The 576,716-nt window shown below is 38.7% G+C and overlaps 1 protein-coding gene and 2 pseudogenes across 9 annotated transcripts; all 3 read left to right on the top strand.

Annotated features, from left to right (window-relative positions):
* The first annotated feature begins 18,375 nt into the window (after positions 1-18,375).
* Positions 18,376-26,398, top strand: LOC149144914 (putative disease resistance protein At4g33300; annotated as a pseudogene). Its single transcript, XR_016265153.1, has 5 exons — positions 18,376-19,053; positions 23,513-23,691; positions 24,090-24,446; positions 25,057-25,095; positions 26,114-26,398. The product of XR_016265153.1 is annotated as a putative disease resistance protein At4g33300 (transcript).
* Positions 26,399-61,127: 34,729 nt separating this feature from the next.
* Positions 61,128-62,418, top strand: LOC149144913 (uncharacterized; annotated as a pseudogene).
* Positions 62,419-101,610: 39,192 nt separating this feature from the next.
* LOC149144912 (uncharacterized) lies at positions 101,611-484,756 on the top strand. 8 transcript variants are annotated; one of them, XR_016264644.1, is made up of 11 exons: positions 101,612-102,235; positions 157,828-157,887; positions 227,809-227,947; positions 228,102-228,140; positions 371,926-372,119; positions 434,771-434,814; positions 434,909-434,945; positions 435,110-435,183; positions 435,378-435,452; positions 483,892-484,030; positions 484,291-484,756. XR_016264644.1 is itself a non-coding variant. In XM_089448997.1 (9 exons), exons 1-9 carry the CDS (start codon positions 102,063-102,065, stop codon positions 484,364-484,366), a joined length of 795 nt encoding a protein of 264 aa, XP_089305123.1. In that variant the 5' UTR covers positions 101,611-102,062; the 3' UTR covers positions 484,367-484,756. The 8 variants fall into 8 exon arrangements, 3 of the variants coding, with proteins under 3 accessions (XP_089305123.1, XP_089305124.1, XP_089305122.1); XR_016264643.1 differs by having other exon boundaries at positions 435,110-435,196; XR_016264646.1 differs by lacking the exon at positions 483,892-484,030 and having other exon boundaries at positions 484,291-484,441.
* The last annotated feature ends 91,960 nt before the right edge of the window (positions 484,757-576,716 follow it).

The raw sequence follows: 576,716 nt of genomic DNA, 5'->3' as shown, positions 1-576,716 counted from the left end.
ATGGCAACAAGAATATTCCAATTTAATTTGTCCTTGAATAAAATTGTGAATTAAAATCGAATTTAGTCTTAACAGCTACTTGGAAATAATTAATTAATTAATTTTAAATTAATTAGTTGGAGAAATTCAAGTTAGAAGTCTTTCTGAAGTCATGCAAGAGTTATCCCTTAAATTAAGGAGATAAGATTGAGTTATATTTGAGTTGTAATTATTTAACTTAGTTTACTAAGTTAAGTCCAGTTAAATTAGTTCCAAACTGTTTGAGGAACTAATAGTGAGTTAATAATCAGTTGATGCATTAATGCACTCAACTAGTTCCACTCCAGTTAACTAAAGATTCCCTCATCAGAAACTCATGCATGTCTATTTTGAGAAAGAACCAGTTGAGATAAATGTTCAAGGACAGTGTACTATCAAGTGCATGTGTTTTCTCATGGAGAAAACTCATGCATGCAGTCAAGGATTCATCCTTGAGGATTCCGCAGTTTTGAACGCTGGTTTTCCACTTGGTAAAAGGCAAATCATCCACAAGGAACAGCGCAAGGAAATAGGAGCTTGGAGGGCAAAGAGGTAGGCTAGAGAGAAGCCAAGATTGCCTGTGAGCATCTGTGAGGATTGTACTAAGAGCTGGCTAGCTGTGAGAGCTAAGGCTTTGTATAATTCCTATGTATTTCCACCATGTATGATAATACAATAGTGTGATTTTTTATCTGAGGATTTCCCCAAAGTATTTTCATGTGTATTGTGCCATTGATTCTTCTTCTTCTGGTTATATTGTTCAACTCGATCTATAAGCTTCTACAAATTGATAGTAGAAGTAGGTTATAGTATTATGCTTTGATTTATATTGCATTATCGAGTTAACCTACACAGATTTTCTACAGAAAACTCATGACTCAACTCGAAATGACACTGCTCACATGTACTAGCTGACTGTGGTGTCTGTGTCGAGCTTCTATGCTATTGAGTGATGGGTGTTCCCTCGATGTATCCGGTCTTCACCTCCGCATGGCAAAGTGTGTGGGGTATTCAATGGTATTGGTCTTTGCTTGATGGTGCACGTGTATGTGTCCCTTTTGCTTACTGCTCGATGTGCTTTGAAGTTCGTTCAACTACGAGAAAGTCTTATAGCATTTGCTCCTTCTTCATCCCATTTGTCTTCATGCCATGTTTCATCAATGTACCTGTTCTTGCAATCACTCATGACGAGATGACATCAAATCTAAAAATCTCCTAGTCTAGCATGATGCATTGTTTTCCATTTTGGGTGTAGGTGACCGGGAGGGAGGGCAAGGCATTGAAACTGCGCAGAGCACAACTCAGGCTGGGATGAGAGGCTCTGGAGCACTGTCGATAAAAACTACGCAGATGTCATTGGGAGGTAGATTTCCGTAATCTGGGACATCAGTGACAGCTACAAGTTAGAACCCAACTGGGAAGAACTGCGCAGTTCTTGGGAGGAAGACAAGGTAGGGTGTAGGGAGGAACTGGTGGGAAATTATGTAGAGTTTAGGTCATCCGAGGTCCAGCTGGGAATCTGTGTAGTTTCTCTGAGGTAGATAGAGTGGGCAATGGGAGGAACTGGCATACATTTTTTCGCAGTTTTCCAGAGCAAGGTTGGATCAGGCTATAGGGAGTTGCTGGTCACAACTACGCAGTTTTGAGGGACAGTGTCGAATATGAAGCAGGGGCCTTCGCGACACAACTACATAGTTTCTAGGATAAGTGTTGAGCGGGGTAGCAGGGAGAGTGCCAGTCAAAATTGCGTAATTTTCAAGGACAAAGCAGAGAAAGCCAGTAGGGGGACCTGTCAATTAGATCTGTACAATGTCTTGGAAGTGTGCAATGCCAGGCAGCAGAGGTCTAATTCACATGATTGTGTAGTTTTTGCAGGCAGTGTAGGGTAGGCAACTGGGCATGTTTGTGTAGTTTTGGATAGCAATGCAACCCGGGGTCACAATGTAGTTCAGGTTTCTGGTAGATGTGAGGGCGGCTTGATGAGTGATCTTGCAGTAAGTGCAAATTAGATTAGACTTGGGGATAAACTCTATACAGTTCTGGGAGACAGTCAGCTTGCTCACTTCCAAGGTTGCATAGTGCAGGATGCCTCGAAGGATGACCTCAAGTTCTAAGCAGTTCTGGGTAGCAGAGCAGGGTCACTGAGAGCTGAGACTACACAATGCAGCTAAGTCAGGGTTCGGTTGAAGGAGGGTTTTCTAGTCAAAAGATTTTTAGGAAAAATGGCTAAGTGTGAGAGCAAGTGAACTTATGTATACATGACATTGTGATCACACACTTAGCATGACTCGACGACAAGACACCTCAAACCAATAAGACAAACATGTGCTTAGTGAGACTATCTTAAAGGTTAAGAGCGACAAGTGCGACACTTGAGATAGATCTTCAAACAACCGTGATGACACTTGTGTGACAGTGCTTGCAACTTTGTGTGTGAGTATGACTGATGTTCACAGAGCAAAAACAACTCATGCACACAAAGACAGACCTTGATAATTTCCAAAAAAAGATCGCATGCATGATATAGCAATCAACATGCCAAAAGAAGACCGATGGTTGATCAAGAAAAATGGTGTAAAGACTCAACAAGAGCTCATGGAATGAGCCCGAGTGTTTGCAACCATCAGGGGAAAAACCAAGGAAGGCTCCAAAATTTGGATGCAAGCCAAAATTTTGGAGGGTGTTGCAGCCACTACAACACTTGGTGACACATTGGTTGAATACCAACTTCTCTGTTTCAGTTCATTTCCAACACAAGGCCTTGGCCTTTCAGGGAGTATTGATTCATTGTGTAGGTTACTTTGTCTTCCTCACTTACTCGATGTATAGACATGGTTCACCTTGTACAACTCAGTCAAACATAGCAAAAGTTTCAGCCAGATTACAGTGTTTCAAAATCGGGAAGGGTAGTTTTGCTCGCGAGCTTAAGATTTTCAGAGTATAAGTTTTCATCGCTGGTGTTGCTCTGCTACCAGCAGGCCTGGAAAGTACCACAAAAGAGTCACACAGGAACACAAATATTTCTCCACTGCCAACAATCCTGGTCAATACCCCGGTGGAGTTTCTTGCTTCACCTCTCTGTGCAAGAAGCATTTCTCTTCTTTCGCCTTTGTATTTTTTTTTTGAAAGAGGACTGTGCATATGCACTTATTTATTTTTGGGGTGGAAGAGGGATCCCGACTTATTGGGAGCAGGAGAGGTTGTTCCTTTAGAGAATCATGTAAGACCTCTGATTTTGGTTTTCTCGTTTAGATTTTCCCCTTCTCCATATCTATTCGTTCGATAAGCTTGAACACACATAGTAGAAGACCGAGTACGGGCATGGGGTTTCCCAGTTTGGACACAGGTTCATGGTTTGACCAAAGCTTCCCTTATAGACGGATCATATTTTCCGTCAAGACTTCATCGGCCAAAAGTTACAACTAAACATAGAGAAGATGGACACAGGATTGGCAAAGCACTGCAGTGTCACAAGACTCCTGTACTTCAGCCACATACTTATTCAAAAGCCATAACATAGTGCAGGACAACACTTATTTACAAACGAAATGGAAAGACATCAAAACAAAGCAAAGCAAAATGAAGCAAAAAAAATAAAGTGAACACATAACAATAATAAACATGCTATGTACATAGGGCGGGGTGCGGCCCCAGATCATTGAAAATAACATTTTAAATCTTGGCCATTGACAGGAAGGTTGTCAATCCTCCCGTCAAGTGATTGTAAATGATACGTGTGTTGGCCAAGTTTTTTGTGAACTGTGAAAGGACCAATCCACAGGACTGAAACTTTGTATGTTTTCCTTTGTCTTCATGGGGTTTATCCCACTTCAAGACTAAGTCACCCACAACGAAGTTGGTGTTCCCTGCAGACTTTCTGTCGAACCATCTCTTGATACGGTTCTGGTGGAGTGAAAATTTTTCTTTTGCTTTCATCCATTCTTCATGTAACTTGTGTAGTGTGTCCATCCTACGTTGAACTAATAGACACAGCTTGCCTTGGGATTCTTGGGATAACTGGAGAGTAGGCAAGTAGATATTTGGTGGGAGGATGGCTTCTTTTCTGTATACAAGGAAGTATGGAGATGTGTTCAGAGAGGGTTTGGGTGTAACTCGGTCAGCCCAAAGAGCATTCACCAGAGTAGAATTCCAGTTTCATTGTTCAGAGTAAATGGTCTTTTTTATGATGTGAATGAGATTTTTGTTTGTAGATTTGGCAAGACCATTTCCTTGTGGGTAGTAGTTAACTAAATCCTTAAGCACAATACCATATTGCAATGCAAAGTCATAAACCTTTAAAGAAAAAAAGTAAGTTTCATTGTTAAAAACAAGTGATACAGGAACGCCAAACCTCGAAATGGTGTTCTACTGAAGGAAGTTGATGACTTTCTGGTCATTCACTTGTTTGAGCAAAACTGCTTCTGTACACCGAGTGAAGTAATCTGTAGCAGTTAGGATGTTGTGGTGCTGCTTTGATGAATATGGGAAGATTTCCCCAATGATATCTAAGCCCCACCATTGGAATGGTTCGTCCACTACAACAAGTTGCAGTGGGGATGCTGATGAGCATCGGTATTGCAGCAAGAATGCTGCAACTCCTAAGGCTACCGGCTTTAATTATCAACCCGAGGTTCGTACAAACTTAAGAGGTATCGGCACTATATGTGTAGCATACAATGTGTCCTTCATTTGCTGTCATGATGTAATGGAGTGCATATATTGAAGTCAAATCTGAAATTAATTGTAGAAAATGAAATGCTCGGAATGGAAACCTTAACCTATTGCAAGAAAGAAAGTACAAGGAAAGAAACCTATTCTAATTGCATAAATATCATGAACTAAATGTAAAATAAACTAGCTTAACCCTATTTATCACATGTGATGATTTAAACCAACTGAGCATGGAATCTGATCTAGGGAGTATTAACTGTTGCATGCATGTGCTAAAAAAAAAAAACAAACAAACAAACTCTTTTTTTAATCTTTTTTTTTTTTTATAAATGCAAATGCTAATGTTTCCTTGTTCTTTGGCAGGGGAGACAGGTATGGAGGAAGAGGGTTACAATGGTCTTGATGGAAAGGAGGTCAAGTAGGGGCCTAATCCTAGCTTCAGTGATGATTTTTCTCAATTCGAACTCAAAACAGACTGCTACAGGATTTCCTACAGGATGTACTAGTTCTCCTACAAGATCCCCTGTTTTACTACAGGAACATGCCGAAAGATTAGGAAGTGGTCTAAAAGGTGGAATGAAGCTTGGGAAATGTGGATAATGGAAGAATAAGGCATGGAGGTGGTGGACACTACCCAGAACTCAAGCAAGGGCTTCAAGATGGTTGGATTTTCTCAATGGAAATGGCAATTTTTTCTTATAAAACAAGAATTCAGATTGAGATTTTAGTGGATTTTGGCAAGATGGGTGGATGAGGCTTGGATGAGGCGAACGAGATGAGGTCTCCCTGCAATGTAGAAGCTCCTGCAACAACACACATTATTGTCTGCATCTATACACAAATTCATCTATACATGGGAAAGATTTATTAAATGGAAGAAAACAGAGTTATTGCCATCTAATGGCTAAGTTCATGAATGGAAGTGCTTTGAAACCAATACAAAATTTAATAAATCGAAAATGACAATTACAACTTATCCTAAGAAATTTAAAGACAAATAACCCATGCTAAAAAATAACGGAAAATTACTAGTCTAAAATCCAGAAATTTGAGAACTAGTGAGCTAATAAATCTATAAAATGCCTAACCTAATCAAGTGAAAATGCAATGGGGTAATTTTTGTTATTAACTAGAATGTTTTTGTGATCTAATGCAAGTGGAACCAACTCGATTGAATCTTGTTAGCATGCTCTAAAATAATATCATAAATTCATTGTTCTTTGCCATAAAGGAGTTCCAGAAATCTAGATTTGGGAATAAGAAAACTAATCCAAGTAGCTCAATGATAAATATGACCTTCCAAATCTTTTCCAAGGATAAAATGATTCTTATGATTATGCAAAAGAACTTATGTTAACCATTTAACCCAATACTACAACAAGAAATCATTAATACTAAATGCATAAATAGTAAAAAACAAGAATAAGAGATGCATATGAATAAGAAGTGAAAAGATGTTCTAGATTTGATCTGCAAATATAATAAAATATAGAAATATGCCCAAAAATAACAAGATAGAAATAGATAGAAATGCTTCTTTATTAATCAAACCCTTAAGGTAAGGCAACACCATACATTCATTCCTTAAGGAAGGACAACACTCAACAAACCATGTGCTTGTTCATACAATAATTCTTGACATCTCTTAATGGGGAGTCTCTAGCCTCTATATAGGCCTCATACATACAATACCATGGATCATTACCATGGTTCCCTCAATACAATCTATCTAATACAATGGGCTTATTACATTATTGTTAACTATTTGTGGTCCCTTACATGATACAGGTTAACCACTTTATTTATTACTATGACCCATCTCATTATTACATTATTCCCTTGGTTACCTCCCTCTGTACCCCATACTATGCCCCCTGGGTATTTCTATCTATTTCTATCTTTTTATTTCTGGGCATATTTCTATATTTTATTATATTTGCAGATCAAATATATAACAAGTGGTATCAGAGCACTTTCTTGGGCAAAGCGAAGATTTTTTTTATCTTTTGCGGGAATTTTTTTGGGCGGAAAGTTTGCAGATCAGATCTGTACTTTCTTGTGCACAATTTGTAGAATCTAATTGTATATCTAGGTTTTTTTGTGAAAAAATACGCAATTTGAAAGAAAAAAACTGGCTGAATTAGAGTTCGGATGAGGGAGATATCGCTGATTTAAAAATCAGCTGTGTTGGAGACATTTTTCGGGGCGGCGAGTTTGCAGATCAAATCTATACATTCTAGTGCAAAATTTTCAAAATCTAATTACATACCTGGGTTCTTTGTGAAAAAATACCCAATTTCAAAAAAAAATTGGTCAAATCGAAGTTTGGATGAGGTAAATATCGCTGATTTAAAATCAACTCTAATTTCATAAATTTTTGTGATGGCGGGACAATTGCAGCGCGAATCTGAAATTCCATTGCCTAGATCAGGATTTCTATCACATGGGAAGCTGCAGAATGGTATTTCCATTTTCGAAAACATGTCATAATAAATATTCTGAGCAATATTGACCGAACTGTGGCTACTTTAAATTTTCACCAAATAAGTGATTTTTTTTCAAAACCCTCTTCATGGCTTCTAGCAAGCAATTTGTTACAAGGAAAGATAATGGTCCTACTATTGAAGAATTCATAAAATATCTTAAGAAAAACCATCCAAAAAATTGGAAAAGTTTCCTATGGCTTAATTTGAAAGAAGAGGCTGCCATATGGTGGAACTCACTTGGCATCCAGCAGTTCAAATTTTCAAATGAAGAATTTGAAAAACTCCTTGTGGACAAATGGTCTCATGCTAGAAAACAGGGGAATCAGACATGTAAGGGGTTATTTTCTACTGGTATCTCCTTATTACGGTTTCATGGATGTATTCAGAAGGAGACGATCATTGTGTCTATAAATCCTAGTTACAAGCAAAATTTTATAAATGTTAATTTGGCAAAAAAAATTGCAAGTTCCAGCAAAACACATTGAAAACACACAAGTTGATAAAGAGGATGTTCAAGTTTATAAAGATTTAAAGCTTTCTATGGATAAGTATGTGTTGCATTGTGATTTTTATACTTCAGATATGGATACCATGGATGTTGTTTTGGGATATCCTTGGATGGAATCTATGGGTACTGTCAATATTAATGTGCAGAAGAAATTCGTGAAGATCTAGTATAAAAGGAAGAAAAATACATTGCAGGATATTTCCATTAAGACCCAAGCAAAGACTATGGAGGTAGAAGCACAAAGCTCTAATGACACTGACACATCAGATGATGAGCCTTTGATGGTCGACAACCAAACACAAACATCAAACCAAGTACCAGAAAAACAGGTAGAGCTCAAGGAGGCTAAAGTAGAAAATGTTACAGGTACTGATACATCAGATGAGGAATCCATGGTTGAAGTAATATTAGAATATAAGCAACAACATCAGGCGCCAAAACATGTACTAGCTACCAATCAGGCTCCATTAGGTGGTGAATTAAAGAAAGATACACCATTGGTTAAAACTTCAACATATCACCACCCACATCACCCCACAAGAAACCAACCAACACGATGGCAACAAATTAGCCACAAGGACAACAACCCCCGCGTGACAGATAGAGAGGGGCGATGATCCACCCACAACACATCAACACAAAAGAGATGCCAGAGTCAACTTCCATCTCAAGCAAGCGAGGCGCCAGCTAAATCGAGGGTCCACATTTCTCTTGGATGGCTAGACGCATGTGCATGGTACCAGTGGCCTACTCTTTTGAGTAGATCTTATTATGTGTGTTCTTCTTATGTTTCGGGGTTGAAACATGTTTAAGGGGGGTGGAATGTAGTATACCCAGGGGGGTTACAAAGGGAGGTAACCAAGGGAATAATGTAATAATGGGATGGGCCATAGTAATAAATAAAGTGGTTAACCCGTATCATGTAAGGGACCACAAGTAGTTAGCAATAATGTAATAAGCCCATTGTATTATATAGATGGTATTGAGGGAACCATAGTAATGACCCATGGTATTGTATGTATGAAGCCTATATAGAGGCTAGAGACTCCCCATTGAGAGATGTCAAGAATTATTGTATGAACAAGCACATGGCTTGTGGAGTGTTCTCCTTCTTTAAGGAGTGAATGTATGGTTTTGCCCTACTTTAAGGGTTTGATCAATAAAGAAGCATTTTTATCTATTTCTATCTTGTTATTTCTGGGCATATTTCTATATTTTATTATATTTGCAGATCAGATCTATAACAGTACCACATTGAAGTCTTCGTGTCGCCTAAATGGATAGAGCTAAGTCACATTCTACTATTACATTTATCTTCCTTTCCTGTTGCAATGTTTCCAATCCTTGTTCTAGAGCCTAGGACTCCATTGCATTGTTTGTGGCTTTTCCCATGTTTATGAAGTATAAATTTTGTATTTTACCAGTCCAGTCTTTGATGATTCCTCCCACACCAGCCTTTCCTGGGTTGCCTTTAGCCGCCCCGTCTAAGCTTAATTTCCAGAAACCTTCGAAAGGTACTTGTGACATTATAGTGCCTGTCCTGATACAGTTTTATTTTTTACTGAGGATCTTGTCACCTAGGTAATTCAAGTCAAAAAACTTTAAGATTCTTTCTTCCTGAAGGGATGGTTGTTCTTCCATCATTTGAAATTGTTTGCTACTAATGGTTTCCTTAATATGACGTTGAATTTCTTCCATCAGTTTTGTTACAGGGAGATTTTTCTTTTTGAAGATTCTGCAGTTACACTCCTTCCTGAGTGACAAAAGGATGAACCCTGGGATCATGTTCCAGGTTGAGTTAACCACTTCATTCTTGGTATATTGTACACACCATTTTTTAATTGTGTCTTGAATATTTTCTTTGTTTCTTTTGGTTTGTCTGTATATAATAGCCAACCAGTCCCATAGGGCTTCCGAATATCTACAAGTGTTCAATAAGTGGTTAAGATTTTCTTCTTCCTGCTCACATAGGTAGCACCATGATGGACCTATCATTCCTCTCTTTGTGAGATTCTCCCAAGTTAGCACCTTTCTGTGCAAAATTAGCCATAGGAATGTTTTGATTTTCAGCCAGTGTGAAGCCTCCCAAAGTTTTCTCCAGGTCGGGTCATGGATCTCGAGATTTTCAGCCTGGAGATAAAACTTGGCTTCCTTGAGGTTGAAATCCCCTCCCTCTCGTTGTCCCCATCTGAGTTGGTCTTTCTCTCCATTTGCCATGATTTGTATTTTTCTTATCTCTTCTGTGATATCTTGCATTTCTAAGTTGCTTAGATTAGTTTGTCGGAGGATGTTTAAGTTCCATGCTCTCCATTTGTCATTTAGAAGCTCCGAAGACCAAAAATGGTGGACCTTTCTGAGTCCTAGTCTCACTGTGGCTTCCTGTAGATTTATCCATTCTGGTTTATTTAATTTTGGTAGTTTTTGCTAGGCATCATCCCAAAATAGGGCGTTATTTCCATATTTTACATCCCAAAAGCTATGCTTTTGTATAATATCCCTGTTGGACTATGCTAGGGACCAAATGGTTGACCCCGAGATTGAACCCATGAACCTGATCAAGTTTTTTGTTTGAAAATTTGGGGGATATTTCATTTTCCATAATTTTTCCCAAGGCATCTCCCCTCTCGTTAACCATTTTCAACACAACTTTGCTCCACTTTCTTTGTTGATTATCTCAGGGTCCTGAAGCCCCATACCTCCTACCTGCTTGGATTTACAGATCATGTTGCAAGCTACCAATGCCCATTTCCTTTTTTCCTCTGCTCCTCTCCATAGGAAATTTCTTTGTATCTCCTTTATTTTTTGGAGTACTCCTTTGGGCGTTGGAAGGACAGATAGCATGTATCCCGGGATGGCTTGAAGCACCACCTTTACTAGCACCAACCTACCTGACAGGTTCAATGCTCTCACTGTCCATCTCTTGACCCTGTCTTCTAGGTTGGATATGATTTTTTGACAATTCAAATTTTTCAGTTTTGTGTCTTTAAGGGTACCCCAAGATATTTGGAAGGGAGGGACTTTCTCTTGAAACCCAGGATAGTTGCTAGATTTATTTGGATAGCAATGTGAGTTTTGAAAAAGAAAATCATGGATTTAGACAAGTTTAACTCCATACCTGACGCCTTCATGAAGGTATTTAGAATGTTTTTGTAACTATAGTCCTCCTTAACTATAGGCACACCATGCAACATGGTGTCATATACAAATTGCGATGAGTGGTTGCTTGAGTGTTGTTGTGCAACTCCAGCCCTGTGATAGTCCCTTCTATGTTAGTAAATGTTATAGCTCTACCCAGCCCTTCCATCATTAGGATAAACAGGAAGGGAGACAATGGGTCTCCTTGTCAAATTCCCCTGGATGGGAAGAAAGGTTTTGAAGGGGCTCCATTAAGAAGAAGCGAAAAGTTGGGTGAGGAGACCATTTCCATGATCCAACTAATCCAGTGGTTATCAAAGCCAAATGCTTGTAACAATACTACCATATATTCCTAGCTTATCTTATCATAGGCCTTGGATAATTCCAACTGCATTATCATTCCAGCTTTTTTCTATGTCTTCAACAAATGAGCCACTTCATGTGCCAGTATTATATTGTCTAGGATCTGCCTTCCCTCCACATAGCCCGATTGTTCTTCTGAGATCAAATGTGGAAGAATTGTTTTTAACCTATTAGCAGCTACTTTGGATATGATTTTATAGATCGCGTTGCACAATGCTATAGGTCTAAATTTTTCAAGGGTACTTTCCAGTTCATCCTTAAGGAATAGGGGCTATAAATGTTGAATTTAGAGCTTTGAGAGCCATTGCTAATTCTTGAGAGTCAGCTTCCACCTCGTACATGCTTCTTTGACGTTTTCCCAACAGGATTTAAAAATTATATGGTGAATCCATTAGGCCCAGGGGCTTTCCCATTCGCCATTTCATTAACTTCCAAAGCCACTTCCTCCCTAAAGATTGGCTTATTTAGGTTTTTATTGTGTTCCTCAGTGAGTATCTTTGGTATGTGTCTCACTATCCTTTGAATATATTCCCCTCTCTGCACCTCAAGCTCTTCAAATATCTTTTGAAAGTGCTGAAACAAGACCTCCTTTATGTCCCGGTGGGCCTCAAAGATCTGCCCTCTATCGTCCTTTATTCTGAGGATTCTATTGGAGTTTTTGTGCTCTATTATTGATCGGTGAAAGAATTTGGTGTTTTTCTCTCCCTCTCTAAGCCATAGCACTCGAGATTTTTGCCTCCAAAGGATTTCCTCTTGTTTGCATCTCTCCTCCCATTTCATTAGTAGCTCCATTTCCTCTTCTTTGCTTCCCTTTGAGTAGTCGTCTGAGATCAACCATTGTTGTTGAACTTCCATTTTATTTTCCAATTCCTTTTTCTCCTGAAAATTTTTTCCAAACTCCATTTTATTCCATTGCTTTAGTTTCATCTTGATGTATTTTAATATAGCTCGTAGGGTAAACATCTTTGATCCTCTATCAGGGATTATTTCCTTCCACCAAATGTTGATATTCTCTCTGAAGTTAGGATGCTCCAACCAGAATGCTTCAAATCTGAAGGGTCTATTTTTGGGAGTTCTTGTTAGTTGCATGAGTAATATCACTAACCAATGGTTAGATCCCCCACAAGGAAGAATGTTTGTTGCAACATCTACCCCTTTCATCAATAAATCCTCTGAAATTAAGAATCTATCAAGCCTAGACGCCACTTGATGTTGCCCTTTTCACTTATTGCTCCATGTGAAGCATCCAATTGTTATTTCCATGTCTATGAGTCTAGTTTCCTCTGTGAATTCCTTGAATGCTTCTAAATAATTTTTTGTTCTTATTTGTCCCCCTTTTTTTCTGAAAGAGAGGTTATCATATTAAAATCTCCCCCCCCAACCACCCAAGGGAGGTGTCCTTTCCTGCTTTTTATTCTTCTTAGATTTTGCAGCAACTTAATATTTTCCTTGAGCCTTTGAGGCCCGTACATATTAGTGAAAATCATTGTGCCATGGTTTCCTATAAATTGCATTTCTATCGATAGATATGCTCTGTTGGCTTCAGAATCTAGAAGAATTAGGGATTGAAGGTTCCAACAAGTTTCCAAACCCCCAGCCGAGCCTTGCGCTTCCACTTCTACTGAGTCATACCGTCTTCCAAGTTTCTTACATAATTCATTTATTTTTCCTACTGAACATTTTGATTCCTGAATAAAAAGGATATCAGGTTGTTCCATTTGAATCTTTTTTTAACAACAATTGTTTTCTAAGGCTACTAGTGCCTCTTATATTCCAAGATAAAACTTTCATGATTCAAATATGGGTGGAGGAGGGTTAGCCTAGAGCTCTCATCTCACCTGAATTAATTAACATAGATCTCAGCTCCTTTAGCGTGACATTGTCGACTTTATTCCTCGTTTATTTTGGCTTTGCTTCAACGCCAACACTGTATGAGAATCCATTACTTTAACACTTAGCTGAGACCCCTTTGTAGAGCCTCCTGCTTTTTTTGGATGTGGTATTTTCTTCCCTCTTAATATTGTCTCTTCTCTCATCAAGTATAGATAATGGATTATGTTTATTTGATCCTCATTGATTTCTTTTATGCCTTGTTTCTTTGCCTATTACGCCAAATCCTGGAGGTCGATTCCTTCCCTCTCAATTAACTCCTGCAATTTTGAATCCTCTATTCCTACCTCACTGGGGGTCATCTTCGCGTCTCCCTCAAAATATTTTGATAGATCTGGGATATCCCCTTTCTGCTCATAGTCCTCAGTCTATAGCCCCATTTCCTCCTCTCCATTTTCTTCTTTGTTCTTTGTTTCTCCGTCTTCCCTCCCTTGCTCCTCCTTCGAGTTTTCTTCAGCCCTAAGTTCAAATTTATTTGTCTGAGTTCTCTTTCCCTGATTATTTTGTTGTTGTCTTCTATTAGGTCTTACCCTTGACTTAGGTCTAATAAAACTCTATGCATATTTTTTATCTATCTATTTTGTCTTTTATTCCACTTTTCTTAGTGGGCATTCCCTTATCAGGTGGCCATGCTCATGGCATCTATGGCATCTGAAATGGATTTGTTTGTAGTCCACTAGTTGCAGCCAAAATTCATCCCTGAACTCTAGCTTGAGTGCTTTTGGCAGGGCTCCAGAGACATCCATTTCTACACAGGTTTTGGCATATGTTGTGTACCAGCTTCCTTGTAGGGTTGCTTCTGAAATTTTAATGAATTTACACAAATAAAATCCTATCAACTTTAAGGTTGTAGGAAGCCAATAGTCCAGGGGAAGGGAATACAACCTGACCCAGACCGGGACGCATGTGAAGGTTTCCTTTTCTGGGGTAAATGTTTCCATCCACGATCGTATATACAGACTAGATGATTCAAACAAATATGGGCCATCGTCAAAGATTGGGTCAGAAAATACCACTATGAAGAATCCTTTTGACCCTAACTGCAGTTCTATTTCTACCCTTGGTTTCCAGTGATGTTTCATACAATCCCACAAGGATTTTTCTATGAGCCAAAGCCCCTTGAATTTACATATGGCCGCATATGAACTCATTCGTTCTTTGAAGGTTGGGTTTTAGGATTGATGATTAATTCCATTGGGATCATCGTTGTTTTTATCTTACATGGTCATGTAGATCCTGTTGACTTATGTTTTTGTTGTGGGTCAGTTGGCTTTCTTGTTGGGCCCCTGTCTTCATTCATTCTTTGTCCTTTCCCGCCTACCTCTGCTGAGCCCTGGGTTTTTTCTGACGTACCATTTGCATGGCCATGTGCTCCAAAACCCATTTGGATCGCTTTGCCTCTGTATGTGACCACATTCCTATAGGAGGGAGCCCCACCTCGTCCTCCTCTAGTAGCCATTCGATACAAACCCTAGATTATGCTCTATGAATCATCAGGAAATCACTCTGCCATTCCCGGTGTTCTCCCTCTAGTCAAACTATCTTCTTCTGAAAACTATCATTTCAGATAGAGATGCAAGAATTCTAGGTCACTTTTGGAGGACACTATAGAAGAAAATGGTATTTAAATTACTATATAGTTAAACCTATCATCTGCAGATAGATGGGAAGAATGAAGTAGTGAATAGGAGTCTTTGAAATTTGCTGAAAAGCTTGAGTGGTGAAAATCCTAACCAGTGTGATATGGTTTTGTCAAATGTAGAGTTTGCATACAATGATTCGGTGAACAAATCAACTGGTAAAATTCCATTTTAGATTGTTTATGGGTGGTCATCAAAAGGCGTTATGGACTTGATACAGTTGCCATATTTGGAGGGAAGAACGAGTGTTGATACAAGTGATTTTGCAAACATCATGTAGTTCATACACTAATAGGTGAAGAAAAGGTTGTAGTAAAGTAATGACATGAACAAGGAGAAGGAAAATTTTAAAGGAAGAGCAAAGGTTTTTGCAAAGGGAGAACTGGTAATGGTGCATCTATGGAGATAAATATTTCCCATGGGGTACCTACAATAAGCTGAAGTATAAGAAAATACGCCCATGTAAAATTCTTTGAAAATTTTCTGAAAACACCTATGAGCTAGAGTTGACAAGAGACTTGGATATCTGTCCAATATTCAATGTGGCTGATCTATATGAGTTATATGAAGGAGAAAGCAATGAAGAGATAGGTACGCCTGTTGAGTAGAAGGAATAGTTACTAGTTAAACGTGTTGAAGGTGTGGAAGAAATCCTCACCACAAGACATGGAAAGAAGACCCGTCAAAGGGAATATCTAGAGTATTTGGTTAAATGGAAAAATGTGAGATCTAAAGATGCATCATGGGTGACTAAACAAAAGCTAGCACACCTATGAGTAACTTCAATCTCTAAAGGAAATACCACATTAGCTAGTAGCTCATATTTTCTTACCAAGGGTGTCTGATGCAAGGCAATCCTTGGCCTCGGGCAATCCTCATCAACCAAAAACAATTTTTTCTTTGAGTTTGTAACAAGTTTTATTACTCCCATTTATTTTGAGTTATTGATACTCCTATTATGCTAGTTTTTGATACACTTAGTTGATAATTGTTGTTATTCCAGTAGCTATGTTTTATCGAATCGAGGACTTCTTTCGAGCTATTGGCACTCCCAGGATCGTGTGTAGATACCCTTGTTGCGTGAAGTTGTTGACACACCTAAAACTGGCAGTTGTTTAGCTACGTTGCTACAGGATAACCGCTACTAGATGTGCTATGAGAATGTAATGTAGGTTAAAAAAATTTGTTTGTCCACATCCTGTGAGGAATAATTGATTCAGCTTTGGAAGGCGAAGAGGTTGGTAATATGGGAAATGACTTGTTTAGTTGGAATACAAAGAGATCAACATAGCGAGAAATAAATTGTTGGATTTTGCTTATTCACTTCAGACTCTTGGGGTTTTGGATGTTGGCCCTTAGTTGGTATTGCTTTTGGTTGTTGCATGATTTGGAGAGAGTGTGACTGGCTATTGTATGAGTTGGGGAGGATGTTTTCGTTACCGCGTGGTATTGTTATGTAACAACGTATGAATTTCAAGCACTTTGAGGACTCCACTCTCATATTTGAATTCTTGTATGTAACAACACATTTTAAATGAATAAAAGAATTTGAAATCCATTTTGAGTTCTCGTGGACATCTAGAATTACTCTTTGTTTATGCTCTGTAATTTAGTCTTTGAATTAGTTTAATATAGTAGCTAAAATCAAAACTTGGGGTTGTGCACTCTGTAGTAGCGATTATGTTTTTGTAGTTTGCTATGAAAGCTACAAAAGACTGGGTTGCATCATGGAACATACATAAACCAATAGATGGATATCGATGGCTTGGTGTTAGACCTAAGCTAGACACAAAGTTAAACAAGTTCTTAACTCTTGGTTTAAGTACTTTACAAGTTGGTATGACTCCATCAAATGTGGAAAGCTTTTGTTGGGCCTAAAAATGTTGTATTTGTTTGGTCCTTGATTCTAGATGACCCTCCTCTTGGCAAGTACTTGAAATACTTGGCAGTTCCATAACCCAAGTGCCCCTCTTGTCATAAAAATGAGACCACTAAATTTTGTTGTTTTTGTTCATATAGTAAACCAACTTGGGCAAATGGGCTTGTTGTTAGTTCCTCATTGGGTCTATTACCTAGAAATATACTCTCTTTGGTGATATCATCCCATTAACTATTGAATTTCATGGAGCACAAGAACTTGTTAAAATGTACATTCTCTTCTTTATATGGATAGAAAAACTTAAAATGGATGTGTTTTTAAAAAGGGTTATTACATTTATTTCACTTATTGTGATGGAGCTCTCTCTTAAGCAAATCCATGCTTGTACACCTAGGTTTAAGCTAGGAAGGTAGAATTGGTACTAGCACATCTCCTATGGTTATTGAAATAATATTTGGGGTTAAACCCATGCATTATGGATCATGTCTCTTTGGAAGTTCATTATCTTATTTGCTTGGCTTAATCGTAATGGTATGTTCCAAGCCAAGAAACTACAACTTGGTTTGAGAATGCAATAAAATGTCGGAGTGAAACCCATCATTGTTTACTCACCACCTTCTTGAGAATTGAACAATAAATTCCCCAAGTTGGACTTATCTATTTTCAATGCATTCAACATAATGTAAAGATGATAAGTGCGACATTACTTAGCCTATTAACAATACAATACCATATACTGTGTGAGAACATGATTCTAATAATTATGATCTACCTCTTATTTTGAAGTCCTTTGCAGTTGCTTACTTTTCTTAATTTTATGGCTATCTTTATTGTAACTACCTAAATATATATGTATCTTTAGTGCCTTACTTTCTCATCTCTGGATTCATTTAATGTTTATATTCTCTGCACTTCTTTTTACACAACCTGAGATGTTTTTAACTACTAAGTTTTCTAACCACTAAATTTTTTGAGCTTGTGGTTTCACTATGGAAAAGACCACTCGAATTTTTGAGCTTGGGAAAGGCTTTTTCTAATATAAAATAAATGCATTTACATAATGTTTACAAACCACAATACACTAGCTCTTATTTTTCGTGTTCTCTGTGTAAAAAGACAATTTATAATATAAAATGCATGGAATAAATGTAGTTTCATTTATAACAGTGTAAACAAAGTTTTTTTTAATGGTTCAAAAGTGATTAATCGGTATCAATGATCACATGAAATCGATAAAGAGTAATATTTTTTAACTTATGTATTAGCAAGGGCTATATAGTAACTAGTACCTTCCACTTAGCTTCAATATAGCTTAATTAAATAAAAAAATAACAAATACAAAAATTTCATCACAAAAATAAAACAACTAATAAAATATTGTATCGCTGAATGTCATCACTAAAAATTAAGAAATATGATTAATTAATATTGTTTATATTAACACATATATCTGTGTGTGTGTTTTTATTAATATATATAATTGTTTATAATTAAATTTATTAAAATATGTTTTTAATATAATAATAAGTCATTTTAAATTGAAAAAATTATAATTCATGAAAAAAATAAATCAGAAAGTTAAATAAAAAGGAAATAAAATTAAAAACAAAAAATTAGTAAATAATAGAAATAGAAATTACTAAACAATATATAATGAAACCTTAACCAATCACCTTACAAATAAATAAATTTAAATAATAATAAAAAATAACAAAAAATTGAATTGCTAATATTAAATTATGAATAAGTGTCATAATTTTTTTTTGTCAAAAACAAACTAAATGAATTATACTATATTTATAACAAGTATAATAACAAAACACTGGTTAACTCTTTCTTTTAGATATTAGATATGAAACTCGATCCTGGCAGAATCCAAATCGATCGAAATGTAGCATCCCTTACAGTGATCGTCGCGAAACCCGTGATTTATAGGATTTAAAATCATTTGAATAGTTGCTTGCAAAATGATTAGTTGTTCTCATTGAATCATCACCACTACCCAAAAGCCATGAATGGTGGCTGTTGGATCCACAGGCATAGGCCTTTTATTGGATATGCTTTGAACTTAATATTTGATGGACAGTTAAAAGGTCAAACAATTGTTTTGTTAAATTTAATGATATTTTTGGAATGTAATTTCAGAACATTCTGGAATCTAATTTCAAGATATTTCTGTAATCTGCAATAATAAAGTATGAAAAAGATAAGCTTTATCGGTATACCTAGTTCTTGTCCATTAAATTTTGAGATATTTTTGTAATTGAATATGAGATATTTTTAAAATCGATGGAAAATCAGAATAAAGATACTCCGGAGTATGTGGTATGTTTTGGAAATCGATGGAAAATCAGAATAAAGATACTCCGGAGTATGTGGTATGTTTTGGTGCTTATTATTTCAGCGTTGTTGTTAAAGAGGAAGGGAGTAGTCTAATTAAATGGAGGAATTGCCGGAATCCAGGTAAAAAAATTTCATAAATTCTTGTAGAGACAGTGTTTGAATCGTGTTTTTATTGTGGAAATAGATTCAGCATTATCAAAAACTTCTAACACCTAAAATTTTAAAGTTTAACAGCTATAACTTGGATTTACAAAAATCCTTACCAAATTTTCTCTAAATATAACCAAAATTTCCATAACTTTTTGCACAACTCCTCCACCTAATTAATCCAGACTTAATTAAACAAGACGAAGTCATGTATCAGATTTATAAGAGAGTCTAAAATATCTGAAGTAATAATTACGCCGTAAGCGTTTTCTTTGTAGACTTGGGGTAAACAGAGACTGTTCACCCCAGCCAATAAGAGGCATCTGGTAGTGACATGTCTGAAGCACTGAAACCCTACCCAGCCACAGTTACCTAGGCTAACGACCTCTTTCTTCGCCTATGCGCGCTTTGGAGAATGCTGGCCCTTGGGGCAGAGTCTCGAATTGGAGGCTTCGGCATGCAAGCTCGCCCTCAGGAACCTGGAGGATTCGTCGTGCAAGCTCTCGCACAGAAACCTGTCGCCTGAGGTGTACAACACCGCATGGGATGCCATCGCAAGGGATGAGGATAGGGAGCTTGTAGGTGTGTGGACGCCCAACTCTAGTAAAACGAACGACTGTCTGAGTCGTCATTGTGCCTACTACCATCTCTCCACTGCCTCAGAAAACGTTGACATGGATGCAACCAAGGCCAGTTGTATGTGGAGGACCTGATCGATGTGGAGGTGGCTATTGAATCCTCAGAGCTTGGGACTTCTTTCTGAAGATTAACAGAAGATGGCCCAAGGGTGGATTTCCCCGCAGCAGTTTGTGAAGTATTGGATTATCATCTATTAGTAAAAGAGAGTGATTGTGCTTGCATTTGCATTCCAGTGCATTCAGGGAGTGTTGATCGCTGGACAAAGTTCCTAATCAAATTTCTCAAATCTAAAGAAAAGGAAACAAAAGGAATCACAGTCATGGCTTCAGATGCCCTAGAAAACTACTCCACTCAGAGTACCTAAGAATGGGCGTTCCTATTACGAACAGTAACTGGATCTATTGTCGTAACTGAAATATATGTCAGGACCTCCTTAGTAGTGCCAAGACTTGCAGACGTATTTGTGAACATTGTACTAACGGGTTGGTTGAGAGTGGATGGATTTTCTAGCTCTCTGGTTTCTAGAAGGGAAATTAGAGATTATCTTGTGGACAACACAGGGACCGGCTTTGCTGCCAATGCATTTCTAACCGAAGCAGCAGTCTTCGGTAGTGCCAATGGGACCAATGTTTGCCAATTGTTGGATTTAGAAGTGAAGCATTGACTTTGAAGCGCGTGTGGTGGTGTAAAAATAGTGTCAGGGATACACCGAGATCCCACCCTGAAACCAATTTTCCAAGCTGGAGGAGTTATACAAGGCCTACAGAAGAAGTTTGCCGGGAGAACAAGGCGTTGTCAGATTTTCGATTCAATGTGGTGTCATCTAATGCAGACTAGGGATCAAGCATTTCGATCTTCATTTGAGCTTCTGGAAAATCGAGCCCAAGCATTCATCTGGTAAATATACAATGAGATCCTGCTCTTGATAGACATCAAACTATTCGACCTATCTATGTAATTTAGTTTTTATGTAATTTTTATGATAATCCAACAAGGCAAACACTGATTCAGTGTCCCAACCAAGGATCCAAGAAAGCCCAAACCAGTAAACGAAGGATCTAAGGATCCTGGTGAAGAATTCTACATTACCCAGTCAATGGATTTACAAGGACTTGAACTTCTTAGCACATCCCTTTGAATTAAAATCCATAGGCATGAAGCTTGAGAAGAGGATTTTTGTAGCAGGAAAAAAATGCTAGGAAAACTCAAACCCTAATATTGTGCATTCATAGGCATACCGTGTGAGATCTGTTTGGATTTGGATCAAACTTGATAGCTGACTTAGTGGGTTAACAAACATGCCGCCATTCAAGCCCTTATCTCCACTATCATTGACTATCGCCTTGTGTTCATGGATTTCTCAGCATATAACTCCAAAGACAACGATTTCAATGACCAGAGATTACACGGAAAATTGTATTCAATGCCCAAAAACTCAAACCCTAATATTGTTCATTCGCAAGCCTATTGTCTGATATCTATTTGGATTTGGAGCAAACTCGCCAAATGACATAGTGGGTTAACCAGCATGTCATTCAAGCCCTTTTCGCCACTATCATTGACTCTCACCTTGTGTTCATGGATTCCAAATACATCAATTTCAATGACCAGAGATTACATGGAAAATTGTATTCAATGCCCACCAATTTTGTTCCTGCTCATTGAGCATAACTTTTATGTGCTATTCTTTGTTGTCTTGTGAAAAAACATATATGGAGATATTTAGTTTTATTTTCCTCTGCCACGGGTCATGACTGTTTTTCTGCTCCACGCCACCGTGACTGTCATTAAATTAGAGATTGGTGACAGGGAGAACTAGCTTTTTTGTTATTCAATTTTGTACACAAAACAAGAAAAGAGCTTCGTGGGTCGAAGTGAATAACACAAAAAATCGTTTTGACGGTGTTGATATTCGGAAAAATCAGAGAGTGGAAAATTAGAAGAGAGTAGTTTTATCAAAACGATGATCAATAACTTTAGCGCTTCAAGCTCCGGAGAACGCGTGGTGCAACCTAATTTAAATATGGTCCCATGCGTTACTTACGTCCATCAACATGATGTAAACAAATTTTTCCTTACTTTAGAACCTGGATCTCTCGAACAATTTCCTCGGTGGGCCTATTCCTCAAGAGTTGGCAAGGTGTAAATTGTTGCAGAGGTTTTTATTACAGAATAATTTCTTCACAGGGTCTTTTCCAGTTGGGTTTGGATCAAACCTTAATAATATAGGTGTGGTTAGATCTTTCTTCTAATCTTATGAATGGATCGATCCATGGGGATGTCGGTAACCTTTCTTCATTTTCGAGCACTCTCAGTCTTTCCTATAACAAGCTTTCGGGCCCAATTCTTCGAACTCTTGCAAATCAAGGACCTATGGCCTTTGTGAAAAGTCCAGGGCTTTGTGGATTCTCCTTAAAAAATCCTTGCAAAAATCCCATACTAACACCTCCTAATCTCAGTTTTCTTTTACAAGGCCCCTCCTCGAGGATACCTACTAATCAAGGGGCAACCCCTGCAGTAAGAAAAGGTCGTAAATATGGTGTAATTGTTGCAATATCGTTAGGAAATGTTGTGGGCATTGCCATAATTGGCCTACTCTTTGTCTATTTATATTGGAAGGCTAGGATCTGCCAAGGCAAATGGTGCATATGTGGAGGAAAATAGAAGTTGGCAGGAGGACGGATTCCTCAATGTTTATTTAACAAAGCAGAGACTTTTGAAACAACCTCAGAGAAGGGAGACCAGGGAGATCTCATTCCAGCTTTGACTTAGATGAATTACTTAGAGCTTTTGCTTATGCCTTGGGGAAGGAAGAGTGGATTGGGAATTGTGTACAAAGTAGTACTTGGAAATGGGATTTCAGTGGCAATGAGGAGAGCTTGGAGATTTGAGGTTGAATTTCAAGTCATTGGATGAATTCGACCTCCCAATATAGTGAAACTTCAAGTATATTATTTTGCAGTCGATGAGAAATTGTTAATATCTGATTTCATTCCAAATGGAAGCTTGGTAGTTGCATTGCATGGTAAATTGATTCAGTTTTAAGTTTCTTTGATTTTATGGTGGATTTTTTCTCTTCACCTTGGTTGCTCAAAATACACTATTTGTTGGGTATAATATTGATAGTTTTAAGGTTGTGGATTTTAATGAGAAGGCAAATCAAAAAATGTTTTTCAGCATTGCTTATTGGATCTATTTGATTCATTGTTTTCTATCAATCCTAGGGTGTTGCTTGAAAAATGTTTTTTGGCCTACTTTGTTCGTAGTTATGAGGTAGGAAGTTGATAAGTTCTTTGAAGACCTTGAAAAGGACCTCAAAATATTATTTTTTTAGGATTTTTTAAAAATTTAAAAACCGATAACAATGAAAAATGATTAGGGATAATGTTTGAAATCCTCCCCAGATTTTAACTTTCTTCAAATATACGAAAGGTGATTTGTTACATATTGATGTCTATAGTCATTTCCTATTACTCTCTGGATCAGTGTTGTACTTGTGTTACCCATTTTGAATTTCAATGATCTAATTCATTAAAGAACCCTGACAAAGGAAATGACCTGTAAATGAGTCTTTGAATATGAAGAAAACAAGACTTAAATTAACCCTTTAGTATCTTGCTTTCGTTTTCCTCATAATTTTTTTATGTATCTTTTGCACAAAAAAAAATCTCTACTGTTGGTATTCGAGTAAGGTTGTTTTTGTTGCAACAGCTGCTTGGTGGAGTCAAGAAAACTCTTGTGGTGTTAGATGATGTCTGGTCTAATGCAATTTTGGAAAAATTGTTATTTGAAGGTGAAGGTATCAAGACCCTTATGACAACCCGATATTGTTCTATCGTCCGCACAACAACTTCTACCAGACTTTATGAATTGCCATTGCTTGATGATGTCGATGCTCTGCCCCTTTTCCGCTTTTTGGCTTTTGGACAAAAATTAATTCCAAGTAATGTGAATGAGCAGCTAGTCAAGCAGGTATGACTCTTACAAAACTGAAATCTTATTTATATGCAATGTATTACTGTACTAAGTTTGGTTCAATTTAATGATTGTGATACAGTGTTCCTCAAATGTCCCTAATTACAATCCACTATTAAAGTGGCATATGATATCAGGATATCATTATGGTTTCAAATAATTCCACGTTAATAATTATGATATTGTTAACAATGGTATCAGTAATCCATTAAAATAGATTATAGCCATATACTCAATTGTATATTAATATTCATAAACAATCAAATAGAAACCTATGAATGAACTCTAAGCTTATCAGGCAACATATTCATGCTTTCAACAACTTTTGTTTTTGGTATTTGATTGGTTTCCACCTATAGAATTTTCACTTAGTGTTGTTGATATATGAATCATAGGTGAAAGCAGAATGTAAAGGCATGCCACTTGCTCTGAAGGTGATTGTAAGCTCTTTGCATGATCAGCCTCAACCGGCCTTGGAGGATGCCATGAACAAGGCCTTAAATGGGGAATAAATATCAAATTATCACAAAGAAGGACTTATTAGATGCTTGGAGACCAGTATCGATGCCATGGATGAGGAAGCACGAGAGTACTTCTTAGACTTGGGGTCATTTCCAAAGGATAGAAAAATCTCAATGCATGCATTTATCGAATACTTGGGTTTATGTGCGGAAGATGGAGTGGAAAGATGATTTTGTCATCTTGTTAGAGCTTGCAAGCAGAAATCTGTTGAATTTAACAAGCAATATCAGGTAAGTGCCTTCATTTCTAATTACTGTGCTGACTCCATTTCTAATTGTTGTGCCTTCATTTCTAATTGTTGTGTGCTCAAGCTCATCTGATCTTGTCTTCTTCAGTCTTATACATTGTGTTGTCTTGGTAATTAGATGTAGTATGATTCAGGCAATCAATTATGGAAGTGCCTCTGAGTTGTACTTTTCTCAACATGATGTAATTCGAGACTTGTTTATATATTTAACATCTCGAGGCAGCATAGTTCATAGGAAGAGGTTAATGCTTATGCCTAGAAAGGAGGATAGTTCTCCAGCAAAATGGAGCTGCTTAAGGATCACGTATTTGAGGCTCAATTTTTCCATTCACACAGTTGGGTGATTTTAACAACTTTTCCTGAAGCATACATACTTTTTTCTAAACATTGGAGTAAAAAAATGGTCACATGCGAACCTTATCCTACACCAAATAAGTTGTCACTCTATGATCTGCATGAAAATATATGTAATGATATGTAGGTGTTGATCATTGATTCAAAAGTTCATAGAAAATATATGAAATGATGTCATAGCGTGTGCAATAACCTATAATGTTCTACTCTAACTTTGCATCTGTGGTTCACCTATGTAGGTGCAATGGAAGACGATTAGTGGTGTGCGATGAATTTTGGTGAGGCAAAGGCTTTGCTTTTACTCTTTTTTGCAAGTAAATACTTTCTTCCATCATTTTTAAGTTCCATGAGGAAACTGAAAGTCTTCATAGTGTTCAATTATGAGTACAGGAAAGCCACTTTGAACGGTGTACCAGCCTTATCTTCACTTACTCAGCTTAAGACTATTCACTTGGAGAAGTTGAATGTGCCCCCACTTCAAGAGCACAATAAATTATTTCAGAACCTGGAGAAGCTCTCTTTGAGATTATGTGAAGGGCTTGGAAATATGTCTAGGTTCAACAACTCCTAGTCAAAGCCTACGACCTCCCATAATGCTAGATTTTAACTTGGACCACTGCTGTGATTTAGAGGAGTTACCCCCTGGTATCTGTGACACATCTTCAGCTGAGAAGTGGTCTATGTAGCAGCCACTTTTTACAAAAGTTTCCTAATGACTTGGGGAAGCTTGGCTATTTAAGAATGTTAAGCATATCTGCATGTCTAGGTCTGAAAGAACTTCCACCATCTATTGGAAAACTTGGGAAGTTAGAATATCTGAACATTTCACTATGTGAATGCCTAAAAGAACTTCCCAAGGAAATGGGACAACTAAATAAACTCGAGGGTCTTGACATGACAAAGTATTCCCTATTGAGGAAGCTGTGTAAATCAGTTGGAGGGATGAAACGCCTAAAGCATGTTATCTATGATGATAAAATTTGACATCAATGGATGTGTTTCAAGAGCTCTACCATTCAAGAGCTTAGATTTGAAGTGGTAGGCACACACTTCAGCCTAGATTGGCTAGATGCTTGATATCCTACCTAGACAGTAAGGAGTTAAATCATAAACTGGTGAGAAATCAACAAAAAAAAAAATTGTTCTTAAAACACACACATACATATTCTTTTATTTGCTTTAAAGTTCCTCAATTCTTTTATTTTTAAATAAATGTCATAAACTGCATAAACAAACATTTTTCATATTCTTAGAAAAAATTTGGAACTAACTATTTTTTGTGAACAAACTGTCCAGCTTATCACCTACATTCTTGGTGGAGATGCAGATATTTCTGATGGACAATATAAGATGACTGCGTCATTTCAACTAACTAACCTCTGCTCAATTTACCAACATTATTTTCCAAAATAATAACATCAATGCCAGATCCAAGAAGCATCCTTGCAAGTCCATGGATGCAAATGTAAATGGCAATTTCTCTTACAAGGAGGTTTTTTTTGTTTCTTGAAAACAAGGATCTTTGTAATGTTTTTATTTATTTTATGACAATAATGGACATGTTATTCATATCCTCTACAATCTCATAGCTCTAGCCATGTTTTGCAGTTTTATTACTTTATATATTATGTGAGTTGTATGCTTAATACTTCATATGGTGGTGGTTTTGCTTGAATGGGCAGTGGACTTATGCTAGAAGAATCAATTATTAATTCTCAGAAGGGTGGAAATTTTCTTATAAACCATGGTTATAGCTCTGGCCATGTTTTGCAGTTTTATTACCAAGTTATATGCTTAATACTTTATATGGGGTGGTTTGGCTCGAATGGGCAGTGGACTTCTGCTAGAAGAATCAAATATTAATTCTGATAAGGGTGGCAAGTTTCTTATAAACAATGGCCATGGCAAGTTAGGCACGCCTATATCTAACTCCCTTACCTCAACCTCTCGTAGCAGTGGAGACTTTAGTTTCAACAAGTGTCCTTACCAATCTTACTATGGTTTTGTGATGAGCTCTACTTTTCAAGGAGAAATAAAGTGCAGTAATCCTATGGTCCAGTTGGCAATGAGACATGTTACCTGCATTGAGGATGTTAAAGTGTTTGTAGCCTTGTCAGTAACAGTGGATCTAAGCATGGATGCATGCCATATTTTTTCCAGGAAGTTGAAGAAACAATTATGCCGCAGGAATGAAAAATTCTAGAGGAAGAACTATTTGTGATAGCCATAAACAAAATCAAATCCAAACATCAAACTTTCCAAGGGCCAAGTGAGAACATTGGTATCCTTATTGGGGAGGTCATATGGTAACTTCATAGAATTGGACACATTTTAGATGTATTGGAGGAATGTTTATTGAGTTTAGTATTTGGGGCTTTATGTGCCACAAAGAGAAGCAGATTGCTCATTTTCTTGGCTATGAGGTGCAAGGTATCTCAGATCATGAGTTTGCAACCTTCAAACTTCGTGTTTTGAAGATACAAAGGAAAGAGAAGCAGATTGCTCATTTGCTTGGCTATGAGGTGTAAGGTATCTCAAATCATGAGTCTACAACCTTGAAACTTCGTGTTTTGAAGATACAAAGAAAATTTCCCAAAGGGATGGAGAAGTTAGATCATTTAACAATATATGGTCATAGAAGTTGGTGGAAAGAAATAACTTGGCTGGAAAATAACATGAAAATGAACCTCCACACATTATTCAAGGAAATTTAGATGGATTGAAAATTAAAAATGTAATATTTTATTGAATTATAATAATTTGTAAATGGTAAGATTATTGTCCTTTCATTAGTCAATATATATTTTCATTATTAAAAGTGTAATCTCTTTCTCATTCATAATTGAATCGAGTTAAAGTTTTTTTTTAATAAATTTAATTTTGTGAAAATGTATCTCTATTTCTGATTTTATTTGAAGGCTATGTGTATTCGTATAGTATAATATATCAAGATGAATTCCCAACAATAAAAAAGCGCCCTATCCAATTTATTATATGCAAGTTTGTTATATCAAAATCAAACAAAATATTCAAATATTTAGAAAATTCAACCCAACAATCCATCACACAATCCATCACTCACTCACATACTTGCCGTTCAAAAATTGTAAGTAATAAACAAGACTCAAACACCATCGATTGCATATATGCCATTCAAAATTGTAAAGAAGTAATAAACATTATGTAAACATTACACATGCAGGAATAGCTTTGCATCTAATTGGGTTCACTTTCTTACCAACTGAAGATACCCTCTATGTATTTAATTTTACTTGCATTTTGTAGTTATTTAACAACAATTCTACCATATATTACATGATCAAATAAAGAAAGATACAATTGCATTTGACCTGTTATTCCTTTGAATTAAAGTTGAAGTTTGAAAAGCATCCTATTAAATTGCTTTTTAAATAAGTGTTATGAATTTTTGGCATAAATTTATTAACGGAAGCTTTATATTTTTTTATTGGAATTTGGTTTTATAATTTTGAGTGTTATTGGAATTTGGTTTTATAATTTTGAGTGGGATTGTAATTTTTTGGTATCTTATTTTATTAGAATTTGGTTATAAAATTTTGAGTGAGATTGTAATTTTATGGTTTTTTAAATTAATTTTTTTAAATCTTTTTGGTCACACAAATTATATAAAATACATAGCTCAAACTTATGATTTTAAAAAATCCTTATTAACTTTTAAACAAGATTTAAGATGAAAATTTCAACAATATATATCAAAAACAAGAAAACAAGATTGATGATGCCAAAAAAAAAAAAAAAATAGTTAGAATACGAATTCAATTGTCCACATCGTATTGAATAGACGGTGTGTTGTTAAGGTATTCCTAGATGTTAAGTCATCGATTCAATTCCTCACCCTATTGTGGTGTTCTTCTTGGACATGACCATGATGTAGCCTCATTGTTTTTTTTTTAACATAGTCGGGTATTTTGTTTTTATATTGCAAAAAATGAAAGGAGTGAGCTCCTTGTACATTCAGAAGAACACTGATTCAAATGTAGTGCACAAAATGGGAGCGCAGTCCCCGCATCTACACTTTCAACCTTGATTCTATAAAATTCAAAAACTAGAGTGGCATATTGCCTTACATATTGTCCTAGAAACAAACTATGCACTGCATTAATAGAAGAGACAAGATCACCAAAACTGATTCACTGATTCCTCCTGCTAGGGGCAGTGCTTCTTGTTGTATCTGGAGGATGTTTCCCCTTGTTAGATTTGATTGAGGGTCTTGATGTACTCGACTATTTCTTCCAAGTGTTTGCATTTGTCTTTTAGATCTTCTATTTCAACTCTCTGTAATCTATGTCTCTTTGCTTGTACACATTGGTTGTCTTCATCTCTGCCCTGAGGTCTTTTAAATCTTGGTTAAGCCTTCCAATCATAAATCTATTGGCCCTGCAAGTTGGGCAACTGTCGTTCTTTTCTTCTCTCTCTAGTGGATTGCAGGCCATTCTGTTGCTTTGATTTGTTGTAGAGGCTGTGTCTTTTTTGATCCCAGTGATGGCCCTCTTACTTTGATATGTTCTGCTTGCTCCTCTGTTGTTGATGGTGGAGTTTTGATTATTGGCCTCTTGAAAACAAATCTCCAAAGCTCTGAGAGAAACTATGTAGCTCTGACCCTGCTTTGTGTTCGAAAGCCAATCCGTGAAGTGGTCTTGATCTGTGATGCTACCCGGGAGATGATGGATTGGTGAAATGTAAAACGTAAATGGAGAGTTTGGCTCCTGAAAATCTGAGGCTTGAGGACTATGAGGAGGAGAGACTGCTCTCAGTATGAGAGTACTTCTTAGACAAAGAAAATGAGGCGTGAGGACGTTGGAGATATGAGACAGCCTGTGTATTAAACAGGCAAAGGCAGCGCTGATATGGGGAGAGACTGATACAGAATTCTGGGAGTTTGAATTATAGGTGTAAAGGGAACCAAAGGAGCAGACAACTGATGGAGAGCACTGTGGAGTAAATGTCAGCAAAGATATCCCCCGCTGGTGAAGTTTGGGCCTGGATATACAACTTGATGAGTCAAGAGGGAGAGTTTGACGGACTGCTGAATGCTTCAGGCTAAAGGCTTCAGGCTGACTGCGGGCGAGGGGATCACTTATGAGAAGGCCTAAGTGTGGATAGACTGATTTTTTTGGGTAGTGGAGATTACTGAGCTCTGCTACCAATTTATTGAACTCAGGGTGGAAGGATAACATGTTGTTGTAGGTAAAAGTCATGATGTGAATTGACCTTGTGCTTGCACAACTGCCCGTTGCAACAAACCTTGATCTTGTGTGACAATTTTGATCCTGCTGCTTGTAATTGATATGACCATTACCATCTTTGCTCAGTAGTAAAGGACACATGTGTTCCTGATCATACGTGCTTTGTAGATTTTTTGGGATTGAGTAGATTTTGTGCTCTGAGCCATGTAGATTGCAATTGAGATCAACTGTTATCAAATCTCCATTGTGTTCTGCAGACAATCTTACTCTTGGAGTGAATTTTTGATCATCCTTTTTTTCTTTTTACTATGCTTCTTTCCATTTTTCCCTTTCCCAGTCCTCATCATAATTATGGAATTCATGGTATGTTTTCAACATAGACTTCATTGTTTTCTTTTACAGTCCCAACTAGTCTTTCAAGTGCTTTGTTGGCATAGTTATCTGCTTCCTTGTTTTGATTTCTCAACACATGCTTGAGTGTTATGTTTCCCAAACTTTTTATGTTTGATCTGGTCCTCTAAAAAATTTTATTAATGGCGATACTATTAAAATCCTTTTCATTTTCCATTGCTGCTATGATGATTACCGAGTCTCCTATAATTATAGGATCCTTGATCGCAAGTTTTTTTAACAGCCTTGTGCCTAATAGAAGGTTGTATGCTTCCGCCCTGTTGTTTGTCATTTCTCCAAGACTCCATTCATATGTTATAATTTTTTTCCCATTTGGATCTATTATTACTCTGCCTGCCCCTGCTTTTCCTGGGTTATTTTTTGAAGCCCCATTGAAAAAAGAGTGAATCTTTTTTCATTTTTCATCCATTCTTCAAATTCTTTGTTATCCAATCTTGATTTCCAACTCTTGGCTGTGGAAGCTTTTTTCTTTTTTGTTGTAGCTTCTATTTTTTTCCTAATATTACTTTGTTATACCAATCTTTTTCTTCTTGTTGTAGGTTGTTCTAATCCATATTTGATATTCCATTGTTGATTATTATCTCTGATACTAGGCTCCATGTTTTTTAAAGAATCTTTCCTATACTTGGTTTTTGTTCTTTGAATATACATTTGTTTCTGTCTAACCAAATCTGCCAGCACAGAATTGAGAGGAGGCAATTCCAGATCCTGCTTATTTTGGCCTTGTTTCTCTTTGTATACGGGTAGCTTTTCTCCCAATTTTTATGAAGTGCTGACAGCTGATTTGAGAAATTTATATTTATTTCCAACGGACTTGTTATCTGGGTCCAACATTCTTTAGCCACCCTACAATTCATGAAAAGGTGTTGGGTTGTTTCTTCCTCCATTTGGCACATAACACACCTGGAAGGCCCTTGTATTCCTTTTTTTTTAATTTTCAGAGCTTAGAATTTTACCTTTGAGTAGAGTCCAAATGAAAATTTTGATTTTGGAAAGACATTCTGTTTTCCAGATTGCCTTCCATAGACTCCAGTCTTGTTGATTTTGCTGTTCTTGGAGGAGATTATACCCTGGTTTCATCGTGTATTCCCCTCCATTTGGGTCCCATACAAAGTCGTCCTGATCCTCTCTATCTATGGGATTTGTCCCTAATAGATGTGATTTTAGTTTCTCTCGCTAACTTTTTAATCTTTTTGGAATTTTTGGTATTTTCCAGCCAAGCTAATTATCCTGATCCCACTAAGAAATTGAGTATAAAGTATTTATCCTTTTCTCTTCCATCCAACAATGAAGTCCTCTTAGGTTCCGCTGAAGTTTTAGAGGATCTCTTCCCATTATTCGGTCCTCCTAGATTGCTACTCTATTGCCATTCCCTGGATTTTTAGAAATTTGATCTCTAATATGTGGAACTATCTTTTTTACAAGTTTCCAAACTTGTGTGCATGGCCTATTTAGAACATATTCAGTTATCAATTTTGTTCCATGATGATTTAAATATTTCATTGCTAGAACTTTTTCCCACTAGTGTTCTTTTCCCCTTATCATTCTCCAAATTATTTTTGTCCCTAAAGCAATGTTCATTTGGCATGGTAAGCGAATTGTTATACCTCCTTTTTCATAGGGAAGGGTGACTTGCTCCCATTGGACTAAGCTGAATTTTTTGTTTTCTTTTTTTTCCTCCTTACCATAGGAAGCTTCTTATTATTATTTCCATTTGCTTGTGGGTGCTTGCCGGGGCCAGAATAATCGCATATTGATAAATGGGAAGGGCCGAGAGGAGTGCCTTAATCATGATCACTCTTCCTGCCAAATTAAGCCACATCACTCCCCAATTCTGAATTTTATCCTTCATTTTTTCCACTTGCTTGCTCCATAATTCCGCTTTTACATTTTCCTTTGCTAGGGGCAGCCCAAGATAAGTAAAGTGGGTCCATCTTATTTGTATTGGAATTTCCAGTATTTGTGATATATGTTGCATAACTCTTGGAGAAGTGTTCCAGCTATATATTCTGCATTTGGTGTTATTTAACATTCCTCCAGAGGCTTGGAGAAAATCATCCAGCACTCTTTTAAATCTTCTAGCTATTATGCTTGATGCCCCTCTCATAAGAAGGGTGTCATCTGCAAAAAGTGAGTGATTTATATCTTTGACCCCTCTTGCTATCTGAGTACCTATTTTTTTTCCCTTTTCTGACTTTCCAACGCTGCACTTAGTGTTTCTGCCATGATGATATAGAGGAATAGAGATAGGGGACAACCTTGTCGTAGCCCTCTTATGCTCTGAAAAAATTTGTTAGGCCTTCCATTTACTAGAGGGGCTATCCATGGAGTTGATATGCACACCTGGATGGTTTCTATAATATCTATTGAAAAGCCAATTTTTTTTAAAACTGTTGCAAGATAATTATGATTAACTCTGTCAAAAGCATTTGCTATATCGAGATTTACTATCATTCCTTTCTCTTCCCTTTGAATACTGTTGTAAATAGCTTCCTGTACAATGATCACATTATCGGTGATTTGCCGCTTGGGTACAAATCCACCTTGGTTTTCAAATATGATTTCCGGAAGAAATATCTTGATTCTATTTGCTAAAATTTTGGTGATTATTTTATAAGAAGAATTGCAAATGGAAATGTGTCTATATTTCTTGAAGGTTACTGGATTGGACTCTTTGGGTATGAGTGCCAAATAGGAAGATTTTGTGTTTCCTTCAATTTTTTTTTTTGAACGACATTTTTGATCATTCTCATAAGATCTTTTTTGATAATACGCCCAATGATGTCTGTAAAAAGCCATTGTAAACCCATCTGGCCGCAGTGCTTTATCAGGGTGAGGGCTCCAGACCGCTTCTCTAACTTCATTCTCAGTGATCTCTTTATTTGTTTATGTGTTTTGATGATCACTTTTTTTTTTATGTGCTACAAAAATTCTTCATTAACTGTCTATTGGTCGCTTGTTGTAAGTAGATCTTTGAAGTAGTTGTGAGATGCTATTTTTATTTCTTCAGCTCCTTTTATATCATGCCCATCTACTTGAATTTGTTCAATATGATTTCTTGCCCTCCTTATTTTCATTGAATTATGAAAAAAGGTTGTGTTTTTATCTCCTGATTTCAGCCAAAGACATCTGGATTTCATTCGGCTTTCTTCTTCTTCTTTCCTATTTTGCTTATAAATTTCGAAAAAGGTTTCCTTTTCTTGTAGATAATCTTGTTTTCTTTCTTCTTTGTTTTCTTTTTCCTTATAAATGTTGTCCATTATTTTTGTAATTCTATTTTCCTAGCTTTGTCTCGACTATCATTTTCTCTTGCCCAAATTTTTAAATGCAGCCTTAAGTTCTTTAGCTTTATTTCCCAAACGTATTGAGGAGACCCAATGACCGTTTTTTTCCAGCTCTCTTTATTTGTTTTCCAAATCCTTCCTAGTTGTCCCAACTCGAATTATATCTGAAGGGGAGTGGACCTTGATTTTCCAAATTACCCATGCTTAAAACCACCAGCTTATGATCTGAAGTTGTTGTGTAGACGATCTTACTTTTCACAAGAGTGAATGCAGCTGCTATGTTTTCTTGTACTAAGATTCTATCCAACCTTTCCTTGATATCATTCTTGACTATTCTCTTATTACTCCAAGTGTACTTCCCATTGCTTGGTGGAATGTCAATTAATTTATGTTGTCCAATTATTTCTTTAAGAGCTTCTCTTGACGAATCTGAATGATAATTCCTGCCAAATTTTTCTTCAATGTTCCTTATTAGAGTTAAGTCTCCTCCAAGGATTAATTTCCCTTTTTGTCTTTCTGCTAGTTCTTCTTTAATCGAGTTCCAGCAGTGTTCTTTTTCTATGTAGTGATTTGAAGAATATACATTCATAATGCTATACAACTCCTTTGTGTTGAGATCTCTCAAATCTGTTCTAATCTAGTGATTGCGGATTTTTTGATTTATTAGTTCCCATTTCCTTTTGTTCCATATGGTGCATATTCCTCCTAATGCTCATGTAGCCCCTCGTACTGTTACTTTATGATTTCTTAATTTTTGAATCAGTTTTTGATTTTCTTGCTTTCTTGTTTTGGTCTCTTGGATCATATAAATGTCTGGTTTTTCATTAAATAAAATATCTCTAGCTGCATTGACTTTGAAAGTGGTGCCAAGGCTGCGACAATTTCAAGAGACCAATATCATTATTTACTTTTGTGTTGATGTGATCCTCCCTTTCCCCTTTGCTAATTTTTTTCATTTTTCTTGTATTTTTCCCAAGGAAGGATTCCATTGGTTGTTGAGTTCCTAGTGCCATTTCTTTAGCAGCTACCTCATCTCTGATTTCCTTATTGGATTTTCTTCCCACTATTTTTGTTGATCCCAAGTTTGGGGGTTTTCTTTAGCTTGATTTCTGGTTAGAATGTGGTCCACTAAGGGAGGGGTTGTGGAGGAAATAGGGATGGAGGAGTAGGGTATGCGAGCTAGGGAGATGGGGTTCGATGTTGGGGATCTGGGAGAGGGTGGATCAATATGGTCTTTCAAGGGCCCAAAGGGGTTGGAAGATGTGTGAATAGGGGGGATAACATTCAATGAGGGCTAAGGAGTGGTTTCATTTGTTTCTTGGCGCTGTGAGGCATTTGGTGTTGTCTACTTATTGATGGGTTTTTTCCTTTTTACTTGTTCCCATGTATTCTCTTGTTCTTCTATGTTTTCATGCTCTCTTTTTTTAAGACACCTATTAGCAAAATGACCATACTCATGACATACCTTGCATTTAAATAGTATCTGCTCATAGTCCAACTGTTGTATATGCATCCACTGATCGACCTTGATCTTTATTGCTTTTGGAAGACCTTTTCCAAGATCTACTTCCACACACATTCTGGCACATGCGTGCATGTTATCATTTGGTTCGCATCTGTCTATATGCTTGCCCACTACATTTACTATAGCCTTGACCGAATCATCTCCCTAGCAATGTCGTGGAAGGTGTGGAAGTCTGACCCAAACTGGGACTACGCTTGGGACATCCATTTCTGGATTGAAATATGGCGTCCACCTATTTAGATATAATCCTATGGAATCCATGAAGTATGGAACATTTTTGAAATCAAATCTCTGTCTTCCTTTGATTCGAAAAGGAAAGTGTAATACCCCCTTCCACAAAATCGTATTGCTATCTTCCTCTAGGTGGTTTCATTCCAATTTCTTTCAACCCATTTTTGAATTGATTTGGGTGATGGCCATAACCCCATGAAATATCCAACAAGTCCGCGTTCTGCCAGAGAAATAGCTGTTCTTCGAGGGCGAGCAGGTGGGAGAGAGATCTCTAGTATTTCCTCGAGCTTCTTAACAAATTTGTTGATTGATGGCCTGTTCCTTGGAGTTCTATTCGCTGCAATCAGGGATGTGAATGCTTCTTCATTTTCTTAGATTCCTTGGTGCTTGGATGAGGGAGGGTCACCCTCCTCAGAGGGGAGCATGGTCAAGGAAAAACTCAACAGCAGGAGGCTGCCAAGAGAGGCCTGCGAGGTCAAGGAGGCGGCTACGTTTGCACAGTGCAGGTTGTTGCGCGCACGCAATTTTTTTTATATAGCCTCATTGTTGTCGAACTAAAAAAAATTGAATGCAAATTCAATCGTTGCATTAGACGAATCATAATGGATGACTTAATGGAGACCTTTTGGCATGCGCTTTGGGTTAATGGAGACATGTTAGTATGTGCTTTGGGTTTAATGTCCCTAACGAGCAATCAACATTGGTTGCATGAGGTTTTTACCTCGTTTACACCAGGATCAAACAATGTTATCTTGGGTGAAGGTTGATGGTTTACATAGGACACAAGCCTATGCCTTCTGAATCTATGTTTGTGAAGGAGAAAAAATAGAAAGAAGGTATAGCAACTTAAACAAATTGTCAATTAGGTTGTGGATACTCTAATTAGAATATGAATAGATCTAAATGTGCAACGAATTCAAATAAATAAGGAGTTGAGATGTATCTATTGTGTAGATAATTAACAAAGAACATAAACAATATTTTACCAATGATCAAATAAATTTGATTGGGATTAATTAGCAACAAACTTGAAACATGTAGATATAAAATTATGATCACATAGCATTAATACATCATAAATATAGAGATTAACTACTATGTTTTCTCTCATATTCCCTCTACCCCACCATACATAATACATCATAAATATAGACATTATTATTATGTTTTCTCTCATATTCCATCTGTGCCACATCCATAAGGGCCGTAGTGAGAATATTTAAAAAAAACAACTCCAATATGAATTGGTTTGTTTAAGTTTTGATTTCTCACAATCATAAAATTTGTATTTTAAATTTATGAATTTTACAAATTATAAAAGAAATTTAAATTTAAGTTTATAATGTAATTTTTATTTATTGTCAAAGAAATTTTTTTTGTCCAATCCTAGGAAAATGTTTATGGGTAGAGTTCTCAAATCACCAACTCCAACTTCATGTTCTTGCTCTACTTTGTCTTTTAATTTTTATTTTTTATTTTAAATTATCTTACATTTTTATTGACAATATAACTTTTTGGACATCAACAATTGTTGATTGGACATTTTCAAAGGCATCACGTGGCCTCGTCATCAACTTTATAATCAAAAGCTTGGATTTCATAATCAACCTTTTAATTTCTTGACTATTCTTCATTGATGATATTAAGTCCATTCAATGTTTGTGTGGATATGGTTGTTGGATCATATAATAATATAAATTTTTGTTTTAAGACACACACACATAAAGATTTAATTCTTTTTCACACATGATAAATCAAATGAATTTACTCTTGTTTTATGTGTGTGTCAATTCCTTGTTGAACATATAGTGAGCATTTCATCATTGAAATGTTTTAACCATAACAAATTTTTTACTTGTAATTATTTTATAAATATATAAATTTATATAGAGAAAAAGTTGATATTAAAATATTTATATTTTACTTGAAGTGGAAATTGAAATATTTTATTTATGATAAACATTGAAATATTTTTGTTATTAATATTTCTTTCTCAATAGGCCAAATGTAAAAAAACACCTACCCATCAAGTAAAATTTTATTTTCATTTTTATAATAATAATAATAATAATAATAATTTAGTTTAAGACTTTTATTTTTGTTAGAGTAATTTTCACACTCACCTCATTGGGAATCAATTACGTGGACTAATTACGATAATGGGAACATGGGACTAACCGCCCACTCAAGGTAATGGTAAGGATTTGGAAGTTTACTACTTCTTGTGGGTTTTGGTGTAATAGAAAACCTCAACATGGTATCAAATCCTTAGCCCACATCCCATTCCCCAAGGAATGTTAGAGAAATTTTGACACTCACCTCCACACTCACCTTCTTGGAATAATTTGCACCATCACCTTGTTGGAATAATTTTCACACTCACCTCATTAGGTTTTGGTGTAATGGAAAACCTCAACAATTTTCAATTTTATACTAATAATAATCATCTAATTTTAAAGTCTTAAGGGACAAGAGACAATGGAATTTGCTGCCAAAGGTATACAAAGGTCCAATAAAGCACCACCATATATATATATATATATATATATATATATATATATATATATATATATAATCATCTAATTTTAAAGTCTTAAGGGACAAGAGACAATGAAATTTGCTACCAAAGGTGTACAAAGGTCCAATAAAGCACCACCAATATATATATATATATGGATATTGAAATACTTTATTTATAGGTCAAATGTTCCATGTCAACTCCCTTGTATTAGGCTGTAGAAATCCAAATTGCATTGACGATTTATACATGTTCAGGGATTTGCTATATGAATATTTCCTTTTCTATTTTAATTGGAACTTAAAGAAAGTATATTATTATTGACCATGAAGAGGAGGTTTACTAACTTCTAAATTTATAAGATCCACAGGATCAATAAAAAAAATATATTAAGTTAATATTATAACAACATTTTTATATGTAGTGTTTCTTAACCCTTAAACCTAAAACACTACCAAGCAATACATAGAATATAATTGTAATAACCATATATATAAGAGATAATAAGATGAAAAATGTAAAGAAAACGATAGTGTTAAGATAATGTAAATAAGAAAACAATGTCCATTTTCCTCTTAAGGTGGGATGACCTTTCTTTACACAGAGCTCCAAATACAACAACATCAAACAAATATTCCATAACCTCTTATTTCTTTAAATAAATTTCCAATAACAAAAATTATAACCACTTGTGAAATCATTACTAATTTTTACCAATGATCCAAATAGGATCATTGTATTTTTTTTCATCTATCTAGATGCTTTTAAAGTGGAAAAAGTGGAGGAATCAGCTCACAAAACCATTTTTACTAGCGTGACCCAGTTTGGCAAAATAGGGTTTGAAACCTTCTGGGAGAATTTTTTAGGCATCAAATAAAGTGCTTTGGGGGTAAGACTTTTATACTTTAATGAAACACTTTTTTTCCTATTCTACACATAGAGACCTTTCCAAAAATATAAGAATCACCTCAATCGGAGCCCATATGCAAAAGTTATGCCACTTCGAAGTTTACCTTCCTATTTTGCGACCCATATTTCGAGAGGATGCCATGTTAGCCCCCATTACTCATGGAAAGTGGGTTAGCCACATTATCATGACGAAGAAGACTGTAGAAGAATCCATATTGCAGCTCTAGTTAAGAGTTGTAGGAGTTGAACCTAATGACTAGTATGCTATCGAGTTATGTTATAATCAGGCCATTAGGAGGAAAAATGATTCCATTCTTTTTAAGTACTCGTTCTATAGACGAACATCAACACTGAGGGGGATAGTATGAGAGAAAACAGAGAATATTTATGCACTATAGTAGCCCACAAGCCACAAACCTTACTTATTTGTACTCGCAACCATTTTCTATTAAGAGAAAGGGAGTAGAGCAACCTCACCTTCCAGTTGGATTTTTCTCCCAAAAAAGTTTCCCAAGGTATATCTTGTCTCAAGTGTGGTTTGTGAGTTTTATTTTGTTGTTATCTATTTTATGTATAATAATACTTTTCATGCATATGCCAATAAAAAATAAATTATATATCCATAAATCTAAAGAGAAATAAACCCTCATCATGTATATTTTGGATTTTGAAGTTTAATTTATCAGATCTATAATCACGAACTGTCCAATGGAATATCCACAATAGTTTACGGATAAACCAATCACCTAGTGGACCATTTTCAATTAAATAATTATCCAGTTTTATTTAATGGGTCGTATTCTGTTAAAATTGGCAACTAGGGCCAAACTCCATGTGGGTCATCTTACTTATGGTAGCTGATACTTTTCTTGGATCCCTCTCATCGAGAGGTGTAGGATTGATCTAAAGATCATCTGATTCCGATAACTATTCATGGAGTTATGAATTTATTTGTGTTATAAGACAATTCATCAAGGTCGGCCAGCAACCAAATAAACCCCACATGTGCTCAACGTTTTAGTATAAATAAAGGTGGCCTTCAAGTCATTTCAGCACACACTTGGGATCTCTTCCTCTCTCTAATTGTCTTTGGGTTTTAGTAGGAGGAGAGATCCTAAGGGATAATGTTGCCCTAATCCAGAGGGCAGAAAGTCGGAACTGCCGGAAAAGCCGAAACTGCCGAAAAAGCCGGAAAAGCCAGAACTGATGAAACCGCCAAAAATCCAGAACTGCCGGAAAAGTAGAAAAGTCGGAAAAGTCGGAACTACCAAAAAAGCCAGAACTACCGGAAAAGCCGAAAAAGCCGGAAACACCGGAACTGCCGAAACTGTGGGAAAAGCTGGAATGTCGGAAAAACTGTAAAAACCGGAACTGTCGAAACTAACGAAAAAGCCGGAAACGCTGGAATGGTAGAAAATACGGAACTGCCGGAAAAGCCGGAAAAGCCGGAACTACTAGAACTACCGGGAACTGCCGAGACAGCTGGAACTGCCGAAACTGCTGGGAACAGCCGGCACTGCCCGAAATTGCCGGGAACTGCCGGAACAGTCGGAGCATCTGTCTCTGAGGAGAACAACATGCAAGGGACAACTAACTAACATTGGGATAGTTGTATGGTACTTAGCAGCAAATACACCAAGCATGCAATGTTACAGCTAGCATGCAAGGGACAACTAGCATGCAACAGCAAGCATGCTAAGGACAACAAGCATGCTAGGGACGACAAGCAAGCAAGGGACAACAAGCAAGCAAGGTGCATCCAACACATAAGTCAAGATGGCAACATGGTGCAGCAATGGCACATATTGCAGTACAATGATAGGTACAGTCATGATTAATGAATTTTGATGAGATGCAACATAGTGATGATGGGTGCAACATGGTGTAGCGTGGTGAGGTGAAACATGATGACGAAATGCAGCACAATGATAGGTGAAGGAATCACCTTAGAGAATCAGTTGAAGCAGCATGTCTTCAACTGATCTCATGTATTATCTTCTTAGAGATGATCTATGCTCTTATCTAGATAAGTCAAAATGTTGACTTCTGTTGTAAACGTACTATCTCTCTCTCTCTCTCTGCTGAACTATCTGCTGAACTATTGAAGAACATATCAGAAGAATTGATTAAGGGTTTCCCCACATTGGGGTCTTTCCCTGGCTAGTGCCGCATCTTGTGTCCTCTTGTCTTGGCTTGTCTTTTGCGATTTATATTTATGTTCTATCTGCAGTTTACTTTAATGCTGATGTGATTGCTAATCTAGAAAAGATATTGAGCTAAATGTGAAAATTGAAATAAATTGCTCTAGCATAGAACATACCTAAAATTAACATGGTATCAGAGTTGAGTTGAAGACAATTCCCAAGCAAGAGTGAAAGAGCAATCATCGAAGACAGTTGGGAAAGGACAAAATGATTAATGGATTCCTCATCCCTCTTCAAATTCACCGAGGGTGAAGTCAAAGTAGAGAATATTATCAGAATGGTGCAGTGGAATTTTCTGATGGCATACCTAAAGATCACTTCATTGTGAAGTTCAGATCTAAGGGTGGAAGGAAAGGCGGATGCCTTGGTTACAATAAGTTCGTCCATTATGCGAAGGAGTGTCCAAATGGCAAAGACACATCTCTTGATGAAGATAACAATCATTCCAGGGACATCTTCAATGATCAAAGGAACGACAGGCAATGCAGGTCATCAAGGAAATGGTCAACTCTTCAAAGAAAGCAAGGAACCCCAGGTATGAAGAATCAAATGTTGTTCTGATAAGATAAATAAGCGTTATCTTGCATTGGCCCTCTCCTTCAAATTCTTTGGGAATCTGGCTTATTGATTGTAGTGCTTCAAGGCACTTCATCAGATAGATGGGTGCACTCTCTAATTTGGTAGAGATGGAAACAATCGTGGGACTATACTTGGAGCCGATGCCACCTATCCCAGAAAGGGTGTATGGAATGTTATCCCTCAATTGAATGAGGGTAACTCAATTCATTTACAAAATCTCTTTTATATACCTGATTGCAAGAAGAACCTAGTGTCCATTTCAGCAATGGAAGTCAAAGGTTTCAGGGTGGCACTCATCAATGGAAAGGTAAGTGTTTGAAAATAGAATTTTCAAAGATGTGTTTGAGTTCAGGGTTGTATCAAGTTGCAGGAAGTCCACTAGGGACCATGTCCATTGACACATAGCACCGAAGGTCTGTGAGTCAGATGGTGACAAGGATACCTGAATTCAAAAAGAGCATGAAATTACATGTTTGAGATGTACCGAAGGAAAATCTTACAAAAGAGGACCATTCCCCTCATGTAGCAGGTCCACAGGTTTGGAACAACCCGAGTGGTTTGAGATTGATGATCAGGAATCTCATGTATGCAGGTGGAAGAAAGCCCTCTATGGCTTGAAGCAAAACTCCCTGGGCATAGTATGAGAGGATTGATAACTGTCAAATGAAGCTGAGATTCACTAGGAGTGAAGCCGATCCAAACCATTGTTTGAAGGTTGTGAATAATAGACCTCTCATACCAGCACCTTATGAGGACGACCTATTTCGGACAGGTGCAAACCCTCTCATTTGCAACAGTAAGAGGGAGTTGGATTCCGAATGTGGAATGATTTTCTAGTCAATTAAGTGTCCTAAATTGCTCTACATAAATTATCAATTTGGGTATCGTAAACTGATGAAGTGTAGTGCACTATATGTGCTTAGTTAACCTTTTTCTTACTTCGTTGTTTTATAGCCTATGTTTTTTCTTGGGGGGGTTTGTTTTTCATCCTTAAGGAAATTAATCTAAGAAGGAAAATTTATGCTTCTAAATGAAATCCCTAAATGTTAATGGACAACTAAATCTAATGACTCTTAATGTTAAAATCTAATTTCTAAAGAAGGGAGAAAATGAAATGAACATTAGATAAAAACAAATCAAAACTTTGAATAGTTAGATTAATCTAAGCTGGAAAAATTTCTATGAAATGAAAGCAAAAAAATGATAACAGCTAAATGAAGTGTTTTATCACTTTGCTATACAATTTTGGGAGAACTGCCTCTTTGTGATAGCATTTTGAGGGACTCCATACTTCATTGTTCTAAAACTGAAAATGAAATTTAAATGAAAGACTAAGACTGAAAGTGAAATTGCAACTAATCTACTATAACAGCTAAATGAATTGTTTTATCACTGCTATACAATTTTGGGAGAACTACCTCCTTGTGATAGCATTTTGAGGGATTCAATACTTCATTGTTTTAAAAATGAAAATGAAATTTAAATGAAAGACTAAGAGTGAAAGTGAAATTGCAACTAATCTACTATAACAGCTAAATGAAGTGTTTTATCACTGCCATACAATTTTGGGAGAACTACCTCCTTGTGATAGCATTTTGATGGATTCAATACTTCATTGTTCTAAAACTGAAAATGAAATTGCAACAACATTAAATACAAAACATGTAAAGGAAAAACTAATCTATTGTGTGCTCTAATGCTCCAAGCACCAATTGGAAAATACTTTCTTGGACTATTTTGCTAAGGATAGATTACATAGTTAGATAAATCTACAATCACCAGTTGAACACACTTGCATGAATAGAAAATCTAAACTATTAAACTTGAAAACAATAAAATGACATACTTGAATGAAATCAAATCAAAGCTACAAAACAAAATCTATTCTACCTTACATTCTAATAGGCTCCATGACATCTACTTCACATTTCCTTCCATGTTGAGAACATCAAAGCTTTATTCAAATTCTTCAAAATTACAAAGTACAAAAAAGTTTACAAAGCTCTCCAAAGCTACAAAAGCTACCAAAAAACTACCAAATGAAGGAGAGAGATTTCTTATTTATACAAAAAGATGAGAAGTCATATCATTAATGAGAGTCCATGAATCTCTCCCTATACCTCTAGAGTTCTAATCAAAATAGGAAATGACAAGACACATGTCTTCTTAGAGTTTCAATACAAATAGGAAATGTGACACATATCCTCATGATTCCATGATCCTCTCCACTCAAATTCGAATTTGGCCTTAGGATGCCACATAAAGGTTTTCTATAAGCTTCCTTTTGACCTACACATGTCAACAATCTCATCCCACTTGTTAGGTATAAGCATATGCACATTATTTTCTAATTTTTAACCACCAATACACTAAAAAATGCTAAGAATTAATAAATTTTGGAAAAACATAAATGTGACCCAATGATAATGAGAATGAGATGAATGTACTGACATAGTAGTGAAATGAAGGTTAAATGGAGGTGATATAATGGGCATGATAGTGAAATTGTAATGGAAATGAATGACAATTTCAAGACCCAACAATAATAAACTGCAAGCCTATGACTACCTCGAAGATCTTAACTTTTAGAAGTTATATGGTAGTGATATCGGACCAGATTTGGGAAATGCCTCTGAGTTTCATAAACTCATTCGTGTTGATGTTCTTGGTGAACTTTCGTACGGACATATGTTTTGCAGTTAGCATGGTGAGCTCATATTTGATTGAGCATCATTGGATTGGTGCCAAGAATCTTCTGAGATATCTTCAGGGCACAATCTCCCATGGATTGAGATACACTGCCAGAAATATGAAACTGCATGACTATTTGAATGCTGACCGGGCAGGCAGTGTGGAGGAACACTAGAGCACTTCTCAGTGCTAGTTCTCTTTGGATTCTTCTTCGATATCATGGATGAGCAGGAAGCAGAAGTTGGTTGTTATAAGCACCGCTGAGACTGGATACATAGCTACCAGTATGATCTCGTGTGAAGCTGCATGGTTGCAGAAGCTCTTAAGTGAGTTGTTTGTACACATGATGAACACCACTGTGGTTCTCTGTGACAACCAAAGGGGGGATTTGATTATTGAGGAATCTCATATTCGATGATTGCTCCAACAAATAGACATCACATACTACCTTATCTAGGATATGGTAAGTCGATGAGCGAGGAGGCTCCATCGCATTGAGACTAATGTACAGCTCGCAGACATTTTTTTAAAGCCCCAGGGAAAGGTCAAATCTGTGACTTTCCTAAACGACTTGGAGTCGTTGAGAGACCTTCTTATAAGGGCCTTGCATGCTGCATGCATTGAGCTTTGGGAGCTCTGGGGGGCTTGGGGTACTTACTGGAGCAACATACGACCACATAGCGACTCACCCTCCCCTGGTGGTGCGCTATGAACAGGATGATTAGTTCTCCTGTGGGCCAGGATGATTCGTTCTCAGTGGCGACTGTGGAACGGGATGATTAGTTCTCTTGTGGGCCAGGATGATTCGTTCTTCGTGGCGACTGTGGAACAGGATGATTCGTTCTCATGTGGGCCAAGATGATTCGTTCTCCGTGGCGACTGTGGAACAAGATGATTCGTTCTCCTGTGGGTCAGGATGATTCGTTCTCCATGGTGACTGTGGAACAGGATGATTCGTTCTCCTGTGGGCCAGGATGATTCGTTCTCCGTGGCGACTGTGGAACAGGATGATTCGTTCTCCTGTGGGCCAGGATGATTCGTTCTCCGTGGCGGCAGTGGAACAGGATGATTCATTCTCCTGTGGGCCAGGATGATTCGTTCTCATATCGAGGCATCCTACCCATGCAGTTTGAGACTCATGGGAAGTACCTCTCATCTGATCAATGAGCAGGGAAATGAGGATAGGGACCATAGTAGTACTAACGATGGACGCATCGCTATATCTATCGTACTCCCTATGCTAGGATGACCTCCATTGATCTGGGATCAATGAAACTGATCTGGGATCAGTATGAGTGGTTTGAGACACTCTCTTGTGATATTGATCTGGGATCAATAAAACTGACTTCGGGTCAGTAAGAGTGATGTGACACACTCTCTTCAGATGAAACTGACTTCGGGTCAGTAAAGAATGGTATGAGACATTCTCGATCAATTCTTCTTCTTCATGGTTTAGCAGAGCAGAGCAAAGCAGAGCTCAGCAGATCAGAGCATAGCAAAGTAGAGCTCAACAGAGCAGAGCAGTGCAGGGCACTGATGGTAGAGATAGTACAGTCAAACATATGGATCAATGGATGGAGTTCTCCCTAGTTGATAGGGAGTGTTAAAATTGGAAACTAGGGCCAAACTCCATGTGGGTCATCTTATTTATGGCAGCTAATATTTTTCTTGGATCCCTCTCATCGAGAGGTGTAGGATTGATCTAAAGATCATCCGATTCCGATAAGTATTCATGGAGTTATAAATTTATTTGTGTTATAAGACAATTCGTCAAGGTTGGCCAGCAACCAAATAAATCCCACATGTGCTCAACGTTTTAGTATAAATAGAGGTGGCCTTTAAGTCATTTCAACACACACTTGGGATCTCTTCCTCTCTCTACTTGTCTTTGGGTCTTAATAGGAGGAGAGATCCTAAGGGATAACGTTGCCCTAATCCAGAGGGCAGAAAGCCAGAACTGCCAGAAAAGCCAAAAAATCCGAAACTGCCGTAAAAGCCGGAACTACCAAAAAATCTAGAAAAGTCGGAACTGTCGGAATTGCCTAAAACGCCGGAAAATCCGAAAAAGCCGGAAAATTTAGAACTGCCGGAAAAGTCAGAAACGCCGAAACTGTCGGAACTGCTGGAAAATCCGGAAAAGCCAGAACTTCTGAAACTGCCGAAAAAGCCGAAAAAGCCGAAATGCCTGAAACGCCGGAACTGTCGAAACTGCCAGAAAAGCAAGAAAAGACGAAACTGCCAAAAAAGTCGAAAAAGTCGGAACTGCCGAAACTACCGGAACTACCAGGAACTGTCGGAACTGCCGGGAACAGCCAGAACTGCCCGAAACTGTCGGGAACTACTGGAACAGCTAGAGCATCTGTCTCCGAAGGAGAGCAGCATGCAAGGGACAACTAACTAACGTTGGGACAGTTGTATGATACTTAACAGCAAATACACCAAGCATGCAATGTTACAGCTAGCATGTAAGGGACAACTAGCATGCAACAGCAAGCATGCTAAGGACAACAAGCATGCTAGGGACAACAAGCAAGCAAGATGCAGCCAACACATAGGTCAGGATGGCAACATGGTGTAGGAATGGCACATAATACAGTACAGTGATAGGTAAAGTCATGATTAATGAAGCGTGATGAGATGCAGCATAGTGATGATGGGTGTAGCATGGTGCAGCGCGGTGAGGTGCAACATGATAACGAAATGCAGCACAACAATAGGTGAAGGAGTCACCTTGGAGAATCAATTGAAGTAGCATGTCTTCAACTGATCTCATGTATCATCTTCTTAGAGATGTTCTATGCTCTTATCTAGATAAGTCAAAATGTTGACTTCTATTGTAAATGTACTATCTCTCTCTCTGTGCTGAACTATTGAAGAACATATAAGAAGAATTAATTAAGGGTTCCCCCACATTGGGGTTTTTCCCTGGCTAGCGCCACATCTTGTGTCCTCTTGTCTTGGCTTGTCTTCTGCGATTTATATTTATGTTCTATTTGCAGTTTACTTTAATGCTGATGTGATTACTAATCTGGAAAAGATATTGAGCTAAATGTGAAAATTGAAATAAATTGCTCTAGCATAGAACATACCTAAAATTAACATATTCAAATAGGATTGTTGCATACAATAATTGACTAACTCCTACATAACTTAGAAGGGAGGTCAGGATAGGACCCTAACATGCCCTACCCCTTCAAAAGTGATGTTATCCTTAAGGCTAAAGATGAGTAAATTGTTATATAATTGTGGTTATTTCCCATGTGGCATATTCAAATTGCATGACTTCTAATGGATTAGTACCTCATGGATCATGTGTTGGCGTAATTGACTTTATTTGGTATCCAATACTACTCTCAATTAAAACCAAATGGAGTGTTATTAATCAAGTTCTCATACTCTAGTTTGCACCTTGCACTTGGATCCCATGATTTTCTTTAGATAAGATACTAGAAATACTTTATGAATCTTAGAGAGGGATGGAAGAGCCAATTTGTAGGTCACTTGTCTAATGTGCCAATTGATCTCATAAGGTCCATAGAATGTTGGTGCTCATTTTCCAAGTGTTCTATCTTTAAGTGTAAGTTTCGTCTTAAATTTAACCTACTACTACATTTTTTAGAAGATATATAGAAATTCAAATTTTGATTGTATTTCATTGTCCATATATTTTACTTGATTATTGCCTTCCACATTCCCCCACTCCTCTTATCGACGTTCCTTTGCACCTCTCGGTGCAATTGCTAGTTACTTTTTTTGTTGTTAGAAATAATCAAAGAAGAGAGAGTTTATATAGTCATGGTATAGCAATAATTAAGGAAGAGTTTATCTAGTTACGATAAGCCTGGTATAGCAATAATGAAGGAAGAGTTATATAGTTAAGATAACCATTACAAAATCTACTCTAATTCTAATTAGTACAAAGGCCACTCTCAATGAAATAGACATAGACATGAACTGGATGGAAAGGTTATTAAACCCTCCCAACTACTTAGAAATGCAGTCAATTGACTCTTAAACACTTTTGTTTAAAGCGACCAACATTAAAAATTACAGTGACGAAAGAGAGCCAGTAACTTATGGAGTGCTTAATGACTGTTCATAAGTTAATCACATTAGAGGTAAAACTTCATAAAACCATTTTTCAATTTTGAAAAATGGGGTTAAGCCCTCTGGAGTCATTTGTACACGACTCAAAACAAAACATAATCCATGAAAAACTCAAGGGTATTCCAATGTAATATGCTTAAATGACACAAAAAACTTACCTCATATTTGTTTCTCGATGATCTTAATTGCAGATCTCGTCTCATTAGAGAGTGGGTATAATAAATTTTGTAAAATTTGGTTAACGAATATTTATCCAAGAGATAAAAGACATAGAGATGCTAATGTGGAGTTGATTTAAGTTATTTATTTTTATTTAGAAAAAAATAATAATAATAAAAAATCATTATTATCTTTAGAAAAATGTGCTTTTTTATTCAATAGGGAACTAATACTTAGTCTTGTTTTTTTTTTTAATGTCATATTAGTCATTTAGAGAGGATTTTACTTGACTTACTATAATGGATTTAATGGTTAAGAGCATGTGTTTTATGTTAAGAGGTCATAGATTGAATCTAGAGATGAGTTGAGTATATACACCTCCCTAGAGTATAGTAGTGAAAGGCGGGTTCCTTGTCCTATAAACAAGGGGGTCTCATACACTAATTTTATGTCCTGCTTAGGGCGCGATCTTAAAAAAAACATATGAGTACCAATTATTTATCAGAATCCAAGTTTAATATTATTATTATCATATTTCAAACTTTGGATTTCTAGGATTCGTATGAAGTATCACTTATTTATCAAAATCCAAGCTTTCTTATTCATGAAGTCTCTTCATTCCTCTCAATTGGCTTCATTTTTCAACTACCACATGAAGTATCAATTATTTATCAAAATCCAAGTTTTCATATTCATGAAGTCTGTTCATTCCTCTTAGTTGGCTTCATTTTTCAATTACCACACTTGGTAGGGAGAGTTCTGCTTTTCTTGTCTTCTTCTCTAACCTCTTAGGAGACTTGATTAACCTTCTTTGAAATTTATTCATTATTTTTAATGTTTTAGTCATCTTCATCATTTGAGTATGGTTGCTCATAGGATTGTTAGCTTTTTTAGTTTGATTTATGTTCTTGGTTCACTTTTTAGTCACCTTGTGCATGGAGATAACAATATTGAGGTTGTTCATTTTGTTTGCAGATCAAACATTGAAAAGTTGTATTCTTATAATCTAAAACTTAGTTTATCTATAAAAAAAATTATGTAGTAACATCTTATCCTATAAACCATAGATAATATCAATCTTTACACATACTTAAACATATATGAAGAAACCCTAACTTAAATTGTTCAAGATCTATTTTTAAGTTATTTCCCAAGGTATTCCCAATTTCTTCAAAAAGTAATACACCCAAAATATAATGGGAAATTTTGGAGGTAAACCTACATCGATATTTTTTGATTTAATTATAGAGTCAAAGTTTGAGAACTGTTACCCACCAAAAGTGGGTGACCCCATAGGAGAATTTTTTTCTACCATTCTACACATCGAGCTGGCTAGCCAGGAGCCCTTGACAACCACCACTTAGCCAATGACAATGTGCCATTATATCACTGTCCTCTGCATCAGTCATATACCTTCTCACCCATTCAATGACAACACATGGATGACGGTAGGCTTCTGATCAAAATGTATTTTTTTCATTTTTTTAATTGGGTGCTTATGCTTGTTCGTATTTGGGCTTTTGATATGCATTATGGGGTGAATTAGAAGAAGGAGGAGTTTTGTCCATGATCATGATCCCTCACCTTAAATGGGGGGTTAATCTTTGATCCTATTCATGTGGGACCTCCCCTAATGACCCAATGGGTATAAGAGTTGCACTACTTGGGAAGTCTTAATTGAGATAGCATGTTCCATCTATCCCTATTCCATACTTACCACTTTCCATCTTACATTACAAACCCATATTCTGCCTCTGTTCTTCAAGTTCAAATGACCATTGACTCTTTGGGATTTAGCATCCATGCATCCACATACCTGGGTAGGGCCTACAACTTTCTCCTGTGAGGTTGATGCAATTAGAAGAAAAGGAAAGAGCACATATAATGGCCATAATAATAAATAAATAAATAAAATAAAAAAGATGGCTAGGACATACGCATTAGCATGTGGGTAAAAATCTAACATGAGCTCTACCTCACTCATTATGGTCGTTACCCAGTTCCTAAGCACATGTTTCTCCTACACATCATAAAAGGGACCCTTGTATGTCCCAACCCTATTGGGAAATGAGTTTCCTCATCATTAAGGGGTAATACGATTGTTATACATCATATAAAGCAAGTTTTAACCCTTTGAGCTACAAGTAGTAATACAAAGAAACATTCAAGAGGGGTGGAAAAACAAAGGCCAAGTCAATAACTCATGCATCCACAATCGCTACTTCCTGGCATTTATACACTCAAGATGTGGATATCCATCATGTTGGTCATTTGACCATGACACTTGTCCATGAAGTCTTCTCCCCTCCATACCATAATTGTGTCAAGAGATGCTCTACAACCCGGGTAGATGTGTAGGTGTAATGAAAGTATGTAAACAATTTAAAATGTGGAATCAATTAAAAAATAATAAGTTAAAAGGGGTAAGGGGCCTAGGTCAATTAATAATAAAAAGTTAAAGTAATAAAAATAATAGTATTCAATTTGTTATATTTTTGTTTTGTTATTAATTTGTGAATATGATTTGTTACAATACCATGGGCTAATACCATGGCTTATCAATACCACATGCCAAAAAACCATAACTTATTTCACAACCAAAATATATTATAAGAATATAACAAGATTATTAACCATGGATATTCACCACCACTTTACCATGGATATTATTAACTTATAAATGGACTTTGTTACAACACCATAGGCCAATACTGCTTATCAATACCACAACATCTCAAAAAACTTAACCTATTTCACATTCAAAACATTTTATAACAATATGACAAGATTTTTAGCCATGGAATTTCACCCCCACTTTACAATGGATGTTATTAACTTGTAAATAAGCTTTTTTACAATATCATGGACCAATACCACATGCCAAAAAAAAACATAACTTATTTCAAACTCAAAATATTTTATAACAATATGACAAGATTCTTAACATGGATATTCACCCCCACTTAACCATTGATATTATGAACTTGTGAATATAATTTGTTACAATACCACATGCCCAATAATCATAATTGTACAGAGAGAACAAATGTGTAGGTATTAGATTCAATGTAAAAAAGATTGTATGTCAACATTTTTTAAATATTTTATTTTAATTTAATTATATAAAAGTTTTAAAATCTAATCTAAAAGCAAAAAGGTATCGGGAAGATGTATCAATGTAAAATAATGATGTAGCCATATTTAAATTTAATTAATAAGCACATAAAAATTTAATACTTACAATACATTTATAATATGACAAGATTCATAAGTATTGATATTCATCATAGTTTACCATGGATATTATTAGCTAATAAATAGGCTCTATTACAATATCATGGGCCAATACGGTGGCTTGTCATGAATACAAAATGGCCAAAAGCCATAACTCATTTCAAAATCAAAATATTTTATAAATATTTTATTTTATTTTTTTAATAACATTTTTCAAATTAAATCTAAAAGGAAAAATATATGGATTTATCCAATAAGCCATTAAAAATTAACGCTTACAATATAACAAGATTCATAATCATGGATATTCAACCCATTTTGCCATGCACATTATTAACTTATAAATAGACTTTGTAAATAGGCATTTGGGCCAATACCATGGCTTATTATCAATATTAGATGCCAAAAAACCATAACTCATTTCAAAATGAAAATATTATGCAAGAGATGTAATGTTCTCTAAACATTTTGACTTGGTCAAAATAAAATAAAATAAAATAACCCTATATTAAAATAACAATTCTATGCTATTATTTTTTTAATCAATTTTTGTTGGGTATTCAAGGTAAATTTGAGATAAAATAAAAATAACCTTATATTAAAATAAAAAAATTACGTTATTATTTTTTATTATTCAAAGTCAATGTTCTGTGATCCATGTCTTGAATATTTACTTTTGGTAGAAATCACATGAGGAGTGTGGTTCATCTTTAGGAAGAGATGGAGAATCAAATCATGGCATCCGATTAAATAAGGTGCGATGCAGAGAAACTTAATTCTAAGTGATAGATTACAACGTTTATTTTTTACCAAGAATATTTATTAACAAGGAATCATTTTTAGAAATAATTATTATTGTTATTCCTATTATATTATTTATTTATCTATTTATTTAATTTATTAATATATTTTTATATTGTAAAAATAAACTAAAAAATGAAAGAAAAGGCCAACGAATTTTAGGATAATAAAGAGAGGACAAAATTAAAGGAATAAAGCAGGTCAAGATTTAACAAAAAAAATCTACAGCAAATGGAAAAATCAAATAAAAAAAATTAAAGTCAAAATTAACTAGCAATTGCACCAAGATGTTGCAAAGGAAACGCCGTAAGGCATAAATTTGAGAAGAATCGTGACATATAGAAGATCACTGAATATAAAAATTAGTAAACAAAATGTCATTCAAAGCTAGAAGATAAGAGAAATCACTTAGATTATGCCAAATTTACCGATTCTATAACCTTTCCAACATAGATTGTCTCTCCATCTTCAAAGATGCTCTTTCAAGTTTCAATAACAAATATTTCATCAAAAATATGTTTTTTTTTCGATATTGAACTTTCTCACTTGATCAAAAGCTTACATTCTTTTACCACTTGCTCTTAAGGTGATTAGAGTTTCCTTTGCTTATCCTTGTTTAACTTCTTTTGGGAATCATGATTTTTTTTTGACACTTCCATTCTCAATACTCTTAAAGATCGAAGCATTGAAATTGATCCCAATAACTCCTATAGATATTGGAAACTTGAAAGGTCTATTTCCTGCAAACTATTTACCATATCACCTAGCTCTTGAAGCAATTTTTTCAATTATGCAAACCTCAATCTCAATACTCGCAGATTTTTGGGTTGTCCAAGACCATTGGAAGAGATTTCAGAGTCATAGGGATTTATACACTTTCTGTCAAATTCGAACTCGATGTGTCTAAGACTCGAAGGCATCTGCAAATTATGCAATTAATTATATGTAATGATTGTATAAAAAGTAATAACACTGCACATGAGATAGAATTCTAGTTATTCCAAGTAAATTGAGATGGAAAGAAAACGTTGGGATTACTATTTGAAGTGAACTTGTCTGAATTACAATTGATAAATGTTCTGGGTTGTCACATTGAAAGGGAGATGAGAAATTTCTGCTTGAAAAAAATCAACTTTTCAAATATTTTCTTACATTGGCCATGCACCTCATGTAAGGCTCCAAGTCTAAGAAATCTCAGCGAACTGTAGTTGGAGACTGATCTTCACTCAACCATATCCCTTTGATCCTTCGAATGTCCTAAATGCTATTTTTTCATATAATTTAGTTATTTTATGCAGATTTTTTTAAACCACTATCATGAATAATATAAATGGATTTAGTTTTTAATGGCCTTAATGATTAAAAATATATGTTTCATTTTATAATTTTTTTTATTTTTTTTTATTTTTTTTTCTTCTTCTGAATAAGACTAAGCTATTATATTACAAAAAGCAAAAATTACATCAGCAGTATTACAACAGAGCCGAAGCCCTGTGATTCCTGTCGTAGGACTGACAGTAAGCTCAGGAATAATCATCTCCAGAATTACAAAAGACTGACACTTGAACCAAATCGACATTCATGAGACCGACATACATATTTGGCCGAGACTGAAACACATGGAGTCTGACACAGCTATAGATAGCCGACACTGTAACAGAGAAGGACAGAATTATATAATGACATAGAACAGACACATATAAGATAGCGGTGAGAGCAGACAGTGAAAAAATTCCTTGCTTAGAAACCTGTAGCGAAATGCTGGGCGAACTATTCATCTTCTGTGGTGTGCGGGTCGTCCTCCATTTTGCATCTGGGAGGCTGGTGGATGTCCGGTTCGGTGGGAACGTTGCGCAGCACAGGTTCACTTGGGCCTGCCCCAGGATCTGGGGAGAAGCTATCTTGAACAGGGCGCAGCATGTCAATGGTGGGAAGTTGCATATCAACTGTGGGAGCCAACCCAGGAAACCGCGTAGGGCTGGCATGAGGAGCCTCTTCTTGACCCCGAGGATTGCTGCAGTGCTCCACCGAAACCGTTACAAAGAAAGTGGAATTTGACAGTGTACATGGAATGCGGTATCTTACCATTGGATGCTCAGAGTGCCCACATTCCATCCGTTCTTGGTGTTCCGCTGCTCTTCCTCTGCCCACAGCCCTTCCCCGAGTTGGTCTGCGTTCAGAAGAAACCTCGATTGAAGAGGAGGGGGAGGGGGCTTGCCTCTGAGACGAGGCCCTGCCTCTATAACTCCCGCGCCTACTGATCCCTCGTTGGCGCTCTCGCTGCATCCTTGAATTGGGCGGGTAGCAGGTATACTCTTGCGTAGCCTCCCTCGGAACCAGACTCCCAATCCTTATACCAGACTGCGGGTAGCAGGTATACACCACCGCCGAGTTCCCAATCCTTATACCAGACTGCGGGTGAATGACAGGGATGTCATACTTCCCCGAATTGCTCGAATTGAAGGAATACCCCCTCGCTGCCTCAGAACCTCCACATCCGCTCTCAGAACCCGAACAGGAGCCCACACAGTGAGCCACCAACACCTCCCTCAGGACCAAAGCATGAGCAAATGCGAATTGCGGGAGAATGTCCGAGAAGCTGTGTCTTTGAAGCGCCATGTTCCAGTTACCAAGACGTGCAGTTAATGCCGAAGGGACTCGTCTGCCATGAACCATTACCTGCGTTCTTAAATGCTGCATGCTGCTACAACTAATGCGAATCCTTCTGGTATACGTGGCTCGTCCGGACGGACACCTGCCCTTATGACGAGCCACAAACCTGCTATGCCGTATAACCACCCACATCCGGGATGTTTCATTTTATTAATTATGTAGCTAAATCAATATAATAAAATCTATGCTAGATTTTTTTAAGACATTATCATGAATAATATAGATAGATCTAGTTTTCAATGGATTTGATGATTAAAAATATATGTTTCATTTTATAAATTATGTAGCTAAATCAACACAACAAAATCTATGTTTAAAACATTATAATAAAATTCAAAAGATAAAAGTCCCCCTACTAAAATCTTTTGAATCTTTTTATATGAAATTCCTACCAATATTAACTTATAAACTATAAACACTAGCATGACAATTTTTTAATAAGTAAAAAGTTAAAATAAATAACATGAATGATATTTTAACCCATTCATCGTAACCTCTACGGAAAACCATATGGAATCAGGGTTGGCACCTTGCTCACGGGATTTGTGGAAATGAAAAGATGGGCTGATTTCCAACTTACTTGTGGTTAGTTACTACTTATTTACTCTTACGACATTGCACTCAAAGCATCAAAACTCGACCTCACAATGCATTTAACACTTAAACAAATTACTATCAAAATGTTTAAAAGATATAAATTTCTACTATTAAAATGTTTAAAAGAATATAAATTTTTATTATTAAAATGTTTAAAAGATATAAATTTGTTATCTCTTTTAAAGAAAAATATAATGTGAATATGGTTGATAAATTTAAAAATTGAAAAATAACTAACTTAAACGCCAGCTGCAATTTCATGATCGCTTGAAAGTCAGCCTTTGCCAAGATGGGTCGGAGGTTGGCCTTTTCCTTATGATTCTTGTCCACATAAATGTTGACTTGCCGACTAAAAAGTCGGGCCCGAGATCAAGTACAGGTTAGTTCGAGTCCAAAAACACCCAAAAAAAAAAAAAAAACAAAAAAAACAAAAAAACTGACATGGAAAGGGATATTCTTAATTTGAATTTTTTTAACCATACTCTCACAACTGTGGCTCAAACATGTTCGTTTATGTATAAATTTGAGGAAAAATGTACATTAGAAAATCTCACTGGTGGAAACTCAAAATACATAGTAACATTAGTCTGGAAAATTCTCCAATATCGTTGAAGGGCGACGGGCTGACATCACCCAAAAATTTCAAGCAAAAGCTTAAAATTCACTGCAAAAAATTAGAAATTTCCGCAATACAAACTAACTAATAGGTACAACCAGATAATAAATGTCAATGGGCCAGCAATGACATAATAAATGACTTTACATATTATTTACATTTTTTTGCTTTTGACTATTTACATAATATATGGATAATGTTTATTATTTGTTATATATATTTTTAAATTATATGTTGATGTGTCTTCTCATCCACACATATATATATAATGTCTGGAAAACTAAATAAATAAACGAAAAGCTTAACCTCTCCTCGAAACTTTTCCTTGGGTTCGTAGTCTCATCTACAGTCGGTAAAGTCAGAAACAATGTGTAAAATATTGATTCAAAACCAAACACTTGAACGAGAGATCCCCCTCCCATTAAACTGCACTGGGGCAGGGGTCGCTCAAACCGTTGGATATATGTTTGAGACACTTATGGTTTGATCGTCCTCCTAACATGCGCACCAGTTAACTTTAAAATTTAAAATTTTCCTTTGCTCTCGCCACTTTGCTATAGTTTGCCGACGCGAAGATTTTTTTAGAATAGACAGGTTTAATGGTAACATTACACAGATTAACCAACGTGAGACAATTTGAGCCTCCAACAAATGTTTTGTGTCATTAGTGTGATCTTTATATCAGAGGGTCGTCTAAACAGTAATTAAATTATTTGAACTTGGTGTAAATTATCAGGTTGCAGTAGTAAAACATTGTTTGATTGGATCATTTAAATAAGTTAAGAGACTTCTAAAATCTCAAAATAGTAATTATCAATTCTTAAAATTGTAAAAATTACACAATAAAATCAAATTTTCGAATAATTAAATATTATTTATAAACGCCTCCAAAATGAAAGTATAATCAATTCAATTTTAACATGTCTGTGTATTAATACAGACCTAAACCTGTAGAATGGATTCCAAGGTTTCCTTGACTAGAGGTTCAGAAACTCCACTTCCTACAGAAATCTGAATGTCAGCATGACAGAGAACTTCAAATCCTTTTCTTACCTCCATTGACTTTTATTTTGAGACAATAGCTTCAGAGACTTTGTAGAATCCAAAGCTCTATGGTTTTTTCATATGCGAGCTTCTCATTAAATAAAATAAATAAAGATGTTAACTTATCATTAAATAAAATAAATAAAGATGTTAGTTTCTCATTAAACAAGAGCCACAACAGTGGCGGAAGTCCCTGCCGAGAAGGGGAATGACCATTTACTGTTGACTTGGCTGCTTGCTTAGATGTCCTATTCAACATGAGGACCATTTACTTTTGACTTTGCTGCATGTAGTCTCTGACATTTGCTTGATTTGCACTTGAACCGGATCTAAAAATTTAGTCAGAGGCAAAGAGCTCTTCTTTGGATTCAGAACTAAAAACTAGATTTAAGTTCTCTCTTTTAAGATTAAAATCCCAAAAGAGTAATCCATATGCGTGTACCAATATAAATCTCTTAGAAAATAAAAAGATATTGTTATTAAATAAATAAATAAATTTAACAATATATGATATAAACATGAATAGAATAGGCCGACTAACGCAAGCGTTGACAGAAATGGAGACGTGCTTGCAACGATTAAATCTAATTCCCTTACATCCCGCCATGATTTCGCCCTTAATTTATCGAGTTGAAGATTTCTTTGGGCTTTTTGGACTACTAAATAATTTTCTCGTCCGAATTGTTCGCATTTAAAGATCGATCACTTCAGCTCTCATAAATGTTTGGGCGTTGACTACATCGAGCGATGAGATTCGAACGCGTGATCGGCGTGGGAACACAGATCCACGGGAACCAACAAACATTACCGCTGTATGACTGTAAAAAGGCAGGAAAACGCCATCATTGCAATATCTTGCGGTTCTTGGACTACTGTGGAGCCCCTGAAGACGCCTCATGATTCCAGCCTGTGGAGATCATGGATATCGTCTTGGAGTTTTGCAGTTCTCATTGACGTTATGTCTCCATTTTTGATGAAGTTTAGGCTCTCTGTTAAGGAACCATATCCTAATCATGCGTAAGAGGCTTCGTGATCGAGTTCCGTTACTGAAAAATGGCGAAGGAAACAATCAAGGTTGGCTTTAGATTGACCGCAGTGGCGTGTATTTGTGTGTGGACGAGCATTTACACAGCATTTTCACAGAATGCAGGTAAGCTCAAAGCCACATGATCTCAGTTAAGTTAAAATTCCAGAATATTTTGAAGGTTTTCAAATTTCAACTTCAGAAGCCGATAGCTTCAAGATTCGACAATTCAAATCATATTTTGATTAAATTCTACTTCTCAAAGTAGTCGAAAGAAGAGTATAATAACATTTTTGGTTTTGCAGAGCCGTTGGCCATCCGGATCAGCTGCGGTTCATGGGAGAACACACATACCCCCCAGATGAATATGCTCTAGGTAAAAGACTATGGTTACACAGGCGGCTCGTCCGCAAACGTCACCACCACGAGCTACATCGCTCCTCAGCTCAAGAAACTCCGTTTCTTTAAGCTCTCGGATGGTCCCGAGAACTGCTACAATGTCACTCGTCTACCGAACGGCCATTATTCCGTTGGAATGTTCTTTGGCCTCAACGAGGACGTTTTGGCCGACCGCGAGCCGCTCTTTGACGTCTCCATTGAAGGAACACATGTTTATTCTTTAAAGCTGGGCTGGAGCATGAACGATGACCAGGTATATGTCGAAGCTTCAGTTTTTGTCTTGGACACTGCTGCCACTGTCTGCTTTCACAGCACCGGCCATGGTGATCCTTCGGTAATGAGCATCGAGACTCTTCAGCTTCATCCACAAGCTTATGATTTTGGGGCTGAGTGGGGGGATACTGCCATATTCAGGACTGCTAAGCGGGTGGACTGTGGAGCAGACCAGAACGTGTACGGCGAGTCCTACGACAAACCAACTTGCGCGGCATATCAACCGTCCTTTGCATCAAACAACTCGAATCCGATAATAAGACCCCAATTCTTTTCCGCACCAAAACTTTGGATAAACTTAGGTTAAAATGCCAATATACCAAAAATATAACGGTCAAACTACTCGGTCAACGATCGATCGATCGCTAATAGTCCCAGGCAGGGACTAATAAGATAAATAAAAGGATGCAACATTAATATTCGTCCATTCATGGTGCCTCCTTAGTATTGGGGATGCAAGGATATGGTAACTATGTATATGAACGGAACGTGACTATAAATATGAATGGAACCATGTATATGAATGTAACTATGTACATATGCCGTTGGGATGGGATGGTAACTATGGTAACTATGTATATGCAGGGATATAGTAACTCTGTACATGACTATAACTATGTATATGTCGTTGGGATGGTAGCTGCACTGCACGGAATTATGGGCAGTGAAGACAAAGTCTGTTAGCAGAAACCTATTAGACTCAATATTCTCCACATTAATGCTCGCTACCTGCTTTCTAATGGTTAGAGACAAGGCATGTGTTTCATAGATCATGTTTGCATGTTCCACTGCTGTCAACCCTAGTGAAAGCCAACTGTTCATCAAAACCTTCTAAAGACTTTTCAAAAATATTTGTTATATAGTTTATTTAATTATAAACTGAGATGTGCCTTCTCATCCCATTTAGATGTAAATTTATGGATAAAATTATCATACGAAAAAACATGGGTTGATACGTTGATTTTAATCAATATACTTTGTTTTCACATAATTGTTACGGTTATCAGGGAGAACACGAAAATGAAGGTAAAAGAAAAATATAATTTATATATCTTCATAAAGTAATACTACAGACAAGACAATTACATTTTCAGTGATTTTCTAGGAAACAATATCAAGGCAACTGTATTTTCACCATGATTCTCTACTCACAAAAGTTGTCATATGATATCAATCTGCCATACCATACATAAATTTAGAAATTAGAAAATGATTCATACATATAGAAATTAGAAAATGATAAATACAAATGCACAACAATTTAAACCGACAAATTCAGATAATTCAACACAATTTTACTCAGTAACGATATAAAATGGATGTCGCTACATGCTTTATCTGCAAATATGCAAGGTCTCTCCCTATGCACATTCGAGGGTCTCCATGGAAAACAGGATATTTGTAAACAGATTGGCTCACAAAAACACCCTCATTATTAAGCCATCTCTTTGGCTTGAATTCCATGCAGTCTCTGCCCCAGATGCCTTCCACTTCAGCCATAGTTGTATTATGAATTTATTGCATCTTTATCATTGCAACAATCACAGGACTATGGATTCATTGCAAGGTTCAACGAATAAATAAGGAACATGGTAAACCTTACATACATGATTAACCAGTTTCAGTCTGTAATGATATAAAATGGATTCCGCCACATGCTTCATTTGCAAATATGCAAAATCTCTCCCCATACACATTCGAGGGCCTCCATGGAATACAGGATATTTGTAAACAAAATGGTTCACAAAAACACCCTCATCATTAAGTCATCTCTTTGGCTTGAACTCCATGTATTCTCTGCCCTAGATGCGAGTCCCCTGCCATGGAGACCACACAGTAAAAGTCCTGGATCTCACAGGGAAACTCATTTCTTGTGAAAACTGAGGGCACTGTATTTGAGCTCCAACATTCTATTTGCCCTTATTCCTAGGGAGCTCGGGAATTGCACACAGCTCGAATATCTGGATCCCTCCCAGAACAATCTGCATGGCCCCATTCCCCTGGAGGTGGGTCGACTCACAAATCTCTCATACTTGTCCCTTTATTCTAACTTTCTCACCGGAACCATTCCTCCCTCTAGTTTTGGGCTTCCGTTGTTAGAGGATATTTACTTGAACCAAAACAACTTGACTGGAGAAATTCCATCAAATGTTGGAAATCTCACTGCGCTCTTCAGCTTATGGTTAGCAGAAAATAAATTATCAGAGACAATACCCGCTTCCATAACGAATTGTCGTCACCTCTCAAATTTGTATCTCCATCACAATCAACTGCATGGAAAACTGCCAGCAAGTTTAGGCAGGCTACAGAGTTTGGCATACCTCTACCTTACCAGTAATATGTTTGAAGGCCCTATACCCAAACAACTTGCAATGAACGACGAAAGTCTTATACAGGTTGATCTATCAGATAACCGTTTCAATGGAGAAATACCATGGGAGTTGGGCAACTGGAGCGATATTTCAATGATTTCATTTTACCAAAATCAACTCACAGGACGGATACCCTCATGAAACTAAAACCCAAGAGAGTACTGTTGACGTCTCTACTGGGGAAAACCCTTGTGATCGGTCAAACAAATACATACCTAAATATTTTCACCTGGGAGCAAATATTTCAGAATTGAAATGAGAGAATTCATGTCTTTACGCCGATGTATTTCAGTCATTTTGTGCTTCCTTTTGTCAGACGGGACGGAACCTCGAAACTGACCATCATTTGGACGATTAGAACTGTAGAATGTGGTCTTTAGAACAAGAATCAAAAAACTAGAATGACCGGCTATGGTTGCAGAGTTGAAGCCATAGACAAAATTACATAGGAGGGGTGATGGGTATCCATGATGCCAAGCTGTCTGCGGGCTTGCTGCCAATGTCAGGAAAACTTCTATTGCAAACTGGAACTTTTCATCTGGCTGCTACGCCTCTTGATCCGGTTGAAGCCTCAGAGAAGCCACTGCAGGTAGAGATCCCAACAGACAATCCTAGATTCTCCCAAGACAATCCAAAAAAATTTGAAACCGATTCAAATTAAATTGGTATTTGATGATGGTCGGGATGTGGAAATTCGGGGAAAGGCACCAAATAGAATTTCGACGCCAATCTCTGATTATCGCAGATGATGGTTTAGATGTGAAAAATCATAATGGTCATGGTCTAACACAAAAATCAATGGTACACTAAAGATACATGTGGCATGGGAAAGAGTTCTTTTCAAAGAGTAACACCACGTAATAAACAAATTAAAAATAAATACAAATATATATATATATATATATATATATTTGTATTTATTTTTTATTTGTTCATTATTTTATATATATATATATATATATATATAATCAAAATTGATAAATGCAGAAATGTTAGGATATTCCGACACATAACAAATGATTAAGTATAACTTGCTCTATTGTATAGTTAGGTAAAGTATGTTTCTTTACTATGTACTTTTTGTAATTTACAATCCCACAATCACAATGTTTTAGACATGAAGTGATCATACGATTCATTCTCTCTTTGGTATTACCGATAATTGATCTGTGGCTTAACACCCGATTGGTCCATAATCTCTATTTAAAGAGCATGGAGGGTCATTTATCGAAGACTGTTTATGAGATAAGCTTATGTAAATTTTCTTTCTTTTTATTAATAATATTGCTTGAAGTGGCCGCAATGGCTCGGGTTGTGGAATGTTTCCCTCTTTGAGGGTTTTAACCACATCAAAAAAATTGGTGTACTGATATGTGATTTGTTTGTCAGCAGTGTCCGTTCAACTTAAGGAATTTAGCCTGTAAATTCCTACATGGTATCAGAGTCATTTGAGGACCACATCCGTTGGTGATCCAAATCTAAAGCCGATACAATTGCATCCAACTATCATTTCCTAGATCCACTGTTTCTGACCTCTTTCGCGTTGAGAGGACTCCTCTATTGTGTTAGGAGCATCTGTTCTAGTGAGAAACCCCTTTTGTTTTACGCGAAAATGTTCTAGTAGCCCTAGCTATGTCATTTTTAAGAATTGGAGGTATATAGTCTGTATTTATAGTTATAGTTATTTATCTCTTTATTTATTTCGGTTTATAATCATTTATAAAAAAATTGTTACCGTATCTATACCTTTCATTTCTGCGTATGCGCTTTGCCCCGCGACTCTGTGTGATTTGGGCAAACCAGAAACAGAAATAACGCATTTTTCTCATGCATATGCTCTTTTCCGTTGCGTCTTAGTGTGATCTCGAAAAATCAAGAACATTGAAGAAAATATCTAGTTTCCGGGGGGACTAACCCCAAATCTACCTTTAAGCAAGGCTTGCATACTTTTGCTTGTTTGTTTGGTTTCAGTGGTTGTTTTTTTTTGTAAACAAAAGGGTTTTTTCAAACAAGCACACATCCCAAAGCTCTAACAACCAAAAAAAAAGTTTAACTGGCTCACTTGGTCTAAAGTTACTTTATGAGAATAAAGGTCTTGGGTTCAAGTCTTTCCTTTTGTTGAATTACTTTTTCAAAAAGTACATGTAACTTATGGTTTAAAGTTACTTTATATAAAAGTGTTCTCACCCATTATAAAAAGTGAGTCACTTTATCTTTTATTTAGGTTACAATTTACTTTTTCAAAAAGTACATGTAACTTATGGTTTAAAGTTACTCTATATAAAAGTGTTCTCACCCATTATAAAAAGTGAGTCACTTTATCTTTTATTTAGGTTACAATTTAGTGGATAGTTCATATCGCAAAAATTGATACCCCCGATGAAGCAATGAAAAAGTTCAGTACTGTTTTTGGAATTAAAAATGAAATTAGAGCCCATCAACTCGAAAATGAGTTTCTTACTTTGGACCCCAATAATTTTTCTTCCATTGAATATTTTTTGTCCAAATTCAAGACCCTTAGATTTCTCTTGGAAGGTGTTGAGGTTAAGAAGGAAGATGGTAGCCTTATCTATTCGATTCTTACTAAGTTAGGACCAACCTACTTTGTGTTTGTTTCCACCTTCCATTCCACCAGAGAAGCCTTTATTTCTCAAGGAAAAGACTACAAGTCCCCCTCTTTTGATGTCTTTTGTGATTATTTAATAAGAAAACAAGAAAAACTCTTATATCTTGGTCTTATTAATACTGGAAATTCTTCTAAGAAAGCCTTAGCATCCCAGCAGCAACCAAGTTCAAACAATCCTAAGAAGCAACATCCTAAAAAAATGGTCATAAACCAAATAAGGGTCCTAAGCAATTTCAGTCTCAAAATGAAAAATCAACCCAACAAAATGATAAGGAAAATAAAACAAAGGGAAGAAGACTGATTAACATTGCAACTTTTGTAATCGTTATGGCCACTTAGAATCCAAATGCTTTAAGAATATGGAAGCCTTGGAAGTAGCAATGAAGAAGCATAACATCCATTTGGAGCACTCTTCAACTTCAACTTCATATTTAGGAATAACACTTTCTTCATGTGGTGGTCAAGCATCTCAATCTAATTATGCACTAAATGTATCTTATTTTTCTCATTCTCATGAGTGGCTCATTGATTCTAGAGCTTTTTATCACATGGAAAAAAACAAAGCCATGTTTTCTTCTTTGAATGGTTGTAACACCAAAAATATATATGTTGGTGATGATAAATCTCTTAGTGTTGCAGGGTCTGAAACTATTCATCTAGACAATGGTAACTTTAATTATGTATTATGTGTTCCTACCTTACCCTGCAACCTTCTATCTATATATCAGATAACTCATTCAAGTGAAGGTAAGACTGTCGACTTTTCACCTCATGATATGTAATTAAGGACCTAAGAGATCCTAGACAGATTTTAGCTACTAGCATTGATGATGATTCTACAAGGTTTATAGGTTTGACAACTTTGGGTCATCAACTCTTCCCTTGGTATTTGTTGCTCATAATGATGAAGTGAGCAAACTTTGGCATGAGTGATTTTGTCACTTAAACTATCACTCCCTTTAAAATTTATGTATAGAAAATATGGTGACAGGTCTTCCTATGGTATCTTGCAGAGATGGTGTTTGTTCTGGATGTGTACTCGGAAAACATCATCGGGGTAGTTTTGAAAAATGTGCCTATTGGCACGCATTATCCCCTTTACATCTTGTGCATAATGATTTATGTGGTCCACTTCCAGTTGTTTCATTCTTTGGTTACGAGTATTTCTTAACTTTCATTGATGATTTCTCTAGATGCACTTCAGTATACTTCTTAAAACTCAAGGGTGAAGTCTTTAACATGTTCTTGGCCTTTAAGGCCTTTGTTGAGAAACAATATGGACATCAAATTCTTAAGCTAAGCTCTGAGAATGGCGGAGAATATGTTAACAACAAATTCATCAACTTTTGCATTGATCATGGAATTCAATTGCAACATATTGTTCCATATACACCACAGCAAAATAGTGTAGCTGAAAGGAAGAATCGCACCTTAAAGGAAATGGCTAATTGTATGCTTCAATCTAAAGGACTTAGTCCTAATTTTGGGGCATAAGCAATTAACTGTGCAAATTACATAGTAAATCACACTCCTACTAAGGTTTTAGATAATATCACTCTAGAAGAAGCATGGAGCTCAATTAAACCAGATGTAAGTCACTTTCGTGTTTTTGGAAGTGAAGCATAGGCCCATATTCTAGATGAGAAACATAAAGCCTTAGAACCTAAGAGTGAAAAATGTATTTTTGTTGGATATTCTGAAAATGTCAAAGGAAATATACTTCTTCAATCTAACTCCAAAAATATAATCATTAGAAGAGAAGTAAAGTTTGATGAAAATATATCGGCCTATGAGCCTAGTTCGGCGGATGTGTCACCTCTCTCTATCTCTTCTACTTCTAAAAATATTTCTTCTTCAGATGATGACAACAAGGATGACAATCCTCCCCCACCTTCTTGGGATCTTCCTTCATCTCCTTAGCTTCGAAAATGGGTCCACCTACTCGGGATGCAACAAGCGCTCTTGCAGGTGATCCTACAGATCAGCGTCGTACACGTTCTCAGTTCGATAGAGTCCCTTCTTTACTGGCTCAAGTTTCAGTGAATTATGATCCTGACACCTTTGCAGAAGCTTCAGGCCATCCAAATTGTGAAGTAGTTATGAATGGAGAATATCGTTCATTATTGGCAAATGATACATGGGACCTTGTTCGTCTTCCAAAGGGACGAAAACTTGTTAGATGCAAATGGGTTTACAGAACCAAGTTTTGACCAGATGGAAAAGTTGATAAACATAAAGCTCGTCTTGTTGCTAAGGGTTTTTCACAAGTTTAAGGCATTGACTATATTGAAACCTTCTCCCCTGTTGCCAAAATGTACTCTATTTGCCTTGTTCTTTCCCTTAATGCCTCTTTCAAATGGGAAGTCCATCATATGGATGTTAAATCTGTCTTCTTGCTTGGGGACTTGTATGAAGAAATATAGATGGAACAACCTCTTGGCTTTATACAAAAAGACTCTAGCCCTGTATGTCAGCTTAAGAAATCCCTTTATGATCTTAAGCAAGCCCCTCAGGCTTGGTATGCCAAAATGGATAGCTTTCTTTTAGATATTGGTTTTTCTAGGTGTCATTCTGACAATATTGTCCACACCAAGAAAGTGGCAAAGTCCCTAATCATTCTTGTTATTTATGTTGATGGTCTTATCCTTACTGGTAGTGATCCCAACCTTATAAACCATGTAAAGTCTAGCCTTAAAAATAAGTTTAAAATGACAGAATTAGGACACTTGCATTATTTTCTTGGTCTTCAAGTCTTGCAATCCAAAGAAGGTATTTCCTTTTCTCAGTCCAAGTATGTCTGTGATCTTCTATGCCACTTTCACATGGAAGACTGTAAGCTAGCCCCTTCTCCCTTTTATTCTAGAGTCAAACTTTCAGTCACTTTTACTTCCCCTGAAGTTGATGTTGCCTTATACCGTCAGCTTGTTGGAAAACTTTTGTATCTGAACCATACCCGTCCTAACCTTTCCTTTTTTGTTGGCCTTGTTCCTCAGTTTATGCACAAACCAAATGAAAGTCATTGGAAATCAACTAAAAGAATACTTCGTTATGTTCGAGGTATAGTTCAGTTTGGGATTCATTACAGTGCAGGAGTATCTCCTCTATTGCTTGGTTTCACTGATTCTGATTGGGCTAGTGACCTTGATGATCAGAAGTTTACTGTAGGTTATGTCTTCACTCTTGGTTATGGACCTATTACATGGGCTTGCAAGAAACAAAGTGTCGTTTCTCTTTCTTCAATAGAAGCAGAGTATCGTGGCGTCGTTGGAGCTACTATGGAAGCCCTGTGGCTTTGTCAGATCCTGTCAGAGTTTGGTTTTCAACAACAGCATCTGACTACACTTTGGTGTGATAATCAAAGTTCCATTCAAATATTCAATGATCCAATCCAATATCAGCGCAATGAACACATTGAACTACACATACACTTCATCAGAAAGCTCATTCATGACCATGTTCTTGAAGTGCAATATTGTTCAACTGATGATCAAGTTACAAACATCTTTACAAAGGATCTCACAGAGGCGAAGTTTACTAAACTTCGATTTATGGTTGGAGTCTAGGAAGTTGTTATTATGGGGGGTAGGCTCTAATGCCTCCTTCCTTCTCCTATTGTGTCATCTCTATACATCCTTCAATCCTATCCCAAGTTGTTCTTAAGGGGGGATGTTAGGATATTCCGAAACATAGGAAATAATTAAGTATAACTTGGTCTAGTGTATAGTTAGGTAAAGTGTGTTTCTTTAGTATGTACTTTTTGTAACTTACAATCCAACGGTCATGATATGTTCTAGATATAAGTGATCTGATGGTTCATTCTCTCCTTGGTATTACCGATACTTGATCCATGGCTTAACATCCGATTGGTCCATGATCTCTATTTAAAGAGCATGGAGGGTCATTTATTGGAGACCATTTATGAGAGAAACTTATGTAAAGTTTCTTTCTTTTTATTAATAATATTGCTTGAAGTGGCTGTGTTGGCTCAGGCCATGGACTGTTTCCCTCTTTGAGGGTTTTAACCACGTCAAGAATATTGGTGTACTGATCTGTGATATGTTTGTGAGCAGTGTCCTTTGGTGTTCAATATAAGGAAATTACCCAGTAAATTCCTACAAGAAGGGATTAAAAAATGGAGTTGTTTTCAGTGCGACTTTTTGGACTTTCCAGTGTCGGAATCTGGTGGAAAATTTTGAGGTGAAATCTTGATTTGTGTTATTTAAACTGGTTTTTTCACTGTATATATGGATTCAACACCCTGAAAAACCCCTAGGGCACTTGGATTGTGCAGGGGTTACCCATCAAACTTGTGATTTCAATAAATTCTTGCCGGATTTTAGAGAAATTAGACCGGAAAATCCACCAGAAAAGCTTCCAAAAAGTCTCACTAAAGACAACTCGCTAAAAAATTAATTAGTTAATTTTAATAATAATAATAATACTACTTTTTTTAGAATAATATAAAATTATGAATAAAGAATAGTAAGGAAATATAGATGACAATTTGAACACATAAATATATATATAAATATATAACCTATAAAATTTAAAAATAAATAAGTTAATAATGAGATGAAATATATATATATATATAATGGAAGTAATAAATAAGAATAAAATAGATAAATAAATTAATATAAATAGTAATAAGTAAATAAATAAAAATATAAAAATAAGGCAAAGGAGAGTAAGAGAAATAAAAACTTCTTAGGAAGAAAGGGCAGGGACCCAACAACTACTAATTTTCCACCCATCATCTCTATTCAGATTACTTGGCCTCTTCTCAATCTCTATCACTTCCCTAAACTTGTGGTGATGAAAATGATCAATCCTAGCAATGACTCAGGCTTCTTCAATGCAGATGTGGTGTTTTGTCTTCTCTGCATGCTTTGCCAATGCTGAGGAGCGGGTCCTCCCATGTTTGATGTCAGCTGCATGCTCATGGATCCTTTGATTTATTGAACGGTTAGTTTCACCAACGTAGGGTGTCCTGCAAGAGCATGGGATTACATAAACACCTTTCATATTCTTAGGGTCCACAGGGTCTTTTACCGATCTAAGGGAACTGTGAATTGTGTTCAGGGGCCTAAAGGTTGACTGAACCTTATGCTTCCTAAGGATCCTAGCAATCTTATCAATGGTTCCTTGGATAAATGGAAGATGCACCCCTGAAGCCCGATCTTTGGGATATTTTTTAACCTTAGGACCTTTGTCAACTTTAAGGAAAGCTTTGAGACACTGGTGCCTACTATATCCATTATTTTTTAAAACATTAAGGAGATGGGTTCTCTCAACATTAAAGTGGTTTTCATCAGAAACTCTTAACGCACGAGTAATTAAAGTGTTGAGAACATCCAACTTTTGAGTAGGGAAATGATGAGACTTAGCATGAAGATTGCTCTGTGTGATTTTTCTTCTAAAAGCCCTGGTGGGAGAAAGAACCATCCTCCTTTTTGGAAATAAGAACGTCAAGGAAAGAAAGGCTCTGATTGATTTCACATTCCATAGTGAACTTTAATTTTTGTTGGGTAGTTAAGGTAGACTTCGCTTGGTCAAGTTACCAGTGGTTTTTGAGCTCCAGGTTTATGAAAACCCATGGTATTCATGTGGAATATAATCTACTTAAAGGGGAGAATTAAACCAGTCTAGATCCATCTTAACTCCAAATCTACCAAGCATTGAGAGAGATCAAATCTATATCCATCTTAACTCCAAATCTACCAAGCATCGAGAGGGATCAAATCATTTGAAATGCAAATATTTTAAGATGAAAAAAGATTTGATCCCTCTCGTTTCTTGGTAGATCCGGAGTTAAGATGAATCTTTTATTTCACAATCAAAATATTTTATAAAAATATGACAAGATTCTTTATCATGGATATTCACCCCTACTTTACCATTAATATTATTAAATTGTAAATAGTCTTTGCCAATACCATGGCTTATCAATACCACATGCCTAAAAACCATAATTTATTTCACAATCAAAATATTTTATTTTAATTTTATTTAATAACATTTTTTTAATTTAATTTAAAAGGAAAAATATTATAATTACTTTTGAGATATATCTAAACCCTCTATCCTCACGCCTACTAAAAAACATAGTCTAACTTATATACGAAATGACAATTTCCACAACATTTTTCTGGTTAATTTTAATCAAAATACCGTAAAAAAATAAAAAATAAAAAAGAGTTTAAGTGTAGAATTTGAGTGCCATGGGGTTTTCAGGGTGTTGAATCCATTTATGCATTCAAAAATTCATTTTAAACAATAAAAAATAACATTCTTTCTTGAAATTATTTTACTAGATTCCAGTGAAAAAGTATATTTCATAATAGGGTAAAGATAGAGCATGATTTTTTTAAACTTTTCATTATTGTATTTTCTTTGACATGATTGATCCAAAATATAGATTTAATATTTTACAACCAATTGAGTTTTTTTAATTTAGATACTTTCTTAAACACAATACAATGGGATCAAATTTAAGAGAGAGAGGGAGGGAGATAGTGACAAACATGGATAGAGAGAGAGGGGGGGAGAGAGAGAGGGAGTGACAAGGGAGAGATGGAGAGAGAGTAGGGGAGGGAGGAGAGGAGGGAAGAGAGAGAAGAGGAGAGGAGAGAGATAGGGAGAGCAGGGGAGGAGAGAGAGGGATACACAAAGATGGAGGGGAGAGAGAGAATGAGAGATGGAGGGATATAGTGACAGAGTTGGAGGGAAGAGAGAGAGTGAGTGATGGGGGGAGACAGAGGGAGGTGGGAGAAAAAGGGAGAGAGAGGAAGGAAGGCAGAGAGGGCTCAAGAGAGAGAAGGAGAGAGAGATGGAGTTTGAGGGGGAGAGGGAGGGAGATAGGAAGAAAGGCATAGGGGAGAAATGTGGAGAGAGAGAGAGAGAGAGGGATCCATCTTAACCCCAAATCTATAAAAAGGACCCTTTTATGTACCAACCCTGCTGGGAAATGAGTTTCCTCATAATTAAGGGGTAATACAATTGTTCTACATCATATAAAACAAGCTTTAACCTTTTGAGCTACAGTAATACAAAGAAAAATCAAATAAAAGTAAAAGGAATTCAATAGGGGTGGAAAAATAAAGGCCAAGTCGATAACTCATGCATCCACAATTCTCCCATCATGTTGGTCCCTTTGACCATGGAATTCGTCCATGAAGTCTTCTCCCCCATCATGTTGGTCCCTTTGACCATGGAATTCGTCCATGAAGTCTTCTCCCCTCCATACCATCATTATTTTGCCAAGAGGTGCTCTACAACCCAATATAGGGTAGATGTTTAGGTCGGTTCAATTAAAAAATAATAAAAGTTAAAAGTGATATCGGGGATGAGTGTAAACATTTAAATGTTGGTTCGATTAAAAATAAAAGTTAAAAGTAATAAACAAAAAGTTAAAAGTAAGGTAAACCATCCTGAGGAGTGTAAACATTTAAATGTTGGTTCAATTAAAAATAAAAAGTGAAAGTTAAAAAAAATAATAAAGTTCAATTTGTTATATTTTGATTTTTTTTTTTTTTTTTTTTTTTTACAGGAACGGTTATGGTGCTTTGTATTAATCTTGGGAAAAATTCCAAAATCTGATTACATTTTGAGCTTCTTTGTCCTGCTGCATTTCTTCGCTAAGGATGTAGCTGAAGCTTACAAGTTTCTTCCTTGGATAGACCCCCACTGAGTTAATTTCGGAGATTTTCCCCCACTTGAAAATACAAACAAATTGGTTTAGTAACAGACAGTAGAACATGGCAGCAGTCTATTTATGGAATGGGATCCCATGATTCTTCATCCTCTTTCAGCTTGATCCCAGCAGAGAGAAGGATAGCTTTATTGGCTTCAATGTCCGCCTTTTTATTATGAATTCTCAACACGTGATAGTACTTCAAGTCCTGGAAGTTGTTTTCCATACCTTTGATCCTGGTAATCAGCCTTGCTAGATTGAGGTCCTATACTGGGGTGTTGGTAACCATTGCATTTATAATGACTTGAGAGTTGCCTATGACAATTGCTTCATTTATGTCCAGTTCTTTAAGGATCTTGAGTCCTTGGAAGAGGGCCAAGGCCTCAGCTTGAATGTTGGTGGTGTAATCTAGTCCCCAGGCGTAGGAGTGAATTTTTTCCCCGGTTTGATTTAGGACAACACCTCCTACACCAGCTTTGCCCGGATTTCCCTTTGCTGCTCCATCAAAGAAAAGGAAGTGCCTTGCTTGCGATTTAAGCCACTCTTGAAAGTCATTCTCGGGTTTTCTTATTTGCCATTCTTTGATAATGGGGGCTTTTTTGACTGCTGGCTGAAATTGGAGTTCTAGCATTGATCCCCATGCTATATCCTGTTGTCTGAGGTTGGTGTCGTCTTTTATATCAATCAAGCATTCCTTTATGTGGCTTTTTATCTTGGTTTCCAAGACTTTGTGACTCTGTTTTGTGTTTCTAAATATTCTTTTGTTGCGCTCTATCCATAACTGCCAACAAATGATTTTTGGGAGGACAGCCCATGTTGCCTTGATAATCAGATTTTTAGGAGGAGGACCTGGGAATCTGTTTGACCATTCAGAGAAGAGATCAGAAGTGGAGCAAGGGACAGTGAATTTTGGATCCAAATCATGAGTAAAATAGGACCAGATCTGCTTGGAGAAGCTGCATTCTAGCATTAGGTGGACTGTTGTCTCAGCGCTTTCATTACACAGAGGACACATGGAAGGGTCGTGGAAGCCTTTTTTCTGCAGGTTATCATAAGTTAATATTTTCCCGTGACAGTAGACCCAGGCAAAGAAATCGACCTTGGGCCATGAGGGCTGTTGCCAAATGCGTTGCCACGGAGCTGGATTCGGAGGAACGTGAGGTTTTTCGATCAATTTGGCATACCCCTGAGCGACTGCATATCCTTTGGCTTTTGGCCCCCAGCCCATCTCATCTCTCTTCCTCGAATGCGTGGGTGCCAATCCATGGAGGGCGTCTAACAGCGTGATCCACTCGGAGTTCAGGTTGTCCAGCACATTTAATCGCTTCCAGCTTGCCCAAATCAAGTTATTCCAGCATGAAATATCCCACAGATATTTCATTCCTTCTCTGTCCATCCAACAGCGCAGCGAATTAATGGAGGCTCTGACTTCTATTGGCTCTTTGTTCATGATTCTATCCTACCAGATATTGATTTTTTTTCCGTTGCCTAGTATCCAGTAAGAGTGGGCGGTGATTAGAGATGCGGCTCTGTCACACATTTTGAGGAATGTCGAATTAGGCAGGTGAATCGCATTTTCTAAGCATCTGGATCTTGGACCTCTGAAATATTTTTTCCAGAGCACCTTTTGGGCCCAGCCAGGATTGGGGGCGATGATCCTCCACATGATTTTTGCAGCCATTGCCACGTTTTGATGATGAAGATTCTTAAAATTTAGGCCACCTTCCCACAACGGCTTGGAGATGATGTCCCAGCTGACAAGAGGGATCTTTTTTTCATTTTGTTTCCCTCCCTTCCAGAAGAACCTCCTTATATATTCCTCCATTTTGTTTAGAATGGATGCCGAAGCGAGGAGTCCTGCGAATTGGAATAGGGGCAAGCTGTTGAGAACAGATTTTATTAAGACTGTTTTTCCTGCAGCATTCAGCCAGGAATATCCCCAGGCTTGAATCTTTGCCTTGAACTTTTCTAACTGCGGTAGCCAATCTTTGCTGGTTGGTCTCTTTTGAGATATTGGGAGGCCCAGGTATTTAAAGGAAGACCAGGAGGAGGAAGCTTCGAATCCCAAACATCTGGATATGGCAGATAGCAGCCTAGGCGTAGTATTCCAACTGAAAATATGGCATTTTCTCTTGTTAACAACACTACCTGAAGCTTCACTAAATTCATCCAGGACCTCTTTGAACTTTGTGGCAGAGGGAACAGAGGCGAGACCTAACAGCAATGTGTCATCTGCAAACAAAGCATGATTGATATTTTTGGTCCCTCTTGCAATGCGCAGACCATTAATTTCTTGATCCTGCAACTTTTTATCTAGCAGGAAGCTGAGGGCTGAGGCCTGGGTGAAAAAGAGCAGGGGGGATAGAGCGTACCCCTATCTGAGTCCTCTCGAGGCTTTAAAGAAGTCTGTGGCTCTTCCATTAACAAGAGGAGCTATCCATGGCTCCGAGATGCATGCCCGGATCCAATTGATGAAGTTTGTTCCAAAACCAAGCTTACACATAACATTCAAAAGGAAGCTATGATTGACTCGATCAAAATCATTTGCTAAATCAAGTTTGATCACCATACCTTGCTCTTTTCGGAGTAGACTTGAGTGTATTGCTTCCTGGACCAGTAGAAAGTTGTCCACGATCTGCCTTCCATGGATGAAGCCTCCTTGATTCTTTGGAATTATTTTGGGGAGGATAAACTTCAATCTGTTTGCAATTACTTTGGTGATCAATTTGTACCTTGTATTACATAGAGAGATCGGCCGAAATCTGTTGAAGTTATTGGCACCTTTTTCCTTGGGTATGAGTGCTAAAAATGCAGAATTGGTACTGCCTCCGATTTTCTGAATATTTTTGGATTTTTGTACCATTTTGAGAAGATCTTTTTCAATAATCAACCAGCACGCTTGGAGGAATCTAGCAGAGAAACCATCCGGCCCAGGGGCCTTATCCAGGTCCATGTCGAAGAGCGCCTTTTTCACCTCATCTTTAGTGACTTTGGCCTCCAGAGATTCATTACTTTGCTGAGAAATTACAGAGGGTATATTAATTAACAGCTCCGGATAGTGGCTTGGGTCCTTGTCTTCACTATATAGGCTCTGGAAATGAGTAAACGCAGCTCTCTTTATATGCTCAAAATCCTTATGGATATCTCCCTCTTCTTTAATCTCTGAGATAGTATTGAAACATTTCCTTGCCTGGGCTTGTTTATGAAAATAAGCAGTGTTCCTATCCCCTGCTTGAGCCAGAGGTTCCGAGATTTCATTCTCCAATACTCTTCTTCAGCTAAGAAGGCCTTGTGATATTGCTGTTGCAAATGGGCTTCTTGTTCTAATGAGTCCTTTGTAAGCATTGTGATTTCCGTACCATTTTGATGAGAAACAAGAGCTGCTTTAATGGTTTTCCTTATTGTGGCTGGGTTGGACAGCGTTTTGGCCCATCTTTTTAGGGCTCTTTTCACCCTTCTGAGTTTTTCCTCCCAAATATAGAATGGCAATCCTTTGACTGGTTGGTTCCAGCATTCCTTGACAGTTTGCATGAAATCAGCCTCCTTCACCCAAAGAGGGCTGAATCTAAATGGGATGGGGCCCAGATCATGATGAGCTAACAGGTCTAACTTTATGGGCTTATCATCAGAGATGTTGTTGGCAAGAATATGCATTCTAGGCTCTAATCCTAGTAGCAGTATATTTTGATTTTGTTATTAACTTGTCAATAGGCTTTGTTACAAAACCAATACCAGATGCCCAAAAATCATAACGTATTTCACAATCAAAATATTTTATAATAATATGACAAGATTCTTAAGTGTGGATATTCACCCCCATTTTATCATGGATATTATTAACTTGTAGGTAGGATTTGTTATAATACCATGGGCCAATACCATGGCTTATCAATACTACATGCCCAAAAAACATAACTTATTTCACAATCAAAATATTTTATAACAATATGACAAGATTCTTAACCATGGATATTCACCCCCACTTTACCATGGATATTATTAACTTGTAAATAGGATTTGTTACAATACCATGGGCCAATATCATGGCTTATCAATACCACATGCCCAAAAAAACATAACTTATTTCACAATCAAAATATTTAATAACAATATGACAAGATTCTTAACCATGGATATTCACCACCACTTTGCCATTGATATTATGAACTTGTGAATGTGATTTGTTACAATACCATGGGCCAATACCATGGCTTATCAACACCACATGCCCAAATTTAATAACTTATTTCACAATCAAAATATTTTATAACAATATGACAAGATTCTTAGCCATGGATATTCACCTCCACTTTGCCATAGATATTCACCCCCACTTTTCCATGGATATTAACTTGTAAATAGGCTTTGTTATAATACCATGGCCTATCAATTATGGGTGCATGAATACAATGGGATAAAATTTAAGAAAGAGGGGGGGGGGGGGGCGGCGAAGAGAGAGAGGGATGGGGCGAAAGAGAGAGAGAGATGGAGTTGGAGTGGGGGAGAGAGAGAGAGTGAAGGAGAGAGGAGAGGAAGGAAGAGAGAGGAGAGGAGAGGAGAGAGAGATAGGGAGAGAATGAGAAGAGAGAGAGAGGGAGACACAAAGATGGAGGGCGGAGAGAGAAGGAGAGAGGGAGGGAGATAGTGACAGAGTTGGAGGGGAGAGAGAGAAGGAGAGAGGGAGGGAGATAATGATAGAGTTGGAGGGAAGAGAGAAAGAGAGTGACGGGGGGAGAGACAAAGGGAGGTGGGAGAGAAAGGGAGAGAGAGGGGGGGGGGGAGATAGATGGAGTTGGAGGGGGAAAGAGAGGGATGAAAGAAGAAATACATAGAGGGATAAATGTGGAGAGAGAGAGGGAGTGACAAGGGGGGGGGAGAGAGAGAGAGATAGAGAAGGGGAAGAGAGAGTGTGAGTGACAAGGGGGAGAGAGAGAGAGAGAGAGAGAGAGAGAGATAGATAGTAGAGAGAGTGTGTATGTTTTGGGGGTGAGATAAAGAGAGAGAATAGGAAAGAGACACATAGATACAAATATAGATCCATCTTAAACCCGGGTCCATCAAGTGTCGAGAGGGATCAAATCTTGAGGTGAAAATCTTTCCTCATGTTTTGCACCTTGAAAGATTTGATCCCTCTCGGCACTTGGTAGATTCTAGGTTAAGATGGATTTAGGTTAGTTATATAATATTATATAATATATATATATATATATATATATATATATATATATATATATATATATATATTTGTATCTATGTGTCTCTTTCTTATTCCCTCTATCTATCTCACCCTCTAAACATACACACTCTCTCCATATCTATCTCTCTCTCTCTCCCTCCCTCTCTCTTCCCCTTTTCTCCCTTTCCCTCTCTACTTCTCTCTCTTTCCTCCCACTCTCCTTTCTCCCTCACTCTCTCTCCATATCTCCCTTATCACTCCCTCTCTCTCTCCACCTTTCTCCATGTATGTATTTCTTCTTCCCTCCCTCTCACCCCCCTCCAACTCCATCTCTCTCCTTCTCTCTCTTGGGTCCTCTCTCTCTTCCTTCCTCCATCTCCCTGTCTCTCCCACCTCCCTTTGTCTCCCCCCCCATCACACTCTCTCTCTCTTCCACTTCTCTCCCTATTTCTCTCCATCTCTCCTTTGTCACTCCCTTTCTCTCTCTCCACCTCTATCTCTCTATCTCTCTCTCCCCCCTCCAACTCTCTCTCTTTTTCTCTCTCTCTCTTCACCCTCATTTATCACTATCTTCGACCCCCCTTCTCTCTTAAATTTGATCCCATTGTATAATTTTTGTTTATGAAAGTATCTAAAAATAAATAAATTCATTCGACATATTGCCGACAAGATGTTGAAATTCGCCGATATTGGTTGAAAACATCTTGGCAGCAAGATCGGTGAATTTCAACATCTTGTCAGCAATATCAGCAAATGAATTTAATTATTGTTATTATTATTATTATTAATTTTTATTTTTATTTTTTTTCTTGAGATTTTTAAACATAGACAATATTTTCAAAAATATGGCTATATCTTGCCGATATTTACTCGGCCATATGTTTATATTTTTAAATATTACCGATATAAATTATCGTGATATTTTTAAATATCTGCGATATTATCAACACTTATTGTTAGTCACTTTGCTTGGTCTCATTGCTTGGATCTTTAGTTAAGATAGATTTATGCTAGTTCTCAATAATATTATATATATTATAGAAATTTCACATCTTTATACATAAGAGTATTCTCATTTTTAATTTTATTAAAACCTTGATTTAATTTCTATGAGAATATTTTTGGTAGTCGTGAGGATAAAGGGTTTAGATATATCTCAGAAGTAATTATAACCTTTTTCCTTTTAGCTGCAATTAAAAAATCTTATTAAATTAAATTAAATATTTTCTAAAATATATTTGATTGTGAAATAAGTTATGGTTTTGGGCATGTGGTATTGATAATCCATGGAATTGGCCCATGGTATTGTAACAAACTCTATTTACAAGTTAATAATATCCATGGTAAAGTGGGGGTGAATATCAATGGTTAAGAATCTTGTCATATTGTTATAAAATAGTTTTATTGTGAAAAAAATTATGTTTTTTGGGCATGCGTATTGATAAGGCAAGGTATTGGCACATGGTATTGTAATAAAGCATATTTACAAGTTAATAATATCAATGGTAAGGTGAAGTTGAATATGCCTATTTACAAGTTAATAACATCCATGGTAAAATGAGGGTAAATATCACTCGTTAAGAATCTTGTCATATTGTTATAAAATATTTTTATTGTGAAATAAGTTATGATTTTTGGGCATGTGGTATTCATAAGCCACGGTATTGGCCCATGGTATTGTAACAAAGCCTATTCACAAATTCATAATATCAATGGAAAAGTGGGGGTGAATATCCATGGTTAAGAATCTTGTCATATTGTTATAAAATATTTTAATTGTGAAATAAGTTATGTCTTTTGGGCATGCATTATTGATAAGCCATGGTATTGACACATGGTATTATAACAAAGCATATTTACAAGTTAATAATATCCATGGTAAAGTACCGATTAATATCTATGGTTAAGAATCTTGTCATATTGTTATAAATATATTTTGATTGTGAAATAAATTATGTTTTTGGGCACATTGTATTCACAAGCCATGGTATTGGCTCTTGGTATTGTAACAAAGCCTATTTACAAGTTAATAATATCTATAGTAAAGTGAGGGGGGTGAATATCCATGGTTAAGAATCTTGTTATATTGTTATAAAATACTTTGGTTGTGAAATAAGTTATGGTTTTTGGGCATGTGGTACCGATAAGCCACAATATTGGCCCATGGTATTGTAACAATGCCTATGCACAAGTTAATAACAAAATCAAAATATAACAAATTGAATTTTATTATTTTTATTACTTTAACATTTTATTATTAATCGAGCCAACAATTAAATGTTTACACCTATCCCTTTTTATTTACTCTTAACTTTTTATTTATTACTTTTAACTTTTTGTTTATTACTTTTAATTTTTAAATTTTAATGTTTTAATGGAGCCAACAATTATACTTGTTTACATACTTATCGATTGAAGGGTGGAGTAAGGAAATGTTATTTCTCCTTAGGGGCTTGAAACACCTAATAGGGTTGTCCTTTAGCCACTCCTAACTCTGGAGGAAACACCATTGCGAGTTCAAGGCCCCATTTTGGAAGGGAAATCTCATTTGAAGTATTAAATATCCCTTTGCATTTAAACTTGGTTCACTTAGATGCAAAAATAATTATTGTACTTGATGATTGGTTTCTTTCACTAGACTTTATGTTGTAATTGTCATATAGTTCCATAGCCCAGGCTTTGGGCACATTATCCACAGGTTCCCAAGCCATTTGAGAAGTATATTTACACCCACGTGTGAAGCATTGAGGGCCTTAAGTTTCTGAGCAATAGCAACACTTCACACCTAGCCCTGGACACCTTCTGCGCCCAATACGTTCTACTACTTTGCACTACAGTTGGCAATTCTTTAGGATGATGCACCTAGACCAAAATGCCCCTAGGTCGGCCTTAGCACTCTCTTAGAGATGGTAGCTAATCCAAAGCCCAGATGAGGATGACCTCACCTTCAGAGACTTGGGAGGGGTAGTAGCACCTGGAAAGCCCTCAACGTTGGATTGGAGATGGACATTTTGAGCAATTGGAGACCTAGGGGGGCCACCTTTTGTGCCCCATAATGGATATTTAGGTCCACAAAGGGATATTGACAAAGATCTGAGATACAAGCCTCATAGGATGCTTTTTAGAGGCTTCTACACCTTGTTTGAGACTCAAAAGCCTCAACACATGCCACATGGAGCTCATATCATGGATGACGTTAGCATTTTAGTCCCCATAGCTCATATGTGTGGGCTTTCTCTTAAGTTTATGTCTAAGTTAGTTGGGTTGGCTTGTAACCCAAGCTTGTATCAATGTGATTCTACTTGTTTCATAGGTGATTTTAGGCTAATTGAGAACTCATCCTCCTCATATAAATTGATGAAAGGACCATTTTGTTCATCATCATCATCATTTAGACAATTCAACCTCTCTTAATAGAATTTTAGCCTCTTTTCTCTTTAGCAAAGTGTGACCTATGGATTATACTTGGTTATTGGAGATCATTCTTGACTTTGGAGGACTTGTCTTGGATTGATAATGGAATGCTCATGCATTTTCATCTTGTAAGTGTACATATTTTTGTGTAATCTTTATGCTTATGTCTAATGTATGGAATAAATTGATGATCTAGGGTTTGTTCTATTGTGCTCTAATTTATTGAATATCAATTATATGGAAGCTAGGTCTCATTATTGCATACATTACTCATTATATGATATGTGAATGACATTCCCCTTGGTGATCTTGATTATAGCTCTCCCAAGTGACTTTAATCCCTCACAAAGGAAATAACTAGGGTTTGTGCTAAGACATCAAATATCCTTACTCCTTTGCAAGAATTGGCTAATCTATCACCTCCATAGACTCCACCAACCCAAGGACGAGGCACTGGCCAAGTCTTGTTGGTGATCAAGTCAACTTTCATCCATAAAGTTTACTCGTTTCTCTCTCTTTCCTAATTGAACCCTCTTAAGTCCAAGCAACCAATTAGTGCTTAGTGTGAATTGATAAGGAGAGGGATTTTGGACCTTGGAAATTATAAACATCGAGGGTTGAGTGGTTGCCACAAAATCGTTCCATTTTGTTGGGCATTCATTCCATTTTTGTTATTTTCCCTAAGGTAAACCCTAATTTGGTTTAGCTTCAACTTGGGGGCTTCTTGAGGGTTTCATGTGCCTTAACCTTGTTGGAATACGTTGTGGGAAATCATTTCTTTGCACCTAGACCTTTGGTCATTCCAACTCTCAACCTATCAACTAGACCCTAGGTCTTGTGTTGTCATATTTTGGCCTCTTCGAGGAAAGCAAATTGCCTTCTCTTGGATCCTTGTTCTTAAATTTTGTCTTTCTCGTGCAGGCCTCTTTGTCACCTCACACCTTTAAGATTAGACTACCTATTAGGTAACTTATATACATTTTGGGACTCCTCCCATTGGTGAAAATCCATAAAGAGCAGGAGGTTTTGACTGTGGTGATAATGGACCATCAGCTCATTATTGTGACTTAGTCTAGTGATAAGCCTTATAGGGTACCCCTCTCCAAGGCCTTGTAGATTTTGTGGAAACAAGGACCATGGAGTAATGGAAAATCCTTAGTCTTCTCTAAAACTAAGGACTCTCCTCAATAATTTGTGTATGATAAATAAGGTTTGAAAATTGAACAATAGAGAAAACCTTTGGTGTAGAAATACACCTCATAATGCTTTGTTTAGGTTGAAGAGATCTACTAATAGAAGTATCACATATAACACTAGAAACCATTGCCTCTATAAATTATCACAAGTGATTCATATAATGGGAGTATGTTTACTAACTCCTTAGCTCTACATTGCCAACATTGGCACCTCTTTTGATTTCCCCACTATTTATATACAAAGTAGAGAAGGATTAAGAGTAATTGAAGTATAGGGTTTATATTTTATCTTGTTCTTGAAGAAACATGGTTTGAGGATGAAGGAGCTCCATTGGCCACTATTCCTTTATGTAGGCACAAAACCAAAGCAAGAGTTGTGCTTCTGCATACCTTTTAGTTAGCCATCAAATAATGGTCATCAAGTTGTTTTCCAACAAATAGAAGACACTGGTGGTCCACATGGATCCCCTATAACAGTTCCAGTTCATGCTTTATAGCTACCATGTAATCCACTAAGTTCACCCACAAGATTATGGTTTTCTCTATGAGAGACTTGACCATATTTTGAAGGTTTGTGTTTATATCAAAACCCTCCTAGATTAACGCTACCCTAACATGATCATTATTATTAAAGATTTTGTTGAACACTTGGTGCATCCTTAATTGAAAGTGGAACTTGCATTTTACCAAAATTCTTGGCATCACCAAGAACCGCAACCTCTTCCCCTTTAGAATGTTTTCGGAGTTGTGGATAATAACACTATCCTACCTTGTGTTTTCTCATCTTTGTTGTTATGCTACACCATAAATTAGTCACATAAGGGATTGAATGTAGAAACTTAGGACCCATGAAAGTTGCAGCTTTGATTGAGAAGGGTGTGCAAGGAAAGCACCTAAGAACCATAAAGCATGGAACCCCCTAGGACTTGTTAACCAAAGTCATTCTTAAAACTTCATAGAACCTCAGAGTAAGCTCCTGCCCATCTAAATAACAATGTTTATACAAGCTATATGGGAGTAAAGGATTCCATCCACCATTCTCCATATAAAGTGTGATCAACATTGAAAAATGATAATAGCCTATGTAAAGTTTGGGAGTAAAGGCTTCCATACACCATTCTCCACATAAAGTGTGATCAACATTGGAAAATGATAATAGACTATGTAAAGTTTGGGAGTAAAGGCTTCCATCCACCATTATCCACATAAAGTGTGATCAACATTGGAAAATGATAAAAGACAATGTAAATTTTGGCCTTTGCTTCTCATTTTGAAATCAAATTTTGATTTCTTTCTAGGTTTTGAAAAATAGTATCCTTAAAAAATTTTGCAACAAAGAAGTCCCACTACAAAAACAAAACATTTCTACAATGTGTAGTCTAACTAATAGATAAAATGGATTTTTCCATCAAAATAGACTATACAATTTTAGGCAAGATTATGATTTCTTATTGTTTAAAATGCATAAATGGATTCACCACCATGAAAAACCCCTAAGACACTTAAATTATGCACATTAAACAACTTGAAGTTTTTAAAAATCTCTACTTTATTTTGAACAAAATTGATTTAAAAAAAAAACCTAGAAAAAGGTTCATGCTTTTCTACAACTATTTATAATTGTCAATCTTACAAATTTTTAAATTAAAAGAAACATTCTTGACATCCATATTTGGTAAAAATGTATACATGATGTAAACTCCTATCTTATACAATTACAACTATCTAGATCTATCCGAGAAGGATCAAATCTCTCGTGGTGCAAACCTCTAATTTGTGTGTTTGAGAGAGAGAGGTTTAGATATATATTAAAAGTAATTTTAATTTTTGGACCAAATGACCTTTTTCAGGACATATTTTTTGGTTAATTTGAATCAAAATCCAACAGATTTTTTTTAAAAACTTGAGTTTAAGTTGTTTAATTTGCAGAATTCCAGTGCCCTAAGGGTTTCCATGGTGCTAAATCCATTTATGCATTCAAAAATGCATTTTAAAAAACAAAAAGCACATTATTTCTTGAAATTGTTTTACCTGATTCCCATGAAAAAGTCTCGAGCGCCCTATGGGTTTTCCATGGTGCTGAATCCATTTATGCATTCAAAAAAGCACATTCTTTCTTGAAAATGTTTTACTAGATTCCGATGAAAAAGTCTATTTCATCTATAAGTTAGACTAAGCCATAATTATTAGGTGGATTGTAGGGATTTAATCTCCGTAGAATATTTTAAAATATTCTTATTAGTAGTCACATATCAAAGGTCATATATATATATATATGGTAGTAATAATAATGCACATTAAACAGCTTGAAGTTTTTAAAAATCTCTACTTGATTTTGAAAAAAATTGATTATAAAAAAACCTAGAAAAAGGTTCATGCTTTTCTACAACTATTTATAATTGTCAATCTTACAAATGTTTAAATGTTTTACCGGATTCCCATGAAAAAGTCTCGAGTGCCCTACGGGTTTTCCATGGTACTGAATCCATTTATGCATTCAAAAATGCATTTTAAAAAACAAAAAAGCACATTCTTTCTTGAAACTGTTTTACCAAATTCCGATGAAAAAGTCTATTTCGTCTATAAGTTAGACTAAGCCATAATTATTAGGTGGATGGTAGGGATTTAATCTCTGTAGAATATTTTAAAATATTCTTATTAGTAGTCACATATCAAAGGTCATATTTATCTAATATGTATATATATATGTATATATATATATATATATAATTAGTAGTAATAATAATGCACATTAAACAACTTGAAGTTTTTAAAAATCTCTACTCGATTTTGAACAAAATTGATTATAAAAAAAAAAAAAAAAACCTAGAAAAAGGTTCATGCTTTTCTACAACTATTTATAATTGTCAATCTTACAAATGTTTAAATTAAAAGAAACATTCTTGACATCCATATTTTGTAAAAATGTATACATGATGTAAACTCCTATCTTATACCATTATACTATTTACTACTACCTAGATCTATCCGAGAGGGATCAAATCTCTCGTGGTGCAAACCTCTAATGTGTGTGTGTGTGAGAGAGGTTTAGATATATATTAAAAGTAATTTTAATTTTTGGACCAAATGACCTTTTTTAGGACATATTTTTTGGTTAATTTGAATCAAAATCCAACATATATTTTTAAAAACTTGAGTTTAAGTTGTTTAATTTGCAGAATTCCAGTGCCCTAAGGGTTTTCCATGGTGCTAAATCCATTTATGCATTCAAAAATGCATTTAAAAAAATAAAAAACACATTCTTTCTTGAAATTGTTTTACCGTATTCCCATGGAAAAGTCTAGAGTGTCCTAGGGGTTTTCCATGGTGTTGAATCCATTTATACATTCAAAAATGCATTATAAAAAACAAAAAAGCACATTCTTTCTTGAAATTGTTTTACTAGATTCCGATGAAAAAGTCTATTTCGTCTATAAGTTAGACTAAGTCATAATTATTAGGTGGATGGTAGGGATTTAATCTCCGTAGAATATTTCAAAATATTTTTATTAGTAGTCACATATGAAAGGTCATATTTATCAAAAAAATAACTATATATATCTATATATATATATATATATATATAGTAATAATAATAACAAGACCCACGTGGTGGCAATGTCACTGCTCTTGATTTTTTTATACATTGCCACCACATGGCTATTATTGTGCAAGAATGAGAAGGGGTTATAAAATACACTAAATCCAATGAACAAAAATGTAATATAAGGAGTATTATCCAAAACATTAAACCTAATGAACAATTATAGTCTAAAAGCATTGAAATTTGCTATATGAAAGTTGTTTTAGATACATTCATCTAAAAATATTATTATTGAAATATTTTATAGCAAGAACAATGACATTGACACCATGTGGCTCCTCCCTATTTTGCAACGAGAACACACAATAAAAAAGAAAATTAATTAGTTTTATTTTATATTTTGTTTTTATTATTATTATGAGTTAAATAAATAATTTGCATTACATTAAATAAAAATAAAATAAAATAACGTTGTTTTGATTATATTTACTAGTCTCATAAAAGCAATACATAATTAATAAAAATAACTATAAAAATTAAATTGTAAAATTATCTATTATTAAAAAATGATAGTTAATCCATTCACCACATAAATTTCTAAAATATTATAATTTGGCATTGATTTGAAAAGATATTTAACATTATTACTATTATTTTATAATTGTGATAGTATTTATATATATTTTCATAAGTATAAATAAAGATATTAGCAATTTAGCAAATTATAATATAAATAATCATACGCATATATATAACAACTTAACAAATTAATCATACCAATATTTATATTTCTATAATATATATGTCAATATTACTTAAACATATATAACTATATGACTATCATATTGCACTACCGATCATTAAATTACAACTCAATATAAATTTCTTACTCAATTTATTTAAAAAAAAAACACTTCTTAAATAAAGTAATCTTCTCAACATAATAAAGTAATCTTCCTCAACATAATGAATTTTATGATTTTAAGTATATTTAACAATCCTTTCATGTATGGTTAGAGTTAAAAATAAAAAGTGTGCTATGTTCAACATTAAAATATTATTTGATTCTTTGAAAAAATTGATCTCTTAAGTAGCTAATATTAACTGGTCACTTTGGGACAAGTCATTTATAATTTACAAAGTACTCATCTAAGTCACAGGACACATCCCCCAGGGTCCCGTGTCCCGTATTTTACGTATTGGACACAAAAACGGCTCTAATACGTGTCGAATACGATTTTCAACGTGTCCTGAAAAATTGAATACGTATTCTCCGTTTTCCGACGTGTCCTGAATTTAGAAAACGCGTATTTGATTGGTAGAAAACGTTGCCCTAACGTATTTCGACAGGTTGAATACGTACCGCGCAAAAAACGTAATTTAAAGCCTACGCATTGAATTTTTCCCAGTTATTTTCGTCCTGCTGTCGTCCGGAGCTGTCGTCTGGAGCAGGGTGTTTGAATTTAGCATTATATTTGAAGCCTGGAGCAGATTGTGGTGCGGCTGGTGCCCGTCCCGATTGTTGTGCAGTGTGCAGCGTTCAAGACCGGCCCGTAAACCAGTAAGCCGAAACCCCTCCCACTCCCGCATTGGTGTTATAGCATTGTATTATTCACTACGTTTTTTTTAACACAATCGACTTTGCCATATGTGCCATACCTTGAGATTGCCGCATATATTAACGTTGCCTCCATACGCAATAGTCACCATACTTGGCCACAACATCCTCGCCTCCATACGCAACAATCGACATACTCTTCGCTGTGTATACCATTGTGTATTGTCTCCGTGGCTCAGTGCTCTCGGTTACCAACCCGCTCTCGGTTTGTCATTACAATATCTCCCTCCACGGTAATGCAACTCCGGTTGGCTCATAGTGCGATTACCCATATTGTAACAAGTATGTAACCTATTGACAAGGATTGGATCCATAAACTAAATATTGAATTCAAATTTAAAACTGAAAAATTCTTAGTAATATCCATGACAGACTCTAACGGATCTATGAGACCACAAATAAAACACATATATGACAGTGATAGATTATTGTGACCTTTGATTATGCAACTAGAGGCTAATCAATGCAAATGAGATGCAAAGATTTGAAATGCAACTAGAGAAAAGAAACAAAGACCTTTTAGTGACCAAACAAAGGGTATCCTTCACAATGCACAAGAGACAGATCAAGAGAAATGCCAATGTCCTTATAGCTTCCCAATACCAATAATAATCACTTCAAGAAATGCACCAAACCTCCAAGTAAACTATTGTCAACAAAGGTGAGCTCACTGCAGTATATATCAGTCCACTTAGTGATGAGATCAATCACAAAATCATTCACAAGATGCAAGGAATAGTGCCAAAGTTCAGTGACCAATTCTAGTGCTTAGATGTAAGGAAAAAATGTCAATGTAATGCCACTGTAGAAGAGATCAGACCACTGCAATTTATATCAGACTTCTACAATAACCCAAGTTAGTCACAGGCTTAGACAATGCATAATTATTGCGGTTTGTAACAAACAGTAAGAAACAACAAGACTGCATGTTATCAACAGCTCCATCTCTGGGGCAATTTGAGTTGTTTTGCTCAAGAGTCAATTTGTATGCAGTGTGCACATATTGAATCATATAACAGTTCTAACTTCTGAGTTAACTTTATAAGTTTATAAATTATAAATTATAAGTGTTTATAAATTATAAATTAAAGTGAACTATGAACTTTGAGAAGTAATTAAATTTTGATTCTATTTATTTTTTTAAAGTGAACTATGAACTTTGAGAAGTAAGTATATTTTAATTTGATTAGATAAGCTGCAACCTGCAATTTAATATGGATAAAAAACTATATTTCGGTATATATATATATATATATTATTAAATATATATAAAACGTGTCCCCCGTGTCCTGTTTCCAGGTCGCTGCGTTTCGTATTGAATACTCGTATTTACGTGTCCTCCGTGTCTTGTGTCCTCGTGTCATGTGACTTAGGTACTCATGAGTCATAATCGTTCACAAAGTACTCATGAGTCATAACCGTCCACATGTTTGGTGCTGTGATAGGGATCTCTAACTTAAACTCGAAATAAGTCAACATAATATGTAGTTAAAACCGTCTTAATCATTTTTTAAACAAAAAATTAACCACACACATGTATAGACACTTCATTTTATTAAAAATGAGAACAAGTGTTAAGATTTTTATTATTATACTTTTCCTTCACAAGAATATATTCAATTTTTTATTGACTTGTTATTAGTTTTTTTTTACTACAAAAAAATAAAATCTATCCAAAGTTTTACATTATGAAATTAAATTTATTATTTTTAAATATAATTTATTTCTATTTATTTCAAATATGATTAGTTGAAATGTCTCCCCTCTTATTATGTAATAATGGCAAAAATTGACTTTTGTGTAGTCTATCATTAATTACTATATACTATATCACTAATTACTATGTACAATAAATATAAATAATTTGAAAATTAACATTATATATTAATTAATTTTTTTTTCTAAAAAGAAAATCATGATATTATATTGAGGATATATAAACAAAATGTTCAGATAGTTCTGAAAGAGTTGGATGAACTCCTGAATACTACCGATAAGCAGCATCTCAAACCAAGATGAGCAGATTACCATCATGTAATATGAACATGTTCACAGAAGCAAATCCATTGCACCATTCAGCTGATTGGAAGATAAAGAGCAGAGATGGAAGAGAGAACAAATTTGGCAGATAAAGAAGAGTCCTCAAAAAATTTTAGGTTCCTCCACCTCCAAAGTGACCATAGGGTGATGGGAAGAATGGGCCGGAGAGTCTTTTAGCGCCCCCACCAGGCAAACGCTGCATCAACAGAGATGAAGTTAAGATGTTGAAAAGAAAAACACTGAGCAAGGTCATACCAGATTTGTTGAGAGACAGAGCATTTGAAGAAGAGGTGGTAGTTTTCTCCTCCATATTGCAGAGAGCAAATCTACTGGGGCGTGCCATGATCGCCTCCTCATCGCCTCCTCAAAGAGTCCCAAGATAAATTCTTAATATGTACTATAAACACAAATGGTTTGTAATTAAATTCAAAAATTCTATTTTCTTATTGGTGTAAAGTATTGAAAAGACAATTTTTATGGGTTTTATTTTTTAAACAAAAAAATATTTTGAAAAATATAAATTTGAAAAAAACATGTAAAAATGGCATTTGTACAATTTGTATAACTCTCATTATATCAACTTGTACTCTAATAACATGACATGTGTAGTATAATTATTATAGTGTACTCTCCATTATTTAAAACAAAATCTTTTTTATATAGTTGTTTTTTATTTAATATTATTTTATTTTAATATTAATAAAAAATAAAAAATTTGATAAGACCCCTACACAAATCTGCAATGCTTATCGTAAATACCATCAATCAATTCACACACAATTCAGTGTAACTCACATTATCAAACACAATTATATTAATTAATATTATTAATAATTATTTAAAAAGTTAGATAAAACTTTTTTAATAAAACCCTAAAATTAAATGAAAATAATACACAATTATGTATATATATATATATATGAGCGGCCATTATAAATAAAATAAAACTAGTGAAGAAAATAAATTAAAGTAAATAAATGAAAAAATGCTATACAATCTTCATTATAAAAAAAGGGTCCAATAAATCCCATGCTATAGGGCCATAAATGAACTGCGGATGTATATGCCTACCGTTCGATTTTGTTAAAGCCGAAATAGAACGGTGGCCATATACACCCACCGTTCATTTATGACCCTATAACATGGGAAATATGAAATATGGCTTGCCATTTAAAACAAGGAGCCACTGCCGTGGCGGTAGTCCCTGCCGGGTCTGCAAGGACAACACAAATGGATTGTATACTGTCCGATTTGAAATGAAACTGAAATAGTTCACCTAGAGCTGTCAAATCGATGGTGATGTGCGGAATTTAATATGCAATTGGGTTTTATTCGAAACCTATGGATTTTGTTTTAGTTAGACCTACTGATTAGCTGAAACAGATTTCAATATTTATTGACATATTTTGAATATTATGGTGAGAAAATTTTGATGTCTTATCCTTCAGTGCATATGTCTTAGTCACACATATGTGTATTTTTAATATTTTTCCCAAACCTATAAATATATATTTAAAATAAAATAAAAGCATATAATAAAAGCATATAAAATTATATAATAAAAGCTTTATATATCAAGCTTAGTGCATTGGGAGATCTCTTCCATGGTTTTATTGGAATGCTAGGGAAAAGTTTCCTACTTTTTAGGCACAATGAAAAATAATGGTTTTGTTTTTGTTTTTTTTTAATAAAAGTTTATATATATTTATGTGAACAAAATATTTTGTTTAATTTTCTTTTATCTTTATTAAGATTAAATAATATAATGATTAAATAATATAATGGTTAAAATGGATATATAATTTTATTTTATCTTTATTAACATTAAATAATATAATAGTTAAAATAGATGCATGCTACTACACATAAAAATAAATATTTTTTAAGACTTAATTCAGATTTAAAAACTAGCAAAGATGTTCACCACCTAAACTATAAGACATTTTTCATGTTCATCACCTAAACTATAAGACATTTTTCATTATTCATAATGCAGTGCAGTGTTTTGAAGAAAAGAGTAGTGTTTTTATTGATTTTGCAATTATGTAATTGATATAGATATTTTTAACTTGAGAATTCTTAAATCTTTTACAATATTTTTAAGTTAGAAATTCTTAAATCTTTTTACATTTTTATTTGTACAAGTTTTTGATATTAAATATTAATTCTTTACATCATCCATTTTTTAGGAAACAAGATATTACAATTTATTATGTTCAAACTTCAATAAAACCAATAACATCATAAAATATAAAAGATTTTACGCTAAAAAATTATATATACTTAATCTTTCAATGACTTTCAATATATTTGATTATATTATATGTAACACAAAAAAATGTATAATTATGCATTTCATTTTTACTAAATAAGTGGAATTATAAAGTTATATTTTATATATATATATATATATATATATATATATAATATTTGATTTAAATTACTTTAATTTTTAATGTAAAGAAAATTTCAAAATATTTATATAATTATATATATAATTTAAAAGAAAAAAAACTATAATAATTAACCAACTGTAATTAGAATCCAATACTCTCCAATTTCCCTAATAAAACAAAAATAAAAATAACAATAATAAAAATATTTAAAAATTCACGAAATCATAAAAATAATATTTTATATTGAAAAATATATATTTTTATAAGTAATCCCAATGCACTGTGTGATTACATTAACCAATAGGGAATCCCAAGGACATTGATCCTCTACTTATTAGCATATTTCTACCATTCATGAACAATGCGTTCACGGCATGAGGATGAATATATATAATCACGTCACTTGTTTTCAGTATTTACTAAGATACTTTGAATATTATGAGAGGGTTATTTTAATATAAAATCCATGTATATAAATGAATTTTATAAAAATGTTCCAAGTCAGCATTGATTTTTGAATTCTTGAACTTATTGGAATGGTCTATTAAATGGAGCCACTATCTTGGATTATAACCCCCCAACATATCACACCACGGATATCTTGTTATTTAACGGAAAAAGTATGGATTGACACATGGGCATCCATGCAAAGCACCATTGAAACAGGTGGACAGGGATGCAAACCACTATTGGCTCGAACATCATGAAAGAAAAACATAAATAACCAAATCATTTTTGTGCCATAGCTACTGCATCATCAGCCATAGCAACTGCCTAATCAACCAACTGCTCTGTTGATGCCCCTTTAGATATAGTAATCGAGCAGGTATAAATAGAAGTGCGAAAAAAGGAAATGGAAAAAAAAGGCATTTGTTACAGGTTGGACAAAAGGAAATGGCAGGTATAAATAGAAGTTTGAAAAAAAGGAAATGGAAAAAAAATGTACATAAAAGGTTAGAAAAAAGGAAATGTATAAAAAGGAAGAAACAAATGTGCAGAAGACACCTGAAGTACCTGGATCATATGAAGGAAGTTTTAGACCTGAAGGAGAGGCTAGGCGTAAACTGAAACAGGTTTTTCAAGAGTGTTATTTTTTGAGTTGCGATTGTAAATTGAAACTGGTTTTTCAAGAGTGTTAATTTTTGAGTTACAATTGTTGTTTTATGGGGCCAAATTAAATTTATTTTCATTTAAATCAGAGTGAATTCAACCTTGTGAATATGATTGATTGAGTTGAGTTTCGGCTAACACGTTTTATTAAGGATATTGAAGTTAAAATTCTTTTCATTTAAATCACAGTGCATGCAGCGTTGTGAATATGCTTGAGTCGAGTTTTGTATAATACTTTTTATTAAAGATTTTGAAGTTGTGGCTTTTGAGTTTACATGTATATCAATTGTTTTAAGCCTAATCCTGGAATTATAAGAAGAATCTTATAATTAAGCAAAGAATTAAATGAAAAATGTTTGTATTTCAACAAATTATTTAATAAAATTCTGAAGCCAAACATAAGTAAATTTGAATTGAATGAAAAATGTTTGTATTTCAACAAATTATTTAATAAAATTCTGAAGCCAAACATGAGTTAATTTTAGAGAAACATAGACATAATTTAATACTCCAATATTCTTGGAAATTTGAATCCTCCCATATTCTTGAAAATTCCAAAATTCAAAAGAAAACGTGAATAAATTTTAGACCAAACATAGACAGTAAAGCAAAGAATCCTCCCATATTCTTGAAAATTCCAAAATTCAAAAGAAAACGTGAATAAATTTTAGACCAAACATAGACAGTAAAGCAAAGAATCCTCCCATATTCTTGAAAATTCCAAAACTCAAAAGAAAACGTGAATGAATTTTAGACCAAACATAGACAGTAAAGCAAATATCAATCAATTTTAGACAGTAAAGCAAATATGAATAAATTTTAGACTAAACTTAGACAGAACTTTGAAAATTAAACACTAAAAATTCAAGAGAAAACATAAGTAAATTTTAAATCAAACATAAAAGTATTAATTTATAATGCATCAATATTCATGAAAATTCAAAAGAAAATATTGGAAGTTCAAGAACAGACAAACCAACTCTTATTCCGCCCTTTCTGGAGAGTGTTCTATTATGAGTTTGTTCTATTCAACCTTGGATACTGGTTCAACTTGGTAAATGGGTTATGGAATGCTTTGACCTCTGCTACTTTACTTCTCGGTGCTTCCCCTCGAGAAAATGAAACTATTGGTAGTGCTGCTAAAACTGTTACTCTATCTACATCCTCACTTCTCCTCGAGTAAATGCAATTGCTGGTAGTGCTGCTAAAACTGTTACTCTATCTGCATCTGCACTGGAAAGAGCGTACAAACCACACCGAAGAACAAGGTTATTTGATGTTCAAAACCAGCGAAAATTACAGAAATTGTCTTCTGGAAGCTACTATGACTACTTAATTGGGGTTATCTGCATCACAAAGAAAAAAGTGCACTTGAAGATCGAGTACTAGACCAAACTCTGTTCATCCCCATCCAAAAGCGAAGAGAGGAGCAAAGAATTGTTGTGGGAAGACCCAACCCCAAAAGCGAAGAGAGGAGCCACAAATTGTTGTTTTAGCAGTTGTGGGAAGCTTCATAGATGACAAATGGCTAACATGCCAACATCCAGTTGTGGCTAACATAGCCTCTTATTCAAATTTTATTATTATTAATATAACTTCGTTATTTCACCTTACATTCGTAACTCATACACTTGTAAATTTTATCTAATGCCCAATAATATTTATTTTCAATTAATATAATAATATAAAAATTATTTTATGCAATTGCATTTTTTACGGTGTCCTTAGTCATACAGCGAGATCAAATAATTGAGATACGAAAGATTTTAAAGTAAACAATTATGTAAACTGAAAATATCAAATAGATCAAATAATTAAGATAGGGAAAGATTTTAAAGTTCATAGTTCATTTGCATCAGGGCACGTGAAGGGTGCAATAAAACCTCCAATTCACAACTTTGGTTATAAATTTCTTACACCAATATTTGCAGAGATAAACTTTGGTTAAATTTTGATAGTGGATAAATTTTTTTGATCAAAAGAACGGTTAATGTATGGTCAACGATGGATCGATCGCTATTAGTCCCAGGCAGGGACTAAAAAATGCCCCGTGAATAGTACATATAGAATTCCGTAGGGTTGGCTTTCACAACTTAATTCGATTTCATTAACTTCGTTATAAAAATGTTTCGTGAGTTGTACTTTGTATCGTTGACTTTAACAACTTGATTTTGGCTTCATTAAAATCACTGAAATTTCATTTTGTTAAAGCACATAAAAACAATTATGTATGGGTGGAAGAGAACAGAGAAATCAAAACAATCACATGCATAAGAAGACCAAAACTACGATGAAATACACAAGGACGTACTAGCAGACAACAACGACATAGCACCTTGGGCTTTGGAGCCTCGGTGATGCCACCGAGCTGATGTCACCGCCAAGGAACCCAATATCCTTATGTGTAAACCCAATATCCTAATGTATACACATTAGAAATCCATAAAAAAAAAATTGATGTAGGGAGGAAAAAAATATATATAAATAAATAAATAAACATAAGAGGTAATCAACATATAATTATATACCAAGTTTATGGGCTAAATACTACGGTAAATAAAATAAAAAAAATAGAAATAAACCAGAGTTATGCTAAATACATAAAACCCCTTGAAGTTTCTAGACCAAATACCATGGGCCAAATTATTATTAATAGGATGTAGAAAAACATTATTAATCCTGATATTAATAATAAAAGATTAATAATAATAGTATTATTAAATGTAATATTCATATTAATATATTATAATATTATTAAACTTAATAACTTTGTATTAATACAATATTAAATTTGTTATATATAATATACCATGATATATATTAACTCTAGATATATATGGGAGGGGAAAACAAAGACTTATAGTGATAGAGGTGGAGAGATACGGGGAGTGATAAGAGAGAGATGGAGATAAATTGAAGGAGAGAGGAGAGGCAGAATGAAGAGAAAGAGGGGGAGATGAGTGAGAGAGGGAAAGAAGGGTAAGAGAGGGAGAAGGAGACATAAAGATGGAGGGAGGAGAGAGAGAAGGAGAGAGGGAGGGATAGAGAGATGGAGCTAGAGGGGAAGAGAGAGAAGGAAGAAGAAAGACATAGAGTGAGAAGTGGAGAGAGAGAGAGGGAGTGACAAGATAGAGATGGAGAGAGAATGTGTATGTTTAGGGGTGAGATAAATAGACAAAGAAGGAGAGATAGAGAGAAGGGGGGAGAGAAGGAGAGAGAGAGGGATATAGTAACATAGTTGGAGAGAGAAAGAGAGAGAGAGTGATGGGGGAAGCGAGAGGGAGGTAGGAGAAAAAGGGAGAGAGAGGAAGAACGAGAGACAAAACTTGAGAGAGAGGAGGAGAGTGATGGGGAAAGAGAGAGGATTGGAGGGAAAAGAGAGAGAGAGGGAGGTAGGAGAGAAAGGAAGTACGAGAGAGTGAACTTGAGAGAGAGGAGGAGAGAGGGAGGGAGCGAGGAGGAGAAAGGGAGGGATAGGGAAATTGAGTTGGAGGGGGAGAGAGGGAGGGAAGAAGAAATGCATAGAGAGTGAGAAGTGGAGAGAGAGAGGGAATGACAAGGGAGAGATGGAGAGAGAGTGTGTATGTTTGGGGGTAATATAAAGAAACAAAGAATGAGAGATGGAGAGAATGCAGGAGAGAGGAGAGAGGGAGGGATATAGTAACAGAGTTGGAGGGTGAAGAGAGAGAGAGATAGAGGGAGAGAATGTGAGGGAGTGAGGGAAAGAGAGATGGAGTTGGAGGGGGGAGATATGGACGTAAGAAGAAAGAAATAGAGAGAGAAAGGTGGAGAGAGAGAGAGGGAGAGAGGACAATAGGAGGGAAGAGAGATAGAAGTGGGGGAGAGGGAGAGAAGGGGAAGAGAGAGACAAAGATAGGGAGAGGAGGAGGGAGGGATAGATAGATATATTGGAGAAAGAGAGTGTATGTTTTGGGGGTGATATAGAGAGACAAAGGGAGATAAAGATATAGATGGAAAGTGAAGAGAGGGAAGAAGAGAGAGATGGAGAGAGGGAGGGAGGGACAGAGAGATTGATAGATATGGAGTGAGAGAGCATGTGTGTTTGGGGAGTTGAGATAGAGAGACAAAGAATGAGAGATGGAGGGAGATATAGATATAAATGGAGAGGGGAGAGAGGGAAGAAAATTTCTTGCACTAGATGCATTGATTTCAATGTAGATGGTGATTTCTAATCTTATTTGATTGCTTGCACTAGATGCATTTATTTTAGTGTAGATATTGATTTCTAATGATATTTGATTGCTTGCACTAGATGCATTGATTTCAATGTAGATGATTTCTAATCCTATTTGATTGCTTACAGTAAATACTTTAATTTCAGTGTAGATGGCGATTTCTAATCTTATTTGATTGTTTGCACTAAATGCATTGATTTCAATGTAGATCTTGATTTCTAATAATATTTTATTGCTTGCACTATATCCATTGATTTCAATGTATATGATTTCTAATTCTATTTGATTTCTTGCACTAAATGCATTGATTTCAGTGTAAATGGTGATTTCTAATCCTATTTGTTTGATTGCACTAGATGCATTGATTTCAGTGTATATGTTGGTTTATAATATTATCTGTGCACTTGCACTAGATGCATTGATTTCAGTGTAGATGTTGGCTTATAATCCTATTTTCTTACTTGCACTAGATCCATTGATTTGAGTGTAAATGTTGAGTTCTAATCCTATTTGTTTGTTTGCATTAGATGCATTGATTTCAATGTAGATGTTGATTTATGATTTGATGTAATTGGTTGGATGTATGATGGTACATCAATTTTAAAGTGATTGGATTAACATTGTGCATTGATTTCAGTGTAAGCACAAAAAATTATTGACAATGTACATTGATTTTTGTGTAATAGTAATTCAACCTATTAATTTGGAGAGAAAGAGAGACAAGATATGATGTTTACTACAATAGCTCGAGCTACAAATTTAAATGGTTTACCATTTAACTTGTCCTTTTCATATAATCGTAACAAGGGTGACAATAAGAATAATAGAAGAAAATAGTTTGAGATTAATCACAATGAAAACTATTTGTAATTGACTATATAATTATTATTCACATTTTCTATCATTCAACACTATTACATCGTCACTTTACATTCAAAAATTTATTCTCATTTTTCGTCATTAAAGTTATTAACAATATTTATCATCTCAACAAACTAAGGGAACTAAACAAATTTAAAATTAAAATGACCATATTAATTTGAGACATATTTAGCATATTTAAAATGATTATATTAATATTAGATGAATTCACATATTATTGATAAGATTAATCATATGTTCGTTAGATTTTATTTTACTGCACACGACTGAAACCAACCTAGATCCATCTTAACTCCGGATCTATCAAACGCTGAGAGGGATCAAATCTCTCGAGGTGCAAACATTTTCTCAAGTTTTGCACTCAAAAAATAGGTTTGCACATTGAGAGATTTGATTCCTCTTGGCTAGATCCGAAGTTAAGATGGATCTAGTTAATTTTTATAATCTTTTTAATCTTGGTCATGTACCATGACGTAGGTGTTTTGATTTTTATCATGATAGATGCCTATGGACGTTTACTTGCTATTTAATTTATATGACTGCACTAATATATAATATTTCCCCTTCTAAATTGAAGTTTCACATAAATTTGGGTGATGTTTATCATGATAGATGCATACGGACGTTTCCTTGCTATTTAATTTATATGACTGCACTAATATATAATATTGCCCCTTCTAAATTGAAGTTTCACATAAATTTGGGTGAAATTTTGACATAGGCGTTTTGATGTTTATCATGATAGATGGCTATGGACGTTTACTTGCTATTTAATTTATATGACTGCACTAATATATAATATTGCCCCTTCTAAATTGAAGTTTCACATAAAATTGGGTGAAACTTTTAACTATTCTTAACACTATGGTCATGTATCATGACGTAGGTGTTTTGATGTTTATTATTTAATTTATATGACTACACTAATATATAATATTGCCCCTTCTAAATTGAAGTTTCACATAAATTTGGGTGAAACTTTTAACTATTCTTAACACTATGGTCATGTATCATGACGTAGGTGTTTTGATGTTTATCATGATATATGCCTATGGACATTTATTTGCTATCTAATTTATATGAGTGCACTACTATATAATATTGCCCCTTCTAAATTGAAGTTTCATATAAATATGGGTGAAACTTTTACCTATTCTCAACATTATGATTATAAATTTAAGTAAAACTTTTAACTATTCCATAGAGTTTTTTTTTTTTTTTTGAATCAAGCTATTTCTATTATGGTACAAAAAGTCAAAAAGTTACATCAGTGTTACAACAAGGCCATGGCCTTGTAAATCCTGCCGAGAGATTGACAGTTTGCCCAAATTTATACATACCCAAAGTTGAACATATTCAAAAATTGGATGCTGAACATGGACATGCTGAGACAAACGAACATATCGACACTGAACACTACTTAAACATGGACTAACAGACATATGGATCCATATTGCCGACACATAGATTTTAAAATCCAGACTAAAGCCAAACACATACAGAAAACAAGATTCGAAGACACAGTAATGCTCCCACTTCCAGGCTGCCGAGAGCAAACTGGTTGATTGGATTAATCATCGTCCGTGGTGTAGGGCTCTTCCTCCACCCTGCACCCAAATTGCCGGGAGTCATCCGAGTCAGAGAGAGGGACCATCGAGCAAGTATGGACCCCCTGAGCAGGCTCGCTTGGACCCGCAAGGCCTGCTTGAGTAGCCGGGGTGGAACTTTCCATAGCAGGGCGTTGCAGACTAATTGTGGGCATTGTCCCTTGAGCTGGTGGTGGGTTTTCTTGATTTACTTCCGCCTGACCTCTGAGATTATCACAGTGCTTGACAGTAACAAATATAATGAAAGTGGAGTTGGCGAGTGTGCCGGGTTTCCGATACCTGACTGTGGGGTGCGCTTCATGTCCACATTCTGTTATGCTTCTGCTCCCAGGCCCTCTGCCACGTCCCTCTGTTATGCCATGGAGGCGATGCTGCTCATATGTAACTTCGATGGAGGAAGAAGGAGAAATGGGGCCAGTCCTCTGAGCGGTAGCCCGACCGCGAGAGCCTCCTCGTCGACTGCTCATTCTGAGACGCTCTCTCCTCATTGCTAAATTCAGAGGATGAACTAGCTTGCAGAAACCCGGAGAGGAGAAATTAACCAAGACGAGGGCCGCAGAATTTGGCTTACAATGCTTGTAAACCACTCTCAAGCTTGGGACAATACCTGAGTTGGGCACAGAGCAAGAATGTCCCTGTGCAATCCCCCACATCACCGAGGAGTGCTCCAGCGTTGTAGTGGAGTGCCCAACAACTTCAAATGAATGCGTAAATGTAACAGAGGCTCTCGGAATATGAAGCGCCATCGCACAGGTTACCAGGAGGCCAATTAAGGAGGACAAGACCAGTAATAATACCCGCATTGAAGTTCCTGCATGCGCCCATTTGAAACATTCTGTAGGGTACTGCGTGGCACGCAAGGGCTGACACATGCCCATGTGACGCACCACCTGTGAGCTGCCATGCCTTTTAAGCACCCGCATCCGGGAAACTATTCCATAGAGTTACTAGTATCCACTTGATTATATATATATGGAAAGCCTAGCATAACTTACTTGTCAAACCAACAGTGGGAGAAAAATCATTCGTTGTTATCCACAAATGTAGGTTGACTCATCATTTTTTTCGTGAATATCCATGGTTAAAAATATTGTTATATTATAAATATTAAAGTTTTTATGTGTTTATTAATTAAATTTTAATAATCATTATTTTAATTTATATGGTAAAATCAATCTTAACTTATAACAAATTGAATTTTATTATTTTTAACTTTTTAAGTACATTACAACATACCACTTTTAATCTTTTATTATTATTTAATTGCCGTGACACTTTAAATTTTATAAATTCATCGATATTTAAAAATGTTTATTTTCTTACATTATACCTACAGGGACTATTGCAAAATATTCATATACTTAAAATATAAATTATATACTATCATCACTGGGTTGTTAAACCAGTAGTGAGGACAATCATCTCTCACTGTTTGACAACAAGCAGTGAGGACAACCATCTCTTGCTGTTTGACAACTAGCAGTGAGGACAACCATCTCTCCCTCTTGAATGCATGATGACTCATCACCCTTATTCACATGGATGCAAAAATGGAATATCTATTCCACAAATAACAAGGAGCTAAAAGATTTTGTTATGGAGAAGTTTCAGAAAAAGGTATGGGGAAAAGAGTTGGGTAGAAAGAAGAAATATTACATTGACGAGTTCAACCCTACATGTGATCTACAACAAAAAGAGTTCATTGGAGCTAGCATTTCGTGGAGGACAAAGGTTCTTATAGCTCAATTAAGGACCAACTCACATCAACTTTGGTGTAAAACAAGACTGTGGAAAAGGCCTAAGGAAGCTTGGGAAGAACGAGTGTGTACATTTTGTACATGTGGAGCCGTGGAATCAGAAAAACATTTCATTTTGGAATGTGATGCATTCAAAGATATCAAAGAAAGTTATGAGAACATGTTAGCATCAGTTTCTTGACATTGTCTTTTTAGTGAGAGGATTGTTGGAAGGTTGGGCTAGCTCATCATCAATTTGAATAGGAAAAAGATTGAATTGCAAAAAGCTAAAAACAGTGAACTAATGGTCTCATAGACTATTTTTAGTCTTGTGGACCTTAAAATATCATTTCATTTCATTTTCAAAGAAAACTTGGAATAATCAGCTAGTAGTCCCGTATTAAGCCATTAACATGTTTGCTTATGTCCTAAGAAAACTAGCTCTTAACCAAACAAAAACAATTTTAAAACATATTCTAAGCGCAAAATATTCATACACTTAAAATAACTAAAAATATATTTTCATAATATATTTTATTTTTTTAATTTACGTTAAAAAGTTATACATTCTATTCAAGATAATGTAAGGGATTTTTTTCTTGTATTTTATAATAATAAAAGATTTTGAAAGCAATTAAAAAGAAATGTTTATTTAAAGCAATGCCAAATCTACAAGAGGGTTTATAAAAATCCATCGACATAAAGGATGCTGTGTAACGGATACCTGGGTCTTTAGCATTGTGCTTCTGGAATCTGGACTAATTATATCTGTCACGCTACTTTCACGCTTATTTTAATGGTTGAATGTGCAAGAACTGCATATCTTCCAAACAACCATTCATATACATCACAGCTCATATTCCAATTAGTATATACGTGGAGGTGTCATGTTGGATATCACTCGTCCTTTGCTTTGACAGTCCACAAAATTTTTCCTGCAACGTACCAACACCTCGAATAGCCTTACCGTATGGTGGTTCGAAAATTTGTACGAGGTTTAATTTGTACACGGTATTTGTGCTCACATGTTATCTGAGAAAAAAATTGGGACGACGAAGGATCGGATCTGATCAGCAAAACTCATACAACAATTGAACAGTACAAGAGTCCGAAGACAAAAGTGAAGTGAAGCTTAATGGCGCAGGCGGTATTGACAGGTTTGGACACATGGATGTCAAAGAAATGGAGAGAAAAGCAGCGGCGTTGGCGTCAGCAACGTGCTGATTGGCGTGCTGAAGATATACAGTTTCGGTTTGAGGAGATCCTCCTAAGAGAAGAGGAGCAGGACTTCTTTCAGGCTCAATTGAGGTAATCGCCCACATTCTCTTGAAAATGACGCATCCTTTCTGTATTTTGTAGAATCAATCATCTAAAAAATTAAATAATTTTGAATTTTCCAGGGAGTTCTTTTCTTTATTCTTGCATTTAATATTCCTTTTGGATTGTGGGTTATAGAAATTTTGCATTTTAGGGCATACCTAATATCTTTTAAATGGTCCTTATTTAAAACGCCTCGCAAGATTGTTCCAATTGGAGCTGAGGTGGGTGCAGAAGAGTTGGGATGTTATCCCTTGTACAGTATTATCAGGATCAATACAAGTATGGTGGTTATGGTACTTGCAAGCGCGGGGTTTATGTTGTTTTTGTTGGTATTAGCGTATAAGAGCCACTCATTTTGTTATTTGGCATACATTCTCCCAGTCTTTCTAGTAAAGTACTTTGTGGTTAGTTGAAGTCTTGCTACAAAATCAACCGTTGTAGTTTTTTACAGAGGGTTTGTTTTCTTAAAAATGATTGAAACGCACAAATATTTTGAATATACCCTATGATATTAGCCAGCAAATTTTCAGTTATGTTTAATTGACTTAATGTAAGGTAAATATCAATGTTCACTAGTGGCCAAAGATTGCCAATAGGACTAAAAAAGATGCATTGATCAGGGTGTACCTTGGGAGTGCCTAATGTACCTCCAACATACATTTGTACCGATGCAGTGCAGGGGATACATTAAAGTTCTCTGTTGAAGAAATACATTGAAACAAAATGATAACCAGAATGGGTAGAAAGAGTCGAGGACCAAAAGGAGGGAACTAAGGTAGAATCCCTGAACCAACAACAACTGACAAAGGCTTGCTACGTATAGTGACAACCATCACCCGAAGCCATGAAAAAGCTAAGTTACCAGAAAACGGATACGGGTCCGGGGTTTGAAATGGATACGGCAAATTTCAAAAATCTGGATACGGTACGGCAGGAAACGGCACATATATATATTTTAAAAATAAAAATTTCATATTACCATTCATGTTTCAAAATCTAGATTATCATCTATGATCTATCATGATTCATCATCATCAATTCTACATATGCCATAAACATTCAAGTCCAATGTTATTTGTTATACTTCTCTAACTAGGTGGCCTATGCTTGATTCTTTTTCAGCAGTCGAATGCCAGTTAACAAGTTAATTTATTTTGTAGTGCTCCGTGATTCTTAGTTTCTGTCTTCTGAAATAGCTAAATGACAGAGGATAGGCCAAATTCAGTTGCATGACACATCCCAGTGGTGAATATTTTGAAAAATATTTGTTTCTTGCTTTAGAAGAGCCAATGAAACCCTGTCCAAATATCATAGCAATGAGCAGATTTCATTTCTTTGTTCATGTTTTGAAAATTTGAAATGATGAAAATTTGAAATTTTGTTATCAGGCCTTGGCTAAGGAATCTCATCCAAGTGAGTATCATCAAATATCTTGGCTAAATGATAGAGGATAGGCCAAATTCAGTTGCATGACACATCCCAGTGGTGAATATTTTGAAAAATATTTGTTTCTTGCTTTAGAAGAGCCAACGAAACCCTGTCCAAATATCATAGCAATGAGCAGATTTCATTTCTTTGTTCATGTTTTGAAAATTTGAAATGATGAAAATTTGAAATTTTGTTATCAGGCCTTGGCTAAGGAATCTCATCCAAGTGAGCATCATCAAATATCTTGGCTAAAACCAAGATGGTCTTATCTTGCCTTCCTGATTCTTCAAAACAACACTGATATGGACTAATTTCAGTGGCAATATGACCTAAACCTTCTTGGAAATCACCTTCTTGGAAATCACTTGCAGAGGTTCATTTTACCTCATGCTTGGCTGTCCTATTCATAAAAGCTAATTTCTCAGCAATATCACAGTGATCTGCAAGAAATTTCAGATCTGATTTATGGTCCAAGTTAGAACTTAGAGGGCAACAGGCCTGCATTCTCACATCAGATTTACACACACAGGAAATGGACAGGAAAAACCTAGAAGAGAGAGAAGATAATTCAAAAACTTCTTTTACACGTGAGAGATGAGAGAGGTTGTATAACTTATTTTTTATTTATTCTTAATTATTACTGAAGTACTTAATTAATAACTTAATGCACTATCATTAACATAATCTAAGTACATAAAATATTAAATAACCATTCACTAAACGTTTAAAGTATATACTGACATGTGGTGTATAAGCTGCCTTGAAATTGACTCTGATGGAGTTTGTTTTATCATCTTGGTATTTTTTGGCTGAGTTGATAGGAATAGAAGCAAGTTTTTTTTACTGAAAGAAATAGAAGCATTTTTCCATACAAGATTCATCAGTTTATGTTTTTGTGTTGTGCAGTGGCCGTCTACTAAAAACATTGGTAGATGTAAAATACAGAAATCTCCATCTAACACTTGTAGAGATTATAATTTATCTACAATGCAATTTCCTTTTGTGTGGCTGTTCGTATTGCAATTGCTTTCACAATATATGCCAGGAGAGCTTTAAAAAATTCATGAGTACGGGGGTTGTCGTAATGCGTATATTATATAAGTTAGTCGTGCAGCCAATTTTCAATTTTAAGTTTGCTGTTCCCGGCGGGCAGACTTCAAAACCCTTTTTTTGCTGTAAAATGTTTCAAATTTTTCCAAATACGTTTCAAAATTTCAGAAAACGTTTTCAAATTTCTAAAATGGCACGTTTTTCCTACAAAAACGCCGTTTGAAAAAAACGTTCTGTATCCAAAAACAAAAAACGGCACCAAAACGTTTTTCTGGCGTTTCGTTCCAGGATTCGGATCTGAAACGGGAAAACGCTGTTTTGGGGGTTAGGGTAGCCATTTCCGGCAACTTAGTGAAAAAGTTGGTGATGGGATTCATGATGGACGGTTGATTGAAGCCTTTGAAGTCTGTACTGCGGCTATTGCCTAACTAATCTCACTGAGGTATTATGGTCAAATTTCCTTTTGCAGCTTGAACCATCCAAAGGATGAAAGTAAGAACTTAAAAATGATGAGCTTCGAGCTGGAAATATGGGAGCAAGAGGATCTATCACTAGGATTTTCTACCAAAAAGGTAGCATCATGTATAGAAGTAGAGCAAGACATGAGTGAACCTCATACTATGTAAAAGTCCTTGAGGATCCATGCGAATCTCTGAACAAAGAATGGTACCATCTGAGAATCACAACAGAGAGGGCATCCAACATGAAATGTATTTCAAACTCATTTTCCCAATTTTAAAGTCAAGTGTGATGTTCTCTTCTTGGAAATATACTTGAAGTTGTGCTAGGACCCTCAAGCTACAATGTATTTATTAAATATACTCTGGGTTGTGGATGAGACCATCCTGAAAAGATAACTAGCCATGGAGAATCGGAGATAATGGAGATGTTTTTGCCTTAGGAGCTCCCCTGGTGTGATTCTATTACCGTCAGATGAGCTTTGTAGATGTCCTTGTGAAAACCTAATTCACATCCCTCTTGGTGAGATTAGGAAATTCACAACACTCAAGAGGAGGAAACTAGTATACTTGAAGTTTTGCTAGAAGGACCCTCAAGCCACAATGCATTTATTAAATATACTTTGGGTTGTGGATGAGACTGTCCTGAAAACATAACTAGAAGCGGAGAATCAGAGATAATGGAGATGTTTTTCTGTTAGGAGCTCCCCTGGTTTGATTCTATCACCCCCGGATTAGCTATGTAGATGTCCTTGTGAATACCTAAATTCACGTCCCTCTTGGTGAGATTAGGAAATTCAGATCACTCAAGAGGAGGAAGCTTCTCTATAGCAAGATTTCTCTGCTGGAGAAGGAGAACCCACCATACATCAAAGCTTATACAACATGATCACAGTGTGGAAAATTGTTGAAAGGAAAAGATGATTTGCACCAAACTTAGCTAAGGAGACCATTTTTCTTGGCATGAATATACTTTGACAATATAGTGACAACAATTTTCTCAATACAGTTCCAACCTGTCTCCCTCATATATGGTCTTCAAACCTCACATCCATACAGAAGAGAATGGGTCAATGAAGTGTAGAAGAGGTAAGCCTTGGTCGAATGCCCTAGAATTAAAGCTGAAAACATGGTCTCTCCGAGGTTTTTAGTGTTGCATAACGCTTACTAGGTCTTGCTCCTGATACATGAATTAGGAAGGAAGATACACCAAAGAAAATCACCTCTAAATAGTTGAGTTGCTACCATTTCTACTAGTTTCACTCTGTTTGTGAGATAATAAAACAATTACATAAGTTAACAGCGAAATAGCAATGGTATCTGAATAGAAAACAAACATTATGTCAACTATTCTTCAGTAAACATTGTCATAAATCCCATAGATCGTGGGTGAGAATAGGCATACTTGCTTTACTCTTTTGGTATTTTATATGTTATCATTGTTGTCAATTTTGATATAAACTTGACTAGTAACCATTTTAGTACAAACTTGATCATTAATCATCTCTTATAGAGATATTTCCAAGGATCCCACCAAACCAAGTAAGCTCAAAACCTCAATCCCAAAAATTATAAGTGCATGCGAACGATATTAAAGTCCTTGCAGAATTCCACGAAGCAGTAGTGACCCTTATGTTTGTTGGTATAGCCTCCTCAATAACGATTGCAAGAGTAAACGTAAGATCACAAGTATGGTGGTTCCTTCTAAATATTTTTTGAATTTAATCTGGGGCTTCTTGGTCTTGGTCCACTTAGAAACGTAATTGCTTAATGTTGGAATGAAGAGCTTAGTCAATGTGTTTTTGTTCATGATGTCAATAATTTCTAAGCTCATTCGGATGTCCATATTTCAATGTGGGGAACATGACATGTGATGTTCAGGAGGTTAAAAATCTGAATTATAAATTATTAAAGAGATCTACACTATAAATTGCAACTAGGCTGTGTTTGAGAAATTCAAATTTTAAAGTTTCAACAGCTTGGGTTTTGCTGGACTAGAGCTTGAACATGACATGCAAGATCATATATTTGTAAAAATTGGCAATGGGTGTTAGGAATTTTAGACACTTACGAGTTGGTGAAGTATGTTTCTTTAGTGTGCTTTTGTAACTAACTAATCTGAGGGTCACAACTCTGTTCTAGACATAAAGTGATCTGACAATTCATCTTCTTCTTGGTATTAATGACACTTGATCTGTGGCTTAACTCTTGAATTGTCCATGATCTCTATTTAAAGAGCATGGAGGGTCATTTGGGGTGTGGAAATTTCAGGCATAAATCAATTTTATTTTTGCAAAACAGAAATTTCACGCATTTGCTAGAGATTTTTGAGATCTTAACCCTATCAATTTTCAGCCTTAGGGCTGTTATGAATAATTAAACAGCAGCAGCAGTGGACAATATTTAAATTCTTAACAACCCCAAATACTAGGCAATGGAAGAGAAAAATACGAAAGTATTCCAATAAGTTTAGATCTCTAAAGCAATCTTATCATGCATAAATCAGATCAAGAAACACTTATTTACAGCTGTAAATAGTAAATACAGCAGAAAAACAGTGCTTATCTTTTTCAATTATAATGTTAAATCACTTGACATAATTACCCTTTGCTGATGTCAAATCAGCAAGACAGATATTGCTGGAAATTACAAACCATGAAGAATATAGATGGCTGAGAATCAAATTTACAGTTTGCACAAGCATTGGACAGCTGAAAACATCATCAATATGCATAAGATGAAGTTCATGTACATACCATAGCCTTATCAAAAGCCTACAACAATCCACTAGCTCTCGAAAACCCTAGCTAGGAAAAACCAAGAAAACCATAACTCAACCAAGGAGATCTGATAGACATGAATGACTCAAGTAAGTCCTCCATGGCAAGACATCTCCTCTTCTTCTATGCTTCTCCAAGTACATCCTAGTGTTTCATCTCAAAACCCTAATATCTAAATTTCCAAGGGATGAAACCCTAACCCTAGACTTCAAGATGCTCCAAGAAGATCAAGAAACCCTAGCAATTGAGAGAGAGAGAGTGAGTGCAATAAACAATACAAGTAACAAGAGAGAGAGGATGACTTGTGTGCTCCTCTCTAATTAGAAGATGAACAAGAATGAATAATGAGTGAAGGACTCTCTCCTTCCTCTATGTATATGAAAGGTAAAGGATGCCAATGATACATATGTGGGCCAATGTCCTTAGAAGTAGCTTACATTAATCACATGTAGGCTTATACATGTGGAGTGCTATGCTCCAAGAGTACACATGTCAAGATACATGGTGATGTCATCCACAAGCAAAGCTCCAAATGCAAGGGTGCTCCATGAGGTGTATCTGATTCTCCTCCTACAAGCTTGCAAATATTCCATCAATCCTCCTAACTTGTGTATTCCATTGGGTCCACTCCCCTTGCATGAACACTACCATAAGCCAAGTGTCCTTGAGCCAACTTCAAGTCTCCATGTAGAAATCCAAGCTAACACATGTTGTTTGGGGCCTGATGCCTTCCTCTAGGATGCACAATGTTCTCCCTTCTAAGCAATGCGTTCTCCAATCAAGCAATCATCTCCATGTGGCCATTATGAAGGATGTTAATCAAGTTGTTAATAGGACTCCAATGCCCTAGGGAAGAATGTTAAGCGAGCACCCAACTGAGGTCAAGCAACCACCGACTAAGCTATCTCCAATGTGCAAGTCCAATGTGGATCATCTTCCATGTGTAAAATCCATCTCGGACCATCCAAAGGTTAAGCATATACCATGTACTCTAAATCTCATGAAGCACTTCCAAACATGGTGTAAACACTTTTAGAGTAACTTGAAAGCCAACTTGTTGATGATCAATTATGAGAGATTTTCATTTAATTTATTATTTTTTTGCATTAATATATTGCTTCAAGTGGTTGTGTTGGTTGGGGCTATGGATTGTTTCCCTCTTTGAGGGTATTAACCAAGTAAAAGATTGGTACACTAATCTTTGATTTGCATGTTTGAGCATTTGTCTTAAGTTGTTTGACCTATGTGGACATACCCTTTTTTTTAACAACAGATAGGTCTAGGGTTGATAAAGGCAAGTGCTTGATGAAGTGGCATAGGTGAATTGTGTGCGAGGTTTAGCGATATTGTAAGCAAACTTTTTTGCTAAGAATTTTCTCCAAAGGACTTCCAATTGTCTTTAAGTTGTAAGATCTTCCTTTGTATGTTATTGAGGTGTCGATATTTTTACCTCCTATGCAAGTTTCATTAGACATTTCGGGTTAGTTTGGTTTCAATGGGTCTTTTAATGAGACATTTCCGAGTTCCTAGTGGACCTAAGTTCAACAACCTATTATACTTGTTGAAATTAGTAGTGATAAGGTCTTCTTTGACTTGTGCCTTAGTCAAGAAGACCACAAGCGGTCCTTCTTTAGCATGCACAAGTTCCTATAAGTTAGGATGAATTCCTAAAAGTTAGGACGAGTTCCTAAAAATTAGGATGAGTTCATGAAGCATTTTAACTCATGCAAATAGATGGAGGCTCAGTTGTTTGTCTCCTAGTGTGAGTTAGAAGTCTTTATGGTTATTTGTGGCTAGGAGGAGTTACATGAGTTAGTTAGACTTAGTTAACTAGTCAATCACAAGATCGAGTTCCAAAAATAAACTTGTTAGTTTTAGATGGGTCAAATTGCTTATAAGGAGGTCAAAGGCACATTATTGTATTATTATTGAGCACACGTTTTGTGTGTGAGCTAGCAGAGCTAGGAAGAGCGTGAAGGAGAGGCCTATACATAGTGTTTTTGCAGAGGAAATTCTTGCTGGTGTGCACTAGGAATTAGGAGAAATTCCTAGGAAATAGGAGCCTCTTGTGTGCTAGGAAATAGGAGGAAATGCCCAGGGCCAGTGCAAGGATTTAGGAGCTAAGGACAGGGTTCTTGCAAGCAGGGTTTCGAGCTAAGTATTAACAGGGAGAACGAGCTTGTTCTCTAGAGAAACAATTTGCCTTGTAATAATTCTATTTGCTCAATCTTTGTTAGTAAAAATTTCTACAGCTAGTAGATGGTTTTCCCAGTTGGTTCCCTAGAAAATATTGTGTTGTTTTTCTATTGTGTTTATTTTTGTTCTATTCCGTTGCAAATTGGTAGAGAAATTTTGTCTTTTGGTGTTACAAATTAGTTTCAGATTTGTTCAATCAAGCAGTAGTAGAATTTCAAGGAAATTCTACATGGTATTAGAGCAAGAAACATAATAAATACCAGCACTAAGGAGATCAATTTTTTTTGGAGAACAAAGATTCGAATTGTGAAGAGCAGTTCCTTGCATAGGGAGAATGGTGTACCAAGGACTGAGAGTTGATCATTGTTTAGAGGGAGCATTGAACTTCATCTCTTGGAAAGGGAGGATCACGATAATGTTGGAAGATAATGGGGTGGGAGAGTTTATCAAGCAAGCGATAGCACCACCTCAAGATCCCCAACAATTGGCCCAACATAATAAGAATGATATCAAGGCAAGGAGGATTATTCTAGAAGGGGTCAAAGATCATATAGTTCCTCACATTCATGAGAAGAAGACAACATATGAGATGTATCAAGCCATCTTACAATTATATTAGAGTACCAGTGGTACCAGGAAGCTCTCTCTTAAGGAGTATCTAGATGAAACAAGGAGAGCCCATCGCCACATATCTTATGAGGTTCACTTAGGTTTGAGATGAGCTAGGTGGTGTGGGTGTCACTGTATCTAATCATGACCTTGTGAGTTTTGCCTTACTTGGACTTCACAAGTCTTGGTATGGCTTCTAGGATGTTGTCAATGGGAGAGAGAACTTTCCCAGTTGGGAAAGGTTATGGATTGACTGCATACAGGAAGAGATCTGGAGAGGGACCAGAGAAGGGAGATCAATAAAGACAGATGACAAGGAGAATTTTTCTCTTGCAGGAAAAGCCAAGGGCAAGAAAGGCAAAGGGAAGGGTGAGTCCAGTCAAAAGGGCGACAAGAAGAAGAAGGATTTGAGCAAGATCAAGTGCTTCCATTGCCATGAGTTTGGGCACTATGCTACTAAGTGTCCAAAATGAAAGAAGGGATCTGGTAAGGATCATGTTGCTACATCAATTGAGGTAGATGGGTTTGCTTCTCAGTTTGAGAAAGACTTCTCATTGATAGCTTGCATGGAAAGCTCAATAGGCAGCAACACGTGGTATATTGATTCTGGTGCATCCTTCCATATGACCAGGAATAGGGAGTATTTCAGCCAGCTGGAGGAGAAGGACTTGGAGGTTCATATTGAGCTAGGAGATAATGGCAAGTATGCGACTAAGGGAGTTGGTACTATCAACTTTAAGAGGGAGTATGGGAGCTCTCTCCATCTCAAAGATGTTCTCTATGTTCCAGGGCTGAAAAAGAACCATCTTTAGTAAAGGTAAGGCATACCTCAAGCACCTAGCTTCTGGATCAGTGAAGCAGCTAGGTGTGAGGATGAAGATCATGTACAAGTTGCAAGTAGAGACTTGTTCAACCTTGAGTAGCAACGCAAGTGGTGAGTAGAGTAGAGATATTGGAGAACTTTGGCACATGCGCATGGGACACTTGTATCATGGGTCGTGTTGAAGAATGTAACTAGGTTCGGTCTTCATAAATTGTATTTGAGTCACAATGAAATGTATTTATCAAAAGAATGAAAAATAAAATTTTATTATTATTAATATGACTTTTTAAAGCATGGGTTTCATGCTTGGGTCGTCATGTTTTAGGTCAAAGTCCCCATTTAGGGCTTCTAGGATTTATTTTGAGTCATTAGACTCATTGTCCATTTAAAGAGACCCTTCTTGGGCTTTTGAATCATGTAAAAAGAATTAATGTTGAGTCAAATAAGCTATATGTCACCTCCACACCATGTTGGCCTCAAACTGGGTAATTCGACCTCACCATAAGCCTGTATATTGAAGCAGTTTGAATTCATTTGGAGCATACTCTCACTCAAGTTTGATATCCCTGAAGAAGAGCTGGAAAAGTATGAAGTTGGAAAAGAAGGCTAAGAGGAGTGTGAAGTTGGGGAAGAAGGAAGAAAAGGTCAAGATCGAAATTTTGGGCTATCTATCTCTCTCTCGTGTGGATTCCTCTAGGAGATCGAAGTCTCTCTTGTCAAGTCGAAGTTGTTGTTGTTGCTGCTGCCAATTGCTAGGTTGAAATTGCTGCTACAAGTTGTTGCTGAAGGGTTATCATGTGCAAGAAGGAAGAAAGGGTTGACTTGGTGTGGAGGAATTTTGTGTCTAGGTCAAGAGTCTTGGATTATCTCATAAAGTTATTAAGGAAGAGTTGTTGACTGGGTTTTCCCCTAGATAGGGGTTTTTCCCTAGTTGTCCGCCTATATCTGGTGTTTGTGATCTTTGTGCTATTATTTTGGTAATTGCTTGATGAACTAAAAGATAAAAGAACATAAAGATAAGAAAGTCACAAGTAATTATCTATATAAAGAAAATCTTTCTGCCTTTTTGATTTTCTAACATGGTATTAGAGCTAACGTGAAGAAGGGAAAAAGGCAGCTCAAAGATCCTTTGAAAGGAGAATAAGGAGTTCTAAGAAGCTTTGAATAAGGGTCATCAAAAGGAACATATAAGAAGCCAAGTATATCATCTTCAATGACATTGTCTAACTCAATTGTTAAATTTGGCAACTAGGGCCAAACTCCACCTTGGACAGCTCATATGATGCAGTTGATATTTGTATTGGATTCCTCTTTTCGAGAGGTGTAGGATTGATCTAAAGATCATCTCATTCTGACATGTACAAATGAAATTATGAATTATTTCGTTTATGGACAAATTGTCAAGGTCGGCCAACAAACTAATGTAGGTTCAGAAGCCCAAAAGAAATGTCTTTTCATCCTCAACATTGCATATAAATAGAAGGTGCATCTACCTCATTTGGACACACATCAATCACTCATATTTCTCTCTCCTCTCCTCATTGGTTCGTACAACAAGCAGGAGCAACCTTCTTCTCTATGTGTTGACTTGGGTTGACTAAAATTGCAGGCCAAAATTTCAAATCTGTTTTTGGGCTATTACAGGGACGTTGACCAGCGTTGATCGAGGGTCAAACTTCATCTTTTGACTGCGTTTTTCAGGCAGGAAATTTGTTTTTCTTAGGCCACAGCTCCTGGCACAAAAATTGAGGTGTTTGCAGTTGTTTGACTAGCGTTGATTGTAGAGTCATTGACCGCAGAAGTTGACTATGCGTTGACCAAGTTTGACCAGATTTTTCGGGACTATTTTGGGCTGATTTGGTCTATCTTTGGAGGCCGAGTTGACTGGGTTTGACCGAGCTGATTTGGAGGAAGATTTCTGCTAAGTTGACCAGCGTTGACTTTCTGGTTAGGGCATCCTGTTGACCCCAGTTTCACTGGACAGATTTGAATGTAATTGGGCTAGTGAATTTGTATATTGTACTCTCTCTCTGTTGAACTTTTGAAGAATAATAAGAAGACTTGATCAAAAGGTTTCCCCACATTTGGGTTTTTACCTGGCATTCACCAAATATTGTGTCCTCTTGTCTTGGCTTGTCTTTTTCTTTTTATTTATGTTCTATCTGCATTTACTGTCATGTTAATGTGATTGCTAATCTAGAAATTGATATTGGGCTAATAAGAAAAATTGAAGTAAATTGCTCTTAAGCATAGAACATACCATTGTTATCTAAAATTAACATGGTATTAGAGGTGAGGTGAAGACAAAGCCCAAGCAAGAGTGAAAAGAGAAATCATTGAGATTGGTTGGACAAGGACAAGATTCAATGGCCTCCGCATCTTACTTCAAGCTTGATGACGCACTCAATGATAAGTCTGATTATCATGCATGGAAGATGTCTCTTGATTTGACTTTGGAAGAGCAGGATGTTATGGATTATGTGCAGGGAAAGATCACTGAACCTCCTTCAAATGCACCGACTGCCACTAAGACAAAGTACAAGAAAGGTGAAGTCAAAGCAAAGAAGATCATCAGAGATTCTATTAACAAGCATTTGGTTGTGTACATCTCCGATTTGAACACATCTAGGAGATGTATGATAGGTTGGTTGGCATGTTCAAGGTTAGCAATGCAAACCAAGTCCTCTTTCTCAAAAACAAGTTGAAGGACATAAAGAAGGGAAGAGGTGAAGATATCCAATCCTACTTCATGAGGATTACCGAGATAAAAAATGATCTTCTTTCAATTGGAGAAGTTATTGCTGATAGGGAGCTCACTCTCATTGCCCTTGGAGGTCTCCCTCGTGAATGGCATGTGTTCAACACTACTATCCTCAACAATGACAAGATTCCAGGTTTTGATGAATTGTTGACTAGATGCACTCAAGAAGAGACAAGGATGATGGAGAGAGACATGCCTTCAAATAGGAATGAACCTACTGCATTCTCCGCTCATGCTAAAAAGAAGAACAATGCAGGTTCAAAGAAGCAATGTCAAGGAAGACCGGGATTCAAAGATGGAAGGAAGGGAAGATGCTTCATTTGTAACAGGTTTGGCCACTATGCTAGGGAGTGTCTTAATAGAAGGGATACACCTCATGATGATGACAACCACAACCACAACAATTTCAGGGGCAACAACAATCAATGGAATGATAGATTCAACATCAAAGGAAAAAGGAATGCTTTCGCTACTCAACATGGAAATGGTCGACCTCCCAAAAGATCAAGAAACTCTAGGTACGATGAATCTAATGTTGTAGATAACAAGCAAAAATAATTTGATCTTATATCTTCCCTCTCTATTGCCTCTCCTCCTGATACCTTGGGAAATTGGTTGATTGATAGTGGTGCCTCAAAGCACTTCACTTGGTATAAGGAAGCTCTTTCAAATCTGATAGAAAAGGATACAAATTTGGAGATCATTCTTGGGAACAATGCCACCTATCCCGTGAAGGGAGTTGGGAATGTTACTCTTCAATTGAATCAAGGTAACACCATTCATCTACAAGAAGTACTATATGTACTTGATCTAAAGAAGAACTTAGTATCTATCTCACTGATGGAAGACAAAGGATTCAAGGTGGCATTCATTGATGGAAAGGTATGTGTTTGGAATAGAAATTTCAAAGACGCATTTACTCTTGGATTTAGGGTTGATAGCCTATATCAAGTTGGAGGAATCCCATTGGAAGCTATGTCTTGGGACATATCTCCTCAATTCGAATTATGGCACCAGAGGTTTGCTCATCTACGTTATAAGGCTCTATGCAATGTAAGGAAGATGGTGACAGGTATGCCCAAATTTAAAGTAGAACATGAAGCTATTTGTCAGGGATGTGCTGAAGGAAAACATACAAGGGGACCATTCCCCTCAAGTGATAGCAAGACTACCGACATTTTGCAATTGGTTCATTATGATCTATCTGTTATGATGCCCATGACATCTTTGGGAGGATATTTATATTATGCTATCTTTGTGGATAATTTCTCTCGCAAAACTTGGATATATTTTTTGAAGAAGGACAAAGTATTCTCATGATTTCGTTCTTTCAAAGCCTTGGTTGAAAATCAAACTGTTGGAAATACTGAGAGGGGGGTGAATCAGTATTTCTTTTTCTCACTATTGTTTTACTAGTTAAAACATATATGTTCAGAACACAAAATGAACAGCAGGAATAAATGCTTTTATTAATATAACTGTGCAATAAAATAAATACAATAAATAGAATGTCACAATTGGTTGCCAAGCTCCAACTTGGACTTTGGTGAGGCTCCAACCTCCTGAGCACCAACTCTATTTTGCCAAGACACCAATCTTGGACTTAGGAGCACCAACTCCCAAGGACTTCAATCCTTTTCAATTCTGAGGCTCCAACCTCTTTGGTATACACTGGTGTGCTGCTGCGCTCTTTTCAGCTTCCACTGCTTCTGCTGCCCCCTTTTCTTCTGCTGCTTCCACTATCTCATGCTCAAGTTATGCCATCCACCAACAACCACCACAGTTCTCTGTTTTTGCTGCTTTTATATGCTCCATGCCCCTGTCCATTCGTTTCCTCTTACATGCTGGCTCTTTGGCTTCCTCCTCACTTGATCGCTTGACACTTCGGCTTCCATTCCTTTGCTTCTTTTGTCTTACAGGCTTTATCGGAGGCGTTTAATCACCCATCGGAAGCCACCACCCGAGCGTTTTAATCAACCATCGGAAGCCACCAACCGAGCCTTTTAATCAACCATCACCGAGCGCTTTAATCAACCCGCCACACTTATAGAATCAGAGCCACCCTTTTATTGCCGCTTTTATGTCTATCGGAAGCCACCGCCCAACCGTGTCCACACATACAATCAACACAAGCGTTTCAATATATGTCTTAAGGCTTAAACCCACAACCACATATAATATATGGGAAACATTATAAAACCCCTTTATAAAGATTTCGGTCACATATACATTACTACACAGGAACCCATGTAAATCCGCTCAAATGATCATTCGCGGATTTCAAATCTTATCCGCCCGCCTTTATAGTTATCAGCGGGTCCGGATTTCGGCGATCACAATAAATCCCTTTACTCCGACCTCTGATGAGGAGCGGACTCGATGCTCTTTAGACTCCCTTTAATATTGTTTCGGGTCCGATGAACATCGGCGTTCGCTGTAAACAATAGAACAGCCTCCTCCGATGCGACGGACCCGACACCCTTTTATGATCCAGCCTATTCAAATTTCGGCTCCGTCAATTCGGCGAGTTCACCTCGGCGACTTTGTAATACAAAGGGTCTGTGGACCCGACACTCCTTTAAGCTCCCTTCTAAAGAGATTTCGGGTCCGGCCTATCGGCAGTTCCCTATCGGCAGATTTGCAATGTAATGGGTCTGCGGACCCGATGCTCCTTTAGGCTCTGTTTTATAATATTTCGGCTCCGGACAGTCGGAGCTTACACTTAACAGTCCCAAAGGCCTTTGCGGACCCGATATTACTTTATGCTCCCCTTTATAATGGTTCGGCTCCGGTCTGTCGGAGCATACACTTCGGTGATTGCGAAAGGCTCCACTCCTCCGATGCGATATTGATTTCGGACCCGAAATCCTTATCCGCTGTACTTCATAATACTTCGGCTCCGGGATTTCGGAGCATACACTTCGGCGGTTCCGAGGCCTCTCCTCCGATGCGATATTTGGTTTCCGGACCCGATATGGGTCTGGACCAAAATTAATATTCTTTCAACTCCGCCACTGTCCCACCTAAGGGGAAATATTTTGAATTCTCTGTGTAAACAGAGATATTCGATATAGCACTTGTAAAATGATTTAAGGAGTCTGTATAAAAAGGAAATGACTCCCAAGGCTTCAATCACATGACTCCGATGGCCCTATTTGTTTGTAATATATATATGGCTCCTCTTGGCTCCTCTTGCTCCATCTGCTCCTCTCGGTCCATTTTCTCCATTTGCTCCATATATATTGCTCCTCTCTTGCTCCATCTGCTCCTCTCGGTCCACTCTGTTTGCTCCTGTAGCTCCTCCGATGGCTCCTCTTGCTCTGACACTCCTTCGATATGGCTCCTCTTGCTCTGGCACTCCTCCGATATATGTGGCTCCTCTGGCTTGGTCCGCTCCTCTTGGCTCCTTTTGCTCCCCTTGGCTCCGATATGCTCTGTCTCCTCCTCTTGAATATTGCCATATTGACATCAATGACAATCTGTCTCCAACACAAACAGGGAAGAATATCAAAATATTGAGGACAGATAATGGAATCGAATATGAATCAAATGAGTTCAATGACTATTGTAGAGAAGCTAGCATTAAGACGGAGACTACTATCACATATACTCCTGAGTAAAATGGTGTTGTTGAAAGGAAGAACTGTTCTATTATAGAAGCCACTCGTGCCAAGCTTCATGATCAAAGCTTTATGAAGTTCTTATGGGCGGAAGCTGGCAACACTGCTGTGTACGTTCAAAATAGATGTCCTCATCAAGCGTTGGACTCCAAAGCTCCCAAAGAAGTTTTTACCAGTAAGAAACCTGATGTTTCTCACTTTAGAATTTTTGGTAGCCGCATATATTTTCACGTTCCGAAAGAAAAGAGAAGCAAATTGGATGCATCTGGGAGGAAAGGAACATTTGTGGACTACAGTGAAACTTCTAAGGCATATAGAATATGTGCCTAGTCAAAGAGAAGTGAAAATTGTTAAAATTTGGGTACCAGAGGACAAGTGGTTCCCCAAGGCTTTGATCTTTTTCCTAGGGAAAAGTGTCCAAATTTATTTTTTACTTTTCTCCTAAAGTGACTTTATAAGTGGGAAAGTCAATTTATTTTAAAAGTGGCTTTATAAGTGGTAAAGTTATATTCTAATTTAAAGGTGACTTTATTAAAGTCAATGAAGAATTAGAAAGTGAAAAAATGACTATGGAAATAAAAGGCTAAGTGGGTCTTTATGTAAGTGGGTGAGTTAAAGAATAGAAAGTGAGAATTAAATCACATTTATTCTCATCCCTAGATCTAAATGAATATCAACCATTAGATCTTAGGGTAACCCAAAAGGTCATTTAGAGAATAAAAGGAGAAGAGAAGAGGAAAAGATAAATTCATTCTTTCATGAGCATTTGAGAGAAAGAGAAGAGAGAGCAAGGAGAAAATTTTTGAGCAGTGAGGAAGTGAAGGAGAGCAGCAAGAATACATTTCAGAAAATTTGGACAACAACATTTATTGGTAGGCATCCCAAGGCAAAACCGTACAGTAGGAGAGACATAGAAATCGAGGAAGAGGGAGAGCAGCAAGGACACGAATTTTGAGGCAGCCGTACCGCTGAAATCCGTACGGTCCATACAGTCAGTACAACAAGTTATGGACACATTTTTCAAGGCAGGCCGTACAACATTTAATGCTGTTTTCTTGGTATAAGTTTTTTTGTTTTGGCTGTTTGCTGATTGGCACGATTTTCGAGGTGGAGTTCAAGCACGGAAATTGAGATAAGTTGTAATTTGTGGTTGTTGGAATTTTTACTGTGTATTTCAGTTTCTCTGTAAAAGCATTTTTAGAAATAAAGAAGAGCTCTCAAACTGGTTTTCCCCAAGAGTTGTAGGGGGTTTTTCTAGGGTCACATTGACAAAAAATCACTGTGTTATTTTCTGTGTGGCTGTCATAATTTCGCTGTGTTTTATTTCTGCAATTTCAACAGTTGTGAAATCTCTAAATTTGTGTTTTTAGAAAAATATTGTCATTTCCTAGAATTTTTATCATGTTTGGATTTAAAACTAAATGCATGGAGTGATAAGGAAAATTGATAACCGGAGTGGGGGTTGAAATTTCTTCATCGTATCAGAGCTTGGTTGGCTAAAAAGTGCAGTTTGGGACAACAAAGTGAAAATTACAGCAAGCTGATTTTTACACAGAAAACAGAAACCTTTACCACAGATTTGAAAATTTCAGTTTGGTAGGACAGTGAAACATGTCTTTGGGTTTGAGAGTTGAAGACAGGTTGGATGGGCAGAACAACTACAGTGCATGGAAGGAGAGAATCCAGAGCATATTTGAGGAAGCAGAAGTTTGGGGCATTATGGTAAATACCACACAGAACCCAGTAGTAGTACCTGTTGACCTTGTACAGTTGGCAGAGTTTAACAAAAAGAATGCTAAGGCAAAAAGATTGATTCTGGAAGGAATCAAAGACCATGTCATTCCTCATGTGAGAGGAAAGACTTATGCACATGAGATGTGGACAACCTTGACCAGTCTTTACCAGAGCTCAAATGAAAACAGAAAAATGGTCATAAAGGAGAAACTGAAGGCCATTAAAATGGCTAAGACTGACAGTGCTACAACATACCTCACAAAGATCACTTCAGTGAGAGATGAGTTGGCAACCGTAGGTGAGATCATTGCACCCACTGAGTTGGTGAGGATTGCTTTGAATGGTATTCCCAAGTCTTGGGAGAATTTTGTGGATTGCATTGTTGCACGGGAAAACCTCCCTGATTGGGAGAGGTTGTGGGATGATTGCATTTAGAATGAGATCAGAAAGAACCATCTTGGGGCAACCAAACAGGTGGAGGAGGATGACAATGTGGCATTGTTAGCAAGAGGCAAGAAGGGCAGAGCAAAGAAGCAAGCTTCCAACAGTGGAGGCAAAGGCAAAGGTAAAGGCAAGCAACAGAACAAGGAGAAGGACTATTCCAAAGTCAAATGTTGGAATTGTCAAAAGTTGGGACACTATGCTGTTGTGTGTTCAGAGAAGAAGAACAAGAAAGGGAAAGACAAACCCATGGCAACTTTTGCAGAGATAGAGAGCTTCTTAGAGAGCTTTGATCGGGAGTTTGGGTTCATAGCTTGTGAGGCCACTAGTGCAGGATCACCTGCCATACAGGTTCAGAGGGAGTGTCCATTCCCTGCTACTAGTAGAGCATCTTCTAGCATTTGGTATGTTGACAATGGTGCTTTTCACCACATGACAGGAGTCAAAGAGTACTTCTCAGAGCTTTCAGAGGGTGATACTGATATGGAGGTAGTACTTGGTGATGACAGCATTGTTAGAGTAGTCGGTGTGGGGACATTGACATTTGATAGGGGACCCAAACCTCCCTTGAAAGTGTCAGATGTTCTATATGTGCCTGGAATGAAGAAGAACTTGATATTTGTCTCAGCACTTGAGGATAGAGGGTATGATGTGTTGTTCGGGAGAGGGAAGGTTCTTATATATCCTAGGGGAACTCCAGCTTCTTCAACTAGAGAGATTGGTGTGCGCCATGCCAAGGTGTACAAGTTCTCATTCCAGCCTCTGATGGCATTGAGTAGCAACACCTGAGACATGACCAACAACAGATCTAGCAGTTCAGAGTTGTGTGAGATTTGGCACTGTAGGATGGGGCACATGTATCATGGGGCCTTGAGTACATTGCGGGAGATCACCACTGGTGTGCCAGATTTAAGTTCTGATCACCTTTATGTATGCAAAGGATGTGCTATGGGGAAGTTTGCCAGATCCCCTTTTCCCAGCAGCGACAACAGAGCGATTGGGATCCTTGACTTGATTCATATCGATGTGAGTGGTCGGATGTCTCATGTATCCTTGAGTGGCTATGAGTACTATGTTTTATTCATTGATGACCACTCCAGGAAGACCTGGATTTATTTCTTGAAGACCAAGAGTGAGGTCTTCAAGCGGTTTCAAGAGTTCAAAGCTCTTGTGGAGACCCAGACAGGTAGGAAGATCAAGGTCCTCAGGTCGAACAATGGAGGGGAGTATACCCTTGGTGAGTTTGTTGATTTTTGTGCTGAGGCGAGCATTAGGAGGGAGGTCATCGTTCCTTACAACCCCAGCAGAATGGGTTTGCAGGGAGGAAGAACAGATCTATTGCAGGGGCTGCCAAAGCCATGCTTCATAATCAGGGGGTTACCTTTATTTTTGTGGGCAGAGGCCTGCAACACTGCTGTGTACTTGCAGAACAAGAGTCCACATCGTGCCTTGGGGAATGTGACTCCGGAGGAGGCTTTTTCTGGGAAGAAGCCTGATTTTGAGCACTTTCGTATCTTTGGGTGCCTTACATATTCCTATGTCCCCAAGGAGAACACAGCCAAGCTAGAGCACACTGCAGACAAAGGCATCTTTGTGGGTTATAGCGAGACCTCGAAAGCTTATCGATTTATATTCCATCGCAGAGGAAAGTGGTTGTCAGGCGGGATGTGAAGTTTGAGGAGGAGAGAGCTTTCAGGAGGTCATGAGAGTTAGAGTATCTAGAGTCACCAGACCCTCAGGAGCAGCTGAGTCAGTCACAAGGATCTAGTGGTCAGGGATCAGGAGGTACATCGATTACAGTGTCAGGTCCATCAATGAGCAATGGCTCTCAGAGTCAGGTGGGTGGTTCTTCGGGCAGCATGCAGGGCAGTCCGCAGAGCAGTTCACAGGGTAGTCCACTAATGGACAGTTCGCACGGTACTTCAGCATCTACAGGCACAAATTCAGGTATAAGTTTAGTTGGCAAGCCTTCAGAAGTTCAGCCTTTTGATGATGATGAGGATTCTTTCACTCTGGGGGGAGAAGTATGCTCAGGGAAGAGGAAGCCTAAGTGGCTTCAAGATACCTTGCGCGAGGCCACATCAGTTGTTGGGCCAAAGAGACAGGTTAGAGAGAGTAAACCACCTGAGCGGTTCTGTAGTTACATGGCATTGGTAACAAGCATTGTTGACTCTGAGCCTTCTAGTTATGAGGAGGCAGCATGCCAACAGGTCTAGAGAGAGGCCATGATGGAAGAGTATTCTTCTATTATGAAGAACGATGTTTGGGAGGTAGTGCCGAGGCTTGAAGGTAAATCAATTGTTACTTCCATATGGCTCTACAAGATAAAGCATGCTGCAGATGGCAACATCGAGAAGTTCAAGGCTCGATTTGTGGCGAGAGGGTTCTCACAGGTAGAGGGCGTTAACTATGAGGAGAACTTCGCTCCCGTAGCTCGGTATACATCTATTTGCTCCATTATATCGATTACAACAGAGATGGGTTGGAAGATCCACCAGATGGATGTGAAGACCGCATTTCTCAATGGCTTCATTCAGGAGGAGGTTTATATTGAGCAGCCGCAGGGCTTTGAGGTGCATGGGAAGGAGTCCCATGTATGCAGATTGAAAAAGGCACTCTATGGCCTGAAGCAAGCTCCCAGAGCTTGGTACTCGAGGATTGATACATACTTGCAGCAGTTGGGTTTCACAAAGAGTGAGGCTGATCCGAACCTATACTTCATTGTGGTGGGTGAGGAGCCTTTCATTCTGGTGTTGTATGTTGATGACTTGATCATCACTGGTGTAGAGAGACTCATCGAGAGCTGCAAGAGAGATCTTGCTTCAGAGTTTGAGATGAAGGATATCGACTTGATGCATTATTTTGTGGGATTGGAGGGGTGGCAGGAGGAGGGGCATTTCTTCTTGGGACAAGGGAAGTACATTGTGGATATTCTTAGCAAATTTCACATGGAGGACTGCAAACCCATGTCTACACCTATGATCACTAACTGGAAGAAGCTTCACGCTTCTGATTCCGAGTTGGTGGATCCTACTCTATACAAACAGCTAATTGGTTGTTTGATGTATTTGGTCAACACTCGACTAGATATATGTTTTGTAGTTAACACTATGAGTCAGTTCATGTGTGAGCCCAGGAGAGTGCACTGGGTGGCTGCAAAACACATTCTTCGTTACTTGCAGGGGACTGTGGATTTTGGTCTGGATTATAGACAGGGTGATGGAGTGAGACTGGCAGGGTACACGGATTCAGATTGGGCAGGTTGTGCTTTAGATAGGAAGAGTACTTCCGGGTGCTGTTTTGGGTTGGGTTCGACAATTGTGTCGTGGATCAGCCGAAAACAACAGTCAGTTGCATTGAGCTCAGCTGAGGCAGAGTATATGGCTGCTAGTTTGGCTAGTTGTGAGGCCATATGGCTTCGCAAGATGTTGTTTGGTCTATTTGGTCAAGCATTGAGACCTTCAGTAATTTACTGTGATAATCAGAGTTGCATAAAACTCACGGAGAATCCAGTTTTTCATGACAGGTCAAATCATAGAGATCAAGTATCACTTCATTAGAGACTATGTTCAAAAGGGAGCTGTCAAACTTGAGTACATTTCCACAAATGAGCAGGTAGCAGACATTTTCACCAAAGCCTTACCACGGGGCAAGCATGTCTACTTCAGAGACAAGATGGGAGTGGTGAGGAACACTTTCCTCGGTAAGAGGGAGTGTTAAAATTTGGGTACCAGAGGACAAGTGGTTCCCTAAGGCTTTGATCTTTGCCCTGGGGAAAAGGGTCCAAATTTATTTTTTACTTTTCTCCTAAAGTGACTTTATAAGTGGTAAAGTCAATTTAATTTAAAAGGGACTTTTTAAGTGGTAAAGTTACATTCTAATTTAAAAGTGACTTTAGAAGTGGTAAAGTTACATTCTAATTTAAAGGTGACTTTATTAAAGTCAATGAAGAATTAGAAAGTGAAAAAGTGACTATGGAAATAAAAAGCTAAGTGGGTCTTTATTTAAGTGGGTGAGTTAAAAAATAGAAAGTGAGAATTAAATGCACATTTATTTTCATCCCTAGATCTAAATGAATCTCAGCCATTAGATCTTAGGGTAACCCAAAAGGTCATTTAGAGAATAAAAGGAGAAGAGAAGGAAAAGATCAATTCATTCTTTCATGAGCATTTGAGAGAAAGAGAAGAGAGAGCAAGGAGAAAATTTCTGAGCAGTGAGGAAGTGAAGGAGAGCAGCAAGAATACATTTCAGCAAATCTGGACAACAACATTTATTGGCACGCATCCTAAGGCAAAATTGTACAGCAGGAGAAAGACACAGAAATCAAGGAAGAGGGACAACACAGAAATCGAGGAAGAGGGACAGCAGCAAGGGCACGAATTTTGAGGCAGATTTGGGCACGAATTTTGAGGCAGCTGTACTGCTGAAATCCGTACGGTCTGTACAACAAGTTATGGGCACATTTTTTGAGGCAGGCCGTACATCATTTAATGTTGTTTTATTGCTGTAAATTTTTTTGTTTTGGCTGTTTGCTGATTGGCATGATTTTCGAGGTGGAGTTCAAGCACAGAAATCGAGATAAGTTGTAATTTGTGGTTGCTGGAATTTTTACTGTGTATTTCAGTTTTCCTGTAAAAGCATTTTCAGAAATAAAGAAGAGCTCTCAAACTTGCTTTCCCCAAGAGTTGTAGGGGGTTTTTCTAGGGTTTGACCAAAAATCACTGTGTTATTTTCTGTGTGTGACTGTCATAATTTTGCTGTGTTTTATTTCTGCATTTTCTGCAGTTGTGAAATCTCTAAATTTGTGTTTTCAGAAAAATATTGTCATTTCTAGATTTTAGAATTTTTATCATGCTTGGATTTAAAACTAAATGCATGGAGTGATAAGGAAAATTGATAACTGGAGTGGGGGTTGAAATTTCTTCACAGATAAGTCATGATGTCACCTTTGATGAAGATGCTACCCTTGGGAAGATTAGTAACCTTCCTACTCCAAGGAAGGACAAAGAAGTAGATACAAGAAAGCAGGGAGAACCGCACGATGAGTCGATTCCCGATGTTGAAGGACCAATGGATCCCATTGATCCACCTCCTCATGAGCCCTCCTAAAAAAGGAGACCCTCATGGCTTAGTGAAACTCTTGAAGATGCCGAGAGACATGTTGCACCAAGGGGGACATTTTGTGAAAGTAAGAAGCCGAATAGGTACCAAGGGTACTTAACTGCCATGAGCACCATTGTTCAAATTAAGCCTTGCACATTCGAAGAAGCTGTGAAGCACCAAGTTTGGAAGGATGCTATGAACGAAGAGTATGAGTTGATTATGAAGAATGATGTTTGGGATGTGGTCCCTAGACCCAAGGAAAAATCTGTTGTCACCTCGAAATGGCTCTACAAGATCAAGCATGGAGCTGATGGAAGTGCTGAAAAGTTCAAGGCTAGGTTTGTTGCTCGAGGCTTCTCTCAAAAGGAAGGTGTGGATTACGATAATATATTTGCACCAATTGCCCGATATACCATAATTTGTTCGATTATAGCTCTTGCTGCCTTGCAAGGAGGGAACCTACACCAGATGAATGTCCAAACTGCCTTCTTGCATGGTTCAATTAAGGAGGAAGTCTATGTAGAACAACTTGAGGGGTTCGAAGTTCAAGATCGTCAGACACATGTTTGCAGGTTGAAGAAAGTCTTCTATGGGTTGAAGCAAGCTCCCCGAGCTTGGTATGAGAGGATTGACAACTATCTGATGAAGCTGGGTTTTACAAGAAGTGAAACTAATCCGAACCTTTACTTTAAGGTTGAGAATGACAAACCTTTCATCTTGGTACTTTATATGGATGATCTCTTTTTGACAAGTGCAGACCCTCTTATTCATCAATGTAAGAGGGAGTTGGCTTCTGAGTTTGAAATGAATGACCTAGGACTGATGCATTATTTGATAGGGTTGGAGATCTAGCAAAAGCCAGGTGAGATTTTCCTTTCTCAAGGAAAATACATTGTGAAACTACTTAAGAGATTTGGGATGGTGGACTGCAAGTCCATGACTACTCCGATGGAACTTAACTTCAAGAAGTTATGCAGAAGTGCTGCTGGGTCCGATTTGGGAAATCCTTCTGAGTACCGTCAACTGGTGGGGGCCCTGATGTTCTTGGTGAACTCCCGTCCGGAAATATGTTTTGCAGTGAATACATTGAGTCAGTTTATGGTCGAGCCTCATCACATACATTGGATTGCTGCCAAGAATCTCTTGAGATATCTTCGGGGCACAATCACCTATGGACTGAGATACACTGCTGAGAATGTGAGGCTCCATGGTTATTCTGATGCTGATTGGGCTGGCAGTGTGGTGGATCGTAAAAGAACATCGGGATGTTGCTTCTCTTTAGGTTCTGTTTCGATATCATTGATGAGAAGGAAGCAGAAGTCGGTTGCTTTGAGCACCGCTGAGGCTGAATATATTGCTGCTAGTATGGCCTCCTATGAAGTTGTTTGGTTGAGGAGGCTCTTTAGTGCACTATTTGGACATGTGCTGGATACCATCGTGATCTTCTGCGACAACCAAAGTGGGATTCGTCTTTCTGAGAATCCCGTGTTTCATGACTGCTCCAAGCATATTGATATCAAGTACCACTTTATCCGGGATATGGTACAATGGGGAGCAATAAGGCTCCATCACATTGGGACTGATGATCAGGTCAGAGATATTATTATGAAGCTCCTGGGGAAGGTCAAATTCTTAATCTTCTGTGAACGACTTGGAGTCGTGGAGAGACCCTCTTATGAGGGTCCTGTTTGATTTGGATATTGAGCTCTAGGAGCTCCGGGGGGCTTGGGGTACTTCTTGGAGTGATGAGCGACCATAGGGTGAGTGGTTCACCTTCCCCTAGTGGTGTGCGATGTACAGGGTGAGTGGTTCACCTTCCCCTGTGATACCCCATGATGGTTGAGATATGCATAGGATGAGTAGTTCACCTTCTCCTATTTCATACGAGCAGGATGAGTGGTTCACCTTCTCTTGCCAATACATCCTACCCATGTAGTCCGGGATTCATGGGAAGTACCTCTCATCTGGCCAACAAGTAAGGAAATGAGAATAGGGACTACAGTACTACTGATGGATGCATCGTGTACTACCATACTTCCTATGTTAGGATGTTTGATATTGATCTGGGATCAATGGAGATTGACTTCGGGTCAGTGGAGAGTGGTATGATACACTCTCAATCATTGGAGACTGACTTCGGGTCAGTGGAGAATGGTATGACACATTCTCGATCATTTCTTCTTCATTATTCTTCATGGTTCAACTGAGTAGAGTAGAGTATAACAGGGATGTCAGAGATGGTACATATTGACAGATGATTTAGCAGGTGGAGTTCTTCCTAGTTGAGTGGGAGTGTTAAATTTAGCGACTAGGGCCAAATTCCACCTTGGACAGCGCATATAATGCAACTGACATTTTTATTGGATTCGTCTTTCCGAGAGGTGTAGGATTGATCTAAAGATCATCTCATTTTGACATGTACAAATGGAATTATGAATTTATTTCATTTGTGGACAAATTGTCAAGGTCGACCAACAAACTAATGTAGGCTTAGAAGCCCAAAAGACATGTCTTTTCATCCTCAACGTTGCATATAAATAGAAGGTGCATCTACCTCATTTGGACACACATACATCACTCATCTTTCTCTCTCCTCTCCTCCTTGGTTCGTACAAGAAGCAGGAGCAACCTCCTTCTCTATGTGTTGACCTGGGTTGACTAAATTGCAGGTTGAAATTTCAAATATGTTTTTGGGCTATTATAGGGACGTTGACCAGCGTTGATTGAGGGTCAAACTTCATCTTTTGACTGCGTTTTTCAGGTAGGAAATTTGTTTTTCTTAGGCCACAACTCCTAGCACAAAAATCGAGGTGTTTGTAGCTGTTTGACCAGCGTTGACTGCAAAGTTGTTGACCGCAGAAGTTGATTATACATTGACCAAGTTTGACCTGATTTTTCGGGACTATTTTGGGTTGATTTGGTCTATCTTTGGAGTTCGAGTTGACTGGGTTTGACCGAGCTGATTTGGAGGAAGATTTCTACTAAGTTGACGAGCATTGACTTTCTAGTTAGGGTATCCTGTTGACTGTAGTTTGACTGGACAGATTTGACTGTAATTGGGCAAGTGAATTTTGTATATTGTACTCTCTCTCTTTGTTGAACTTTTGAAGAATAATAAGAAGACTTGATCAAAGGAGACTTTTCCCAATTATGAGCCTGGGATAGTTGAAGATCCTACTTTCAGGGATCTTGTTTTTCCTTCTTTGTAATTAGGTCATACAATTGTGGATCTTGTAATTAATGTTCTTTGTTGGAGAGTGAGTGAGGAAAAACTATATATATTCCTTATGTGAGTCATAGTGTAGGGCTAAAAAAAAAAAGAGCCATAGAGCTTGATTGTAAGAGAGCTTTGAGAGCTTACTTTAAAGAAGGAATATAGAAGATCTGCATTCCAGTTGAAGCAGATTCAGAGATGTAGCCCCAGAGGTGGAGGGGTGAACTTCGTTATCAACCTTGGGTTGTCTCTCTCTTATTTACTTGCATGTGCTTCTTGATATTTTAAGTTCATTTACTTATGTTTATGTGTTTTATGCATTATAATGGATGAACTTATGTGCTCAATTAAACCTGTATAAGCCACAGTGAATTAACAGATCCTCACACCGTAAACGTTGGTTAGAGTAGTACTCGACTCCATATCGGATCAAGTATGTTGAAGCTCATAGCACCATGTTTAGGCGGAGCAAGCAATCACAAAGGTACACATGTTATATGGCATTGATGACAGAGTTGGTGGACATTGAGCCTTCTTCTTACAAGGAGGCAACTTCTTAGCAGGTTTGGCAGGATGCCATGGTGGAGGAATATTACTCCATGAAAAACGATGTTTGGAAGATTGTGCCATGACCATTAAGGGAAAATCAGTAGTAGGTTCACGCTGGGTGTACAAGGTGAAACATGGGACAGATGGGAGTGTGGAGAAGTACAAGGCTAGGGTTGTGGTCAAGGGCTTCTCATAGTACTAGAGTTCATTGGGTTGCTGCAAAGCATGTGTTGAGTTATCTCAGAGGCACAATGGATTATGTGAGGCTTGAGGGCTTCACAGATGTAGATTGGGTAGGGAGCTCCACAGACAGGAAGAGTACTTAAGGTGGCATCTTCAACATTGGGTCAGTAGTTGTTTCCTGGTGAAAATTCCTAGACTCGAAGGAACCCTTACTACAACAAATATGAATCTATTTCACCTACTTGATTTTTAACATACATTAACCAAGTTATTCTTCTGAATACTGAAGCAAATTACTTCTGCAGCCTACACTTAAATAAATATTTGATCTCAAGAAATAGAAAACAGAGCAAAGAACAAGATACATAGGACACACTTATTTTTGGACACAATAGTCCCCGGAAAATCCCAACGCGGGAAAACCGGTGCAACAGTTCTGAGGGTTTATTATTATGTAGGAGAAATATCTGAATACAAATCTAGGATGCTCATCTAGCAATACTTTACAGAGAAAATACTAGTGGAAAATCTGAGTGAGTTTTACCTCACTTCACTTGGTAGAATTCCCGCTGATCCGGCCCAAGACTGGCTAACCCCGACTATATCTGCGCTGGCTCGTCATCAGTCCTTTGTCACCTTCTCTGCCCTCTATGTGAGCTCTCCTGGCTGTTCCGGTAGTTCCCGACAATTGCGTTAGTTCCTGGCAGTTCTGACAGTTTTCGGCAGTTTTAACTGTTCTGGCAGTTTTGGTTTCTACGTTATCTCTCCCGGCTACTGCGCTGCCTCTGCGTCAGCAGTTCCCGACAGTTTCGACAGTTCGGACAATTCTGGCAGTTTTGGCAGTTCCCGACAGTGCTGGATTTTGCGTGACAGGCAACTTTTTTGCATCAGCTCTCCCAACTTTTGCACTGCCTCTTTGCAAGTTCTCTCCGACTCTCTATCAGTTTTCTCTGGAAAGTCCTCCTCCCGGATTCTCACTGCCCCTCTGCTGCTGAATGATCACTTAGTTTGAATTCTTAGCTTCCTAGCCCCAAAATCGAACTCTAGATCAATTCTTTGTGTGTGTGTTTTCTAATGACCCCAAGCCTCCATTTTATACTTTTCCTGTCGAGTCTTCAACGACCGAGATTAAGTCTCTAATCAACGGCTAAGATTAAAACATGACTTGATACGCCTTTTAGATCATTCTCACCCATATTTTGATTAATACCCATTAATATTTTAATTTCCCTAAGTTTAGACTTAGGAACTCCATTAAAAATATTAATTATTTTAATAAAATACAATCCGGGTGGAATTTCACCAAACAGTTTCTGGGTTCTTTAGAACTCACGTGCCTTAGCCTCTCCACCAATTTTCAAGGCTAGAGCACTTCCGATGCTACCAAAAACTAACACTCCCTCTTAGCGAGGAAAGTGCTCTAGCAACAATGTCCACTTGCATGCTGCTCTGTTTCTGAAGCACCTCCTTTCTGCACTGCTGCTGCCACCAACACTGTGTTGTTGCTGCTACTGTACTGCTGCCCATGACACTGCCATTGTTGCATCTGTACTACAACTTCCTCTCAAACGCTGCATCTGCTATGCTGTTAGCACTGCCACTACTAACACTGCATCCGTACTGCAACTTAGTTGCTGAGAGAAGCAACTGAAAAACATCCAAAATTAGCTGAACTTAACTGTGTTCAGCATAATACAATGAATGTTGGAATCTGACTGCTACTAGTCTTTGACCCTCTGAATCTTCTGCGCTGCTGCTGACTTCTGCACTGTGCCAACTGCACTACTGCCAACCTTGGTTTGCACTAATTAGTCTCTAGTTCCAAGCTACCACATCTGTCCTCCAAACAATCCACTGCATCATTTGACACTAAGTCCATCTTGCTAGTGCTGAATCTTGGGCTCCCGTAGCAAGGAATTGATCCAAAAGGTGGACTCCTCAAGGATCCTGCCCACATGTAGTCCTCCCGACTACAGCTCAATATTTCCCCATCTCCCTCCTGGAGATGCATGGACACTCGTGGCAAAGTCATCCTCGTCAATCTTTGTTGAAGCAGCCTTAGGATCATGTTTGTCATCCTTATCCATTTTCTTCAAAAGACACTGGGATGCATAGTGGCCCATCTCACCACAACTGAAACATTTCACCTTCGAAATGTCCTTTCACTTCGGCTTTTGCTATCCGTTCGATGCTAGAGCTGCGTTTTCCTCCTCCTCCTTCGTCTTTGTGCCACTCCCACTGCTACCATTGAGGTTGACCTTCACTAGGTCCCTCCTTAACTCCTCCTGTTGATGAGCTGCCCACATCTCCTCCCATGAAGGTAATCTTTCCTTGCCCAATATGCTTTTGACGAAAACTTGCCATTCATCCGAGACTCCATTCAGGGCTATCCTCACCATCGTGGTTGGCTGAGGAGTGGACCCCACTGCAATAAGCTGGTCTCTAGTGTCCTGAAGATGCTGAAGATAGAGGTTCGCCCCTTCTCTTTTTGCATCAAAGTCTGCTGCAACTTTTGCTCTAAATACATCTTCCACTGTTCGGAAGAGTCTTCATACAGAGACGACAAGGCTTCCCACATCTCCCGTGCTGTATCCTTGCCATGCAAGTGTGAGACCATATGATCTCGAACTCCATCGAGAATGAGCCTCTTTGCCTTCCCCTGCTCGGCCTTGTACTTCTTCTTTTGATCGATGTCAGCAGGAACAACTACAACACTTTTGACATAGGCCTCGAGATCATATTCCTCCAGAACAGCTAAGAGTCTGGTCTTCCGTATGACATAGTTGGAAGCACCTTCCAACCTGTCCTAATCTCTGAGCCCATGCGATGCCATCTCATCCAACTGTCGAACTGACTCCTCTAGTCGCTGCTTAGCACTTCTCAGTTGCTTAGCAAGTGAGAAATATGAACTTTCTGGCAGAAAGTTCTCTGAGGAGAAAATTCCCCTTCTACGTGTATTCGTTCGTTTCCAGCGGATTTCTGCCCCTTAAAGCACTACGCTGAGGCTCTGCGTCACTCCCTTTACATCTACAAACTCACAAGCTGGAAATCGTACCTTTCTGTCGTCTCACTCAGAGAGAGATTTCCTCAGATCTGCTTCCCGGCAAGGATTGCACAATCCCTTCAAGGGGATTTAAATTGCTGCCAAGTGCAGCGTTCGGCCTCACTGCTCAGTACTGGATCTGCTCTTCCTGTTTCAAAATCAATGCTCCAATACCATGTGAAAATTCCTAGACTCGAAGGAACCCCTACTGCAACAAATCTGAATCTACTTCACCTACTTGATTTTTAACATACATTAACCAAGTTATTCTTCTGAATACTGAAGCAAATTACTTCTGCAGCCTACACTTAATTAAATATTTGATCTCATGAAACAAAAAATAGAGCAAAGAACAAGATACATAGGACACACTTATTTTTGGACACAATAGTCCCCGGAAAAATCCAATTCGGGAAAATCGGCGCAACAGTTCTGAGGGTTTATTATTATGTAGTAGAAATATCTGAATACAAATCTAGGATGCTCATCTAGCAATCCTTTACAGAGAAAATACTAGCGGAAAATTTGAGTGAGTTTTACCTCACTTCACTTGGCAGAATTCCGGCACAAGATTGGTTAACCCTGACTATTTTTGTGCTGGCTCTGCATCAACTCTGGGTCACTTCTCTGCCCTTTGCGTCAGCTCTCTCAGCTGTTCTGGCAATTATCGATAGTTCCGATAGTTCCTGGCAATTTCGAAAGTTTCAGCTGTTTCGACAGTTCTGGTTTTTGCGTCATCGCTCCCGACTACTGCGCTGCCTCTGCGTCAGCTCTCCCTGTTGTTTTGGCAGTTCCAATAGTTTCGGCAGTTCTTGGTAGTTCCGATTGTTCCCGACAGTTCCAACTGTTCCCGTCAGTTTCGACTATTCTGACAGTTCTGGATTCTGCATTGCAAACAATTTTTCTGCGTCAGCTCTCTTGGCTACTGCACTGCCTCTCTGTAAGCTTTCTCCATCTCTCTGTTAGTATTCTTTGGAAAGTACTTCTCCCGGATTCTTACTGCCCCTCTGCTACTGAATGATCACTTAGTTCGAATTTCTCAGCTTCCTAGCCCCAGAAATTGAACTCTAGATCATTTCTGTGTGTGTGTGTGTTTTCAAATGAACCCCAAGCCTCCATTTTATACTTTTCCTATTGAGTCTTCAACGATTGAGATTAAGTCTCTAATCAACGACTAAGATTAAAACATGACTTGATCCGCCTTCTAGATCATTCTCACCCATATTTTGATTAATACCCATTAATATTTTAATTTCCTTAAGTTTAGACTTAGGAACTCTATTAAAAATATTAATTATTTTAATAAAATACAATCTGGGTGGAATTTTACCAAACGGTTTCTGGGTTATTTAGAAATCATGTGCCTTAGCCTCTCCACCAATTTTCAAGGCTAGAGCACTTCCGATGCTACCAAAAACTAACAGTGGACACTGAGCCTTCTTCTTACAAGGAGGCAACTTCTTAGTAGGTTTGGCAGGATGCCATGGTGGAGGAATATTACTCCATGAAAAACGATGTCTGGAAGATTGTGCGATGACTTGAGGGAAAATCAGTAGTAGGTTCACGCTGGGTGTACAAAGTGAAACATGGGACAAATGGGAGTGTGGAGAAGTACAAGGCCAGGTTTATGGTCAAGGGCTTCTCATAGTACTAAAGTTCATTGGGTTGCTGCAAAGCATATGTTGAGGTATCTTCGAGGCACAACGGATTATGGATAATGGTACACGCAGGTTGATGATGTGAGGCTTGAGGGCTTCACAGAGGTAGATTGGGCAGGGAGTTCCATAGACAGGAAGAGTACTCAAGGTGGCATCTTCAGCATTGGGTCAGCAGTTGTTTCTTGGTATAGTAGGAATCAAAGATTAGTTGCACTTAGTTCAACAGAGGCTGAGTGCAAGGCTGCTAGTTTGGCAACATGCGAGGCTTTTTGGATGAGGAAGTTACTTGTGGGACTTTTCAGACAGAGGATGGAATCCATCGTGATACACTGTGATAATCAGAGTTGCATCAAGCTATCTAAGAACCTAGTGTTTCATGATCGTTCAAAGCATATCGAGAGCAGGTATCATCATCTCAAAGATTGTGTGTAGAAAGGGATAGTGAAACTACCACACATGTTGATAGAGGAGCAAACAACAGATATATTGATCAAGGCATTGGCAAGAAGTAGTTTTGTTCATTTTAGAGATAAGTTGGGAGTTGTACAGAATCCCTTCCTTGCTAAGAGGGACTGTTGAAATTAGTAGCTTGAAAGGTCTTCTTTGACTTATGCCTTAGTCAAGAAGACCACAAACAATCCTTCTTTAGCATGTGCAAGTTCCTATAAGTTAGGATGAATTCCTAAAAGTTAGGACTAGTTCCTAAAAATTAGGATGAGTTCATGAAGTAGTTTAACTCATGCGAATAGTTGGAGGCTCAGTTGTTCTCTCCTTTTGTGAGCTAGAAGTCTCAATGGTTATTTGTGGCTAGGACGAGTTACATGAGTTAGTTAGATTCAGTTAACTTGCCAATCATAAGACCGAGTTCCAAAAATAAACTTTACAGTTTTAGATGGGTCGAATTGCTTATAAGGAGAACGAAAGCACATAATTGTATTATTATTGAGTACGAGTTTTGTGCAGTGTTCCATGGGGACCTGCCCCCTCCCCTAGGGGTCTAGTTTCCTCGCTCCCCCGCGCTCCGGGGACTTGGGGACGAGTAGGGGACGTTTCCCCATGCCCCCAAAAATGAGGAAACTCAGGGGGACGTGCCAGGGAGTCGTTTCCCTTTCTTGAGGGGACATTTCTGAAAAGGGGGACGTGAGGGGACGTGGGGGGGCGAGGGGTGACGTGGGGGGCGAGGGGGGGCGTGGGTTGACGTGGCACACGTTTATGCAAAAAAAAAGATTTTAATTAACTTAACCCTAAAACTAATCTTTAATTAACAGTTAAACTAAGCGTAGGGTTTTGGAATTTAGCTGTTTCATGTTATAAAAACGGCAGGGTGAACACATAACAACACACACAGCCTTCACGCGCTGTGTGTGTTGTTATTACTAGATCTAATCACTCCCATGCATGGAACCTCGATGGCATCTGTTGGAACATTGCAGATTGCAGAATGGACCCTTGATATGGCTATCACATTGGTAATGTGATTTGGTTATTTGCAGGAATTCTGGAGTGCACATATTAGACAGAATTGAAGACAGATCTTGAGGATTTCTATGACTATGAACCGTCAGCCCTCTGATTAGATAAATTCTGAGTTTGATCCAAACAAATTCATTTATTTGTGGTTGCTGCTCAATATTACCCTACACATTCTGTGAGGAGATCATCCCTGAAGTGGTTACTCATCAGTGCTTCTATGCTTCTCTCAAAGCTCAGCTCTTCAAGATTCACTATGGATGATCAACATCAGAGGCTCCCTCATGTGAAGAATTCAGTTTGTGACGATAAGAAATATTAGAAGGCAAAGAAGTTCAGCATCAAATTAACTTAACTTTTGTGTGGCAGTGCTTGCTTTCTAAAAGACACACTGATCACGTTGAAGTATTTTTGATTTCTCTAAGTAACCCGAACTGGTGTCTCACAAGTATCTGTATAATCAAGTTACAGTAATCCTTGAGGTCATTGTAATTTGAATTTAAACAAGAGTTTCAAAGTAAAGGAGCAGAAGCTGTAATACATATAGCCAAGTTGTCATATATGGAAGCTACAGGTTTAGATTGCAGATTTTTGGAGTTATGATAGAAGTATGAGTAATGTTATAGACACAAATGTGCATCAGTGGATAGAGGCACTAACATCTTGTTATGCCATCAGGAGTCTGCACAACAGTCACTCTTCAACAAGGATACAGTTGACAATAGAATTCACACGAGCATAACACAACACTGTTGTTTTTTGTATCCTTGTAATTGATACTATGTACAGATGGGCAAAACTCACCAATGATTATAGCAGTTTGGCCTATAACTGAACATAGTTGCCTTGATAACATATTGTTGAAGTTGCAGAGGACAGAAGTGTTAAGATTTTGAGATTAAGATCTTTTATTGATAACAGAGATGCAGGAAGAATAGATCTACAGTGATCTTCTACAACGACATTGTTGAGGTTTGCTGTGTATTATCAGAATGCTGAAGATGGTGGTATTGTTGTCTTTGTATTTTGTTATAATGTATGATCATTGATGTATGATTATAAATTAGAATTTTAAATTTATTATTTTATATGATATTAGAAATTTAGATAATGATATTCATATCAATGATCATGCTTTGCAGCTTTTCAATTCAAACCAAATTGTCATAGTGGACTCAATTAATAAATTATATTTTATATTTATAAGTTTTTAAGACCCTGACGCTCCCCCACGTTTCCTAAAAAATGGTGGGGAGCTTTTGCATAGGCCGCTCCCGCGCTCCCTCGCTCCTTAGCCCCCTCGTCCCGGAACCTTGGTGGAACATTGGTTTTGTGTGCTCGCAGAGCTAGGAAGAATGTGAAGGAGAGGCCTTTACGTAGTGTTTTGGCAAAGGAAATTCTTGCTGGTTTATGCTAGGAATTAGGAGAAATTCCTAGGAAATAGGAGCCTCCTATGCGCTAGGAATTAGAAGGAAATTTCCAAGGCCAACGCAAGGAATTAGGAGCTAAGAACAGGGTTCTTGCAAGTAGGTTTTTGAGCTAAGTACTAGTAGGGAGAATGAGCTTGTTTTCTAGAGAAACAATTTGTTTTGTATTAATTCTATTTGCTCAAACTTTGTCAAAAAAAATTTCTACAGCTAGTAGAGGGTTTTCCTAGTTGCGTTCCCTAGAAATATTGTGTTGTTTTGCAATCGTGTTATTGTGTTTATTTCTGTTCTATTGCGCTGCTAATTGGTAGAGAAATTCTGTGTTTTGGTGTTACAAATTAGCTTCAGATTTGTTCAATCAAGCAGTAACAGAGTTTCAATGAAATTCTACAATACTTGTACTTTTTTCTTGATAAAATGCGTCCTTTAACTAATAATAATAATAATAATAATAATGTGCATGGCACTCTATACCAAAAAAATTATCTAATTAAGCAACCACCACAGGAATAACCAAATTTGGTTGGGTTAAAACTAAAAATAACTATGACCAAAACATAGCCCCTGAGACAAAATACAAACCCTGCAAATGTCAGGAATGATACAAAAAACAATATACACTCTTGTCTAGTAGGCCAATAGTGCCAACCACAAGCAAACGGTCATCACGATCTTTGAGGGTCGGTTCCCATCCATTAGTAGTGGTCTTTGGGTTAGGGATAATCAAGTCCAACCATCATTAGGTTTGAGCTCTAGAGGCTTTTCAGTGTTTGAGATGGGGGGATTATGTCTAAGGAACTTGGCACTCTACATTGGTAGTGTTGTCGCGCAGATTGACACGACAACGCTCAGACCGGGGGCTGTCACTCTGATCCCCGATCCCTCCGTTTAAGCCTGTTTCCCGCGGCTAAGGGGGGTAGTCCCTGTGAGATGATGAGACCAACTGTCGACCAGTTGGTTGGGAGACACGAGATACGATATAAAAAACACTCGATGGATTTGATTAATTTAGCAAACCAGTGCCTTAAGAGATTGTGGTTAAAACGATTACTTATTAAATGATATAAAAATATGGACCATGAACAGTAATCATCTATCATCAGCTAAATCACAATGCTCTTAGAATGACCAAAACGATATCCAGCAATTGAGAATTTAGAAAAGATGAATGCTTTAAAACACCATGAGAACCATTAACCAGATATCAATTTCGCATCTCGGCTTGAAAAAACTCAGATCTCAGCATGAAAGATATAACATGAAAAACCACTGAAACTGGCAAAACTAATTTTCCACAAAAAAAAATTTAAATCTTTTTTCAAATTTTTTTTTATATTTTTTTTATTTTTTTTTTTTAAAATAAAATCTAAAAATGAAAACTAAAAATCTAACTAAAACAAATCAAAATCCTAACAAAACAAAATCGAATTTTAACCAAGCCTAAAAATAGAAATTTTCATTTTTTATTATTAAACAAAAACCAAAAGAAAAATCTACATTAAAATTTATAAATCTAAAACTTAAATAAAAAAGTAAAACTAAATCTAAACAATTAACTATACAAACATATACATAAACCTAAATCTAAAAAAAACTAATAAACAAAATCTAAAGTTAAAATATAAATGAAACTATACAATCTCCAAATCTAAACTTAAGAGCTAAAATTAAAATAAAAGAATCTACGCAAAACTAATCCAAAGCTACGTTACCACACAGGACTGATTATATATCCATATCAAAAAAAAGGCGATTTACCTGATACGTGACCCTAATAAAACGCAGAAATGAACGCGTGAGAGATCAAATTGCGGCGGAATGGAAGTCGAATTACCTATTTGCGTTGTTACCTGAGGCACGTGAATTTATTCTTCCTGCGGTGATGAACTAAAACCTTCGACCGATAGCTGGAAAGATTTCGATCTGTCGGCGGCATGAAAAGACTCGATTCCAGTTTCGGTTCCTCAATACGCTATTCTATTCATAAAAAGAGAATTTTGCTGAGTGTTTTAGTGTATGGCGGGACGGCCGCAGAAACTTCTGATTGTTTGCAGGTGTGGAAAGGCGTGGGGAAGGTAGCAAAGACTTCGGCTTGGACGGATTTGATCGCCAACGATTCTATCAAAACCCGAGAAAATTTCCCTAACGCCCACCAGAAAGACATGTGCAAGCGTGAACACGATGGCGGATGATTGGAATGACCAAATCGTAAGCCTGTAGAGCTCGATCACTGGCTGCGTCCTCTGATTTTTACCCGCTGTGCAGTTTCAATACTTTTAATCACGCAGGAACGATGGATCACTCAATGAAACTTGAAACAAATCGTGGCCCAAAAGATCATGCACTCTGATATGTAAATAGAGACAGATCTAATCTTTGCATAAAACTGCATCCCCGGAACTCATGCGATCTGAACAAAACCCAAAAGAAAATGACGGATCTGGTTGAAAACGTGTGAGATCCAGTGCATGACAGGTCATTGAGGTTGGTTCCGTGCTGAGTATTTTCCTGTGGCTTGGATTTGCTGGCTGAGCAGCTGCAACATAAATAAAAAGGAAAAAAAATGAAACCCTAATCTTAAATCTGGATAAAACAAAAGATTGAAACCCTAGATCAGAAAAAATTGAAACCCTAAGACAACTGATTAATGTACAGATTTAGCCCCTTAACAGCCAGATTTAGCAGTAAGCACAGGAATATTTTAAAGAAATAAAGATTCTCAGATTTTCACTGTGAAGAACTTCAGAAAATCTCTCATGCAAATTTAAAAAAAAATAAACCGAATGATAGACCCAGGATCAAATCCAACTGGGCTCAACACAAAATGCTTGCGGGAGTTGGCTGGTTCAGCCGAGAACTTCCCCGAACGCCCACAAAATTTCCTTCAATGATGTTTTCTGCACAGCTCAAAACAACTGTCAATAAAGAGGGCAAAATGCTGCTAGATCTCAGGAAGTAATGGAGATACCTGCCATTACTTCAGAGACCCTAACAGCACCCAAACCCCAGCAAGTGAACAAGATACCTGTGCTCACAATACTCTACAAAAAGCTATTATTAACGGCTGAAAATAACATATGCAGAAAATGAAACAATCTCACAGCATTTTAAGAGAGTAACACCAACAAGATATGCACCCCAAAGTCTTCTTTTATTAACCAGAAACAGATTTACAAGAGAGCTTCTTCAGTATCAGACTCACAGATCCAATGAATCTGAAATGACCACCTAAGACCCTATATAAAGGAAATGATCCCAACGGCTAGTTCGAATGATCCATGTAGAAATGATCTCGACCGTTGATGAGGATCAAGACATCTCTTGATCTCATCCGTCGATTTATTCACTTAAATATTATTTTATTTTATTTTTTAAATTTTTTAAATTTTTTATTATTTATTATTTTATTATTATTTTTAAATTTTTAAATTTTTAAATTTTTTATTATGTTTTATTTTATATATATATATTTTTTAAATTTCTTAATTTTTATTTATTTTATTATTTTATTTCATTTTTTAAATGGATCATCGAACTAAGCCTTTGGAAATACCACCTAGGACCTAGGACTTATGACTCACGAGGGGATTTAAAACATTTTCAACCCTCAAGACACATTTCATGATGACTTTTTACAATTTACATCTCAAGGGGACAAACCCACTTAATACAGACCCTCACAAAACACCCAGTTCTGCGACACAACTATAATCTAGCAGATCAACACACTAGGATTCTCCTAAAGTTCTAATGATAAAATCCATCCCGGCTTTGGGGTCAGGTTTGAAGGAAAACTCTGCCGATCCATGGATCGGTGAGACGAAAAACCTTCCGGGACATAGATTACCGCTAGAAAGTTAGGTCCACCTAGGCAATACACATACACGACTCATGTCTGCTAAGATTATTTACAATTCATACATGCAGACTGGGTTTACAATCAAAATGATCAAGCTGCTGATGACTGCAGAATGGCACGGAAACGCTGATCAGGTGCTGCCCCTTTTTGCAAAGAAAAGGGGGGTGTACTGCATGGGTAGTTGACCAGTAGTGGTCAACATCTGGCTCTACTTGGGGACACGTTGCTGCACTGTAGGAATGTGAGAATCCAGAATCTGCACCCATACAACACAAAAATAAAATATAAGTAGCGTCCATCCAAAAATCATCATATACATTAAGCACAAGAAAGATAAAAGCTCTTCATTTATTAACTATCTAAAGCAGAAATAAAAATGCGGAAAAAACAAGGAGTAGGGTTAGAAATACGATACAAAAGATGCCCCATGGCATCACATGTGTTCAATAAAGTGCATACTGAGCATTTGCCTGCTTTCAGGCAAATCTGTCGGCTGCTTGTCGGATGTGCCATGTCCAATTTTGCATATGGTAGGACTTTTTCCTATCCGAAAATCAAGCTGCTCACGGTCGTCTGATGTATCAAATCTTCTTCTTATTTTCTTTCTCTTATGTTTTTTCTTTCTGGCAGGTTGAATTACTGATGACCTGGAACTTTCTGTTTCAAAACTATCAGATGAAGTATGCGTGATATGTCTTTCTTTAGCCCGCATCTGATCTTTATCATTCTTAAGTCTATCCGGATCACCTTCAATTAACCATCTTTCAATCGAATCAATAACCTCCTCATAATAAGATGGAGCTTGTTGCAGCAAATGAGAAGACTCCTGATCTGTTGATGTTACCTGGTTTCTTTCATCTTCCAATTGCTGAAACCTTTGAACCTGTATTATAATGGCATCCATCTGTCTAGAGTGTTCAACCTTTATATCACCGATTTGTCTGGCATGATGTTCTTCCATGTCTTTTATCATTTTATTGTTCTTTTCCTTTATGTCCATCAAGTAATGCTGCATGAAATTTATTTCTTCTTTATGATTCGCTTGCATGTCAGCCAACTGATTATTATGATTGAACGTCATGATTGTCATTTCCTCTTCCATAGTTAGTAACTTGTTTTGCATAGAGTCAATTTCCCTATCATGATCAGCTTTCATGGTCACCATATTTTCCTCTAAGACTGACATCTTGCTATGCATGTTTCCAATTTCTGTTTCATATTTAGTTTTCATGGCCTCAATTTCTTTAGCATGCTGATTTTGCGTGACCTCAATCTCCCTATTACGTTTTTCCAGGTGGGTGCATAAAGTTTTCACATCATTGACATAATTAGTTTGATTGATTTCCATATTTCTTACCAACATCATTAGATCTCGTAAAATTTGTTTTTGCTCTTCCCTTTCATTGTCATTTGTCCCTGATTTTTCACTATCATGAACTTGATCTGCAATATTTCCGGTGGATGACACATTCTGACATGATGAATCGTCTTGGGATCTTTCAGCTGAACCTCTTATCAAATTACTTTCATTCTGTTGCACAATTTTAGAGGCAGAATGCAAGCTGTTTGGATAACCATATCTATTTTTAAAAGCATCGACAATGTCTTCTAAAGAAGTGAAAGATTCCTTTGGAAAATTGTTAAACCAATTCAAAGCATCATCTTCTAAAGAAAGGACAAATAGACGCATTTTGATATCTTCATGATTAAACTGAGGGGATCTACAGTATATGATCATGATGCGAGTAAACAAGACTAGATGCCTTCTAATAGCGATTGGATCACCACCCGAGAAAATAGGTAACTTAGGAATGGCATCTTCCGGAAAATCATGGAGACGTTCAGTAAAACGACATGGCTTAAATGAATAATCCATGATGAATGATAAGGGATTAGATGAATGATAGAACTAGATCTCTGCTCAAGAAAATCAAGAGATGAAAGAAGTGGAGTCGCCACTTGAACAATGAATCTGATTCTAAGATCCAAAAAGGAATCACAAGCAGATATGAGGAAGGCTTCTTGTTTGGGAAAAATGAGAAAATGGAGTCGCCACCCAAACAAGAAACAACCCCAAGAGATGCTGCTGATATGGGATGAAAAGATGCCAAAAATATTGAATCTGCCAGCTAACTGAGAGATGAGAGATGAGAAGATGAATGCCGATGAAACTCCAGGAACAGGAAAACTTTGTCCCCGACAACGGCGCCAAAAAATGTTGGCGTTGCCGGGCAGATGAAAAGATAGGAAATGAGAAGGATGATTGTCGTTGAAACGCCGAGAATAAAATGTCCCCGGCAACGGCGCCAAAAAATGTTGTCGCGCAGATTGACACGACAACGCTCAGACCGGGGGCTGTCACTCTGATCCCCGATCCCTCCGTTTAAGCCTGTCTCCCGCGGCTAAGGGGGGTAGTCCCTGTGAGATGATGAGACCAACTGTCGACCAGTTGGTTGGGAGACACGAGATACGATATAAAAAACACTCGATGGATTTGATTAATTTAGCAGACCAGTGCCTTAAGAGATTGTGGTTAAAACGATTACTTATTAAATGATATAAAAATATGGACCATGAACAGTAATCATCTATCATCAGCTAAATCACAATGCTCTTAGAATGACCAAAACGATATCCAGCAATTGAGAATTTAGAAAAGATGAATGCTTTAAAACACCATGAGAACCATTAACCAGATATCAATTTCGCATCTCGGCTTGAAAAAACTCAGATCTCAGCATGAAAGATATAACATGAAAAACCACTGAAACTGGCAAAACTAATTTTCCACAAATTTTTTTTTAAATCTTTTTTCAAAATTTTTTTTTTTTTTTTTTTTTAAAATAAAATCTAAAAATGAAAACTAAAAATCTAACTAAAACAAATCAAAATCCTAACAAAACAAAATCGAATTTTAACCAAGCCTAAAAATAGAAATTTTCATTTTTTATTATTAAACAAAAACCAAAAGAAAAATCTACATTAAAATCTATAAATCTAAAACTTAAATAAAAAAGTAAAACTAAATCTAAACAATTAACTATACAAACATATACATAAACCTAAATCTAAAAAAAACTAATAAACAAAATCTAAAGTTAAAATATAAATGAAACTATACAATCTCCAAATCTAAACTTAAGAGCTAAAATTAAAATAAAAGAATCTACGCAAAACTAATCCAAAGCTACGTTACCACACAGGACTGATTATATATCCATATAAAAAAAAAGGCGATTTACCTGATACGTGACCCTAATAAAACGCAAAAATGAACGCGTGAGAGATCAAATTGCGGCGGAATGGAAGTCGAATTACCTATTTGCGTTGTTACCTGAGGCGCGTGAATTTATTCTTCCTGCGGTGATGAACTAAAACCTTCGACCGATAGCTGGAAAGATTTCGATCTGTCGGCGGCATGAAAAGACTCGATTCCAGTTTCGGTTCCTCAATACGCTATTCTATTCATAAAAAGAGAATTTTGCTGAGTGTTTTAGTGTATGGCGGGACGGCCGCAGAAACTTCTGATCGTTTGCAGGTGTGGAAAGGCGTGGGGAAGGTAGCAAAGATTTCGGCTTGGACGGATTTGATCGCCAACGATTCTATCAAAACCCGAGAAAATTTCCCTAACGCCCACCAGAAAGACATGTGCAAGCGTGAACACGATGGCGGATGACTGGAATGACCAATCGTAAGCCTGTAGAGCTCGATCACTGGCTGCGTCCTCTGATTTTTACCCGCTGTGCAGTTTCAATACTTTTAATCACGCAGGAACGATGGATCACTCAATGAAACTTGAAACAAATCGTGGCCCAAAAGATCATGCACTCTGATATGTAAATAGAGACAGATCTAATCTTTGCATAAAACTGCATCCCCGGAACTCATGCGATCTGAACAAAACCCAAAAGAAAATGACGGATCTGGTTGAAAACGTGTGAGATCCAGTGCATGACAGGTCATTGAGGTTGGTTCCGTGCTGAGTATTTTCCTGTGGCTTGGATTTGCTGGCTGAGCAGCTGCAACATAAATAAAAAGGAAAAAAAATGAAACCCTAATCTTAAATCTGGATAAAACAAAAGATTGAAACCCTAGATCAGAAAAAATTGAAACCCTAAGACAACTGATTAATGTACAGATTTAGCCCCTTAACAGCCAGATTTAGCAGTAAGCACAAGAATATTTTAAAGAAATAAAGATTCTCAGATTTTCACTGTGAAGAACTTCAGAAAATCTCTCATGCAAATTTAAAAAAAAATAAACCGAATGATAGACCCAGGATCAAATCCAACTGGGCTCAACACAAAATGCTTGCGGGAGTTGGCTGGTTCAGCCGAGAACTTCCCCGAATGCCCACAAAATTTCCTTCAATGATGTTTTCTGCACAGCTCAAAACAACTGTCAATAAAGAGGGCAAAAATGCTGCTAGATCTCAGGAAGTAATGGAGATACCTGCCATTACTTCAGAGACCCTAACAGCACCCAAACCCTAGCAAGTGAACAAGATACCTGTGCTCACAATACTCTACAAAAAGCTATTATTAACGGCTGAAAATAACATATGCAGAAAATGAAACAATCTCACAGCATTTTAAGAGAGTAACACCAGCAAGATATGGACCCCAAAGTCTTCTTTTATTAACCAGAAACAGATTTACAAGAGAGCTTCTTCAGTATCAGACTCACAGATCCAATGAATCTGAAATGACCACCTAAGACCCTATATAAAGGAAATGATCCCAACGGCTAGTTCGATTGATCCATGTAGAAATGATCTCGACCGTTGATGAGGATCAAGACATCTCTTGATCTCATCCGTCGATTTATTCACTTAAATATTATTTTATTTTATTTTTAAAATTTTTAAATTTCTTAATTTTTTATTATTTTATTTCATTTTTTAAATGGATCATCGAACTAAGCCTTTGGAAATACCACCTAGGACCTAGGACTTATGACTCACGAGGGGATTTAAAACATTTTCAACCCTCAAGACACATTTCATGATGACCTTTTACAATTTACATCTCAAGGGGACAAACCCACTTAATACAGACCCTCACAAAACACCCAGTTCTGCGACACAACTATAATCTAGCAGATCAACACACTAGGATTCTCCTAAAGTTCTAATGATAAAATCCATCCCGGCTTTGGGGTCAGGTTTGAAGGAAAACTCTGCCGATCCATGGATCGGTGAGACGAAAAACCTTCCGGGACGTAGATTACCACTAGAAAGTTAGGTCCACCTAGGCAATACACATACACGACTCATGTCTGCTAAGATTATTTACAATTCATACATGCAGACTGGGTTTACAATCAAAATGATCAAGCTGCTGATGACTGCAGGATGGCACGGAAACGCTGATCAGGTACTACCCCTTTTTGCAAAGAAAAGGGGGGTGTACTGCATGGGTAGTTGACCAGTAGTGGTCAACAGGTAGTAAGGGCCAATGATGTTTTTTCTCTAGCCACTCTTTGTTGTCATGGCTTGCTTGGTGGCGAGGCTCAACTGTGTTGTTGTGCTTTGTAGTACCTTTGCGAAAATTTGTGGCAAGGTCTAGCTATGTTGTTTCTCTTGATTCTCTTTGGCAGCATGGCCAACATAGTGGCGAGGCCTTGCATCTTGGCATTGGGATGCTTTGTATCTAACAATGAATGGGTAGGTGAAGTAGCAAGTGGTTGCTTGCTCATAGTGGATGGGATGCCTCCCATAAATCAAGGAATTGGTGCAGGTGGGCCACATCCAACCCAAATTTTTGTGCATGTTGGAATTTCTAAGTTTAACCTGTTAGAAATTCTTCCTGTACTATCTGGTTTATTTCTTCCTACTTGTTTAATTACTTAACAAGTTATTTATGATGTAAATACTGAAAATAAACACAAGTGCAGTGTCAACATCTACAGATCATCAACTGAAAGAAAACAAGCACGCAAGTGACACCATTATTTTTGGACCAATGTCCCCGAAAAAACCCAATGCGAGAAAACCGGTGCAGCTATTCAGAGGGTTTTATTATTATGCAATTTTCAGAACACAACTAGGGTGCTAGAAATGGCTCACCCAACAGAGAATTCCCTTGGCAGTAGTACCTCTCCTCGGAGACAGATATTCCGGTTGAATAATCACCGGATGAACGATCCCACAACAACAATTGCAACTTCCATTGCTCTGCGTTACTTTGATAGGGACTGCATCACCCTATTCGACTCACCAGCACCCAGTCTACCCCACGAAAATCCTCCCAGCACTGCCTCTTGGCCCTGCGTCAGCTCTATTAGCCTCTGTGTCAGCTTCTGGAGCTTCTGCGTCAACTTTGCTAGCCTCTGCATCAGCGTTTGGAGCTTCTGCGTCAGCCCCTAGACCCTTTGCGTCTCACATGCTGGCCTCTCCTGGCTCTGCGCAGCTCCTAGCTGCCTCTGCGTAGCACCCAGTTGCCTCTATGTCAACCTCTCCCGACTCTGCGTTGTCTCTCTGGTACCAACTCTGCCTCTCTGCTATGTATTCATTGCCCCTCATTGCTGATCACTGATTCTATCTCTCTTGGCAAACCTTGCTCTAGAGAATAGAATCACTGATCACTCTAGTGTGTTCTCCAACTGACCCTCAAGCCTCCTCTTATACTTTTCTCGTTGGTCCATCAACGACTGAGATTAAATCTCTAATCAACGGCTAAGATTAGATTTGGCTTGATCCATGACTTTTGGAACATTTTAACCTAGTTTTATATTAATACCCATTAATATTTTATTTTTCCTAAGTTTAGACTTAGGAACTCTATTAAAAATATTAATTATTTTAATATCTCCCAAACCGGTTAGAATCTGCCCAAACCACTTCTGGGTCTTGGATATCTCATGTGCTTTAGCCTCTCCACCAATTTTCATGGCTAGAGCACATCCGATACTACCCCAAATCAACACTCCCTCTTAGCAATGACTGTGCTCTAGTAATACTCCACACTGAGCATCACCCTGATTATCCAGCATCGGTCCTTGTGTTGATGCTAGGCCTCCCCGCCCAACATCCTCTGCACCGCTACATCTTGTACTGCTGCCCATGGCCCTGCCACTGCCACTGCTGCATCTATACGACAACTCCCTTTGCATCCGTGCTGTTGCTGGTCCATCTTTCCAGCACTGCATCCCTTCTCATCATGCTGCATCGTGCTGCCCATAGCACTGCCATTGCTAATTGTTGCACTGCAACTTAGTTACGGAGGGGTAAGCAACTGATTCACCCAACTCTGACATCCTTGTCAGGCTAGAGACACTCTCGATGCTGAAGCTCCCTTTGCCGCTAACAAGTGCTCCCTCTACTGACTTTTGCGTTGCTGCAACAACTCCCTGCATCTCACACTGTTGCACACCTCTCTGTGCCATCCTGCACTGGTGCAACACTCCCGTGCCTTTCGCATTGTTGCAACCTGCTAGCCTCGCGCTGTCCCGGGACTCCTGCACTGTAGCACTCACTGCCGCTCCATCTGCATTTGTCTCTACCGACATCCGCTAGTCGTGTTACTCTTCTTCGGGGCTCCTGTAGCAAGGTATAATCCAAGAGGTTGGGTACCTCAAGGATCTTGCCCCTCATCGCCTATAGTCCGTCTGACTACAACTTGATGTCTCCCCACTTCTTCTCAAGTGGCATATGAGCACTCATGGCACAATCGTCATCCTCCTTGACTTCTTTCTCTGCCCTCGCTGGCACTGCCTTGGTTTCAGAGGCCTCTCCCTTACTCTTCTTCCTAGGACACTGGTTCGCAAAATGACCCAATTCCCCACAATGGAAGCACTTGACCTTGGAGAGGTCCTTTCTTTTTTTCTCCTGCTTTCCCGCAGATGCTAGAGCCGCATCCTTTTCTTCCTCCTTGATTCTGACCCCTTTGTCGCTATTCCCTGCCTTGGTCACCCGTTTGATCTCTTCTTGACGAAGAGCCGCCCACAGTTCCTCCCAATCTGGAAGGCTTGTCCTGCCCAGTATGCTCTGGACAAATACCTCCCAATCCTTTGAGACTGCGTTCAATGCGGTCCTTACCATCAATTCCTAATCCGGCGTGGCCCCTATGGAAGTTAGTTGGTCACGGATCTCCTTCAATCGTCCGAGAAAGACATCTATCTGCTCTCCCTTCTGCATTTGGTATGACCGCAATTGATTTTCAAGTAACATCTTCCTCTGCACAGAAGTATGCTGGTACAATTTCTTCAGGGCCTCCCACATCTCATTTGTCGTATCCTTTTTGGCAATATGCGGCACCACATGATCCTTGACCCCATCAAGGATGATGCACTTCACCCTGGCCATTGCCTCCTCGTACTTCTCATTTTTAGCTAGGTCAACTGGGATCACTATTGTTTTCAAGGCGAAGTCCTTGATGTGATATCTGTCTAGAATGGACAAGATCCTGGCCTTCCAGACCACGAAGTTGGATGCTCCGTCCAACCTATCCTGATCTCTCAGTCCATTCACGACCATTATGTTGCTCTTCTTTCGACTCCTCCAAGTCTCTCTACTTCCCTCCTGGAAGTCCTCTGTTCGACTCCTGCTAAGTCTCTCAACTTCCCGTCTGGAAGTTCTCGGTTTGAATCTCTCTAAGTCTTGATTTCCCTTCTGGAAATCCCCCCTCCTTGGTCTTGCCCTGTTAGGTGCTGTTCTGACCACAATATCCCACCAACTTTGCTTCGCAAATTACCCACAGCCTCCTATACCCTAGCAGCTGAAGGATTGAGCCACTTGGCACTGCACAATCCTGGCGCCGACAAATCAGCGCCCCTAGCCAACTGCGTCAGCCCTCCTGGCCTCTGCATGAGCTCGATTCTGCCTCCCTTAGCTTCGGCGTTGCCTTTCTTTGGTCCAGAATGATGACGTAGTCTCTTTGCGTCACTCCTTCCTCTGTTGCCTTCTGCACGGATCAACTCTGTCACTCATGACAGTTGAATCTGTTGCTACTGCTCTACTAGCTGATGCCTTCAGTTATCCTGTGATTTGCAACCACGCTCCGACACCATGTTGGAATTTCTAAGTTTAACCCGTTAGAAATTCTTCTTGTACTATCTGGTTTATTTCTTCCTATTTGTTTAATTACTTAACAAGTTATTTACCATGTAAATACTGAAAATAAACACAAGTACAGTATCAACATCTACAGATCATCAACTAAAAGAAAACAACACACAAGTGACACCGTTATTTTTGGACCAATGTCCCCAAAAAAACCCAATGCGGGAAAATCAGTGCAACTATTCAGAGGGTTTTATTATTATGCAATTTTTAGAATACAACTAGGTTGCTAGAAATGGCTCAACCAACAGAGAATGCCCTTGGCAGTAGTACCTCTCATCGGAGACAGATATTCCCGCTAAATAATCACTGGATGAACGATCCCACAACAACAATTGCAGCTTCCACTGCTCTGCGTCACTCTGATAGGGAATGTGTCACCCTATCCTGCTCACCAGCATCCAGTCTGCCCCACGAAAATCCTCCTAGCGTTGCCTCTTGGCCTTGCGTCAACTTCTGGAGCCTCTGCGTCAGCCCCTAGACCCTCTGCATCTCACACGCTGGCCTCTCCTGGATCTGCGCAGCTCCTAGCTGCCTCTGCATAGCACCTAGTTGCCTCTGCGTCAACCTCTCCCGGCTGTGCGCTGTTTCTCTGGTACCAACTCTGCGTCTCTGCTATGTATTCACTACCCCTCGCTGCTGAGCACTGATTCTATCTCTCTTGGCAAACCCCGTTCTAGAGAATAGAATGACTGATCACTCTGGTGTGTTCTCCAACTGACCCTCAAGCCTCCTCTTATACTTTTATCGTTGGTCCATCAATGGCCGAGATTAAATCTCTAATGAACGACTAAGATTAGATTTGGCTTGATCCATCACTTTTGGAACATTCTAACCCAGTTTTATATTAATACCCATTAATATTTTATTTTCCTAAGTTTAGACTTAGGAACTCCATTAAAAATATTAATTATTTTAATATTTCCCAAACTAGTTAGAATCGGCCCAAACCATTTCTGGGTCTTGGAGATCTCATGTGCTTTATCCTTTCCATCAATTTTCATGGAAAAAGCACATCCAATGCTACCCCAAATCAACAGTGCGTAGGCAACAATTTGCATGAATTAGTGAGTTTTCATTCCATGTAAAGATTCAAGGAGACTAAATGTGATTAAAAATAGCATCATTCATTTCTTCAATATAACAAAGGGCATTTCCACTCATCAACTTCCATGGTTCTTGCAACTCAACAACCTGGGGGATTTTATGTGAAAATTCTATCACTGCAGCAACTGATTTATTTTACCTACTTATTTCCCAATAAGTTATTTACGAAAACGGTTAAGTAAACTTTAAAATAAATTCTGCTGTAGATATCACACCATAATACAGAAACAAATACATGCACAAGAATCAGACACATCAACACATATATTTTTGACAATTGTCCCCGAAAAAACCCAATGGGGGAAAACCGGTGTAGTAGAGGATTTTAATTATTCAGCAATTCTTCAGTACAACTGAGTGCCAAACTAGCTTACCCAACAGAGAAAAATTCTCCAACACTTCTCCCAGTCTCAGCATCAGCCCTTGCCTTTTTGTCTCTCTGCGTCACCCACGCAGGCCCTCCAGTGATTGCGCAGTTTTGCTGCCTCTGCATCTGCCTGAGAGGCTCTGTGTCTGCCTCTCTAACCTTTGTGCTGGTCCTCTGGTGTTGTTCCTGACTCTTTGTTCTGTACCCACTGTCTCTTGCTGCTCTCCAGACCACTAGTTCGAATTTCTCAGCTAACCCTGCTCCATAAATCGAACTGACTGGTCTCCCTCAAGCCTCTTCTTATAGTTTTCTTGTTGGTCCTTCAACGACCGAGATTAAATCTCTAATCAACGGTTAAGATTAGATTTGGCTTGATCCATGACTTTTGGAACCTTCTAACCCAGTCTTATATTAATACCCATTAATATTTTATTTTTACTAAGTTTAGACTTAGGAACTCCACTAAAAATATTAATGATTTTAATATCTCCCAAATTGGTTAGAATCTGCTCAAACCATTTCTAAGTCTTGGAGATCTCATGTGCTTTAGCTTCTCCACCAATTTTCATGGCTAGAGCACATCCGATGCTACCCCAAATCAACACTCCCTCTTAGCGAGGATTGTGCTCTAGTAATACTCCATATTGAGCATTACTCTGATTATATAGCACCAGTACTTGTGCTGATGCTAGGCCTCCCTGCCCAACATCCTCTGCACTGCTGCATCCTGTATTGCTGCCCATGGCTCTGCCTCTGCCACTGCTGCATCCGTACGGCAGCTCCCTCTGCATCTGTGCTGTTGCTGGTCCTTTCTCCCAACACTGCATCTGCACTGCAACTCCCTCTGCATCCGTGCTACTACTGGTCCTTTCTCCCAACACTGCATCTGCACTGCAACTCCCTCTGCATCCGTGCTGTTGTTGGTCCTTCTTCCCAACACTGCAACCTCTTCTCATCATGCTGCATCGTGCTACTGCTGACTACTACTGCACTGCAACATCACCCCCATTTCTGCTACTAAAATGGATTCTTTATCATCCCCATCTTTTCCCTGAAATAATCAAACTTTGTTCTTCCAAGGGCCTTAGTGAGGATGTCTGTCACTTGTTCTGTTGTAGGAGTGTAGCTTAACTGTACAGCTCCTCGTTGGACACCGTATCTGACAAAGTGACATCGGATATCAATATGCTTTGACCGATCGTGAAACACTGGATTCTTAGAGAGCTTGATGCAACTCTGATTATCACACATGATCCTGGTCGCCTCCATCTTTCTTTTGAATAGGTTCACAAGCAATTTTCTAAGCCATATGGCCTCGCACGAAGCTATTCTAGCAGCCATATATTCTGCCTCAGCTGAGCTCAGAGCTACGGATTTCTATTTCCTACTGCACCAGGAGGTCATTCCTGATCCAATGTTGAAACAGTGTCCAGAGGTACTTTTCCGATCCACTGAATTTCCAGCCCAATCTGCATTAGTAAATCCACTCAATTTGATATCCTTACTCCTGGTGTACAAGAGTCCATAATCGACTATTCCCTGTATATATCCGAGAACATGTTTCGTTGTTGCCTAGTGTGCCCTCTTTGGCTCCACCATGAACTGAATGAGGGTGTTGACAACGTAACAAATTTCTGGCCTGGTATTGACCAGATACATCAGGGACCCTATGAGCTGCCTGTATAAGGTGGGATCAACATCCTTGTCTTCTGATGCATCAATTTTCTTCAATTGGTGTCATTGGAGTAGCCATGGGTCTACAATCCTCCATCCTGAATCTCTTCAGAATTTCTGTAGCATATCTCCCTTGTCCAAGGAAGATCTCCCCCCTTTACTGCCAAACTTCCAACCCCAGGAAATAATGCATTTGTCCCAAATCCTTCATGTCAAATTCTGTGGCTATATTCTTCTTGCAGTCCTCGATGAGCTTGGATGATCCTGTCAGGAAGAGATCATCACATATAATACTAGGATTAGAGGCTCATTCTCTACAACCAGATAGTAGAGATTTGGATCTGTGTCACTCTTGACAAATCTCATCTTTTGCAAATAGCCATCAATTCGACCATACCATGTTCTAGGTGCTTGTTTTAACCCATACAAGGCTTTTTTCAATCTACATACATGAGACTTCTTCTCATGTGTCTCAAAGCCTTCTGGCTGTTCAATGTATACCTCTTCTTCTATCACCCCGTTCAGAAATGTCGTTTTGACATCCATCTGATGAATCTCCCATCCCATCTGTGTTGCAAGAGATATCACGGTTCTAATAGATGTATACTTGGCTATTGGGGCGAAGGTCTCTTCGTAGTCAATTCCTTCTTTCTAAGCATACTCCTTAGCCACAAACTTGGCTTTGTATTTTTCCACACTGCCGTCTGCAGCGTATTTAATCTTGTAGATCCATCTCGAACCTACCATCGATCTGTCTTGAGGCCTTGGCACTACCTCCCAGACATCGTTCACCATTATGGAGTTGTACTCCTCTACCATCGCATCCAACCAAACCTGATGTTGAGCAACCTCCTGAAAATTGGCAGGATCCCCCATCCCAAGCTACTAATGCCTGATATCTATCTGGCTGTTTTCGCTCCCTCTTATTGTTCCTTGGTGCACCGATGAAATCCTTTGCATCTCGCAGAATCTGATGAAGTTCCTTGCTTGTTCTTCCTCTGCCAGCAGGTGCTTCTGTTAGCCCCTCCTCCTCCTGTGATTTGTCTTGATCCGAGGAAGAATTCTTTACTTCCATTGGTTGAAGAGGTTTGACCAACGACTCCTCTTTTGACTGCTCTTTGGAAGGCATTTCTTGAGATTTTTTGAAAGCCATGTCCTCTATGAACTTCACATCTCGTCGAACTACTACCTTCCTGCTCCCTGGAAGATAGATTCTGTATGCCTTAGCGTTCTCGCTATATCCCACTAGATATCCTTTCTCTGTAGTTTGATCCCGCTTCTTCCTCTTTTCCTCGAGATGCGACAATATGCTAAGCTCCCAAATATCTTGAAAAGACTCACTTCAGGCTTCTTCCTTGTGAAGACTTTCTCTGGAGTAATCTTGCCCAATGCTAGATGAGGAGTTCTATTATGAACATAGATTGCTGTGTTGCATGCTTCCGCCCACAGGAATTTTGGCATATCCCGAGCATACATCATGGCCCTAGCTGCTTCTATGATAGTCCTGTTCTTCTTTTCTGCTACTCCATTCTGCTCCATATTGTAAGGAGCTGTTCACTCTCTTTTGATGCCCTCCTTAGCGCAAAAATCGGTGAAGTCCTTATTGACATACTCTCCACCATTATCTGAGCGCAAAACTTTATTTTCTTCCTAGTTAGATTCTCCACTAGAGCCTTGAACTCTTTGAATCAACAGAAAACCTCGTCCTTGGTTTTCATAAAATAAATCCAAGTTTTCCTTGAGTGGTCATCAATGAAGGTGACGAAGTACTCGGCACCACTAAGAGCTTTAGTGGACATAGGTCCGCAGATATATGAGTGTATCAATCTTAGTACACTCTTGGCCCTGTTTTTACTTCTAGGAAATGCTGCTTTGGCATACTTTGCCAGAGCACATCCTCTGCATACATCGTCTCGTTTTGTACTAAGATTCAGAACTCCTAATATAGTGTTCCTGAGAATTCTCAAAGAGCCCCATGGTGCAAATGTCCCATTCTTCTGTGCCATAGTTCGTTTAAATCCTTGTCTCCATGACTGCTTATTAGTGCCATTGGTGATTCTAGTTGTAGTCTGTACAACCTGTTACTTCTGATCCCGATCTGCACTTTCTTTTTCCAGCTTGGGTGTTTGACGTATACTTTCTCCTTGATGAAGAAAACGTCATAGCCTTTGCCTTGAAGTTGCGACACGGAAAGTAAGTTCATCCCTAATCTTGGTACATGCAACACATTGGTAGCACGAAACCGCTCTCCTGTTTCTGTTTGAAAAACTATGGTACCCTTCCCTACTGGAGTACACTTTGCCTTATTCCCCATGGTGATCTAAAAATTCATCCTTTCCTCCTGATAATTTGAGAAACATTCCCGGATTCCTGTCATATGCCAAGAGGCTCCACTGTCTATATAGCATACCTTTGACGATGTAGAGTTGGTCACACAAGCCACTTCTTCTTCCAACCTGGAAGCCAACATAGAGAAATCGAAATTACTTTCTCTTATGCAATTTTCTAAAAATCTATGCGAGTCTCCTGACATAGATGCCTCTGCATCATGGTCTCGACCCATAATTGATTTTCCCTGTCTCTGATTACTTGCTCTAATACAATGTGAAAATTCTATCACTGCAGCAAATGATTTATTTTACCTACTTATTTCCCATTAAGTTATTTACGAAAACCCTTCAGTGAACATTAAAATAAATTCTACAGATATCACACCATAATATAGAAACAAATACATGCACAAGAGTTAGACACATCAACATAGATATTTTGGACAATTGTCCTTGGAAAAACCCAATGTGGGAAAATCGGTGCAGCAGAGGAGGATTTTTATTATTCAGCAATTCTTCAGTACAACTGGGTGCCAAACTGGCTTACCCAACAGAGAAAAATTCTCCAACACTTCTCCCAGTCTCAGTGTCAGGTTTGCTAGCCTCTGCATAGTTTTGGAACCCCCTGCGTTAGCACTGGGCCTCTTTGCATCACCCACGCAGGCCCTCCAGTGACTGTGCAATTCTGCTGCCTTTGCGTCTACCTGAGAGGCTCTGCGTCTGCCTCTCTAACCTATGCGTTGGTCCTTTGGTGCTATGCTTGACTCTCTGTTCCATACCCGCTGCCTCTTGCTGCTCTCCAGACCACTAGTTCGAATTTCTCAGCTAACCCCGCTCCAGAAATCGAACTGACTGGTCTCCCTCAGTGTGTTCTCCAACTGACCCTCAAGCCTTTTTTTATAGTTTTCCTGTTGGTCCTTCAACGGCTGAGATTAAATCTCTAATCAACAACTAAGATTAGATTTGGCTTGATCCATGACTTTTGGAAGCTTCTAATCTGCGCAAACCATTTCTGGGTCTTGGAGATCTCATGTGCTTTAGCCTCTCCACCAATTTTCATGGCTAGAGCACATCCGATGCTACCCCAAATCAACAGTTTACTACCCAACAATATTGCTTTCTAGGTATTGGAGGTCAGAATGAATTGCCCAAAAAAACTAGAGATCCACTTCGAGGCAGTTTTGGCAAAGGGAGAGATCTGAAACAATTGCTTCAGAGATTCAATTCTTCCACACATGGGACATTTGGGCAGAGGGATTCCCAGGTGAGTAAGGTTGTTACGAATAGCCAGACCCTTTAATATAAGGGAGTAGGCAAAGAATGTTTTCATAGGCTTAATTAATGGCTTCCATATTCTAGAATCTACACTACATGCACTAGTCTTAGTTTATTTCTAGTTTTGCCACCTACAGTTCACTGCTGTTCTAGATTTGGAAAATTTCAGTTCAGTTTTGATTTTGAGTAGCTTTTCTATTCATAATTTACTTTTCCAGTTGTAGGAAAAGAGCATCGGATAGGTTTTAGAGAGATAGGGTGCTGATCCCAACAAGAGGATGAAGGTGAGGTGTATGTGTAGTCTACTCCTGTCCAGGCACAGTTCTCTAGGAGGTCAGCATATGCATGTATCCATGCAGGCTGGGCATTGCAACCTAGGTGCTTAGGGTTAGGTTGTTTTAAGTGTATAAGCCTGTCCTCCTCTCTAAAGGTAAGCAGGGTCTCTATTGTTATTCATTCAGTTCAATAGAGAGCAGTGAGTGCTAGAGCTAGGGTTCAAAGCTTCCAAAATTTCCTATTTTCAGAGTAATAAAACAGTGATGTGATTTCAGTTTCATATTTGTTGTACTTGCTGTTATAATTTTCAGTTTGATATCTTTCAATTCCTAGTAAAAATCAGATTGCATTTTTGATAGTACTTTCAGTTTTTGTGGATCCTAAGTACGTAGATTAGGTCAGATAGCTAGGAATGTTATCACGTGTTGAGAATTTCAACACATGGTAGACATGAATTTGATCAGTAGTGCAGTCAAAGTTCTGAATATAAGTAGAACCTAACAAGAATGAAGGAGGAGTTCTTTACTTTGTGCATGGATTTCTTTGACTGGGAATTACTGGATGGTTGGTCAGTAAGAAAGGTCTTCTAGTCTGTTGCCTAGAGCTGGGATGGAAAGGTTTATTTCCTTGTAGAATTTAATGCATATTTTCCTTATATCAAGGTTGTCTTTTTCCATATTATTTTCCTTATAAGTGCTCTTTGCAGATCCATAACTCACATAGCTAATTCTCAAGATTATGTCACAGGCTTTCATTTGCTTTTCATTTCTCTCTCTCTCTCTCTCTCTCTCTCTCTCTCTCTTTTGAGATACGTTGGGTTCATCATATATTTAGGTAATAAAAAAGACTTGATGCTTGCTTAACATTCCACGAAAATGTCATGCTCGTCTTCCCATTAAGCCAATTTGTAGTCCGTGTGCATCATTTCAATAGGCCTTTATGCAAAACAGTGTAGAATCAATTTGCTTCATTCTGAGTGAGGTCATTGATGTAAATGTTCTATTAAAAGCTAGTTTGGCATTTTTTTCCTGAGTAAGAGTGTAGTTTATGGCTTTCTAACATGGAATGTGTTCTGTATTTCTAGGTGGCGAGAGGAGGACATGAAACAAAGGAAAGTTGGTAATTCAAGATACCTATGGAATAGGTGAGATGAGGGGTATGCATACCTGACATTATGTACTTTCTGGAATGAAGTATAACTCTGAAAATAAAAATCATTTTTCATTATTAAATGAATGTTGTTAATAAGATTTGAAAGTGCCCATAACAATTTTGGAATTGGTAAATTTGCAAATGTATTGAAAGATTCAATCCCAGCTCCAATTTTGCTCTCAACCCTAGTGGGAGCATTTGGACACCATCTTGGATCACTCCCCAAGGGCCCATTAGTCATGTTCATTCTCTAGGAAACATTATTTCAATTTGACAAGATATTGGGTTGGACATTGCTATTCCTGGAATTGAGGACAATAGCAACTAATTCCTCTTCTTACTTACCTAGCTTTAGGTTTTCTATTTTACTTTTGGGAGATGACTTTTGCTCTCCCTTTATTGACATTTTGGTATGTTGTACTTTCCAGTCCCATTGACCTATTTTGATATTTTGTGGACTGTTACCAATCCATATACATGGGTAATCCTAGGAGAAAATTTTCTTCTAAGATGCATATTTCTAGCCAACGACTCATATGATCCTCAGATGGTGGCTTCTTAGATGCCTCTCACACAGTCATTGCTCAGCTCATCCACTTGATTACCATGCTCTTTTGATCAAGGTAGGTTAGTGACCATGAGGTACATTAGCCATTGTTTCATATGAAGTGCTTACATTCAATATCCTAGGCATCTAAGTAAGGATGATGGGTTGAAATACGATAATGGAACATGATGCTTGGAAGTTATACTTGTTGCATTCTTTCACCTTGATGGTCATCCTTTCCTCCTAATCTAGTGTAACCACTTTGGGGTCTTTCTTTCACTGTTTAAGAGGGGCACGAAGAAGAGGCCTTTTATGGAGGTAGTGTGTCCACATCCTTCCATAATTAACAGTTGCCATTTGTTGTCTTCTCTTTTGTCTGGTTGTCGTCAATTGCTTGTACTGGTTCCTTGTTTTGCTCATCCCATGAGAAGAAGGGCTTGAAGATGCCCAAATATTGATTGACAAAAATTAAAAGATATGCCAATTGTCAAAATGAAAAAAATGGTAAGGGATGAATGATTAAAAGCCAAGTTAACTTGAGCTCTACCTCGTCATGCGAAGCCATCACCCTAGTCTGTTAAAATTGGCAACTAGGGCCAAACTCCATGTGGGTCACCTTATTTATGGCAACTGATATTTTTCTTGGATTCCTCTCATCGAGAGGTGTAGGATTGATCTAATGATCATCCGATTCCGACATGTATTCATGGAGATATGAATTTATTTGTATTTCTTGACAATTTGTCAAGGTCGGCCAGCAAGCAAAACAATGTTTCACACCCCCAGCTCATCCTCAACGTGGCATATAAAAGGAGGAGACCTTGTGGCATTATGGCACTCATCTCATCATCTCATTCCTCTCTCTCCTAGTCTGATTGGGTATGCGTAGGAGGAGGAAGACACTCACACGTGGGAAGAAGGAAGGACGCAGGTCTGATCTAGGGCAGCGTTGACTAGGGTTGACCGTGGAGCAGCAAGGTTGTATTTTGACTGCGTTGACTGTAGGAATTTACAGGGTAAGTTCCTCAGAAAGAATACCAAAAGGACACCGCTCACAACCAGATCATAGATCAATACACCAGTATTTTTGACGTGGTTAAAACCCTCAAAGAGGGAAACAGTCCACGGCCTGTCCCAACGTGGGTACTACAGGCAATTTATTAATCAAAGAATGAAAATTTACATAAGCTTCTCTCATGCACGGATTACCCGAACAATGACCCTCCATGCGCTTTAAATAGAACTCATGGACCAATCGGGTGTCAAGCCACGGATCAAGTGTCGGTAATACCGAGGAGAGAATGAACCGTCGGATCACTACATATCGTGACCGTCGGATTGTAAGTTACAAAATGTACAACGGTAAAGAAACACACTTTACCTAACTCTATACCTAACTCTACACTAGACCAAGTTGAACTTAACTATATCCTATGTGTCGGAATATCCTAACATCCCCCCTTAAGAACAACTTGGGATAGGATTGAAGGATTTACAAATATGACACAATAGGAGAAGGAAGGAGGCACTAGAGCCTATCCCCCCTTAGTGACAACTTCCTGAACTCCAAGCATATATCGAAGTTTAGTGAACTTCGCCTCTGTGAGAGCCTTTGTGAAGATGTCTGCAACCTGATCATCTGTTGGACAATATTGCACTTCAAGAACATGGTCACGAATGAGCTTTCTGATGAAGTGCATGTGTAGTTCAATGTGTTTGCTGCGCTGATGCTGGACTGGATCTTTGCATAGCTGAATGGCACTTTGATTATCACACCAAAGTGTGGTTGGATGCTGCTGCTCAAAGCCAAACTCTGATAGGATCTGACGAAGCCACAAGGCTTCCTTACTAGCTTCCACGGCACCACGATACTCTGCTTCTGCTGACGAAAGAGAAATGGCAGCCTGTTTCTTACAAGCCCATGTAATAGGTCCTGAACCAAGAGTGAAGACATAACCGGCAGTAGACTTCCGATCATCAGGGTCACCAGCCCAATCAGAATCAGTGAAACCAACTAACAGAGGAGCTGCTTTGGCACTGTAATGAATCCCAAACTGTACTGTACCTCGAACATAACGAAGTATTCTTTTAGCTGCTTTCCAATGACTTTCACGGGGGTTTTGCATAAAACGAGCAGCAAGGCCAACAGCAAAGGAAAGATCAGGACGAGTATGGGTTAAATACAAGAGTTTTCCTACAAGTTGACGGTATAAGGTAGCATCAACTTCAGGAGAAGTACAAGAGACTGAAAGTTTGACTCCAGACTGAAAGGGAGAAGGGGCTGGCTTACAGTCTTCCATGTGAAAATGACGAAGAATATCACAAGCATACTTGGACTGGGAAAGGAAAATACCCTCCTTGGATTGCAAGACTTGAAGACCGAGAAAATAGTGTAAGTGTCCTAAGTCTGTCATTTCAAATTTCTTTTTAAGGCTGGACTTCACATGGTTTATAAGGTTGGGATCACTACCAGTAAGAATAAGATCATCAACATAAAGAACAAGGATGATAAGAGAGTTGCCCACTTTCTTGGTGTAGACAGTATTGTCAGAATGACACCTAGAAAAGCCAGATTATAAAAGAAAGCTATCCATTTTGGCATACCAAGCCCGAGGAGCTTGCTTGAGGCCATAAAGGGATTTCTTAAGTCGACAAACAAGGCTGGAGTCTGTTTGTATGAAGCCAATGGGTTGTTCCATATAGATTTCTTCCTGCAAGTCCCCATGCAAGAAGGCAGATTTAACATCCATCTGATGGACTTCCCATTTTAAAGAGGCAGCAAGGGAAAGAACAAGGCGGATAGAGTTCATTTTGGCAACAGGGGAGAAGGTTTCAGTGTAGTCAATGCCTTCAACCTGTGAAAAGCCCTTAGCAACGAGACGAGCTTTATGTTTATCAACTTTCCCATCTGGTCCATACTTGGTTCTGTAAACCCATTTACATCTAACAAGTTTGCGTCCCTTTGGTAGAGGAACAAGATCCCATGTATCATTTGTCATCAATGAATGATATTCTTCATTCATAGCTGCTTCCCAATGTGGATGGCCTGAAGCTTCTGAAAAAGTGTCAGGATCATGATTTACTGGAGCTTGAGCCAGTAAAGAAGAGGCTCTTTCAAACTGAGAACGTGTACGTCGCTGATTTGTAGGATCACCGGCAAGATCACCTGCTGCATCCCGAGTAGCACGGACCCATCTTGGAAGTTGAGGATCCTGAGAAGGTGGGGGAGGATTATCATCCTCGCTTTCATCATCTGAAGAAGAAATGTTTTCAAAAGTAGAAGAGATAGGAAGAGGTGGCACATCCGCCGGACTAGGCTCGCAGGCTGATTTATTTTCATCAAATTTTACATCTCTTCTAATGATAACATTTTTGGACTTAAATGGAATAAGTCTATAACCTTTTACGTCTTCAGAATATCCAACAAAAGTACATTTCTCACTCTTAGGTTCTAAAGCTTTATGCTTTTCATCTGGAATATGGGCCCATGCTTCACTTCCAAACACACGAAAGTGACTTACATCTGGTTTAATGGAACTCCAAGCTTCTTCTGGAGTGATATTCTCTAGAACCTTAGTAGGAGTGCGATTGATTATATAATTTGCACAATTAATTGCTTCGGCCCAAAAACTAAGACTGAGTCCTTTAGATTGCAGCATACAATTAGCCATTTCCTTTAAGGTGCGATTTTTCCTTTCAGCTACACCATTTTGTTGTGGAGTGTATGGAACAATATGTTGCATTTGAATTCCATTTTCGGTGCAAAAGTTGATGAATGTGTTTTTAACATATTCTCCACCATTATCAGTTCTTAGCTTAAGAATTTGATGTCCAGATTGTTTTTCAACAAAGGCTTTGAAGGCCAAAAATGTGTTAAATACTTCGCTCTTGAGTTTTAAGAAGTATACCCAAGTGCGTCTGGAGAAATCATCAATGAAAGTTAAGAAGTACTTGCAGCCAGAGAATGAAGCAACAGGAAGAGGACCACATAAATCACTGTGCACAAGCTGTAAAGGGGCTGAGGCATGCCAAGAGGCACGTTTGTCAAAACTGTCCCGATGATGTTTTCCGAGTACACATCCGGAACAAACACCATCTCTGCAAGATACCATAGGAAGACCTGTCACCATATTTTCTTTACATAGATGCTGAAGGGAGCGATAGTTTAAGTGACCAAATCGCTCATGCCAAAGTTTGCTCACTTCATCATTATGAGCAACAAATACTGAGGGAAGATTTGATGACCCAAAGTTGTGAAACTTACACAACCTTGTGGAATCATCAGCAAGACCAGTAGCTAGAATCTGTTTAGGATCTTTTAGATCCTTGATTACAACATCATGAGGTGAAAATTCAACAATTTTACCTTCACCTGAATGAGTTATCTGATAGACAGATAGAAGGTTGCAGGATAAGGTTGGAACACATAATACATCATTAAACTGACCATTGTCTAGATGAACAGTTCCAGTCCCTACAACATTAAGAGATCTATCATCACCAACATATATATTTTTGGTGTTACAATCATTTAAAGAAGAAAACATGGCTTGGTTTTTGGCCATGTGATAAGAGGCTCCAGAATCAATGAGCCACTCATGAGAATGAGAAGAAGAAGAAGATACATTTAATGCATAACCAGACTGAGATGATTGACAACGACATGCAGAAAGTGCCATTCCAGAAGTTGAAGTTGAAGTAGGCTCCACATGGATGTTATGTTTCTTCATTGCGGCTTCCAAGGCTTCCATCTTCTTAAAGCATTTAGATTCTAAGTGGCCATCTCGATTACAAAAGTTACAATGTCTATCAGTGTTCTTCCATTTGTTTTTATTGGTCTTATCATTTTGCTGAAATGATCTTTCATTTTGAGGCTGAGTTGGTTTAGGACCATTCTTTTGAGGATATGACTTCTTAGGATTCTTTGAATTTGGTTGCTGCTGGGCGGCTAACGCTTTCGTGGAAGAGTTTCCAAGATTAAGAAGACCAAGGTGTAAGAGTTTTTCTTGTTCTCTATTTAAGGAATCATAAAAGGAGTCAAAGGAAGGGGCCTTGTAGTCTTTTCCTTGACAAATGAAAGCTTCCCTTGTAGAATGGAAAGTGGAAACAAATACAGAGTAGGCTGGTCCCAACTTAGTAAGGATGGAATAAATAAGGTTACCATCTTCTTTCTTAACTTTAACACCTTCCAAGAGATATCTAAGGGTCTTGAATTTGGACAAGAAATCTTCAATGCAAGAAAAATTATTAGGATCCAAAGTAAGTAACTCATTTTCAAGTTGATGGGCTCTAATTTCATTTTTAATCCCAAAAACTTTAGCGAGTTTTTCTAATGCTTCATGAGGAGTCTCAAGTTCTGCAATGTGGAATCTAAGATCAGGAGAAATAGACATCCCTATCAAACCACGTGCTTGATCTTGTCTATTTTCCCATTTTGCAGCCTTGTCTTCATCTTTTGGTTTCTTCTCTTGGTCTGTGGCTATTCTGAAGAGACCTTTACTTCTAAGTAAATCTTCCATGTAGGCTACCCATTGGAAGTAGTTAGTGCTGTCAAGAATGACTTGGCATGGACTTTCCATTTAAAAAAAAAAACTGAAGCTGAAGATGCTGAAAGTAAGTGTTCCAATGGATAGATCTCGAAAAAATAGGCGGTTTTAAAAAAAACGGCTCTGAAAAAGGCTTCCGGATGAAGAAGTTATGGCTTTTTGAAAAAAAATTGTTGACGTTGCCGGCAAAGTGCGCGAATGTGCGGGAATGAAAAAATCCGCCCCCACAAAATGGAGACTTGAACCCAAGACCTCTACTCTCTTAAAATAGTTTTGAACCAATTGATCTATACAAAAAATTTGTGAGAGAGAGAGAGAGAGAGAGAGAGGGGGGGGGCCTTGGTTTGCGTGCTTGCCTTCAGAAAGCTCTTTTTCCCTACAAAACACAAAACCCAACACGAATATGCAAAGAAAAACGAACCTTGCGGCTCGAAGTTAGCTTTAGCCAAAAAACTAGAAATTTTTAAAAAAAATCTCAAAGTTAGCTTTAGCCGAAAAACTAAATATTTTTCTCAATGTTTCTGATTTTCCGAGATCACACTAAGGTGCAGGGAAAAGAGTATACGCATGAGAAAAATCCTTCCTTTCTGTTTCTGATTTGCCCAGATCGCACATAGTCGCAGGGCAAAGAGCATACGCAGAAATGAAAGGTATAGATCCGGTTAAAAAAAAGGCTAAATAAACCGAAACCGAAAAAAGCAGAGAGAAAATAACAGTAAACTGCAAAAAACACTGTATACCTCCCGATCTGAAAAATGACGCAGCTAGGGCTACCGGAAACCTTTTCGCGTGAAACGAAAGGGGTTCCTCACTGGAACAGATGCTCCGAACGCAACAGAGCAGTCCTCTCGGCCCGAAAGCAGTCAGAAACAGCAGATCGAGGAAACGACAGCCGCATGCAGTTCTACCGGCTTCAGATTTGGATCACCAACGGACGCGGCCCTCAAATAGCTCTGATACCATGTAGGAATTTACAGGGTAAGTTCCTCAGAAAGAATACCAAAAGGACACCGCTCACAACCAGATCACAGATCAATACACCAGTATTTTTGACGTGGTTAAAACCCTCAAAGAGGGAAACAGTCCACGGCCTGTCCCAACGTGGGTACTACAGGCAATTTATTAATCAAAGAATGAAAATTTACATAAGCTTCTCTCATGCACGGATTACCCGAACAATGACCCTCCATGCGCTTTAAATAGAACTCATGGACCAATCGGGTGTCAAGCCACGGATCAAGTGTCGGTAATACCGAGGAGAGAATGAACCGTCGGATCACTACATATCGTGACCGTCGGATTGTAAGTTACAAAATGTACAACGGTAAAGAAACACACTTTACCTAACTCTATACCTAACTCTACACTAGACCAAGTTGAACTTAACTATATCCTATGTGTCGGAATATCCTAACATTGACCAGCGAAAAGGACTGTTTGACTGCGGTTTGGGTTGGGCAGCCTCTCCTAGGCTAGCCACATTTCTGGGCAGCAAAGCGTTGACCTGTTTGACCATATATTTGACCAGCATTGACTATTGAGGGTTGACCGCAGACTTTGACTTTCGTTGACTGCTGTTTGACCTTCATTTCAGGACTGTTTTGAGCTGCTTGTACTTGTTGTTGGAGGCCAAGTTGATCAAGGTTGACTTGAGGTCATTTCTGACCTGTTTGACCAGCTTTGACTTTGCTGGTTAGGTTTTAGTTGCTGCTGTCATAAAATTACAGAATTGTGTAATTCTACTATCCCTCTCTCTCTCTGCTGAATTATTGAAGAATATAAGAAGAATTGATCAAGGGTTTCCCCGCATTGGGGTTTGTTCCTGGCTGGTGCCACATCTCGTGTTTGTCTTGGCTTGTCTTCTACCGTTTACATTTATGTTCTATCTGCATTTTACTATCATGTTGATGTGAGTGCAATTCTAGAAATTGATATTGGGCTAATAAGAAAACTTGAAGTAAATTGCTCTTAAGCATAGAACATACCATAACTTAACATGGTATCAGAGCTGAGGTGAAGACAAAGCCCAAGCAAGAGTGAAAGAGCAATCACCGAAGACATTTGGAAATGACAAAAGGATTCATGGGTTCCTCATCCCACTTTTCGGCCGAAGACAAACTCCATGAGAAGTCTGACTATCACGGATGGAAGATGTCTCTTGATCTGACATTGGAAGAGCAAGAAGTGTTGGACTATGTGAGGGGTAGAATTACGGAGCCTCCGTCAAATGCATCGGTTGCTACAAAGAGCAAGTACACTAGAGGTGAAGTCAAAGCGAAGAAGATTATCTGAGACTCAATTGACAAGCATTTGGTGGCCTACATTTCTGAGCTAAACACCTCCAAGGAGATCTACGACAGACTGGTAAGATTGTTTAAAGTTAGTGATGCAAATCAAGTTTTGTTCCTCAAAAATAAGCTGAAGGATATTAAGAAGGGCAAGGACGAGGATATTCAATCCTACTTCTTAAGGATCATTGAGATCAAGAATGATCTTCTATCGATTGGAGAAGTCATTCCTGATAGGGAACTAACTATCACTACCCTTGGAGGGCTCCCATCCGAATGGTATATATTTAGAACCACTCTTCTCAACAATGATCGAATTCTGGGATTTGAAGAATTGATGTCGAGATGCATTCAAGAAGAGACAAGGATGGTGGAGCAAGAAATGCCTTCAAGCAAAGGCAACCCCACTGCTTTCTCCTCTCATGCCAAAAGGAGAAATAATTCTGGGTCTAAAGGTCATTTCAAAGGAAAGCCCGGATCGAAGGGTGGAAGGAAGGGAAGATGCTTCGTTTGCAATAAATTTGGCCACTATGCGAGGGAGTGTCCAAATAGAAAGGACACATCACATGATGATGATCAAAATCACTCCAGGGGAAACTCCAACCACAATCAAAGGAATGGCAGGTTCAATGGCAAAGGAAAGAGGAATGCGGGAAATCAAGGAAGTGGTCATCCCTTCAAGAAAGTAAGAAACTTTAGGTATGAGTAAAATGTTGCTAATAATAAGCAAGATGAGTATTATCTGATATCAACCTTCTCCACTACCTCTCCTCCGGACTCGTTGGGCAATTGGCTTACTGATAGTGGTGCTTCAAAGCACTTCACTGGTTACAAGGAAGCTCTGTCTAATCTGATAGAGAAAGAGACAAACTTGGAGATTATTCTTGGAGACAATTCCACCTATCCCGTAAAGGGTGTAGGGAATGTTACTCTTCATTTAAATCAGGGTAACACGATCAATTTGCAAGAAGTCTTATATATACCTGATCTCAAGAAGAACCTGGTGTCCATTTCGGCAATGGAAGACAAAGGCTACAAGGTGGCATTCATTGATGGCAAGGTACGTATTTGGGAAAAGAATTTCAAAGATGCTATCACTCTTGGGTTCCGGGTTGACTCTTTATATCAAGTTGGAGGAAGTCCGTTGGGAGTCATGTCTTGTGACACATCTCTTTAGTTTGAACTATGGCACCGGAGGTTTGCCCACCTTCATTATAAAGCTCTACCCGATGTGAGACAGATGGTGACAGGGATGCCCAAGTTTAAAGTAGAGCATGAAGGTGTATGTCCGGGATGTGCTGAAGGAAAGCTCAAAAGGGGACCATTCCCCTCAAGCCATAGCAAGACCTCTGACATTTTGCAGTTGGTTCACTCCGACATATCTGGTATGATGCCCGTGAACTCTTTGGGAGGATATCTATATTATCTCACTTTTACAGATGATTATTCTCGCAAGACTTGGATATACTTCTTGAAAAAGAAGGATGAAGTGTTCACCTGGTTCTGTCACTTCAAAGCCTTGATCGAGAATCAAACCGAGAAGAGAATCAAGATTTTAAGGACTGATAATGGGACCGAGTATGAATCCAATGAGTTCCATGACTTTTGCAAAGAAGCTGGCATTAAGAGGGAGACCACAACACCATACACTCCTGAGCAGAATGGTGTGGCTGAAAGGAAGAATCATACGATTATGGAAGTTGTTTGGTCCATGCTCCGTGATCGAAGGCTTCCGAAGTTTCTATGGGCCAAAGTTGCAAACACCGCTGTATATGTTCAAAACCGATGCGCTCATCAAGCATTGGATTCCAAGACTCTTGAAGAAATGTTCACTGGTAAAAAACTTGATGTCTCTCATCTTAGAATTTTTGAAAGTCCCGTATATTTTCATGTGCCGAAAGAGAAAAGAAGCAAATTGGGTGCATCTGGAAACAAGGGAATCTTTGTGGGCTATAGTGAAAATTCTGAGGGCTATAAAATCTATGTGGTTGGTCAAAGGAAAGTTGAGATAAGTCATGATGTCACCTTTGACGAAGATATGGCTCCTAGCAAGGTTGACAATCTTTCTATTCTAAGGAAAGATAAAGAGGTTGACACCAGGAAGTCCGATGAGACGGAAGATGAATTGATGCCCGATGTTAAAGAACCTATGGATCTTATTGATTGCCCTTCGCAAGAACCTTCCTCTTCTAGGAAGAGGCCCTCATGGCTTAGGGGGACTCTTGAAGATGCCGAGAGACATATTGCACCCAGAGGGACTTTCCGTGAAAGCAAGAAGCCGACCAGGTATCAAGGATACTTGACCATTATGAGCACCATCATTCAAAACGAGCCTACATCGTTCAAAGAAGCCGTGAAGCATCAAGTATGGAAGGATGCTATGAATGAAGAATACGAGTCCATCATGAAGAATGATGTCTGGGATGTGGTCCCTAGACCCTAGGACAAAACAATTGTCACCTCGAAATGGCTTTACAAAATCAAGCATGGAGTTGATGGGAGTGCTGAAAAGTATAAGGCTCGCTTTGTAGCTCGAGGCTTCTCTCAAAAGGAAGATGTAGATTATGATAAGATATTTGCACCTGTTGCCCGATACACCACCATCCGCTCAATCATAGCCCTTGCTGCCTCGCAAGGATGGAACCTACATCAGATGGATGTCAAGACCGTGTTCTTGCATGGTTCGATTAAAGAGGAAGTCTATGTGGAACAACTCGAGGGGTTTGAGATTCATAATCAGGAATCTCATGTATGCAGGTTGAAGAAAGCTCTCTATGGGCTAAAGCAAGCACCCCAAGCTTGGTATGAGAGGATTGATAACTATTTGATGAAGTTGGGATTCACTAGGAGTGAAGCCGATCTGAACCTTTACTTTAAGGTTGAAGATGATAAGCCTCTCATACTGGTGTTGTATGTTGATGACCTCTTTCTGACAGGTGCAGACCCTCTCATTCACAAATGTAAGAGGGAGTTGGCTTCCAAATTTGAGATGAAGGACCTAGGACTGATGCACTATTTCCTAGGGCTGGAGGTTTGGCAAAAGCCAGGAGAAATTTTCCTATCTCAAGGAAAATACGTGGTGAAGATATTGGAGAGATTTGGTATGGTGGACTGCAAGCCTGTGACTACCCCGATGGAGCTTAACTTCAAGAAGTTATGCGGTAGTGCTGCCGGACCTGTATTGGGAAATGCTTCTGAGTATCGTCAACTCATAGGAGCATTGATGTTCTTGGTGAACTCCCGTCCGGATATATGTTTTGCAGTCAACACGTTGAGCCAATATATGGTTGAGCCTCATCACTCACATTGGATTGGTGCCAAGAATCTTCTGAGATATCTTCGGGGCACAATCACTCATGGACTGAGATACACTGTCGGAGATGTGAGGCTGCATGGTTATTCCGATGCTGATTGGGCAGGCAGTGTGGTGGACCGAAAGAGCACTTTCGGGTGCTGTTTCTCTTTGGGTTCTGCTTCGATATCTTGGATGAGCAGGAAGCAGAAGTCGGTGGCTTTGAGCATCGCTGAGGCCGAATACATTGTTGCGAGTATGGCCTCTTGTGAAGCTGTTTGGTTGCAAAAGCTCTTTAGTGAGTTGTTTGGTCATACGCTGGATACTATCGTGATCCTCTGCGACAACCAGAGTGGGATTCGTTTATCATAGAATCTCGTATTTCATGATCGCTCCAAGCACATCGATATCAGGTACCACTTTATCCGGGATATGGTACAATGAGGAGCAATAAGGCTCCATCATATTGGGACTGATGAGCAGGTCGCCGACATTCTAACGAAGCCCCTGGGAAAGGTCAAATTCTTGACTTTTCGAGAACAACTAAGAGTCGTGGAGAGACCCTCTTTTGAGGGTCTTGTCTGATACATACATTGAGCTTTGGGAGCTCCGGGGGGCTTGGGGTACTTCTTGGAGCGATGAGCAACCATAGGGTGATTCAACCTCCCCCTAGTGGTTTGCTATGTACAGGGTGAGTGGTTCAGCCTTACCCTGTGATACCCCGTGGCGACATGTAGGTAGGATGAGTGATTCATGCTTCTCTTGCTGAGACATCCTACCCATGCAGCCTGGGACTCATGGGAAGTACTTCTCATTTGGCCAATGAGTAGGAAAATGAGGATAGGGACCATAGTAGTATGGATTGATGCATCGTGTAACTACCATACTCCCTATGCTAGGATGACATTGATCTGGGATCAATTGGAACTGACTTCGGGTCAGTAAGAGTGATATAACTCACTCTCTTTTGGAACTGACTTCGGGTCAGTGAGAGTGATATAACTCACTCTCTTTTGGAACTCACTTCGGGTCAGTAAGAGTGGTATGAGACACTCTTTATTTGGAACTGATTTTGGATCAGTAAGAGTGGTATGACACACTGTCTTCATTGGGACTGACTTCGGGTCAGTAAGAGTGCTATTAGACACCCTCTTTTATCAAGGATTGACTTTGGGTCAGTAGAGGATGATATGATACATTCTCGATCACTTCTTCTTCTTCATAGTTCAGATGGATTAGTAGATGGAGTTCTCCCTAGTTGAGAGGGAGTGTTAAAATTTGCAACTAGGGCCAAACTCCATGTGGTTCACCTTATTTATGGCAGCTGATATTTTTCTTGGATTCCTCTCATCGAGAGGTGTAGGATTGATCTAACGATCATCCGATTCCAACATGTATTCATGGAGATATGAATTTATTTGTATTTCTTGACAATTTGTCAAGGTTGGCCAACGAGTAAAACATTGTTTCACACCCCCATCTCATCCTCAATGTGGCATATAAAAGGAGGATACCTTGTGGCATTATGGCACTCATCTCATCATCTCATTCCTCTCTCTACTAGTCTGATTGGGTATGCGTAGGAGGAGGAAGACACTCACACATGGGTGTTCATTTGGGGTAGCATCGGATGTGCTATAGCCATGAAAATTGGTGGAGAGGCTAAAGCACATGAGATCTCCAAGACCCATAAATGGTTTGGGGAAATTCCACCCGGTTAGAGAGATATTAAAATAATTAATATTTTTAATGGGTTCCTAAGTCTAAACCTAGGAAAATAAAAATATTAATGGGTATTAATATAAAACTGGGTGAGAATGTTCTAAAAGACATGGATCAAGCCAAATCTAATCTTAGCCGTTGATTAGAGATTTAATCTCGACTGTTGAATTCTCAACAAAAAAAGTATAAGAGGAGGCTTGAGGGTCAGATGGAGATACACCAGAGTGATCATTCAGTTCGATTTTCTAGAGCGGGGTTGCTAAGAGAAATTGAACCAGTGATCAGAGTTGCAGCGAAGGGCATTGAGTGCAAGGCAGAGAGGCAGAGATAGTGCCAGAAGACCAGCGCAGAGGTAGAGATAGTGCCGGAAGACTAGTGCAGAGGCAACGATAGTGCCGAAATACCAGCATAGAGGCAGAGAGACAAATGTAGAGCAGCAGGCGCAATGCAGAGGCCAGCAGTGATTGCGTAGAGGCTAGAAGGGCTTGCGTGAGTGATGCAGAGGTTGCAGAAGTGATGCAGAGGGCTAGGGAGGCTGCGCAGAGCCTCAGAGGGCTAACGCAGAGGGTTTCAGGCTGACGCAAAGGCCAGGAGGGCTGACGCTGTGCTTCAGAGAGGTGCTGGAGAGGGTTTCGTGGAGCAGACTTTTAGAATATCTGCTTCCGAAGAGAGGTATTATTGCTAGATTATTTTCTCTATTGGGTGAGCCAGTTTGGCACCCAGTGTACTCAAGAAAAGTTGCTTAATAATAAAAGCCTCAGAACTGCTGCACCAGTTTTCCCATGTTGGGTTTTTCGGGGACAATTGTCCAAAAATAACGGTGTCCCTCGTGTGTTTTTCTATTTATTTTAGATGTGGATCTGTAGATGGTTGAGACTGTATTGTGTTTATTTCAGTGTTTATATGGTTAAATAACTTGTTAGTAATTAAAACAAGTAGGAGAAATAAACCAAAGAATACAGAGAAATTTCTAATGGGTAATACTTAGAAATTTCAACTGTAACGACCCATCTAAATTGATCCATTATATAAAATTTTAAACTTTATAATATATATATATATATATAGATTAAATTTTATAAAATATATAATTGGACTTTATAATATAAATTTATGAAATATATCATGGAACTTTATAATATATATAAATGAAATGTTATAAACATATAATTGAACTTTATACCATATATAAATGAAATGTTATGAAACATATAATTGAACTTTATAAAAGTATCTAAACTAAAGCGTAAAACTAAACTGTGCTAAAAAAATATATATATATACCAAAGATCATTAAAGGGGCGCGTCCAACCTGCTGAGAATTTATAGCAGAGCGCCCTTTGCCAGAAAAGATCTGTGAGTTAAATTGCATGCGGAGTCGTGTCAGGAGGGAGAAGAGCGGTGGCCGTAAGCAGGAGGGTGGCCACCGCCAAGCCTGCCATTATAAAACACTAATCTGAACCGATCAGGGGGGAAGAAAAACGGAGATGGAGGGCAGGAGCTGAAATTAGGAGTTCAGACCAGAGGACTAAGAATTACCAGTGGAAGAGCATTAGCCGGCCTGAGGTTCTGGGCACGGGGGCAGTAAGCTTCTGCGAGTAGCTTACTGGGTTGAGCAGCCATCTGCTCAGTCTGGCTGGGAGGAATTGGTTTCCCGGAGATTGGATCGAAATAGCCACGATATCATCATCACCAGTTCAGTAGCAGCTAAGGTAAGTACCAATTTAATTCTTCAGGTTGACTGTATTTCAGATTTTAGTTATTGTGTTTAGTTATTACAGATGGTATCAGAGGGTGTTGTTCAAACCCTTTTCGACCTTACAGGCCACAATTTGTTGTTCTGGTATATGAAGAATGAAATTGATTTAAAAAAAAAAAAAAAAAAAACCCCTCTACAGGCTGTCGTCTCTGTATTTTGCAGTCTCTCGGCTCAAATCCGCACTCATCGAAAATGAACGTTGTGTTTTCGTGATTTGTCTTTTTCCGCTATGTGAATTGCTTGGATTCGAATGTTAGCTTTTGTTGGGGTTTTTGCTGTTAACGCGCGCCTTGAAGCTGTGGTCGCAGCACTAAAATTGATACCTTTCCTGATTCAACTAGACAATAAACAAATTTATACGTTTAAACATTTTCCCAGTGGAAGTTTGGTGTTTCACTGTTTAGTCTGTTGTTCTATACTGAGAATTGCGGGAACGATTCTTACGGTTCCAATAAGGCATCTGTTCCGAAAGGTTTGCTTTTGGATTCATTTTTATCAAAGTTTTTGTTATTGAATTCATCGATTCCTTCTTTTATTTGCGTTCTCGATAAATCAACCGCGTGGTTAATCGGGCACTCTTCCGTCGAATGTTATGTTTGCCGTTGCCTTCAGATTAGAGCCTATTCACCAAAGTTGTTACGCTAAAAACTAATTTCGTCGCGTAAACCGTTGTCAGAGCAAGCCCGACGCGGATTTTTGGCGGTGATTCCATCCGTATGCGGAAATTATTTAAACAGTTATATATATTATGACCTAGGATATGATGGATAGCGTATAATGGAAAGAAACCTTAGAAATAAAATGAATAAATTATTTTCAAACTTAGTAACATCGACTTTAAAGTTTAATGTTTTCTTGCGCAAGGCTTTTAAGCTTGTGGTCGTGGGTTCGAGCCCCACGGTGGACGTCCGGAGGAAGGCATCAACAGTTTTTTTTTTTGTTTTTTTGTTTTGTTTTGTTTTTTTATCTGTTTTAAAAAGCTTTCTTTACAATGTAGAAATACACCCGAAACAGTTAATGATTAATTCAGTTGTATCAAACTACAGAAGCACATTGATCACTGCAACCAAAATCAATGCCTTTTCCTGCCTTAATTTCAAACACCAAAATAATGATTGAGAACGTATAACAGCATTTAAGCATTTATTGCTTGTGTCGGAGTCCACAATTTTATAAATTTGAAGAATGGAAAATTTACATTGCAAATGCTATGATAGTGTTTTAAATAGCAGAATAATTTGAGAGGTATATTTTAATAAAAAAAGATGTATACCAAAAGATAATTGACTTTTGCAAAGGAAGCAGTAAAAGCGAAAACCTATCTACCTACTAGGTTTATTAGAGAACTAATGCAACCAATCTCTTAAGTCAATTCTGGAGTCAAATAATGAATTAGGTTAGATAACATTATGTTGGATTTATACATTGTTGTTGTGTAAAAACAGTGACTGCTTGGATTGCACAACCTTAGGTTACATAACTTAATTTGAAGAGGATAGGAGCGGGACATTGGAGAAAACTTAAAAGTACACATGTATATAAATAAACATGAATAGGAACGCAATCAATCATCAGCAACATAGAAATATGGTTCATTAATAGGCAATTTCATATGTGCAAAGATGATTGTTATAACATTTATGGAGTGAACTGTTGGATGGATTTCTGTACTTGTGTAAAAATTGGCTAAGTCACTCCATGACAATGAAAGAAATCCCTAGAAACTGAGACCAAGTATGCACCATGACAATGACAAGGAGTGTTAAATCAGACATTTGCAACAGAATCCTACACAACCAGGCTAATTTAGCTACGACTAACTGCTATGTAGCTGATTTAAATATAATTCCAGCCATGTATAGAGTGAGATTCTGGTGAAATTCATAATGAAATGCTGTTGAAATCTCATCACTGCATGTGTATGACTGTTTATGGTGCAAATCGGAATCCCCCATGTATTAATGAAACCAATGTGAACGATCAAAGACTTACTCATATTTTGGTGTGATGTTTATAGTATAGATGTTCATGCATCCACAAAATCAATGTGAATGGTTGGAGACTTTCTCATTGCTTGGTATTTTGAGTTGCTGTTGTGTATAAATGCAATGGGGGTATATTATGCCTAATAGTTTTCTTTGTATTCTGATGCATTCCTTTTGTGATGAACTGTGAGGGCATGGAACCCCCCTAACTTGCCTCAAGTGAGTGCAAACCTTGATTGTTGGAAGGCCATGCAAATTATTTAGAATATTTCGGCTAGAAGTCCGATTTGTCCCCAGGTTTGGAGTCTAGTATATATATATACTTTCCAAACCTCAATTAGAGAACGAAATTGTACTAAATACATCCTCGGACGGGACCATTTTCACAGAACTGGTTCTCGAAATCACAAATCAGTGTTGTCCTCCGCTTAAAATCCAATCTACTTTTATTCACTGATGAACTTTGCCTCTTCTAGATTTTAGACAGGATATGTCTATGGTAAGTTTTACGGCTAAAGGTCAAACGAATATGGAAACAACACAACCCTTCTTTTGGATTGAATCCATATCCAAGTAATATATTAGGGAGATAGATATATATGACCGCCTTAAATGTAATAGTCAGATTGGGGGGTATGCCAAGTGTGTTACCAATGAACATTATAAGCGAGACATCTAACATTTTCATTTTGTGAATGTTATTAGGTAAATAAACTTTAGATGTCTTACCTTAGGAGCTAATAAACATACACTTCTGCTTTATTCATATTAGGATAGAATACCCTGCATTAGGACAAGGAGGTCGCGAGACCACCCTCATTGACCTCGGTACCAGTAAGATCCGCCTAGTGGGTAAAAATAGCAAAACTATACCCGTTTATAAATGTGATGTTGCAAAGAAAATTGTGTGTTAAAATTCGGTTATCCACCTCAATTTTTTTTTTATATATATAAATTTTATTGTGTGTTCAGGGACCATTACCATGGTAAGGACGTATGAGCGACGACGACGTGACCAGGCAACATCATCACCATTAATGCCGCCACCGTCGCCATCATTATCCCCATCGCCTTCGTCACCACCAAGACAACCGTCAACATCAAACGCTCCAACGCCAGAGTTGACGGTGATAATGAACTCTTTGGAAGCCTTATTGGAGACATTAAAGAAATCAGCTAAGGCTAAAAACAAAGAGGAATTTCAGCATGTAGCCACCAGTTCAGCGGAACCAAATAATTTGGAGCCCAGAGGATCGAGAGAAGACATCTCTAGAGAGCTTCAGAAAATTAGACTCCCAGAATTTTCGGGAGGTCGAGCTGGTGAACGCGCTGAGGCATGGTTGGAAGGGATGAACCGGTGCTTTAGGTTAAGAGAATATTCGCCTTCAGCAAAAACAAAAATTGCCGTGTTTCAACTAAAGGAAAGTGCCTTGATTTGGTGGGGAAATCTGGAAAAGCAGCTGCACCTTACATCGGATAATGTTCCTTGGGAACTATTTGAGGAAAGGTTCCGTGCAAAGTATTTACCTCCATACTTTCAACAACAGCAAGCCAGAGCCTTTCATACACTAATTCAGGGAAGTAAAACGGTGGAAGAGTACGAAATAAGATTTATGGAGCTGGTAAAATACATTCACTACTTAGACTCTGATGAACGTCAAGCTGAACGCTTCATATTTGGGTTAAATCCTCGCATCAGAGCCTTGGTAAGTATGTGGAAACCATCATCTGTAGCCGAGGCAGTCGAATGTGGCCGTTATGCAGAAGAGCACCTTGGAATCAAAAAGGATATGGGGCCAGCAGGGCCTTTACAATCAGGATTTCCAGGGAAGGCTCCCCGGAACTTTTTCAGAGGAGGTAGCTCGAGGCCACCTTACGGTAACAGGTTTACCCCAAATATGGGGACAAGAGTTCCCATGGCTGTAAACACTATAGCTGCGGAATCGTCCAACACCAGACCATGGGCATCGCGAGGGACTACCGGTAGAGGAAGGAGTGCGAAAGGAATCAACATGGGAGGACGCGGCTCGTCCTCTAGAAATTCACACCTTGATTCAAGAGGATCAGCGCAGCTCAATTGTTGGGGATGTGGGGGGCCGCATTTCCAGCGTAACTGCCCAGAAGCTTCATCGAATATATTGCAAAGGACTGGGAAGGAGCCGATATCAGCCAATCGAAGTAATCATAGAATTCATGCAGTAGTCAACCACGACCAAGCAGCCCATCAATCCACTGTAGTGGAATCTTCAGGTATTATCAATGGCGTAAAACTCAAAATCTTATTTGATACTGGTGCCACAGATAGTTTCATTTCGTCATATGCATTAAACAAATGTGGGTTGGCAGCTCGCAGACAAAATGATTTCCACCAAGTGGAAATGGCCTCGGGAGAACTCCAAACCGTGGGCTTGAGTGTGGATCAATGCAAAATTGACCTAGGGGTCTGTTCGACTAAACTAAAAGTCTATGTCACAGCCTTAGGGACGTATGATCTTATCATAGGTATGGATTGGCTGGAAGCTCACCAAGCTTGGGTAGATTGTTATGGAAAAAGGATTCTGGGCATAAACGACGAGGGAGAAGTAATCCAAATTCAAGGAATCAAGAGGGAAGTTTCTTTACGCTACATTTCGGCAATGCAGGTGAAGCGTTGTTTAAGAAAGGGTTGTCAGGCTTATGCAATTCACGAAGTAAGCCAGGAAAAGGGGTCATCCTTAGAACAATATCCGGTGTTAGCCGAGTTCCCGGATGTATTTCCAAAGGAACTACCTGGATTACCCCCGGTAAGAGAATTGGATCTCACTATTGAATTAAAGCCAGGTACCCAACCGATCTCTAAAACGCCTTACAGAATGACAGCTCCAGAACTTCAGGAATTGCAAATCCAATTGAAGGAACTACTCGATATAGGGCTTATCCGGCCCAGTACCTCACCTTGGGGCGCTCCTGTAATTTTTGTGAAGAAGAAAGATGGATCCTTAAGATTATGCATAGACTATCGAGACTTGAATCGAGCTACAGTAAAGAATCAATACCCTATGCCGCGAATCGATGATCTTTTCGATCAAATGAAAGGAGCTGCCGTCTTTTCAAAAATTGATCTTCGATCAGGGTATCATCAGCTAAGGATTTCTGAAAATGATATCTCTAAGACTGCATTCCGGACACGTTTTGGGCACTATGAATTTACTGTGGTACCATTTGGGTTAATAAATGCGCCAGCCGTATTCATGAATCTTATGAACAGTGTTTTCCGTCAGTATCTTGATAAATTTGTACAAGTCATTTTAGATGATATTCTCATCTATTCCAAGAATGAAGAAGAACATGAAGAGCATTTGCGGCTAGTATTGTCCTGCCTTAGAGAATGTCAGTTATATGGAAAGCTATCCAAGTGTTCTTTTTTTCAGGAAAAGATTCATTATTTGGGTCACATCATATCAGGTGAAGGGATTTCAGTAGATCCTGAGAAGGTAAAAGCGATCATGGAATGGCCAATACCGAAAAATGCACATGAGATACGAAGCTTTATGGGTTTAGCTGGTTATTACCGGAGATTTGTGGAGGGATTCTCCAAAATCGCAAAGCCAATCACAACCCTTCAGCGTAAAGGTGTTAAGTATGAGTGGACCGAGGAATGTAATAAAGCATTCTCTGAACTCAAAAGACTACTCACCAGTGCACCAATCCTAAGAGTCCCTGATATGGGCAAAGACTTTACGGTATGTACTGATGCATCCAAGCAAGGGCTGGGTGCAGTGTTGATGCAGGATAAGGGAGTGATAGCTTATGCTTCCAGAAAGCTAAAATCTCATGAAGAACTCTATGCTACTCACGATTTAGAATTGGCCGCTGTAATGCTAGCTTTAAAGATCTGGAGACACTATCTGGTGGGACGAAATTTTACACTTAAAAGCAACCATCAAAGTCTACAATATTTGTTCACCCAAAGAGACTTAAATGCCAGGCAAAGACGATGGAGTGAATTCCTAAGTGAATATGACTTCGGAATATCATATATTAAGGGAAAGGAAAATGTAGTAGCCGATGCTTTAAGCAGAAGACCTCGGATATTTTCTCTCATACCCATTAAAGTAGACTTAAGACAACGAGTACTGGATCGTCTTATAAAAGACAGCTGGTATTTAAAGGTGAGAGCAAGTCTTGAGGGTAGTAAGGCAAAAGAATCTAAATTTGAGGGTTATGAATTACAAAATGATGGGATCTTACGATTCCATGGAAGGATGTACATTCCTGATGATAAAGATCTTCGAGATACCATCCTTGGGGAAGCCCACAAAGCAGTATATTGTGCTCACCCTGGAGTAGGGAAAATGTATGCGGATACCAGGAAACTCTTCTTTTGGGCAGGCATGAAGCGTGATATCACTCAATTTGTTGCAAAATGTTTGGAATGTCAGCAAGTAAAGGCAGATCATTGTCACCCAACGGGCCTCTTACAACCCCACGACATTCCTATGTCTAAATGGGAGACCATTTCTATGGATTTTATCACTGGACTACCTCTTACTTCTCAAAGACACAATGCCATTCTGGTAGTGGTGGATAAATTAACAAAAAGCGCCCATTTCATTCCGGTAAGAGATACTTATGATGTTGCTGACGTGGCTCGAGTATTCATAAATGAAATTATCAGATTTCATGGAGTACCTAAGAAGATTATATCCGATAGAGATTCGCGATTCACTTCCAGATTCTGGACGTGCCTTAGGTACTCAGCTAAATTTAAGCACGGCTTACCATCCTGAGACTGATGGGCAAACTGAAAGAGTAAATCAAGTACTTGAAGACATGTTGCGAATGTATGTAATGGATCAGCAATCACACTGGGAAAAGTATTTACCCTTAGTCGAATTCGCATACAACAACAGTTACCACAGTTCGATTGGGATGCCTCCATTTGAAGCTTTATATGGCAGACCTTGCAGAACACCGTTAAGTTGGGACAGGTTAGAAGATCGAGTGATAATAGGACCATAATTAATCCATGAAATGGAAGCGCAGGTCAGCCAGATTAGGCAACGATTAAAGGAAGCACAAGATAGACAAAAGAGTTATGCTGATGCTCACCGATCTGATAGGAAATATGAAGTCGGGGACCAGGTCTTCGTCCGCATCAAACCAAATAAAAGTACTATTCGATTCGGAAAAGGGACAAAGTTGTCACCCCGATTTATAGGACCGTTTAAAGTCGTGGAAAGAGTTGGACCTGTTGCCTATCGTCTTGCCCTGCCACCCCACCTGCATAGAATTCATAATGTATTTCATGTTTCTGTATTAAGACACTATGTAGCTGATCTATCTCATAACATCCAGTGGAAAGAATTGCAGGTATTAGACGAGGGAGTCATAACAGTCGAACCTTTACGTATACTGGAACGTAGAGTTCGACAGTTGAGGAACCGTCTGGTGGACCAAGTTAAGGTCCAATGGGACAAGTATAGTCCTGGATCAGCAACTTGGGAGAATACAGAGGACATATGTCAGAGATACCCTAATTTATGTCCATTTTGAAGAACTTTACTCTATGTTTAGTATATATTTACTTCACTATAATCAGGGACTCCAAAAACATTTTGAATGATTATGGATAAACATGAAATTTGTGGCATAATATATGTTTAAATTCCTGCTGGTACATGGATACCAAAATAATATGTGTTTAATTCCTGCTGGTACATGGATACCAAAACAATATATGTGAATTATTTTTTTCTAAATTATGAATGTTGAAGTAAAGTTAAGACAGTCGAATAAGTTTTCTTCTGATAAAAATTAAGCTATTGTAGATCTGATTTGTTTTTTTAGTATGATCAATGGGATAGAAATCAGGAAGTGAATACATTCTAGATGAACGCCAAAAGACGTGCTTGGAATATGGCAAAATATGTTATGCTGTAGTAAATAATACATGAGTTATTTTGAATATGCTGATGCACATTTTACAAATGCATGGGTAAGTGTATGATTGCAGATAAACTATGATTGCAGATAAATGATCCAATTTCCGGGATGACCACGTGATGATAGAACCTCAGATCAGTTAAAGCTCAAAGTGATTCTATGATAGGGTAGTAGCCCTAATTTTTCTGGGAGGGGTGGAGGTGTTACCCACCGTTTATCCTCCGAACCCTGGAGTCATGGGAGGACTGTGCGAGTCACGCTCCTCTAGACGTGTGATGATGACTGCCGGATGCCTACTAGGAATCAGGTCGGTATAGCCGACGCTGTCACCTTAGTGTTTATGAATGGTTAGGTTAGTAAAATTGACGCCATGGCATACTCCAGTAGAGGACGGATAGGATGGGAGCAGAAGAGATTAGGGAGGATAGGATGATTTTGAATAGCTTGGGGCCCTGGATAGAAAAGGTCATGTCCATTAAAACCTTGAACTTAAAACTCTAAACTTCGGGACGAAGTTCTCAGAAGGGGGGGTGTATGTAACGACCCATCTAAATTGATCCATTATATAAAATTTTAAACTTTATAATATATATATATATATATATATATATATTAAATTTTATAAAATATATAATTGGACTTTATAATATAAATTTATGAAATATATCATGGAACTTTATAATATATATAAATGAAATGTTATAAACATATAATTGAACTTTATACCATATATAAATGAAATGTTATGAAACATATAATTGAACTTTATAAAAGTATCCAAACTAAAGCGTAAAACTAAACTGTGCTAAAAAAATATATATATACCAAAGATCATTAAAGGGGCGCGTCCAACCTGCTGAGAATTTATAGCAGAGCGCCCTTTGCCAGAAAATATCTGTGAGTTAAATTGCATGCGGAGTCGTGTTAGGAGGGAGAAGAGCGGTGGCCGTAAGCAGGAGGGTGGCCACCGCCAAGCCTGCCATTATAAAACGCTAATCTGAACTGATCAGGGGTGAAGAAAAACGGAGATGGAGGGTAGGAGCTGAAATTAGGAGTTCAGACCAGAGGACTAAGAATTACCAGTGGAAGAGCATTAGCCGGCCTGAGGTTCTGGGCACGGGGGCAGTAAGCTTCTGCGAGTAGCTTACTGGGTTGAGCAGCCATCTGCTCAGTCTGGCTGGGAGGAATTGGTTTCCCGGAGATTGGATCGAAATAGCCACGATATCATCATCACCAGTTCAGTAGCAGAATCAGCAGCAGCTAAGGTAAGTACCAATTTAATTCTTCAGGTTGACTGTATTTCAGATTTTAGTTATTGTGTTTAGTTATTACATCAACAGTGGGAAGAAGGAACGATGCATGTCTGATCCAGGGCAACGTTGACTAGTGTTGACCGTGGAGCAGCAAGGCTATATTTTGACTGCATTGACCAACGAAGAGGACTGTTTGATTGTGGTTTGGGTTGGGCAGCCTCTCTAGGCTAGCCGCATTTCTAGGCAGCAAAGCGTTGACCTATTTGACCATATATTTTACTAGTGCTGACTGTTGAGGGTTGACCGTAGACTTTGACTTTCGTTGATTGCTTTTGACCTTCATTTCAAGACTATTTTGGGCTGCCTGTACTTGTTGTTGGAGGCCGAGTTGACCAAGGTTGACTTGAGGTAATTTTTGACCTGTTTGACCAATTTTGACTTTGCTGGTTAGGGTTTAGTTGCTGCTGTCATAAAATTATAGAATTGTGTAATTATACTATCTCTCTCACTTTGCTGAATTATTGAAGATTATAAGAAGAATTGATCAAGGGTTTCCCCGCATTGGGGTTTGTCCCTGGCTGGTGCGACATCTTGTGTCTCATGTCTTGGCTTGTCTTCTACTGTTTACATTTATGTTCTATCTGCATTTTACTATCATGTTGATGTGATTGCAATTCTAGAAATTGATATTGGGCTAATGAGAAAACTTGAAGTAAATTGCTCTTAAGCATAGAACATACCATAATTTAACACCTAGTCCCATGCATATCACGCCTATCAAAGCAAAAGAGACTTGAAAAAAAATTCCAACCCATATCAACTATAATCTACTCATATTTAAAAGGAGATTGAAATGAAAAAAATAAAAAAAAGGCTAAGTAAAGGGTGGAAAAAGTAGTGTCGAGGAAAGGGTAACTCAAGTAATGCAAATGCTTCCTTCACTAAGGCGCTTATGGATGATGGTGTGATATCCCCTTTTTTGATTTCCCTTATGGTGCAATTATTATGGATTTCCAAGAGTTTGTGATAGCTAGTTCACAGGAGCAAGATTATGCCATCAATGGTCCTGGAGGGGTTTTGGAGGAGTTCTATGGGGTTCGACAAGGTTTCCTCGCTATATTTCATCATTAAGGTTAGGTTTGCACAATTCGTTCTTGGTTCCATTGCATTCCGACGATTTTCACAAAACAAGGTTATTATCATCATATTTTAATTAAAAACGCCAAAGGTGTTATTCAGAGCAGATTATTTGGAAAACATCTTATTGTAATCATAGTTTAAAAAACCAGAATAGGTGACTAGACCGCCCACCTAATAAACCGGGTTTAAAACTAGAACCGGTCAAACCGACACTGGTTAGATCTTAATGAACTGGTTTTAAAAAACACATGAAATAATTAATTTTTAATGAAAAAAATATTTTTAAGATTTAAAACCATGATTCCAAATCAATAGACACAAAATATGCAAAGTTTGCTCATATATATACCATGTAAAGGTGAATATATCAAAATGTCACCAAGTGCAATACATATTAGCAACAAAATATATAATCAATGAGGCTCTAAATGGCCTCTAGAGTCCAAAAACAAAGCCTACAAACTATGGGGCCATTGGCCTACTACAAGTCTACATATATGATATTAGTGATCAACATTATCACTTGAAACTTCTCATCATGATCAAACTCAGTTGGTTGAGTCTCGACTCCCAAACTTTGCAACTGCTTGAGTCACAAACTTCTCTGCTGGTTTAGTGACTTGAGTCTCAAACTTTTGAAGGTATTCTGCCCTAGTACGCCCTATTGCTTCATTTGGTGCTCCACATGACTTTACATGGTCTCCTATCCCAGCCAAGTGTTGCTTGAACCTGTTAATACCCCCTCCTTCAATAGATTTTTGGCAATATTTGCAAATCATTTTGCCATCAATCATATCACAATGAGCCCATGCAGTATCCTTGACTTTTGGAGGCATGATGGTTACTACTTAGCTCAAACTCTTTGTTGCTCCACTCTAGCAAAAACTCAACACTCTCCAAGCTCACAACAACTCCAAATGAGATGTGCGAGGCAAATGAGAGGGGAGACCTCCTATTATTGGTTGGAGGGGCTGTTTTTGGAGGGAAACAACCTTTATTTTCCCTCCAAACAATCTCACGACCCTCCAAGAATGCTTCTGGTGGGTCCGCGATCGACTTGGAAATGAACCGATCGATTTATGACAGAACCGGTCGGTTTATGCCCGGTTTGTCTAAAAAAAGGGCGAATTAGGCATTTGACCTGGTTTTTTCAGCTGTTCGGTTGGTTTGGCCAATCAACCGACCAATTTTTAATACTATGATTGTAATAGCTAGTTGGTATCAGGATGAGGAGATCTATAGGATGGGATGATGAAAAGTGACTTTCAGTGGACGGAAAAATCATGGAAGCAGATTAACCATTGTCTGGTATTAAAAGCGACAGAAAATAAAATAAAATAAAAAGTCACTTACTTAAAATAAAAGGGAGAAGCCTCTAGAATGGAAATAAAATAATAAAATAAAAGTGCTTCTAGAAGGTTGAAGACAAATCCATTAGATCTTTAGAAAGGGTGGAAGCAAGTCATTTGGGATCATCTTGGATTGGAATATTTTCTTGGAGAGTTTGAGAACTTGGTTTTCAGGTTTAGAGAGCCCTAAGACGAAAACCCTTGGGTTTCTTGGTGTATTGGACAAAACCCAACTCACTATTGTGGAGGATTCATTCAGAAATCTCATTGGGCTTTATCGACATCAGTTGGTGAGAAGATCTAGAGAAGATCTGTGGATTGAAGTGGGGATCACTCAGATCTCCAATTAGGGCTTCATTTCCAGTTGCAGTTTTTGGGAGGCCAACATTAGTATTGCAACAACTATTTTGGAGGCCATCACCTCACCTATTTTCATGTAATCTTGTATTCAGTCATATCAAAAAAGTTGAGTTTCTTGTTTCCTGTGTTAGTAATAATAGCAATATTTTATAAAATTGTTGGAGTAGCAACACTTATTTTAATTTCAAGGTTTTACATAATTTGCTGGCAATTTTTGTTAATGGGTGAAATTTTTATGGTGTTTTGGATGGAATTCATGGAAATAATTTTGCTGAAGTAGAATACCTATTATTTTAACGAAAATAATAAAAAGGGATATTGTGTGTAGGAGTGCTGGTAGAGGGGAAGGAGGGACAACCTCGGCTGCCTAAATCCAACAACATATGAGCTCGATATGTTGACAGTGAATGCCCCAATCATCAAGTAAACTCATCAACTTTGTTTATTGAAGTTAGAGATGGAAGGGTTTTGCTAAATTTAGAAGTGCGCTAAATTCGGCAGTGGAACCCACAAGTGAAGCTAAGGCGTAGTTATACTTTCACTTAATTTTGACTTAAGAAAATTTCTAATTTTCCTATAGTCAAAAATAGTAAATCGATCTCAGTAGTTCGACTTGAATTAATAGGCCAGTTCGAGTTTATAAAAAGGGAAGGGCACAAAATTAGCTATTATCATTATGCATTAGAGACTTGTGTGTTTTAGCTCAACAAGAAGAGATTTCAGTTCAACATGCTAGGGCAGAGAGAAAGAGGTTGAATAGCCTTAGCAATTTCTTCAGCAGTGTGCTCACTTACCAAGGCCGAGTTAGCCTGCGCAGGAGGGTTGAATAGCTTGTACAAGTCTGTACAACTGCGTATGTAGAGGCCGAGTTGGTTATAGAGACACAAAACAGTGTGTTGAGGGACAATGAATTGAAGGGGAATTTTTCCCAGTATTTGTAATCAATTTTTTGAGATTTTTGCTAAGCAGAATAATAATAAAACACACAAGTTGGCAGGTTTTCCCCAGTTGGGGTTTCTTGGGTAAATTCTGGTGTATTATTTATTGTGTGCTTGTGTCTTCGTGATTTTATTTTCCGCTGCTATTATTTGTTAGAATACTCAACATATTTAGTAAAAGTATTTGGAGTTCAATTTTCAGTTTCTTCATTGTAGATTTTTTATTAAATTAGCAATTGGGTATTAGAAAACTAACATGGTATTAGAGCGGGTCTTTGATTGAAGACCAAAAAGCGTGTTATTTTCCTTAGGAGCAAGTGAAAGACGTAGGAAAGGGGATGCAATTCACTTCAGGGTTGCGCTAGGGTTTCTGGCTATGTGACCAAGGCATAATCTACACAGGGCTTTTCATGCAGGCTTTGCGCAAGGATTTCCGAGCAGTTTGAACTTGCATAATGGCATATTTGGGGCTGAGATTTGAGGACCGCCTTGAAGGGGCCTCAAATTTCTATTCTTGGAAGGAGAGGATTGGTGTAGTGTTGGAGGAGCAAGGAGTGTGGGAATTTGTGGACAGTCCACCAGCCCAACCACAAGACCCTCAACAATTGGCCTAGCATAATAAGGACGCAAAGGCCAAAAGAATAATTCTTGAAGGAGTCAAGGATCACATCATACCTCACCTTTCCGGAAAGAAGACAACTTAGGCCATGTGGACAACTATCTTAGGGCTATATCTAGGTTCAATTGAGGCCAGGAAGTTGGTACTCAGAGATAAACTCAGAAATATCAAGATGACCAAGTTTGAGTCTATGATCTCATACCTTACTAGATTCACCCAAGTGAGGGACGAGTTAGCTAGAGTTGGGGAGACAATTTTGGACAGAGACCTTGTCAGTTTTGCACTATTGGGCTTTCCCAAGTCATGGGAAAACTTCATTGATGCAGTGAGTGGTAGAGAAAATATTCCAGATTTGGAGCGACTATGGAGTGATTGCGTGTAAGAGGAGATTCAAAAGTAAGCTAAATTTGGGTCTCATGCAAAGATTGAGGAAGAGGAAAATTTCCCCCGGCTAAGTGCAGGGGCCGAGTCCAGTTCAAGAGGCAAGAAGAAGAAATATCTTAGCAAAGTGAAGTGCTTCTCTTGTCATCAATTTGGGCACTACTCCACCAAGTGTCTATAATGTTCCTAATGGAATTATGCAATGAATAACTGAAGCATGAACTAGAAAACGACCAAAAATCTTTACACACAAGGCACCAAAACACCCAATACAAGTTTTAGAACAACAACTGAGCCATTTTATTAAAAATATGGAATAAATGGGAGTACAATAACAAGGAACAAGTGCACCTGGGCTTGCATAAGCAAGTTGAAGCAAACCCAAGGTGAGAAAGATGCCCCAATGAGTAGAAACTTCGACCCCCAAACTGCCTCTGCGTTGCCCAGAAATTGTGCCACTGCTGCTATTTGAAAATGGTTCGAATCCCTTGCTGGAATGCCCGAATTGGCCTGAAATTTTTGTTGTAGCTTCCTCTTAATTTTTCCCACAGGACCCAGAAAAGAATTGGTCCCAATCCTTCACAGCAGAAAACCCACAAAATGGAGCAAATTACCAGTAGCTGATGGTTGGAAAGGGACATCTATTTGAGCTCGCTAGAGTGCTCAGAAAATTCAGCCAAATTAATGTTGGCCTCCTCAACAAACCCAAAAAAACCTAGAAAGGGTTGGGCCTAATTCCAACCTTCCAAAATCACCCCCAATTTGTGTGAGCAGCCACTACACGTGGGTAATTTGTACTGCCAAAGTCCTCCAAAATTAGTTGAGAATACCTCCAAGAATTATCCTTATGCTCCCTTGTAAATCTTCAGCCCCAACTCCGGTTCAAGCTCCCACAACCAATGTGCTCCTCTAATGATTGCGCAGGCCCAACCAAACCACTTCTACGCTGGCCCAAGAAGAAGAATTTTGGCCTGTATGTAATCCACTCAGCCAACCCTTCAAACCACTGCAAAATCGTTGCTAAGTGCCAAGAGAATATGCCTCTAAATTCCTGGAACCCACGTTGTCATGAAGCTCACTCCCCACAAGAGTGCGTGGTCCCTTACTGCGCCCAGCCTGCTCAATAGCTCGAATTTCCTTGTGAAATCCCTCTGGAACAACTCCAAGAATGTAGCAAAGCTCCCCTAGGGTGGCACTCGAAGTCCACCGAAGTAGGAGTTGAGATCTCCCCTCGGAAATCTCGTGTGCTAAACAACACTCTGTTGACCCAGCCAAACAGCTTGAGCAAACAACGGTTCAAATATCAAATGAGAAAAAGATGCCAATTGCTGCCCTCACCCTTCTATTTATAATTGCTGCCTCACCTTTCCTTGTGGGTCCCTCCTCCAAATATTTCGACCTCCCTTCACAAAAATTGATTTTTCCTCCAAGGGGTGCGTATTCCTTGAGGGGTGGCCCCCACATTCCACCAACTCCACAATTTTTCCCCTTTTTTCTAAAGTGGGGCCTTCTCTTTACCCAAAAATCAAATCTTCCTTTGATTTCTCCATTCTCCTAAGTTGTGGGCCAAAATATCCCCCCATTACCAAAATTACAAAAACGGAAATTCTTCTTAACAAAATTAATTAATTTCGGGACATTACAGTGTCCAAACAGAAAGAAGGGATCCAAGAAGGGTCACGTGGCAGCATCAACAAAGGTGTAGTTCACTTCTTAGTGTGAGAAGGAGTTTTTCCTCAGCTTGCGTGGCAAATTCAGTGGTTAGCAGTGTGTGGTATATTGACAGTGGAGCATCTTGTCATATGACCGAGAACAAGAGTTATTTCAATCAGTTGACAGAGAAGGATATGCAATTTCATATAGAGATGGGAGATGATAGCAGGTACCTAGCATAGGGCGTGGGTACTGTCAAATTTGATAGGGAGTCTGAGAATCCTCTTTACCTTAGAGATGTCATCTACATCCCAGGGTTGAAGAAAAGCCTTGTTTCAGTCTCAACTTTAGAAAACAAAGGTTATGAGGTCATCTTCAGTAGAGGAAAGGATTTCCTCAAGCCCTTAAAATCTGGAGCCATGAAGCAGATTGGAGTCGGGGTGAAGAACGTCTACAGGTTTGTCATGTCCCCAACAAACAATTTTGCTCAGTAGAATTCACAATTTTGCAATTTTGGTAATTGACAAATGTTTTGACTTAGGAGAAAGGGGTTGGCGGCATAAATTAAATTTTGAGAAGGGAAAGGTGACCAACTTATGAAAAATGAAAAATTAAAGTTGGCCGGTTGTGGGGGTCGCCCAAAGAGGGAAATCAAACCCCTTAGAGAAATTCGCACCACAAGAGGAAGAAGGCAAAAGGGGAGTTCGAACTAGTGGGCCCACAAGGAAGAGAAGGGGAAGCAAGTATAAATAGGAGAAGCAAACTCATTTTGGGGTTCATTGATTGTGCATTTTATGATATAGAGTTTGCTTGAGTTGTTTAGCCAAGTCAACTGGTGCTTCTTAGCACAGGGATTTCCAAGTGGAAAATCCCAACTCTCTTTCAGTGAACCCTGAGTGTCACCCTAAGAGAGAAATTGGAGTTGATTAAAAGGATGAATTTTTGGCTATTGTGAGCCATTCCAACACTTCCATCAGCGGTGCAACTTTGTTGGAGGACGTAGAGGCATAATTCACATAGTTGGGTTGAGGGGCTTCCCGGGGGAGCAAGACTTGGAAAAATTACAGAATTTACGCTTGAGTTTGGACGAGTTATTTTGGAGAGTTGCAGAGCTGGAGATTGTTGATTCTGTTAGGGTCGAATATATCTCTCCTAGGGCCTGCACAGTGGTCATTTTTGGGTGGAATTGCAAAGCAGAATTTGAGCAGGATTTGTGCTGGATTGGGGCAGGGATTTCACTCCCAATACCAGAGATATTTTATAGGTAATTTTCTAGCCATTTGAGGGAGGAATTGGGGTAGACTTGCAGCGGATCACTGGGTGGGATGTAGAGCCAAGAAGCTGGGAAATTCGCACAAATTTGGGTAATTCCGGGTAGTCGGAACTAGCCCAAAATATTTTTGGGTTTGTTTGGTTGGGGTTGAGGAGCTTAGTCCTAATTTTACAGAATTTTTGGAGGAGGTTTGAGTCCTCAAATAAAAATTTGCCTCAAGCAGCGACAACAGTAAATTTTTGAGCAGAGCGTACAACTAGTGAGCCCATTTAAGCTTGGAGACTTCTTCCTACCCACCTAGGTTTTTGCATGCTTACTATAGCAAGCCCAGGTGCACTCGTTCCACTTCATTTTGTACCCAAATTGACATTGAAAATCTAATGAAATGGCTGAACTTTATTGTTTCTGCTCAATGGTGTTCTGATTTAATTTGCATGTGTGGAGTTTTGGATTTGCATGCCTTATTTCGTCGTTGTAGCTAGTTCATGTTTTGATATTCACTGTATTTCTTTAGTTAGAATATTACAATGTTACAGTTTGAGACAAAAGCAGTACTGAGCAACAAAGAGATCAATGCTCATAGATGTGACCTTGGAGGGCTTTAGCATAGGTGTATGGGTCACTTACACCATGGAGCGCTGAAGATTTTGAGGGAGATTTCCACAGGGTTGCCATAGTACAGTGTAGATCAACATGATGTGTGTAAGGGATGCACACTTGGCAAGTATGCCAAGACATCCTTTTTGAGCAAAGAGTCAAGACAACAGGGTCAAGAGCATCTTGGAGCTGGTACATTTAGATGTATGCAGACCATTTTCCTCTCTATCCTTGATGGGATACAAATATTATGTCACCTTTATTGATGACCACTTGAGAAAGACATGGATCTTCTTCATGAAGAAGAAAGATCAGGTCTTCTTGAAGTTCGTGGAGTTCAAAGCCTTGGTGGAGAACCAGACTGGTAGGAGGATCAAGGCATTGAGGTCAGACAATGGTGGGGAGTACATCTCCAATGCCTTCAGAGACTTATGTGCCAAGGAGGGCATCAAGAGAGAGCTCATCACACCTCATAACCCTCAATAGAATGGGGTGGCTGAGCACAAGAACCAGAGCATTGTTGGAGCGACCAGGGCTATGTTGCATGACCAGGGGCTACCTATGTTTCTTTGGGTAGAGGCATGCAACACTGCAGTATTTTTGCAGAACAGGAGTCCACATAGGGTGCTAGGCAGAGTCACACCAGAGGAGGCTTTCATAGGCAAGAAGCCTGACGTGTCTCACTTCCAGATTTTTGGCAGTCTTGTTTACTGCCATGTGTCTTCAGATAGCCAGAAGAAGCTGGAGCCCACAATGGAGAAGGGTATTTTGTGGGCTATAGCGAGACATCTAAGGCGTACATGGTGTATATTCCAGCACTCAGGAAGACAATGATTAGACATGATGTGAATTTCGAGGATGAAAGGGCTTTGAAGAAGTCCTTGGAGCCTAAGTAGGGTGCAACAGGCTCCCAAGTAGGAGACTTAACCAGTTTCTCAGGCTTCATTACAGGCTATTGTTGGGAAGGTTGACCAACACGCTATTGAGGAGAAACACAGGAATAGGAGGAGAGAGTAGAGTTAGAGGGGCCCATTCAACAGTGATTCCTAGTGCAGGGAGAGGACGATTCAGGTGGGCAAACCTATTGATTAGGGAGGCTTAGGAGGGAATTTGAGCTGCCCGTTCCACATTCAGACAGAGTAAATAACCACAGAGATATACCTGGTACATGGCACTTATGACTGAGGTGATAGACTCAGAACCTTCTTGCTATAAGGAGGCAACCTCTCAGCAAGTATGGTAATATGCCATGGTGGAGGACTATTCCTCTATCTTGCAGAATGATGTTTGAGAGATTGTGCCAAGACCAATTGGCAAATCAATGGTTGGTTCATGTTGGGTGTACAAGATTATGCATGCAACTAATGGGAGTGTGGAGAAGTGTAAGGCCAGACTCGTGGCCAAAGGGTTCTCTTAGGTTGAAGGGATAGACTATGATGAGACGTTCGCACCAGTGGTTCGATATTCATCCATTAGAACTGTTCTAGCGGTTGTAGCACATATGGGGTGGAAGATCCACCAAATGGATGTGAAGACCACCTTCCTTAACGAAGTTGTTGAGGAAGAGATGTAGGTTGAGCAACCCGAGCGTTTTGAGACATTCATCATAGACATGCATGTTTGTAGGTTGGAGAGAGCTATTTATGGGCACAAGCAAGCACCGAGGGCATGTTATCTCTAGATAGAAAACTAAGTTCTTGGATTGGGCTTCACCAAGAGTGAAGTTGACCCTAACCTGTACTATATTGTGCTTGAGGGCCAGCCTCTCATTCTTATGTTATATGTTGATGATTTGATATTGACAGGGGATGAGGAGCTCATCCGCGACTGCAAGAGTTTGAGATGAAGGATACATGGCTTATGCACTATTTCCTTGGATTGGAGGTTTGGTAGGGTGATGGGGAGATTTTCTTAGGACATGGTGAGTATGTGCAGAAGATTCTCAAGAGATTCGACATTTAGGATTACAGGCCCATGACCATGCCTCTTGTGTTGAAAAATCTAGGGCATAGTAGTTAGGGTAATTATTAAATTGGTTTCTCTTAATCTGTGACACTTTCTTGTGATTTGGATTAGGGCATCATTATTATAATTTTGTTATCAAGACAAATACCAATAAGAAGATCACAATGCAAACAAGAAGACACTAGAATAGGCTCCAAGCCAAGGCAAAACCCCACAAGGGGAAAACCCAAAAAATCTTCCTTATAGAGTGAAGACTTCCAAGACCTTGACCCAAGACCAACCAATGGACAAGCTTGCCAAACCCTTCAACAAAATCTCTGCAAAAACCAATCTGAGGAAACCCTAGTTTCCTCCAACAACTCGCATGTGTGAGCTAGAAAGGATGCCCAAAACATAATTTCGCTGCCTCTACAAGAAATTTTGCTCCTCCTCCTTAGATTAGATTAGATCATAAAATTCGCTTGCTTGGTGTGTGTACAAATGAGGACGAGTTCTCTCTTTTTATAGGCATCTTGAGGGGAACATTAGGCCTCTTCTAGGCCGACTTGTCACTTTGGAAGCTTCTAGACTTTTACATAAACTAATTTTCTTTCTTTTTAATACAAGAGCCCTCCAAGGGACTTTACATCATGACTATTGACTCTTTGACTTTGCACAAGACCCTAGAGCACACAATGGGTGCTTTGACCTAGGACAATAAACCAATGGGCAAGAAACCCATTTACATAAATAATTTTATTTTACAAAATACTTTTTTCTTTTCTTTTTCTTTTGAGAAGTACATCAATGATTACATCATGACTCATTTACAATTATGAAGACTGACACTAGTTACATTTCAACGCTCTCGCTTAACGTACAAGGACAATAATTTTATTGAATTATTCTAATAAGAAGAGTTAGATTGGTAAGCCATCTCGTAAGCTATCTTTTCAGCTTATGTCAGTGCATCTCATCATATCGACCAACATTGTCATATAGCAAGGCCTTGACTAACAACTCTATCTCTCCACTAGATTAGAGCACAATGTTGGGGAGACAATGATTTATAGCAAGGTTACTTGGGAGTAGGAGTAGGAGCGACATTTTCAGAAGCTCCCGGTTTGGGAGCGAATTTTTATATAATATATATATATATTTATATTTTGATGCATATATGTCAACAAAAGCATGTAGAATGATTAATTAGATATAAAAAACATAAAAACATAGATTGAACCATATAACATCAATCATCTAGAAGTTATAATCTTCATCAACCACGTCCACAAGTTAGTAACATACAAGTTACAACATATTGAGTCTCATGATTCATCAATCTTAAAGTTTCAAGCTTTCAAAATTCAATATATAACATTTGTCGTCATTGATTACCAAAGTTGTAAGCTAAGTGTAACCATTACAACAAGAATATCTAGCATGAAATGAAATGTTATAAAATGAAATGAAATGAAACGACTTTCAACTTTCACGAAGCATCATATTCATAATTCATTACCAATGAGTTATAATTGTCAACTTCAAACTTCAAACTTAAATTGTCATACATTGTTTACAAAAAATATCATAATAAATATGAAAGAGTCAACAATTATAAAAACTATTAGAAACTAGAAAAGACAAGTAAATCTATTATCTACAACTTCCTCTTGCTGCCACGAGAAATGTCTAATTTCTGAGCAGGTCGTGGTACTAGTGGTCTTCTAGGAGTCTCCTCCTGCATAGTTGCACGACCAAAACCAAAAGGCACATGCCCTCCACATGAGGATGTAGATGGAGGCAACGACAACAAAGGAACAATAGTTGGAACTCGAGCACTAGCACTGCTACTGGATGGTTGGGTCGGGGGTGGCATGGTTGTTGTTGCTTCATCATCATCTCTCAAAAGTTTTGCTTCCAATACTTCAAGATGTATAGTGCCATCCTCCAAATTATTGTCCTCTGGTTGGTTGTCCCAAATTTTATGTGTTGGATCCTCATAAGCCCGATCACTATAATGACTCAACAACCTCAAGTTGTAGTGCACATAAACCAAGCTTTATGCCTGGTTTTCATTGAGTCTGTTTCTTCTCACATTATGTATGAAGCTATAGGTGCTCCAACACCTCTCCGCAGAAGAAGTATTTACAACCTGTGAGAGAACTTTTTTTGCCAATTTTGGCAAAAGTCCCATGCTGCCATATGCTTCCCACCATGTGAGAGAATTAAATCTGTCTCTATCTTCCATTGCATGCAAAGAACCAAACAAACTAGTGCAACTAAATTATCTGCCTATTTCAAGACTAGAGAAAGATTTCGGCGAAAATCACATGGAATGTCATTTGTCGACGCGTTTCGAACCAACCAGTGTGGTTCATCGTCAGGACAAGTTGAAGAAACAGATCTAGCTTAGCATGTTATTTATTTATTTATTTAGTTATTTATTTATTTATTATTTTAATTATTATTATTTTATTTCATTTTTATTTTATTTATTTATTTATATTTTTATTTATTTGTTTATTTATTTTACTTTTATTATTTTTATTTTATGTTTTGTGTATCTATTTATTTATTTAATTTGTTATTATTATTTTATTTTTATTCAGTTAGTTATTTTTATTCACTTTTAACTATTATTATTATTATTATTATTTTTATTAATTTATTAATTTATTATTATCTTATTTTATTTTTATTTTTATTCTTATTCTTATTTTTATTATTTTTTATTCTCATTTTTATTATTTTATTGTTATTGTTATTTTTATTTTTATTCATTTAATTATGTTTATTCACATTTAACTCTTATTCACATTTAGTTATTTATTTTTATTCATTTATTATTTTAATTATTATTATTTTTATTTTATTTATTTATTTATTTTTATTTTATTGGTTTATTTATTTTATTTTTATTATTTTTATTTCATGTTTTTTGTATCTATTTATTTATTTAATTTGTTATTATTATTTTATTTTTATTCAGTTAGTTATTTTTATTCACTTTTAACTCATTCACACTTAATTTATTCTTAGAAGCGGTCCGTTGCAACTAATTTTCTTTTAAAAATAATTGACCTTTAATTTTTAAATATTTATTAATAAACTATTATTTTGATCCTGGTCCTTTAGTCAATATTAACGGTTGGTCAAACTAGCCGTTGGAGGCTCTGCTCGGTCTATATAACATGCTAAGCTGGATCTGTTTCTTCAACTTGTCCTGACGATGAACCACACTGGTTGGTTCGAAACGCGTCGACAAATGACATTCCATGTGATTTTCGCCGAAATCTTTCTCTAATTTGATATGGATCACAGAAGTCTAAACTCTACTATTTCAAGACGCAGATTAGCACACTCCTTGTCAGGTACCAACTTTTCTAATGCTTCCATATATCCTTTAGATACCTCTGGATTTGTATGAGGTTTGATCCTAACCCCACCCTGAGGTGCGGGTTGGCCCAACCATGATGGAGAGGAGTATTTTGGCATAAGGATATACACCAAGGCATGTAGTGGAACATTAAGTTTATTCCACCATGCACACACACAATTGTGAATCATTGTATACAATTTGGGATCATTTTCCTGAACAATATCTTTTATTTGCCCCAACATGCTATCCATCTGCTCATACACCTCCCCAATCACTGGTTTATCTTTATATGCAAAACAAATCATGTTATAAATCGGCTTGGTGAATTGCAATACTTCCCTCACACGTGCCCAAAACAGACCATCAAGAGCAGTCTCCTCCATCTGTTCAAAACCTTGCTTGTCAACGGCATTTGGAGCCCTGTCCTTTAATACGTGCCAGTGTTGACTTGATACCATGCTAGCCAATGACTCTCTTACTTTCAAAAGTTGCTTGAAGGAGAGGTAATAGCTAGCGAATCTTCAACAAATCCAATCTTGAGTGACTGCGGAAAAGCCCATCAGTATTGCCATGATTTGTAATAAATTTTATCATTTTTTTGCCTCTCTTGTGCAAATCACTAGTCCATTTGTATTGTTGGTTTTTGTTCTTAATAATATTATGCATCAAAAGGTTCATTGTGTGAGCCAAACACCCAGACCAAAATATGTTGGGGTATTTATCCTCAATAATTGCTACCGATGCCTTACAATTAGCAACATTATCAGTGATGACTTGGATGACATTGTATGGTCCAATATGTTCAATTGCTTCAAGTAATGGTTTTGCAATGTTGATGCCAACCTTGAACTTCTCTGAGTAATCATATGCTGAAAGGCTTTCCTTTTACATTTGTCTATCCATCAGATACAATGGACACCCCATGCTCATTCCAAGAATTTGTCATTTTACTCAAAGAATGTGCTATTTTTGCTTTTTCATGATCAAGTCCAATGGTTCTAGCCTTGTCATACCTAGGGCTCTTGTATCCTTTGGGGACATCATTTATGGCAGAAACCATTTCATGCCAATAAGCTGAGCGAAGAACATTGAATGGTATCCCATATGCATAGAAAAACGGGTAAATTTTTGAATCCACATCATTCCTACACCCTTCATCAAGGAAATGTGATATGGTTGTACACCTTAAAGAGATGTTTATTCATGTGCCTCCATATCCACTGCCATGGGAGGATGCTGATGGAGTTCTTTGTGCATGTGATTGTGAGCTATGTTCAAAGAAACCCTTTGATTTTTTAGATTTGTATTGGGCTTCCTCCTCTTCCCTTATGTATTTGGCTCTTTGTGTTGCTGACACACTTACACAAGCTTTGATTCCTATTTGTTTATCTCCATCCCTTGACCTTTTCCCACAGAGGTGCCTTCTGGCACGGGTGTATGAACATGTGTAAATGTTGTTGCAATGGGTGCATGTAAATTTAGTGGTTCCACCCCTTTTCCCTGCTTCAATCCTAGAAACATATTTCCAAAATGGGGTTGGTCATGTTTAGTTTTTGTTCCCTCATCATATCCACTCTCTTTCTCCTCACCAAGGTACTCCTCTCCAGAGTTTTCATCAAATCCACTATAACCCACTTCTTCATCCTCTTCATCATGATCAACCCTCATTCTTCTACTCTTCAACACCATAATAACAAAAAAAGGAACCAACAACAAGAAAATGCCAAGCCATATAGCCATGATGTTTGAAGTTTTGAGTTTGCAAAAAAATGGAGGAATGAGAATGGGAAACAGAGAAGAGAAATTTTTTATTTAGCAATAAACATGTAAAAAACAAAAATGCTAGATTAGAGTGTAGATCCTACCTCTTTGGCCTTCAATCCCAAGCTCCAATCTCCCTTGTAAGCTCCTCAAGCTCCTCCAAGCTCCTCTCTCTTGCTCTCTTCAAGCTCCAAACTCTCTCTTGCTCTCTCCAACTTGACAAATGGTAAATAATGGGAGGGGAGAGGGCCTTTTCCCCCTTCCTCTTCCCTCACTTTCCTCATCGTTCGCCGCCCCTCCCTCTCTGTTTGCCAGCCGACCCTCCCTCTTCGCTGCGCAGCTCATTTCTCTCACCGACGAGAGTGATTTTTTAAAAGAGGGAGCGGTCGGGAGCAATCGCTCCCCGACTGCTCCCTCTTTTAAAAATTTGCTCATGGAGTGAAAGGGAGCGGTCAAGGAGCAAATGCTCCCTTAATCGCTCCCTAAAAAACAAGGAGCGATTTTTTTTAAAGGGAGTGCGCTCTCGAGGTCGCTCCCTATTTGCTTCTGAGCGGAGCGCGAATCGGAGTGGGTTTGTGGGTTACCCTGCAACCCTGATTTATAGACACCTTTTTATTGTCTCACAAGGCACATACCCCATCCAGATGTTCACAAGGTATGTCCTTTTAAGACCATTCTTGTCTTGGATTTACACATCCTGAAGGAATCTCCTTTTCAACTACTCTTACCTATTGGATGCCCTACCTCATCCTCAAAGAGTATTGGTATTGGTCTCAGATGCTTACCCAATCCTCCATTCTTTCTTCATGATACGAAGACAAGAATGATGTGTCTATCTCTCCCTCTCAACTAGGGAGGATCTGCTCATTCCTTTACATGAAATTAATATACCCAAGCTCCCTCTTAACTAGGGACTTTGTTTTCAACAACAACTATCTATTCCTCCATGGGTATCATGGTACTATCAACTGCTTGTTGGCTTCCTTCTTCTGCGTCACCAACTTCTATGCACATTGTGGAGCCATCTTCTTTCATAACTTCTTGTAGGGACAAGGCATCACTTTCCATATCATCAATTTTTATCTGTTGCATATTCACGAACTAGTCACTATCGCGTTTGAACATAGCTCCTTTTGAGCATCGGGAAAGTGATCTACCAAGATATGATTATCGAACCTGCTATCACATTTGTCATCGTGGTGTACATCAGTTCCTTTGGACCAAGTGCCAAGGCAACAACCCAATGGAATCACATCATGTCTGTCTTCATATTCTTCATATAACAGGATTGTGTAGAGTATCATGTCATCATCAACATCATGGTCTTCCTTCAGTCATCATCAGAGTCTTCAGCGGAATATCATCTTCATCGAATCTCAGCCAGTAATTTCGTCTCTTCAGAATGGATCCACATGCTACAACTGACCAACAAGCTCTTAAGAAGCCTGCTCCAAAAACATAGAATGGATAACAACAGTGATACCATCATGGTCATTCTTCCTAAGATGAAGAAATCACTCCATGAAATCACTAAGGAGCATCCTTGAATGATCCTTTTATAGTAATTTCATCTTGCAAAAAGATCCTTATATCAACTAGATGATTGCTATATCAGGTTTATGAATCCTTTCGTATGCTCTATTAATTTTTCCCTTTCATCAATCAGAGCCTTATGAAGACTTTCTCACCCAGGCATCCATAGTCGCATAATCATACTGTGAATTTGTCTTTATGCATCAGAGTGCCCAAGGATTTAACAACTTTCATGGTCTTTACAGTTCCCTCCTTGCTGTATGAAAATCTGAAATGTAGAAATATTTTCTTTATATAGATAATTACATTTGACTTTCTTATTTTATCTTTTAGTTCATCAAGCAATTACCAAAACAATAGCACAAAGATCACAGACACCAGATATAGGCATATAGCGAGGGCAAAACCCTTATCTAGCGAAAAACCCAATCAACAACTCTTCCTTAATAACTTCCTGAGATAATCCAAAACTCTTGACCTAGACATAGACTTCCTCCACACCAAGTCAACCCTTTCTTCCTTTTTGCAGATGATAACCCTTTAGCAACAACTTCCACCTTGCAACAACTTGTAGCAGCGATTTCGATCCAACAACTGGCAGCAGCAGCAACAATTTCGATTTGACAATAGAGACTTAGATCTCCTAGAGGATTCAACATGAGATAGAGATAGATAGTCCAAAATTTCGACCTTGACCTTTTCTTCCTTCTTCCTCAACTTCGCACTCCTTTTCTTGTTTTCCAACTTCGTACTTTTCTAGCTCTTCTTATGGGATATTGAACTTGAGTGAGAGAGTTTGCTCCAAATGAATTCGAATTGCTTCAATATATAGGCTTCTGGTGAGGTTGAATTACCCAGTTTGAGGCGGATTTGGTGTGGAGGTGACATATAGCTTATTTGACTTAATATTAATTCTTTTTATATGATTCAAAAGCCCAAGAAGGGTCTCTTTAAATGGACAATGACTCGGAATAAATCCTAGAAGTCCTCAATGGGGACTTTGACCTAAAACATGATGACCCAAGCATGAAACCCATTCTTTAATAAGTCATATTAAGAATAATAAACTTTTCTTTTTCATTCTTTTGATAAATACAATTCATTGTGACTTAAATACAATTTATGAAGATTGAACCTAGTTAAATTCTTCAACGCTCCCTCTTAACTAGGGAGGTATTCATACTTACATATACAAGTACATGGGAGATCTCAAAACACATGAACCATGAAGAGTTTAGGCACTTACGGTGCCATGGATTGTTGAAAAGTGTAACTAGGTTCGGTCTTCATAATGACATGTAACTATGATTTTATGTAATGTGATGTAAAGAAGAAAAATAAAATTATTGTATTGACTTGTTTCATGGGTTTCCTATGCAAGAGATTTTGTTTTTGAGTCAAGACTCCCATTGAGAGTCTTTAGGAATTATTTGTCATCTAGTCATAAAATGATAGAGTCATTGTCATGTAATGAAGTCATGTTGCACTTTGTAAAAGGTCAAATTTGTCTATGTAAAGTATCCTCCAAGAACTTGTCACTCATCCTCTTCAAGTCAGCCTACAACGATGGAAGCACATGCTAGAAGAAGTCGGCCTAATTCTTGAGATCATGTCGGCCTAAAGGACATGAGAAGAAGTGTATATATAGCCACACTCGGCCTCTCTTAGAGGCAAGAAACTCGACTTGTATTCGATCAAGTAGAAATGCGAAGAAGAGGTGAAACATAAGTGCGAAGATGAGGTCAAGAATAAGAGCGAATGAAGGGTTTTCTTTTGGGGTAGCGAAGGAGGATTCTTCTGGGCAGCGAAGAAGGTTTCTTCTGGGTGATCGAGATAGAGATCTAGAGACCGAGTTTCTCTAGAAGAGATTAGTGAAATCTTAGAGACCAAGACTCTCTAGAGGAAGTCGAGAAGCAGCAGTGTGAAGAATAGAGTCCAAGTTTCTTTAGAAGGAGTCGAGGAGAGCAAGAAGAGAGTCGAGGAAGGGAAGAGGCAAAGAGCATCAAAGTCAGTGAAAAGGTTCTTGGGAGGATATTGGAGTCAAGGGTCTGTGTCACGGTCTTGGTACTCATCAATTGAAGATCTAGAAGAAGAATTTTGATCAGGTTTTCCTCTCAAGAGGTGAGAGGCTTTGGCCATGATTGACAAGCCTACATATTGTGTCACTTGTCTTTTATTGTGCATATTGGTAATTGTCTTGATGAAAAGAACACAATAATAACATAACGAAGAAAAGACTATAAGCTAAGAAGTAAAAGTATATCACAAGCAATTATCAAGCAGAGAAATCTTTTAACTATTCATGCCCTAGATTTCTCAACATGGTATCAAAGCTTAGGTGCTGAAGTCAAGAAGGGGCATTCAAGCAAGTAGACACACGAGAATCAAGCTTCAAAGAAGGATCGTAGCAAATCCAAGGGCTACCAAGGGCAAGATCTTCAAAACCCTAGATCGAAGAAATCTACACCAACAAAATTTTGAAATTATCTTCAAGAAGGAAGCAGGAAGAAAGATCGAAACCCTAGAAGCACTTCAGAAATTATCACTCATACATCACCAAAGAAGTGGAATCTCTTCAAATCTAAGAAAGGTTAGATCGAAAGGCAATCTTCTCCCTATTGAAGAAAGGATCATATAAAGCAACATCATTATCAAGTTGGAGATTCTATCTTCACAAGTACATTTTCCTTATTCTAGTAAAAATGACTTCATGTTTCAAGGGAACCAAAAGCTGGTTGGGATATCAAACATCCTTGTATGGAAAAGAAGGATAGACATAGTCCTCGAAGTAAATGAAGCCATTGATCATGTCCATGGAAAGGTCTCCAAGCCATCCGAAGAACAAGCATTATCTGAATACATGGAAAGGGATCTCAAGGCTCAAAAGATTCTCAAGGAATCCATTAAAGATCCTCTCATTTCCTATGTAGTCGAGTTGGAGACATCTAAAGAAATATATGATAAGCTGGTAGAACTTTTCTCTGAAAGCATGATAGGAAAGATCATATCACTTAGATATGATCTATATAAATTGAAGGTGTCAAAGGATGAAGGGATATCATCATGCCTCTCAAAAGCATCTCAAATAAAAGGTCAATTGCATGATCTAGGAGAGATGGTATCTAATAACGAAATGATCTCCATCATTCTAAATGCATTGACTGATGAACAAGGTAATGTTAAATTTGGACAACTAGGTCCAAACTCCATGTTCTGATGCTCAGATTAAGAGGCTAATATTTTTGTTGGATTCCTCTTTCTGAGAGGTGTAAAATCCATATAAAAATAGTCTTAATCCGATGAGCAGAACTTATATTTTGAAGTTATTATTCTTAATAAATTATATGTGCAAAGGTCAGCCAGTTTTGTAATGTAGGCTCACATGCCCAACAGATGTGTCACACACCCTCATTGATGGATATATATATACAGGAAAAGTTGGAGAGAATTGGATCACAAAAACAACTCACATCTTCCTCTCTCATCCTAAAAGTACGAGCTACCTGGAGGACGAATTTCAGCCACACGTGGGAAGGACGAAGAGGATTTTTCTGCTGCTAGGGTTTTTGCTGCTAGGGTTTCGCAGAAGTTTGACCAGCGTTGACTTTGGTCAACGCTTGGTCCAAACAAGCTGAAAACTTGTGGGAGGTTCGATTTTTGAAGGCCATACTACCTGGCACAAAAATCGAGGTCAAAGGGTTGACTGTTTTGCTGCTGCGTTGACTTTTAGCTTGCTGCCCCTGCGTTGACTTTTCAAGACAGCGTTGACTTTTGTAGAACTGACTTGGGTTGACTCATCTACTGGTTGGAGGGTTGTTGTGACACATGCTGGGCTGGATGACCAAAGGAGACTTTGCTGGTTGAAGCATCCTGTTGACCGCCGAAACAAACACATACATTTTTCTTGTTTCTGATTTGTCTTCTGTAAGATCTGCTTATATGTTCTATCTGCATTTTGCTTATCTACTTGTATGATTGCTGTGAGAAAAGTGAAATTGCTCTTAGCATAGAACATCCACAAAACTTTACATGGTATCAGAGCTGAGGTGAAGACAAACTCTATCTATAGCAATCATCATCGAAGGAAATGGATTCCTCTAAGCTTGAATTCAGGGAGAATGACAAGCTGACTGGAAGTGATGACTTCCATGCCTGGAAGATGTTATTAGATCTCAAATTAGAAGATCATGATCTCCTAGATCATGTGACAGGGAAGATTCAAGAACCTCCATCAAATGCCTCTGCTGCTGTTAAACACAAGTATAAGAAGGGAGAAATCAGAGCAAAACTGCTGATCAGGGAATCCATAAATAAGAGTCTGGTTGCCTACATATCTGAACTAGGCACATCCAAGGAGATGTATGACAAACTGATACTTATGTTCCAAGTAAACAATGTGAACCAAGTACAAGTTGAAGAATATGAAGAAGGGACGAGACGAGTCTATTCAAACTTTCTTTATGAAGTTGACCGAAACCAGGAACAATCTGCTAGCTATTGGGGAGACAATAGCTGATCGTGAAATGGTTCTCACCGCACTTGGAGGACTTCCATATGAATGGCAAGTATTCACAACTACCATTCTCAACAATAATACCATCCCTAACTTTGATGAGCTTCTGTCTAGATGTATGCAAGAAGAAACAAGGATGAAGGAATTTGATAATGAAAGAAATGCTGCCTATGTTGCTCATTCCCGAAAGAAGAACTCTGGTGGTTCCAAGGACAAAGGAAGGACTAAGACTCAAAAGAAGAAGGGTAAATGTTTCACCTGCCATAGGACTGGACACTATGCTAGAGAATGCCCCTTCCAGAAGAATTCTCCCGATAGTGACGACAACAACAACAACCGAAGGAATGGGAATCAAAGAAATGACAAATCCAAAGGAAAGAGGAAGGCTCACTTTGAAGGAAACCATCCACCTTCTAAAAGGACCAGAAATACCAGGTATGAGGAGTCTAATGTTGTTGATAAAAGAAATGAGTATATTCTAATATCTGCTCTCTCAGCTGCATCTCCGCCCGACACTATGGATGTCTGGCTAATCGATAGTGGTGCCTCAAGACACATCACCGGATTCAAGGAAGCACTTTCTGACATGGTTGAAAGGGATACTAATCTAGAAATTACCCTTGGGGATAATGCCACTTATCCTGTGAAAGGGACCGGGACTGTGACCCTCCACTTGTCTCAAGGACAAGTCCTCCATCTACAAGATGTACTCTATGTACCCAAATTGAAGAAGAACCTTGTCTCTGTATCTGCCATGGAAGACAAAGGATTCAATGTAACTTTCTCTGATGGAAAGGTACTCATGTGGAAGAAGAGCTTCAAGGAAGCTATCTCAATTGGTTTTAGAGTTGGTACACTCTACCAGGTTGGAGGGAGTCCGTTGGGAGCTATGACTTGTGATACTATCCGTCAAACTGAACTATGGCACCGAAGATTTGGACACCTTCATTACAAGGCTCTTCCCGAAGCAAGGAAGGTGGTGACAGGGATGCCTGATTTTGGAAATAATCATAAAGGTGTATGTAAGGGCTGTGCTGAAGGAAAACATACAAGGGGACCTTTCCCCTCAAGTGTCACAAAGACATCTGAGATATTGCAACTGGTCCATTCTGATCTTTCCGGTATGTTGCCTGTAACATCCCTGGGGGGATGTTCTTACTATATGACATTTACTGATGACTTCTCTCGCAAAACCTGGATATACTTCTTGAAGAAGAAGGATGAGGCTTTCATGTGGTTCCGTACCTTCAAAGCCTTGGTGGAAAATATGACCGGAAAGAAGATCAAGATTTTGAGGACTGACAATGGCACTGAATATGAGTCAAATGAGTTCAAAGACTTTTGCAGAGAAGCTGGCATTAAGAGGGAGACTACCACTGCATATACTCCTGAGCAGAATGGTGTTGCTGAACGCAAGAATAGGACTATTGTGGAAGCTGCCCGTGCCATGCTATGTGACCAGGGTCTTCCAAAGTTTCTGTGGGGAGAAGCTGCAAATACTGCTGTGTACATTCAAAACCGATGCCCTCATTCCGCTTTGGACTCCAAAACTCCCGAAGAGGTTTTCTCTGGTAAGAAACCTGATGTCTCACATTTTAGAATTTTTGGATGTCCTGTCTATTTTCATGTGCCGAAAGAAAAGAGAAGTAAGCTGGACGCTACTGGGAAGAAAGGAATGTTTGTGGGCTACAGTGAGACTTCTAAGGCATATAGAGTCTATGTACCTGGTCAAAGGGAAGTAGAGATAAGCCATGATGTCACTTTTGACGAAGATGCTTCCCTGAAGAAAGTAGTAGATCTTCCTAGATCTGAAGAAAACCATGAAGAAAGCCCTGGAAATCTGGAAGAACCCCAGGATGAGACTATGCCTGATGTTGAAGAGCCAATGGACCCTATTGATCCTTCCCCTTCTCTAGGAAAGAGGCCATCATGGCTCAGGGACACCCTCGAAGATGCTGAGGGTCATGCTGCCCCAAGGGGAACATTCCGAGAAAGCAAGAAGCCGTGTAGATACCAAGGGTATCTAGCTGCCATGAGTACTATTATACAATCTGAACCTGGATCTTTTGAAGAAGCCATCAAGCATCAAGTCTGGAAGGATGCTATGCATGAAGAATATGAGGCTATTATGAAGAATGATGTCTGGGATGTGGTCCCGAGACCGAAGGACAAATCTGTTGTCACCGCTAAATGGCTCTACAAGATTAAACATGGATCTGATGGGAGTGCTGAAAAGTTTAAGGCAAGATTTGTTGCCCGTGGCTTCTCTCAAAAGGAAGGAATTGACTATGACGATATATTTGCACCTGTGGCTCGATATACCACCATCCGATCCATCATAGCCCTTGCTGCTACGCAAGGATGGAGTCTTCATCAGATGGATGTCAAGACTGCTTTTCTGCATGGTGCAATAAAGGAAGAGGTGTATGTAGAACAACCTCTGGGATTTGAAGTTCAAGATCGAGACACTTATGTCTGCAGGTTGAAGAAAGCCCTCTATGGGTTAAAGCAAGCACCCAGAGCTTGGTATGAGAGGATGGATAGTTACTTGATGAAGCTGGGCTTCACTCGAAGCAATGCTGACCCAAACCTTTACTTTAAGGTTGAGGAAGGAAAGCCTCTCATTCTAGTGCTGTATGTGGACGACCTCTTCCTGACAGGTGATGACCCTCTCATTCATCAATGTAAGAGGGAGCTTGCTGCTGAGTTCGACATGAAAGACCTAGGACTGATGCACTATTTCCTAGGCCTGGAGGTCTGGCAGAGACCTGGAGAGATTTTCCTTTCTCAAGGAAAGTATATTGTGAAGCTTCTGGAAAGATTTGGGATGGTGGACTGTAAGTCCGTGTCGACACCAATGGAACTCAACTTTAAGAAGTTGAGTGGCAGCGCTGCAGGGCCTATCTTGGCCAATCCTACTGAGTATCGTCAACTCATAGGAGCTTTGATGTTCTTAGTGAACACCCGTCCGGACATATGTTTTGCAGTGAATACTTTGAGTCAACAGATGGTTGAGCCTCATCATTTTCACTGGGTTGGTGCCAAGAATCTTTTGAGATATCTTCGGGGCACGATAAACCATGGGCTGAGATACACTGCCGGGAGTGTGATACTCCGGGGATATACTGATGCCGATTGGGCTGGCAGTGTGGTGGATCGTAAGAGCACATCTGGATGCTGTTTCAATCTTGGCTCTGCTTCGATCTCATGGATGAGCAGGAAGCAGAAGTCGGTGGCTTTGAGCACCGCGGAGGCCGAATACATTGCTGCTAGTATGGCCTGTTGTGAAGCAGTTTGGTTGAGGAAGCTCTTTAGTAAGCTGTTCCAACATGTGCTAGATACCACTGTAATACTCTGTGATAATCAGAGTGGGATTCGTATGACTGAGAATCCTGTGTTCCACGACCGATCCAAGCATATTGATATCAGGTACCACTTTATCCGGGATATGGTACAGCGAGGCGCCGTAAGGCTCGATCATATAGGAACTGATGAGCAGGTCGCGGATATTCTCACTAAGCCCCTGGGGAAGGTCAAGTTCCTAACCTTCCGTGAGAGTCTTGGTGTCGTGGAAAGACCCTATGATGTGGGTCCTGTTGGACAATGAGCTCTGGGAGCTCTGGGGGGCTTTGGGGATAGCTTCTCGGAGCTATAAGCACTCATAATGCTTCTGCCCCACCCTTGTGATTATTGAGCTGGTTCGCCACTCATTTAATCTGTGCCCCGTATGCATCCTACCCATTGAGTTCAGGGCTCATGGGAAGTACCTCTCATTTGGCCAATGAGGTGTGGAAAAGCTAGAGACTATTAGCAAAGACTGATGGACGCATCAGAGATTGCCGTACTCTCTATCTAGGATGGCATGGTCCAACCACTTGATCTGGGATCAAGATTTGTGAGGTCTGGGACCTCTGGACTGATTATGTCAGTCGGGGAATGATGTCTTTGTGACTGACCCACTTCTGTTCTGAAATAAAGAAGCCAGCAAAGCAAGTTTCGGCGGGATGACTCACGATGTTAATTGCACTAATAGATGGAGTTCTCCCTAGTTGAGAGGGAGTGTTAAATTTGGACAACTAGGTCCAAACTCAATGTTCTGATGCTCAGATTAAGAGGCTAATATTTTTGTTGGATTCCTCTTTCTGAGAGCTGTAAAATCCATATAAAAATAGTCTTAATCCGATGAGCAGAACTTATATTTTGAATTTATTTTTCTTAATAAATTATATGTGCAAAGGTCAGCCAGTTTTGTAATGTAGGCTCACATGCCCAACAGATGTGTCACACACCCTCATTGATGGATATATATATACAGGAAAAGTTGGAGAGAATTGGATCACAAAAACAACTCACATCTTCCTCTCTCATCCTAAAAGTACGAGCTACCTGGAGGACGAATTTCAGCCACACGTGGGAAGGACGAAGAGGATTTTTCTGCTGCTAGGGTTTCGCAGAAGTTTGACCAGCGTTGACTTTGGTCAACGCTTGGTCCAAACAAGCTGAAAACTTGTGGGAGGTTCGATTTTTGAAGGCCATACTACCTGGCACAAAAATCGAGGTCAAAGGGTTGACCGTTTTGCTGCTGTGTTGACTTTTAGCTTGCTGCCCCTGCGTTGACTTTTCAGGACAGCGTTGACTTTTGTAGAACTGACTTGGGTTGACTCATCTACTGGTTGGAGGGTTGTTGTGACACATGCTGGGCTGGCTGACCAAAGGAGACTTTGCTGGTTGAAGCATCCTGTTGACCGCCGAAACAAACACATACATTTTTCTTGTTTCTGATTTGTCTTCTGTAAGATCTGCTTATATGTTCTATCTGCATTTTGCTTATCTACTTGTATGATTGCTGTGAGAAAAGTGAAATTGCTCTTAGCATAGAACATCTACAAAACTTTACAGGTAACCTCATATCTACTAGGCGTTGAAGAAAGTGAAACTAGGTTTGGTCTTCATAAATGTAATTTTGATTTGATCTATATAAATTGAAAGTGTCAAAGGATGAAGGGATATCATCATGCCTCTCAAAAGCATCTCAAATAAAGGTCAATTGCATGATCTAGGAGAGATGGTATCTAATAACGAAATTATTTCCATCATTCTAAATGCATTGACTGATGAACAAGGTAACGTCATATCTATTAGGCATTGAAGAAAGTGTAACTAGGTTCAGTCTTCATAAATGTAATTTTGATCTTTGTACTTGTAAAAGAAAACAATTATTATTTTTGTCAATTGTAAAAATGAGTTTCTTCCTCATTACATAGGTCTAGTGTATGTTGAAGTGCTATAGGCAAGTCAAAGAGTCAATGTAATTATGAAAGACCCATTTAAGGGCAAGTTACACTATGTAAATATGTCAAAGATGATACTCCAAAGCAAAGACAAATCTCCTCTTCATGTCGACTCAAAAATGATTTTTTATGCACTTAAGGACAAGTCAGCCTCACTAGCTCAAGTCGACCCAAAATAGGAGGGACAATCTCCTATATATAGGGCAGTTCGACCTCACAAAAGAACCATCAAGTGATCTTTGAAATCAGTGAAGAAAAGAGACAAGGAAAGGGTGCGAAAAGGAGCAGAAAGGTGCCTCTAGTCCAACAAAGAAGAAGGAAAAGGAAACCGAGTTTTAGAGGATTGTTTTGGGGCTAATTTCTGTCACACATGCGAAGGAGAAAGGGTATCTCTGCTATCATATCAGATCCATAAGTGCAACAACATAAGAAGAGTTCGATTGGGTGAAAAAGACGCTCCAAATAGGCCTCCATCTCAAGCGAAGGAGGTCCCACATCTAGCGAAGGAAGGGAGCAAGTAAAAGGGTTTATTTCAAGCCCTAGATCAGCCACACGTGCAAAGTGTTGATTTGGGGTAGTATCGGATGTGCTCTAGCCACGAAAATTGGTGGAGAGGCTAAGGTACATGAGATCTCCAATACCTAGAAAGGGTTTGGGCAGATTCTAAACAGTTTTGGAGATATTAAAATAATTAATATTTTTAATGGAGTCCCTAACTTTAAACTTAGGGAAAATAAAATATTAATGTGAATTAATATAAAACTATTTTAGAATGGTCCAAAAGTCATGGATCAAGCCAGATTTAATCTTAGTCGTTGATTAGGGAGTTAATCTCGGCTGTTGATTTGTCAACGAGAAAAGTATAAGAGGAGGCTTGAGGGTCACTTGGAAAACACACCAAGAGATCAAGATTTCGACTTTCTGGGGCTGGGTTTGCTGAGAAAGTTGAGAGAGTGATCAGAGTTACAGCTGAGGGGTAAAGATAGCACCGGGAGGATCAGCGCAGTAGTCGGAGATAGGGATGCAGAACTAGCAAAGGGTTCACGCAGAGGCAGCTAGGAGCTCCGCAGTGCCTCAGAGGGCCAGCGTGGGTGACGCAGAGGGCCAAAGGACTGACGCAGTGCCTCCAGAGGCTAACACAGGCCAAGCCAGAGTGACGCTGGGCTAACATTGGGCCAGAGAGAGGCTGACGTAGTCCCTAGAGGCTGATGTTGTGGTTTCGTGGGGAAGATTGGCGCTGTGGAGCTATCAGAGTGTTTATCCGGGTTTTAGTCAGAATATCTGCTTCCGAGTAGAGAGGTAATACTGCCGAGATTTTTCTCTGTTGGGTGAGCCGGATTTGGCACCCAGATTGTATTCTGAAATTGCTTAATAAATCAAACCCTCAGATAGCTGCACCGGTTTGCCCGCATTGGGTTTTTCCGGGGACATTAGTCCAAAAACAATGGTGTCACTTGTATGCTTGTTTGTGTTTCCTTCAGTTGATGATCCTTGATGTGTTGAGCATGCACTTGTATTTATTTCCAGTATTTACATGGTAAATAACTTGTTAATTAACATAATAGGTATGTAGGAATAAATCAGAAAGTACATAAAGGGTTTCTAACAGGTTAGACTTAGAAATTCCAACATGGTATCAAAGCGTGGTTGCAGATCACAGGAGAACTGAGGACATCAGCTGAGCGGAGCAGTAGCAACAGAAAACAGTTGTCCCGAGTGACAAAAGCTGTTCCTAGCGGAGTAGCAGCAAGGAAGGGGTGACGCAGTGCTTGCATCATCAAGATTGAGCTAGGAAGAGGCATCATAGAGGCTGAGGGAGGCAAAGACAGGCTCACGCAGAGGCCAGGAGGGTTGACGCAGTTGGCTGAGGAAGCTGATTTGCCGGTGCCGGGATTGTGCAGAGCCTAGGAGCTCTAACCTTCAGTTTGCTGGGGTTTAGGAGGCTGTGGGTAAGTTGCAGAGTGGAGCTGGTGGGGTACTGTAGTTAGAATAGTACCTAACAGGGCAAGGCCAAGGAGGAGGGAGTTGCTACTGAGGATTTCTAGCCGAGAAATCTGGATCAGTGGTGTAGCTGCACTAACGATCGGAGTGGGGGCATCTCGACATTGGCAGAAGGGTTTCCAGGAGGGAAATCGAGGCTTAGAGGGAGTCACACCAAGAACTTCCAGGAGGGAAGTAGAGGAGCAGTGAGATGGCAGTGAATGGGGTAAGAGACCAGGGCAGACTGGACGGAGCCTCAAACTTCGTACTCTGGAAGGCCAGAATCTTATCCATTCTAGACAGAAATCATGTCAAGCACTTTTCCTTGAGGACGCTAGCTATCCCAGTTGACCTAGTTGATAACGACAAGTACGAGGAGGCAATGGCGAGGGCCAAGAGCATCATTCTTGATGGGGTGAAGGACCATGTAGTACCACATATTGCTGAAAAGGTCACGACAAATGAGATGTGGGAGGCACTAAAGAAATTGTACCAACATACTTTTGTGCAGAGAAGGATGTTACTAGAAAATCAGCAGTGATCATACTAGATGCAGAAGGGAGAACAGATCGACCCCTTCCTCGGTCGATTGAAGGAGATCCGGGATCAGCTGACTTCCATAGGGGCCATGCTAGATCAAGAATTGATGGTGAGAACAGCCTTGAACACAGTCTCAGAAGACTGGGAGGTGTTTGTCTAGAGCATACTGGGCATGGCGACCCTTCCAGATTGGGAGGAAATGTGGGCAGCTCTTCGCCAAGAAGAGATCAGAAGGCTGAGCAAGGCGGGAAGCAGCGAAAAGGGGATCAGAATAAAAAAGGAGGAGGAGGTGGATGCTGCCCTAACATCTGAGGGAAAGCAAGAGAAACGAAAGAAGAAGGACCTCTCCAAGGTCAAATGCTTGCACTGTGGGGAGCTGGGTCATTATGTGACCCAGTGTCCAAGGAAGAAGAGCAAGGCAGAGGCCTCCGAGACCAAGGCTGTGCCAGCAAGGGCAGAGAAGGAAGTGGAGACAGACGATGACCATTCCATGAGTGCACACATAGCACTTGAGCGGAAGTGGGGAGACATCGAGCTGTAGTCAGACGGACTACAGACGATGAGGCGTAGGATCCTCGAGGTACACAACCTCTTGGATTAGACCTTGCTACGGGAGCCCCGAAGAAGAATAATAGTGCTGGCGGATGTCGGCAGAGATGAATGTGGATGGAGCGACAAAGGGAGCTACAGTGCAGAATTCCCAGGACAGCGTGAGGCACAGGAGTGTTGCACCAGTGCAAGATGGCATAGATAGGTGTGCAACAGTGCGAGATGCACAGAGTTGTTGCAACAGCGCAAAGGTCAAAGAGGGAGCACTTGTCAGTGATAGAGGGAGCTTCAACATCGGGAGTGTTTCTAGCTTGACGGAGATGTCAAAGTTGGGAGATCAGTTACTTACTTTTCAGTAACTGAGTTGTAGTGCAGCCATTAGCAGTGGCAGTGCTATGGGTAGCATGATGTAGCATGATGAGAGGGTTTGCAGTGCAGATGCAGCAGTGGCAGTGGCAGGGCCATGAGCAGCAACACAGATGCGAAGGGAGTTGCAGTACGGATGTAGCAGTGGCAGTGGCAGTGGCAGTGGTAGGGCCATGGGTAGTAGTACAGGATGCAGTAGTGCAGATGATGGGCAGCAGGACTAGCATCAGCACAGGGACCGATGCCAGATGATCAGGGTGATACTCAGTGAGGAGTATTGCTAGATCACAATCCTCACTAAGAGTGACTGTTGATTTGGGGTAGCATCGGATGTGATCTAGCCACGAAAATTGGTGGAGAGGCTACGACACATGAGATATCTAATACCCAGAAAGGGTTTGGGCAGATTCTAAACAGTTTGGGAGATATTAAAATAATTAATATTTTTAATGGAGTCCCTAAGTCTAAACTTAGGGGAAATAAAATATTAATTTGAATTAATATAAAACTGAGTTAGAATGGTCCAAAAGTCATGGATCAAGCCAGATTTAATCTTAGTCGTTGATTAGGGACTTAATCTCGGCTGTTGATTTGTCAATGAGAAAAGTATAAGAGGAGGCTTGAGGGTCACTTAGAAAACACACCAAGAGATCAAGATTTCGACTTTCTGGGGCTGGGTTTGCTGAGAATGTTGAGAGAGTGATCAAAGTTACAGCGGAGGGGCAGTGAATATGAAGCAGAGAGGCAGAGGTAGCACCGGGAGGATCAGCGCAGTAGCTGGAGATAGGGACGCAGAGCCAACCAAGGGTTCATGCAGAGCCAGTTGGGGCTCACGCAGAGGCAGCCAGGAGCTGCGCAGTGCCTCAGAGGGTCAGCGTGGGTGATGCAGAGGGCCAGAGGACTGACGAAGTGCCTCCAGAGGCTGACGCGGGCCAAGCCAGAGTGACACTGGGCTAACGCTGGGCCAGAGAGAGGCTGACGCTGGGGTTTCGTGGGGCAGATTGGCGTTGTGGAGCTGTTGGAGTGTTTATCCGAGGTTTCATCTAGAATATCTGCTTCTGAGTAGAGAGGTACTACTGCCGAGATTTTTCTCTATTGGGTGAGACGGATTTGGCACCCAGATTGTATTATGAAATTGTTTAATAAATCAAACCCTCAGATAGTTGCACCGGTTTTCTCGCATTGGGTTTTTCAGGGACATTAGTCCAAAAACAACGGTGTCACTTGTGTGCTTGTTTTTGTTTCCTTCAATTGATGATCTGTAATGTGTTGAGCATGCACTTGTATTTATTTCCAGTATTTACATGGTAAATAACTTGTTAATTAATAGAACAAGTAGGTAGGAATAAATCAGAAAGTACATGAAGGGTTTCTAACGGGTTAGACTTAGAAATCAGATCTACAATAGGGTAAGAGGATCAACCTCTAACTTGGAGATATACTGGAAGAAGAGCCTCATTCTCTAGCCTAAGTATCAAGGAAAAGGAAGATTTACAAGCAAGGTAGAGAAGGAAAGGAAGATACCAAAGAAGAGGTCTCTAAGGAGACTTAGGGTTTCTGTAGTTGCCGGGAAAAGAGCTATCAGTTGCCGGAAGAAGTGTGAAGGAAGAGATCAAGGTGCAGAGCAGAAGAAAGCATTGGTTGAAGGACAAAAGGAAGAGAGACTGTGTCTTGTGCTTAGAGGATCAACTAGTCAAGGGTCTAGGGTTTGGAATTTGTCAATTGAAGCTTCAATAAGAGTTTGCAGAAGGGTTTTCATCTCTAGGAGAGAGAGGTTTTGCCGTGGCTGAGAGCCAACATCTTGTGTTCTTGTCTCTTTTGTTTTGGTAACTATTTGATGAAGTAAGAGAACACACTCTAATAATAATAAGAGAAAATTGTGTTAATAAGAAAAAGTAAAAAGTACCTCACAAATAGTTATCATCGTCAGAAGAATCTCAACCTACCTAAATGCCCTAAATTCTTGGAAGCTATCCCATTCGTCAAATTATGGACTCTCTGCAAGTTAGAAGAAACAGGTTGAGGAAAGAAAGTAACAAAAGATCAGATAGACGGGATCAATCAGTGACAAAAAGAAAAGGGAAATTTGGAAAGTTTGATCTTCCAAAGGAAAGGAAGAACATGGCTAAGGAAAGATGCTATGGTTGTCACTATAGAAAAGATTGTCCTAAATGCGAGAGGGACAGGGAAGAAGCCCATATTTCTAAGGAAGTTAAAGAACCTGAGACAAAGAAGCTTAAGAAGGAAGAAGCAAAAAGATCTCTACTATGACTGAGACGATCCTCTTCACTAAGTAGGTACTTCCTACTTATAATTTATAGATAGGAAGAAATGTAAATGAGATAGGATGCATTAGATTAGAAAATAACATTGTGATAGGAGAATTAGAAGTAAGAGCTCTTGACGTGGGAAGCATAAAGGATGTCTGGAACAAGTTCTATTACTTACAAAGAATGGGAGCTCTTATAACCTCAAGTGATACTTATAGAAGTAGAGGTCATCATCGAGTAGGATCATCATGCAATATTAAAAAAGGAAACATCTGCCAGGTGAGGATATGAAAAATCCTCAAGTTTCTCTGATGGAATCCTTATCAAAGGATTCACCGATTTAGAAAGGAAGCAAGAGTTTCATCAGGAATTCCAACTTGTGGGATTCAAGGGATGATGGTATGATGACATAGCAGGAAAGTAGGTCTAAAGGATAAAGTTCTTTCGTTCAAATGAAGCTGCTACAGGAAGTCTGGATGACCGAAAGGAAAGATGAGGTATGTATGCTTACATAGATTATTATGAAAGTCATGTCATATGGTTGCAAATAATATGGATCACTATTTCCATCTTGGGAAATATGATCAAAAGAAGAAAGGATCTCCTCCTCTGAAAGATTGCAAAAAAGCATAAGTCACACTAGATGAAATCAACATAATATGTTCTCATATGAATCATGAGGAAGCTGACTACAATTAAGGAACTCTGATTAGAAGCTCCTGGGAATGAAGTGTGTAAAAATAAAGGAGGAGATCATAAAATATGCAACAAATATACAAGGCATTCAACATCCGAGACCAAGAAGAGTTGACTAGAATATCTCCCAAAAAGATATGAGCAGTCGGAAAAAGACGTAGACCCTTGACAATGGATACCTTTGGGAAATGTGTCAATTTGCATGGACGATGTTGATACCTTCAAGATGTCATGATGAAAGACCATCACAAAGGTAATTTTGATTTAAGTGTTCATCTCTTATTTTTGAACTAATTTTTGGATGGCTTATGTAGGACTGCCAAAGGGAAGATCTGTGGATGACTTCCAGGAAAACCATATTGAAGGATGTAAGATCCTTCTGGAAAATATGGCATGAAAGAAAGCAGAATGACATGAAGCAAAGCCAGATGGAAAACTGATGGATCACTTTCTGATAAAATGAAGACACGATTAACTCATGGATGAAAGTGATGGATGTTGAAATTTCTAAGTATTACCCGTTAGAAATTCTATCTATATTCTCTGGTTTTTTCGCCTACTTGTTTAATTACTAACAAGTTATTTACCCATATAAACACTGAAATAAACACAGTACATTCTCAACCATCTATAGATTAACAGTGGAAATAAATAGACAAACACACAAGGGACACTATTGTTTTTGGACAATCGTCCTCGGAAAAACCCAACTTGGGAAAACCGGTGCAACAATTCTAAGGGTTTTTATTATTAAGCAACTTTTCTGAGTACACTTGGTGCCAAACTGGCTCACTCGACAGAGATAAAAAAATTGGTAGTAATACCTCTCTTCAGAAGCAGATATTCTGAAAGTCTGTCGCACGAAAGCCTCTCTAGCACAATATGAAGCATTGCGTCAGCCGTCCTGGCCTCTGCGTTAGCCTGAAACCCTTTGCGTCAGCCCTCTGAGGCTCTGTGCAACCTCTCTGGCTTTCTGCGTCACTCCTGCAACCTCTGCGTGGATGACGCATGCTTCTCGCCTTTGCGTGGCTCCCTCTGGCTTCGTGTCTGCCTCTCTGCCTTTGCGCCGGTCTTCCGACACTATCATTGCCTCTCTGCCTCGTACTCATTGCCCCTCGTTGCAACTCTGATCATTGATTCGATTTCTCTTAGCAAACCTCGCTCTAGAAAATTGAATGACTGATCACTCTGGTGTTTTCTCCAACTGGCCCTCAAGCCTCCTCTTATACTTTCTCCGTTGAGTCTTCAATGACTGAGATTACATCTGTAATCAATGACTAAGATTAGATTTGGCTTGATCCACGTCATTTAGAACCTTCTAACCCATTAATATTTTTATTTTCCTAAGTTTAGACTTAGGAACCCATTAAAAATATTAATTATTTTAATATCTCCTTCACTGGGTAGAATTTCCCCAAACCATTTTTGGGTCTTGGAGATCTCATGTGCTTTAGCCTCTCCACCAATTTTCATGGCTAGAGCACATCCGATGCTACCCCAAATCAACACTCCCTCTTAGCGAGGACTGTGCTCTAGTAATACTCCACACTGAGCATCACCCTGATTATACGACACCAGTACCTGTGCTGATGCTCAACCTCCCTGCCCAACATCCTATGCACTGCTGCATCCTGTACTACTGCCCATGGCTCTGCCACTGCCACTGTGACATTTGTACAAGAACTCCCTCTACATCCGTGTTGCTGCTTGTCCTTTCCTCCAACACTGCAGTTCTCTCTCATCATGCTGTATCGTGCTACTGCTACTGCTACTGCTACTGCACTATAACTCAGTTACTGAGAAGTAAGTAATTGATCCACCCAACTACTGACTTCCTTGTCAGGCTAGAAACCCTCCTGATGCTGAATCTTTCTTTGCTGCTATCTTGTGCTCCCTCTGCTGCTTCTGCGCTGCTGCAACAACTTTGTGCCTCTCGCACCGCTGCAAACCTCTCTGTGCCATCCTGCACTGCTGCAACCTCCTTTGTGCCTCTCGCACTTCTGCAACCCTCTCTGCGCTGCCTGGGACTACTGCACTCTAGCACTCTCTGCCGTTTCATCTGCATTCGTTTCGAGCGACATCCGTCATCCTGCTACTGTCACTTCGGGGCTCCCGTAGCTAAGGTATGATCCAAGAGTTTGGGTACCTCAAGGATCCCGCCCCTCATCGTGTGTAGTCTTCCCGACTACAGCTCGATGTCTCCCAACCTCTTCTCTAGAGGTACATGAGCACTCATGGCACAATCATCATCATCCTCTACCTCCTTTTACGCCTTCGCTGGTGCTGCCTTGGAGTCAGATGTCTCTCCCTTATTCTTCTTCCTTGGACATTGGTTAACATAATGGCCCAGTTTCCCATAATTGAAGCACTATATCTTGGAGAGGTCCTTTTTCTTCCGCTTCGTTTGCTTCCCCGCAGATGCCAGAGCTGCATCCTCTTCCTCCTCTTTCTTGACCCAGGCTCCTTTGCTGCTACTTCCCGTCTTGGTCAGTCGTCTGATCTCTTCTTGGCGAAGAGCTGCCCACAATTCTTCCCATCTTGGAAGATTCGCTCTGCCCAAAATGCTTTGGATGAATGTCTCCCACTCCTCAGAGATTGCGTTTAGGGCAGTCCTCACCATTAACTTTTGATCCAGCGTGGCCCCTATGGAAGTCAGTTGGTCCCGGATCTCCTGCAACTTGTCGAGGAAGTGATTTATCTGCTCCCCCTTCTGCATCTGGTACGACCGCAACTGATTCTCCAGTAGCATCTTCCTCTGCACAGAAGTGCCTTGATACAATGTCTTCAAGGTATCCCATATGTCCTTTGCCATCTCCTTCTCGACAATATGCTGGACCACATGATCCTTGACCCCATCAAGGATTAAGCATTTTGCCTTGGCCATCGCATCCTCATACCTTTCATTGTCAATTGGGTCGACTGGGATAACCACGGTTCTCAAGGCAAAGGCCTTGATGTGATGTCTATCTAGAACGTACAGGATCCTGGCCTTCCAGATGACAAAGTTGGACGTCTTGTCCAGCCTGTCCTGATCCCTCAGTCCATTCATTGCCATCTCTCTGCTCTTCTTTTCGACTCCTCTGAGTCTCTACTTCCCTCCTAGAAGTTCTCTACTAGACTCCCTCTGAGTCTCGATTTCCCTTCTGGAAATCCTCCTGCCAACCTTCGAATTGCACCTCTCCGATCTCCTATGCACTTGCAACACTAATCTGGATTTCTTGGCTAGAAATCCGCCTAGGTAGCGACTCCCTCTACCTTGGTTTTGCCCCGTTAGGTATTTCTCTGTCTTAGCAGCAACAACACCCCACCAGCTTCACTCCTCACAATCTGCCCACAGCTTCCTATGCCCTAGCAATTGAAGAACTGATCCTCTAGGCTCTGTGCAATCCTGGGAAGGCTGATTTTCTCCCTTGGCCAACTGTGTCAACCCTCTTGGTCTTTGTGTGGCTCTTCGGGAGCCTCTTCTACCTTCTTCTGCCTCTGCGCTGGCCTCTCTCTGGCTTGAACTGATGATGCAGGCCCTCTGCGTCAACCCTTCTTTGCTGCTTTCTGCCTAGGAACAACTTCTGTCACTCAGGACAGCTGTTTCTGTTGCAAATTCTTTGATTTAGTTGACGCCTTCAGCTCTCCTGTGATTTGCAACACTCTGATACCATGTTGAAATTTCTAAGTATTACCGGTTCAAAATTTTATCTATATTCTTTGGTTTATTTCGCCTACTTGTTTAATTACCAACAAGTTATTTAACCATATAAACACTGAAATAAACATAATACAGTCTCAACCATCTACAGATCAACAACTGAAAGAAATAGACAAACACACAAGGGACACCGTTATTTTTGGATAATCGTCCCCGGAAAAACCCAACTTGGGAAAACCGATGCAACAGTTCTGAGGGTTTTTATTATTAAGCAGCTTTTCTGAGTACACTGGGTGCCAAACTGGCTCACTCGACAGAGAAAAAATCTGGCAGTAATACCTCTCTTCGGAAGCAGACATTCTGAAACTCTGCCCCACGAAACCCTCTCCAGCACAATTTGAAGCACTGCGTCTGCCCTCCTGGCCTTTGCGTCAGCCTGAAATCCTCTGCGTCAACCCTCTGAGGCTCTGCGCAGCCTCTCTAACTCTCTGCATCACTCCTGCAGCCTCTGCGTGGATGATGCTGGCCCTTCTGGCCTCTGCGCAGTCACTGCTGGCCTCTGCGTGGCTCCCTCTGTCTCTGCCTTTGCCTCTCTGCCTTTGCGCTGGCCTTTCGACACTATCTCTGCCTCTCTGCCTCGTACTCACTGCCCCTCACTGCAACTCTGATCACTGATTTGATTTCTCTTAGCAAACCCCGCTCTAGAAAATCAAATGACTGATTACTCTGGTGTTTTCTCCAACTGACCCTCAAGCCTCCTCTTATACTTTTTCTGTTGAGTCTTCAACGACCGAGATTACATATCTAATCAATGACTAATATTAGATTTGGCTTGATCCATATCATTTAGAATCTTCTAACCCAGTTTTATATTAATACCCATTAATATTTTTATTTTCCTAAGTTTAGACTTAGGAACCCATTAAAAATATTAATTATTTTAATATATCCTTCAGCGGGAAGAATTTCCCCAAACTATTTTTGGGTCTTAGAGATCTCATATTCTTTAGCCTCTCCACCAATTTTCATGGCTAGAGCACATCCGATGCTACCCCAAATCAACAATGGATGGTTTGTGCCCTATGAAGAAGTCCTCGAAAGATGAAGACTCCATGACAAAAGAAATTGATGACATCGAAGAAGAGAGGAGTTCTTCAAGTAGCTGGTTGTTCCACATGAGGAGCTGCTGTAGGTCCTAGTTAAGAGGGAGCTTGAAAAGAAGTTTCCTACTTGGAAGAAACTTGGAAATTCCTAAGCCCAGAGGGAGCTTAGGTACATTCCTTTTTTTTGGTAGGAATGAGTACATTCCTTTGTTGGAATATGTCCTCCCTATTTGGTATTGAGAGATAGACATGTCATTCTGGTCTTCACGTGTGAAGAGAGAATGGAGGATTGGGTAATCATTTGGCATCCAATGCTCTTTGAGGATGAGATAGGGCATCCAACAGAAGAGTAGTCGTGGAGGACCGATATTCTTTGAGGGATGGGGAGTCCAAGATAAGAATAGTCCTCATGGAACACACCTTGAGTACCCAGGCAGTGATGTTCTGAGAGAGACAATGATGAGGGTGTCTATAAATCATTTGTCTCGCCAACATTGAGCTCAGAACTTGTGGAGATAAGGAGTTGTTTGTCAAGGCCTTGCTATTTAACAATGCTGGTTGATATGATGCTATACAAATGAGTTACCAATTCGAATTTTTCTTATGAGAAATTCTTCAGATTTAGAAAGTCCAAGTACCATTATGAATACCTCCTTAGTTAAGAGGGAGTGTTGAAAAGTGTAACTATGTTTGGTCTTCATAATAGCATGTAATTATGATTTTATGTAATGTGATGTAGAGAAGAAATATAAAATTATTGTATTGACTTGCTTCAAGGGCTTCATGAGCAAGAGATTTTGTTTTTGAGTCAAGACTCCCATTGAGAGTCTTTAGGAATTATTTGTCATCTAGTCATAAGATGATAGAGTCATTGTCATGTAATGAAGTCATGTTACACTTTGTAAAAGGTCAAATCTGTCTATGTAAAGTATCCTCCAAGACCTTGTCATTCATCCTCTTTAAGTCGGCCTACAACGATGGAAGAACATGCTAGAAGAAGTCAGCCTAATTCTTGAGATCATGTCAGCCTAAAGGACATGAGAAGAAGTGTATAGATAGCCACACTCGGCCTCACTTAGAGGCAAGAAACTCGACTTGCATTCGATTAAGTAGAAGTGCGAAGAAGAGGTCAAGAAGAAGAGCGAAGGAAGGGTTTTCTTTTGGGGCAGCGAAGGAGGATTCTTCTGAGCAACGAAGAAGGTTTCTTCTGGAGTAGCGAAGAAGGATTCTTCTGGGTGATCAAGATAGAGATCTAGAGACCGAGTTTCTCTAGAGGAGATCAATGAAAGCCTAGAGACCGAGACTCTCGAGAGGAAGTCGAGAAGCAGCAGTGTGAAGAATAGAGACCGAGTTTCGAGATCAAGAAGAGAGTCGAGAAAGGGAAGAGGCAGAGCATCAAGGTCCGTGACAAGGTTCTTGGGAGGATACTAGAGTCAAGGGTCTGTGTCATGGTCTTGGTACTCGTCAATTGAAGATCTAGAAGAAGAATTTTGATCGGGTTTTCCTCTCAAGAGGTGAGAGGTTTTGGCCTTGGATGACAAGTCTACATATTGTGTCACTTGTCTTTTATTGTGCATATTGGTAATTGTCTTAATGAAAAGAACACAATAATAACATAATGAAGAAAAGACTATAAGCTAAGAAGTAAAAGTATATCACAAGCAATTATCAAGCAGAGAAATCTTTTAACTATTCATGCCCTAGATTTCTCAACACAGACTAGATTCCTGACCAGGGCAATCTGTTTGGGTGGGAATAAGATGGACTAAAGCTTTCAGCCGGTCTAGGTACCATCAAGCTTACTTGCTAACCATCAACCCAGGGATCTAGGTGTGTATCCAAGGTCAGAGCTCCATGACCAATGCCACCCTCCCTCATTGGGATCTAGATGTCAATACATATGTCTACCAGATGTCATCCTAGGCACACACTCAATGCCTCAACACATCAAACCTCTATAACCTCAAGCATGCTTTTCAAAAAAACTCGAGAGATTTACCTGAATACTCACAACCCCTTAATCAGTAACAATCTTTCAAGTACTCATGAATAAACACAAACCTTTGGGGTCTTCTGACATCTAGATGTTGCCTCACAAATCATCATAGTAGGACTTCGAGGCTTTCCATACAAATCTTGACAAATCATTCAGCTTCCTTTTCTACTTCTCATGTATCAACCAAAACCAACTTTCCTTCTTTCAGCAACACCTCAATATTCATTCTCTAATTTCTTCTTCAAGGTATCCATTATGACTATAATATGCCCTCCATTTCAACTCAGAAGATATACTCTTTTCTTATTTAGGGAGATCAATTTCTTTTCTATGACATTGGAGAATCTTTCATGGCTTCCATCCTTCTTGATCTTCATCATTTATATGACTTCCTTTATCATGCTTTATTAGTCAAATCAACTTTACTTTTGAACATCTTCATCATCTTGAAGATTATGTACCCACAGAACTTAGATAGCAAGTACAACCAAATACATATAGAAGCATGAACTTAAATATATCAAAATCATACAATAATTGCATCATTAGACTTTAGACAACAAATACCTTGGTTAGGTTCACAAACAACAAGAGACACATACTTTTATACTTCAACTACTTTTGTTCGTGTAAGGTTATAACCCCTAGATCACATTAGTAACTCAATCAAGATATCGTTCTCATTATATCTAAGGCATAAATATTTCTTCCAAAGATATGACATATTCTACTATAATATATTGCAAACCCTAATTCAAACAAGTATAGTTCTACAATACATCTAATAACTTTAGAATTTCATTTTTTTTTTTTAGGTTGTGGTTCACGAACACCCTGGTCAACAGGTTGCGCTACATCCACGGAAAAATCTCGGCTGATCGACCCCGAAGGGAATCTAGCCCCGCGGCCCTCTAGCAAGGCCTGACCCCAAGGGCTTCGGGGAGATTGGACCCTGTGACCTCCCGATGGCGAAGCACTGATTTTGACCAACTGAGCTAACCCTTGAGGCTAACTTTAGAATTTCATTTATTAGACTTCTACTAGGATTTATTGCAAACCTTAGATTCCATACATGAGACACTAAGTCATGTATTAGACCTTGAAGGTTTAAAGGTGCATATCTAGCAACCATAGGGCTAGGAGATGAAATTACACTAACAGTAGGAGTTTGGACAACAAATGTCAAAGGCACTGAGACTGCTGTGATAACAGTCGATAAAATGGGATTATGGACACCCACAGAAGACAGAGGAGTGGTTGAAGAAAATAAAGATGGAATGAAATAAGGAAAGGTTGAAGACTTAGCCGCAACTACCTAGAGTTCCTGGACTTTTTGTTCTAATTTTTGAAAATGAGACCAAATCTCGAAATCTTGTGGTAATAGTTCTAATTTTGGGATGGCAGAACTAGGGGTAAAGGTCTTTAAATTTGTTGGATCAAGGACAGTGTCTGAAATATTACTTTCGGACTTAGATCTGAGTAAATTACTTTCAAATTTAATATCTAACAACAAATCCTCAAGAGCTTCAACCTTTGTAGGTAGAGAATAAGACCTTTCTAAGTGAATCGTACCTGATTCCTTTGGAGCTTTCTTCCTGAACAATTTTTCCGGGCTTGACAAAATTTGGGGTGGATTCAGATCAGGGTTCCTCCGAGTATGGACGCCTCTGTGAGCCAAAAATTCATCAATAAGAACACTTCAGATTATAGTGCGGAGTTGCTAGAGCAAACACCTTGCAACCAAACATATGTACAAATCTTTGTTTGCCCTTTGAGATCTGATTTTAAACAATAAAAGTGTTTTAGGAAAATATGCCTTTCGTTCCCTGACAACAGTGCCAAAATTGTTCTCTTAGAGAAAACCTTAGGTACGGGAAAAAATCTAAGGTAACCTCGAACCTCTTTGAGGTTGAAAGCTGACCCTTCAACTTGGAGAGGGATCTCTCCCTATACTCAACTACTCAAGGTTACTATAGTAGAAGGTTTGTAATTGAGTCCTATTGCCAGATTTATCAAAGAATGATTGAATTTGGTTGGATTGTGTGAAAATATTACCATTGGGAATGGACTCTGACCCAATCAGGCTTTATATAATTATGGTTTCAATGAGCAAAATACAAAAGCAGGGTAGTGATGATTCCTTTGACACTTTAAGGAATTTGGAAGAAAATGAAGGAAATTAGTGCAATGGTTAAGTGAACAACATTTAGTGAATGCATGAGAATAAAGAAAAATGAGCATAAACATATGAATCCCAATTTCAAACACTCAGTATTTCAGACATGAGGAAATATAAAATGGAGAAAAGACAAACAGGGAATCATAACACAAGAATTTTTGTAAACTGCTCATGAAGATTGTTTTCCATTAAGATCTACTCAATACTACACAAGGGATGATATATCTCAAATAAAATCCAACCCTTTCTTCTTCTATAGTCATTGCTTATATTGATAATACAATAACTGAAACAGGTTTGTAGTTCAAAATTAATTAGAGTGATCCAATAATAGCAGTATAAATCTCTTAGGTACATGCATATGAAAATATCTTTATTATCAAGTTTTTTCCAAATCAAAACAACTTGCTGAAAATGGGGCTGACAAAATGTATCATGGTTGTGCTCTGTAGATCAGGCCTTGTCATCCCTAAAAAACGGGCTTCTGTTGTAGCTCCTGCCTTATGAGATATCCCTGTTGCAAATCGCTGATAATGCTGCTGTCAACCTTTAGCTGCCGAAACTGATGTTTTTCGCTAACAGGCCGACTGTCAGCGTTTTCGTTCAAGTTGTTCTTCCGAAATACACTAACAATGACAATGTTAGTGTTTCTCTCCAAAATACGATGATACTGAAAATAAACGATTTTTGCAAAATGTGCCGATAAAGAAAATATCAACGATCTCCTATGCTTTCCCATGCTTATATGCTAACAACTGCTTGATAAAAAATTCACTCTGATAGTGAAAGATCAAAACTGAAAAAGATAGCTACCAGCCTCTCAGCTGAGGGTATTGGCTGCTTCCAGTAAAACGTCCACCTTATCCATCCTCTGCCTCTTGCTTTGTCTGGTTTCCATGGGGATTTTCTTCTTGGTTTCCTTTGTTTTCCTGGACCTCTTTGAACTTGTAGCTTTCCCTTTATTTATAATTAGGTCCTTTAGTGGAACATTGTCCACGTCTATGACCTCTTTGGCAAGGTCCGGGTTTTGCTTCAACTTTATCTTCAACCTCAATTTGTTTAAGGGCCTAGTGTGAGGTCTTTTACCCCTTTTGAACATTTCAAACAGGGAGGGTTCTTCTTCAGCTAGAACTTCTTCATCATGGGGTTTATGGTCAACCCTCTTTCCTTTGTTTTTCTTTGGTGGCTGGCTTTCTGCAAGGGAACCTTTAGTAGGTGTATTTTCAGCATGTGGGGAACTCACCGTAGGAGGGTCTTCAACAGATTGTATCATTCTCAGCTTATCACTTCTTCTAGAATAGACCTTGGGTATTTTAGGAACATAAAGGAGGGTTTGTCTTCTGGTTTGCACAATGGGGGTGCCCTGAGAGGAGGTTCTTTCCTGAGGGTTTTTGACTTGTTTGGTTCCCTTCTTCCTTCCTCGTTTAGACTTAGGGGGCTGGGGTTGAAACCCTCCCCAGAATAGGAAATGGATCCATGTTCTTCCAGCCTTTGCCAATTGATTTTCAATTAATAACTTAATTAAAGCTTTGTGATAGATGAAATGTGGAGATGGGTCCATTCTAGCCTGAACTCGAGCAGTCATGTGCTTGAGACTTGTCTTGCTAGATGAGCTAAGAAATGGAAATGGTATAAGTTTACCCGGTTAAAACGCCCTTCACATGTGAAATATGACTGGGTAATGTGTAGCAGCCCATGCCATTTGTCTTCCAACCAAGACCTCTGCACCCCTGCTTTCCAATTTCTTTCCTTGAAATCAACCTTTAGGAAGAATGAGACATCGATCCCAGCCAAGACATGGCTTCTAAAGACCTTTTCTCCATCTGTAGGCAGAGATGTGACCTCTGCAACTAGCTCCTCTGCCACATGGAACGAAATGCCTCCAACCTCCACACGTTGACTATCGAAGCCTTGAGCAAATGCTCAAGCAACCTTGTCATGGACATCAGTGCATCGTCGAATAAATTCCTCCCACCTAGCCTGTCGAAAATGTTGCTGAATATTAGGATAAATCTCTAAAAGATCAAGACCTTTTGGTTCGCTTTTGTTTAGCTTCCCGATTTCCCCATTATCTTTACAGTTTGGCGATTACGCAGATGAGAGACCGAGATTCGATCATGTATCTCCACCGAGTAGCTTGAACCGAACAACTTTCCAACGATAAAATTAACAAAACTTACAAATGAAATGGTGAAATTACTATGCAGGAAAAAACAATGATGTTTTAGGCAGAATAATTGATTGACAGGTGAAATAATGTTTTAACCCTTCGATAATTACAAAACCACATCATACCTCTTCGATGGCGGAAAACCTTCTTTTCAACACGTACCTTTCACTTTCAAATTTATCGTGGCATGACCGGGCAATTATTATTTCGTTGCTGATGTGGAACGTGTCAACGCATTTCAAAAATTGAAAATTCAAATTTCAAGTTTGGCGCTGATACTCCAATTATCAGCAAATAACCGATAACTCTGACACTCCCGTTGTCAGTGTATTCCTCGAATAATTTTCTGAACTCACAAAAGCGTTGCTAGTCCCACTATCAACATTTTTCTTATTTATTACAAATATTTCGCAGACACTATGATTGTCAGCATTTAAAATTTATCGAACTTAAATAAATGTGATAACACGATCAATGCAACCAACATCGAGGTACATAGAGGGCTTGGTCCTCTTAATTAAATGCTAGTTCCATATCCTCATACATGACAAACTCCAATGGAAACAATGCAATCCCCTCAATCTTGAAAACTAATAAGTCCGCTAGATTTTGAGTGGGATCCAAAATTCTACTTTCTCCATATGAAGTCCAATGAGTTCGGAACTACTCTCAAACATGCTGAGTCAATTAATGGCAATGTTAAAAATTTAAGTAAAAGGATGAAATTCAAAGATAAAGGAGAATGTCACTTTAACATTACCATTAATTGCATAGAATTAGTAGGGCCTGGACAAATTCACTTCCCAACACTTAGAATCCCTTCTAACATTGCTTAAATGCCCTTAGCTGCACTCTAAAACCTTTAAGAGCTCCAATCCTGTGACTGAATTGTGTGAAAAATGAGGCTATAAATCGATTTTAGCATGCTTTTTTCATTGGACACATGTTCGACACCAGACAAACTTGTGTCTTACAAACAGGACGCAAGTCAAACTTGTGTTGGACACGTGTCACCCACGTGTTGTGTCTGACACATGAAATGTGAAACACGAGGGGGGCAGGATGTGTCAATTTGTAAAAAAACATGTAAACATGCTGATGCAAGTACTTTGACGTGGGATTGTATACATGAGCCTAAGCTGTAAACACATATACATATACACAGCAATGTCCAAGTCATGTTTGATCTTGGACTAATATAGACATATTTTTAGGCTTTCTACATCATGAGAGTTAGATTGCTTATGCAAATTTTAACTCTAGTCTGAAATCAACGTCATGATTTATGGTTATTTTTAAGTTTGCCGCTTATGATTTATGTGAATTTTTAAGTTGGGCCTCAATTTTTCAGTTTGTTGTCACATTTCCCACAGGTTTTCAGAGCGAAATAGGAGAGATGTAGAAGAAAAGTCTGAGCAGTTGAGATCGATAAGTTGGCTAAGTGGTCTTGTAACAAGTTTCACTATGACATCTCCTATCGAGTTTGCCTTTGCATCACAGAGTATCTCCATTGTAAGAGCACTTGATTATTGCATCACAGAGTATCTCCATTGTAAGAGCACTTGATTATTCTGCTGTACTAACCTTTATTAATGCCAATGCCAGGCAACAATTTTTTCTTTTACATAGTAACATCTTATCTAGTCCTTTTCTAACTTTATTGCAGGCCAAATTGACGTCATATGCTATTTTTGCTGCCATAGTGGTAAGTACCCGCTTTGTTATATTTATGTTGAACAATTTTGACTAGGAGCCTATAGAAAGTTCTAGTGTATGTTGTACCTACGGCGAACTAATAATATTTATGTTTTAAACACTCTGTAAGGCACCTTAATCAATTTTTATAATGTTGTTTGGATCTTAACTATTGTTTTCTATAACTTGAAATTTCAGAAGGAAAGGCATTCCCATGAATTTGTAAATCTCCAACCTTTGACTTTTTGTAGGAGTTATCAAAATAATGCAAGGATACAAGTTACAACTTTGGATAAAATGTAACAGTTCATGCAGTATATATTTTTTCCAAACCATTTCTTAACATTGCAGATTTATTCCAATTGCGTACGTGAGTCCTACTTGACAGTCATGTCCTTCATGATGCAGAAATAGTTTCCCTCCTCTTTGGATCCCACTGCATATAACTAAATTGGAAAGGCATCAAATAGATGAAAGTTCATAACTCTATTGCCATACTCAATTTCACTGAAAATATTGAATCCAGCCCAAATAAAATCCTTACAAAAATGTAATTCTCTGCAATTTGCAAGATTCTCAACTTTTCTCAAGCATTAAGAAACACACCAAAGTTAGGCCCTATGAAAATTACATGGAAAGTAAATGTTCTTCAACCAATTGAATGAGATACTAAACTGTGCTCTAGAGTCTAGACTGGGAAATTGCGGGTCATAATTGATTGGGTATGGAATCAGAGTTGCGTCCTCAGACCTCAAACATCTAGTTTTAACTGAACTGAGAACATTTTTAACAACTTGAGGTATTGGTTTGCTGGACTGTCATCTAATGACAAGCTCACACACTTTTCAAAATGATATCTTAAGTTCATAACTTGGTGGGTCTACTCCCTACGATAATGCAGTTGATTGAGCTATTTCAAGGTGTGGGTCATTGTAATGATGAAACATTGGTTTCAAACTTTCATGATAATGCGGAGGTAATGGGCCTCAAGCTAATATGATCTTTGCAGATGAGGCCTGTTAAGCTAAGTCACTTGGTTCCTGTTGAATTTGGGTACAATGAAACTCAAAAAGGTTTGCCACTATCAAAAGATATGATGAAAATTGCCATTAGGTTTGATAAAGACAATTAAGCAAATTCCATTATAACTTTATACATTCAAACAAACAACAAATAAAAATAAGTTAACTTCAAATTTGATCAAAACATATGTTTGACAATAGTTTTTTTTTTTCTCTAGGAAAAAATGATAACCTTCATTTCAAGCAGAAGAAAAGTGACATTTTCATATGTGCACATGGCAGCTTGAAAATCTTGTTTGGTTAAGTAAACGGAGAGAGTTTTAAACTTAATGATGTAGGAGTACACAGATGTATTTGGGGAAATATTAGGTTTACCACTAAAATGAGATATTGGTTTCTTTATTAATTTGAAGCTTCGAGTTGCTCTAGTGTCTACGACTCCATACAGAATGTGAACACTCGAATTGAAGGAGCTGCAAATGCAATTAGAAGAATTATTAAAGAACGTGTATATATTCCCAAGTGTTTCACTTCGGGGAGCACTAGTACTCTCTGTAAAGAAGAAAGATGGGACTTTGTGGCTGTGCATTGGTTTTAGACTGCTGAACAAGGTAACTATGAGAAATAATATCCTCTACCAAGAATTGATTGCATTTTTGATCAATTGTGAGGAGAAAAGATCTTTTTGATGATAGATTTGAGGGTGGGCTACTATAAGATAAGGATAAAGGATGAAGACTCTTTAGAGAATTTTGAGTCAGCGCTCAAAAACTTGGCACTAAAGGTTGATGCAACTAAAAAAAATTTAAAAGCATCGAAAGCTACAATGAAAGAAAAATGTTAGATGCAAAAGATGGTTGGGACATTATTTAGCGTATGGGAAAAAACCTAGCATGAGCTCTGTTGGGATGGGGTCATTTGGGTCAATTTTTGGGTTAAGATAACCCAAGTTTTGCTACATTTTGTGTAAATAATGTAAAGTCTGCGTGATTTGTGGATGCGGAGCACGTAGATGGCTAGGAGTCAAAGGGGATTAGCCCCTTGTTTTATGTAAAGTTTGAGTTGGTTTTGAGATTCACCCATGGTCCAAGGACCATGGCATGGTATGAAAAAGACTATAAATAGGTGTGTCTTAGAGAGTCTAAGGCAGATTAATAGATAATTGATGATAAGGAAAGAAAAGTGACAACGAGGAGAAGTGGGTAAGATAGAAGAAAGGCTTTACAACTGAGTGTGCAAAGGCCTAGATAGAGTCCGCAGTTGAGTGCGCGGACCCCTGTAGCTGTGTGCGCAGGGTAGTTCTGAGTTTGTAACCTTGAATTGAAGATCAATAAAGATAGCTTCTGAAGAATTCTTGCATATTTCTGCTCTTTTTGTTAATGCCATATGCTATCAATGAATGATGTGTTTTATGAAATATTGATTGAATGTTGTGCAATTCTTTTGAATAAGTGTTAATGATGTACGCAATGCATGTTTAAGTACTTTCGCAAAGACCCTGATGAACTCTGTTATGTTTACTAATAACCTAAGTATATCTGCGCAAACACTAATTTAGGGTTGTTCTCTGATGCGTGTAAGTGCATAAATTGACTATTAAAGGTCCGCAAAGGTTGATCGTAGACTTTTGCGAGGGTTTGGACCCTGTTTTAACAGAGTTGTAGTAATGTGCCCTAAGAGTTTATCGATTTGCATGAAGGCAGATCTGAGGCGCTGAAAGACATCACACTAGTCTCTGGATGTAGAAACTTGGTTCTTGCATCCCCCTATATTGCTTTGGGTGAGACTGCAGCCTGTGCTACGCAGGTTGTTGCCGAAATGACCAGTAGTGTAGGGTTTCTTTCGTTGGCCCAACTAACTCTGAACTTGGGTCAGGACCCCCTAAGCCCACAAATGGTTTCGTTGCCGGGACCAGGATCTGCTTGAAAGAGATGTGTGATTTCGAATCATTGGAATCCGACCAAAAAAGAAATTGAAAAGTGGTTGGATCAGAAGATTCACGAGTTTGCGGTGCAAGAAACCATGAATCTGCGCCTATCGAAGGAAGTGTTGGAAAACACTGAGAGGGGGGGGGGTGAAGCAATATTCCTTAGCAATTAGCACTTTTAAATCTTTTCATAGCATTAGTTAATCTTCAATTATTATAAACGTTTATGCAGTAATAACAATAAATAAAAGAACCCAGGAGGCACAAAGATTTTAGGTGGAAAACCTCCTCCTGGTAAAAAACCACTGAACGCTTTTCTAAAAAATTCTTTAATCTTCAGCCCCAACTGAAATGAAAGCAACAACTTTCTTCTCCAGCTCCCACTGGATGGACGCTCCAATGCCCGAGATTCTTCAGTAGTCAATTGAACGAATGCCCCAACACCCAATGAGCTACAACTCACCCTGGAACCACCCTACCACCCTGAAGTTTTCACAGGCTTGAACCTGTTGGTGACTTCATGCACCAGCCTAGCACCAGCCTACCACCCTATAGAAGAATAAAAGAAGAATGGACTCCCGTACGAGGGAAAATGATCCACTTTACAATGATATAGAATGATGTAGAAGAAGAAGACACACTAGACCATAACCCCAACTATGACACAACCACCTAATGATGATCCTAGACCTCCCAACACTGCCTCTTCAACTCTTGGCAGATAGACACTTGTACAACTTTTACAAAGATGCTTTTACAATGACTCTGTACAATGATACTTTTACAATGTTTGTATGCAGTGCTGCCCACTTGAAGACTTCATGTGGTGAACTTCTTGCTGTTGTTTTGCACCTTGATTGCTGCTCTTGTCATGCTACCCTTTCTCATTCTTCAGAACATTAGATTATGCATTGAGTCTTCTCTTGATGAATATATAATACTTGCAAAAAGGCTTAAAGGAAATACCCATGACATGATAATAGCAAAACTTACCTCATCTTGTAGAGCATATGTTGGTGCTAAACAAAAACAACAAATTAGAATACAAAGAACCGAATGCAATTAAGAGATGAACATGCATATACAGAAGATACTTACCTGTAGCTTACCTCTGTTGCATCATTTTGCTGCACCTTGCTCTTTGTTTCCCTAGAAAGTTTGGTCCTTTGCACCCCTTGACAACACTTGATCTAGTTTTTCTTGCCTTCTAGGAGCACAATATTTAATCTGATGTATCTCTGCGATTTTAGATCCCCAACATGTGATCTTTGGTCCTGTAGAAGCCCTCTGAGTCTTCTTTCCAATGCCACAGGTTTGACCCGATTTAGACTCTTCAAGACAAAGTTATGCCCAATCTCTCACAATGACCTAATTATGGACTAGTTCAGTAGAGCGAACTTGTACGACGTGCCACGTGTCACTGTTTCCTCCTTCGGCTCTGAAATTGATACACAGAAAACTACAGTCCGTGCACTATCCGCCACTTTTTACAGAATTCCAATCCTCTTCTTAGAGAGAGAGTTATGACGATTTTCCCAAGGTCACTTCTTTGAGATGAAATTTGAGAGCTTGCAAAAAACCCTAACTTCCACAGATCATATCTCTGAAAATATAGCGAACCAAGATCTGAAATTCGGTCACGACGTTCATCAGGATTGCAAATCAAATGGGTTTTCATTTTAGAATCTAAGACTTCGCAGAAATGAAGTTATAGCGAAAATGCCACGATCGCTTCATTTGGAGGATATATGAGATTTCTTTTTATAGAGTTGAGAGGGGCTTCTATAGAGAATGTTGGAGGGATTTTAGGAGCTTAAAAAATTATTAATTATTGACTATTCAATGACCAAAACCAATTATGAGTGCCATTCCACAACCCCATAGGGTTTTAGCCCACTAACTTGGGTTACTAACTTCAAACATGAATATCTCTCAAACCGTGAAGAATTACTTGGCGTGCCATATATCAACGGAAACATCTCGACGAGTAGAATCCATCTAGAAGATCCTTGACTCAAAATAGAGTAAGTTGTCAAGTCAAAATTCCCTTGCAAGATCAGGGTAGCCCCTGGTGCTGCTTGGGTTGACATCAATGACAACCTCAGATCATCTTTAGATCAACAGAAGAGTGGTTGAACAGGTATCTGTATTCGAAGATACACGAGATCTTCTTCTGCACCTTCCCCATTGAATTGTATGAATGGTTGGCTAAATTGACAAATAGCCAAGGAAGGTGGAAGCTTGATAATCTGATAGTGTGGACTCCAGAATTAGTGCGACGGTTAGAAGCTTCTGAAAACAAGATAGCGTGGGTTGTCGATCATTGGCTCGATTGAATTATAAGAGGATTTGTTACAGAATTTGCAGTTGATACCTTAGTCAGCTACAGGGAAGCGGAGCGAAGATTTTTCAAAGGACCGCGAGGTAAGTACTTATGATCTTTGAATACGTGGATTAAAATGTTGTTATGTGAAAAATGGGTGATGCCATTACCTTGATGTTCGGAGCTACGCGAAGTGGACGATTCTTTAGAAATCGCGAAGGATCAGGACCAGAGTATAGTCCATTGATTGGACCTCCTTTAAGTGACGACAAAGGGGCGGAACGGACTACACCACGAAGCGCTGTTCAACTAATCACTCAGGGGATTCCTCGAGTAAATCATCCTTCCACTCCGCCACCACCTCCACCTCCACCTCCACCGCATACACCTTTGCCCACACCTCCACCTCCACCACCACCATCCAACATGGCGAACGCAATGAAGCTACCGATTTTCAAGGGCATAGGGAGTGAAGATACAGAGCAGTTTTGGTTTGTTGCGAATGCTGTGTGGACAACGCAACATATTACTGATGACAATATAAAGAAGGCACAGTTGGTTACTGCTCTGCAGGATCACGCGCTAACTTGGTATATTAAGTATTGTTTTGATAATCCTCTTGCATCGCTAGCAGAGACTAAGGCAACTTTAAACAAGGAGTTTAGTAAGCCTAAGTCTGACTCGCAGTCAATAATCAGATTCAAAGAAATCATGATGAGGGTCGATGAGACGCCTTGGGAATTAGATCAAAGGTTGAAGTGTCAGATTCGAGAAGCTAACATGCAGCTCATAAATAGTCAGCATCGCGAATGGTTTATAGCTTCGCTTCTGCCCCACCTGAGAATTGCTCTGTCACAACAGAAGATAGGAACACAGGAAGAAGCCTTGGAAATCGCGATGAGGTTACATGCATCACCTATTCAGGATGCGACCTTGGGAGTACAATAGATCCACTCTCAGTTACAAAGCCTACACCTAGAATTACAGAGTTTGAAGAAAGACAAGGAGACTAAACCAAAAGTGCACGTGGAAGTCTGGTGTTTGAAGTGCAAGGGCCAAGGCACGATAAAGATCACTGCCCAGTGTACGTGAATTATATTACAGGAGGGGGACCAATTCCCCTAAAGCCAGAAGCCTCAGCAGGGCCGAGCATGAGGACTGCACTATGGTGTGCTATTTGTCAGGTTGTTGGGCAACATGCGACGAATAATTGCCATTTACTTCAAAAGTTCATCCAGACACCTCAGCAGTTGTTCTGTAACTTCTGCAAATCGGTGGGCCACAATGAGTGCCACTGTCAAAGCTATGAGTTGATGATGGAAAGAACACCTACATACTGGATGCAAGCAGAAACTCGGCCTCCAGAGAAGGGCGCTGGAGGGGTGCGTAGAGGTTATCAGGGACGAGGACAAGTCCGAGGAGGAGGAGGCACTGGAAGAGGCTGAGGTCAGATTATATGTTACAACTATGGACAGCCAGGGCACTATGCACGAGAATGCCAGAATCAGACGCGCCCGTCATGTCAATACTGCAGCCAGTTTGACCATACTATAGAAGAGTGCTCGGTGCTGATAGCTAAAATGCAAGAGAAGAAAGCGCAGCCTCAGCAACCTATGCAAAACTTACAGATGATGAGAGCTGAGCCCCGCGAGGAGGATCAAAGCGTGAATATAGTGTTGAGGAGTGGAATAACGACTGGCGATGATAAAGGTAAACAACCTGAAGAGGATGGATGGGTTCGCAAAGCGCCAGAGAAAGAAGTTGGTTTTGATCTGGAGCGCGCTAAGGAAACTTTTATGGAAGCCAAGAAGAGCTTTGCTGAGGCCTCCACCTCAGGAAGCCAAAACAAGGTGCAAGAAACCAGCGCGCCTGCAGAGGTTGATCCCTTTGTCCTCACTACGTTTTTGGAAACCTGCATAAAACTGCTACGTGATAGAAAAGTTGTGGAAGGCCTGCAGGAATTAATAAACAAATGCGCCAGCAAAGAGAAGGTCCTTGATGGACACCGGGTGGTTAGAAAAATTGGCAAACATAAGGCAAGAACGGGGCGCGAGATGAGGCTCACCACGCAGATAGGTGATTATGAGATGGACCATGTCAGTGTTGCGGGGGAGCGCCCCCCCCCCTCGCTCCCGCTCCCGATCCGCGCTCCGGGCGGGAGCGACTCGGGAGCGGGTCGGGAGCGCGCTCCCTAAAAAAAATTTCGCTCCCTGCCTTTTCGGGAGCGTTTTGCCTTTTTTGCATTTTTTTTTTGTAGTAATGTTCGAAATGCAATTTTTTTTGAAAGAAACGAATAGTTTTTGAGTGGGGCAACTTAATGATCAAGTCTAGGCCCTAGTATTGATATGCTATTCATGGTAATGTTAAATTCTTAAAGTAAAAGTGACATTTTATTTAATTTTCATTTTCATCCTTTTACTTAAATTTTTAACATTACCATGAAATGACTCAGGATGTTTGAGAGTGGTTTCGTCCTCATTGGATTTCATATGGAGAAAGTAGAATTTTAGATTTCATTCAAAATCCAGCAGACTTATCAGTTTTTCAGGATTTCAGGATTAGGGGATTGCAATGTTTCCATTGAATTTTGTCATGTATTAGGGTATGGAACTCATATTTAATCAAGAGTACCAATCCCTCTATGTACCTTGATGTTAGTGACATTGGTTGTCGAACTCCTCTATCATGACCCTTCTAAAAATGTACGCATCACTCAAACAAAATCTTGACTTGACATGCTATGCTTTTTCTATCTTATGTTAATGCTTAGAGGGTGATATTAATGACAAAGATCCCTATACAGATACAAAGGTAATGACAAAGATACCTCTGGATATTAATGCTTGGAGGGTGATATTAATGACAAAGATCCTGATTTTGCAACAAGACTAAAAAATTAGACATTTCTCGTGGTGGCAAGAGGCCCAAGCATAAGAAATAGATAATAGATTTACTTCTCTTTTCTAGTTTCTAGTAGCTTTTATAACTATTGACTCTTTCATATTTATTATGATATTTTTTTAAACAATATATGACAATTTAAGTTTGAAGTTGGCAATTATAACTCATTAGTAATGAATTATGAATATGATGCTTCATGAAAGTTGAAAGTTGTTTCATTTCATTTCATTTTATAACATTTCATTTCATGTTAGATATTATTTGTTGTAATGGTTACACTTAGCTTACAAGTACAACTTTGGTGATCAATGATGATAAATGTTATATATTGAATTTTGAAAGCTTGAAACTTTAAGATTGATGAATCATGAGACTCAATATGTTGTATGTTACTATGTTACTAACTTGCGGACGTGGTTGATGAAGATTATAACTTCTAGATGATTGTTGTTATATGGTTCAATCTATGCTTTTTTATGTTTTTTATATCTAATTCATCATTCTACATGTTTTTGTTGACATATATGTATCAAAAATTAAAAAATATAAAAAATATATATATTTTTAAAAAATTGCTCCGGGATTCGCTCCCAAACCGGGAGCTTCTGAAAATGGTCGCTCCCGCTCCCGCTTCCGCTCCCGCTCCCCGCTTCCGCTCCCGCTCCCAAGTAACATTGGACCATGTCATCTTGGATTTGGGGTCTGATGCTAATGTTTTGCCAAAACAAACATGGGAAAGAATGGGGAGACCTGTGCTGCAGTGGTCTCCGATTCAGCTCAGAATGGCGAACCAACAGAAAATCATCCCATGGGACGATTATATGGAGTAACAATCGATATAGAAGGTGTGAGCACGATGGATGACTTTGAGGTTATAAAGATCGTCGATGATAGTAACCCATACGCCGCACTCCTGGGGGTTGACTGGGCCATTGACATGAATGGGGTCATCAATTTGAGGAAGAGGACAATGTCGTTTGAAAGGAAATCACTTCGGGTTGTAGTACTGTTGGACCTTGCAGAAGGGGCGCACTATACTAAACCAGTCCGCGATTATGAAGAAAGTGAGGATGAACTAGATCAAATCTACAAAATAACAGCGCAAGATCAGGACTGGATCAATCCGACGGCGGATGGACGGATTGCATGGGACCGAGAGAGTTCCTGCACCTCAGATTCAGACAAAGAGTTGGAGCATTGGCAGAATCGCTTGCATGAAGTATCCACACTGCGATGCAATATGATGACAAAGTCGCTACGCTGTGTTTCGTCGAAGGTAAGGAAACTACCCTATTATGATGGTTTAACTAATGTAGATCTGTTTTTGGATGAATTTGAGCGCGAAGTCCCTGAGGATCACCGCTTCCAAGCTTTAGAATTGGCACTGCACGCTACATTCACACGATGGTGGGGTACGCATAAGGATAGTTTTGTTGGATGGCAAGATTACAAAAGAATGATGAGGTTACGGTTTGGGCATCCTAATACTAGATTGATTGAGAAATATAACGGAAGGGATGATCTGCGTGATCACCTAGAAAAATGGACTAAAGCATGGGGAGCAGAGCCGCAGCCAGAGTGGGTACACATATTTTGCCATACTTTGGACACAATTCCCAAGAACTGGTATCTGGAAACGGAGCTCAGCCATGGCACCATAGACTGGGATATATTGAGGGAAGGGTTCTTATTGACCTTCAGCTTTGTATACGGCTTCGCAAGCATCGATGAAGCTCTACAAGAAAATTAAGGCGGTCATCTTCAAAACGCCGACAGAACCTATGGAATGGACCCAACTAGATTGGAACACCCAGTTGCGCCATGTGCTTGAATGCTATAATGTGACAGCTGGAGAAGAAGATGAAGATCTAAGAAACATTAATATTCCAGAGGCAGAAGGGCATCACGATGTTGAAGGCCCACAAATAGACAACCTGGACATCATCGCGCCGTTTAAAACAAAGCAAGTGAACATTGGCACTGAAGCAGAACCGAAGTTCGTGAAAATTGGAGATTATTGGGACGATGCTACCGTGGATAAAGTTGCTGAGTTAATCCACGAATACCAGGATCTCTTCCTTACTAAGTTTTCGGATTTGAAGGGCATAGTTGGTGATTTGGGCGTTATGAAGATCACTTTGAAGCCAGACGCGAAGCCTATTAAGTAGAGGTCGTATCGCCTTAATCCTAAATACAAGGAAAAGGTGCGCCAAGAGCTAGATAAAATGCTGGAGGCAGGCATCATAGAACCAACTGAGGAATCTGATTGGGTGATCCCGATGGTGGTCCAGGAGAATAAGCAAAAGGGTGAAATAAGGATTTGCGTAGATCTAAGCTTAATGATGCGTGTGTCCATGACCCATTCCCAACGCCGTTTATAGATGAAGTGTTAGACAATGTTAAAGGGAAGGAGGCCTATTCCTTTACCGATGGGTTTTCTGGGTATCATCAGATTAAGATCGCACCCGAGGATAGGAGCAAAACGACTTTCGTGACAGAATGGGGTTGTTTTCAGTACACTGTGATGCCGTTTGGGCTTAAGAATGCACCTGCGATATTCTCCCGCGTAGTCATAGCAACGTTCAAGGAGTTCATTCATAAGTTCTTAGAAGTATACTTTGATGACTGGATGGTGTTTGGATTAGTAAAGTGCCATGTAGCAAGTCTGCGCCTGATGTTGGATACGTGTCGCAGATACCAGATTCGCTGAATTTGAAGAAATGCATATTCTGTGTTCCCTTTGGGATCTTGCTGGGTCACGTGGTGTGCAAGAAAGGATTGATGGTGGACCCTGCAAAGATTGCAGTGATTGTGAATTTGGAGGCCCCAAGGAATGTTAAGCAGCTGCGCGCGACGCTGGGACATACAGGATATTATAGAAAATTTATCAAAGCTTATGCTCAAATTACTGCGCCCATGGAGAAACTGTTGAAGAAGGACGCAACATTCTGTTGGGACGAAGAATGTCAGCGCAACTTAGATGTATTGAAAGAAAAGATGGTCACTGCGTCGATTTTGGTATTCCCTGATTGGAAAAAGGAGTTTCACGTACATGTGGATGCCTCTTGCATTACGTTGGGTGCAGTGCTAACACAGGCCGATGAAGGAGAAATGGACCATCTTATAACCTTCACGAGTAGGAAGTTATCGAAGGCCGAAAAGAACTATTCAACGACTGAGCGTGAAGGATTGGCCATGGTGTACACGCTGCAGAAATTTAGGCGTTATTTGTTAGAAGGGCATTTCAAGATGTACACAGATCATTCTGCCTTGAAATACCTAGTCAATAAGCTTGCGTTGGGACTCGGGAGGGAAGATCTGCAGATGGTTGCTACTCTTCCAAGAGTATGACCTTGAAGTAATTGTGAAGCCAGGGAGGTTAAATGTAGGACCTGACCATCTGTCACGGATCGAAACAGGCGAGGAGCCCAATAATTTGGAGGAAGGGTTGCCAGGTATGTAGCTTTTTGCGGCGCGCATAGCAGATAATCACTTTGCAGATATTATTCACTTTTTTTCTATGAGGATGGCACTGGAAGGATATACAAGTTAGCGAAAGAAGGAATTAGTAGTACGTGCAGTGGATTTTTCAGTTATTGCGGGACATTTGTATAAGATGGGTGCTAATGAAATACTGCGAACATATGTACCAGATTTTGAGCGGGATGACATTCTCGTTGAAGCTCATGGGGGAGCTGCGAGAGGTCATTATGCAGGCAAAGCAACTACGCAAAAGATTTTGCGTGCAGGTCTATGGTGGCCAACGCTGCACAAGGATTCCAAGGCGTATTGTAAGGCATGTGATGTGTGTCAAAGAATTGGCAGACTATCGCGAAGGGATGAATTGCCATTACATCCTCAAGTATCTTTGTAGCCATTTGAGAAATGGGAAATTTATTTCGTTGGGCCAATTCAGTCCCCGGGAAAGAAAACAGGTGTGCGCTATATCATCACGTGACAGAATATTTAACCAGATGGGTGGAAGCACAGCCGGTTAAGGATTGTACAGGGGCTACGACAGCAAAGTTTTTGTTTGAGTATGTCTTAACCAGATTTGGCTGCTCGAAAGTGTTGATGAGTGACAAGGGTACGCACTTTTTGAATGAAACGATCAACGTGTTGACTGAAGAATTCCAGGTCTACCATCAGAAGAGTACACTGTATCACCTGCAGGCCAATGGAATTGTTGAAGCCTTTAATAAGATTTTGGAGAACACGCTGACGAAGATCTGCAACGCGCAGTGGAATGACTGGGATGTGCGCGTACCTGTAGTACTATGGGCTTATAGGACTACTTGTAAGAAGCTAACAGGGAAAACGTCGTTCAGATTAGTATATGGGGTCGAAGCTGTAATGCTGATGGAGTACATTGTGCCTAGTTTGCGCATAGCAGCCCTGACAGGTATGGCAGATCGCGAGGCCTTGGAGGAATGGCTCGCGCAGCTGATGGAGCTCGAAGAAGATCGATTTTTGGCAGGATTCCATCAACAAGTACAGAAGGAATGCGAAAAAGCATGGCATGATTGCCACATCAAGCTTCGCACGTTCAAGGTAAACGATCTTGTCCTGTTATATGATAGTAAATTCACTAAATTTCTGGGTAAATTCTAGATGCATTGGTTAGGGCCATATATTGTCAAAGAAATTACAAATGGAGGCGCAGTTCAGCTCGCGAAGCTGAATGGGGAACCCTTCCCGGGAAGAGTGAATGGGAGCAGGTTGAAGTTGTATACAAGAGATCTTGCACAATGACTATATGGTAGCAGGATAGTCTTAGTGCTCCAGGCAGTTGCAAGGGAGCGCAGGACTATAAACTACATTGCCCAATTTGGAGGACAACGCAACGTGTAGGCTACTCAGGGAATGACGAAGAGGAAACCTATAAAGCTGCGCTATGGAGGAAGGTGTCGCGCAGCACAACAGGGAAGTGACTGTTGAAGTCAATATTCATGATTTGACGGCCAGAAGACGGTTAAGTGGGGAGGGATGGTGACGTTTAAGGCAAAAATCTTTGAAGATTTTCCACCAAAATATCATTTATTGTTAGAATTTTGGGGGGAACAATCGTATTTGAATTCAAAACTCCCTATAAATTACGCGTGCAGGTCCAACAGGGAACACTTTGCGCTCTTAGAATTGTTAGTGAAATTCGTTGTCTGTTGCCTATGAACTGATCGGCTTGGGAAGCTTTAGTCGCGAGCTCCGTGTTTGCTAATATGTCTGAGCTAAACTAGAAATTTATTCTTGACAACATGCTTGCACCAAGTCTTGCTGAAACTATGAGTACTGGCGATATTGCCTCTGAGACAGCTGCCCCGGAAGTTGTAAGTATGGAAGCTCCAACTACTGTGCCTACGGCGTTGAGGTCGCCTAGGTCGAAGCCTACCCCTACCAGAGAAACCCAACCAGCCAAATCAAAGAAGGATAAGCAGAAGAAGTCGGTGCCGGTCCGCGCTTCCCCAAGAAAGCATACCGAAACACAAAAGCAGAAGAAAGATAAGAAGCTGGAGAAGGTAGTGGACTTGGAGGCGGAAGAAGCCCAGGGAATAGAGGATATAGACGCTGAAGGAGCGGAGCCCATAATAAGGCTCCCTGAGTATATCCCTCCGCGGAGGAAAAAGCCAAGGTCACGAAGGACTCAGATTCTGAGAAGTTAACCATATCCATGCCCTTGCTACCTGAGCAGGTCCTGTTTGAAGGTTTGCGGCTCACGAGGATCCCGCTGTTGAAAATGGAGGATTGGGACCTCGCAGATCATGCTAGGTTTCCACACTTGGCGATGGATAAGTATATGTGAAGGGTCTATTATGCAGAATCAGGTGTTACAACACTGGAAACGGAGGAATGGGTCCACGGTGTCGAGCACTCAGGGTTACTCAATCTGCTATGGGTGCCCCACTATCACCGCACCCCCATTAATACAATATGTGTGCGCCAGCTGCTCACATTAGTGCACGATGGGTGTTTATGGCTAGGAGGGCCTATCCCCATTACAGATATGCTCATTCACAAAATCACGCACCTACCTTATAAGGGCGCGAACCTGACTAAGGAGTTTTGCAGAAAGACTAGGGAGAAAGACCTCGCAGAAAGAATGAAGAGGGATTACAGCCTCGTGAAGAAGTCGCGAGGGTATTCAATGTTGATTTGGGGTAGCATCGGATGTGCTTTAGCCATGAAAATTGGTGGAGAGGCTAAAGCACATGAGATATCCAAGACCCAGAAATGGTTTGGATAGATTGTACTTGGTTCAGGAGATATTAAAATAATTAATATTTTTAATGGAGTTCCTAAGTCTAAACTTAGGAAAAATAAAATATTAATGGGTATCTAAGTCAACGGATTCGTCCTAAACCCCCTGCGAATCCGACACGATTCGGTCCGGATTTGTGTCGAAATCACAGGACACATCGTGTCCGAGGGCGTGTCGCGATTTTAGGACACGTGTCTGGAAGAATAAAATATTAATGGGTAATAGGGTATTAATATAAAACTGGGTTAGAAGGTTCCAAAAGTCATGGATCAGGCCAAATCTAATCTTAGGTATTGATTAGAGATTTAATCTCGGCCATTGAAGGATCAACAGGAAAAGTATAAGAAGAGGCTTGAGCGTCAGCTGGAGAACACACGAAAGTGATCAGTCATTCGATTTGCTAGAGTGGGGTTGCTAAGCAAAGTCGAATCAGTGATCAGCAGCGAGGGGTAGTGAGCACTGGACAGAGAGGCAGAGACAGTGCCAAGAGACCAACGCAGAGGTAGAGAGCAATAAGTAGCAACCAAAGTAGGCCACGCAGAGCCCAACAGAGACAGCGCAGAGCCCTGAGGGACTGCGTCATCCAAGCATAGCGTAGCTGGTGTGACGTAGAGGGTCCCAGAGGCCGTGCAGTGCCTCAGAGGGCTGACGCAGAGGGGTTTGGGGCTGATGCAGAGGCTAGAAGGGCCAGCGCAGAGATTCAAAGTCGCTGGATAGGGTTTCGTGGGATAGGTTTTCTAAATAATTGTTTCCGAATAGAGAGGTATTGCTGCTAGTTATTTTTCTCTGTCAGGTGAGCTAGTTTGGCACCCAATTGTACTCAAGGAAATACTGCATAATAATAAACCCTCAGAATAGCTGCAACGGTTTTCCCGCATTGGGTTTTTCCGAGGACATTTGTCCAAAAATAACGGTGTCACTTGTGTGTTTGTTTTCTTTCAGCTGATGATCTGTAGATGTTGAGACTGTATTGTGGTTATGTTAATTTTAGGTATGTTCTATGCTTAGAGCAATTTATTTCAATTTTCACAGTTAGCTCAATATCTTTTCCAGATTAGCAATCACATCAGCATTAAAGTAAACTGCAGATAGAACATAAACATAAATCACAGAAGACAAGCCAAGAGAAGAGGACACAAGATGTGGCGCTAGCCAGGGACAAACCCTAATGTGGGGAAACCCTTGATCAATTCTTCTTATATGTTCTTCAATAGTTCAGTAGAGAGAGAGAGAGATAGTACATTTACAGTAAAAGTCAACACTTTGACTTATCTAGATAAGAGCATAGATCATTTCTAAGAAGATGATACATGAGATCAGTTGAAGACATGCTGCTTCAACTGATTCTCCAAGGTGACTCCTTCACCTATCATCGTGCTGCATCTCGTCACCATGCTGCACTTCACCGTGCTGCACCATGCTGCACCCATCATCACAATGCTGGATCTCATGACTGCTGCACCTAATGCTGCACTGCTATCCCATGTGCCATTGTTGAACCATGTTGTCATACAGCATGTCTAATGTGCTTGCAGTACCATGCTTGCTGCTGCTATCCATGTTGTTCATGATAGCCACGCTGTCCATGCTAGCTGTTGTACCATGCTTGCTGCTGTACCATGTGCCTTCTACCATGTCACAGTTGCTGTCCCACTTAGCCTTGCCATACCTAGCAGCTGTCCCATATGTCTAAGCATACCTTGCTGCTGTCCATGTGTCTTAGCAGCATTATGCTTGTTGTTCCATGCATCTTAACATACCTTGCTGCTGTCCCATACATATTAGCAGCACTATGCTTGCTGTCCCATGCATCTTAACATACCTTGCTGCTGTCCCATACATCTTAGCAACACTATGCTTGCTGTCCCATGCATCTTAACATACCTTGCTGCTGTCCCATACATGTTAGCAGCACTATGCTCGCTATCCCATGCATCTTAACATACCTTGCTTCTGTCCCATACATATGCTGTCCATGCTTGCTGCTATCCAATGAGTTTGCAGCACCATGTACCTTTGCTGCCATGTCACAACTGCTGTCTTGCCTTAGCATTCTTTTGCTGTCCCATTTATTATACAGCTGTCCCTTGCAGCTCCATGCTGGCCATGCTTACTATCTGTTGTTTCACCATGTTGCACTACTGTACTGCATCACTACACGTTGTCCCTTTTGACCCTTCATGCTGCGGCTAAGACTCTCTTGTTTGACTGTGGTTGGGGCTGAATTAGATCAGCGTTTGTGGCTGGATTAGACCATCGTTTAGGGCTGGATTTAGGTTTGCGTTAGGGCAGCCTTTAGTCTGCGTCTAGGGCAGCCTTCCATCTGCGTCTAGGGCTGCCTTCCATCTGCGTCTAGGGCAGCCTCTTTTCCTCCAACGTCTAGGGCTTCCACTCCTAGATTTCTCTTCCACTAAAACCCAAGACAAGTGTAGAGAAATCAAGATAGAAGTTTGTGTGTAAAATGACTCTCAAGTCATCTCCTTTTATACTAAAACGTTGAGCACATGTGGGGTTTATTTGGTTGTTGGCCGACCTTGACAAATTGTCTTATAACACAAATAAATTCATAACTCCAGGAATATTTATCGAAATTGGATGATCTTTAGATCAATCCTACACCTCTCGATGAGAGGGATCCAAGAAAAATATCAGCTGCCATAAATAAGATGACCCACATGGAGTTTGATCCTAGTTGCCAATTTCAACAGAGTATTTTGTTGTTTATATGTTTTAAATAACTTGTTCGAATTTAACAAGTAGAAGAAATAAACCAAAATAATACAGATTAAATTTCTAATGGATAGACTTAGAAATTTCAACATTCAATCATGTCTATAACTGTCCCGACAGTTTAATTGGCTGCCCAAATTTTAGCAGGGAAAGTGATACGAAAATGTCGCGCGGATGAAGTTCCAGCACCAGTAGTTTCCCTGGATGCACATTGCGCGAAAGGTATACAATTTAATTGGTTAAGATACCTCTGTCAGGAGTTCCTCGCGAACTGTCGAGAGGCCTAAGATGAAACCAAGTTGTTCCACTACGTTTGGTTGTTACTGTCGATTGTGCTTGTTACGTGGGAATTGTCGGAGGATAGCCAATTTCCTCCACTCAAAGAAGGATTGTCGGAGGCAGCGAAATTCGCTTCCTTATGGGCTACAAAGGATCCCACGCGGATTACAAAGACGAAGATATTCTGGGTTCTCATGGAAATGTCTCTCCACATGGCCATCAATCAGCGTCCGAGGTTGTCCCCAACCTTGTTCATGCAGCTATCAGCCTACGTGGCATTCAAGGCTGACTTCCACAGGGTATATATCTAGGCGCGGAAGGATCCAGAGTAAAAGTGGCACGACTTGCCCTATTTGGTGACATAAACGGATGTATAGGAGGTGGTAGCGAAATGGTCTGCAGAATGGCGCGCCCCGTCAGAATTAGATGCTGGAACAAGCACGGGCGCGGGCAACTCTACTGTGCAAAAAAGAAAGGAGGCAGCTAAGCAAACTATGCGTACACTCGCAGAGCAGAAAAAGAAGGAAATCGCAGAAAAGGCTCGTGTGGACTGAGAACGCTCTGCTAAGGAGTAGGTGGAACAGGAATATCGTGAGTCACAAAAAGGTGACAAGTCACCTTCACCGTAGACAGAGGAGAAATAACTTTTAGGACAAGGTGGCAGAGGGGATGAGGGGCAGAGCACCCCATTTATTCTGAAGAGACGCAACAAGGAGCAGCAGGGTGGTACAAGGAAGAAGCAGAAATCGGATAAGTCGCAGGGTGATCCCATGGTGTTAACAGAGGGCGATCTCGATGAGATCGGGGATAAAATTTGGGACACCACCACGGAAGTGTTGCAGCAGTTTGAGCAACAATACATGCAGATGCTGGGGAGCGTCCAAAAGGATCTGCGCGAGCTGCAGATCCAAGCAAGCAGAATACAGGTGGGCATCGGACAAGTGAGCGCGGAGCAAGCGAGCCTGACGCCCGGGACAAGCCAAGCAGCAGAGCTAGTAAGGACCATCGACCTTAGGGCTATACCATTACTAGATGGTTCTATTTGCGTAGAGTCCGTTGATGATCGCATTATCCTGAGTACAATCAAGAACATGGGATTGAATATAGTGGCGCTCTCCAATGAGACCCTCCATGCGCTGCATGCGGGGGTGGCAGATGAACTGAGAACCAAGGAGCAACGTGCCTTCAACCTCATCAGTGAGTATAAAGTGAACAATGAGCAGATGTTCGCTGAAAAGACACAGTCTTTGAAGGAAAAGGAGGCACTTCAGACGCGTTTGTCCAGTCTGGAGTCTGCAGTAGCAGAGGCATGCAAGACAATGCCTGAGCTTCACATCCCGGAGGATGCACAACCAGAAGCAAAGATCAGAAAACTAGCCACTGGTGTGCATGAGGCTAAAGCAGAGGTTGGACGGGTAGCATTTGAACTCAATATGAAGATTACAAAGTTGCAGCGCACGACTCTGCCTGAGGACTGGGAGCAGCGTGGAGCCGCGATAAAGGAAGGCATGGCTACATTGGATGCCACAGTCACTGACTGCGTGACATTGTTTGAGCAAACTATGGAACTCATGACTAATCTGTAGGAAGACCCGAACCTGTAGACACTGAACACAGAGGTAAGGGAGCTACAGCGACAATACGATGAAGTTAGGGCGACTGCGTGCTCCATAGCACTAGCGCAATGCCTTGCTAAATTGCAGGAAGGAAAGCAACTCCTAGCATAGGTGGAGGAAGCGCAGAAGAAGGAGGCCTTGCTAAAGGCCAGGTTGCAACCTTGGTTAGAGGAGGCTTATCAAGTCACGACGACCATTCAGGATAAGCTTAAAGGGTTGCAGCAGACACAACAGATGATGAGGCTGGCTGTAGAAGGACCAACCACAGAAAAATTGGTCAAGGAAGTCAAGAAGGCAACAACGCAGAGTGTTGCCGAAGTTACAGTGATCCAGGTGGAGCTGGGAGGTCTTCGCAGTAAGATCACAACGCCAGCAGAGTGACTCGAGGGTGAGTCACAATCTTTGTGTTGGGGGACTGTTGGGATGGGGTCCCTTGGGTCAGTTTTGGGGTTAAGATAACCCAAGTTTTGCTACATTTTGTGTAAATAATGTAAAGTCTCCATGATTTGTGGATGTGGAGTGCGTAGATGGCTAGGAGTCAAAGGGGTTTAGCCCCTTGTTTTATGTAAAGTTTAAGTCAATTTTGAGATTCACCCATGGTCCGTGGACCATGGCATGGTATGAAAAATACTATAAATAGGTGTGTCTTAGAGAGTCTAAGGCAGATTAATGGATAATTGATGATAAGGAAAGAAAAGTGATAGTGAAGAGAAGTGGGTAAGATAGAAGAAAGGCTCTGCAGCTGAGTGCGCAGAGGCCTAGGTAGAGTCTGCAACTGAGTGCGCGGACCCCTGCAGCTGTGTGCACAGGGTAGTTTTGAGTCTGTAACCTTGAATTGAAGATCAATAAAGATAGTTTCTGAAGAATTCTTGCATATTTCTGCTCTTTCTGTTAATGCCATATGCTGTCGATGAATGATGTGTTTTATGAAATATTGATTGAATGTTGTGCGATTCTTTTGAATAAGTGAATAAGTGTGTTGACCACTACGTGTCAACGACCCATAGCAGTACATCCCCTTTTTTTCGCAAAAGGGATAGCACTTGATTGACGTGTCCGTGCCATTCCACTATCATCATTAGCCTGATCATGTTATTTTGTAAACCCAGTCTGCATGTGTAAATTGTAAATAATCATAGCAGATCTGTGTCATGTATGTATTTGCCTAGGTAAACCTAATCTTCTAGTGATGATCTACGTTTCAAAAGGTTTTTTGTCTCACCGACCCATGGTCGGCAGAGTTTTCCTTCAGCCTAACCCCAAAGCCGGAATGGATTTTGTCATTAGAATCTTAGGGGAATCCTAGTGTGCTAGGTCGAGTTTATGTAAAAGTAATTTGGAGATAATTCTAACTATTTGGTTAGGTTAGTACAAATTACTTGATTTGCTAGATTATGTTTGTGTCGCAGAACTGGGTGGTCTATGAGGGTCTATGTCAAATGGGTTTTCCCCCTTGAAATGTAAAAATGTAAAAAAATCATGATGTAAAATGTCTTGAGGGTTAGAAAATGTTTTATCCCCTCATAAGTCCTAGGTCCTAGGTGATTTTTCCAAAGGCTATGTTCGAGGGTCCAATAAAAATAATAAAAAATAATAAAATTAAAAAATTAAAAAATAATTAAAAAATAAAAAAAATAAAACAATAAAATAAAAAAAAAAAAAAATAAAAAAAAATAAAAAATAAAAAATAAAATAATAATAAGTCAAAGTTTTGAGGAAATAAACGCAATATTTTAATTTTTAATATATTTAAAATTTCGACAAATGAGATTAAAAGAGATTTTGATCCTCATCGACGATCGAGATCACTTTGACGTGGATCACTCGAACTAGCCGTTGGGAAATTTTCCTTTAAATAGGGTGTCAGGGGTCATTTGAGATCATTCGATCTGTGAGTCTTGTGCTAAAGAAAGCTCTCTTGTAGTCATTTTTCATGTGCAATAAAGAAAGACTTTGGGGTTGAAATCTTGTTGGTGTTACTCTGCAGGAAATGCTGTAAGATGTTTTATTTTCTTGGATAGATTTACTTTCAGCCATTGATGTTAGCTTATTGAAGAGTGATTTAGACACAGGTATCTTGTCTGATCACTGGGGTTTGAATGATAGTTTAATTTCTGAATATGATGGCAGGTATCTCTATTAGATCTGGATTTTAGTATTGTTTTCTCCCTCTTTGTTAATGGTTGAATTAAGCTGTGTAGGATATCCTTGATTTTGAGTTTACAGGGCATTCGGGAAAGTTCTCAGCTGAACCAACCAACTCCCAGATTGCATTTTCTGAAGAGCCCAGCTGGTTTTGATCCCGGGCTTATCATTAGAATTTCTGTTGCGGATGCATGAAGGGTTTTCTGAAGCACTTCATCTTAAATTCAAAATCTTGAAAAATATTTCTGTGGCATAATGACAGATCTGGCTGCTTAGAGCCTTTAACCTGTGAATACTGTAATTATTTAAGTGGTTTTAGGGTTTTTAGTTTTGTTTCTTGCACATTTTATTTCTAGGTGTTCGGTTTTTGTTATTGCAGGTTGTAGGTCGGAAGAAAACATTCTATCCAAAGCCAGTTTAGGCCCTGGAGGGTAAGATCTGGCCTCAGGATCAGCTCTAGCAAGAATATTTGCTTCAGAACCAGTTTTTTGCAGGTGTACGTTTCTGTTGTTCGAGGGTTTGAAAATCCGAAATTTTTTTATAAGGGTTCACAGGATTTAAAATTTGTTTTAAGTTTTCTGGAGAAATTCAAGGGTTTCCAGGGCAATCTTTGTTACATGAATTTTTTGATTTTTTTTAGTAATCTGTGATTGCTTGATTGCTGCCAACAAACCCTCTGGCAGCCTTAGTTTTGCGGCTCTTCTTCATGCTGCTCTTTGCCACGTTCAACCTACAAAAAACATAAAAATAAAAACAAAAAGCTGAGACCCTCAGTTCACCTGCAGCCCCATCTCTACGCTGCCAGAACCATTGTTTTCCTTACGCAGCTCTTCCAGCAGCCACCGCTCAGGCATTTCTCCCTCAGCGCCATCAAACCTGTCCACGTCCCTAGTGCCCATTTACGTTGCTGCCATTAATCTTTACGCTGTCCAGATCAGCAAATCTTTCTTTTGCGGCTGCATTCTCCAAACCCTTTCCGCCGTCCAACCTGCACACCAAATAGCAAAAAATTCGATTTCTTTTACTTGTATATATGCGTAGGTTTTATATCATGTGTTAGATTTAGGTTTAGTTTCAGTCCCTCCCTTTTATTTGTATGTATGCGTTAAATTCATTGGGTTTAGTTTATTTCTGTTAGGTGTTGGTTTTAATTAGACCTTTTTTTTTTCATTTAGTTTAGGATTTAGCTTAGGATTTAGATAGACTTCAAGTTTTCATTTGTTTTATAATGATGTACATACGTTAGTTCCTTTAGTTAGATTTTAATTTAGATTTTGGATTTTGCTAATTAGATTAGATTTTGATTTTTAAGTTAGTCTTTAGTTTTAGTCTAAGTTTCATTTTAATTTCCATTTTATTTTGGTAAGTTAGTTTCAATTTTGAATTTGGTTTTGTTTATATAAAATTTTGAAAAATAAATATAACAATCAAATAATAAAAAATAAAAATTAAAAAAATCATAAAAAGGTTTTTAGTTTTTTTGGTTTGGTCTTAGTTTATAATTTAGTTTTGTATTTCATGATTTTGATTTTAATCATAAAATAAAAAATCATTAAAAAATATTTTTTTTTTTGAAAAAAGACTAATTAAATTGGAAATTCTTTCTGATGTCTTTTTTCTGTTGTGGTATCAGTGTTCATCATTTTGCTATAGTTGAATGAACTTAAATTTTTATCTGGAGTTTAACTATTGGAAAATGATAAATTTCCTAGATTTGGAATTTCAAGCATAATCATTTTAAATTCTAGGTGGTTAGCTTTTAAGTTTTGTGGTTATTTAAAGTATTTGATCATTTTGAAATTTAATTGCTGGAACTCTGTGCATCCTTTGAATATCTTGCATCTGGTGAAATTAATCATTGCTTGGATTATATAATGCTCATTATATGTTGGATATTTTGTAAATATTTTCAAGCAATCATTAAATTACTTCATAAGCAGCAGCAACTAATTAATTACTTGGTTTTCATTGACTCCATAAGGCACTGGTATTAATCATTTTTTGATCAAATTATAAATCTTGAGCCTTAATCGAGTATTTGATTGCCTTGTTGTGTCTCCCGAACCGGCTGGTTCCCAGTTGGTCTTCCTTTTTCCCATAGGGTCTACCCCCCTTAGCCTGCTATAGGGAGACGACTTAAACAGAGAGATCGGGGATCAGGGTGACAGCCCCCGGTCTGAGCGTTGTTGCGCTGCCTGGACAATCTGTGCGACAACATTTTTTGGCACCGTTGTCGGGGATAGAGTTTTTCTGTCCCTGGCATTTCAACGACATTTCATCTTCATTCTTCTCTCTCATCTGGAATCTGGAATCTTTTCATTTGAGCCAGCAACGACAACATTTTTTGGCGCCATTGCCGGGGATAGAGTTTTTCTGTCTTTGGTCCTCACGACATTCATCTTTTCAATCATCTCCTCTTTTCCGCCATTCATTAGCCTGTCAAACGGGCAACATTTTTTGGCGTCATTTGATCTTTTCATCCCCGTATCTTTCGCACTTGGACATCTCGGTTCGTTTCTTGTTTGGGTGGTGACTCCATTTCTTTTCATTTATTTTTCCCAGACAAGAAGCCTCCCTTATATCTGATTGTTTGTTGCCTTTCGGATCTTAGAGTTAGATTCATGTTCAAGTGGCGACTCCACTTCTTCCATCTCTTGATTTTCTTGAGCAAGAGATCTCTCTCTATCATCCATTTGGTCCCTCATTATTCATCATGGATTATTCGTTTACCCCGTGTCATTTTACTGATGTTCTCCATGATATTCCGGAAGTGGCCATTTCTAAATTGCCTTTGTTCTCGGGTGGTGATTCAGTGGCTGTTAGAAAGCATTTATGGAGTTTTACTCGTATAATGTTCATATATTGTAGATCTCCTCAGTATGATCATGAAGATGTCAAAATGCGTCTATTTGTCTTTTCTTTAGAGGGTGATGCTTTGAATTGGTTTAATAATTGTCCTGAAGACTCTTTCACTTCTTTACAAGACATTGTCAATGCTTTTAAAGATAGATATGGTTATCAAGATAGCTCGCCTTGTGCCCCTAAAATTGTGCAACAGAATGAAAGTAATCTTATGAAGGGTCTAGCTGTCGATGAAAGATTTCAAGACAATTCTTCATATCAGAATGTGCCATCCACCTGTACCATTGCAGATCAAATCCATGATAGTGGAAAAGCAGGGACAAATTGTAAAATCAGTGTTGACAATGAAAGGGAAAATCAGAAGCAAATTATAGAAGAACTAATGCCGCTGGTAAAAAATATGGAGATCAATCAAGAAAAATTTGTAACTGATTATGCCAATGATATGAGAACTTTATGCACCCACCTGGAAAAACGTGATAAGGAGATGGAAATCATGAAAATTAAACACTCTGATCACGTAACCGACATGCAAAGTCAGCGTGCTAAGGAAATTGAAACCATGAAAGCTAATCATGTCAAGGAAATTAATTTTATGCAAAGCAAGTTGTCAACTATGGATGATGAAATGACCATCATGAGAATTGATTATAATAATCAGTTGGCTACCCTGCAAGCAAATCATAAGAAAGAGATAAACTCTATACAACATTGCTTGATGACCATAAAGGCAAAGGACGACAAAGTAATAAAAGATATGGAAGCTAGTCAGATACCTCTTCAGAATAGATTATTGGCCATAGAAGAAAAGCAGGTACCACGTGTCATAAATACAAATGGAATACATATCATCGAAAACAGATTAAAAATAATGGAAGTTAATCATTCTAATCAGATGTCCATTATTCAGAATCAAATAAAGGCTATGCAAGCTAATCATGTCACTCTGCAAGAAAGATTCGTGAAAACTGAACTCAATCAAGCAAAGTTAATAGTAAGACATGCCAGAGAAATGGGTTCATTACATAAAAGGCTGGAAGAGAGGAAATCACAGGTCCCGTCTTGTTGTGAATATCCCGAGAAAGAGGCTAACTCCATTAACAAAGATTTAACTAAGAATGACATGATTGAAGAAGAAATAAAAAAGGGTCAAGTTATAACTCATGATACCTGTGCGACTGATACATCATCCTTGATAGAGCAGATGCAGAATGAAGAAAGACATGTCATGCATATCTTACATACTTCATCTCAGAGTTTCGAAGCAGAATGTTCCACATCATCAGTGATACAGCCTGCCACGAAGAAAAAGCGCAAGAGAAAGAGAATGAGAAAAAGATTTGATGCATCAGATGGCTGCGAGCAACTTGATTTTCGGATAGGAAAAAGTCCTATCGTATGCAGAATTGGACATGGCACATCCGAGAAGTAGTCGACAAATTTGCCTGAAAGCAGGCAAATGCTCAGTATACACTATATTGAACGCATCTGATGCCATAAGGCATCCTCTGTATTTCTAACCCTACTCCTTGTTTTTTCAACATTTTCATTTCTGTTTTAGGATTAGATTTACTTTTCATGTTACAAGATAGTTAATAAATGAAGAGCTTATATATTTCCTGTGCTTAATGTTATATGATGATTTTTTGGATGGACGCTACTTATTTTTTGTTGTGTGTTGCGTGGATGCAGATTCTGGATTCTCACATTCCTACATTGCAGCAACGTGTCCCCAAAGTAGAGCCAGATGTTGACCACTACGTGTCAACAACCCATAGCAGTACACCCCCTTTTTTCGCAAAAGGGATAGCGCTTGATCGACGTGTCTGTGCCATTCGACTATCATCATCAGCTTGATCATGTTATTTTGTAAACCCAGTCTGCATGTGTAAATTGTAAATAATCCTAGCAGATCTGTGTCATGTATGTATTTGCCTAGGTAAACCTAATCTTCTAGTGATGATCTACGTTCTGGAAGGTTTTTTGTCTCACCGACCCATGGTCGGCAGAGTTTTCCTTCAGCCTAACCCCAAAGCTGGAATGGATTTTGTCATTAGAGTCTTAGGGGAATCCAAGTGTGCTAGGTCGAGTTTATGTAAAAGTAATTTGGAGATAATTCTAACTATTTGATTAGGTTATTACAAATTGCTTGATCTGCTAGATTATATTTGTGTCGCAGAACTAGGTGGTTTATGAGGGTCTATGTCAAATGGGTTTCCCCCCCTTGAGATGTAAAACTGTAAAAAAATCATGATGTAAAGTGTCTTGAGGGTTAGAAAATGTTTCATCGCTTCACAAGTCCTAGGTCCTAGGTGATTTTTCCAAAGGCTAAGTTCGAGGGTCCAATAAAAATAATAAAAAATAATAAATTAAAAACCTAAAAAATAATTAGAAAAAAGCCTAATAATAATAAAATAATAATAAGTCAAAGTTTTGAGGAAATAAATGTAAAATTTTAATTTTTAATATATTAAAATGCATTTAAAATTTCGACGGATGAGATTAAAAGAGATTTTGATCCTCATCGACGGTCGAGATCACTTTGACATGGATCACTCGAATTAGCAGTTGGGAAATTTTCCTTTAAATAGGGTGTCAGGGGTCATTTGAGATCATTCGATCTGTGAGTCTTGTGCTAAAGAAAGCTCTCTTGTAGTCATTTTCCACGTGCAATAAAGAAAGACTTTGGGGTTGAAATCTTGCTGGTGTTACTTTGCGGGAAATGCTGTAAGATGTTTTATTTTCTTGTATAGATTTACTTTCAGCGATTGATGTTAGCTTATTGAAGAGTGATGTAGACATGGGTATCTTGTCTGATCACTGGAGTTTGAATAATAGTTTAATTTCTGAATATGATGGCAGGTATCTCCATTAGATCTGGATTTTAGTATCGTTTTCTCCCTCTTTGTTAATGGTTGAATTAAGTTGTGCAGGATATCCTTGATTTTGAGTTTACCGGGCGTTCGGGGAAGTTCTCAGCTGAACCAACCAACTCCCGGATTGCATTTTCTGAAGAGCCCAGCTGGTTTTGATCCCGGGCTTATCATTAGAATTTATGTTGCGGATGCATGAAGGGTTTTCTGAAGCACCTCATCTTAAATTCAAAATCTTAAAAAATATTTCTGTGGCATAATGATAGATCTGGCTACTTAGAGCCTTTAACCTGTGAATATTGTAATTATTTAATTGGTTTTAAGGTTTTTAGTTTTGTTTCTTGCACATTTTATTTCTGGGTGTTCGGTTTTTGTTATTGTAGGTTGCAGGTCGGAAGAAAACATTTTATCCAAAGCTAGATCTAGGCCTTGGAGGGTAAGATCTGGCCTCAGGATCAACTCTAGCAGGAATATTTGCTTAAGAACCAGTTTTTTGCAAGTGTACGTTTCTGTTGTTCAAGGGTTTGAAAATCCGGAAAATTTTTATAAGGGTTCACAGGATTTAAAATTTGTTTTAAGTTTTCTGGAGAAATTCAAGGGTTTCCAAGGCAATCTTTGTTATATGAATTTTTCGATTTTTTTTTAGTAATCTGTGATTGCTTGATTGCTGCCAACAAACCCTCTGGCAGGCTCAGTTTTGCCGCTCTTCTTCATGCTGCTCTCTACCACGTTCAACCTACAAAAAGCATAAAAATAAAAACAAAAAACTGAAACCCTCAGTTCACCTGCAGCCCCATCTCTACGCTGACAGAATCATTGTCTTCCTTACGCAGCTCTTCCAGCAGCCATCGCTCAGTCATTTCTCCCTCAGCGCCATCAAACCTGTCCACGTCCCTAGTGCCCATTTACGTTGCTACCATTAATCTTTACGCTGTCCAGATCAGCAAATCTTTCTTCTGCGGCTGCATTGAGCCACCTAAAACGCATTCTCCGAACCCTTTCCGCCGTCCAATGTGCACACCAAACAGTAAAAAAATCGATTTCTTTTACTTGTATATATGCTTAGGTTTTATATCATGTGTTAGATTTAGGTTTAGTTTCAATCTCTCCCTTTTATTTGTATGTATGCGTTAAATTTCATTGGGTTTAGTTTATTTCTGTTAGGTGTTGGTTTTAATTAGACCTTTTTTTTATTTACTTTGATTTCATTTAGTTTAGGATTTAGCTAGGGATTTAGATAGACTTCAAGTTTTCATTTTTTTTTTTTTAATTATGATGTACATACATTAGTTCTTTTAGTTAGATTTTAATTTAGATTTTGGATTTTGCTAATTAGATTAGATTTTGATTTTTAAGTTACATTTTAATTTCCATTTTATTTTGGTAAGTTAGTTTCAATTTTGAATTTGGTTTTGTTTATATAAAATTTTGAAAAATAAATATAACAATAAAATAATAAAAAATTAAAAATTAAAAATTAAAAATTAAAAAAATCATAAAAAGGTTTTTAGTTTTTTTGGTTTGGTCTTAGTTTAGAATTTAGTTTTTTATTTCATGATTTTGATTTTAATCATAAAATAAAAGTCATTAAAAAATAAAAATATGTAAAATTTAAATCTTTTTTTTGAAAAAAGACTAATTAAATTGGAAATTCCTTTTGATGTCTTTTTTCTGTTGTGGTATCAGTATTCATCATTTTACTATAGTTGAATGAACTTAAATTTTTATCTGGAGTTTAACTATTGGAAAATGATAAATTTCCTAGATTTGGAATTTCAGGCATAATCATTTTAAATTCTAGGTGGTTAGCTTTTAAGTTTTGTGGTTATTTAAAGTATTCGATCATTTTGAAATTTAATTGCTGGAACTTTGTGCATCCTTTGAATATCTTGCATCTGGTGAAATTAATCATTGCTTGGATTATATAATGCTCGTTATATGTTGGATATTTTGTAAATATTTTCAAGCAATCATTAAATTACTTCATAAGCAGCACAACTAATTAATCACTTGGTTTTCATTGACTCCATAAGGCATTGGTATTAATCATTTTTGATTAAATTATAAATCTTGAGCCTTAATCGAGTATTCCATTGCCTTGCTGTGTATCCCGAACCTGTTGGTCTTCCTTTTTCCCATAGGGTCTACCCCCCTTAGCTTGCTATAGGGAGACAGCTTAAATGAAGAGATCGGGGATTAGGGTGACAGCCCCCGGTCTGAGCGTTGTCGCGCTGCTTGGACAATCTGTGCGACAACAAAGTGTTAATGATGTACGCAATGCATGTTTAAGTACTTTCGCAAAGACTCTGATGAACTCTGTTATGTTTACTAATAACCTAAGTATATATGCGTGAACACTAATTTAGGGTTGTTCTCTGATGCGCGTAAGTGCATAAATTGACTATTAAAGGTCCGTAAAGGCTGACCGTAGACCTTCGCGAGGGTTTGGAGACTGTTTTAACATAGTTACAGTAACGTGGCCTAAGAGTTTATCGATCTGCGCGTAGGTAGATCTGAGGCGCTGAAAGACATCACACTAGTCTCTGGATGCAGAAACTTGGTTCTTGCATCCCCCCATACTGCTTCGGGTGAGACTGCAGCCTATGCTACGCAGGTTGTTGCCGAAAGGGTTAGTAGTGTAGTGTTTTGTTGGTTGGCGCAGCTAACTCTGAACCTAGGTCAGGACCCCCTAAGCCAACAAGCTCTACCCCCCCCACTACATTGCCCAATTTCTCAAGCATTTATTGCTTCATCCAAAGAAAAGAACTCTTGAAAGTCCCCACCTTGATGAGCAATAAACTACCGCATCTTAAAGGGGTATTCAAGAAAAAATACAAAAGTAAGCTTGGCTCCTAAGTTGTGCACCTAATAAAGACAAATCTATACACTTAGGATGTTGGACCCCCTTTAGCTGGTCTCATGGCTATGGCACTTGCCGTAAGGTCTTTCCCACTCCGTAACCATCATTGTCACAAAAACCTATGGATTGATGGGCTAACTGGGACATGTCAGTCTCCTTGAGTGGCTAGAAACACCTAACAGGGTTGTTGACCTAATCACCCCTAAAATAAGTGAGGCAACTTGTTTACATGTCGTGATATAGTTAGAAATTTGAAGGTGAGTTTTGTGTGAAGTATTCTTATGTCACTAACATTAGGTATGGTCCACTATGATGCATAGTAGTTATTGTCCTTAACAATTTTTGATTATGTTGGAAAATGTAACTAGTTTTGGTCTTCATAATTGTCAATGTACTCAAGTCATTATGTATATTTTATGTTACAAGAAAAAGAAGAAAGAAAAATATTATTTTAAGCATGGGTTTCATGCTCCATTTTGATGGTCATCTAGGTCAAGCATGTTCTTCATGCTTCTAGGGTTTGTCATGTCAAAATAATATTTTTCTTGAGTCAAGAGAGTCCTTGTTATTTGTATAAGACCCTATTGGGAAAGTTGTAACATGAAAAAGATGTTAGTTATGAGTCTAGAAAGTCCTACAAGCCTCCTAGCACAAGTCGGCCTTGCCAGCAAAACGTCGCCCTAAAGAAGGTTATTCGACCTCATGGAAAGCCTATAAATAGAAGCAATTCTGACCTCATGGAAAGCCTATAAATAGAAGCAGATTCGACCTCATTTAGTAACCAATTCGTTCTCTCAAGAAGTTCGATTTGAAGCTAATAAAGCTAGAGCGAAGGTGGAGAAAGCAAGGAGAAATCAAGAAGAAGAAAGTCTATTTTTTGGGCCTTATTCTTTCACACGTGCGAAGGAACTAGGGTTTCTGCAACTACTACATGTTGGACGCTGTAACTATACTTGGTCTTCATAATTAATATTGTATATATTGTAAAAGGAAAGGAAAGAAAAATATATATATTTTGAAAAGCATGGGTTTCATGCTCTATATTTATTTTATCAACTAGGTCAAGCATGTTCTTCATGCTCTAGGTTTTATTGAGTCAACATAATCCTTGTCATATGTATAAGACCCTTATGGGCACATTGTATCAAGAAAGAAACATTAAAATTTATTTTAAAAATGACATTTTTGGATTCCCAGCACCAAGTCAGCCTTGCTAAGAGAAGTCGGTCTAGAAGAGGACCATTCAACCATGCAAGAAGGATATATACTAGAGGAGTCTTCGACCTCTTTGGCATCCGTCCATTTATCAAGTTCGATCTGTACTTAAAATAAAAGTAAAAATCAAGCAAAGTCAAGGAGAAAAGAAAAATCCCAAACAAAGAAGTTTAATTTCTGACCTAATTCAGCTCACACGTGAGAAATTTTTTAGGGTTTTTGGTGCTATTGCAGGTCCGAAAATTGTAGACCGAGTTGTAGACCTAATCTAGAGGGCCAAAATTTTGTCAGGTTGCAGAAGAAAGACTTTGACTCTTGATGAATTTGAATCTTTGAAGAAATACTTTGAAGGAAGATTTTTGGCCTTTTGAAGAAGAGACTTTGACTCTTTCAAATTGAAAAGACTTCGACTCTTTCAAATTGAAGAGACTTCGACTTTTTGGTACTTTGAAGAAATAATTTTGAAGGAAGAAAATATACTTTTAGAGGGTTGACTTGGTGTTTGGTGGTAGTCCTAGTTGGGCACTAGTTGTCTCATTCTGATTTGGTTCTATAAAGAGAAGAATTTGATTGGGTTTTCCCCTAAGAGAAGGGTTTTGCCCTGGCCGAGAGCCTACATACTGTGTTCTATTGTTTTTGTGATCTTTATGTTCTTTTGATTTTATAGTTGCTTGATGAAGAGAAGATAAAAGAAGACAACATAAATTAATAATTATCAAAAGCTGTTATCGAAGTAAGAAAATATTTTCTTCCTTTCGATTTTCTAACATGGAATCAGAGCTAAGGTAAGGAAGGTAAAAGGTAACTTGAAGATCATTTGTTACAAGAAATACTACTTTGAAAAGGACATCTTACAAAGTTTTTGGAAGAAGAAAAAGTATCAAGGACCTTTGAAGCATCATTAAAGGAGGGATAACCAACACCTTGAAAAAATCATCAAAAGCAAGATAGAGAAAGGACCTATGGCATCATCAATGAAATCAGAGAACAAGCTTCAAGGAGCTTCAAATTTTAGAATCTGGAAGACAAGGATGGATCTTATCCTTGCTAGAAACAAAGTCTTGGATGTTGTGCTTGGAAAAGTAAAAGAACCTACAGATGATGCTGAAAAAGAAAAATTCAAGGAGAATGATATTTTAGCCATGAGCCTCATTGTGGATTCAATTAAGGACAATCTAATTCCCTACATATCCACTCAAGATACCTCAAAGAAAATGTATGAAGCTCTCTCCAAACTATTCACAATAAAAAATATTGGCCAAGTTGCTAGCCTAAAGAATGAGCTTCGAACTATCAAGATGACAAAGGAGGATACCATATCTTCATATTTTGTGAAAATCTCCCGTATAAGAGATGAACTCCAAGCAATTGATGAAATTATCCCTGATAAGGAACTTGTAATATCAGCCATTCTAGGATTGCCCAAATCATGGAATGCCTTTGTAGCTGACATCAATAGTTGGAAAAAAACTCCATCATTTGAAGAACTATGGTCTGCATGTACTCAAGAAGAAGCTCAACTTGGTCTAATAGGAGGAAATCAAGAAGGAGAAAAATATATCTCAAATTCCTATTCATCCCATTTCAAAAAGAAAGGTGGAATTAAGAAATCCCAAAATGGTTCAAAGAGGAATCGTCACAAGAAGATTATTCTATCCAAAATTCAATGCTTTCAATGTCACAAATTTGGGCACTATAGAAACCAATGTCCCAAAAAATCAAATGATAACAAGAAAAGAGGAAGAGATCATGCAAATGTTGCTGAATCTGAAGAACCATCAAAGAAAACCAAAGGATAAGATTATGAGGTTAAAGACTTATACTATTAATCAAGAAGAGGTTTGAAGTCTTAAGGATTTCTTGTATTTCATATCCTTTAATTCTAGGTCTTTAAGTTTTGTAAGAAGCACCTTTATAGACCACTATTGTTTTTGGTTGTAGTCTTAGTTTATTTTTGTAAACCTAGTAATAAGAAGAGTGTGTACAAAATTCCTACTCATGTTCTATATATATCTCAAAAATGTCTAGGTCTATTCTAGATCAAGAGGGAGCCATTGTAGTTCACAAAAAGATTAGTCCATCTATTTCTTCCTTCATATCTTTTTTTTATTTCCTCAAGTTTATCTAACCCTATTTTACTCAATTATAACCTTTCTTTTATGTTCTTTTTCTCTGAAAAAGATTGTAGGCAAATGAATTCAAAAGATTATGACTAGATTCAAAGGGAGCATTTCAACTCTCAAGATAACAACAAAAATTACACTTATGGAAGCATCGATAAAGAAGTTTTGGCATCTTTATTAAAAAGAAATCATTTTGTGCTACAATATTGTGACATCACAAGGATCACAAATATCCTCTACTAAAATGAAATTGCAACATAAAGGAAGTTTCAAAGGAACAATCCTAAAGGAAGAAGAAGACTATTTAAGGTATGTTTTCTATATTATATCTTTGTGATTATTTGAAAATATTTATAATACTTATGAGGTTTTTCATAGATCTTGAGTTTAGGGTTTGTTGATATTTAGGGCTTTCCAAAACCCTAGATAGAAATAAACCCTAGAAAACAAAAACCCTAACCCTAGTTTATTGTTCCTTTATGAATCCCTACCTCTTGGGATATGACAACTAGGGTTTTCTAGCTAAATGTTATAATAGAAACTCTAATGGAGATTTTAAGAAAGGTTCTAGGGTTTGCACTAAACCTTAAAAATGGGATGAAGTTGGATCTTAGGAGTCCATGTCGAAAACCTAGGATCAAAATGTTTCTACTATAAGCAAAAACTCTAGACTAACAAATTTGACATCATGTTCTTGTATTTGCATATTGTGCTTGGTTGTACTTTATGAAAATTGTGTTGGAAAAAATAACTATGTTCGGTCTTCAATAATGTACTTGAGCCATTATGTAATGTACTTGTCAAGAGAATGAAGAAAAGATTTTTTATCATTATTATTGTGACTTATTAAAGCATGGGTTTCATGCTTGGGTCACCATGTTTTAGGTCAAAGTACCCATTGAGGACTTCTAGGATTTATTTTGAGTCTATAGAATTATTCTACATTTAAAGAGACCCTTCTTGGGCTTTTGAATCATGTAAATCGGTTTAGTATTGAGTCAAATATGAATTATGGAACCTCCACACCATGTTGGCCTAAGAGAAGATCAAGTCGGCCTAAGGAACCATTCGACCCCACAAGAAGCCTATAAAAGGAAGGAATTCAAATTCATTTGGTGCATCACTTCTCATTCTATCTCTTGTGGGTAGAAGTGCGAAAATCTGTTTGCTGAGCAGAAGTGCGAAGTAGGAAGATGGGAAAGTTTGTTGCTAGGAAGCCGAAGTGAATGCGAGTTTGGGGGAGTCTAAGGAGTCAAGGAGAATTGAAATTTTGGTGGTGGTCTCTCGTTGTTTCGTGCTTTGGATTGGGAGAACGAAGTCTCCCCGGAAGCCATGAGCTGCCGCAAGTTGCTGCATAGTCGAAGTTGTTGGAAAGAGATCAATCTTCTGGAGGCTGACTTGGTGTGGAGGGAAGGTCTGGTCAAGGTCTAGGGTGAAGAGTCTCAAAAAATACTATTGAAAGGAAGAATTACTTTGACTGGGGTTTCCCCTAGAGGGGGGTTTTGCCCTGGCATGTGCCTACATCTCATGTTCATTGTTTTATGTACTGATGCTTTGTGTAATTGCTTGATGAACTAAAGAAAGAAGATATAAAGAATCGTAATAACAAGTAACATCACAATTGATTATCAAGATCGAGAAAATCTTTACTTCCTTTCAAATTTTCCAACATGGTATCAGGGCTTTGGTGAAGAAAAAGGCAGATCCTTTCATATGCACTATCTCAGGGAAGGAATCTATCATATACAAGGGAGATGTCTAACTCTATCAAGGGTGAGAACAAGCTTGAAGAAGCATCTAACTTCATATCCTAGAAGAAGAGGATTGACCTAATCCTCAAGAAGAATAAGGTATTAGATATGGTAAAAGGAAATATAAAGAAGCCTACCGAAGAAGCCAGTGATGCTAACAAAGTGAAATTCAAGGGTTTAGAATTGGTGGCTATAAATTTGATGGTAGAAGGGATAAAAGACCATATTGTCCCATCCATAGCTAACATTGATCATGCTCAGGAGATGTATGAAGCCTTGTCATAAGATGTTCACTATTAAGAACATTGGTCAAGTAGCAAGTTTGAAGAATGAGCTGAGGACTACGAAGATGACTAAAGAAGATACTGTGGAAACCTTCTTTGTGAAGATAGCTAGACTCAGGGATGATCTCTTGGCCATTAATGAGATTGTTCCGGAAAAAGATAAGTATCTCATGTCTTTTCAGTTTTGGGTTCATGCATTCATTTAGTTTTGATTATGTTAAATACTAATCACCATTCTCCCTCTATTGTCTTGATTAGGGAAAACATCCGCAAGAAGGAGGATCTCTCAAGACAAGGTTAGTCAAGAAACAAAGGTATGCTTTGAATTCATTGATTGAAAGGATTATTCATTTGATGATCTATTACTAACCTTGTTATGACTAGCAATATTGAATCCTAGTGATTCTTGTTTGGGTGATTCATCTCTTGATAAATCTACCCACCCCACACTTATTTGATTTTATAGAACCCTAGATAGGTTCTGGAAAACCCTAACCGAAGGGTATGCTGTTGTGAATGTCTGAAACCCTAAACTAATTAGGGATATTGTGAAATGCTAGTTGGAGTCTTTATTGATGATTTCATGTTTGGGATTTTGGTATGATCGAGAAATCCTAACTTGTTAGGATGGAATGATAAGATCTAAAATCCCAGAACCTTTGAAGTTTTGGTAATATAGGGTTTGCTATGTTTCCACATTGGAACCCTAGCTCATTGGGTTTTGGTGGAATGTGTGTTTTGTGAAAATTTCTAACACGAAATTCTACTGCAGTAACTAATTTATTTCTCCTACTTATTTTCCACAATAAGTTATTTACAAAACCCTTCAGTAAACATCAAGGTAAATTCTACTGCAGTTGTCACATAATAGCATAGAGAAAAGAACAATGTAATACACGCACAAGAATCAATCACATCAACACAGTTATTTTTGGACAATAGTCCCCGGAAAAACCTAATGTGCGAAAATTGGTGCAGCAGATGGGGGTTTATCTATTATTCTTCAGCAACAATCTCTTTACAATGAATGATTTGCAGAACATAGAGAAACCTCTGAGAAAACACCTGAGATAATTTTCCTCCACCCTTTGGAGAAATTATGACACCCAAGAGACCCTCTAGCCTCCACTGCGTCACCTTTGTGTCATCTCTGCGTGAGGACTGTGTCCCTTGCTGCGCTGCCTCTCCGAGCTGTCCCTTTGCACTGTCCCTCTGATGCAATGTGTCCCCTCCTCCTCGGTCTCCGACTAATGCTGATAACCTCCTCTTCCTTCACCCTGCAACTCTCCCTCTAAAATCAAACTCTTACTCCTTGAGAATCGATTTCCCTCGGGTTACTGAGTATTTGCCCGGTGTGTCTCCAAATGACTCTCAAGTCTTCATTTATACTTTTCCTGTTGAGATATCAATAGTCGTGATCTAATCTCTAATCAACGGCTAAGATTAAATTAGACTTGATCCTCGTCTCTTAGAAGCTTCTCACCCATATTTTCATTAATACCCATTAATATTTTAATTTTCCTAAGTTTAGACTTAGGAACCCAATTAAAAATATTAATTATTTTAGTGAAATACAATCCGGGTGGAATCTCTCCAAACGATTTCTGGGTTTTGGAGATCTCATGTGTTCTAGCCCCTCCACAAAATTTCGGAGCTAGAGCACATTCGATGCTACCCAAAAATCAACACTCCCTCTTAGCAAGGAATTTTCTCTAACAATACTTCCCAACAGAAGTATCACACTGATCCACGACATCGGTTCTCTACGTTGTTGATGCTCGACCTGCTGCCCCTCATCCACTGCGCTGCTGATGCTCGACCTGCTGCCTCTCATCCACTGCGCTGCTGATGCTCGACCTGTTGCCCTTCATCCACTGCGCTGCTGCAATTTGTACTGCTACCCATGACACTGCCACTATCACTGTTGCATCTGTACTACAACTCCCTCTCAATATGCTGCATCATGCTGCCCATAGCACTATCACTGCTAACTGCTGCACTGCAACTCCCTCTTAAGAACTGCACTATTTGTTTCTGCTACTGAAACAGATTCTCAATCATCCCCATCTTCTCCCTGAAATAAACAAACTTTGTTCTTCCTAGAGCCTTGGTGAGAATGTCTGCCACCTGTTCTCCTGTCGGAGTGTACTGTAATTGTACTGCCCCTCGTTGGACACAGTCTCTGATAAAGTGACACCTGATGTCAATGTGCTTCGACCGATCATGAAAAACTGGATTCTCAGAGAGCTTGATGCAACTTTGATTATCACACAAAATATTGGTCGCTTCCATCCTTCTCCTGAATAGATTCACAAGCAACTTCCTAAGCCATATGGCTTCACACGATGCTGTGCTAGCTGCCATATATTCAGCTTCAACTGAGCTCAGAGCTACAAATTTCTGTTTCCTACTACACCAGGAGGTCATTCCTGATCCAATGTTGAAACAGTACCCAGTGGTACTTTTCCGATCTACTGAACTTCTAGCCCAATCTGCGTCAGTGAACCCACTCAGCCTGATATCATTGCCTCAGGTGTACATTAATCCATGCTCGACTGTTCCTCGTATATATCTGAGAACATGCTTGGCTGCTGCCTAGTGTGCCCTCTTCGATTCCACCATGAACTGACTGAGTTTGTTGACAACGTAACAAATGTCTGGCCTAGTATTGACCAGATACATCAGGGACCCTATGAGTTGCCTGTACAAGGTGGGATCTACTTCTTTATCTTCAGACGCATCAATCTTCTTCCAGTTGGTAATCATTGGAGTAGCCATGGGTCTAAAGTCCTGCATTTTGAACCTTTTTAAAATTTCTGTAGCGTATCTCCCTTGTCCAGGGAAAATTCCACCCTTTTACTACCAAACTTCCAACTTTAGAAAATAATGCATCCGTCCCAAATCCTTCAGGTCAAATTCTTTAGCTAGGTTTTCCTTGCAATCTTTGATGAGGCTGGATGAACCTGTCAGGAAAAGGTCATCCACATATAACACCAGAATTAGAGGCTCATTCTCTACAATCAGATAGTAGAGGTTGGGATCTACGTCACTCTTGACGAATCCCATCTTCTGCAAGTAACCATCAATTCGACTGTACCATGCTCTAGGCGCTTGTTTAAGCCCATACAAGGCTTTCTTCAACCTACATACATGAGTTTTCTTCTCATGTGTCTCAAAACCCTCTGGTTGTTCAATGTATACTTCTTCTTCTATCACCCCATTCAAGAACGCAGCCTTGACATCCATCTGGTGAATCTCCCACCTCATTGGTGCTGCAAGGGATATCACAAATCTAATAGAAGTATACTTGGCTATTGGGGTGAAGGTTTCTTTGTAGTCTATCCCTTCCTTCTGAGCATACCCCTTAGCCATGAGCCTGGCTTTGTATTTTTCCACATTGCCATTTGTAGCATATTTGATCTTGTAGATCCATCTCGAACCTACAACTGATCTATCCTAAGGCCTAGGTATCACTTCCCAGACATCATTGATCATTATGAAACTATATTCCTCCACCATAGCATCTACCCATACTTGATGCTAAACGACCTCTTGAAAACTAAAGGGTTCTCCAACTTGAGCCACCAAAGCTTGGTATCTATCTAGTTGTCTACGCTCCCTTTTCTCGTTCCTAGGAGCTCCAATGAAATCCTCTGCATCTCGTAGTATCTGTTGAAGTTCCTGACTCGTTCTTCCATTGGTAGTGGGTAGATCTATTTGCTCCTCCTCCAGAGATTCCACCCGTTATGATGCGTTTAGATTCTTGTCTTTTGGAGAAATACTAGTGCTGGTTTTTGTTGGTCGAAGTGGCTGGACCAATGGATCATCCTTTGACTGCTCTTCGGAAGGCATTTCTCGGGATTCTCTAGAAGCTCTATCCTCCATAAACTTTACATCCCGTCATACTACGATCTTTCTATTTCCCGGAAGGTAGATTCTATATGCCTTAGCATTCTTGCTATAACCCACAAGATATCCTCTTTCTGCAGTTTGATCCAACTTCTTCCTCTTTTTTTCGGGTATATGGCAGTATGCCAAACTCCCAAATATTCTGAAATGACTCACTTTAGGCATCTTGTCGGTGAAGACACTCTCCAGAGTAGTCTTACCTAATGCCCTTTGAGGAGTCCTGTTCTGAACATATACTGCTGTGCTGCATGCTTCTTCCCATAGAAATTTGGGCATATCCAGATCATACAACATTGCCCTCGATGCTTCAACAATAGTTTTGTTCTTCCTCTCCGTTATTCCATTATGCTCTGGATTATATGGAGTTGTCCATTCTCTTCTGATGCCTTCCCTTGTGCAGAAATTAGTGAAGTCCTTATCAATGTATTCTTCACCATTGTCTTAGCACAACACTTTTATCCTCTTCCCTGTCAGATTCTCAACCAGAGCTTTAAACTCTTTGAATCGATCAAAAACCTCATCCTTGGTTTTTAGAAAGTAGATCCAAGTCTTCCTGGAATGGTCAACAATAAAGAGCTTTTGTGGACATGGGTCCGCAGATATCCAAGTTTATTAATCCCAGAACACTCTTTTCCCTATTGTTACTTCTGGAATAAGCCACTTTGGTGTACTTGCCTAGTACGCAACCTCTGCATACATTGTCTCGTTTGGTACTTAATTCTGGAACTCCTGTGACGGTTCTTCTGAGAATTCTTAGAGCCCCATGGTGTAAGTGCCCCATCCTTCTGTGCCATAGTTCATTCAAATCTTTTTCACCACTGCTGCCTATTAGTGCCATTGGAGATTCTAGCTGTAACTTATACAGTCTGTTACTTCTGACTCCAATTTGGGCCTTCTTCTTCCAACTCAGATGTTTGACATATACTTTCTTCCCAATGAAGTAAACATCATAGCCCTTGTTCTGTAACTGAGATACAGAGAGTAAGTTCATCCCCAATCCAGGCACATGCAACACATTGGTAGCTCGAAGCCGATCCCCTGCTTCTGTTTGAAAAACTACAGTACCTCTTCCTACGGGGGTACATTTTGACTTATTTCCCATGGTGATTTGGAAGTTCATATGTTCTTCTTGATAGCTCGAGAAACATTCTCGTATTCCCGTCATGTGCGCAGAAGCTCCACTATCAATATACCAAACCTCAGAGGAAGCAAAACTTGCCAAGCAAGCGACTTCTTCCAGTTTGGAAGCTAACACAAAATTGTCGTGATCCATTATATTCTTCGTGCTTTCCTCTTTCTCGGGAGAACTGCGTGAGTCCTTTTGAGTTGCTACTCCAGCATCATGTTCACGACTCATTGCAGATTCTCTAATCTTGTTGCCCGATCTTTTCTCTGATACCATGTGAAAATTTCTAACACGAAATTCTACTGTAGTAATTGATTTATTTCTCCTACTTATTTTCCACATTAAGTTATTTACAAAACCCTTCAGTAAACATCAAAGTAAATTCTACTGCAATTGTCACATAATAGCATAGATAAAAGAACAGTGAAATACAAGCACAAGAATCAATCACATCAACAGAGATATTTTTGGACAATAGTCCCCGGAAAAACCCAATGCAGGAAAACCAGTGCAACAAATGAGGGTTTATTTATTATTCTTCAGCAACAATCTCTTTACAAGGAATGATTTGCAGAACATAGAGAAACCTTTGAGAAAACACCTGAGATAATTTTCCTCCATGCTTTGGATAAATTCTGACACCTAAGAGACCCTCCAACCTCCACTGCGTCACCTCTGCGCCATCTCTGTGTGAGGACTGCGTCCCTTGTTGCGTCGCATCTCTTAGCTGCCTCTCTGCGCTGTCCCTCTGATGCACTGTGTCCCCACCTCCTCAGTCTCTGACTAATGCTGATACCCTCCTCTTCCTTCACCCTGCAACTCTCCTTCTGAAATCAAACTCTTACTCCTTGAGAATCGATTTCCATCGGGTCATTGAGTATTTGCCCGGTGTGTCTCCAAATGACTTTCAAGTCTTCGTTTATACTTTTCCTGTTGAAATATCAACAACCGTGATCTAATCTCTAATCAACGTCTAAGATTAAATTAGACTTGATCCTTGTCTCTTAGAAGCTTCTCACCCATATTTTCATTAATACCCATTAATATTTTAATTCTTAAGTTTAGACTTAGTAACCCAATTAAAAATATTAATTATTCTAGTAAAATACAATCCAGGTGGAATTTCTCCAAACGATTTCTGGGTCTTGGAGATCTCATGTGTTCTAGCCCCTCCACAAAATTTCGGAGCTAGAGCACATCCGATGCTACCAAAAAATCAACATGTTCTACATTGGAACCCTAGCTCATTGGGGTTTGGTGGAATGTATGTTTTACATTGGAATCTGTTGTTGCACAGAATGTCTAGGCATCGCAACAATGCTTAGATTGGGGGCTGTCACTCTGATCCCCAATCTCTCTGTTTAAGTTGTCTCCCTACAACAAGCTAAGGGGGGTAGACCCTATGGAAAAAAAGAATGAAGAAGAACTAGTTGGGAACCAACCAGTTTGGGAGACACAACGAGGTGATCAAGTACTTGATTAAGATTTAGCAAGACCTAGAATTTGGTTAATACCAGTGCCTTATGGAGTCAAATATCTTGCTAGGGAAATGAAGACCAATTAGTCGATTAGCAACTGCTGCTTAGGTGAGTGACTATCTTATATGAAATATAGATCCTAAAACTAATGTGAGATGCAAGAATCTTGGTTGATTTTAGTTAAATGCCTACTTAGATTTTGAATCCTTCAATCCTTTCTGTGTTGACACTGATTTCGTAGTAATTGGCAGATAGAAGGTCATGTAAGGTCCCACCTTACCAACCATCAGTATTATACTAAGGCTGACTCAAAATGCGATTTAAGTTTAAGTTTTTAAGACGTAAAAGTTAATGCAAGGTCATATATCTATATTTTTATTTTTATTTTTATTGGTATTCTTTACACTACACACTAATTTCTACTAACTAACTAACCCATGCTAATATTAAACGTCTCATTAAAGCTATAGGATCATGGTTCCTCAAGATCCAAAACTTACAACCAAAAGTCTTAAAATCACATTTAAATGATATAGTCTTTAGTGGGATAAACAATATCAATCTTTACAATCCACAATTTCCAATAAGCTAATTGTTCATTCTATTGCAATGAAAAGTGTTTAAGAGTGACTAATTTGATTTTGTTCTAAATAATATGCCTATGAATTCTTTGGTAAAACAAAGGGAAAAAAACAAGATAATTCAATTTCTAAGGAGTGGTTTCCAATTATTATGAATTCATATGTGAGCTAACAATTACAACAATTCACCTACCCAATTTGCCTTCCATGGATTTTTAATTCAATGGAATCATCATGCTTATTCTTTGAGATATTTCTAGAAACACCTTGGTTGCAAGTCCTAAATTCACTTAGTCATATTTATAGACAATTCATAGATGTAATTAGCTAAAACCATTGAAGCATTATGTCAAACAGTTTGCAAGCATGAAATGTACAACCATTGAAGCGTTTTGTCAAACACTTACAACCGTAACCCTTAAGGCGATTTCATTGTCAGTAATGCCAATAAGTGAACCTAATACATAAGTAGAACTGTCATCCATCTTGATTGCTGCATATACAAAAGTTTAGGCACATAATGACTATACATATTTAAGAATTTTTACAAATAGCTTGCAACAATGTAGCTACAACCATTGGAGAATTTTGAATAACGGTTAGTAGTCACAAAATAAGCTGCTAGCTATTAAACTATCAAACAAGCAGTCACAAGTTATTTAAATTATCAATGTATTAACCATTGAGACTTTAAAATAAGAATTCCAAGTTTATATAACAGACTGGTTTCATAAAAAGAGATTACCAGGTAAATCACAGCTAAAAAAACAGTGAGACAAACCACCAGGCAGCAGCAACAAATTTGTAAAATATAGCATATTACAGAACCAGATTATGAAACTCTATTTTTTGAAATCAAAGTTGGGGCGACATGGCCATATGGTACAGATACCCCCTGAAGTTAAAATGAATCGAAATAGAAACACCCAGAAACGCGATTATTTAAAACCACAACCAAAAACAAATTCCTACTATCTCATTTATCCCTTTTGTCAAACATATAATGTGCAAACTTATCTACAACTGTAAAAAGAGAAGGAAAAACCAAATTTATGCTATTAACATGTTTTCATAAAACTCATGGCAGCCTGAATGCTTCAACCATTAAGACATGATGTAAATCAACTTGCAATGAAACTGTACAAAAAAACTTACATAAAATAAACTACAGTTATTGCAAAATTCCTTCAACATTTAGTGTGTAGCATTTGATATACATCTAAGTTTCAGTCAACAACCAAATAAGCAAAAACCATGTAATGAACTACAAAAAAAACACAATATAATGTTGTCAACATACCTGGCAGTGAATTTATACAACTCAAAAAAATGGGAGTATGCTGTAGCTCCAATGAGAGTATGTTCCAGCTCCAATATCCTTACCAACTCATTGTGAACCACCTGGTTTTCCTCCCAACCATATCCAGGAAGAACTTCTCCCCCTGGAACCCTTGAGCTGCAAAAGCTCACAAGTAGCACCAAAAGACAATAGTGGAGAGACTTGCAAGGCAAACTAAGGAAGAAAATTTTCATTTCCTCTCAATACCACTCATGGCCAACCTGAATAGCTAGAGCTTTTAGGATTTTAATAATAATTTCAGATTTATTATGGAAGCAATTGGCTACTCTCCATATCTCTCCCTCTCACTATTTTCCTCAAGTTTCTTCCACTCTTGGCATCATAATCCACCTCAAGTGAGAATACATGAGACTCATATATAGGAGGAGAAACCAATTCTTGGCTTAAAGGAGGAGTAATGTGCATGCATTGGATTCCATTTAGAGGAGTGTAACTTATGCCATTAAGGAGAGGTATGCATGCCTTAGTTAAGGAGAGTGTAACATATGGATTAAGGAGAGCGTAAGAGGAATATTTTATGAAATATTTTTAATGAGTGAAAAGGAATATGCCATTCGATGAGTGCATAAAATAGAGTATAATAGATTATTTAAAAGAGTGAGAGAGAGTTACATAGAGCCATGAGAGTCATGAAGGAGATGTGTGAATTGATTGAGGAGATAAAATTGACTTGTAATTCATTTTTAATAATAATATCATAGTCTCATAAAAGATAATAATAATATTAATAATATTGAGGATTCAATCAAGATTGAACTATTAGGATTGATTAATGATAAGTTAAGTCATTTTTCTTCAACTCCACTTGATTACCAATTTATGCAAGGTGATTTACTATTTTTGGAAAGTCGTGCTTGAGATGCTCGACATGACTTTCTATTTTTAGAAAGTCATTCCAGAATTGTGAGAATGAAATTTTATTTAAGGAAATTCATCCATGAGTGGTATTTTTCTTCTGGAGAATAGGGATTCCGCACCCCTATTTCATGCATCTCTGTGCCTTAGTAGATTGAGGACTTTGCGCCCTGATCTACTCCAAAGATCCAAGATTCCACAACTTGATCTTTTTAAATATTCAGGACTCTACGCCCTAAATATAAAAGACTCCACGCCTTTATCTTTCTTGTATTTAGGAATCCATGCCCTAATTTCCATGACCTCTCATCTACTGTGCTTTCAAACTTTGCATTTCTCCTTATGGTATTGATTGTGAGCTTTTACCCATCTGATGGTTCGCTGGTAAGGCCTTGTTCAAAGACCTGCACACATTACAATCTCATAGATCAAGGGAATCAAATGAATTTCATAACGAAATTAACTTAATCACATTTTACCCAGAATGGTGCATGGCTTCCATAGTCATTTTGGTTTTGAAGAAATGACTTCCACAGTGATTCATAATTGAACATCCTCGTTGGAAAATGATCAGGTACCCTACCACATCCTGCTTAGTACAATATTAGGCATATATAATCACACAAATCATGTATCATCCATAAATCATAATTAACCATGTATTCCACATAACCATGAGCATGTATGGGTCTATGTGTCTCAATCTTGGATCACCATCCATGTCATACACTCGCTTCATAAATCAAATACAAAAAGAAAAACATATGTATAACATTTACTTAACCAAAACCATCTAATACTGATAATCAATGATGCCACATATAAGAGGAAATATAACTATATAAAACATTGTTCCCCAATCCAGTAATCAATCTGCCATACATAAACATAGAAGGAAATACAACTATGTATATAAAACATTATTCCTCAATCAAGTGATCAACCTGTCATATATATAACTTGTCAAAAATCACCCTTGATAGGAGTGACAAAACTATACTAGGAAAAAAAGGTCAGGAGAAGCACACTAAGGTGTGATTAACGATACCTCTCCTGAACTTCTAACATACCCGGTGCCTCCGGCGCTGCAGAGAGCTGTGGTTCTGACGATTGGAAGGTCACCGTTTTAAGTACTATTAAAACAGGGTTCTCAAGAAAAGATGGATGGAGATCTATCTGTCTATCGACCAAGCTTATGCTTGGAAGTAAATTTTATCTATGCAGAGCTAACCTATATGCAAATGCACAGGAAGATGGGAAGAAGTTAGATTCGAGGATGGGGAAACACTTGCGTTGCTAAAGCCTTCAATTACCCAAATGAGATGTTCGCTTTATTAGATGAAGACTTAAATGATAAACTCTTGAAGATATTACGATTAAAACACCAGCTTGTTTAAGATCTTCTTGATACAATTTAGCTCAAAGAGAACAAAAACTACTTTGCAATTCAATATCAATGTCAATAGATTTTCACAAATATTCAGCTTAAGAAGCAGAGATATGCGATCTATTATAGTTCCACGACAAGATTCTTTAAAAATCACTTGAAAACAGTTGTAAACTGTCTAGCATGTAACGAGCATTAAATAATCCAAGCGATGACGATAGATAGATGCAAGATATTCAACAGATGCACAATGTTCTAGCAATTAAATTTTTGGAGATCCAAATACTTTAAACAACCATGAAATTTAAAATGCTAACCAATTTCGATCCTAGAATTAAAAGATTTATGCTTCGCGACCCAAATCTAGGGAAATTTACCACTTCCCTATAGTTAATCTTTAGATATAAAAATTCAAGCACATTTAACTATAGAGAAAAAGAAATGTTGATACCACAAAAATTCTCCTTAAGATTTTATCCTTGACAAATTTGATTGGTCTTTAGGAAAACGTTTTTTAATATGCCAAGCAAGACTTAATGTGGTAAGTGATTTAATCAATATTTTCTCTTATTGTGACCAAAGTAAATCAAAAGACTTAATATTTTTAATTTTTTTACTGGGCCATAGGCCAAATAATATTTTTTTTTAAATCTTTTAACTCTAAAAATTTACTTTTGATTTAAAAAATTTAGAATGTCTTGAAATTGCAAAAATGAAAACCTTTTCTTATGTATTGAGCTTTATTAATTTTTAGGGTTTTGAATTTTTATTTTTTTTTAGATTTTAGTTTTTTAACTCTGAGAATTTTTTAATTTTTATGATTTTTTGAATAAAAAAAAAGAAGAAGATAAAACGAAGGTCAAAATAAAATAATGAAAAATCAAAAGAAACCAAAATCTTTTGAATTTTTTAAGTTTTAGATTTCAAAAATAAAAAATAAAAATGAAATGAAAAAAATATCAAACCTAAACCAAATCATAAAAAATGAAAGTATGCCAAATTTAAAACCTACCTATCTAACCTAAACCAAACACACGAGCATACAAACAAGAGAAAGTGGGAAAATAAAATCGTAGGTCTGGCAGCAGCGTGGAAATCGACGACGGTAGAGAGAGGAGGAACAACGGAAAGGACGCAAGGGAAATGGATGCGCGTGAGGGATGGGATGGACGCAGGTTGGTGAGAGAAGCTGAGGGTTCAGCTTTTTGTTTGTAGGTTGCGTGGAAGCGTAGCTGGAGGAGACTACGCAGGAGAAAGCAAAGGTTGATAGCGAGGGTTATGGCAGCGAGACGCAAGAGAAATGGACAATGCAGAGAAATGGATCAGTGAGGACATGATTTGGAGGATGCAGGAAACGTCGAGGGCAGGGTTCGATGAGCAGATTAGGAAATGAGGGCCGTGGCTAGGGAGCGAGGAAATACGTTGCAGGTTGGAGCTGCGATGAGGGGTTAGGGAGAAACAAAGGGCATCGTAAGAGGTACGTGAGGTTGACGGTAGCAATGGAGAAAGGAGCGAGCGTTTGTTGCAGGTTTGGAGGGAGCTGAGGAGTGAAACGATGGATGGCGTAGAGGGATGCTTGCAGGGAAGGAGCAATAGATCAAGGATGAACTGCGATGAGGGAAGATGGAGCTGCGTGAGGGTTAAGGAGAGGGCAACGAAGTTTTGCGGACAGGTTGAGTCGGAGGGATCAATGAGAATGATGGCAGCGAAGTAGGGACCTTTTCGGATTTGAAGAGAATGTAGGCAGTAAGGTTGGGGCCTTGTAAATTTTTTTTCGAAATTTTCCAGTAAAATCTAGAGATTTAAAAAACGATATCCGAACAATAACCCATAAATTTCTGCTTCAAGATTTATTAATAAAACCCTTAAAAATTTTCTCCAAATTTAGAAAAGATTTGAAACCCTGGACTGCAAAACAATGCCCCTGCAAAAGCTGGTTTTGAGGCCAGATCTTACCCTCCAGGGCCTAGATCTGGCTTCAAAATCAAACTTCACCTTCAGATCTGCAATCTGTTCCTGAAAAACACAAACACCCAAAATCCCGATATACAAAAAAAAATAAAAAATGAAACCCCAGAAACCCAAGTCAGAAGAACCAAAAATTTACAGATCTATGCACAGGAACAGCAGATCTATCAGATTTGGTGAGTGTGAGTCCAACTCTGCTCCCAGATCTGATAATCTAAGGTTCTTTAAAGCCAGATTTATCAATTTAGCATAGAAAATTTTTTTGAAAATTTTAATTTAAATGGAGGTGCTTCGCCCAAAACCCTTCATGCATCAACAATAAAATTTCTTATGATAAGCCCGGGATCCAATCAAGCTGGGCTCTTCAAAAAATACTAATCGAGAGTTGGCTGGTCCAACTGAAAACTTCTTCGAACGCCCGATGATCCTAAAGATCAAGAATTTCCTGCACAACTCAATTCGACCATTAACGTAGAGCGAGAAAACGGTAATAAGAGCGAGAAAACGGTAATAAAATTAAGATTTAATAGAGATACTTGTTATTATATTCAAAATTTAAATTACCATTCAAACCCCAGTGATTGAGCAAGATACCTATGCTCAAATCACTCTTCAGAAAGCTATCATCAATGGCTAAAAGGAAATCTATGCATGAAAATAACACATCTTACAACATTTCCATGAAGAGTAACACCAGCAGAAATTAACCCCAAAGTCTTTCTTTATTCCTCATAAAAAGATTACAAGAGAGCTTTCACTTAGCACACGACTCAAAGATTGAATGATCTCAACTGACAACTGACCTCCCATTTAAAGTTAAATCTTCCAACAACTAGTTCGAGTGATCCTTGTCAAAGTAATCTCGATCGTTGATGAGGATCAAAATTTCTTTTAATCTCGTTCGTCAAAATTTTAAATATTGAAGAAATTTCAAATTTTCAATTAAATGCATTTTAATTAATTCAAAAATTAAATTTTTGAATTAATTTCTTCAAAATTTGACTTTGACTTAACCCCAGGGACCAAAGGCTTAAAATTTAGCAAAATAATCAATTAACCTTAGTTCCTGGACCTCTTAAAATTTAATTTTTAAAAGACCCACGAATTTTGTCGTTGGAAAATTTAAATTTACCTAGGACCTATAATTAATTAAATTTCTGGCTAGGATTTTAATTAATTTTGTCCAGAAAATTTAATTAATTAACTTATGAGGGGATAAATTAATTTTCTAACCCTCAAGACACTTTACATCATGATTTTTTACATTTTTTACATCTCAAGGGGAAAAACCCATCCGAAATAGACCCTCACAGATTACCCATTTCTGCGACACAAATATAATTCAGCAGACTAAGCAATTTGTAATAAAATAACCTAACCAAATAGTTAGGATTATTCCCAAATCACTTTTACACAGACTTGATCTATAACACTAGGACTTGCCTAAGATCCTAGTGACAAAATTCATTCCAGCTCTGGGGTAAGGCTGAAGGAAAACTTTGCCGACCCTCCAAGGATAGATCGGCGAGACAAAAAACCTCCCGGAATGTAGATCGTTACCAGAAAAATAGGTTTACCTAGGCAATTACATTCACGGCACATATCTGCTGAGACTATTTACATCACATTCTTGCAGAATGGGTTTACATTATAACATGACAACCAAGCTGATGATGATCGCTGGACGACACAGACACATCGATCAGGTGCTATCCCTTTTGCGCAAAAAGGGGGTGTACTGCTATGGGTCGTTGACACGTAGTGGTCAACAGGAACCATAGCTCATTAGGGTTTGGTGGAGTGTGTGAGTAAGACCCTTATATTGTCTTAGAATTGATTTATTTGGTATGTGTGTGTTGTCTAATCAAATCCTAGTGTAATCAAAATGATTATGTGTCTAACTCTTAGTTGATATTGCTGTGAAGTTGGGGTTGACTAACACATGATATGAAATGCATGTTTCATGATGATGAGATCTAGGCATATATATAGATGAATCCCTAGCTTGGTCTAGGTCAGATGTATTAATGTTATTGCACATATGATATGCTTATGTATGGTTATGAATACGTAGGTATGTGTGTTGACCTTGTCAATGATGGTCATGAGTCTTAGGATTTAATGAAGTCCTTGTCTGAAATTCCAGGATGTTGATGCTTGGAAATCTAGGGTGTTATAGCTAAAACCCTAGTGAAGTTAAAAGTTGTTACCAATATGTGTGATATAACAATCTGAAATCTTTAGATGATTGTTGAAAAAACTGAAAATCTAGGGTTTGGCAGTTAAACCCTAGTAGTGACATTGTCTAGTATGAAATATAACAATCTGAGATTTATGCATGAAATGGTTGTTGAGATTGGAAATCTAAGATTTTGGAATTAAACCTTAGTGAAAGTAAAATCTTTGGAATATGATGATTTGAGATTTGTATAAGATTGTTGAATTTGTGAAAATGGAATTCCAAGGTTTTGGAGTCGAACCTTAGTCGAAGTAGAAATCTTTGATGAATGTTGACTATATAACAATCTGAGATTTGTGAAGAAATTGTTGAAATTTGAATTTTTGGTTGAGTATGATGATTGCTCGGAAATCTAGGGTTTGCAAATAACCTTAGTAGTATTTGGTCATGTTAGTGACTGATTGATGGTTGATTGAAAAACTAGGGGCTTGGAACTAACCCTAGTGGAAGCTGGTCAGGTTGATGACTAAGCTGTGATTGACTTTGATTGATTTGTTTGTATGAAATCTAGGATTTATATGAATCCCTAGTGAGAAATCTAACATAAGTATTTTGAAAGGTTGTTAGATGCTTTGAAGATCTATATTTGTTTTAAATTGTTTCTAGTGTTTGCTATATGTTGTAGTAAGGTATGTTATACCTTTGGAAGACACATTGAAACCCTAGATGGAATTAATGATCTTATGAAGGAGTCTAGGGTGTATAAAGTCCCTAGCAAGATGTTGAAGAGTATATGTCTCTTGTTTATAATTAAGTCTCTGTATCTGATATGAATAAAGTTTAAATGCTTCCGTGTTTTTGATATGGCTAACATCATGCTTTTATAGTTTTGGTTGTACTTGCTATTTATGATGTGCAGGTAAACAATCTTCAACTTGGTGAAGATGCTCGATGTGAGAAGCAAACTGTGCAGGTACACAATCTTCAACTTGGTGAAGATGCTTGATGTGACAAACAAGCTATGCAGGTACACAATCTTCAACTTGGTGAAGATGTGATGAGGATGATGGGGATACTCTGATGAAATAGTTGGAAGCCACAAAAGATTCTCTAATGTCTAAAAGAAAACGCTGATCTCATGGAGGAAGCATGAATAGAAGAAGATCTCCCTAAGATTAAGAGGGTGTCCGGATAAAGAGGTGCTTCCTGGTTGAGAGGAAGTGACAGATATGGTTCTCTGCTTCATGTGTCATGCACTAGACCAGGTGTCAAGGCCGAGAACACAGGTGTAAAACAGTGAAGGAAATTTTATGCTGAACCTATAATTATGTTCCTGAACTCTTACAAAATTTATTTAACAGATTAACTAACAGAACTGTTGAGGGTACCTACCTGTGCCCTTGCGGTTGATGATGACTCCAACTCCCTGCTTTGGTTACCAAAAGACCAAATCCACCCAGCCAAACTGAGCAGAACCTGGCTGCTCAATCCAGTAAGCTTCTTAGCAGAAACCGACTGTTCCCTTGTGCCCAGAACCTCAGAACAACTCAAGCTCTTCCTGTGGATGATTTCCGTACATGATGTTCCTCCTCCTTCCCATTTTCTTCACTCCGTTTTCCCCCCCTCTAAATCTTTGTTCCGTGGTTTTTATCCTGTTGCTTGGCGGTGGCTGCTCTTCCATCTGCAGCCCACCGCTCAGTTTGCTGGTGACACGCTCCTCTCTTACGTATTCCTCCCTTATCTCTTTTAAAGGTCACGTATATATGTCACATTAGGTTTTATTAAAGTATTCATTTAATATAAACATAATGACTTTATACTTAGTGCCCCTTTTAATTTCTTATATATATTTTAAAAATTATTTTATTAATTTATTAATATGATTTATTTATATTATTAATTTATTAATATAATTTTTATTAATAATCTGGAATATATAATTTATATAGTCCTCTTTTAATATTTACCCATACATTAAGCAATGTGGGTGTTGATGGATAAGTAGAACCTCTATTCGAAGAAGTGTCATGATATTTGCTAACATCATGTACGAAAATCATCCACAGGAAGAGCTTGAGTTGTTTTGAGGTTCTGGGCACGGGGGAATAGTCAGTTTCTGCTAAGAAGCTTACTGGATTGAGCAGCCAGGTTCTGCTCAGTTTGGCTGGGTGGATTCGGTCTTTTGGTAACCGAAGCAGGGAGTTGGAGTCATCATCAACTGCAAGGGCACAGGTAGGTACCCTCAACAGTTCTGTTAGTTAATTTGTTAAATAAATTTTGTAAGAGTTCAGGAACATAATTACAGGTTCAACATAAAATTTCCTTCACTGTTTTACACCTGTTTTCTCGGCCTTGACATTTGGTATCAGAGCCAGGTTAAACCCTTTCGACCTTACCGGCCCTACGCATTGTGTAATTCTCTGTTGAATTTTATTTCTGTTGAATTTTTTGTTTGAAACTGTTGAAACGTCACTTGATGTAGAAAATAATTTTTCTCTTAACTCTGCGTACATAAATCTGTAACCGACTTATATAATCAACCTAGGGCATGACTCATTACGCTTGACTTCATCTAAAAAGGCAAAAGGAAACCGGCTAAGAATAACCAGAACATAAGCTGATTCTTTTCAAAGTCATTTTATGGAAGTCGGTAGAGAATCAGCGCTTTTACCCAGGGTAAATTGCTCTGTCACAGCAGTAGCCACGATTCTGAATCTTCTCTTGGAGGGCGTGTAAAAAAAATCAAAGCCGGAATATCCAGATAATAATTTTCCTTTTCATTGTATGAATATGCAGGTATCGGACGAGGGAATTATGTCGTCGAACCATTACGTATACTGGAACGTAGGGTTCGACAACTCAGGAATCGTCTGGTAGACCAAGTTAAGGTCCAATGGGACAAGTATAGTCCTGGATCAACTACTTGGGAAGATACAGAGGACATATGTCAAAGATACCCTAATCTGTGTCAATTTTGAAGAACTTTAAACTATGTTTAGTATATATTTACTTTACTGCAAATCAGAGACTCAGAACCATTTTGAATGATCATATATAAACGTGAATTTTTATGACATAATATATGTTTAAATTCTGCTGGTACATGGATACCAAAATGAAATATGTTATTGATCTTACTAAATTATAGTTGTCAAAGTAAAGTTTAAGACATTTAAATGATTTTACTTCTGATGGGAATTAAGATATTATAATTTTGTTTTATTTATGCATGCCAATATGATTGATGGAATAGAAATCAAAGAATAATTACATTTTAAATGAAAGTCAATGACATGAATAGAATATGGCAAAATATGTTATACAGTAGTTGACATATGTGAATTATACATGAGTTGTTTTGAATACGTTAATGCACATTTTATAAATGCATGGACAAGTGTATGATTGCAGATAATATCTGTTACCAAAATGACCACGTGATGACAAAACCTCAGAGCAATTAAGGCCCGAAGAGATTCTATGATAGGGTATTAACTCTAATTCTATTAGGAGGGGTGGAGGTGTTGCCCACCGTTTATCCTCCGAACCCTGAAGTCATGGGAGGATTGTGCGAATTACGCTCCCCTAGACGTGTGATGATCATTGCTGGATGCCTATTAGGAATCAGGTCGGTATAATCGACGCTGTCACCCTTAGAGTTTATGAATGGTTAGGTCAGTAAAATTGACGCCATGGCATACTCCAGTAGAGGATGGATAGGATGGGAGCAGAAGAGATCAGGAAGGATAGGATGATTTTAGAATAGCTTGGGAACCTGGTTAGGGCAAGGCATGACCATTAAAATCATAAACATAAAAGTATTCAAAACACCAATTTAATGGTCTCCTTACTTTTAAAAAAAAAAACTCGATTTACAATCCTAAAAGAATGTACTAATTGCTATCATAAGTAATCAGATAAGATAAAAACTCTAACTTCAGGATGAAGTTTTCTGAAGGGGGAGTGTATGTCACGACCTATCTATAAATATAAAGAACGCAAGAATAATAGCAGGCATACGGTGCATGCATATGATAGCTACATATGCATGTGTCGCATACCCGCACTAATAAATACTAGTGCGGGTATGCAACACATGCATATGTAGCTATCATATGCATGCACCGTATGCCTGCTATTATTCTTGCGTTCTTTATATTTATAGATAGGTTGTTACACCAGGACTAACAACCGTAAGTCTGAGTGAAGGCCATGAGCAGGAAAAGGAAATTGGAGAATGCATTTTGTAGTGTTGTTGAAAGAAGGAAAGCAGGATCCGATTGAAGAATATGTTGTTGCATATGAAGTAGGAAGGAAAACATATGATCAAGGAATCTTCTGTCAAAGATTCGGTTGATAGTCCTACTATGAAAAGATGAGAAGCAACATCTGTGTTGTCTGTAAGACCTCGGAAGTTTGTATTTGATTATGTACATGTGAAAGATTGGGGTTGTGTTTGTACAGATGAATCTCTCGAAGGAAAGCATGTTGGTTACCAATCAATTTGATTGGAGAGATTGGTTATTCTTGATCTGCTGGATCAATTGATTTTGGGTAGCATCGAATGTACTCTAGCTCCGAAATTTTGTGGAGGGGCTAGAATACATTAGATCTCTAGAACCCAGAAATCGTTTGGAGAAATTCCACTCGGATGAGGAGTTATTAAAATAATTAATATTTTTAATGGGTTTATAAGTCTAAACTTAGGAAAATAAAAATATTAATGGATATTAATAAGAATATGGGTGAGAAACTTCAAGTGACGAGGATCAAGTCTGTTTTAATCTTAGCTGTTGATTAGGGATTCAATCTCGGCCGTTGATTCATCAATAAGAAAAGTATAAAAGGAGGCTTGAGGGTTAGTTGGAGATACATTGGAGAGATCAGTCAGTTCGATTTTTCTAAGGTGAGGTTTGCTGAGAAAATCGAATAAGTGATCTGTTGTAGCGGAGGGGCAGGGATAGTTGAGGTTGTAGTATCTTCTCCAGGACCTCGAATACACAACAAAGAGAGGCAGAAAGACGCCAGAGGAGACAACGCAGACCCAGGGACACTGATGCTGGGCCAGGAAGGGCCCACGCATTTCCAGCGCAGTGATAGAGCCACCCTCCAGCAGAAATCTGAATTCAGTCGAGGAGAAGCATGATCAACCGAGAAGGCTGACGTCAGAGATCCAGGAGGAAGAAGGAGGCAGCGCAGTGCTGACATAGTGTCCCAGTGTGCTCCACGCAGGCCCATGTAGCTACTGCAAAGGGGAAATGTAGTTGTAGCCGGGGACAGTCAGTCTAGTTGCCAGAACGTAGAGATTTTTCCGCATGAAGTGAAGTAATCTCACTTAGGTTTCTGCCAGTATATTTTTATCTCTGTAACTGGATAGCTGAGAGGGAATCCAGAGTTGTATTTAGAACTACTGCTTAATAATAGAAAACCCATAGAGTTGCTGCACCGATTTCCCCGCATTGGGTTTTTTCGGGGACGTTTGTCCAAAAAGAACGGTGTCCCTTGTGTATTTGTCTCATTCTATTTTCAGTTCATGATCTGTATGTATGTGTAGTCTGCAGTAGTGTTTTTCATCAGTGTTTAAATAATTAAATAATTTGTTGAATGTAAAAACAAGTAGGAGATGATGAACCAGTGATTGCAGTGGGATTTCTGATGTGTAGATTCAGAAATTTTCACATGGTATCAGAGGGTTGCAGATCATAGGACACTGAAGACACCAGCCGGGAGATCCAGGGAATTTGCTGTAGAGAGGCAGCTGTCCTGAGTGACAACATTGTTCCAGAGCTAGAGACGCAGAGGGAGAGAGATGCAGTGTATAAGTGGTGACGCAGAGGCCTGCATTAGCATTCTGAGCCAGGTGAGGGTGATGTAGTAGTTGGGAGGAACCCACGTCGTAACTGCGTCAACTGTCTAGGCCAATGCAAAAGCAGAGTGGAGCAGATCAGGCTCACGCATAGCCATGTCATATTTCCAGACCAGGAAGGAGTGATGTAATGGCCAGGAGTAGCTGATCTAGCTCACGTAGTGATTGCGCAGAGCTAGAGCAGCTCAGATTCTTCAGTTGCCGAGGCTGGGGGAGCAGGGCAGATTTGGTCTGAGGAGCTGGTGGGATGCTGTCGCTGTTGGTGCAGAGCAATGTCTGTGGAGACAAAGCCGAGGTAGAGGGAGTCACTGCCTTGACAGATTTCTAGCCAAAGAAATCTAGATCTGGGTTGCAGCAGTAAAGGAGGATTGGAGAGGAGTGATTTGACATTTGGCGGGAGGATTTCCATGAAGGAAATCAGGACTCAGAGGGAGTCTAGAGGAGCTTGTTCCTTAGAGGGTTTCTTGCACCAAAGAAATCCAGATCCAAGTCTTGCTGGATTAGCAGCAGGAGAGGGAGAAGAGAACCAATCCTAATTTTTGAGCAAAGATGGCAGTCAATGGATTGAGGGATCAGGACAGATTGGATGGAGCATCCAATTTTGTCATCTGGAAGGCCAGGATCCTGGAAATCCTAGACAAACATTGCATCAAGGACTATGCCTTGAAAGTAGTTGTTGTTCCGGTCGACGTTGATCTGTTAAAGAAGTACGAGGAGGCCCAGGCGAAGGCCAAGTGCATGATCCTAGACGGGGTCAAAGATCATGTAGTACCACACATTGCTGAGAAAGAAACAACAAGGGAGATGTGGTAGATATTGACCACCTTGTACCAGGGCACTTCCATATAGCGGAAGATGCTATTAGAAAATCAGCTGAGACAGTACCAGATGCATAAGGGAGAAGAGACCGATCCCTTCGTCCTCAGGTTGCAAGGGATTAGAGACCAGTTAACTTTCGTGGGGTCTACACCAGATCCTGAGTTCATGGTCAGGACTGCCCTGAATTCAGTCATCAAGGACTGGGAGACATTTGTCCAAAGTATCTTGGGCAGAGCGACTCTCCCCAGTTGGGAGGAGATGTGGGCAGCTCTTCGACAAGAAGAGATCAGGGGGTTGACCAAGGTGGGGGGTAGCGGCAAGGGAGCTCGGCTGAAGGAGGAGGAGAATGCAGCTCTCGCATCATCGGGACAACAAAGGCAGCAGATTCGGAAGAAGAAGGATATTTCCAAGGTCAGAAGCTTCAAGTGTGGAGAACTTGGACATTATGCCACTTAGTGCCCCCGGAAGAAGGGCAAGGAGGAAGCTTCTGAATCGAAGGTTGCTCCAGTGAACGCTGACTGGAAGGCGAGGATGACGATTGTGCCATGAGTGCTCATCCACCTCTGGAGAAGAGGTGGGGCGACATGGAGTTGTAATCGAGAGGACTACATGATGGGCAGGATCCTTGAGGTGCCCAAACTCTTGGATCACATACGGCTACAGGAGTCCTTAACGACAGTATCAAAATGACGGGTGTTTGTTGGAGCGAAGTGTGATGGAGTGACAGTGACAGAGCTAGAGTGCCAAAGTTTGAGGCAGTGCAGTGGATGTTGTAGCAGTGCAAGAGACACCGAGCAGTTTGCAGCAACGCAATAGCTGCGGAGGGTCAGCACAGATTAGCACCAGAGGTAGCTTTAACATCACAAGGCATCCATACTGACCAACATGTCAGTTTTGGGTGAAGTTTTAGTTACTTACTTCTCAATAACTGAGTTGCAGTGCAATGGTTAGTAGTGGCAGTGCTATGGGCAGCATGATGCAACATTTTGACAGGGAGTTGTAGTACAAATGTAGCAGTGACAGTGGCAATGTGAGCCTTGTATCAAAGTTTGAGCGCTGGGTGTCATGCAGTCCTGAATAGCACTCTACAATCAGTTGAAAGACCCTCTTCATATGTCACTGTTATAGGGAGGAAAGGGTGCTACTATCCTCAGAATATCGCTGAAACTAGATGCGATTGTAAGGTTGGCTTTTTCATCTGGATGCTCCAAGAATCTGGCTTGTACCAATGCAAGTGTAGCTGGCTCCAGAGCCTAATTTAAACTCCAATTAGATTGATCCACCTTGGAAAGATAGGATTCCAACTCTTCCAATGTGGGGTCATCTCCTGGTCTTCCAGCCTTTAAATCAGGATCCTCCACTAATCAGTGGCAAACGTTTTAAAAAAACAATTCGATGCCTCCTTGTAGAAAAAGGGCAGTGACCCAAATGATAATGTTGGAGAATATTATGGGCATTCGGTCCCCCAAGAGACAATAATTTGGCACCCTTGATCCATCAACAATGCATTGAAATTTTGTCCTCAACTCTCAAACTAATGCTACTGCCCCTGTGACAATCTTCTTGTCCTCGACAGAGAGAATTTGTTGGAGAAAGGATGAATGGCAGGGATATAATGAATCTAGAAGTACGATGGTTGCCAATAGAAAATCTTTTATATCCCAAGTACAATCTTCTTAGAGCAACATTCCAATACTGATTTGAGACAAATGATGCCTAGATATCAGACTTTAAGCCAAACCCAAAATACCCCGATACGTCTAACCCACAGTGACAATAGAGTGACCAACTGATATTTACGCTGCCCAAAAGTGATTGTTTACACCTTCAGCTGACCCAGAATGGTTTGAACCAGCTTCAAAGACAACCTTGGCTGCTACAAATGGGAATCTAGGTGTATTAGAGAGTGTAGGCCCTTCATACGTGGTTGTACAATAGATGAGAAAACATGTAAGAGGCCTCTCCTTAACGTAGCTCCAAACAGATGTTGAGAACCTCCTTAATACACCCTTTTTAATCTCATGACTTCAACTAATTTAATGAACAGTCCCACTGCTCTCAATAATGGCCATGCTCTGCAGTTCTGAAGGGAAACTTGACCCAGTTTTCTAATAACTATGCTCAGCCTCAATAAATGAGAACTCATCCCAAAGAGTGCAAGACACGGTCCAGTAAAGAGGATATCGACTCATTCTTTCAAGGTTGTGGGAGAGCGGCTCCCCCCCCCCCAAACCCGCTCCCAGAGCGCACTCCTTTCGAGAACGACCCCAGGAGCGAAATTTTCGCTCCCTAGCCTTTTTTGCAATTTTTTTTTGGCAATAACATTCCATATGCAATTTTTTCAAAGAAACAAATAGTTTTTGAGTGGGGCAGCCTAATGATCATGCCTATGGCCCTAGTATTGATATGCGATTCATGGTAATGTTAAATTCTTAAATTTTCATCCTTTTACTTAAATTTTTAACATTACTATGAAATGACTCGGGATGTTTGAGAGTGGTTCCAACCTCATTGGATTTCATATGGAGAAAGTAGAATTTTAGATCTCATTCAAAATCTCGCAGACTTATCAGTTTTTCAGGTTTTCAGGATTGGGGGGATTGCAATATTTCCATTGGATTTTGTCATGTATTAGGGTATGGAACTCGTATTTAATCAAGAGCACCAATCCCTCTATGTACCTTGATGTTAGTGACATTGGTTATCGAACTCCTCTATCATGACCCTACTAAAAATGTACCCATCACTCAAACAAAATCTTGACTTGACATGCTATGTTTTTTCTATCTTATGTTAATGCTTAGAGGGTGATATTAATGACAAAGATACCTATACAAATCTAGAGGTAATGACAAAGATACCTCTGGATATTAATGCTTAGAGGGTGATATTAATGACAAAAATCCTGATTTTCCAACAAGACTAAAAAATTAGACATTTCTCGTGGTGGCAAGAGGCCCAAGCATTAGCAATAGATAATAGATTGACTTGTCTTTTCTAGTTTCTACTAGTAGTTTTTATAACTGTTGACTCTTTCTTTTTTATTATGATATTTTTTGTAAACAATGTATGACAATTTAAGTTTGAAGTTTGAAGTTGGCAATTATAACTCATTGGCAATGAATTATGAATATGATGCTTCGTGAATGCTGAAAGTTGTTTCATTTCATTTCATTTCATGTTAGATATTCTTTGTTGTAATGGTTACACTTAGCTTACAAGTACAACTTTGGTGATCAATGACGATAAATGTTATATATTGAATTTTGAAAGCTTAAAACTTTAAGATTGATGAATCATGAGACTCGATATGTTGTATATTATTAACTTGTGGACGTGGTTGATGAAGATTATAACTTCTAGATAATTGATGTTATATGGTTCAATCTATTTTTTTATGCTTTTTATATTTAATTCATCATTTTACATGATTTTGTTGACATATATACATCAATATATATATATATATATATATATATATATATATATATATATGCTCCCCGATGTGAGAATTCCTCAACCGGAATTCCTACTGCAGCAACTGTTGATATTACTCATATTTTTTAAATTCCTTTAAATAAATTACTTGTAGTTTCCTACAACAAATATCGTAATACATACACTGCAGCCTTCACTTAATTAAATTATATGTGGAAACAAGAGACTGAGCAAGAAAGAAAATACAACATAAATGATACAGTGGTTTTTGGACGAATGTCCCCGGAAAAACCCAATGCGGGAAAACCGACGCAACAGCTCTGAGGGTTTTATATTATTAAGCAGTAGTTTCTGAATACAACTCTAGATGCTCTCCTGACAATCCAGTTATAGAGAAATACAAGTGGTAGAGAAGAATTGTGGGATTACCTCACTCTACCTGGAAAATCCCGGCTGTTTCGGCAGCTGAATCAACTGTCCCCAGCTACAACTACGCTGCCCCTGCGCAGTAACTGCGTGGGCTTGCGTGAAGCTCTTTGAGGCTCTACGTCAGCTCAACTGGGAAACATCTTGCCTTCTAGAGCAGTTTCTAGCCCTCTCGGCTCAGAAATGTTAGCTCCTCTGCAAAACTCGGACTTCTGCGTGGGTCACTGTGCTGCCTCTGTGTGAGCCCTTCTGGCTTAGCATCAAGCTCTGCGTGGGCCCTTTTGGCTCAACGTCAACCCCTCTAGTGTCTCTATGCCTCTCTCTGTTGCGTATCCTGGGCTTTGGAGAAGATACTCCAACCCAACTATCCTTGCCCCTCAACTGCAAGAAATCTACTCGATCAGAATTTCCTCCTAAAACAGTGCGAACAACGCATATGGATTTCCAAATGAATTCATTAATCATGAGCAAGCTGAAGCTCAATAATAATACAGAGATATTTACAATAATAGAAACATCAAGTTTCTATGTAGAATATGGAAACAATCAGTTTTATCTAAGAAACTGCTAAAAGAATAAAAATAGCAACAACTAAAAGAATGAGCATTAAATACTAAATAGGAATATTCTAATACCCTCCCTTAATGCTCAATCTATTTACAACACCAATAGACCCTCGAAATTTTACAAATTTATCAGGACCAAGAGGCTTGGTGAAAATGTCAGCAGGCTGCTCTGTTGTGGGAACATATTGCAACTGAACTGAGCCGTCTTCAACAAGTTGGCGAATGTGGTGGCAATGAGTTTCCACATGCTTTGTTCGTTCATGAAAGACTGGATTCTTGGCAAGTTTGAGCACTCCCTGATTATCACAAAACAAAGAAGTAGGCCCTGTCTGGGAAACATGCATATCTGCAAGCATACGTCGAAGCCAAACTGCCTCACAGGATGCCTTAACTGCTCCCCGATACTCTGCTTCTGTTGAGGAGAGAGCCACTGCCTGTTGCTTCTTACTAGTCCAAGTAACAGCACCGGATCCTAGACTAAACACATACCCAACTGTAGATTTACGGTCATCAACCGAACCGGCCCAGTCAGAATCAGTGTAACCACTGAGTATAGGATTGGAACTTTGAGTGTATAGGAGGCCATAATCAGAAGTGCCACGCACATATCGTAGCACACACTTTGCTGCTATCCAATGATCAGCTTTAGGAGCTGACATGAAGCGGGAAATGTAGCTGACTGCAAAACTGATGTCAGGTCTGGTAGCAGTAAGATAGATGAGACTGCCCACTAATTGCCTGAATAAAGTTTCATCCACAAGGGGAGAGGATGACTGTGCTGAAAGTTTGAGCCCTGGTTCCATAGGAGTCGTGGCCGGTTTGCAATCCTGCATTCTGAACCTTTCCACAAGTTTTTTGGCATACTTGGATTGAGAGAGAAAGGTCTGATTTTCCATCTGCCAAACTTCAACCCCCAGACAGTAATGAAGAAGTCCCAAGTCTGTCATCTCAAAAGTTCTGCATAAATCTTGTTTGATCCCATGGATCAAATGTGCAGAGCTGCCAGTAATGATAAGTCATCCACATAGACAACCACAAACAAGATATCATCACCAGTATGCTTGATATACAGGTTTGCATCAGATGGGCTCCGCTGAAAACCCTGATCTGTCAGGTACTGATCAATTTTCATGTACCAAGCCCGAGGAGCTTGTTTCAATCCATAGATTGCTTTAGCTAACCGACACACTTTCTGTTCTTGACCAGCAACCTTGAATCCTGGAGGTTGCGTCATGTAGACTTCTTCTTGAAGATCACCATTTAGGAAAGCACTCTTTACATCCATCTGATGAACTTTCCAATTGAACTGAGCTGCTAGGGCAAGGACAAGCCTTATGGTACTCATCTTGGCTGTAGGAGCAAAAGTCTCCTCATAGTCGATGCCTTCCTTCTGTGAGAACCCTCGAGCCACAAGACGAGCTTTATACTTGTCTATGGTTCTGTTGTCGCGCGGATTGACACGACAACGCTCAGATCGGGGGCTGTCACTCTGATCCCCGATCCCTCTGTTTAAGCCTGTCTCCCGCGGCTAAGGGGGGTAGACCCTGTGAGGTGATGGAGGCCAACTGCCAAACAGTTGGGCTGGGAGACGAGATGCACGATTGAGATAATCACTAAGATGATTTGATTTAGCGGACCAGTGCCTTTAAAGCGATTACTTGTTAGATGATATAGAATGTAAAACCATGAACAACAATCACTTACCATCAAATAGCCTGAACAACGCTTAAATATTCAGTAAAACGACAGAGATTAAGGAAATCAATAACGATATCAGGTAATTAGGAGAAAGATAACTCAGTTATAAACCATCAATTGTTAACCAGATACCACATCAAGATATTCATTCATGTAAAGCTTTCATTCCACATCAAAAAAAACTTAAAATCTCAGCATAAAAAATTCTTCAAATGACTGCATTTTGACAAAAAGACATTTCCACAATATTTTCAAGCAAAAAAGATTTAAGGCCAAATTTTCCAGCTAAGAGCCAATCCTAAATATTTTTTTTTTTTTTTTTAAATGAAATTTAATTAAAAAATAAAAAATAAAATCTAAAATCTAAAATCTCTAAAACCTAAGTCCTAAAAAAAAATTAAAATCTAAAGCTAAATCAAAATAAAATGTTTTTTGATTTTTGTTTTTTTTTTTTTTTTTTTTTTTTTATGTTTTTTATGAAATTATATGCAACTAATAAAAATCTGAATGAAATAAAATCTAAGAAAATTACAATATAGAAACTAAATCAAAACTCAAAGTCTAACGCATTTGACATCTAATTATAATAAACCAAAATCCAATAACGCAGCTACGCTCCTCCTGAACCTTATAACATGAAATAAATAACAAAACAAACAACAATCGAAACCTAAAGATGAAAATCGAGAATGGGGACGGATATCAGAGAAACGCTGGCCGTAAACAAATAGAAAACGATATGCTAGGTTTGCAGCAGACACCACCTGCGGGAGTCTTCAAGCGATGGCGGGGGTCGATGATGATACACTCCGGCAGACCAAGAAAGCACGCAAAGGGTTCCGCAGGCAAAGCCAGGTATTCGATGGAGCAAAACGGGCTCTCAGGCTCAGTCCACAAAAACGCAGTGACAATGTCAAATAGCGGGAGCAAACGGATATCAATGGCAGCCAGACCAGCACACAGAAACGATAACGCAGCAAGAGTTTCTCTGACAGGAGCAAGGTTTCGATTTTGCTGGTGTTTAGAGCAGAGGGATGGCGTGAGGCAAAACCCCAGCACGCTAAAGCAAGCAGCCGATCAACAAATGAATGCCCAGAAAAAAAAAAAAAAAGGGAGAGACGCAATCGAGACCGTGGCTCAGCAAAGCAACTTGGAGATTGAGAATGCGTTTAGCCAAATGAGGAAAGAAAACGCGATTGTGACTATGCCTTGACAGAATGGCTCATAATAAACAAGACGACAGCATGCCAAAGCTGCTATGGTGTAAAACTCAGCTCCTGAAATGGTTTGCGGGATCAGCGTGAAGCTGGACGGATTTGATAGCAGACGGCGGCTGGAGGGATGAAGCTACAGGATAAGTGCTTTCTGCAGTTTTTGACAGCAGCGTTTTTATGGATCGGACCTCCTTTTATGCAGATAAACCCACAGAGAAAACGCATATGAAGACAGACTTGTAAACCCAACAGAGAGATGAATACGATTTACGTTGTTACCTGGTTTGATGGTTGCTAAATACAGAGGACGCGTGGGTGAATGATCTTCAGTTGCAGGAGCCTTTGAAACTTGCGATACCACTGTATGCTTTGATTGATGAACGCAGCTTGACACTTTCAAAGCCCCCACGCAGGAAATGCTGCCTCGTTATCTGGCCTGCGTCTTCTGACTTTGAATGAAATCACAGTAAATGTAACCCTGTATATATATTTATCAAACAAAGCCAGAATTCTAAATGAAAACTGCGAATACGTTATAGCAGGATTGGAATGCCACGATTACTGTTCACGTGAAACCCTTCAAAATTAACCTAAAATCAAAATTTTAAAGCTCTAGAACAGCCAGATTCGACCATGATTGCAGTAACATTTTCAATTTATCAAAAATTTGAACTTTACTGTGAAAATAAAGAAAATCTCTCAATGTAAAACACGAATAAAATTTAAAAGATTAACCCAGGGCACAAACAGCTGGGCTCTGCACAGAAAAGCCTGTGGGAGTCGGCTGGTTCAGCCCAGAACTTCCCCAAACGCCCACAAATACCCTTCACCTAAAGATCTCCTGCACACCTCAAGCAAACATCAGTAAAGAGGGCAAGAAATGCTGCTAGATTTCAGGAAATAATGGAGATACCTGCCATTATTTCAGAAACCCTACAACATTCAAACCCTAGCACATGAGCAAGATACCTGTACTCACAATACTCTGAAAACCAGCTACTATTTACTGCTGAAAACTGAAATATGCAGAAAAAACAAACATCTCACAGCAATTCCAGAGAGTAACACCAGCCAGTTTTGAACCCCAAAGTCTTCTTTATTAATCAGAAATCAGATTACAAGAGAGCTTTCAGTACAGACTCACAGATCAGATAAACCTGTAAAATGACCCCCTAAGACCCTATATAAAGGAAATGATCCCAACGGCTAGTTTTGGGTGATCCATGTTGAAGCGATCTCGACCGTCGATGAGGGTTAAGACATCCCTTAATCTCATCCGTCGATTTTATTTTAAAAAAGCTATTTTTGCATGCATTCACAAAAATATTATTATTTTATTGCTTAGGGTTTTTGCTTTATGTTTTTTAATTTTTTATTATTTATTATTTTATTTATTTTTTATTTTATTATTTTTATTCATTTTTTAAATTTTTAATTCATTTTAAGATGGATCATCAAACTAAGCCGTTGGAAACATCACCTAGGACCTAGGACCTAGGACTCATGAGGGGATTTACAACATTTTCAACCCTCAAGACACATTTCATCATGATTTTTACAATTTACATCTCAAAGGGATGAATCCACTTAATACAGACCCTCATAGAACACCCAGTTCTGCGACACAACTATAATCTAGCAGATTAACATGCTAGGATTCTCCTAAAGTCCTAATAACAAAATGCATCCCGGCTTTGGGGTCGGGTTTGAAGGAAAACTCTGCCGATCCATGGATCGGTGAGACTAAAAACCTCCCGGGACGCAGATCATCATTAGAAAGTTAGGTCCACCTAGGCAATTTTACATACATGACTCTGATCTGCTTAGATTATTTACAATTCATACATGCAGACTGGGTTTACAACAAAAATGATCAAGCTGTTGATGACTGTAGGCTGGCATGGACACGTCGTTCAGGAGCTACCCCTCTCTGCCAACAGAAAGGAAGTGTACTGCATGGGCAGTTGACCGGTAGTGGTCAACAGGTTCCATCAGCTTTGTATTTCACTTTATACACCCATTTGCAGCCTATGGGCTTTTTCCCTGCAGGAAGATCAGAAAGCGTCCATGTGTGATTCTTCTGAAGACTCTGGAATTCGGCTTCCATAGCCTGTTCCCATTCAGATGTACCCTTAGCCTCTGAATAGGTTTGAGGCTCAAAAATACTGTGTAGGTTAGCCATAAGAGCAAAATTGACTATAGACTGTTGTCTGTTCTTATGTCTAGAAGTTCTACCTTCAAGGAGCTCATCATCCCGGAGATCACCAATAGTTTTAGCCCACCATTTAGGCCGAAGAGTAGAAGAACCAATATCAGGAGTAGAGGAACCAGTATCAGGAGGAGGTGGAGAAGACTCAAGAGCAATAGGGGCAGCAAGAGGAGGATTATTTTCTGGAGGAAGCTCAGATAGAGTATTATCAAATACTGATGCTACATCATCCCTCTCATCAGGTGGACCGACCGGAAGAAGAACACTGTGAGGCTGATCCTCAGAACACTGCTCAGAAGAAGAAGACTGAAAGAATCCTCTGTCTTCATCAAATACTACATCCCGACTGAAGCTAAGACGACCAGTGGCTATATCTATCAGCCTATAGGCCTTGTGATGATCACTGTACCCTGTCATCATGAGTTTCTGGCTTTTGGAATCCAACTTAGAGCGCTTAGCAGCTGGAATCCAAACATATGCAACTGAGCCAAATACTTTGAGATGACTGATCTTAGGCTTACAGCCAGACCAAACCTCTTCAGGAGTCTTCCCTGTAACAGCCTGAGTAGGTGATCGGTTAAGAAGGTAAACAGCAGTAAATACTGCTTCAGCCCAGAATTTGTTTGGAACACTCCTGTGTTGTAACATGGAACGAGCCATTTCAACAACCGTGCGGTTGCGACGCTCGACAACACTGTTCTGCTGAGGAGTGTAGGGGGTGGTTAACTGACGTTTGATGCCATGAATATCACAGAAGTTGGCAAAAGCTGAAGAACAAAATTCCCCCCCATTGTCGGTCCTAAGAGTCATGATGTTATAGCCAGACTCTTTTTCAACTAAGTTTTTAAACTTCTGAAAGGTACTAAGTGCATCAGATTTATTTTTTAGAAAATACACCCACATCTTTCTACTGAAATCATCTACAATAAGTAAAAAATATTTGCAAGCAGTGATAGAAGCTGTATTCATAGGACCACAAATATCAGCATGAAGTAACTGGAGTACCTTAGATGCGCGCCAAGATTCTCCATTCTTGAATGAAGACCGATGTTGCTTTCCCGCTTGACAGGCGCCGCATACCCCCAACTGCTGAGTCTGAATATCAGGTAATCCTGACACAAGTCCCTCCCGAGAGAGCTGAGAGAGATACTGCATATTTAGATGCCCATATCGCTGATGCCATAGAGTACTGATGGGAGAGACACGTGCTGCTAGAGCCACTTCTGGAGAGTCACCGGTGTCAAGTAGCCTGTATAGGCCATGGTCCTCTAAGCCAACAGCAACTGTAAGACTAGTCTCCCTGTCAATAATGGAGCACTTGTGCGCACTGAATACTACATCAAGCTGAGGAGAATTTCTCATAATCTGGCTGACAGACAGCAGATTAATTTCCATACCAGGAACATAGTATACATTCAGAAAGATGAGTGTGCGCCCACCAGACTGGATTTGAACTGTACCTCTGCCAACTACTGTGTACTTTTCACCTCCGCCAAATACCACAGAATCACTGAAAGGTGAAAAATCAATAAACCAGTCACGCCTGTGAGAAAAATGGCGTGATGCACCAGAATCAATATACCAGGCAGAGGACGGAACATGATCTGAAGACCTTTTAGCCATAAAGGCGTAAAAGACAGAATCTGTCTGTTCGGAATGTTCTGTCAGATTGGTGAGTGATGCCATTTGAATGTTTCCCAAAGACAATAAAAAAAAAATCTGGCACAAATTTCAATGTAGATACCCGCTGATCTTGGTGCAATAAAGATAAACAAAGCAGAATTTGATCTGCGAAACAGGTTCAAGAAAATATATAGCGCATACCCGGCAAAATCTCCACAGAAGTAATTTATAAAAATTGAGTGCGGTTGAGTGTCCTCTTCCTTCGGCTGGACAGACAAAGTCTCTGATTCTCTATGTGAAACAATGCCTGCTTTGGCTACAGATTTGATACCACTGTTTTGATAACACTGTTTCGGAGCAAAAATGACCACGTTTTTGTGATAAACAACAGCACCCCAGCTTGAGTAAAAACACGCATAATAACTTGAACCAAAATTCAAGCACCGCTACCTCCTCTCCTACGATTTGAATTGCTGTAGAGCCCACAACGTCGTCGTCCACCACCAGCACCACGGAGGCCTCACGCTGTGACTGCCGGCGCCCAATCTCCTGGCGGCGTCGCTGGCTGCCAACGCCTGAAATATAACTAGACTGACAAGAACCGATAGCCTGAGCGAAGAAGTATTACGTCAGTTTTAATATCTTTGCGTCTATACGCTGATTCACTGAGTCTTCGAGAAGATCGAAATGACACGGGTCACGAGATGGTTGTGGTCGTCCTCCTGTTCAACCACAGTCACGATTTTAGGCGTTACGTTGCAGATGGAAGCCAAGACTCTGTCGGATCCTCCAGAAGACGGTGGAGTTCAAAAAATCGAATTCACTGCAACAACTTCGACTTGACATGCAACCTGCGCTTTGCTCTGGATCGCCTTTCTGTCCGTCTATGCGCTTCCTTTGAATTCGTGTATAATCGATTTTAAATATTTCTTCTCTCGGCTTGTCTGAGAAATTCGATTTCGTCGTAGCGATGGGCAATTGGCAGGAGATTGCCAACTCTATATTCCTCGCGATCGTCTTTGCCTTTATGGTCGCGAAGCTTATCTCTATCGTCGTTTCTTTCAGAGACGATAATTTACGCGTCGAACGGGATCACTACACACCTGCCGCTGTCGAGGATGATGGCCTGGACCCTCCTGCCCCTGATGTACAAGATGCTGATGAAAATTCCCAGACCCTGTTGCAAAATCGCGGTGTTCTGCAATCGGAATGCGAAGAGCTAGCTGGGGTTTTATCAGAAAACGAAGAACTTCGCGATCAGGTTGAATTCATGGAGAAAAATATAAATAATAGCTTTCAGATCTCAGACCAATCAGCTCATAGACAAGCGTTCTTTGCAAATGGATACGCTAACCCTTAAAAAAAAATTTCGAATGTGGCCACGATAACCAAAAATCCAGACCCCTAAAGAGCAATTTCGAAATGAAACAGAATTTTTCAAACAGTGAAAAATTATTCCGAAAGAAACCTGTGCTCTGATACCATAAAACAGTGCGAACAACGCATATGGATTTCCAAATGAATTCATTAATCATGAGCAAGCTGAAGCTCAATAATAATACAGAGATATTTACAATAATAGAAACATCAAGTTTCTATGTAGAATATGGAAACAATCAGTTTTATCTAAGAAACTGCTAAAAGAATAAAAATAGCAACAACTAAAAGAATGAGCATTAAATGCTAAATAGGAATATTCTAATACCTCCTGAGAACTTCTCACTTCAGAAATTCGATCTCTTGATCTGCTGGTGTATCTTCCAAATGACCCTCAAGCTTCCTTAAATAATCTTCTCGTTGATATTCAACGACCCAGATTAAAAGCTAATCAATGGCTAAGATCATTTTAGTTTCATCCTCGTTTTCTTCTAGAAGTTACACCCACAATTAGATTAATACCCATTAATATTTTTAATTTCCTAAGTTCAGACATAGGAGCCCATTAAGAAATATTAATTATTTTAATAAAAATGTTTCATGGTGGAATTTCCCAAAATGCTTTCTGGGTTCTTTGGAATACACGTGCCCAAGCCTCCCTGCAAAATTTGAGGCCTAGAGCACATCCGATTCTACCCCAAATCAACACTCTCTCTTAGCGAGGAATGTGATGATGCTACCCCAAATCAACACTCCTTCTTAGCGAGGAATGTGTTTTAGCAATATACGCTGCTGCATACTCTGATGATTTTGAAGCATCGTCCTCTACGTTGTTGATGTCTGACACGCTGCCCACCAACTACTGCGCTGCTGCTGCAAATGTACTGTTGGTGACACTGCCACTGTCAAGACTGTATTCGTACTACAACTCCCTCTCAAGTGCTGCATCTGTGCTGTTGCTAGCACTGCCACTGCCAACTGCCATTGCACTGCAAACTGCTGCTGCTACTCTATCAGCAATGAAAAAACATCCCAAATTATTGAACTAACTATGTTCAGTATGATACCACATGAATTCTGGACCTTGACTACTGCTAGTCTCTGCATTGACCCTCTGAATCTACTACGCCACTGCTAACCCCTGCTTTGTGCCATCTGCACTGCTGCCAACTCTGCTATGTGCTGCTCAGAGTCTGGCGCTCCTAGCCACTGCAATGGTCTCCTCGACACTCCTCGACATCATCCAACACTAGTACATCTTGCTTCTTATGATCTGAGCTCCCGTAGCAAGGAATTGATCCAAGAGGTGGGCTCCTCAAGGATCTTGCCCATCTGTAGCTCTTTCGAACTACAACTCCAAATCTCCCCACCTCCTTCCTAGAGATGCGCTGCCATCTCTACCAAATAGAAATGTCGAATAATCTCCTCTCTCCTCTGCACTGCTGCTGGGTTAGCCTATGCACTCCCTGCTGGAGTTAGTAGATCTGCTGCCGCTTGCTGCTGCTCAGCTCGTGAGAATTCGAATTCCTTGTCTAGGAATTCTCTAAGGAAGAAATTCCCTCGACCGTGCTTCTGTTCTCTCTTCTGACGTCTTTTAACCCAACAATTTGCGTGCTGAAAGGACTGCATCCCACCAACTTTTCCTCACGTTGAGGCTTCAACGCTGCTTGAAAGGGCTTGAAAATCTTATTCATGAGGCTTTAGAAGGTGAATGGAGTACAAAGACCAAAATGCATCACTAGAAACTCATAATGACCTTCATGTGTTCTGAATGTTGATATAGGGATGTTTGTCTCTTTCGTCTTGCTTTGATGGTATCTTGAATGGAGGACAAGCATAGTGAAATTTTTTGTTTCATCAAGGTCATGCAAGAGATTATCAATAGTTGGGATAGGAAGTTTGTCCTTGATCATCAAGTTATTAAGAGCCCTAAAATTAGGACACATTTGCCAAGTGTCTTCCTTCTTTAGCACCATGACTATTGGTGATGAGTAAGGGCGTGTACAAGGACATATGAACCTTCCCTTGAATAGTACCTGAATAATCATTTTTATTTCATTATTTTGTGCAAAAGGGTGTCCATTGGTCTATTTGTATCAATAACTTAAGAGGTTTGTGGGTGGCTACATATTTTTGAGTTTGAAGTTTCTTCTTGGTCTATCTTAATGTGTTGTGCAGTCCGATGTTGTTCGTTGAGTATGCCTTGAGCTAGCACACTTGACAACTTATCAGTGAACATATTTTCAATGTTGGTTGGTGTTTGATGATTTCACTACTACTCATCGAACTTCTCTAATCTCTCATTCAACTTGGTTACCTCTTGCTGATTTTGCTTCTCTCTATCATCCAAGTTCTTAAAGCAGTGTGGGTTGTCATTTTGTTTGGGGTGGTGGCATGAGGTGGTTCATAGGTATTTGTCATGGGTGATCTTATCGACAAAGGTCACTAGGTCCTAAAGACAAGGGAGTGTTATGTGCTATAACTCTTTGGTATATGTGTGGAATCCAAGAGTAATACTTGGCCCAATATCTTGGGAAATTAAATAAGGAGGTTTAATCATGCCCTTAGTCATACTACTTGACTACCTAGGGAATAGAGAGTGATCTTGTTGAGTCCTGTCGTGGATGCACTATAGCAACAAATCAATCGATTAGTTTATCTAAAGCACGTTTCAAGAATACCTAGGAGACTTTATATCAATGTTCCACCAAGACTTCGGGATGGGGAGGCGCGGGTGCGGGGAGATGCACAAGGGGGACGTGTGGGAGTACCCTCAATTTTTAGAGAAATTTAGGGGGGATGGGGGGACGTCGGGGTATATAATTTTTTTTCCTTTTTAATATATATATATATATATATATATATATTTTCAAATTCATATTCAATAATGAAAGCACAAATACAATGATACATACATAATTGAATTAAATAATGAAATACATTGATCCATACTCATCATCCTTACTAATACATACATGATTCATCCATAGACCACGAGATTCAATAATGAAATACTCTGATCCATATTCATTATTCATTATTCACCATTCTAGAATCTACATTGATTTAAAAATTAAATTCATCATTCTAGATTCTAAATTGATTTAAAATTGAAATTCATCATGCTAGAATCTAATTAGTACTAAGCAAAATAGACTATAATAGATACAAATCTGAACACTGGAATAGTAAAGTGGTATAACTAAAACTCAAAAATAGTGGAGTGATGAGTCTAAAAGTCACTCTAAAGTACACAAAGAGCTTGGTGCTCTTGATTAAATACTAATTCCATACCCTTGTACATGACAAAATGCAATGGAAACATTGCAATCCATCGAATCTTGAATTCCTGAAAAAACTGTTAAGTTTGCTAGATTTTGAGCGAGATCTAAAATTCTACTTTCTCCATATGAAATCCAATAAGGTCTCTCAAAAATCCTGATTCATTTCATGGCACTCTTAAAAATTTTAAGTAAAATGATGAATTTCATCCTTTTACTTTAAGAATTTAACATTACCATGAATTGCATAGCATTGGTAGGGAAATATGGTCAAATACTAGGTTTTCCCTATGAGAAATCATTGTTTACAAGCAAATTTAAGGGGGGACGCCCAAGTGTCCCCCACACTGGGGAAATGTCCCCCCTTGCTTCTCCCCGCGTCTTCCCAAAAGGGGGACATGGAGAAACGTTTCCCCAAATGTCCCCTCGCCCTGGGTGCGCGTACTCGACCCAGGGGGACGCTTCCCCATGGAACACTGCTTTATATACCTTCGAAAGTATGTAGAAGTGAGATTCCTTATATTGGTACACTTTGATGTAGTACTACTTGAAGGTGTACCAACAAGGGTTACGAGATTTTCCAACATTGTGATTCCACGTGTATTTCTTGCATGTATTCTTCCGTGACCGTGACTTTACTTGCTGAACGACATATCGTTGTATTATTTAAATACGTTGGAACATGTCTCTAAAGAAATTCAAAAATTTAAGAGCTTGCTAACTCAAGAAAAAGGCTCTTAAAATCACTAGAATATAACTTATTCATGGTAGGGTTTGAGGCTAATAATGCAAAATGATTACAACTTCTGCTATACTTCTTGGATTAGCTTTTATAACTCCAATTATGAATTGACAAAAATTCTTCAAATCTTTTGATTTGACTAAAATCTATGCATGTCCCAGTATAACCCCAAAGAAAGGATGATTTTAAATCAACAATATTTCCACTTCTCAGAATTTGTTTTCGACAATTTTTTTTAGATTGGGTATTTTTGAGAATTCAAATTTTGGGTTGGACTTTCCAAATTCCACATAGAAAGTTTCAGATTTCGACTTGAATGCTGCCAACCTCTTTTTTTTCTAAAAAATTAACAAAAAGTCAAAAAAATATCTCAGTTTGTGCCCATAAGGTTCTCCCACTTCCTGCCCTACAAAAATGTAATGCCCCTTCCTAATTATTTTCCTAAGGTGAGAGGAACAATTTTATCATTTTTGGTCTAAGGCAATTTTTGGTGAAGAAAACTTAGGAAAAATGGGTCGATGAGCATCTTAGTGGAATGTGGGGGCCACTTACCTACAAATAATACACACCCCATGGTAAACAATTCGATTTTCCTAAGTGAGGTCGAAATTAGAGATGGGACCTGTTGTTGCGCAGATTGACACGACAACGCTCAGACCGGGGGCTGTCACCCTGATCCCCGATCTCTCCGTTTAAGCCTGTCTCCCACGGCTAAGGGGGTGACCCTATGATATGACGAAGGCCAACTGTCGACCAGTTGGTTGGGAGACACGATATGATAAGCACTAAATGGATTTAGAAGTTAAAAGACCAGTGCCTTAAAAGATTGATATTTAAATGATTAGTTGTTAGATGATATAGAAATATAGACCATGAACAACAATCATTTGTCATCAGATAACTCGAAACAACAAAAGATTAAAAACCGCAAAGCTCTTGAAATGACCCATTCTCAATAACGATATCCAGCAATTAAGGAAATTTCGATCAAAGCTTTAAGCAACAACGCAATTATCATATGCAACTAATCTTTAAGATGATCATTCATGCGCAGAATTGTCTAAAACATTTATTCCACATCAGATAATTTCCCGAGAACCACTGGATCTGGCAAAAAGAAAATTTCCACAATATTTTATATATATATATATATAGATATTTTTATTTTTTTTTTGAAAAGTGAGATTAAATTAAAATCTAAACAAAATAAAATCCTAAACTAAAACATTAAATCAAAAATTTAAATAATTAAAAGCTAACAAAGCCTAAATCTAAAATTAACCTACGCTATGAGATAAGAAGAAGAACTAAACCTACGCTATAATCTAATCAAAAAGAAAATCAAAATATGAATTCATCCGACTGCACATATAACTCAGAAAAATAAAACCTTAGGCAGACTTATGCTGGAATCAAAACGACGCAAGCAGACTCACGCGTAACAGCTGGAAAATATACCCTAACTCACTGCATATAACCCAAGAAAAAAAACGCTAAGCAAATCGAAAATGCTACACGCTACAGTCTTTTAGCTTGCCCTACCCTGCATCATACGCATATCATTCGAATTCGATATAGAACTTAAGCCAAAACAAAAATATGACGAACTGAGCCACGAATCTTAACAAATGATGAGCGCTAATGGTCCAAAGCTAAAATCGTGAACCGGCTTCAAACATAAACGAAAAATTTTAACGCATGCAAAGAAAACGATAACACAGTCGACGGCAAGGAAAAATATACGAATCGGTTCAGATTTCGACTGGCGAGAAATGAATCACGTCAAAATGATGCGTCTTTTACCTGATATGCAGTGATACACAGTCAATGGCGGCTTGAGGTTTACCTGAGGACTTTCGACTGATCCTGGCTAGGAACGGCTTCACGTTGAATGCTGTATCTAAGCGGATTTTATTACCTCAGCGCCTTTGCGGTGAATGATCTCTGGATACCCTTGACGGCGGTGCGTTTCGCTGAAATACACAGAGAATGCATGCGATCCGGGACCAAATAGCTGAACAGACTTATGAACATAGATTTGGCTACCGAAAATACTGTCGTCAACACTTCGATGAATACTTGTGGTTTGAAACGTCACCCAAAGAATATCACCAAGGATTTTCAAGTGTGTGCGTTGCAGCCTTCGACAAGGCTCACGTGATGGCGGCAGTTTATAAAACGCGTGGGTATCATATACGATCCAAATCGAATTTTGAAAAAACCAGGTCACCAAAATTCGCTGCAAACACAAGGAAACTAAACCCTAATGAAGACTGCGTATAAGGCAAAATTTGAAACCCAGAAACAGCTGGTTAATTTACAGATTGTGGCCCCTGAAATGCCAGATTTAGCAATAATTACAGTAATATTATCAGAATTTAATTTAAATGTAAAACGCTTCAGAAAACCCTGCATGCATTCATAAAAAAAAATATTTCGAATGATAAGCTCGGGATCAAGAACTGGCTGGGCTCTTTCAGAAAACACAACCCGGGAGTTGGCTGGTTCAGCCGAGAACTTCCCCTAACGCCCGGTAATCTGAAAAAAGGATTTCCTGCACAGCTTAAAATCAACCATCAACATAGAAGGAGAAAACAATAGTGAAACCCCGATCAAATGGAGATACCTGCCAATATATTTCAGGATCTAAACTATCATTCAAACCTCAAAGATCAGACAAGATACCTGTGCCTAGATCAATCTTCATTAAGCTATCATTAATGGCTGAAAATAAAATTATGCAGAACAAATAGAACAATCTTACAGCATTTTCAGAAGAGTAACACCAGCAAGATTTTTAACCCCAAAGTCTTCTTTATTGCACAAAAAATGAACTACAAGAGAGCTTCTTCAGCACAAGACTCACAGATCCAATCTGATTTGAAATGACCCCTAGCACCCTATTTAAAGGAAATGATCCCAACGGCTAGTTCGAGTGATCCATGTCGAAATGATCTCGACCGTTGATGAGAATCAAGACATCTCTTAATCTCATTCGTCGATTTATTAAAAAATGATATTTTACATGCATTCACTCAAAATATTATTATTTTATTATTTGAGGGTATTTTTTAATTTTATATTTTTAATTTTATTTATTATTTATTATTATTATTTTTTAATTTTTAATTTTTAATTTATTTTAAAATGGATCCTCGAACTTAGCCTTTGAAAAAATCTCCTAGGACCTAGGACTTAGGACTCATGAGGGGATTTAAAACATTTTCCAACCCTCAAGACACTTTACATCATGACTTTTACAATTTACATCTTAAGGGGGAAAACCCCTTTATCATAGACCCTCATAAACCACCCAGTTCTGCGACACAATTATAATCTAGCAGATTAACACACTAGGATTCTCCTAAAATTCTAATGACAAAATCCATCCCGGCTTTGGGGTCAGGCTGAAGGAAAACTCTGCCGATCATAGATCGGTGAGACGAAAAACCTTCCGGGACGTATATTACCATTAGAAAGTTAGGTCCACCTAGGCAATTTACATACACGACTCATATCTGCCAAGATTATTTACAATTCATACATGCAGACTGGGTTTACAATTAAAATGATCAAGCTGCTGATGACTACAGGATGGCACGGACATGTCGATCAAGTGCTACCCCTTTTTGCAAAGAAAAGGGGGGTGTACTGCATGGGTAGTTGACCGGTAGTGGTCAACATCTGGCTCTACTTGGGGACACGTTGCTGCACTGCAGGAATGTGAGAATCCAGAATCTGCATCCATGCAACACACAACAAAATATAAGTAGCGTCCGTCCAAAAAATCATCATATAACATTAAGCACATGAAAGATATAAGCTCTTCATTTATTAACTATCTAATCCTAAAACAGAAATGAAAATGCTGAAATGACAAGGAGTAGGGTTAGAAATACAATACAAAGGATGCCCCTGGCATCAGATGTGTTCAATATAGTGTATACTGAGCATTTGCCTGCTTTCAGGTAAATCTGTCCGCTGCTTGTCGGATGTACGATGTCCAATTCTGCATATGGTAGGACTTTTTGCTATCCGAAAATCAAGCTGCTCGCGGTCGTCTGATGCATGAAATCTTCTTCTCATTCTCTTTCTCTTGCGCTTTTTCTTTGTGGCAAGTTGTATCACTGATGACATGTAACTTTCTGTTTCAAAACTATCAGATGAAGTATGTAAGATATGCGTGACATGTCTTTCTTTATCCTGCATCTGATCTTTATCATTTTTAAGTCTATCTGGATCACCTTCAATTAACCATCTTTCAATCGAACCAATGACCTCCTCATAATAAGATGGAACTTGTTGTAACAAATGAGAAGGCTCATGATCTGTTGATGTCCCCTGGTTTCTCTCATCCTCTGACCATTGTTGAAGCTTTTGAACCTGTATTTTAATGGCATTTATCTGACTAGAGTGTTCAACCTTTATAGCACTGATTTGCCTGGCATGGTCTTCTTCCATATCCTTTATTACTTTATCGTTCTTTTCCTTTATGTTCATCAAGCAATGCTGCATGGAGTTTATTTCTTCTTTATGATTTGCTTGCATGGTGGCCAACTGATTATTATGATCGAACGTCATGATAGTCATTTCTTCGTCCATAGTTAATAACTTGTTTTGCATAGAATTAATTTTCCTATCATGATCAGCTTTCATGGTCATCATATTTTCCTCTAAGCCTGATAACTTGCTTTGCATAAATCTAATTTCTGTGTCATGATTAGTCTTCATGGCCTCAATTTCTTTAGCATGCTGATTTTGCATAATCTCCATCTCCCTATTACGTTTTTCCAGGTGGGTGCATAAAGTTCTCACATCATTGACGTAATTAGTTTGATTTATCTCCATATTTTTTACCAGTAGCATTAGTTTTTGTATAATTTGCTTTTGATCTTCCCTTTCGTTGTCATTTGTCCCTGCTTTTCCACTATCATGGACTTGATCTGAAATAGTACAGGTGGACGACACATTTTGATATGAAGAATCGTCTTGGAATCTTTCACCGACAGCTGGACCTTTATCAAATTACTTTCATTCTGTTGCTCAATTTTAGGGGCAGAAGGCAAGTTGTTTGGATTACCATATCTATCTTTAAAAGCATTGACAATGTCTTGTAAAGAAGTGAAAGAATCCTTAGGAAAATTGTTAAACCAATTCAAAGCATCACCCTCTAAAGAAAAGACAAAAAGACGCATCTTGATATCTTCATGATTAAACTGAGGGGGTCTACAATATATGATCATTATGCGAGTAAACAAGCCTAGATGCCTTCTAACAGCGATTAAATCACCACCCGAGAACACAGGTAATTTAGAAATGGCCTCCTCCGGAAAGTCATGGAGACGGTCAGTAAAATGACATGGTTTAAATGAATAATCCATGATGAATAATAAGGGATCAAATGGATGATAGAACGAGATTTCTGCTCAAGAAAATTAAGAGATGAAAGAAATGGAGTCGCCACTTGAACAATGAATCTAATTCTAGGATCCAAAAAGCAACAAACAAGCTGATGAGAGAGGCTTCTTGTCTGGGAAAAATAACAAAATGGAGTCGCCACCCAAACAAGAAACAAATCGAATAGAAGTTGCTGATATGACGAAAGATAAGGTGATGAAAGAGATCCCAAATGATGCCAAAAAAAAATGTTGAATCTGCCAGCTCAAATGAGAGAGAAATGAGAAGATGACAAGTCGTTGAAACGCCAGGAACAGAAAAACTCCTTCCCCGGCAACGGCGCCAAAAAATGTTGGCATTGCCGGCTCAAACGAATGATAGAAAGATGAACGATGAATGAAGTATCCCCGACAACGGCGCCAAAAAATGTTGGCGTTGCCGGGCCAGATGAAAAGATAAGAAATGAGAAGGATGATTGTCGTTGAAACACCGAGAATAAAGTATCCCCGACAACGGCGCCAAAAAATGTTGGCGTTGCCGGCTCAAACGAATGATAGAAAGATGAACGATGAATGATGAAAAGTCGTTGAAACACTGAGAATAAAGTATCCCCGGCAACGGCGCCAAAAAATGTTGTCGCGCAGATTGACACGACAACGCTCAGACCGGGGGCTGTCACCCTGATCCCTGATCTCTCCGTTTAAGCCTGTCTCCCGCGGCTAAGGGGGGTAGACCCTATGATATGACGAAGGCCAACTGTCGACCAGTTGGTTGGGAGACACGATATGATAAGCACTAAATGGATTTAGAAGTTAAAAGACCAGTGCCTTAAAAGATTGATATTTAAATGATTAGTTGTTAGATGATATAGAAATATAGACCATGAACAACAATCATTTGTCATCAGATAACTCGAAACAACAAAAGATTAAAAACCGCAAAGCTCTTGAAATGACCCATTCTCAATAACGATATCCAGCAATTAAGGAAATTTCGATCAAAGCTTTAAGCAACAACGCAATTATCATATGCAACTAATCTTTAAGATGATCATTCATGCGCAGAATTGTCTAAAACATTTATTCCACATCAAATAATTTCCCGAGAACCACTGGATCTGGGAAAAAGAAAATTTCCATAATATTTTTTATATATATGTATATATATATATATATTTTTTTTTGAAAAGTGAGATTAAATTAAAATCTAAACAAAATAAAATCCTAAACCAAAACATTAAATCAAAAATTTGAATAATTAAAAGCTAACAAAGCCTAAATCTAAAATTAACCTACGCTATGAGATAAGAAGAAGAACTAAACCTACGCTATAATCTGAACAAAAAGAAAATCAAAATATGAATTCATCCGACTGCACATATAACTCAAAAAAAAAAACCTCAGGCAGACTTATGCTGGAATCAAAACGACGCAAGCAGACTCACGCGTAACAGCTGGAAAATATACCCTAACTCACCGAATACAACCCAAGAAAAAAAACGCTAAGCAAATCGAAAATGCTACACGCTACAGTCTTTTAGCTTGCCCTACCCTGCATCATACGCATATCATTCGAATTCGATATAGAACTTAAGCCAAAACAAAAATATGACGAACTGAGCCACGAATCTTAACAAATGATGAGCGCTAATGGTCCAAAGCTAAAATCGTGAATCGGCTTCAAACATAAACGAAAAGTTTTAACGCATGCAAAGAAAACGATAACACAGTCGACGACAAGGAAAAATATACGAATCGGTTCAGATTTCGACTAGCGAGAAATGAATCACGTCAAAATGATGCGTCTTTTACCTGATATGCAGTGATACACAGTCAATGGCGGCTTGAGGTTTACCTGAGGACTTTCGACTGATCCTGGCTAGGAACGGCTTCACGTTGAATGCTGTATCTAAGCGGATTTTATTACCTGAGCGCCTTTGCGGTGAATGATCTCTGGATACCCTTGACGGCAGTGCGTTTAGCTGAAATACACAGAGAATGCATGCGATCCGGGACCAAATAGCTCAACAGACTTATGAACATAGATTTGTCTACCGAAAATACTGCCGTCAACACTTCGACGGATACTTGTGGTTTGAAACGTTACCCAAAGAATATCGCCAAGGATTTTCAAGTGTGTGCGTTGCAGCCTTCGACAAGGCTCACGTGATGGCGACAATTTATAAAACGCGTGGGTATCATATACGATCCAAATCGAATTTTGAAAAAACCAGGTCACAAAAATTCGCTGCAAACACAAGGAAACTAAACCCTAATGAAGACTGCGTATAAGGCAAAATTTGAAACCCAGAAACAGCTGGTTAATTTACAGATTGTGGCCCCTGAAATGCCAGATTTAGCAATAATTACAGTAATATTATCAGAATTTAATTTAAATGTAAAACGCTTCAGAAAACCCTGCATGCATTCATAAAAAAAATTATTTCGAATGATAAGCCCGGGATCAAGAACTGGCTGGGCTCTTTCAGAAAACACAACCCGGGAGTTGGCTGGTTCAGCCGAGAACTTCCCCTAACGCCCGGTAATCTGAAAAAAGCATTTCCTGCACAGCTCAAAATCAACATAGAAGGAGAAAACAATAGTGAAACCCCAATCAAATGGAGATACCTGCCAATATATTTCAGGATCTAAACTATCATTCAAACCTCAAAGATCAGACAAGATACCTGTGCCTAGATCAATCTTCATTAAGCTATCATTAATGGCTGAAAATAAAATTATGCAGAACAAATAGAACACTCTTACAGCATTTTTAGAAGAGTAACACCAGCAAGATTTTTAACCCCAAAGTCTTCTTTATTGCACAAAAAATGAACTACAAGAGAGCTTCTTCAGCACAAGACTCACAGATCCAATCTGATCTGAAATGACCCCTAGCACCCTATTTAAAGGAAATGATCCCAACGGCTAGTTCGAGTGATCCATGTCGAAATGATCTCGACCATTGATGAGAATCAAGACATCTCTTAATCTCATCCGTCGATTTATTAAAAAATGATATTTTACATGCATTCACTCAAAATATTATTATTTTATTATTTTAGGGTTTTTGCTTTATTTTATAATTTTTATATTTTTTAATTTTATTTTTTATTTTTATTTATTATTATTATTATTATTTTTTAATTTTTAATTTATTTTAAAATGGATCCTCGAACTTAGCCTTTGAAAAAATCTCCTAGGACCTAGGACTTAGGACTCATGAGGGGATTTAAAACATTTTCCAACCCTCAAGACACTTTACATCATGACTTTTACAATTTACATCTTAAGGGGGAAAACCCCTTATCATAGACCCTCATAAACCACCCAGTTCTGCGACACAATTATAATCTAGCAGATTAACACACTAGGATTCTCCTAAAATTCTAGTGACAAAATCCATCCCGGCTTTGGGGTCAGGCTGAAGGAAAACTCTTTCGATCATAGATCGGTGAGACGAAAAACCTTCAGGGACGTAGATTACCATTAGAAGGTTAGGTCCACCTAGGCAATTTACATACACGACTCATATCTGCCAAGATTATTTACAATTCATACATGCAGACTGGGTTTACAATTAAAATGATCAAGCTGCTGATGACTGCAGGATGGCACGGACATGTCGATCAAGTGCTACCCCTTTTTGCAAAGAAAAGGGGGGTGTACTGCATGGGTAGTTGACTGTTAGTGGTCAACAGGACCCACATGACACTCAAGTCCAACAAGCATAAATAGGAGAAGAGAAGCATCATTTGGGGCTTTTTGACAATTTGAAAACTCATTGTTGCTTTGGCTATTCAGTTGAGCCACAACGTGCTGCTTAGCACAAGAGTTTCCCAAGGAGTGAAGCTCACCTTTTCTTCGGTTGACCTTGAGTGCCACCTTAGGAAGGTTTTCCTTTTCATGTGGAGACTGGAAGAGACATATCCTATAGGGAATCACGCTGTTCTGGTTCAACAAGGACGCAGTAGAGAAGACCATGCAGTCTTGGAGGAGCAGAGGTGTTGGGAATTGGGTGTGAAGTGTTGTCAGAGTGTCTCTTGACCAATTTCTAGCCTAGAGGAGTGAATCTTCAGCAGGAGAGAGAGCATAACATTCAAAACGATTTTCTGTGCTCAAAGACTGCGTCATCACCTACAGGACAGTGCAATCATTGGTGTGGGTTGTCTAGAGAGAGTCTTGGCTGGAGGATTGAGGAGTTGGGTTGTTGGGATTTTGGTTGGAGGCTTATTTGGAAGGGATTTCTAGCACTTTGGGAGAAGGAAACGAAAGACTCAACAATAGGTGTAGGTTTCTAGTTTTGGAGGAGGGCCAAGCTGCGGGAGGCCAACTTTGGAGGGTTAAAACTAGGGAAAACTCTTTTTGGGTTTTTTCTAGCTTTTTGGCAAGGAGTCCACGCCTAATTCTACAGAATTTTCTCAGCAGTTTTGAGGGGTCAAATCAGGGTTTGAAGTCAGCCAGCAGTGAAGAAACATAGGGCCAACGCAATTTTCTGGAGAGCAACAATTCTACAACAGTTGGGCACTTTTGTACTGATCACCTGAGGCTTGTAGCTTGCCTTGTGCAAGCCCAGGTGCACTCCTTCCATCTTTTATTGTATTACAACAATAATATTTAATAAAATCAACGAATTTGGTGTTCCAGGCAGAATTTCCATTTATATGTGTGTTTACCGAGTAAATTTCTATTTTGAAATTATTGCATGTCTTTGTTATCACTGTAAACTTCTATTAGGCACATTATAGTGGTATCGGAGCATGTTCTTGGCTAGGGTGGGGAACAGGAGTAGGTGATTCCACCTAGATATCAACGAGTAGTCTTCCAGAGAGGTCGTGGTAGAGGTAGAGGCAGGGGTCGAGGTAGAGAAGGAGGCTTAGGTCCATTTTCAGACACCAAGGTGGAGAATGAGGACAATGAGCAGCCCAGGAAAATGTGCCAGAACCAAGTTTTGGAGGTGTTAGGACTAATCAACAGATGTTGACGCAAGGGCAGCTCATGATGCAACAGGTGATGGGGCTGCAGATGGGTGGAATGCTAGAGAGAGAGCCTCAAGGTGATAGGGGTTCCAGAGCAGGAGGGGGCAACCGTACTTATCAACCCCCACATAGTCCCCAGCGTGGGTAGGCTAGCCGTCCTACTTTGCCTCATTTTGTGGATGAGCCCGAGTCGGAGATGGAGCTAGACCCGGTTACAGATTTGGTCCACTCAGTTGCATCTGGTATTGACGGGTATGAAGGGTTGGATGCCCGGATTAAGCAGGTGATGTCTTTAGGGGAGTACATTCACCTCAAGGAGAGGTGTACTACAAGGGCTGGGGCCCACTATAGAGGGGGAACATCCAACCAGGATGTGCAGAAGATAGCAGGGAAGGTTACACTTCCAAACTTTGATGGGTCAGCAAAGAGTTCAACCAGGGTATGGATCTAGAAGCTAGACACATATTTCCACCTGAACCACATGTGGGAAGCCGATGCTATACGGTTTGCTACTCTTGATTTAGAAGGGGATGCCCAAGAGTGTTGTATCATGCTCTAATCACATTGGGAGACATCCATATCACCACTTACATAGAGTTCACCCGGAGGCTGCTGGAGAGATTTGAGAGGAAAGACCCGGAGTTACATTTAGGCAGTTAGCTCATCTGAGACAGACTGGCAGCGCAGAGGCTTATAATACAGAGTTCTAGAGACTAGCAACGCAGAGGCTTACAATATGGAGTTCTAGAGACTGCAGTGATGGTGACAGACATCTCAGAGGCCCGATTGATCATGCTATTTGTGGAGGGGCTTGCTGAGCCTTTGCGTGGTTGGGTGAGGGCTTACAAACCCGCATCACTTTCGGATGCTATCTCTAGGACCCAAGATATGATTGATTCAGTGCCCAAGACCTGGGCTTTCGCTCCCATTAGACCCACGACCTCACAGGGAAACCAAAACACTAGGCCACCTTAGAGGGATGGAGGACGTGGCCAGATGGATGATGAGACTCAGAGAGACTTGAGGAGGAGGAGGTTGTGATTTACGTGCTAGGAGCCTTGGGCACTCGAGCACAAGTGCACCAAGAGAAATGCCCATTTCATTGAGGTGCTTTCAGGCAGTGAGCCAGATGAGGAGGCTGTGTTAGTCGATGAGTAGGGAGATTAGGGAGGACAGTCATTAGGAGGGCCACCACCACCACCACCTAAAGGAGCACCATTTGTCCTAGTCGGGGGAGTCTTTCCTTCACTTCAGGGAGTGTTGAAGTACTTGACACTTGGGATCAGGGTGTTGATTTTGGGTAGCATCGGATGTGCTCTAGCTCTGGGAGTTTGTGGAGGGGCTAGAATACATAAGATCTCCAAGACCCAGAAATCGTTTGGAGAAATTCCACCTGGATTGTGAGTTATTAAAATAATTAATATTTTTAATGGGGTTCCTAAGTCCAAACTTAGGAAAATAAAAATATTAATGAGTATTAATAAAAATATGGGTGAGAAGCTTCTAAGAGACAAGGAACAAGTGCAGAGTATTTGTCTAAAGTCCAAGATTTTGCTGGAGAAGCAAGGTTCTAGGCCAAGAGAGCTGAACAATAGTCTTCCTCCAGCAAATCGATCCAACAAAAAGGGTGACGCAGTCTTTTGAAGGAAAGACGTTGGTCCATGCAGTGATTACGTAGGGACTTCGCTGTATCTGTTAGGAGGAGCTAGATCTCTCATTGGATCAGTTGTGACTTGAGGAACGAGGTAAACCCTTGTATGTATTTCTTGCTGTCATGATTTTTTTGTAAGGTTAGTCGGTGTGAGAGGCAACCTGTTGTACTTAGATTCTGCTTGCTAAATAATACAAACCCTCTATTTGCTGCACTGGTTTTCCCGCATTGGGTTTTTCCGGGGACGTGTTGTCCAAAAATAACGGTGTCCCTTGTGTGTTTGTCTCATCTATTGTTTCAGTTTATGATCTATATGTCAGTGTAGTTTGCAGTAATGTTTTTCGTCACTATTTATAAATTGAATAACTTGTTGAATGAAATAACAAGTAGGAGATATTAAACCAGTAACTGCAGTAGGATTTATGTTTGTAAAGATTAAGAAATTTTCACATGGTATCAGAGCATTGTAGATCATAGGACACTGAAGTCATCAGCCGAGAGTTCCAGCAAATCTTCTGCAAAGAGGCAGTTGTCCCGAGTGACAACCCTATTTCAGAGCCAGAGGAGCAGCTGAAGGAGTGAGGCAGTGCCAGAGGAGTGACATAGAAGCTCACGCAGTGCTTGTGTCAACTTTCTGAGCCAAGAGGAGGAGACGCAGTAGCCGAGACTCGAGAGGAGCTCCCGCAGTGATTGCATCAGCTCTCTTGGTCAGCGCAGAGCCAAAGGGGCTCAGATTAGTCAGCTTCTGGGGCAACAGGAGCAATGTAGATTCGATCTATGGTGTTGGTGGGATGCTGTTGCTATTGTTGCAGAACAATGCCTGTGGAGACAAAATCGAGGTAGAGGGAGTCACTTCCTTAATGAATTTCTTGCCAAAGAAATCTAGGTCCGGGTTGTTGAGCAACAGCAAAGGAGGATTGGAGAAGGGGTGATTCGACATTATTTGGCGGGAGGATTTCTGTGAAGGAAATCAGGACTCAGAGGGAGTCTAGAAGGAACTTGTTCCTTAGAGGATTTATAGCGCCAAAGAAATCCAGATCCGAGTCTTACTGGAGCAGCAACAAGAGAGGGAGAAGATAACCTGTTCTATACTTGGTTGAGCAGAGATGGCAGTTAATGGACTGAGGGATCAGGATAGATTGGATGGAGCATCCAACTTTGTCATCTGGAAGGCCAGTATCTTGGCAACCTTGTACAAGAATCACATCAAGGATTATGCTTTGAAAGTAGTTGTTGTTCCGATCGATGCTAATCCTCTCAAGAAATACGAGGAGGCTCAAGCAAAGGCGAAATGCATGATCTTGGATAGGGTCAAGGATCATGTGGTCCCACATGTTGGTGAAAAGGAAACAAGGGAGATGTGGGAGGCCTTGACCACTTTATATGAGGGAACTTCTGTTCAACGAAAGATGTTGCTTGAGAACCAGCTGAGACAGTATCAGATGCAGAAGGGAGAAGAAATCAATCGCTTCCTTCTCAGGTTGCAAGGGATTCGAGACCTGCTGACTTCCATGGGGTCTAGATCAGATCCTGAGTTCATGGTCAGGATGTGAAAATTTCTAAATTGAAATTCTACTACTACAGCCGCTGATTTATTTCACCTACTTATTATTCACAATAAGTTATTTACGAAATCCCTTCAACAAATATTAAAATAAACTCCACTGTAGTTATCACACAATTACCCAGAGAAAAATACATGCACAAGAACCAATCACATCAACATAGTTATTTTTGGACAATTGTACCTGAAAAGACCCAATGTGGGAAAATCAGTGCAGCAAAGGAGGGCTTTATTAATCTTCAGCAGCAATTGCTTTTACAAGGAATGATTTTACAGAGAAATTGAAGGAAAACACCTGAGACTTTCCGTTTGAGACCTTCTAACACTTTGGAGACCTTGCTCCCTCTTCTGCATCACCCCTACGTCACTCTGTGTGGCCCAATGTTGCCCTGAGTGGCTCTACGTCCCTCTGCGTTAGCCTGCGTAAGCTCCACGTCTTTCCTTTGGACTACGTCTCTCTCTGCGTTGTCTCCCACTATCCTTGTGTCACCTCCTTCTCAGTCACTGCCTGCTGCTGATGCCCTCCTCTTCCTCCACCCTACAACTCTCCCTCTGAAATCGATCTCCTCTTCTTGAGAATTGACTTTCCTTGAGATACTGAGTATATGCCAGTGTGTCTCCAAATGATCCTCAAGTCTTCTCTTATACTTTTCCTGTTGACGAATCAACGACCGAGATTAAGTCCCTAATCAAGGGTTAAGATTAAAACAAACTTGATCCTCGTCTCTTAGAAGCTTCTCACACTTATCTTTATTAATACCCATTAATATTTGTATTTTCTTAAGTTTAGACTTAGGAACCCATTAAAAATATTAATTATTTTAATAACTCCTCATCCAGGTAGAATTTCTCAAAACGATTTCTAGGTCTTGGAGATCTCATGTGCCCTAGCGTCTCCTCCAATTTTCAAGGCTAGAGCACATCCGATGCTACCAAAAATCAACACTCCCTCTTAGCGAGGAATGTGCTCTAGCAATGTTTCACTATAGAAACATCACACTGATCTTTCGCATCGGTACGTGCGCTGATGCTTGGCTTGCTGCCTCACATCCCCTGCACTGCTGCTTCTTGTATTGCTGCCCATGACACTACCACTGCCACTGTTGTACCTGTACTGTAGCTCCCTCTCAACATGTTGCCCATAGCAGTGTCATTGCTAATTGCTGCATTGCAACTCCTGACACTTATCCATTTCTGCTACTGAAATGGATTCTATACCATCCCCATCTTCTCCTTGAAATAAACAATCTTTGTTCTTCCTAAAGCCTTGGTGAGGATGTCTGCCACCTATTCTCCTATAGGAGTGTATCTCAACTGTACTGCCCCTCGTTGGACACAGTCTCTGACAAAGTGACACCTGATATCAATGTGCTTAAACCAATCATGAAATACTGGATTCTCAGAGAGCTTGATGCAACTCTGATTATCATACATGATCCTTGTCGCTTCCATCTTTCTCCTGAATAGATTCGCAAGTAATTTCCTAAGCCATATGGCTTCGCACGAAGCTGTGCTAGCTGCCATATATTCTGCTTTAGCTGAGCTCAGAGCTACGGATTTCTGTTTCCTACTGCACCAGGAGGTCATTCCTAATCCAATGTTGAAACAGTACCCTGTTGTACTTTTCCTATCTACTGAACTTCCAACCCAATCTGCGTTAGTGAATCCACTCAGCGTGATGTCATTGCCTCTAGCGTACAATAGTCCATGCTCGATTGTTCCTTGTATATACCTGAGAACATGTTTGCCTGTTGCCCAGTGCGCCCTCTTAGGTTCCACCATGAACTGAGTAAGGGTGTTCACAGCGTAACAAATGTCTGGCCTAGTATTGACCAGATACATTAGGGACCCTATAAGTTGCCTGTACAAGGTGGGATCAACGTATTTATCTTCTGATGCATCAATCTTCTTCCAGTTGGTGATCATTGGAGTAGCCATAGGTCTACAGTCCTGCATCCTGAATCTCTTCAAGATTTTTGTAGCATATCTCCCTTGTCCAAGGACGATCTCACCTTTCCGGTGCCAAACTTCCAACCCTAGGAAATAATGCATCTGTCCCAAATCCTTCATGTCAAATTTTGTGGCTAGGTTCTTCTTGCAATCTTTGATGAGCCTGGATGATCCTGTTAGGAAGAGATCATCCACATATAACACTAGGATTAGTGGCTCTTTCTCTACGACCAAATAGTAGAGATTAGGGTTTGCGTCACTCTTGACAAACCCCATCTTCTGCAAGTAGCCATCAATGCGACCGTACCATGCTTTAGGTGCCTGTTTAGGCCCATACAAGGCTTTTTTTAATATGCATACATGAGATTTCTTCTCATGTGTCTCAAAACCTTCTGGTTGTTCAATGTATACTTCCTCTTCTATTACCCCGTTCAAGAATGTCGTCTTGACATCCATCTGATAAATCTCCCACCCCATCTGTGCTGCAAGAGATATCACGGTACTAATAGAAGTATACCTGGCTACAGGGGCGAAGGTTTATTCGTAGTCTATCCCTTCTTTCTGAGCATACCCCTTAGCCACAAAACTGACTTTGTGTTTCTCCACACTACCCTCTGCAGCATATTTGACCTTGTAGATCCATCACGAACCTACCACTGATCTATCCTGAGGCCTAGGTACCACTTCCCCAAACATCATTGACCATTATAGAGTTGTATTCCTCCACCATAGCATCCACCCATACTTGATGCTGAACGGTCTCTCGAAAACTAGAAAGTTCCCCAACTTGAGCTACTAAGGCTTGGTATCTTTCTGGCTGTCTTCGCTCCCTTTTACTATTCCTGGGTTCACCAATGAAGTCTTTTGCATCCCGTAGAATCTGTCGGAGTTCCCGGCTTGTTCTTCCACTGGTCGTAGGCACATCTATTAGCTCTTCCTCTTCCTGAGATTCCTCTTGTTTTGAAGTTGTCTTCAGGAGAATTTTTGGTACTAGTTTCCGCTGGTTGAAGTGGTTTGACCAACGGCTCGTCTTTCGAATGCTCCTTGGAAGGCATTTCTTAAGATTTCTTGGAATCTCTATCCTCCATGAACTTTACATCCCGCCGAACTACTACCTTCCTACTCCCTAGAAGATAGACTCTATACGCCTTAGCATTCTCTTTATATCCCACAAGATATCCTTTCTCAGCAGTTTGATCTAATTTCTTTCTCTTCTCTTCGGGTATATGACAATATGCTAAATTCCCAAATATCTTCAAATGACTGACTTCAGGTGTCTTCCCGGTGAAGACCTTCTCCGGAGTGATTTTGCCCAATGCCTTGTGAGGAGTCTTGTTCCGGACATAAACTGTCGTGCTGCATGCTTCTACCCACAAGAATTTAGGGATATCCTGATCATACAACATTGTTCTAGCTGCTTCCACAATAGTCTTGTTTTTCCTTTATGCTACTCCATTCTACTTTAGATTGTAGGGAGCTGTCCACTCTCTTTTGATGCCTTCCTTAGCGCAAAAATCAGTGAAGTGCTTGTCAACATACTTTCCACCATTGTCTGAGCGCAATACTTTTATCTTCTTTCTTGTCAGATTCTCCACTAGAGCTTTGAACTCTTTGAATCGACCGAAAACCTCATCCTTGGTTTTCAGAAAGTAGATCCAAGTCTTCCTGGAATGGTCGTCGATGAAGGTGACGAACTATTTGACACCACTAAGAGCTTTTGTGGACATCGGTCCGTAGATGTCTGAGTGTATCAATTCTAGCACACTGTTAGCCCTATTGTTACTTCTGGAAAATGCTACTTTGGCATACTTGCCCAGAGCGCACTCTCTACATACATCATCTCGTTCAGTACTTAGATCTGGAACTCCTGATACTGTTTTCCTGAGAATTCTCAGAGCCCCATGGTGTAAGTGTCCCATCCTTCTGTGCCATAGTTCATTCAAATCTTTGTCTCTATTACTGCGTATCAGTGCCATTAGTGATTCTCGCTGCAACCTGTACAACCTGTTACTTATGATTCCAATCTGGGCCTTCTTTTTCCAACTCTTGTGTTTGATATATACTTTCTCCTTAATGAAGAAAACATCATATCCCTTGTTTTGAAGTTAAAATACGGAAAGTAAGTTCATCCCCAATCCTGGCACATGTAGCACATTGGTTGCTCGATGTCGCTCTCCTGCTTCGGTTTGAAAAACTATAGTACCTCTTCCTACTGGAGTACACTTTGCCTTATTCCCCATGGTGATCTGAAAATTCATTCTTTCTTCCTGATAATCTGAAAAACATTCTTGGATTCTTGTCATATGCCAGGAAGCTCCACTGTCTATATACCAAACCTCCGAGGAGGCAGAGCTTGCTAAGCAAGCAACTTCTTCTCCTAAGCTGGAAGCTAACATAGAATAATCGTAATTTATGTCCCTTATTCATTCTTCTGAAAATCTGTGCGAGTTCCCTTGAGTGGATGCTTCAGCATCATGCTCTGGACCCATAATCGATTTTCCTCTCCTGTTGCTGGATCTATGCTCTGATACCATGTGAAAATTTCTAAACTGAAATTCTACTACTGCAACAACTGATTTATTTCACCTACTTATTATTCACAATAAGTTATTTACGAAATCCCTTCAGCGAATATTAAAATAAATTCTACTATATTTATCACACAATTACCCAGATAAAAATACATGCACAAGAACCAATCACATCAACACAGTTAGTTTTCGACAATTGTCCCCGGAAAAACCCAATGTGGGAAAACCGGTGCAGCGGATAAGGGCTTTGTTAATCTTCAGCAGCGATTGCTTTTACAAGGAATGATTTTACAGAGAAATTGAAAGAAAACACCGGAGACTTTCCCTTTGAGACCTTCTGACACTTTGGAGACCCTGCTCCCTCTTTTGTGTCACCCCTGCGTCACTCTGTGTGGCCCAGTGTGGCTCTAAGTGGATCTGCGTCCCTTTGCGTCAGCCTGCGTAAGCTTTGCGTCTCTCCTCTAGACTGCGTCTCTCTCTACGCTGTCTCCCACTGTCCTTGCATCACCTCCTCCTCAGTCACTGCCTGCTGCTGATGCCCTCTTCTTCCTCCACCTTGCAACTCTCGTTCTGAAATCGATCTCCTCTACTTGAGAATCAATTTTCCTTGAGATACTAAGTATTTGCTGGTGTGTCTCCAAATGATCCTCAAGTCTTCTCTTGTACTTTTCCTGTTGACGAATCAATGGCCGAGATTAAGTCCCTAATCAACGGCTAAGATTAAAACAGAGTTGATCCTCGTTTCTTAGAAGCTTCTCACCCTTATCTTTATTAATACCCATTAATATTTTTATTTTCCTAAGTTTAGACTTAAGAACCCATTAAAAATATTAATTATTTTAATAACTCCTCATCCGGATGGAATTTCTCAAAACAATTTTTGGGTCTTGGAGAACTCATGTTCCTTAGCTTCTCCTCCAAATTTCAAGGCTAGAGCACATCCGATGCTACCAAAAATCAACACAGGATTTCCCTGAATGTAGTCACTTAAGACTGGGAGATCTTTGCCCAGAGCATCTTGGGCAGGGCTTCTCTCCTCAGTTGGGGGGAGATGTGGGCAGCTCTTCGACAGGAAGAGATCAGGCGGTTAACCAAGGCAGGAAGTAGCGGCAAAGGAGTCAGACTCAAGAAGGAGGAAGAGGAGGATGCAACTCTCGCATTAGTGGGACAACAAGGGCAGTAAAAGAGGAAAAAGAAAGACGTAACCAAAGTCAGATGCTTCAGATGTGGGGCACTGGGACATTTCGCCATTCAGTGCACTCGGAAGAAGGGCAAGGAAGAGAAGTCTGACTCAATGGATGCTCCAGCGAAAAATGACAAGGAGGACGATGACGAGGATTGTGCCATGAGTGCTCATGCACCTCTAGAGAAGAGGTGGGGTGATATTGAGCTGTAGTCGGGAGGACTACACGGGGGTAGGATCCTTAAGGTGCCCAAACTCTTGGATCACATACGGCTAAAGGAGCCTTTAATGACGGTAGCAGAATGACTGGAGTTAGTTGGTGCGAGGGATGATGGAGCGACAGTGGTAGAGCTAGAGTGCCAAAGTCTGAAGGAGCGCAAAAGAGTGTTGGGCAGTGCGGGAGGCACAGAGCGGATACAACAACATCACAGTAGCATTAGAGGGTCAACACGGATTAGTAGCAGAGGTAGCTTCAGCATCACGGGGCATCTAGACTGACCAACATGTCAGCTTTAGATGACTTTTTCAGTTGCTTACTTCTCAGCCATTGAGTTGCAGTGCAACAGTTAGCAATGGCAGTGCTATGGGAAGCATGATGCAGCATATTGAGTGGGAGCTGTGGTACAGATGCAACAGTGGTAGTTGCAATGTCATGGGCAACGATACAGGTTGCAGTGGTGCAGTGGATCAAGGGAAGCTAGCCAAGCATCAATAGTACATAGGACCGATGCCATGGATCAACGTGATGCTTCTATTGGGAAGTATTGCTAGAGCACTGTAGTGGTTCTAGCTAGGGTACTAGACTAGACTCTATATTTAATATCGACCGAGGTGCGTAAGCTTAGAGGCGTGGTCTAAAATATATAGACATAAAGAATCTCTGGCCAAGTGAGTAGGGTGTAGGATACAATGCTTCTTTACGGAAGACCGGAATATGTAGCCTATCATTCACACACCTAGATTACCCTACTGATATGCTTGATTACAGTGCTTGTTATGAGATGCATCTATCAAATCAAACCATGAACCTAAGTACTGTGTATGACTGTAACAATGGTTTTAACCTCCTTACAGAGATATCACTCAGAAAACCCTTGTTTGGTAAACACACACACACAGCATGCAAAGATATTTACACTATCAAACCATATAAAGAGAGCATAATTGAACTGTAAAGCAAAACAGAGTTTATGATAATGTCTCTATGAATCACACAGGGATCGAATCCCTTACAAGACTCCCTTCCAGATCCTAGCGCTGACCATTCAACATAACCATAAACCATTCATAAGCGCACACAATATACATGCAATGAAAATCAAAGGCTATTGAAATCAAAACTATGTAACTGCTATGCAAACCGTGAACTGTATAACTCGAAAGCTATGTAATCGTACTGTGATGCAAACCATATGCGATATAAATCAAAAGCTATGTAAATACTGTGCGAACATGTGATAACTGGAATGTAACAAAACAAGTGAACAGTATACCAATCGAAGAACGCAGGGCCCGTCCGCGCCTAAGGGTATACTGGTTACAACTGATCAGCTATCAAATCAACGCAAGAAGGATACACACGGTCGTGACTGTAAATAGGTCTGTGTATTAACTTAAAACTCTGTTCTGAGAAATACGATTCAACAATTCAACAACTAAACTCTAAACATAACCCTGACTGTATTTACATATGCGTACGCACAGCCATGTCATCGATACAATGAATGTACATTCGGCTGTTGCCGCTTTTATCACATAAGCCTTTTCAAAATGTTTCCATGCCAAATGTTTCAAAAATCAAAAAGACTAAAATGAAAATGGAACGATGCTGTTTCTGCTTTTGTCTGTCAGAGTGCCCTGCTTTGACTTGAGTTGACCGCATACATAGGAGGCTCGATTTGGCTGGGAGAGAGGTGTTTGTCCATGCTTGGACATTCTGCTTTTCGCCCATGCCTTTCGTTCTAGCTCATTTGCTGCGCCACATGTCAAACGATAAGCTCATTACAGGATGTGGGTACTTCCTGTAACCAAGTCATCAAAAACTTCCAATTCTTGAACATAAAACCCCTAAATTAATTTCTATGCAATTTAATAACTATAAAACGATTAATAATCAATATTCAAGGATTTTGAGGGATATATGATGAAAATGTATGGATAAATGACATGTTTTTGGGAAGGAAAAAGGGTCTTGGGATGATACCAACATCTCTCCCCGACTTAAGGACTTAGCATGTCCTCATGCTATCCCGGAAGTACTCCCCTTGAATTCTGTCCCTGCATGGATCTCTGCTGCCTTGAGCAAGGTATCTACATTCTTCTGCACCTGGTGGTCTTTCTGTCCCTTGAGCTCCTGCTTTAACTTTTTATATTTTTCTTTAAGAGCCTTCTTCTGATTATACCACTTAGTGGCCCAGTTGGAAATCTCAGTTTGCTCAGTGTCCAACTCACTGATTCTTTCCTTTAGCTTTTCATTTTTTTTCTGTGTTTCTTTGCTTTGCGCCCTGAGCATTTCATTTTCCCTTTTAATAACTTTTTCCAACATGTTAGCTTCCATGAGCTCTTCCCTCAATTCTTCAATCTGTTTTTCTAATTTCTTCTGTCTTTTGGTGGGAGGTGGTGAACATTTTTCTTGTTTGTTATGGCTCTCTACCTCTATATCAACTTCTGGTGCTGGTAGTGAATGGTCACCACTCTCATCATCCATTTGTGCAGGTGCATGAGATTCAAACTGGTCTTCTTGCAGCTGAGTTTTTGGTGTCCTCCTTGTTCTTCGTGAGTAGGTGGTAAAAATTTTGTCTTTCTCAGCCCTCTTGGCATCCTCTTTTTGCATGTTCCTGGTCCTTATGCTGCCCACAGGTAGAGGTGCTCTGCTGGCTTTGGACACTGGAAGTTCCTCATCAATGTCCTTCATAAACCCTGAATCTTCTTGCACTTCCTCTTTTTCCTCCTCATCTCTGATTTGACTGACAGCTAAGAATTCTTTCCATGGCTTCCCTCGCTTCTGCAACTCATGTTCAATGAGGATTTTAATTAGGCCAAAATGGTACAGGCTTTTATCTTCATTCCCTTTTTGCTTCTGGATAGTTTTGGCCATCTTTGTTAAACTTTGCAGCAGAAAATATGGCACACTGATCACACATTGTTTCTTTAAATGGAGGAGTAGCTTGATGTGGTATAGATAAACAATACTATATCTACCTTCACAGGTTATGAACTTTTGGATAATGTAAACCATTTCATCCCAAGGATGAACTAACCAGCTTCTTGGAACACCCTTCTTCCAGTTTACTGAGGAAACTCTAGATCTGGACATGAACTGTGTCCATGATTTCTCCTTGAATTGTTTAGTTTTAAAGTACTTCTCTCCCTCAGGACTGAGTCCAATTGCCTGAGCTATAGTATCCTCTGAGATTCTGAAGGAGAAGGTGCCTATTAGGGCCTTTTCTCCATTAAAGGTGAAGGCAAATTGTTTGGTGATTTCCTCATTACTCCCATGGAATTTTTCCAGAAAAGGTAACCACTGTGCTTCTCTAAGAATCTCAATGCAATCTTTATGGTATTGTGAGCTGTCAAATGTACTGGGTTCGACCCTATTAGTCATGGTGATGGCAGAGGGTTGTGCCTCGAACCCTTCTCTGTCTATACTCTTTAAAATTTAAACACAGGAGTGTCAAGTCGGTTACCTGATATATATCGCTTCTTTCGGCCTTCAATATGGTGCTTGGCTGGTCGATATGACTGTGATGGGAGTTAGAAATAGAATGGTGATGCTGTCCCTTTCGGCGCTCACTGGTTTCACTGTGTAAACCAACCCCAAACGGTGATACTCTCCTCGGCGCTCCTTGCTTCAAATTTTCACTTTGTAACTCCACCAAATGATAATAATCTCCTCGCGTTCCTTGCTTTTGATTCTCACCAACTCCACCCAAATGATAATAATCTCCTCGCGCTCCTTGCTTTTGATTCTCACCTTGGAAGTTGTGGGAATCGAGGGTGGAAAGGGTGATGAAATAACCCTGTACTCACTTCACCATATAATCATTCATTTAAAACCAGAGTGTTGTACGCTTGCATGCATGTTATCACAAGAACGCTGAGAGCGTACCCATAGTGCTGGGCTATAATGCTGGGTGGCGAAGTTATGATTCGGCTGTGTGTGGAGTCAAATATATATATAGGCCGCTTGGTATGATTTGACTGTATGGAATAAAAATATATATATATATATATATATATATATATATATATATAGGCCGCTTCCACATCTATCTCATCCTTTCTATTAAAAATACACAGCTCACCACGTGCCCTTTTCAATGAGTATTCGGTCACATAGAGAATGTTGGTATGCCTGCAGGGATATGACAAGGTGGATGTGTTGGTAATGGGTGTTTGGGGTATGGATAGGTTAATGTAGGGAAATGATGAGAATTGGTGGGATAAGGGTGATAGATTCATGCATATGGGTATCCTTGAAATCAATTACAACAGCTTATAGTCACCAAAGTTACATTAAAAACCAATCTAGGAAATTAAATGCTTAAGAACAGAAATACATTACTCCTTTGTTGATCATTTGACATGCTGAGTTGCTAATTCTTTTTGACTGTTCTTTTTGGCAGGTCCTCTGAGGGAGGTTGAATGCACAGGTCACAGGTCTTTTGAGAAATTTTTTTGAAGATATAACAGGTCCCTTTGAAAGATTTGAATGTACAGGTCCCTTAGAGAACTGAAGATGTAACAAGTCCTTTGTGAAAACTGAAGATGTTTATGCAGCTCTTTGTATTGTTACAGGTTCACTGAGCTTGCCATTTGCTGAAGTGTTGGTGCCCAAATCCTTGTAAAGGCTTGGTGGAAGTCTGTTGAAGTAGCCTTAGGTGTCAAAAACTTTGTTTTAACAGGTCCCAACTGAATGTTTTAAACAGGTCCCATTACTGCTGGTTGGAATGTCTTAACAGGTGTCAATTGCTGAAACAGGTCCCTTCTGAAAATCTTAAACAGGTCCCATGACTGCTGGTGTTGGACTACTGGTGTTGGTAGCATAGATGTCTGAACAGAACAGGTCCCCCTGCAAAATATTTATAACCAGGTCCCTCTGAAATAAAATCATGACAGAACAACTTATTTGTTAAAGTCTGGAATTACTGCTGGTAACAAGCTGCTGTTGGAAAATTTACAGTGAAATATAGAATAAGAAATCTAAAGTATTTACAAGGGAGAGATAAAAGTAACAGAACAGGCATGCTGATGCCTCTCTCCCCGACTTAAGGTTTGACTTGTCCTCAAGTCATGATTCAACTGAGAAATGAAACAATAAACAAGAGAAAGAGAATTCATACCCGCCAAGAAATTGGTTTTCAGGTAGGAATTCGGGGTTAGATTGTGCCAGAGACTGGTTTTCACATCTAACCCATTATTAATTTTTTTTTTTTTTTTTTTAGTTTTTGTTTTATTTATTTATTTATTATTTATTTTTATTATTTTTTTTTCTTTTTGATTTTGAAATTGAAAGGAAATGAAATTAAGGCAGTGATACTGCAGCTGAGGGCTGCAGTATCTCAACCTCTTCTTGCTGAGATAGTGTATGGAGAAAATCTTGCTTGCTGGTGGGCTTGTTGTACAGCTTCAGGCGATGACCGTTGACTGTGAAGGAATGACCTTCGCCATCAATAGTTTGGAGTTTTACTGAACCATTGTCATAAGCCTGAACAATTTCATAGGGGCCCATCCAGTGGGTGGTGAACTTAGCCTTATGATCCTTGAATTTTGAATCAAAAAGCAGAGCCCAGTCACCTTCCTTGAAGTGCTTCTTCTTAATGTGTGAATCATGCCATTGCTTCCTGTGCTGTTGCATGAGGATGGTGGTTTGTTCTGCTTGCTGTCTCATCTCATCCAGCTGGTTCAACTGCTGGATTCTCTCTTTTTGTGCTTGATCCAAATCAATTAGTAAATCTGCAGCTAATTTAAAAGTGTGAATTTGGAATTCAATAGGAAGCATGACATCCTTACCGTACACCAATTGGTATGGTGTAAATCCGGTGGTATCTTTCCAAGTAATCCGGTAAGCCCAGAGTGCCTCTTTGAGCTTTTCCTCCCAGTTTTTCCGGTTCATTGCAACAGTTTTGGTAATGATCCCCTCCAAAATCTTGTTGGTTGATTCCACCTGCCCATTGGCCTGTGGATGGTAGGGGGTACTTTTCCTATGCTTTATTTGGTACTTGTCTGTGATGTCTTTCATGAGCTTGGAGGTGAATTGAGTACCTTGATCAGTGACAATTTCTCTTGGCACTCCATACCTCACAAAGATCTCCTCAAAAAGGAAATTGACTACTGTGTGTTCGGTTGCTCTTACTAGTGCTTTTGCTTCTGCCCACTTGGTGACGTAATCAGTACATACTAGGATGTACTGCTTACCATTAGAGGCTGGGTTGATAGGTCCTATGAAGTCCAAAGCCCACTTATCAAATGGTTCCAAGTGAACTTGGGGCTGAAGGGGCATCTGATCGGTAGCTGTGGGTCTGCCCATTCTTTGGCAGCTGTCACAACTCTTTACATACTTCTTGGCATCCTTGAAAATGGATGGCCAATAGTATCCAAGAGTAAGAACTTTGAAGGCTGTCCGCTTCGCTGCAAAATGCCCACCACAAGGTTCATCATGGCAAGATTTTAAAATGTCAATTACCTCATCATTTCGTACACATCTCCTAATGATCATATCAAAACCAGTGTAAAAGAGATCGCCATTAAGCCATGAATATCTAGCACTTTGTTTGATTAGTCTTTTCCTCTCCTTTGCAGTGAAATGTGGAGGTGTTCTACCTGTAGACAAGTAATTAGCTAAATCAGCAAACCAAGGAGTTACTATGGAAATTGCAAATAAGTGCTCATCCGGAAAAGAATCCTCAACAGGAACAATCTCACCTGGATTTTGCAGTCTAGACAGGAAATCTGCCACCTGGTTTTCTTTGCCTGGTCTATCTAACACTGTGATGTTAAATTCCTGTAACAATAGTAACCATTTGGTAACTCTGCCACTAGTTATTGGTTTATTCATAAGATGTCGAATGGCAGAATGATCAGTATGTACAAAGACTTCATAACCAGTTATGTAATGGCGGAATTTATTCACATCATAAATGATGGCAAGTGTTTCCTTTTCTGTAACTGTATAGTTTAGCTCGGCAGGTGTGAGATTTTTACTAATGAAATAAATTGCATATGTACAAGATTCTTCTTTTTGGCCTAAGGATGCACCTATAGCAGTGTCAGATGCATCGGTAAAAATATGAAATGGTAAACTCCAATTAGGCCCTCTCAAGACTGGTGCGGTAGATAGTTTCTTTTTGAGTTGTTCAAATGCATGTTGGCAGTTCGCAGTCCAATTGAAAAGTACATCTTTGGCTAAAAGTTTAAACAAAGGTAAGGCTATCTTGCTAAAATGCTCAATGAATCTGCCGTAATAATTAGCATAGCCAAGAAAACTTCTTACCTCTCTCTGATTCTGTGGAATAGGCAAATCGGCAATAATCTGGATCTTGGCTGGGTCAACCTGGATGCCTTGAAAAGAGATATAATGGCCCAACACTATCCCTTCATTTAACATCATGAAGCACTTTTCGTTGCTGAGGGACAGGTTAGCTTCAATACATCTTTTTAAAACTCTTTCTAGATTTTCTAATGCATGTTCAAAAGAATTGCCATATACTGAAAAATCATCCATATACACTTCAACACAATCATGAATCAAATCAGCGAAAATAGCTAACACAGCTCGCTGAAATGTAGCTGGAGCGTTACAAAGTCCAAATGGCAAAACATTGTAGGCATAGGTACCCCAAGGATAGGTGAAGGTGGTTTTGTCCTGGTCTTCAGAGGCAATCCGGATCTGGTTATAGCCACTGAAACCGTCAAGAAAGGAAAATGATGATTTGCCGGCTAGGGTGTCTAACACTTGATCAATGAATGGCAGTGGGAAGTAGTCTTTGAGCGTTGCTTTATTCAGCTGTCTGTAATCAACACAGATACGCCACTTGCCATTTTTCTTGGGCACAATAACCAATGGGGATACCCACTGATTGTCAGAAATAGGATATATAAAGTTGACTCTCAAAAGTTTTTGCAACTCTTCTCTGACAATGTCTTGGAGCATGGGGTTCATTCTTCGTTGTGGTTGCCTCACCGGTTTAATGGTGCTATCTGTGTAGATGTGGTGAGTGCATGTGTCGGGGTGAATCCCATGCATGTCAGTGTAATCCCAAGCGAAGGCTTTTTGGTACTTCGTCAAGAGTCTAATCAATTTGTCTTGTTGAGATGAGTCTAGGTGGTTGCCGATGTTCAAAGTTTTCCCTGGACTGATCTCTATGACTTGACTCTGTGTATTGGTGATGGATTGAACTGGAAAGATGTCATGAAATGTAGATTGCAAGGAGTGGATAGTGCATGTTTCTTGAAAGTTTTGAGCCAGAAGTACATCTGCAGCATTATATTGTTCATTTCTCAAATTTTCAGATACATCAGGTTGAGAAAGAAATAGTTCTACCAAATCATTATTGTCTTCGTGGAAATCATAGATCTGGTCAATGCTAAAAATAGATTGTACTTCCTCTTTGTCATTAAATTTATCATCAAGCCACAAGTTATGTGTTACTGCAGGTGATTGTGCCGATGGATAGAGGGTGAGTTGTTTCCTTTTGGTCCCTCTAGAGATAATCATGTTACCTGATCGGCATCCAATAAATGCATCAGCAGTCGCTAACCATGGTCTGCCTAGAATGATAGGATGTCCTCCTAGATTGGATTTGGGTTGAAGGACTAGGAAATCCACTGGATACTCCCAAGAGTCCAGTGAGACAATGATATCTTCCAAAATACCCTTAGGAATGACTTTGGACCTATCAGCTAGTTCAAGAACAATTGTGGTATGTTGCAAATTCATAAGCTGGAGTGTTCTCATGGTTTCAAGGGTCATGACATTGATTGCGGCTCCTAGATCTATCAAAGTGTTTGGAATCCGTATGTTGTTAATGATGGTGGTCACTTTTGGAATGCCCGGATCAACATACTTCTCCATGGAGATGGTATTGGTCATAAGGCCTGCTAAATTGCCTAAAACATGAATGGTCTGAGGATCAATCCTCTTTCTAGCAGGTTTTTTGAGACACATGTCTTTGATGGCTTTGGTGTAGATAGGAATGTCCTTTATAGCTTGCAGCAAAGGGATTTTTATGTAGACATTTTTAAGTTCATCCAAGACATCAAATTGTGGTGGAGGCAGTGGTGGTTTTACTTGAACCAATCGGTCCGGAAAAGGTGGTTGCAGTGATTGCATCTGTTTGTCCTTGGTTTCACTGCTTGGTTTTGTTTGAGTGGTCATTTCATTTTCTTTTTCTAAGTTTTCTTCTTGCTGATCTGTTATTAGAGAATCCTTCTGGAGCACCCTACCAGACCTCAGATTAATGTTTTGCAAAGGCAGTGTGGAGTAGGAGGTTCCTTCCTCTACATTATAAGCTGGCCTCTCTGCTCTATTGTTCGGATTTGGGACAGTTTGAGCAGGTATTTGTGTGGGTCTGGGAGGTTGTGGGTTAGTTGGAAATTGAAGTTGTGGTACATTTATTTGTGGAGGAGCAGGTAAGGTCTGTTGAGAGGGTTGGGGCTGATAAACAACTTGCTGAGGGTGCTGCTGATATGACCGTGAGTGTGATGGATATGGCTGTTGGTACTGCTGATAAGGCTGTGAATAAGGTGGGTATGATTGCGGATATGGATGGTAGGATTGGGAATACTGTTGAGACGGTCTCCATTGATTTTGTTGTTGGTTTCCATGCTGCCATGGCATAGGTATATTCCATGAGTTTTGTGCATACATCTGATCATTCATAGGAAATTGCATATTTTGATTAGGAAACATACCTTGGGGTGCTTGCCTTGGCTGCCATGGTCGCTTTGCACCCATGTAGTACACGTTCTCCATCTCTGTGCTGGCTGCCATGTTACAGTTCTGCAAAATTTTAACTTTAGGACAGTTAAACATGTCATGATGCTCAGTACAGAAAGCACATACTTGGATGTTCTCTAGAGGGCAGTCTTTTAATGCATGTTTCTTGCGACACTTGGGGCAGAAAATAGCCATGATATTGTCTTCTTCCTCCTGTTTCTTTTTGGCTTTTAAGGTATCAATTTGGTTTCCTAGAGTGCTCAACAAATCTGTTTTGAACTCTTCTAAAAGATTACCAATTTCAGCCCGGGTGACACTAGCAGAGGCAGTTTTTGTGACCCTAGATGACAAGGTTCTCTTTCCCATTTTGGCTTTACTTCTTGAATATTTTTCACATAGTTCAGCTATTTCTTCAAAGGGTAAGGCAGAGATGTCACCTTTGCCCATTAAGTTGAGATCATCCATGTATTCTTCCCGGATACCTTTCAAGAATATTGTGCGGACTAGATCAGGAGGCATTGTTCGGTGTTTAGATTTTTGCAAGTTATAGACAAACCGTTCTAGATATTCTTCTAAGGTTTCATCCTCCTGCTGACTCATTCTAAAGATGTCATCTTTAGAGTCCTTGGATCTGCAATAAGGCTGATATTTCCTCAGAAATATCCTCCTCATGCCATCCCAATCTACTATGGCATGCTCACCTAGCCCCATAAACCATTTCAAGGCTGCTGCCTTTAATGTGGCTGGAAACAATCTGAGTCTATGAGCATCATCCGTATAGCCATAAGTTCGACATACAATGTCAAACTCGAATAAGAACGAGTCCGGATCCTCTAAGGCCATACCATAGAAATTGGGTAGCACGGATGGGGGTATATTTTTCATTTTAATCTCCTCATCCTCCTGTGGTTCTTGTATAGGGAATTTAAAAGTTGATTCCTCCTCCTCTTGATGGGGAACTGATCCAGATCCCTCCTCAGCCATTCTAATTGGTCTCTTGGTGTCTCTTGGTGGAAAAGAGAGAAAGGAAGATTGCTTGGTTATGGTACTACTTTTCCCTTGTGTGGAAGATTTAGGAAAGTGTTGCTGCTGTGATTGATATGCAAATAGAGTTTCCCTCTCAGCAAGAGTAATGTGCTGTCCTGAATAAAATTTTTCTGCCAATGTTTGAATATCCTCCTCAGATGGTGTTGTATTCCCTGGAGAGTCTGCTCCTGATGATGATGGGTTAGTTTTGAGATGGTGGGGGGTTCTCAGAAATCTCCCTTGATTGTCCCTAAGTCTAGGCATAAATGAACATGATTTCTAACTGTGTTTTTGTTTGCTTTTGTGTATTGAAATTTTTTCCTTTTTGTGTTTGAATCCTTTACGTACGCCTCCCCGACAACGGCGCCAAAATGTAGTGGTTCTAGCTAGGGTACTAGACTAGACTCTATATTTAATATCGACCGAGGTGCGTAAGCTTAGAGGCGTGGTCTAAAATATATAGACATAAAGAATCTCTGGCCAAGTGAGTAGGATGTAGGATACAATGCTTCTTTACGGAAGACCGGAATATGTAGCCTATCATTCACACACCTAGATTACCCTACTGATATGCTTGATTACAGTGCTTGTTATGAGATGCATCTATCAAATCAAACCATGAACCTAAGTACTGTGTATGACTGTAACAATGGTTTTAACCTCCTTACAGAGATATCACTCAGAAAACCCTTGTTTGGTAAACACACACACACAGCATGCAAAGATATTTACACTATCAAACCATATAAAGAGAGCATAATTGAACTGTAAAGCAAAACAGAGTTTATGATAATGTCTCTATGAATCACACAGGGATCGAATCCCTTACAAGACTCCCTTCCAGATCCTAGCGCTGACCATTCAACATAACCATAAACCATTCATAAGCGCACACAATATACATGCAATGAAAATCAAAGGCTATTGAAATCAAAACTATGTAACTGCTATGCAAACCGTGAACTGTATAACTCGAAAGCTATGTAATCGTACTGTGATGCAAACCATATGCGATATAAATCAAAAGCTATGTAAATACTGTGCGAACATGTGATAACTGGAATGTAACAAAACAAGTGAACAGTATACCAATCGAAGAACGCAGGGCCCGTCCGCGCCTAAGGGTATACTGGTTACAACTGATCAGCTATCAAATCAACGCAAGAAGGATACACACGGTCGTGACTGTAAATAGGTCTGTGTATTAACTTAAAACTCTGTTCTGAGAAATACGATTCAACAATTCAACAACTAAACTCTAAACATAACCCTGACTGTATTTACATATGCGTACGCACAGCCATGTCATCGATACAATGAATGTACATTCGGCTGTTGCCGCTTTTATCACATAAGCCTTTTCAAAATGTTTCCATGCCAAATGTTTCAAAAATCAAAAAGACTAAAATGAAAATGGAACGATGCTGTTTCTGCTTTTGTCTGTCAGAGTGCCCTGCTTTGACTTGAGTTGACCGCATACATAGGAGGCTCGATTTGGCTGGGAGAGAGGTGTTTGTCCATGCTTGGACATTCTGCTTTTCGCCCATGCCTTTCGTTCTAGCTCATTTGCTGCGCCACATGTCAAACGATAAGCTCATTACAGGATGTGGGTACTTCCTGTAACCAAGTCATCAAAAACTTCCAATTCTTGAACATAAAACCCCTAAATTAATTTCTATGCAATTTAATAACTATAAAACGATTAATAATCAATATTCAAGGATTTTGAGGGATATATGATGAAAATGTATGGATAAATGACATGTTTTTGGGAAGGAAAAAGGGTCTTGGGATGATACCAACAAGCACATTCCTCACTAAGAGGGAGTGTTCATTTTGGGTAGCATCGGATGTGCTCTAGCTCCGAAATTTTGTCGAGGCGCTAGAATACATAAGATCTCCAAGGCCCAGAAATCGTTTGGAGAAATTCCACTCGGATTGTGAGTTATTAAAATAATTAATATTTTTAATGGGGTTCCTAAGTCTAAACTTAGGAAAATAAAAATGTTAATGAGTATTAATAAACATATGGGTGAGAAGCTTCTAAGAGACGAGGATCGAGTCTGTTTTAATCTTATTCGTTGATTAGGGACTTAATCTTGGCCGTTGATTCATCAACAGGAAAAGTATAAGAGGAGGCTTGAGGGTCAGTTGGAGATACACCAAGTTGATCAATCAGTTCGATTTCTTTGGGTTGTGGTTCGCTGAGAAAATCGAACTAGTGATCTGAGTTGCAATGAGAGGGGTAGAAGCAGAGATTTGGATTGTAAAGGAGTTCCGAGCGAAAGGGTACATGGCAGAGAGGCAGCAACAACATCAGAGAGGCAGCGCAAAGTCCTACGCAGCCCAAGAGGGGCTCACGCAGAGTTGACGCAGGCCAGGAGGGTCTCTTGCAGTGACAGTGCAGAGTATTCGTCTGAAGTCAGAGATTCTGCATAACTAAAATTTACTTCCAAGTATAAGCTTGGTCGATAGAGAGATAGGTATCCATCCATCTTTGCTTGAGAAGCCTGCTTTTAATAGTACTTAACGTTGACTTTGCAGTCGTTAGAGCCACAACTCTCTGTAGAGCCGAAGGCACCAGGTATGTTATATTTTCAGGAGAGGTATTGTTAATTACACCTTAGTGTGATTCACCTTATCTTCTCTTTGCCATTTACTACGAAATCAGGCTCAACACAAAAAGGATTGAAGGATTAAAATTTAGGCATTTAACTAAAATTAACCAAAATTCTTGTATCTCACATTAGTTTTAGGATTTGCATTTCATATAAGATAGTCATTCATCTAAGCAACAATTACTAATCGATTATTTAGTCTTAATTTCCATAGCAAGATCGTTGACTCCATAAGGCACTGATATCAATCGTTTAAATTTGATCAAATCCTATAAGTCTTGGTAAATCTTAATCAAGTACTTGGCCGTTTCACTGTGTCTCCCGAACTGGTTAGTTCCCAACTAGTTCTCCTTCATTTCATTTCCATAGGGTCTATCCCCCTTAGCCTGCTATAGGGAGATAACTCCCAATCTGAGCCGTTGTCATGGTGTCTAGACATTTTGTGCGACAACATTTTTTGGCGTCGTTGTCGGGGACCAATTTATTGGACCTTGGCTTTGTGACATTCATCTTAATCATCTTTATCTTCTCAATCATTCATCATTTCTTATCCCATCAACTCCACATTTTCTGGCACCATTATATTTCTTCATCTTTTCATCACCTTATCTTTTTCCTCTCACTAATCCTTTTATCTTCTCTATCTTCACCTTTAGCACCTGGAAATTTCAGTGAGTTTCTTGTTTGGGTGGCGATTCCACTTATTCATCCATTATTTCTCAGACAAGAAGCCCTCCCTTATATCCAACTGTCTCTCCCCAACTAACCTTTTGGTTTTTGCCTTTTGGATCTTAGAGCTAGATTCATGTTCAAGTGGCGACTCCACTTCTTTCATTTCTTACAAGAATTTCTGCTAGAAGCTCGTTTCTTGTGGATCTCTTGATTTTCTGGAGCAGGGGTCTCTCTCTAGCATCCATTTGGTCCCTCCTTATCCCCTTAAGCAAGTCATCATGGATGACTTGTTTGCCCCGTGTCATTTTACAAACTATCTCCATGATATGCCGGAAGAGGCCATTCATAAATTTCCTTTGTTCTCGGGTGGCGATTCATCCACTACTAGAAAGCATCTCTCCATGGTTACTCATATAATAATCAGATATTGTCTTTCTTCACAATATAAACATGAAGATATCAAGATGTGCATCTAGAGGGTGATGCTTTGAACTGGTTTCATAATTGTCCTAAAGATTCTTTTGCTTCTTTACAAGACATTATCAATGCTTTAAAGATAGATATGGAGATCAAAGTGGCTCGCCTTGTGCCCCTAGTACTATGCAAAAGGATGAAAATGATCCTGTAAAGGACCCAACTATAAATAAAAGATTTTCAAGACAATTCTCCATATCAAAATGTGCCCCATATTGCATGCATTGTGAATGTTCTCATGATGAATCCACTTGTACCGTTGCAAGACGAATCCATGATAGTGGAAAAGCAGGAACAAGTTGTCAAAGCAGTGTCGACAATGAAAGGTAAAATGATAAGCATCTTATAGAAGAACTAAAACAATTGGTTAAGGACATGCAGTTCAATCAAACACAACTGGTAAAATGTATGGAGCTTAATCAAGAAAAATTGATAGCTGATTACGCCAAGGATATGAGAACTTTGTACACCTAGTTGGAAAAACGTGATGAGGAGATGGAAATCATGAAAATTAAACACTCCGATCACATAGCCACCGTAGTAGAAAAGTGTGCTCAGAATGTGGAGGCTAAAAGGACTTTCATGCAAAACTATTTACTTGTCATGAGAGAAAAACATGCTAAGTGTTGATCAGTGGTTGTCATTGATGTCAACCCAAGCAACACCAGGCACTACCTTGATCTTGCATGGGAATTTTGACTTGATAACTCATATTATTTTGTGTCAAAGTTCTTCTCGATGGATTCTACTCGTCAAGATGTTTCCGTTGATATATGGTACGCCTCCCAGTTCTTCACGGTTTGAGAGTTATTTGTGTTTGAAGTCGGAAACCCCCATTAGTGGGCTAAAACCCCAGGGGTTGAGACATCACCTTATTCACCAACGGTTGTCAATATATGACAGGGATTCTCACTGTAATCTCACCTTGTATAAGTTGAATAACTTGAAAATCCAAAGACAATAAATCAATCATTGACTTAATACACTCATGTGTCACCTACAAAACACACCAAAGAGGGTTAGTGTACAAATTCCTTAGAGCTTAAACAAACAATTTATCAATAACTATTAAATTAAATTAATTTTATTAAAAAAAATAGAAAATTAAAATGTGTCCTCTCCAACATTCACTTAATGAAGCCATCTCCAAAACACTATAACACATTCTAAAATATCACTTAAGGTGATATATTATTTAATTAAACAAATATATATATTTTTAACTCCCACGTAAAAATTAAAACATCAAGTTCATTTGTCCTCCAACAGTGATATTGAAAGCCCCCTCTATTCATAGAGATTATTTATAAAAGGAAATTTTGATAATGTATGGAAAGTAACGAATGATCTTGTGAAAAGGGCTCTCAAAATCTTCATCCAACCCTTCGTTGGTCAACGCAGAAAATTCAGAGGGTTAGGGATCAATTTTATTTGTGTTTGGTGATTCGTTGGGCAAGCGTATGACTGTTCTTTTGCAGCGTATGACTGATATGGCAGCGTGTTAAATTTTGGGATATGAAGCATTGGTAGCATGAGATTTATGGCAGCGTGAGGGTTTCCTAGGCCCTGTGGCAGCGTATTATTTCTGAGGCCCCCCGAGGCCTAGTTTGTGGCAAAACGTGGAGTTAAAATGAGCCAGCAAAGAGTTATCTAGGGCTGAGTTTACAGAGACTGTTTGGGGTCCAAAGTTAGCTGTCTTAGGCCAATATTATTGGGCAGGAGTCCAAGGTCAAGACGACAAAATAGGACTGTGTTTGAAGGCTGATTGGATTGATTTGAGGGAGGCCGAGAGCTGGAGTTGTTTCCATGGCAGCACTAAGGTAACATTGCAATATCTTAGGCTTATTTCGTTTAAGATTTAGATCTGTATTTGTTCCTTCTGTTCAGAATTGGTTAGGGCCTGTTTCATATTAGTGGATAAGGCATATCATCAAGGTCAGTGGTAAGGCTTGCAGTAGTTTTTAGGTGTTGATTTGGGGTAGCATGGATGTGCTCTAGCCACGAAAATTAGTGGAGGGGCTAAAGCACATGAGATCTCCAAGACCCAGAAATGGTATGGGCAGAATCTAACCAGTTTGGAAGATATTAAAATAATTAATATTTTTAATGGAGTCCCTAAGTCTAAACATAGGGAAAATAAAATATTAATGTGAATTAATATAACACTGAGTTAAAATGGTCCAAAAGTCATGGATCAAGCCAGATCTAATCTTAGTCGTTGATTAGGGACTTAATCTCGGTTGTTGATGGACCAATGAGAAAAGTATAAGAAGAGGCTTGAGGGTCAGTTGGAGAATACATTGAGGGAGACCAGTCAGTTCGATTTCTGGAGCGGGGTTAGCTGAGAAATTCGAACTAGTGGTCTGGAGAGCAGCAAGAGGCAGCAAGTACGGAGCAGAGAGTCAGGATCAGCAATAGAAGACCAACGCAGAGGCAGGAGAAGCAGATGCAGGGTCTTTCAGGCAGACGCTGAGGCAGCAAGAGATTGCGCTATCACTAAAGGGCCTGTGTGGGTGATGTAGAGAGGCCCAGGGCTGATGCAGACAAGCAGGGGCTGATGCAGAGTGTTTGGGAGCTACATAGAGGTCAGCCACACTGATGCTGGGACTGGGAGAAGTGTTGGAGATTTTTTCTCTCTGTTGGGTAAGCCAGTTTGGCACCCGGTTGTACTGAAGATTTGCTGAATAATAAAATCCTCCCTTGATGCACCGGTTTTCCCACATTAGGTTTTACTAGGGACTGTTGTCCAAAATATCTGCGTCAATATGTTGATTCTTGTGCATGTGTTTGTTTCTGTATTATTGTGTGTATTGTGTGATATCTGCAGCAAAATTTATTTTAATGTTTATTGAAGGAATTTCATAAATAACTTATTGAAAATAAGTAGGCAAAGTAAATTAGATGTTGCAGTGATAGAATTTTCACATTAGGGCACAACTTGTAGGCTTTTAAGAGCCAGTTTTAGGACTGTATAATATCTAGCTCATGTCAGGGATAGTGTCATCAAAGGGGTCAAGTGTAGGTCTGTCTAGTGTCTAGCAAAAGTTTTAGGATCACCCAAGAAGAGTGAAGTCTGAGCATCATTAAGATTTCAGTGCCATCAAGAAAAGAGACAGGTATGTATTGTTATATTTCTTTTGTTGCATTTCTATTTCTGCTAACATAAATTTTAGTATGTTTATTACTATTGTACTAATTCTCTTTGCAGGTAGAGGTAAGTTTTGTTAAAGGGGTGTTGTGTTTATTTGTTTTGCTTTGGGATTGGGTTCCGTTGGGCAATTTGCATGCAGCCTGCAGGTAGAAGAAGACTCAAGGACAACATCAAGCGAGCATTCAAGAGATGAAGTATCAAATCAAAGGAAGCATTGTAGCGGGACATCCTTTGAAGACATGGCAGCCATCCGTATATTGTGAAGAAGTGTCAAGGCCAAGAGTCATCATTGTTAAGATGTAAAAGAGTCATTTGTAAAAGTGCCATCATTGGAAGAGTCATTATTGTAAAAGAGTCAATCTGCCTAGAGTCGAAAAGGCATTATTGGGAGGTATAGGAGTCTCTGTTGGGATGATGTCATGGTTGGGTTGCAGGTCACAGTGTGATTGGGTGTTCGGTCAAAATCATTGTAAATCATATTGTATCGTGATCATTGTCCTTGGTACGGGAATCCACACTCTTGTCTCATTTCAGTCATTACAGGGTGGCAGGGAGGTGCTAGGCAGGTGCATGAAGTCGCCTACAAGTTGGAGCCTGTGAGCACTTTAGGGTGGTAGGTTGGTTTAGGTTGTTGGGGCATCCATTCAGTTGATTACTGTAGAAACCAGGGCGTTGGGGCATCCTAACAGTGGGAGCTGGAGAAGAATGCTTTTCTAGAATTCTAGGAAGTTGTTGCTTTCATTTCAGTTGGGGCTGAAGATTAAAGAATTTATTAGAAAAGCGTTTGGTGGTTTTTGACCTAGAGGGGGCTTTCCACCTAAATTTTTGTGCCTACTGTGTTATTTTATTTACTATTATTATTGCATAAACATTAATAATAATTGAAGATTAACTAATGCTCTGAAAATATTTAAAAGTGATTATTGCTAAGGAACACTGATTCACCCCCCTCTCAGTATTTTCCAACAATTGGTATCAGAGCGAGGTTCCTTCAATAGCAGTCTAACAACTAGAAGGATTCATGGAGTATACTAACAATAGAGTTCCTTTGTTCAATGGAAATAACTATGCACTTTGGAGTGGAAGAATGCAAGTTCATTTGCTGGCGCAAGGATATGAAGTATGGAAAAACGTTGACAAAAGGCTTCACACCGACTCAGGATGAACAAGGTAAGAAAAATATGGTATATGATGCAAAGGCTAAAGATCTTATTATTAGTGCGCTTATTGAATCTGTTTATCTTAAGGTATTGAGTTACAAAACTGCTAAAGAAGTATGGGGCAAGCTTGAAAATATATATGCAGGTGACTCAAAGGTGAAAGAAGTAAAGCTTCAAATTTTCCGGCCAAAATTTAGGCAAGTCAATTTGAGGGAAGATGAAGATATTGTTACATATTTTTAGCGTGTTGATGTAACAACAAATACACTGGAGGTTTGGGATAACCTGTTGAAACAAAAATTGTTGTCCGAAAGATCCTCAGAACCTTGCCAACAAGATTTAACCCTAAGGTATTTGTCTTGGAAGATAGATCGAATCTGACGAATCTCAACATAGATGAATTGCATGGAATTCTTATGGCATATGGAATGAGGATGGCACATCTCACTTAGAGACAACATTTTCTACATCCAAGAAGAATAGTAAGGACAATCAGACTTCGAAAGCAAAAATTTGCAATTTAAGGATGAGGAAAAGGAAGAAGATGAAGAAGAATTCTCAGATAAAGAGTTTGCCTACGTCACGCAGAAAATGAGAACAGGTACAGGAAAATTCAAAGGTAAACTTCCATTAATATGCTTTGGTTGTGGTGAGGTTGGGCATTTTGCAGCCAAATGTCCTCACAAAAATGAGGTTGTTATGGAAGGAAAGAAAAGTCCTAGGAAGTTCAACAAGCAAGGCAAGAAGAAATGGTTTAAGAAAAGTTTCTTCTCCAAAGAAGATAACTCCTCATCCGAAGAAGATAGTGATAATGAAGAAGAATTCAATGAAAGAGTATTGTTTATGGCCAAGCACAATAAGCAAGAGGCACCTAACGAAGAAGGAGACGAAGAAGAAGAAATGACCAAGGTGGAATTTAAAAACGAAGTGGTCAGGGTTATCAAAGAGCTCAAGGCTGAGAAGAAGCACGTCAACACTCTTGAAGACGAATTAAAGACAAAAAGGGAACAGGTCCTAAATCTTAAAATTAAGGTTGAAGAATGCAAACAAATTCAAGAATCGCTCAGGAAAAAATTGAAGGAAAGAAACAAGGAAAGAGAAGCATTGGAAGCTGAAATCATTTCCTTACAAAATGAAGTAAAAAATGGAAAAAATATTCAAAACTACGCCAACATCTCAAAGACTTTGGACGAACTCATCAGCAACCGGCGATCATGTAGCGATAAGACTGGTCTTGGTTACAAAGAAAAATTTGAAAAGGAGTAAAGTCCTTCTATGACAACTAAAGAAGATGGATATGCAAAATCTACCAAGCAGGTAGATCTCCTAGCTAGATCGAGAGATCAATATTCGTAGGAAGAACCTTGGAAGACAATTCCTCAAAGAAGATTTCCTCCCAGGTATCATCCTATATTTTATGGTCATTGTTATTCATGTCGAAGGTTTGGACATAGAGCTGCAGAATGTCGCATGTAAGTTTGGAATGAATATAATTCTAGGAGATTTCTCAGAAATGGATATTCCAGAACTCAGCAGTATATCTACAAATTTGATCATTTGAGAGATGATGTCGAATGTTACAAATGTAACAATTTTGGACACTTGACCAAAGATTGTAGACTTGGAAGCTCTTCAAAGGAATTCGCGCAAAATCAGAATGAACAAGTATGGAGAAGGAACACTAAAAGGTGTGCTCTTGCTCTCAAGGCTCAAAGCAACAGAAACGTATGGTATGTTGACAATGGTTGCTCAACGCATATGACTGGAGATAGAAATAAGTTCATATCCTTGAAAGAAAAGAAGGATGGAACAATGTCTTTTGGAAATGACGAGTCTTCAAACGTCATAGGAGCAGGTACGGTCACTCTTGGAAGCAAGGATGCATTAGCAAAGGATGTGTTGTTGGTTGAAAATATGAATCACAATTTGCTCAGTGTTGGACAGATGTGTGATCAAGGACACACGATGTTATTCAACTCGAAGAAATGTGAAATCAGGAAAGGCAAGTTTGGTAAAATTGTGGCTACAACAAGCAGAGCTCCAAACGACATATATATTTTGGATGAGACACCTAAAGGGTGTTTCTTGGCAAAAGAAGACGAGAGCTGGTTATGGCACAAACGAACGGGATATATAATTTTCGACAATTTGGTCAAGATCAACAACAAGGAAGTAGTTAGGGAAATGCCGAAAATCTCAACCTACCAATACGATATGTGAATCTTGTCGGCACGGAAAACAGACAAAAGTTGAGTTCAAGACAAAGGAACATTTTGTGTCACGTCCATTGGAATTAATACATACTGATCTATGTGGTCCTATGAGAACAAAAGGTTTAGACGATGAATTATACTTTATGATAATGATAGATGATTACACCAAAATGACAACCGTCAGTTTCCTGAAGAAAATATCTGAGGCATTTGAATGTTTCAAAATCTACAAGGAATTGGTCAAAAATGAAACCAATTTGAAGATCAAATGTCTAAGATCAGATAATGGCGGAGAATTCACGTCCAAAGCATTTCAGCAATACTGTGATGAACATGGAATAAAAAGGCAATTCTCAACAGCCAGAACACCACAGCGGAATGGAGTCGCTGAAAGAAAAAACAGAATTGTACAGGAAATGGCTAGAACCATGTTAAAAGACTGAAACTTAGACGATAAATTCTGGGTTCAAGCAATTGATACTGTCGTATTCATTATAAATAGAGACCTGCTCAGGAACAAATGTAACATGACTCCGTACGAACTATGGAAAGGAAGACCAACGAACGTCAAATACTTCAAAATATTTGGAAGTAAATTCTACATCAAAAGAGAAGACCAAAAGTTGGGCAAGTTTGATTCCCCTGTTCACGAAGGTATTTTCATTGGTTATTCGCGCAAAAGAAAGGCTTATAGATGCTACAATCTGAGGCAAAAACAAATAGTTGAAAGTATAAATGTTACTTTTGACAAAGACTATGTTCTAAAGGATAACAATGAGATCATCTCTTCAAGCAAATCTGAGGGGCTTGAGGTAAAATCTGTGAAGGATGAAGAAGAAGCTCCAAAACAAGACCAGTCAACCAAGAAGAAATAAGAAATGATCAGTAGGATGTACAAGAAGTTTCTCCAAAAGGTTCAAAAGAATGGTATCAAAAGAATCATCTGTTAAATCAGATCATTGGCAACATAAATGAAGGAATTGGAACCAGAAGAAGTCGACAACTTCGTTCATCACAACAAGCCCATCTTGCCCTTTTAGCGACTTTTGAGCCTAACAATTTTGAGGAAGCTAGTCAAAATGAACACTGGGTAGCAGCTATGAATGAAGAACTGGATCAAATTGAGAAGAATGACACTTGGGAATTGGTTCCACGACCAAAGGATAAAAATGTTATTGGAACTAAATGGGTCTTCAGAAACAAATTAAATGAGGATGAATAGGTTATCAGGAATAAAGCAAGATTAGTCTGCAAAGGATATGCACAAGTTGAGGGAATCGATTTTGAAGAAACATTTGCTCCCGTTGCCAGAATGGAAGCTATCAAGATGTTTCTCACTTATGCTTGCTCAAGAAAAATCAAGGTCTACCAAATGGATGTTAAGTCAGTCTTTCTAAATGGTGATTTGGAAGAAGAAGTTTACATTGAACAACCCGAAGGTTTTCTGCTTACTGACAAAGAAAACTACGTTTGTAGATTAAACAAGGCAATATATGGTCTCAAGCAAGCTCCTAGGGCTTGGTATGACTGTCTTGATAGGTATCTACATTAACAAGGATTCAAGAAAGGAAGTGTTGACAACAATCTCTATGTGAAAGTGGATCAAGATAACCTAATGATTATCGAGGTATATGTGGATGATATAATCTTTGGGAGCAATGATGACAAATTAAGTAAAGAATTTTCCACAAAAATGCGAAGTGAGTTTGAAATGTCTATGCTTGGCGAGCTGACATACCTTTTGGGGCTTCAGATTTCTCAGCAGGATAAAGGAATATTCATATATCAAACCAAGTATGTCAAGGAAATGCTCAAAAAATTCCAAATGGAAGATTGCAAGCTAGTCCTTACCCCCATGATAACAGGTTACAAGTTAAGCTTAGAAGATTCGTCAAAGGATGTGGACCAAAGGTTGTATAGATCCATGATTGGTAGTCTCCTATATGTGACAGCCTCTCGGCCTAATGTGATGCAGACAGTTGGACAAGTAGCAAGATTCCAAGAAGCACCAAAAGAATCTCATATTATTGCCGTCAAAAGAATTCTTCGATATCTTAAGGGCACAGCGGAATATGGTCTATGGTATCCCAAAGGAAATGATCTAGTTATCCAAGCTTATACAGATGCAGATTGGGCAGGAAGTGTTGATGATCGTAAGAGTACCAGTGGAGCAACATTCTATCTAGGTGGTTGTCTTGTTTCATGGTTAAGTAAAAAGCAGTCTTCAATCTCATTATCCATAGCAGAAGCAGAATATATCGCGGCAGCAGCTTGTTGTACACAAGTTCTTTGGATGAAGCAAACTTTGCAAGATCTTCAAGTCAAGTTTGATGAGCCTATTCCCATCTTTTGCAATAACACCAGTGCCATTAGTATCTCCAAGAATCCTGTGATGCATTCCAAAACAAAGCACATTCCGATCAAATATCATTTCATTAGAGAGAAGGTCGCCGAAAAGAATATCAATCTTGAATATGTTGGGACAAAGGGACAAATCACTGACATCTTTACCAGACCATTACCTCGTGAAGCATTTGAGTATCTTTGCCAAAAGCTTGGGATTTCCCAAGTTTTCATTAGACTCTTTCTCTTCACTACTTGAGTAGAAAGGGGGGGGGGAGTGGAGGTGTGTACAGGTCCGCAGGATGGATGTTTGTTGGGGGGGTTACCCTTTGCCATTGATGACAAAGGGGGAGAGAAGGCAGTAGGAAGAGGTGTCATGATCACAGGGAGAGTACCTGTGTTGCCATCAATGCCAAAGGGGGAGATTGTTGATCAATGGTTGTCATTGATGTCAACCCAAGCAGTACTAGGGGCTACCCTGATCTTGCATGGGCATTTTGACTTGACAACTCATATTATTTTGCTTCAAATATCTTCTTGATGGATTCTACTCGTCGATATGTTTCCATTGATATATGGTAAGCTTCCTAGTTCTTCATGGTTTGAGAGTTATTTGTGTTTAAAGTCGGAAACCCCCATTAGTGGGCTAAAACCCCAGGGGTTGAGAGATCACCTTATTCACCAACGGTTGTTAATATATGACAAAGATTCTCACCGTAATCTCACCTCGTATAAGTTGAATAACTTGGAAATCCAAAGACATGTTGAAATTTGGTACCGGAGGATAGGTGGTTCCTTAAGGCTTTGATCTTTGGCCTAGGGAAATGTAGAAATTTCTGTTTTCCCACCCCGGTTTTCAGTTTCACCTTATTTCTCCCATGTAGTTAAATGCCCTTCCCCATAACCATACATTTAACAAGCTGAAAAAATAAATATTGCTGAAAACACAAATTCTGGAAATTTTACAGAATGTTGGAAATTGCAGAAATAAAAATCAGCAGCAATAAACAGCCATTAAAACACATTTAAACACTGAGTCTTTTTTGGTCAACTTGACCCTAGAAAAACCCCCTACAACTCTTGGGGAAAACCAGTTCGAGAGCTCTTCTTTATTTCTGAAAATTGCCTTTTTCACAGTGAGAAATATTCAGAAAAAAATCAGCAAGCAAATTTACAACTTATCTCTTTTCCCATGTCTCACTGCAAACTGGAAATTACAGCAAATATGACAGCAATAAATGTTGTACGGCCTCGATTTTCGTGCCCACTTTCAGCACTAAATGCTGCTGTACGACCAGCATTAAATGTGCTGTACGGACTGCAATAAATGCGCTGTACGACCCTCGTTTTGCGTGCAGAAAAATCAGCAAACTGCTCGATTTTTGTGCAAACCACTCCTCTAAAATCGTGCCAAAATCTGCCCTTCACTGTTTGCTGAATCAACTATACAAATCTGCTCAACTGCCGCCTTGGAATGTGTGCCAAGCTGCTGTCTCCTTCTCCTCCCTGCTCAGAAATCTCTCTTGCTCTCTTGCTCTCCTTCTCCCAATCTGCTCATGAAAGAATGAATGACCTTTTCCTCATTTTCCTCCTTTAATCTAACCCCAAGTGACTTTTGGGTGATCCAAGTGACTTTTGGGTGATCCCTAAATCCAATGGCTGAAATAGATTGAGATCTAAGGCTGAGATTAAATGCTCATTTAAATCTCACTTTTTATTTTTTAATTCACCCCACTTTAATAAAGACCCACTTAGTCATTTATTTCCAAAGTCACTTTTCCTTTCTAATTTTTCATTGACTTTATAAAAGTCACTTTAAAATTAGACTTAGTAACTTTATCACTTAAAGTTGCTTTTAAATTAGATTTAACTTTATAAAAATTATAAAGTTACTTTAGGAGAAAAATTAAATTCTTTTGGACACTTTTCCCTAGGCCAAAGATCAAAGCCTAAGGGAACCACCTGTCCTCCGGTGCCAAAGATCAAAGCCTAAGGGAACCACCTGTCCTCCGGTACCAAATTTCAACAGGAAAAGTGTTCAAAAGAATTTAATTTTTCTCCTAAAGTAACTTTATAATTTTTATAAAGTTAAATCTAATTTAAAAGTGACTTTAAGTGATAAAGTTATTAAGTCTAATTTTAAAGTGACTTTTATAAAGTCAATGAAAAAATTAGAAAGGAAAAGTGACTTTGGAAATAAATGACTAAGTAGGTCTTTATTAAAGTGGGGTGAACTAAAAAATAAAAAGTGAGATTTAAATGAGCATTTAATCTCAGCCTTAGATCTCAATCTATTTCAGCCATTGGATTTAGGGATCACCCAAAAGTCATCTAGGGTTAGATTAAAGGAGGAAAATGTCATTTATTCTTTCATGAGCAGATTGGGAGAAGGAGAGCAAGAGAGCAAGAGAGATTTCTGAGCAGGGAGGAGGAGACAACAACTTGACACACATTCCAAGGCAGTAGTTGAGCAGATTTGTACAGCTGATTCAGCACACAATGAAAGGCAGATTTTGGCACGATTTTCTAGGAGTGGTTTGCAAAAAAATCGAGGAGCAGTTTGCTGATTTTTTTGCACGCAAAACGAGGGCCGTACAGCGCATTTATTGCAGTCCGTATAGTGGATTTAATGCTGGCCGTACAACAACATTTAATGCTGAAAGTGGGCACGAAAATCGAGGAGGCCGTACAACATTTATTGCTGTCCTGTTTGCGGTAATTTCTAGTTTGCTGTGAGGCATGGGAAAAGAGATAAGTTGTAAATTTGCTTGCTGATTTTTTGCTGAATATTTCTCACTGTAAAAAGGCAATTTTCAGAAAGAAAGAAGAGCTCTCAAACTGGTTTTCCCCAAGAGTTGTAGGGGGTTTTTCCAGGGTCATGTTGACCAAAAATCTCGGTGTTTAAATGTGTTTTAACGGTTGTTTATCACTGCTGATTTTTATTTCTGCAATTTCCAGCATTCTGTAAACTTTCCAGAATTTGTGTTTTCAGCAATATTTATTTTTTCAGCTTGTTAAATGTATGGTTATGGGAAAGGGCATTTAACTACATGGGAGAAATAAGGTGAAACTGAAAACCGGGGTGGGAAAACAGAAATTTCAACATGGTATCAGTGCTTGAGTGCTGAAGGGCAGTTTGAGACATTAAAAGGAAAAATTACAGCTGCTGATTTTTCACTCAGAAAATTCCTACAAGCTGATTTTTTCATAAACAACAGTTTTATCTTTACTACAGCAGTGCTATTTTTCAGTTTTAGGACAACAGGATGTCATTGGGATTGAGGGTGGAGGATAGGCTGGATGGGCATACAAATTACAACGTTTGGAAGGAGAGAATGCAGAGTATCTTTGAGGAGGCAGAAGTCTGGGATATCATGGTGCATACCACACAGAACCCTGTTGTTGTGCCTACTGATGCTACTCAGTTGGCTGAGTATAATAAGAAGAACAATAAGGGTAAGAGGTTGATTCTAGACGGAATCAAAGACCATTGCATTCCTCATGTGAGAGGAAAGAGCAATGCCCATGAGATGTGGACAGCATTGTCCAATCTCTACCAGAGTACCAATGAGAACCGGAAGATGGTCCTGAAGGAGAAGCTGAAGAACATTAAGATGGGTAATGATAGTGCAGCTGGATATCTCACAAAGATTACTAATGTGAGAGATGAGTTGGCAGCGATTGGAGAGGCCATTCCACCCACTGAGTTGGTGCGGATAGCAGTGAATGGCCTCCCCCGTTCATGGTTGAACTTTGCTGATGGGATTTGTGCACGTGAGACCCTTCCCATATGGGAGAGGTTTTGGGATGATTGCATTCAGACAGAGACCAGGAAAGGTCAGCTTGGGCAACCAAGCCAGTTGAGCAGAATGAGGATGTAGCACTGGTGGTAGGAGGCAAGAAAGGCAAAGGGAAGAAGCAGGCTTCCACAAGCAGTGGTGGGGGCAAAGGCAAAGGTAAAGGTAAACAGGGGAACACACAGAAGGATTATTCCAAGGTGAAATGTTGGAATTGTCAAAAGATGGGACACTATGCAGTTGTGTGTCCGGAGAAGAAGAAGAAGAAGGGGAAGAACTAGGACGTGGCAGCTTCAGCAGAGATTGAGGACTTTGCAGGTCGTTTTGACCGGGAGTTTGCGTTCACTACGTGTGAGTCCTCTAGTGCAGGATCACCTGCCACACAGGTTCAGAGGGAGCATGCTTTTCCCTCGATTAGCGGAGCATCTTCAGGTATCTGGTATGTGGACAGTGGGGCTTCACGTCATATGACAAGAGCCCGTGAGTACTTCTCAGAGCTTTCAGAGAGTGGCACTGATATAGAGGTAGTACTCGATGATGACAGAGTTGTTAGAGCAGTCGGGGTGGGGACACTGACATTTCAGAGGGAGTCCAAACCTCCCTTGAAAGTGTCAGATGTTCTTTATGTGCCAGGGATGAGGAAGAACCTCATATTCGTCTCAGCTTTGGAGGACAGAGGATATGAGGTACTGTTCAGGGGAGGACAGGTGTTGATGTATCCCAGGGGCACTCCAGCTGATTCAGCTAGAGTGATAGGTGTACGCCATGCAAAGGTGTACAAGTTTGCATTCCAGCCCCTTTTGGCATTGAGCAGTAGTACCGACAGCAGAGCTAGCAGTTCTGAGCTGTGTGAGATTTGGCACCGCAGGATGGGACATATGTATCATGGAGCCTTGAGGACATTGCGGGAGATCACTACAGGTGTGCCAGATTTCAGTGTTGATCACTTTGATACTTGCAGAGGTTGTGCGATGGGCAAGTTTGCCAAATCCCCTTTTCCCAGCAGTGATAGCAGAGCGACTGGGATACTTGATTTGATTCATTCCGATGTGAGCGGTCGGATGTCTCATGTTTCCTTGAGTGGATATGAGTACTATGTTTTATTCATTGATGATCACTCCAGGAGGACCTGGATTTATTTTTTGAAGACCAAGAGTGAGGTCTTCAAGCGGTTTCAGGAGTTCAGAGCTCTTGTGGAGACACAGACAGGTCGAAAGATCAAGTCCCTGAGGTCGGACAATGGAGGAGAGTACACCCTTGGAGAGTTTGTTGATTATTGTGCGGAGGCAGGCCTTAGGAGGGATTTCACTGTTCCTTACAACCCTCAGCAGAATGGGGTTGCAGAGAGGAAGAACAGATCCATCATAGGGGCTGCCAAAGCCATGTTACATGATCAGGGGTTGCCATTGTTCTTGTGGGCAGAGGCCTGCAACACAGCTGTTTACTTGCAGAACAGGAGTCCGCATCGTGCCTTGGGGCACATGACTCTGGAGGAGGCTTTCTCTTGGAAGAAGCCTGATATTGGTCATCTTCATATCTTTGGATGCATTACATACTCCTATATACCCAAGGAGAAGAGGACCAAACTAGAGCCCACCGCAGAGAAGGGTATCTTTGTGGGCTACAGTGAGACCTCAAAGGCCTTTCGGATTTACATTCCTGCACAGAGGAGAGTTGTTGTCAGACGGGATGTGAAGTTCGAGGAGGACAGGGCCTTTAGGAGGTCACAGGAATTAGAGTATCTGGATCAGCCAGACCCTCAGCAGCAGTTGAGTCAGTCGCAGGGATCCAGTGGGCAGGGATCAGGAGGATCCGGAGGTACATCTATGAGGATGTCAGGTCCGTCAGTGAGTAGTGGCTCGCCGAGCCAGAGGGGTGGTGCTCCGAGCAGCATGCAGAGCAGTTCACAGAGCAGTTCACAAGGGAGTCCACTGATGGACAGTTCACACGGTACCTCAGCTTCTACAGGTTCAGGTGCAGGAAGGAGGACAGCAGACAGACAGTCAGGAGTTCAGGCTACTGATGGTGATGAGGAGGAGGAGTTTCATTCTCCTATGGGAGAAGCATGCTCAGGGAAGAGAAAGCCCAAGTGGCTTCAGGACACCTTGAGAGATGCCACATCTGTTGCTAAGCCGAAGAGGCCGGTCAGAGAGAGTAGACCACTTGAGAGGTTTTGTAGCTATATGGCGATGGTTACCAACATCCTTGACTCTGAGCCTTCTAGCTATGAGGAGGCAGCTAGCCAGCAGGTCTGGAGAGAGGCCATGCAGGAGGAGTATTCTTCTATCATGAAGAATGATGTTTGGGAGGTGGTGCCGAGGCCTAAGGGCAAATCCGTGGTTACTTCCAGATGGCTTTACAAGGTAAAGCATGCTACAGATGGCAGCATTGAGAAATTCAAAGCAAGGTTTGTGGCTAGAGGGTTCTCTCAGGTAGAGGGAGTTGATTATGCGGAGACCTTCGCTCCCGTGGCTCGATATACTTCGATCCGCTCCATTATATCGATAGTAGCAGAGATGGGTTGGAAGATCCACCAGATGGATGTGAAGACTGCATTTCTCAATGGCTTCATACAGAACAAGGTGTACATTGAGCAGCCACAGGGCTTTGAGGTGCATGGGAAGGAGTCCCATGTGTGCAGACTGAAGAAGGCCCTTTATGGCCTGAAGCAAGCTCCCAGAGCTTGGTACTCCAGGATAGATACATATTTGCAGGGGATGGGTTTCACAAAGAGTGAGGCAGATCCGAACCTTTACTTTATTGTGATTGGTGAGGAGCCTCTCATTTTGGTGCTGTATGTGGATGACTTGGTCATTACAGGTGCAGAGAGACTCATAGAGCACTGCAAGAGAGATCTTGCGATGGAGTTTGAGATGAAGGACATCGGCTTGATGCATTACTTTTTGGGCTTGGAGGTGTGGCAGGAGGAGGGGCATTTCTTCCTGGGGCAGGGGAAATATATTGTGGACATCTTTAGTAGATTCCACATGGAGGATTGTAGACCCATGTTGACACCGATGATCACCAACTGGAAGAAGCTTCATGCTTCGGATTCCGTGTTGGTGGATCCCACATTGTACAGGAAGCTGATTGGTTCCTTGATGTATTTGGTCAACACTAGACCAGATATCTGTTTTGCAGTCAACACGATGAGTCAGTTTATGTGTGAGCCTAGGAAGGTTCACTGGGTGGCTGCAAAACACATTTTGCGGTACTTGCAGGGGACAGTGGATTATGGTCTGGACTACAGGCAGGGAGATGGAGTGAAATTGGCATGATACACTGATTCTGATTGGGCAGGTTGTGCTTCTGATAGGAAGAGCATTTCAGGGTGTTGTTTTGGGTTGGGTTCAGCAGTAGTGTCATGGTTCAGCCGGAAGCAGCAGTCAGTAGCACTGAGTTCAGCGGAAGCAGAGTATATGGCAGCCAATCTAGCTAGTTGTGAGGCCATCTGGCTTCGCAAGATGTTTGGCTTATTTGGTCAGCCGTTGAGACCTTCAGTGGTTTACTGTGATAATCAGAGTTGCATTAAACTCACGGAGAATCCAGTATTTCATGACAGGTCAAAGCATATCGGGATCAGATATCATTTTATCAGAGACTATGTTCAGAAGGGAGCTGTGAAGCTTGAGTATATTTCCACTGATGAGTAGGTTGCAGATATTCTTACCAAAGCCTTACCACGGGGCAAGCATGTCTACTTCAGAGACAAGATGGGTGTGGTGAGGAACACCTTCCTCGGTAAGAGGGAGTGTTGAAATTTGGTACCAGAGGACAGGTGGTTCCTTAAGGCTTTGATCTTTGGCCTAGGAAAAGTGTCCAAAAGAATTTAATTTTTCTCCTAAAGTAACTTTATAATTTTTATAAAGTTAAATCTAATTTAAAAGTGACTTTAAGTGATAAAGTTATTAAGTCTAATTTTAAAGTGACTTTTATAAAGTCAATGAAAAAATTAGAAAGGAAAAGTGACTTTGGAAATAAATGACTAAGTGGGTCTTTATTAAAGTGGGGTGAATTAAAAAATAAAAAGTGAGATTTAAATGAGCATTTAATCTCAGCCTTAGATCTCAATCTATTTCAGTCATTGGATTTACGGATCACCCAAAAGTCACTTGGGGTTAGATTAAAGGAGGAAAATGAGGAAAAGGTCATTCATTCTTTCATGAGCAGATTGGGAGAAGGAGAGCAAGAGAGCAAAAGAGATTTTTGAGTAGGGAAGAGAAGGAGACAACAGCTTGGCACACATTCCAAGGCAGCAGTTGAGCAGATTTGTACAGCTGATTCAACACACAGTGAAAGGCAGATTTTGGCACGATTTTCGAGGAGTAGTTTGCACAAAAATCGAGGAGCAGTTTGCTGATTTTTTTGCACGCAAAACGAGGGCCGTACAGTGCATTTATTGCAGTCCATACAACGCATTTAATGTTGGCCGTACAACAACATTTAATGCTGAAAGTGGGCACGAAATCGAGGAGGCCGTACAGCTTTTATTGCTGTCCTGTTTGCTGTAATTTCTAGTTTGCTGTGAGGCATGGAAAAAGAGATAAGTTGTAAATTTACTTGCTGATTTTTTGCTGAATATTTCTCATTGTAAAAAGGCAATTTTCAGATATAAAGAAGAGCTCTCAAATTGGTTTTCCCCAAGAGTTGTAGGGGGTTTTTCCAGGGTCAAGTTGACCAAAAATATCAGTGTTTAAATGTGTTTTAATGGCTGTTTATTTCTGCTGATTTTTATTTCTGCAATTTCCAGCATTCTGTAAAATTTCCAGAATTTGTGTTTTCAGCAATATTTATTTTTTCAGCTTGTTAAATGTATGGTTATGGGAAAGGGCATTTAACTACATGGGAGAAATAAGGTGAAACTGAAAACCGGGGTGGGAAAACAGAAATTTCTACAAGACAATAAATCAATCATTGACTTAATACACTCATGTGTCACCTACAAAACACACCAAAGAGGGTTAGTGTACAAATTCCTTAGAGCTTAAACAAACAATTTATCAATAACTATTAAATTAAATTAATTTTATTAAAAGAAAATAGAAAATTAAAATGTGTCCTCTCCAACATTCACTTAATGAAGCCATCTCCAAAACACTATAATACATTCTAAAAATAGTCAACATGTAATTCGTTTGCTTAAGGCTTAAGGTGATATATTATTTAATTAAACAAATATATATATTTTTTTTAACTCCAACGTAAAAATTAAAACATCAAGTTCATTTGTCCTCCATCGATCATTATTGAAAGCCCCCTCTATTCATAGAGATTATTTATAAAAGGAAACTTTGATATATCCTAATGTATGGAAAGTAACGAATGATCTTGTGAAAAGGGCTCTCAAAATCTTTATCAACCCTTCGGCGGTCAACGTAGAAAATTCAGAGGGTTGGGGATCAATTTTATTTTTGTTTGGTGATTCGTTGGGCAAGCGTATGACTGTTCTTTTGCAGCATATCACTGATATGGCAGCGTGAGAAATTCTGGGATATGAAGCACTAATAGCATGAGATTTATGACAGCGTGAGGGTTTCTTAGGCCCTGTGGCAACGTATTATTTCTGAGGCCCCCTGAGGCCTAGTTTGTGGCAAAACGTGGAGTTAAAATGAGCCAGCAAAGAGTTATCTAGGGCTGAGTTTACAGAGACTGTTTGGGGTCCAAAGTTAGCTGTGTCTTAGGCCAATATTATTGGGCAGGAGTCCAAGGTCAAGATGACAAAATAGGACTATGTTTGAAGGCTGATTGGGTTGATTTGAGGGAGGCCGAGAGCTGGAGTTGTTTCCATGGCAGCACTAAGGTAACATTGCAATATCTTAGGCTTATTTCATTTAAGATTCAGATCTGTATTTATACCTTGTGTTCAGAACTGGTTAGGGCTCATTTCAGATTTAGTGGATAAGGCATATCATCAAGGTAAGTAGTAAGGCTTGCAACAGTTTTTAGGGCACAACTTGTAGGCTTTTAAGAGCCAGTTTTAGGACTGTATAATATCTAGCTCATGTCAGGGATAGTGTCATCAAAGGGGTCAAGTGTAGGTCTGTCTAGTGTCTAGCAAAAGTTTTAGGATCACCCAAGAAGAGTGAAGTCTGAGCATCATTAAGATTTCAGTGCCATCAAGAAAAGAGACAGGTATGTATTGTTATATTTCTTTTGTTGCATTTCTATTTCTGCTAACATAAATTTTAATATGTTTATTACTATTGTATTAATTCTCTTTGTAGGCAGAGGTAAGTTTTGTTAAAGGGGTGTTGTGTTATTTGTTTTGCTTTGGGATTGGGTTCCTTTGGGCAATTTGCATGCAGCCTGCAGGTAGAAGAAGACTCAAGGACAACATCAAACGAGCATTCAAGAGTTGAAGTATCAAATCAAAGGAAGCATTGCAGCGGGACATCCGTTGAAGACATGACAACCATCCGTATATTGTGAAGAAGTGTCAAGGCCAAAAGTCATCATTCTAAAGTTGTAAAAGAGTCATTTGTAAAAGTGCCATCATTGGAAGAGTCATTATTGTAAAAGAGTCAATCTGCCTAGAATCGAAAAGGCATTATTGGGAGGCATAGGAGTCTCTATTGGGATGATGTCATGGTTGGGCTGCAGGTCATAGTGTGATTGGGTGTTCGGTCAAAATCATTGTAAATCATATTGTATCGTGGATCATTGTCCTTGGTACGGGAATCCACACGCTTGTCTCATTTCAGTCATTATAGGGTGGTAGGGAGGTGCTAGGCAGGTGCATGAAGTCGCCTATAGGTTGGAGCCTGTGAACACTTCAGGGTGGTAGGTTGGTCTAAGGTGTTGGGGGCCTCGGGCATCCATTCAATGGATTACTGTAGAAACTAGGGCATTGGGACGTCCTTCCAGTGGGAGTTGGAGAAGAATGCTTTTCTAGAATTCTAGGAAGTTATTGTTTTCATTTCAGTTGGGGCTGAAGATTAAAGAATTTATTAGAAAAATGTTCCGTGGTTTTTGACCCAGAGGGGGCTTTCCACTTAAATTTTTTGTGCGTACTATGTTATTTTATTTACTGTTATTAATGCATAAACATTAATAATAATTGAATATTAACTAATGCTCTGAAAAGATTTAAAAGTGTTAGTTGCTAAGGAATACTGATTCACCCCCCCCTTAGTATTTTCCAACACTAAGGAGATGGAAACCATGAAAGCTAATCATGACAACAAAATGAGCTCTATACAAAATTGCTTGATGACCATAAAAGCAGATAATGACAAAGTAATAAAAGATATGGAGGCTGGTCAGATATGTCTTCAGAATAAGTTATTGACCATGGAGGAAAACCATGCCAAGGAAGTCAGTGCTATGAAGGTTGAACACTCTAACCAGATGGATGCCATAAAAATTGAAAAGATCACTCTTCAGAATAAGTTGCAAGTAATGGAAAAGATACAGGTACAGGAATTTCAGCATGGATCAGAGGATGAAAGAAACAAGGAAACATCAACAGATCATAAGCCTCCCTGTTTGCTGCAGCAAGCTCCATCTTATTATGAGGAGGTCATTTGTTCCATTGAAAAGTGGCTAATTGAAGGTGACTCGGATAAAATGGAAATTGATAAGAATCAGGTTGATGCTTGCATGGTTGATCCACCAGTCATAACAAATCAGGTTCATGAAAATAAAGAAGCGCAGGTCACATAAGTTTTGAACATTCCAAATTTTCCATGAGCGTTTTTCGGATCAAGAAGGAAGTTGTGCGCCGACCACATCATCATCAACATCAAATCCTAACGAAAGCAAACGTACAAAGCAAAAGAGAAGAAGGAAGAGGTTTGATACATCTAATGGCCAAGAACAAATTGATTTTCGGATAAGACATAGTCCTACGATATATAGGATCGGGCATGGCACATCTGAAAATCAACCCACAGATTTGTCAAAAAGCAGGCAAATGCTTAGCATGCCCTACATTGAATGCATCTGATTCCATGGGGCATCCTTTGTATTGTATTCCTAACCCTACACCCTTTTATTTAAGTATTTTATTTTATAGGTAGATTTATGTTTTTCATGTTGTTAGGATAGTTAATAAATGAGGAGCTTATATCTTTCCTTTGCTTATTATATGATGATTTTGGGATGGACGCTACTTATGTTATCTTGTGTGTTGTGTGGATGCAGATTTTGGTTTCTCACATTCCTCCGGTGCAACGACTTGTCCCCAAGTAGAGCCAGATGTTGACCACTCCGTGTCAACGACCCCATAGCAAGACACCCTCTTTTTTGCCAAAGGGATATCGCTTGATCGATGTGTCCGTGCCATCCAGTTATCATCATCAGCCTGATCATCATGTTATAATATAAACCCAATCTGCATGTATATGATGTAAATAATCTTAGCAAAATCGTGTCATGTATGTAACAACCTAGGTAAACCTACCTTTCTAGTGACGATCTCCATTCTGGGAGGTTTTTTGTCTCACCGACCCTTTCTCGGATGGTCGGTAGAGTTTCCCCCTAGTGTTACCCCAAAGCTGGAATGGATTTTGTCGCTAGGATCTTAGGCGAGTCCTAGTGTTCTAGATCGAGTTTATGTAAAAGTGATTTGGGAATAATCCTAACTATTTGGTTATGTTATTTTATTACAAATTGCATGGTTCGCTGGATTATATTTGGGTCGCAAAAAATGGGTACTCTGTGAGGGTCTATTACAAATGGGTTTTCCCCCTTATGATGTAAAAAATATGAAAATCATGATGTAAAGTGTTTTGAGGGTTGGAAAAATAATTTATCCCCTCATAGGTTAATTAATTAAATTTTCTGGCCCAAAATTAATTAAAATTCTAAGCCAGAAATTTAATTAATTCTAGGTCCTAAGTAAATTTAAATTCTCCAAAGGCAAAATTTGTCGGTCCTAAAAAATTAAATTTTAAAAGGTCTCGAGACTAAGGTAAATTAATTATTTTGCTAACTTTTAAACCTTTGATCGCTAGGGGTTAAGTCAAAGTCAAATTTTTGGGGAAATTAACTCAAAATTTTTATTTTTGAGTTAATGAAAATGCATTTAATTAAAAATTTCAAATTTCCGCAAATATTTAAATATTTCGGCACATGAGATTAATTTTTTTTTAATTTTCATCAACAGTCGAGATTGCTTTGACAAGGATCACTCAAACTAGCCGTTGGAGTATTTATCTTTAAATAGGAGGTCATTTGTTAGTCGATTCATCCGATCTCTGAATCGTTTACTAAGCTCTCAAGCTCTCTTGTATACTTTTTTGAATTAATGCAAAAGTGTTTGGGGTCTCAACGTGCTGCGGAGTTCCTTTTCATGAACTTAGGGTAACTCTGTTTTAGTTTCTGCGTATTGTTATGTGTAAACTATCAATCAATAGCTCTTTTAGAATAATTTGAATACATGTATCTTATTTTGTTTATTGGATCTAGGGTAACATCTTTAATTTTGATCGAAGTAGCAGGTATCTCTATTTCTTCAGAATTTCATTATTGTTCTATTTCTCTATTTGGTTTGATGGTTGATCTAGTGTTTGCAGGAGATTTTTCGAGTTTCCGTTGAACGTTTAGGGATAGTTCTTGGTTGGACCAACCAACTCTCAGCATATATTTTTTGAAGAGCCTACTTCACATAAGCTCTGGGACTTATCTTAAGATTAAATTATTTTTCCTGTAGGGTGTTTTTGGGTTAGTACCTCTCCAAATTTTTCAAAATTTACTTTTTAAATAATTGTGGAAATTTGATAGATTTGGCTGTTGAGAGTCTTAGATTATCAGATTTGGGAGCGGAGTTGGACTTATACTCCTCAGATCTGATAGATCTAACATCTTTGTGTATAGATCTATAATAATTATTTTTTTTAGTTTTCATGATCTGGGTTTCTGGGGTTTTATTTATTTTTGTATATCTGGGTTCAGGGTGTTTTGTTTTCGTTTTTTTTACAAGTGCAGATCTGAAAGAGAATTTTTTTTTTGAAGCGAGAGCTAGGCCCTGGAGGGTAAGATATGGCCTCAATACCATTTTGCAAGGGCATTATTCGGGAATTATTCCAAATTATTTTAAGTTTGAGGATTTTAGAGTTTAGATCTGAGGTTTTTCACAAGGGTTTCGAGGACAAATTTGAAGCAGAGGCACATCATTTTAATAAATTTTTTTTGGGAAAAATTTTCAAGTTTTTGGGCTATTGTTTGCTGCCTTGAAGCTCTTCAAAAAATCGCAACCCTCTTTGTCTGTGTTTTTCTTCTGCTGCTGCATTTTTTCTTTGTTTAACCTTCTACATTTTACTCTGCCATCGAAGCCTGCCCTTGCTCCTCCCTTGACCTGCATATCCCATTCCTTTTTCTCCCTCGAGCTCCTTCTTCGACCTACAAAAAACCCAACCCGCATTTTTATTCTCCTCGACTTCTCATTCTCCCATACACTGTGGTCCCGCGTCCTCATATCTTCTTCTCCTCCCGCGACCCTCCATTCCTTTTCTCCCTCCTCGAACTCTTCTCCCACAGTGCTGCGTTCCTCACTATCTCTCGGTGCGTCTCTTCATCCGTGGCCCTGTCCCTTGTTGTGGCTCCAACGTTTCCCCTCGCATCTCCTTCGACCTGCATCGCTTCTTCTCCTCTGCGTGTGCCATCATTCTCCTCTTAGCTGCCAAACCTGCGGACATAACATTCCATTGCGTTTTACCTTTTACTTTGTTTTGATTCATTTAGGTTAGGTTTTGTTTTAGATAGTTCGTTTTCTTTTTTTTTTATGAGTTTCCCTTTTTGTTTTAATTTGTTTTGATTTTTTTTATTTAAAATAAATCTTAAAAAATAAATATTTAATTTTATTTATTTATTTTTTGACTTTGATCGCTTTTGTATTTTCAAATTTCATTTTATTTTTCCCTTTTTTAATTTGTTTTTGATTTTTTGATTTTGCTTAGAGATAAATAAAAAAATAAAAACTGAAACTAATTTTTTTTTTTTTTTTTTTGTGATTGTGAATTAAATCAAAAGAAGACTTATTTCTTTTTCATTTTAAATTATTATGTGGCCTTTGGCCCATTAAAAAATTTAAAAGTTATTAAATCCTTTTGATTTGTTTTACTTTGGTCACATTAAAAAATTTTAATTAATCATTGGCCACATTAAATTTTCTTCATTAAGCTTAGCACATCGAAAAGTTTTCCTAATGAATAATTAATTTTTAATCTAAAGCTCCATCTTGGTGTCTTTTTGTATTAAGGATAAAAATCTAAGAGAAACTTTGTGGTATCAAACATTTTAATTCCTCTATAGTCAAACACACTTAATACTTTCTTAAAATCATTTTTAAAGATTGACTATAGGAAAGCGACAATTCTCCTAGATTTGGGTCACTAAGGACAAATCATTTTAATTCTAGGATTGTGAATTGTTTAGCATTTGAATTTCATGGTTCTTTAAAGTATTTAGATCTCTAGAAATTTAATTGCTAGAATATTTTGCATCTATTGAGATTGATCGTCATATTAATTGCTTGAATTATTTGATGTTCATTGCATGTTAAATATTTTGCGAATATTTCGAGTAATTATTAAAGTACTATGTCGTGGAATTGTAATGAATTGCATATCTTTTGTTTCCTGAGCTTAGTTATTTTTGATATTAAATTGTAAAGAATTTTTTATTCTCTTTGAGCTATAATTGTATCAAAAAGATTTGAAGTAAGCTTGTGGTTTAATTGTGATATTTTAAGGGGTTTATCTTTAAGTCTTTACCTAGTAAAGTGAACATTTCATTTTGGTGATTAAGGGCTTTTGCAACACAAATGTTTCTGATCCTCAAGTCTAACTTCATCTCATCATCTCGTGCACTTGCATTTTAAGTTAGTTCTGCATAACTAAAATTTACTTCCAAGCATAAGCTTGGTTGATAGAGAGATAGGTATCCATCCATCTTTGCTTGAGAAGCCTGCTTTCAATAGTACTTAATGGTGACCTTGTAGTCGTCAGAGCCACAACTCTCTGTAGTGCCGGAGGCACTGGGTATGTTAGATTTTTAGGAGAGGTATCGTTAATCACACCTTAGTGTGCTTCACCTTATCTTCTTTCTACCAATTACTATGAAATCAGGGTCAACACAAAAAGGATTGAAGGATTAAAACTTATATAGACATTTAACTAAAATTAACCAAAATTCTTGCATCTCACATTAGTTTTAGGATTTGCATTTCGTATAAGATAGTCATTCATCTAAGCAGCAGTTGTTAATCGATATCTGGTCTTAATTTCCCTAGCAAGATCATTGACTCCATAAAGCACTGGTATCAATCGTTTAAATTTAATCAAATCCTATAAGTCTTGCTAAATCTTAATCAACTACTTGGTCGCTTCACTGTGTCTCCCGAACTGGTTAGTTCCCAACTAGTTCTCCTTCATTTCATTTCCACAGGGTCTACCACCCTTAGCCTGCTATAGGGAGACAACTTAAATGGAGAGATTGGGGATCAGGGTGACAACCCCCGATCTGAGCCGTTGTCGTGGTGCCTAGACATTCTGTGCAACAACAAGACCCACAGAAGAGAAGCATCATTTGGGGCTTTGTGACAATTTGAAAACTCATTGTTGCTTTGGCTGTTTAGTTGATCCACAACGTGCTGCTTAGCACAAGAGTTTCCCAAGGAGTGAAGCTCACCCTTTCTTCGGTGGACCTCGTGTGCCACCCTAGGAAGGTTTTCCTTTTCATTTGGAGACTGGAAGAGACATATCCTACAGGGAATCACGTTGTTCTAGTTCATTGAGGGCGCAATAGAGAAGACCACGCAATCTTGGAGGAGCAGAGGTGTTGGGAATTGGGAATTGGGTGTGAAGTGTTGTCGGAGTGTCTCTTGACCAATTTCCAGCCTAGAGGAGTGAATCTTTAGCAGGAGAGAGAGCATAACATTCAGAACGATTTTCTGTGCTCAAAGATTGCGTCATCATCTATAGGACTACGCAGTCATTGGTGTGGGTTGTCTAGAGAGAGTTTTGGCTGGAGGATTGAGGAGTTGGGTTGCTGGATCCTTATTTGGAGGGGATTTCTAGCATTTTGGAAGCAGGAAACGACAGGCTTAGCTACATGTGTAGATTTTTGGTTTTGGAGGAGGGCCAAGCTATGAGAGGTCAAATTTGGAGGGTCAAAACTAGGGAAAACTTTTTCTGGGTTTTTGGCAAGGAGTCCACCCCTAATTTTACAGAATTGTTTGGGCTGTTTTGAGGGGTAAAATCAGGGTTTGAAGTCAACCAACAGTGTAGAAACATAGGACCATCATAGTTTTCTGGAGAGCAGCACTTCTAGAGCAGTTGGGCACTTTTTTATTGATCACCCGAGTATTATAGCTTGCCTTGTGTAAGCCTAGGTGCACTCCTTCCATCTTCTATTGTACTGCAACTATTATATTTAATAAAAATTGGTCAATTTGGTGTTTCGAGTAGAATTTCCGTTTATATGTTTGTTTACTTAGTAAATTTTTGTGTTGAAATTATTGCATGTCTTTGTTATCACTGAAAATTTCTATTAGGGACATTACAAAAAACATTTGATAACACTTGTGTAATTAACCCCAAAACTTCACTGAGTACTCAAGTAAAATGCAGTGCAAACCAAGGACACAAGAAAAGAGAGAGAAATTCTAACAAAGATATATTTGATAATAAAAAGATAGAGAGCTATGTTCACTTACCTCTTCAAGGGGGCAACCTCCAAGAGCAATGCTCCAAATACGATAACAATTCTTGACAAAATATTGCATCACTTTCTACTTTAATATATAGTTTTCCATAGAGAATATTATCTACCTATGGGCCCACTTATGATTAGAGCCTACTAACTAGTTTGGGCCTTATGAGCAAAAGGGATTTTACAATGGGTGACTACTAACTAACTATTTAATGAAGGTGGCATCATATATTAATAAAAGTATCTAAATAAGGGGGTTAGAGTAGGGCTTTAATAGTCACTATTTGATCAGAAACCAATTAATATGTAAAAATTATAAGAGAGACCAAACAAGGTGTTGACCTCTACTGGTCAACTACCCATGCAGTACACCCCCCTGTTCTTTGCAAAAAGGGGCAGCGCCTGATCAGCATGTCGTGCCATCCTGCAGTCATCAGCAGCTTAATCATTTTGATTGTAAACCCAGTCTGCATATATGAATTGTAAATAATCTTAGCAGACATGAGTCATGTATGTAAATTGCCTAGGTGGACCTAACTTTTTGATGATAATCTACGTCCCGGAAGGTTTTTCGTCTCACCGATCCATGATCGGCAGAGTTTTCCTTCAAACCTGACCCCAACGCCGGGATGGATTTTGTCATTAGAATTTTAGGAGAATCCTAGTGTGTTGATCTGATAAGTGTGTCGCAGAAACTGGGTGATTTGTGAGGGTCTGTATTAAGTGGGTTTGTCCCCTGGAGATGTAAATTGTAAAAGGTCATCATGAAATGTGTCTTGAGGGTTGAAAATGTTTTAAATCCCCTCATGTGTCCTAATTCCTAGGTCCTAGGTGATGTTTTCGAAGGCTTAGTTCGATGATCCATTTTAAAATGAATTAAAAAAATAAAAATAAAAAATAATAATAATAATAATAAAATAATAAAACAAATAAAAATTAAAAAATTAAAAAATGAAAAAATAATAAAAAATTTAAAAAATAGAGCAAAAAACCCTAACTAATAAAATAATAATATTTTAAGTGAATGAATGCATAATATTATTTTTAATAATAAGTTAACAATTTCGACGGATGAGATTAAGAGATGTCTTGATCCTCATCGACGGTCGAGATCATTTCGACATGGATCACTCGAACTAGCCGTTGGGATCATTTCCTTTATATAGGGTGCTAGGGGTCATTTCAATTGGAATAAGATCTGTGAGTCTGGTACTGAAGAAGCTCTCTTGTAAATCTGTTTCTGGGTAATAAAAGAAGACTTTGGGGTCCATATCTTGCTGGTGTTACTCTCTTGAAATGCTGTGAGATTGTTTAATTTTCTGCATATTTTATTTTCAACCATTAATAATAGCTTTTTTGTAGAGTATTGTGAGCACAGGTATCTTGTTCACTTGCTAGGGTTTGAGTGCTGTTAGGGTTTCTGAAGTAATGGCATGTATCTCCATTATTTTTTGAGATTTAGCAGCATTTTTGCCCTCTTTACTGATGGTTGTTTTGAGCTGTGCAGAAAACCATTTCTGAAGGAAATTTGTGGGCGTTAGGGGAAGTTCTCGGCTGAACCAGCCAACTCCCACAAGCATTTTTTGCTGAACCCAGTTGGATTTGATCCTGGGTCTATCATTCGGTTTATTTTTCTAAGTTGCATGAGATATTTTCTGAAGTTCTTCACAGTGAAAACCTGAAATCTTTATTTCTTTAAAATATTCCTGTGCTCATTGCTGAATCTGGCTGTTAAGGGGCCAAAAATTTGTATATTAATCAGCTGTCTTAGGGTTTCAAATTCAGTTTTGCTTATATCAGGTTTAATTAGGCTTCTGATTTTGGTTTTATGTACATATTATCATTTTGGGTAATTTCGTCATTTCAGGTGACAGGCATCAGAAAATATTTTTGCATAGAAACGCAGAGATCTATTGAGCACTGAATGCAAGCGTTGCAGAAAACCCAAGATCCAAATGGAATTCGCGTTTTAATTTGCCAGATAAACCACAGAAAATTGTGAAACGCTGCTCTCTCTGCCGTCTCTCTGTCACGCAAATGTTATTGCTGGAGACACATTACAGTTTGCTGCATAAATTTTTTAAAACACCTGTGGATGATGTCAAGCATATCTCTGCGCGGAATGCGATTCTCAGTTGATGGCTAAGTTTCTCTGGAAAATCCGAACCCAGTCAAAGTCTTTTAGCAGAAATTCTTCAGGGCAGCAAACAGCAAGATCGTGGCCATACAATCACCACACGTTTCAAAACTGACTGAACCTGTGAAATGTCTGCGTGCGTGGTGAGGAATCGAAGCTGTAAGGAGGAGATATCAGCTGGTAAATAAAGCCGTGACCCCTGCCGTCGTAAACCCCTTGAAATTTCCATTTTGTTCGCCATCATTTGCAGAGAATCGAATCTGGCCGCCGACAGATCCAGTTATGATTTATCTGCAGTATCATTCTGCACCATTTTCCTCAGCACCAGACGCAAGCGGCTTGGGTATATATCCATAAGAGGGATCAAGGCTTTCATATTGCCAGCAAAGAGATTTGACGGCGGAATGAGCAGAAAGCCAACGGGATTTCCATTTGTTCGCCGTCAGAAGGTTACGCAGGAGGTGTTAACGCTCTGAACCCATCACCGCAGGCCATCATGCAGTTTTAATTCGTGAATCCGTCATCAATCATTCAGGCACACGCACAACAGGTAATCGGATTTGGGTCTACGATCCGGAACAGGTAAATTGTGCTCGAATTTCGCTGTCGATGTTGTGCGTTCCAGCGTTTTTTTATTTTTTATTTTGTTGTACAGCGTAGTCATAGGTTTTGTATGAAAAAGCAAAGGGGTTTAGCGTAGTTTTATTTCTGTTTTCGATAGGTTTAGATTTAAATTTCATAAAGTTCTGTTTTGTTAATAGATTTTAATTTTATGTTTTATATTTATGTTTTGGTTAGATTTTAAGTTATATTAGTTTAGTATATGGTGTTGTAAAGTTACAATTTTAATTTTTTTTTTTTTTAGATTTTAATTTTTTAATAAATCGTTTTCTTTTGTTTAGATTTAAATTTTATGAAAAATAAAAAATAAAAAAAAAAGATTTATTTATAATTTTTTAGATTTAGTTTTATTTTTAAAATAGTCTAGTTTTAGATAAATTTTAGATTTCATTTTTTTAACTTTTGTTTTATAAAAAAATAAAAAAAAAAAAAAAAAAATAAAAAATAAAAAAATTTCGAAAAATTTTGCGGAAATTTTTCTTTGTCAGATCCAGTTATTTTTCGGGAATTGTCTTTCATGCTGAGATCTAAAATTTTCAAGTCGAGATACGAAATTGATATCTGGTTAATAATTCTTAATTTCGCTGTTGTTTAAAGCATTGATCAAAATTTGGATATCATTGTTGAGGTTTGGTCATTACAAGGCTTTGTGGTTTTAACAGATATCTTGCTTTTAATGATAAATGATTGCTGTTCATGGTCCATATTTTTATATCATTTAACAAGTAATCATCTTTTAAGGCACTGGTCTGCTAAATTAATCAAATCCATCTAGTGCTTTTCATATCATGTCTCGTGTCTCCCAACCAACTGGTCGACAGTTGGTCTTCATCATCTCACAGGGTCTACCCCCCTTAGCCGCGGGAGACAGGCTTAAACGGAGGGACCGGGGATCAGAGTGACAGCCCCCGGTCTGAGGGTTGTTGTGTCAATCCGCGCGACAACATTTTTTGGCGCCGTTGCCGGGGAAATTGTTTTCTCGGCGTTTCAATGACAATCATTTTTCTCATTTCTTATCTTTCCATCTGGCCCGGCAACGCCAACATTTTTTGGCGCCGTTGCCATCTTCCCATCGTTCTTATTTCTCATTTGAGCTGGCAGATTCGGCGTTTGAGGTTATCATTTGGATCTTTTATTGCCTTATTTCTTCGGTGTGTTTCTTGTTTGGGTGGCGACTCCATTTTCTTATTTTTTCCCAGACAAGAAGCCTCCCGCATATCTGTTTGTTGATTACTTCTTGGATCTTGGAATCAGATTTATTGTTTAAGTGGCGACTCCACTCCTTTCATCTTTTGCTTTTCTTGAGCAGAGATCTAGTTCTATTATCCATTTCATCCCTTATTGTTCATCATGGATTATTCATGTAAACCATGTCGTTTTACTCACCGTCTCCATGATTTTCCGGAGGAGGCCATTCCTGAATTACCTATTTTTTCAGATGGTGATCCAATCGCTGCTAAAAGGCATCTAGACTTGTTTATTCGCATCATGATCATATATTGCAGACCCCCTCAGTTTAATCATGAAGATATCAAAATGCGTCTATTTGTCCTTTCTTTAGAAGATGATGCTTTGAATTGGTTTAACAATTTTCCTAAGGATTCTTTCACTTCTTTGGAAGACATTATCAATGCTTTTGAAGATAGATATGGTTATCCGGACAGCTTGCCTTCTGCCTCTAAAATTGTGCAACAGAATTTGATAAGAGGTCCAGCTGAAAGATCCCAAGACGATTCTTCATGTCAGAATGTGTCATCCACCGGAAATATTGTAGATCAAGTTCATGATAGTGAAAAATCAGGGATAAATGACAATGAAAAGGAAGAACAAAAGCAAATTATACGAGATCTAATGATGCTAGTGAAAAATATGGAAAGCAATCAAACTAGTTACATCAATGATGTAAGAACTTTATGCACCCATCTGGAGAAACGTAATAGGGAGATGGAAGTCACACAAAATCAACATGCTAAGGAAATTGAAGACATAAAAACTAAATATGAAATAGAAATTAGAAGCATGCAAAGCAAGATGTCAGGCTTAGAAGAAAATATGATGACCATGAAAGCTGATCATGATAGGGAAATCGATTCTATGCAAAACAAGTTGTTAACTATGGACGAAGAAATGACTATCATGACGTTCAATCATAACAATCAGTTGGCCACCATGCAAGCAAATCACAAAGAAGAAATAAACTCCATGCAGCATTGCTTGATGGACATAAAGGAGAAGAATGATAAAGTAATAAAAGACATGGAAGAACATCATGCCAGACAAATCAGTGATATAAAGGTTCAACACTCTAGTCAGATGGATGCCATTAGAATACAAGTTCAAAGGTTTCAGCAATTGGAAGATAAGAGAAACTAGGGAACATCAACAGATCCAGAGCCTTCTCATTTGTTACAACAAGTTCCATCTTATTATGAGAAGGTTATTGATTCGATTGAAAGATGGTTAAATGAAGGAGATCCAGATAGACTTAAGAATGATAAAGATCAGATGCAGGATAAAGAAAGACATATCACACATACTTCATCTGATAGTTTTGAAATAGAAAGTTCCGTGTCATCAGTCATACAACCAGCCAGAAAGAAAAAGCGCAAGAGAAAGAAAATGAGAAGAAGATTTGACGCATCAGATGGCCGCGAGCAGCTTGATTTTCGGATAGGAAAAAGTCCTACCATATGCAAAATTGGACATGGCACATCCGACAAGCAGCCGACAGATTTGCCTGAAAGCAGGCAAATGCTCAGTATGCACTTTATTGAACACATGTGATGCCATGGGGCATCTTTTGTATCGTATTTCTAACCCTACTTGTTTTTTTCCGCATTTTTATTTCTGCTTTAGATAGTCAATAAATGAAGAGCTTTTATCTTTCCTGTGCTTAATGTTATATGATGATTTTTGGATGGACGCTACTTATTTTTGTGTTGTATGGATGCAGATTCTGGATTCTCACATTCCTGCAAGCAGCAACGTGTCCCCAAGTGGAGCCAGATGTTGACCTCTACTGGTCAACTACCCATGCAGTACACCCCCCTTTTCTTTGCAAAAAGGGGCAGCGCCTGATCAGCGTGTCGTGCCATCCTGCAGTCATCAGCAGCTTAATCATTTTGATTGTAAACCAGTCTGCATATATGAATTGTAAATAATCTTAGCAGACATGAGTCATGTATGTAAATTGCCTAGGTGGACCTAACTTTCTGATGATAATCTACGTCCCGGAAGGTTTTTCGTCTCACCGATCCATGATCGGCAGAGTTTTCCTTCAAACCTGACCCCAAAGCCGGGATGGATTTTGTCATTAGAATTTTAGGAGAATCCTAGTGTGTTGATCTGCTAGATTATAAGTGTGTCGCAGAAACTGGGTGATTTGTGAGGGTCTGTATTAAGTGGGTTTGTCCCCTTGAGATGTAAATTGTAAAAAGTCATCATGAAATGTGTCTTGAGGGTTGAAAATGTTTTAAATCCCCTCATGTGTCCTAAGTCCTAGGTCCTAGGTGATGTTTTCGAAGGCTTAGTTCGATGATCCATTTTAAAATGAATTAAAAAATAAAAAAAATAAATAAAATAATAATAATAATAATAAAATAATAAAACAAATAAAAATTAAAAAATTAAAAAATGAAAAATAATAAAAAATTTAAAAAATAGAGCAAAAAACCCTAACTAATAAAATAATAATATTTTAAGTGAATGCATGCAAAATATTATTTTTAATAATAAGTTAACAATTTCGACGGATGAGATTAAGAGATGTCTTGATCCTCATCGACGGTCGAGATCATTTCGACATGGATCACTCGAACTAGCCGTTGGGATCATTTCCTTTATATAGGGTGCTAGGGGTCATTTCAATTGGAATAAGATCTGTGAGTCTGGTACTGAAGAAGCTCTCTTGTAAATCTGTTTCTGGGTAATAAAAGAAGACTTTGGGGTCCATATCTTGCTGGTGTTACTCTCTTGAAATGCTGTGAGATTGTTTAATTTTCTGCATATTTTCTTTTCAGCCATTAATAATAACTTTTTTGTAGAGTATTGTGAGCACAAGTATCTTGTTCACTTGCTAGGGTTTGAGTGCTGTTAGGGTTTCTGAAGTAATGGCAGGTATTTCCATTACTTTTTGAGATTTAACAACATTTTTGCCCTCTTTACTGATGGTTGTTTTGAGTTGTGCAGAAAACCATTTCTGAAGGAAATTTGTGGGCGTTAGGGGAAGTTCTCGGCTGAACCAGCGAACTCCCACAAGCATTTTTTGCTGAGCCCAGTTGGATTTGATCCTGGGTCTATCATTCGGTTTATTTTTCTAAGTTGCATGAGAGATTTTCTGAAGTTCTTCACAGTGAAAACCTGAAATCTTTATTTCTTTAAAATATTCCTGTGCTCATTGCTGAATCTGGCTGTTAAGGGGCCAAAAATTTGTATATTAATCAGCTGTCTTAGGGTTTCAAATTCAGTTTTGCTTATATCAGGTTTAATTAGGCTTTTGATTTTCGTTTTATGTACATATTTTCTCCTTGGGTGATTTCGTCATTTCAAGTGGCAGGCATCAGAGAATATTTTTGCATAGAAACGCAGAGATCTATTGAGCACTGAATGCAAGCGTTGCAGAAAACCCAAGATCCAAATGGAATTCGCATTTTAATTTTCCAGATAAACCACAGAAAATTGTGAAACGTTGCTCTCTCTGCCGTCTCTCTATCACGCAAATGTTATTGCTGGAGACACATTACAGTTTGCTGCATAAATTTTTTAAAACGCCTGTGGATGATGTCAAGCATCTCTCTGCGCGGAATGCGATTCTCAGTTGATGGCTAAGTTTCTCTGGAAAATCCGAGCCCAGTCAAAGTCTTTTAGCAGAAATTCTTTAGGGCAGCAAATAGCAAGATCGTGGCCATACGATCACCACACGTTTCAAAACTGACTGAACCTATGAAATGTCTGCGTGCGTGGTGAGGAATCGAAGCTGTAAGGAGGAGATATCAGCTGGTAAATAAAGCCATGACCCCTGCCGTCGTAAACCCCTTGAAATTTCCATTCTGTTCGCCATCATTTGCAGAGAATCGAATCTGGCCACCGACAGATCCAGTTATGATTTGTCTGCCGTATCATTCTGCACCATTTTCCTCAGCACCAGACGCAAGCGGCTTGGGTATATATCCGTAAGAGGGATCAAGGTTTTCGTATTGCCAGCAAAGAGATTTGACGGCGGAATGAGCAGAAAGCCAATGGGATTTCCATTTGTTCGCCGTCAGAAGGTTACGCAGGAGGTGTTAACGCTCTAAACCCATCACCGCAGGCCATCACGCAGTTTTAATTCGTGAATCCGTCATCAATCATTCAGGCACACACACAACAGGTAATCGGATTTGGGTCTATGATCCGGAACAGGTAAATTGTGCTCGAATTTCGCTGTCGACGTTGTGCGTTCCAGCGTTTTTTTATTTTTATTTTTGTTGTACAGCGTAGTCGTAGGTTTTGTATGAAAAAGCAAAGGGGTTTAGCGTAGTTTTATTTCTGTTTTCGATAGGTTTAGATTTAAATTTCATAAAGTTCTGTTTTGTTAATAGATTTTAATTTTATGTTTTATATTTATGTTTTGGTTAGATTTTAAGTTATATTAGTTTAGTTTATGGTGTTGTAAAGTTACGATTTTAATTTTTTTTTTTTTTTAGATTTTAATTTTTTAATAAATCGTTTTCTTTTGTTTAGATTTAAATTTTATGAAAAATAAAAAATAAAAAAAAAGATTTATTTATAATTTTTTAGATTTAGTTTTATTTTTAAAATAGTCTAGTTTTAGATAAATTTTAGATTTCATTTTTTTTAACTTTTGTTTTATAAAAAAAAAAAAAAAAAAATTCGAAAAAAAGTATTAAAAAAAAAAAATTTCTTTAAATTTAGGGTTTTGAAATAGTTAGATTTAAAAAAAAAAAAAAAAAAATTCGAAAAAATTTGCGGAAATTTTTCTTTGTCGGATCCAGTTGTTTTTCGGGAATTGTCTTTCATGCTGAGATCTAAAATTTTCAAGTCGAGATACGAAATTGATATCTGGTTAATAATTCTTAATTTCGTTGTTGTTTAAAGCATTGATCAAAATTTGGATATCATTGTTGAGGTTTGGTCATTACAGGGCTTTGTGGTTTTAACAGATATCTTGCTTTTAATGATAAATGATTGTTGTTCATGGTCCATATTTTTATATCATTTAACAAGTAATCATCTTTTAAGGCACTGGTCTGCTAAATTAATCAAATCCATCTAGTGCTTTTCATATCGTGTCTCGTGTCTCCCAACCAACTGGTCGACAGTTGGTCTTCATCATCTCACAGGGTCTACCCCCCTTAGCCGCGAGAGACAGGCTTAAACGGAGGGACCGGGGATCAGAGTGACAGCCCCCGGTCTGAGGGTTTTCGTGTCAATCCGCGCGACAACACAAGGTATCAAGTGTCAGAGTCGACTCTAGATCAAAGCTATAATGACTATACACAAGACAGCTATTTTGAGTAGAAAGTTCAGAGGTCTTCAAAGTTCAGACAATAACTAATGATATTGACCATACAAGAGTGATATTCATGTACAAAATCTGTTTTAGGTTCATGCAAGGTCTAGATTGCTAAATAAATCCATTTCTCAACAACATAGATAATGTGTTCCTGTGCTTTTTTCTTGACATGACTGCTGTGGACTGCTTTTCATTCATATTCTTTGGGTACAATTCTGTGAACTATGAACCATGTAATATACAGCTTGGACCTGGGATAGCCTTTGATGGGATTAAATCATCAATGATAATCCCATGGAAAGCTACCTACATTACAGCATGGAGTGTTAATCAGTGAAATTAGAACGTGGGATATGTCATTCAGCAACTGCAGCAAGAGGAAAACTTTAAGAATGTGCAACATGAGGAACTTACTGCAAAGTGAATTTAATGTCCATGATCATTAAAGAAGCTTGCACAAAGAAAAAACGCATCAAGAGCTAGAGAAAATGTCTCTTTTTAATGAATTTGTCTTGCTTTGTTTCGAATGCATGGTAGCCTTGCATTTTGGGTAATGCCCGGCAACACAGGGACACCTAGTTAGCCATCATATATTAAGAGGGCCTAATAGAAGTTATGGTTTGTTTTTTTCATTTTGTTGAAGCTATGTTCTGCTTAAAGGAGCTTTAGATAAAAATACCCCTGGCTAGTGATATGTATTCTAAGTTCTTGTTTCTGATGATCTGAACAATATGCTTTTCAAAAGTTACAAATTTTCAACAAATGTACAAAGTTACAAACATGTTGTACTCTGGCCTGGGCAGAGCTTTTGGAGTGTGTGAGAGTTTCGTTTTTTGTCTAGTAATTGCCATGACAAACATCACCATGCTTCATTTTTTAAATCATGCTAGGATATTTGATACTTGTTTTTCCTGCAATTATTGGACTTCCTAATTGCATGGATGTTACTCATGTGGCAGCCAACATTGATGATAACATCGACAATAATATGTGTGTATTTGCTGGGACGCATTTTGAAGATGGGAAAAATGTTTGTGGCAGAACATGTGGAAGACCTGTTCATGAAACAATGTTGCCTCTTCGCTGAAAGCAACGGGACTCTTCAAATACCACCTAAGCCACGTCGAACTTTTGAAAGGTTTTGGGATATCAGGTAAATTTGTCTTACAATTCTAAACTGTAGTTTGACATGATTGAGAAGTGTTTTAGAGTATTATATAATAGATATTAGGGACAGGATGGAACAATGAGTTTTGTTGTGCAGTTCGGACATTTCATTTGATAAGGTTGAAGTCAGTGTCTTCATGCAAAATTGTCTGATAACTCTAACCTGTAGATTGATCATAATTGAGTGATTTAGAGTAATAAAATAATAAACTTTTGGAAGGTATGCAGCAGTTATTTTTGTTCTGCAGTCTGGGAGTTTTGATTATAAGATTTAAGTCACCTTCAAGTTTTATACAACATATATTTTATTTCCCTAATATTAGCTTTGAGAATTTGAATCTTAATTCTATTATGGATTCGTGTCAAGGTACTATGTTCTTTGCTTCCAGTAGGATGAGAGAATTTGATATTATGGATGATGTGTAATTACTAATGACCACTCAAATTAAGGTCTACTTGTATTTTGTATACTATGGATGATGTTATTGTTTGTAGCTTAGACAGGTTTTTCCATTAGGGTGTCTACTTATGGAAATCATCATTAAAAGTATTCTATGTTTTTTTAGAAGTTCACTTTACTAATTAATTAAGAAAGTGAACTCATTTTTATTAAAGTGACTTTTAATTAAAAAGTGACTAAAGTAGCTCACTTTAAAATTTAATTAAAAGATAGCAATAGATCTCATGGTTAGATCTCAATCGTTGAAGATTAGGTTTTTGGCTCATGTCAAAGTTATAGAAGAAAGAGAGGGCAAAGGACAAATACAAACAAAACATTCATTTCACAAGTCACATGAGTGAAGAAGAAAATCAAAGATCTGATTTCCAGCCATTTGTGAGGATTTCAACAGTAGTTCAGCAAGAAGGAAACTAGTCTTTAACAAGATTAGGCAACCAGTCAGCAACAAGGAAAAGAGCAGCCATATGGCCCAACAAAGTAGGCTGTACAACTATCTGTATGGATTTCATACCATCATATGGATTCTGTACAAGTATACGGATTAGAGGGCATGCTACCTCAATTTCTATGCAGACTGTAATTTTCAGGTTTGTTGTTCATTTGATTAATTTCTCAGAGCCATTTTTCCATGTAAGGGAGCTCTTGTAAGTTCCAAAGATAATTTTGAATGATTAAATAATCCAGAAGGGCAGAGATATTTGTGCGTTGTGTGTGATTGCTTTTCTCATTTTCAGCTGCATGCAAACGTTAATAATTCCAACAGCTAGATCTGATCTGTTTGCGTAGAGAGCTAGTCTTAGGATATTTTAATATGGTATTAGAGCAATTGCTATGAGAGAACAACAAATATATTGTTTTCCAACTTACTTCATCAAGATTGAGAGATAGATCTCAGGAGAACCATGTCGGTAACTAGTGTGAAAGTTGAGGATCGACTTGATGGGGTTTCAAATTTCTTGCCATGGAAGGCAATAATCTCAGTGATCTTGAAGGAGCAAGACTTGTGGGAAGTCGTGTCCAACCCTCCAACTCTAACACAAACATCAGGCAGCATGCAGACATCAACAATAGTAGATCTTGCATTGCAGGCAACGTGGGATAAGGACATAAAGGTACAAAAGGTGATCCTTGAAGCTATTAAGGATCATTTGATTTCACATGTTGTAGAAAAGACTAGATCTAAGGATATGTTTGATGCCTTCCTATTGTTTTCGCTCAAATTGTACACCAGAATGCGGCAACGCTCAGGGCAGGGACTGTCACTCTTACCCCGACCCTCTCCGTTTAAGCTATCTCCCTAGAGCAGGCTAAGGGGGGTAGTCCCTATGGATGAGATGATGAGTTTGAGAGACACAATTGAATGGCCTAACAACTTGGTTAAGGACAGTTGAAAAGTTTAATTATTTAGCACAACTTGATTAGATTTATTGAAATTATTAATTAGAGACCAGTGCCATAAGAGTCAATTTACTTGCACAATTTGAATTGAAATTTCAAGTTACTAGTTGAACAGTTGCTGCAATATGCAAATATATCCTAAATGGAGTGAAAAACCTAGATCTAAGTGAAATGCAAGATCTTGGTAGATTTTAGTTAAATGCCCTATCTAGGTGAACCCTTACTCTCAACTGTTTTGAAGTTAGTCTCAAATGTAGGTTGTAGAGAGAAGTCCAAAGGAAGGAGGCTCAGGCCTCATTAATGATACCTCTTGTTGACCATTGCGTGTCAACTTCCCATAGCAGTACACCCCCTTTTTTCTTCGCAAAAGGAATAGTGCTTGATTGATGTGTCTGTGCCATTCGACAGTCATCGTCGACTTGATCATATTATGTTGTAAACCCAGTCTGCATGTGTAAATTGTAAATAATCTTAGCAGATCTGAGTCATGTATGTAAATTGCCTAGGTAGACCTAATTTTCTAGTGATAATCTACGTTCCGGAAGGTTTTTTTGTCTCACCGATCTATAATCGGCAAAGTTTTCCTTCAACCTAACCCCAAAGTCGGAATGAATTTTATCATTAGAATCTTAGAGGAATCCTAGTGTTAATCTGCTAGATTATAGTTGTGTCGCAGAACTGGGTGGTCTATGAGGGTTTATGTCAAATGGGTTTTCCCCCTTGAGATGTAAAATTGTAAAAGTCATGATGTAAAGTGTTTTGAGGGTTAGAAAATGTTTTAATCCCCTCATAAGTCCTAAGTTCTAGCTCCTAGGTGATTTTTCCAAAGGCTAAGTTCGAGGATCCATTTAAAAAATAAAAATTAAAAATTAAAAAAATAAAAAACAATAAAAAAATAAAAGATATAAATAATTAAAAATAATAATAATAATAATAAAATTTAAAAAATTAAAAAAAATAATTTAAAAATAAAAAAAAATAATAAAATAAAATAAGAACTTAAAAAATAATAAAATAATAATAAGTTGAATTTTTGAGTAAATAAATGCAGAATTTCAAATTTTTAATGCATTAAAAATTCGACGGATGAGATTAAGAGATATCTTGATCCTCATCGACGGTCGAGATCATTTTGACATGGATCACTCGAACTAGCCGTTGGGAATTTTTCCTTTAAATAGGGTGCTAGGGGTCATTTGAGATCATTCGATCTGTGAGTCTTGTGCTGAAGAAAGCTCTCTTGTAAACTTTTTCTGGTGCAAATAAAGAAAGACTTTGGGGTTGAAATCTTGCTGGTGTTACTCTCCTGAAGTGTTGTGAGCTGTTTTATTTTCTGCATAATTTTATTTTCAGCCATTAGTAATAGCTTGATGTAGAGTATTGTTGAACATAGGTATCTTGTTCACTTACTAGGGTTTGAATGGTAATAGTATTTTTGAAATAATGGCAGGTATCTCCATTGCATCTTGAATCTAGTACTGTTTTTTCTCTCTTTATTGATGGTTGAAGTGAGCTATGCAGGAAACCCTTATTGAGAAAATCAGTGGGTGTTTGGGGAAGTTCTCAGCTGAACCAACCAACTCCCGCAAAGCATTCTTGTAGAGCCCAGTCAGTTTCGATTTTGGGTCTATCATTTAAGTTTATTTTATGAATGCATGAGAGTTTTTCTAAAGTATCTCATAGTAAATCTGAAATTTTGAAAATATTACTGTGGATTATTGGTAAACCTGGCTGTTTAAGAGTCGAAAAGTTGTAACGCTGTAATTATTTAGCTGATTTAGGGTTTTAGTTTCGTTTTCTACACATATTATTTCTGGGTGTTTGTTTTTCCATTATAGGTTGCAGGGTTTCTGAAGATTTCTGAGGGTTTATCTAAGCTGTTTTGCTGTCCAAGGGTTTCAATTTCAGTTGTTTTCAGATCTGGAAGTCTTTGAGAGGGTTTCGTTTGTATTGCAGGAAGAAAGTTCTCGAAGATTTTTTTTTGTGAACTGGGGGAAACCCTTGCCGCTTTACCATCTCTAGATTCATTGCCATCTCTTCATCAATCGAAGTTGTTCCTGCATCTTTCATCCATTGCTCAACATCTTCAATCATTGCCACTGTTGCACCTGCAAACAAATAGCAGAACCCGTGGCCCCTGCGTCGATTTTTTTTTGGGTTATACGCTGTCATGTGCAGTCATTTCCAAGTCTGCTGCAAGTCCACAGCGCCAAGGCCACCGATTCCACCTGCATCCTCTGCTTATCAGCCCATCCGCTGCCTCATTTTCCTGCACGCGTTCTTCTAAACCTCCCATCGAACTCGCCTCACTGCTCCCTCATCCTTCTCCGCAATTCTCCTTTGTCTGTTGCCATTCTCCATCCTTCACGCTGCAGTCACTGCGTCAAACTTGCTGCCATAATCACATTTTCCTCCACGCAGTTCCAAATCTTGTTACCTGTCTAGAAAAAAAAACAAGAAACGCGTGATCTCCTTCTGCTGCCGCCATCAAAATCTGCAGCGTCCAGGCAGCAGCGCCCTCACGCAGTCACATTTGCTCGGCTCTCTTGCTGCCGTCAGGCTCACGTACACATAGAAAAGCAGTGAAATTATATGCGTGGGTTACACGTTTTGATTTTCCATGTTTGGTTTCAGTTTTGGATAGTTTTATTTTTGTTTCATCGATTAGTCTTTAGTTTTAGATTTGAAGTTTAGCTTTAGGCTTAGATAATTTTAATGTTAGCTTTATCATATGTAAATTTGAAAATTTAGGGTTCTGATTTAGCTTTTTTTTATTTTATTTTTACTTTGACTTTATGTCAAATAAAAAATAAAAAGAATTAAAAAAAAGCATAAAAAAGTTCCTTTACTTTCTATAGATTAGGTTAGTTTTAGATTAAATTTTATTTTTTATTTTTTAGGTTTTGTTTCAGTTTGAGTTTAAAATTTTAAAAAATCATAAAAAATATAAAAATAAAAAATCATAAAAATTATAAAAAGCATAAAGAGTTTCTTTTCTTTTAGTTTAGATTTTGATTAAATTTAGTTTAGATTTAATTTTGTTTAAAGTTAAAAAAAAAAATTAAAAAAAAAATAATAATAATAATAAAAAAATAAAAAAGGTTTCTTTTAATTTAGTTTAGATTTTAGTATTATTTAGATTTTTGATTTAAAGTTTCATTTAGTCTTTAGTCTTGTTTTATTTGAAAAATATAAAAATATTTTGGAAATTTTTTGCCAGTTTCAGTCTTGGCTCAGGGATTTGTTATGTTTGCAATATATCTTTTCTGTTGAGGCTAAAATTTTGATGTGGGAATAATATTTATCATTTCTTTATATGGTTAAACATGCTTAAATGTTCATTTGAAGATTAACTACATGAATGTGATCTCTGGTTAGCATTTTACGTGGTTGTTTAAAGCATTTTATCTTTCGAAATTTTAATTGCTAGAGTATCATTAAGCCATTGAGCATTTATTGATTATCTCACATTTGGTAAAAGTTAAAATTTGTTTGAGTTGTTTGATGGTAAATGATTGCTAATGAGTTCACATTTCTGTAGCATTTGATAAATAATCGTTTAATTATTTATTTCATAAGGCACTGATCTATTAAATTAATAAAATCAATTTAGTGCTTGTTTCCCCTCGTGTCTCCCAACCCAACTGGTCCCAGTTGGTCATTCATTATCCCATAGGGTCTACCCCCCTTAGCTGCGGGAGACAGGCTTAAATGGAGAGATCGGGGATCAGGGTGACAGCCCCTGGTCTGAGCATTGTCGTGACAATCTGTGCGACAACATTTTTTGGCGTCGTTGCCGGGGATAGAGTTTTTTTGTCCTTGGTCCTTTCCTTTCGAGCTTTTCCGTGTTTCACTTCCTGTCCGGGTGGCGACTCCACTTCATATATTATCTACAAGAATGTATACTAGAAGACATCCAAGAAGTCTGTGCAATCCTGCTCCTAATCCTGAAAGGGCTCTCGGGGTATGATTACACAAACTCTCTTCTTGTACACTTCTTGTTAATCTCGGACAAGAAGCCCTCTCTGATATCCATTTGCTTTTTACTAGTCAAGTTGGGCACAACATCATGGATATATACGCCCCTTGCGATTTTTCTAACATTCCATGGTATCCCAATGATCTTTCATCACTTGGGATAGATAAGTTGCCTAACTTTCAGGGAGATAATGCGATTACTACTAATTCGCATTTGAGAGATTTTAGTATATGGATGTCTAAGTATGCAAGGTCTGCTGATTTCCATCATGAGGATGTCAGAATGACTCTTTTCATTTTAACTTTAGGGGGCGATGCCTATGATTGGTTTGCAGAAAAGCCTCGGAATTCATTTAATTCTTTACAATCGATCATTGATGACTTTAAGGAAAAGTATGGAGATAAGAGAGAAGGAAGACGCCTCGTAAAAGCTATTAGCATAATAAAAAAGAGAGAGAATGAAACTGTTGAAGAATTTAACAAAAGGTTTAATGGTATTGTTAGAGAATTACCGCAAGACTATAAACCTACAGACAAATCTCTCCGAGATTTTTACATTGATGCCTTTAGTCCTAAGCCATGTTATGAATTAAGGCGTGCTAGGCTTAATGATTATAGAGATTGCCAAGCCTTAGCTATAGAACTTGAAAAGGACAAGGCAGCATCTGGGAAGTCTGAGATCCCAGGTTTCGATAGGGCTACTACGAAACTAAAAGAACCTAAAGGAAAAGCAGTTCAAGAACCTGAAAGCGAGCTTGTTCAGAAATTGCTCCAAAAGATCGAAAGCATGGAAATCAATCATAATAAGGAGATAGCTACTTTGCAGAATAGGTTGATCCAAATGGAAAGAGCGCAAATGCAAAATTTCCAACCTCGAAATAATAATAGAAATAACAATTGGCAAAAGAAGGGTCAATCTAGTGAGCAGAGACCTCCTAATCCATTAACTAATTTGGTTGATAATGCTCCTCCTTACTGTCGGGTTTGTGATGCTCTTCATGAAGAGGCCACTTGTCCCATCGTTAGAAGAATTTTAGATAATGGAATGTTTGGGGTAGGTGATCAAATAAATGTAGTAGGTAACAAGTTTTCTTTGTCTATGGATGATTGGATAGAGGTCAAGGAAAATAGTCGTGACGTTATGAATCCTTCATCAACTTTTAGTATAAATAACCTTGAAAATGAAGATGACATTTTGGCTAGGTTATATGGTGAAAAACCCTCTCCCGAGCAAATCATGGAAATTGCTAGAGATAAAGGTTTGACCTATTAGAGAAGGGATAAAGATCAGAGTGGGAATCAAATTCCCCCTCGAACTTTTAACCCTAGTTTAAACTCTGGATTAGATGTCGATTTGGGAAGTTGGTTCAACAATGCGAAAATCTGGGTTCCTGTCTCCGAGATTGCTAAAATCCCTTCCCAAAGAGATAAGTTACTAAAAGCTATTCAAGGTCCTCACGTAAATACTTCTCAATAGAAGACTCGGGAAGTTGACTATCACGATGCTCCCATATATTTGCAAAGCTTAGATGTAGATAACAAAGATCACCAGCCTTTCTTTATCACCTTGTTAGTTAATGGATATAAATTGAATAATTGCATGTTGGATTCTGGTGCATCAGCTTGTGTAATGACTAAAAGGGTCATGGAACAGCTTAACTTAAGAGTTTCTAGACCCTACTGTAATATATGTGCCATGGATTCTAAAAAGATTGAAGTGCATGGTTTGATCAAAGATTTACAGGTTCATCTATTAGTTTACCAAGACATCATGATTGTTATGGATATTGTTGTTGTTGATGTGCCTGATGCCTGGGGTATGCTTTTATCCAGAAAGTGGACCTCTGATCTAGGAGGAAGTATTCAAATGAATTGGTCATATGCTATGATTCCTTCTCCTAGGGGTGATGGTTTTGTAAGACTAAATAGAGAGCCCGAAAGAAAATTCCATGTCGAAGATCCTAAGAAACCTCACAACGAGATAATCAAAGAGCAATCTGACATTGGGAACTATGCCATCATGTCTAATTTCATAATTCCTCCCGATGATAAGATTAAGGATCTCAATGATAGAGTTTGGTACATGTACTTCGATGGTGCATCGTCTAGGCATGGTAAAGGTGCTAGAATAGTGCTTAAATCTCCCCTTGATCACATTTTCAAGTTTGCCTATCGATTAGAATTTGAAGCAACCAACAATGTCGCTGAATATGAGGCTGTATTGTTGGATCTTGAATTGGCAAAATCTTTGAAAATTAAGTTGCTTAGCATTAAGGGGGATTCTGATTTAATTATCATGCAGCTTAAAAATAAATTCACATGTAAAAATCAAAGATTAAGGAATTATCGAAATGCTGTGTGGGAATGACCTCAAAGCTATCCCAAGAGAGCAAAATAGTTTGGCAGATGAATTTGCCGTAGTTGCTACTACTTTCCAGTTATCTGATGAGCTAATTAAGGATAAGATCAAAATGGAAGTAATATTTAGACCATCTGTTCCAGATAACTCAAAGCATTGGCAAGTCTTTAATGATGAAAAACAAGTCATTCGTTTTCTTAATAGTTTGGATGAGTTTGAGGATTTCCAGATAGATTCTGAGGAGGATGGATCTTTAAATCATGAGCATATCATAAATCCTACTCCTCGGAATGTGGTTGCCTTAGAGCAACACTTTGATCGTCATGATGCCACGAAGTTGAGAGAGGAAAATAAAATGGACCTAGGCGAATATCTCAAGGTAAACATTGGTACTTCTGAAAACCCAAAGATTGTTAAAACTGGTAAAGGTACTAGTGTGGAGGAAAGAAAAAAGTTAACTTATTTACTTTGCGAATATCGAGATGTTTTGGCTTTTTCTTATGATGAATTAAAGGGCTATAGGGAAGATGTCATGGAACATACTATCCCCTTAAAAGATGAAAATGTAAACCCTTTCGCCAGAAACTTAGGCAGATTAATCCTAAGTTAGCCCCTTTGGTTCAGAAAGAGCTTGCGAAAATGCTTGCAGCTGGAATTATTGCTCAAACAAGGCATTCGACGTGGTGTTCAAATCTCGTGATTGTTAGGAAAAAGAACAGTATGATAAGGCTCTGTGTCGATTTTCGAAATCTTAATCTAGCATGCAAGAAAGATAATTACCCTTTGCCAAACATGGAGACTTTATTGCAAAGAGTAACCGGTTCTGGAATGATGTCATTTCTAGATGGCTTTTCTGGGTACAATCAAATGTGGGTTAAAAAGGAAGATCGCCATAAAACCACGTTCACCACACCATGGGGTACCTTTGAATACATTAGAACGCTGTTTGGATTAACCAACGCTGGGGCTACATTTCAAAGGGCTATGGATTATGCCTTCAAAGGGTTAATTGGGAAATTTATTGAGATTTACCAAGATGATCTTATTGTTTTTTCTAAAGATGGTATCAGTCATATAAATCATCTTAGGCAGGTTTTCGATAGATGTAGAGAATATGGGATTTCTTTGAATCCAGCTAAGTCTGTTTTTGGAGTAACAGAAGGGAAATTGCTTGGCCATATCATTTCTAAGGATGGAATCAAGATTGATCCTGAAAGAATTGAAGCAATCCAAAAGATTCCTCTTCCTCATAATCTTAAATCCCTTCAGTCTTTCCTTGGAAAGACAAATTTTCTTAGAAGGTTTATTCCAAATTACGCAGAAATAGCTAAGCCTATTTAAAGTCTTCTAAAGAAAGATGCAAAATTTGTTTGGCAAGAAGATGACAAAAAGGCTTTTCAAGAAATCAAATGTGCTATTACAAGGGCTTCTGTCTTAGTTAGTCCCAATTATTCCAAGGATTTCATGATTTTTTCTTTCGCTTCCGAAGATACCATTGCTGGTGTGCTGTTACAAAAGAATAAAGATGGTCACAAGCAGCCTATTGCTTTCATGAGTAGAGCGCTTCAAAATTCTAAATTGAAGTACAATACCATGGAAAAGCAAGCTTATGCCCTAGTCAAGTCTCTTAAGCACTTCAAAACTTATGTGGGCTATTCTAAAATCATCGCTTTCGTCCCACATTCTGCTGTTAAAGATATATTAACTCAAACTGATTGCTTAGGGACTCGCACTAGGTGGGTTACTAAAATACAAGAATATGATTTAGAGATCAGACCCACCAAGCTAGTCAAAGGCCAAGGTTTGGCTCAAATGTTGACTGAAAGTAACGAAAAGACTCTTGGTTTGTTTTGTCTTAGCGATCTATCTTTGCCGGAATTGCAAAGATTAGCAGAGCATGAGTGATACAAGGACATTGTTTATTACTTGATGAATCTTACATGTCCTAACCATTTAGCTGCTCATAAGAGAAGGGCTCTTAGACTAAAAGCCACTAAGTATTGCCTTATGAAGGATGGCCTTGGATGGAGAAATCTTGAGGGCATAGTGCTTAGGTGTGTTGATGACGTTGAGTCCAAGAAATTAATCTTTGAGTTTCATTCAGGATTTTGTGGTGGTCATTTTGCTGCTAGAACTACCATCCACAAAATCCTGAGAGCTGGTTATTATTGGCCTTCAATTTTTTCTGATGTGCATAAGTTTGTTAGAACTTGTCAAGCCTGTCAACTATTCACTGGGAAACAGAAGCTTGCTGCTCTGCCCCTACAACCTGTCATTGTAGAGGTACCTTTTCAGCATTGGGGTCTGGACTTCATAGGGAAGTTCCATGAAAATTCTAGCAATGGCTATTCATGGATTTTGACTGCTATGGATTATTTCACTAAATGGGTTGAAGCCATTCCTGCTAAGAATTCCACTGAAAAGGTTATTATGGATTTCATTGAAAATAATATCATTACTAGATTTGGTGTCCCTGCTAAGATCACTAATGACAATGCCAAAGCCTTTAGTTCCTCAGAGTTTTCATCTTTTTGTTTCAAGTATGGCATTGTCTTATCTCATTCGTCAAATTACTATTCTCAGGGTAATGGTCTGGCCGAATCAAGTAACAAGAATCTCATAACCATTATCAAGAAGATAGTAGGAGATAATAAGAGATCATGGGATAGCAAATCAAGTATGCTTTATGGGCAGATAGAATCACTAAGAAGAAAGCTACTGGTAAATCTCCCCTTGAATTAGTTTATGGCTTGGATGTAACCTTACCTGTGCACCTGAAATTGCCAGCTTATCAGCTCCTTCAGAATTTTTCTACTAATAAGGATGTTGTTCAGAATAGAATAGATCAGATTGTGGAGTTAGATGAAACTCGTAGGACAACTTTTGATGCTATATGTAAAAATCAGTCTAACATTAAGAAAAGCTTTGATAAATTCTCTCGATCTAGATCTTTGCAGGCGGGAGATATGGTACTTCTTTGGGATCGCAAGAATGAAAAACCAGGAAAACATAAGAAGTTCGACAATTTGTAGCTGGGACCGTACACCATTCGAGATATAGCTGGACCAAACTCATTCCACTTGAGCAGATTGGATGGCAAACCACTTGATCTACCTGCGAATGGCCAAATGCTCAAGCTGTTCTTCAAAGATGATATCTGATGCCATAGGGCATCCTTTGTATTGTATTTCTAACCCTACTCCATGTTATTTCAGCATTTCATTTCTGTTTTAGGGTTAGATTTACTTTTCTAGATAGTTAATAAATGAAGAGCTTATATCTTTCATGTGCTTAATGTTATATGATGATTTTTTGGACAGACGCTACTTATTTTTGTTGTGTGTTGCATGGATGTAGATTCTGGATTCTCACATTCCTGCAGTGCAGCAACGTGTCCCCAAGTGGAGCCAGATGTTGACCACTGCGTGTCAATTTCCCATAGCAGTACACCCCCTTTTTTCTTCGCAAAAGGGATAGTCTTTGATTGACGTGTCCGTGCCATTCGATAGTCATCGTCAACTTGATCATATTATGTTGTAAATCCAGTCTGCATGTGTAAATTGTAAATAATCTTAGTAGATCTGAGTCATGTATGTAAATTGCCTAGGTGGACTTAATTTTCTAGTGATAATCTACGTTCCGGAAGGTTTTTTGTCTCACCGATCTATGATCGGCAGAGTTTTCCTTCAGCCTAACCCCAAAGCCGGAATGAATTTTGTCATTAGAAGCTTAGAGGAATCCTAGTGTGTTAATCTGCTAGATTATAGTTGTCTCGTAGAACTGGGTGGTCTATGAGGGTCTATGTCAAATGGGTTTTCCCCCTTGAGATGTAAAATTGTAAAAGTCATGATGTAAAGTGTCTTGAGGGTTAGAAAATGTTTTAATCCCCTCATAAGTCCTAAGTCCTAGGTCCTAGGTGATTTTTCCAAAGGCTAAGTTCGAGGATCCATTTAAAATAATAATAATAATAATAATAAAATTTAAAAAATTAAAAAAAATAATAAAAATAAAATAAGAACTTAAAAAATAATAAAATAATAATAAGTTGAATTTTTGAGTAAATAAATGCAGAATTTCAAATTTTTAATGCATTAAAAATTCGACGGATGAGATTAAGAGATATCTTGATCCTCATCGACGGTCGAGATCATTTTGACATGGATCACTCGAACTAGCCGTTGGGAATTTTTCCTTTAAATAGGGTGCTAGTGGTCATTTGAGATCATTCGATCTGAGAGTCTTGTGCTGAAGAAAGCTCTCTTGTAAACTTTTTCTGGTGCAAATAAAGAAAGACTTTGGGGTTGAAATCTTGCTGGTGTTACTCTCCTAAAGTGCTGTGAGCTGTTTTATTTTCTGCATAATTTTATTTTCAGCCATTAGTAATAGCTTGATGTAGAGTATTGTTGAACACAGGTATCTTGTTCACTTACTAGGGTTTGAATGGTAATAGTATTTTTGAAATAATGGCAGGTATTTCCATTGCATCTTGAATCTAGTATTGTTTTTTCCCTCTTTATTGATGGTTGAAGTGAGCTGTGCAGGAAACCCTTATTGAGAAAATCAGTGGGTGTTTGGGGAAGTTCTCGGCTGAACCAGCCAACTCCCGCAAAGCATTCTCTTGTAGAGCCCAACCAGTTTCGATTCTGGGTGTATCATTTAAGTTTATTTTATGAATGCATGAGACTTTTTCTAAAGTATCTCATAGTAAATCTGAAATTTTGAAAATATTACTGTGGATTATTGATAGACCTGGCTCTTTAAGAGTCGAAAAGTTGTAAATGTTGTAATTATTTAGTTGATTTAGGGTTTTAGTTTCATTTTCTACACATATTATTTTTGGGTGTTTGTCTTTCCATTACAGGTTGCAGGGTTTCTGAAGATTTCCGAGGGTTTATCTAAGTTGTTTTGTTGTCCAAGGGTTTCAATTTTAGTTGTTTTCAGATCTGGAAGTCTTTGAGAGGGTTTCGTTTGTATTGCAGGAAGAAAGTTCTCGAAGATTTTTTTTGTGAACTGGGGAAAACCCTTGCCGCTTTACCATCTCTAGATTCATTGCCTTCTCTTCATCAATCAAAGCTGTTCCTGCATCTTTCATCCATCGCTCAACATCTTCAATCCTTGCCACCGTTGCACCTGCAAACAAATAGCAGAATCCGTGGCCCCTGCGTCGATTTTTTTTGGGTTATATGCTGTCACGTGTAGTCATTTCCAAGTCTGTTGCAAGTCCACAGCCCCAAGGCCACCGATTCCACCTGTGTCCTCTACTTATCTGTCCATCCGCTGCCTCATTTTCCTGCACGCGTTCTTCTAAACCTCCCATCAAACTCGCCTCACTGCTCCCTCATCCTTCTCCGCAATTCTCCTCTGTCCGTTGCCATTCTCCATCCTTCACGCTGCAGTCACTATGTCAAACCTGCTTCCACAATCACATTTTCCTCCACGCAGTTTCAAATCTTGTTACCTGTCCAGGAAAAAAAAATGAAACGCGTGATCTCCTTTTGCTGCCGCCGTCAAAATCTGTAGCGTCCAAGCAGTAGTGCCCTCACGCAGTCACATTTGCTCGGCCCTCCTGCTGCCGTCGGGCTCACGTACACATAGAAAAGCAGTGAAATTATATGCGTGGGTTACACGTTTTGATTTTCCATGTTTTGTTTCAGTTTTGGATAGTTTTATTTTTGTTTCATCGATTAGTCTTTAGTTTTAGATTTGAAGTTTAGCTTTAGGCTTAGATAATTTTAATGTTAGCTTTATCATATGTAAATTTCAAAATTTAGGGTTTTGATTTAGCTTATTTTTATTTTTATTTTTATTTTTTTTACTTTGACTTTATATCAAATAAACAATAAAAAGAATTATAAAAAAAAGCATAAAAAAGTTCCTTTACTTTCTATAGATTAGGTTAGTTTTAGATTAAATTTTATTTTTTATTTTTTAGGCTTTGTTTCAGTTTGAGTTTAAAATTTTAAAAAATCATAAAAAATATAAAAATAAAAAATCATAAAAATTATAAAATTATAAAAAGCATAAAGAGTTTCTTTTCTTTTAGTTTAGATTTTGATTAAATTTAGTTTAGATTTAATTTTGTTGAAAGTCAAATAATAATAATAATAATAAAATAAAAAAGGTTTATTTTAATTTAGTTTAGATTTTAGTATTATTTAGATTTTTGATTTAAAGTTTCATTTAGTCTTTAGTCTTGTTTTATTTGAAAAATATAAAAATATTTTGGAAATTTTTTGCCAGTTTCAGTCTTGGCTCAGGGATTTGTTATGTTTGCGATATATCTTTTCTACTGAGGCTAAAATTTTGATGTGGGAATAATATTTATCATTTTTTTATATGGTTAAACATGCTTAAATGTTCATTTGAAGATTAACTACATGAATGTGATCTCTGGTTAGTATTTTACGTGGTTGTTTAAAGCATTTTATCTTTTGAAATTTTAATTGCTGGAGTATCATTAAGCCATTGAGCATTTATTGATTATCTCACATTTGGTAAAAGTTAAACTTTGTTTGAGTTGTTTGATGGTAAACGATTGTTAATGAGTTCATATTTCTGCAGCATTTGATAAATAATCGTTTAATCATTTATTTCATAAGGCACTGGTCTATTAACTTAATAAAATCAATTTAGTGCTTGTTTGCCCTCGTGTCTCCCAACTCAGCTGGTCCCCAGTTGGTCATTCATTATCCCATAGGGTCTACCCCCCTTAGCTGCGGGGGACAAGCTTAAACGGAGGGATCGGGGATCAGGGTGACAGCCCTTGGTTTGAGCGTTGTCGTGACAATTTGTGCGACAACACCTCCCGTGGAGTTCTAACCACCCAAATGCCTCTGTTCCTACAAGGGATTTCCCACAAGAGAACTGGAAGGTCACCTGTGTTCATTGTTAACCACAAATGAGGGTCTAAATTGTGCAAGTTGGGCGAGAAAGGTTGTCCTATCTTCTTACAACCAAGCTTATGCTTGGAGGTTTATTTTATTAATGCACTTCTAAACTTAGAATGAAATGCAAAATGTGAGTGAACTCTTCAATAAGATTAGTAATAAGTACTTCAAATTATTTTGATTCACACGCTTAAATATGAGAACAATTAGGTGAAGCACTTAAGTATTTATCTCAAATGAAGCAAGATGGAATACAAGAGAGATCACAATTGGCAAAAGATTGATAGGTCTTGTTATCATTTATGATCACTTAAAGAGCCAAGATTAGCTAACAATACCAAGAGCAATATTAGGCAATCAAGATTTACCACAAGAAACACTTATACAATTAGCAATAGGAACTTGAAATCACAATGCTTCAAGATATGATGCCCAATTTGAATTACTCCACTAACTCAATGCTCATCAATGACAATAAACAGTACTATTAGCAAATCTCATGAATGAACCAATTTCTCTCAATTGACAAATAGAAAGGATTATTAATGGCAAGATCTCTTCTTAAACTTGATATGACAATTAGAGACAATAATGAAATGCACTACAATGATTATCAAAGACCTTATCTATGCCAATCAAGATGTCCTTAATGAAACCAATGCTAGAGCCAATTAGAGCACAATTATTTTGAAATGAGATTGCTAACAGTGATTTCCCAATGTGTGATTAGATGCCAAAAGAACAAGATCAAATCATTCAAAAGTTCCTTTTAGAGATAAACAAGACTTTACAAGAGCAATCACTTAACACTTTATTATGCACTTAGAACAAGAGAAATAAAGTTCCCAAGGGTTAGCAATGAGTTCCCATGACTTTCAAGCCTTCTCAAGATGATTTCTTATCACTGAAACAAGTATATATCAGACTTAAATAAGCATATATATGACTTAAATAAGCATATATCAGACGTCTTTTCACTTATATCAGATTTCCAAAATCATTTAGACAATCACCAATTAAGAACATATAGGTTGATTAGCCTTTTGTGTTCAGTGTGCAATGTTATTAGGCTTATATGAAAGTCTTTTAGAGCAATTTAGAGATGATTATATGAGATTAGTACCACTGCTGCAAGGCTGCCTTAGGTCTGATCATGAAAAAAATGAGGAAAATAAAGGGTAAGAGAGAAAACCCTGGGCCTAGAGGCCTTGCTTGATGGAGGGATGGTCTTCTTGTCTGCACTAGAATTCCTTCAAACACCTGCAGCACAAGTATTAGCTTTGACAAATGATAGATCAACCCTCTTATGATTGATGTTAGGGTTTCTAAGGCTGTTTGGAGGACAAATGAGGCTTCAAACCCTTGAGATGCTTCCTCAACCAATGATAGGTCTGCAAAACAAATTGTTAGCTTGAAAGACAATGGATTAATGAGCCCGCAACCACAAAAATTAGTCCTAAAAGCAAGTGTCAAGACCACAAAATTGCCAAGAGAAGATTGTGGCTAGGGTATAGAGGCCTAAGGAGGATTGTGTTAGGGCTAAAATGGCCAATAAGGCCTGCTGCCTAGGGCTTTAAGGCCTGCGGCCAAGGAGAAAAGCCCTTAAAAGGTCTGTTGCTTGCAACAAAAGGCCTAAAAGGCATGCGACTCACAAGGAAGAGGCCACAAATGGCCTGCAACCTACAAAGAAAGGCCACAAGGGCTTGTGGCTAATGCCCTAGAGGATGTTAGAAAATCAAAAAGGCAGAAAGATTTTCTTATGTTGATAATTACTTGTGATATTCTTGTAGTCTTATTAACTTTCTTTATGTTCTTCTTTTATTTTCTTTTCATCAAGCAATTATCAAATCAAAACATGAAGATCAACAACACCAGATGTAGGCACTCAGCCAGGGCTAAAACCCCTCTATAGGGGAAAACCCAGTCAAATTCTTCCACTAGTAAAATTTAGATAGACCAAGACCTTATACCTGACCAAAAGACCTTCCTCACTCCACCAGGTCAGCCCTCAAACTGTCCTTCTAGACTCCAAAGATCAATTGCAACAATACTGCATCAAAGACAAAATTTTGGCCCTACTGCTTCAGAATTTTGGCCCAACTACTTCATCATTTCGGTCCATCTACTTTATAATTTCAACCCCACTTCAGTTTTGTAATTTTGGCCCTTTCAACAACCCAAAATATTCACACGTGTGGTAGTAGAGAGAAATTTCGACTTCTTTTGCTTAACAAAGACTTCCTTCTCCTTCGCTAGGTTTTCCTCCTTTTTCTTCTTCCAACTATTGTAGATTGAACTTGTGTGATGTATGTTCCAAATGAGGTCGAGTTGTTTCCTTTATACAGTGAATCTGTGAGGTCAAATTCCCTTGATGAGGCCGACTTGCCCTTCTTTGAGGCTGACTTGGTGGAGGAGGCCTAAATGACCTAATTTACATCAAAATAAATTTCTTTCTTGATAGATAAAGCCCAAGAAGGGTCTTTTACATGATGACAAGGACAAGAACTCTTGACATAAGCCTTAGAAGCTTGCAATGGAGGCTTTGACCTATTAACCATTGACCCAAGCATGAAAGCCATGCTTTAATAAGTCAATTTCTTTTATAATAAAATTTCTTTATCTTTCTTTTGACAAATACATTACATTATGACTCTAATACAATTATGAAGACCGACAATAGTTACTTTTTTCAACACTTCCTCTTAACTAGGGAGGTATTCATAATTACACATATACATAGGTACATGGGAGATCTCAAAATGATATGCTCTATGAAGAGTCACAACACACACATTGCTATAAATTAGATACCTGACTAGGGTACTCTAATTGGGTGGGACTAAGGTGTAGTCAAGCTTTAGCCACTCTAGGCACCATCATATTTTTAAGCTCTAACACCAACCTAGGGATCTAGGTGCATATCCAAGGTCGGAGCACCAAGATCAACTCAACCCTCCCTAATTCGATATCTAGACATCAACACATAGGCCGGTGAAATGCCCTCCCAAACATGTTGTCGCCATAAGATGCTTTATCTCTCCAAATCAAGTAAATCAATATATATATCTACCAATCAAAGCATGCTTTAAACGTTCAACGTTTTTATGGAGAGATCCTGTACAATCACGACCCCAATCAGTAATAAACCTTCAAATATATATACAAGTAAACACAAATCTTTGGGGTCCTCATACTTTCTGATGCTACTTATATCATCATCGCATTATCCAAATACAACACTTCGAAAGCTTTCTTCCTTCATTTCTTCAGTAGCACCAAATACAACCTCAACGCTTCTCGAGTCTTTTGTTTGCAAATCCATCTGTAGTACTTGCATTCATTCTTCGGTTTCATTCTTTCTTCAAGGTACTTATGGCAGTCATAATATGTCCTCCCTCTTAACCGGGGAGATATACCCTTTCTTTTATCAAAACTCTCTCTCAAGTCAACAATTACCTTCTTTTGGAGAGACTTCAATCTTTCAAGGCTTTATTTGTTTCTCATGGCATCAAGGTCATCTTGATCATCATCATTCTTGTAACTTCCTTCATCATGCTTATTATCATCTTCAATTATTATCTTCAACATCTTGAAGATTATGTACCTGCAAAACTTTAATAGCAGGTACAACCAGATAGGAGCATGAAGTCAACTATATCAAACTCATGTCACTACAATGGAAGCATCATTCAAGTTTTAGACATCAAGTTAAAATTGGCAACTAGGGCCAAACTCCATGTGGGTCATCTTATTAATGGAAGCTGAATTTTTCTTGGATCCCTCTCATCGAGAGGTGTAGGATTGATCTAAAGATCATCCGATTTCGATAAATATTCATGGAGATATGAATTTATTAGTGTTATGGGACAATTTGTCAAGGTCGGCCAGCAACCAAATAAACCCCACTTGTGCTCAACGTTTTAGTATAAATAGAGGTGGCCTTCAAGTCATTTCAACACACTTGGGATCTCTTCCTCTCTACTTGTCTTTGGGTTTTAGTAGGAGGAGAGATCCTAAGGGATAACGCTGCCCTAATCCAAAGGGCAGAAGCTGGAACTGCCGGGAATAGTCGGAATTGCTAGAACTGCCGGGAAAAGCCGGAACTGCCAGAACTGCCGGGAAAAGTCAGAATTGCCGGGAAAAGTCGGAACTGCCGGGAATAGCCGAAACTGTCAAAACTGTCGGGAATTGCCGAAATAGCCAAAATTGTCGAAACTGCCGGAACTGTCGGAATTGCCGGGAAAAGCCGGAACTGCCAAGAATAGCCAGAATTGCCGGAATTGTCGGAACTGTCGCGAACTGCCGGAATTGTCGGAACTGCCGGGAATAGCCGAAATTGTCGGAATTGCCAGAACTGCCGAGAACTGCCGGGAATAGTCGGAATTGCCGGAACTGTCGGAACTGCCGAGAATAGCCAGAACAGCCGGGAAAGCTGACGCAGAGGGCAGAAACCGGAATTGCTGGGAACTGCCGGAACTACTGGGAAAAGTCGGAACTGCCGGAATTGCCAAGAATAGTCGGAACTGCCGGGAACAGCCGAAATTTCCAAAATTGGCGGAACAACCAGAGCATCTATCTCCGAAGGAGAGCAGCATGCAAGGGACAACTAACTAACATTGGGACAGTTGTATGGTACTTAGCAGCAAATACACCAAGCATGCAAGGGACACCTAGCATGCCACAACAAGCATGCAAAGGACAACAAGCAAGCTAGGGACAACAAGCAAGCAAGATGCAGCTAGCACATACGTCAGTATGGCAACATGGTGCAACAATGGCACATAATGTAGTACAGTGATGGGTACAGTCATGATTAATGAAGCATGATGAGATGCATCATAGTGATGATGGGTGCAGCACGGTGAAGTGCAGCATGATGACGAAATGCAACACAATGATAGGTGAAGGAGTCACCTTGGAGAATCAGTTGAAGCAACATGTCTTCAATTGATCTCATGTATCATCTTCTTAGAGATGATCTATGCTCTTATCTAGATAAGTCAAAGTGTTGACTTTTGTTGTAAACGTACTATCTCTCTCTTTGCTGAACTATTGAAGAACATATAAGAAGAATTGATCAAGGGTTTCCCCACATTGGGGTTTGTCCCTGGCTAGCGCCACATCTTGTGTCCTCTTGTCTTGGCTTGTCTTCTGTGATTTATGTTTATGTTCTATTTGCAGTTTACTTTAATGCTGATGTGATTGATAATCTGGAAAAGATATTGAGCTAACTGTGAAAATTGAAATAAATTGCTCTAAGCATAGAACATACCTAAAATTAACATGGTATCAGAGCTGAGGTGAAGACAATGCCTAAGCAAGAGTGAAAGAGCAATCACCGAAGATAGTTGGGAAAGGACAAAAGGATCAGTGAATTCCTCATCCCTCTTTAAATTCACCGAGGGTGAAGTCGAAGCAGAGAATATTATCAGAATGGCACAACAGAAATTTCTGATGGCCTACCTAAAGATCACTTCATTGGGAAGCCCGGATCTAAGGGTCGAAGGAAAGGCAGATGCCTTGGTTGTAATAAGTTCAGCCATTATGCGAAGGAGTGTCTGAGGTAGGGACACATCACTTGATCATGATAACAATCATTCCAGGGACATCTTCAATGATCAGAGGAATGACAAGTAATGCAGGTCATCAAGGAAATGACCGACTCTTCAGAGAAAGCAAGGAACCCCAGGTATGAAGAATCAAATGTTGTTTCTGATAAGATAAAGAAGTGTTATCTTGTATTGACCCTCTCCTTCATATTCTTTGGGACTCTGGCTTATTAATCGTAGTGCTTCAAGGCACCTCATCGAATAGAAGGGTTCTCTCTCGAATTTGGTAGAGACGGAAACAACCGTGGGATTATACTTGGAGACAATGCCACCTATCCCGGAAAGGGTGTAGGGAATGTTACCCCTCAATTGAATGAGGGTAACTCTATTCATTTACAAGAATCTCTTTTATGTACCTAATCGCAAGAAGAACTTGGTGTCCATCTCGGAAATGGAAGTCAAAGGTTTCAGGGTGGCATTCATTGCTGGAAAGGTACGTGTTAAAAATAGAATTTTCAAAGATGCTTTTTCTCATGGGTTCAGGGTTGGCAATTTGTACCAAGTTGGAGGATGGTCCATTGGGGATCATATCAATTGACATATCACATCTATAACACCGGAGGTCTACCTATGGGGCCCTACCCGATGTGAGTCAGATGGTGATAGGGATGCCTGAATTCAAGAAGAGCATGAAGGTACATGTCTGAGATGTACCAAAGGAAAATCTTATAAGGGGACCATTCCCCTCATGCAGCAGGTCCACAGGTTTGGAACAGCCCGAGGAGTTTGAGATTCATGATTGGGAATCTCATGTATACAGGTGGAAGAAAGCCCTCTATGGCTTGAAGCAAAACACCCCGGGCCTAGTATGAGAGGATTGATAGCTGTCTGATGAAGCTGAGATTCACTAGGAGTGAAACCGATCCAAACCTTTAGCCAAAGGTTGTGGATGATAGATCTCTCATACCGACACCTTATGAGGACGACCTATTTCTAATAGGTGCAGACCCTGTCATTTGCAGAAGTAAGAGGGAGTTGGATTCCGGATGTGGAATGATAAACTGCAAGCCTGTGACTACCTCGGGGATCTTAACTTTCAGAAGTTATATGGTAGCGATGTCGGACCAAATTTCGGAAATGCCTCTGAGTTTCATAAACTCATTCGCGTTGATGTTCTTGGTGAACTTCCGTCTGGACATATGTTTTGCAGTTAGCATGGTGAGCTCATATTTGGTTGAGCCTCACTGGATTGGTGCCAAGAATCTTTTGAGATATGTTCGGGGCATAATCTCTCATGGATTGAGATACATTGTCGGAAATATGAAACTGCGTGATTATTCGAATGCTGATTGGGCAGGCAGTGTGGAGGATCAGTAGAGCACTTCTCAGCGCTGGTTCTCTTTGGATTTTGCTTCGATATCATGGATGAGCAGGAAGCAGAAGTCAGTTGCTATAAGCACTGCCGAGATCGAATACATAGCTACGAGTATGATCTCCTGTAAAGCTACATGGTTGCAGAAGCTCTTAAGTGAGCTGTTTGTACACATGATGAATACCACTATGATTCTCTGTGACAACTAGAGGGGGGATTCGATTATTGAGGAATCCCGTATTCGATGATTGCTCCAGCAGATAGACATCAGATACTGCCTTATTTGGGATATGGTAAGTCGATGAGCGAGGAGGCTCCATCGCATTGAGACTGATGTACAGGTCGCAGACATTTTGTCAAAGCCCCGGGGAAAGGTCAAATCTGTGACTTTCCCGAACGACTTGGAGTCGTTGAGAGACCTTCTTATAAGGGTCCTGCATGTTGCATGCATTGAGCTCTGGGAGCTCTAGGGGGCTTGGGGTACTTACTGGAGCAACATACAACCACAGGGCGACTCACCCTCCCTTGGTGGTGCACTATGTACAAGATGACAGGTTTAGCCTTCCACTGTGATACCCCGTGGTGACTGTGGAACAGGATGATTAGTTCTCCTGTGGGTTGGGATGATCTCCCGTGGCAACTGTGGAACAGGATGATTAGTTCTCCTATGGGTCGGGATGATTAGTTCTCCCGTGGCAACTGTGGAATCGGATGATTAGTTCTCCCGTGGCAACTGTGAAACATGATGATTAGTTCTCCTGTGGCGACTGTGGGGCAGGATGATTTGTTCTCCTGTGGACAGGATGATTAGTTCTCTTGTCGAGGCATCCTACCCATGCAGTCTGGGACTCATGGGAAGTACCTCTCATTTGATCAATGAGCAGGGAAATGGGGTTAGGGACCATAGTAGTACTATTGATGGACGCATCGTTGTATCTACCGTACTCCCTATGCTAGGATGACCTCCATTGATCTGGGATCGATGAAACTGATATGGGATCAGTATGAGTGGTTTGAGACACTCTCTTGTGATATTGATCTGGGATCAATAAAACTGACTTCAGGTCAGTAAGAGTGATGTGACACTCTCTTCAGATGAAACTGACTTTGGGTCAGTAGAGAATGGTATGAGACATTCTCGATCAATTCTTCTTCTGCATGGTTCAGCAGAGCAAAGCAGAGCAAATCAGAGCAGAGCAAAGCAATGCAGGGCACTGATGGCAGAGATAGTCCAGTCGGACATATGGATCAGTGTATGGAGTTCTCCCTAGTTGAGAGGGAGAGTTAAAATTGGCAACTAGGGTCAAACTCCATGTGGGTCATCTTATTAATGGAAGCTGATATTTTTCTTGGATCCCTCTCATTGAGAGGTGTAGGATTGATCTAAAGATCATCCGATTTCGATAAGTATTCATGGAGATATGAATTTATTTGTGTTATGGGACAATTTGTCAAGGTTGGCCAGCAACCAAATAAACCCCACTTGTGCTCAACGTTTTAGTATAAATAGAGGTGGCCTTCAAGTCATTTCAACACACTTGGGATCTCTTCCTCTCTACTTGTCTTTGGGTTTTAGTAGGAGGAGAGATCCTAAGGGATAACGCTGCCCTAATCCAGAGGGCAGAAGCTGGAACTGCCGGGAATAGCTAGAATTGCCGGAACTGCTGGGAACTACTGGAACTGTCGGGAAAAGCTGGAACTTCCGGGAAAAGCCGGGAATTGCCAGAACTACCGGGAAAAGTCGGAACTGCCAGGAAAAGCCGAGAACTGCCGAAACTGTCGGGAATAGCCGGAACTATCGAAACTGTTGGAACTGTCGGGAATAGCCGGAATAGCCGAAATCGCTGGAACTGTTGGAATTGTCGGGAAAAGCCAAAACTGTCGGGAAACGCCGGAACTGTTGGGAATAGCTAGAATTGCCGGAACTGTCGGGAACTGCTGGAACTGTTGGGAATAGCTGGAATTGTCGGAATTGCCATATTGCCGAGAATAGCCGGAATTGCCCAGAAAAGCTGGAACTGTCGGAACTGTCGAGAATAGCCAGAATTGCCGGAACTGCTCGAACTGTCGGGAACTGCCGGGAACTAATAGCCGGAATTGCCGGAAGTGCCCGGAACAGCTGGGAAAGCTGACGCAGAGGGCAGAAGTCGGAAAAGCCGGAACTGCCGGGAATAGCCGGAATTGCTGGAACTGTCGGGAACAGCCAAAATTGCCGAAACTGCCGGAACAGCCAGAGCATCTGTCTCCGAAGGAGAGCAGCATGCAAGGGACAACTAACTAACATTGGGACAGTTGTATGGTACTTAGCAGCAAATACACCAAGCATGCAATGTTACAGCTAGCATGCAACAACAAGCATGCAAAGGACAACAAGCAAGCAAGATGCAGCCAACACATAGGTCAGTATGGCAACATGGTGCAACAATGGCACATAATCTAGTACAGTGATGGGTACAATCATGATTAATGAAGCATGATGAGATGCAGCATAGTGATGATGACGAAATGCAGCACAACGATAGGTAAAGGAGTCACCTTGGAGAATCAATTGAAGCATCATGTCTTCAACTGATCTCGTGTATCATCTTCTTAGAGATGATCTATGCTCTTATCTAGATAAGTCAAAGTGTTGACTTTTGTTGTAAACTTACTATCTCTCTCTCTGCTAAACTATTGAAGAACATATAAGAAGAATTGATGAAGGGTTTCCCCACATTGGGGTTTGTCCCTGGCTAGCGCCACATCTTGTGTCCTCTTGTCTTGGCTTGTCTTCTGCGATTTATGTTTATGTTCTATCTGCAGTTTACTTTAATGATGATGTGATTGCTAATCTGGAAAAGATATTGAGCTAACTGTGAAAATTGAAATAAATTGCTCTAAGTATAGAACATACCTAAAATTAACAAAATAGTTAAACCTAGTTAGATTCATAATTAGCAAGGGTCATATCTTTTATATACTAGATTTCAACACCTTTCTAGGGTTTTGTCATAAACCCTGGACTCCATCTTCGAGACATAAAGCCTTATATATTAACAATCCAATCAAAATAACAATCCAATCATAGTATATACATCTAAGGTTTCAACAATATGCTTTTAGAATAACATGTCAAACTCTACTATGGTTTGTTGCAAACCCTAGATTTTATCATCAAAACTAAATCATATCAATAATCTAAAACAATATACCTCTAGGGTTTTATTATCATGCCCTAGAATATCAATCTATACTATGGTTTTGTTACATATACCCTAGATTTCATCAACAGTCAAGATAACATACTTGCATATACATATCTAGGGTTTCGTTATCATGCACCAGCATCTCATATCAATATCCACTAGGTAAACCCTAGATACAAACATCAAGACATCAAAATTAGATATACAACAATTTAATTAGGCTAGGGTTTTGATCATACAAAAGAATATACACCTAGGGTTTCAATCCTAGGATCTTACTTTAATTATTACAAGGGTTTAGTTCATAAACCCCAATTTATCACACACTGAAAATCTAGGGTTTCATTATAAACATTGACATACCCTTAGCATCAAGAGGCTAGAGTTTTATAGTGAACCTTAAAGGTTAGGGTTTCACAGAAATGATCAAAGTCAAATGACAAGAGATAGTATAAAAAGGGTAGATTCAATATAATGATTAATCACCCTAACAAGAATCTTTATGATTCAAAGCCCTAGACATAAAGATGTTAGTGTAAAACAAATTTCAAAAGAAGAGTGATCATACCTTTTGTATGAAGAAAACCTTGCAACAAAACTCGTAGTCTAAGACATACCTTGAGTTGTTCTTTAACAAACCTTGTAGAGTATCAATCTGAAGGGCTTTCTTTGCAACAAAGCTTCTTTCATGACTCAAACCTTTCCTTTGAAGTTTCCTCCATAATCTCTGTGTATTTTGCAAGCTTTTGTAGTAAGGAAAATATAAACAGAAGGATTATGGGTATACAATACAAACAAATCTCAATGTGAGGAGGAAAGAAAACACGAAAGATGAAACAAAGAACAATATCCTTATCTTTTGGTAAAATGGTGAAGGCTCCCTCTTAATCTAGTCTTTTTGAGGGATACCTTACAACTTAAATAATAAAAAGTTCTAACAAGATATATCAGATCAAAACATAAGAGACAAACTTTACAAAAACTTAAAACAATAATCTAGAAGGATATATAAGGAAAGACTTAATAGTATAAGTCTTTGACTTTAGATTCTTTAGTCCTGTTCTTCTTAGGTGGAACTTGCATGATCTCTTTCTCTTTTTTATTCCTTGGATTTTCAGGACATTGGCTTTTGTAGTGTCCCATCTTATGACAGTTGTAGCATTCAATCTTTAATATATAAACTTTCTTCTTTGGTCCTTTGAATTTCTTGTATCCTTCCTTCTTCTTGTGATGAGCAAAGTATGCATTTGAAGTGTTGTTTTCTTCATCATCCTTTTGTTGAAGAATCTAGGGCATTTAGATTCGGATAATATTCTTCTAACGATGAAAACTATTTGTGAAGAACTTTTACTTTTCTTATTAGCACAATCTTCTCTTATTATTATTAGTGTGTGTTCTCTTACTTCATCAAACAATTACCAAAAACAAAAGAGACAAGAACACAAGATGTTGGCTTTCAACTAGGGCAAAACCTCTCTCTCCTAGAGAGGAAAACCTTTCTGCATTTTTCTCTTATTGAAGCTTCAATTGACAAATTCCAAACCCTAGACCCTTTACTTCAGTATGCCTCCAAGACCTTGTCACTTCTCTTCTAGGCTCCTTATGTTGATCTTCCTTTCTGCACTGCTTTGCACCAGAACTAAGGAAACTCGGTCCCTAGTCTAATAGCCCTTTACAATAAGTTTCTTTCCAGCCTTCCTTATATTTAGACTCGGCCTTTTAGAGATTCCTTTTTAGTCCTTTGTACATACTTAATACACAGTGTCAAAGTTTCTTTCTTGTTGTGGAAACGCTCCTTCACACTATGTATACTTTCGGTTTCTTCCTGAAATATATGAGATCAAGACAGAGACTAATATCGTCTCTCTTTTGCACACCTTGTAGTCCCTTACTTCCTGCTGTATGGTCCTTCTTCTTCGTACTTCTTTTGGCACTAGATAGCAGATCCTTTATATCACTGTTCTCTCCTGAAGTGACCTTCAACCTACCTCAGAGATGCGAGGTAGGTATAGACCCAAAACAGAGAGCCCTTATTACTGCGCTATACTCCCTTTGTTCTTTGTTGAAATTGCCTCTTCCTTACACACCAGAAGGCTGACCTTTTCTTGCACTTCAATCTCAGAACTTGATCGAATTTATCTCTCCAAATGAGGCTGCAGTTCCTCCTTTATATAGGGACTGTCTCCCTCTTCTAGGCCGACTTGACTTCTATGGGTAGGCCAACTTCATCAAGGGGTATATTCAATCATACTTGAGTCGACTTCTATGGAGCTTCTTGACAAGGTCTTGGAGCATACAATTACTTCAATAAATTGTTCTTTTCAAGTGTAACAACACTTCATATACATGACTCTAAATTATATATTTATGACAAGATGACAAATCCTTAAAGACATCAAGAAGAAGTCTTTGACCTATAAAAACTCCTTGCTCATGAAACCCATGAGGCAAGCATTACAAAATACATTTTATTATCTTTGTCTCTTCATTACATAAATTTATAATTACTTAGTCAATATGAAGACCGAACCTAGTTACACTTTCTTCAACACTCCCTCTTAACTAGGGAGGTATTCATACATCATTACAAGGTGTTTGGACATTTTCAATATGAAGAATTCACATAAGAGAAATTGAATTGGCTATCCATCTGTTATAGCATCATAGTAACCAACATTGTTTCTACAGCAAGGGCTTGACTGATAGCGCTATCTCTCATTAGATCAGAGCACAATGTTGGCGAGACCAATGGCTATAGACACCTTCATCATTATGTTCAAAACTGATTTCCAGATCCATATCGCATTCAATATTTTACAATCGACGTTTCAATATTTTTCAATATTTTAGGAAAGTCTCAGACTCAATACTTCCTAAGAGTCCTGCCACTTTAGGTTCACATATGCATCAAAGTGCACATGTGCAGGCTTGTCGAACTCGACCTAAGACAGAATGACACAGAGCTTGTAGAAAGAGAGAGCTCCAAAACTCCAACTTGAATGCCCAAATGGCAATACATTTTCTTTATTTATAGGATTTCAAGAGAGCATCCAGTCTCTTCTCGAAATCTGACCTGTCTACATAAAGTGTACAAACTATAGATCTCAAATCTAAACTTTTCCGTAGATTCTCTGAAATGTGGGTCAAGTCCCACCGAAAGTCGGAGAAGTGCTCCGAGTTTTAGATTTGTCCGGAAATTTAACATAAATTTTCTTATTTTTTTTATTACTTTGGACAACAGACCCCTCCACTTAGTCATTTAAACTGTCCTAAAAAAAATATCTTCTAAGATTTACACAGTGGAGATTTTATCGGAATCCCACGATACCAGTCACACTCACTGTCAGGTGACTAGACATGAAATACAACCCACCATGCTTCCTTACAAAGATTTTGTCAGTCGCTTGGATATCCATAATTATCACTGTCACTTGAGTAATATAGATGTTGTGGGCTAGGTGACAAATGAGCTTCTGCATGAGGTGGCATGATATTATAACACGGAAAGAAAGGAGATCCATACATACTAGGTACCCTCTCATCTATAGGATTACAAATCAATCCAAAGAACTGAGATATTTCCTTGTAGACGGGTTTCTCTGGTGGTTGAATAGTATGTACTTTAAGTGTGCTGAACAAATGCTCTATCTGGAAGCAAAACCATGCCTTGGAATGTGCTGCTATTCTGATATCTTCTCGAAGATAATCAATAAATTCATGTCTTCTGATGGTCCAAAATATTCCTTCTCTTGGGCACCAGTCATGTAGCAGTGTTTTGAACCAGGGCGACCAATGATTATAGGGGTTGCACATAGAACTACATTCGAATATCAACCAAACTTTCATGGCATATTTGGTGTACAACATGATATTACAATAGTCTGCATAGCTCAACCATGACTCATACAGAGAAATATATCTTTGTCTTGCAAAAGGTGCAAATCTAATGGCCCCTTGAAACATTATGGGCAACTCTATAAAATACATAATATTACTTACATTACTATGGCTACTATTAAACCATTTTTCTAGGATGTATTCATATGCAGGACTCTCCTTGACCATATCTATGGAACATTGAAAACGAAATGACATATGACAATATTTACATATTAGAACCCATTGAAAACCCTTCGGAGCAGGGGGAGGTGCTGATGAAGTTGAAGTTGATGAACAACTAAACATCTTGATTTCTTTCGGAGCTGCTTCTCTTGTAAGCAAATCTGCTAAACAATTATCTTTTCCCTTTTTATACTCAATCTCAAAATCGAATCCGTCCAACCATAAACTCCATCTTAGTACCCTATTATTTCCTTGTTCTAACAATCTTTTGTTTCTAAGCATCCCGGCCATATGTTTGAGGTCTGTTCTTACAATGAATCTTATTGGCTTCAGGAACAACCTGAATCTCTTGATTCCATTTTTTATAGCAAGGATTTCTTTATGAGAAGATGGATACCTGAGTTCAGTGTCATTAAAACATCCTAATGCATATGAGCAAACTTCTTCCCTTTTTTCATGCTTTTGCATCAAAAATCCCGCCCATACTTCATTGGATGCATCTGTTTCTAAAGTATAGGGCAATTCATGTCCTGGAAGAACCAGACTTGGCAGATTTTGTACCTTTTGTTTAATAGTTTGAATTGAAATCGTCATAGATGGGGTACATTCTATTCCTCTGAGTCTCTTCTGTAGGACCTTGACATCTTTGGCTTGATTTCATAAAACTGCCTAATGTAATTGAGGCTTCCCAAGAACCTCTGCAATTGCCTGCGATCATAAATGGCATCTGGAAATTCTGTTAAAGCTTTCAACACATGTTCTTGTAATTCAACTTTGCCTTGGAATAGGATTAGTCCTAGATATTCAATTCTAGTTTTTGCTGAGGACTAACTCATTCTTAAAAATCTTGTGGTGAACTATCTCCAAGTGCTTTCTATGTTCTTTTAAATCAAAAGAATAGATTAATAAGTCATCAATATAAACAATAACAAATTTCAAGTCCCCAAAAATATCTTCCATTCTTTTCTGGAATTCAGAGGGTGCATTCTTCAATCCAAAGGGCATTACTCGCCATTGGAACTGCTCATGTGGTACCACAAAACCAGTCTTGTATCTGTCAAATGGTTTGATCTCTATCTGCCAGAATTCGCTCTTAAGGTCAAATTTGCTAAACACATTATTATTATTGTATTTCTGAAATAAAGCTTCTTTAGATGGCAGAGGATACTTGATAGGCAACAAAGCATGATTTAATTCTCTATAGTTAATCACCATCCGAGGTTTCCCTCTCGTTTGCTCTTAATGCTTGTTGACATAGAATGCTGGCAAGCCCAAGGGCTTCTGCTTGGTTCAATCAACTTTCTTTCTAATAGTTCAACAATCTCCTTTTTACAGAGTTTGAGCTTTGGTGGGGACATCTGGTTTGCTGATGATTTCTGAGGTGTCCCAGAATAATTTTCTTTGTAGGGAAGATCCACAAAGTATTGCTCTCTTTGCCAAAATGCATTGGGTGCATCTGCTGTACATTCTGCTTCAATTTTCTCTTTTATTTCTCTGATGTATTCTAGCCCTTGGATTTCAACATTTCTGATTACTTTGTTGATCTTTGCTAGCTTGTCAAGAGAACATTCAACTATATCTAGGATAGGGTCTACAATTCTATTTACATAGCTCGACTTGCTCTGGATTTTTACAGTTCTTCCTTGGATGTTGAGGCAAATATGGCTTGCTTCTACAACAAGAGGAAGATGTCTCCTTACAAAATCTTGTCCCAACAAAATATCACTACCTGTATCAAAACTGTACAAATTTACAGAAGTAGGAATTCCATTAAGAATAATCGGGAAATTAGGAGCCATAGCTCTGATAGTCATTAATGTCTTATTTACAACTTTGAACTGCAAGTTTGTGGGTTGCCAATAATATTCAGGAATGGCACTATGTTTTGCACAGGAATTCATAGCTCCTGTGTCTAGTTGTGCATCCAGAGAATATTGTTTATAACCACTTACTTTGACATCTATTCTAATAACAATCCTATCTTCAAATCCCTTCATCTGGAGAATAGATGTACCTGGTTTTGGCTGGTGGTCTTTTGGTATGCATTGTAATGCTTGTTGTTCTTGGTTATGATCTTCTTCTTCTTTGAGCATATCTTCAAATTCTTCTGTCATCATTTGAATCTTACATCTATTCTCTAGATGAAGGGATTTGAAGATAGGATTGTTATTAGAATAGATGTCAAAGTAAGTGGTTATAAACAATATTCTCTGGATGCACAACTAGACACAAGAGCTATGAATTCCTGTGCAAAACATAGTGCCATTCCTGAATATTATTGGCAACCCACAAACTTGTAGTTCAGAGCTGTAAATAAGACGTTAATGACTATCAGAGCTATGGCTCCTGATTTCCCGATTATTCTTAATGGAATTCCTACTTTTGTAAATTTGTGGAGTTTTGATACAGGTAGTCTATTCAAATGATGATAGAAGAATTTGAAGATATGCTCAAAGAAGAAGATCATAACTGGGAACAACAAGCATTACAATGCATACCAGAGGACCACCAACCAAAACCAGGTACATCTATTCTCCAGATGAAGGGATTTAAAGATAGGATTGTTATTAGAATAGATGTCAAAGTAAGTGGTTATAAACAATATTCTCTTGATTCACAACTAGACACAGGAGCTATGAATTCCTGTGAAAAACATAGTGCCATTCCTAAATATTATTGGCAACCCACAAACTTGCAGTTCAGAGCTATAAATAAGACGTTAATGACTATCAGAGCTATGGCTCCTGATTTCCCGATTATTCTTAATGGAATTCCTACTTTTGTAAATTTGTACAGTTTTGATACAGGTAGTGATATTTTGTTGGGACAAGATTTTGTAAGGAGACATCTTGTTGTAGAAGCAAGCCATATTTGCCTCAACATCCAAGGAAGAACTGTAAAAATCCAGAGCAAGTCGAGCTATGTAAATAGAATTGTAGACCCTATCCCAAATATAGTTGAATGTTCTCTTGACAAGCTAGCAAAGATCAACAAAGTAATAAAAAATGTTGAGATCCAAGGGCCATAATACATCAGAGAAATAAAAGAGAAAATTGAAGCAGAATGTACAACAGATGCACCCAATGCATTTTGGCAAAGAGAGCAATACTTTGTGGATCTTCCCTACAAAGAAAATTATTCTGGGACACCTCAGAAATCATCAGCAAACCAGATGTCCCCACTAGAGCTCGAACTCTGTAAAAAGGAGATTGTTGAACTATTAGAAAGAAAGTTGATCGAACCAAGCAGAAGCCCTTGGGCTTGCCCAACATTCTATGTCAACAAGCATTCAGAGCAAAAGAGAGGTAAACCTCGGATGGTGATTAACTATAGAGAATTAAATGATGCTTTGTTGCCTATCAAGTATCCTCTGCCATCTAAAGAAGCTTTATTTCAGAAAATCAGTAATAATAATGTGTTTAGCAAATTTGACCTTAAGAGCGGATTCTGGCAGATAGGGATCAAACCATCTGACAGATACAAGACTGGTTTTGTGGTACCACACAGGCAGTTCCAATGGCAAGTAATGCCCTTTGGATTGAAGAATGCACCCTTTGAATTCCAGAAAAGAATGGAAGATATTTTTGGGGACTTGAAATTTGTTATTGTTTATATTGATGACTTATTAATCTGTTCTTTTGATTTAAAAGAACATAGAAAGCACTTGGAGATAGTTCACCACAGGATTTTTAAGCATGGGTTAGTCCTCAGCAAGCCTAAGCTTGAGTTTGCAAAAACTAGAATTGAATATCTAGGACTAATCCTATTCCAAGGCAAAGTTGAATTACAAGAACATGTGTTGAAAGCTTTAACAGAATTTCCAGATGCCATTTATGATCGTAGACAATTGCAAAGGTTCTTGGGAAGCCTCAATTACATTAGGCAGTTTTATGAAAATCAAGCCAAAGATGTCAAGGTCCTACAGAAGAGGCTCAGAGGAATAGAATGGACCCCATCTATGACAATTGCAGTTCAAATTATTAAACAAAAGGTTCAAAATCTGCCAAGTCTGGTTCTTCCAAGACATGAATTGCCCTATATTTTAGAAACAAATGCATCCAATGAAGTATGGGTGGGAGTTTTGATGCAAAAGCATGAAAAAAGGGAAGAAGTTTGCTCATATGCATCAGGATGTTTTAATGACACTGAACTCAGGTATCCATCTTCTCATAAAGAAATCCTTGCCGTAAAAAATGGAATCAAGAGATTCAGGTTGTTCCTGAAGCCAGTAAGATTCATTGTAAGAACAAACCTCAAACATATGGCTGGGATGCTTAGAAACAAAATATTGTTAGAACAAGGAAATAATAGGGTACTAAGATGGAGCTTATGGTTGGACAGATTCGATTTTGAGATTGAGTATAAAAAGGGCAAAGATAATTGTTTAGCAGATTTTCTTACAAGAGAAGCAGCTCCGAAAGAAATCAAGATGTTCAGTTTTTCATCAGCTTCAACTTCATGGGTTCTAATTTGTAAATATTGTCATATGTCATTTTGTTTTCAATGTCTCATAGATAGGGTCAAGGAGAGTCCTGCATATGAATACATCCTTGAAAAATGGGTTAATAGTAGCCATAGTAATGTAAGTAATATTATGTATTTTATAGAGTCGCCCATAATGTTTCAAGGGGCCATTAGATTTGCACCTTTTGCAGGACAAAGATATATTTGTTTGTATGAGCCATGGTTGAGCTATGCAGACTATTGTAATATCTTGTTGTACACCAAATATGCCAAGAAAGTTTGGTTGATGTTCGAATGTAGTTCTATGTGAAAATCCTATAATCACTGGTTGCCCTGGTTCAAAACACTGCCACATGACTGGTGCCAAAGAGAAGGAATATTTTGGACCATCATAAGACATGAATTTATTGATTATCTTCGAGAAGATATTAGAACAACAACACAGTGCGAGGCATGTTTTTCCTTCCAGATAGAGCATTTGTTCAACACACTTAAAGTACATACTACTCAGCCACCATAGAAACACGTCTACAAGGAAATATCTCATTTCTTTGGATCTATTTGTAATCCTATAGATGAGAGGGTACCTAGTATGTATGGATCTCCTTTCTTTCCATGTTATAATATCTTGCCACTTCATGCAGAAGCTCATTTGTCACCTAGCCCGAAACATCTATATTACTCAAGTGACAGTGATAATTATGGATATCCAAGCGACTGACAGAATCTTTGTAAGGAAGTATTTCATGTCTAGTCACCTGACAGTGAGCGTGATCGGTATCGTGGGATTCCGATAAAATCTCCACTGTGTAAATCTTGGAAGATATTTTTTTTAGGACAATTTAAATGACTAAGTGGAGGGGTCTGTCTTCCAGACGAATATCTGAAACTCGGAGCACTTCTCCAACTTTTGGTGGGACTTGACCCACATTTCAGAGAATCTACGGAAAAGTTTAGATTTGAGATCTATAGTTTGTACACTTTATGTAGACAGGTTATATTTCGAGAAGAGACTGGATTCTCTCTTGAAATCCTATAAATAAAGAAAATGTATCACCATTTGGGCATTCGAGTCGGAGTTTTGGAGCTCTCTCTTTCTACAAGCTCTGTGTCATTCTGTGTTAGGTCGAGTTCAACAAGCCTGCGCATGTGCACTTTGATGCATATGTGAACCTAAAGTGGTGGGACTCTTAGGAAGTATTGAGTTTGATAATTTTCTAAGGTCGATCCGCTGTTGCTGGTTCGAAACGTCGATTGTAAAATATTGAATGCGATATGGATCGAGAAATCAGTTTGAACAGAATGAGAATGGTCGCAGAAATTTGAAGTCTGAAATACCTTCATCATTGTCTCTCAAGGTACATACCCACCCGTGTGTTCAGTGAGTATGACCTTCTAGGACTATTTTTATCTTGGGTTCCCTACCCTTAAAGAATATCGGTCCTCTTGCTTACTGTTTTCTTGGATGCCCTACACATCCTCAAAGAGCATCAGATGCCAGCTGATTACCCAATCCTTCCATTCTTTCTTCCCAGGTGAAGACAAGAATGTTGTGTCTATCTCTCCCTCTCAACTAGGGAAGATAATCTCACTCCTATAAATGAATGTACCCAAGCTCCCTCTGTCCAGGGACTTGCCCAAGTTCCCTTTTAACTAGGGACTTGTCAGAGCTCCCTCTCAATTGGGGACTCTCTTTTCATTAACAAATTCTTCTTAGTGGGTCCATCAATTTCCTTCTTGGTTCGTCATATCATTCCTTTCTTCATGGAAACTGGCCTTCTTGATGTTGAAGAAAGTATAACTAGGTTTGGTCTTCATAATGATTTGATCTTTGAAAATGATGTTATAAAAGAAAATAAATTTATTTTGTATGCCTTGCTGCATGGGTTTCATGAGCAAGAAGTGTCATAGGTCAAATACTTCTTGATTTCTTTAGGATTTATTAATAATGTCAAAGAGTCAAGTCATGTGTGAATCAACTCTTCTTGAGCCTATATTTAATGTATACTAGTCTACAAAATGTGTAGAAGCCCTCTAAAGACCAAGCACAATCCTCCAACTACAAGCACAAAGAAGTCTGCAAGCAAAACGAGAAGATCATCATGTCGGTCTCAAAATTATTTAAATAGCAAAAATGGCAATCATGTTGGCTTAGAGAAATAGACACAATAGTTCATAAAGTCAAGTCGGCTTATTTTGGGAGGACAAACCACTATAAATACCCGTCTAGGGTTTGCGCAAAAGACAGTAGAGAACTCACATTTTCTCTCTGAAATTTCGGATGGGTAATAGGAGCATAGATCCACATCACAGGAGGACATACCTCTGCACTTCGGATGGCACAATGAGACAGGATTTTTGGCAAGCGAAGGAGTACAAGCACTTCGGTTGGGTATAAGGTGCATGGAACTTCGGGTAAGGATCTCTGTGGTTCGGATGGGCACCACAGAGATTACATTTCGACCTCCTCACTGTCTTGGTTCACACTCTAAGACGCAGTCACTTGTGGATAGAGAGATACACTCTCTAACAATCTCGGCATAATTATTATGGTCTCGAAAATCCTACAGTTTCAATGGAGAGGATCACGATGATCCCACAGTAGCACATATTTGTTATACCCTCTTGGCATACTCACAGTCACAACTGTAATGATATCAGTGCACACTCTGTCTTGACATTCTAGATAGACGCAACATATGATGACTTATATCTCAGTCGTATACTTGGTGATCACTGTATCATTAAATATAGTCATAGTTTTGATATATTTGTGATAAGGAAGGATCTCTGTGATACGTTCTCATACACAGTCTTGATCCTGGCATAGATGTAATCATGGTAGTTATAGGATCATGATTTTGATCTCGATATAACTCTCATATGTCTCTATGGTATAGCAATGATCTCGGTGCAGCAAGGTGCAGGAAAGATGCAATAGTAAATGATCTCAGTGGTACTGTTGTGAAGGTCTCAGTGTTGCAGCAATGGTGACCTCAATGAAGGTACATCAATGATGATCTCGGTGAAGGAGCAGCAAGGATGATCTCAGTGAAGGTGCAGTAGTAGTGTGATGACATAAGTATAGCAGCAGTGATGATGATGATCTCAGTAGTGACAGAGAAAGGGATTGATGTCTTGGTCTTGGAGTGGCAAAATAGGTCAAGGGTCATGGTCTTGGTATTCGTCAATTGGAATCTCTATAAGAAGAATTTTGTGTGGGTTTTCCTCTCCAAGAGGGAGAGGTTTTGGCCCTGGCAGAAAGCCAAATATCTTGTGTTCTTGTCTCTTTGTTTTTGATAGCAGTTTGATGAAGTAATCACACACACTAATAATAATAAGAAGATCAAGCTAAGAAAAATTGCAAAAGGACTTCACAAATTGTTATCATGCTAAGAAGAATCACTTTAATTCTGATTGCCCTAGATTCTTCAACATGGTATCAGAGGGAGGGTTCAGAAGTCAAAAGAAGGGCAGAAAAGAGACATTCAAGGATCAAGTTTCTACAAGGCATCAAAGCAAGCTGAAGGATATCAAGACCTACATTGCAGAATCAAGCCCTACTCGTGATCAAACCCTAGATCAAAGGATCAGTCTTCAACAACAATATTCAATAATAAGGGTTATTGTCTATGCAATCAAGGAGACAATCTACAACAACAAGATCGCTTTAAGGCCTCCAAGACTCTCATCAAAATGTCTACAAAGAAACGAAGCTCAAAGGACCTCAAATCGAAGACTATATCAACTCAAAGAAGGTCCTAGAAGCAGTCTTGATCTAAACTGCAATTGAAGGTAATAAGGAATGAACATCTGCAGAGGTTCATTTACTTACCCTAGAAGGGAAACAGTCAAGGGAAGCAGCGAAGCATTCAAGAAGAAGCCCTCATACATCTTCTTCTACCAACATCAAAGCAATCAAGATGAATACTTCATCTTCACAATCAAGTAAGTTTCATTTCATTCTATAATCAAGTTTGGTTCTATGACTTCATGATCGCAAAAAGATCTATAGGTTGGATGGGTCATCTGTTGAAATTTGGTACCGGAGGACAGGTGGTTCCCCTAAGGCTTTGATCTTTGGCCTAGGGAAAAGTGTCCAAAAAGAATTTAATTTTTCTCCTAAAGTGACTTTATAATTTTTATAAAGTCAAATCTAATTCAAAAGTGACATTAAGTGATAAAGTTACTAAAGTCTAATTTTAAAGTGACTTTATTAAAGTCAATGTAAAATTAGAAAGGAAAAGTGACTTTGGAAATAAATGACTAAGTGGGTCTTTATTAAAGTGGGGTGAATTAAAAAATAGAAAGTGAGATTTAAATTAACATTTAATCTCAGCACTAGATCTCAATCTATTTCAGCCATTGGATTTAGGGATTATCCAAAAGTCACTTAGGGTTAGATTAAGGGAGGGAAAGGAGGAAAAGGTCATTCATTATTTCATGAGCAGATTGAGAGAGAGAGAGAGCAAGAGAGCAAGGGAGATTTCTGGACAGGGAGGAGAAGGAGGCAGCAACTTGGCACACATTCCAAGGTAGCATTTTAGCAAATCCGTATAACTGAGTGAGCACACAATGAAAGGCAGATATTGGGCACGATTTTCTAGAAATCCGTACAGCAAGTGCACAGAAATCGAGGAGCAGAAATCCGTACAGCAAGTGGCTGTACCTTGGCATGCAAATCGAGGCAAATCCGTACAGCTGGATTACTGGTTTTTTCTACACGCAAATCGAGGAAATCCGTACAATGTATTTAATGGCAGCTTGCATGCTTTTCTAGGAGGCCGTACAACATTTATTGCTATTCTGTTTTGCTGTTGGCAAGTTTTCCAGTTGGCTGTGAGGCACTGAAAACGAGATAAGTTGTAAAATTTGCTTGCTGATTTTTTGCTGAATATTTCTCACTGTAAAAAGCATTTTCCAGAAATAAGAAAGAGCTCTCGAACTGGTTTTCCCCAAGAGTTGTAGGGGGTTTTTCCAGGGTCACCTTGACCAAAAATCACTGTGTTTAAATGAGTTAAATGGTTGTTTGTATGTGCTGATTTTTATATTTCTGCATTTTTCAGCGTTCTGTAAAATTTCCAGAATTTGTGTTTTCAGCAAAAATTATTTTCTAGTGTTGAATGTATGGATATGAGAATGGGCATTTAACTATTTTGGAGAAATAGGTTGAAACTGAAAACCGGGGTGGGAAATGAGAAATTCTTACATGGTATCAGAGCTTGAGTGCTGAAGTGCAGTTTGGGACAGCAAGGAGGAAAATTACAGCCTGCTGATTTTTCACCCAGAAAATTCCAGCAAGTTGATTTTTTTACAAACAGCAGTTTTATCTTTACTGCAACAGTGCTATTTTTCAGTTTTAGGACAGCAGGATGTCATTGGGATTGAAGGTGGAGGATAGGTTGGATGGGCATAGCAATTACAGCGTTTGGAAGGAGAGAATGCAGAGTATCTTTGAGGAGGCAGAAGTCTGGGACATCATGGTGCATACCACACAGAACCCTGTTGTTGTGCCTATTGATGCCACTCAGTTGGCTGAGTATAATAAAAAGAACAACAAGGGTAAGAGACTAATTCTAGATACAGTCAAAGACCATTGCATTCCTCATGTGAGAGGAAAGAGAAATGCTCATGAGATGTGGACAACATTGTCCAATCTTTACCAGAGTACCAATGAGAACCGGAAAATGGTCCTGAAGGAGAAGCTGAAGACCATTAAGATGGGCAATGATAATGCAGCTGGATATCTCACAAAGATTACTAATGTGAGAGACGATTTGGCAGCAGTTGGAGAGGTCATTCCATCCACTGAGTTGGTGCGGATTGCAGTGAATGGCCTCCCTCGTTCATGGATGAACTTTGCTGATGGGGTTTGTGCACGTGAGACCCTTCCCACATGGGAGAAGTGCACTCAGGGAAGAGGAAGCCCAAGTGGCTTCAGGGAGGAGGAGGAGGCAACAGCTTGGCACACATTCCAAGGCAGCGTTTTAGCAAATCCGTATAGCTGAGTGAGCACACAGTGAAAGGTAGATATTGGGCACGATTTTCTAGAAATCCGTATAGCAAGTGCACAAAAATCGAGGAGCAGAAATCCATACAGCAAGTGGTTGTACCTTGGCACGCAAATCGAGGCAAATCCGTACAGCTGGATTGCTGGTTTTTTCTGCATGCAAATTGAGGAAATCCGTACAGCGTATTTAATGGCAGCTTGCACGCTTTTCTAGGAGGCCGGACAACATTTATTGCTGTTCTGTTTTGCTGTTGGCAAGTTTTCCAGTTGGATGTGAGGCACGGAAAGCGAGATAAGTTGTAAAATTTGCTTGCTGATTTTTTGCTAAATATTTCTCATTGTAAAAAGCATTTTCCAGAAATAAGAAAGAGCTCTCGAACTGGTTTTCCCTAAAAGTTGTAGGGGGTTTTTCCAGGGTCACCTTGACCAAAAATCACTGTGTTTAAATGAGTTAAATGGTTGTTTGTATTGTTGATTTTTATATTTCTGCATTTTCTAGCATTCTGTAAAATTTCCAAAATTTGTGTTTTCAGCAAAAATTATTTTCCAGTGTTGAATGTATGGATATGGGAATGGGCATTTAACTATTTTGGAGAATTAAGGTGAAACCGAAAACCGGGGTGGGAAATGAGAAATTCTTACATCATCAAAGGTTCTTGCATGGAATAAGAAGGATTGTCATAATCCTTCTGGAGAAGAGAAGTCAGTGAAAATATCAAGGTCTCCTTTGAATTGATAAGAACTCTTATGGTTCTCTCTTTTGTATGTGGCAAGAAAGGAGACATAAAAGGGATACATGAAATGCTAGCAGATATACTCTTTGAAATGCAGTAAAGAAGGTATCAAAGAATGAAGAGATATCTTCATGAGATCTCAATTGAGAGATCTGAGAAAGATGATAAGAAGATAATCTTGTACATCCTTAATAAGCAAGATGGCAAGTGTCCTTGGGACATGGAAGTTTCCTCATGCAACAACTTATCGTATCTATGCAAGATGGAAGAAGGACAAGTTATGGACAAAAGTATTGAAGGTTAAAAATACTTGAACATGCGCAAAAAGGCAATGGAAGTTTCCAAGACAGAATAGTATAGCTCAGATTCAATGCTATGGAAAGAAGCTCATATTGCCGGAAGGATGGAGGAAGCTGAAGAAAAAGGCCAAGGAAAGAGGGAGTAGCAGACCTCTACTATGAGTGAGATGGTGTCCCTCACAAAAGGGTCCTATCACAAACTCCAAATCTTTTGCAGATATGATCATGATGATAAGATGCATTGTGGCATCATGGAAACAAGAGCTCGTAATATCACCATGGGAATCATGAAGGACAAAATCCATGGCAGTTGAACATGAAGGACATAGCTCTTGGGAATCTCATTAGATATCAAAGGAAAGGACAAGAATTCAAAAGGGAAAACATTTTCCAGATGGAGACATGCGAGATCCTCAAGATTCTCTGATAGAGACCTCAGTGGAGGATCCACTAATCTAGGAAGGCAACAAGTGTTTCATAAGGAAATCCAACTTATGGAATTCATGAGATAAGGCAGGAAAGATGCAATAGTAAATGATCTCGGTGGTACTGTTGTGAAGGTCTCAGTGTTGCAACAATGGTGACCTCAATGAAGGTACATCAATGATGATCTCGGTGAAGAAGCAGCAAGGATGATCTTAGTGAAGGTGAAGCAGTAGTGTGATGACATAAGTATAACAACTGTGATGATGATGATCTCAACAGTGACAGAGAAAGGGATTGATGTCTTGGTCTTGGAGTGGCAAAATAGGTCAAGGGTCATGGTCTTGGAATTCGTCAATTGGAATCTCTATAACAAGAATTTTGTGCGGATTTTCCTGTCCAAGAGGGAGAGGTTTTGGCCCTGGCAGAAAGCCAAATATCTTGTGTTCTTGTCTCTTTGTTTTTGATAGCAGTTTGATGAAGTAATCACACACACTAATAATAATAAGATGATCAAGCTAAGAAAAATTGCAAAAGAACTTCACAAATTGTTATCATGCTAAGAAGGATCACTTTAATTCTGATTGCCCTAGATTCTTCAACTTGGTATTAGAGGGAGGGTTCAGAAGTCAAAAGAAGGGCAGAAAAGAGACATTCAAGGATTAAGTTTCTACGAGGCATCAAAGCAAGCTGAAGGATATCAAGACCTACATTGCATAATCAAACCCTACTCGTGATCAAACCCTAGATCAAAGGATCAGTCTTCAACAATAGTATTCAATAATAAGGGTTATTGTTTATGCAATCAAGGAGACAATCTACAACAACAAGATCTCTTTAAGGCCTCCAAGACTCTCATCAAAATGTCTACAAAGAAATGAAGCTCAAAGAACCTCAAATCGAAGACTATATCAACTCAAAGAAGGTCCTAGAAGCAGTCTTGATCTAAACTACAATTGAAGGCAATAAGGCATGAACATCTTCAGAGGTTCATTTACTTACCCTAGAAGGGAAACAGTCAAGGGAAGCAACAAAGCAATCAAGATGAATACTTCATCTTCACAATCAAGTAAGTTTCTTTTCATTCTATAATCGAGTTTTGTTCTATGACTTCATGATTGCAAGAAGATCTATAGGTTGGATGGGTCATCAAAGGTTCTTGCATGGAATAAGAAGGATTGTCATAATCCTTCTGGAGAATAGAAGTCATTGAACATATCAAGGTCTCCTTTGAATTGATAAGAACTCTTATGGTTCTTTCTTTCGTATGTGGCAAGAAAGGAGACATAAAAGGGATACATGAAATGCTATAAGATATACTCTTTGAAATGAAGTAAAGAAGGTATCAAAGAATGAAGAAATATCTTCATGAGATCTCAATTGGGAGATCTGAGAAAGATGATAAGAAGATAATCATCTACGTTCTTAATAAGCAAGATGGCAAGTGTCCTTGGGACATGGAAGTTTCCTCATGCAACAACTTGTGGTATCTATGCAAGATGGAAGAAGGACAAATTATGGACAAAAGTATTGAAGGTTAAAAAGACTTAAACATGTGTAGAAAGGCAATGGAAGTTTTCAAGACATAATAGTATAGCTAAGATTCAATGCTATGGAAAGAATTTCATATCGCCGGAAGGATGGAGGAAGCTGAAGAAAAAGGCCAAGGAAAGAGGGAGTAGCAGACCTCTACTATGAGTGAGATGGTGTCCCTCACAAAAGGGTCCTATCACAAGCTCCAAATCTTCTGCAGATATGATCATGATGATAAGATGCATTGTGGCATCATGGAAACAAGAGCTCGTAATATCACCATGGGAATCATGAAGGACAAAATCCATGGCAGTTGAACATGAAGGATATAGCTCTTGGGAATCTCATTAGATATCAAAGGAAAGGACAAGAAGTCAAAGGGAAAACATTTTCCAGATGGAGACATGCAAGATCTTCAAGATTCTCTGATAGAAACCTCAGTGGAGGATCCACTAATCTAGGAAGACAACAAGTGTTTCATAAGGAACCAACTTATGGAATTCATGAGATGAGGCAGGAAAGATGCAATAGTAAATGATCTCGGTGGTACTGTTGTGAAGGTCTCAATGTTGCAGCAATGGTGACCTCAATGAAGGTACATCAATGATGATCTCGGTGAAGGAGCAGCAAGGATGATCTTAGTGAAGGTGAAGCAATAGTGTGATGACATAACTATAACAACTGTGATGATGATGATCTCAGCAGTGACAGAGAAAGGGATTGATGTCTTGGTCTTGGAGTGGCAAAATAGGTCAAGGTTCATGGTCTTGGTATTCGTCAATTGGAATCTCTATAAGAAGAATTTTGTGCGGGTTTTCCTCTCCAAGAGGGAGAGGTTTTGGCCCTGGCAGAAAGCCAAATATCCTGTGTTCTTGTCTCTTTGTTTTTGATAGCAGTTTGATGAAGTAATCACACACACTAATAATAATAAGAAGATCAAGCTAAGAAAAATTGCAAAAGAACTTCACAAATTGTTATCATGCTAAGAAGAATCACTTTAATTCTGATTGCCCTAGATTCTTCAACATGGTATCAGAGGGAGGGTTCAGAAGTCAAAAGAAGGGCAGAAAAGAGGCATTCAAGGATCAAGTTTCTACAAGGCATCAAAGCACGCTGAAGGATATCAAGACCTACATTGCAGAATCAAACCCTACTCATGATCAAACCCTAGATTAACGGATCAGCCTTCAACAATAGTATTCAATAATAAGGGTTATTGTCTACACAATCAAGGAGACAATCTACAACAAAAAGATCTCTTTAAGGCCTCCAAGACTCTCATCAAAATGTCTACAAAGAAATGAAGCTCAAGGGACCTCAAATCGAAGACTATATCAACTCAAAGAAGGTCCTAGAAGCAGTCTTGATCTAAACTACAATTGAAGGCAATAAGGCATGAACATCTGTAGAGGTTCATTTACTTACCCTAGAAGGGAAACAATCAAGGGAAGCAACGAAGCATTCAAGAAGAAGGCCTCACACATCTTCTTCTACCAGCATCAAAGCAATCAAGATGAATACTTCATCTTCACAATCAAGTAAGTTTCTTTTCATTCTATAATCAAGTTTGGTTCTATGACTTCATGATTGCAAGAAGATCTATAGGTTGGATGGGTCATCAAAGGTTCTTGCATGGAGTACGAAGGATTGTCATAATCCTTCTGGAGAACAGAAGTCAGTAAAGATATCAAGGTCTCCATTGAATTGATAAGAACTCTTAAGGTTCTCTCTTTCGTATGTAGCAAGAAAGGAGACATAAAAGGGATACATGAAATGCTAGAAGATATACTCTCTGAAATGCAGTAAAGAAGGTATCAAAGAATGAAGAAATATCTTCATGAGATCTCAATTGGGAGATCTGAGAAAGATGATAAGAAGATAATCATCTATGTTCTTAATAAGCAAGATGGCAAGTGTCCTTGGGACATGGAAGTTTCCTCATGCAACAACTTGTGGTATCTATGCAAGATGGAAGAAGGACAAGTTATGGACAAAAGTGTTGAAGGTTAAAAAGACTTAAACATGTGCAGAAAGGCAATGGAAGTTTTCAAGACAGAATAGTATAGCTAAGATTCAATGCTATGGAAAGAAGCTCATATCGCCGGAAGGATGGAGGAAGCTGAAGAAAAAGGCCAAGGAAAGAGGGAGTAGCAGACCTCTACTATGAGTGAGATGGTGTCCCTCACAAAAGGGTCCTATCACAAGCTCCAAATCTTCTGTAGATATGATCATGATGATAAGATGCATTGTGGCATCATGGAAAAAAGAGCTCGTAATTAATCATGAAGGACAAAATCCATGGCAGTTGAAAATGAAGGACATAGCTCTTGGGAATCTCATTGGATATCAAAGGAAAGGACAAGAAGTCAAAAGGGAAAACATTTTCCAGATGGAGACATGCAAGATCCTCAAGATTCTCTGATAGAAACCTCAGTGGAGGATCCACTAATCTAGGAAGGCAGCAAGTGTTTCATCAGGAAATCCAACTTATGGAATTCATGAGATGAAGGTCTAATGACATGAGAAATGAAGCATATCAAGGGATTGAAGATCTTTTCAATCAAGGAAGCTGCTGGAAGGAGCCTAGATGATCTAAAGGTAAATGGAGGTATGTATGCTTGTGTTTAATATTGTAATTTCATGTCACATGGTTGCAGGTAACATGGATCAAGCATGATCAAGAGAAAAAGGATCTCCTCCTCCAAAAGGATGTAGGAAGGCTTAAGTCACACTAGATGAAATCAACATAATATGCCCTCATATGAAGTATGAGGTGGCTGACTGCAATTAAGAAACTCTGATTGAAAGCTCCTGGGAATGGAAGGTGTGAGGATGGAAGAGATTGTGAAATATGCAATCATGATGGAGGCAATCATGATCCAAAGGATCAGGAAGATTTGACTAGGAAATTTCCCGGAAAGATATGAAGACTCTGATGGAAGTCCTAAAAGATGAAGACCCTTGTCAACATATATCTTTGGGAAATGTGTCAACATGTATGCAGGGTGTTGATACCTACAAGAAGATGTCACTGGAAGAGGCCATCACCAAAAAGGTAATATATGATTTGGTTTCTGACCTCTTAGAGAAAGTCAGGGTATGTGTGCAGGGCCAAGGTAAGGAGAGTTGTGAAGGATGTCACAACTATGTACCTTGTGATCTAGAGCAATCACTGTTGAAGGAAAAGTGAAGATAGATGGCCCTATGAAGGAAGCCCCAGATGTAAAGCCAAGGAGGATACTTTTCGAGAAAGAAGGAATGACATGATGGAGGAAAGTGATGGATGGTTGAACCCTACATATGAAGAAATTGATGACATTGAGGTCTTGGATCATCAGTCAACTAGAAGACCCTATAAAGTACTGATGATAGAGTCCCTATTTAAGAGGGAGCTCTGGAAGGTTCTTATGAGTAAAGGAACATGAGTAAGTTTCTGAGTAAAGAGAAACTTGGAACTCATCCCTGGTTAAGAGGGAGAGTTAGACACGACATTCTTGTCTTCAGTTTGGAAGAAAGAATGGAGGATTGTTTAATCATCTGGCATCCGACACTCTTTGAGGATGTGGTAGGGTATCCAAGACAAGAGTGGGCAAGAGGACCAATATTCTTGAGGGCTGGAAACCCAAGATGAGAATAGTCCTAGTAGGGCATACTAAGAGAACACCTAGGTGGGTATGACCCTAAGAGAGACAATGATGATGCATGCCTATCAATCATTGGTCTCGCCAACATTGTGTGCTCTGATCTAAGTGAGAGATAGAGTTGTTAGTCAAGGCCTTGCTAAATGAAAACAATGTTGGTTGAAATGATGCTTTAATAGATGGATTGCAAATCCGATTCTTCTTATGAGAAATTCTTCAGATTTAGAATGACCAAGTATCATTATGAATACCTCCCTAGTTAAGACAGGGTGTTGAAGAAAGTATAACTAGGTTTGATCTTCATAATGATTTGATCTTTGAAAATGATGTAATAAAAGAAAATAAATTTATTTTGTATGCCTTGCTGCATGGGTTTCATGAGCAAGAAGTGTCATAGGTCAAAGACTTCTTCTTGATGTCTTTAGGATTTATTAATAATGTCAAAGAGTCAAGTCATGTATGAAGCAACTCTTCTTGAGCCTATATTTAATGTATACTAGTCTACAAAATGTGTAGAAGCCCTCCAAAGACCAAGCACAATCCTCCAGCTACAAGCACAAAGAAGTCTGCAAGCAAAACGAGAAGGAGATCATCATGTCGGCCTCAAAATTAATTAAATAGCAAAAATGGCAGTCATGTTGGCTTAGAGAAATAGACACAATAGTTCATAAAGTCAAGTTGGCTTATTTTGGGAGGACAAACCACTATAAATACCCGTTTATGGTTTGTGCAAAAGACAATAGAGAACTCACATTTTCTCTCTAAAATTTCGGATGGGTAATAGGAGCATAGATCCACATTACAGGAGGACATACCTCTGCACATCGGATGGCACAATGAGATAGGATTTCTGGCAAGCGAAGGAGTACAAGCACTTCAGATGGGTATAAGGTGCAGGCAACTTCGGGTAAGGATCTTTGTGGTTCAGATGGGCACCACAGAGATTACATTTCAACCTCCTTACTATCTTGGTTCACACTCTAAGATGCAGTCACTTGTGGATAGAGAGATACACTCTCTAACAGTTTCGGCATAATTATTATGGTCTTGACAATCCTACAGTTTCAATGGAGAGGATTACGGTGATCCCACAATAGCACATATTTGTTATACCCTCTTGGCATACTCATAGTCACAACTGCAATGATATCAGTGCACACTTTGTTTTGACATTCCAGATAGACGCAACATGTGATGACTTATATCTCAGTCGTATACTTGGTGATCACTGTATCATTAAATATAGTCACAGTTTTGATATATTCGTGATAAGGAAGGATCTCTGTGATATGTTCTCATACACAGTCTTGATCCTGGCATAGATGTAATCATGGTAGTTATAGGATCATGATTTTGATCTCGATATAACTCTCATATGTCTCGATGGTATAGCAATGATCTCGGTGCAACAAGGTGCAGGAAAGATGCAATAGTAAATGATCTCGGTGGTACTGTTGTGAAGGTCTCAGTGTTGCAGCAATGGTGACCTCAATGAAGGTACATCAATGATGATCTCAGTGAAGGAGAAGCAAGGATGATCTTAGTGAAGGTGCAGTAGTAGTGTGATGACATAAGTATAGCAGCAGTGATGATGATGATCTCAGCAGTGACAGAGAAAGGGATTGATGTCTTGGTCTTGGAGTGGCAAAATGGGTCAAGGGTCATGGTCTTGGATTCACCAATTGGAATATCTATAAGAAGAATTTTGTGCGGGTTTTCCTCTCCAAGAGGGAGAGGTTTTGGCCTTAGCAGAAAGCCAAATATCTTGTGTTCTTGTCTCTTTGTTTTTGATAGTAGTTTGATGAAGTAATCACACACACTAATAATAATAAGAAGATCAAGCTAAGAAAAATTGCAAAAGAACTTCACAAATTGTTGTCATGCTAAGAAGAATCACTTTAATTCTGATTTCCCTAGATTCTTCAACACTTGATAGATATATGGAATCTTCGTAATACGGCTACTTCTTCCTCATCATGTTTCTTTCAGGAATTTCCATCCACCACATGAATGCTAGTTGTACTTGCACTTACAATTCTCGTTCCAGTAGCCTTGCATGAACCCATCCAGATTTAATTCAAGAAATCAAAACATAACAGTAAGTCAAATAGTACCTTACGAGATGGATCTTCCAAAGATATCCATTGTCAAGGGTCTCCATCTTTTCCAGACTTCCATCAGAGTCTTCATATCTTTCCGGGAGATTTCCTCTTCAGATCTTCTTGGTCTTTTGGATGTTGATCGCCTTCTTCACGATCTCTTCCTTCCTTACACATTCCATTCCCATGAGGTTACAATTAGAGTTCTAGGTTCTTTAATTGTAGTCAACCACCTCATACTTCATATGAGGACATATTATGTTGATTTCATTTAGTGTGAATTATGCCTTCTTGCATCCTTTCAGAGGAAGAGATCCTTTTCTCTTGATCATGCTTCCCAAGATAGAAGTAGTGATCCATGTTACTTGCAACCATACGACATGACTTTGTAATATTAAATACAAGCATACATACCTCATTTTAACTTTAGGTCATCTAGGATTCTTTCAACAACTTCCTGGATCGAAAAGATCTTCAACCCCTTGATCTGCTTCATTTCTCATGTAAATACAAGCATACATACCTCATTTTAACTTTAGGCCATCTGGGATTCTTTCAACAACTTCCTGGATCGAAAAGATCTTCAACCCCTTGATCTGCTTCATTTCTCATGTCATGATACGATCATCCCATGAACTCCACAAGTTGGAATTTCTAATGAAACATTTGCTTCCTTTCTCGATCGGTGAATCTTTCAATGAGAATTTTATCTTGCGTATTCTTATTCAGCAGATGTTTCTCTTTTGACTGATGTATGATGAGAGTTGTCCTGGATGACTGCTTCCTTTGATCTTTCAATGAGGTCACCAAGAGCTATACTTTTCAAAGTTGACTACCATAGATTTTGTTCCAGTGTCCTTCATGTTTCCCTATGTTGATCTTACGAGCTCTTGCTTATAATGATTTTCTTCCTTGGATTTCCGTCTTTAAGCTTCCTCCATTTCTTTGGTGAAATGGACTTCTTCTCTATTCTTCTTGGTATTGTCCATCTTAAGCTAGGAACAATCTTTCCTGTAAAGTACATAATCTTTTACTTCCATAGCATTGAATTTCAGCTATTCTCTTTTTTCCTTTCTGAGTACTAGAATTTTCCAAACTTCCTTTCCTTCCAGCAAATGTTTGAGTCCTCAACACTTTTGCCCTCAACTTGTCTTCTTCTATCTTGCATAGAAATCACAAGTTGAATAAGGTAACTTACTTATCGCATGAATCTTTGTTACCCTCGTGATGATGTCATGAGTCTTTATTTCTAATGCTTCTAAGATGTCATACCGTATCTTATTGTAGGCATAACCTATGCAGGATTTAGGAGCCAGTGAGAGAGACTATCTTAGTGATTTCTTACTCCCTCTTACCATGGAATTCTTTTCCTCAGCTCCTCCTATCCTTTCTAGTGATATGAACTTTCTTTTCTTGTAATGTTCATAATTCTTCTTCCAGCTTCTTCGATGTCTCCAATATTGTTTATGTGAGAGGACCTTAAGAGTTGTAGTACCCTATAAACTTATATAAGGTAATAACCAGAACAGAAATACAGTAAGCATGAAGAATTTTAAGTTTGTACTTACCTTAACTACTGCTGATTCTGCTACTGAACTGCTGAACTGGTGTCGTTGATGATGTCGTGGCTATTTTGATCCAATTTCCAGGAGACCAATTCCTCCCAGCCAGACTGAGCAGATGGCTGCTCAATCCAGTAAGCTTCTCGCAGAAGCTCACTGCCCCCGTGCCCAGAACCTTAGACCGATTAAAGCTCTTCCACTGGTAAATCTTATCCCTCTGGTTTGTACTCCTGATTCTCTGCTCCTGCCCTCCACTCTCGGTTTTTCCCCCCTGTTCTCAGCCTCATCTCTGCGGTTTTATAGCCTGGGCTAAGCGGTGGCCGCCCTGCACACCAGCGACTCCACCGCTTCCTCCTGTGGTGACAGCTTCCTCCAGCATGAGTCATCCTCCCGTACAGGTGATTATGGGGAGTATTCAGGTTTATCAACTTTAGCCTTTCACCATATAACTTTATAATATTGAGTATGTACCTTATCACTTTATGTATGTTTGTTTTCTTTTAATATAAACTTTAGAATTTTTAGGTTAATTAATTTTTGATATTAATACTTGATTTTTTTTTATTCTTTTTTATAAATATCATTTTTATTTATTTATTAATATATATTTATACAGGGCATATAATATGAGTATTTAAGGATGGGTCGTTACATACACTCCCCCTTCAGAAAACTTCGTCCCGAAGTTAGAGTTTAAGTTTAAGGTTTTAATGGGCATGACTTTCCCTATCCAGGTTCCCAAGCTATTCTAAAATCACCCTATCCTTCCTAATCTCTTCTGCTCCCATCCTATCCGTCCTCTACTGGAGTATGCCATGGCGTCAGTTTTACTGACCTAACCATTCATAAACACTAAGGTGACAGCGTCGGCTATACCGACCTGATTCCCAGTAGGCATCCGGCAGTCATCATCACACGTCTAGGGGAGCGTGACTCGCACAGTCCTCCCATGACTCCAGGATTCGGAGGATAAACGGTGGGTAACACCTCCACCCCTCCCAGTAAAATTAGGGCTAATACCTTATCATAGAATCACTTTGAGCTTTAACTGTTTTGAGGTTCTGTCATCACGTGGTCATCTCAGAAATTGGATCATTTATCTGCAATCATACACTTACCCATGCATTTGTAAAATGTGCATCAGCATATTCAAATAACTCATGTATTATTCACATATGACACTACAGCATAACATATTTTGCCATATTCCATGCATGTATTTTGACTTTCATCTAGAATGTATTCACTTCCTGACTTCCATTCCATTGTTCATCTTGACATGCATAAATAAAACAGGTTTATAATGTCTTAATTTCTATCAGAAGTAAAATCATTTAACGGCCTTTAACTTTACCTTGACAACTATAGTTTAGTAAAACGAACCACATATATCGTTTTGGTATCCATGTACCAGCAGAAATTAAATATATATTAAGTCACAAAATTTCACGTTTATCTATAATCATTCAAAATGTTCCTGAGTCTCTGATTGCAGTGAAGTAAATATATACTAGACATAGTTTAAAGCTTTTCAAAATGGACATAAAGTAGGGTATCTCTGACATATGTCCTCTGTATTCTCCCAAGTTGCTGATCCAGGACTATACTTGTCCCATTGGACCTTAACTTGGTCCACCAGGCGGTTCCTCAGCTGTCGAACTCTACGTTCCAGTATACGTAACGGTTCGACCGTTATGACTCCCTCGTCCGATACCTGCAATTCTTTCCACTGGAGGTTATGAGATAGATCAGCTATATAATGTCTTAATACAGAAACATGAAATACATTATGAATTCTATGCAGGTGAGGTGGCAGGGCAAGACGATAGGCAACAGGTCCCACTCTTTCCACGACTTTAAATGGCCCAATAAATCGGGGTGATAACTTTGTCCCTTTTCCAAATCGAATAGTACTTTTATTTGGCTTGATGCGGATGAAAACCTGATCCCCTACTTCATACCTCCTATCAGTTCTATGAGCATCAGCATAACTCTTCTGTCTATCCTGGGCTTCCTTTAATCGCTGTCTAATTTGTCTTACCTGCGCTTCCATTTCATGGATTAATTCTGGTCCTATTATCACTCGATCTTCTAACCTGTCCCAACTTAACGGTGTTCTGCAAGGTCTGCCATATAAAGCTTCAAATGGAGGCATCCCAATCGAGCTGTGGTAACTGTTGTTGTATGCGAATTCGACTAAGGGTAAATACTTTTCCTAGTGTGATTGCTGATCCATCACATACATTCACAACATGTCTTCAAGTACTTGATTTACTCTTTCAGTTTGCCCATCAGTCTCAGGATGGTAAGTAGTGCTTAAATTTAGCTGAGTACTTAAGGTTGTTTGCATGCAAGTCCAGAATCTGGAAGTGAATCGCGAATCTCTATCGGATATAATCTTCTTAGGTACTCCATGAAATCTGATAATTTCATTTATGAATACTCGAGCTACGTCAGCAACATCGTAAGTATCTCTTACCGGAATGAAATGGGCGCTTTTTGTTAATTTATCCATCACTACCAGAATGGCATTGTGTCTTTGAGAAGTAAGAGGTAGTCCAGTGATAAAATCCATAGAAATGGTCTCCTATTTAGACATAGGAATGTCATGGGGTTATAAGAGGCCTGCTGGGTGACAATGATCTGCCTTTACTTGCTGACATTCCAAACATTTTGCAACAAATTGAGTGATATCCCGTTTCATACTTGACCAAAAGAAGAGTTTCTTGGTGTCCGCATACATTTGCCCTACTCCAGGGTGAACACAATATACTGCTCTGTTGGCTTCCCCAAGGATGGTATCTCGAAGATTTTTATCGTCAGGAATATACATCCTTCCATGGAATCGTAAGATTCCATCGTTTTCTAATTCATATCCCTCAAATTTGGATTCTTTTGCCCTTTTACCCTCAAGACTTGCTCTCACTTTTAAATACCAGCTGTCTTTTATAAGATGATCCAGTACTCGTTGTCTTAAGTCCACTTTAATGGGTATGAGAGAAAATATCTGAGGTATCCTGCTTAAGGCATCGACTACTACATTTTCTTTTCCCTTAATGTATGATATTCCGAAGTCATATTCACTTAGGAATTCACTCCATTGCCTTTGCTTGGCATTTAAGTCTCTTTGGGTGAACAAATATTGTAGACTTTGATGGTCACTTTTAAGTGTAAAACTTCGTCCCACTAGATAGTGTCTCCAAATCTTTAAAGCTAGCACTACAGCGGCTAATTCTAAATCGTGAGTAGCATAGAGTTCTTCATGAGGTTTTAACTTTTTGGACGCATATGCTATCACTCCCCTATCCTGCATCAACACTGCACCCAACCCTTGCTTGGATGCATCAGTACATACCGTAAAGTCTTTGCCCATATCAGGGACTCTTAGGATTGGTGCACTGGTGAGTAGTCTTTTGAGTTCAGAGAATGCTTTATTACATTCCTCGGTCCATTCATACTTAACACCTTTATGCTGAAGGGTTGTGATTGGCTTTGCGATTTTGGAGAATCCCTCCACAAATCTCCGGTAATAACCGGCTAGACCCATAAAGCTTCGAATCTCATGTGCATTTTTCGGTATTGGCCATTCCATGATCGCTTTTACCTTCTCAGGATCTACTGAAATCCCTTCACCTGATATGATGTGACCCAAATAATGAATCTTTTCCTGAAAGAAGGAACACTTGGATAGTTTTCCATATAACTGACGTTCTCTAAGGCAGGACAATACTATCCACAAATGATCTTCATGCTCTTTCTCATTTTTGGAATAGATGAGAATATCATCTAAAAAGACTTGCACAAATTGATCAAGATATTCACGGAAAACACTGTTCATAAGATTCATGAACACGGCTGGCGCATTTTTTAATCCAAATGGTACCACAGTAAATTCATAATGTCCAAAACGTGTCCGGAATGCAGTATTAGAAATATCATTTTCAGAAATCCTTAGCTGATGATATCCGGATGGAAGATCTATTTTTGAAAAGACAGTAGCTCCTTTCATTTGATCGAAAAGATCATCGATTCGAGGCATAGGGTATTGATTATTTACTGTAGCTCGATTCAAGTCTCGATAATCTATGCATAATCTTAAGGATCCATCTTTCTTCTTCACAAAAATTACAGGAGCGCCCCAAGGTGATGTACTGGGTCGAATATGCCCTATATCGAGTAGTTCCTTCAATTGGATTTGCAATTCCTGAAGTTCTGGAGCTGTCATTCTATAAGGCATTTTAGAGATCGGTTGGGTACCTGGTTTTAATTCAATAGTGAGATCCAATTCTCTTACCGGGGGTAATCCAAGTAGTTCCTTTGGAAATACATCCAGGAATTCGACTAACACCGGATATTGTTCTAAGGATGGGCCTTTTTCTTGGCTTACTTCTTGAATTGCATAAGCCTGACAACCTTTTCTTAAACAACGCTTCACCTGCATTGCTGAAATGTAGCGTAAAGAAACTTCCCTCTTGATTCCTTGAATTTGGATTGCTTCTCCCTCATCATTTATGCCTAGAATCCTTTTCCCATAACAGTCTACCCAAGCTTGGTGAGCTTCTAGCCAATCCATACCTATGATAAGATCATACGTTCCTAAGGCTGTGACATAAACTTTCAGTTTAGTCGAACAGACCCCTAGGTCAATTTTGCATTGATCCACACTCAAGCCCACGGTTTGGAGTTCTCCTGAGGCCATTTCCACTTGATGGAAATCATTTTGTCTACGAGCTGCCAACCCACATTTGTTTAATGCATATGACGAAATGAAACTATCTGTGGCACCAGTATCAAATAAGATTTTGAGTTTTATACCATTGATAATACCTGAAGATTCCACTACAGTGGATTGATGGGCTGCTTGGTCGTGGTTGACTACTGCATGAATTCTATGATTACCTCGATTGTTTGATATCGGTTCCTTTCCAGTCCTATGCAGTATATTCGATGAAGCTTTTGGGCAGTCGCGCTGAAAATGCGGTCCTCCACAGCCCCAACAATTAAGCTGCGCTGATCCTCTTGAATCAGGACATGAATTTCTAGAGAACGAGCTTCGTCCTCTCAAGTTGATTCCTCTCGAATTCCTTCCTCTACTGGCAGTCCCTCGAGATGTCCATGGACTGGTGTTTGATGATTCCGCGGCTATAGAGTTTACTGCCATGGGAGCTCTTGTCCCTATATTTCTTGGGGTAAACCTGTTACCATAAGGTGGCCTCGAGCTATCTCCTCTAAAGAAGTTTCGGGGAGTCTTTCCTGGAAATCCTGATTGTAAAGGCCCTGCTGGCCCCATATCCTTTTTGATTCCAAGGTGCTCTTTTGCATAACGACCGCATTCGACTGCCTCGGCTACTAATGATGGTTTCCACATGCTTACCAAGGCTCTGATGCGAGGATTTAACCCAAATATGAAGCGTTCAGCTTGACGTTCATCAGAGTCTAAGTAGTGAATGTATTTTACAAGCTCCATAAACCTTATCTCGTACTCTTCCACCGTTTTATTTCCCTGAATTAATGTATGAAAGGCTCTGGCTTGCTGTTGTTGAAAGTATGGAGGTAAATACTTTGCGCGGAACCTTTCCTCAAATAGTTCCCAAGGGACATTATCCGATGTAAGGTGCAGCTGCTTCTCCAGATTTCCCCACCAAATCAAGGCACTTTCCTTTAATTGAAACACGGCAATTTTTGTTTTTGCCGAAGAAGAATATTCTCTTAACCTAAAGCATTTGTTCATTCCTTCTAACCATGCTTCAGCGCGTTCACCTGCTCGACCTCCTGAGAATTCTGGGAGTCTAATTTTCTGAAGCTCCCGAGAAATGTCTTCTCTCGACCCTCTGGACTCAAAATTCTTTAGTTCCGCTGAACTGGTGGTTACATGCTGAAATTCCTCTTTGGTTTTAGCCTTAGTTGACTCTTTTAATGTCTCCAATAAGGCTTCCAAGGAGTTCATTATCACAGTCAACTCTGGCACTGGGGCGATTGATGTTGATAATGGACTAGGTGGTGACGATGGTGATGGGGCTGATGATGGCGACAGTGGCGGCATTAATGGTGGTGATGCTGCCTGATCACGTCATCATCGCTCATACGTCCTTACCATTTGTAATGGTTCCTAAACACATCATAACATTTTATAAAAATTTTGAGGTGGACAACCGAATTTAACACACAATTTTCTTTTGCAACTTCACATTCATAAACGGGTATAGTTTTGCTATTTTTACCCGCTAGGTGGATCTTACTGGTACCGAGGTCAAGGAGGGTGGTCTCGCGACCTCCTTGTCCTAATGCAGGGTATTCTATCCTAATATGAATAATGCAGAGGTGTATGGTTATTAGCTCCTAAGGTAAGACATCTAAAGTTTATTTACCTTATAACACCCACGAAGATAAAAATGTTAAATGTCTCGATGCAAAGTACGTCGGTAACATACCCGCCATACCTCAATCTAGCTATTATATTTAAGGGAGGTCATATATATCTATAATTATACATTAACGAAATCCTTTTATTCATATTCAACACTGATGTACTTAGCAGTCCCATTGAACTCTTTGTGGTCATTTAATAAAATCTATCTTGAAATCCTTTTAGTTAAAAGTCTGAACTATCACAAAATTTACCCTTGTAAAATTGGGCAATTTCAGTACTCTTGGTTTATGAACAATGCAGAAAGAATTGTTTATATCCCAGTATTATTGGGCACATGCAAGAAGACAAGTTTTGTTTTGAGCATATTTACCTATACTGTTTAGCTATTTCTTAATAACTGAATATAATTCTACAGACTATTTTATGAATGATTTATACAATGATTGACATTAATAGAGAAGTATACTTATAATTGATTCTCATGGCTATGCAAATTGGTAATTAGAAATTGCCCTTTGTCTTTGATTTTTCTTTGGTGTTTTTGGGGGCTTGTTGCAACATTTTATTGATCTTTTGAGGTCATCATCTCAACAATATTCGTGTTCCTTGTACCAGCTTATTTATATATTAATAAAATAAGGTTGAGTTCTTCTGCATGTTTGTCTTGTTTATTCTTCAGTTGCGAATTATATTTTCCAGTTTTGTCATTAAATTGATGGTTGAATTTGTGCGAATTGTTATTTAAATTGACGGGATAATTTTCTGAAGCATTTTTTTCTGCAAAATTTATATTTGGGACATTACATAGGTCAATGCAACTAGAGAAATGCAATCATCGATAAGAACAAGAAGGAATGCATGAGACTACTCCAAAGCATTAAGTAAGCTAAACTAGCAAATACAAGAAAAGTAGATGAAAGAGCACAATCATGCAATGTTGATGTGTGTGTGTGTCTGTGAGTGAGAGAGATAGAGAGACAAGCTGACCAAGGGATAGATATAACAGTGAGGGCCTAACTCAATATCAACATCGTAAGTGTAAAGACAGGTAGAGATGTACTATACCCAACCACCTCTATACAATTGAGTTGATGGGGCACTCCAAAAACAATAGAATTGCCTAACTGATGCATTCAAATGCAGAAGCAATGCAAACAAACATATTTTAATAACAGCATGGAAACATATCTGCCAAACTAGGGTACAGATTTTAGAGATGGGAGATGTCTCAAAGTACTTGGAGACATCCCAGAAGAAACAAAAGAAAATTCCCCTAATGACCCAGTAATCTAAGAAGAATGCAAAGCTTTCTAAAACAACCGAGTACATTTCAACATGAATTGCAACTTTCAACACATTACAATGAACCACGGCCAACATGCATTCATCACAAAAAAAAATCCATAAGAGAAGAAATACCATAACAAGTAAATGCAGAAAATTTCGTCACATACTCAACCCCCTCTGTGCCTAATTGAAGTTATGGGGTACTATTTTTTTATTTTTTTTCCTTTATCAATACAACAATTAGTTCTGATAACATAATTCCTTACCAACAACCAAATTTTGAATTTACTGATCTATAATTTTCATCACACATTTTGACTTACTGACAAATTAGCAGCTACAGACATTTTCTGCAGCAACAAGCAGCTATAGACATTCTATGCAGTAACACCTACAGGTCTGATAAATAGCCTATATCTCTCGAAGTACAATTTGGATATTTTAAGATTTTTGGTGGAAATATCTATTTCAGTATAAAATACCTCTACACCAAAAAATCACCCCAACAGAGATTACAGACTTGGACTTACAGGCAACTATGTAGCTACAGGTGTTTTCTGTAGTAGTAAAATAGCATTTCATCATGCTCATTTAAATAACAAATACCAATTTGACAAGTTCATGCAAACTAAAGAAAACTAGTCTTCAATCTCAAAATCTCGCACTTAAATTTAGAACTAAAATTCCTAAGCCCTCATACACCTATCTTCACAAATGATCACATCATTCTTTATAGACAAGATAACAGAATTCAAGTGTCGTATCTTCTGTATGAACTTAATGCAATGACACAAAATAGTACATTCAAAGTAGCATTTCTATGAATTTTGGGATCACAATATAAAGATGCAACCATTGTTAGGACAGTATGTTATTAATTCTATGTCCTTCCAACTAAGCTTCTAGAATTCAAAGAATCAACAACCCAGACAGCATGTTAAACGTTTGACTGCTACTGTACTCTATGGAGAAATTCACAGGAAATTCTTATAGTAAATTCTAGGATTGTAAACAGAGATTCCATTGCATATTCCATGCAGAATTCCGTTTCCATATAACTTACATAAGCATTTTTATCTACATAGTTCTTTTAAATTTGAAATCTCAGTTGTAACAGAAAATCGTTTATTTTTAAATGGACTGAGAGTAAGTCAAGAAATTTCCTATAGCACTATCACTGTAGTACCCATTTACGACCAAGACTACGAGAATGAACATCACAAAATTCCCAAAAGTAAAACCCGATAACAGCAGAGGATAGCCAAAAATGTACAAAATTACAACCATGAGTCTAACCACATATCATCATGGTGGTATTGAGCACAGATTTATCTATTAGTTATATGCGAATTTATCGTAGATCACTTTTAATCAATATCGGTCTTAAAAGTTTTGAATCATATTTTAATATGAATCGGTCTGTTGGGCTACGCCTACGCAGGTTCGAACCCTGCTGTCGACGCCAAATCCCAAGCTCTTCAGAGAAAAAAAAGCGAATCCTCGAGAATATTAGGCCAACCCCCACCGCGAGGAAAGGGTTCTCGAACCGCTGATCGAGGCCAAATCCCTATGAAGATAGTATGATGTACAAAATGTCTTTGTTCTGGAATTTTCGGTTTGATGACACCAGGGGCTTTGGCATCTGCGTGGTTAGAAACATTATCCTTTTAACTAATTGAATTGATTAAGGATTAATAGAATTACACAACAATTTCGATTTATTATTGGGTCATTGTAGGTTATAGACGTCACGATTTCAACGAAATGATACGGGTTCTGATACGGCTTCTGAGGAAGCAAATTTTTTTTTTTAACACTCAATCCCATCACCGCGGACTGGGCTTTATTATAGTTTGACGGATACCTCCGCTGGGGTTAGCTCCGCTGTAGCCGTCAGACAGACGCTCAGACAGCCGTTTATACGCTCAGACAGATGTTTATACGAAATTCTAGCCGTCGGACAGACGCTCAGACAGACGTTTATACGAAATTCTAGTTGTGTAGGGCCTGTGAGGTCCCGAAGGGTTTGAACGATAGGCTCTGATACCATGTGTAGTACCCTATAAACTTATATACGGTAATAACCAGAACAGAAATACAGTAAGCATGAAGAATTTTAAGTTTGTACTTACCTTCTGCTAATTGCTGCTGATTCTGCTACTGAACTGTTGAACTGGTGTCGTTGATGATGTTGTGGCTATTTTGATCCAATTTCCAGGAGACCAATTCCTCCCAGCCAGACTGAGCAGATGGCTGCTCAATCCAGTAAGCTTCTCGCAGAAGCTCACTGCCCCCGTGCCTAGAACCTCAGACCGATTAAAGCTCTTCCACTGGTAAATCTTATCCCTCTAGTTTGTACTCCTGATTCTCTGCTCTGCCCTCCACTCTCGGTTTTTCCCCCTTGTTCTCAGCCTCATCTCTGCGGTTTTATAGCCTGGGCTAAGCGGTGGCCGCCCTGCACACCAGCGACTCCACCGCTTCCTCCCGTGGTGACAGCTTCCTCCAGCATGAGTCATCCTCCTGTACAGGTGATTATGGGGAGTATTCAGGTTTATCAACTTTAGCCTTTCACCATATAACTTTATAATATTGAGTGTGTACCTTATCACTTTATGTATGTTTGTTTCTTTTAATATAAACTTTAGAATTTTTAGGTTAATTAATTTTTGATATTAGTACTTGATTTTTTTTTTTATTCTTTTTTATAAATATCATTTTTATTTATTTATTAATATATATTTATACAGGGCATATAATATGAGTATTTAAGGATGGGTCGTTACAAGAGTTCCTTCTCATGAATTCAGAGGAGAGCTTTTTCATTAATATGTTTCATGACATCACTTATCTACGAGGACTATGACATTCCTCCTTATTTCATGCAAGGACCTTCGGTTACCCAACCAACTTATTGATTTCCTCGCAAAACGAAGTCATTTAACCAAAATTGATTAAAGAATGAAAAATACTTGTCATGTGAAGATGAAATCTTCACCTTGATCATGTTGAAAGTGGTTGAAGCAGATGTATTGATGCTTCCTACGGATGAGATCCTTGATGTAATGATAGGAAGCTTGCCTTCAAGATACTTCGACTTATACATCTGATCCTTATGATTAACAAATTGTTGACATACTTAAGATGGCACTGTATTGCTATCACACAAGTGGACATGTAGCATGCAACATCGAGTAGAATTATAGAGTATCGAGGTCACTTGCTATGATCATCACCTTATAGTACCGAGATCTATTTTTGAGCACTGTGTTGTAGATTATCCGCTTTTATATGCCATTGAGAATGTATCATCAATAAAGTGTGAATAGACAGTTTACCCAATGCGAAATGTTGGAGCAGTAAATTCCATTTCCAATTGGCGGAAGAATTGCCAGAGGAGGTGCGGGTAGCTTCATAGGACAAAGGGAGGCAGTTTACTCACTGGAACGAATTTCCGAAAGCATTTTTAGTTGCCAGTGCGAGTTGTAGGATCTCGTACGAATTGCAGGTAGAGAGTGCAAGTTGTTGGAGTAGGCAGAGTTTGTTTTTGTAGAGGAAACTTAGTGTTTCCAGATCGATTTTCCAATTGTAGCGGAGAAAATTTTTCGGAGCTTTGCCAGTGTCAACCAAGCAGATTTATGTACTCTTAAGTTGTTGAAGATTAATAATAATAATAAAACCCTCATCTGTTGAACTGGTTTTCCCTTCGGAATTTTCCTTGGGACATTTATCCAAAAATATTGGTGTCCATTATTTGTGTGTGTGCATAATTTTCTCAGTCCCTCTGGTTTTTTATTTTTCAGTGAAGTTGCAGTTGTGTTTTATTCAACATTTGCCGCAAGTTAATTACAGCTGACAAATAATCTGAAAATATAGGAGAATAATGACCAGTAATTGCAACAATAATCAAATTTTCACAATCCGTACTTGATGACTAGCTAGGGTGTATCATTGCAACACCGAAACCAATATGGCTGGATCAGCTAAGGTGGATCTCGCACCATCGAAAACTACTCTCCACACAGGTTTGCACCCAAACTTCAAGCTCCATGAGCTCTCAAATCAATTAACAAAAGCAAAATCCAAATCAACATATCCAAGGAGCTCCAGTCTTCCTTAATGTAATAAGTAATCAGAATAACATGGGCGATTATCATGGGTCACCTTAATACCATGGGTGTCATTTTCCCCCTTTTTTTATTAAAGTGACTTTATAAGGTTTTATTTCTTAATTAATAAAGTCTTTTTTTTAATGTAGTTACTTAATATCACTTTAGAAATGACATCAAATAATTAAATTACTGGAGTCTCTTTACTTGTCCCCGAGCAATCCATCTGTCACCATTCATTGAGTCTCCTCCTCGAAAAGGGACATTACACTGAAGCTTTTGAAAATTGGTGCTTTGCACTCCTGCCTCCCATTTTGCTCTTTCCCAACAACATAGGTCTGTACACATATAAACTGCTAACATAGCAGTCAACTTTGGAGTATAATTGCATTGAAATTGAGTGCACCTTGGTAAATGGTCTAAATGGGAATGCATGTGAATTATTAACTGGAAATGTGGATTGCACCTGTGATATTAATGATGATGATATCGAATTTGGATTTTCAGATGATACCACGTTTTTGCGTTTGAGCAAGACTTTGTTTTTGCCTTAGTTTTTTAATTAACATGCATTATAATGCCTTTATAAATACTAGTACTAACAATCCTTGAACTTTAGGAACTGAAAATTTTATACTATTAACAAATTCTGAATACTTTTGCCTCTTGAAAGTTGGAATCAAATATTTTTATTTTCCAGCACATATCGGTCCTTTTTATACAAGTAATTTCTTATTGCAAAACTTGGAGAATTTGCATTGCTGCATTGTATTCAATTCACATAATCACTTCTTCAACTGTAGCGTTAAATTCCAAAGTTCTTAAAGTTTATGAATAACATCATTTCTAAAATTTTCAGGTGTGAGAATGATTGGGAGAAAGCCTTTTCTCTTTTCTTTTGGGGTATGTTTGTCTTCCAAATATTTCCATAATTCCAGAAGCTCTACTTTATATGCAACTGTGGTTTATGTCTCTTACTCATATGCTTGATTGACAGGTATCGGTTCTTTTCTGGCATTGCTCTGTACAATGGGGTTAGTACTACAGCCTTTTTGGGGTTTAATTCACTTAATTTTTCATAATGTCATTCATTTCTTCTTATCATGCTTCATTTTATTTGCATGATTAGCTTTTGTTATTCTTGCATATGGCAGTGTGGGTTGGACATCCTAGCAATCTGACTATTAGAGACAAATAGAATTTCAGGTGTCATTCAGAGGAAGAAGCACGTATATATTATTTCAAATGCATTGATTTGCAATAAGTAACAAGGTTAGGGGTGTTGGTATGTGCAATATATGGAATGATTAGTATCGTTAATATTATATATGCATCATATTGTAATTACTAGAATAGTATAGAAAATCATATCCATTTAATACATATAAACATTTGGAGCATTGATATGGTAGTCAGCTGTCCTATGTCATGTAATTACTAATTATATGATTTTATGTGTATTGTAGCTTCATCAAGTTCTCTTTTGCAAATGGAGTTGCAATCCTTTTTTCAGCCATCATTGGTGTCGTGTTCTTCATCTGGTAATATTGCAACCATGGTCCGTCCTTAGAAATATTTTCGTTATCTAAGATATTGAAAAGTCTAGCTTAAATTACGGCATGCTAATGATTTTCTTCCTATATATTTTTCCTTTGTTTGATGGTTTAGAAGAATTGGAGTATGAATCTCAAGTGGATGTTAGAGGGAAACTTGAAAAGCTAGAAATATATGAATGGAAGTAGACATGGGGGCTCACTTGTGTTGTCAATTGACTCTCTATATAGAACTGCCTTACAATGAATACCAAGATATATGAAGAATTTTAATTTTTTATCTATGCTGTGACGTTGTCTTGAGAGGCCAAAGAAAAGATGCAATATTGGGCCAAATAAAATAGCTGGTCCTAGTTATACTTTCAAAGCTTGCAATTAATGTGTCAATTATCCATCTAGATTTTGATTCATGTAACATTTGGTGATTTTACTGGCTATCATTCCATGATAATTGGTTATTCCTCTACCATCAAGATTAGTTGGCCTTAAATTTGAGACTTGAGTCAAGTGATACCCTCTATAGAAATAAAGGAACAACACAGATAAGGCTGCCTTGCAGAGAACAACTTTAATTTGCTAATATGTTCAAGAACATTGTCAAACCATTTGTTTGTTTAAAAATTGACTTTTTCCATTTTAATATAAGTAAAATATGAAATATCGTCTAATTTTTTCGCACCTCCATAAATATGCAGAGTTTTCTTTCCTTTGTCCTATCCTAGATGCTTTCATTGTTTACGAGAGAATATATGTATTTATATAAAAAGATAAAAGCTACATAAGGTGAGACTGGTCATCCAACAAGGGTTATGCTGCCCGCTAACATTGAATTTTCCCTAGGCATATCCAATGCTAAGCTTCAGCATGTTTGTGAATACATCTGTTGGAACTTGGTTCCAAAGTTCAGGTTTAAATTGAGTTCTATTTACAGAGATCCTCAAATTGACATGGGGGGCACTATGTTTAGTGCCTCTGCATGAGATTTCAATTTAGATTTCAAATCTAATTTTATCGAGCGTCCCATACAATGTTGTACAAAGTGGGGATGAAGCAGGTGCATTTTTTGGAAGCAAAGCATCAGAAGCATCTACTATATATATATATATATATATATATATATCCAGAATTCCAAATTAGTTGCAGAATATATCAAAGCAAGCATACTGTACACAAATCAAAATAGAAATGGCATCCATAGTACATTAATGATTAATTATCCAAGCATCAGCCATCTATAATCTAGATTCTTCTCTTCTTGTATAGTCTCTGCCTCTAGCTCAATTCTCTAGAGATATTAGTCATCATTGCCCAATTTTGATCAAACCACTTAATCCAAGCCTTAAATATGGTAGAAAAAGCCTAACATGCTTGATCGATGATTTTGAGTTGTTTGAGGGGTATATTTTTGCTAAGGCCATGACAAAGGAGCCCAACAATCAATCCCACCAACATTGGGGTACATATAAGGCTTGGTGCTCTTGATTAAATGCCAATCACATACCCTCACACGTTATCTAATATAATGAGATGCCACAATCCCATTGATCCTGAAATCCTAAAAGCTGTTAAGTTTGCTGAATTTTGAATGGGATATGAAATTATATTTTCGTCGTATGAAGTCCGATGAGGTTGGAACTTGGAACCACTCTCAAACATCTTGAGTCATTTCATGGTAATGTTACTTTAAGAATTTAACATTAACATTAGGGAGCATCTAGGAAGCATTTGGGGAGCATGATGGGAGCACCTTGGGAGTGTTTGGGAAGCACGATTCCTCACATAGTGGTTCCAAATTTCCAAAAAAAAAGGTGCCCCACGGAATTGTGTGAATGCTTTCTGGAACTGCGTTGGAAGCATAGCGGAACCATGTCAAAACTATGGTTTGGCCTGTGGAACCGCGAATGAAACTGTGTTGGAACTGCAGTTTGGCTTGCAAAATCGCAAAGAGAGATATTATGGTTTCCACGGGTCCAGGAACTGTGATTTTCCAAGTGAAGCATGGTTTTGTTTGCGGTTCCCCCACTGATCAACATGATTCACAATTCTGGCTTCTGATTTGGGGGGATGGGACTTCCTACGACACTAGTTGCATACATGCATTTTATATGCAACACTTGAGTTTGCATGGGAGGGTGAGTGTTTCAAAAGGGTACTTTCTGATTTTGAGAAAGTTTCTATTCTTAGAAACTCAAAATTTTTAGCAACTGAATATAATTTGAGTAGCTATCTGATGGTTTTCTAAAAGTGTATTCTTTGATTTTTGAAGCTATTATTTTTGGACTTCCTATTTTTAAAAATTTTCTATTCTTGGAAACCAATCTTGTTTTTGGTTACCCTTTTATTACTAAATGAGCTAGATCACTAAATGTTGAAACCCTGGTTAGGGTTATTCACATAATTGAGCATAAAGGAAGATACACGCAATACACAATATGATGTTATGAAAAATGCTTGAGTGTGTATGGCAAAGAGGTTCTCCTTATATAGCATTTGGGAGATGTAATAATTGTTCAAAAAATGGGATACTTGTCCAAAACCCTAAAGACAATAATAACCTAAAAGCCTATATTTTAGCCTACACCACTAAGGTGACTTTTTACAGAGGTAAGACTTATCTTCTTATAGCATTTCTCAAGGCTTATACTATCAAAAATAGAACTTATTGAAAGCAAACATCAACTGATTGAAAACAAAATATTAGAAGTAAATAGAACCAAACATTCTTTAGAAGCTTCTTATTTGAAAGTAGTTCTTGGACTAGATTAGTCCCATCAAGCTGCCTCATAAACCTCATAAAGGTGTAAATCCGAAGGCAAATTCTCAAGTCCTCGAATATCACCTAAATTATTAGACAACCATGTGTTGAGCTACACCCATAGTACTCCATCAAATTGTCTCATGACCATTTTCCAAAAATTCTTGAACTATCTAGGCATCCATCCATCCTGAGTTTAGTTTACTTTAGATCCCTTTTTGCCTTCAAATTCATTGAATTTTGTAGCTATGGTCGGTCTTCATAATTAATATTTTAGCCCTTCAAATATGTGTAATAATAGATATAAGACATGTTCTTTATGTCATCTTCAAAAAAGAGAATTTCAAGTTTTGAAATTCGATTTTTATGCCCCTCCAAATATTAGGTTGGCCCTCCAAAAGATCAAGTCGGCTTGACCCTTTGGACGCACCACTTCGGGGTCATCCAATCAATATATATACCCATTAGAGTTCGTCACTTGAAAAGCAATTCGGATTAGTTATATTCCTTTTTGTTCACATGTGGGAAGTAGTAGAACGAGATTCCTCTAGGGCAGATCAAAGTCATTCAAAGAAGATTAAGAATATCCAGGTAGAAGGCTGAATTTTGAGGAAGGCAAAAGGCCGAATTTTGAGGAAGGTAAAAGGCCAATTTTTGAGGTAGGTAGAAGGCCAAATTCTGAGAAGACTAGGCCGAATTATTTGGGCAGAAGATTGACTTGTCTAGAGGTCAATTTGACCTAGTGTGCCTAGGGTATGTTACTAGTGATTTTCACTTGAAGAATTAGATGTATCTCTGTTGAACTAAATAATTTCTCTAAGGAAATAGTTGCTCTCTTTTTCCCCATGTGGGTTTTCCCCAAGTAAAATTCTTGTGTCTCTTGTTTGGCTGTCTCTTTATGATCCCACTGGCATTTTGTTTCTACTATTGAGATCTTTTGTGTAATTGCTTTATGATGAATGTGAATGCAAGAAAGATTAATACAATAAATCATAAGATGTAATTATCGGATTAAGATATCCTTGAAAAATCAACATGGTATTAGAGCTATGGTGAAAGACCAACCTTGAAGGAGTCCTAGAATTTGGGACAAAAGTCCTCATCCTCATCTGAACTCTGTTAAAAATAAAAGGTTGATCCGAAATGGAGGGGGCTAGTTATAGATCACCCCTAGTTACAAATCTACCCTAATTGTAGGAGGAAGAATAATCACCAAAGTCTAAGGCTAGGGCGCAAACAAAGCTAGTTTGGATTACAGTGGGCCGAGAAGGCCTAAGGGCATGTTGTAGTGGGCCGAGAAGGCCTCAGGGCCTATTATAGGGGGCTGAGAGACCTCACTAGGATCAAGGAGCTTCAAAAGAAACACCTTTGTTTGTGGAAAAGGTAGCAAAGTTGTTTGTGCATGAGGCCTACTAAGTTTGTTTGCAAGTGGGATGTAATCCCTTGATTGTGTAGGGCACTATACTTGAAAGAGATTGGACTGATGCTGTTAAATATTGGTCCATCTATTTTGCTTGAATTGCAACTCAAGGGTTTACAACAATGGAAACCTTATTGAATTTCAGTGATTAATAGAACAAGCTTCCAACATTAATTGTACATCTTTTAGATTTGTGGAGATTGATCACATATATGATCATTGGTATTGATGCATTTGTACTTGGAGATATGTTTGAATCCTATGACGGTGAAATCTGTGGCTGATTCCAAGCCTGCACCTTATGAGAATAATGGTTGTTGAATTCTCTTAGGGACAGGGATTTTTTGTGGTTGAAGGAAGACCCCTTGTTGAGATGTTGGAGTTTGACAATATTGTTGCTACTGATGACCGAGATGCCTCAGGATATCAAATAGAAGTTGATTGCAAAAGGAAAGTATGCCTCTCAGATTAAGATTCACTGATTGGTCAGCAAATTCTAAGTCCATCCATCGCATATAATGATATATATTCAAGTAATACTTTAAAGGTGAATATCAGTACATTCAACAATTTTGTGATGTATCCAAAGGATCTTGTAGGATATTAAGTTATCAATACAATGTTGATTTGTGTAGGTAGGGAGGTGTTGTCGCCCGGATTGTACAAGCACCGCGACAACGCTCAGGACGGGGGTTGTCACTCTGATCCCGACCCACTCCGTTCTAGATGTCTCCCAACAACAGGCTATGGGGGCTGTTGACCACTACGTGTCAACTACCCATAGCAGTACACCCCCTTTTCTTCGCAAAAGGGATAGCACTTGATCAATATGTCCGTGCCATTCAACAGTCATCGTCAACCCGATCATGTTATGTTGTAAACCCAGTCTGCATGTGTAAATTGTAAATAATCTTAGCAGATCTGAGTCCTGTATGTAAACTGCCTAGGCAAACCTAATTTTCTAGTGATAATCTACGTTCCGAAAGGTTTTTTTCTCACCGATCCATGATCAGCAGAGTTTTCCTTTAGCCTAACCCCAAAGCTGGAATGAATTTTGTCATTAGAAACTTGGGGGAATCCTAGTGTGCTTCGAGTCTATGTAAAAGTAATTTGGGAATAATTTTAACTATTTGGTTAGGTTGTTACAAATTGCTTGATCTGCTAGATTATATTTGTGTCGCAGAACTAGGTGGTCTATGAGGGTCTATGTCAAATGGGTTTTCCCCCTTGAGATGTAAAATTGTAAAAGTCATGATGTAAAGTGTCTTGAGGGTTAGAAAATGTTTTATCCCCTCATAAGTCCTAGGTCCTAGGTGATTTTTCCAAAGGTTAAGTTCGAAGATCCATTAAAAATAATAAAAAAATAATAAAAATTAAAAAAATATATAAAAATATAAAAATAAAATTAAAATTAAAAAATAAAATAAAATAATAAAATAAGACAAAATTTTGAGAAAATAAATGCAAAATTTTAATTTTTAATTTATTAAAATGCATTTAAAATTTTGACGGATGAGATTAAAAGATATCTTGATCCTCATCGACGATCAAGATCATTTTGACATGGATCACTTGAACTAGCTGTTGGGAATTTTTCCTTTAAATAGGGTGTCAGGGGTCATTTGAGATCATTCGATCTTAGAGTCGTGTGCTAAAGAAAGCTCTATTGTAGTCACTTTTTGTGCAATAAAGAAAGACTTTGGGGTTGAAATCTTGCTGGTGTTACTCTTCTGGAAGTGTTGTAAGATGTTTTATTTTTCTACATAATTTTATTTTCAGCCATTGATGATAGCTTGATGAAGATTGATTTAGGCACAGGTATCTTGTTTGATCTCTGGGGTTTGAATGATAGTTTAATTTCTGAATATAATGGCAGGTATCTCCATTTGATATGAATTTCACTGTTGTTTTCTTTCTCTATGTTAATAGTTGAATAAGCTATGCAGGATATCTTTAATTTTGAGTTTACCGGGCGTTAGGGAAGTTCTCGGCTGAACCAGCCAACTCCCGGATTCCGTTTTCTGAAAGAGCCCAGCCAGTTTTGATCCCGGGCTTATCATTTGATTTTTTTTATTTTTATTTTTTATGAATGCATGAAGGGTTTTCTGAAGTAGCTCACATTAAATTTAAAATTCTAAAAATATTTGTGGCATATTGACAAATCTGGCTATTTAGAGCCTCTGAGCTGTAATTACTGTAATTATTTAGCTGGTTTTAGGGTTTTTAGGTTTTGTTTCTTGCACATTTTACTTCTGGGTGTTCTGTTTTTGCCATTGCAGGTTGCAGGTACAGATCTTGAAAAATTTTCAGGGTTTTCATTAGACAAATCTGAATGCAGGGCAATTTAAAATTTACTGGAGAATTTGCAGGGTTTTTCTGAAGAAATTCGAGGTTTTCCAAGCCATTTGTCTGTTGGGGCTTCATTTTCGCATGAGAATTTCGATTTTTTTTTTTAAAAGCAAGCTATGCTGTGCATGCTGCTGCCATACCCTCTGCCATTTCAGCTCTATCCACATCCTCAGCTCCTCTATTCTCTACATGATTCCCTTCACCCTTCACACTGCCACTTTCAGCTGCAAGCCAAACGCCCCTCCGTCCACACTTCTTTCCCGCCAATGAACTCCCATCAACCTTCACGCAGTGCTATCCAGCTCCACGCAGTTCTCTCAGCGTCTTATCCCTCCCGCAGCTCATTTCCCTCACGTCCCTCTTTCCTCTGCGTATTCGTCCCAGCTCTACGTTGCTTCTCTGCTCAGCAAATCCCTTGATTCCGCTGGCCATCCTCATGCTGGAGCTCCCAACGCTCAACTCATACCCACGCAGTTTTCTTCGAGCCTGCAAGAAACCTCGGAGTTAGCAAGCGCAGCCCTCTTTCCCTTTACTGGCACGCATTTACGTTGTTTCCTACCTATCAAGCTTCTAAGCCTGATCCAGCCTTCCGCAGCAGACCACGCAGTCACCTGCGCAGTCATATTCTGCTTTCTCACGTCGACCACCTGCAAAAACAAACACAATAAAAAAAAAAGGGATTTCAAAGTATTTCGATTCTTTTTTTTTCTTCATTGATACGATTAGGGTCTTAAGGTTAAACGTTTCGATTTTAGTTTCTTTTGTTCTGTTGATGTATAGCTTAGATGAAGTGTTAGTCTTTATTTTGATTTCATTTGGTTTAGCTGTTAGTTTAGTTTAATTTAATTTTTATTTTTAATTTAGTTTTGGTTTTTTTGTTTCAATATCAAAAGAAAAATCATAAAAATTAAAAAAGGCATAAAGAATTTTTTTTATTTAGAATTAAATTTTAGATTTAGATTAGTTTAATATTTGATTTTTAAGTTAGGTTTTAGTTTTAGTTTATTTCCTTCTTTTTTTTTAGTTTAGTTTAGTGTTAATAATTTTAAGTTTCATTTACTTTAGTTTTTTGCTTAGTCTAGTTTTGTTTTATTTAAAAAATATAAAAATAATTTTTTTTTGGAAAAGCTTAACTGAAAATTGGAATTTCATTTTTGGTGTCTTTTGTGGTATCTATGTTCCATTTCTCTATAGTTAAATGCACTCAAACATTTATTTAAAGTTAGCTATATGAAAGTGGTAACTGATCAACATTTAAATTTTATGGCCATTTAAAGCATTTGAATTTTTTTGAAGTTTAATTGCTAGAACATTGTTAAAGCATTGTGCGTTTACCGAATATCTTGCATTGCTTGGGTTATTTGATGATAAATGATTGTTTTACAAAGTTCATATTACTGCAACATCTAATAAATAATCATTTAATCATTAACTCCATAAGGCACTGGTCCATTAATTTCTAAAATCAATTAGGTGCTAAATTGCCTTGTTGTGTCTCCTAACCCAACTGGTCCATAGTTGGTCTTCCTTTGTCCCATAGGGTCTACTTCCCTTAGCTTCGGGAGACGACTTAAACGAAGAGATCGGGGATCAGGGTGACAGCCTTCGGTCTGAGCGTTGTCGTGACAATCTGTGCGACAACATTTTTTGGCATCGTTGTTGGGAATAGAGTTTTTTCTGTCCTTGGTTTATTCGACATTCATCGTTCTTTCTTCTTTCTCATCTCTCATTTGAGCTAGCAAAGTCAACATTTTTTGGCATCATCTCATCTTTTCCGCCATTCATTAGCCTGTCAAACGGCCAACATTCTTTGGCGTCATTTGATCTTTTCATCGCCTTATCTTTCGTCATATCGTTTAATCGTTCCTTCAGCACCTACTCTTCAGTTCGTTTCTTGTTTGGGTGGCGACTCCATTTCTTTTCATTTATTTTTCCCAAACAAGAAGCCTCCCTCATATCTGCTTGTTTGTTGCTTTTTGGATCCTAGAATTAGATTCATTGTTCAAGTGGCGACTCCACTTCTTTCATCTCTTGATTTTCTTGAGCAGAGATCTCTTTCTATCATCCATTTGGTCCCTCGTTATTCATCATGGATTATTCGTTTAAACCATGTCATTTTATTGATGATCTCCATGATTTTCCAGAAGTGGCCATTTCTAAATTACCTTTGTTCTTAGATGGTGATTCAGTCGCTGTTAGAAAGCATTTAAACAAGTTTACTTGTATAATAATCATATATTGTAGACTTACTCAATATAATCATGAAGATGTCAAAATGCGTCTTTTTGTCCTTTCTTTAGAGGGTGATGCTTTGAATTGGTTTAATAATTGTCTTGAAGATTCTTTCACTTCTTTACAAGACATTGTCAATGCTTTTAAAGATAGATATGGTTATCCAGATAGCTCGCCTTGTGCCCCTAAAATTGTGCAACAGAATGAAAGTAATCTTATGAAAGGTTCAGCTGTCGATGAAAGATTTCAAGACAATTCTTCATATCAGAATGTGCCATCCACCTGTACCATTGCAGATCAAATCCATGATAGTGGAAAAGCAGGGACAAATTGTAAAATCAGTGTCGACAATGAAAAGGAAAATCAGAAGCAAATTATACAAGAACTAATGTAGCTGGTAAAAAATATGGAGATTAATCAAACTAATTACGCCAATGATGTGAGAATTTTATGCACCCACCTGGAAAAAACGTGATAAGGAGATCGAAATCATGAAAATTAAACACTGATCACGTAACCGACATACAAAGTCAACGTGCTAAGGAAATTGAGACCATGAAAACTAATCATGACAGGGAAATTAGTTTCATTCAAAGCAAGCTATCAGGCTTAGAGGAAAATATGACGACCATGGAAGCTAATCAGATATGTCTTCAGAATAAGTTATTGACCATGCCAGGGAAATTAGTACTATGAAAGTTTAACACTTTAGCCAGATAGATGCCATTACAATATAGGTACATAAATTTCAACAGCGGTTAGAGGATGAAAGAAACGAAGAAACATCGACAGATCAGAAGCCTCCTTATTTGCTGCAACAAGCTCCACCTTATTATGAGGAGTTCATTGGTTCGATTGAAAGGTGGTTAATTGAAGGTGATCCAGATAAAATTAAAAATGATAAAAGATCAAATGCAAGATGAAGAAAGACATGTCACACATATCTTACATACTTCATCTGAGAGTTTTGAAGCAGAATGTTCCACATCATCAGTGATACAACCTGCCATGAAGAATAAACACAAAAGAAAGAGAACAAGAAGAAGATTTGATGCATCAGACGGTCGTGAGCAGCTTGATTTTTGGATAGGAAAAAGTCCTACCATATGCAGAATTGGACATGGCACATTCGATAAGTAGCCGGCAGATTTGCCTGAAAGCAGACAAATGCTCAGTGTACACTATATTGAACAACTCTGTTGCCATGGGCCATCCTCTGTATTTCTAACCCTATTCCTTGTTTTTTCAGCATTTCATTTCTGTTTTAGGATTAGATTTACTTTTCATGTTACTAGATAGTTAATAAATGAAGAGCTTATATCTTTCTTGTGCTTAATGTTATATGATGATTTTTGGATGGACGCTACTTATTTTTGGTTGTGTGTTGCATGGATGCAGATTCTGGATTCTCACATACCTATAGTGCAGCAACGTGTCCCCAAGTAGAGCCAGATGTTGACCACTACGTGTCAACTACCCATAGCAGTACACCCCCTTTTCTTCGCAAAAGGGATAGCGCCTGATCAATATGTTCGTGCCATTCGACAGTCATCGTCGACCCGATCATGTTGTGTTGTAAACCCAGTCTGCATGTGTAAATTGTAAATAATCTTAGCAGATCTGAGTCATGTATGTAAACTGCCTAGGCAAACCTAATTTTCTAGTGATAATCTACATTCCGGAACGTTTCACCAATCCATGATCGGTAGAGTTTTCCTTCAGCTTAACCCCAAAGCTGGAATGAATTTTGTCATTAGAAACTTGGGGGAATCCTAGTGTGCTTCGAGTCTATATAAAAGTAATTTGGGAATAATTCTAACTATTTGGTTAGGTTGTTACAAATTGCTTGATCTGTTAGATTATATTTGTGTCGCAGAACTGGGTGGTCTATGAGGGTCTATGTCAAATGGGTTTTCCCCCTTGAGATGTAAAATTGTAAAAGTCATGATGTAAAGTGTCTTGATGGTTAGAAAATGTTTTATCCCCTCACAAGTCCTAGGTCCTAGGTGATTTTTCCAAAGGCTAAGTTCGAGGATCCATTAAAAATAATAAAAATAATAAAATAATAAAAGATATAAATAATAAAAAAAATAAAAAAAAAAGTAAAAAATAATAAAAATTAAAATTAAAAAATAAAATAAAATAATAAAATAAGTCAAAACTTTGAGAAGATAAATGCAAAATTTTAATTTTTAATTTATTAAAATGCATTTAAAATTTCGACAGATGAGATTAAAAGATATCTTGATCCTCATCGATGGTCGAGATCATTTTGACATGGATCACTCGAACTAGCTGTTGGGAATTTTTCCTTTAAATAGGGTGTCAGGGGTCATTTGAGATCATTCAATCTTAGAGTTGTGTGCTAAAGAAAGCTCTTTTGTAGTCACTTTTTGTGCAATAAAGAAAGACTTTGGGGTTGAAATCTTGCTGGTGTTACTCTTTTGGAAGTGCTGTAAGATGTTTTATTTTTTTGCATAATTTTATTTTCAGCCATTAATGATAGCTTGATGAAGATTGATTTAGGCACAGGTATCTTGTCTGATCTCTGGGGTTTGAATGATAGTCTAATTTCTGAATATAATGGCAGGTATCTCCATTTGATCTGAATTTCATTGTTGTTTTCTCCCTCTATGTTGATTTAAGCTGTGCAGGATATCTTTAATTTTGAGTTTACCGGGCGTTAGGGGAAGTTCTCGGCTGAACCAGCCAACTCTCGGATTGCGTTTTCTGAAAGAGCCCAACCAGTTTTGATCCCGGGCTTATCATTCGAATTTATTTTTTTGTTTTCTTTTTTATGAATGCATGAAGGGTTTTCTGAAGTACCTCACATTAAATTTAAAATTCTGAAAATATTTCTATGGCATATTGACAAATCTGGCTATTTAGAGCCTCTTAGCTATAGTTACTGCAATTATTTAGCTGGTTTTAGGGTTTTTAGGTTTTGTTTCTTGCACATTTTACTTTTGGGTGTTCTGTTTTTGCCATTGCAGGTTGCAGGTATAGATATTGAAAATTTTTCGGGGTTTTCATTAGACAAATCTGAATGCAGGGCAATTTAAAATTTACTGGAGAATTTGCAGGGTTTTTCTGAAGAAATTCGAGGTTTTCCAAGCCATTTGTCTGCTGGGGTTTCATTTTCGCAGGAGAATTTTGAATTTAAAAAAAAAAAAAAGCAAGTTGTGTTGTGCATGCTGCTGCCATACCCTCTGCCATTTCAGCTCTATCTGCATCCTCAGCTCCTCTATTCTCTGCATGATTCCCTTCACCCTTCACGCTGCCACTTTCAGCTGCGAGCCAAATGCCCCTCCGTCCACACTTCTTTCCCGCCAGCAAACTCCCATTAATCTTCACGCAGTGTTGTCCAGCTCCACGCAGTTCTCTTAGCGTCTTATCCCTCCCATAGCTCATATCCCTCATGTCCCTCTTTCCTCTGCGTATTTGTCCCAGCTCCACGTTACTTCTCTGCTAATCAAATCCCTTGATTCCTTTGGCCATCCTCATGCTAGAGCTCCCAACGCTTAGCTCATACCCATGCAGTTTTCTTTGAGCCTGCAAGGAACCTCGAAGTTAGCAAGCGTAGCCCTCTTTCCCTTTACTGGCACGCATTTACGCTGTTTCCTACCTATCGAGCTTCTAAGCCTGCTCCAGCCTTCCACAGCAGACCACGTAGTCACCTGCGTAGTCATATTCTGCCTTCTCATGTTGACCACCTGCAAAAACAAACACAATAAAAAAAAAGAAAAGGATTTCAAAGTATTTCGATTCTTTTTTTTCTTCATTGATACGATTAGGGTCTTAAGGTTAAACGTTTCGATTTTAGTTTCTTTTGTTCTGTTGATGTATAGCTTAGATGAGGTGTTAGCCTTTATTTTGATTTCATTTGGTTTAGCTCTTAGTTTAGTTTAGTTTAATTTTTATTTTTAATTTAGTTTTAGTTTTTTTGTTTCAATATCAAAGGCATAAAGAAATTTTTTTATTTAGAATTAAATTTTAGATTTAGATTAGTTTAATATTTGATTTTTAAGTTAGGTTTTAGTTTTAGTTTATTTCCTTTTATTTTTTTTAGTTTAGTTTAGTGTTAATAATTTTAAGTTTCATTTACTTTAGTTTTTTGCTTAGTCTAGTTTTGTTTTATTTAAAAAATATAAAAATATATAAAAATTAAAAAAATTTGGAAAAGCTTAACTGAAAATTGGAATTTCATTTTTGGTGTCTTTTGTGGTATCTATGTTCCATTTCTCTATAGTTAAATGCACTCAAACATTTATTTAAAGTTAGTTATATGAAAGTGGTAACTGATCAGCATTTAAATTTTATGGCCATTTAAAGCATTTGATTTTTTTTGAAGTTTAATTGCTGGAACATTATTAAAGCATTGTGCGTTTACCGAATATCTTGCATTGCTTGGGTTATTTGATGATAAATGATTGTTTTACAAAGTTCATATTACTGCAACATCTAATAAATAATCTTTTAATCATTAACTCCATAAGGAACTGGTCCATTAATTTCTAAAATCAATCAGGTGCTAAATTGCCTTGTTGTGTCTCCTAACCCAACTGGTCCACAGTTGGTCTTCCTTTGTCCCATAGGGTCTACCCCCCTTAGCTTCGGGAGACGGCTTAAACGGAGAGATCAGGGATCATGGTGATAGCCCCCAGTCTAAGCGTTGTCGTGACAATCTGTGCAACAACAGGGGGTAGTCTCTATGGAATGAAGTGAAGGAAAGCAAGTTGAGAATCAACTTACTTGGGAGACACGGATGAGTGGCCTAGCCACTTGGTTGAAATTAAGCAAGATTATTGATTAAATTAGATTTTCTATTATGAGACTAGTGCCTTAATGGAGTCACAAATTTATGCTTCTTATGAACTGGAACCAAATGATTAGATGGACACTCGTTGCTTGAATGATTGACTAACCTATATGATGTGCAAGTCCTAGGACCTATGTGAAATGCAATGATCTTGGTAAATTTTAGTTAATGCCTAGTCTAAATGTAATCTTTCTTTAACTATTTTGAAGATGGGCTCCAAGGTAGGTTGTGAGAAGGAGGCTAAAAGGAAGCAGGCTAGGGCTTGATTAATGATACCTTTTGTTATGCTTCTATCACCCGATGCCTCTGGCGCTGCAGAGACTATGGCTCTGACGACTGCAAGGTCACCATGTTAACCACCGAAGAGTTGTCGAGGCCCCTCAAGTCAGATAAGAAGGGTTGTCGTATATCTCTATCAACCTAGTTTATGCTAGGAGGTAAATTATTAATGCAAATCTAGATCTAGTATGCTTATGCAAGAGATTATGAGTGAGATTTATCTTGAGTTAAGATTTTCTTAAGTTGTTTAAGTACTTAATTATAATCTCTTTAATAGTACTTAACGATAATGAATTACAATATTAGACAAGATAAAATGCTTAGAGATACAAGTGTAAATTTCAACAATATTCCACAAGATACCAAGTAACCCGAGATGACAAATGCTTAAATTAGTTAATCAAGATGTTGATCACAGATTTTTACTAGCAATACTACTTCGGAAAATTAACATCTTATCAAATGTTGTAACAACAATGCATAAACCACTTCAAATGATGAAACTTGCCCAACACATAGAACATTGAAATTCTAATGACCAGCAAATGTACTTCAGCCTGCTTAGGTCACTTTAAGATGATGTATTTAGTGACAACTACAAGGTCACCATGTTAACCACTGAAGAGTTGCCGAGGCCCCTCAAGCCAGATAAGAAGGGTTATCTTATATCTCTATCAACCTAGTTTATGCTAGGAGGTAAATTATTAAGGCAAATCTAGATCTAGTATGCTTATGCAAGAGATTATGAGTGAGATTTATCTTGAGTTAAGATTTTCTTAAGTTGTTTAAGTACTTAATTATAATATCTTTAATAGTACTTAACAATAATGAATTACAATATTAGACAAGATAAAATGCTTAGAGATACAAGTGTAAATTTCAACAATATGCCACAAGATACCAAGTAACCTAAGACGACAAATGCTTAAATTAGTCAATTAAGATATTGATCACAGATTTATACTAGCAATACTACTTCGGAAAATTAAGATCTTATCAATGTTGTAACAACAATGCATAAACCACTTTAAATGATGAAACTTGCCCAACACATAGAAACTGAAATTCTAATGACCAGCAAATGTGCTTCAGCATGCTTAGGTCACTTTAAGATGATGTATTCAGTGAAATTTCAGACCTGATTTCTTGATTTACAACAGTAAGTAAAGACAGATAAGCAAGATAACACTACCAAAAATAGATGGCCTATATGCCCAAAAATAGTAAAATGCACCAGAACTTGAAAATTTTGATTTTAGGACTTTCCGAGAGTTTGATTCAACAATTTTCAGAACTTATATGTTTGTTATAATAGTGAGTTAACCACAGATCAGCAAACTAATCAAGCCAAACATAGATGCCCAACATTTCTAAAATTAGAAAAATTTTGCCAAACTTGAAAAAATTAATTTTTTTAGTTATTTAGAGGATGTGATTCAAAAATCCAGAACTGATATCTTATTACAGTAGTGAAACAATGATAGATCAGCGACCCAAAAATGCTTAAGACAAGCCCTAATATTTCAAAAAATAGTAAAATTTTCTGGAAATTGAAAATTTCAGTTTTTGGTCCTTATTAAGTATTTGCTTCAAAAATTTCAGAATTGCAGAATATTTAAGTTATGCAGAAAAATCCAGAAAGCTTAAATGTTAGATCTAGGCCAAAACTCAAATATCCAAAGGCCAAAATTTGTGAAAATAAAGATTTTGTAATTTTAAATGATTTTGACCATTTCGTTTTGTGATTTTAGGGCCTAATTATTAGTAATTTGCTCGCTATAATAAAACTGCAGAAACCAAGGGTTTAGAGATCAAACCCTAGGCCCCCAAGGCCTTGAAGATTCCACCGTTGAAAATCAATAAAACTTTGGGATCACTTTTCCACTTGAAAAATAAGAATTTTGAGACTTTAAGCCTGCAAAACCGCCAAGTATTTAGCTTTAAAAGTGCAGATTAGGGTTTCAGGTCAATTTAGGACAAAAGAGGCCAAGCAAATGGAGAAAAAGGCTACGAGAGACAAATTTGTGGCGATAAAAGGGCTAGGATGATAGATCGGGGGCTGAAATGGCAAGAGGAGGCCAAAAACTGAAAACTCATGTCTCGAAAAAGTTTTTTTTTCCTGCGGATCTGAATTTTTCCGTCAAATCTTCAGTAAATGTCCTTGCAAGATTGTCTAGAGACTAGATCTTACCCTCAAGGGCCTATATCTAGCTCTTCTCTTACTTGATTCTTTGATCCAACCTGCAAAAATGAAAATAAAGAACACTGAAACCCCAAATATATACAAAATACTAAAAATCCCCAAAACCCAAGTTAGAAAAGAAATTTATAAGTTAGATCTACAAAATTATTCACAAGATCTACAAATATACAAGGGTTTTAAAAAATGTAAATTTTTGAGAAAAATATTTTTATGGAGTTTTTTCCCTTTGAAGAATGGCTAAAAATACTTTAGAAACCCCAATGTATACTATAGCCTTAGTGAACATTTAATCCGCCATATAAATATTTGGAATCCAAGCAACAATGATTCTTGCCCAAGTTTGTGAACTTGCAGGCCAAGGGCTAAGTACCTATAAGCACTATGAATTTATCTCAAAATAATTTGTTAGATCACATAGGGAATCAAACCACCTAAGATTAGCCCAAAACTATCAATAGTATGGTTTTATCTCCATCTAATGAAAAAACAAATCTTACCAATATTCAGCACAACATAGAGATGCCTATAGTCAGCACATACCACAAATCAATAAGCAAGAACACCTTGAATTGCACCCCAAAGTCTTTATTATGATTGAAAAAATAGTTCCCAGTGGGACAATAGTTACAAAGCTGCTTCAGCAAAAATTTTCTAGCCAGAGATCAAGATGACTAGAGACTCAACTGACTCTCTAATTTATAGATAAATCCTCCAAATGGAAAAATAACGACTAGTTTCTTTGATCCTTGTCAAAATAATCTTGGCCATTGATAAACACTTCAAGATCTTTTAATCTTGGCCCTTGATTTTTTATTTTTAAGGAATTTTTGAATTTATCATTTAATTCCATTTTAATTACCTCAAAATAATTAATTTCCTTAAAAAATTGATTTTGACTTAACCACCAAGGTCCAAGGATCCAAATTTTCTTGAAATATACAATATTCCCTTGGTGGAGGGCTTTTAAAAATTGATTCTTTTAAGACCCACGAATTTTTCCATTTGGAGAATTTATTTTTCTAGACAATTTAATTGACTAATTAATTAATTTTCTAGCTTAGGATTTAATTTCATTTTGCCAAAAAAATTAATTAATTTAGACATGAGGGGATTAATTATTTTTCCAACCTTCTAATACAGATGATTTTCCATTTACAAGACTCAAAGAGGAAATACATATTCGTCTTAGACCCTCAAGACACATAACCCATCTGCAAGCAATATGATCTAGTAAAGCAAGTGATTTGTAACAAAATAATTTAGCAAATTAGTTAAATTATTCCCAAACCACTTTTACATCAGACTTGACTAAAACACTAAGACCTATGAAACCAGATTCGTGCAAAACAGGTTACGTGTCTGAATCCCACGAATCCGACACAATTCGATGGGAATTCGAATCCTAAAATGGGACACCACGTGTCCTAACATGACACCATCGAATCCCGGTCGTGTCCCATTAGGACACTTAGTGTCCCGATTTTGGGATTCGAATCCCAAAAAAGTGAGGGTTTATGAGGTTTATGAGGGAGGGTTTGGCAGGGTTTATGAGGTTTGTGAGGGTTTATGCAAATATTGAATTTTGTATGTACTATGCATGCTATAATGTTATTAACTTGCTTTGTAAATAGTAAAAATAACATCTAGATGAAGATCTATGTTTGAAATCAATGAATTTGTATCATTAATGAGAATTTGTGAAAGAAATATCTAATTTTTAATATATATATATATATATATATATATATATATAGATATTCTTTTAATAAAATAATATATAACGAATCCTACTTGTCCTGTTCCGGGGGGTCAACGTGTCCGAATCTGACACTTGAATCCCCGTATCCTACGAATCCCGAATCCCCGTGTCAGGTGACTTAGACTAGGACTTGATAATTCGACAATAAATTTCACCCTAGATTTGGGGTTTAAGTTGGAGGGAAAAAACTCTTTTGGTTAGCCGTGTCAAAAAACACAGGTAATCAGTGAGGTTAAAAAACCTCTTAGGATGGAATTCATCATCAAATTATAGGCTTACCTAAGTTGTTACATAGACTCAAGGTTTTACTAAGATCATTTACAATATATAACTTGCAGAATGGGATGACCATGACACATGGACCACTGATATGTGATCCGATCCTAGTTGAAAAAGTTGGCACTTTCGCTTCCCTAGAACTTTGATAATTTGAGTGCAATAGGAGGTACTCCCACAACCCTTGGGGTACTGGGTTTGTGAGGAGTTGACCCACAAATGGGCTTTGTGGGTAGTGTACCCAAGCTGTGGGCGTGAAACCAAGTGGAGAATTATTTGTTTATTCATTGATTGCAAGAGGGCACCATTAATGGAGCAAGGGGGACGTAAGCTAACCATGGAGTTTCTTGATCAAATGAAAGAAATTAGTTCTCTTATGATAGTTGGGGTTTTTGTCAACAAGATCAAGTCAGCCTAGGCTTGAGGTGTGCCCCTTGAGGGGTAATTGATTCCCTCATGAAGGCTATAAGAAGGAAAGAGATGAACTCATTTGATCACCATCCAAGTGCATTTGATCAAGAGTAAAGACTAATTTGAGGTGCCACTGACCTAGAGGGGATGGATCAGAAAGTGAAGAAGGAAGAAGTTTTGTGTCTCTCTTCTATGTCTGGTTAGGCTGAGTTGGGAGAGAGTTGCTGGCCAAGTTTTATGAGGGTTTTGAGCATATGCTTGGTGCTAAATATCTGTGATTTGACCGCAAATGTTCTATTCCTTGAGGAGGGCCGAGACCCCTGCAATAAGCCTATTTTGGAGAGTCATGAGGTTTGGAATATTGCAGGAGTAAGGTTGCATGCCTTAAGGATCAAGCACTAAGATTTAGGGGGTTGGAAGGGAGGTTACGCAGGGTTTTAAGTACTGTGATTGGGCCTGTTACCGCTCAAAATAGCAGGGGGCCTGAGGGGAATCCCTAAAGGGAAAATGCTAGACCTAGGGCAACAAATGGAGTCTTAGCCCATTGTCACCGCAGCTAAGGCTCCCTTCTATTTACGGACTTTCACTGATGGGAAGAGACCCGGTATATGTGGGGTCACTAATGGAGGATAAGTCAATGGATATGAGTGACTCAGATATCTCTTCCCTAGAATTTGAAGGATAAAGATTGCTTGCTTTGTAAGCAAGGTACTAGGTGATCTAGGGAAAGGAAGAGAGGATTTGAGGGTTAGGTTTATGGGGTAAGACTTGTGAAGGAGTTTCTCAATTCCTAAAATCCTTGTTAGAATTGGTATCCCGAATGGTTCTTGAAGAATGGTTTTTCAACGGAGTGGGACCACACGGGGCCATGTGGGTCCAGTCTAGACTATGAGGAAGGAATGTAGCAATATTACCCTAGACAAGGTGGGAGAGGATCAAAGAAAATATAATTACTCAAAGATGTTTTAACCCTGGGAAGTGCTAGCCTTGGGGATGGGGCAAGTTTTGGTCTCGGAGCTAAGGCTTGGCTTTTCTACAAATTCCACCGTCGGAATGTCTTCAAGTTTGGAGGAGGGCTAGAGGAAAGACTAGTGCAGGAGACCCTAGGAGATTGAATTTTTTTAGTGGCTAACTTGCAAGGAAATTGATGCCCTAGGCACCCCAATGTGGTTAGACTTGGGAGAATGTGAAAGAATAAGAGTTTTGGTGACCACACTTGGTAGATCAGTGCCTTAATCCTTGGGAGAATGGAGTCTTTGTTGATTATGTGTAAGATTTCTAGGTTCCCAGTCAAGGAGGCTTCAAAATTACTTCACAAACACTCTAGGTTAAGTGAAAGCAATCTTGCAGCATTTATACTTCAAATGCACAAGAGGAATGGCTTATCAGGGTCATATTTTACCCCTAGGAGATTTCACTCACACTACATGGCCCATACATGAGAGAACGTTATAATAGAAACAATCCCACAATATTAAACAATAATTTGCATGAAGCAATTAGCCCTAAAACAATGAAATTCCCAATCCAGCATATATGACAAAAGTAACAAGAATAACATCAAAATTTCGTATTTACATGTAGTAGTGTATATCCAACCATTCACAAATGACAATAGAGAAGCTCCAAGAGAAGATAGACCAACAACCATACATCAAAATTCATCCATAAAAGCTCCAATTCATCCTCTAGGAAAAAGTGCGAAATTCTCTAAAGAGAGAGATCTAATCCAAAGTGATGATGAGAAATGATCTCACCTCACTTGTATTTATACACAACTTAGGAGTTCGAATTAGCCTCCTTGGCCTACATAAGCCCCAAAAATAAAATAATGTTCTAATAATACAACTTTTGGTGACAAGCCCACCAAACTAGCTCATAAATGAAAAGATAAGCCTCTCAAGAGGTCAAATAATAATCTATGCATGTTGTAGGGCCCTCTAAAAGACTTAATGAGGTCCATGGGTGCCATAAATGAAGAGAAGGATGTCAAAAAGCAGTGGGCAAGGGGGTGGCCCCTTGTAATAACCTGTGGTGTTCCAAATGACATCTGAGGGCACACAAGTGTCCTCGTGGGTCTCCAAACAAATCAAAGATGCATGTAGGTTGCCCTCAAGGGCTAGGATGATGGTGTAGGTAATGCCACATCATCATGGAAGTCCTGGATCATCTACTAAGTGTATAGTGTAGATCTGGGGCCGGCTGGGCATGATGGATCAGGTGCATCCTCCTCGTCCAATAAGTGAACTACGAGCAATCTCTGAATGGATGTGGGGATCCATGGAGTGAAATCTGTTGTTGTGTAGGCCCATGGCTCTCAATGCTCACCCTACATGTGCCAATGTAGCCCATGGAGAATTAGGACCCCATATAGGGAGATCAAACCCCAAATGGAAACCATCTGCAATCCTGCATAAGATCCAATACACCCCTAGCCTTCCAATACAACAAGTCATTAGAGAAATCGACTAAATGAGCTTACCTAATCATGGACCACAGGTGGGGTCTTCATAATGGCTTTCCCTTCCATAATGGGCTTCGGGATGTGCCAATGTCTCCTAAACTCCAAATGGGGTTAACCATGCACCCTATTAGGTGGTTTCTACTTCTAAAGGGGACAATATTCAAGATACATCCTTCAAAAGGTGGTGGCATGTGATAGATATGGTGAATGAAGTAGGGGATGAAAAGGGGTAGCCCTGGGTCACATGTCGGGGTGCAAGGGTAGCTAATAAGAGGGAAGCCCACACTTGGGTTTATAATGTATAGGAGGGAGCAATCGTGGTACATGAGGTGCCCCGACCTTGATTTTTCCACCCTTCTTTTATGCCTTTTGCCTTTTTGTGATTTTCTTTGATTAACTGCTTGGGGCTCAAGGGGTTAGAGCATGATGTGTAAGATATAGCAGTGGAATCCCCTTTTAAGGTGGGGTTGTTCATCGCCCACCAAGTGTTGGGACAATCATGGGTTCCTATATGATGAAGAAGGCTCATAGAACCTGTAGGAATCAGGGTGATGACCATGATAATGGGGTAGAGCTCATGTATTGGCTTTTTCCCACGTGCTAAAATGTTTTTGCCCCGGCCATATTTTGCATTTTGTGGTACTTTCCTATTGAATGTGACCATATATGCGTTTAACTTTCTTTTCAGCTGCATCAACCTCCAGGCTTCATTCCAGGCCATGACCCAAGGTGTGGGCAAGAGGATGGGGCAAGCTAACCCTATGTGGACCCAATGGATGAATGTGGACCCAAGCAGGAAAATGATGGATGGGGTAATAATGAATGCAAAGAGGGTAATATAAACAGATAAGGGAGTGGGACCATAGAACCAAAATCGAAGTTTTCCGTGAAATACCATCCTTGAAACCAAATGGTCAGTAAAAGAGATCCCACGGGATTAGAAGCCAAGGTTAATTCCCAAAAGGGGTCTAGGGGACAGAAGCACAAACCTAGCCCCATGCTTCCCGCTGAATCCCCCCATTAATCCATGCCCAAAAGTGGCCATGATAAGCAAACTTCAATACTCAATTTCGGGAGGCCCACCTTCAAACATACGATCATGGCAGATGGGCGAATGACCACATGGCTGGCTTAGGTGGCAGAGAAATGGCACAAAGAGCTAGCTGATGGCTGCAAGGGGTTGTTGGCTGCTGTTTGAGGACCATATTGGAGAAAATTTTTCTTCGAGGGATATTACCCACAAAATGGTGGGTAATATCTGGCTCTAATTGAGACGTGATCTCTCTCGAAGTGGGCGAAGCTACTAGAACGGGAGGTCACAAGAACTCCAACAATCTCTTGGTTACCGTAGGCCTGTCACCTACACATATACTAGATGGAAAAACACAAGGCAACATGCTTTCATGGCGTCTCATGATCGCACATGCTAATATGTTAGGCCATAAAATCAACAGAAAATAAAATATGCATCTATCTATCATGAGGAATATCATATGGTGTTATTTCTAATGCAAAAATCGGCATGCAATGCTTCCTACTCTACCATGCATATGATACTATGTCAAGTGTTAGGTATAATCATAGACCCAATGCAACCAACATGTCAATCAATCGATACAAGAGTGCATGCTTCAATGATTATTTTTGCAATGGACTCGACAATGGGAGGGAGGGAGGTAGGAAAATAAGAGACCCATATGTCATAGAAAGGGATCTTAGAAGAAGGAAAAGACACTAGTCGAGAGAATTGGGTTTGACCCTTCAACCAGGAGATGGAAATGTCAATAACCCAGTATATGAATCTTTGATGGAGAACTATCTCAGGGTTATCATCCTTAGGGTAAGAAGGGGTGAAAGACTCAAACATATTTAGGATGATACTGTTTTGGTCATTGGGAAAACAAGAAGTGGGCTCATCATCGTATTTGGGGAAAGCCCATGATTCCCGGTTCTTTCTAGGGGAAATCAACTCTTCATCAAAACTAGGGGGATGAACATCATCACAAACATCTATCTCCCGGGTAGGGGAAGAATGCTCAAACATGGAGAAAAACCCTTTATCAATGGCATGCCCTAGGGAACCATCCTCCTCAATTTCTTCTATATTAGAGTCATCATAATTTTCCACAATCTTGGAAGGCTCTTCTTGTTGAAGAATCTAGGGCAATTTAGGTTAATAAGATTCTCCTTCCATGATAACTATTTGTGAGGTACTTTTAACTTTTTCTTATTAGCACAATCTTCTCTTGTTATTAGTGTATGTTCTTTTACTTCATCAAATAGTTACCAAAACAAAAAGAGACAAGAACACAAGATTTTGGCTTTCTGCCAAGGCCAAAACCTCTCACTCTTTGATAGGAAAACCTGCACAAATTCTTCTTATAGAGATTCCAATTGACAAATACCAAGACCATGACACTTGACCTATTTGTTGCTCCAAGACCAAGACACCAATCCTCTTCTTCGTGATTGCTAAGATCATCATCACTGCTACTGAAGTCATCACTGCTGCAACACCGAGGCCATCACTATTGCACCCCCGAGATCTTCATTACTGTTGCACTATTGCTGCACCTTCACCGAGATCTTCATCATAACAATGAGATCTCCATACTAAGATATCTATATATATATATGAGAGTTGCACCGAGATCTTCATCAAGATCATGACCTTGTAACTACGTCTTCATCAAGATCATGACTGAGATCATGATTACAACTATGCCGAGATCATGACTACGTCTAGAATGTATGTCGAGATAGTCACTGTGGGATCACTGAGATCCTCCTCATCACAACTATGCCGAGGCTATGACTGTGTCTAGACTCTAGAGTGTACGCCGAGAGTGTATCCCTGTGAGTTTACCTAGATCCTCCTCATCACAAGCATGCCAAGACTGTGACTGCGTCTAGTATGCCGAGACAATGATCATCAAGACTGAGAGGAGGTCGAGACTTTGTCTCTGTGGTACCCATCTGAAAAACACAGAGATATCCGCATACTGCGCCATGGGCAAACTTCCGAAAATACCTTAGTGTGGCATACAAAACCCTTTTCTGTGACAGCCATCCGAAACTTCAGAAGTATACGAGTTCCGCACTGCCCTGTTGCAAAGACCCTAGCTGGGTATTTATGGTAGTTGGTCCTCCATAAATTAGCCGACATGATCCAATGAAGAGATGTGTCCCTTTAACTGTAAGCCGACATGAAGGTCTTATGTTTACATGAAGCCAACATGAAGATGAGAATTTTGCTTGTCAACTGGAGGGCTATTTAGACATAGACATAGACACATATATATTTTTCATATGCTCAAGAAGAGATTCTTCATATGACATTGACTCTTTGACTCAATAATAAATCCTAAGGCTCTTGCCACTAACAAATAAACCTCTTGCTCATGAAACCCATGTAGCAAGGCATACAAAAAATAATCATATTTCTTTTATTTCATCATTTACAAAGATCATGTCATTATGAAGACCGAACCTAGTTACATTTTACAACACTTTTTTTATTGAATCATCTTGGAACATAAAGAAAAAACCTTTCCAATCACTAGGAAGGGCTTCATAAGGACCAACATTGTTATTTGGAAGGGGCGGAGCATTTTCTTCTTCCCTGAGCTCATTCTTATGGACTTGAGGAACCATGGGGTCTTCGTTTCTATAATCATACCTAACTCTCCAATCAACAACCCCAAAATCACTCATAGATTCTCCGTCTATTTGACTATCATGATCTTCCTCAGAATCCTCAAATTCTTCACTATATATTTGGTGTTGGTTAGAATGCCATTCATTCCCTTCTTTGGACGGGGAGGATTTTTCCTCCTTCATTCGTTCTCAAAGAATGATCTCCAAGGTATTTACTACATGATTTTGAATAAATGCCTCAAGAAGAAGTTCATCGGTGGGATTCTCTTTTTATATACTCTTCGTGTTACAGAGCCTTTCCAATTGCTCACAATAGTGGGAGAAAATCTCTTGAGAATCATATGTGGCTTCCAATCAGAGTTCCTTAATTGTAGTCAACCACCTCATACTTCATATGAGAACATATTATGTTGATTTCATCTAGTGTGACTTATGCCTTCCTACATCCTTTCAGAGGAGGAGATCCTTTTCCCTTGATCATGCTTCTCAAGATAGAAGTAGTGATCCATGTTACCTGCAACCATATGACATGACTTTATAATATTAAATACAAGCATACATACCTCATTTTACCTTTAGGTCATCTAGGCTTCTTCCAACAATTTCCTTGATTGAAAAGATCTTCAACCCCTTGATTTGCTTCATTTCGCATGTCATCATACCATCATCCTATGAACTTCATAAGTTGGAGTTCCTGATGAAAACTTGCTTCCTCTTTAGATTAGTGAATCCTCTGATGAGGATTTCATCAGAGAATCTTGAGGATCTGCATATCCCCATCTAGCAGATGTTTCCTTTTTTACTTGATGTATGATGAGCCTTGTCCTGGATGACTTCTTCCTTTCCTTCAATGTCCAATGAGGTTCCCAAGAGCTATATCCTTCATGTTTGACTTGCCATGGGTTTTGTTCCTTTTGTCCGTCGTGATTCCCATGGTGATGTCACGAGCTCTTGTTTCTAATGTTTTCATGATGCCACGATGCATCCTATTATTTATCATGGTCATATCAAAAGATTTAGGAGCTCATGATAAGACCCTTTTGTGAGGGATACCATCTCAATCATAGTAGAGATCTGTTACTCCCTCTTTCCTTGGCCCTTTTCTTTAACTTCCTCCATCTTTTCGATGATATGAGCTTTCTTTCCATAATCTTTACATACCATTGAATCTTAGCTATACTGTTTTGTCTTGTTTGAGGACCAAACTTCCCTTTTTTGCAAATGTTTGAGTCCTTTAATCTTTAACACTTTTGCCCTCAACTTGTCTTTTTCTATCTAACATAGAGACCACAAGTTGTTGAATGAGGTAACTTTCTTGTCATTTGTTACCTTGCTTATTAGTTAGTGCATTGATGTTTATCTTCTTATCATCTTTCCTAGATCTCCCAATTGAGATCTTATGAAGATATCCCTTCATTCTTTGATACCTTGAATTTTGTGTAGATCAGCTCTGAGTGATATGACCTTCTTTACTGCATTTTCAAAGAATATATCTTCCAGGATTTCATATATCTCTTTGGTGTCTCCTCTCCTGCTACATAGGGATGAGAGGACCTTTGACTGATTTCATAAAAATCCTATGAGTCATTTGATCCTTTTCCATGCATTCAAACAATGCTTGACCTTCAAAGACTTTTCCATAGATATCAATGACTTCTCTTTTGGGGACTATATCTATCCTCCTTTCTTATGCAAGGAATTTCAATGACCTATCCAACTTATAGATCTCCTTGCAACCACAAAGTCATTTTACCAAATAAATTAATGAATGAAAGATACTTGACAAGTGAAGATGAACTCTTCTACTTGATCATTGGTTGAAGAAGATGTATTAGAGCTTCCTCTTGGATGATCTTCTTTCAAATGAAGAAGTCTTTCTCCAATAGAAAAGGTTACTCTTTTTGATGATGATGATTCGCTGCTTCCTTGGAAGATCTTCTTCTAGGGCAAGGAGAAGATCCTTGCTTGATTTATAACCTTGAAGACGATGACAATGCCTTCAATATGCTTTGCCTTCTTTTGCAGTGTAGATCAGCACTGCTACTAGGGTTTCAACTTTCTCCAAGATGACGTGATCTTAGTTTTTAAGGTCCTTCGAGCTTCCCTGCTTTACAGACAACACGATGAGGGTCTTGGTGGTCTTTTGATGATGACTATAGAAACAAAAGCTCTTGCTGATGTATACTGCTTCTTTGATCTAGGGTTTGATCAAAATCAAGGTTTGATTCTTTAATGTAGAACTTGATCCTTTTCTTCTTCAACTTGCTATGATGCCCTTCTTGAAACTTGATCCTTGAATGTCTCTTTGCTGCCCTTCCTTTGACTTTAGAACTTGGCTCTGACACCATGTTGAAGAATCTAGGGCAATTTAGGTTAATAAGATTCTTCTTCCATGATAACTATTTGTGAAGTACTTTTAACTTTTTCTTATTAGCACAATCTTCTCTTATTATTAGTGTGCGTTCTTTTACTTCATCAAATAGTTACCAAAACAAAAAGACAAGAACACAAGATGCCGGCTTTTTGCCAGAGCCAAAACCTCTCACTATTTGAGAGGAAAACCCAGACAAATTCTTCTTATACAGATTCCAAATGACAAATACCAAGACCGTGACCCTTGACTTATTTGTCGCTCCAAGACCAAGACACCAATCATCTTCTTTGTCATTGCTGAGATCATCATCATTGCTACTGAATTCATCATTGCTGCAACATCGAGGCCATCATTACTGCACCTCTGAGATATTCATTATTGTTGCACCTTCACCGAGATCTTCATCAAGATCATGACCGAGATCATGATTACAACTATGCCTATATATATATATATATATGAGAGCTGCACCGAGATCTTCATCAAGATCATGATTGAGATCATGACTGCGCTTAGAATGTATGCCTACATAGAAGGTGTCACTTTGGGATCACCGAGATCCTCCTCATCACAACTATGCTGAGACTATCACTGTGTCTAGAGTGTATGCCAAGAGTGTAACCTTGTGAGATTACCTAGATCCTCCTCATCACAAACATTGCAAGGCTGTGACTACGTCTAGTATGCCGAGACAGTGATCATCAAGACTGTGAGGAGGCTGAGACTTTGTGTTAAAATTGGCAACTAGGGCCAAACTCCATGTGGGTCATCTACCGAGATCCTCCTCATCACAACTATGGTGAGAATATGACTGTGTCTAGAGTGTACGTCGAGAGTGTATCCTTGTGAGATTACCTAGATCCTCCTCATCACAATCATGCCAACGCTGTGACTGCGTCTAGTATGCTGAGACAGTGATCATCAAGACTGTGAGGAGGCCAAGACTTTGTGTTAAAATTGGCAACTAGGGCCAAACTCCATGTGGGTCATCTTATTTATGGAAACTGATACTTTTCTTGGATTCCTATCATCGAGAGGTGTAGGATTGATCTAAAGATCGATCTAGGGTTTGATCAAAATCAAGGTTTGATTCTTTAATGTAGAACTTGATCCTTTTCTTCTTCAACTTGCTATGATGCCCTTCTTGAAACTTGATCCTTGAATGTCTCTTTGCTGCCCTTCCTTTGACTTTAGAACTTGGCTCTGACACCATGTTGAAGAATCTAGGGCAATTTAGGTTAATAAGATTCTTCTTCCATGATAACTATTTGTGACGTACTTTTAACTTTTTCTTATTAGCACAATTTTCTCTTGTTATTAGTGTGTGTTCTTTTACTTCATCAAATAGTTACCAAAACAAAAAGACAAGAACACAAGATGCTGGCTTTTTGCCAGAGCAAAAACCTCTCACTCTTTGAGAGGAAAACCCAGACAAATTCTTCTTATCTAGATTCCAAATGACAAATACCAAGACCGTGACCCTTGACTTATTTGTCGCTCCAAGACCAAGACACCAACCATCTTCTTTGTCATTGCTGAGATCATCATCATTGCTACTGAATTCATCATTGCTGCAACATCGAGGCCATCACTACTGCATCCCCGAGATCTTCATTATTGCTGCACCTTCACCGAGATCTTCATCAAGATCATGACCGAGATCATGATTACAACTATGCGTATATATATATATATATATATATATATATATATATATATATATATATATGAGAGCTGCACCGAGATCTTCATCAAGATCATGACCGAGATCATGATTACAACTATGCCGAGATCATGACTGCGTTTAGAATGTATTCCTAGATAGAAGGTGTCACTTTGGGATCACCGAGATCCTCCTCATCACAACTATGCTGAGACTATCACTGTGTCTAGAGTGTATGCCGAGAGTGTAACCTTGTGAGATTACCTAGATCCTCCTCACCACAAACATGCCAAGGCTGTGACTGCGTCTAGTATGCCGAGATAGTGATCATCAAGACTGTGAGGAGGCTGAGACTTTGTGTTAAATTGGCAACTAGGGCCAAACTCCATGTGGGTCATCTACCGAGATCCTCCTCATCACAACTATGCTGAGACTATGACTGTGTCTAGAGTGTACGTCAAGAGTGTATCCTTGTGAGATTACCTAGATCCTCCTCATCACAATCATGCCCACGCTGTGACTGCGTGTAGTATGCCGAGACAGTGATCATCAAGACTGTGAGGAGGCCGAGACTTTGTGTTAAAATTGGCAACTAGGGCCAAACTCCATGTGGGTCATATTATTTATGGCAGCTGATACTTTTCTTGGATTCCTATCATCGAGAGGTGTAGGATTTATCTAAAGATCATCTGATTTCGATAAATATTCATGGAGTTATGAATTTATTTGTGTTATAGGACAATTCGTTAAGGTCTGCCAACAACCAAATAAACCACACATGTGCTCAACGTTTTAGTATAAAAAGATGTGACTTGATAGTCATTTCTACACACACTTCACTCTTGATTTCTCTCCACTTGTTCTGGGTTTTAGTGGAAGAGAAATCTAAGAGAGAAAGTCCTAAACGCAGAAGGTAAGGAGCCCTAGCATGAGACCTAGACGCAGTCAAGAAGGAGGGCTACACGCTAGTCTCTACAAGCCCTAGACGTAGTCAAGAAGGAAGCCTACACGCTGCCCTTACGCTGGTCTCTACAAGCCCTAGACACAGTCAAGGAGGAGGCCAATACAAGCCCTAACCGCAAACAGAAAGGGTCAAGGAACAGCGTGGAAGGTCTGCTACAGGAGGCCGAGTTTGGTGATTGTCTTAAGGGTAAACAGGGGTCCGAAGTTGTGATATACGTTGGGCTAGGCCGAGTTGAAGAGCCTCTTGTTTGGAGGCTTGCGGATAGGCTGGAGTTGTGTTTGAGGGATGCCGTATGGTAACAAGAGTGTTGTGTGGTAGGCCGTAGGCCATACCACAACAACAAAGGATTGCGTGGGTTGTTTTGAGGGCTGGTTTTAGCCCTTACCCTCAGCGTGAAGGAAGAGTGTCCCTCCTAGCCAAGGCCGCAGTTTATTGAGGTTGTTCAAACATGATTGTTGGGTTGTTGTAGGTTATGGGACAACAACAATGGCATGGTACAACAATGTTACAATGGGATAACATAGCAATAGCATGGTGCTGCAAACACATTGGGACAACAACATGGTACAACAATGATACAATGGGACAGCATAGCAATAGCATGGTGCTGCAAATACATTGGGACAGCAGCATGGTACAACAATGATACAATGGGACAACATAGCAATAGCATGGTGCTAGAAACACATTGGGACAGTAGCATGGTACAACAATGCTACAATGGGACAACATGGTGCTGCAAACACAATGGGACAGCATGGTAAGCATGGTGCTGCAAACACAATGGGACAACATGGCATGCATGGTGCAGCAAGCACATTGGGACAACAGTATGGTAAGCAAGGTGCAACAAGCACATGGTGGCAAGCATGATGCAGCGAGCACATTGGGACAACAATGGTACATGATGCAGTACAGTGATGGGTACAGTCATGATTGGTAAAGCATGATGAGATGCAACATAGTAATGATGGGTGCAGCATGGTGCAACATAGTGAGATGTAGCATGATGATGAGGAGTAGAACAATGATAGGTGCCTCATGGTGATGGAGTCACTTGGGAGAATCAATTGAAGCAACATGTCTTTAACTGAGTTCAGCTACCTCATGTATCATCTACTTAGAGATGATATATGCTCTTATTTAAATAAGTCAAAGTGTTGACTTCTGTTGTAAATGTACTATCTCTCTCTCTCTCTCTCTCGAACTATTGAAGAACATATAAGAAGAATTGATCAAGGGTTTCCCCACATTGGGGTTTGTCCTTGGCTAGCGCTACGTCTTGTGTCCTCTTGTCATGGATTGTCTTCTGCGATTTATGTTTATGTTCTATTTGCAGTTTACTATTATGCTGATGTGATTGCTAATCTGGAAAAGATATTGAACTAACTGCGAAAATTGAAATAAATTGATCTAAGCATAACATGCCTAAAATTAACATGGTATCGGAGGTGAGGTGAAGACAAAGCCCAAGCAAGAGTGAAAGAGCAATCACCGAAGACAGTTGGGAAAGGACAAAAGGACAATGGATTCCTCATCCCTCTTCAAATTCACCAAGGTGAAGTCAAAGCAGAGAATATTATCAGAATGGCGCAACGGAAGCTTCTGATGGCCTACCTAAAGATCACTTCAATGGGAAGTCCGGATCTAAGGGTAGAAGGAAAGGCAGATGCCTTGTTTGTAACAAGTTCGGGCATTATGCGAAGGAGTGTCCAATTGGTAGGGACACATCACTTGATGATGATAACAATCATTCCAGGTAATGCAGGTCATCAAGGAATAGGCTGACTCTTCAAAGAAAGCAAGGAACTCCAGGGATGATGAATCAGATGTTGTCTTTGGTAAGATAAAGCAACATTATCTTATATTGGCCCTCTCCTCTAGACTCTTTGGGAATTTGGCTTATTGTTTGTAGTGCTTCAAGGCACTTCATTGGATAGAAGGGTGCTCTCTCTAATTTGGTAGAGATGGAAACAATCGTGGGATTATACTTGGAGTCAATGCCACCTATCCCAGAAAGGGTGTAGGGAATGTTACCCCTCAATTGAATGAGGTTAACTTGATTCATTTACAGAATCTCTTTTATGTTCCTGATCGCAAGAAGAACCTGGTGTCCATTTCGACAATGGAAGTCAATGGTTACAGGGTGGCATTCATCGATGGAAAGGTATGTGTTTGAAAATAGAATTTTCAAAGATGCTTTTATCTTTGAGTTCAGGGTTGGTAGTTTGTATCAAGTTGCAGGATGGTCCATTGGGGACCATGTTAGTTGTCACATCTCATCCATAGCACTAGAGGTCTACTTATTATGGGGCCCTACCCGATGTGAGTCAGATGGTGATTGGGATGCCTAAATTCAAGAAGAGCATGAAGGTACATGTTTGAGATGTACTGAAGGAAAATATTACAAGGGGACCATTCCTCTCATGTAGCAGGTCCACAGATTTGGAACAACCTGAGGGGTTTGAGATTCATGATCAAGAATCTCATGTATGCAGGTGGAAGAAAGCCCTCTATGGCTTGAAGCAAACACCCCGTGCTTAATATGAGAGGATTGATAGCTGCCTGATGAAGCTGAGATTCACTAGGAGTGAAGTCGATCCAAACCATTGCTTGAAGGTTGTGGATGATAGACCTCTCATACTGGCACCTTAAGAGGACGACCATATTTCTGACAGGGGTAGACCCTCTCATTTGCAGAAGTAAGAGGGAGTTGGATTCCGAATTTGGAATGGTGAACTGCAAACCCGCGACTACCTTGATGGATCTTAACTTTCAAAAGTTATGTGGTAAGGATACTGGACCTGTTTTGGGAAATGCCTCTGAGTTTCACAAACTCATACTAGCATTGATGTTCTTGGTGAACTCCCGTCTGGATATATGTTTTGCAGTTAGCATGTTGGGCTCATATTTGGTTGAGCCTCACTGGATTGATGCCAAGAATCATTTGAGATATCTTCAGGGCACAATCTCTCATGAATTGAGATACATTGTCGGAAATGTGAAGCTGCATGATTATTCTAATGATGATTAGGTAGGCAGTGTGGAGGATCGCAAGAGCACTTCTGGGTGTTGACTCTCTTTGGGTTCTGCTCGATATCCTGGATGAGCAGGAAGCAGAAGACGGTTGCTTTGAGCACCGTTGAGACCGAATACATAGCTACGAGTATGATCTCGTGTGAAGCTTCTTGGTTGCGGAAGCTCTTCAGTGAGCTGTTTGTACACATGATGGATACCACCGTGATCTTCTTTGTCAAACAGGGGGGGATTCGATTGTTGAGGAATCCCGTATTCTATGATTGCTCCAGCATATAGACATCAAATACTACATTATCTGGGATATGGTACGTCGATGAGTGAGAAGGCTCCATCGCATTGACATTGATGTATAGGTCGTAGACATTCTATCAAAGCCCCAGGGAAAGGTCAAATTTGTGACTTTTCTGAACGACTTGGAGTCGTTGAGAGACCCTCTTATAAGGGTCCTGCATGATGCATGCATTGATCTCTAGGAGCTCCGGGGGGCTTGGGGTACTTATTGGAGTAACAAGCGACCATAGGGTGACTCACCCTCCCCTAATGGTGCGTTGTGTACAGGGTGAATGGTTCAGCCTTTCCCTGTGATATCCCGTGGCGACTTATGGACAAGATGAGTGGTTCTCCTGTCGAGGCATCCTTTGTAGGAATTTATAGGGTAAGTTCCTCAGATAGAACACCAAAGGAAACCACTCACAAACAGATCACACATCAATACACCAGTATTCTTGACGTGGTTGAAACCCTCAAAGAGGGAAACAGTCCATGGCCTAAGCCAACGCGGCCACTTTAGGCAATTTATTAATAAAAGAAATAAAATTTACATAAGCTTCTCTCATGAACGGTCACCCTACAAATGACCCTCCATCCTCTTTAAATAGAGATCATGGACCAATCGGGTGTTAAGCCATGGATCAAGTGTCGGTAATACCGAGGAGAGAATGAATCGCCGGATCACTTCATGTCTAGAACATATTGTGACCGTCAGATTGTAAGTTACAAAAGTACATAGTAAAGAAACACACTTTTACCTATCTCTAAACTAGACCAAGTTATACTTAACTATTTCTATGTGTCAGAATATCCTAACATCCTACCCATGCAGTCTGGGACTCATGGGAAGTACCTGTCATCTGGACAATGAGTAGGGAAATGGGGTTAGGGACCATATTAGTACTATCGATGGACGCATCATTATATCTACCGTACTCCCTATGCTAGGATGATCTCCATTGATCTGGGATCAGTATGAGTGGTTTGAGACACTCTCTTTTGACATTGACCTGGGACCAATTAGAACTGACTTCGGGTCAGTAAGAGTGATATGACTCACTCTCTTGGAATTGATCTGGGATCAGTAAGAGTGGTATGACACACTCTCTTCATATGGAACTGACTTCGGGTCAGTAGAGAATGGTATGAGACATTCTCAATCAATTCTTCTTCTTCATGGTTTAGCAGAGATAGTACAGTCTGGCCGATGGATCAGCGGATGGAGTTCTCCCTAGTTGAGAGGGAGTGTTAGAATTGGCAACTAGGGCCAAACTCCATGTGGGTCATCTTATTTATGGCAGTTGATATTTTTCTTGGACTCCTCTCATCGAGAGGTGTAGGATTGATCTAAAGATCATCTGATTTTGATAAGTATTCATGGAGTTATGAATTTATTTGTGTTATAAGACAATTTTTCAAGGTTGGCCAGCAACCAAATAACCCAAACAAGTGCTCAACGTTTTAGTATAAAAAGAGGTGACTTGATAGTCATTTCTACACACACTTCACTCTTGATTTCTCTCCACTTGTTCTGGGTTTTAGTGGAAGAGAAATCTAAAAGAGGAAGCCCTAAATGTAGAAGGTAAGGAGCCCTAGCATGAGACCTAGATGCAGTCAAGAAAGAGGGCTACACGCTGCCCTATACGCTGGTCTCTACAAGCCCTAGACACAGTCAATAAGGAAGCCTACACGCTACCCTATACGTTGGTCTCTACAAGCCCTAGACACCGTCAAGGAGGAGGAAAATACAAGCCCTAAACGTGAACAGAAAGGCTCAAGGAAAAGCATGGAAGGTCTAGTACAGGAGGCCTAGTTTGGTGATTGTCTTAAGGGTAAACAGGGGTCCGAAGTTGTGATATACGTTGGGCTAGGCCGAGTTGAAGAGCCTCTTGTTTGGAGGTTTGCGGATAGGCTGGAGTTGTGTTTGAGGGATGCCGTATGGTAACAAGAGTGTTGTGCGGTAGGCTGTAGGCCTTACCACAACAAGAAAGGATTGTGTGGGTTGTTTTGACGGCTGTTTTTAGCCCTTACCCTCAACGTGAAGGAAGAGTGTTCCTCCTAGCCAAGGCCGCAGTTTATTGAGGTTGTTCAAACATGATTGTTGGATTGTTGTAGGTTATGGGACAGTAGCAATGGCATGGTACAACAATGCTACAATGGGACAACATAGCAATAGTATGTTGTTGCAAACACATTGGGACAACAGCATGGTACAACAATGACACAATGGGACAGCATAGCAATAGCATGGTGCTGCAAACACATTGGGACAACAACAATGATACAATGCAACAGAATAGCAATAGCATGGTGTTGCAAACACATTGGGACAACAACATGGTACAACAATGCTACAATGAGACAACAGCAACAGCATGGTGCTGCAAACACAATGGGACAACATGGCAAGCATGGTGCAGCAAGCACATTGGGACAGCAGTATGGTAAGCAAGGTGCAGCGAGCACATGGTGGCAAGCATGGTGCAGCGAGTACATTGGGACAACAATGGTACATGATGCAGTGATGGGTACAGTCATGATTGGTAAAGCATGATGAGATGCAACATAGTAATGATGGGTGCAGCATCATGATGAGGAGCAGCACAATGATAGGTGTCGCATAGTGATGGAGTCACCTGGGAGAATCAATTGAAGCAGCATGTCTTCAACTGAGTTCAGCTACCTCATGTATCATCTACTTAGAGATGATCTATGCTCTTATTTAGATAAGTCAAAGTGTTGACCTCTGTTGTAAATGTACTATCTCTCTCTCTCTACTGAACTATTGAAGAACATACAAGAAGAATTGATCAAGGGTTTCCCAACATTGGGGTTTGTCCCTGGCTAGCGCCACATCTTGTGTCCTCTTGTCTTGGCTTGTCTTCTGCGATTTATGTTTATGTTCTATCTGCAATTTACTATTATGGTGGTGTGATTGCTAATCTGGAAAAGATATTGAGCTAACTGTGAAAATTGAAATAAATTGCTCTAAGCATAAAACATACCTAAAATTAACACTTTGTCTCTGTGGTACCCATCCGAAAAACACAGAGATATCTGCATATTGCACCATGGACAGACTTCTGAAAATACCTTACTGTGGCATACGAAAACCTTTTCTGTGACAGCCATCCGAAACTTTAGAAATATACGAGTTCTACACTGCCCTTTTGCGAAGACCCTAGCTGGGTATTTATAGTAGTTGGTCCTCCATAAATTAGCCAACATGATCCAACAAAGAGATGTGTCCCTTTAACTGTAAGCCGACATGAAGGTCTTATCTTTACTTGAAGCCGACATGAAGATGAGGATTGTGCTTGTCAATTGGAGGGCTATTTAGACATAGACATAGACACATACATTTTTCATATGCTCAAGAAGAGCTTCTTCATATGACATTGACTCTTTGACTCAATAATAAATCCTAAGGCTCTCAATGGGAGCCACTAACAAATAAACCTCTTGCTCATGAAACCCATGTAGCAAGGCATACAAAAATAATTCTATTTATTTTATTTCATCATTTACAAAGATCATGTCATTATGAAGACCAAATCTAGTTACATTTTACAACACTTCTTTTATTGAATCATCTTGGAACATAAAGAAAAGACCTTTCCAATCACTAGGAAGGGCTTCATAAGGACCAACATTGTTATTCGAAAGGGGCGGAGCATTTTCTTCTTCCCTGAGCTCATTCTTATGGACTTGAGGAACCATGGGGTCTTCATTTCTATAATCATACCTAATTCCCCAATCAACAGCCCCAAAGTCACTCATAGATTCTTCGTTTATTTGACTATCATGATCTTCCTCAGAATCCTCAAATTCTTCACTATATATTTGGTGTTGGTTAGAATGCCATTCATTCCCTTCTTTAGATAGGGAGGATTTTTCCTCCTTCATTCGTTCTCGAAGAATGATCTCCAAGGTATTTACTACATGATTTCGAATAAATGCCTCAAGAAGAAGGTCATCGGTAGGATTCTCTTTATATATACTTTTCGTGTTACAGAGCCTTTCCGATTGCTCACAATAGTGGGAGAAAATCTCTTGAGAGTCATATGTGGCCATCAGTTTCCTACAAGACTTTTCATATTCCATCATCCATTCTTGCAATGTCTGAGGGCTCTCAAGGTTGAGATCTTCCTCATCATCTTTAGAGGATATGCTTTCCAATTCATGAGTCTCTCTCTTGGCATTATTATTAAAGTATGCATCAATAAGAGGCCCTTCTTCAAACATAAAACCATATTCAATAACTTCCTCCTCTCGAAGGGCCATATCTAACATTTGGGATATGTCTTCATGAGATTGGAAACTCGACCCTTCATGCAACAAGAATTGCGTAATCAACATCGGAAGAGAAGGAATGCTTTTAGGTTTACATGATTCAAGCCAATCAGTATTTGGGGCAATGGATAGGACAAACAATTCCATTTGGTGACAAGGTTGAGTTATATTTTGCTTTGAAAGGTACCTTATGAACCTTACCATGTGGTTGGCTACGGAATGTGGATCCCCATCGAACATTGGCATATTCTTTGTGGATTTCGATGAAGGGCATCTTGGGGTCCCTGTCATATCTATGGCGGGAAAATATGTGGTCAACATGTTGTTGGGTCCTTAATGACATGGGAGTTGCCAGGGTGAATGAAATTGCCTTAACAAATGCTTGCTTCACCCTACAAGCATTGACTTTGAAGTTCAATGAAGAACTAGGGCTTTGTTCTTCCAATGGAGTCGCCAATAATGATATGTCAATATGTCGTATACGAAACAAAACACACATTCCGTGTCCCCAATAACGACACCAAATGTTACCACTCAAACTAGCAGGAGACCTGAAGGGAATCCCTAAAGAGAAAATGCTAGGCCTAGGGAAACAAATGGAGTCTTAGCCCACTATCACCTCAGCTAAGGCTTCCTTCTATTTACGGACTTTCATAGATGGGAGGAGACCCGGTATGTGTGGGGTCACTAATGGAGGATAAGTCAATGGATATGAGTGACCCGGATATCCCTTTCCTAGAATTTGAAGGATAAAGATTGCTTGCTTTGTAAACAAGGTACTAGGTGATCTGGGGAAAGGAAGAGAGGATTTGAGGGTTAGGTTTATGGGGTATACTTGTGAAGGAGTTTCCCAATCCCTAAAATCCTTGCTAGAATATGTATCCCGAATGGTTCTTGAAGAATGGTCTTTCAACGGAGTGGGACCACACGGGGCGAAGTGGACCTAGTCTAGGGTATGAGAAAGGAATGTAGCAAGCAATGATATCATTACCCTAGACAAGGTGGGGAGAGGATCAAAGAAAATATAATTACTCAAAGATGTTGTTTTGATCCTGGGAAGTGATAGCCTTGGGGATGGCAGGGCAAGTTTTGGTCCCAGAGTTAGGGCTTGGCTTTTCTCCCAATTCCACTGTCAGAATGTCTTCAAATTTGGAGGGCTAGAGGAAAGGTCAGTGCAAGAGATCGAATTTAGTGGCTAACTTGCCGGGAAATTGATGCCCTAGGCACTCCAATGTGGCCAGACTTGGGAGAAGGTGAAAGAATAAGAGTTTTAGTGACCACCCTTGGTAGATCAATGCCTTAATCCTCGGGAGAATGGATTCTATGTTGATTATGTGTAAGATTTCTTGGTTCCCAGTCAAGGAGGCTTCAAAATTACTTCACAAACCCTTTAGGTTAAGTGAAAGCAAGTTTGCAGCTTTTATACTTCAAATGCACAAGAGGAATTCCTTATCAGGGTCAGATTTTACCCCTAGGAGATTTCACTCACGCTACATGGCCCATACATGGAGAGAACGTTGTACTAGAAACAATCCCACAATAATAAACAATAATTTGCATGCAATGATTAGCCCTAAAACAACAAAAATCCCAATCCAACATATATGACAAAAGTAACAAGAATAACATCAAAATTTCGTACTTACATGCAGTAGAGTATAGCCAACCATTCACAAATGACAATAGAGAAGCTCCAAGAGAAGATAGACCAACAACCATGCATCAAAATTCATCCATAAAAGCTCCAATTCATCCTCTAGGAAAAAGTGCGAAATTCACTAAAGAAGAGAGAGATCCAATCCAAAGTGATGATGAGAAATGATCTCACTTCACTTGTATTTATACACAACTTAGGAGTTCGAATTAGGCTCCTTGGCCTACATAAGCCCCAAAAATAAAATAATGTTCTTACAACATTTGGTGACAAGCCCACCAAACTAGCTCATAAATGAAAATATAAGCCTCTCAAGAGGTCAAATAATAGTCTATGCATGTCGTAGGGCCCTCTAAGAGGCCTAATGAGGTCCATGGGTGCCATAAATGAAGAGAAGGGCCTCCAAAAGCGGTGTGCAAGGGGGTGGCCCCTTGTAATAACTCGTGGTGCTCCAAATCACATCTGGGGTCACACAAATGTCCTCATGGATCTCCAAACAAATCGAAGATGCCTGTAGGTTACCCTCAAGGGCTAGGATGATGGTGTAGGTGATGCCACATCATCATGGAAGTCCTGGATCATCTGCCAAGTTTATAGTGTAGATTTGGGGCCGGCTGGGCATGATGGATCAGGGACATCCTCCTCGTCCAATAAGTGACTGTGGGGATCCATGGAGTGCAATCTGTTGTTATGGAGGCCCATGGCTCTCAACACTCACCCTACATGTGCCAATGTAGCCCTCTGGAGGATTAGGACCCCATATAGGGAAACCAAACCCCAAATGGAAACCATCAACGATCCCGCATAAGATCCAATGTGTCCCCTAGCCTTCCAATACAATAAATCATTAGAGAAATCGAGTAAATGAGCTCACCTAATCATGGACCATGGGTGGGGACTTCATAATGGCCTGCCCTTCCATAATGGGCTTCGAGATGTGCCAATGTCTCCTAAACTCCAAATGGGGTTAACCAAGCACCCTATTAGGTGGTTTCTACTTCTAAAGGGGACAATATTCAGGGTACATCCTTCAAAAGGTGGTGGCATGTGATAGATATGGTGAATGAAGTAGGGGTAGCCTTGGGTCACATGCCGGGTTGCAAGGGTAGCTAATAAGAGGGAAGCCCACACTTGGGTTTATAATGTATAGGAGGGAGCAATCATGGTACATGAGGTGCCACACCCTTGATTTCTCCACCTTTCTTTTAAGCCTTTTGCCTTTTTGTGATTTTATTTGATTAATTGCTCGGGGCTCAAAGGGTTAGAGCATGATGTGTAAGATATAGCAGTGGAATGCCCCTTTTAAAAGTGCGGGATTCATCGCCCACCAAGGGTTGGGACAATCATGGGTTCCTATATGATGAAGAAGGCTCATAGAACCTGTAGGAATTAGGGTGATGGCCATGATAATGGGGTAGAGCTCATGTATTGGCTTTTGCCCACGTGCTAAAATGTTTTTTTCCCGGCCATCTTTTGCATTTTGTGGTACTTTTCCTGTTGAATGTGGCCATATATGCTTTTAACTTTCTTTTCAGTTGCATCAACGTCTAGGCTTCATTCCAGGCCATGACCTAAGGTGTGGGCAAGGGGATGGGGCAAGCTAACCCTATGTGGACCCACTGGAGGAATTGGGACCCAAGCGGGAAAATGATGGATGGGTTAATAATGAATGGAAAGAGGGTAACATAAACGGATAAGGGAGCGGGGCCACACAATCAAAATCAGGGTTTCCTGTGAAATACCATCCCTGAAACCAAATCATCAGTAAAAAAGATTTCACGTGACTAAAATCCAAGGTTAATTCCTAAAAGGGGTCTAGGGGATAGAAGCATACCCCTAGCCCATCCTTTCGGTCGAATCCGCCCATTAATCCATGTCCAGAAGTGTCCATGATAAGAAAACTTCAATACTCAATTTCAAAATGATAAGGCATACCTTTAGATTCGAGAGGCCCACCTTCAAACATACGATCATGGCAGGTGGGCGAGGGATAACATGGCTGGCTTAGGTGGCGGAGAAATGGCACAAAGAGCAAGCTGATGGCTGCAAGGGGATGTTGGATGCCGACTGAGGACCATCTTGGAGGAAAATTTTCTCCTAGGGATATTACCCACAAAATGGTAGGTAGCGGGGCCACAACTAGGGCTTGTTACAGGAGCACTAAAGAGGGCCGAAAAGTTCAAATCTTGATATGCTTAGGACAGAGTTCTCTCATGGCAGTGCAAGGTTGCTAGATTGGAACAAGTTATGGGATGACTTCATTCAAGAAGAACTATGAGACGAGGACCTTCATAAGAAGAAGAAATCTTCTGATGATAATGTGGCTCTTGCAGGGAGGATGAAGGGCAAGGAAAAGAAGGACTTGAGCAAGCTGAAGTGTTATACCTGTGGCAAATATGGTGATTATTCGAGCAATTGCGCATGGAAGAAGAAGGGAGACAATATGAAGAAAAAAAAGGGGAAGGGGATAGTTGGTGCTACTATATCCTCTAAGGTTGATGACCTCTCGAGAAGGTTGGAGGACGAGGATTTTGCTCTAGTTTCTCATTTCTTCGAGGGTACCATCAACGAGATTGCATGGTATGTGGATAGTGGAGCATCGAAGCATATGACAAGTTTGTGTGAAGTTTTCGAGACTCTAACTAAATGGGACTCGAAGTTGCACATGGTGGTTGGCGAAGAGTCAGAAAGCAATAAGGGGTTGTGCCATTCAAGATGGAGTCAGGTTGGTTGTTGAGAGTTCAAGATGCATTGTGGGTACTATTACTGCTCAAACTAGCAGGGGTCCCAGGATTGGGGTCCTATAGGGCAACTACTAGGTCAAGGGCAACAATGGAGCGATAGCCCACTGTCACCTTAGCTAAGGCTCCCTTCTCTTTAATGACTTTCACCAATGGGAGGAGACTCGGTATAATGAGGATCACGAAGATGAATGGATCAATGATAGGGTGAAAGGTGATCCTAGAAACCTATTCAGAAGAGGCTCAAATGTATGGCTTATTTGCTTGGAAAGCAAGATGAAAGGTTGTCTAAGAAGGGCTTACGGGGATTTCAAGGGCTAGGGTTTGAGTATATGACTTGTTAAGGAGATTCCTAGCCCCTAAAATCCTTGTGGAAAATTGGACTACAAGTGGTCTTTGTGGATTGATCTTTAAAATGTTATGGGACCACACGGGACCAAGTGGACCCATAATTAGGTCAAGGGGATGGAATTGATCAACCAAGGGTGTGCTTGACCTAATTGAGGGGGAGAAAGGAATTAAAGGAGAAATTTTCTTTGAATTTGATGCAATAATCCCAACGAGGTCACTAGTAAAGGAAACCTAGGGCAAAATTTGGTCTTCGAGTTAGAAAATGTGATATTTCTCCTTCCCAAGGGTATCGATGGATATGTCCTCATAAATAATGCTCGAGAGAAAGGGAAGACCACTCTCAACCTCATCCTCCTTGTCGGTGTCATAAATGGGAGCACAGTCAAATTGAGGGCCAACAACTTCCCATTTCTCTTTTTCAATATGGAAATAATCTCCAATGTCATCTTTTAAGGGGTTAATGGGATTACCTTCCTCAAGGTTCTCAAAAGGAGAATCATCGGGAGTACTATCCTTGAGAAAGGTAAGGTTAGTCTCAACTTCACTTCCCATAGACCCATTCTTCCCAACATGTGTCCTCAAAATCATCCTTTTCATCATGTGGACCTAAGGAGGACTCGTCTTCCTGCTTATTACTTAGATTCTCAATGTCTTGATGATGCTCGATGAAGGCTTCCTCTTGGATGCTCAATGCATAAACTTGATTCTGAAGTGCCAAGGAAAATTCAAAATGGTATCAAAGCTACTTTGAAGGGACAAATGAATTAGAGTGTGCACAACATATAGCTCAAGAGGGAGTTGGTTGCATTGTTATTGAAGGACTAATAACAATGGGAAGTTGGTGGTTGGTCTCTGATACGAGGACAGATTGGATGGGTTGTCTAATTATAGTCCTTGGAAGGAAAGGATCAAGTTGGTCTTGACAGTGAACAAGATCTGGGAGTTTGTTGACCAGGAGATTAAGAAACCAATAGACCCTATGGAGTTGAAAGCGTATGAGGAGTTGGATACGAAGGTGAAGTTGACCATCCTAGATGATTTCAAAGATAAATTGATAACTCATCTATCCGTGAAGAAAAATGCTGATGAGATGTGGAAAGCTCTTCAGGATCTGTTCCAGAATAAGAATGAGAACCGACTGTTGGTATTGAGAGATAAGTTGAAGAACACCAAGATGACGGATGGTGAAGTTGTGGCTCCATATATGATGATACTTACTCAAGTTCAAGATAAGCTTGCTATCATTGGTGAAGATGTTGCATATTACGCGCTGGTGAGGACTGCTTTGAAAGGGTTTATCGAGGAATGGAAGCTGATTATGAAAGGGATCGTCCCTCGAGAAAAGTTGCTAGATTGGAACAAGTTATGGGATGAATTCATTCAAGAAGAACTACGAGACGAGGACTGTCATAAGAAGAAGAAATCTTCTGATGATAATGTGGCTCTTGCAGGGAGGATGAAGGTGAAGGAAAAGGACTTGAGCAAGATGAACCGTTATACCTGTGGCGAATATGGTCATTATTCGAGCAAGTGCCTGTGGAATAAAAAGGGAGACAATGAGAAGAATAAGAAGGGGAAGGGGATAGCTAGTGCTGTTATATCCTCTGATAAGCTAGATGACCTCTCGAGAAGGTTGGAGGATGAGGATTTTGCTCTAGTTTCTCATTTCTTCGAGGGTACCATCAATGTGATTGCATGGTATGCAGAGAGTGGAGTATCAAAGCATATGACAAGTTCATGTGAAGTTTTCGAGACTCTAACTAAATGGGACTCGAAGTTGCACATGGTGGTTATCGACGTGTCAGAAAGCGATCATAGGATCAGGTGTTGTGCCATTCAGGATGGATTCAGGTCGGTTGTTGAGAGTTCAAGATGTACTGTGGGTACTATTACTGCTCAAACTAGTAGGGCTCCTAGGAGTGGGGTCCTATAGGGAAACTACTATGTCAAGGGCAACAATGGAGTGATAACCCACTGTCACCTCAGCTAAGGGTTCCTGCTCTTTACGGACTTTCACTGATGGGAGGAAACATGGTATAATGAGGATCACGAAGATGAATGGATCAATGATAGGCTGAAAGGTGATCCTAGAAGCCTGTTCATAAGAGAGGCTCAAATGTATGGCTTATTTGCTTGGAAAGCAAGATGAAAGGCTCTCTAAGAAGGGTTTAGGGGAATTCCAAGGGCTATGGTTTGAGTATAGCCCAATAGCTTATTACATGATACAATATGAGAGCCCATGGCTCTATTATATAGAGAGTTGGGAGCAAATTCCAATGAAGAATGACAATGAAAAATGGCATTGGAGCCAATCCCAATGTAAAAGTGATTAAACAAGTGGCATGAGGTGACAATCGCAAAGAGAAATTCAAATTTGTTGAATGGAGCTCCAATGCCAAGTGTAAAAATTGAATTCTGGCAAGTGGACATCATTTTCTTCTTCCCTTATGTGCCAAATTCAAATTTAATGATAGAATAACAAGTGTATATGGGTGGTAACCCATGTGAGGACAATTTCCCACAAAAATCTCCACCAAATATTCTCCCAAATCTGCATTAACTTCACAAATTCGAATTTCCAAGTAAGCAACTTTCTCCTTTAATGCCACAAATTTGATTTTATTTGAGCACATGTTCTTTCCTTGATTTTAGAAGTCCACATCACCTTGAGACTTCACTCTAACTCTTCCATAATTTTCCACAACATTTAGCATGTGTGGATATTTATTTTTCTTCATTTATTTAATTTTTGGCTTAATTAATTGTCAGATTTCCCACTAAACTTAGGAAAGGTGGGTTTTGAGGGTTCAAAACACATGTTTAATCCATCAAAGTGTGTCATAGTAGAAAGTTGAAGGTGAGAGGTGTAAATTTCATTACACATACCCCATACAACTTCTCTAGACATCACTTATTACATTACAAATACAATTTTATTAGCAATTTCTGCAATGCGGAAAATCTAAAAAATTACAAAATGACTACCTAGACCTACCCAAATTCCACGAAATTTTGTGTGATCTAGTATTGTAATATACATCGACTCTAGACACTAATATGTGTCAGGGGCTCAAAATTCAAACCGTCACACCGGCTTTGGGGTAAAACGTGAGTGGAAAAACCCAGAAAATTCCCTGCCTCTGAAAAATAAGGACAATTAACCAGATAAGAAAATACTCCAAGGTGTACTCCTTGTTGATCGAATCCCAACATCCTAGGCCTGTTGCGGACTCAAAAATTCATCATTACTAGTATCACTTATTACAATTCCTCGTAGGGTGTGGAATCTGGGTACAAGAAAGATGATGAGAAGATAGAAGTAGAGTTAAAAAACTCTGTTGACTGATAATATTTGATGGTACAAGTGTCTTCTAGATCATCCTCGGGCATGGAGTCTTCATATAATCATCAGGTGCCACTCCATTGTTCAACATTTGGCTCCATATGGGGATGCATGCTAGATACAAAGTGATTGTGTGCAAGACCCTGGAATCTGCATCAACCGACAAAAGACATATATCAGCAGTATCCATTCAAAATATCATCAAATGAAATAAAGTACAGAAACAAAGAAATGGAAATTTATTCTAAGAGCATGAATGATAATTTATTCATGAAATAAAATTAATTAAACAAAAATGACAAGGGATAAGGTTAGAAATATGATACAAAAAGATGCCCCATGGCATTAGATATCTTCTGTGAAACCCATCTTGAGAACATGCCTACTCACAGCAAGTCCATAGGTTCTTTCTTTGATGTGCTTTGTCCAATTCTGACTATCTTCGGACTATGACTTGCCCCAATATTAACATGTTTGTGGCCATCAGATATACCAAACCTCTTCCTTTTCCTTTTCCGACTGTTGATGCGTTGAGGCTTGATCCTGCTTAAAACTAGTGGTTCATTTTTTATATTTTTTTCTTTTTTCACTTTTTTCTTTTCTTCTTGGTTAGTTGCGATGGTGATGATGATGCATTTATTGTGAATCCTATTGTTTTGTCTTGAAAATGCTCTGATGGAAGATTTGAAGTACCCCAAATTTTTAAGCTATGCCTAAATTCTTCGTTTTGAATATGTTCTGTTAAAGGGGGAAGAAAATTTGTCAACACAACATCACTTCCTGTCTAGCATAATCTGTAGATAATTTCATTGTTGGGCTTCCTTGGATCTTCAACATGATATCTTTTATCTAACTCATGATCAAGTCTGACAAAGGTATTATTAGGCATGGGGATGGTGACATATGATAAGTCCATTTGAAGGTTACCACCTAGATCTAATGCCCATTTTTTTGATAGGAGCATTCCTCATGAATCTGGAACATCTATCACAACAATATCCATAGTCATTATTCTATCTGTGTATGCAGTTAGGAAAACCTGTAAATCTTTAATTATCCCACACACTTCAATTATTTTAGAATCCATTGAACATATGTTGTGATAGGGCCTAGAAACCCTTAAATTCAGTTGCTCCATGACTTTCTTGGTCATGACATTTGATGAAGCCCCTGAATCAAGCATGCAGTTGTGTAAAAGACGATCATTCACTATCAAAGAAACATAAAATGGTAGATGATTTTCATTCCCCACATAACAGTGCATAATTTTCAATACAATTTCCTCATCTTTTGGTTCGTCACTAGGCTTTTCTTCCCTTTGAGTAATTTCAATGGCACTTATTAACTTGCCCCTTTGAGATGGTATCTCTAAAAGTTTTATCACTGGAATAGAAAAATTTATGTGATTATTTTGGTCTTGGATATCCTTTCTCTGATAAGTCATCCCTTTGTGTTTTTCCATAGCAAGAATCTGACCAGATGTAGGTTTTTCCCCAAAAATCTTAGTGACCTCTTCAAAATTTGCAATCATATTGTAAACCCCAAGATTATTAAGCCTATGGTCAATCTCTTGATTTCTCTCAATGGTGTATATCTAATCCTCCATGGAGAACATATTGATTTGACCAGTTTTCCCTACATGTTCATCTCCTAACATGCCATTTTCCATGATTCTCTTCACATATGGGCATGTGGCTTCTTCATGGAACTGATTACATGGCCTGCAAAACGGGGGAATTTGATCTACCATGTTGGTGGATTCCAATGGATTTGGAGGCCTATGCTTCTGTTGAGGGTCTTTATTCTTTTGCCATCTATCATTTGGCATAGGTTGGAATCTTTGCACTTGTGATCTCTCCATAGCCACCAACCTATTTTGCATGGCTTGCATTTCTTTAATGTGATTTGCTTCCATGCTCTTGATGAGTTGAGTTAATTCTTTAATAGGATCATGTGTAGTCTCTTCCTTGGCCTTGCCTTTGGAATCATTTGAATTTGATGGCCCTCTATTGAAACCAGGAATTTCAGATTTTCCAGATTGTTTTCTAGCCCTCTCTATCTTCAAGGCTTCAGATTGAGCTACACTTAGATTCGTAGGCTCCTTCCTCCTCAACTCATAGGCAGTGTCATCCCCAAAAGCATCTAGATATGAGCATAAAAGAAATTCATTAGGAGGTTTAACAGTAGCGAGCATGCTTTTTACTAATTCATTGAATCTCTTGTTAAACTCCTCCATGGTTTCATTCTCATTTTTCTTCATCCTGCTAATGGCATTGATCAAATGCCTATTTTCCTTCTTCTCTCCAAACTTATCTAAAAATGCAGTTAGAATGGCTTGTAAAGAGTTGTATTAGTTAGCAGGTTGCTCAGTGAGCCATTCAAGAGCATCCTCTTGTAAAGATAAAACAAAAAGCCTCATCTTCATATCCTCATAATTCGCAGTGTTACACCATTTAAAGATACAAACATTAAAGTTTTTCACATGTGATGTAACACTAATGCCATTGTTACCTTGAAAGGAAGGCAACTTTTCAATAGCCTTGTTAGGGATATTGTGAGGATAGCCATTTATGTTAGTGAAGTCATAAAGAGCAAAAAGATCATTCATGATTATTGTTGCACTTGCTTGACAAAGTTGTATGTGTGCTTACTACAAGTGTTTAGTCTTTGACTCAAAACTGTGGCTATGTGGTTTTGCTTTCTCAAGGGGGTCTAACTTTTCTTTTCTACATCTATGCCTAGAGCTATATTTTGTGTTGTCCTGATTATTCAAGTGACTGCTGATTGTGAAATTGCTGAAATTATGCATGATATTTTTGTTTGAAAAAGTCCAAGATAGTTCAACATTAACATTGATGCTCATGAATTTGTGTTGGATCTTTCAGAGAAGTTGTGTTTATGCTTTGAATTTTTTTCTCTCCGTTATATTTTATTCTTTTAACTATATCATGTCTGGCATACTGTGGTTCACTTTCTCCAAAGGTAAATTTGGATGGATACCTATAACTTAACAAAATGGCTTCTTTCTACTGCTTTTGGGAATAAGTGCTGTCTTTTCTTCTAATAAAATAAATTCTTTCTAATTTTACTTTTTCTTCTTCTATTCCTTAGGAATTGAATGTCCTTCCGGTGGCCACACCGTCACTGGCACTGTACACATTTTCTTGTGGAGTGCATCGATTTTTACTTTACTAGCAGAGTTAGTAGAGTAGAATCCCGCTTTAAGAAGTGTACTCATCTCGAAAACAATGTGAGTCAAAAGTTTATTGGAAAGCACTAAAAAGTTTGTTGAATCCCATCACCATGGAGATTTTATTTCAAGACACTGGAGAAGTTTTTTTGTCTTGTCATGAGCATTATTTATTTATTTGTTTGCTTTTAATCTGTTATGCTACCAAGGGATATATTCTTTGTTCTCTTATATTTTCTACGAAATCCTTAAAAGGGTTTGACAGTAAGAAATCATTTAGAGAATGGGAACTCATGAAAGGTTTTATGCACTGTATGCAGGTTAGGAGCTCAATTGACATGGGGTACATACCTTCGAAAAACAGTGCCAAACCGTCTTTCTCTTCTAAATGCGTAAATACAGGAAGAAAAATCCCCTCCAACCTTTCCATTGGCACAAGCTACCTAAATCATACTCTTGCAGAATTGATCAGGGACCAAGCTCTGCGCATTCTGAAGTTGTCATTGCCATCTAGCGTATAACTTTTATGTGTACCCTAAGAACTAAGCCTTGAAATCTTTGTAAATGTTAGCTTTCATTTGCACAAGCTACCTAAATCATACTCTTGCAGAATTGATCAGGGACCAAGCTCTGCGCATTTGAAGTTGTCATTGCCATCTAGCGTATAACTTTTATGTGTACCCTAAGAACTAAGCCTTGAAATCTTTGTAAATGTTAGCTTTCAACTCAGTATGTCATATTTTGGACATTCACATCTTATTGATTTGAATCATTACATTTCCTCCATTGTGTTAACCACAAATTTTGTGCGTCATTTTGTTAGTAATCCAATCGTACTGCGATGCATTAAGTTCAAAACTTGAACTGCAGTATATTGATATTATGGTTCAGTGATTAAATAGATCAATCATATGATTCCCATCAGTAATCGTAGATTGTTTGACCTTGCACATGTCGTGAAATTAGAATTGCATGTTTTGATTATGAAAGCCTGAAACTTATCAACAATGGGAAGAAATACAATAATGAATTGATAGTTGTTATCCGTGGAGCATCACAAGAACGTAATACGTAATGTTATCATATCATGTTCAATTCCAATCTTATTATGATAGGCTTAACAAAATGAGGTTTCTCCCTCGTCATTATTGTATTTCTTCTTTGATAGCATGGGCATCACAAAAGCGTAATACATCACGTTATCCTGTCATGTTCAATTTCAGCCTTATGTTCAATTTCAGCCTTATTAGGGTAGGGTTAACAAAGTCAGGTTTTTCTCCCAGTCATTATTGTATTTCTTCTTTGATAGCATCGCTTGTAGCATCACAAAAGTGTAATACATAATGTTTTAAATTGAATATGATATGATAATTGTTGAAAAGTGTAATTAGGTTAGGTCTTCATAATTATTATTGTACTTGTATCATTATGTATTTTATGTAAAAAATAAAAAGAAGAAAAATTATTATTATTATTTAGTTAAGTGTGTTCTTCATGCTTCTAGGATTTATTGAGTCGAGTCAAAGTCCTATTTGGACTTCTTGTAAAGAAAAAGGGAAAAAAAAAAATTCAAAAAATGTGATCTGGGTAAATTCACCTCAAAAAGCCAAGTTGACCCTTCTAGATGACAAGTTAGCTCACTTAAAAGAGTTGTCTTTTCGCATATGAAAACAATCAAATGACTAGTAATTCAGTGCCTTTTTGTGATGAGTTATGAGGCAGAGATATGTGAAGTTCAAAAGCTATATCCTAGCAAAGACATGCAAGTTCCCTGTGGAAGAAGATCTGAAACAATGTGAGTTCTATGTGGAAAATGATCTAAGATAATGTGAAGTTCTTTGTGGCAGATAATCTGAAAAAAATACGACTTTCTTTGAAGGAAATGCGAGCACTCTGTGGCAAATGGTCTAAAAGAAATGTGAATTCTTTGTGACTGAGATAAAGGTGAATTTCCTTTGGCATATGAGATGAGTTGATGCAAGTTACTATGACTAAAACTAATGTTATTTCCTGTGACAAAGATGATGAATTTGGAGGGTTTGACTTGGCATCTTGGATTGGATTCTTGTATTAGTCTTGGTTGGATTTCTCACTTTGATCAGATTCTATAAGAAGAGAAGTTGGTTTGGTTTTCCCCCTTGTGGGGTTTTTCCCTAGCTTGGAGGCTATATCCTTGTATACTTTGTATTGTGATCTTCATGTTTTATACATTTGGTAATTGCTTGATGAAAGAAGAGAACATAAAAAATTTAATAAAGAAGCCAACACATTCACAAGTAATTATCATGATAGAAAAAGCAACCCTAAATCATGAGCCTGTCGATATCTTAACAATAACATGATGTATTATGCTTTTGTGATGCTATGAGAAGCCATGGTATCAAGGAAGAAAGATAATGATGGGATAAAAATTTCACTTTCTTGAGCCTATCATAACAAGGTCTGCAAACAACGGTAGTCCCTTCCTATAAATAAACGTGCAAATAATTACGTTTACATTATCATATAAATGATGTGTAGTTAATCCTTCAAATAATTACGTTTACATTGTTATATAAATGGTGTGAGGAGTTCTGACATCTACAACACATTTGTGCCTACCCAATTTATTGAAATTTCAGTTAATGGAAAATAGTTCATCCATATATTTTTAATTCGCAATAAGTCTTACTATTATTGACCATTAATGGAAGTTCAATGGAAAACAACTCATCTATCTATTTTTAATTCACAATAAATCCTACTAATATTGACAAATAGCAAAAAAATCTCACCTGATTATAATGGTTTGACATGCTTGATGTTGTATTTTATGTCATATCTATATAAAATGTATTTTAAATAGTCCATAAAATTCAATTGAAAAGACAAATTGTAAAACACAGGTAAATTATATCAAATTGTAAGTAATTAACACAATGTGATAAAAATTTTAAATTAAAAATAATTAACATATATTTTCGTAAAAAAAGAAATTTGTAAGTTTATATATAGAAAAAACGATGATAATATTACTTTTAAGTAAAAAAATTTAAAATAGATTTAGAAATTAAAATAAAAATAAAAAATTGCAACGTCATTAAGAGATTGATGTCAAATCCCATGACCATTCATGGAAATGAAAAGAAACATGTACACGTAATGGAGAAAAATTCCAATTCTCATTTATAATATAATAAATATAATAAATATAAGAAAACAACGTCAAATTGTCTTTCCCTAATGTTGTACAAGCAACAATCATACGATTGCAACAAAACTCGCTGTAAGAAAACATTACATACATCTCGAACGCACCTTAACAACTTACATTTTTACATACCTAGGTCCATTGTTGGCTTTGTCAAGGACAAAAAACATTCATGTTGAAGGTTGCAAATTGAAATCCGTAGAATTAGACCTTAATACTAAGATAGTAATAGAAGTATTGGTTTTAAATGGAGTAGATAACAAGTTATTACACATGCGATTAGACAATGTATTTGAATGACACCTATTCAATGGAGTTGTCAGCGGGATCAATCGCTTGTGCCAAGTGGTGGTATACTTCAAGGCGAAGAAAGTTATCGAACTGTGTTCACCATGATATGAACCAACTCAGCATGTGTTTCAGAGGACATTCTAATAAATATATTCTCAAAGCTTGAAGATGGCCCTCATCACTTGGCCAGTTTGGCCTGCCTTTGCCCATGATTCAATTCCATTATACGAAGTGTTCGCCGGAAGTGCAAGTGCATGCACGTCATCCTTGTGTTGGTAGTAGATCTCTTGTAGGCCAATTGTCAGTCAGATAACTTATGAAGCCACCCAACTGTTGATTTGGGGTAGCATCAGATGTGCTCTAAGTCTCAAATTTTGCAGGGAGGCTTGGGCACATGCATTCCAAAGAACCCAGAAACCGTTTTGGGAAATTCCACACAGAGACGATTTTATTAAAATAATTAATATTTTTAATGGAGTTCCTAAGTCTAAACTTAGGAAAATTAAAATATTAATGGGTATTAATTTAATTGTGGGTGTAACTTTTAGAAAAAGATGGAGATCGAGTCAAAACGATCCGAGCCTTTGATTAGGAGTAAATCTATGTCGTTAGTTGCCCAATAAGAAGATATAAGAAGGGACTTGAGGGTCATTTGGAAAAAACCCCAAGAGAGATCAAGAAATCGATTTTTTGAAGTGAGAAGTTATCAGGAAGAAAAATCAATTGAGGAGATTTCTTGCAGTTGAGGGGCAGGGATAGCTTTCAGAGAAAGAGATTTTATCAGCTGGAGAATCATCAGTGGAGAGAGGTAGAGAGTGATCTAGTAGCCCAGATGCAGAGGTTGACGCAGGGCCATGCAGAGGCAGCATAGAGGGTTAGAAAAAGTCAGAGACTTTGTTGAGGAGAGTCAGTTTCAAAAGCTGGGAGCCGGGGTCTGAGATCAAGAGGCTGAGAGCAAAGACTCCAGGAAACAATTTGATCATTAGACTGTGTGACACAGAGCTTGTGTGAGGACTGCATAGAGCAGCATAGGACCTGACAAAGTTCATTCATTTAGTATCCGGATTAGTCGAGATTTTCTTAGTGATTGTGTGAGGTAATCTCACAAATCTTTTTGCCGGTATTTCTCTCTGTAACTGAATAAGCCCGTGAGGTATTCAAAGATGTATTCAGAATTTGCTATTGCTTAATAATAATAAACCCTTAGAACTATTGCACCGGTTTTCCCGCATTGGGTTTTTCCGAGGACATTTGTCCAAAAATAACAGTGTCCTATGTGTTTGTATTTCCTTGCTTAGTTTCTATGTTTCAAAATCATATTTAATTTGGTGTAGGCTGCTTTAGTAATTTTCTTCCATATTTCAAGAAGAAATCTGAAATAAGTGTGTAATGTAATTTACAATCTAGGTGAAGTAGATTCAACTAGTTGCAGTAGGATTCCTGAGATTGTTAGATCTAGGAATTTTCACATGGTATCAAAGTGTTTGATGTGAAACAGGTAGACCAGATCTAGCACTAAAGCAAGGGCCAACTTGTTGTAGCAAGCAGCAGTTCGAATCCCCTGAGGGATTGCAGAGTTCTAACCAGGAGGATTATATTTTCGAGGTTATCTCTCTTTGAGTGAATCGACAGAGAGGTAAGACTGTCAGATCGAGAATCTGCCATGGCAGAGGGAACCACGCAGAGCCTCAGTGCGGAGCTAGAGGGACACAATTTTCTGCAAGTTGAGTGTTGGGCAGAAAAGCCGTCGGAAGAAGGAAGTGGATCGCATAGTGAGGGAATACTTCCTCAGTGGTTTCTTGTCGAGGAAATCAATATTTCTCATTTGTTGGGTAGCAGAGGAGCAACAAACTTACTAGCTCCATCAGGGAGTACGTAAGCCAACCTAGAAGCTACGCAGTAGGGAGAAAGAGGGAGTTGTTCGACAATTTTCGGAGGAGATGGCAACCAGTGGCTTGAGGGATCAGGATAGGTTGGACAGAGCATCCAACTACGTCATCTAGAAGGCTAGAATGTATTTCCTTCTAGATGAGCATGCCCTCAAGACATATGTCAACAACGTGGTGGTTGTCCCTGTGGATGCAGATCTGTTGAAGAAGTATAGAGCTGAGATGACGAAGGACAAGAGGATGATCCTGGATGGAGTCAAGGATCACGTGGTTTGTCACGTTACGAGCAGAGGAACTGCTAAGGCGATGTGGGATGTCTTGGCCACGTTATATCATGGATCTTCCGAACAACGGAAGATGTATTTGGAGCAGAAGTTGAGATTTGCTCAGATGCAGAAGGGAGAGTGCGTGGATCCATTCCTCACGAAGTTGAAGGAATCCCGTGATGAGTTTGTAGAAATTTCACCATAGATCACCTGATAATGCAATGTAACTAAAGCAAAATACTTGATCTACTTCTAATGCAAACTTGCGGAAGCTTAATAGATTTTGAGCAAGATCAATCGAAACACATATAATAGAGAATAAGAAATCATACACATGAAACACAGAAGAATACTCTAGGAAAAGCCTCAGCTAAAAACCCCTCTATTTGTATTATTATACAAGGTGGAAATACATCAAGATTACACAAAACTTTAGCTCTCACAACTATCCAGCTCTCAGTACAATCCTCCTGGATGCTCACAGGAAAACAAGGCTTTTCACAAACCTTCTCCTCTGCCCTCCAAGCCTCCTATTTCCTTGCGCAGTTACCTCTGGAATGATCTCCTTCACCCAGTGTAACACCGCTCTCACACACTACTCTAACACACTGTCAGAACTACACAATCCTCAAGGAACCTTGTTCCTTTTGCATGGATGAGTTTCCTTTATAGGAAAATTCCTCCAACTAATAGTACACTGTCCCTGTCTTTAATCTCAATTGGGTCTTTGTCTGAACTGACATGCATGAGTTATTTATGAGAGAATATTCAGTTATATGGAGAACATTAGTTGCATGCATGCATGCATTAACTGACTGAACTCATAATCAATTCCACAAACTGTTTGGAACTAATCTAACTAGACTTAACTCAGTTAACTGAGCTAACTAATTACAACTCAAATACAACTTATCCTTATCTCCTTAATTAAGGGATAACTTCCTCAATCAAAGGGATAACTGTTGCGTGTCTTCACATAGATTTCATGTTTGATTTTCTCCAACTAATTAACTCAAGATGAATTAATTAATTATTTTTCAAACAACTAGTGAGGCTAAATTCGAATTTTAATTCTCAATTTTAATTCAGCGACAAATTAAAATTGGAATATATCCGGAAATTCTATTTATAGCAATGCTATTTTTAGTATTTATATTTTTTGCTATTTTCAACAAAGTTGGAGTATATCTTGAAATTCTATTTATAGCAATGTTATTTTTAGCATTTCTTGTTGCCATTTTCAACACTCCCTCTCAACAAGAAAGGCATTCAACTCGAACCCGATCCTGAACCTTTGGAATGTTTTGCATGCAACACTTCTCTCAAGTGTTGTTGCTCTAGCAACTCTAGGAACACAAAAAATATCCAACCTGAATCAGAATGATATCTCTGTCATCAAAGTCTCTGACTGTTATTGCTTATGTTGACTAAAAACTCTACACCTCTGTGCTCTTTAGCCTCTATCACTTTGATCTCCCACTGCATCAATCACACTAATTCCTCCTGTTGCATCCGTGCTGCTGCTAGTCCTATCTCCCAACACTACATCCGCACTGCACCTCCTCTCATCATGTTGCATCGTGTTGCCCACTGCTGCACTGCAACTCAGTTACTGAGAAGTAAGTAACTGATCTCCATGTTGGGCTAGAAACATCCTCTGATGCTGAAGCTTCCTCTGCCACTCCATCCGCATCTATCTCTACCCACTTAGCTAGTGTTGCTACTGCTCGTCGGGGCTCCCGTAGCAAGGTCTAATCAAAGAGGTTGGGTACCTCAAGGATTCTACCCCTATTTTAGCATTCTTGGGACTATCACTCCACATCGCCCCACTTCCCACCTGGAGGTATGGCTGCATGTGATCCCTCGACCCACTTGGCTCGAAATTTCCCCCTACTCGAAGTCTCTGCATGACTGGATGCCTCCACTCGGTCTCCTTTTGGCTTCTCCAGTTGTGGCTACTCCACAACCTCCTGAAGCTGCTTCACTAATTGTGACTCCTCCAAAATTTTCTGAGACTTCTTCTGGCGCTGCATGTTGAGAGGTAATGTACTCTCCCTCTCAACCACCAAGTCTCGAACATTTTCCTTGCTCCTCAAGGCTTTGCATGCATCTTGAACCTCAAGAGCATACAGGTTCTTGACTCGTGAACTGATCTGCTTCACCTATCTCGTGGTGATGTGTCTAAGGAAAACCTTTCCCTTAGTGAAGACTACATCATAGCCTTTGTCCTCCAACATTGCGATCGATACCAAGTTCTTCTTAAGTCTTGGCACATACTTCACATCTATCAAGGTAATGCGAGCTCCATGCTCCCTCTGAAAAGAAAGCGTGCCCCCTCCTGAAACACTATATTTTTCATCATTACCCATCTCTATGATTATCTTGAGGTCTTTCTCCTCCAAGGTACTGAACAAACTCTTATCGCCAGTCATGTGGAATGAGGTTCCACTGTCAAGAAACCAACCACAACCCCTCATCGATGAAACCATGCATGTGATGAGGGTAAAATCCAATTCGAACTGAGAGGCCAATGCCTCACCTTCAGATCCTTCCGAGGATCCCTTCTTGTATTTCTTCAATGGACAATTAGATGCATAATGGCCCACCTCATGACAATTAAAGCATCTCACTTTAGATTTCTCAATCTTCTTCCCTCCATGAGAAGAACTCGATTTGGGATGAGAATCCTTCTCCTTCCCTTTTCTTGCTTGACTCGCTAAGCTACAATTTTTTCATCCTCCTTGGATGAAGAACCATCTCTGGTGCTTCTCCTGATCTCCCCCTGCATCAAATCCGACCACGGTTGTTCCCAATATGGCAGTTTCTCTCTTTCGTTCACTGAGTCTCGGTAGCTATGTCAGCGCTTAGGAAGACTGAGGAGAGCAAGACTCACCATGTCATCATCGGTTGTCGTGATTCCTACACTTCCAAGCTCATCCCTGCAAGTGGTGAGCTTGTTCAGATATGTAGAAACGTGTCACCCTTTTCACACTTGATTTTTTGAAGTTTGTCTTTCAACGCCAGCTTCCTCTGATCGTTGTTGTTCTGATATAGATCCTTCAATGTCTGCCACATTGAAAACGATGTCTCCTTCCCAAAGAGACTCGAGAAAATATGGTCTCGAACTCCCTCCAGAAGAATCCTCCTTGCTCTAGCCACACATTTCTTCCATTCTGCCAATTCTTGGGCATTAGCTGCTGCTGGCTTGGGGACTTCTTGATCAATGAAGTCCTTCAAACCATTGTCCTCTAATACCGCTTCCATGTGATCCTTCCAGGCTATATAATTCGAGCTGCCATCCAGGGCATACTCGAGTCTCAAACCATTGAACGCCATTGGTGAACTTTGAGATGTGATAAGAATTCGATTTCTATAATCAAGAACTTCAAACTTCGAACTTCTCCCTTCTTTGTATACTGTTCTCTACTTTGATCACCTTTGCTTTGATACCATGTAGAAATTCTCAGTGTAGATTAACCTGATAATGCAATATAGCTAAAGCAAAATACTTAATCTACTTCTACAATAAAACTTGCGGAAGCTTAATCGATTTGAGCAAGATCAAGCAGAACACATATAATCAGAAGAAGAATTAATGCACAGGAAACACAGAAGAATACTCTGGGGAAAGCCTCAGCTAAAAACCCCGCTATCTGTATTATCATACAAGGTGGAAATACATCAAGATTACACAAAGCTTTAGCTCTCATAGCTATCCAGCTCTCAGTACAATCCTCTTGGATGCTCACAAGCAAACAAGGCTTCTCATAAACCTTCCTTCTGGCCTCCAAGCCTCCTATTTCCTTGCACAGTTATCTCTAGGATGATCTTCTTCACCCAGTGTAACACTGCTCTCACACACTGCTCTAACACACTGTCAGAACTGCGCAATCCTCAAGGAACCTTGTTCATTCTGCATGGATGAGTTTCATTTATAGGAAAATTCCTCCACCTTATTGTACATTGTCCCTGTCTTTAATCTCAATTGGGTCTTTGTCTGAACTAACATGCATGAGTTATTTATGAGAGAATCTTCAGTTATTTAGAGAACACTAGTTGCATGCATGCATGCATTAACTGTTTGAACTCACAATCAGTTTCGCAAACTGTTTGGAATTAATCTAATTGGACTTAACTCAGTTAACTAAGTTAACTAATTATAACTCAAATACAACTCATCCTTATCTTCTTAATTAAGGGATAAATTTCTCAATCAAAGGGATAATTGTTGCATGTCTTCACATAGACTTCTTGTTTGATTTTCTCCAACTAATTAACTCAAGATGAATTAATTAATTATTTTTCAAACAACTAGTGAGACTAAATTCGAATTTTAATTCTCAATTTTAATTCAGGGACAAATTAAAATTGGAATATATCCCAAAATGCTATTTATAGCAATTTTATTTTTAGCATTTCTATTTTTTGCTATTTCCAACAGAGTTGAAGTATATCCTGAAATGCTATTTATAGCAATGCTATTTTTAGCATTTCTTGTTGCCATTTTCAACAGAGTTGTCGGCTACGGGGCATACACCTCAGGATTCAAAGTTAGTTAGATTGACCCTCAATTCTATCTTAGATGAGTGGCAAGTCTTTGTCCAGAGTATCTTGGTCAGAGCAACATTGCCTAATTGGGATGAGATGTGGGTAGCTCTAAAACAAGAGGAGCTGAGGAGAGACCTGGTCAAGGTCAAACTTGATGGGAGCAACAACAGAAATGTTTCGAAGCCCAAGGAGGAGGAGGACAATGTTGCCCTTGCATCGAACGGACAAGAGGGGAAACAGAGACGAAAGAAAGACGTCTCCAAGGTGAAGTGTTTCAGATGTGGCGAGATGGGCCACTATGCATTCCAGTGTCCTTTGAAGAAAAAAGACAAGGATGAGAAGCACAATCCTAAGGTTGAAATTGCGAAGATTGAACAGGAGCAGTTCGCCATGGCAACCGAGATACCTCTAGGAGGGAGGTGGGCTGATTTGGAGTTGTAGTTCGAAAGAGCTATAGTGGGTAGGATCCATGAGGAATCCACCTCTCGGATCAATACCTTGCTACGAGAGCCCAGTTTTGTGGTAGTAGGATGGACTAGTGTCGGATGGTGCTGAGGAGTGTCGGGGAGATAGTTGCAATGGTTAGGAGCTCCAGAGTCTGAGAAGTGTAGAGCATAGTTGGCACCAGTGTAGATGGCACATTGCAGAGATCAACAACGACGCAGTAGATTCAGAGGGTCAACACAAAGACTAGCAGCAATCGGTTCCAACATTCACGTGGTATCATACTGAAGGCAGTTAGTTCATAAATTTTGTATGTTTTTCAGTTGCTTCTCTCAGCAACTGAGTTGAAATACGGATGCAGTGTTAGCAGTGGTAGTGCTAGCAGCATAGCAGATGCAACATTTGAGAGGGAGTTGTAGTACATATGTAGCATTGGCAGTGGCAGTGTCATAGGCAACAATACAAATACTGCAGCAGTGCAGTAGTTGGTGGATATCATGTCAGACATTAGCAACGCAGAGGACGATGCTTCAGAGTCAGATCAGTATGCAACAACAGTATTTTGCTCGAGCACGTTCCTCGCTAAGAGGGAGTGTTGATTTAGGGTAGCATTGGATGTGCTCTAAGCCTCAAATTTTGCAGAGAGGTTTGGGCACATGCATTCCAAATAACTCAGAAACCATTTTGGGAAATTCCACCTAAAGATGATTTTATTAAAATAATTAATATTTTTAATTGAGTTCCTAAGTCTAAACTTAGGAAAATTAAAATATTAATGGGTATTAATCTAATTGTGGTGTAACTTCTAGGAAAAGAAGGAGATCAAGTCAAAAAGATCTGAGCCATTGATTAGGAGTTAATCTAGGCCGTTGTTTTCCCAACATGAAGATATAAGAAGGGGATTTAGGGTCATTTGGAAAAAAAGCCAAGAGAGATCAAGAAATCGATTTTCTGAAGTGAGAAGTTCTCAGGAGGAAAATTCGATTAAGGAGATTTCTTGTTGTTGAGGGGCAGGGATAGCTTCCGGAGAGAGAGATTTTCTCAACCGAAGAATCATAAGTAGAGAGAGGAAGAGAGATCCAATAGCCCAGACGCAGAGGCTGACACAGGGCCACGCAGAGGATGAGAAAGAGTTTGAGACTTCGTTGAGGAGAATCAACTTCAGAAGATGGGAGTCGGGGTGTGAGACAGGAGGCTAAGAGCAGAGATTCTGGATAGCAAATCGATCAACATACTAAGTGACACAGAGCCTAGAGAGGTTGACGCAGAGCCCAAGTAAGGACTACGTAGAGTAGCATAGGGTTTGCCAGAGGTCATTCATTCAATATCTGAATCAGTGGGGTTTTCTCAGGGATTGTCTGAGGTAATCTCACAAATATTTTTTCCATTATTTCTCTTTGTAACTGAATAACCCTATGAGGTATTGAGAGATGTATTTAGAATTTCTACTACTTAATAATAATAAATCCTCAGAATTGTTGCACCAGTTTTCCCGCATTGGGTTTTTCCGGGGACATTTGTCCAAAAATAACAGTGTCCTATGTGTTTGTATTTCCTTTCTCGGTTTCTATGTTTCAGAATCATATTTAATTTGGTGTAGGTTGCTTCATTAATTTGTTTCAATATTTCAAGAAGAAATCTAAAATAAGTTTGTAATGTAATTTACAATCTAGGTGAAGTAGATTCCGCTGGTTGCAGTAGGATTCCAGATATTGTTAGATCTAGGAATTTTCACACCAACGAGTGGCCAACTCTTTAGAAACTAGTGGTTTACTACCCAAGGTCAAGACCAGGTTACCTCCTTCCACTAGTAATATTCGCAGTAAATGAATGAGTGAAAGGTTTGCAGTGAAGGAACGAGTGAAAGTTATTCGGCCTACCCATGGTTGGAAATGGCGGTTTTGTAGGGAACCCAAATGGAAATATTGTACATAATTCAAATGGGGCTCTAGAGAACCCAAGTGCAGGAGATGTCGGTAATGGAGTTGGAGAGAACCCAAGTGGGAAAATTGAAGAGAAGCCAAATATGGTTTTAGAGCACTCGATTGGAGAGATGGGTGAGGGGTTTTAGGGAAATCCATGTACAGTTACGGTGAACTCAATTGGAGAGACGAGTGAGGGGTTTGGGGCTAATCCATGTGCACCTACAGAGATCCCAATTAGAGAAATTGAGGATAACATTGAGTTAATTGGAGGTATAGAGAACCCAAATGAAGGGAACATGAATATTGCAAATAAGTTGAATCAAGTTGTAGAAAATCTAGTAGGAGAGATGGGTAATGGAATTACACAAAACCAAAATGGACAAATTCCATATAAGCCCAATAGGGCTATAGAGAACCCAATTTGGGTGACAGGTGAGCATTGTAAAGGCAATTTTCACGCATGTAGATGGAACCCAAATGGAGAAATTGTAGTTAATGTTGACTCAGTTGGAGGTACATATAACTCAAATGGAGAAAATAGAAATATTGCAAAAGGTCTAAATCGAGTTGCAGAGAATTGAATTGGAAAGATGCATAATGGAGTTACACATGACCCAAATGGAAAAATTCTAGATAAGACCACCTTTGTGTGCAATTGTTCACAGAGTTGAAGAAAATCAAGTAAATGGCACTCACAGGGACCTACTGTTATCCAACAAGGAGAAAGGTAAGTATAGTTACCTCAAATTTTTCTTTGCATATTTGTTGATTTTGTGTTAAGAATAGAAGAATTCAATTTTTGTATATAACTTTCTGTAATTTTTAGCAGAGTTATGTAATTTGAAATCTACAACAATTTGAGAAAATTTAGGTTAGCAAAGTTACGTAATTTGAAATTTGTAACAATTTGAGAAATTTAGGTGAGAAGAGGATCACAGAAATCAAGAAAATTTTGACACTACTCATAACTTAAGAGGCATGCTCGTAACATAAGAGGACCTCATTTATTTGTGCAAGGCGAAGCCATTTGGGAGAGAAAATATAAACATGTAAAATTACTTTTAATAAGAAAATTACCTTTAAAACTACTTATTAAAAGTTACTGGTAATAATAAAATTACCATTAATCCAGTAATTTTAGCATTAATGTCTTGTTTATGGATTCTCCTCTGGTTGCTCAACATCCATGGATACTCCTCTCATTGCTCAACATGCTTACATATCCATTCATTTATTTATAATATTGAGTCTATTTTGTCCAGGTTATTTATAATACTAAGTCCATTTTTTTAGGCTTCATGGTGAAGGGGGTGATTTTTTTGCAGGCTTCATGGTGAATGCGCTTCACCCCCTTCACCAAGAGGGTGAAAGTGACTTAGGTGGTCAGCTAATAAGGCCATTACACTAGTAGGTGGGCAAAGGCACTGAAGTGGTGGAAAAGGCAGTTAAGGAGGTGTCAAGAGGTGTCTAACACCTTAAATTATTCACTTAATTGTATGTTTTCAATTCAAACTTTGGACATGCAAAGTTGTACAAGCCTTCCTTTCAGAATTTGGTTTAAAAAACTTTAGAGAAAATAACGTTGCCCCAACCTACATTGGCTAAAATAACATTAAGGCACATGAAGTTTCAGGTAAGAGGTTGAGCACTTTTGAACCCAAAACTTTGGTATTCGATGAAGGAAAATTTCCACCTAAAACTTTGGTTAAAGAGGAAAAATCTTTAGTGAAGAGTGAATTAATTTCTGGTCAACAATTGAGTGATCTCTAGAGTCCTTGCACTACCGAAAGTAGGGACTAGTAAGGTTGAAATTGAATAAGGTATGAGCACATTATGTATTACACTCTTGTGATGCTTTGACAATACATGGTTGAAAACTATCAAAGTCAGTTGTCCCACAATGACTTGAATATGCTCTTCTCTAACTTCAGAGATAGCTTCAATTGTTTTCTCGTAAAACTATGTACGATATCTCTTATGGACATGGTCACTTTATATGATATGACATCCTCAACATTAAGAGTATACTAGTGAGCAATAAAAAAATTATGTACTCATCCATATATCTTAGGAGATATTACTTCACACTAAGGTTCTATATTAATGATGGACCAATATAATTCTTCTTCATTAATCACCATTGTAGTTTCCTCTTCTTTGACGTCAAAAGAGAACATCTAGAAATGACAAGTGATTTACAAGTGGTAGATATTGGTTTGTCTATAATAACACTGTGATAAACAAAAAAAACAAGGTATGTCAAGCATATAAGAAACACTCATAGCATTGCTACCACTCATTGTAATATAACAATAGTTTAAACTTGATGCAATTTCATAATTGACTCTTTTCTTCATTCATGTCTAAAATGTTTAAAATGACCCCAACGCTCAAACCATGGATGACCAATTAAAATAGAAAGAAGATGAGTAAGTTACACATTTGGGTGATTGTGGATAGTTTTATCTTGTTATTATCTTTCGTTAACATTCAAATGTCATCCTCATTAACAATGATAGTGACACCTAAATTCCCCTTTCATTTATATGTACCTCCCCACATTTCTTATACTACTTACATACCTGTAATTGTTAGAATTGTTTCAATATATAGGCTTTGAGGAACTACATTAGGTATAAGGACTAACTACCTCTCCAAGATTGCTTGAGTCTTACACCCATCCTCATCCATTTGTGACTAATGCCATTAAGATGGGAAGAACTTGTTAGGTTGCTAACCCTCATTTATCATTAATGTAGTTAGGTTAGTCTAGAGTGTAGGATACGTCATGGCCTCTTTTATCTCCTCTTTAAATAAAAGAGAATGAATAAGCATCTTGTCGTGTGCATTTCATATATTGTAAAAATATATTTCCCTCTAGAAAAGGGTTTTTTATTTATTCACTCTTTGTCATTAAAAAGGCATGGAATTACTTATTATTTCTATTTTTATGCTATTTGGGGTAGTTGGTACATAACATTTGGTTTCAGAGTGGATTGTCCTTGATTAGGCTCTTTCAAACAAGTTGCCTTACCATTTTTAGTATAAATTATTTATTATTATTATTATTAATATTATTTTATTTTGGAAATTTCAAGGAGTAACAATTTCATGGTGTAGAAAGGATATAGTTAAGTACATTAGGTAAAATTTTAGATTTTGATTCTCTATATTTTCAAAGTTACAAGTTGTGGAAGATTGGGTTTCCAGCTAGTTCAAAAACTGCTAGCAAATATGTGTTTTTGGTATAATAAGATAAGATAAATTTATTAATGTCAAACGAATGACCACAAAAGTAGGTCAATGGGACTATATGATACATCCAATAAGAGTAAAATGTGGGAGTGCAAATGCCACTTCTAGAAAAGTTAAATCTAATACAAGAATATATGCAAAAATGAAGTAATGAAAAAAATACAAACAATAGGACATCCTCATGAGCATGAACATGTATAAAATTGTATCAGTGGCTCGGTGAAGAGCCCATTGAGAGACAGTTGAACACGAGGTCCGTGATGTCAAGAATGCCCAAGTTTGGTAACTAACGGTTAGGATGACGACTGGGGCGTTGGGTCACTGTCTGATTCCTTTGGAGCTATCTCAGAATCTAGCTGCATGATCCTGGGGGGAAGGAAGGAGTGACAGATACTCCTAACGTTTGATACTGAAAGAAAAAAACTCTAGATAAGTCTCTAAATACTCCTCTATGGTTGGATTTGTTGAGAAATCCAATGCAGCATAGTTAGGGCTTCTTATTAAATTGATTTCTCTTTTACTTGACAAATTCTTGTGATTAGTTCTTATTTCTTCTTACTTGGTATTACATGTTTATCATCAAGAAAATTGCAAAATTTCAAAGACAACCAGAGAACACAAGATATAGGTGCTCAACCAAGGCAAAACCCCTTATGAAGGGGAAATCCCAGTCAAACTCTTCCATTAGTAGATTCAAATCAAGTTGAGATGATCAAGAACCTTTTCACCTAGACCAAGAACACTTTCCATCCATCAAGTTGACCTCTTAAGAGATAAATCATTTGTTGGTCCATTACTTCGTAAGTCAACATCAAATAGCTCTTTAAGATACTCGACCCTTTCTATCCTCTTGTACCTTCGGCTATTGCTATCATAAAGAACTTTTATCCTCTAATTTTGACAAACTTTAGTCCTACAATACTTTTAATCCTTTTATGCGTGAGATAGGCATAAGCTTCCTCCTAATTTATTTGGATTCCTCTTCCTTGTGCTATGAGATAGACTTCTTCCTCTTGAGATTTGCACTTCATTTTAGTTTCATATCTGAGTCCACTTCTTCATCTCTCAAATGAGTCAAGCAACTCTTGTATTTATAGTGTTTGTAGCTCAATAGATGAGGCCTACTTGATGTACTAGAGGTTTCTTGAGGCCAACTTGATGGAGGTTTTTACATGACTAGAAAAATAATAATTCTTTCTTAACTTTAAGTAGCCCAAGAAGGGTCTAGAATAATGATAATGACTCAAGACATCATCCTAGAAGCCTACAATGGAGGCTTGACCTATTGACCATTGACCCAAGCATGAAACCCATGCTTTGATAAGTCAATTTCTTTTTACAATATTTTTTTCTTTCTTTCTTTTTAAAAATACATTATAGAATGACTCAAGTACAATTATGAAGACCAACATTAGTTACATTCTTCAACACGCCCTCTTAACTAGGGAGATGTTCATAATTACATATATACTTAGGTACATGGAAGATCTCGAAATGATATGCTCTATTAGCACTCTATAAATCCCTTTAGGCTGAAGAAAGGGCTACAGAGGTAACCACAAACCACTCTAGGCTGGAAACTGGTCCTTTCCAACTGGAGGGAGATCCCTCACTATAAAACTCTGATGATAAACAAACTAAAGCTCACAAAGACCAGATCTGGAAAAAATGATATAAAGCTTAATGAAATGGTTGAGAGTTTCGGGAAAATACTACTGAGGTATGAAGCCAGTAACATAATCTTAATATCAGGGCATGCATGAGTCTTTAGAAAAACAGAGGCAGGGTAGGCATATGTTCCAAGCTGACAGGAGTTGAAGTATAGTGGGGAATGGAAAGAGACACAATTATATCTGATCACAAGTAGCAGAGCATATTATAATGAATTTTGCAACATAAACTAATGACCAAATACTAGAAGAACCATGACAGAGAAATGAAGAATTCCATCATGTATGATTCCACAATTACCTTGAGCATCTCAAAATGAATTCAAGATAAAAGCTTCAGAAATGGATATTTAGATAACACAAAGGAAAACAAACTTGAAAGCAATATACCATAAGAATCTCTGAGATCAAAGACACCAACTTGCACAACACATATGCACAATCCTCTTTTCCCAAAATCGAACCCATTCTTGATATTTATTTTAGATTAAATACAAGTTTTAGAATATGATCATCATGACTAGATACAACACATCCTTATCCATCAAGCTTAGAAACATCAATCTTTGAAAACAAAAAACTAATACAAAGCTAAAAATAAAACTGAAACATCTTTTTTTTATAAAATTATCTTTATCTTATATATTTCTCTGATCCCTATCCATTCCTTTCTATCCATATCACCAACATCATTCTGGATATCTATACATTTTCACATTTTCAAACAGAAATCCAAAAATTTCATCATTTTGTCAACAAAAATTGCGAAAATGGGCCACCAAGTGACACATGTAACTCCAAAATGGTAGTGCATGTGTAAAATATGAGATAGATTTGTGTAGATGAACTTGTTGTGAAGAAAAACCTCTCTTTGTTTCTTCAAATTCTTCCTCGTCTTCTCAAAAAATGCTCTTCAAAAACATGACTAAAACAGGGGAATACACTGTCCAAAAAATAGGCCTTAAAGATGCATTTGAAAATATCGATCTATGACACATATACAAAATCTGGAAGAGATTATTGTTATTTGGCCCATTCTTGAGAAAAACCTCTTTCAGTTTCCCAAAATTCACCTCTATATGATCGAAAACTATTCTGCAAAAGGATGGGTAAAACAAGGTATTTTGTGCATGGGAATCATTAGAATGCTTGGGTAGATACATTGCTTAGATAGTGGGGGGAATATATAAGTTATGCCATGTATAATATGTAATCATGGTCTTTTGAGGGAATAGGTTTAGGATGCAATGGGGAAAATAAAATTCATATGACTAATGAATAAGGGATAGGGAAAGGGATTTACGAATGAACAATGGGAGATTGGGAGATATAGGTTTTTGGAATTAGGGAAACAAGGGTAGATTAGAAATGGGAAAAGAAATAGGATATTCTGAAAATACCATTTTTCTTGAGCAATAGAACTTCAACTATAATGAACTTAAGCTAACTTTCTGACATATACATAACTGACACATACCCCATGTCTTGACTGTTCAAAAATTTGTAACCACGAGTCCCAATGAATCGATACTACTTCATGCTTTGATTGGACCATTGGATGACTAAACTCATGATGATGTTGGACGGTGACTTTCGAACTTATGAAAACAACAGTGACTATAAGTTCGACTTATTCAAACTGAAAATTAAATAATTCGAAGACATTCGACAAATAAAAACCACTGGCCCTAACATTGGCTACAATGGGGATGGCAGCCTCCCAACAAGGTACCAAGAACAAAAAACGCAGACTAGTAGCCTATCCATTGGGCAACAGAGTCAACTGATAAACTGAAAATATGACTGAAAGTGTGATTAACATACTGAAAAATGACTACTGACTAACAGGACCTACTCAATTGACTGACTTATATATTTCACTTATTCTCAAAAACATTGTACAGACTGAAAAAATTCAAAGGACATAAGTAAATTTTGACAGCACATCATGAAGTCTTAGGGCCTTCTCCTCGGGCTTCAAACTTCAATGAGAGTTGTTCACCTAATGAATATATATATATCTATATATATATATATATATATATATATATATATATACATATTAGGTGATCTCCTCTCTCCAATGTAACCAGTCAAGCAAATGACTACTTGACTGAATGTTGCTCACAGTTCCCTTGAGTAGGAAGAAGAAAAAAGAGAGTGGCAACTCACAATTTAACTGATGTTGAGAACCAGAATCCATAAATAGCACAACTTTCCATAGATCTTGCAACAAACTGGCCATGGGAAGACAAACCTCTTCTTTCAATGATTCCAAGAGGTCAACAAAAGGATCTTCAAAAACATAACTAGTTACCTTCACATGAGCACTTTGTTCATCAATTTTGCTCTCTTCAACTGAGGCAACCACCTGATCCACAATGTTGATGTCTTCATCTAGGACAACTTGCTCTTCTTCAGCAGACTCTTCATTTTCAGAAACTGGAGGCAGATCTTCCGGAACAAAATCTTCCTGTGCAAGAGGCTTTAGAACAACCCCTTCATTTTCACTTCTCTCCTCTTCTTGATCTGACTCGGTCTGTTGAATTTCTTCATTAACCTCTAGTTGATCAGTTTCATCTGCAGCTGCAAAAATTGTTACCTTTTGGTACTCTACCTGAATATCTAGGCAAGAGACTTCTTTTGTTTCTTCCTGAGGAAAAGACAACTCAAGCAAGGCTTCTTCAATTTCATCAGTCATTACATCCTGATCATAGATGTCAATTCTCATGAGATGAAACAGATCATCTAATTTTCCACAAAATCTTTCTATCAGCACTATAGAAGGATAAGTTTGTTTAAAATTTGTACAAAATGCTGAATATAAATCCATCAAAGAACAAATACTTGCAGCTGGCAAACCTTCATACCATGATCTAGATTTATCCTCTAAGGTTTCCATAAACATTTTCATCAATGAATCCTCATGAAAATTAACTTCAAGTCTATGTACATGCATGTGGAATTTAATTAAATGCAGAGAAACATCTTCTCCCTTTCCATCTTTGAATATTGGGAGATAGGTTGACCAATTAACAGGAGGCATATGATTTGAAAAACTAGGAATATGAGATCTATCCATAGGAGCATACCTGGCATTCGTTCTTGCAGAACCCATTTTGAAAACAATCACCAGTAATTCTGAAAATTACTAACCTTTAACCAATGAAGACATTGTGAACATTTTAACTTTTATATTCTTTGAATTTCGGAGTCGCCAGGTGAATGGTTCATCCTTTCTGTGTCTGTTTGTTTTTCACTGTCAACAACAAGATATGCAACTTTGATAATCTTTCTTAGAGAAAATGAAACCTTCGGTCCCCAGCAATGGCACCACTATGTTAGCACTTCGTAAATCCCTTTAGGCTGAAGAAAGGGCTACAGAGGTAACCAAAAACCATTATGGGCTTGAAACTGGTCCTTTCCAACCAGAGGGGGCTCCCTCACTATAAAACTCTAATGATAAACACACTAAAGCTCACAAAGACCAGATTTGGAAAAGATGATATAAAACTTAATGAAATGGTTGAGAGTTTCGGGAAAAGACTACTGAGGTATGAATCTAGTAACATAATCTTAATATCAAGGCATGCATGAGTCTTTGGAAAAATAGAGGCGGAATAGGTATACATTCCAAGTTGACAAGAGTTGAAGTATAGTGGGGAATGGAATGAGACACAATTATATCTAATCACAAGCACATAGCATATTATAATGAATTTTGTGGCATAAACTAATGACCAAATACTAGAAGAACCATGACAGAGCAATGAAGAATTCCATCATGTATGATTCCACAATTACCCTAAGCATCTCAAAATGAATTCAAGATAAAAGCTTCAGAAATGGATATTTAGATAACACAAAGGAAAACAAACTTGAAAGCAATATACCACAAGAATCTCTGAGATCAAAGACACCAACTTGCACAACACATATGCACAATCCTCTTTTCCCAAAATCGAACCCATTCTTCATATTTCTTTTATATTAAATACAAGTTTTAGAATATGATCATCATGACTAGATACAACACATCATTATCCATCAAGCTTAGAAACATCAATCTTTGAAAGCAAAAAACTAAGATAAAGCTAAAAATAAAACTGAAACATTTTTATGATAAAATTAGCTTTATATTATCTACTTCTCTGATCCCTATCCATTCCTTTCTATCCATATCACCAACATCATTCTGGATATCTATACATTTCCACATTTTCAAACCGAAATCCAAAAATTTCATCATTTTGTCAACAAAAACTGCGAAAATGGGCCACCAAGTGACACATCTAACTCCACACCAATAACACCTATGTAAAATATGAGATACGTTTGTGTAGATGAGCTTGTTTTGAAGAAAAACCTCTCTCAGTTTCCTCAAATTCTTCGCCATCTCCTCAAAAACTGCACTGCAAAACCATGACTAAAACAAGGGAATACACCATCCAAAAAATAGGCCTTAAAGATCCATCTGAAAATCGCGATCTATGACACATGTGAAAAAAATGGAAGTGGTTATTGTTATTTGGCCCGTTCTTGAGAAAAATCTCTTTTAGTTTCCCAAAATTCGCCTCCATGTGATCAGAAACTGTTATGTAAAAAGATGTCTAAAACAGGTATTTTGTGCATGGGAATACGCTTGGATAGATACATTGCTTAGATAGTGGGGGGAATATATGAGTTATGTCATGTATAATATGTACTCGTGGCCTTTTGAGGGAATAAGTCTAGCATGGGATGGGGAAAATAAAGTCATATGATTAATGAATAGGGGATAGGGAAAGGGATTTATGAATGAACAATGGGAGATTGGGAGATATAGGTTATGAAATTAGGGAAAAAAGGGTAGATTAGAAAGGGAAAAGAAATAGGATAGTCTAAAAAGACCATTTTTCTTGAGCAGTAGAACTTCAATTGTAACGAACTTAGGATAACTTTCTGACAGACACATAACTGACACATACCCCATGGCTTGACTGTTCAAAAATTTGTAAGCATGACTCCCAATGACTCGATATTCCTTCATGCTTTGACTAGACCACTTGATGACTAAACTCATGGCGATGTCAGACAATGAATTTTGAACTTATGACAACGACAATGACTATAAGTTCGACTTATTCAAACTGAAAATTAAAAAAATCGAAGACATTCGACAAATAAAAACTACTGACCCTAACATGCTCTTATGAAGCGTCACAACACACGCAATGCTACAAATTAGATGCTTGACCAAGGTATCTAATTGAGTGGGACTAAGGTGTGTTCCAAGCTTTTATCCACTCTAGGTATTATTACTGCTCACACTAGCAAGGGTCCTAGGAGGGGATCCTAAAAGGGAAATTGTTAGGTCAACGACAACGATGGAGTGATAGCCCACTATCACCCTAGCTATGACTCCTTGCTCTTTATGGACTTTCACCGATGGGAGGAGACCCAATATAAAGGGGAATAACTAGATGAATGGGTCAATAAAGGATAAGGAGTGATTCCTAAGACCTATTCACAAGAGAGACTCAATTGTGTGGTTTGCTTGCTTGAGAAGCAAGTTGTAAGGCTCTCTACGAAGGGCTAAGGGGATTTCAAGGGTTAGGTTTTGCGGATAACACTTGTATAGGAGATACCTAGTCCTATAAATCCTTGTGCGAACTTGGTTTCCAAGTGGTATTTGTAAAATTAGCTTCAATAAGTTGTGGGACCACACGGGACCAAGTGGACCCAAAATTAGATAAAGGGGGCGGAGTTGATCGATTAGGGGTGTTCTTGACCTAATTGAGGGGGAGAAGGGGATAAAAGGGGTAATTTTCAATAAATTTTGATGCAATGATCCCAATGACGTCACTATCCAAGGGAAACCAAGGGCGACAATCGATCTCAAAGATAGGGTTTGAAATATCTCAAGATCCCCCCGTCGGAATTGCTTCAAATTTGGAGGGCTTCTAGAAGGCACAACAACGTAGTAGAGGGAAAAAGATCGAACTTTTTGGATGGGTGAATCATGAGAAAATTGATGCCCTAGGTCACTTATGGAGGCTAGGCCTAGAAAGAAAGAGAGAGGTGAGAAGAATATGCTTTTGAGTGATCACCAATGGAGGATCAATGCCTAATCCTTCAAGTTAATATGGAGTCAAGATGAAATTTGTGTTTTAGAATAACTTCACTCGATTAAAGCGTCCCTTAGACAATGTCCCATGGCAATAATGGCATGCGAGCAGCTGCTAGAAGAGTTTATAATTCAATGTGGAATAATAGATGAATTATCAAGATATTTTTAATAGAAACAATCTCTAGGAACATTCACCCCTTTACACATGATACATAAGATGATGCAATGTTATAAACACTAAATATTCACAATTTCGCATAAGAAAAGAAGTAAATTTCAGACATATATAGTGAAAATCTTAGCAACATCAATGCCATAAAGTAAATAACAATAATAAGCATTAAAAGAGTACTTACATGTGTGAAAAGAGTATATCCAATCATCATATTATGCCAATAATGAAGCTCCAAGACAAGAGAGAGAATATCCAAACATCAAAACCCATCCATTACATCCAAATTTGTCCTCCAAGAAGGATATCGAAAATCTCATAAGAGAGAGAGACCCAATCCAAGTGATGATGATCAAAATGATTCATATCACTTCTATTTATACACTCTCTAATGAATTCAATTTACCTAATTTGGCCTAATTTAGCCCCTAAAATAAAATAATAAGCACAATACTAAAATTTTTGGTGAAAAACCCACCAAATAGCTCAATATTGTAAAGATAAGTCTAACGATCAAATGATCAATAATGTGATTCATTAGGCTTTTGAGGAGGCCTAAGGAAGTCCAAGAGGTGCCATTATGTAGAAATGGACTCCAAACATAGTGGACAAGGGGTTGGCCCCTTTTTTTCCAAGTAAGAACCTATGGTGCTCCCAAGTGGGTGTGGGGGCATAAGGACATCCTCATGGGTCTCCAAATGGATAAAATATTCTTGTAGACCATTTTTAAGGGCTGGAGTAATGACATAAGCCCTCCCTTTATGGCGGGAGGTACCTTGGAACATCTGCCAAGTGTATGGTGCAACTGTGGAGTCGACTGGGCATGGTGGACCAGGTGCATCATCCTCATCCAAAAGGTGGAACACGAGCAATCAATGAACATTTCTAGGGATCTATGAAGAAATATCTTCTATAGTGGAGGCCCATGGCTCTCAACATGGCTCCCAACACTCACCCTACAAGTGCCAATGTGGCCCTTTGGAGGGGTAGGACCTTGTATAGGGAGACCAAGCCCCAAATGGAGACCCACCTATAATCCTGCATAAGATCTGATGTGTCCCCTCCGCCCTCCAATACAACCAGTCATTAGAATAATCAGGTAATAAAGCTTACAAGTCATGGGATCAATGGGGCACTTCGTGATGCCATGCCCTTCCATAGTGGGCTTTGGCATGTACAAGTGTCTCCAAGCTCAATAAGGGGTTAACCAAAGACCCTATTAGGTGGTTTCAACCTCTAAAGAGGTTGGCATGTCCATGGTGCATCCTTTAAGTGGTAGGTGGCAAATGATATAATAATGGAATGGCGTGGGGATCGGGGGAATCATCTAGACCACATGTCAAGGTGCAAGGGTAGCTATAATAAGGGAAGCCCACACTTGAGTATATTAATGTAGGAGGGAGAAAATCGCGGTACATGAGTTACCCCGACCTTTTTTTTTCGACCCTTATTCATATGCCTTTTTCCGTTGGTTGATTTTTCTTCATAACTACTTGGGGCTCTAGGCGATGGAGAGCATGATGTGTAATATGTAGCAGTGGATACCCCCTTGAGGTGGGGCAATTGATTGCCCACAATGGGTTGGGACAATCATGGGTTTCTTAATGATGGAGGGGGCTCATCTAGGGCCCATAGGAACCAGGGTGATAGCCATAGATAAGGGGTAGAGCTCATGTTTGGATTTTTCCCATGTGCTAAATTTGCATGTCCCAACCATCTTTTGCATTTTTTGCTACATTTCCTATTGAGAGTTGCCAAATTATGCTTTTTATTTTCTTTTAGCTGCATCAACCTCTGGGGCATCGTTTCAAGCCCAACCCAAGGTGTGGACAAGGGAAGGGGGAGGGTAACCCTATGTGGACCCAGTGGACAGATGGGGACCCGAGTGGGAAAAGAGATAAATGGTGCTAAAATGAGTGGAAGGGGAGCAATGTAGGTGGTATCGAGAAGCAGGACCACGCAACCAAACTCAAGATTTCTCATGTAGTGCCATCCCTAAAGCTAATGGCCAATAAAAGAGATCCCACTTGACTAGGATACAAGGGTAACCACAGAATTGGGAAATGGAGACAAGAATACAAACCTAACCCACTCTTTCCGCTGAATCCCCCCACCAATTCATGCCCAAAAGTGCTCATGACAAGTAAGGAAAACTACTCAACTATACCAATGAAAATCCATACCTTCGGGGTCAGAAGGCCCACCTTAAAACATACATTCATAACAGATGGGCGAGGGACCACATGGTTGGCTCAAGTAGCAGAGAAAATGGCACATCAAGCTATTTGGGCATTGTAAGGGGTTGCTGACTGTCAACTGAGGACCATCTAGGAGAAATTTTTTCTCCCATGTACACTACCCACAGGTGGTGGGTAACAGGTAAAGCTTTACCTCTAACACCAACCCAAGGATCTAAGTGTGTATCTAAGGTCTAAGCTCCAATACCAAAGCCACCCTCCCTATCTCAGGATCTAGACATCATCACAGGTTGGCCATATGTCCTCCCAAGCATCTTGTCGCCTCAAGATGTTTCATCTCCCCTTATCAACTAAACCGCATATATCCACCAATCCAAGCATGCTTCAAATATTCAACCTTATTATGGAGAGATCTACACAAACACAACCCAAATTAGTAATAAACTTACACTATACATATTTAACCCAAATATTCGGGGTCCTTAATCATTCTAATGTTTCTTAGATCATTATCATATCAAACACATTTAGTCAAAAGCTTTACTTCTTCAACTTTTTCAACAACACCAAACTCAACCTCAACATTTTTTTCAAGAACATCCAAGTCTTGTTCACAACTTTCTCAATCACGAATAACCAACAGTACTTCTTCAACGATTCTCTAATTTCAAACATCCTCATTCATTTCTATTCAAGATCCCTCTCAACTAGGGAGGTATACACTTTTCTTTATCCAAGTAACTAGGGGACAAGTCCATCAACTATCTTATTCTTCCAGTCACACAAGCTCTTCCTTTTTTCATCAACAATTCATCGAAGAATTTAGACCTTCCAAAACTTCAATGTTCCTTCATATGGAAACAAAGTCATCTATAAAACTTTAATTTCATTGAGGTTCTCACAATTCCCTCTTTCCATCATGCTCAACATCATCATCAAATTATCATAAAATATGAGGTAAGCATCTTCATTATCTTGAAGACTATATACCTGCAAACCTTCAACAACAAGTACAACCAAACACAAATATATATATGTACAAGAGCATGAATTCAACTTTATCAATATAGGGTTAGCATTATAATAGGAGCATAATAAATTAGATTTTAGACATTCAAGACCTAAACCTAGTTAGGTTTATAATTAATCAAGAGTTTCATCCATTAGAATTCTTGTAACAATATTTACTAGGGTTTCATCACAAACCCTATATTTCATCATCAAAACTAAATCATATCAATAATAAAAAACATTATACTTCTAGGGTTTCATTATCATGCCCTAGAATATCAATCTCTACTAGGGTTTTGTTACAAACCCTAGATTTCAAAAACTAAATCATGAATATCAACAATCAAGTTAGCATACCAACATTTCATCTCTAGGGTTCCATTATTATTTCCTAGAAACTTATATCAGTCTCATACTAGGGTTTTATTGTAAACCCTAGATACAAACATCAAACTCCAAAATTAGATATACAACAAATTTTGACCAGGCTAGGGTTTCAATTATACGGAAGCACATACACCTAGAGATCCATTTCTAGGGTTTTATATTGACTATTACAAGGGTTTTGTCATAAATCCTAATTTACCAAACCCTAAGAAAACTAGGATGTCTAGACATCAACAACAAACCCTAAAAGGCTAGGGTTATGACAATACCAAAACCCTAAACATTAGGATTTTATCTTGTGATATAAATTTACCAAAAAACCCTAAGTGGACTAGTGTTTCATTATTAGCATACCCTAAGAATTGAAGAGTTAGGGTTTTACAGTGAACTCTGAAGGTTAGGGTTTCACCGAAATGAACAAATAGCAAGCGGTAGTGTGATAAGGGTAGATTCAATGTAAATATTAATCACCCTAAAAATGATCTTTATGATTCAAGACCTAGGCATAAGAGAGTTAGTAATATGAAGAAAATTTTAAAATGATCATATTGTTTAAATGAAAGGATTGGCTACCAAATCTTGTGGTCTTAATCATACCTGAATTTTCTCTTTTACAAACCTTGTAGGGCTTTCTTGTTGAAAGGCTCCCTCTTAGCATCTTCATGGTTTGTGTTAAAGGATCCAACTTTTCTTTCTTCAACATATCCCTCCATTATTTATTGACAAGCACAACCAAAATATACAAGTACAATAACATAATGTCTAACTAGGTTTTCCATTACCTTGAATGGATTTCAAGGGATTTTGAGTACAAACCTTAACTAGCTCTAGGGACATTGTTCTACTTACAAGCCCTAGATATCATGAGTTAGAAATAAGTGTATTAGGGTTATAATTTTTCATATGTTTTATCTAGGGCTTATAATCTTAAATATTAACATTCTTCAAGCCAAACATAAAATCATAAGAGTAACCAAACCCTAAAGCATTTCATGCTAAACCTTTTAACAAATGATACCTTAATGTTACATACCTTAGCCTTATATGCTTGAAAATTTGATGCTCCATTGAGCTTATTGTTCTTCCTGAAAACTATAGTCATAATGTTAGATATTAAATATAGTTCTTGCTTGATTTCTTCGAGTTGATCCCTCAAATATTGGATTCCTTTTGATTCAATTTTGTAGGTGAGGAAATTGTCAAACATTGAGGAGGCTTCAAAATCGGATTTCACTATCCAGACTAAACAAAATTGTTTGCAGGATATATATATATATATATATATATATATATATATATATAAAAGGAAATTTCAACCTAAAAGTGGCATTCTAAGGAAAAATAATAAAATAATAGTTAAAATAATAAAATAAGAGTTATAAATTTTGGAGGAAAAAGAAGAAAACTACTTTTTTAATTGTATTTTTGGCTTATCTCTTTATAGAATTACTCAAATTTCAAGTGTAGACACTCATTGGATGCAAAATTAAATTTTGCATCCCCATTATGCATACTTTTGAGAAGACCCACATTGATAAAAAAAAATAAAGATACATAAAAAAAGCATGTTCAACGCGTTTTTTTAATGTATCTTAATTTTTTTATCAATGTGGGTCTTCTCAAAATTATGCATAATGGGTACTTGTCGGATACATAATTTAATTTCGCATCCAACGGGTGTCTATTCTTGAAAATTGAGTAAACTTATAAGGAGATAAGCCAAAAATACAATTAAAAAAAATAGTTTTTCTTCTTTTCCCTCCAAAATATTTACATGTACTTCTTTTTAAATTTAAAGGATTTTGATTGGTTTACATATTATGACATGGAAATTTTATGGGCACTTTTAGGTTAAAATCTATATATATATATATATATATATATATATATATATATATATATATATATATATATATATATATATATATGATTGTCAATATTTGCCTCAAATGTCTTGGATTAGACTTTGGCCTTTTATGTCACAATTTGAAGTTCGGATTTGGTATATATACAATCACAGATTCTCATCCCCTTTTCTACAGTGGTCTCGACTCCTTTAACTTTAGGGTGATTGTAGCTTTGTAGTAGTCTTATCAAGTAGGTCTTCATTGCTAAACAATTCAACCCTTGTTCTTTGTAGATTTCAAGGACTACCTTCAAACTTTGTGACTTGGTTATTCTAATAAAACTTGTGGTAATTACAAATGTACAGGAACTTGCAAAAATAATGATTTCAGGACCTTTAAACAATACTCAAAACTTTGCTTTATTTTATAAGGATATTGGCCTTGACTAAGCTCACAAATGTGTTATTCGACTCCTCTTGATAACTTCGGTTTATAGGCCTAGTCCTAGTCCTGCGGCCCAATTGTAGAGATGATTTACTTATAGAGTTTCCCAGAATTTTTGTTCTTAATCTTGGCAATTCTTCTAGTTAGTTGGACCTTAATAAAAATGATCCTTCTCTCTTCACATAATTATGATCTTCAGGTTGCCATCATACAGTTTTTCATAACTCTGATACCATGTTGAGAAATACAGGGAAGCATAGTTAGGGCTTCTTATTAAATTGATTTCTTTTTTACTTGACAATTTCTTGTGATTAGCTCTTATTTCTTCTTATTTGTTATTACATGTTTATCATCAAGACAATTGCCAAAACTTCAAAGACAAAAAGAGAACACAAGATGTAGGTACTCGGCTACGGAAAAACCCATATGAAGGGGAAAACCCAGTCAAACTCTTCCACTAGTATATTCAAACCAATTTGAGATGACCAAGACCCTTTTTACCTAGACCAAGGACATTTTCCATCCATCAAGTCAGCCTATTAAAGGATAAATCATATGTTGGTCCATTACTTCATAATTCAACATAAGATAGCTCTTCAAGATACTCGACCCTTTCTATCCTCTTGTACATTCAGCTCCTACAATAAAAAAGAACTTTGATCTTGTAATTTAGGCAAACTTTGGTCTTGTAATTTACTTCGGTCCTGCAATACTTTTAACCCTTTTACACGTGAGATAGACATAAGCTTCCTCCTACATTTTAGGCTTCCTCTTTCCTCGTGCTATGAGATAGACTTCTTCCTTTTGAGGTTCACACTTCATTCTAGTTTCAAATCCAAATCCACTTCTTCATCTCTCAAATGAGCCAAGTAGAACTTGTATTTATAGTGTTTATAACTCCACAGATGAGGCTGACTTGATGTACTAGAGGTTGCTTGAGGCCAACTTGATGGAGGTTTTTACATGACCAGAAAAATAATAATTTTTTATTGACTTTAAGTAGCCCAAGAAAGGTCTAGAATGATGATATTGACTCAAGACACAGTCCTAGAAGCCTACAATGGAGGCTTGACATATTGACCATTGACCCAAGCATGAAACCCATGCATTAATAAGTCAAATTCTTTTTACAATAAAATTTCATTTTTCTTTCTTTTGAAAAATACATTACATAATGACCCAAGTACAATTATGAAGACCAAGACTAGTTACATTCTTCAATAGGATCTACCTAGAACTGATCCCTTTGGTGTTATGGACATGCATAGATTGATGTGTTATTCAACACTTTCGAACCATTCTTGTGGATATCGGTCGGATTCCTCTATTTGGGGGTTGAGGGGGAGACCCAATGCCTTAGTATTTTACCATTTAAAGTACTCTAGAACTCAACTCACCACTTATTGCTTCGGTCAGTCAGATCAACTTGAAAGTATGATGTGATCACTTGGGTCATTCCCATGTGATGTGGCATATGTAGGGCCATAGATATGTGTTTGAATATCTCCCTGATGAAGAGAGCTAAGAATCTCTAAGTTGGATATCAAAAGAAGGTAGAGAAGGAGCCCCCTGAATCTCTATAGAGGTAATGGAAGCATCCTTTGATCTCATAGTATAGGGGGCACCTAAAAATAAGGTGTTGTTCTATCTCTTGCTCCTATAGGTGACACATCTGGCATATATTATCAGATCTTAGTATATGGTGGTTAGTCCCCACTCGGAGTCGATGAGAACTTCTCAGAGTTTTCCTAAGGGGATCCTGAGTGAATGCATCCAATCTCTACATGTGTATGCGAGGCGGACGATGATACCATCTTGAAAATCTAAGAAGTGCTTAAGGAATAAGGAAATATTTGGCCCCAATCTCATCAGGGTTGAAGTCTAGGTGACCTAAATGTACAATCTCTATACACCCTTTCTAATGGAGTGATTTAGTATTTATCTAGGCAGTAGAAGATGACTTGAAGCATCAAGGGAGAATCTGAAAGGGGAGAGGCACTCTAGAGAGATGGTTAGTGATTGGAGAAGCTAAGTTACACCAACCACATGCTCAGCCTAAGGGAGCTGAAGAAAGGGCCTCCAAGGAACAAAGTTCAAGGTAGGGGTACTTGTCTCTCCCAATATTTGAATCTTTGAAATATCTGACTGTGTGAAGGAAGGAAACCAAGTGAAATATGAACTTGAGGCGGAAGGGGTGGACACCAAAATCTCCCCAAATAATGGGATGTGGGATTGTACATTTGTATCATATGATGTGCCTGATAAGTAAGGTATCGAATTGCTCCGTCTGGACCAAGTCTATCTATACCAAGCTCTACCTTGAAATCTTAGACAAAGGGTCTCATAAGCACCTCTATGAGGTAGAGTTTGGACAAGATGCCTTGAAACTGACTCTAGAAATACTATCTCTCTATGATAATTAGGGAACCATACCCTTTGTTCAGGCGAGGCTAGAGGGCCTGTCACATGCCAAAATGAGCCTCTATGAAATGCACTCCCAAGTAGAAGTATGATGTGGTGATCTCAATCCCTTCCCCCTAATAGTAGAAATGTTTGTCTGTAAGATATTTCTTCAAATAATTGAACATCATAACATTAGCTTTTACCAAGGTTGACCATCAGTTGTCGAAGGTCACACAATTTGGCCAGGGCATCAATATGTCTCTACAGGCCCTCTGGAGTAAAATCCAACAAGATCAAGTCATCGACAAAAAGGAGCAGGGAGATGAGTACTTCATGCAGAAGGTAGTCATTACCCTTATGGATGTGATCATGGAGGAAAGATTCCAACTCGTCAATATAAATTTTGAATAGGGTCGGCAAGAGGGGAAACCTATGTTTTACCCCGACGGTACTCTAAACGAAGTCTAAAAGGCCATGCACCAACCTAAGGTGACTTAGGATTGGCTCGTATAGTCTCATGATGGTAGCTAGGAAGGTCATAGATATGAAAATATCATGAAGCCTATTGAACAATGCTTCCTTGGGTATAGTGTCAAATGCTTTCTCGAAGTCTACCAAGAAACAAAAGACTTTCGAAGAGTGATGACAAGCCCCCTAAATAATGACTTGAAGTGTGAAAATGTGATCAATCATTTGGTATCCTGAGTGGAAACTTGCTTGTCCTCTCGCTCTGAGATGTCATCTCTCTAACTCATCAGAAAGCCATTGATGTAAGACTTTGGTATACAAGTTAGAAAAATTATGGTCTATTACCCACCCAAAGTGGGTGACACCATAGGAGAATTGTTTCTCCCATCATCTCTTCTAACTGGTAGCCAACGTCCCTTAATAGCCAGTAGTAGCCAATGGTGATGTGTCATTTATATCTTTTCCACCTACATCAGTCATATGCTTCCTCTCCCATCTAGAAAAGGAAAATGTTGGAACATGGGCTTTTCATCAAAAGGCACTTTATTAATTTTTCAATCAGGTGCTTATACTTGTTTTTATTTGGGAATTTGACATGGATTATGGGGTAACTTGGAAGAAAGAAGGGTCTTGGTCATGATCTTGTTCCATCACCTTAAATGGGGGGTTAATTTTCAATATCAGTCCAATGAGACCTCCCCTAATGGCCCAATGGGTATAGGAGGGGCACTACTTAGGAAGCCATGATTGAGATAGTGTGGCCCGATCTCTCCCTATTCCATACTTACTACTTTCCATCTTACATTATAAGCCCTTATTCCAACTCCATTCTTCAGGTTTAATTGACTACTGGTTCATTGGGTTTTGGAACCCACACATCTTCATTTCTGGGTAGGGCTTGGAAATTTACCTTGGGAGGTTGATTTAGTTAAAAGAAATATAAGGAGCATATGATGGCCACAAGAAAAATAAAAGAAAAAATAAAATGAAAAAGATGGTTAGGACATTCAAATTAGCAAGTGGGGAAAAGCCAAGCATGAGCTCTACCTCACTCATTATAGCCATCGCCCAGTTCCTGGGCCAATGTTGCCCTATCATCATAATAAAAGGGAACCCTTGCATGTCCCAACCCCTAATGGGTGATGAACATCCCCATCATCAAGTGGGTAAATAATTGTTTTACATCATACAAAGCAAGCTCTAATTCCTTGAGTTATGAGCAGTAATACAAAGAAGAATAAAAAATAAATAAAATGCATCAAAGGGGTAAAAAAAAGGATGAGTTGGTAACTCATGCATCCACGATTTCTCCCTCCTCACATCTATATACCCATCAAGCTGGTTCCTTTGACCATGGGAGTTGGCCATGGATTATTTCCCCCCCCATTCCATCATTATTCACATGGCACCAATCGATTTAAAGGTGGACCAAGGACACATTACTTTCCATTAGGGGTTGAGAACACCTAATAGGGTCGTATATTAACCAATCCTACCTAGGGAGGCAACACAATTATGTGACCAAATCCAAAATTTTGGGAGGGAAGCCTTGTATGAAGTATTAATTTTCCCATTACTTTCAAGCTAGGTTCACTTTGTATAAGAAATAATGAATAAATGTACCAAATGGTAAAATTTGTAGTGTTGGATATTGTGTGTAATTGTGAGGTGGTTCCATCTATAGGTATGGGCAACTTAACTGGGGTCCAATTCCTCGAGAGGGACATATTGACACCCACAAGTGAGGTGTTGAGTTCCATGGGACTCCAGACGATTGTAGAGCATCACTTGCATCCTTGGGTGCCTCCAGGACCCATAACATTCCAACGCTTTTCTCCAAATTGTTTACTTTTATGGGATGATGCACCTGGACCAACATGCCCCCAACCATCTTAACATTGATAAGATGGGATGGCAACAAATCTAGGGCCCAAATGAGGATGGTGTCACACATTGAGACACGGGAGGGATAACATCACCTTGAGAGTCCTTATCATTGGACCAGAGATAGGAATTTTGGCCACTTGGAGACCCATGAGACCACTTTTATGCCCTAAAGTTAAAAATTAGTTCCACATAGGGAGACTCACAAAGATCTAGGGTTCAACCCCTAGAGGATGATTTTAGAGGGATTCTACACAATTCATGGCACTCTTGACCCTCAGTGCTTTCCCTACAAGGGCCTACACATGCATGACGTTATAACTACCTCTCCTACGACTTACACATGTGGGAGAAATATTATGTTTTGCATTGGCTAGTAGGCCACCTTGTGACCTAGGTTGATCTCAAAACCTTTTGGACAATCATCTTTCTTTGACATCCTCACCCAGACATCTAAGAGAGTTAACTACTTCATCTACTCGGAATGTAAGAAACAATATCTTCTTCATCATTCATTTTAATACTTTCAAACTATCTTTTGAATGTCTGAAGCTTTCCCTTCTTTACCTTCTCATCTCATTCATAGATATTGATAAGGTTGTCCCACATTTATTTAGTTGAATCACAACTCATAACTTTGGTGAATTTTGAATATGACAAGCCACTTGCTATAGAGTTCAAAGCCTTAAAATTTTCTACATATTCCTTCCTCTCGTCTTGGTATGTTGAAAGAGGAGAACTGATCTTATATCCATTTGTAATTGATTGCCAAACTTCAACGCCAAGACACATTATATAGTACTTCATTTTCATATTCCAAAATGAAAAATTTGTTCCATCAAAGTGGGAAATTTTAAGTTCTTCTTTCATATATATCTTCTCCATGCTCCCTAATGCACCCTGTTTCATATCAGATCACATATGTATAACCCATTACTTGCACACCTAACACCTTGATCTCCATCTCCTTATATAGCCTCTGCCTTAACCAATACCTTAGGTAAATCCCTCAGTAATTTCGTTAGTATTATTTGATGGGATCAAAGAACCATTGTCACTCCAATGACTATGGGCCAATACCATGGTAAAGACCCTTGGTATCCATATGACCATGGTGCAGATTTTTTACGTGACTTTTCTTCACAATACCTGCATATGTTTACAACCTTGCTTCACAGGACCCCCATACACTTTCTCAAACTTTCCTCTTACCATCCATTTGTCTCTGAACTAACATTCCTTTGTCCATATCACCTGTAACATTTGTACAATTTCTGTAATCATCATGTTATCATTATGTTGACATCTTTATCAAGTAGTTCGCCATCCAGGAAAATAAATTAGCCATAATGCCAACAATCTCCCCCTTTGGACTTGATGGCAACCACTTTGGTGCTTGGTCACCACCTGTAATCACCTGCAAACACACCTGCGAATATCAATAATTTTTAGCAATCTTCTCTCCAAACACCAAGATTTCCCTCACCCCCCCCCTCCCCTTTAACATCAATGGAAAAGTGTTGACAAATGTTGAATGAAGGTTTTTCTCCCCCTTTGTAGAGAGGATCATTGTAGGTTTGATCTTTTGAGTATGAAGACTACATATTGACCATAATCCCCCCTAAGCATATGTTGAATCTTCTAAAGATATTAAATACCGTAAAAGACTTTATGACTCAACCAAAAATGACATTTCCTATCACCGATGACTCATTATTACATTAGATACCCAACGTATCGGGTTTACATTTTTGACCCATAGTTTACATCAATGTCCCAAAATGGTATTACATCAAGGAAAATTTTAAGAACCCCCCTAAATTGATATGTATAATAAATGGGCGAATCCCCATGATGCATACGAAAAGTGGAAGGTGTTTTTATCAATAATATAATATATATATATAATTTTTTTGGCGAAACTCTCACCAAATTATATTATCTTGTAAAATCATGGTGAATCTTTCACTGAATTATAAAATCTTGTAAGATCTTGGTGAATCTTTCATTGAATAATAAAGGCTTTGTAAAGGGCTAACAAATTTCATAATGAGTATTTCTTGTAATGGCTTCAAGCCTTGTTAAGCAATCCATCAAGAACCAAAACAAGTATATTCCTTATATGGAATATAAAAATATTTCTCATGGAAAGTCAATTAGGTTTAGCACAGGTGGTAGGGATAAATCCTACATGTGACAATGTGTTGAACTCATAATGAGTATTTTTTGTAATGGTTATGAGCCCGTTGTCTAAGAAATCCCTTGAGGACTTAAATATGTATATTCCACATATGGAATATAAAGATATTTCTCATGTATTAGAATATAAAGATATGAGCGAGGAGTGGTAAACCAGCCACAAGAAGTCCTTAGAAAATTGACAGGAAGAAGATAAGTGCAAAAAATAAAAAAAGGTAAAAAATGAAAAAATGGAGAAGAAATATAGGGGAAAAATGGTGAAATACAAAATTCATAATCCATGGGAGGAACAATGATTAGAGATAGTGAAGGAAGATGTTCCCTTAGCCTAGGGTTAACAAAGGAAGACATTAGAACTCTCACTTATGCAAGTGTAGTTAAACAAACATTAAGCTCTATGCCAATCATGAGAAGGAGGAAATGTGGGAAAGAAATGCGAGAATAAAAATTTAAATGGAAAAAAGCATTGGGATTAAAATTGTTGCTCGCCGAGTTTGGATACTTCCTTTGAGGGCTATTGAAAAAATAGGTATGATATATCTATGTATCTTGTTATCTAATTAGTTTGTAAAATAGTTGGCAAGTAGTTATATTAGAGCATGGAGTTTGTAAAAAACGTTTTCACCGTCCTACCTATATTGAGATGGTGATGGACGAATATGAGTATTGGAGATAGATTTCTCCCAATTTTTTTTGTTGTAATAAGTTTTACAGGTATAGCTACAACACCCTAATTTTAGTTCAAACAATATCCATTGGTGTGAGATAATATATTTGAGGTTTGCACCTTGCCTTTTTTTATCGCTATCGATGTTTAACAAATCTAAGGATAAGATGGATTTATGTTAGTTTATTGTTTCTTAAAATTTAAATATAGAAATAGAAATAAGTATGATGTCATTTCATTTATATTTCATGTTGAAGTCTTTAAATAAAGAAGACGACAAGTCTTTTTTTTCATTTTATTGTATTAATGACATACCCACACATGGGGATCTCCCCCACCTTGGGCTATCAAGCACCCTGCTTCTATTAGCCCAAAGAATAAATATGGCATGAGAAAAGTTTGGTTCTTACCCATTTTGAACTTGGAGGCAGGTTACAGTTGATAAACAAACATTCAAGCTCTTATAGTTGATTATTTGTCTTTCATCAACATATATGCTTGTTATAACACCATTTGGTTACTTTTTACGCAACCATAAAGACTGACTAATTTCTATGTGAAATGAACTTTCCAAAGGTCAAGATAGGAATATTATTGTAGCCTATCCATAGCCTTCAACGATTTAAATCTTTTGACATCAACATAAAATTTTGTTATGTTTCATTAATCTGATCTTTTGCTTCCAATATTCCATCCCTCCACTTGACATACTTCAACGGTATCTTTTGTGTTGTTATATAGTTAGGTGTTTGTGCTTCAACCTAGATAGCTAATTTTATATTTTAAGGATATGTCTTCTTTTCAGTTACATTTTTACTGTGCTCTTAATGTATTTCAGGTTCTTCAACGACCTCCTTTGTGGAGTTCCATAGTTAGGTGTTTGTGCTTCCTAAATAACTAATTTTGTGTTTGAAGGATATGCCTCCTTTTCGGATACATTTTTAATGTGCTCTTAATTTATTTCATAATCTTAATAGCGCCTCCCTATTTCCTTTCTAACGAAGAATTAATTTAATTTAGAGTATTGATTGTAGTTGGTGCTAATGTCAATTTAACATCTGCATGGATTTAGAAGTTTCTTACACTTGATCTTGAATTTATATTTGTTGTAACAATTATAAGGATGTAAGTATTTATTTCTTTCTCTCTTTTACCAAATAAATCTATTTTACTTTTGTGTACTTGCAGTCATCCAGGACTCATGGAGAGAGATGGAAACGCATTGATACAACACAAGTCAGAAGTGTTGCGCTAGAAAATTATTTTTGCATAGTTGATCATCTTGGTCATACATATTATTTCAAATAGACTCAATACTTTATTAAGAAAGATGACACTATAACCTGATCCTACTATGTAGGTCCTTGTTTGATGCATCCTGAATTCATTACATCTTTTAGGTAGGTGAGTTAAAGTGGAACACCTTTACAACTTAGAGCCTAGAAATTCTGAATTTTATGAACTTGTATCAAGCATTCATGTTGCAAATGGCAAGTGGGATAATGCAGAAAAAGTGAGAACAATTAAAAGGCATTGTATTTCAAATGAAATTGAGTTGCAGTTTGGCGGAGTTAAATGACAGGGTATACAAAGTCATTGTGGGAGTTAAATTAACACCTTCAATTTGAGGAATTTTATGAAACATTTTCCAATATTGGATGGGCATATATGGAGGTGGTAGGTAATGTTTGTAAAACAAGATTTTACACTACAGACTAGGAAGAGGTTAACAAATACACACTTATCAGGACTTTCCAATTTATGAAGAAAAAAACTGGAATGTCTATCTAATTTTGAAAAAGCTTTCATTTATGTAGTGACACCCATAGTGGCAAGTTAATCTCCAAAATGTTCACTTGAGAAATTATTGCAAGGGAGAAACCCTTTCCATCATTTCAGAGGTGAATCTACTTTTTTGTATACTGGTAGCCTCAATTCTGTTGGGTATTAAATGGGAGCCCTGAAGTAAAAACCCTTTTTCTTCCTTGCAAGATTTGTAAGAATCCTACTTTGTAGTTGTCATATGGAGGATTTGTGTATATTTGTGTGAGGAGTTCCATAGAGATGATACCATTGCATGAGAAGTGACATGAGAAGATATATTGCGAGAATGATTTCATCATCTTATGACTATGAGGAACTTGAAGATGCTACTAGGGCCTTGCAAAGTTTGGTTGATATTTTTCTTCACAATGATCAAAGAATTTGGAAGTAGCAAGACACAATCAATGGCATTTCTGTCACAATCATTTAATAAAGATAAGGATGATGTGGGGATTCCTATCATAACATATTGAAAGGAAGGAAGATATATTGGTTTTGACCTTAATGTACATGATGATGTATGAGTAGCAGTGGTTCAACATGGAATCTCACATGATACCCAACATACACATCATTTGTCAATGCATGTAGTAATGATGGAGATATGAAGTAGGACCAGAAGATAATGCTCAATAAAGATATGAAGTAGGACCAGGTGCATAATTGGTTAGTGGCCCTCATTGGCACCTCCATGATTTTCCTCATTATAGACTTAACCCAAAATTTTCATCTAACTTGGAGTTCTTTTCTCCTATTATGGCCAAAATAAGATTTTGGCTCCAAACTTATTTATTTTTATCTTTTTAAGATAGGGAAACTTTTTTGATTTGGGATGTTTTCAATGTGGTTGTTGATGTGGCACCTTAGGTCCACATGTCACCCTAAGAAATTATAATATCACCTTCTTGTCCAACTTTATTTGAAATGTCATCACTCAATCACCCTTCTCTCTCTATCTCTCTCTGCTCCTCTTTCTTCCTTCCCTCTTATTTTCTTTTCCTTTTATCATAGTGTGTACACTTTTTTGGGGGCCCACTTATCCTGGCCACCCACCCACCATTTTTGTTACAAATGGGACAATGGTCCCACATCCTCTATCACTCATCCACCTATCCCCTATTCATAGGCTAAGGTGACAGGCAAGGCCAATCCCACATCCTTTTCTTCTTGGCACATAACTTGCCCTTGCACTTTATCAAATGATGAATATTGAGTGAAAATTGATGGTTGTGAAGCATCACAAGGGATTGAGTTGCAAGGAGGTTATCTTGTCCTCCAAGTCCCAATATCACTTACCACGATGGTACCATACATCACCATCTAATTGGTGATAGGGTTTTGGTTTTTTTGTTTTTTTTTCAAAACGATCACTTATGCTATGTGACCAGTGCAACATCCCTTGGCCCCACTAGCATGCACCTGAAATTCATTGTTCTACCTTTGCAGCCTTTTCCACATGTACCCTACCATTTCCATTTGCCATTGTGGTTATCCAAATCACTTCGTGCATATCCTTCACGTCAATATGTATGGAAGAATTTTCAAAAATTTCCAAAATTGCGTAGTTTTAAAATTTTCCCTTAGCCCCCATGGAACTTCGTAATTTGGCTTCCCTAGACAAATTTAAACTTACAAACAATGAATTGCTACCATATTCAACTCTTAGGATTTTTCTAATTTCCCCAAATTCATCCAAAATTTGGGTTTTTTCCTTTAATTTTACCCAATTTCATCCAAGGACTTTCCTCCAATATTTTGCAAACATATACTCCATTCCTTCTCCTTGTTCTATAATTTTAAATTCGACCAATTCTAGGCTTGTATTTAGTCAAGCAGAGATTAACAACAAATATTTTAACCCTTGAATTATATTTCCTCTAATTTCATAGAAATTTCTCCCAATTTTCTCACAAGAAACTTTAACAAATGATTTCCAAGTATTCTTGAAAGATTTCATCTATGTAATTATTTTTTTCACATATTGATTTTGCGCTATGTAGGTCCATTGTTGTAGCTTGACTTTGATACCACATTGTAATACACTCCAAACTCACTTCCATGCATATGTCACAAATTTTCAACCTCTATAAAAGATGATTTTTTAAAATTCCTTTCTAATATGGCTTTGTCATAATTTGACACTATAACTACTTATGCCCAACAGGGCTTTGATACCACTTTGTGACATGCATGTCCGCCACTGTGCCTAGTAGGGTGGAGAGGCATTAAAAATTTCTAACAAATTTTTGTCATTGCAACATACTATACATTTCTAATATCATAATTGTTTTTCCTTCACAAATAATAAAACATTACACATACAAATGGACAAACAATTACTCGCAATTCCTAAGAAAACATTGCAGATTTGTAATAACTCATAAATATTTAATAATTATAGAATTTTCAACAATAATATAACACATCATAAAATCCATAACAAAAAACACTTATCTTTTATAAAGAATGTACAATAACTTGCTAGGGACGTGGGACATTCCTCTCAGCCATAGGCACTATTGAAGTAAGTCTTTCTACAGCAGACCATCCTTGCATTGAGGCTATGAGTTCACAGTTGATCATTTGATCGGCAAGGAACCATGTTCTCTTCTACGTGCTTTATTTTTGTATTGTGTTCTTGATTTGAGATAGTATTGTGTGCTTGATTTGAGACAGTATCCCTTTATTGTGTGCTTGATTTGAGACAATATCCCTTTATTGTGTGCTTGATTTGAGACAATATCAATTTCTTGGTTATACTCTGTCAATGTGGTGAAAGGATACAAAATTGAAGGTGTTCTTTAGTTCTTCTACAAACTGGAGGCACCCCTATAATTGAACACATTCTGATTTTTGAGGTTGGAGATCTACATCCAGTCAATAACCAGTTTGGAGTCCCCATATATATTTAGGCTTTTGAGACCTCCTCCTCTTTCTAAGTTCATTAGGATGGTGGTAGCCTCTAACTCTGTAAAAATATTTGTCACAACACCTAATCCGAATTCAAAGTTCATTACAATGGTGGTATCCTTTACTTCTACAAAAATATATTTGGAAACACCTAATCCACATTCAAAGGAGATTAGCCTTGTGTTCAGAGTCTCTGGAATAATCAGAATCCCCCCACCTCCACACCGTTTTGAGTATTAAAGTTTAGGAGAGATGTCAGGGGTTGCTAGATTTCTCTATTTTTTCTTGCTTTAAGACTTTTTGGTAGCAAAGTTAGTCTCTCTTGAATTTAAGGAAGGTTCCTAGCATAAACTACTTTTTCTTTGAACAAGGTCTCATTCCTTGTGAGCCAAATTTCCTATAGGAAAAAAGGTGGCAAGGAATGGTGGCTCTTTCTAGCCTCATTGTTTTTGAACCAGGTTTCCAGGGTTGCTTCAATTGATTCTCCTTCCCAACTTGCTTCCTTTTCCACCAGTGTGAGATTTTGAGGCTGTCTAGAAATCCACACTTCCTTGGTAAAGGGACAATTCAAGAAGAGATGCATGACACCTTTGGATATTTCCTTACATAAACAATAAATACCAAGTCCTTTTCAAGACCCTTAGTCTCCAAGTTTCAGATTTTAATTTCATGAAAAGGATCTAGAAAAACTCATTACATGTAGATTTCAGTGGATTTTAGTCACCAAGTTTCAGATTTAAATTTCATGAAAAGGATTTGTCACATTTTAATAGGAGGTTCACCTTTCTGTTGAAGATAAGAGCAGACTTGCATTAAAGATGAAGTATGTTATAAAACATCCCATATAGACACAATCTTCAGTGAGAAAATGAAAATTACTCATAATTTTTCTACTTCATACAACTCTTGGAGGTATCTTCAAACTATGGTAGGATGTTTGTATATCCTCCTTTGATAACTACTACTTTTTGTGGTTACATATCTTCATCTGCATATGCCTAATTAAAGGTTAAAATACACTACAATTCTCAATGCAATAACCAGACAACAAAGCCTCATGACTTCCTTTAAATGATAAAAGTTTCAGAAAAGTTATTATCTATTATTCATAGGCTAATGAGTCAGGCAAGGCCAACCCCACATCCTTTTCCTCTTGGCACATAACTTGACCTTGCACTTTATCAAATGATGGATATTGAGTGAAAATTGATGGGTGCGAAGCATTGCAACAAATTTAGTTCCAAGGAGGTTACCTTGTCCTCCAAGTCCCAATACAACTTACCACGATGGAACCAGACTTCACCATCTAATTGGTCATAGGGTTTTGTTTGTTGTTTACAAAATGATCACTTATGTTATGTGACCCCTATAACATCACTTGGCCCCACTATCATGCACCAGAACTTCAATGTTCTACCTTTATGGCCTTTGCCACATATATCTTACCATTTCCATATGCCATTGTGGTTTTCCACATCACTTGGTGCATAGCCTTCACGTAAATATGTATGGAAGAATTTTCAAAAATTTCCAAAATTTCAAAATTGCTTAGTTTTAAAATTTCTCCCTCAGCCACCATGGAACTTTGTAATTTGGCTTCCCTAGCCAAATTTAGCCTTACAAACAATGAATTGCTACTATATTCAACACTTTGAAAATGATGGCCACGATTTCAACCTAAATTCACTACGAAAATTTATGATTTTGCTAATTTCCCCATATTCAACCACAATTGGGTTTTTTCCTTTAATTTTTACCAAATTTCATCCAACTACTTTCCTCCAATGTTTTGCAAGCATACTCTCCATTCCTTCTCCTTGTTCTATAATTTTAAATTCAACCAATTATAGGCTTGTAGTCAGTCAAGAAGAGATTAACAAAAAATATTTTAACCCTTGAATTCCATTTCCTTTAATTTAACATAAAATTCTCCCAATTTTCTCACAAGAAACTTTTACAAATCATTTCCAAGTATCCCAAAAGATTTCATCTATGTAATTATTTTTTTCACATATTGATTTTGCCCTATGTAGGTCCATTGTTGTAGCTTGACTTTGATACCACATTGTAATACACCCAAAACTCACTTCCAAACATATGTCACAAAATTTCAACCTCTATAAAAGATGAATTTTTAAAATTCCTTTTTAATATGGTTTTGCCATACTTCGACACTATAATTACTTATGCCCAAAAGGGATTTGATACCATTTTATGACATGCATGTCCACCACTGTGCCTACTAGGATGGAGAGGCATTAAAAAATTCTCACAAATTTCCGTCATTGCAACATACTATACATCTCTAATATCATATTTGTTTTTCCTTCACAAATAATAAAACATTACACATACAAATAGGCGAACAATTACTTGAAATTCCTAAGAAAACATTGCAGATTTGTAATAACTCATAAATATTTAATATTTATAGTATTTTCAACAATAATTACACAATAATTTAACACATCATAAAATCCATAACCAAAACACTCATCGTTTATAAATAATGTACAATAACTTGCTAGGGACATGGGACATTCCTCTCAGCCATAGACACTATTGAACCGAATCTTTCTGTAGCAGGCCATTCCTGTATTGAGGCTATGAGTTCACAGTTGATCCTTTGATTGGCAAGGAACCATGTTCTCTTCTATGTGCTTGATTGTTGTATTGTGTACTTGATTTGAAACAATATTGTTTTCTTGATTTGAGACAGTGTCCCTGTATTGTGTGCTTGATTTGAGACAGTGTCAGCTTCTTGGTTATACTTTGTAGATGTGGTGAAAGGATACAAAATTGAAGGTGTTCTTTAGTTCTTCTGCAAAATGGAGGCACCCCTCTAATTGAAAACTTTCTGATTTTTGGAGGCTAGAGTTCTACATCTAGTCAATAATGAGTTTGGAGTCCCCATTTATATTTAGGATTCTAATACCTCCTCCTATTGCTAAGTTCATTAGGATGGTGGTAGCCTCTACTTCTATAAAAATATTTGTAGAAACACCTAATCCACATTCAAATTTCATTACAATGGTGGTAGCCTTTACTTCTACAAAAATATATGTGGGAACACCTAATCCCCATTTAAAGGAGATTGGCTTTGTGTATTGGTTCTCTGGAATAATCATAATCCCCCCACCTCCACTCTATTTGAGTCTCTACTTGCCGCCTCATCAAAGAATCCATGAGTATTAAAGTTTAGGAGAGATGTCAGGGGTTTCCAGATTTCTGTAGTTTTTATTACTTTGAGAATTTTTGGTAGAAATGGTAGTCTCTCTTAAATTTAGGGAAGGTTCCTAGCATAGAATACTTTGTCTTGGAACAAGGTCTTAGTCCTTGTGAGCTAGATTTCACAAAGGACAAAAAAGGTGGTAAGGAATGGTAGCTCTTTCTAGCCTCATTGTTTTTGAACCAGGTTTTCAGGGTTGCTTCAATTGATTCTCCTTACTAGCTTGCTTTCTTTTCCACCAGTGTGAGATTTTGAGGCTGTCCAAAAATCCACACTTCCTTGGTAAAGGGACAATTCACGAAGATGCATGACACTTTTGGAGCTTTCCTTACACAAATAATAAATACCAGGTCCTTGTCAAGACCCTTAGTCTCCAAGTTTCATATTTTAATTTCATGAAAAGGATCTAAAAAAACTCATTACATGTATATTTTTGTGGATTTTAGTCACCAAGTTTCAGATTTAAATTTCATGAAAAGGATCTGTTGCATCATAGTAGGAGGTTTTCCTTTCTGGTGAAGATAAGAGTAGACTTGAATTAAAGATGAAGTATGTAATAAAACATCCCATATAGACACAATATTCAGTGAGAAAATGAAAATTACTCAACATTATTCTACTTCATACAACTCTCGGAGATATCTTCAGAATCTGGTAGGTTGTTTTTATATCCTCCTTTGGTAGCTACTACTTTTTGTGGTTACAATTCTTCATATGTAGATGCCTAGTTAAAGGTTAGAATACACTACAATTCTCAATGCAATAACCAGACAAAAAAGCCTCATGAATTCCTTTAAATGATAGAAGAGATTCAACAAAGTTATTGTCCCCTATTCATAGGCTAAGGTGATAGGCAAGGCCAACCCCACATCCTTTTCCTCTTGGCACATAACTTGCCCTTGCACTTTATCAAATGATGGATATTAAGTGAAAATTGATGGTTGTGAAGCATCACAAGGGATTGAGTTGCAAGGAGGTTATCTTGTCCTCCAAGTCCCAATACCACTTACCAAGATGGAGCCATACATCACCATCTAATTGGTCATAGGGTTTTGTTTGTTTTTTCAAAACGACCACTTATGTTATGTGACCCCTACAACATCCCTTGGCCCCGCTAGCATGCACCAAAACTTCATTGTTCTACGTTTGTGGCCTTTGCCACTTGTACCCTACCATTTCCATCTGCCATTGTGGTTGTCCACATCACTTGGTGCATAGCCTTCACGTCAATATGTATGGAAGAATTTTCAAAATTTTCCAAAATTTCAAATTTGCTTAGTTTAAAATTTCTCCCTCATCCACCATGGAACTTTGTAATTTTGGCTTCCCTAGCCAAATTTAGCCTTACAAACAATGAATTGCCACCATATTCAACTCCTCGAAAATGATGGCCATGATTTCAACCTGAATTCACTACGAAAATTTAGCATTTTGCTAATTTCCCCAAACTCATCCACAATTTCAGTTCTTTCGTTTAATGTTTACCCAATTTCATCCAAGGACTTTCCTCCAATGTTTTGCAAGCATACTCTCCATTCCTTCTCCTTGTTCTATAATTTTAAATTCGACCAATTCTAGGCTTGTAGTCACTCAAGCAGAGATTAACAACAAATATTTTAACCCTTGAATTCCATTTCCTCTAATTTTACAGAAATTTCTCCCAATTTTCTCACAAGAAACTTTAACAAATGATTTTCAAGTATCCTCGAAAGATTTCTTCTATGTAATTATTTTTTTCACATATTGATTTTTCCCTTTGTAGGTCCATTGTTGTAGCTTGACTTTGATACGACATTGTAGTACACCCCAAACTCACTTACAGGCATATGTCACAAAATTTCAACCTCTATAAAAGATGAATTTTTAAAATTCCTTTTTAATATGGATTTTCCATACTTTGACACTATAATTACTTATGCCCAACAGGGCTTTGATACCACTTTGTGACATGCATGTCCACCACTGTGCCTACTGGGATGGAGAGGCATTAAAAATTTCTCACAAATTTCCATCATTGCAACATACTATACATCTCTAATATCATAATTGTTTTTCCTTCACAAATAATAAAACATTACACATACAAATAGACGAACAATTACTTGCAATTCCTAAGAAAACATTGCAGATTTGTAATAACTCATAAATATTTAATGTTTATAGCATTTTCAACAATAATTACACAATAATTTAACACATCATAAAATCCATAACCAAAACACTTATCTTTTATAAAGAATGTACAATAACTTGCTAGGGACGTGGGACATTCCTCTCAGCCATAGGCACTATTGAACCAAGTCTTTTTGTAGCAGGTCATCCCTATATTGAGGCTATGAGTTCACAGTTGATCCTTTGATCAGAAAGGAACCATGTTCTCTTCTGTGTGCTTGATTGTTGTATTGTGTGCTTGATTTGAGACAATATCCCTGTATTGTGTGCTTGATTTGAGACAATATCCCTGTATTGTGTGCTTGATTTGACACAGTATCCCTGTATTGTGTTCTTGATTTGAGACAATGTCATCTTCTTGGTTATACTATGTAGATGTGGTGAAAGGATACAAAATTGAAGGTGTTCTTTAGTTCTTTTGCAAACTGGAGGCACCTCTGCAATTTAAAACTTTCTGATTTTTGGAGGTTGGAGCTTTGCATCCAGTCAATAACTAGTTTGGAGTCCCCATATATATTTAGGCTTCTGAGACCTCCTCCTCTTGCTAAGTTCATTAGGATGGTGGTAGCCTCTACTTCTGTAAAAATATTTGTGGCAACACCTAATCCACATTCAAAGTTCATTACAATGGTGGTAGCCTTTACTTCTACAAAAATATGTCTGGAAACACCTAATCCACATTCAAAGGAGATTAGCCTTGTGTTCAAAGTCTCTGGAATAATCAAAATCCCCCCACCTTCACACCGTTTTGAGTCTCTGCTTGTTGCCACATCGAAGAATCTATGAGGAGTATTAAAGTTTAGAAGATATGTCATGGGTTGCTATATTTCTTTAGTTTTTCTTGCTTTGAGACTTTTTGGTAGCAAAGGTAGTCTCTCTTGAATTTAGGGAAGGTTCCCAGCATAGACTACTTTGTCTTGGAACAAGGTCTCATTCCTTGTGAGCCAGATTTCCCAAAGGACAAAAGGTGGTAGGGAATGGTGGCTCTTTCTAGTCTCATTATTTTTGAACCAAGTTTCCAAGGTTGCTTCAATTGATTCTTCTTCCTAGCTTCCTTCCTTTTCCACTAGTGTGATATTTTGAGGTTTTATGGACTCCACACTTCCTTGGTAAAGGGATAATTCAAGAAGAGATGCATGACACTTTTGGAGCTTTCCTTACATAAATAGTAAATACCAGGTCCTTGTCAAGACCCTTAGTCTCCAAGTTTCCGATTTTAATTTCATGAAAAGGATCTAGAAAAACTCATTAGATGTAGATTTTTGTGGATTTTAGTCACCAAGTTTCAGATTTAAATTTCATGAAAAGGATCTATGTCACATCGTAGTAGGAGGTTCACCTTTCTAGTGAAGATAAGAGAAAACTTTCATTAAAGATGAAGTATGTAATAAAACATCCCATATAGACACAATCTTCAGTGAGAAAATGAAAATTACTCAACGTTATTCTACTTCATACAACTCTTGGAGGTATCTTCAGACTTTGGTAGGTTGTTTGTATATCCTCCTTTGATAGCTACTACTTTTTGTGGTTACAATTATTCATTTGCAGATGCCTAATTAAAGGTTAAAATACACTACAATTCTCAATGCAATAACCAAACAACAAAGCCTCATGACTTCCTTTAAATGATAGAAGAGATTCAACAAAGTTACTTTCAATCATTCATCCATGATGATGAGATCAAGGATGTATATACTACATTGTTCTACATCTATTCCTTTGTCATCATATCTTTGATATAACAATCTCAAAACAAGCTACCTTGCATAAGATGTTTCACAGTTGGGCTGTAAAAATGCCCTATTATATACACTAAAGGGAATGTGAACTCAAACTTGATTCTTGTTTTGAAGGTTATGTTATAGAATAATAGCTCATATACGTGCTTCTATCGAGAAAGTGAGATTCTAGTTGTGTTATGAATTGTTACCAAATATGGATGGCATACCTACTGATGTATTTGATAAAGACCCAACAGGGCTATTATTTGCCTGTAACTTTTTTATTGGTGATTTGGGGGATAAAAATTGCTTCTATGCAAGGGATTCGTGCAACGGGATAGATGTATCTCCTTTTTGGAATAAAGTAATAAATCCAATATAAGATAGAGATCTAGTACTTCTCTTTGAATCAAATTCTCCTATAGTTCAACAATGTAAAGGGCATCATTGAACAATGCTTTTAATATCAGATATAAATTAAGATAAAGATCACACATATATGCCACATTTATTGTCATTAAATGGACATGTGCTAGTGCATACAGAAGGGAAAGAATATCTAAAAAACTTGGGATTCCTCTTGAGATGGGGAGACAAAGTGGTAGCTGCTTCTTTTCTAATTTGTTCATCTGTGGTGCAAAAAAGATACATTTTCACAACTTTCCTTATGGAAGGCATGTTGATGGGAAGAGTGCTAGTGCATAATAGAGCCACCTTTAACACCAACATCATTTCTTCTCTATATTAGTTTTCTACTTGTGCATCTAGGACGTTATTAATTTGATGTGAATTTGATTCCAAACCCACCTAACAATGTTTGAGTCATCTCCAAATTCTATATCATTGGGCTTCTTGCCAGTCAGAAACGGCAGTAGGACCACACCAAAGTTGTATGTCACTTTTCTCATTCACTTTGTGGGTGTAAGCATACTATGCACACATGTCCATCAATTAAATCAGTTCATATAAAATTGTTTATTTTTTGTTGACTGAGGCATATATACACACACATATATTCACAGGCATTAACAATTCAGTTGTAAATTCTTACCTAGGGAAATATATCCATATGTTCTAGCAACACCTGATACTACGTTCTTTTGACACAGCTTCTCTACAATTCTAGCTAAACCAAAATCAGTAATATGGGCCTCCAATTCAGAATCCAACAATATATTATACGATTTAACATCCCTATGTATTATTGGAGGGGAACAACCATGATGCAAGTAGGACATTCCCTTAGTAGCACCAAAAGAAATCTTATAACGAGTAGGCCAATCCAACGTTTCCCTTTGAGAACTATAAAGTCGTTCATATGGGATATCATTGGCATGTATTCATACACAAACAGATTATAATCTGAACTAAATATGTGGAAAAGCAGCTTGGAAATGTTGACATGCCTAATCCTCCCTAGAGTCTCCACCTCTGTTTGAAATCCCTTGTCTTGGGCATACTACAATTTTATGTTGTTCCAGATCCTTTTCACAGCAACAATATCATCATTTCTCAGTGTTGCCTTGTACACTTTGCCCGCACCTCCACTTCCAATAAAATTATCTTTTGTCAATCTCTTCAAAATGTCTAACTCATCAAATTCTACCTTGTGAAAGGTTGTGAGATTCCATGACTCTGTACTTGATTTAACTCGAGAAAAATTCTTGTATGTTTTATTCAAGAAACCTATACCAATCAAGTAGAGTAATACTATCAGAGAAATAACTGAAATCAATACCCTGAGATATGCCTTTCTGCTGGAAACATGAAGGCAACATTAATGGCCTACCTCCACAAAGGCCCAGATTGTCAAGAAAACCTTTGTCATAGGCTAGATTATTGTAACGAAGAGGAACAGAGCTAGACAAAAGGTTGTCAGACACATTCAGAAAACTCAACTTGAGATTGTCTAACTGAGGAGGTATATTCCCTGAAAGAAAATTGTTTGAGAGGTCAAGGTTGTTAAGAACATGCAACAACCCAAATGATGTAGGAATTGATTTGGTGATGCGATTGTTGGCACAATTACGCTGTGAGAGACCTTTCCATGATATTATTGTCTAAGGAAGCTCCCCATACAACATATTGTGATCAAGAGAAAGCCTGGACAATGAGGATAATCTAGTGAGTTCCACTGGAATAGTCCTTGATATATTGTTGTGACTAGCCAAAATCTTGTTGAGATTCCACAATGGTCCAATGCCAGAGGGAATAATTCCACTAAATTGATTGTTTGATATCTCCAACACCCACAAACTGGCTGCTTTAGTGATTTGAGTAGGAATTTGGCCATGGAAAGCATTGTTTATCAATAATTTATACACTTAACCTAGCACATAGCCTGATACAGGTGCTTGATTAGCATTATAATCATGCTAATGTTTCTATTTTTGTGTGAAAGAAAAATACATTATCATACCCCCGTCAATCTTAAACTTCTACCAATTCCCAACATGACAAGTCCTATGATCAATCCGACTCTATATCAAGTTTCAACAACTATTAAAGAGCTACCAAGGGATATTAGCTACCGAAATTTAAAAGAAAATGAAGCCAAAGATAATGTCAAAATATTTCCAATACATATGATACTGAGGTCATACCTGCAGACCCTTGTCTAGATATAACTGAAACCATAAATCAAAAAATAATAATTGATTCAGTCCATATGATTCCAAAGCCATACTTGCAGATCATTATGTAGACAACTGATAATAAACACAATGTTTACAATCAATCTCCTAAGCAATCTATTATAAGAAGGATGTTTCTCTCTCATCTACTACAAAAAATCATGTTAAAATGTTGCCACGCCGATGGACAAAGACTCATACTCATTGCTAAAGCAAATTTTTATGCAACATGTCACAATTGAAAATGTTTGGTCTGGATGTAATAACTGATATTTTCTTATGACTGATATTTTCTCAAGCCTTGTCAGCATCTTCAGTCAGCAAGTTCTCTCCAAAAAAATTTAGTGTAGTGAACTGGTAAATAACTGCACTGGAACTCTACAAAAATGCCAGTTATTCTAGAGGATGATCTCGGGAAGGTTCTCACTGAGACAATTTTTGTTTCTTTCGTGATCTCCTCCTTTTCCCAAGCTTCTTGAATTTTACATGTGACTTCTCTGCTTTCATGATTTTTTCTTTGATTTTCCTTTATTTCTCTTCTATTTTTTATTAGATGGTTGATCTCCCAGGTCTTCACTGTCATCTACATAATCTCCAAGACCATCATCATCATATTTTTCTTCTTGAGCATCATCATCCTCTTCATCCTAAGAGAATTCCAGCGTTTCTACAATATCATCCTCTTCATTAGCCGTTTCACCATGTGTATGAGACTTGGTTTCCATTATGGACTCTAAGGTATCCTCTCTATGAGACAGTATCAAAGATAATTTTCAGTAGACAATCATTCCAGTCGTGGATATGACTAGATATTTATTCTTAGTTGTTTTTTATGTCAGATTGAAAATAGGTTTGGAAGTTATAACAAACTATTCATTTGTCTTCTTAAGTAATAAATGACAAGGGAGTTGAATGTTTTGGAATCTGAATAATTTAGAAGATAATCAAAATTATTTTTACCATAAAACAAACATTATTTCTCACCTATTTGACTTCGTTTCAAGTAGCCAATCCTTGTTGAATACTTTCGTACCCTCTTCAATGTCACCATAGTCATCCTCACCACTAGCCATAGAGATGCCCTTTGCTGAGTGTTTGGTTTCTTCATTGGAAAATTGAACACTGGAGAAAATAGGTTGCTAGTAAATGAATTGGAATTGATGCCAGTAGACCTTGTAAAATTATTGATGTTGAAACCAATTTCTCACTACAAGGAAAAAAAAACTAACTTGGATTTTCGCAAACTAGCTTTACGTTGTTCAGCTCTTTGTCATAGACTTAGAAGATATTGAGAAAGTGGGCTTGTGCCAGATTCTTTCTCAGCCTACCAATAGAATGAATGTTGGCTACATCATAATATCTATCGAATAAACTTAAACCATATTTCAAAATACAGAATTTTCCAAAAAGAAGAAACACCAGAAATAAACCTGAAGAAATGATGATACAAGAACATGATCCTTTGGTGAGAAGGAGATTTATGTCTGTTTTTTCCCAACATACTCAATGTTGGACTCAATCTGCAATTGTCAATAAGGTATTTAAATATTCATGCAAAAAAATAAAAAGGTAAGCATCATATTTATGAATTGATTGACCGATATTCCAGTAAAATACAGAAGGTGAAAATACCATAAACTTTTGAACTAATATGCTCTGTAATCTCAACAAAGGACGAAACAAATCAAATCAGCATGGAAAATGAAGTGTTCCACCATAGTCCAAGGTATTAGACACAACTAAAACTAGCGCCATCTTGACCCCTATCAATCAACTACATGCTTGCATGCAAGTGTCAATACAATCAATTAGGAAAAGTCATACAACTACCATCTACTCTCTAAGTGCAGGCACTTCGGTATGTAAAATTGTTAGTATAACATAATGGTGACTTTTATCTAAAAAATTATCTAGTAAATCCTTTGAAACTACAACAAAAACACAGATTAAAAAGGCATAAAGTTGATTGGGATAAGTTTTGTCCAATTTAATTCACACAGTTTGTCATGTAAAGAAAACAAAGCCAGCCATAGAGACATAATGTGAAGGGAATGTTTCAAGACATTCTTCAATGCACTATTACAAGTCCATCCCATAACTCCACAGTGCAAGTAAAATAGGGCAGATGGCCTAGACCAGACCGTAGAGTAGTATACATAGGCAGTGTTGCTCCTGCAATTTGAGCTATCTATTGCAAAAAAAAATTATATGACCCATCTCATCCTATTTAAACCACATGCGGTGACCATCAAAGGAAAAATATCATGTAGAAAGTAAATTTCAAAATACCACAAAAAAAAACCACACTAGGATTCTTGTAGCAAGAGCTCGAGAAGGGCCTCTCTGGGAAAGAGTATTAAGTGCCACCTCTTCAGCGACATGTTCAACATGTCTCAATGTGTTGCAGTAGTTTGGGGTATCAAATACTTCTCCATTGAAATTAATAAAATATTTGAACCTAAGCGCGTGATCAAGCCCCTTTCTGATACAAGAGTACATTGGAAGATTGAGCAATAGGGAAAAAGATAATTTTAGGAGCAAGAGGCCATCATATGACTCTGTCATTCTACCTGCTATGAAGACTCAATCAATCATAGATTTGTTTCTTATAAAGGAGAATCAAACCAAACCCATGAATTCAAACCTACCTTTGATTTCCAAACCAAACTTACAAATCCAAGAATGGTAGGGGTGTCATTCCTAGAAATATGGTGATTGGAAGCAAACCACCCACCTGCATTCCTGGAAATCAAGGGCGATTGAAGAAAACCCCACCTGCATTCTAAAAATCGGGGGCGATTGAAGAAAACCCCATCTACATTCTGAAAATTGGGGGTGATTGAGGCAATCCCCACCTGCATTCTAAAAATCGAGGGCGATTGAAGCAAACCCCACCTAAAAACAAGGCGAATTTTGGGCTTTGAATGTTTAGTTGCTTCATTTTTCATGGCTAAAATATAATAATTATTTATTTTTTATAATAATTTTTCAGAGAACTATAGAAAACAGGTGCAATATAAAAAATCTGCCCTTCCAAAATATAAAACTCGTTAAATTTCGCTCATGGGCTAAAATTCGCCCCTAAAATTTTCTATGGATTACATACATGACATAACTTGATCCTAATAGCCCATACATGACTGAAATTTACAATGATTTACAACATGGGTATTTACATGACCTTTACATCAAAAGACAGATATGACATTTATAACCAAAACTAGGACCTCAACAATGAGGTAGTAAGATCATGATAGTCATAAAAAACCACCATATACCATATAGGAACCTGTAACATGAACATTTGATAATAACAACATAGAATCAACATGAACATCCTCATCATCAAGAAGTAATGTATGATAGGTCAGTGTATCATCAAACTCTCCAATATCATCAACATGTGACCAAATGTGAAATGCTTCCAAGCATAACCAAGCAACTGAAGTAGAATCATAAGATAGTGCAATCAGGCTATGTTAGCAACTCATTTTCTTGATCTTGTGACATCAAGATTAGCGCACTCTCTCCATAAGTATGAAGAGTTACAATCCTTAACCAACAATATCATACACCATGAACATTTATCAATAATATATGTGAAAACCAAAAGTACCTCCAGAATCACAAGCGATAGAACTAATCAACATCACATCTTTAGTATACATATCTTCAAGTTTTAACAACTTTACCAAACTTGAGAAATATATAAGCATCGTCCATATGAGATAATGACAACAACATATCAATGTCAACAAGTAGTGAGTGAATCATAAACTCATCATCATCAACCAATGCCAACAATGACCATAATCTACACATTCCTTTTATCAAGTGAAACTCAAGTAACATATAAACATCAACAATAAGTTCATCATATCCAATCCATGTTGTATTGATAACTAATGACCAACATATATCTTCTCATCAACTTTAGCAAAGAATGATCAAGCCAAAACCACCATCATGCAACAAGGAACCATAATGCCAACAATGCACTATTAGAAGCATAATAGATGCTCCCCCTAAACCTGTGCCAACTATTCACTATCAACTCTGATCATATCAAACTTATCAATCAACTAGTGGATCAAATAACCATTTCATCGGAAGCAATAACATAAGACTTGCAACAACTCATAACCTCATCATTCCTAAGCATCATATCACCAAGAATATGCAACAAACTAATATCAAAACCAAAAATCCAATAATAATCTGATGGTAGCATATGAGAAGCTCCCCCAGAATCTATGTCATCCATTCATCACCACAGGGAACCGTACGTGACTTTCTAAATCAAAACACATGTATATACGTGACCTTCCTTCATGAGATCTGTGTAAAGAAATTAAACTATTGATTCTTTATAGTCACATGTCCTCTTGAGCCTGTACTATATGTTCCTATTCACTATTACTTCATCAGATGCAAGTTTAGTACCATAAATATCACCAAAATAATATCAAACATCAAGATAAAAATTCATATCTCCCCTTGAGATCATACATCTCTAATCTTGTGGACCTGATAATCATCACCTTCTTTCCATGAGGTTATATACCTCACATTCACTTCTATGGTCACTAATATAAATATTATTTTAAGAACAAAGGGCTGCAGCAGAGAAAACCTTCTTTACATTTATGATTTTTGTTCCTTCTTCCTCCAAATATGCTTGCAATTTCTAATCATATGTTGAAACATATCCCATCTTCTATTTCTATTCAAAATGCTTGACCTCTAATCATTGACCTTATGCCCAAATGAGTTACAAGAGAAACAATATCCATGAAACCATACTTTATTCCTAGGGACTGATCTTGACTTTGATCTAGGAGATTTTCTTTCAGATGAGTGACTTGATTCAGTTTCCTTTTGAAACACCTCATGATGGTTGTTCTTGTTATTTCATTGTGAATATGAAGCCATGTAACCAATGTCTGTCTTGATTAGAGGAGAACTTTGTTCATTGATAATCCTCTCTAGTGATTCAGATGCCTTTACCCATTTATTGATTTTCTCATAGTCTTCCTTTAGAGTCACAACTTCATATTCTAATGTTTCACAATGCTTTTCCTTTTCTTGAAGTTGTTTTCTTAAGATATTTATTCTTCTATTGGTTGCTTTCAATTCCATTCTTAACATGTTTATTTCCTTAATCATACTACTTTCTTTTGTTTCCATATCTTTGTTTGCATTCTTGAGTTTATCATTTTCTTCCAATGATTTCATTAAGTCATTTACTTCACAACTATCTGATTCACTTGACTGATATTCAAGAACCATAAGTACTTGATAACAATTGTTAGAATCTAAATCTGAAATTTCTTAATCATCAGATGTGCTTTGACTGTCTTCATTAGAATAAAAAAATTTCTTGGTAGAAAATTTCCTTTCGGAATTTTTGTCAACATCCTTTCTATTCTCTTTATGATTTTCTTTATATGGACATTTGGATGCATAGTGACCTAATCTTCCATAAGAAAAACATTTAAAGGGAATCTGACCTTTGAATTTACCAGTTCCCACTTGTAACTTTCTCACGAAATTTACTTCTTCTTCATCTAAAATGTAGTTGGTATCTTTAAGCTTTTCATTTTCTTTCCCTTTATGAGTAGCTTTGAAGGTTTCTTCTCTAATATCTAATGGACCCCTTTTCTCATTCAAAATTTGTTAATATCCCATGGAGTTGTTCAAGTGTAAGACTCTTCAAATCCTACATTTCTTCAATGGTGAATACTTTGGAATCGAACTTTGGAGTTATTGATCTCAAAATATTTTCAACAATAGTAGCATTGTTTATTTCGTCACCAAGGTTTTTCCATAGAGTTGACAATCTCATCTACTCAAAGGAAAAATCTTGCAATACTTTCATCATCATGCATTCTAAGAGTCTCATACTTAATTCTAAACATTTGAAGTTTAGCACTTTTTACCTTGGTGTCACCTTCATAACTTTGGATAATATTATCCCACTATTGACGGGGCTAGAACCACCAACATGTCAAGGATCTCCTCGGTAAGAAGTCCCAACTAGACCTCAAACCATTTGGAGTAAGAGTCCCAGCAGTGGGTCGCACGGTATCGCCTTGACTATAGTTTCACGTAGAGGTAAGTAATATTTCCTTGTTGGAAGCAAGGGTGTGACTTTGTAGCAAGTCAGGGAAGATGCATGGAAAGGCTCTAACACACGGAAGGGGAGAGGAGTGTGCCCCTTAGAAGCCTGTAATATTACGCAGCTTGAAAGGGACAACACAAGCTAAAAGACATCACAAGATGGAAAGAAAAACAATCGACATTCCAAAGTGATGAGTTAAACCAACAACATGCTTCGATAAGATTCATACAAACATATACAGAATAGTCCATGCATACATGCGTAAGTTACAACTACATACATTGTTAGAGTAACCAGAATAGTCGAACTACAATAAAAATACATGCATCAAACGTGTTGGATCATTTATATTAAAGAGAAAAAGATCCAATCATACATACAACCATGACAACCACTAGCCCCAATAGTGGAACGTTACAGTCACTGTCGCCTGCTCCTCCAAAGAGATGTACTCGCTCTGCACTGTGGAGAAGCCAAGGCTCGTTATAATACACTCCAATATTTCTCCAAGTTATACCTTTTAGAAGCTTGGCTCCAAAAAAGCTCGTACAATGAGCTATGAGGTTCTATATATAGAAAAGGGAGGGGTGACCCTTGATATTCCCCTTTGTGACTCTTGAGCTACCCTCATGACTCTTCAACTTACACATGATTGTTTACATTCTACTATTGACACTTGGTATTTCACTTTACAACATGTTTATAATACAATCTGCACATGTACCCATGTGAGACAAAAATGGGCTCGAGTAAGACATACAAGACATCACTGAGACTCGGTCAGTTGTGGGAAGACTAACTCATCGACATCCTCTTGGTGATCATTGGTGGCGAAGTGATGCCAATATTGGTAGTCTACTATGGTGTCTACGTACTCCATGGTGACATCCTTATGAAAGCGAACTCTTGCCTTTGTAGCATCCGGGTACACTGATCTGACACCTTTGTCCAACCCATCATGTAGAATGTGCATCACGGTCTTGAGTGTAGCTAGACCAATGACATACTTGTGCATAGTGTCTGCGCTGATCTACAAATCTGTTTTGGTGGCTATGCACATCAACTGCTCTAAGTACATGTCCAACTCTAATCAGACTTGGTTCTTTGCTTTCACCTCGGAGAGTGTGAAAATGGATGGGATCACATGCATGTGCACAATGACATCCATGCTCCTAAAAACTTGTGCATGTGAAGCCTATAAGCTTGTGATGAGTTGTGGGAGTTCCTCATAGTTCCAGATCTGACTCCGGATGTGTGCCTTCAACTCCATTGCCTTTGGCTTCATCATCTTTGGCAGGTACCATGGGGTTCCCTTGTACCTCATTTTCCATATCTGCATGTGATTGATAGCAGTGTGTACGTATATCAAGATATGTACTCTCCTAACAATGTTGTTTCCAACCATTAAGATGGACAACTGACTTATGCATGATGACGAAACTCAAGTATAGTTTCCACATGACTATCTCGAGAGATGATACTTCCTCAAGTATCGCTTTCCTCCACTCTACTCTGGCAGATGTTGTAGCTTTCTCTTATCTCTTCTTGGCCACCTACAATTCCTTAGCCATGCTCTCGTTCCCAACTATCAAGAATCTCACACTTGAGATGGTGGATTTGACATATGCCTTTGTAGCATCGACTAATGCAGTTGGATGTCTGCGCACATCGAACATGAGCATAGGAGATGCATGGACATCTAGAGTGGGCACTTTGCTTGATTGTAAAACTCTGTGTTGTGACTCATCAAAGGAAATTTTGTGCACATCTTCTTCTGGAGTGTCCTAGAGGATTTCAGTGTCTCCTTGATCACTTGGGACTTGCTCTGTGCCCGGATTCCGTGAAGCTTGTGGAGTGACCTTTGGGTCCTTGGGCATGAGATTTGTATCCTGATTGATCCAGATTTAAACAGGAACACAACAAATTATAGATATGACCATAAATACAAAGATGCAACATAAATAATACTTCATTTCATTGATGTAAAATACTGAAATATTCATACAAACAGAAATGGAAATAAACTAGCTCAGGCGATGGTAACTTATCTTGGAGAAGAGATGTGGTGGCTACATGCCTCTCAACCGTGTTACAATGAGGTTCGAAGGCCTATTTATTGTTGAGAAACAATGGAAAACCCTAAACATCCAAAAACATAACCCTAGGAGATGAACCGCCAAACTATGGACCCCGTTTGGGTAAATTGGTACATCAACTTCCTGGGGTCGTAACTTTGGCGTACGATCTTCGTTTGACGCGCACAATACCTCATTAGAAAGATATATTCGAGGACTACAACTTTTGAGTGGGAAACATCAATCCATGGACCTATATTGCTCCCATATTTCCCAAAAAACGTCGTTTAGGGCCTCAAAATGACTTCAGAAGTTCAGGACCCGAAAAATTGCCAAAAATAGTAAATTGTGCTACAATTAAGGAAACTGAAAAAATGAAAAAGAGGTTGTGGGGGTCCAAGTGGGATAGGTGGGTGGCCACCAACATCCACTTGGATCATTCCTCCCCCCTTAGGAAGCAATGGTACCCATTGCGTTGAGTTCCTCCATGAGATGAGGAAACTTTTGTTGAACTTGGTCCGTGGTGACCTGTTCTGTAACCTCTGATGTGTCCAGTAATGGTGGGAAGCATGGTCAAGGGTGGTCCACATTGAACACTTGGTGTAAGTGAAGGAATGGGGGAATGTTGTGCTCCAATGCATTGTTTCCCACAGCCTTGGTAATGGTGTAAGGACCATATCAGAGTGGTCTGAGCTTCTGATGGGCTCTTCTAAGGCGTTATTTCTGCAGATGCAACCAGACTTTGTCACCCACTTGAAACTTGTGTGGTACTTGATGCTGATCATGTCACTTCTTGTACTTGGCACTTTCTAGAATGGAGCGGAAATATATCGACCCGTTGGGTAGAGGTGCTTTAGAAGTCAGATCGAATGAATGCTTGACCTGACAGTGCAATGGTACCCCTGTGGGTGAGGAGAAGATGTCCCTATCTTCTTTCATGACTGTATCCACCTACTTCTGCTACGTGGAGGAACCCTTCTCGGGGGCCATGGATGTGGCTACGATCTTCCCCTTATTTTGAGAGTGAACTAGACATAAAATAAATTTCCTAGTCTTGGAGATGATCTTACTGCCTTTCTTAGTAGAGATCAAAGAAGTGGCGGTAGGTGGGGCTACCTCCGATATCTTGTATAATGTATTACATAAATAAATAATAACAGCATGAGGCCTTGACTCATAAACAACATGTTTCTTCCACAAGTAAGGTTGGCCTAATAATACATCACAAACATCAAGCGGTGCAACATCACATAATACCTCATCTATGAAGGGCTTGATGCTGTAGGGAAGGTGACATTGCTAACGGACTCGGAGATCTTGTCCTTGGTGAAGCCACCCGATGTTGTATGGTTGCGGGTGTGGTATGGTTGGTAGTCCCAGCCGCTTCACGACCTCTGCTGAAATGAGGTTCTTTTGGCTCCCATTGTCAATAATGAATTGCAGCAGCGAAGCCTTCACCCACATCTGTGAGTGGAAAAGACACTCCCCCTCCTCTGGATCTTCAGGCTCATTCGTCTGGACCTTGGTGGTGGAAACAGCGGCGTTGAACTCTGCATCAATGATTTTCTTCCCTTTGTCATTCCCCTTGTAGGGTTCTGACTCAGGGTTGGAATATGCATCTAATTATGAAGCCTTCAACTCGGCCAACAACGACTGCTTGGTCCGACACTCACTTGTGTTATGAGTGGGGATATTATGGAACTCACACCACTTTCCTGTGTCCTTCTTTGACTTCATGGTATTGTTATTTTCTTGCGGCTTTGACGGGTTGTCTTGGGTCACCCCGCCTTGGCTTTGTCCTTTGTTCTTCGGATTCGCAGATCCAAAGTCTCACTTATGTTGTTTAAACTTCTGCTTCATCTTAACAGAGTATCAGTACGTTGTGTCAAGTGAGAGATGTCCAGGAACTCCATCTCGTCTTGGATGTACTTTTGTAGGCAGCTGCGATATTTGAGTACCAAATGCAACTCAGAATCCTTGATACCCAACTTTGTGCGAAGGGTATGAAAAATATTTGTGAACTCCGGCACATCTTGGTCCCTTCCCTGCCGCAGCGTGGTCCACTTTATGTATTTGTCCTCATAGCTCCTGACAGGGTAGTACTACTCCTTGATGGCATCTCGAAATGAATTCCAAGTGGGTGCGACTGAAAATAGTGAGCCCGTACTTTCATCCTTCTGCTCGCAATAGGTTTCCCACCAGTCCTTGATGTGGGGGGCTGCTTTGAGAAGTGAAAAAGTGATCTTTTCTTAGCTGGAAAAATCATGAACAAAAAAATAACCTTCTAGCAGATTTAACCATTTATCTACGACATATGTGTCTATTTGACCCTCTAATATGGGGATTTCAAAGTTAACTTGTACCTTAAAGGGTGTGGCATTTCCAGAGTAGCCGTTGGAAGCAGATGCGTCGCCCTTGGGTAGCCACTGAAGGATCTGGGCAAAGTTTTTCATCATCGCGTTCCTTTGTCACTCGAGGGCTTCCTCGAGAAAGATTTTGATAGGATCTCCTGCCCCTCGTATTTCTTTTCATCTAGCATGGGAGGCCATTGGGATTTGCGAGGCTGGTCTTGCAAAGGTTCGACCAGTTCAAGCCCTAGCTCCTTATATCCCAACCTTGTTGGGGACATGCAAAGAAAAATAGAGAAAGAGTAGACCACTCTGATACCACTGATCCGGATTTAAACAGGAATGCAACAAATTAAAGATATGACCATAAATACAAAGATGCAACATAAATAATACTTCATTTCATTAATGTAAAATACTAAAATATGCTTATAAACAGAAATGGAAATAAACTAGCTCGGGCGATTGTAGCTTATCTCTGAGAAGAGATGTGGTGGCTACATGCCTCTGAACCGCGTTACAATGAGGCTCGAAGGCCTATTTATTGTTGAGAAACAATGGAAAATCCTAAACATCCAAAAACCTAACCCTAGGAGATGAAGTGCCAAACTATGGGCCCTGTTTGGGTAAATTGGTACATCAACTTCCTGGGGTCGTAACTTTGGTGTACGATCTTTGTTTGACGTGCACAATACCTCGTTAGAAATATTTATCCGAGGACTATAACTTTTGAGTGAGAAATATCAGTCTATGGACCCATGTTGCTCCCAATTTTCCCAAAAAAACGTCGTTTAGGGTCTCAAAACGGCTCTGGAAGTTTAGGACCCGTAAAAAATGCCAAAAATAGTAAATTGTGCTATAATTTAAGGAAAATGACAAACCAAAAGAGACAGTTGTGGGGGTCCAAGTGGGATAGGTGGGTGGCCACCAACATCCACCTGGATCATTGATCCTGCTCCAGCTGAACCACATACGTGTCCATCTGTTCCAACATTTGTTTAATCTCATGAGCAAAGTCTTGCTCCTGCAACTGCTCACCCTATTTGCTATAAGCTATCTCTTCTGATTCAATAACCTGTATTTGCAGTTTCATCAATGTGTGCACACTACGCTTCCTACTATTCTTGTTCTTGTTCTTGTTGTGCTTCCTTCTCCCTTCTGTGCAACTCTTGTTCTTCCCTTAGTTGTTTCTTCACCTCTTATAACTTCTTCTCTGCCTCCTCCAGTTTCTGCTTCTCCATTTGTCTTTGTGCAATCCTTCTATTTCGGTATCGCTTCTTTGCTTCAATCTCTAAAGCTACTATTACTACAAGTGGATCTTCCTTGAACTTGTAGCTTTTCTCTACCTCTGTGTTTTCAGAAATCTTCCTCTTGCCTTTGTCATGCGCAGGTCTGCTACTACTAATGTTTCTTCTCTATCAAGTGATTTTTCCTTGTGCGTTGCTAACCATTCTACAGCCACTTCGACTGGTTTATTGAGCCTTGAAGATTTGTAGCAATATCTCCATGGGTCTTCGTCAGGCCAATTACATGCCCTATGGATCCAAGAATGATACACTCTCGCACAATGTTCCTTCACTAAGAAATGCGGATCATATGGATTGAAACTTCTGGTGTTGCAGGTGAACCTATTGAATTCCTTTGTCTCGGCCTCATCATGCTTGAAACTTTGGATCTCATAGAACCTGTTCTACAAAGGAAGAGAGGGCCAAGGTGCCTTCTTCTTCCTCTGCAGTCTTGTCGACAACCCTGTCAAGATGTGGTATACAACCTCATGCATGACCAACTTGTCCATGACAAACTTTGGTAACACATGCGAAGCCTTCTCGCACTGTACATTCGGATGAAGGTGCCAACAGGTGAGGCATACCATTCTACTATGTTAACCAATGCTTCCATCATTTCCTCTGACATGCAAGGCAGATCTTGCTCAAAGATCATCCTATACACCGGGGTGAAGAAGTGGTATAATAGTTGTAGTATAACTCCACACAAGATGCACTTGGAGAAAAACCTGCAATAGATGTGCACAGAGGTTTCTAAAGGTGTCCATGCCCAACCCAATCCAGGGAATTGTTAGCATGCACATATTACATCAAGAATGTGAGTGGACATGATTAACTTTTCCTGCTAACCCTGGGCGGATGTCACACATTTGTTACTTTCCCCTTCAACAAGAGAGCCAACATGTCAAACCAATTGAAAGGTCTTCCTTCGTTTGCCAGCTGATGCAACACAATCACCCGACTCTACAGGAAGGTTTTTGTACTCTCCTGGTTGTATAAGCGACATGCGAAGATGATCAAGGACTGATAAGCCCTCCGCAGTGTCTTTGTCTTGTATACCTCATTAGGTGTTGTCTTGAACTTAGATGACTCTCTTACCCAAGTCTTCAGGATGTCTCTTCAGTTTGCATTGTTTTCGGGATTGGTGAAGAGTGCATCCATTTGTTCACTAGCTACGGTAAGTGATACATCTCTTGAAAGTTCTCTTCCCTAAAGGTAGCAAGTTTTGTTCCACTGGCACTTCTCAGTACCATTGTCACTGGATCAATATGCGAGACAATCCAGTGGTGTTACACAAAATTTTCTCACTGTCCCCGTACTCCGCGTTCCTTGATCATGGAGGACCTCTACAGTGAACCATACATGCTTTCCCATCATGAAGAAACTCCCGTTGTGTCCCTCTTCATGAGCAGAACAATTTCCCTTTGCATCATTTCCCAAAATCTTCTGTTTTTCCCAGTTTACAAGACTGACGCTAATGACCCGTGTCCTCCCCGCACCGATATGCAGGGATTACAACTGTCCCTCGTGCCGACCGGAGCGACTGAGCCTTTTCCCAGTCATGTCGATCCTCTTTTGGAAAGTTTTTTAAATTTGGAGTCGAAGCTTCTAGCTCTAGAAGCTTCGTAATGGAAGTCTGGTAAATGGTTAGGCCAGATGGAGCCGAGGAGGTCAGATTGGGCTCCTTTCCCCTATTAGGATGGAACTACCTCAAGAGATAAGACCTTCTCCCATGAGAAGAGGAACCATCTCCCATCCATTCAAGCTATATAAACCTCCACTTTTCCCAAGCACAAGCTAGTGTGTGTGTGCTAGTGCTAATTAAGTTCTGTTTGGAGTAATCAGCAAGTTATCCATACTTTGTAGCTCTCTAGTTTGTGTTTAAGGGAGAATTATGAGTTGGTTTGGTGTGAAGCCTAAAGGGAAGAACCTTGAGACTATCATTGTTAGGGCCATCCATGGAATGCTAGCAGAAGTGTGTGGGAACCAAGATTTTTTAGAGGAGAACAACAACGTCAAGAAGCCGGTTGTAATCTCTTCTTGATTTAATAAAGATGCAACTATTGATTGATTTCCTACATAATATGTGATTTCACATGTTTATGGCTTAATGTTCTTGACATGTTAAGTAGGTTGAATACAATTTTTATATTATCACAGTTGTTGTCCGCTATTGTCTACTTGTTTCAGGTGTTCGCAAGAAGGAATGGAAGATAGCTGTAGGAGGGAAGCAAGGTTGTCATCAAACAAATAGCGTACTAAGAGGTAGGCCCTCTTAATTGGTTCTAACCTAAGGAAATATTCCATAGAATGTCTTGTTTGTGGCTAGACCCGCTCTTTGGCTAGAGGAATTGTTTGTGTCCGCACTTAGAATTTTACCTACACCACAAATTGGCGACTCCGTTGGGAAGCCAATTCTTCTTTTTGCTTTTTTGTAATTACATGGTTTTATGTGAACTTTTCTAGTATCACCATTTCCCTTTAGTTCTATCTACTCTGCCTTGTTTACTGCTCTGGGTATGAAGAAACTCCCGTTGTGTCCCTCTTCATGAGCAGAACAATTTCCCTTTGCATCATTTTCCCAAAATCTTCTGTTTTTCCCAGTTTACAAGACTGACGCTAATGACCCGTGTCCTCCCCGCACCGATATGCAGGGATTACAACTGTCCCTCGTGCCGACCGGAGCGACTGAGCCTTTTCCCAGTCATGTCGATCCTCTTTTGGAAAGTTTTTTAAATTTGGAGCCGAAGCTTCTAGCTCTAGAAGCTTCGTAACGGAAGTCTGGTAAATGGTTAGGCCAGATGGAGCCGAGGAGGTCAGATTGGGCTCCTTTCCCCTATTAGGATGGAACTACCTCAAGAGATAAGACCTTCTCCCATGAGAAGAGGAACCATCTCCCATCCATTCAAGCTATATAAACCTCCACTTTTCCCAAGCACAAGCTAGTGTGTGTGTGCTAGTGCTAATTAAGTTCTGTTTGGAGTAATCAGCAAGTTATCCATACTTTGTAGCTCTCTAGTTTGTGTTTAAGGGAGAATTGTGAGTTGGTTTGGTGTGAAGCCTAAAGGGAAGAACCTTGAGACTATCATTGTTAGGGCCATCCATGGAATGCTAGCAGAAGTGTGTGGGAACCAAGATTTTTTAGAGGAGAACAACAACGTCAAGAAGCCGGTTGTAATCTCTTCTTGATTTAATAAAGATGCAACTATTGATTGATTTCCTACATAATATGTGATTTCACATGTTTATGGCTTAATGTTCTTGACATGTTAAGTAGGTTGAATACAATTTTTATATTATCACAGTTGTTGTCTGCTATTGTCTACTTGTTTCAGGTGTTCGCAAGAAGGAATGGAAGATAGTTGTAGGAGGGAAGCAAGGTTGTCATCAAACAAATAGCGTACTAAGAGGTAGGCCCTCTTAATTGGTTCTAACCTAAGGAAATATTCCATAGAATGTCTTGTTTGTGGCTAGACCCGCTCTTGGGCTAGAGGAATTGTTTGTGTCCGCACTTAGAATTTTACCTACACCACAAATTGGCGACTCCGTTGGGGAGCCAATCCTTCTTTTTGCTTGTTTGTAATTCCATGGTTTTGTGTGAACTTTTCTAGTATCACCATTTCCCTTTAGTTCTATCTGCTCTGCCTTGTTTACTGCTCTGGGTTTGAAATTTATAGTAGCAAGTCTGGTCTCAGCCTTTGAAATTTTTTTATTTTTTCCTTGTATCCTCAGCCAGCGCACTTACTTCGCTGACAATCGTGCCGAACGACGCAATATACTCAGGAATAGTCACGCCGACCCCCTTTTGGCGCTTGTTGTCAGTTAGGAAGTCGCGCCAATGCCTGTAGGTGAAGATTAGGGTTTACCCCAAATCTCGACCAGTGTGTCTTTCTCTCTTGATTTCTACCTTGTAACTTGTTTAGACTGTTTTCTCCCTGACTGGAAAGCTACATTTTGACTTAGTTTATTTGCTTGTTGACTTGCCTTCTTTTTACTTGATTTCTTGAGTCTGTGGATGGTTTGTAACCCTAAGACATCTAGGTTTGCATCCATTCAGTTGATTGTGAACTCAGTGAGTGTTAATTTTAGGTATGTTCTATGCTTAGAGCAATTTATTTCAATTTTCACATTTAGCCAGATTAGCAATCACATCAGCATTAAAGTAAAGTGCAGATAGAACAAAAACATAAATCTCAAACAACAAGCCAGGACAAGAGGACACAAGATGTGGCGCTAGCTAGGGACAAACCCCAATGTGGGGAAACCCTTGATCAATTCTTCTTTTATGTTCTTCAAAGTTCAACAGAGAAAGAGAGAGAGAGAGAGAGTACATTTACAACAGAAGTCAACACTTGGACTTTAGTTATTGGCAGAGATCAATTGAAGACGTATTGCTTCAACTGATTCTCTAAGGTGACTCCTTCACCCATCATAGTGCTGCATCTCATCCATTTGCTGCACCTTACCGTGTAGTACCATACTGCCCCATCACAGTGCTGGATCTAGATGACTGAGCTGCTCTCATCTTCATGATGCTCATCATGCTACATCTTCCATGGTCTCATCCATCATCAAGCTACCCATGCTCATGATTACATTCATAATGATGTTGTCTATGCTCCATGCATCATTGTGCTACCCATGCACATGATCTCATTTATCATGATGCTCATGATCTCATACATCATGATGCCCATACATCATGTTGCTCATATACATCATGCATCATGCTGCACATATATCATGCATCATGTTGCTCATATATCATGCTGCCCATGCATCATGTTGCCCATGATCTCATACATCATTCTGCCCATTATCATTATGCTTCATGCTGCATTATGCTCCTCATGATCTCGTTTATCATCAGTTGCATCTTTTGTCCTTTTGTTACTTCATTATACAACCATATGCATATCATCCTTAGCTTCTTGCTATGGCTTGCAGCCTACCAAAGCAGCTATGCTATAATTCCTTAATCCTCCAGTCCCATTATTTGTTGCATATAGGGTTTGTTGTGTTAACAGTCACCTTGTATAATGTATCAAGGTTGTGTATTAGGTGTCTCCATTGACAACGTTTAGGGCTGTTTAGACAGTGTATTATTGCCTTCACTATTCACTGTGCTTAGGGCTATTTGAACAACGTATGAGTGCCTCCCTTGACTGAGTTTAGGGCCATTCCTTTTGACTGCATGTTAGGGTATCATTAAGACCGTAGATAGGACTAACTACGGCTTCTTCCATACTTAACTTCGTCTAGGTCTCCATGAACAACGTATTATATTTCTTCATGAACAACATATTGATTGACTGCGGCTCCATATACTTTGACTGCGGCTACTTCTGTCCCTGTGGCTTCATAGACCTGCTCCTTAATTCGTAGATGAATACATCTCCATTGCCTACGGATTCATGACTACGTTCTTCATTAGGGCATCATCATACTAGGCCAGCGTAATCCATAATGTATCTCCTTCTCCAAAAACCCAAGACGTGGAGAGGAGATCACTTGAAGAGAGTTACCAAATGACTTCAAATCCTCTTCTATTTATACTGAAATGTAGATGATGAATAGACACGTCTAATGGGCTTCTGAGCCTTCTCAAATTGCTGGTTGGCTTAATAATAATTCCATAATCAAAATAAATTCATATCTCCATAAATACTTATCGGAATCAGATGATCTTTAGATCAATCCTACACCTCTCGATGAGAGGGATCCAATAAAAATATCAGCTACCACAAATAAGTTGACCCACATGGATTTTGGCCCTAGTTGCCAATTTTAACACTCCCTCTCAACTAGGGAGAAATCCATCCATTGATCCATATGTCTGACTGTACTATCTCTACCATCAGTGCCCTACACTGCTCTGCCTAGCTCTACTCAGCTCTGTTGGCTCTGCTCAGCTCTGTTGGCTCTGCTCTGCTCAGCTCAGCTTTGTTGGCTTTTCTCTGCTCTGCTCAGCTTTGCTGGCTCTGCTTTGCTCTTCTCAGCTTAGCTTTGCTGAACTATGAAGAAGAAGAATTGATCAAGAATGTCTCATACCATTCTCCACTGACCCGAAGTCAGTCTCAGAGTGCGTACCACTGGTCCCAAACCTGTCTCAACTGACCCAAAGTCAGCGTCATTGTGGGTACCACTCCTACCACTGGTCCTAGACCAGTCCTCCACTGACCCAAAGTCAGTCTCAGGGTATGTACCACTGGTCCCAAACCAGTCTCAACTGACTCGAAGTCAGCGTCATAGTAGGTACAACTCCTACCACTAGTCCCAGACCAGTATCATCAGTCTCAGAGTGTGTACTACTGGTCCCAGACCAGTCTCAACTGACCTGAAGTCAGCATCATAGTATGTACCACTCTCACTGGTCCCAGACCAGTCCTCCACTGACCCGAAGTCAGTCTTAGAGTATGTACCACTGGTCCCAGAACAGTCTCAACTGACCCGAAGTTAGTGTCATAGTGGGTAAAACTCCTACCACTGGTCCCAGACCAATATCATTGATCCCAGATCAATGAAGGTCATCCTAGCATAGGGAGTATGGTAGATACAGCGATGCACCCATTGGTACCACTATAGTCCCTATCCTCATTTCCCTGCTCATTGATCAGATGAGAGGTACTTCCCATGAGTCCCATACTACATGGGTAGGATGCCTTGATAGGAAAACTAATCAATCTTGTCCTCATAGGAGAACTAATCATCCTGCTACATAATCGTCATGGAGAACACATCATCCAAACCTCACAGGAGAACTAATCATCCTGCTACATAGGAGAGCGAATCGTCCTTTCCCACAAGAGAGCAAATCATCTTGTCGCACAAGAGAGTGAATCATCTTGTCCACAGGAGAGCGAATCATCCTGTCCACAGGAGAGTGAATCATCCTGTCTCACAAGAGAGCGAATCATCTTGTCCACAGGAGAGCGAATCATCCTATCCATAGGAGAGAAAATCATCCTGTCCCACAAGAGAGAGAATCATCTTGTCCCATAGTATGCACTACCAGGGGAGGGTGAGTCACCCTATGGTCGTATGTTGCTTCAGTAAGAACCGCAAGCCCCCAGAGCTCCCAGAGCTCAATGTATGCAACATACAAGACCCTTTTACAAGGATCTCTCGACGACTCCAAGTCGTTCGGGAAAATCACAAATTCATCTTTCTCCGGGGTTCTGACAAAGTGTAGCGACCTGTACATTATCTCAGTGCGATGGAGCCTCCTTGCTCATCGACTTACCATATCCCAAATAAGGCAGTATCTAATGTCTATCTGTTGGAGAAATCATTGAATATGGGATCCCTCAATAATTGAATCCCACCTCTGGTTGTCACAGAGAATCATAGTGGTATTCATCATGTGTACTCACTGAAGAGTTTCCACAACCAGGCAACTTCATACGAGGTCATACTCATAGTTATGTATCCGGTCTCGGCGGTACTTATAACAACCGAATTCTGCTTCCTACTCATCCATGATATCGAAGCAGAATCCAAAGAGAACCAGCACTGAAAAGTGCTCTAGTGATCCTCCACACTGCCTGCCCAGTCAGCATTTGAATAATTATGCAGTTTTCATATTTCCGGCAGTGTATCTCAATCCATGAGAGATTGTGCCCCGAAGATATCTTAGAAGATTCTTGGCACCAATCTAGTGAGGCTCAACCAAATATGATCTCACCATGCTAATTGCAAAACATATGTCTGGAATCCAACTCCCTCTTACTTCTGCAAATGAGAGGGTCTACACCTGTCAGAAATAGTTTGTTCGCATATGGTGCCGGTATAAGAGGTCTATCATCCACAACCTTCGGGTAATGATTTGGATTGGTTTCACTCCTAGTGAATCTTAGCTTCATCAAACAACTATCAATTCTCTCAGACTGCGCCCGGGGTGTTTTGCTTCAAGCCATAGAGGGCTTTCTTCCACCTGTATACATGAGATTCCCGTCCATGAATCTCAAACTCCACGGGTTGTTCCAAACATGTGGACCTACTACATGAGGGGAATGGTCCGCTTGTAAGATTTTCCTTCGATACATCTCAGACATGTACCTTCATGCTCTTTTTGAATTCAGGCATTTGATTCACAGACCTCTGATGCTGAGTCAATGGTCATGGTCTCCAGTGGACGTGATACAACCCTGAACTCTAAAACATCTTTGAAAAATCTATTTTCAAACATGTACCTTTCCATCGATGAGTGCCACCCTGAAACCTTAAACTTCCATTTCCGAGATGGACACCAAGTTATTCTTGCGATCAGGTACATAAAAGTGATTCTGAGGTTCCTTGCTTTCTTTGAAGAGTCGACCATTTCCTTGATGACCAGTATTACCAGTCATTCCTTTGATCATTGAAGATGTCCCTGGAATGATTGTTATCTTCATCAAGAGATGTGTCTCTGCCATTCGGACACTCCTTTGCATAATGGCCGAATTGCAACCAAGGCATCCGCCTTTCCTTCCACCCTTAGATCCAAATTTCCCAATGAAGTGTTCTTTAGATGGGCCATCAGAAACTTCCGCTAAGCCATTATGATAATATGCTCTGCTTCGACTTCACCCTTTGTGAACTTAGAAGAGAGATGTGGAACCCATTAATCCTTGTCCCTATTGTCTTTGGTGATTGCTCTTTCACTCTTGCTTGGGCATTGTCTTCACCTCAACTCTGAAACCATGTTAATTTTAGGTATGTTCTATGCTTAGAGCAATTTATTTCAATTTTCACATTTATCCAGATTAGCAATCACATCAGCATCAAAGTAAACTGCAGATAGAACATAAACATAAATCGTAGAAAACAAGCCAAGACAAGAGGACACAATATGTGGCGCTAGCCAGGGACAAACCCAATGTGGGGAAACCCTTGATCAATTCTTCTTTTATGTTCTTAAAAGTTAAGCAGAGAAAGAGAGAGAGAGAGAGAGTACATTTACAACAGAAGTCAACACTTTGACTTTAGTTATCGGCAGAGATCAGTTGAAGACATATTGCTTCAACTGATTCTCTAAGGTGACTCCTTCACCCATCATAGTGCTACATCTCATCCATTTGCTTCACCTTACCGTGTAGTACCATACTGCCCCATCACAGTGCTAGATCTAGATGACTGGGTTGCTCTCATCTTCATGTTGTTCATCATGCTGCATCTTCCATGGTCTCATCCATCATCAAGCTGCCCATGCTCATGATTACATTCATAATGATGATGTCTATGCTCCATGCATCATTGCGCTGCCCATGCACATGATCTCATTTATCATGATCTCGTACATCATGATGCCCATACATCATGCTACTCATATACATCATGCATCATGCTGCACATATATCATGCATCATGCTGCTCATATATCGTACTGCCCATGATCTCATACATCATGCTGCCCATACATCATGTTGCCCATGATCTCATACATCATGTTGCCCATGATCTCATACGTCATGCTGCCCATGATCATTATGCTTCATGCTGCATTATGCTCCTCATGATCTTGTTTATCATCAGCTGCATCATTGTCCTTCTGTTACTTCATTATACAGCCATATGCATATCATCCTTAGCTGCTTGCTATGGCTTGCAGCCTATCAAAGCAGCTAGGCTATAATTCCTTAATCCTCCACGCTGTCCCATTATTTGTTGCGTATAGGGTTTGTTGTGTTAACAGTAACCTTGTATAACGTATCAAGGTTGTGTATTAGGTGTCTCCATTGACAGCGTTTAGGGCTGTTTAGACAGTGTATTATTGATTTCACTAATGACTGTGCTTAGGGCTGTTTGAACAGCGTATGAGTGCCTCCCTTGACTGCGTTTAGGGTTGTTCCTTTTGACTGCATGTTAGGGTATCATTAAGACCATAGCTAGGACTAACTGCGGTTTCTTCCATACTTAACTGCGGCTAGGTCTCCATGAACAACGTATTATATTTCTTTGTGAACAGCATATTGATTGACTTTGGTTCCATATACTTTGACTGCGGCTACTTCTATCCCTGTGGCTTCATATACCTACTCCTTAATTCGTAGATAAATACATCTCCATTGCCTATGGATTCATGACTGTGTTCTCCATTAGGGCATCATCATACTAGGCCAGCGTAATCCATAGTGTATCTCCTTCTCCAAAAACCCAAGACGTGGAGAGGAGATCACTTGAAGAGAGTTGCCAAATGACTTCAAATCCTCTTCTATTTATACTGAAATGTAGATGATGAATAGACACGTCTATTGGGCTTCTGAGCCTACTCAAATTGCTGGTCGGCTTGATAATAATTCCATAATCAAAATAAATTCATATCTCCATAAATACTTATCGGAATCTGATGATCTTTAGATCAATCCTACACCTCTCGACGAGAGGGATCCAATAAAAATATTAGCTGCCACAAATAAGCTGACCCACATGGATTTTGGCCCTAGTTGCCAATTTTAACAGTGAGTCAAGCTGTTGGTGAATTTACTCCTTGCATTTTGTTTATAGTCCTCTTAATTCTTTGGTCTCCATCACACAAGTTTGAAAAGTTTTGTTTTCTTGTTTAAACATCTCTTTTTCGTAATAGGTCACATTGCTTGTCTTGTTTTTGGTAGAGTATTTGCTTCATTAGTTTGAAAGAGATTCACTTTTGTGCCTTTTCATTTGCTTTAGGATTGATTGTCTCGAAAAAAATTTCACTGAAGTATTTGATGAAATATTCATTTTTTCATTTGATGAAAAGCACATAATTATAGTTTTCTTCATCAATATGTTACATTAGTTAGCATCATTGAAGACTAGGGTTGCATTTTCATTTGAAAAGAAAAAAGAATTATCTTTACTCTTGAAATAACTGTTTGGAGTGCACTTGTTAGGAAACTAGGAATTGGAAAGAGTTTTTTCATTAGTTTATTTTCAAAAAGTAAAGTAGTGAAAAGATCATTTTTCTTTCAGTTGCTTGGTTGTTTGCATTTGATTGTGTTTTCTACCCTCTCTAGTGTAGACGATTCATCGAATTGAAAGAGTCTTGTCTCATTTAGCTGCATATAGGACTTTTCGAGTCACATCGCTAAGGCCTGAAAACCGAGACATAATTCAAGATAAACTTTAAAATGAACTCAATTAACCTAAGGCACATTTGAAACCTAATGATCACATCTAGAAGGTCTAGGCTAGAGACGTGTTCTAGAGTCTTTAAATGTAGCAACTGTCTTTAGCTTCGACACTAGACAACGCTAGTACAGACTTATGCTCCCTGTACTGTCGAGTATATAAAGGGAGACCCCACTAGGATGCAATAATTTATCCATAGGAAGTCGATTCTACTACCTTGTAAACGTGATACACCAAACTCAACATTCGAGGAGATTTCCTGCCCATACTTCTCGGTTTGCCGAGAGGTATTTTGCAGTTCAAAGTTACTTGGTAATCCTTTTTACCTAGATCATCCAGAGTAGACATTTGATATTTTTGACTCATTAAACTTAAAATATCATCTGATCATTTTTCCTTTCGAGCCTGTTTCCAATCGAAAGTGATAGATTCATCATTGTTTCTTTCTTGACTCTTAAAACATGAAAGAGAACCATGTTATCTATGCATCTTTAAAAATTGTTGCCCATGATCTTATAAAGTCTTGTTAGTCTCTTCAAGACCAAATCGTGAGTATTCCTTAAAGTACATTTTAAAGCCTTGAAATTTACTTTCTTTTCCTGATACTTGAGACAAAGACATCATGGTTGAACCATCTGGTTCGCCTAGTTCCTCATCCTCTCCTTTGTCTGAAAGATTTTCAAAGGAGCCATTTCCTAAATTATCTTAGTCACTTGAGGACCAGGGCGTTGAACTCAGAATTGTTCTGAGCATTCAACCTTTTTCATCTCGTCCTCCACCTCCTTCAAATATTGGGTCACTTTCTAATATTGGCCCAGAATCCCTAGACAATCCTATCCAGACTCCTGAGAGTTTGTCAACTACTGAAAGTCAACTTGGACTAAATCCTTTGTTCGACCTTGTTGATATATCACTGTAGTGTCCGTACAGTCTATACAATCAGCCGAGTATTCCTTTAGAATTATCCCCTCGAACATATTCGGTCGTTCGTTGTCTCTTGTTTCCACCCATGGAGCCCGAAGTCAACACTCTAGTCTCCTCTCTGAATCACTCAGAGGTTTCCACTCCACACAATGTCAAAGAGGAAGAACATCAGTTTCCTCCTGAAGGTTTCCCTTATATGGGAAGCATTCCTATCAGTATTTATAGGGATTTACCCCCTAATTATGTGACTTTAGCACAATTGGTCTCAGGTACACCTAGTGCCTCGTCACTTTATCATAACCCTATTTGGGCGTATGGCACTATGCCTACCACAGTTCTATTCATTCTGAACCTGGCCTGCAAATAGAGGGTGATTTCTGTAGTTACTTCAGTCTTGGTGACACCCACCGTTTCGAACCCTCTTGTCTTATTCATCCAAGTCACCCACCCGGTTCAAAGGATGGTCTCAAGTCATGTTGTTGTCAATTCTTCGACCCCTCCAGTAAGTGGACAAGTTGTGCCATTGCCTGGGGGGTAGAATCTGAATGCTTCTATGGTGTCAAGCACAACCAATGTGAGTAGCTCACAATCTCACATGGTTGGGATGGACTAGCCTTCTTCTAGTGCTATTCAAAACCCTGTTGGTTTTGCTGGATCAAGTAATGTCCAGTACTAATAGGTCCAAAACCCCATTGGTCGATCTAGGTTAGGCAATTTCTAGTATTAACAGCCTTATGAGACTTAGGTTGAGTACCAAACTCCTTATGTTCCATATGGTTCCCAAGGAATGGTCAATCCACCCTATGTCTTGTAGCTTGGACAATATGTACAGCCTGGTTCATCCTCCTTTCCTAGTGGCTATGGCTAGACACAGTTCGGAAATTTTCAAGGTCTCAATCCAGGAACAGTTAAAGTACCCTTGCAGTAGTAACAACAACCTCTGCAGCAACAAGGGAAACCTTTGTTGCAGCAAGGGCCATTCGTGTAGTAGCAGGGGCAGATGATGTCGTAGAAAGGACAACTGCAACAACTGTAGGGGCAACCCTTGCAATAGTTGCAAAAAACCATGCAATGGAAAGTGTAGTATGTTCAACAAACTTCCTAGCCTGTGTATTCACAAGGCCAACCTCTGCATCCCCAGGGACAACCTTTGTAGCCACAAGGTCAGCCCTTGCAGCAGCAGGTCCAACCCGGACAACAACAACCCTCATATACATATCAACAGGTTCAACCCTTGCAAGGACAAGGTCAGGGTCAAGTCCTACAGCAGTAGACCCAAAATTCTAATGTCCAAGGGCAATAGGTTCAGAATCCTTTTGTCCAAGGGCAGCAGGTCCAAAATCCTAATGTCCAAGGGCAACAAGTTCAAAATCCCTTTGTCTAAGGGCAGTAGGTCCAAAATCCCTATGTCCAAGGGCAGCAAGTGCAGAATCCTTATGTCCAAGGGAAGTAGGTCCAAACTCCTCTTATTCAGGGGCAACAGGTTCAAAACCTGTATATCTGGGGACAACATGTGCAGTATCCATATGTCCAAGGTCAACAGGATCAACAACTTTTTAACCCGTATGTTGCTTACTAGCAACCTATGGCTGGACAATTTTAAGGCTTTGAAGGTCAAAATCCTCCCTACGGGTAAGATAACCTACAGTGGGGGAAAAATCAAATTCCGTATAGATAGAACCCTCCACTATGGGGCCAAAATACTTACCAGCATGGATGGGCTCCTCCGTTTGGACCCGCTTGTCAACCTCTAATGCCTTTCAATACTCAATTGTCATTCTTGCATACACTAGAGTTTCCAGATGTGTCTCGGCTTACGAATGATCCAATTCTTCATTCTCCATAGTGGCCTCCAGTTCCCTCCAAGATCCTGAGTGATTGACTGAAGTTCGATGGAAAAGCAAAAGAAGATCCCCAAGGCCATGTGATGACATATCACCTCTAGTGCTCTTTGAATTCTTACATTGATGATTCTATTCATCTCCGTCTTTTCCAACGGACTCTTATAAGCACTACAGCCAAGTGGTACATTGAGTTCCCTTGAATTACTTATCATGACTTCAAATCTTTAGCCATGGCTTTCCTCACACATTTTCAGTTTCCAGTTCGCTATGAAAATGGCACCTATTTTCTCACATCGCTCAAGCAAAATATTGCGACACACATCTCTAATCACATCCATGAATGGAGACGTAGGCATCACCTGATCAAGTTCGAGATTGTTGATCAGTTACTGACCAAATGGTTTACCAAGTCATTCGTCGCTCCAATTTCTCGCGATATAGCTATGGGTGGGTGCGTTACAGAGGAGCAAGCCATTGCTCGTGCCCAATACCTGGATCTTGTTTACTCCCAGTTTGGCACTTTGTATGAGTTATTACCCGATGCTTCGAGGCTATCATCTGATCCAACAACATCGAAGTCACAGGCTACACCTCCTATCAATGGAATAATTAGTTCAGTGTCTCAGGCCCCTGCAGAATCTTCTTCCAAACAAAAGTCAATCTCAAACATTGCTTACAATAGTCCCCACCAAAATTTACCTAGCCCTGATAAAAACTCAGAGGTCCACGCTGTCGAGTTTACCGCAGCGAACAAATCCTCGAAAGGTAAGAAGAAAGGAAAAGGCAAGGGTAAAGTCGCTGCCCCAAAACATGGTCCTCCTAAGTCGTCTGTTGGTGATGCTTCACAACGGAAGCCTAAGTATCTGTGCATCATTTGTGAGGAGGATCACTATACTAAGGATTGTCCTTGACGATCCGAAGTTAGTTGATTGCTCAAAGGGACCCCAACTGTCCTAAAAGAGTCGTTTCCATCTTAGTAGACTCAAATGGTAGACCAGCCTCAATCGTCTGCTTCCTTAGGGTCACAAGTGTTCATGATGAGTACCCCAATTAATGTGGCTACTAGATAAAAATATTATCAAACTCTTACTTTGACAGTCAGGAAAGAGAAAGAGGCCACCCCTTCTTCTTCTGCCCCGCCGAGTTCTAGTCCTCTCCATATAGAGCGACCTAACCCTAATTCTACTATTCATCCACCTTCTCGAGGTGTGCTAAGGAATTCCTCATATAACCCCAACGCTCGAGTCGCTCAGCAATATAATATTGTTGAGGATTTGGCTTAGGCGCCATCAGCTATGTCTGCTCTCGAGGAACTTCAAAGCTGTCCATCCTAGCAGAAGTCATTACTATCGACTATTGGGGGTATTGATCCTACTGATTCTAATCTACTATTGTTTCATCTAGAGAACCACATTCCACGTTACACTTTGGAAGCTTTCGACAAGTGTGATTCATGACCATTCGGTGTCTTACGCAACCTTGCCATTACTTTAGAAGGCAAGACAGTACATGTCGAGGTAGAGATTGTTGACGCTAATCTCAATTATAATCTTCTACTCGGGCAGAGTTGGACCCATACCATGCATGCTGTAGCCTCCTCCTTGCTCTACATCATTCATTTTCCCCATCAAGGGAAGATAGTCACCATCGACCAGCTGTCTTTCTTTGCCTCTTCCTCCTCAGATGGAAATGTTCTATATGTCAAGCACACCGACACTCCTTATGAGAGTGTGGGGGCGGGACTTTTTAAAGATCTTGCTTTGATGGGAATTTTTCCACTCCCACCTCCTCACGTTGCCTCTATCAACATGATCTCGTTCAAATATGATCCTTGGGTCATACCTTCACTGGATCTTGTTGATACCTGGGGTGAGGTTATGCCACTTAGTCCCGCCAAAATCAATTATGTGGAAATTGTTTCGGCCTCAAGTTTCGTATCCTCTAATTTTCCTGTTTCGAATTCATATCTCGACGTGTTTTCTCAATCCCCGTGACTTAGTTCTAGCTTGACGGTCATGTCTATGTGTCTTGAGAAGTTCTCTTCTCCACTGCCTATTGACATGTCAGTTTTGCCTACCATTGTCAAGATCTTTCAATTGAGGACACCTTTATCCCATCATGGATTCAGGTTTTTTCTCCCTCCCCAAGTTTTTACCAATTTCCCATTATTGCAATGGGGTTTTCCTCTGAATCGTAACCCTCCCTCGCACAGGGAGCATGGAGGAAATGCCTTATATGAGTTTTACTCTATTATTTGGTCGAGCCGATGCTTACTCGTCATGTCAACGGTAAAACTCCAATGTTTATCTATGTTGATTGATTACCTGAGTCCGAGCATGGACTCTCTCACAAGGTACTATGCTTAGGTCATCTTGCATGGTTACTTTTGTACATTAGTGTGTCATTCATTTTTGTGCAGTGTAGTTTGGTATGTTTGTTTTCAAGCAATTTTCATACTCACTATGTTTTTATCTGCTTTGCAGATGTCTATGACTCCTCACGTTGGTTTCACTGATGGTGTTTTCCGTAGTACTTGAAATCTATCCTCTGCGGCATGGGCCATTTATGACCCCCATGGTGAGTTGATTGATCTTCAAGGTATTTGTTTAGGTCAAACAACCAATAACATTACTGAGTACAATGCAGTTATCGAATTGTTTTCGAAAGCCATCGCCCTTCACATTCGAGAATTGGTTGTCAACTTAGATTCACAGTATGTCGTCCTTCAACTCAACGAGTAATATTCCGTTAGAAATCCTCAGATATTGAGAATGTATCTACGTATTCGTCTACTAGAGAGAAATTTTGATGATATTACATATCATCATATTCCTAGACATATGAATACATTGGCAGATGCATTAGCTAATTATGTGTTGGATAGACATTTATGAAACATGTGAAAAGCAACAAATCATTTGTACCATAGTAAGCAAGAAAATACAACATATATATATATATATATATATATATATATATATATATATATATATATATGTCCATAGTGTTTGATACATCCAAAACCCCAAAAAATAATGTGTGTCCAAAATACATCGGTGGCTCGCACACCTAAAAAATATGGAATGCTAGACCTATGCACTAAACAACATGATGCTCATGATAGCATGTAACTTCTCGGACTACGCGAGTCAGCAGTCCGCGGATCCAATCTGACACCCCCACTGTATGCCTCTAGTACTAGCATGGGACATCACCCATCCAAGTGTACTCTGGGATACCATGGGTCAAACCCTCAAGATTCCATGCAATCTCCTCCTCATTTTTGTTGCCCTCCTGATAAGGAGCAACATCAAACTACCGAGCGACGCGCCTAGCAATCGGGGACATTCCGGCAGGGCGTTCTGGTCCAACATCTTCATTCATAAAATCAAAGTGTCATGAACACATATATTTCAAAAACAGTAAAAACATCAAAAACTAAAAAATTGTTTGTTTTTACCTCCAACATCAAAATCATCTCATTTTGGAAGCAGCATATCTGAATCTCCACGGAAGTCGGTACCACTGTAAGGCCAATCCTCCACTATGATCAACTATCGTTGTAGCCATGAGAAGAAGGCAGGCTTGTAGGACATCTATTGGACCCCCATAGCCCTGGGCATCAACTCGCTCCAACGAACCATCCCTGGGTCTCGTGGCATTGGCGGATCCACCTCGGTCAGCAGGTATTGGAACAGTGGAACCCGCACCAAGAAGAAGTTCACTAGCGCAGACCCAAAGCAAAATTGCTTCAGGTTTCCCGCCTTATCTTTTAATAGCTGGCACTTCATGTTGACTTTCATAGATTCAACCTAGTTAAAAATAGTGGGTGTTGTGCACTTGACAGCATACAAGAACTTTGATTTGTTAGTCTCATGTAGCGCTTGGGACCCAGCCACTTTATTGATGGTCAACAATAACACTCTCAACACAAGATCCCGAACAATCACGATCTCAATCTTGCCACTCTTGGATTTGAGAGCTTCTAGGCAATGTTCGGCAAGTAACATGGAAACACTTGCCCCAATCAGCCTTGACCCATATAGGTTGACTGGTTCCCCTCTCTGGGACAGTCCTGTGATGAAATAAATATTTGAAGTCTCTAACTCCAGCTCTTGGTCACTAATGATAAAAATTTCTCGATTTATGTCCCAGAGACTAATCAGGTACCGTAGCAGCTCAGGTTGATCCCGCATCCTTGGTGTGAGAAAAAACTTGAGGAGCCCACACTTCCTCAAAGCCTCCAAGCAATTTGGATCAACAATGTCTTGGGTATCGATATCCTCATGCTCTCTTTCTTTCCAATCCACCATTTTCGACACTTTTATTCCTGCAACAACCATTCAATCAAGTCAATGATCATTTTTTGATAGAGAAATTTAGATTTAAATGCTGAATTAAAGAGAAAGCATCAATTTTTCTTTGTTCACAACATCGGCATGCCTGTTTTAGAAATAGTTGCGCCGACGCCACGGTTGGTAGTTTAAGCAACCCCCGGCTGGCACGATTCTGTGCCCAGTAAGCGCGTCGACTGAGGGCGAAAATTTTCTACCAAAACCTCCCTCAGAAAAATTCCAAAAAATTGATAAAAACAGGAAAACGAAGTATGCAAATGGAGCTTAAGGTCTTGGCTCTTACTTGCAACTGATGGCTCGACAAATGACCTCCTGAATCTATCACAATCTGCTCCAGAAAAATTAGGGAAAAAGTGGGTTAAAAGCTCTTCACACAAAGGTAAAATGGTAAATGGTAAAAAATAATTACTTTTCCCTCCTTTTATTCATTTTTTCATGAAATATTAGGTTTTTAAATATTTTTGGCCTATCTTGCCTCAGGAATTGGATAATGCCTTTACCTTTTTGTGCAATGACAGTCACAAATTTTTGACGATGGTACTATGTCACGTTTCAGCTCTTTTCTTGACTCGTAAAACTCAAATGAAAATATTGCTGAGTATTTTTCCCTTTTGACTCGTAAAAGAGAATAAAAAGGGGGCTCCTCTTTCGAGCTCTTTTCTGACCCTTTAAACATGAAAAGATTTCCGAGCTCTTGTCATTTTGAAATCGTTAAAGGCTAGTAAACACTGTTTGCCCAGTATATGTTTACCCCTTTTTTGGGTTGGGATAAACTATTTACAAAAAAGGTACTCCTTGACTGAAATGGTCAAGCGGTTCTCTCAAGTATCGTTTTCTACCTTTTCGGACTCAAGAGACACAAATGTACGAAAAGGGAGCATGTGGATTTTTATTTTCTGTGTCTTTTCAAACTCTCTAAACATGAAAAAGATACCGAGTTACACCTTTGTCGAACTCGTTAAAACATTAAACGATATTGGATTCGTCACCATGAAGAACATGAGATTCTCCTTCCTAGGGCTCATTAAACTTACTAGGTCGGATTCATCCGAATGATGAACTTACAGTGCAAGCATATGTTATCCCCTTCAAGCTTGTGATTTAGAAATTATTGGGGTACCTGCCAGAAATGGTGGGGGAAAACGAGAAATTTTATCAGTCGTGTCAGTAGCTCACTCTTGAACGTGACACTTTCTGCTTCATGTCGGGTTGGGATATCCTCACTTTATCATTGACCTTCCTGGGTTGGGCCATTCATTTTTTCCATCCATTTGATCCATGCCACGTCATCATGACCATTGATCCTATGGATCCAAAGGCTGCCAAACTCCGCGTCATGTTGTCGATATGTTCAAGAGTTGTCCTTTCGCAATTATCCTTACCCTTGATTCTCTGTATCACCCAAAATCATTTTCATCCCTTTGTCTCATGTCGATGATGTGGGATACATCATGGCCCTCCTTCGACATGGTCACTTCATGTCGACTTCAAATCATCATCTAGGAAGTTGATCAAGAGCCTTCTCTTTAGTACCTTAGAGCTTGCATGCCCTAATGGAAAGTTCTTCGCACTCAATAAATAGTTCACATCGTTTTCTTTCGATCGGGTGATTTCACGGGTGTTCAACTTCAGTTCCTTCATTCACATTTTGTGAATTGTGATGCTAGTAACTTGAGAACTATTGTCATTAATGGCAGTTTCTCTTGTGCTTGTTAATAGTTTACATCATTGACTGGTATAAACGATTTTCAAGCATGTTCGATGTCAACACATCTATTCACATGTTAGGATCTGTACTTTGATCGGGTCATGTTGGAGTGCAAGACCCTAGGCTCAGATTACAAAAGTCCAGGTTGCACAACGATGTGACATGGTTGTGCTGATATACATGTATCTTTTAGATGGATGGTTGCGACCATACCATGAGTTGTCATATGTCATCCTTCTTATTATTGGATGGTTGAGACCATACCTTGGTTTCGATATGATCCTCTTTATCGGATGGCTACACCCATGCTTGGATCCATTTACGTGATCATTCTCTGGATGGCTGCATCCATACCACGATTCATGTATCATTTGACAAAGTGTTTAGTAATGTATATGTAGATGTACTTGCTTGCAGGTTTTTTGACGACAAACTTCGGTTCCCCGCACTGAGTTATAAAGCATTTCACCCCTCACTCTAGTTCGGCCTTCACACTTTACGGGGCATCTATTACACAACATTTTGTCACTGTCCCTATACTCCCCATTCCTTGATCTTGGAGGAGCTCTGCAGTGAACCCTACATGCTTTCCCATCATGAAGAAACTCCCATTATGTCCCTCTTCATAAGCAGAACAATTCCCCTTTGCATCATTTCCCAAAATCTTCTATTTTTCCCAGTTTACAAGACCGGTGTTAATGACCCTTGTCCTCCCCACACCAATATGCAGGGATTACAACTATCCCTCACACTAACTAGAGTGACTGAGCCTTTTCCCAGTCGCTCCAATCCTCTTTTGGAATGTTTTTTAAATTTGGAGCCGAAGCTTCCAACTCTAGAAGCTTTGTAATAGAAGTTTGGTAAATGGTTAGGCTGGATGGAGCTGAGGAGGTCAGATTGGGCTCCTTTCCCCTATTAGGATGGAACTACCTCAAGAGATAAGACCTTCTCCCATGAGAAGAGGAACCATCTCCCATCCATTCAAGCTATATAAACCTCCACTTTTCCCAAGCACAAGCTAGTGTGTGTGTGCTAGTGCTAATTAAGTTCTGTTTGGAGTAATCAACAAGTTATCCATACTTTGTAGCTCTCTAGTTTGTGTTTAAGGGAGAATTGTGAGTTGGTTTGGTGTGAAGCCTAAAGGGAAGAGCCTTGAGACTATCATTGTTGGGGCCATCCATGGAATGCTAGTAGAAGTGTGTGGGAACCCAGATTTATCATAGGAGAATAGCAACGTCAAGGTGTCGATTGTAATCTCTTCTTAATTTAATAAAGATGCAACTATCGATTGATTTCCTACATAAGATTTCATTTCACATGTTTATGGCTTAATGTTTCTTAACATGTTAAGTAGGTTGAATACAATTTGTATATTATCACGGTTGTTGTCTATTGTTGTCTACTTGTTTTAGGTGTTCACAAGAAGGAACGAAAGATAGTTGGAGAAAGGAAGCAAGGTCATCATCAAAAGGATAGCGTACTAAGAGGTAGGCCCTCTTAATTGGCTCTAACCTAAGGAAATATTCCATAGGATGTCTTTTTTGTGGCTAGACCCGCTCTTGGGCTAGAGGAATTGTTTGTGTCCACACTTATAATTTTACCTACACCACAAGTGGATCATGTTCACGCATGGGAATGCAGGATACCTACATGCAACACGATACAAGCCAGACTTATGTATGTTGACATAGACTCTGCGGTCCTCTAGATTATCCTCAAAGGTGCTTGAAAATATGTCATTGATGTCCTACCATGTGATCTTTATCTCCTTCTCTATGAATAGCTTAGTATATTCATAGATGGGCAAGCTCATAAACACTTGCTCGACCACATCTCCAGTTGTGCTCTCGATGGTGTCCTTTGACCCTGATCTCTTGGAAGCCATTGTACCTGTACTACTGACTGATTGATCAACACCTGTGATACATAGAGATAGAGCAACACTCATGGAAAGAAAATTGTGAATTTAAAACCAAAAGCAACTTGAGGACTGACATTCAACACACCTGATTGACTGACTGGAAAAATTGTGCATATTTCTCTGGGAGAGGCTGGGAGACTGACTGTTGGAATTGTGCAGAGCATAGTCTAGGCTACCAGTGAGCTGACTGAATTTTGAAACTGCACAAAGCACAGTCCAACTTGGCATGCTGAGGACTAGAACTGCGCAATGTGCAGTTTCAGTCAACATCACTGCTACCTGGGAAATTGCACTGCGCAATATTGGGGGCCAACTGAGGCATTGTCTCTCAAAAATATGAAGAGAACAACCTGGGAGGCCAGTGTGAGGTAGGCTCTGCACAATTCTTGGGAGCAAGGCAAAACCTTCCATCCTAGAAATGAGCAATGCAAGCTGGGCAAGGCAAGGTCTGGGCCAAGGCAGTTCAAACCTACTGACAAGTGACTGAAAATCAGTAAGGACTGAAATCATGTCAGAAGATGGTATAGACATGTGTGAATGAACATGCATGTGATTATAGTCAGTGCAAGATTTAGTGAAAGCAGAAAACAATGATGTGTGTGAAGCGAGTCGCCACAACGAGGACTGTTAGTGTTGAAACAGTGTCATGCATGCGGCAGTAAGGAAATTCAATGCAAAACTTCAAACAACACTTCTACAAGCTAACATGCATTGAAATGACAACAAGCATTCAATAAAACGAAGGAAACACCATTCATAAGAATCGAAATGTAAAAAGCAACAAAAAAGCAACAAAAAACATGAAAAGTGGACTTACCCAGAAAAAGTTGTGGTGAGTGTGTTGAAGGTTCCTAGATGCGTTGGGAATGCTGAAGCTCCAAGATCAAAGTGAAGAATGAGCTTTGAAGCATCGAATAAATAGTTTTGACAATATCGAGGCTTATGACGCGAACTCCAAAATTCTAGAAAAAAGCAACACTTGGCGGGAGGTTTCTAAAATGGATTTTGCATGTAACCCCCCGCTGCTAAAAATAGATCCCTAAAATCTAGGGATGCTTTTTTTTTATTTTTTATTTTTTCTTTTTTCGAGAAAAACTATCCATGCATGCAAGGCAATATTGCACAGTCCTGGAGGGAACTAGTCAACCTATGAGCAAATTCAATGGTCAGCAAGCCTTTGGATGACTTCTGCACAGTTTTTGGCCTAAGTGACTCTGGCTGCCCCTCAAGCTCTGTGAAATTTCTGGACAAAAGCCAAGGCTACCAGTCAGAACTACACAAATTCTAAGAGTAAGCCTGATGATGGGTTGCTTTGCGTAATTTTCTTAGGGAAGGAAATCGGCCTGCTCTACGTAATTCTGGAGAGCAGTGTTGGCTACCAGGATGCACTGTGAAATTATAGAGAGCAAGGTTGGTTTCCCTCCAGTGCTGTGCAGTTTTCCAAGTCAACACAAGAATTGGTTTGAGACCAAGTCACAGGAGATCAACTTGCGGGCGAAAGACAAACACGTTAGCGAACACAAGTTGATAAGCCAAAGAAACTCAACTAAAATCATAACTACCTGGGCAGTGCAAGACATGCTGCTAAGGATGGTTGGTAGGGAGGCTCCAAAACGAAGCTAAGGCAAAATTTTGGAGTGTTTTTGTAGCTACTACAACATTGGCGACACACTGGTAAAACTCCAGCTCTCTGAATTGATCTTGTTCCATGAAAATCAAGTCTAACTCCTTCGAAAGTATTGTTCAATTCTTTGATCATCGTGGTTTCCACACTAGCTTGAGTGAAAGATGTAGCACCTGTCATTCTCTTGATCGGTCAACACACATTCCAATCCAAGTCAACTTAGTTGTTTCGATTGGGGATGAGGGGTATATTGGTGTACAATTAATATGGTTTTCAGAGTTTAAGTTTCATCTCTGGCGTTGCTCCACTACCAGCAAGCATGGAGAGTACCCCGACAAAGTCACGCAGGAACACAAGAATCGCTCTACTACTAGTGAGCCTGGTCAGTACTCCAACGGATTTACTTGCATCACCTCTCTGCGCAAGAAGCCTTTCTCTTCTTTTACCTTATAGATTTTCCATTTTCCATTTTTTTTTTTCAAAGAATTGTGCATAGGCACTTATTTATTTTAGAGGCGGAAGAGGGATCTCGACTTATTGAGAGCAAAAGAGGTTTCTCCTTTAGAGAATTATGTTATATATACCTCTGACATACTTGTTAAGTTTTTCCCCCTCACCTTACTCTACTTTACTGAGCTGACAAGGGTTAACCCAAAAACAACCGACTAGAGTAGGTGGTACTAGTTAGAGTGCAAGTTTTGTGTTTTCACCAAGATTCACTTCGAACAGAACGTATTTTCCATTGGTGTATCATTGAATGAAGACAACAAGTTCTGCATAAAGAGAGAGGACAACAGATAACCAAGTGTTGATAGTTGTACAAGTCCTCTTGTACTTTACCATGATTGCCTTAAGAGTCATACATGGTTTCATGTGAAACTAAGCTACGGATGTAAACAAGAGAAAAAAACAATAAAGCAAAGAGAAAAAGCAAATGTGAAAGAGAAACAAGTAAGGAAAGCAAGCAAGCAAGAAAACAAACAAAGTAAGAAGGCAAACATGCATGAGGGCAAACAAGACACAAAGAAAACACTACTACTCCTAAGCTAACGGTGCCTGGGCCTAATCACGTGAAGTGATATTTCCAATGCAGCCACCTGCACATTGGTTGATCCATGTTGGTGAAGGCATGGTTCACAAAAAGGATAGTCATGTGAACTAAAAAACATGAAAGATATACCAATGAAGGCCAACACACTCTGATTTTGAACGCGTCCAGCAGGGAAAATTTTAAGAACCCCCCCTAAATTTATAAATATAATAAATGGGCGAATCTCCAAGGTATATAGGAAAAATGGAAGGCGATTTTATTAATAATATAATATGTATATATAATTTTTTGGCCAATCTCTCACCAGGCATGGCGAATATTTTATTCAATTATAAAATCTTGTAAGATCTTGGCGAGTCTTTCACTAAATAATAAAACTTTGTAAAGTCCTATTGAATCTTAGCATAGGCTACATGCTGGTTTAATTTCCCCATTTAAATAGGCTACATTCCAGGTGAATACAATGGGTCAATACCATGTGCCATTTTGGTGAATACCATGGGTCAATACCATGTGCCATTTTTATTTTTATTAATTCTAATATTAGGGTTAATAATGGTTTTTTGCATGGTATTAATAACAATCTAGTCCATGGTATTTGTCCCATAGTATTTTGGCCATAGGTTTCACCTAAATATAACCCATTTTTTGAGTGTTCGTAAATATAAGGTGACTTATGGAGTAAATATAAAAAAATGTTTTATTTGTTTACCATACCTCTCGTTTAATTATATTTTTATTAATTTACCATACCTCTTTTACAAATATGGTATTTGGCCCATAGGATTCACTTAAATAAAACCTCTTTCTTGAGCCTTCATAAATAGAATGAGGGTTATGGACTAAATATAAAAAGAGGTTTTATTTATTTACGATACGTCTAGTTTATTTATATTTATATTTATTTACCATACCTCAACTTTACTTATATTTTTATTTGTTTACACCATAAGGTGACTTATGGAGTAAATATAAAAAATGTTTTATTTATTTACCATACCTCTCATTTATTTATATTTTTATTAATTTACCATACCTCTTTTATAAATATGGTATTTGGCCCATAGGATTCACTTAAATAAAACCTATTCTTGAAAACAGGCGAATGGATTCACTTAAATAAAACCTATTCTTGAAAATGGGCGAATGGAAGGTTGTAAGTCCTAATTTCAAGGGCTAAATTTACCTTTTTTACCCTCTCCCTTAAAATAAGGTGGGCTATTTGAGGTGATTTGTAAAAATGTACTATGATACAAAATATTCGCCCACTAAAAATTTAAAACCCCTTAATTTCGCCAAAGGGCGAACATTCGCCCCTAAAATTATCCTTGGCGTCCAGAGAAAAGAAAAGAGTGAAAGCACAAGACAAGCATTCTGTGGACTTAACATGGTGTTGTGACACACTACATGCAGATGATAAACATGCACACTCTTTTGACTATGACAGACAACAAAACATGAGAAAGAGAGACAACTTATGCTTTGAAAGTGTGATCATTGTGTATGATTCCTCCAATGCATAAGCGATGGGATCATGTGATTTAGGTGGAGGAAGTGAAATCTGTGTATTGGATTGATCTTCAATGCAAACAGATGAGCGATGAGGAGCCTTGGGTGGTTCAAAAATCTCCTAATCGGAAGTGAAACTAGCCTCAGGACAGTGAGGGCCTAACATAACCATCATCTCGGGCTGAAGTGCCTCGACATCCTATGGGGTTTCAAATTCATCCACAGATAGATCATCATAAACGTGTGGCTTTGAAAGGTCAACAATTATTGAATCAACATCGTGATTAAATACATGAGTAAAGAGATCACGACAGCTACGATCAGAAAAATCAATGATTTCATCAGCATCCTCATGGTCTGATCAATCATATAGAGGGTTAGATGAGAAGCAAGAATGTTCACCCTCTGTGTTTCTAGAAAAAGTAGATGTAAAATTGAGTGGATTCTAAATGAAAGATTTGTCCTCTCCATTGTGAAATGATGGACTGACATCGGGTGTGTTCTACGAATGATTGAAAGTAGATGCGTCCAGGGAGAAATTTTCACAAGGAAAATCAGAAACAACAGAATCACCAAAGATGTCAAGAAAAAGCGGAGGAGGTGTGGACAGAAGGACTTCATCCTTCACTGTGGGTTCATGTTCAGATTCCCAATCATACTCATCGTATATAACAACACAGGTTGGTTGTGCAACATCAACTCTGTCGATAGTTTGATCCGCGTTCACAACAAGTGTGGAGTTTGGAACAAAAGAACACAAGACAGTACAATCCAGAGGATCAACAAAATGAGGGGATGAACGTTGAGGTAACAAGTGCATATGACAACCCATGGGATTCCCAGCCAAATCCACGCATAAATTGAGAGTAGTGGGGGTGGGAGGATGTGATAGTTCAACAAACTTGTGTGCACGCTCTCCCACATCACTCTGAGGGGATGGAAATGTTTGATGAGAGGAAGGTGAACATTCCCTTGTGATAACAACTGTGTCCGCCTAAGATTGTGCAACTCCATCACCGAAGTATGCTGAGAGGGCTTTGAGATTTTTTTTCTCTTTTGGATTGATCAATTTGATATAGACATACTTAAATCTTTTAAAAAGATATTGGAAAGGCATCTTACTGTTCGAAGCTTCTAAAGGGAGAAGACAGAAATGATCCCAAAATTCCATTACAGATTCATCTGGGGCCTTTCATTGTTGTAACATTTTTTTATCAAGTTATTTAGGATCGAAATGGTGAAAAACAAATTTATTTGATCACTGAACTATTTGAATGAGTGCACAAAGTTATGAGGTAGTATGCTACACCATAGAAATGGGTAGTTGTGAAGTGTGTGTACGAGCAGTGTATAGGCCATAGTTTCATTAAGATCTTCCAATCACTCCATGAATGTGTGGAAGTCATCTAAGTGCTCATGCCATGCTACTTCGCCTTCACCATCATACGTGATTTATGACAAGTCATCCTAGAACTCCCTCTTGACTCTAAATATATATCTATTGGACAAACATTTCAGAGGGTGAACTCTAACAAACTCCATGATAGATGTGTGAAGATTCAAAACAAATTATGAAGACCCAGCTTGTCATCTAGACCTCCTTCTAGCACTAAAAATGTTGACGATGCTGGACCCGCCAACATGTCAGGGGATCTCCCTGGTAAGAAGTCACAACTAGATCTCACACTGTTTGGAGTAGGAGTCCCAACAGTGGGTAGTACGGTATCGCCTTTATTGTGGTTGCATGCAGAGGTAAATAAGATGTCCTTATTGGAAGCAAGGGTGCGACCTTGCAGGAAGTTAGGGAAGATGCATGGAAAGGCTCTAACGCACAGAAGGGGAGAGGAGCGCGCCCCTTAGAAGCTTGTAATAGTACACAACTTGAAAGGGAACACATGAGCTAAAATACATCACAATATGGAAAGCAGAATAGTCGATGATCCAAAGTGATGAGTTAAAGCAACAACACACTTCAATAAGATTCATACAAACATATACGAAATAGTCCATACATACATGCATAAGTTACAACTACATACATTGTTAGAGTAACCAGAATAGTCGAACTACAATAAAAATACATGAATTAAACGTGTTGGCTTTGTTATATTAAAAGAGTGAAAAATCCAATCATACATACAACCATGACAATCACTAGCCCCAAAATTGGAACGTTACAGTCACTACCTCCTGCTCCTCCAAAGAGATGTACTCGCTTTGCACTGTGGAGACGCTAAGGCTCATTACAATACACTCCAAGCTTTCTCTAAGTTATACCTATCAGAAGCTTGGCTCCCAAAATCCCATACAATGAGTTAGGAGATTCTATATATAGCAAAGGGAGGGGTGACCCTTGACATTCCCCTTTGTGACTCTTGAGCTACCCTCATGACTATTCAACTTAAAATTGACTATTTACATTCCACTATTGACACTTGGCCTTTCACTTTACAGAATGTTTACAATAAAATCTGCACATGTGCCCATGTGAGACAAAACTGGGCTTGAGTAAGGCATACAAGACATCACTGAGACTTGGACAACTGTGGGAAGCCTAACTCGTCGACATCCTCTTGGTGATCGTTGGTGACGAACTGATACCAAGCTTGGCAGTCTAATATGGCATCCACGTATTTTGTGGTGACATCCTTCTAAAAGTGAACTCTTGCCTCCATAGAATCTGGGTACACTGATCTGGAACCTCTGTCCAACTCCTCATGTAGCATGTGCATCATGGTCTTGAGTGAAGTCGGACCAATGATATACTTGAGCATAATGTCTGCGCTCATCTACAAATATGTGCTAGTGGCTATGCACATCAATTGCTCGAAGTAGATGTCCCGCTCCAGTCAAACTTGACTCTTTTCTTTTGCCTCGATGAGTGTGCCAATGGATGGGATCGCATGAATGTGCATAATGAAATCCATGCTCCTGAACACTCGTGCATGTGAAGCATGTAAGCTGGTGATGAGCTGTGGGAATTCCTCATAGTTTCAAATTTGACTTTGGATGCATGCCTTCAACTCCACTATGTTTGGCTTCATCATCTTTGGAAAGTACAATGGGGCTCCCTTGTACCTCATTGTCCATATCTACATGTGATCGACAAGAGTGTGTATGTATGTCAAGA

The sequence above is a fragment of the Pinus tabuliformis genome, chromosome X, assembly GCF_031772625.1.
Source record: "Pinus tabuliformis cultivar Carrire ecotype Pingquan chromosome X, CPIR1, whole genome shotgun sequence".
Lineage (NCBI taxonomy): Eukaryota > Viridiplantae > Streptophyta > Pinopsida > Pinales > Pinaceae > Pinus > Pinus tabuliformis.
The sequence above is the reverse complement of the archived record's forward strand: the minus strand, read 5'-3'. Positions and strand labels throughout refer to the sequence as shown.

Excerpts from the sequence above, each read along its gene's own strand:
- LOC149144912 (XM_089448996.1), top strand. The coding sequence starts at position 102,063 with ATGGCGCAGGCGGTATTGACAGGTTTGGACACATGGATGTCAAAGAAA. Across the intron at positions 227,948-228,101 it reads CATCACAGAGTATCTCCATT|GCCAAATTGACGTCATATGC; the intron begins GTAAGAGCACTT and ends ACTTTATTGCAG. Across the intron at positions 434,815-434,908 it reads CTTTTCTCTTTTCTTTTGGG|GTATCGGTTCTTTTCTGGCA; the intron begins GTATGTTTGTCT and ends CTTGATTGACAG.